At 32.3% G+C, this 527,341-nt stretch overlaps 14 protein-coding genes across 17 annotated transcripts; 6 read left to right on the top strand and 8 right to left on the bottom strand.

Moving 5' to 3' along the window:
• Window positions 1-26,735: 26,735 nt before the first annotated feature.
• On the top strand, window positions 26,736-28,276 carry LOC131851754 (silk gland factor 1). Its single transcript, XM_059202299.1, has one exon. It carries the CDS (start codon window positions 26,773-26,775, stop codon window positions 27,826-27,828), a length of 1,056 nt encoding a protein of 351 aa, XP_059058282.1. The 5' UTR covers window positions 26,736-26,772; the 3' UTR covers window positions 27,829-28,276.
• Window positions 28,277-45,199: 16,923 nt separating this feature from the next.
• LOC131851726 (unc-112-related protein-like) lies at window positions 45,200-376,839 on the top strand. Of its 3 annotated transcripts, XM_059202267.1 has the most exons (12): window positions 323,088-323,124; window positions 349,619-349,654; window positions 360,713-360,946; window positions 361,985-362,217; window positions 365,097-365,305; window positions 366,143-366,356; window positions 367,610-367,806; window positions 372,134-372,272; window positions 372,600-372,698; window positions 373,810-374,034; window positions 374,812-375,048; window positions 375,235-376,839. In XM_059202267.1, exons 3-12 carry the CDS (start codon window positions 360,838-360,840, stop codon window positions 375,433-375,435), a joined length of 1,863 nt encoding a protein of 620 aa, XP_059058250.1. In that variant the 5' UTR covers window positions 323,088-323,124; window positions 349,619-349,654; window positions 360,713-360,837; the 3' UTR covers window positions 375,436-376,839. The 3 variants fall into 3 exon arrangements, with proteins under 3 accessions (XP_059058251.1, XP_059058249.1, XP_059058250.1); XM_059202268.1 differs by lacking the exons at window positions 323,088-323,124; window positions 349,619-349,654 and adding an exon at window positions 45,200-45,204; XM_059202266.1 differs by lacking the exon at window positions 349,619-349,654 and having other exon boundaries at window positions 322,876-323,124.
• Window positions 140,297-144,511, bottom strand: LOC131851725 (uncharacterized). Its single transcript, XM_059202265.1, has 3 exons — window positions 141,892-144,511; window positions 141,338-141,547; window positions 140,297-140,402 (listed from the first exon to the last, which is right to left on the bottom strand). The coding sequence occupies exons 1-3, from the start codon at window positions 144,385-144,387 to the stop codon at window positions 140,322-140,324; spliced, it is 2,787 nt and encodes a 928-aa protein (XP_059058248.1). The 5' UTR covers window positions 144,388-144,511; the 3' UTR covers window positions 140,297-140,321.
• On the top strand, window positions 145,058-162,478 carry LOC131851724 (chromosome-associated kinesin KIF4A). 2 transcript variants are annotated; one of them, XM_059202262.1, is made up of 20 exons: window positions 145,058-145,667; window positions 146,176-146,277; window positions 147,013-147,204; window positions 147,708-147,867; window positions 148,663-148,874; window positions 149,566-149,728; window positions 150,053-150,581; window positions 150,925-151,113; window positions 151,515-151,688; window positions 151,899-152,102; window positions 152,369-152,523; window positions 152,735-152,883; window positions 153,476-153,720; window positions 154,353-154,478; window positions 154,825-155,019; window positions 155,873-156,106; window positions 159,661-159,716; window positions 159,812-160,100; window positions 161,649-161,736; window positions 162,146-162,478. In XM_059202262.1, the coding sequence occupies exons 1-19, from the start codon at window positions 145,430-145,432 to the stop codon at window positions 161,658-161,660; spliced, it is 3,624 nt and encodes a 1,207-aa protein (XP_059058245.1). In that variant the 5' UTR covers window positions 145,058-145,429; the 3' UTR covers window positions 161,661-161,736; window positions 162,146-162,478. The 2 variants fall into 2 exon arrangements, with proteins under 2 accessions (XP_059058245.1, XP_059058247.1); XM_059202264.1 differs by lacking the exon at window positions 159,812-160,100 and having other exon boundaries at window positions 145,060-145,667.
• Window positions 165,970-220,183, top strand: LOC131851730 (putative epidermal cell surface receptor). Its single transcript, XM_059202273.1, has 18 exons — window positions 165,970-166,202; window positions 192,022-192,150; window positions 208,478-208,965; window positions 209,137-209,323; window positions 209,881-210,007; window positions 210,400-210,550; window positions 211,206-211,596; window positions 211,792-212,008; window positions 212,415-212,623; window positions 214,466-214,769; window positions 215,096-215,294; window positions 215,745-215,881; window positions 216,509-216,699; window positions 217,043-217,268; window positions 217,375-217,478; window positions 218,238-218,402; window positions 218,957-219,040; window positions 219,402-220,183. Exons 2-18 carry the CDS (start codon window positions 192,036-192,038, stop codon window positions 219,407-219,409), a joined length of 3,303 nt encoding a protein of 1,100 aa, XP_059058256.1. The 5' UTR covers window positions 165,970-166,202; window positions 192,022-192,035; the 3' UTR covers window positions 219,410-220,183.
• Window positions 175,503-180,215, bottom strand: LOC131851743 (uncharacterized). Its single transcript, XM_059202288.1, has one exon. The coding sequence runs from the start codon at window positions 180,213-180,215 to the stop codon at window positions 175,503-175,505; it is 4,713 nt and encodes a 1,570-aa protein (XP_059058271.1).
• LOC131851727 (neuroendocrine convertase 2) lies at window positions 223,528-313,977 on the bottom strand. The gene is made up of 14 exons (XM_059202269.1): window positions 313,723-313,977; window positions 275,987-276,091; window positions 265,202-265,436; window positions 263,845-263,882; window positions 257,836-257,912; window positions 255,083-255,171; window positions 247,273-247,448; window positions 232,901-233,013; window positions 232,288-232,488; window positions 229,987-230,062; window positions 229,609-229,766; window positions 228,547-228,711; window positions 226,729-226,846; window positions 223,528-226,337 (listed from the first exon to the last, which is right to left on the bottom strand). Exons 1-14 carry the CDS (start codon window positions 313,975-313,977, stop codon window positions 226,164-226,166), a joined length of 1,980 nt encoding a protein of 659 aa, XP_059058252.1. The 3' UTR covers window positions 223,528-226,163.
• LOC131851729 (ATP-dependent Clp protease proteolytic subunit) lies at window positions 318,144-319,168 on the bottom strand. The gene has a single exon (XM_059202272.1). The coding sequence runs from the start codon at window positions 318,991-318,993 to the stop codon at window positions 318,250-318,252; it is 744 nt and encodes a 247-aa protein (XP_059058255.1). The 5' UTR covers window positions 318,994-319,168; the 3' UTR covers window positions 318,144-318,249.
• On the bottom strand, window positions 319,762-321,890 carry LOC131851728 (uncharacterized). Its single transcript, XM_059202270.1, has 3 exons — window positions 321,719-321,890; window positions 320,537-321,601; window positions 319,762-320,213 (listed from the first exon to the last, which is right to left on the bottom strand). Exons 1-3 carry the CDS (start codon window positions 321,771-321,773, stop codon window positions 319,879-319,881), a joined length of 1,455 nt encoding a protein of 484 aa, XP_059058253.1. The 5' UTR covers window positions 321,774-321,890; the 3' UTR covers window positions 319,762-319,878.
• Window positions 376,840-377,236: 397 nt separating the features above from the next.
• LOC131851761 (uncharacterized) lies at window positions 377,237-380,155 on the bottom strand. Its single transcript, XM_059202305.1, has 4 exons — window positions 379,745-380,155; window positions 378,620-379,632; window positions 377,767-378,113; window positions 377,237-377,602 (listed from the first exon to the last, which is right to left on the bottom strand). Exons 1-4 carry the CDS (start codon window positions 379,880-379,882, stop codon window positions 377,364-377,366), a joined length of 1,737 nt encoding a protein of 578 aa, XP_059058288.1. The 5' UTR covers window positions 379,883-380,155; the 3' UTR covers window positions 377,237-377,363.
• Window positions 380,156-381,406: 1,251 nt separating this feature from the next.
• Window positions 381,407-386,982, top strand: LOC131851781 (DNA repair protein RAD51 homolog A). Its single transcript, XM_059202333.1, has 6 exons — window positions 381,407-381,684; window positions 381,929-382,128; window positions 382,668-382,815; window positions 383,451-383,659; window positions 384,375-384,504; window positions 386,639-386,982. Exons 1-6 carry the CDS (start codon window positions 381,601-381,603, stop codon window positions 386,882-386,884), a joined length of 1,017 nt encoding a protein of 338 aa, XP_059058316.1. The 5' UTR covers window positions 381,407-381,600; the 3' UTR covers window positions 386,885-386,982.
• A 3,092-nt stretch (window positions 386,983-390,074) lies between these two features.
• LOC131851777 (NAD-dependent protein deacetylase sirtuin-2-like) lies at window positions 390,075-397,407 on the bottom strand. The gene is made up of 7 exons (XM_059202327.1): window positions 397,293-397,407; window positions 396,958-397,218; window positions 394,963-395,169; window positions 393,999-394,148; window positions 393,083-393,275; window positions 392,425-392,611; window positions 390,075-392,101 (listed from the first exon to the last, which is right to left on the bottom strand). Exons 1-7 carry the CDS (start codon window positions 397,405-397,407, stop codon window positions 391,973-391,975), a joined length of 1,242 nt encoding a protein of 413 aa, XP_059058310.1. The 3' UTR covers window positions 390,075-391,972.
• Window positions 397,408-397,850: 443 nt separating this feature from the next.
• On the bottom strand, window positions 397,851-420,182 carry LOC131851742 (sodium channel protein Nach-like). The gene is made up of 12 exons (XM_059202287.1): window positions 419,993-420,182; window positions 405,252-405,277; window positions 404,395-404,576; window positions 403,474-403,680; window positions 402,388-402,556; window positions 401,784-401,929; window positions 401,191-401,317; window positions 400,507-400,656; window positions 399,656-399,845; window positions 399,063-399,252; window positions 398,342-398,457; window positions 397,851-397,972 (listed from the first exon to the last, which is right to left on the bottom strand). The coding sequence occupies exons 1-12, from the start codon at window positions 420,180-420,182 to the stop codon at window positions 397,851-397,853; spliced, it is 1,815 nt and encodes a 604-aa protein (XP_059058270.1).
• On the top strand, window positions 420,181-499,781 carry LOC131851778 (protein doublesex). Its single transcript, XM_059202329.1, has 4 exons — window positions 420,181-420,691; window positions 490,551-490,694; window positions 494,693-494,774; window positions 499,709-499,781. Exons 1-4 carry the CDS (start codon window positions 420,181-420,183, stop codon window positions 499,779-499,781), a joined length of 810 nt encoding a protein of 269 aa, XP_059058312.1.
• Window positions 499,782-527,341: the final 27,560 nt, after the last annotated feature.

Genomic DNA, 527,341 nt, shown 5'->3' with positions numbered 1-527,341 from the left:
TCGCAAATCCTCTACAACTCACAAATTAGAAATGCCATTTCGTTCACTCATTTAGATTTTGTTCGACGGTAGTTCGTCAAATCATTTGAACTTGCGGCGGTTATATTGCAGTAACATAAGTTATATTAAAGGTTTCTGACATTAATATGTGATTATGTCTAGTTGAACTCCCTTAACTACTATTCGATAAATTCATCGAATATTTTAATTTAACAGTGACATTATTATTGCAATAGAAATATTATAATTTAATTTAGAAGCGATTATGACACGTTATTGTATAATTATAAGTATATAAATACGTATGACATAATTTATAATAAGCCCTACACTTCTGTGCAAAGTTGATAGTTTTAGTATTGTAAATAAAATTGACAATATGATCTACTCGCTATATTGAAAACTTATTGTGTATTCTAATTATTCTCTCATAAGATTCAGAATAGCAGTAAGTTTATAATATTGGTGCCTTATAAATAACGAGTCCGCCCATAAGTAATGTTAACAATATAATAGACTATAGCAAGGTGTCAAAACTAGATTTAGTCAACATAATTATAAAGTCATTTGTTAATTAAAAATGTACATGACTAACCAAAGTTATAAGGCCCTTATTATTAATCTTAGAGTATTTTACAAAGAATTGTTCCGGCTTCGCTCCGCTGGCAAACACGCTGGCTGATTTGGTAAAAAAACCTAAAACATGTATAGTTAAATGGTAGAAGAGAAAAATACTGTAAGACATCCTTTGTCTTGCGAAATTGTTCCTTTTGAAATATTTGCTGCAATTATTCTTCGTGATAATTTGAATACCGTCTGTCTATTTTGTGTGTATGTAAGTACGTATATGATATAACTTTCCTAACTATACCTAAATTGAAAACTATATCAGGCATTGATGTGTGAATCTTTGAAACTATTACTAACAGAAAAGTTTTTATTTCCAATGGTGGAAAAACCCCATAAATATTTGACAGATTCTAAACATTCCATCACCTATAGAAATAGGAGAAAGAATTTTTTTATTCTACTACGTTAACAGCCAGTATCATTGGCTATGTTTTATTACTATAGATCATTATAATATCAGCTGTGCGAAGCCAGGGCGATTCACTAGTACTTTATATTTTCACGAGAATATGTAATTGTACGTAGTGTTGAATACTCTATGATGACAAATAAAAGTGCAGATCTATTATTTATTTATGAATTAGTGTACAGTAATATACCCAAAATGCTTTGTAAAAAACATCCTGTACATACCTAGTTTAGTACACTAGATATAGGTATATAAAATAAAGTAATACTCAATTATCTACTAGTTCGTGCTTGTAGGCATTATTTATTAAAGCTGTTTTCGGATCCCGGATATTATCAGAGAAATATCCGGGACTAAATATTATTCAACAAAAGCACATTATTTTGCACGGAAGTGGATGCCGGATCTTACTGCCTATCTGTTTGTTTCGAATACTCAATTAAGTACACTTGTGTTGCAAATATTTACTCTCACAAAATCGATTGTTAATTAATTACTACTGGTGAAATAAGGGTTTTTAATAAATTATTACGAACAAAGACTGAACTGTGTTTACTTTGATTTTTGTTACTGAATAGTTTACCCAAAATATTTCTTTGAATGTAATTAAGTTGTTGTTCTTAAATAAACAACTTAATTTTACTTGTGTTCTAAATGAGTGAAAGTAGACTGTAGGTAATTACAAAGTTTTGGTTATAACAATGAATAAAGTAACTATTGCTTAATGAGACTATAGTAATACTTTTATCATTGTGTTTCGTACTGTCCCGTTTTATCTTATATATAAAATTCTCGTGTCACAATATTAGTTACCATACTCCTCTGAAACGGCTTGATCGATTTTTATGAAATTGTATATGCATATTCAGTATGTCTGAGAATCGGCTACTATCTATTTTTCATACCCCTAAGTGATAAGGGTTGTCCACCCCTAACATTTATTTTTATTTTTTTTATATAGCATTAAAAATACATTCAACTCTAAATTTTCACCCTTCTATCACCAACCCCTATTTTTTATAGCGTTATTAATTTATACGGCAAAACGACGTTTGCCGGGACAGCTAGTTTCATATAATAAAATTAGCAAACCAAACTAAACGGCCTACCTATATACATATATATATATATATATATATATATATATATATATATATATATATATATATGAGCAGCACCATGAACCTTACGTCATCATATGATTCTCATTGTACCTACCTATCATGCATTGGTCTGCATTATACTTGACATTTGTCATTATGTTTTGCTATATTACTGTAAAGTTTCATCAAAATTCGTTCAGTAGTTTCTGCGTGAATGAGTAACAAACATCCGTCCATACTCACAAACTTTCTCATTTATAATATTAATAGATATAGAATACCTCATTTGCGTTGTCTGACCGTAAGTTATAACTGTGAACTAATCATTCTAAATTACAATGTAAAACTGCCACAAAGGACGCCTTTATGCGTTAATAATGACCAGTTCAATTGCTTTTAACCCCACGGAACTAATTTATTCGAGATACAACATTGCATTGTTTCTATTATTTTTGAGCGTTTTCAATAAAAACAGTAAAAGCGCAAAGGGCGCGCCCGAGCACGCGCGGTCACGTGCCGGCCGCGTGCCGACGCCATCTTGCAACGCCATCTTGTGTGATGGGTGGGAACTTCCGGCGGAAGACTCGTCACCAATTGTGGGAAAACTTGTAAAGATATTACATTTGTATGTGTCATATTAGAACCACTATAAGTACCTAAGTACACACCTTATGGAAAGAATTAATTAACACTGATATCAAATTCTAGACTACTCCTGTTTTACTGCTATGGTATTTATTTGCCATTATAATATTGTTAATGAGATTTAATATCCGTTGATAGACTTGTATGGTGGCATTAGTATCCTGGATTACAACTATCGTGAGTTAGACAACAAATACTATTATACTATATACCCATCATCGTAGGGTATTCTTGATAAAATCGCCACATTGGGCTAATTGGCCTGACTTCATACACATCCAAGCATCGTCAAATGGTATACTGCCAGCTTATATCTCTAATATCTCTATTAAAAACGGACAGAAGCATTAACATACAAATCATATTAATTCGAGAAATAACGGCATGCTCTTCCTCTACCACCAATGTAGTAAAATAATCTTTTCGGTCAAATCTAAATTGACAGTTGGAAATCTTGGATTAATGATTCAGTCCTGAAGCTATATATATTTAATATTGTCACTAAAATTAAAGTATAATTTTGTAAGTGCTTTTATTTAATATACGACGGTTTGCTATAGGTAGGATGGCTCAGACAGACATTGTAATCAAATATTAACACGACCGCAACGCTACAAATTGGGCACAAATCAATTCACCGGCCGCGACCGACTCGCGGCGAGCGCTAAAAACCACGACCTCATTATTGGACATGAATTAATCACACTTGTCGATTGTTCTTTAGTGAAGTGACGTGACATGTGCCTACGTTGTTTGCTGATGTCGATAATGTAAAAAATGTAGATGACTTAGGATACAAGAAACCTATCTACCTATCTGAAATGTTTCAACTCGTACTTAGTAGACTTCATAAATATATTATAGGAATAAGTTATGTCAATAATATTTGTAAATATATTACGACTCATATACCCTGTAGGTTTGTGGGATACCTACTCGCTATCTACTGACGACAGTCCCGGTGGTCTAGCGGTTTAGTACTCCTGATGGTCGCGGGTTCGATCCCACCTACGATGTAGACATTTGTATTAGCTTATAGCTTGGGAGATATATGGGAATTGTCCAGGAGTTATTATTATATTCTGTTGTGGTTCTCACTGATTAGGTCTTTTAAAAAATTTAATTATGTTGAAGAAATTTTGAAAATTATTATAATTTTGTTGTACTGTTTTTATTTGTATATTTTTAGGTATACATTTGATATATTTTTTGCATAAATATGTGGTCTTTCAATTTCGACTAGATATTAAAAATTATAATTGTCTAATAACGTACATAAAATTGAAATGCTCATTCAACAGAACTTTCAAAGACAAATTAAAAAATTATCCTAGTTATACTACATGAATAAAATTCATGTATGATATCTATCACTTAGCCAAGCCATATCTAATATTTTATCATATGTATATCCCTACTAGTTCGGTTATCTACTTTAGTTGAGAAGAACTGGTAGAAAACTTAATTGGTACATTTTTATGTAATTATTACTTTTAGTTGGATTCAATATTTATAAAACAAATACAGCGTTCCAATGGTCTCTATATTTATATCTGGCATAATTATAACATCGAAAATCCGTTGCCATATTATTTTTCATATTCATATAAATATACATAATTGAATAGCAGATGGGGCCATCCCTATCGCAATGAATATTGTATGTTGCAATTTGTGTAATTTGATTAAGCCCCACCTGCATTGAACGCGCGCGACGCGACGCGACGCGACGCGACGCGACGTAATGAGGGTGATGATATGCACATTTACCCCCATATAAACGCATTTACCCGTTACCTTACTAGGCAGTAGGTATTAATTGCATAGGTAAAATAAATGCCATCGTAATTGTAATGTTATAATAGATAAGTATCTACTTACAGTTAGAAAATACAGTAACTATTCATATAACAATGTTATTCCACAAAAAAAAAAACGTTAGTCGCTACAAAACTATTAACATAGTCATTAATGGATTCTTTCATTAAAAAAATAAATTGTTATCATTATTTATTTCAGTAGAATATAACTGACGAAAATGTCAATGTAGAAATAAAACTAAAAGTAACTATTTATATTATTAACTGGGTCTTAACACGAATAATTTTATGGCAAATAAAGATATTCGTCTCTGGACGTTTTGACTAGGTTGCACTAGCCGTGGTCACGAGCTGACAGACATATTGTAAATTGTCTGAAAAAAGTAATTGCCACCCGAGCGAAAAAATCTCATTTATAAATTAATAATGTATATATATACCTATATATATAGATACGTCAGTCATGTCATGGCTATTACTTTAGGTGGAATGATCAACTGTCGATGTCGTGGTGAACGCAGCATGAGGCGAGCTAACTCTGTCTCTCTAATTTTTGGTTTGATGTCGGTGTTTCCGTCACCGGAGTCAGTCCAAAGCATACATTGACAAGGTATTTTTTTGCTGGTCGTATTTGAACTTACGACCTTTTAAATATTTTAGTAGTTTCAATAATGTTCATATTAAAAATACATACATATTAAAAAAAATATGTAAGTTCCTAAAAACCAATTGAAAAAAATATGTAAGTTCCTAAAAACAAATTGAAACCCTACTAATATAGTATAAAAGCTTGTATTTTGCAGACCATTTTTCTTACACAGATAAAGCAACTCTAGATCAACACAGAGCAATTTTAATTCAAAATTGATAATAAAATAAAATATTCACATGATTCTAAATTTAATTATGACAGGATAATTAATTAAATGAAAACCAAATATATAAAAAAAACTAACGCGTGGCAAACGCAAGGCGCCCACTCAACCAGTCACGGATGACCGGTTTCTGAATGGAAACGCGCGTGTCGTGTTCCCGCGCAAAAATATTTATAAAACAATATTAGAAATGCGATTGAAAAAAATAAACGCTACCCTTATCACTGAACTTTAAAGTCCATATCTGAACAGCGTTTCTTTATAGCACGTTAAATTTATGGCACCGCGTAACAATGTCCGATGCGTTAAAAAATAGCCTCAAAGTAGGGTCACACACTTTACTTAATTGAACTGCGATTTGTTTATATTGGGGCCACATACAGATAATGATCTCTGTATTCAATATTATTGAAGTATAAAAATACCAAGGATGAAATTAATAGGTATCAACCTAAAAAGCGACTGATGACAATGAATGAATAATTAAGATATTTAGAAAAACTAAGGAAATTCATTATCTAAAAATATACGATATTAATCTACTTCTGTTAGTCACCTATTTATGACTTGGTCACCCGATTGGGTGTAGTAGGATAAATAAAGAAGATTCATATTTTAATTATTTGTAGAATAACATAGTGATTACTTGCTCAGTGTTAGTATTTAGGTAGTATTTGTATAGGTATAATACGTACCTACTTAGTTTTATGGTAAAATTATATCTAAGTAGGTACATAATTACAGGTATAAAAATATTTTATCATGAACATAAATTAATATTCTAATTAATTTATATGTCAAACATAGCGACGATGCAAGCAAACAATTAATTTTTTATTATTTGCCAATAAATATGGCCAACAATAAAAACGAATTGTTTGCTGTAGTGTAGGTAATATAGTGATATTACCTATAAGTACTATATCAATTAATTTCTTCTTTGTGCATAAACATAATGATCACATACTTGGTATCTTAATCTTATGCACAAGCCGTACAAGTATCTAAGACGTCTTCTTCTTTATAAAATTGCTATTTGTCATATATCCAGTCAAAAAAGAACAATAATAATCTTATTCACAGATTAATGATTTCAGATTCACAGAAGCCAACCATAACAAAAGAATCGTAGCAGATACGCTTAAAGCCCCTAAAGTCAAAACACCTGGTGAGTGCACAAGTCATTCGTAATAAGCACATCATGGGCTCATCCCTTTACTATCAGCCGTAACAATACGTACCTGAGTCCTTACCCTCTTCCCTCCGCTCCCACGCAACCCTCACGCATTATAATAATACTTGTAAAAATATAATTATAAACGTATGCGCGTTGGTGCTTCCGCTTAGTGTGGTTGCAATTTTATGATATTAGTAGGGTATCTCTATGGACAATGCCTTTGCCTCCCATCTGTAAAAAAGTTGGAGGGTAGAGTTGTCAGTTTGACAGCGCGCGCTTTTTTAGTGTTAGTAGTATTTAATATGTAATTTGTCGGGATGGGTTCTGTGATAAGCATGGTTTCGAGGGGGTGTTTGATTGATTAAATAAGCGTGCACAAAACCGATAGGCGATGTTTAAATAAGTTGAAATGATAATGATGATGGAGGGAGACATTGAACAAAGTCGCTTGCGTGCCTCTGTCTCACTTATTTTTACAGTTAAACTAGGTGGCTTGACTTAGTTGTGTTTTGGTTTAAAGTAGGTCTAAGTCATGCCAGTGAAATTTGGTGTATTATTATAATAGGGCGCTAACCATGAATAAACATTATACGTTCAAATCTATGTATCTTGGTAATAACGACAGTATCATAATTGCATTATATTGCAATTAGTCGAACATGACTCTGCATTTTACAGTTCGTGCCATGTGCGATTCCTTCATTATCACACCTGTCCGATATTGGCATATGGTGCAATGTTCCAAATTAACTATACCTATAACTCATTTTAACTTAATTCTAATAGAATTAAAGGAACGTGTACCTTCACGAATGTTATCAAAGATAGGGTAGTCCGAGACATTGTGAAATAACGGTGCCATGGTGATGTAACATTTGGCAAGCACACTTTTCGCCTGATATAATAATATATACTAGTTGTTGGACGCGATGTTCTATAGTAGGTAAATTACGAATTATAACATTGGCTATCTGCGAGTGAAAGTCTCATTAAAATTGATGCAGCCGTATCAGAGATTATTAAGAACAAAAATACAGTTAAATGTTTTAAATGAGCTTGTGTTATAGGTACTAGACGACTGATAGGTATAATACATACACAGATACATTTTGTTTTGGAAATACATACATAACATACAAACAGAAAACACCCTGATCGATATAAACAATCATACTCATAAATACCCTATGAAACATCGAACCCGTGACAATCGGATGTAAGGCGGTATGCTTACCGATAGACCACCGAGGTCGTCAAGTGTATTGGAAGAGGTCTCCTTCATTTAGCTTATAAAAAGTAAATATGCGGTATTGTTGGTAATTGTAATACCAATTACATTTAGTTGTATTCATAATAAATGTATAAATATGTATCTATCAGATGTCTAGTACCTATAACACAAGCTCTGCTTAGCTTGAGACTACATGGGCTCTGTATGTGTATATTTATTGGACAGGACACAAAACTTACAAAATTTCTGTATTCGCACACATGTATCATTAACATTTATATAAATGTTAATGATAAAGTAACCAAATACTTATGAAAACTGTACAGTTTCAAAAGTATTTAAAAAAAGCTAATTACTTAGACGACGTGTTCATTGTTTTAAACAAAATTATTCTAAAGGACGTCTCAGTCATTTTTACAAATAGTAGATTAAAATCGTTCACGTAGGTAATTATTGCCTACCGCTATTTTTTTACTTAAGTATGACATCCAAATATTCACGTCTTCCGTCCAAAAAGCGCAAAGTCACATGGTTTCGAACGTATTCAGCAGGGTTGCCATCCTTAAAATATTTTGTCTTATACGAAAAATACTAAAATCCTAGTAGTAGTAAAAATATTAGTACTGTTTGGGTCTCTCGCCGCGTAATTATGTTATTATGACCGAATTTCGTCGGCCAAAAACTTATAGGAAGATACAAAGGTCTTCATAACGAAGATCAAAAATCTCGTATTTGTACTGCAATTCTCGTACGGTTGGCACCCCTGACTGTCGACAAACGGCCAGCGGCCACCCACGATCTATTTACCTTGCCTCCGTTTAATTATACAAGCAAACATTTATTAGGATGTTTCACTCATGTCTACGAGATGCTGCGTTGAGGCAGGTCTTTATCACGATTGAGAAGGGGTGTTATATTCATACTATACGTTATAACATCAGCAAATGTCAACAAATATCAGCATTCCAGCTATATCCAGTGCTGCTAATAAAACTCTGATTTTCAGAAACGTATTTCAGTACCGTTTCTGAAAGTTCGTTGCCTGGACTTCTTAAAATTATCAAAGAACTACAAATTCTTTGAATCTTGAAACTATTTAAACTTACATTTTAATTGAAATCTATTAGAGAAGTGTGCTGAATATAATTCAATTATTATTTAGTTTAATTAACAAATAAATCTATTTATTTATTATAACAATTAATATTTTATCACTCTAATATTGAGTGCAATCTTTTCAATTAGTAACCAATTTCCTCTCTGTGTTTTGTTTTCCTAATCCGCTAATCATCGTCACAACAAACTATGGCTCAATATATAGAAATCGAATTTAGCAGCTCCAATGGTAAAATCTCTGAGGCGGCAACACTTTCAATATCCCTTATTAAGGTGTACGAGTCATAAGACAAGTAACTGGGATTAAGCTAGTCAGCAACAGTAGATTACTGGTGTTATCAGTATTTCAAAGAGTAAGATTTAAAGGAACGTAATGCAGAGGTGTTAACTGCATATTTTAAGTCACCTAATGCTTTTCGTAATGGTATACTGAGGCGAGACACAAGGGCGGATGAGCTTAATGTCAGACCTGTCAGCTGATTATGGCGAATTCAATATAATTTAACCACGACGGTGGGAGTCGGGGTGGAGGATACGGGGGACATGCGTGCATCACATTGGTTTGTATGTGTGTAGGTAGTGCATATATATATACATATTAATTGATGATTATAGATTGGCATCCGCCTGCGCTAATGGTTGTCGCTGGCGGGGCACCAGTGGAGGACGTAGGATTAATAGGAGGTCAGGTCAGTTAGCTCATCGTGACAAATTCACCAGGAATGTATTATGAGAGGGGAACCGCGTGGAGGTTAACCACATTCGTATATTCATTGGTTACTAGCACTTATTGCTAATAATTCCCTGGACCTATATATAACCTACTGGTCAGTACCCGTAGAAGAAGTAGGTAGGTACAAGAATATACCCAGGTACTACTCGTATAGAAGAGATAGATATAGATAATATTAATAGCAGAATTCCATAGCACTTTACTTTAGAAATTGTCCATCATTTTACATAATTGAGGGTGCTATTTCTTAGTTCTCGGTGTGATTAGAGTCCGGGAAGCACAGCTAGTCGATAGCTTGAGAGTACTCGAATACGGGTGGTCCAGTACACCCACAGGCGGGTTTGGTTTGCGAGCAATAAAAGTTAATCAACTGTATTCTAAAAATAGCAGCTTTTAATGTCACTATAAATTTATCTGCGACGTAATCACCATTTCTGTACATATTTTCATGATTGCGATCGTCCTGTATGAATTTCACTAACTGAATTAGTTTTTAGTTTCTTTCTTATATTATTCTACCAATAGAGACGTTAATAAGTGTATTATAGGTAAGTACCTATTTACAATACATAAAGAATATGTTATTAAGTTATAAACAGGTATCCGGTCAATGTGTTTACTTTTGTTTTTATCTAAAATATAGTTAGAGACGACCATAAGAAAAGAAACTTAAAACCAACGAGCGTCAGAGCAGAAAATCTCGAAATAAAATCCTATAACAATAGTGGCATTGGTTCAAATTAATTCGATAATAGATACATAGGTACAACAGTCATTTTTGTCCAGCAGTCTCTTTTGTAAGACTGTCCGAAAATGACTGTTGTATGTGAAAATCTAAGTCAATTACAATTATGGGTCAAGATACGAATAACGATTTGTAAAGACAAAATATGTTCTATAGGTACATCTTTTGTCTTTACAAATAAAAGAAGTACATCCATTATAAGAAACGCTTTAATGCGATTAACTGAGTTTGTTGTGCTTTGACGCTTTAAACAATAATATAGACATGGCATATTTAGTATAAACCTTTGGTAAGATGAAAGATATAAACGGCCAGAACAAATTTCTTGCTGTATATATTCAGGAAGTTGTTGGCAGACGGTAGTATTTCAGTAGTACCTATCTAATAATCTATGATTACTCATGATGATTTATATAATAGTTTTCTGTTTGGAACTAAAATGTTGTTGGTCTGTACCCGTTATATTGAAGACACAAGTTTATGATGGTTTTACTGCGAGGGCCACTTAACGCCCGCCACGGCTACCGTGTAACCCTCCCTCCCAGTCCCCCCTTTAATTAGATGCACCACCCTCCACAATGTTTTTATTTCAGTAGCTATGTTAACAAGGTGTTTAGACGAACTTGCGTGGGTCGGTGTGAATTATCGTATGGTATGTTAGGAGACGCTTGAGTTTAAAATTTTTGAAACGAATATTCATTTAAATATTTTCTATTTTTATATTTTTCAACTTGGTATTGATGGTGCTCTACATTATCATAACTGAACATTATTTTTATATGAATGATAAAATTTGTAGTTTTGTATCATATTAAGTTTGTTTATTATGTAAACAATGTAGTTATTAAGCGACGCTTCTAAATTATGCTATATGTATACATGAATTGCACTATGGATAGTACAGTGTCTTATGACGTAAATGATATCGGTACCTCTCATTTATTGCCATTTCAGAGGACTATAATTTAATGCCTCTTATCCTCTAATTTTACTACTCTAACTCACTCTTGAATGTAAACATCTTACAAAAACAAGGTGCTTGGCGGGCGGCTGAAATAGTTGAAATAAGTGAGATTCGGATATTTGGGCAATGACTTATCACAAAGTCTACTTTAGTTTATCGCTATTACATATACGCTATATTATATTTAGATTATTATTATTTATTATCGCTCTCTACTTTGGCATGTTACATCTAATTTCTTTTAACATAAGTTTCTATAATAATTCCATAAAAACAAAATTCTCTATATATCCGCTTTAACTATAATATTATTTTATCACTTACTTTCAATTTAAGAAAATATTAGCTGAAAAGATCCGAGATGTAATATTTACATTTGTCATTTATCTGTATTGAGAAGATCAAAAACATGTCTATAAAAAAGATTCGCAGCAGACTCTAGAAGCGGCCGAACATAATACATCATATATGGTCAGAATAATATCGACTTAGCGAACCTAAAGAAAAAGATATTCCTGTCTTATAAACTGCATCAGATTTTCGAATCAAGTAATTAATACACAATCTTTATTTTTATAAAAAAAAGGAATGTTTGTCCTCTACACATTTTTATTTATTTATGTTATTTACACCAGTTTTTATATCATGCATCTATATGCTGTAAAACTTTGGTATAATATGTATACATAGGTGTAATAACCAGGCTGTCTTTTAGAGATTGCTAATAGCGATAAGACCATTTTTTGTAAAATATTATTGTTATACTGTCCTTTGTGTGTTATATTGTCCTTTGTTAATCTGTGCGCAATAAAGAGTTATTATTATTATACTATCTATTATATATTATATATATGTTATATATATTATACTATCAACCTTATTCAAATATCATCTGTACCTGATAGTAATATACTAGTTTTAAGATATAAACGTGTTGCCATATGTTGTATTTTATAAATAAATAAGACATTATATACGATTATTATAAATATCTAATAAAAATAAAAGATAAAAAATAAACATAACATATAATCAAATTTGTTATGACATAGATTGTTTCACACCCCTTCTTTAATAAAAGCAAATCACAGAAAACAAAACAGGACCTTATAAAATCCAAACATTACCACAGATTAGGTACCAATGCCGCGGGGGGCAGTCCAACCGCAAATTAATTTGGAATTACTAAATATTCACATCTCAACATCCCCTTATGGAGGAGCAAGTTAAGCCGCCGATACACGAAAATTAAACAGGCATCGGTAATAAAGTTCCCAGGGATCCCCCGGGGCGGCACTTCTCCGGGATTAGTTGGCCGGATTACAGTCTCGGACTGCGAGATTCGCGGTACCGTTTCGTGGTAACTAAAGGCACGGGTCACATGTGGTTAATGTTGTAAAATATATTGCTAATAGATTTATTGTTGCACATGAATGTGGATATACCTAAGGGCAGAGGAAGGCCGAAAAAGAGATGGATAGACTGTGTAAAAGATGGTATGATAAGAAATGACTGCAATATAAAAATAACGAGATGACTGCGAACAGGGACAGGAAGAGAAAAATATATTAAGCCGACCCTAAATAAATGGGATAAGAAGCAGATGATGATATTGATAACAGACACTTGTGTCTTAATTTTCCGCCAAAACTATTCGCATTGCATTAGCTCTATTCCTATACAGGGAGTATTGTTGTATTGGATTATAATTGATGACTTAAACAATTTATTCATGAGTTAACAAACGGACGACACTAAATAACTTCACGTGTCAATTACTATTTCTACTAACTCTCCAGTATTGGAAATACCGAGAACTAACCATAAACTAGTCAAAATCTAGATAAATTCAAATGCGAAAGGAAAAGAGAAATTTCTATTGTTGCGTCTATTCCATGTGGCAAAACATCGTTTTAGTCTAAGATTAACAGATAGGCATGATGGTGCTGTACGATTTGTCCAGGGCTATTAATTATTATTATTACATTGCATTTATAAAAAAATATTAATCGTGAAGTTTTACTACTCATAAACTCGTTTTAGAAACTTTCTTTTTCATCGCCATGTAATACAAGCAAGCTACCGAACGTGGCATAACTTTAATTGTTTTTTAAGTGGGCACACGCGGTCCATTCATGTTGGCATTACATGGTATCGCTGCAGGGGCGGGCATCGTGAGACTTTCAACAACGATATTATCTGACTGTAAACGAAGCTTTACATAAGTGGTTTTTAGCTAAATGCCGATGCCTATGATCGGTTTAAATTTTCAACCAACCACAAAGAAGTAAAGTTAAATTTTGAATGCAACGAAAACTAATCACAACTGACAGAAAAATACTATAACTTATTAAAAAATATCTAACAACAAACTACTATTTTTATATTGGTTCAAAATTTAAGCCAACGTAAATTTAAATTAAATAAGATCCAGCTACGCATTATGATACAACCTACTCAGTAAATAGGTATAGTTCTTGTCTTTATTGCATTATTTTTCGGGTTTGTTTTCTTCAAATGTGATCGTCTGAGGTTGCCAAACGAATGAGGATCCTCTTATGATTTCAAGACCGTCTTTGTCCTGGTACAATTTTTGTACAAGATTTCGATATACCGAAATTTATGAGTAAATATTTCATTGCAGTCATAATTTTTTGGTATAGTTGAATTATATTGGTATAACTATAGACAATAAATGAAATGTGAGTTATTCCATACAAATATTATGAATGCGAAACTTTGTTACTTTTTCACGTCTAAACTGAACGGATCTTAATTAAAGACATGACGATAGATTGTATCATGAGAACACATACATCTTTAATGTTTATTTATTTATTTATTTATTTATTAGAAAACCAACAGCTTACAATGTACCTAATACATTAAATCAACAGTACATATCTAGAGAAAGCCAATAACAGGTTTTCAGTGATTTAGCAAAAGATAATAAAACAGAACGTGGCAAACAGAATAAGGACTAATTTAGAAGTACATATTAAATATTATAAATTTCACTATATATAAAACTAACAGAACAATTACTTTAAGAATAAGTGTTATGTGATATATATTATAACTTTGGTTAGAAAGAAATAAAATAGGGGATAAAGTTTCCGCATATAAAGTCGCGGGTAATAAGCCAGTTAAACTTCTCATTAAAAATAAATATTTATTAATTTTTATCAAGTTTTGTTACTCTGATTTACTTAGTAACTAAATTCGCAGTCAGAGATTTTAGAGTCACTTTGTACGAGGCAAATTGTATTAAGATTGACAACCCTATTATGGTCACGGAAGATCACATTTATGGTGGCATGTATGTATGTCATTGTCAGCTAAAAAATTTCAATGACAACCACTATACCAGTATATCACCGTGGTAAGATCTTCATACTACCATTGATTCTTGACAGTTGGACCTATAAGGCTCGGAATGACAAACAATCATACGACGTATCATATACTATTTACCATAGATAAACTGGCTCCTATAATATATCCTACGTTACGCTTATTTGCAACAAATTTGCAGAAATATGAGTAAGAAACAGAAAGATAAAGAAAATCACAACAGCTCCGTATAAAAAAAGAATTAAAAGATTAGAGTGACTGTGGAAACTTCAAACTATCCATTAAACGATGTGTTTACCGTCAATTTACAGAGAGTACCCAGCCGAATTATATTTTATTTGTACCTACTGCAAATTCAAAGGTGTGTCTGTCTGTATATGTGTAATATTTTATAACTTTGCACTTAGATTATAATTAACAGATTGTAGGAGGTATTATGATACTATTGTATCTATATTTTCTTTCCTAACCATACCTGTCTACCCATATCAACAAAACATTTTTATTTTCCCAGTATACCACCGAGAAACTTTAGTTCACACACGCACATTCGAAATATTGTTTCGTTATTGTGAAAAAAGCAAAGGAAACAAGCTCTTAAGTCGGGGTGAAGCCGTACCTGTGCGCTGGCGCACCGTACCTGACCTAGGAAAACAAACATGGCGACGGGGTAGTCATAATGTGGATAAGGTCTTATAAGAATAATTGTTTAAAAGTTTAATAATTACTATTAAAATAACTTGATATTATAATTCCTTGCTTAAATTTTTATATGACAATTCAACATTATATAAACAATAAATGCAAAAATTATTGTTTTTATTTAAATAATACTGTATAACATATAATATTGTTTTAAATTCTTCTAGTGGTTTTTTTACCACATTCTGGGTATTTATCCCTATGAGGTGAATACTGTTGCGGTAATAGCATATGTTAAGCAAATACGGAATTGTTCTCTATCAACATATACATTATTTAATATCTGAAAAAATAGTTCCTTTTAGTTAAATGTAATTGTTTGGCACATGTAAAATTTAAAACATTATTTAAAAATGTTCTTGATGGATGAAAATATGTATTTCTTTAGTACCAAATGATACTTTATAAGAAATAATAACTTAGTTTCCACTAAAATATAGTTTGTTTCGTCATCTTCAACCTATCCTTCACAGATACTACGACAGTTTTGAATTCAGTTATCATGTCTGAGTTGGTACTTGTTTACGTTAATATCTACATGTAGGACACTAGCTTCTACCCTCTATTTAGTCTATGTAACGAATGGTTTTATTGTAACCAAAACAATTCGTATTAAATTCAATGTTATTATTTAACTCACTTTAATTCCTACTACTTCGCAGTCGAAAAGGACCATTGTAATAAAAATTAATACAATTATGTATATAATTAATTATCTTTCATGTAATCATAATCTTTTGTATATTTTATTTATAATCTGTCATAGAAATGTTTATCGCCCACTAGACCACAAAACAGAATATACAACACTGCTGTTCGATAAAAGGCAGATCCTTACAATGCTTTACCTGTTATAGCCGTGATATTTTCATATTTTTGGTAGTGATTTTTTGTAAGTGCTAAGTGGTATGATGAGGACCACCCACCAAGAGTCGAGTTTCCTTGCCGATGTGGAGGATCGTAAAAGCACGTAACATCCACACTTTCATCACAAAACCCTAATATATAACATGGTCATGTAATAATTTGTATTATTAATTTTTTAACACAACCAATATAGACCAGCCGTTTTATGAGATTATTTGGAATTAGATTTTGCGATTTACTTTCTTGAACACAGACCAGTTTTGTTGTTGGTTGTAAATAAAAGATTCCATTTATATGTTATAGGTTAAAATTTATGTTTTAAATATCGGTCACGACATTTTTAGTAATAATAAGTGTTACTAATTTTACTTTGATTATTTATATACCTACATATATTTTCTAGTATTAGTATATTTTCTGATATAAGACATCGTTTTTACTGTTTTTTTTTCTTTTATAGGTGTCTATAAGCAGTCTGAGGGTAACCCAGACATGCCCAGAATTACTAATTAATTCACCTTTTACGACACTCAGTTGGTTCTGTACGACGCTATAAAATATTTTTATTATTTCAGTGTAGCGAGTGGCTCTCGTATCGAGTACCTATGTACATACTACATACAGACAAGTGGACCACTGCGTATACATTTGTATTATGTAAATACTTGTATTAGTACTCATAGTGTGCGAGATTGCTACCGGGTACTGATGGGAACTTGATTGAGATATTAATTTAAAAATAATTTCTTATAGGTATATTTTTTTGCCATGTGACGGTATTAGTAAACAAGCTAACGGCTCACCTGTAAGTGGTAACTTTATTAGACACGAACAAAATGCATTGTAAGGCCAGTGGCACGCCCAATGTCATATATGAGTAAGAATGTTATGCCTCCAGTAATGGTATGTGTCCAGTAATTTATAGTTATAAGAGAGCACTGATACCTATAGCTAGGGTTGCTAAGACAAAATTTAAAAAACCAGGATTGAAACTTCGAAAATCCAGGACTATCCAATTTAAAAACAGAACGCAGTAGTGTTGCAATATTTATATTAATATGTAGTAAAATTCAAATCATTACATAGTATAAAACAAAGTCGCTGTCGCTATCTGTTCGTACTACGCCACGGATTTTGAAGCGGTTTTTTAACAGATAGAGTGATTCAAGAGGAAGATTTATATGTATAATACATGTACACCCACACATGTAACATGTAAAATGTATGTACATGTAAAATGTTGAAAATCAGTAATTAAGAAGCTTTATTTTAAAAACCCAAGACGCTGCCAAATAACTATTCAGGACTTCCCAGAATACTAAAAGAACTAGGACATGTCCTGAGAAAACAGGACGGTTGACAACTCTATGCTATAGGTAGCACAGGTGTATTACCTTGTTTAGATTACCAGATTTCTCATTTTGTATTGCGCTATTACTTTCTGCTATTTGATTACCTAGCTTCTACTATTATGTACTGCTCCTTTTTAATGTTGTAATAATGTAGTTGTACGAATAAAATATATTATTAATTTATGACTAACATTTAGGCTTTTACATACCCTGTCAATGCCGTCTGCTTCATAGATAGAACAATATATTAAAATATAGTCAATGCAAATGACATTGAACGTTCTTGATATTTTTTTGCCTTTTTGTTAAGGATCAAAAGTACACATACACACACACACATACGCGCCCACGTTCATACACACATATTTCAAACAAATTATCTCTCAGACATTATAATTATCATTGTAGAATAAATACTTTTCTTATATAGACAATATCTTATTCAAAATTGTGTTCTTATAAAGATATACCTATTTGATTTTGTTTAAATGTATACCTTGTTCTGGAGATGGGCATTATTAAATGCAACATATATATGTTTATTATACATTACTGTAATTGTTTACAATCGAAATATGTACCTTCGGTGGTCTAGCGGTTAAGTACTCCACCCTACATTCGATGGTCGCCAGTTTGATTCTTCGTATGCTGCAAACATATTCACGAGTTTATTTACTTTTTTTTGTCTGGATGTTATTTATGTATATCTATTTATAATAATATCTCAGGACAATTCACATAGCGCCATTCCCAAGGTAAGCTGAGTTAGTATAATGCGTACTAGAAAACTGACATAAATACATAGATTTTTTTTTCTAAATACATACATAAAAGACATCCAGACAGTTTCAAACAATCATACTCATGAATACAAATGCGTGTACCATGCGAGGAATAGAACCCGCCACCAAAAACCGTACACCGTTAGACCACCGAGAGCAAGAAAAATATCTAATTATTTAAATCAGTTGTCTAGTCTACTCATAACACTAGCTCTGTAGACCTTGTCACTAAATGGATCTGTGTGAATTGTTCACGGGTAAAACTGTTAAATTATTTTGTTTGGTTTATATTCATTCTTTAATTATATTCATTCTCTAAAGGTGCAATCATCATGATGAACCAACTGATCTGACCGAAATCTTCATTCTATCTTTCACAAGTACTGCCAGCATTCACCGTTAGACGGGAGCACAATTCCATCATCATCCATTAAAAATCACTATAGGCTAAGCATAATTAGCTACTGCGCGCTATCTCGAGATTTTGGTACAATTCTCACAACGTCGGGCATTATGGTTGGGATCTTCGGTCGCCGAGTCAACATACCACTAATGGTTCCGTGGGTTGGTGTTAATATCGTTTGTCAGTGGTTAGCGGACACCGACCTTTTTGAGAATTTTCACGTATGTTCATAGGTATATGCTTGACTTGTGTGTGGCCGGTAACTGTATGAAAAAAAGCATTTTCAACATGGTATATCAATACAGATCAATAGGTACCTAAATATATTATAGTTCTTATTGTATATCAAATCTCAAAAACAACTCATATTAGTATTGTTAGTACTTTAAGAACTTCTAATATATACCTATATATTATGTATTTAATGAGATACATACATATTAACAATACAATACTTTTAATACAAATATTTTAATACTTTTATTTGTGTAATCCTAGCTTCTGAATTAGCAACAAATACACTTCTCTGTTTATATTAGTACTTTAAACCTTCCATGTATTTCATATTCATACAATTAAGAAATTGATGTAGCGACAGAGCGACAAATTCCTTTAAATTAAAAAATTGAGAAGAATTTGTACGATTTTCTTTTATATATATATTTGGATAGTTCCATTATAAATATTATATACACAAATATAATATAATTATTATATACGAAAGTAAGAAATTGAACATTCCTGTACAATTTCTTACTATAGTAACGGATCACACTAAATTTGTGAATGGATTTCATACGCTACAAATTCTCACGTCAATTTCAACTCGATCTTCTTATACAAAACGGCTCATAAGTCATAAAAACGCCTTATTATCATGAATGACAACCGTCAATGTGGGTTAACACGATTTACGTGATGTCTTTGTAACAGTTCAGCTTACCTGTCTTCCTTATCTCGGCGTATTTAATGTAATTTGCATTGTCCATTGTGATTGTTGTGACTGATTTCTTTACTCCTTATTTTTTTCTAAATTCTGACTTAGGTACTTTCGTTAAATGTAACCTTCACGCTTACCTTGCGTAGAAAAGTTGTGATTTATCATGAAATGACCGTGTTAAGATCTGATTAATAATTAATTGATATTAATAGTAAGGGTTTAGCGTACTATTAGCATGTTAGTCAGGCTTTTAATTTTACTATTCATTCGCCGTTTCAAGCGCTTTTGCCAAAATATCGCGTACCTACATTTTTTTTACTAACTGTCTATTTGGCGGCCACGGTGGTTTAGCAGTTTATCCTTAGTTCCAATGATTCGGATTCGATTCTTGCATGATACTAACGAGTAGATATGCTTGTGTAAGTGTTGATCGGTGTTCTATTATTATATATTAGGTACCTAGTTAATGTATGTTTTTAAAAATATTTAAATATTTCTATCAGTTTTTTAATACAAACTGTACTTGCCGGGGACTAGATAGAGCTGTGTGAATTGTACTGACTTATTATTTTGTTTATGTAAATGATTAGAAAATAGGTTTACCAATATATAAATTATTTATCGAAGTGGAGAAAAAGGTTATAAGTATCATAAAATAAATATACATATTATGTGTTTGTACTTTTAATAAACAGGTAGATATATTGAAGTATCAGTGAACTTATTGCACCTATGGTTAGTTCTACAAACAGTTGTCTGCAGAAAATAATATATAAGTATGTTGGAAACTCTTAAAAAATATATCAGCAAAATTTACAAGTAGCAGAATTAATTATTTTTTCCTTTATTTAAATTGTTTAATATAAGCTGTTTTAAGCATAAGAATCAAATATTATGCTTTATATATCACAATAAGAGGCTGTTTGTCGGTTCGATATACTCATGTTGTATGACATATAATTATTATCATATAATTACCTAATGAACTTTAGCTCACGTAGGTACTTAGTTAAATATCAGTTGTTTGTTAACCATTATAGAGGCAACTAATTAGTATTGTTTGCACGAAACTCCAAGACATTTGGGCTGACACTGTATTTGTCTAATTAAATGTTTTGTTTATTTCTGATAAAATCATCGCAGTCAGCATCACTTCTGTTAGAACTTCTGATGCAAATTAATTATTATTTATATGTATTAGATCATAATTATTATAAGGGTATTGTCGTAGAAGGTAATAAATATAGTCAGATTAAAAATTAACGTTTATTATCTATACAATGCCATTTAATATTATGACGTCCGCAATGGTTTAGAACATAATTTCGTAGGTCGCAGATTCGCTTTCTTGCACAGCACAAACATTTGTATTCATGCATACGATTGTTTGTATTAATCAGGGTATTTTATGTGTATTATGTACCTATGTATTTACAAAAATGTATTAAAGTTTTTATGAGTTGTCTAGTACCCTATAATACAAGCTCTGCTTGGATTGGATCTAGATAGCACTGTGTGAATGCACTTATCCTGTATTATTTTATAAATAAACTTATTAACAATTATAGATAGCGTAAACAGATGGCATTTTAATATTAATATGAAAAATACTATATCCCTTCGGGGTTAATTTTCTGAGATTTCTTTATTCTATATTTTGACGTATGCATAACATATTCATTATGCAAAATTTCATCTCAATTTGCTCCAGCTGTCTTTGTGAAATCTTAACACAAACAGATAGTTTTCCGGTGGTCACGATTATATATACATAAAGATATTAATCCGTAAACAAATTAAAAAATATGAATACGCAAAATATCACCCAAATGCCTATGTGATATCGTAATTCTTTGTGATATGTATACATTCGTATAGAGACAAATAAACATTCCCTAGTTTTTCTGTTTGTATAAATGACCGTTATATTCCTCTATTCTAGTAGCAGGGTAAAAGCACCAATGATCGACACACTCGACCACATAAGGCTAATAAACGAAGTTCATGTTACAAAGAGGGCGCGGTACACGCATCCACCATTAACAGAGATCCGGTGTCGTGTTGCGGCATACTGACTAGATCGCTTTGTGACTCATGTCAAATCCCATCCTAATATCAAACGCTATCCTCTATGTGTATCTTATCACCTTTATAATCTTAGTCGTAATGTACAACACATTGCTTTTGGGCGTAGTGATCTACATATATCTAATCGTAGGCATAATTTTATTTATGTAATTTGAATGGCAAACATGCTTTAGCCCGATCTGGTGGTAACCAATGATTCTTTGAAGTAATACTCTATTGCACCTGGAATTTAATGAACATAATTTATGTGTAAAGTATGGAGGTAAAAAAAGGTAGTCTTATCCCTTAAATGGTCTCTTCCAGATAACCTTTGGGTAGAGGAGAAAAGATAAATGGCGGTAGGTAGTAGATGATTGGAATCATCATTGCCTTGCCTTTATCCCATTATTTGTGGTCGGCGCAGTATGTCATTCTCTTCCACTGCTCTCTATCGGTCGTCATATCTGAACATACTCTTCTTTTATTCATATCATCTTTCATACAATCCATTTATCTTTTCTTAGGGCGTCCCGTCCCTTTACATCTACTTTACATCCCTACATTTACTTTAGATTGTAGTAGATGATTGGAATAAAAAAAAATTAAATGATATTAGACGTGCATAATAATAATATATATATATATATCAAATTTCAAACGTGGATGAATGGAAAGAGAAAGGACGCACTAAAAGATGATGGATGATTAATGTGAAAGATGATAGGAATAAAAGGAGGGTATGTTCAGATATGACGACCGATAGAGATCAGTGGAAGAGAATGACATACTGCGCCGACCCCAAATAATAAGATAAAGGTAAAGCAATGACGATGATACATCAAATTACACACAAATTATAAATAATATACAAATGAAATAAACATAAAATAACATAATATAAAATGAAATAAATATCTTTGATTAGAAATTAATTATGCCTATAAACATGAACAGCATCACGGAATGTACGCCATCACGTGACGACCGGTACCTTTCATATTGTCATTCCGAAAAATCTTGTAAGTCGTACCTTGAAATATCTGTATTACCTCACCTTTTAACTGAAACACATTTTGCAAAGCATGCCACTTATTACATATTTTTTTTACGGTTGATAATAAAATGGTGCACCCTCCAGCACTAATGTTATAACTTTGCGGAGCATCAAAGGATGATGATAAGATGAGGTGGAAATCAGATTGGATAGCCCATCGTAGCGAAGTTTGTTAGTTTGACAGTTGTCAAAATTTGGTTCTTCATTTAGCTCATGTTTAGACAAAATATCTGAATTACCTGCTGAATACCTGCACCTGATATAATAGGCAACAGTGTAAAAATATATAAATATTTAGATACTAGATTATAGTAAAAAGTATCTTCATATTTTAGAAAAATCAGATAATTTGGTAACTAAATTTTCGTTTAACTGCAGCTTATATACATATATAGAAAGTAAGTAGGTAATATTGTAAACATATAACCTACACAAACCTAGAGGAAATAATGTAATATTACTTGTATAAATGTAAACATTCAGATTTTATATTACAGTACCTATCTACAAATATTAGTAAGAAATCCAGATAAATTTGTATCAGAATATCCTAACTGCACCTTAGTAAGAATTTTTATTATTTTATTGAGAGATACATTATTTGTATAGAAAAATCCATCCTTATCATATCTATAAGGTATAAGTAACTATAATGTTTGTAGGTATTATTAGCTATTTCCCTATTAGGTACTAATATTTGCGATTTTGTTTATGTGTGCCATTAAATTTACTATATTTATATGGTATAACTTACCTATAAGTGATAGTTCGCATTTTCCATCATGTAGGCCGTTACTATTGTCATAACAAATATATAACTATACGTTATTGGGAATAGACATTAAAATCGACGGTACAATAACCACAACCAACAATTAATTACCATAGCAATAAATTATTTTTAAACGGCTAATTATCTCGCATTTTACGACAAAGCCTCGAAAACAAAATGTCTATCGTAAAACATCGATATTAGAGTTAAACAAACACATTAAAGCCGACTAACTATTAGAAATGAAGTTTGGACCCCATTTGTTAATTTTATTATGCACTGGTGACTCGCCATCCTTCGCTGGGGTCGTTGTGGCTATATGAGTTTTATATATACCTACATATTTACAAAATATGTTACTCTAAAATAATGTATCTTTTAAATAGTTAAAGAAATTCGCAAATTGAAGGAGTACTCTTGGAGTTTACTTACTTTATAATCATATTAGTACCTATAGTATAATTTCATAATCTGTGTGGGTATATTTTAAACCTATTTATTTATGCAGCTGGAATATTCTAAGACTATTTAAGACTTACCTTCTAGTTCATAAAATCTTCTCATTCAAATATGTTTTTAATAACACACGAAACTTTAATATAGGTAATAGACATAATAATAGATATCTACAATAGGTACCTAATAGACAGTGGTGAGAGCCGAAGTAATCCGCACTGTAAACTAACGAAACGAAATGATCATCATGAAACGAGAGCATGCACCATACCTATCATTTCATGATGAACGTTTCAAATTATAGAGAGCAAAGAAGCCAGACTTGAAAGCATTTCATATTGTCCACGATACTTCAACTTTAAATTATTGACGAGACAAATAAATATAAGAAATGTTACCTCAGAACTTTTCATGATAGCAGAAACAGTGTCATTTATATATAAGTAAATAACATAGTAAACATATACTCGTATATAATTAATGTATAATTACTGACCAAAATAAATATTGAAAAACACAATAATTAATCAATTTTAACAATTACTCAACATACAGACAGTAGGTAGTAAATATAAAAATAAATAATATAAAAAGTAATATCAATTATTTTTGAATACTTATTTGAAAAGCAGGCTTATCAGCCAAACTGAATATTGATCGCAAACCTCGTTTTAACAATTAATATTATTATAATTAACAATTCATTATTTTTATGAAATGTATCGAGTATCTATCAATTAACCGTATTTAAAACCAAATTAATAAATATCAAATTATTAAGCGTCGACTGTATTTTAATATTATTCACAGTTTTGGCCTAAATAAAATGTACAAAAGCCGGCGGACGGATCGAATGCGCGTCGGATGTATTATAGGCGTAGCTTTCGTAGGCGTAGCGCTACGAAATAAATGTAATTTAATAAAATAGCTGAACTCGACGGTTGCATAGAAAAAACCTTTTAAATTCTGTATAATAATCTTAACACAGTAAAAAATTAAATCGATTCTGTTGTTGGTTCGCTTAAATATTTTAAAGTATATGGGTAGGTTACTGAACAGACTTTAATACATTTTAAGAAATAGATAGAGTGAATCAAGAGAAAGGTTTGTATGTATTATACATGCGTGTTATAGTATAGAACAAGCTGAACTTTAAAGATTTGTAATGCATCCGTGCGAAGCCGGAACGAGTCACTAGTGGATACATAAATATCCTATCATCAAACTTGATTTATAAATATCGACTCAGATAAAACTTAGATATTGGGTAATCTGATAAAGCATAACCCAAACAAACAAATAATTCAATGCTAAGTTACCATTTGATATATCTAACGTGATAATAATGTCTAGGTGACAGTTATTAAACGACATAAGAAAATGAGTTAGGTACCTAATTCTTAACAATATGTTTTGCTTGAAGGTAGCAATTCAGTTGGGAGTTATTACATAATTTAATATATACTGATGATACTAGATGTTATATTTAAATTAAATAATAAAATCATATAATTTCTAACATTCCGAAATAATATTTCTATCTACCTAAATTATAGATAAATAGAGCAGACCATACAAATTAAAATGAGATTAAAAACAAAATTTTCTAGTAAGTTGGTAGATATGTAGAGAAAGTAGAGCCGTTGATTGTAAAAAATTAAAAATAAATATTTATCGTTATAAATTTGATCATTATTTATTACAACCGAATAAAATAGGAATATGTGGTCTTACTGTACACGTACCTACTTTAAATTAAATATTCATTACAACACGAATAAAAATCTGTAAATATTTATGTAGGATAAGCTCTACCTGGAGTAGTAACATCTTTTTCAATTTAGTGATTGTTTAGTGGATTATTGGATCTTGTAAATATGGAATAAACTTTTAAATACCTACTTAGAATAATTCACGTCTTACTTTTGAACACTTCAGTGAGAAATAATGTTTTCAGTTTTTAAACGCAGAGAGACGAATTTTAAACGCATCATTAAGTATTACTAATCACTATTAATAGTCTGTAGGTATACATATTCAATAATTATTTTTGATGCGTTAGTAATAATAAGTGTATTCACTTACTAAGTTCTACGTAACCTATAGTAGTACTTACATCACGAGTACCTACTCGTCTAACATTTCAAAATAAGATTGAAATCTCTAGCGATCACGATATTCGATATAACCTTTTTACGTAAACCCGAGACAGACGAAATTCGACGCTCTACACAAGCACACATTCAAGCTAACGCACTTATGATTATTCCATGTTTTTATCGTTCCGAGCTGCGGTATTATTAGCGTTGGAAAGGAGCGAGCGACGCGAGGCTGGGCGCGCGCGAGGGGGGCGGCGCGGGGCGGGGAGGGCGCGCGGGGTACGAAGGCTCGCGGGGACTGGCGCGACCGGTGCGCGCGCAGCGGACCCGGGGCGGGCCCGGGCCGACTCCGCCCCGCCGCCTGCCAATAGGCGGCGAGGTGGTGGGGCGCACGGGCCCCCGGCTTCTATTTACTCTTTCAATCAGTGCGAGTGTTTGCCCCTGGCCGGCGTGCACGCGCGGGTGATGCGCTAGCCATGATCTCGCAGAAGCTCTCGTACGGCGACGTGCCGACGTCTGCGTCGCTGTCCTCGTTGTCTCCCGGTCTCGCGCCACACTACGTCAATGGCATGGGATGCATGCCAACGCAGCCCTATCCGAATCTCTACTCCAACAACATGGTGGCCGGCGGCTCGTGCATGGGCTCTCCGGGCGTCGGGTACTCGCCGCCCAGCACGATGGCGTCCTGCATGGGCGGCGGCGGAGCTGTGCCCTACGGATCGTTACCACGCGAGCAGGAGGCTGCATCTCCTACTTCGGCACTGCAGCGCGCCCGCAACGACAAAACCTACCGTCGGTCTTATACGCACGCAAAACCACCATATTCTTACATATCGCTTATCACAATGGCCATTCAGAATAACCCGTCGCGCATGCTCACGCTTTCGGAAATATATCAGTTCATCATGGATCTGTTCCCGTTCTACAGACAAAACCAGCAGCGCTGGCAGAACTCGATACGACATTCGCTGTCGTTCAACGATTGCTTCGTGAAAGTGCCGCGGACACCCGACAAGCCGGGGAAAGGTTCTTTCTGGACACTGCATCCCGATAGTGGTAACATGTTCGAGAATGGGTGTTTCTTAAGACGCCAAAAAAGATTTAAAGATGAAAAGAAGGAGTCTATTAGACAAGCACAGAAAGCGGCGCACGGCCACGGTCACCACGGGGGCTCACATGAAAAGCGAGGTGAGCATACACACGAGAAGACTTCAGGCGGCGGCGGAGGAACTGGGGAAGACAAGGAGATGCGTGACGACATCTTAGCGCAACTGCACGCAGCTCCAGACTTGTGCCTGCCCGAACATACGCCGCTTGCACTGGAGCACTATGCTCAATTGAAGCAGGAGCCACAGGGGTACGCACCGGCACCGCACCCGTTCAGTATCACGCGGCTGCTGCCCGGCGCTGATACGAAGACAGACCTGAAGATGTACGACGTGAACTATGGATACGGCCACACGCCGGCGGAGAACTACTACCAGTCGCCGCTGTACCATCACCACCACGCGCACGCGCAGCCGCCGTTGTGACAATACCCCCTGGCGTAGGCGCCGCGCCGCGCGCCCGTGTGGACCGCGCCGCAAGACGTCCCCGCCGCGCCCTAGCCGCCGACGTAAGTAGGTCCAGCAGGCTCGGGCGCACTCTCCCCTAATCTCATGTTGATATTGGACTCTGAGTGAGCGTTTTGTTTTTTGGTGATATTCTAGTAGGGTTGCCGTTCGTCCGGAAGGTTTCGTGTACATTTGTAAATATCTGCGGTAATTTTCAAATGAGTCCATGTGTGCGTTTTAGTAGATAGATGTTTAAGTGCACGATGGACGCGGCTCGCCCTCGGCCGGACGCGTCAAATACGCCTATGTCGTATGTGGAACTTTTGCGAAAGTGTCCTTTAGTCCTTCGATTCGATATGTTTGTGTGTCGATATTAGTTATAATAGCTATAAAAGCTTCAAAACTTTGATTAATAAGTAGTTTTGATATATAGTAAACATCGTGTAACATCGAGTAAAATATTTTCGCGCCCAAAACAAACTATAACAAACGTGACATAACGTGTGATAATTTGCAAGTACAATGCGATCGATAGATATTGACTGTTATCGGTGCGTTTATCTACGCATTAGATTCAGATAAACAAAGTATTTATTTGTTAAATGCGCGCGTTGAACTCTTTTGACCAAAGTTAAAATGAAAACTTCACGAAACCTATACCTAAACATAATGATTTTGATTCTGTTACTTAACCCGTGAAATTTAAAATGTAAAGACGGATATGTAAGTACAAATAAAAAAAAACTGAGAAGGATTTCACATATACTAATTTATCGTCTGATTTGTAAGAATTTGAGAAATTTTCCATGAATATCAGAAGTAAATTATTTCAATACCTTATAAAAATAAATAGCTTATTTTTATTAATTGTTTACTATTATTGCAAACCAATTTTTAATACGTATTACCCCTATATTCGTAGTTATAAACAATAATATACTTACCCCAAGATTTTTTGCAAACAGAAGTTTATTACGACGTATAAATATATTGTTTCATCAATGCAATTCTTTAATGCAATCTTTAAATTTGTGAAATCAATACGAAATATCCTTTTAAACAAAACCAGTTTATAAGTATATAAAGAAAAGTCGAAATCGAAATGCTAGGTAATTTAGTTGAAATTGAAATAATTTAGTATCTAATGTTAACTACTCAATTATTTCGCTTGTTGGTTATATTATCTACAAAATTAATTCTTATATAAATAAATTATTAGGGAAATTAACTAAATTTTACCCAAAATGTTCACCCAAAATTATAGAAAATCAGTTCATGTGTTATTTATATTTTAAAGTACCTATTCATTGTTGCATTTTTAAAGTGAATAAATTTATTATTGCTCGAAAATTTTTTAAATGATTTCAGTAATTAATAATAATAAATTATTTAAGACAATATTTAAGCTTCTTCAGCTATTATGACTATATTTGACACACAAACTAATATACTTACGAAGTGACGTCATATCGTGGACCGTTGAACTGTGCAATGTCTTGTGTAAAATGTGTAAAAATATATTATATAGTTAGATAGGCGAAAGGAATTATAGTTCTGTCATCGACCATCGCATTTAGGAGTTTAGTTAAGTTTTGTATATATAGTCAGTAAGGTGTATACAGCGTGTCCATAAAAAAATGACATGAATATTAACCTCTCGAAGATTTTTTTCAAGTTTATTTGTATTACGTTTTTAGAAAAGATTATTAGAAAAGTATCGGCGAGTAATGGAGAGAAACAATATTCTTAATTTTGAACATATTATGCTTTATTTTTTCTGTCTATTGTTTTCTGGACAACCTGTGTAATGACTTCTAAATAATGGTGTTTGGTGTAAGATAGGTTCCTATCTATGCTTCTGCACATTCCATTCCAATATATATTTATATGCAAGCGTCAATTTAGCAAATAAATAAAGAACTGAGTGTTCTTCAAGCGTATAGGCTAGCTTTATAAATAACAGATTTAAGAATTGTTTAATTTTATTTTATACTATGGAATCATATTGATATTCTGTAACATAGGTATAAAAGTTGTAGTGGTCGTCGTAGTCTCATTTTTAAATATAAAATATACAAAATTTTATATATAATACCAATAAAACATTAAAAATATGCTCAATTATTATACTAAATTCAAATATTACAATAAACAAAACCACTAAACAAATATACTATTCTATTTATTCACTAGCTGCAGATCTTTTTCTTGTTTCATTATTAAATTCGTTATATTAATAACATAAGTAGCACAATATGCTTAATTAGATCTAATTGAGATGCGTATTAATTACATGATATAAAAAAAAATACGTTTCTCACTTAAGAGCAATATTTTTGCGTTTCTATATTTAATGAACCAGAACTAGATAGCGCAAACCTGTTTTTACTTACATTTAACCTAAGTCTGGTAATTGCGTCTTGGTTATTATTATTATAATAAAACACACATATAAAACTTAAATTTACTGGTAAATTAATAGACACCAAAGTACTTCGTAAATTGAGACAATTATTATCACCTAAGTATACTGAAAAGTAAATTGCAAACAAGATAGTAATATTATATTTGATAATTTATTATTTGTCATATTTATTATTCAATTTTCTGAAAACAATTTTAATCGACTATAATTACATTAAAAAGAGTTTACAAAAAGTACTTAGTTTACCAAACTTTAGTAGTACCTAAATACTAAAACATTGATTATTATTTACTTAAAAATAGCGATGAACAAACTATTTGTACCAGTAACTAAAATAGTTTGGCTGTTTGTTTAGCTGAATTTAAAAAATACACTCAAGAAATTGTTGTTTACTACTAAAGTTTGGTTATTTTTAGAGTAACTCAACTAATATATTTGATCATTCTTTTAAGTATAATACCTATACTAAAAACCTTTTATATTCACTAGGTATATACTAGATATCCGAATTCTGTACCTACATGCGTTAAGAACGAACAGATTAAAAAACTTATTTATTTACTATACATTTAATATCTAAGTTAAATACATAAATGTGCCATTTTTCAATGTATGTTTCGCCTTGAGTTACTCGTATTTAGTAAAAACCTTGACGCTCACAACTTTATCAATACCACTTAGTACTGTAGTGATTGGCACTGCGCCAACATGTATGTAAGGACAACCAATATGACGCCGATTTTATTTACGTAAATTAAAATCAATTTTCAAAATCTAAATTAAAATTGTCAATTAGAGTTGTAATGAGGTTCTTGCTTAACGTATATATTTGATATTTTTCTCAATTTTATAATTTCTCTAGTTTATAGGTATTACCTACTTATTTTAAGTTATATTAATATTGAAACTTTTTTCGTTCTAGAATCACTTTAGATGTTTATAATAAAAGGGAATCTATGTGTAATAATAATACTAATGTTTGTATGTTGCACAAAAAGCCAGGATATATACCGAGATATATATGTTGAGGATATACCTACTAACAAACTAATGATGTATGTTAATGTATATAACTAAAAAAAGTATCTATATTATTTGAGTATACATATATACATGATACAATAACATACCTATCTACATATGCAATATTTTTTTTTAAATCAGTACATTTAATATTTTAAATAATTTTATTTAGTTAAGTACCTATATTAAATATAATAGATGCTGGCCACATGAATTTAACTGAAATTTTATGTTTAAATCTATAGTAATAAAATTGTATATAATGTTTTATATGTAAGTTTATTGTTTAAAAGTCATCCACCTATACGCTTGCTAGAATCAATTATATATAAAATGTATATGATATATGCTAAATTAATTCTTGTAGCCATAAATACATATTAATGTCATATTACTCGAATCTAGATAGGACACTTATATATCATCTGTTAGTTTCAGAGTTAATAAAATAAGTATTTAAAAATTATAGCCTTTTTATTTTACACTAGTTACTCGCCCCGGTTTCGTACTGGTGTGTGATTTGCCCCTCATTTTAGTTCAAAATAGATTTACTAATAATATACTCGCTTATGTGACTTTCCATAACAATATATGAAATCTGTTAATGAAAATATATTTTCCTATTGCATTATTAACTTAGTTTAGAAACAAAAATAATCCCAGTTATATGTCTTGTCAATTTAATAAACTGTAATGAATTTATAAATAACATCACCGAAATAAAGAAACATTTCGTTGCCTTATTTCGGTGATATTTACAAATCAGTAGTAAGTAGTACAAATGTTTACAAATCTAATCCATACAATTGAAACCATTTCATAGATCAGGCCCGACGAAGAATGAGTAGCACGTATGCCTAACTAAAACCTAGTTCAATCGACAGTGAAGTTAATGGAGGAAGTAATATATAAATAGATTTTCTAAAGAAAAAAAACATTCGATATATAACACCCTCGCCATCGTAACTTTCAGACGATTGAAATCATTTTAATATATTCTTTAATTAAAATCTAAAGTGATGGTTCTTAGCTGCAATTTATAAAGACTTTATTATCAACATTAGTCTCGTTAGTCCATATATTTTTTTTGCATTTATCAAATACAAATAAGTTATTTTGGTTTAATTACTGGTAAACATGAGATGTGACGTAATGGCGTGTGATGTATGACGTCATATAATAAATGTGACGGCCATAAATGAAAACAGTCCGTATCATTAAATAAATATTAGAACAAAATCTGTGTTACAGGAAATCATCTTGAAAAGTGTGATATGGAGAATCTGTATATATACCATATAGGTACACAAAGCGCGTCTGCAGACTTTCATCTCTATCCTACTTCACCCCTTTCGAGATTATTTTTTAAGATTCGTCCTCGTGATATAATCAATCTTAATTTTCATTAATAGAATTTCATCAGTTTTATCAAAAAGGTAACAAACAGGAAGATGGATTAAACCAAAAAATTGTGCACTTAATATTGTAGTTTGTGTTTTACAAAATTCTTCTAAAAATCATCCCCAGGAAAAAAAGTTTCTCCAGGTACAAATTACTAATGATAATTTCAACCCTTTCTTACAAAACAATTAGATTCTGTTTGTGTTCAAAGCGTTTTTAGCTGACTACCTGTTGGTTCTAAAATTTCACAAAACAAAAACTTATCATAACCCGTCCCGTGCAACTTTTACTGCTTATTTTCACTTTTGTCGGCTCGTTGCGCAAGAGTTTATTTCGGTCATTCCGGCCTTCGGCGGCGTAGGGTTATCGGCTGTCAAAGACGCTTGTAAAGCAATAAATGCGCACAAAAGGGTTAACACGTGACAGTGCTAATTTGTTTTAAGAAATCGAAGAAACATGAATGAATAACAACTGGATATTAAAAGGCTACAAAGCGCGATACATTGTGATTCATTTGTAACCTATTTGGGATAGAATAGAATTTTTAATTGATTTCCATTTGTTGGTATATTGTTATATATGTGTATATGTTATATAGTATGTATATTTATTGCAATATCGGATAGATGTCTATATGTGTAACTATGCTTCAATTAAAGTAGGTATATCAAATTCCATATCATCATTTTATAAATCATATTTATCATATGTACATGAAGTATGCAGCAATCTCCCATTATGAGTTACTTTTAAATAATTTTCTTTATTTTTAATAAACTGAATGTTGTTTTAAGTACAGCTATTGAAATCTACTTCTTGCGGCTTTTTTGAGCAGAATATATGATGTAATATGTTTTTAAGAGGACCTTCTGGTTTTCTTATCTTAAATTGATCTTATTAGCGCAGACAGATATTATTGAGTACTTACTTTTTTTTTCGTTCCTATACACATGTTTTTTTTTATTATTTATTCACATTTTAGCTGCTTATGAACGTCAAGTTTTTTGTATAAATATTTTTCCCTACCGTCCAGTTCATTATACAGTTTCACTATTAGGTTATGGTTTTGTTATTAATATTAAATTGTAGTGAGTAAAAGTATTTTATAGTGTGAATATATGTATTGTAACCTGATATAGGCGTACATGATTTCATTGTAAAATTTGTACTTATTTAGTTACTTTATGAGCATGTCTAATAAATTAGATATTAATAAATAAATAGATGTACAATTAGGAATTATAGGTTCTTAGAAAGAAATCTAAAAAAAATTACTTCATATAGGTATATATATAGTGTAGTATGTAAAATATTTTGACAATAAAAATAATTATTAAAATGTGATAATATTAAAAAAAGAAATACTACTAAATAATGAAATACTTTAAAAACATAAAAAATCTATATATACCTATTTTTAAACTCATTTGCGCATATATTTCTATTCAATATACTATGTATATAATATGTATGTAACCATACATTGGTCACTTCGCAGCCTAACACTGATATTACGACTTTAGAAAGAAACATTGTACACTTTCGCTACATTGAACGGAGAAACAAAGCTTTATTGATACGTAGTTGATAAGTCCATTCACTTTTTATAGTTTCTTTAGCGCCCGTCGGCTTCGAACCCGGGACTACGCGGGTGGTTTATAACACACCATAAAACTAACCACTCCATTGGTGACCCACTGACGTTTTTTTGACACCATCGTGCATCGTTATCCATTGTTGTACGTTACGTCATTATAGTATAAAACTATTAATAGGTAGAGCCTATTTTTTTGTAATAGTAAAATTGAAATTAAAGTTTTTTTAAAGGAATACAAAAAATCGGCATCTCCATTTTTGATAAAATATGTGATATATTCTACATGCGTGAAATACCATGGATGAGAATCAATTAAGTCACTTAGTTGTGGGACGTCATCACACAGACAGACCCACAGACAGGCAATTACCCGTGTAAGTGTTGTATGTAAATACTATAAGGTAGTAACTACAACACTTAACTAAATATATGTAATTTCGAATCATGAATTTAAAGGTATTGTACCTATATATAAATTATAACTACATTCAAAATCATTAGGAACAGGTATATCTATGTATATATTATATAAATATATTATAAATTAAGCCATTAGGTCAATGCAAACGCGACTTGAACAGTGTGGGCGATTGATTTTGTTTGTTCATTTATTGATTTTATATGTCATTCTATTCATCTTGTTAGGTGCCAAGCTACCGGGCTTCGAACCTTCTAAATTATAACCATTCAACTCTACGAGTCATCAAATGATAACAAACTCAATAATTCTGTCAATTAACATTATTATACTATTATCGTCTTTATTTCAATAACGATAAGTGTTATCATCGTCTGAATTATTGTGCTAGCTACCAAAACAGTTTGGTCCATTTGCAGGACGTTACAGTGAATCACTTGAAGGTTTTTTTGTGTCTCAGTTTTGTTACAACATTTTTATTTGAATACGTGTGATATTATGTCAGAATGTCCGTGGGGCCTTTGTGTGTTTTGTGGCGTGATGATAAAAATAAAACACTCTCTTTGTGTGTAACGGTGGTACAGTATCGAAATCATTTTAATTCACATCTGTTCATTTTTTATTGTTATTTGTTTACATTTTAATATTGTTTACAATAATAATATTTATATGAAAGATAGTGGCAAATCTAATACAACATAGAGGCTATTATTAGGCACGTTTATAATAGTATTAAATCTTTGCGCGAGCATTGAGAATATATCTAATAATTATAATAAAAAAACAGTATTTTGCATAATATATGTAGTAATACAAAAAACCTGGATTTTGATTAGTTGTATGTTTATGGTTAGGTACTCTTTTTTCAACCTAGGTAAGTATATCCTTATATATATATTACAATATAAATATAATCAGTCCACTGCTGGACATAGGCCAATATAAACATGAATGAATGAATTAAAAATTGGATTGTCATCATTTTTTCTTTTTAATGCACTTCACAGATTTAAAAAATGTTTTCTTCCAAAAAGAGCCTATAATTATTAGCGAGTAGCATAGGTTGCAGTTTATTGTAAACGAGCTACTCGCCCCGGCTTCGCACGGATGTACATGAATTATATATATAAACCTTCCTCTAGAATCACTCTATCCATTTAAAAAAATCGCTTCAAAATCCGTTGCGTAGTTTTTAAAGATTTAAGCATACATAGGGACGGACAGACTGTGACAGCGAGTTTGTTTTTTACAATGTAATGATAAAATAAAATAAACTAAGAGTGCCGATTATTTTCTCCATTAGGGTATTCATAGTAAGAGGTATTGTTATTTTTCCACATCAATATGAATGCAATACTACACATATATCTACATATTTAGCTGGGTATATTGCTAATCCAGATCCATCACTTTTTTTATTTTGTTAACGGTGTTTTCTTCACAGTAGAGTCAGAAATATAAATTGACACACATGAACCTGATATTTTTTTTCTGGTATCGACAAAATTGTTAATTAAAATGTCTGTACATTGCAATATAAATATATATACGAACATAATAAGAATTGGTTTAGCCATCCAGAAGCCAGTTAATTTCTAACTGACCAGCCAGAGAATTGAACCCGTTTTGTTGTTTATGCAAATTAAAGTACTTAGTGCTGATATATAACTGCGTCACGAGGTCATCTGAAATTTCGTCAAACACTAAGATGACATCATTATGATGTCGATTTTTAGTCACATGTAGGCCAAAAATATTACTCAATATTTTTGTATGTATGTATGACTAGCCATAGGCGTCGATTTTACTCTGGTAAGGAAAACTTAACTTATTATATTTTTACAATTTTTAATATATACAAAATCAATATAACGTGCCGTGGTCGATTACCCCCGAAAGGCGGTGAGTTCAAGTCTGACCAACATAAAAAAATCTGTCGTCTGCATTTATATTTCTGACTAATTCTCACGTGGTGGAAACACCAATAACGAATATAATCCGAGACACCTTGGACTCAAAACCCAGCGAAATGTGGGCATGTCAAGTATTGAAAATACAACTTCTTTCCATTCCCCGAAAGTAAAAGTCGATTTGAGAAAAGGACTTAAAAAGATTTAAAAAAACAGCATCAAAATTCTTCGCCTACTTCAGCAGATGTAATAGAACAAACAGACTGACGCGGAAAGCTACTATATTATGCCTATCTAGTGATGTAAATCTATTTCTGATGCATTACATTACCCACTTAACATTTATCGCGTGTTCGCGGTACATTTGGTAATATTCAGACATAAACTCGTTTGATATACTTAATGCTAAGCTTATAGAATCGTCATACCGGTGACAAATAACATTGTGCTAAAACTGTACGTATTTGTTGTTGTAATACCGTCTTGTCACACTCCAACTGTGGGATATTTATGAGATTACTAAATTCTGTCCCTGATTTCAAACTAAAATCCAAATCCAGATAGAATTGTCTATGTCTATTATTTCCTTTATCCTACATATTAACATGTAGTTGTTTATACCAAATAGAATACAATAAATTTATATAACAAACACCACGACCCAACAGTAAGAACGCTTACAACAAACAAATAAAGAAGTTGTTAATAGTAAACCTGAATTCAATTTGGGGCTGTACTTATAATTTGATTGTCTTTCTATAAAAATCTGTATATAAATATACTGTATATATAATATATTATTCTTATAGAAAGCTGTATGTAGGTATTTTGCTACATATATGTTTTTGACATGTCTCATTTATATTGTAAGATTGTTGGCGGAACAATCTCTTATGGTTGACTGCGTAGATAACGCCGCAAGGATAAAGTTAAATAAGTAAATTAAATAAATCTATATCTCACAATGAACAACAGTTACAACATAAATTATAACGCACAGATGATTTACTACTGAACTGCACCATCACCGTGTCGCTGTGAAATGATGTATCCACATGTAAGGTGCCATCTTAGCACTATACCGAGTTAGACATTTAAAAAAACGTCCGCGTGGGTTCCTCAGATTCATCTAATTCACGCGCCAAGCTGCTTGCTTTGTAAACTGTGGATAAGAAATAATAATATTGTTTCAGAACAAATTCACACAGTGCCATCTAGCCATAAGTTAAGCAGAGATTGTGTTATGGGTACTAGACAACTGATATTATTAGATAGATACATTTGTTTTTTGTAAATACATACTATGTACCTATAGAAAACACCCACACCCATATAAACCATCATACGTCATGAATAGAAGAATTTGTACCGTGCGAGGAATCGAATCCGCGACCATTGGAAGTAAGGCGGCGTGCTAAACCACTACACTACCGAGGCCGTCAAAAATATGGAGGCACGACAACTTAATCCTCTGTAATGGCAGGGCATGAGTGGTATCACGGGCGTCACATGATAACATGATGTTCTTGGTGCTGTTCATGTACATATTATGTAGGTATATAATTACAAAAAAAATCTAAGTATTTATAGCAATTGTCTAATACCCATAACACAAGCTCTGCTTACCATGGGACTAGATGGCGCTGTGTTAATTGTCCAGGGGTTATTTATTATTATTTATTTATATATAGATGACGACCATCCTTACTAATATTATAAATGGGTAAGTAACTCTGTCTGTCTCTTTCACGCCAAAACTATTAACGCCATTTAAAAGAAATTTGGTACACATATAGTCTAGAACCTAAGAAAGAACATAGGCAACTTTTTAATGCGAATAAGGGTTGTAAGGAGTTCAAAGGGGATAAGAAAGTTTGTATGCAAGTATCGTCATTCAAAATTAAAGTTAGAAGCTTGAAACTTATTAATTAGACTGTTAAATATAAATAAATATCGCATACAAAGTTTGTTACTCTTAAGGGGGTAAAATAATATTAGAGAATGTCTCCTCAGAATGTCTTTTCTTGATACCATCCGCCATTACCTCAACACATCCGTTTCAAAAAGGTAGTGTGGGAAAGATGGCGCTCCAGATTCCCAAGCGTAAGACAGTGGCGCCCTCAACTTTCATATGATAGTGGCAACAACCAACATTTTATTCCGTTAATAATAATATAAGAAGGGCAGGGGAAGATCAAGTACATTATGGAAAAGTTGGAGTAGTCGAGTATATACAACTAAAGAGATTGATGGAAGATCGTGGAAAATGGGAAGAAGTTCACTGACAAGAGCGCGGCGTTTAAATTATGAATGAATGAATAATACAATATTTATAACAAATAATGGCACTACGAGCTATGCCGCCAGCTTGTTTGTAGCATTCCAGTTAATAAAAAAAATATCTCTGACTCTATAAATCAAGTGTCTATTTAAAAATTTCTAATGCAATTCAATGTTGAAATAATGTATAGCGACCTACATGTATGCATAGCTCATTATGTCAGCTTGACCTTACAACTGCGTATTTCCCAGCTGAAACACTATTGTAAAACTTCAAAGTGACTTTGAGAATTACCCATATGAATATAAATCAACATAATTATATTACAAATACTTACGTGTAGGTAATGTAATTTGGTATATTTCTCTAAATCTATGACATATCAGTTTCTGTCAGCGAATCAATTGCAGGACATCAGATTAAGAAAAACGTATGACCGTCATCAAACGATGGTTAATATTTTTTCAACATTTTCATTTAATTTCAATATGAAATTCGGAAAATAAAAGAGAACTCTAAACTTAATTATAAAGTAATCAGCTCATTTCGGTTGAGACTATATCTAGTCTGTATTGACTACCATCATTACAGACTAGATTTGACTTAACAAAAGGGTCTGTAACAGATATGATTTAAAACAACTTTAAAAGTATAACCATACTCAATGGTGTGCATTAAATCCCAAAGGAACTAAATTGCACTTTCATAAATTATTCTGTTATGATAGTGGTAATGTAGAAAAATAAATTGTAGGCACCTACCTAAATTTTTTGACTAAATGTCATAAATTGTTCTATCATCTCTCTTTGAAGTTAAATAAAATTCTTATGTTTAAGAAGAAACATTTGAATTGGACAAAGGCCGTATCTATACGACTTGTTATTTGTAAATTTCAATACTACAATTTTATTGCTCTCACTATCCGAAATTTCCAATATTAAGCCCCTAATACCAATTTCGTGAGTGAACTGTGCAAGGGAGTGGCATGGCGGGCAGTGTTGCCGTCATGTGGGAACTACACTAAATCTGGTGGATTTGACCCTAACTTTTGTAGCCAAAATTTGTCAGTAGATTTTTAGGGGGCAAACCCCTAAAAATCTACTGACATATTTTGAGCAATATTGGGCAGGTAACCTATTTTTTATACATTTTGTATAATAAGTGAAATATAAAAATGCGAATGCAAATGCGCAAACTTTTCTTTTCGGATAAAAATTTGACTTTAATATTACTATTATAATTTTAGCTAAAGTACCTATCACTAAGTTATTATATATTTTCAATATTAAATTACTTTTTTAAATAAACATGTTTTATGCAAAAGTATATTTATATATAATATTGTAATTTTCCTAGACGATGTAATTTCCTATACGTTTTACCTTTTTTTGTTAGTTTTTCTATGTTTTTTTGGTATTCTACCTAATGGAATTGGCCAAGCATTGTTGGCAACCCTAATGGCAGGTCGTGAGCGGTGTAGCGCAGCCCAGCGGGCCACGACTGAGGTAGAATTGAAAACTATTTGTAGAACAAACATCATCCATCACTGGACGCACTTAGCTGTATTGCTGGAACGAAAACCAGCCCCGGATCGCTGCGGTTTAGCATAATATCAAGATCACATTTCGGTTTCCATGACTTGGCGAAAGGTTGGCAAACGGTTATCTTCAATTTTTATCCTACTATATTATTTTGTTTTACAGAATCAACATTTAAATTGATAATATTTATTTATTGATAGTTGACGACGAAATTTCAGAAAAGATTTTATTGGATTGGATTCTTTGATTGCGGTAAAAGTTACCAAACTATAAAAATTTAAGAATATGTACTACAATAAAAATATACTAACCAAATAAACGACTGCTATTAAGAAAAATCATAATAAAAAACATACATATTCTAAATTCAACCAACACGTATATTTTAAACCTTAACTTTTTCGTTCACTACCTTATACTCTATCAATCACGCTTGTTTGATAAAACTTAACATAAAAACAATATATTATGTGAAGAGCGATTTAAAGAAAAGCGCTATATTTTTTCAGGACAGCGAAAAACTATACAAACCATAAAAACTACTATCTAATCTCCATGGAGTCCATCACAACGGACGACGTGTCTATGATTTATGAGTGCCAAGCACCCATAAGATGAATTACTCGTATAAGTAGTTGTAGCAACGGAAAACTTGGAACGGTTAAAATTGAAAATGATAACCGTTAGATAAAATAAACGTCTATTGCTATAGCTTCCATTTTGTAACGTATTTTCACTTTTTAGGATCACTCTGTGCAATAACAAAACCACAAATGGTTCTGCAAGCAAGCAGTTGTCTAGTGCTCATAGTACAGTTCTTAGTTTGTGACTAGATGGCGCAGCGTGATATTTAAAGGATTATTTAAATATATCCAATTATAATATGTAAGATAGGACTTTTCCAAATTCATTGTTGGATTACAATACTCGATATGGGATTTTTAATGATAATGATATTTTATTGGGCAGATTAATATATCTTCACGCCTGTTGTTCCAGATACGGGTAGTCAGAAGCATTGTCGACTGTTGGTAAATGCAACACTTGACTAGCCCTTGAGATTATTTTATTATTAAGATGTCAAGGCAAGGCAAGGCATATTGCGCTATGTATTTTCCAATCTAACGCCACAGGTAAATAGATTAAATAATCTACAAATTTAAGTGTTATATAAATGTTTAAAATCATCGTTATAGCGTTACTATATACAATATTGACACTAAAAATTGATACATCTTTATATTTACATAATGAAAGAAATAACGAAAGCGAAACACCACAGGTTTCAGAACCCAGACTAAAGATTGTCCGACACGCACTTTGCTGATTTTATTATTAAATAAATGGCACGTAGATAAATAAATATATGTAGTTATAAAAGATATGCTATATAAGTATACATAAATATTTACCTGCAAGTAAATATAACTTAAGAGATTATGCGGCACTTTTTATTGGTATTTCGTTATTTGTATTGACTTATATAAAATTTAATTCAATATGTTTTATTCTGTGCTATCATATTGTTCAACTAGTTATAGAGGATGGCTTTGCTACTGTTTATTTGTGAACTAAATTTTATAAGTCAATAATAAATATTAATAGAAAAAAAAGGTTTTTTATATGTTTTCCAAATTCATACTTGCGATATTTCAGCTCGGGGGAGTGATGGATTTTCAAAAGTAACATCAACACATCTCTATAAAAGGCACATATAAAATAACACGACTCGTGCGATGGTATACTATTTTTCATAATTAACTAACTACATAGTTCAACCGAGGTAAACTTTGTAAAAAGTCATCGGGTATCAATATCCAGCAGCTTTTGTAAGCTGTGTTTTAGTTTAAGCAGTAAAATTATAGGATTAGAAGCATTACATCGCAGTCCTCCTGAATAGCATACATATTATTGTACGTTAGTACTGTTCAAGTATATAGGTAAAAGTTACAAATCTATCAAATCAAAACTCATTTGTTCATGTAAGACTTTTTTCGTAAAATTTTTTGTATTATAATTTTTTTCCTACCGTCTAGTTCAGTATACAGAATCAATTGAGATAAACTGGAAATAAATTCAACCGAATTTGTTTTTTTAATACTGTTAATTCCATTATTTACTTATATAGGTGTCTATGTCTAATATTAAATGAAAATACTATTCATGAACTACTACTATACTATAGCTTCCATCCAGTGGGCTATCAACTTGTTTGCTACTATAATAACCTAAAAAAATCGCTACCAATTAAGGAATAAGAAAACCAAGGTATAGTGAAAACTTGCCATCTATTTTTAATATTCCTCTCTGAAGTACTAGTGATATTCAAATTTGTGGTAACTTAAAAAACAAAGAACATTTAGAAAATAATATCTATATAATATCGCCTTCATGTTACTGTACTGTTACTCGATTTCCGTTGGTACAATGTTAAGCACTTTATTCTGATGTTAATTAAGTACAGTCTAACTCATTAATATTTCAAATCATTAAATTTATGAGTTAAATGTTTGTTTATATTAATTACGTATTTAAACAATAAATAGGTAAGTATCTTAATTGAATTATATATATATATGTAATCAGAATTGGAATAGTTACGCATGAATGGTAGCATGGGCATCACATGATTCGGTGATATCCGTAGTACTTGTATGTAGGCGATGGTAATCGCTTACTATCCATGGACCGTTAGCATTACATTTACCATCAGGTGAGCCGCATGCTCGTTTGTCTCCTATGCTATAAGAACATAATTTGTAATCTTCACTGCATTAAGTGTCGCTGCCCGCTTGAATACTGGTAAATAGTACCTTTCTTTCTTTCGTCCATCCTCTACAGACTTCACGTAAAATCTCATTATAATTAATTCAGCCGTTTTCTAATAAAAATGTAACAAACATACAGACATACATACTTTCACTTTTATACTATTAATATTTATTAGTTTTACTATTAATATTATTAACGTTATATGTAAGATTATGACTCACTGAGTCTCGTTAGATTACGATAGAGTCCCAAGCTTTTTAATATTAACAACTTTACATTTCAAGTGGCTTATACAAACATGTCTTAAGGTTCGTTACATGACGTAACAGTTGGTTAGATATAAGTTATAACATTACCAGATGCATCAAAACAAATAATCATAATTACATGGTCTTTTTTAATTTCGTATGATAAACCGGTTTTTTTTAAATGTTATAAAAGTATTTATTATATATAAAATAAATATTTCATCCCAAAGTGTGGAAAAATAGAACAATTATTTTTCCTTGAAACAATATTTTCTTAACAACAAAGAAACGAGATTCGATTCCTCTCACGATATGTATCGGCTTGGATTTATGTATGTATATTATGTATGTATTAAAAAAAAATTGTATCGAAGTTTTACAATACTTGGTTAGTACCCTTGACACAAGCTCTACTTAGCTTGGGACTAGATGACGTTACGTGAATTGTCCAAGAATATTATTATATTATGTTATATACTCTTTTAAATTTGACGTGGACATTATATAGATATACGTATAATAAGTCAAAGTTACGGCCTCTTACTACGTTTTATTTTTTACTAACTACTTGCTCCGGCTTCGCAAGGGTGTACATGTATTATATATATATATATAAACCTTTCTCTTGAATCGCTCTATATATTAAAAAAACATCTTCAAAATCTGTTGCGTAGTTTTAAAGATTTAAGCATACATAGGGACAAACAGCAACAGCGACTGTGTTTTATATTATGTAATGATATGATTGAGTTCACCATATTTCCGTAGTGTTTCAACCGCCATGACCACGAGTAAACCTGTGATTTTTACTAATTATATATACGTATATATTATACATATATATTAATTCACATTACTTAATTTATTCATACAGGTACTTATATATTTTCCACCTTTTGTTGTATCTCTGCATTAATAATTACGATTGTTTCGTGTTCACTCCGCTACGTTAAAAATTGCAAGGCTATAGTTTATAATACGGCAGACAAGTTCATCGCCCTCCGTATACCCGCCATTTAGTATTGCATCTTCTAGTAACTGAATCTCATTACGAACAGCGCAATCTTTATGGAAAATTTCATGCTGGCTGGGTGACGAATGGAATACATTAAAATGATTTTAAACTGGCGACACGCCCTTTCATTGTATCATATGAGATATTTTCGTGTGGTAATATAGAGATTATATTTTTAGACCTCTAGCAATGTACTTTTTTTATTGGCATTGGATTAGTGGTTGAAATATCGAAAACTTAATAAAAATAAATCATACGTGGTAAGATAGCGTGATTTTTACTAATTTTAATTATTTTATCAATATCTCGATTGTACCAGTATTTAAATGCATGCAGTAGTTTTTGCATGATGCGTATACGAAAACTGTTTTTTTTTGTTTCAGACACTTTTGTTTAGGTACAGATAGCCTATTATACCTACTCGTACATACTCGTATTATAATACATCTATATTAAAATACATCGCATATGTAATATTCTTTGTTTAGGTAGGAAGGAACAGGTTGATATGACTGTAAATTATCGATTTTATTTCTTTAACCTAGACACCTTTATTGATACAAAACATTTTTACATTTAATGAATCAGTAATTATATTACTGGACCTATGCCTGGTGGCGCCCCCGTATAATCAGATGCAGTAAAAACCAACTGCACGATGGTGGTACAAGCATATAGTAGAATATTTTTCTGACCTTTGGTCTTGTTTGGATCTTCGGTAAAGGTCTGACATATTCTGTGACTAAATATAGCTTGAAATAATAACTTATTTATAAAAATATTCGAGTAAATATTTATAATTAATACAGTAACTAATTTAACCTAAGTATATCTTAAAATGATTATGACTTGAATGTCTAATAACATCATAAATGTTGCTAAAGATTTGTTTGTGTATAGTTTTATCACCAAATAGTTACTTAATTAACTAAGTAATTTTCTTTATCATAGACATCAATTTAGAGCTCCTTTTAGCAAACAACTCAATAGCATAATGCTAATATTTGGTTTGCTGATTAGTAGTGATTAAACACCTACTCAAAATGTAACGAATCATCAAAACAAAGTCAGAATCACGCACTATTGACAGTTAGTCAATGAAATTTATTACATTCAAATTACTACGTATGTACCTAGGTTACGATACTTACCTAAGAATGGAGGTACTGTTACATTTCCTTTTGACTCATACTGTAAGTATGTTTCGCGCCTTTTCCAGTTAAAATGGCGGGAATTAAAAATATATATACGCGATAAAAATTATAAGTACCTAATGAATATTAACAAATATTGTTTTGATACTTATTGCGATGTATCAAAGTTTAAAGTTCTATTTGATTTTATTTTAAAAATGGAACATGTATCTTTGCGCGATCGTGCTATTTCAGTTGAGGCGCGTTCGGTTATCATCTTGGTAGTATTTGCTCATTGTCGATAGCTGGGTCAGTATCGATTCGCGTTCGCTGTCCGTTATCGAAAAGTCGATATATTTGTTTGCGGAGCCCCATCAATGAGTGACTCGAGTGTATCTTGCGTATTTGAGCAATAACTTGTTTGATAATGCTTTACAGTGCTTGCACTGTGATTAGTCTCGGCTCTCTAGATTGCGTTTGTGATTTTTTGTTTTATCTATTAGAACTCGATTGCGGCTAATTTTCAACGTGAATGTTTACAGCTATTACTGACTGTTTGTATTTATCTGTTTGTTATCGAATTGATACATCTTATGTAAATAAATTGAAGTCAATTTAGGGAAAGACTATGAGTTCTAATAAATTTAAATAAGTATCAATATATGATTAGATTATTATGACAGGTAAATAAATATAAATGATTACTTTCGTAATTAGAAATGAATAGTTTCTGCCTCCTCATTTCATTATTTTTTACCAATAATTTTAAATACTTTTGCATATAAACGTATTACTTTATTTTTCATATAATTTTGTGTGGCTATTACCTAATATATTAAATCCTACCTAGGTATATTTCATTAACCTACTTAATAGGTACCTAATTAAAATGAAAATAAGGAACCTAATAGCAATAATTACTCTATTTATACTTTAATAATCCATGCACATGAACGATAATCCACCACAAAACGTGCAAACAACGTCCCATCGACAATCCGACTTAATCGAGATGTGGCGGAGACCAAAATCTAAAATTATCGTTTCTCTTTTCTTCCATATTTATTCACAGATACACAATAATACTCATAGGGTATTATTTCGTTTTTATGTAGGTAATAGTAAACTATCATAATGTACTTATATAAAAGTCGTTAACTAAAAGAGCCATTATTAAAAAGTATCGAGTTACTGAACGCAACGATTGTGCCGCCACCAATCACATTATCCCGCCAACGCGTCAGCCAATCACTGCCAGCTATGTTTATTTTTTTTATTGTAGATCGAGTTAATGGATTGTGTTCATTTTTTAATCAGACTGTTTCTTTTTTTTCTCTATTGTCGTTTATTAAATGTAATGTGAATTGTTTATTTTTTAATATGTAATTAAATTGATTATTTACGTAATTACTAGTGTGTCAAGTGATCCCAATATATATATTTATTTATTAGTTAATTTCCTGCAAATAAAAATATTTAGTTGTAATATTACAGTGCATAAAGTAAATATTTTATGATTACTAGTTATCAAAAGATACTTCTTACATATTCGACTCGTTCGTCTATCTTTTTTTTTAAAAGGAAATAATATAATTAGCCACGACAACGATAAGAACATTTGCCTTTGCCAGCTAAGGAAAAATGCGAACCAATAAAAATTGGCTATGATATAGCCAAAATACAAATTAGCAAAATAAATAATTTTTGTATGATTATATGTACCTAACAATTTATTTTTCTGCACGGCATATTTGCATAGATTCGTTTTGAATATTGAGTTCACATATAAAAATCCGTATCAATTAAAACAGAACATTTTTTATGTGAAACTGTATAAACTTTTTTTAGAAGCAATACTTTTTGTTACATAGATTAAATCATTCAATTTTTATAGACGTGGTGCCCATCGCTTATATAAATATAGCATTAATTGCTCTGTGATATTACTGTCCGTATATTTTTTAAGAAGTGGATAGCCAAAGGTACAGAAATATATAGCCCAATATTAGATAGAGATAACTATAATAATAAAATAGTATAGCAATTTAAAACCATATCTAGAGAGTGGGGCATCGTTGTTACAACGGCGGGTTGAGGCATGCGCATTGGACACAGTCAATAACTACGTGCAGTGCGTGAGGGTTAGACTGGAGATGTACACTGAACGCCTGTAACCTGTTGAAACTAAATGCTTCAAGCCAAAACCTTTGAAAGGCAAATAGGCAAACAATCTAAAGCCGTAATCAAAATCAGGTTTTCTTTAAATTAGAGTTACATCTCTAGCTTATTAACAAGATCTAGCATAAATTGATTGCTCCTTCTTCAGTCTTAAGGCTTACTCAATCATGTAACTATGTATGGTATATATATGGTATCTTTTATATAAGACTATAAACAATTTTATACATAAGTACACTATATATGAAACTTTATACTTGCTAACAGTAGGTAAATATAAAATTTCACTACAAAATACGATTGTTTTTTTAATAACCCTGTTTCAAATTTTCATCACATGATTATTTTTATAATAAGAGTTTCTCCGTCCTAGACCTATATTTATTGTAACGTTTATACTAATTTATATCTAACAATATATAGGTAAGTACGTACTTAGTTTATTCTCATAACTTCAATTAAATTAAGTTTCTACGTAACTATACTGAACCATATCAGTTCACCCCGTTATTATTTACAATCAATTTTACGTCTTCAATTCAACACAGTAAAGTACATTTTGTGAATGCAACTGATAGCTAGAGTACGTGACCGGAGCGCCCTCTCGCAGTCCCCTGTGATTCTGTTCTGTTTATTTGCTCTGTGTAATATCACAGGGTCAACGTACGAGTTAAACTTGAGTACATGAGGCTGATATTGTAGGTATCTCAAAATGTATACTATATATGTTTGTACTATATCTATATACTAAATTCTAGCTCTAGTTTCAAATACAACATAAACGCTTAGGTGAAATAGAGAAACGAAAGAGATGTGTGCATGAAAGATGCGTGTGTGAATATGAATCTACGTAATAATACATAGAGTACATATTCATATAAATTGATTGCAGACTAAAACCTGGCCTTGTACCCGGTTTTAAATTGATGCACAATTATAAGTTATACCTCCATCTATTTCAACCTCCCATTAAATTGTCGGTAGAAAAACATGTATTAATACTTGGATTGAATTTCCTATTTTTTTTAGAAAATACCTTGCCTTTATGTAAACTGCGCCGGTACGAGACGTCGCTAAACCAACACGGCTTGTTGGCTCATTATTGTTTAAATCCATCCGACTTTAACTTAGATTTAATATTGGACGGCTTCTTCACTGGACAGTTTCAAAGCGAAATTTAACAGATATTTATGTAACACTGGCGATACGCCCTGACTTCACATAGGTATTTCAACTCGTCAAACAACAGATTAACGTAATAAAATAACCACAATGACTCTGTTGACGTATAATAATCCAATGAAATTATAGCTTCTAGCACTACTTCGTTCTTACACATCTTCGCATGCTCATGTTTGATGGATAAAACGTAGCGTTCCATTTAAAATAATTCTATAAAAACATACCATAGCTTTTGGAATAGAGAATAAATTCAAAAATGGAGCACTTGTAAGTGTAGAATTGTTCTCCATTTGAAATTCACACAAAACCATTAAAAATGTAATTCTGAACAACATTTCTTTATTGAAAGAAAGAAAGAAAGAAAGAAAGAATAAAATATTTTTCTTTCTTTTGATACAGAGTAATACGCGCTCATTCTTGCTCGTTCTTCTTGTGAGGAGTATGCGTTCCGAATGAGTGGTAAAATCAAAGATATATAACTATTCAAAAATGCAATATAAGTGTATATTAGGTTTATTTGTATAAAGGTCATTTATATTCCTGAAATAATGAGTTTAAATGCACATAATAAAGTGAAAAAGTGTTTATACTGTGTGTGTAATTTTTTAACCGACTGCAAAGAAGACGATGTTTTTAAAGATTTTATTATATGTAAGATTCTGCAAAATATTTGTAATGTCCACAACGTTACAATTGTCTCAGAATTATTTTGAAGTATAAGTATAAATATAGGTGAAACTATTTATGCTAATATCAAGTCAAGATTAACTTCGTAATGTAAATTAGTTTACAAAGTCAATAACTAACATAGGGTAACTGTCAAACGCTGGTTTACCAACATCGTGGTTGCAAAAACATAGATATACCTATATATTTATAGGTATTTTGTATGGCAGCCATGCGAAAACAAATTAAAGAGATTAATTTTAAAGTGTATTGTAAATTTTGTATGTAATAAGATCAAACAATCATTAACGTCGTCGGCGACACTTTTCATAAGTTCAATTGAACGGAAAAATCGGGTCCGACTAATCAACTCGCAAGTTGGCCCGCAGTATTCTATAAGGAAACAAAAATATATTTTTTTAGGTTTGTTTATTTTACAGAATGCAATCTAGTCCCAAGTTAAGCAGAGCTTGTATTAGTATAAATACTTCAAAACGTTTTTCTGTAAATACATACATAGAAAATACCCAGTCCGATATAGACTTCATGATCCGATTATACTTATGAATACAAATGTTTATACCATGTGAGGCTTCGAACCCTCGACCATCGAATGTAAAGCGGTGTGGCCAAACCGAGACCGAGGCTATTGACATAAAAAAATAATAAAAAATGTACCAGCCGAGTTTCTGGCGAAAAACTGGCAAGAAATCAACTGAACAATTTTTTTTATAAATCAAATCATAATTGTCTTATTAAATAATTTTGGGTTACAAAATATTTTGGCCACCTTTAGTGTACAGCTCTCCATCCAACAATTAAGGTAGAATTAAAAAAAACCTTCTTTATTTAAGAGAGAGCACCCCATTCCACCGAGATCGGTAATTTGTTCAAATTTTCTTTTAAAATTTTGCCCGATGTCCGCTTAATGGAGTACCTGTCTTATGTTTATTCTGACTTCGCAATTCGATTGAATTGTTAAAAGTTGAAATTTGATTAGGTTTTAATTTTGTTTTCATAATTACTTGGAGTACTTCACCGAGAAGTAGCCCCTTGGCAATTTGGCACTTTAATACGAGATTATTGAGTGATTTCATACAATATTTTAAGGTATAAGAAAAATTATGTTTAACATTTTTAAATAAAAGATTTTGTTACTCGCAAACTTTAAATATCCATGAATATAGAAAATACGTAAATATGATTTATTGTATATTGTATATATTATATTGTTATATAAAATATAATATATACAATATACTAACTAATAATACAGGTTTATATTATATATTGTATATTTATTGTATATATTGTGTATATATATCTTTTGCATACTCATCACTAATACAAATAATTGTCTTTATTGGTTAACTTGGTAGGTTCACTTCGGTCTCTCTCACTACCCTATAATTTTATATTATTAATTATAATAAATCGGCATTCCTAATTCTATCTTCACTCCATCTTAAATCTGGTAGATACTTAGTGGTAATCTGTTCTGTCGTTTTAGTTTTGACATCCCTGAGATGTAACATCTTGCCAGAATGCCAGAATGCCAGAATGCCATCATCTGAATCTTACCAGAAGACTATATTGTATCATTACATGATAGTTCTGAATTTTGAGTACATATAGAACACTTTCTTGTTATCTAATTTAATCAAAATAATGTCTTCATTACACAAAATAGGATATTAGCTTATTATGATTTAATAAGAAAACTCTGCTACCAGCTCAGCTCTGCTACCAACTCAGCTCTGCTACCAAAAGTGTTGAGAATAAATATGAAAGCGTGTGAGGGATAAAGTCAAACATAAGTAAACCTTTTAGATGCGTCGAGTTTTTCGCTGATCTTCAGCTCTTATCAGAGTCCAGGATAGGTAATAGCACTATATCACTGTTCAGAAACTTGCACTCGTTAGGCTTATAACACGTTATTACTTTTAGGTTAGGAACGTCTCGCGCACGTGTCGGCTCGGTAAGGAGTTCTTTACAACAGTCCACGTCATCGTAGGGAAAAAGGGAGGAAAAAAGAGGGTAGACCAAATATGCTTACCTATACTTTTGAACATGATTATAATTGATAAAAAAACAACTAAATTTACAAAGTAAAAGTAAGGAATAGATTGAAAATATGAAAGGGTATATATAAGCTAATAGCCTACCTAGTCGTAAGTGGCAATTGCCTATTTATAATACTGTAATAATAATAATCTTTATCTCCCCAAGCATTGCTATTCACGACGTAGGTATGTTTCCATACCCTGAAATTGCAAATCTAAACATACACGTAGCTTACAAAGACGCTATTTTGCGGCTGGTTGAAATGAATGACGGAGAAAGGTATCTACAATGACTTTGTCTAAAACCTAACAGTAACAAATAAATTTTACTACTATTATAAACACGAAAGCTTGTGAGTATAAATGGATGAATGTATGTTTGTTACTCTTTCACACAAAAACTTCTGAACGGATTTTGATGAAACTTTACAGTGATGTAGCTTATACCTACATCAAAATAACACAGAACAACATAGGCTATAATTTAAAAAGATATGTAAATTGTGCGAAAGCTAATGATAATATTTGTAAGTAAGTGTAATGCAGATCAAGTTGAGCAGGTTAACTAGTTCTCATTAAGGAACATACATAATAATATTACAATCTTTCTGCCAGATATTTTTTACCTACATCGTAATATTTAGACTATAATCGGGGAATGTTTTAAGAAATGCATGTAAATATCACACGATCACAGTCCCAGTAAAATTTAAAAGGAAAACATGTCTGTCCCGTCTGTTATCAGTTCTCATTAGATAGACGCGACATCCCGGAACCACAATGCAAACACGCTTATCTGTAAGAAGACGCGCTATTAGGGACAAAATTATAATAAAAACGCTTTAATATTACGTACTAAATTAATGCTAATGACAGATTTTGTAGTTCATATTATTAACATCTACATAGTATACCTATATACTAGCTTTTGGCCACAGATTTACATGTGTGGTGATTCTGAAATAAACTTATGTTAGTTTTGGAGTTCTAGACTGATTATTTTGGCTAGGTATTTATAGTCATATTCATTAATGACTATATTATTTATCATCAGCTATTGCAAGAACCATATATACGGACGTTGTGCTGCGGTTTGACTTGAGATGAGAAACATCAATTAAAGGTAAAATATGACACATAAATTGAACTTTACTATGTTCTTTATGTCTTACACAGAATTACAATTTTCCAATTTAAGAAGTAGCTGAGAAGATACTGATAGACCTACTACATACTAAGATGACCTACTGTAAGTACACTTATATGTAACCTCTATGATATAGCCCTTTTCAGATATATAGTATCTCTAAAGCTAATTGTATATAACAACGACTCTGTCTCTATACATGTGAATTTTTATACAGTTTTTACTATTATTGATAGAATTTCTTAAGATTATATGCATACTTCTGTCACATACACTACATTGCTTCGCCTTCTGTTTCAGATCAGCGTGATGCTTGAATGGTAGAGAATGCCATTAGGCATTAAGTTCGCTATTTCCAATTTTGTGTGCAATAGAATAAATAAATAAAGTTGTTTAAGAGTTGCAGTATAGATTTTGGTGTTGGACTCAATACACTAAACCGTGCACAGAAATGGTGGTTTGCTAGTTACATATATATGTATAAAATATCAGATAGTCCGTGATTATTACGAGTACCTACATATATCCGGAGGTCGGGCACATCGTGAGGCGTTCCGCGCCATTGCCGCACCGCGTCGCGTCGCCATCTTGCACACGCAGCAACAAAACACGGACAGCAACAAAAACCACCTACAATTTAACAAAATTTAGTAATATTTTTAACACAAAAAAAAACATTTCCATAAAGAATGATTAATTTACTGATGCCAGCAATGCAATTAATAAGAGACGATATAAGATTTCAAATATTTATTTAATTGTCAAAATCAGTGCAGAAGTTTTTTTATAAACTTAGAATGGGCCATCTGGTAGGTACTGGCAAACGTGCTTTATGGAGGCAGAGTCGCGGATAACGTAGTTATATCGTTAACTTTATGTTGCGGTCAAGGTGGTATGCCTTCGTGCTTTGTAACCTCTAAAATGTAAATTTGTTTGACTGTTCAAACTTAAACAGAATTAAAAGCAAGCGGATTAGCGGCAGAAATGAATGAGATAAGGAAGACTAACGCAGACAATTGTATAAAATCTAACTTGGTAATAGACTTGATTTAACTTACTTATTGAAAGTATAGTCCTGGCCATCGTAGAATAAGTCTTTTGTTCATTATTATAAAATATGTCACTTTTGTATCTCAGGAATTTTCGAATATCATAGAATCAACCATATGCTTAAGTGAAGCTAGAAGAGTGTTCCTACAAGCAATGACTAAGGAACTCTTGTAAATGCTCCCCTGTAAGATTGTGATGTACTGTGACAATCAATCAGGTATCCGTCACAAGAGGAACAAACACATTGATGTTAGGTACCAGTAGGTATATTAGTGATATGATAGATAGATTCAATGTTCAGATTTTTTACATACCTACAGATTTAACGGTGCCTGATATTATGACTAAAGCTCTGAGCTGTGTCAAACACGAGGTATTTACTAGACAACTTGGTGTGGTGTAAATGTTAGATGCCCACATGGGGTAGTATTGAAAATATAATGCTGGATATCGTAGAATAACTCTTTTTAACATTTTATAGAATATGTCACTGTTGTATCTCAAGAATTTTCTAAAATGAACTTTTTTCTAAAAATTACACAAAGAAACAGTGGGTGTTGGGTATATTTTTCTACTAATTCTGTTAGTCCTAATTTTTCAAGGTTAATTTTTATGTAATACAGTTGTATTAGATAATTGAATTGATAATAAAAATATATATAATATAGAAACATTTCAAGAACTCTTACATAAATCGTTTTAGTTTGATTAGTTTTGACAACTCAAGGCCAGACTTTTATTTCATAATACCTGGAAATTAAGTAAAATGTATTATCTGTATTTGATATCTTATATTTACTAAAGAGGGAAAGTCCCGATCAGGTGACTGACCCATATGTACCTAAAATTTAAGTTACTGAAAAAAATGTATGAAATACTTACTTTATGGTAAAATATATTAATTCTATTTTATTTTTTAACCATGATAATATTATAATTTAATATACTAGGTATATTTATCTGTCTGTTTGTTACCTTTTCAGGATTAAATATATAAACGTAATTTAATGAAATTTGATATGGTATCTCCAGATTGCATTAAAAATACGTACCTATTTTAAAAAAATGTATACGCTATATTTGAACTAAAAAAAATCACAAAGTTCATGGTAACAGCTAGTACTTTAATAAAATAAGAATTGTGATATTTTTTGTTAGATTTGATTATTTTGTGGTCGGTACGCAGCGCGTTTATCCGACCAAATATTTTCGAAATCGTCAACGAGCCGGTTTCGGAGTTTTTTCGTCTCACCGGCCGCCATCTCAGTTGAACAAACAAAGGCGAGTGTGCGCTTCAAGGAAAACACGTATTCAGAAAATTACGCTTTTCGGCACCCCACTAACACCGACCCAATTCGACATTCATAAGAACCGAATACAACGTGTTCTTGGAAGACTGAGTTGTGAAAATTATTCAGTTTCCCCTCATATGTATTTTTTAATCATTATTAATAGAAAGGTTGGCGAGGTACCAGTGGAGTATTATACAATGGGCAAGAAGTCAAGTCAGTTGGCCTATCAATCAATTATCAAGTCATAGGCAAATTCAGCAGAATTTAATCGCGACGATTTCCAGGTGGATGTCAACCTAACATGGTAATTGCTAGCAACGGTATCACCAGCCCTATTACTAAAAGTTCCATGTAAAATAATCTTCATTTGTATGATAAATTATTTAAATTTCATTAGAAGTAAATATTTTTATCCTTGTATTTATTCATTGTTTTTCCTTTTATTATTGGCTAAAACAACAAAAAACCAGTTAGATCCACTTACTTAAAGAAAAAAATGCTATTAGAAAAATAATATCAAGGTATAAAAACTCGACTCTAAAAAAGTTAACTGAACTTCTGTTTAAACAGTTGGTCTTCCTAGTGTGACGCTTTTTAAAGGCTTAAGTGTTTTATATTGTTCTAAAATTAGAACACATCTTGTTTCTTACGCATATTTACTTTTTCGGTAATCGCTATAGATTGGTCGATAAATTATATTTTGAAGTACATTTCGCAAAATAAACATCGTAGTTTGTCCTATGTATATATCAATATTTGTATATTTGAACTTATAGAATAATTAATTAATTTTATTAGGTATAAAATTAATTAATTAAAATATAAGTATCGTTAATGCTGGAAACTTAATTTTGTTCTCAGTCAAACTGAAACTTATTTCACCAACTTTTTTATTCTTTGTGGAAGTTCACATTGTCTATTATAATTTACAACATAATTTAGATCGTCATATATAGTTAAAGGTACAATTATTAAATAAAAGGTCGAGGTGAGAGTCCCGTTCAGATTTAAAGCAATACGTGTCAAAAAATTATACTGGCAGTCACAGTGTAAATACCTAATTAATAACAATCAATTTTAATTAACATTATCTAAATCCACTATCAAAAATATGTTCTATAGTCTTGATGCCGATGAATAATTAAAACAAAGACGAGTATAAGTAATTAAATGCAATTTTCCTGTATACAATTTTCTGTTTGTTTTACAGATATATATATATAGTTATGTACGATTGCACATAATCTAAAGTGGGTAAGTTATCCTGAGTGCTTTTACTTTAGAAATACTTTGAAGAGATCGTCAGTGAACTCAGTGGATACCTTGATAGTAAACTTGTAGATATCGCAAGTTCGATGTCCGATACGACCACTAGTGACAGTGAAAACTTCACTCGAATAGCCAAGTCCATTTGTAATTGATTTTGTAATGTATTACATAACTTTTATAAAGCAATAATGATAGTGATTCATGGGTAAGTACCTAATTTTTTTGACTAAAAAATACGGGGAATTTGTCAATATTGAAGTTTCGATTAAAAATACACTCAGTCGACTTCAATGTCAATGTAGTATCGACCGAATCACTTTCTATATTTTTTATTAGATAGACATATATGGATCTCATTTCTTTTGCATTTTATATTTGTTACTTCAGTAGTCAATTATTATGTATATAAAGTGATTTATGATATTCTTTATTAAGGAAAAGGAGATTTATGATGACATCAATATAGTTTCAGTAGTTTGGTCTTTAAAATAACTAAAATAAAAGATATATGGAATTCAATGGCGTTTACGATTATTAGAATAGTCTCAATGGAATGATTATCATTACATGATAAATAATGTTGATGTTACTAATAAAAATGTATTTCAGCTGTATTGGTTAACGAATGAAGTCCAGTTTACTTGTGGTAATAGTGAATACTATTTTTCACATATTATTTATTTATACACTTTATTGCACCAGTTAAAGAAAAATATTAATTAACTAGCTTTTGCCCGCGGCTTCGCTCGCGTTATTTTATCCCCTTCGGGGTGGAAATTGTGAAAATCCTTTATTAGGGGATGCTTACGTCATAGTAGCTTTATGCATGCGAAGTCTCAGCCCTATCGGTTTAAAATTGACAAAGTTTCATCCACTATTTTGTCCCCTTGGCGATCCCCCTGCATGCTAAATTTCAGCTCGATCGGTTTGGGCTGTGCGTTGATAGATCACTATGTCAGTCACCTTTGAGTTATATATATTTAGATATATGCAATTATAAGAACAAAAGACGGCCACGACGACGCTAAGTAATCTCTCCTATTCTACTGCGGATAAATAGAAGTCGCCTCCGTAGCGTAGAATTGCACTGCCATATCTTACCAAAACAGCTTACAAAGCAAGCTTCATGGCGGCAGAAATAGGTGAGACATGCCTAAGTACATCACCTATTTCTGCCGCAATCATTTTAATGACTGAACAAACAATCCATGCGGCAGAAATAGGTGAGACATGCCTAAGTACCTACTCAGACGACTTTTTACAAATTTTATTTCGGGAATTTACCTCTTAAATTTCCACTTAGTGGGACCGGTGCGTTAATGTAGAGACGAGCGGTATCATCAAAGGAACCGCTATGCTGCTCCTATAAAATGATTGTTTACAGAGCTCGTCGTATACTCCCAATAAAATCTATTACATACTAGATGTTCCCTGCGAATTTGTCTAATTTTTTTACGACAAAAAATAGCTTAAGTCCTTCCTGGTGATGTAAACTGTCTTCACTCCAAATTTAATTGGGATCCGTTCAGTCATTTAGTAATAAACTGGTAGCAATTTTATAGACACGTAGACAAACATACTTTCTCAGTTATAATGTTAGTATAAATAACACAATTGTAATAGATTAATATATAAAATATATTGAAAAATAAAACAAATATGTGGTAGAGTCTTTATTAGATCAAAAAAAGCCGGACAACGGCTTTTAAAAATTTTGTTTGCTCATCAGTCTGTTCGTATATTTTAATATAAACGCATTGCGCAAAAACAGAATTAAATGTATTTTTTTATAATACCCAGTGACTCAGTGGTTAGTATTAGTTGTCCTCAAAAAGGAAGAGAACGAAAACCTTATAAAAACAGTGTCATAACTTGTACAGGTTGTTGTATCGAATGGTTGAGTGGGTAAAATAAATATTATAATATAAATATTTATTTCTAAATACATAAATAATATACATAGAAAACACCTAGACTGAACAAACAATCAGTTTGCATCATGCGAGGAATCGAAACCGCGATCATCGGACATAAAGCGTTGTGCTAAACCGCTAGACCACCGAGGCCTTCGATATTATCGTATGTATTAAAACAATAGCACTTTTTCCATTCTGATCCCACACTCATTACGCAGAGTGGAATGGTTGAGTTCAATTTGAGCAATCCAATCGTTGGGCCGAAATCTATTTCTAATATTTCAACATTTTTCATCTGATTACATATATAATTCAATTAAGATACTTACCTATTTAAACAACTACATATTTAACATAAATAAACATTCAACTCATAAATTTAATGATTTGAAATATTAATGAGTTATACTGAGCTTAAATAACATGAAAATAAAGTGCTTAACATTGTACCAACGGAAATCAAGTAATAGTTTTTAGGGCAATCGGTTTTTTTGTCTAAATGTTCTTTGTCTTTTTACTACCACGAAATTTGGCACAAATGCTGCTTTTACAGAATTTTACTAGACATAGTGTAAAATAAAATCACTGTCGCTGTCTGTCTGTCCCTATGTATGCTTAAATCTTTAAAACTACTCAACGGATTTTGAAGCGGTTTTTTTTAATAGATAGAATGATTCTAGAGGAAGGTTTATATATGTAATACATGTACACCCGTGCTAAGCCGGGGCGAGTAGCTAGTTACAAATAAAGTACATTTTTAGAGTATAATTTGGAGCACATTACATTTTAAAGGACTTTATGTTACACTACTGTTTTTTGTGTATACTTAATTTATAGATCTATAGGTATATATGTGATAACAGCTCTAATAACGCAATGCTATAATAATGTAATAAAATCGTAAAGTAGCGTCCGGATCAAACTGTTCGTATGTATTTCATTTATTATACATGTATACATAACACACACATATATACACAACAAATGTATACTAACACGTTTATGGTTTCACATAAAAACTAAATTTTCTCATAATGCCTTGCTAACCAAGGCTAAATAGGCAAAATGAATCTAAAAAAGGCACCTTCCAAAGGGGACAAATTATTGTTATGAATACTTTTCAATGTGGAACCAACTATTTTGTTATAATAATATATATATAAAAATATTCAGCATAGCTTAATACAGAGTGAAAAATATAGTAGCAATTTAAAGCTAATATCGCACTGTGAGCTGAAAGGACCTCCACTCTGCTGGTGCAGCAGCGTGTCACTAACGCTCATTTTGTAAAAGTTAACACGCAGCTATTCAACTGATCCATAGCGATCAGCATTAAGACTACAAATTTTCTTTATCACCACGCTGATTTTCAGTGGAGCCACCACTCGAAAAAATGGAATAGCACTATTGTTTTTTCAGTTTAAATATATAAAATGTACTTAATATAAGAGTAAGTAAATTGGATGAATTAGAAAAATGTGCAATCAATGAATTTATTAATAAAATAATACATTGCGTCGTACAGATGCTTTATATACTACTGTCGTTTGATTTGTCACTAATGACATCCACAAAGGTATTCACGAAATCGCAGGCAAAACTAGTAGGTAATTAATATTTATATCTACTTAATGTGAATATATCTCAAAGTATACAGCTTCATTCCCGCACGGAATTAAGGTGACATTCAGAATATACGCCCCAAGTTGCAGCGCGAATCTAGACACAGAGAATATTAAATGTCTCAATTTATAATCTGTGAAGCAGGCCTCTGATCTAGACATGAAGTAGTTGTCACTTTGTCACGTGTATAACTTGTGAATATATGAGTTATACTACCCTTTTATATTTGTTGTTAAAGTTCGTGGTAAACAACACCACAATGAAGCTGGAACCACAGACAATGAAGCTTGCAGAGACACTTTTGAACGCTCAAAGAAATGTTTTAAACACTATTTTAATTATCTGGAGATATTTTAGAGGCATAATGCGTTGATCCTATGGTACAACAATGTGTGGACAACGTTATATTTAACGAAAGTTCGGTTTTCAGTTTGTTTTTAAAATTGGTAATATTTCCCACTTATAGCACTTTAAAATATACAAGCAGTTACATAATTTTGATAAAAGAAAATGGCTAAGAGAATTTTGTAAATTATTCTTCACCCTCTAAAATGAAAATATGTTACTGATTTCAAATGTTTTAGTGAACATTTATTTGAACTAATATAAATATATTAAAAAGTCGACAAACAGACACAGTATTTGTAATTTACCTACTCTCGAATATTTATCCTGAGATGTGCAGCCGATTAGGAAAAAATAATAAGTAATAAATATATAATATCTTTCTCTTCTGAAACGTCTAAAAATGGCCACTGATTTTTATTAAAAGCGTACTAGTTCATAATACAGTATATAAAGTTAAAAAAATTACCACAACATATATATTACATAACAAAATCCACGCCCCGTCTTTGATGATTGATGATTTTTCAAACAGTTTTCTTTTATCACTAGAGTGATTCTTGAGAAAGGTGTAACTCATTGAATTGATGTGTAAAATTAACTAAATATACCTGTGCGAAGCCAAGACGAGTCGTTAATAAGTAATATAATAAGAAAAAGAATAAGAAATAATAAACAAATCTTGTGTAAATAATACATAAATAATGTACTTAACAATATAGGAAAATCTCGCTAAAATACGTATTTGCAGCCATTACTTATCCTTCGTAGAAGTCCGCCGAGTAAATCTTTCTCAGAATGCGGGATAATCTTGGACTCACGTACCTATATACTAACCTCCATAGTTCCAATAATATAATTTACATCTTATGTATCTAGTAATATAGATTAAGTTTGAAGAGCATTTTTATTATTATGTATGGATGTATGGACGCACCTAACGACGAGGAATTTCTGTTAAATGGAAGTGACGTTAATGTATAGTATATAAAAATTATGTTTGAACGTAATAATTCTAGAAAATTTGACGTGAACAAGGTCAAGGCAGAATCCTCTTACTAAAAGATTTAAAAAAATGCATTATCATTAAATCAGTATGCACAGAGAATATACAGAAAAAAATGTTTAAAAGTATATAACAATATTAAAAAAAAAATACAACAGTATAAAAATGGCCTTGTAATCTTACCGCACAATGTTTCCAGCAAAGTTACAAAGTTATTTCGTATTTTCTAAGTATGCAGACAAAGAAATGCAGCCACTTGTAAGGGAACAAAATGATAGGCAGAAACTGGCGACCGTTTTCCCCATATATGATCAGAACAATAGCTATTAAATTCTCATGTGACGTCAGTGATACCCCGTATGCGTTGCCTGAGATCTAATATATCTAGCCTCCTGTAATTTCTTTGAAAGACAGCTTAGAAATGCAAGCTGCTTGGCAGTTGAAATAAGTGAACGCAGATGATTAAACAAGCAACTTTGTACAAAGTGTAGAACCTTACATTTTTATTATTAAACATAAGTATTATTTGACATCATTCTCGTATCCAGTGAACATATTTCCATACTCGTATAACTCGGCAGACGTGTTTTTGTCTAAAATATGTGTTCGAGCAACGAGACTGCTTCGCACATATGCGCTAACTATGCTTCGGGGAAACTGACGTGACGTTATGGTATTTGACTGTCACATAATGCCTGCTTAGTTGTAAACCAGTAACTCAGGCTTATGTAGTCTCTCAAGAATGTCCTCACTAAGTATATTATGTTCTACAAAAAATAACCATCATAAACTTGAATAAATTCAGAATAGGACAATGCAACAGTATAAAGCATATCGATTGCAATAAGAAATAACAATTGGTGCAGAATTATCGATATCGTTTGATATACACAAAAAATACCTATTGTAAACTATCAAAATTATTTTCGTATATTTATTTCAGTGATTCAATTAAAATATTAATGGTTATAGATATTTATCTGTTACAATACATGTCATAAAGAATATTTACATGATAATGACGAAACCATTTTAACATTATAAAGTTCTAAATTTTGTTCCGCCAGTTAAAATATCAACCGCCGCGAAAGCCATCTTTAATACGTTTATCAATTACAATGGGCGGTAAAATTAAAAACAAACTAAATTAAAAAAAAAAAGAATATTTATGTTATTATCTCTAATGATTAAAATTATATTTTAATTAGGCAGTTTAGATCGAAGAATAAGTATTGTTATGAGCACACAGATTTTGGAAGCTCTATTTTCTTACACCACTCATTTAATAATTTAGAACCAATGTTCTGTTATACACGTCATATTTTTTATTTTATTATTACTTCAGTACAGACGAAATAGCACCATACCCAACTGGTACTTTTTTTTTAATTAACCTGCATTTACTCTGATGCAATAATTATAGTTATTACATCAATTTCAGTATTTTTGTAGCAAATTACGTTTTAAATTATCATGCGTATAAACTGTAATAACTACTGATATTAATTTATGCATATTCAAACAGGCTACACTTACATATCCGTATAAAATGATATGGTAATTAGACCAACTGTTAATCAATATGGATTTTAAGGTTATTAAGTAAAATAATACTTTATAATTAACTGTCACGTGTATTACATTCCACGTTTTTCAAAACAGAGCAACACACAAGTTTCTTCCTCATTCATTTTGGGATGAACCTGCGTTCTGAATGAGTTGTAGAATAAGAAAATATAACTATTCAAAAGTGCTTGTATTGAGTTTATTTGAATAAAGATTATTTATATTTCTATTTTATTGCAGCCCGACTCCTATTGCTAGTAGCGTGATGTTTTATAGCTTTATCGAAAAATCGGAGTAGTATCCAAGGTAAACAAACAAAATTTACCTTTTTGTATTATTAGGATAGATATAACCGTAAGGAAAAAGTTTGTTATTGTAAATATGTTGGTACTATATTTGAAAAGAATACGAGCAGTCTATCTTGTCAGTTCTCATTTCGAAATCAATCGGAACTGACGGTAGCTTTGACATATTATAAGAGTCTGTAATAGACTTACATACATAAAGATATTTTGATTTTGTAAGAATAGTAATTTATACCAGAGTAATTGCCATCATCATAGTTTGAAGAATTCTTACGCAATGTTAGTACGCCGTATAATGCAAACATAAATGTTGGAAAAGTGAAGGATTCCTGAATTATAATACGACGCGACGTTCCATGAACAGTCATACAAAGTGAAAAAGATATGAGCATGATGTGCAGACGGCGAGAAAAGTGTTTTGTACTAAGATTTTTTTATTATAGTATTTGACAAAGAAAAACAATATTCCATTTCGACATAGAATATAATAGAATAGGATTTTGATGCATAAATTGGTTGTTTTTTAATTTCATTAAAAATAAGGCTTATAGATAAATCTTCTATTTAATAAAAATCGATTCATGTAAACACATAAAAAATACAGCCTAATTGAATTAAATACAATACCTACATTGTACATTACATATATACATTGACCTATATAATGCGAAAGCATATCTTGCTCTTTGTTTGTTATTCACGACTGGCTGAGCAGATTTTAATATCTCAAGTTACGATATATTGTATCACGGACGTAGGATGCTTTTTAAAAATAAAGTTAATTAACAAAGCTACATTTCCATACATTTAATATACATTTTTAAAAGAATTTTAATAAGTACGTATACGGCTGTACCCGCCAATAACTGGCCAATGTAAATATTTGTGTAAGCGAGACAACGGTTCGGTTTTTGAGAATTTCGAATGAAGGTCCGAGTGTTGTGTTTGTGTGTTTGTCCGGTCGGACGGAGCTAGTGTAATCTTGCTGTTTGTCCGATACGGCGACCTGTCGGTTACCTATGACACTATTGGCATCGTTCCCCACACAAATCTCACTACCACAACCCTGAGCTGATCTCCTTATGTACTTCATGTATGTTACAATGTATAAAGGTAGGTAAGGCAAGGTAATATAGGTAATATTTTGATCAATACTTTATTATATTGTAGTTTCATATAGCCTCGGCGGTCTAGCGATTTAACATACCGTCTTACTCCCGATGGCCGTGAGTTTGAGTCCTTGCACTGTGCAAATATCGTATTACATAAATATCGTATAATTATTCTATCATATATTATCAAGACTGGTATTATAAATGCTACGATATGTCTTTCTGTCTATTTTTTTACCCATTCACAACTAAACGATTGAATCTAAACTAAATTTGACGTAGAGATAAATTGCATTACCAGAACAGAGTTAGGCTAGTTAGCCTAACTCTATAATCTAAAATTGTAATTTATCATATCAAAAAAATATATAAGTTGAATATAAATAGGTAAAATAGAGAATTAAATTTTATCCTGACGAAAGGTTACAGTTAGTAGATCATATCCACGAGTGAAAATTTAGTGCATACCATTTCCACTATCCACCCTTTAAGAAACATAGCGTAAACATAGACTGTTAAAGCGTTTACTTATTGAAAACGACGAAAATGACCCCACATTTAGAAAAAATATTATCAAGACTTCTTTGAAATAGATAAAAAGTCAATAAAATGGATGGATAACGCACGGGTACAGGGTGCGGTAGTAACAAGGTTGCCAATATTAATATATTTAGCCTCGTATTAAGTCTACTAGGCTTTGTACAAGGTCAACTTATTGGATACTTATTTATTTATTTCAGGCTGCCAATGGCCTATATTATAAATACCTTATAGACTCATACCTACCATACTATTACCATTTAGCATCAGGGTGGTCTGTCAACTTGTTTGCCATTACAATTTTTATAATGGAATTCCAGAAAATTTCCTTGTTTTTAACTAACATCATTCATCATTATATTTTGGAGTCGAAATTTTGTACAAACTTGTACAAAATTGAATATAACCTCGGCACGAAGATACGATATAATCTCCGTATGGTTGACATCCCCGGATAGTGGTGTCTGAAATCTAAACATAGATTATCGTTACTAATATTCGAAATACAAGCTTGTTTGGTTTATTTGTTTGTTTTTTGTTATCTGTTAGCGAATGCTTTCACTAAAACATTAATTGTCACAGTATTCGTAATAAAATTGAATAGCCTTTTAATAACAGTTAATTAATATACTGGTCATGTATTACAATTTACGATTCTACTTCTTAAAAAATACATTTTGTTCTACATAATCAAAAGTAACTGACTGACTACATTATACGATTCCTATTCATATGAAATCAATGTATTACATAAGTCTGAAAGTAGAACGATTCTTTTTAGTAGTATTTGGTAGAAAACTTCAATGTTACCAAAATTAATATGCATGTATATAAATTAACTCAGTAGTATTCAGCAGAAAATAAACATGTAGACCAGTTTTAATTCCACTAAGATATCACTTTATACACTTATTTCAAAACGTAATCAAAATATAGATTCTTTATTCGTATAAGACATTTTTACCACTTTAAAATGATCACTAATTACACTGTCGTTAACGTTTAATTTTAAATAGATACATAAATTTAAATACATTTAAATATAATATATGGATAGATACCTGTAACAATTTGGAAATTCTATTTTTAAAATCAGTTGATTGTAAAAATTAATGGTGTCTTCGCGTAAAATTAGCAAGTGTCTGATCATCGGTGTGAAGTACAAGGCAGGCTGTCTCTTTGTGATGCAATGATTAGCGCCTCATTATGACTACGCAAGTGGTTAGAGCCTTGTTGTACTTGCTGATTGAACGAAGCCTTAAGGACTAATGAGGAGGCTTCGGCACACCCTCGAGAAAAGAGTTAATCGGTTAATCATATTCATAGAGCAATTTTAAAGTCAATATATTTTTTTAAGTTACCATGTATTTATACATTTATATATATTCATTTTATTAATCATTTGTTTAATTTGATAAGTGAAGAAAATTACAATATATATATATAGTACCTAATATTATTTGTCATAATATGTGATAAAATTCACATACCCAAGTTAATTTACAGAATTTTTTTAATAATAATAATTTATGCTAGCTATTTCCAGCGACTTTGTCTGCTTTTTTGAGACAAATGATATACAAAACAGTCTATTTTCTCGTTAAATTTCATTAAGATCCGATCAGATCAGCAAAGGTAACTTCGTCGATATACATAGGCACTTCGCATATTCAATATTAGGATATACTATATATATGTATATATACAAGATTTATAACTCACTGATTTCTTTGGTTATTTAACCAAAGAAGTCAAACAAAAAAACATTTTAGAACAATATTTTCAGAAATCAAAACGAGATAATGACATTTTTCGACTTTAGAAGTATATATGCCGTATCACATATTACTAACTATAGTACATTTAACCCTATCACCATGAAAGCTTGTGAGGTATATATTAATCGATATTCTGTGTCGAGTACATGACCGCGGCGCAGGGATGAAGAGGCATCACAAACAAGCAGCTTGTCGCGCTGTGCACCGCTTTGATCTCGCCGCCAAGCCGCCGCCCAGCCGCCCTACTGTCGTATGCCGCCCTACGTCACAAAGGACATGCTATGCACATTTCGTGTTAGATAAAACTATCTACACTGAGTATATGCACCTATGCATTTACCGCTTCTAAAATAATAAAAAAAATAATTGCAATCTTAGATTATATTATATATTTCAGTTATAAATAACAGTGAAAGTTATTTAATATTATATATAAGTTACATGCAAATAAATTTAGTATATGTTTAAAAATCATATGAAATGATGTAAGTAGACCTTAATTTACGATTAAAGAGAGATAGAGTGAGATGTATATTACCAAAAACAATTGTCAATTTATATTTCTGACTGACTGACTCTTCAGCGGCTGAAACATCGATATCAAAACCAAATCACACACTTGCGATTTCTAGATAGTGTAGAAAATTAATACAAAAAACTTGATAAGCGGATAAAATGTCCTACATAAATAAATGATTTTTGATTTGGATTTATCACTGAAATGAGAATCGAAAAAAGTCTACCTTCTTGAAGTTGATCAATTATTATCTAACATAATCTCCAAGTAAATTATTAGCTAATATCATCTCCAGTAATATCAAGTTGTCCAAATACGTAAGTAACTAAAAAATAAGCGTCGTCCTTCAGAATTTAAAATTAACTTCTGTCTCAGTCATCGCAGCACAAAAGGAAAATGAGAACAACAAAATAAGTAGAGTAAGTCCATAATAAAGTGAATGGAAAGGGAGTAAAGGAGGCGGCCGCGGCAGTAGCCGATGACTGGAGCGCAATAACTGCAAATACCGCCCACTTGTGGTGATTTGGGCATTTATTAAAAAGCACACAATGCGCGAGCCACTGTACCGAGATCGCTCTCTATTTTTTATTTTTAATATTAAACCCCAGTCGACGATTGTACAGAGTAATTTGCGTTATTAGATAACATAAACTTTATTTGTGTTGTGACTTATTATAGAGGAAAACCGTCACAGAAGTTATTTATAAATAACATAAAAATGTAACCAATCGCTATCTCTATATGAAAAATATATGAGAAAAACGATATTGGACTATACCAACGGAATAGAATTCAAAACTATGTATGTTAAAATTTTTGACAGTTTATCAGTGCGTTTGTGCAGGAATAGCCGATCATATTTATGTGTAGTTATTACTAATGTAATATAAATAGTACGTAAAATTAAGGAATTAAACTTAGTATTTGTTTTATCTAATTGATTTATAAATAAAAAGTTACTGGTGTATGAAGTCGCGGGCTCTAGTATAGTAATAAATTCGTAATCATTGTAAATAAAGATTATTTCTATCCTTATAGAGATTATATTATGTATGTTTTTTTGTACTTAACTATTGTGTTTATTTTGTTGCTATTTATAAACATGCTCGTATTTATAAATGAGAAACAAACTAAGACATGATTAGCTTTATACTTATATTTTATATATTTCTTGTTATAGGTTTGCTTACTTACAGATAGTATAGTAGAGTATCGTAAGTATAGACATAGATCTTTTGATGCCGCCGAAAGGTTTTTATAAGAGTTCTGTAATAAAATAATACAACTCCATGAAAATGATAAATTCTTTATTGAGTGACAAATGAAACCTAATACATGAAATGATTTACAGTAACCATTGTCTCCAATTATTAACAGTGTTATGTGCATTATGTATTCTTACTTGAAATGCCAGTCCTCAGGACTATATTATTTCTATGTCGCGAATGTGATTAATACTTTTTGAATCATATTTTAAATATCGAACAAAATAATTTTCTAAACACTAAGTTGTCCGATGGAGCCAAAAGAAGAGAAAAAAAAAGTTGTCCGATATTTAAAATATCCTTATTAAGAACATTGTCGATACGAGGAAAGAAATAAAAATTAGATGCGTTTTATAAATATACGAGTATCTCGATGGTAATTAATCTGTGCAGAGCGCCCACTCGTAGGAGTAGAGGGTACTCGACGTCCATTATTGAGATTCAGACAGGAGACTCTTCATCATATCTTCCCTTTAGTCTGCAACTGAAGAATTTAACAATAACAACATATGTACAGCACCAGACATAGTATATTATACTATTCCATACTAATAAATTTTAATGCGAAAATCTGTCATATATAAATAATTATATTAGGGAATTTAATTGTCATAACGATCCATTTCATTATAGGAATGCACTATATACTACGCCCTAAATAGGAAATGTAGATAATTTGGTAGCACCCTATATAGACATCTAAATATCTTCCCAACTATATATATCCTGAAAACCGAAGACTATAGAAGTGTGAAGACTGTACCTGAAAACTGAATGCTTAAAATAGTGCCCTAATCAAAACGTCACAGTATTCAGTGTAATTATGGGATGAAGATACATTATAGGCAACTTGGCGGGTAGCAAACAGCATTTACCTATTTTATACCAGCCCGCCGTCCATGTGTCCTGATCCTTATCTGGCTGTCTGGCAATATTACCGATCGCGTGCAGAGTAGCTATTACGTGTGTAAAAAATAGACGAGAAGCGATTTTAAAAATTAAAAGCTGTCGCTTAATCGTGGTTTTTATATATAGATAATCAAACATTAGTATGTTTACTTATATAAATATGCACGGCCCAAGTACAGAAGTTACGAATTTATTACTTTAAAAATCAAAATATAATAATATGTAACAAGTTGATTTTGTCTTATTCAAAATAGATAAAAATATTATGTACAATGTACATATGTTCAATTGAGTATTAGTATCATAGTAAAAAACGAAAAGATTAATTAACGGTCTTAGATATTAAATATAAATCTGTAGGTACCTATAATATAAATGCGAATTTTGTTAAAATAGTTTAAATGTTCTTAATTAAATCCGTGAAGGTAGATTTTTATCACTAGGACGGACATAGGCTATCATTTATCTTAAAAAAGCAGACGATGTTACTGGAAACTACTAAGTGAAAATGCTCATTTATATGTGCATAGCTTTAGGGTGTAACTGCAAATTGATATAATTTAATGACAATTTACCTTTATTTTATACTAGCTAATCGCATCGGCTTCACCCGGGTGTACATTTATTATACGTATAAACCTTCTTGAATAACTCTATCTATTAAAAAGACTGCTTCTAAATCGTAGTTTTAAAGATTTAAGCATACATAGGGACGGACAGACAGCGATAGCGACATTGTTTTATTCTTTGTAATAATAATGATGATGATATACTAAGAATAAAGAGTTGTATTTTTCTAATATTATTTAATATATGTTAATAATATATAAGAGTAAATTTTTTTTTAATTAATCCTTAACAAAACAGGTATTACAAAAAGTAGCTCGATGTGTACAGTTACAACAGTATCTCGACTAAACGTAACTTGTATCGCAAGGCCCTGTATATCCTTACTTCTTTACTAATATTATAAATGCAAAAGTAAATCTGTCTGCTTTCATTCATCTATGGAAAATCGTCAATTTTGAACCTGGAACATTGATTTGTTTTTTTTTTCTTTGGTTAGATTATTGAATATTTTTTCTTTATTTGGTCGAGGTCTTTATCGGACAAAGTCGCGGGCTCAGCTAGTGGCCTATATATGAACAGATATATAGAAATTACAACCTATTTTATTTACATGAAATTAGTAGCAATCTAGCTCACATTGTGTTTCGCAATATTGTTTAGCATTTACTTATAATCAAAGTCTATTGCTAAACAAATCATCCATACTAACATTATAAAGAAGAAACTACGGGTATCTGATTGTACCTTTCCACGACTAATCAGCAAAAAGATTCTTGATGAAATTTTACTTGAAGACAGATATTATCCACATGTTGTATATGTAGATGAGGTGGTCGTTTATTTAAAGAAATAATAAGTGAAGTCGCCATAAGTTTAAAAAAATATATTTTCCGCCATTCGCTTATAACTCATCCAACCTGGTAGATCCGTAGCGCTACGTTTACCAGCGAACGGGGAAGCCAATTATAAAGGTTGTATAAACTTTAATACAGGCTAATTAATGTTGAAGCTTACGTTTATTCTGCGACCATTCCACTGGGTCAATGATCATTACTTATTTACCGATTGAAATACTAGTTTATACAACTACAAGTTGTGGCCGCGTGTTCGTGCATGTAGTATTTATAATAGTATTAGGTTATAACGTTTCCTTTATTATTACTATTGGAATGAAACAAATAAATATATTATTACAGGAATTCTATTATAATTTGTAAGTCAAATCCGCAATTAGAGAATTGCATAACACACTCAAATCAAGAGACAAATATTTTAGGAACTAGACATTTATTTGACCGTAATGACATAAGTACAATCTATACAAGTTTTATTATAAAGTTTATGAGTATGGATGGATGTCGGTTACTATTTGACGCAAAAACTACTGAACGGATTTTGATGAAACTTTTCAGTAATATAGCTTAGCTTATACATCAAAATAATGTATAGGATATAAATGCCAAAAAACAACGGGCACAGCTAGTATTTAATTTACAGAAAAGGCTCCTTTACAATTTCACTATATACTACCCGAGCCTTTGATTTCGTATCCATATAACTTTTTTGCTAGTAAACCAATTGGAATAAAACAAACAAAATAATAAGTGAAGCATTACGCTATACATCTGTAAAAATCCGGATTCAAATTGGTTAAGTCATTTCTGAGATTATCACGCACAAGCGCACAGAAAAATAAATCGAATAAAAAAAACATACGTTAATAATGTCCCCTAATATGTATTTAACCTACTGAGCTAATCGATTGATAAATTTTTATTTATATTTATTTTTTATTGAACAATAAATATTCCGTAAATGTAAGTACATACGTCGTTCAGTTATATTTATATTATATGTATATACATATATATATGTATATGTACGTCGATAACGTGCAATAGAAACTAACTTTAGTTTACAACATGAATTGTAACTCTATGTTATTAGTCCGTAGTACTTCGCAGTGGACGAAGTTTATTTTCATTAATTAAAAGTTAGTTAGTTATATTATAATAGTTTTACTTTGTTTGTAAAGGAAATATCTAAATTGAATAACAATTTATCGTGAATAGTTTGAAAATATGAAATCCATTGTTTGTGGTAGTTTTTGGATAGCTGTTTTAAAAGAATTGGTTTTTGAAATTATTTTTATACATGAATATTTAGTGTTTTACTTTTTTTCAGTATGTCTAAGATTAATTATTATTTATGTAATCTTTAATAATGTATATCAGAATAATAAATTTGGATAACGACCTTCTATTTACTTAATAACATTAATTTATAATAAAATAAGTGAGACAAAAATGGGAGAGTGAGTTATTAGTAACGGGTGCTTATCAAAGATAACCACTTTCAAAGAAATTACTCTTACCGAAAATAACAATAACAGACGCTGTAATTCATAAACATACATTCTATCCGCGGGGCTTGTAAACATCGACAGGTGTAGGGGAGACATCGTACGGCTAATAGTTGAAAATTCAAAGTTCTACTCAAACAGGTCGAGCAAACACTACGCCATCTGGCGCCGTTTGCCCAATATTCGCGCCCTGGACCCCCAGCCCTTGTATAGGTTGACTACTCAATTAGAATCGCAGCACGCATGTATACTTTGCTATTAACTTATTTAAGATATATGTATTATTATTTTATTTCTATTAATTATTTTATGTAGGTATAGGCTGGTTCTTATAGTTATTGTAATCATACAAATGTCCATTTTCTCTCTGGGTCTGGTCTTTATTTAATCAAAAATGACCTTAGACTCATTAAAACTATTTAATCATGTCTTCATATATTTATTCCATAATCATCAGCAATTTCCGTAGTTATCATTTGTTACGTAGTATAGTCAGTTCTCATCAGTCTCATTAAATGTATTCATTTAATGAGACTGCTTTTTTTAATGTCAAACGTACATTACGTATATACTGAAATAAAATGTATACAGACTTATATCTGCGTCCCTTGATCAATAGCGATTGTAATTATGCAACCATGTTATACTGTAGTGCGTGCAAGCCTGTCTTGCGAGGGCGGATAATTGACAGCTTCAAGGAGCGCCGGGTGCAAAAACATGGCGAATTTTTATTGCTGTCAAACCACTTGTACTCGGTCTGTAATTCCACAGAGCACGACAGCGTTCGTAGACATGCAATGTGATCTTTTGTGTTGAGAATGACTGGTTTGAACCCCAATTTCAAACCTTAATATGTACAAATATATTTATTATTATATTGAAGTAATTAATACCTTGATATTTCACTGTTGTATCTCACCCTTCAACGTACAAGCTCCTTGGTGAAAACAGATGATACTGACCCACCGACTTTACATATCTACTTTTGTAACATACAAGTACATGCAATTATTTAAAAAACAGTAACTGACTGTTACCTGCAACTTCGTGCTCCTTTAGATGCACTTTCTAGAATAGAACCTGTTGTAGTTTATTCATGTAGTAATAAGAAAAGAGACTACGTAAACGGAGAAAAATATATATTAATATAGACTACTGACATATTACAGAAAAGAATGATTGTAACAAACACATATCTACAAAAGGAACTATAAATTTTAAATACAAATTTAAAATATGATAATACATATCTGATTAGCCAGTTACAACAGAACCTACTGAGGTTCTTTTAGAAGATTGTAGCGAGATATTGCTGGTATAATTCTCGCTCTCACTTTGACCGCATATATATGTAAATTAAACACATAGCCATTTATCGTTAATTCGTCTTTTGTTCTAAATTTTTAATTGTTTTTTTTGCCTGATCTTTATTTACCATGGTACAGAGAGCTCTGCTAGTGTTACACGTTTACATTTTTTGGAATATACATTTATAATAAAGCCTGTTCGTTCTCGTAATGTTTCTTCACGCCAAACATTAACCCCTTCCCTTTAACCATTTTATTTAACGAGAAAAGGTGACAAAGAGATAAACAGACATATAGATACACTCTCGATTTTATAATATTAGTAGAGTATAGCATGTATCATAATAGTTTAAATTTGTCACATCAACATATGAATGAACTGTAGTCGTTATCACTAAAATAATTACAATACATCAAACCGTCAGTGCCCGTAGCAGGTCATAATGCCGCAAGTGGTCCCAGCGGGGTTGCATGTACCCCATGGCGTGACGTCAGGGGTACCATTCCCCTGGGCACAGCCTGTTTATTGCTAACTGCGTACCCCGCCCTTTGTCTTCGGCCTCAAATTGAATACTTTATTAATTTAGACTGTACCAAAAAGGTTTGTTAATTTCAAATTGTCCTTAATTATGTTCATCCGAAATACAAAATTCATTCTTAAACTCTACCCACAGCGAAATAGATTATAAAACAGGAATATGCATTAATTCATTACTTACAACCATTTTAGCGTTGTTGTAGGATGGTATAAGTTTGGTAACTATATACATATCGTTACAATCGTTTATATCAGAATCTATATAGCATCATACATGTAATATATGACCGTCTGTTGAATCAATTAATGGTTTAAAAACAAGTGCTAAAATAAATTATTTATGATAATATTTAATTATCAATATTTTCTTATATAGGTGTCATCAGAATAGAAACCGAAATAATCATTATTTAAATAACTTTTCAATAGCCACATTTTTTTATTCTACCACTCATTCAGAAAGCAGACTCATCAAGAGAGAGAAACTTGCGTGTGAAATTTTTGATGCAGCTTATTTAATTGTGCGATTACCTCTACTTGTAAATATATCTTAATAATATTATAAACAAGAAATTTTGTGCATATGGGTGGATATTAGTTACTCTTTCACGCAAAAACTACTGAACGGATTTTATTGAAACTTTACAGTGATATAGTTTTTACATCAGACTACATATAGGCTATGATTTAAAAGGATATTATGGAAATTAGGTGAAATATAGTGATAAATATTGCAGACGAAGTTGCGCGGGTCATCTAGTAATGTATACCTATATGAAAACTGTACGATGTACATATACTTGTATTTTAAATATTACTACGCTAAGGTATCATAGAACTCCAAGAAGTTATGTATGTTACTGGAAGAAAATTGACAACCCTCGTGATGGTAAGTGGCAGCTTTCGCCTATATACCTGAAGAGCCCTACGAACATCCCTTTATATGACGTAGTACCACCTTATATTATCTGTGGTACCATAATGGGTTGCTATTCCGGAGGACTAAGATTTCAAGCCCCCAAAGCTTGCATACTTCACCCTTTCACAAAACAACACATCTTATAAACATAAATAACATAAAACACATATGTGTTGCATGTTTCTTGCTCATTCTTCTTGTGACGAGTCTGTGATCCGAATGAGTGGTAGAATAAAAAAAAGTAACCATTCAAAAGCTTATATTAAGTTAGTAGTTAGTATTCTATTCTATTCTAAAGCAAGGTAGCTTGGTCACCGTATCCTGCTTATTTCATCCTTCCATCAAAACACGTTTTACAAATCAAGCTGCTGAACTTTTGTGCCAGAGAAGGCATTTCACAAAATCTACTCCACTAAACTTTCTATATTAGTAGTCAGTATCATAAATAAACTTATTATTATTTAATAAAGTCCAGTTTATATTAATATCAATCAAAAATATCTTAATTCACACAATAAATCAGCACGGAAAGGGTGCCGACATATGGCTAACATTACATTCGGCTTTTATGAACCCTAGCTGTCAGTCAACTTGGAGTATTAGCTGCGTAGGCGCATGTAGCATGCCTCCCGGGCTAGCTCACTATACAGGGTGTTATTTGTACTTTTAGTAAAAAAAATATTTTGATTGCGTATTATAAACAATATTATAAATGCGAAGATAAGTTTGTTTGTTTTTACATTTTTTTATTGTGTCGTTCAATTTGCTCTAAACTTAAGTATCATTGCCAATTTCAAATAACAATTGTAGTATTCATATTGGACAACAACCATTAATTAGTTAAACAAATATTAGTTATCAAAATCAAAATAACACTAACAAAGACGCGGTTTAAGTTTGTAATCCTACTCCTGTTACTATTATTATATACCTATAATATAATATATATATATATATAAAACTGCATATATATATATATAAAATTACTGTGAAAATTTGTAGTTTAAAAATAAACATTATGTATTTCTTAATATAAAAGTTGAATCAATATAAATTATGAGAAATTGTAACATACCGTATAAGTATCAATAAGCGACTATACCGCAGGCGTTTAGCTGCTGACGTGCATTGTGCCTGTCCCACCGTTTAGCCGGCATTATCCGCTACGCACGGGATTCGAACTCCCGACCCGATGTTTTCAAACACATTATAATTGATTTAGTTGGCCGTGAAATCACGCGGTTGTGTGATTTTCTCGCTCCGGTTAATTATTATAATAATTATTATATTTAATAATCATGCATGTCGGAGCGACCTTTGATTATTCGATGTTGATGTTAGGTTAGAGACTTTTATTTGTAACTAACCTCAAATATGTAGAATACTGTTAATAGATCATTATTTTGTTGTGTATATTATTATAAATATTGATTATTATTATTTTCATAACTAGAGAAAAGAGCTTAGCATGTCAGTTCCATACATACAAAATAATAATATTATTATTATTTTGAGTGTGACATTCACATTAGTAATTTAACTTTGACTTATAGACCGAAAATGTGAGAAAACAAAAGCAGTAAGGCAAAAACAGTAGTAACTAATAATGGACAATAAAAACATTAATAATATATACCTTTTTATATATTATTAATTTTTTTTATTGTCCATTATTGGATATAAAAATAATGTGCATCGTGCACATAGCCTAAAATATTAGGATAATTTATAAACAGACGAAAACAAACGCTTAGTTCTGAATTAGATAGAAAGTTAAGTTTCTAAAGGCGGTAGAAGAAGTAATCTAGATTTATTTAAAACTAATACATTGACAAAATAAATACGATTTAAGTCCTAAGATCCTAAAATAAAATATAACACAAAAGGGACATAATAATCACTAATTAAATTAAAAATAAACATTCTTAGTCGCATGTGACATTTTACACATATGTCTAAAACTAGCAGGATTTTTACCCTGTAGAATTCCATTGAGTCATTATAGAGAAAACGTACAATTGCATATCAAATAAAAACAGCAATGTATCCTGTGTTGTTGTTCTAACCAAAACCGCTTCACCCCAATAATATGGCCCCAATAAAACAACGATAATTTATTCAGAGGCGTCGAAATAATCCGCCGCGCAACGCGCGTGATCTGTACGCGATCAAATGCGAACAATAAAAATCTCGGCACTCTCGCCCTAGGCTCGGAGAGGGACAATAGAGACCTTTCACAATGCAGTTTCCACTGTTACATACATTTCACGTTGAGATGAGTTTCAATTGAGTAAAACGTATTACAAAAAAGATTTATTAACAGAAATTGCTTTTAAGAAGCGAGATTGACTTTATTACTTTTCATTTTAAATTTCGCATTTGGTACATTTATTAATTAATTAAACGGGTTAAATAAAAACAAATATTAATACAGAACATATAGGCAAAATGTCGAGAGAGGTAATTAATTATTAATTAGAGGTAATTGACCTTTAATTACCATAAAATTATTTGTGTTAAACCCCGTATAACTATATTAATAATAACATTGACTTAAGTATACTCCAGCTGTGTATTTGTTATAACGGGAATGTATACAAGGGTCATGTAGACTTCAAAAAATAAGAAAATTAATATAGGTATTGGTAATTAAATCTCTTTGTTTTTTTTCCAAAACAATTATTAAGTAAGTATATTGATTAATAGTAGGTATAGTACGTATGTTAAACACTATTTTATTTGAAAAAAAAATACAATTTCGAAGTACATTTTAAAAAAAACAATAAAAATTATACATTTAAAAAAAATTAAATACGTTGAAAATTATGAAATATTTACTTAAAACTTTTACATCAAATTATTTATACAGAAAATGTGATAATTCAATATAAAACGCTGCGATCTGTCCACTATCGTATAAGGCCCTTAAAAGCGGAGAGGAAATACAGGGGTGTCGATGCCGCGGCCGAAAACAACACGATTTGTATTTATATCTAAACCGTGCTTTTGTACTGCGATTAGAAGCGTATTGTGCGACAAATGGCAGGGCACAAGTGTGCAGTGTGCGGGGGCTCTTACACGGGTCTTGGGCTAAATGTTCCACAGTTCTTAATCTGTAGGTGTTCGTTTATAAAATTTGTATTGTAGATGTGTGGACTATATATGAAATATGAATGAAACGACGGATAAAAAATCGTAAATAATTTCGAAACATATATATTATTACATACCTTTTTTTTGTTCTATTTTAGTTATTTCATAGTCTAAGTCTTATAGAATATTAATCAGGGGAAAAGAAGCAGAAATAAAAACATATAACTAAAACGCACCGTTTTACTCTATGGTAAGTTTTCATTCATTAGAAGAGAAATTCAATAAGACTAATATCTAAATATATATAACTCAAAGGTGACTGACGTAGTGATCTATCAACACACAGTACAGTCCAAACCACTGCACGGATCGGGCTGAAATTTGGCATGCAGGTAGATGTTATGACTTAGGCTTCCGCTAAGAAAGGATTTTGATTAATTCTACCCCTATTAAGGTTTAAAATAGGGGATGAAAGTTTATATGAAACTTTGTCAATTTTAAACTGATCGGGCTGAGACTTTGCATGCATAAAGCTACTATGATGTAGGCATCTCCTAAGAAAGGAATTTGATAAATTCCACCCTTAAGGGATAAATAACGCGTACGAAGTCGCGGGCAAAAGGCTAGTTCTTATGTATGTATATACTCAAACATTATGTATATACGCAAGAATCTTAACTTATTTTATAAAAACAATAATAATACATATAAAGACAAACTCTCTGTTCGCCTATGTACAGGAACAGCCGCACGGTATCACATTATCTTGTGACTACTCATGCGTTAACATAAGGACGTCCTATCATCATGCGTTGCTATTTCTAAAAACTAAGATGAAAAAAGAAGAGCCTCTTATCTGTGTATGTAACTGCAATTTCACTGCCTTATCTCATCTTTCAACCACAACACATCTTATAAAGCAAGCTGTTTGGCGGCTGAAATAAGAGTGACAGAAGAATCCACAAAAACGACTTTTCTCAAAGTCAACTAAATAAATAATACAAAGTACTACTAAATATAGCATTATATATTGTACATTTTCTACTTTTAAAGAATGTACATAAATTTGATGTGTTAATGTTGTGATATAAAAAATATACGACATTATTTTACTCTTTTTGCGTCGATTTATTTTATTTAGTTATAGAGTAGATGTAATAGCTTTCTGCATATAAAGAACTGATATACAAACATAAAATTATCCACTACAGTTAGATTAATAGTTAAAAGACTAAATCTCTTTATCTTCATTTCATTATTTATTTCTTGATTAAAAGGTAAGCTTCAACTTAATCCCATCATTTGGAACTACTACCACCTGATAACCTGTTAGAGTAAGCGAAAGAACCGCTCCATCACCACCTTTTTGCTGAAGTAGTCTTCGGATGTACCGTCAGAGTGATATGGTAAGGAAACATCCAATGCAAATGCCTCCCTTGCCATACCTTGCCATACATTGTATGTACCATCGTCTTTAGAACGATAAGTAACGCGGTGGAATACGGGGCTTAGAAAAGGACGAGATCTCTGTGTTGCTGTTCTAGTATAAAGACGACGATTGTAACTTACCTTCAGATGGACATGATGCCATTCCTGTTATATAAAAAAATCGGAGTAGATACACACTAGCTATCGCACTCTCCGCTCGCTCTCGCCTGCTAATGAGCGATAATCCGCTACCCTCCTCCATCGGTACTGATTCCTATTTTGCGATCTAGTGATTCCGCTGCGTCAACACAATGCCACGCTAATGGTTGGGGATGTGGGGCTGTGTTTGTTTTGTTGCACAGATATATACAAGGTTTTGGATTAATTTATATTACACGATACCCAAAGACACACAAGGTGATGTTAATCATTACGAAAATGTATTTCGATGTAGTACCTAATTTTGTAATCGTGTTATTACCCAAATATGATTTAATGAATATTTTATCGGAATCGGTTCTTTATATCCTGAGATCAATATCATATCGCCTATCAATGTGGACTTCTTACTTGTACAAAGTCTCTACGTGTGCACCTCTGTCCTAGTTATCTCTGTATCTATTTCAGATGCCAAGCAGCTTGCTTTGTACAACCTGCTTGTGTACACAGACTTGACATCTTACTCTTAGTCCTTCGGTATGGCAACTCATGAGGAGTACCAGGACTTCAGTAATGCTGTTCATATTAATAGCTAGGGTTACCATTTATCGTAATAGTAATAATAGTAATACTTAAATAAAAAAATCTAACTTGCGTCCAAAATCAAAGCGGGTGACTTTTATTTTGGACGGATGCAATTATTGTAAGAATATATAATATTACGTTTATAATTATCTTGATAATAATTTTAAATTATGAATATTGTAATCTTATATTTACGTATCAAAGATTTTCTTGCAAATGAAAATAAAGCGAAATTCTTTTCAATTTACAAAGACGCATCTCCCAGAGGCGCCTTGTACCTACGCTACACAGCGTTTCTGAGAGGTTTTTTCATAAAGCGACTTTAATATTTGAAATTTAATTTAGGAAGATGAGACAGGGATCTGACGTTGGAGCATCTAATAAAGACTTATCTTGCCAACTATCTAATGCACAGCTTAGCTTATAAATAACCGTGTTGGCTTTATATACATGGAAAATATTACATTTTAAGTAATATTAATTACATGTTGTTTCTACTTCTTGTTCTGTTCTCCATCTAATTTCGTTGACCTAAAGACCAAAAAGAGGAATTTAAAAAAATTTAAACAGCGATCAATTTTAATTTATAATATGTTAATGCTAATTGGTAGATAAATGAACATATGAATATTCTAGATTTTTTATGAAATTTAAATAATACCTAAATAAGCTGATGTCTTATAGACAGTGGGAACCATTTTCTAACAGGAACACAGAACATAACCTATGTACTGTTTAGCTGGCTATATTCTTTTTATATAGGCTAATTTCTAATTATATAAGATATATTAATTTTAATAACCTTAACAATCCAAACAGTTCTCAATCCATATAGCCCTAAGCTAAGCAGAGCCTATGTAAGAGCAGTAGAGAACTAATATTTAAATACATTTTGTAAATAGGATACATACCTACTTACATAACATATACAGAAACATCCAGATCAATACAAAAATTCATATTCATCTATACAAATGTTTGCACTGAGCAAGAAATCGAATCTGCGACCTTCCAAAGAAAAGAGTAGAATAATTTTATCCATCTCTGAACACGAAAGCCCAGGTTTCAGGTCAGTGAATGTATTTTATTACCGTTAACTATACAGTAATTGTCAAATACTATTTAAATAAAGGTAGATATGTATTAATTGGGAACTAGAGCACGTGTGTTGTTTCATTGTTTGCGTAGCGTTCGGCGACAGAGCGCGATGTCGCGAGCAAACATGGGCGCGGGTTGCTAGCGAGCTCGTGTCGCGGACAAACTGACATATCGCGAATAAACTATAACGACACGTATTTGTCGGTATGTCCTTTGTTGAGAGCAGCAAACTAGTTGACAAAACTTGCCTCTTTTCATTTTCAACCGACCTCAAAAAGTATCTTAATGTGGGATTTTTAGTGAATAATTTACGAATATTGTAGACTATTTACAGTAAATAGAGTTCCTTTATCGCTTTTTTGTTTTGACGCGATAAGTTTTTTTTTTTAATGGAACCACAAATGTCTTAATTAGTAGATATAATAGCATTCAGGCCAGTTTAATCACATTACTAAGGATAATTCGAAAACTACTAGTGACATGTTGATAAAATTTATGTTCTAAATAATAACGAGAATAGAATCATCAAAATTGATTCCCCAGGAAAAAATCTTGTGGTACTTTCAGAACTTTTTGAATATTCAAAATTATATATATGATTTATATTTATGAATACATAAAAAATACAGTCGAATTATGAATCATTTACTTTTTTTAAATCAGTTTATTTTAATTATAAGTCTGCTATAATTATAAAAATATTCTAACACTTGGAGCATTAGCGTTAGCGTAATCGACATAATATTTGGCATCTACAGTCTTCAAGTCCCATCCTAAACGTATATATACATCGCAGATATGTACTACCCACTTTAAAATTACTGTTAGGTTTTTCATAAACCTTGTTAAAGAATATATCTTGACCATGTATAAATTTGCGGTAAGAACTAGTAGTGGGTACTATTATATTTTATTATATGTCCAATTAATACTAGATAATTTGAAGCCTGACTTGGCAGCATCAGATTTTATTATAATTATTGCAGTATCATAGTATTTGCACAGTTCAAGTCGATCGATTGAGTGAAAGTAAAATAAATAACCACTGCATGGCTGATATCTCTATATCAACTTGTTACGAGCTACTTGGAATGGCAAACAAGCTGATGACCCACCATCATCAATATCACGGGCGTCACAGTATAGATTACTAATATGTATTAAAATACATTGAAAAACAATCAGCAAAATTAGATGACCTTACTCTAGAAATAAAGAAATTTTAGTAATACATGAGAATATTTTGGTAATATTTACAAAAAAAATTAAGCTAAATATTGTAAATAGGTAAACTATTTTAGATAGTAATAAATTATTTGATGATGTTTATTACTAACTTGTTTTAATTTGGATGTGACTTTTTTAACTTAATACTTTAGTGTAGAACAATCGCATTACACGTTCTAGAACAGTGATAATAAAACTTACATTTACAGAATACACTGAACATTATAATGCTATAATACTCATACGAAGTCATATAAAAACTCTCCCGGATTCCATACATTGAAAAGACGAACGCATTGTCATATACGCGTTGCCACACGCCCGGCATTTACGAGTAGAGTGGGACACACCTGCGCAAACATCATCTCAATGAATAATTAAAAATTTCACCTTATCATATATTTAGTACAAGCACGCATGCTCCCGACCCGAACCAACGCTACAACTTGTCAAAGCTTTATATAAATAATATATATACATACTAACCGTTCATGAGTTTACCCGCATGGCACCTTAATTTGCCTTGAGAATTTACAGCCAATGAAAATTCTTAAAAACAAAGTAATTGAAATGGCATTAAATTGACGGCTCACTAATGTAAAAATATAAACTTTATTGGTTGTTTTTAGTCATAAATATATAATTATATTAATGATGATAATTTTATTTATGTGTTTTTAATAATAATGTATAAATAAACTTTTACAATCATTTGTTGTGAGAAGCTGATATCTGAAATAAGTAAATAAATATATACATAAATAGCAACTGTGAACATAACATCGTCATGAGATATCAATGGTAACCCTTATGCATTGCCATGGACTATTATATCAAGTCTCCTATTTTTGAAACTTTACTGCCATCTCACTGTACAAACCGAAACATAGCTTACAAAACAAGCTGCTTAGGGGCTGAAATAGATAAGACAGATGTCTACCAAACGCGTAGGTACTCTACAAAGTCAATCTCTGTAAAATGTACATATAAAACAAAAAATATATCAGTTGTCCATTAACCACAACATAAGCTCTGCTTACCTTGGGTCTAGATAGCGCTGTGTGAATTGTCCTGTGTTATATACAAATAAATGCGACACCCAGACAAATACAAACAACTCATGAATACAAATTTAACACTGTGCGAGGAATCGAATCCGTGATTATCGGAAGTAAGTCAGTGTTAAACTACTAGATCACCGATGTCATCATTCATATTGAATTAAAGTACATAATTCGTACAATATATCCCTTATTTGCAACTGTAGTTTTTCTTTCTGTTGTCGTATTTAATTATGTTTTCTGTACACGCCAAGATATCATAGTCAAATAAAAACGATGTAGTGCTATTTAAACACACAAAGGTCACATATAATTTGGCTTGCCATTCTAGTTATCTATATATCAATACGTGAAACTAAAACTTTGTACCCCTTTTTATGAAAAATGCTCGGATGGAGGCATGTGGCATATGCATAAAATATACATTAAATCAATACAAAAACTATGATACATACTACCATGTACACAGTCTATTCTTTATTGCCTGTGCGACTGCCAATATCTGTGATTATGTAGATATATTTGATAATAGAACCTTAATCATTTTCAAACTTATAATTTAAATAATTATGGCTGAAAATCGCTACTAGTATAAAAAATGGATTGTAATTAACAGTGTAGCTTCGTCTATCAATAAAGTACACTAATTATTCTTTATAATAGTTTATCGGTTTTATGTGTAGAGTAACTATGTAAATAACAATTACTGCACAGTCTATTCAAATACCCACTTGGTATCAAAAAGATTACCAAATAAAGATTATGGGAGGGCATTCTCCAAGGAATAGTAGGCAATGTTTACACCGCATCTCATTAAGATGCCGCCCTCTGCGAATTTATTCAACCATAAAAAATAAATACCCACTACTCCTCGAATATGCGTTTTATTGTGACGCACTAGGGGCTTGTATGCTGTAAGGAAATTGCGACTCTATACCATAGAAATAACGATTATAGTGGTTAAAATTATTATTGCGTTATAGAGTTAAGTGACAGAATATTTATTTACACATGTGTGGGAATGTTATTAAAAATAAATATGATTACTAAATTATGATTTCATCCGAGTAAAATAGAATCTTCAATATACTGAATTTTCAATTATTACAAAATAACTAATTTAATTGGCATTCATTTTTAATTTCTTTTCGCTCATAAGTACAATGAGCAGTTCTTATATTTTAAACTAAAATGCCAAAAGGAAGTCATCAAATCAACTACTTTTCGTATTATAAGTATGTTACACAATTTCCAAAATTCAACAGAATTCAATTATTTTTAAAACCTATATGGTTTGCTATTGGTATTGATTTATGTAGGTATAGAACTTATGTGAGTTTCGATTGATGTCAGTTGCACTGTAACGCAAAATGTACTTATTTATGTAAAATTGTAATTTACTATTGTTATCGTTATCTCAATTAATGAGTAACAGCAGTGGCTAAGCTATTACTTGGAAATGGAGAGTAGATTGTAAACATTAAATTTTAAATGTCTCTAAAAATATAATTTGTCAGATTCTTCCTTTTTTCAGCTTATGCCAATAATTTTTCCCGCCAATTTTTGTTTTATTGAGATTGTAACAATTATAGACAATAAACACGATCTCTGCTGGTTACTAACATAAATCTCTACACAAATCCCGCGCGTCGAATCTGTTGCAATCGACGAATTCGCATATAATGCCCCTTAATAAAGATTAACAACAGGGGAGAGGTCACCCTTAACGACTCCATCCTCTGCTACATAACGGCGTAACCGACCACATGCATCTTTATATTTCGTCTTTTCGAAACTGAGTTATTTTGTTGTAAAATTTATAGTTTTATTAGCGGGTACTTTTATAATTTGTGTGTGAAACGGAAACATGTGTTGTGTATATCTGATGTTATTTAAGCTAATGTGTTAATTTAAATTGCCCTATTAATGGGTGTGAGGGTGTAAATTACATCATTATGAGCGGATGTATCGGTCTAATCCATCGGTCATTGTGACAAATAAATTGGCACGTGAGATGGCCAGGCGGGTGGTTTAAGTTTTTTTATCTACATCGGTGCTCCGTTATTATAACCAATAAGAATTGCGGTAGAATGCAAGAGCAGCAAGAGTAGCAAATGCGACACAGTGAACCATTCTGCATGCTCATAAACTGTCAGAACATAATGTGTGTAATAAAAAATGAGAACCACATCCATATTATTTCTTTTAGTACTCATACCGTTTTTGGTGTAATAATAATGTAGTAACTATATATTATATTACATATAAAATAAAAATAAAATATACGTGAAGCTAAAACTTGGTACACTTTTTTACGAAAATTCCAAGGACGAATGAAATAAAATTTCGAATCCTAATAATGTTCAAACTAGTTTATATATGTGTACCTATATATAATTTACCTATTATAATATAATTTGAACACTAACACAATATGCATATACAAATCATATCTAAGATTCTAAGACATACCTATACTACACACTACTATACATTAGGTATGTCGAAGGCATTCATTTCGTCCCTATCTCATCTCGGCGTCACCAAGGGCGAGTTAGGGTCCCAACTCCGCCTACTAATTATTTATGTATCGCCCTCAGTAAAAACGGGTTAATTTCTGTAATAAAACAAGCCCACGCGAAATTAAACGCTATCTACGAAGCTTGGAATACCGTAATTTCCAGACGGTAAATACTTAGATGTTAATGAACTTTTTATTGTCCCTTTACGTGTCCAGCTGTTTGATGTTATGGAGTAAATAGACCATTTCCAGCGGGGAAATTAACGTTTACGGGTTTTACACCGACCTAGATACAGAACCCATTATTTTATGCAGATTATTTTGTACTATACAAGAGAGCAAAAGTCAAGACGTTCCTCTATTTAATTCGTTTGTCTTCAAGTTATAAAATTGGACCCATTTAAAATATATATTAATTTGTTTTAAATTTGATTCGATCATTATTTATACGTATAATTAGAAAAAATAACGGGATTCGACTATGTTTTATTTATTTTTATTAAGTTCCCGATATTACGGTAGTGTTTAAAAAAAATTATTACCATATATCATCCGAATCTTTTCAGTTTAACCGCGATTATGGCAGTTGAAACACTGTCGAAATATTGTATTTTGTAATTATACATATATTAATTTGTGACAAGTTACTTATGATTTACATAGTGTATCCATTTTGGGGAGAAAATAATAAACATTTATTTAGTAATTTCTTTTATTGCATAGTAGTAATAATTCTTTAAAAATATTAATATTATTTTGCCTATTTCATTTAGAACTAGAAAAAGAAATAAAGATTAAATAATATTTAATATTGTAACATAATACCAAATATAATTTATATTATATTGTTAACATTGTAATAATATAAAAATGAGAAAAATACATCAATAAAATGGATATGTGATGTTGAGCTAATTAATGTAATAAATTCTACCTAAATAATTTTAAATATTTACCATTACGCAGTGAACTAGAAATTTAAATAAATAGTTAATAATATTGTATTTGATGTAGAACTATAAATTTAAAGTAATAGTTAATATTTAATTTGATGATTTATTCAGAAATTGCAACATTTCCAATGTTGCAATATCTACTACATTAAAATTAATATATATATATATATTTATGCATTTTTTATATATATTATATAATATGTGAATGAAATGTATTATGACTAAATTAAAAGCGTGCACTAATATCGTTAGCGAAAACTAAAGGGAGAGAACCTTCCCTAACTGATTGAAAAGTAAATAAGCGTCAAGAGATATAACGTCCATGTAGTTATACTCTATACTCCAGCCTATTCCTTACCAACGTATCCCAATGTAAATAAATAGAAACATAGATCAAAGTAAAAGCCAAGATGGGCCACGAATGCGAGTGTTGCGTGGCGATAGCGCGGCCGTGCCTGCGCGACCTCCCTGTGGATTAAACTAACTTCCTCCAAGGGAGGTACCCCAAACTTGCAAGGATCCAAGTTTGAGAGCAGTCTGATAGAGTTGAAAATATTTAATAATGAATTCGAAATAAATGCGTTCATAATACCAAGCTGTTTGTTTTTCAGTTTTTACTTTTCCGACGGTGCCGGTGGTCAAGTATACAGCCTTACATCCAATTGTGAGCGAATTCGATTCACGTATAAAACAAACATTTGTATTCATGAATTTAATTGTTTTCTATGCATATTAAGTATGAATTTATAAAATAAATATAAAAGCATTTCTATCACTTTTTTAGGAGTTTAGTTTTACGAGCATAGCTTATTTTGGGACTAGATGACGCTGTTTGAATTTTCTTGTATTTTAATGTTGTATTTTTGTATAAGTGATAAGCAAAGTGCTTAGAAAGTGATAATAACATACAGCTAATATATACGCCAGCTCTACAGATAAACAAGTAAGACAGGGATATCCTAGTTTACATACTGGAAGCAGGACCAAAAATACTTTGATAGAATTTAATAAACATCGCTTTACCAGTATAAGTTCTGATTAGTATAGAAATCGATAGTGTTTGATGAGTTGTAAAGTAAGCTGCGATTAGTTTTTAGTTCAGCCCTATAATTTATCCAGGATTAAAAAAAATACAATTATAGTACTTTTTGTCACAGAAGCAGTTTTCTCATCCGTTAGAAGACTTTTTCCATGATTAAAGTGGCATATTGTACTCGTCTGCGCTAACGATATATGCTGGCGTAGTACCTGTGGAGGATAATAATGGAATGAGCAGGTCAATACGTTCATAGAGCCGAATTTACCAGGAATAAAGGGTTTCCTTAAGGTACCGCGTGGAGGTCGACCTAATAAGATGCACTGTTAGTAATATTGCTACTCGTTCTCTTTACTAATAACCCACTTGCCCTCATTAGGAGTGTTGTATTTTGCAATACTGTACTTTTCGTATTGTTGCAAATGATAATCGATTTATTTCACCCACACTAGGTCAGGAAATAGAGATTTTTTTTAACTTCACACCAAGCTCAATGGATATACTTGTGTATCGGTGACATGAAGTGTTTCAATCTTGCACTGACAACAATGTGCCGCGTATCTGCCACACACAGGACCTCTTCAGGGTGTTCGAAAATATACTTCAGTAATTAAACATAATTAATTTAATGAAAATTCTTTATCGTTCCCCTCAAGCATATAGTCATAGTATATATTATTCTTATATATTTCAATATAATGCAATTACTGATATAGTTAATTTAATGTAGCCGAGAATTCCAAATAGTAAAATAGTCTATACAGAAGTAGACAATTGTAATTGTATATATTAGACATTATTACATATTAAATAAAATGATTAACTTAAATGTTACTAGCTTTTATCTGTGACTTCGTCTACCTTCTTAAGATAATGTCCATCTTCGTGATGTAAGTAAGTAAGTAAAATGTAAGAAATAGTCACGCTTTTATAATATAAAAATATATTAAATTGTACATATTATTAAAATTACGTTTATTGTATTTTTTTGCTTCATATCTATGTATGGAACTAAACAATTACCTAAAATAAATTATTTTTAAAATTGAAACTAAATAAAACGCGGCAAGCTAATATAATATTAATTTAATTAACATAGTCCTATTAGGATTTTTTTAGCAATATCTAATCATGTTATGAATTACTATAAATCAACCTGTATATATCTGCAAGTCTGTAACAAATTCAGCATGCTATATATTAACATATTATTCGTTTTAATATCGACGGGCGTTGCGTGCGCACGCGCCGTTGTTTACGCCACACGCCGCCACGTGGCGCCTCGAGCACACCTACACTAATATAGGCGGGAATTCACTGTAACGGGGGTGGTTTTGTAATCTCTGCACAAATGAGCAATACATTTCTTAACTCGTCCCTAGCTACAATCCATCTCCTAAATATACTCATTGTGGTGTTATACTAGCATTTAATCAGGAGACAAAATCAAAAACAGAGAACAAATTCATAAAAAACAAAATAAATTTCGAGGCCATAGTCAACGATATCTTTAATACTGATTTTAATGCTATAATGACTTCGAATGACCCAGAATGGTGCACTGAGGAATTGGTAAACATACTAACAACTTGTAGAAATACTAATACAAAAACCATAATAATTCCGAGACGTAAACGAAATATTAAACCCTGGATAACCCCCGGATTAATCAATAGTTTAAGAAAACGTGATAAGTTACATACAGAATGTAGACTAGAACCTTCAAATATAACTATAAAAAATAGATATATTACATACAAAAATTTCTGTAATGATTTACTAAAGAGACTAAAAAAAGAATATGAAAGACGTGAACTTGAAACGAATTCAAAAGATATTAAAAAGACGTGGACTACGATCAAAAAAATTACGAATTTAAACAACCAAAAAGTTTTGCCTTCAGAATTATTAGAAATATCAGAATCACCTATAATGTCAATTAACCGTGTTAATGAATTATTTGCAAATGTTGGTAAAGATTTGGCTGATAAAATTACAAACAAAAATAAGAATAAACATAATATGACCCACTACATCCCTAATGCTGGATCAATGGTAATGCATTATACTAGCGAAAATGAAGTAAATTCATTTCTGCTTAGTTTGAAGTCCGATTCATCAGCAGGCTGGGATGGAATAAATACCAAAATGTTGAAAATGTCACGAGAGAAACTAGTACCAGTTATTACACATATATTTAACTTATGTATAAGTGAAGGAATTTTCCCCCAAATATTCAAAATAGCACTGATTCATCCAATATATAAGGCGGGAGAAAAAGACTGCATCGGCAACTATAGGCCAATTTCTTTACTACCAGTGCTCTCAAAATTACTTGAAAAGATCATTAATAAAAGACTCGTATCATTTCTGAATGACAACAAAATTATATCCAATAATCAATTTGGATTTATGGCTGGAAAATCTACGGAAGATGCGGTCACTACATTATCCGAATACACTGGGAAACTAATAGACAATAACAACAAAAGTCTCGGTATATTTCTAGACCTTGCCAAGGCATTTGATACAGTCTCTGTACCCTTGCTCTTGGATAAGTTGGAATTATTGGGTATACGTGGCATTCCACTGAAATTGTTTACAGACTATCTTTCTAACAGAAAACAACGTGTGGTTATTGGGAAATACACTAGTACTGATGCAGATGTGTTGTTTGGGGTCCCACAAGGCAGCGTTCTTGGGCCTAGTCTGTTTTTAATTTATATTAATGATTTATGTAATCTAAACTTAACTAATGGACGTATTTTCACGTTTGCAGATGATACTGCATTAATATTTCATGGAAGGAATTGGGCGGAGGCTAGGGCTATGGCTGAATTAGGACTTCAACAAGTAATGAAATGGTTAAATAACAACATTCTCACTTTAAATGTCTCGAAAACAAAATGTATACTATTTGGTATCAATCATAACAACCTGCCTTCAGTATCTAGTTTCCAACTTAAAGCGCACACCTGTGATATGGATGATAATATGTGTTCATGTCATTATATAGAAAGATGTAAAATGTTTAAATATCTAGGAGTGATTCTGGATGAGTGTTTAACATGGAAACCTCATATCAATGATATAATTAATAGGGTCAGACGTTTAATGCCTATTTTTAGAAAAATTAGACATGTTGCAGACTTCAGACTACTAAAATCAATATATTTTGCACTGGGCCAATCTATTTTATCATACTGTATTAGAGTATGGGGTGGCTCTCGAAAAACAATCATTCTACCACTAGAGAGAACGCAACGTTCCCTACTTAAAATAATAAAATTTAAACCTTACCGATTTTCCACAAAAGAATTATACTTGGAATGTGACGTACTAACAGTAAGGCAATTATATGTAAAACATTTAATGAAGTATCAACACAAAACTGTTATATATAATCAGGAAGCATATAAAAATCTAAGACGAAAGGACAGGGTTTGCCTAACAAAAAAGTTTAACACTTACTTCATTACAAAGTTTCAATGCTTTGTTGGACCGCGAATATATAATAAGATAAATAAAATATTAGATATACATCACTTAAATTTACACCAATTATTAAACAAATTAGTACCATGGTTAAAAACGCTCGATTACGATACTACGGAACAATTGTTTAGAATATTATCCTAATTTAAATAATATAACGTAAAATAAAAATAATTAAATAATTATATATATACATATGTTTATATATTGTATGTAGTGTGTGAATATATATGTATATATCTATATGCGAAATATATTTGTTGTATGTATTGATATGTTTAATGAATATAAACAACACTTAATGTATTATGTGGTTGTGCGTATATGTAACATATATATATAACCTTTTTTTTTTTTTTTTTTTGTAAAAAACATGTTTTATTAAAATATAAGATAAGTTTCTACATTTAGTGGTCGCACTTGCAAATATCTATGCACCGATTGTAGTTGGACCATACGATGTGACGCATTCATTGCCTCAGCGATACGATTTATTTTATTTTTAAGTATACCCTACATTTGTCTTATTTTTTCGTTCACCTCTAAAGAATCGTATAGCATGTTATCTTTAGGTGGGCAATGGTGTCTGAGATACAGGCTAGGCCTAGTTTAGACACTACTGCACTGGACTTGATATTAAATAGTTAATAACTATTGTATATATATGAATTAATATAGATATATAACCTTAGTTAAGTCCCTTTTGTATTTGTTTTTTTTTGCACAATAAAGTTATTATTATTATTATTATTAAATATTGTATGGGCTGATCACTGTGATAGTTACAGCCTATGCTCTAAAAATGTAATGTAAATTAGACTTTATTATCCGCAATCAGCCTCTCATTTGTTCATGTGCCGTTGTACGTGTAAAGCCGAAACTACTAAAGTAGCCTTCCAAAAGCGCAAATGTCTCCTGGTATGTATGTAGGCTTCACGGAGCTACCTCGCAGTTCCAAGGATTTGTGTTTGCTTTGAGGCCACTGCTACGCACTCCAGGATTACGTGAGCGGCCGTTTCTTCGGCTTTAAAACAGCCCCGACAGTCGGGACTGTCTGTAGCACCTATTGTGTACAGGTGCTATATATGCAAGGCCTATGCTCTAAATAAATGATGACGTAATGGAGTAACTTGTTCCTAGCTCGAATGCGTTCTTAACTGGCGGTAGATTTGACATAACAGAAGAGCCTGTAATAGATCTACATGAATAAAGATATTTTTACTATTTGATTTTGACTTTATACTTAAAGCATCGTAAAGAATTTTACAACATTATAATCATATATATATATGTAATTAAAGGAGACAGACTTCGTATAAAGTCGCCTGTTTGCACCGCGGTCTCTTCTGTTTCAGCCAAGCAACTTCCTTTGTTAAATGTGTTTCTTTTGAAGGATTAATATGACAGAGAAATTATAGAGTAGGTACATAGAAAAATGATACATTATTTCTCCGGAATAGTAACATGTAATTTTCATTTAGTTGTAAAAAATATTTATTTATTAGTTTACCACAAAGAGACAGACACAATTTAGTGTTAATAATATTAATATGGAAGAAGTTTTTTGTAACAATAATATTTATATTTGTGTAATATTTACAATATCTTATCCAACCTAGCAATAACATTGTTACGTCACTCGCCTTTATCGTTGTTCTGAGTATTTATTGTTAAAAATGCATATATACCATCCAAAATTCTAATCCAATAATTGATAATGTAATACCGCCTCCAGATTAACAAACACTTGTGTAAACATATATCTGTCTACGTGATCATATTGGTGAATAAATATATATATATAGACTAAATGCTGAAACATTTCAGACATTGCATCATGTTTGTCTAATATTCGATGTGACCGGGTTTTTTGCCGGTCGTCGAAGCGATGTCTGTCTATCCCCTAATGTTTGAAGGAACGGCCGATCGTCACCGCTGATTGATACGGGCCGTAACAATACATGTTTGTTTTCAATTACACACCCCCACTCCGCGGACGTCGAGCACATCCGCGGCATTGCTTTGTGGAGGTTGGAAGAGACCATTCCTAAAAAAATCTTCAAAGATAAACTTTGTATAAAGTCAACACTAAGTGACTTGTAAGGACACGTTAAGACCCAAATACAAGCACTAATATCTTTATTTTGACTGAAAAATATTGAGAGAATAATTGATGGTTAATAATACTATATAAATATTACTTGTAAACAGTTTTCTGGTTTTAAAGATAAAATGGCAGTTAGTAACGGAGTGTAATGAAAAAAACTAATTCCTCCTTAATGTAATGTATTCATTACATTTGAGATATGTGTATTATGTATTGTATGCATGTTGTGTATATATATGTGATATTAATAGTGTGTATTCTATTCTAGTTTAGTTTTAGTTTAGTCTCATATTTGTATCTATGTAATTTATAATCAATGTTAACCCACCATGAAGTACGCATTTTGTCCCTAATTTATTGGTAAAGTATAAATAAATATATAAATGTGGAAAAAACTTGAATCACGTGATACATGTCTTAGGGGAAAAGTCCCTAAATTAATGAATATCTGAAACTTCATTTGATATCTTAATTACAAAAATATTAGAGAATCCCTGTCTTAATTGATTGATCTTTTTAAATTATAATACAATTTCTACATAGCAATCACTTCCAGATACTAGGCACTTTAATTCTTTGGAAAACATTGTTACAGAACTGTATTTTCCTAGACAACATAACACCCTTATTCCTGTAGCTTTAAGGGTGAAAATAGTTTATACAAAGGACTATACAACTACGATAGCTCCAACTACCCCAAGCCTTTATGTGACCAAATTGAGTACACCCCAAACAAGACTGAAGTATCTGTCTTATTATAAAGAATGATCTAATGGACACTTTATCTCGCTTTTTTATATGCTTTAATGTTTTCGCAAATTGGAGTTTCGCAAATTTTTCGTGGAGATTTTGACAAAATAAAATACATGAATAGTAAAAACGTTTAGGTTATCCCTATATAATAGTCTAGATTCTGAAGCTGGATGTCTATTATTTTGAAATATTCATTTTATAATACCTATAGATGCCGCTATTATAATTCACTATGAATTGAGTGTCACATTTATCAGGTAAAATTAATTATTTAAATAACATATATTTCAATATTAATTTTAATTGTATACTATAAATCAAGATGTTGAGTTGAATTATAAAATTATAATATTTTTATGATTATTAAGTGGAAGAGTATAAAGATATTTATAAGGTATTTAGTGAGGCTTAAACGATTGAAAGTATATAATCAAGCTTACGTAGCTCTTCTTACTCTGAATATAATGTACGGGTACACTAAAAATAGATTAAAATACAAATATATACTAAGTTTAAAAAAAATACTAATATTATAACCATGCTTTCGAATAAGTGAACAGACACTTATTAAAATACCATTTAAATACCAAGTTGTTCGAAGTGACTCGTAATTATATTTTGTATTTACATAATAAGTCGAATAATCGAATAATAGTGTAAAATACTGTACAGGAAAACAAAAAACTAAAACAAATACCGATCACCCGAGAACACACAGAATTCTCTATTTGAAATTTATGAAAGTAAATGTTAAAAAAGTTTTATATCTTTAGTTTTATTGGAGTTTCCAGCAGACACGACGTATAAAGAAGTTTAAGACTAATGACTACGGTTGGATAGTTTAGACTAGAGTAAAGGCTATGGAACCCTAAAACAGTTGAATAGAAACTAGTAATATAGTGAGGGTACAATTTAACAAGTTCTGTTTGATTTATTTCGCGGCACCGCTCGCCGACTATTTTAATATTTCATTACAACTACGTACTCTTTGTAATAGCTTTCGTTGTTACCTTTTTATTGTAGTTAGTCGCAGTTTTCCACTCCTAATTTGAGTTTTGAGTTGTTGAATGTTTCAATTTGGTAATAGATAGTTCTGTTAAAGCCACGATTCGTTATACGAGAAGATAGTTCCTATATTGGTTTATGAATCATGATGGAATGCTACTTCCGCTTGCGTTCAACAGTAAGTTTGTTTGAACACAAATGGACAATAATATAATTGATTTAAAGTCGGTTGTGATGAGTATGTTCGTGATTAATTTACCAGGAAATATAATACAATAAAAACCGCGCAGAATTAGAGAAAACAAATAAGGTTCGTTCGGTAATTCGAGGAATTAAAAACTATATTCTTTCTGAAATAAATTAGAAATACCACTTATGATTACAGCCATAATTAGGTATATTTCTAAAAATATATTTTATTTCCAAAAACATCAGAAGTAAAATGTCGGTGTGCATTTTAATAATTTACGAAGCAATTATTGAAATGCTTCTGCGTCATTCTGTATAATTATAATGGACTGGTGTCTACTTAGTGCCTACTACCTACCCTAGCCAGTTAGGGTCCCAGTAACCCCATCGTATCGCAAGCGGGCCTTATTTGAAACACAAATATTTGCGCCCAATGAAACTTTTCCACCGTCTACGGGCCTTTATTAATATTTTATTATTTTGTCTTCTGGCTCCGTTTCGAAAATTCCCAACTTCCCTTGTTAGCAACTCCACGCTCTAAAGCGATTATATTTTAAATTATTTTAATTAAAACACTGTGCAAACGGCGCTTTTCAAATTATTCCTTGGAATATTAGAAATGCTGGGCTAATATTAATTTTAGTACCTTACGACATTTATATTCTTGTTCTGACGACAGAGAAATAGAAATAAAGTATACCTATGCAAATCTACCAAGACGAAAGGGTTTCATATAGATTCATTTGAACGGAACGTTTTTTGTTTGAAGAATTAACCTATGTATACATTATACCTATGTATATCATTATTTTCTATTTTATTCTAGAATATGTACTTTATATAATACTGGAATAAAGTAGAAAACAATAATTCAAATTATCAACTTCAAAAACCTGTACACATCCTAGTTTTGAAAATAATACGATATCTAATATTATTTTCAAAACTTATGTTAATATTTACACAAAAAAAATTAAGTTGTATAAAAACTAAAAGTCAATAGTCTTATTGACAATATAAATAAAAAGTGAGTGTAAAATATATGAACAGTTTTTATATTTATCAACTTTCTCTAACACGCTTATTATTCTGCGACCGATTAAAAATATTGTTTGTACAGTCACCGCGAAACAATGCCGGTGATACCAACAGAAAATATTGCAAATATTTACCCCTCTCTTCTCTGTCTATCTTTTTCGAAGAAAACATACTTTATCTGATCAATAAATTACAAAGGTAAGTAGGCAACTGTTTTTTCATTATTTCCAGGTAGGTATATAGGTATTTTAAGTAGTAGGTAGCACTAAAAAATACATTTACATTATATATGATAACTTAATGTTAGTCATGGACACCTATATAAGTAGATACACATGTAAATAAATTATTAAAAAGAAAAAATTCAATTGAGATTCTGATTAGATTTTCTAATTGAGAAGAACTGGTAGTTCTTCTCAATCAAATCTGTCACTGAACTGAACGGTAGGAAAAAATATTATTATTATACTCACAAACTTTCACGTGTATAATTTTAATAAATAAGATAAAGAAAAATATAAAGTATAATAATAAAATAATATAAGAATGGTGGATATATAAATTAAATGCTGGACTCTATTATTGCCTGTTGCTAACTATATTGCTAGCTTAGCAGTTTGATATAGGTTTCACTTCGAGTTTACCTTTTCATAGATTTAATGTTTGACCAAAAAAAGAAATAATAATAGCACAGTGCAAATGACAGACATACAAACCTAAAACGTTGGTCATCTACGGATTAATGTACAGAATGGTTGTGGCCAAATCTTCATCAGTTTGTTTTACTCAATTAATACTGATTAAAGAGCGCTCTCTTAGAAGAAGTACAAATATATTCCCCAAATGCATACTGCAACGTGCAGAGTATTTAACAGTATTTTATACGAATAAGAATAGAATAATCCGCACATATGATTGATAGGTATCTACATATTTATATGATATATATATAAGATTAATATTTAATTTTACTGAATAACATTAAAAAGGTGTACCTAGTTAACTATACAATATACGTATCGAATATTCAAAGTTTAAACCTATTACAAGTTTCGTTATACAAACTATGGTGGCGGTACAGCGAAGCTTAAAGTTTTTGTGAATTTTACAACAAGTTACTAGATTAACAGTACCGAAGGAAATTTTCACATCGTTAATTAACGAAATTATTCATCGGAAAATCCAATAACATAACTGGCAATTTTATATCATATTTCATAGAAAAAAATATTATTTAGGATTATCTACATCAAATACATTAAATACATATATTATTATTCAACAAAGCATATTTATTTCTGTTATGGTTACCCGAGCTTATGTAGTAACCATTATTTAATCTGTGCCCGAGCTGTCATTTCGCCCGCCATTTTTGAGAGCCCTCGATGTTACCATCACAACCCAACACATGACATGTCAAAGACATTGAGTGTTTACGTTCGAGATTTGCGAATATTATGTTGGTATTGTATTTCTAAAATATTTTTATTCAATCAATAGATATTCCTTTGATTCTTTAACGTTTATTTTGATAGTATAATTTAATGTGATAAATAATAATGGAAAGTAAATTTTAAATAAATATCTACAAGAACATTTTAAGTACGTACCTATATAAAATATATATATTTCTTGATAAAACACCTCCAGGGCACCGCACCGTAGTGATAACGCTCTCTAATCCTTGTATAAATCACGAGCTTGCAAATTTATGAGCCCACTGAGCACATACATACATACGTAAATTATTACTTGACAACATGCGCTTAAAAAACAACACGCCCTTTAATATATCGCGTGCGATAATACCAGAATTAGATATGTCGGCGTTACATATTTTTAAGGGGCAATATTTTTTTGCAATAAACCTCCTTCAATTTTCTTCTTGCATAGTAATGAGTCAAAAGTCTCCATCTACATATGACCCAAATACATACCCGATCTATATTTAAAAAAATATAGACTAGATAGAGTATCACACCAATGTTCCGACTTCAAATCCTTTTGTAACACGTGGCGGTATTGTCATATCTTAAACATTTTTTATACTTTCAAATCTACCTACCGGCCAGACACATGTTATTATTATTCTGCACTTCATTCACCTTTCTTTGTATGGACAAAGAATGGCCCACGGAACTATGGCCCTTGTATAATGCAATACATTATGTCTGAACGCATAAAAGAACCGAGAAATATTGGAAGAAAAATGTTACGCGTTTATTCAATGTGTATTTCGGATGTAAAACAAACTGACATCGAATGTAAATACTATTGTTAAGTGTTGTCATCCGAAAAATAACATTCATAATGGATATCTAATGGGCTTTTTGATGAATAGAGCGTCCAACGTAGGCAAATACTTGGTCGCGTAACTCGCGTGCTCTTGGTCTTTAATGTGTTCATATTATTAATGCTTGTGTCAATATTCTAATTACCAATGAGAAAATACATTAAGTTTCATACGAATATATTATTCAAATTAGACTTAATGTATTTTCTGCTGTTTTTAAGAAGAAAATTAAATAGGCTCTAGAAGTACGAACAAAGATTCTAGAAAATATTGTTTCAGGATATTGAGATTATAACGAAACCATTTGAGTGAACTTAATACAATTGTTTCTGCTACACATTCAATTAATTAAAGGATTCGAAGATAAGAAACTGATTGAAAACGGATATGAAAGTATAATATAGCTATAATTATACTTTCATATCCGTTCGAAGATAAGAAACTGATTGAAAACGGATATGAAAATATAATATAGCTATAATCAACACAAATTTATTTCTTTCCTATATACCTGAGGGGGATCTAATGGCAATACTAGCGGTCCTACGCGGCTACGCAGGGGTATGTAGCAAAAATTTTAAAAGTTATTAATTCTAACACAAACATATACACACATATTACACCCTTCGATATTTATGTCTTCTATAAAACTGTAGTATATACATCACTTATTGTCAATCATTTTCACAGCGTAAGAGGTATAAGGATTTTAAAATACTTGTAAATATGTAAATAATAATTACAAAAAGTAAATTATTATTTTCACAGTATGCGAATATTATGCCCTGTAATCGCATTGTATCCATTCCTAAGTATAAGTTTGTGTACAAGAATTATAGTAACAAACATAATTGACAAATAGTATACATTTTTAAATATATTCATTCTGCGTGTTCATATTAAAAAAAAACATTATACATACGTTTGTCCGTTTATCCACGGTGATACAAAACATGTCACGGTCGCTCAACATACCACAATACAAATGCGTGTATTTCAATAGGAATCTATTTCATTTTTAACCCTATTTCTATTCTCTTAAGAACTAATCATGTAATTGGTAATCTACACGAATGTTTAAAATGACGGATCTTGTTCTCGTTACGTAATACGCACCCTGCGCGTGAGTTGAAACTTGGCTATTGTTTCATATACGCTTATGCTAATACATTTGGTCACACTACAGAGTCCGGTCTCGGATTCAAATAAGGGGTTTGTATTAAAATTCAATTTTATAATTTCATTGAATTATATTAGCAGTTACTTGCAACTTTAATCGTTTTTCTAGACAAAGCAGATAAACTATGTCAGACGTCATTATACAATCAATTTCCATATCAAATTATCATATGTCCTGTTCAGCCTTGTAAAGGTAAGAAACGGACAGTTTTTTTTTATTAATTTAATGTATTTATTTGTAGTACTTTTAAAGAAAATAATAACTTTCTGCTATTAAATCAAATTTAATTGAGTTTCTTGAATCTTTTTCTCCAATTACATATATATAGATTGAACTGGACGGCACGAAAAATATTATACAAAGAAATTTACTTGCATGTCTTTTTTACAAGAATGTATGAATTATTTTTTTAAAATATATTTTTAATTTTAACTTTAATTGTGCCATATTTCATAGTAAAAATATCCTCATAAGTTTAGTACAAAGTTTTTTGTCCCGCATGTTAAAATATTAATCATTATTTATTTGAAATATAATAAAATATCAAATCTGATAACTCAAAGTAGACGTCTCAAAAATAGTTATATTTCCGTATCTATTTTTTTCTTTTCAAATGCATAGTCTCAATATGAACATTTCACTTGAATTTCAAATTCGGGTAGGCTTTAGCGTTGCAATTATTAAAAATAAATCTGATTCATATACCTCATTCATATTCAAGTATTCTTAGCTACTTAACATCCAGAATTGCTACGCCGACAAAGCTCACCTCTCTATTCGCAATAGAATACGTACGTAATAGGCGTAACGCAAACACAAGTGTACAAGCTTCTTACATTTGTACAAAAACATTAAACATACAAATGTACCTGTTATCAGGACATGGAATAATTCCTAAAACTTCCTGTACCGACAAAAGACGTTATGAATTCGACACGCCCAAATCAAAATACATTATCGTACTATAAATTTTGCCGTGAATACTGGCAACATTACAAAAAAGTTATTCGCACAATCAATCAAGCGATAAGCCAATAAACCTCAACGATGCGCTTTTGGATCGACAATTCGATATTTGAATTGAGAATTCGATTTTTGAATGGGTGACGGTATTGTTGCTTTTGACCGACGGCGGTGCTGCGCGCGAATCTGCCTTGTCTAATTGTACAATGCGGGACCGGAAGCGACCGTCAGTGTCTCCTTGTGAATAGGATGGAATGGATGCGATCAGGAACTATTGAGGTCGGAAACGTTATCCATACGTTTTGTAAGGTCAACAAAATCAAACCGGTAATGTTACAATGCCAAAGTAAATAAAAATGGGATCTCTGTGTGAGCCTTTCTTTAAAAAAATCATTTAATTCAATTTCTCTCGGTACATACATGGTAGAAATATGTTAACATAATTGTATATTGAAATATATGACGCAAAATTATGAATAGACTTATATGTTATTAAAATACAAAAATAAAGCGATTATTTGTGCAAGGCGACACCTAATATCAATTTAAGGTAAATCTTTTAGGTACCTAATTTTCTAACGCTACATTATATCGACATTTCACACAAAAAGATATTGTATAACAATACAACGCCCCCCAATGCCCCCCATAGAATAGAAAAACGAGTATTATACATTCGCGTCGCTGTCGCTTTAAAAAAATATACGTCCGGGGTTGCCAGGCCTATAAAATCAAACATCCCATAAAGGTGGAGGTAATAATGAAATATGTATTACACGGGTATAATGTTGTTAGCCCCCGTTTAAGTTTTGTATGGGGCTTTTGATGGGCCGTTTGACTTGTGTCTTTTATGTGGAATTGTCCGTGAAATCGGTCGAGAAGAGAAATATTATTGACAGGCAATTTGTTTGGATTTCGATTTCACAAGTAATTATTGCAATTACATCACTATTTGTAATGTAGCTTAGTATATACAGTGGTGAAGAGTAGGTAAGACGTCCTGATTGGGTACTTTTCTATTTTTACTTTAAGTAATGGGACACTAGAAAAGTACTCAATCACTCATCTTCCTTACCCTAGAAAGTATCGTAGTTAATTCCGAATGAATTAACCAACATGAGCTGACTGGCCTGACTTCATCCTCATTTTATTCTTTTTCACTAGCTGGATGATATGATGAGGATGCAGTCAGGTCATAATTTTGAATTCATCCCATTAGTTTTCTGACGTAACTGCGTGGCAGTTACTCTGACATGACATTGCTGGAAATAGATCACTAACAACAATCCCCATAATTATTATTATTAGTATCTGTATTGTTACTATTGTGGCTTCACAATTTACAATTTACAAGTTCAATTTACTTCTAATATAATATTTTAACAATCTGCCTAGTAGAATTATTTTATTCTGGAGATTATTCTCTAGAGAATTGGGTGGACGGAGGAATATAAAATTTCGCATACTTATAGTTTATATAGAGAAGGAGTGTAGAATATTAAAATATGTTTTTATTTATGAATAATAAATACAATAAAAGTATATACTCTTTTATTTATTGTTAAAGTCTGTGGTCAAATTGAGATATTAATATTGTTTGTCTTTTATATTATTTGCCCATAGCCTTATTGAATGTTAAATTAAATATATTTTTTTAAATACGTAATAATCATGGACGGACTGGATTGTGAGACCAGGTATCAGTACTTTCTCCATCTAGCACAAATTAATTGCAGATACTAACAGCATTTACTTGTGCGTTTGATTTTTATCATTAACCTAATGCGTATAACCTTAGAGTACAATTTCATTTAAGTAAAAAGAGTTCCAAGAAGACGGCACTTTCGTCGCCATGTTGGGACGCAAAGCCGGTTCACACTAATTAGTGTTAATCAAATAATGTCCCCTTTTTTGAAACCAGCTGTTTCGACTGCTGAGTCTCATCCGTCTCATACATCGGTACTTTATCTGATTATTCATAAGTTGTATGTGGATAAATATCTACATTAAAATTGATCTATGATAACACAGGGATTTCATCTAACGAAGGTTTACCAAAAGAAGACTGCTAAGTGACCTACGTGGATACCTCAATCTCCCCTAAATCAGGCGCGAAGCAGCATGTTTTTAAGCCGGTTGTAGACACAGAGTAGCTATTAGATAGATCGAAAGAAATTACAGGATCAGAGGCATGTCTTGTTGACGCGGGTATCACATGATAACGTAATGTCCGTAGTGCTGTTCGTGTGTAGAGACAGCTTACCATTAGGTGAGTCAACTTGTATGCGATTGTAATTATACAAAAAAATCTAGACCTAAGTTCATCTAGCCATTTATAAAGAAACTAGTGAACTTCCGCGATATTACAAAAATATTTTATAAGGCGGATGTCAATTAGTTGGTATATGAATGGACTAAATTTAGACTAATATTAAGAAATTCCTCGTACTCTATTATGAGAGAATTCCAGTAGTGCTTATCATCTGCTTCTTTCTTATCCTATTCATTTGAGGTCGGCGTAATATGTTTTTCTCTTCCATTCATCCCTGTTTGCGGTCATCTCGTTATTTACTCCCTTTCTTGCCATATCATCTTTTACACAGTCCATCCATCTCGTTTCCTCTGCCCTTATACCATCCACATTCATATGTAATATATTCTTTGAAATAAGCAGTACTTATTAATGCGAGAAGAATCGTTGTTAAAATAAGGATTATATCATAATTATTGTAAAAATGTACACGTATACATTTATATTTAGTGAACTAATAAATTACTTACACGGTATTTGCATATATAATATTTGTATCTTAATAAAGCAATTACATGGTAGAGGTAAGTGGCACATCACATCACCAGATAGTGAAATATAAATAGAGTCTGAATCACGCATGATAACGTGTATGCAAAATTCTTCTTAGTATTTCATGTACAGACGGGGAAGAAAGTGAAGAAAATAACGTAATACTTTTATAATAATTGTTCTATATGCGCAAAAATCATCAAGATCATGGAAGTATATCGATACATTTTTGGATGATTTTCCAAATTAATATAAAATTCCAAATTAATATAATATAAAATTAACCTGAAATAACATTTTAAAAAGATGTCGTGTTCTTAAAAACAGACTCAGTAAATAGAATTTAATAGGCAACACCTATATAAATTCCAAGAAAGAAATATAACTAATTAGAAAAGGTGACAAAAAACCAACCAATATTTCATTTCAATACAACAAAGTCTAGTTATTTCTATAATAATAAATTTATTTAGCATAAGTTCTTAACCACGTAATATATTTTAATTTCTTCTGTTTTTTTTTCAGATAAAATATAACAAACTCATCTTCACGTCAAGTTTTATTCAAGATCCGTTGAGCTAGGGTAAGACAATAAAAGGACAAACACGGTTACATATTTATAATATTAGTACTTATGTATAACATATGTGATGTGATTTTTATATCCTGAAAATATAATATAGTGATAAATTATAGTTAATACAATTACGAAATGTTGTCATGTTTTTCACTTTTGGCAATGTTCTTGTTATTTGTACGTGTTTATCATGCATGCACGACTTTATATTTGTACCTATGTATTATATATATGTAATTCTTGACAGCTCAGAAATGCGCATACCTGGACGGTTACCTATCACGCCACCAAATCATCACCTCCACTATCTACAACGCAGGAAACTGTCTGATTCCTCATGATGACATGTGACATTAATTTATGAGTAATAAGAAAATCTCATAAAGAGTATAATGTCTAAGTAAATAATAGAGAGGCATGTTTTATCATAAGGTTTGTTATCTCCAGATAAGTCAACTTCTCGGCTGATGACATCAAGGAAATTTCCAAGTAATTACTCATTTTCTCGGTGTGTATAATGATACTTTCACAATGTCTTTTGTGCGACAGTAATGTTAAGGAGTGTAATATGCAAATTTACAGAGCACTGACGTCTGTCCGAGATAGACTTTATATAAAGTCGTCTATTTGTGACTACACCGAAATAGTTGAATGACGGGTCCTTTCAACTATTTGGACAGCTCCATTAATTGAGATTTAAGACACAGCTTTGTAAGTTATGTTTCGATCGAAGGATGAGATACGGCAGTGAAATCTCAAGGTACGGAGGTACCCTTAATCTTTTAATCGTACAGAATAGTACATGTTCTTATATGCACCATATACGTATACGTTGCTATTAAGTAAGTATACTTCATATGAATATTTGTAATGTTATTCGCATATTATAAATAGGTGAATAACATTGGAATTGGAACAGACGGATATTAGAGCATCCTTAAATTAACCAGGGATTGCTACATATAACAATTTTAGTATAACAAATTAAATAAAGCCTCTATATAGGCGACGGTTATAACTTACGAGCAAACATATCGTCAGCTTGTACGCCATTCTAATAACGTAAAAAATGGTGTCATAACTTTATGGTAAGTGTAACCGTCGCCTAAATACATTAACAGTACTACGGACATCACGTTATCATTTGCCGCCTGAGATACCAGCCATGCGTTGCTATCCTTGAGGACTCAAACATATGCAGGTTGCAAAAAAAAGCATATTTTACTAAAGTCTATTTAGTTTCGTGTTTTTATTGCTCAATATCTGTTTTTTTGGTACAGTGATAGTCGATATTTTTTATATACATTGTACCTAATTTTATTCGTCTTGTAAAGTTCAGTTAGGTAAGTATACTGCGGGGTTTCCTTCCAGTTCATTTCTGCTAAAACTTCTTTCAGAACGGCCCGGTGGTAGATAAAATTCTGAGATAAAATTATTACTTATATGTAGTATTTCTTATATAGTTAAGCTACGGGTGATGCAATAAACCATAAACCTAATTGTGAACCCATAAGTACATTAGGAGGTTTTAGGGATCCTGTTTGAAATAAATCGCTCCCTTTTCTTAATTTTTTTAAACTATATTAACTATTGTGTTATGTGGTAATAAAACTTAAATTCATACTAAACACTGAAGTCCGAAATAAAATAAACTTAAAGTTCATGGCTTTTAATGAATTTAGACTACAATTCGAGCATATACTTATAGCCTATACCCAATAATAGATATGGAAAATATTATTTCCAATAAAAAATATCTATACTAATGAATAAGAAGCCATGTTTATTTTGTACGCAATATTTATATTATTTTGTAGTAGATAAACTAACCGAAGGCATAATTGGCAATAATGTGAGTTTAGAAATAAAAAAATAAGTTTTCAACAGTCAAAGACACGGTTTATTTGAATCAAATATTTAATATTTACCTCAATAAACGAGCAACTGTTGTTTGCTAGCAAAATAATTTCTAAGGCTCGGTAAATTAATTTAGAACGCAGTCTCAATTGAGTAGTGATAAATAGAATCAATATACCAACAATATGATTACATTAGTAAGTTACTACAAATATGTACCTATACTCTTTTGTGGAGAGATGTATGTTTAGTATCACTTGAACGACCGTTTACAAGTTTGTGATGATATAATATCAACTTATTTAATCAGCATTTACATTTTCCCTTTTTAAAGGGCTGTTTTCTTGCGTCTTGGGCTTCTCTTGCGTCTCCTAGACGCACTGCTCGACGTAGACAGAGACTCATCGTCACACTGTGGAGCCAAAGTGGTAACGTACAGTGAGAATTTCCTGCCGAAGAATTTTCTTACCGAGAAATGTAAAAAGTTGTTTGTATATACTTTCAGCAGCCAAGCAGCTTGCTTTATAAGTTGTGATTCGGTTGAAGGGTGAGATAGATAAATCAGCAAAATTACAGGATAAGAGGTATGATACCTTAGTCCTCTGGAATGACAACGAATGAGTGGTATCAAAGGTGTCGCACGATAATGATGATCGTAGTAGTCTACATATATATAGATGACGGTTATTGTTTACCATAAGCTGCCAACTTATCTGCCATTCCGATAACTAAATGCCCTAATTAAAAACCCTTCTTCCAAATTCCGAATATCTACATGTGATTATTATTTAATGTTAAACTAGTTTGTACCAAACTTCAAGGTTAGTTGTCAAATCTGTGTAATGCTTGTACAGTAAATTATTGTCAGATAAAATTAATTCCCAGAAATTTAAATACAGCCATAATGTTTTGCCAAAAAACTGAATTCAAATTTAAATGTGGTATCATATTGAAATTTATATTGATGACTCAATGAGAATAATACAATTTAGCAAAGTTACTAAGTTCTAACATAACCTGGAATAAACCAAATATGGATGGAATATAAATATTAGTTTTATTTTATTTTATGAAGTCTACTGCTATTCTTGCTATGAAGAGATTACTGTGTTATATCCAAACAACATTCAGGAGACTTATTTGTGACTTATTGGAGATTTATTTGTGTAGGTATTTATTTATTAAGGTTTATATACTTCTATAGAGTTCACGAAATAGGAAAATATTGTCCTAAACAATTAGTAGATACTTTTATTTTATTTCTGTTTAGTTTTACTGGTAATTATATTTAATTTTGTAAAATCCTATTAGGTTTTGACTACAGTTATTGTTATACTAAAATTCAATTATGTCATTTCTATATCGGCTTTGTTGGATAAAGTCATATTTAAAATACACATCAAATATAAAGCTATAAATATGCAATTTTTAATTAAATTTTGAAATGTACGGTTACGTTTTGTTTGGTTTCAAACTGTTTTCATTACCAAATGGAATAAAAATATCGAGTTTGGAAGTAAGAGTAATTTAAAAGAATGTGCACAGCGATATCATTGTAAATATGACATATTCTGACGTCTGTGAAACTTGTTGATGTTTTAGACGAGTTACGCTTTCTTTCAGGTCACTCAACAACTTTCCACAATGTGTGTCTTCAACTTGTTCGCCATTACACTCATAAAATAAATATTAATTTATTAGTCTGTCCCATAAAATAACCGTGTTTCTAAACGGTATTTCAAAATCGTGATCACTTAATTAAGAAAGCCCTAACATATTAACAAATTGTATGCGAAATTGCGGCCAAGAAGCGGTCAATAATAAAGTAATGCACCAACATAATGTGTCATTGCTTACTTAAGTATATAAATATTATGTATGCCATTTTACACTTATATTATCATCGCACTGACCGCTTACAACAGATAAGTATATATTTACGTATAATATAATATTGTACATGTAATTTTCCACACTGTTTGACGATGACGGCAAGATGGCGGTGCGGGTCTAACGATTTCAGCAAACATAATTATTAAAAGTCGCACGACCACTACATTGTTTGATTTCGCTTATTAGCCAACTGCAACATGGAGTTGAGACCGGACGTTTCTGTATTCTGAACGAGCACCTTCAAACACAGTTTACCTCTCTTCTTTTTCGATCCGTTTCAAACAGGACTAAATTCTGAAAATGTAATCGAATATTTTTGTTTATGCAATTGTTTCTGGAACTCTAAACTGATTGTATAATCCATGAGTTATACGAGTACCTATATTATTATAACGACCTAGTAGATGTGGTTCCGAAATACATATATATCAGTTTTTTAGTACCTATTGTATAAACTCTACTTAGTTTGTGACTAGATGACGCAATGTCTAGAGTTATTTATTTATTATTTCTTAGCTGCCCACCTCGGTTACGCACCGGTGTATATGTATTATACATATAAGCCTTCCTCTTCGCTGTATCCATTTCAAAAAATGCATTAAAATCGGGTGCGTAGTTTAAAAGATTTAAGCGAACAGATAGTCGAAGAAACTTTATTTTATACTGCTTACATACAAGGCGTCAACACCCAGCTTTGCCTCATACTAATTTCGTTACTATACAAGTTCGTTTCTTTAAATTGAAGAATAAAATCTTCAACCAAAATTTAGGTGGACAAGTTTCTAAACCTTAGGGATAAGGTAAGGTAAAATAATAATATATAAATAAATGGTACGGTTGCACAAATCGCGACCGATTAGATTTCAAATAACAATCTGAAACAGTGTTGTCATATGTAGTATAACAAATTCACTTAAATTGATACTAAACAACTTACATTATCTTTGAAAGTGTATGTCCGGGGTCTATATTAATACTTATCAGCTAATCGATCACGCGTGTGGCGCTAAATAAATTTAAAGTGCGTACGCGGTATACAACTACACATACAACTATACCTAAATATACCATTGGGACATCAACCATATACCTTATGTTTTTGGTAACAGTATATATTTTTCTATTTCCTTGATTAAACTTGAAGTGACTTTTTTAGTTGGCTGTAAAAAAGTAGGTTCAATAGTTTTTATGTTAACCGATTGTAAAGATTTAATTTGCGTTAAATATTATTAATGTATTATATAGTAACAATAACACTCTTTATTAAAAAAATAATTATAAAAGAACACTTTACTTAAATATACTGAAAAAGTAAGCCTATTGCTTCAAACAGTCTCTTACAGATGAAATTAATTTTACACTAGGTAATATAGTTGTGACGTTTTATATATATATATATATATATATATATATATATATATATATATATATATATATATATTTATTCTTCAATATTAAACTACTCTTTTTAGAAACAACTTAAATTGTAAATTACCTAACAAGTTATCAATGGAAACTGTACAATGAATCGAACATAACTAAATTTTTAGCAATAATTAAAATCTGTAAATTGTAATTAAAAACTAGTGACAGAGAAAATATTTATAATTATATTACAAAAACGGAAATATTTTAAAACACGTAAATTTAGCCATAATTCCATATGCCTTCAATTTCACCTTGTAAATTTGACACTGTACGATGTATTGGTCATGCCATCCATATCGGAAACTTAGATGGTATTTGTAAATTGATCAGGAATATGGACGTCCATTTTCCTACTTAAACACCACACCTAAATTAATACATTTATGACCCAATGCGGTGTACATTGGGATCAATTACACGTATATCGCTAAACAAATATGATACACGAATCTGGCCGTATGCAAATTGTAAAGTCAAATACATAACTTGTGCTTTTACAGATTGTGTGGCTTTGTCGAGTCGACCGGGCCCGTCTAGTGTACGGCCCTATATTTAATACACCCTACACTAAATAAATATATATACATACATAGACTTATTTTTAACTTTTTAATGTAACTGGAGTAGCAATGAAATTAAACATCCCATCTGGTAATAAATAACAACGATATTTTTTAACGTAATATAATGGAATGGTGCACCCATCTGCGCTAATGGTTAATGCTGGCGGGCAACCAGTAAAGGATGATAGGATGTACATAAAGTCAGGTCGGTTTGTCCATCATGACGAATATACCAGAATGGTTTTCAGGGAGGACCGCGAGGAATTCACCTGACATGGTGTATTGCAGCAATGGGGCGATACTATGCTCATTACAGTCGACGTAGTACCTCATTCGTTGTCATTTCGGAGAAATAAAATTATATGCTTCCGTACATTGTAATTTCGGCCTCGATGTTCTAGCGGTTTAGAACACAACATTTAACATTTTAGACGGTTCAGTTCCGATTCCTCACACGGTGCAAACATTTATATTCATGAGAATGATAGTTAGTATTGGTATGGGTGTTTTCTAGGTATGTTATGTACTTACATCATTTATTTAGTAGTCATAACACAAGGTCTACTTAGTTTAAGACTAGATGGCTGTATGCATCGTCCAGCGCTCATTATTACTTGGTCCGATATAAACGGATCGGAGAGGTATGTGCCCAATGGTGGCCTACCCCGGCCTGACAATGAAGAAGAAGAATAGAAGAAGATTATTAATTAATACAATATAATTCTAGATGAGTTTCAATTACGTCGTCAACTGCCAACGTGCGGTATACTCAATATTGGACATGGAAGGCGAATCTACCAGACCTGGAATATAAATAATTACATATTATATAATAATTTATATTTCTTTAATGTTCTTTTATATTAGATTTTAATATAAATTATAAGAGATCTTATAACGATATAGATATACGATATCTACATTATAAAATTAAATAGTCCTTACATAATATGAGAAGGGAGGTTGAGATAGCGTGAGGTATTTTTTTTATGTTTGATGTAAATTTATTAGAATAACAAACATGCTGACGGTTCAACCGATGGTAAATGGTAACCGTCCCCTATATAATAAATAAATAACCCTGGTCAATAAACACAGCGCCACTACGTCCACACGGTAAGCAGAGCTCACTTACATACTTTTTTTTTGTAAATACATAATACATATAGAAACACACTCAGACCGATACACATGTCATACTAATGAATACAAAAGTGCACCCTCACCCAGTGCAAACTTTTGATCGAACCCGCAACCATCGAAAGTAAAACGGTGTTGTAAACCGCTGGATGACCAAGGTCATCATATATGAGCAGTATTGTGGTATCACGTCATCATGTGACGCTCGTAGGTACTACTCCTATGGGGTGTATATAGAAAGAAATACAATTCATTCATAGTTGTGTATAAGCCCATTTTTATTTACTTCTCATAAAACAAACATACACACAAACGTCACACGTACGTAGATACACAAGGATTATCAATTTCAGACACAAATTACACAAGTGCTGCGTTGTAAGTGAACCGAAAACGCTTCAATATAAATATTATGTTTATATATTGATAGAGTGGAGCGTTCGTCAAACAGAGTGGTGTACGGTGCCAATATTAACTCTAGTTATCAGCTGAACTGCCAAGGTCATGGTCAAGGTCACACAATTTACATTTACACTGTCAATATTGAAACTTTCAAAATGTTAGCATACGTGAAATAAAACAATGTGGGTGTGAGTGCGTGACAACGCGACGGAATGCGTGGCATGTGCTTTCATTTCCTTCATCTTAGAGGTTTTTTTATACTACCTAGTGGTACATGGCAAATAAGTACGGCCCCTGAAAAACCGTTACGATAATGGATACGGTAAGTGGAAAATGGTTATAATAACCAATGTCTGTCAATAGCTGACACACTACAGGTGTTTTGTGCGTGTAGCGGTTCGTAACGAAATTTTACTTTAAACCCTTTTTGAAATCCTTCTTACTGCTTCTTCAGGGAATAAAATAAATAATAAATATTCATATATCTACCGAATAATATGGCTTTTGTAATATTAGATCTATTACATAAAAAAAAAATTTTTGTATATTTTACTCCTTTTTTATACATTTATACCTCTTTTTTACGTCGTTCCTTCGAAAACCAGAGAAGGGGCTTTTGGAGGGAAGTAGAGCTTCGGTCACGAAAATACCATTAAATATAAGTATATCCAAAAGGGTTCGTAATCCATAATACCGCTAATTAAGACCCTCTACAAACCACACTTTCCCATAGATGGTTGAAATATTATAAAACATTATTTTCATTTTGATAAATGTAATGGATATAATCGGATTTATTTACCAATAGTTTTCATTAATATAATTGTAATTCGCCATATATTTTCCGATTGGAACACTATGTTTTTTTATTATTTAGATATGCTGTATACCCTTGTCTTGTCCACTTCAGAGTAATTCCCTAACATTATTAATCAATTATTTAATAAGTAAATTTAGTTTAGATAAAAATTCACTATGTAAAAACTAATTAATCACAGTGTACACAAACGATTTAAAATCTATTTTAGTTCTACCGTAGCGTAGACAATCGACATACATATCTGTGTATTTAATTTATCAAGGCAAACTCCTTGGATTACATTGGTGGTGTTACCAAATATTTTGTGTGCAAGCCCGGCCGTGTGTGCTGTGTACATATTATGTGTATTTGTGTGTTCTTCTGTGTGTAGAGCACATATTTAGCTGGGCTCAATACGCGGCCCCTTGGCCTTACGAGCTACGAGAGAAATCTAGAATTTTAACTTGTTGAGGACAAATATAATAAACTTCGATAAGTTTAATATAGTAATGAATCATACTGTTATTATTTAAACTAATAACTAATTTGGTCTCTGAGCTGATTAAATTATCTAGTCTAGTAATATTTTGAAGATTCATACGAATGAAGATTGTTTAAACAAGTAGAAAGGTTATAAATGGAAAAATAATATTTGTTAACAGAATTACATAAAACTACCAATTAACGATTACTTACCAACTATTTAGTACTATGTAAGCAAAAATTGTTTGTATATGTCTGATTTGTCATATATTAATTAAGTCTTAATTTATTTCAATCATTCTTCTTACTGTGATACCACTTAAAACCAGCGGCAATTTCGCATAGAAAATACATTATATTTAAAATTTGTTTCTGATGATTTCGATTTTATATACGTATACATTTGTTATTATTGTAGTCACTGAATAAATATTGTTTCTTACATCAGCCCCGAAAGCTTGCTTACAAGTGTTACTACTTTACTTATGCTTTTTTGCGGTCAGGGGTTGTTGAGGTTAGAGTTTCATACCCGTCTGAATGTTAATGATTACGCATAATTTTGGTTGTAGATTCCATGAAGTGGAATATCAGTTTATTTACTATTGTAACCGTATAGAAAAAACTGTTTGCGATTGCTAGGGTTTATTCCCGAGTTTGTTCCAAACAAATCTTGTTAGTCTGTTTTTTTATTGTGAAACAATATTTGTTCTCGTTTGTCAATATTTCCATAATGTCATTCATTAGAGAGTTCTTCAGCCGTAAACTTTATATACATATATCAATCAGCTGGAGACGTATTTGCAGTGTTTGTTTGCTGCTAAAATTAGGTGTGAATTAACAATAATAAAATAGGTAGGTGTCTTCTAAACATTTTATTTAAACAATATATTCCCAATAAGTGCGTTATCTTTCTAAAAGTAGGTACATTGAGTATAAGACAATCCTTTGTGAAACAGGTCTACGGAAAACAAACTCTTGCGCAGTGGCGCGAGCCGACCGCTCAGCAAACATGGCGGTGATAAGCGTCCGCCATCTTGCTTTTAGCCGGATCGAGGTTACGACGTACTGTAAATTCAAATTATGATTTTATAGCCATCGTTAGTTAGTCATTGCACAAGATGTTCAAAGAACAGAGATAATTAGAAATTAAATCTTGGTTAAATATTGTAAAATTGGTAGGCAATGAAAAAAGTACATACAACCGTGTCTTTTACGTATTCAACTATCATTAACCTTTTAGCAAAAACTTCTATAAAATTAACTTCTTGTATATGTTTCAGATACATTACTAGTGTTCAAATCCTTCAAATTGTACTCATTTTGTTTTTAACTGGAATGTGAACTATCTGAACTATCTCACAGGTCTCGTTATAGAAATAGTCAACCGTCGCCTACAGACCCTCCCCCGTCCAATACAGACGGGGATCGAAATTACGACGACCTAAGCCGATGTTCGAACCCCTAGCGGTGCCCTCAGACTAAAGTCGTATCCGTCAGGCGGGAGTTGGCCTTCAGCCGCTCCATAAGTCTTTCCGCGGGTTTGGAATGCCATCTGCACTCGCCCCCTATCGTCCGGTGAAGCTGCAAAGGCCAGCACCGGCCAACAGCATTAGAGTAATCCGAATAAAACAAAAAACCTATAGACATGACTATTCCTGAGGCCAAAGATGTCATGTCTACTTACTTTATAATTTCACTGCCATATATCACTAGTATTCATCTGTAGAAACTCCTGCAGTGTCTTGAACCTTAAATCGGTTGCCATTTTCTAAACTACAAACATGGTAGGTAACAGAATATTGGTAGTAAATTATTTTAACATTGGTATAGTATAGTAGGTATGTTTAGTACCTATGTTTGTTATCAGACAGATTACCCCAAAGCGAGCCATATTCTTGATGTCATCTTTATGGTATAAGAAACATTTGCTGCTTTAATTAACACACAGTATTTAAATATAAAACATATACCAATAATTAAAATATAATACATTTTATTTACTATGTATATTTTTTACTGGAAAATTATATATATTAACATTACTTAGGTAGGCAACAACGCAGTAAGTACATAGGCATGCCTTTAATAAGAAGAAGTCGAGGGATGACCTTGTTTTGTTCTTAGGTATTTGAAGAGTCACATTGCATGCCTCACACGTATACAAGTAGACATTCATATAAGTAAATACTTTTTTTTATTTTCATAAGAATATAGTCCTTACACATTTATTATGTAATTCCAATGCCAAACAGATTGCCGGCCCATTTTATGGGTAAACGGGAACTGTTGCTTATATACATGAACAGCACTAGTGATACCACTCATGCGTTGCCATTCCAAAGGACTAAGATGTGGTGATATGATTTTGAAATATAATTCGTAAACTATTTTAATTTATTACTAGTATTTACATAACCTAACGCCTTTTTACTGTCTACCAAAAGTAAAAGTATTAGTTTTATGACAATTTGTTGAAAAATACACCTGAAGGAATTTGTAAACATTTTGTAAATTATTCAGATGGGCTGTCAGCTTGTGGTGTTCACAAATTAAGTGACAGTAGGTAGTAGATAATAATGATAATTTTGTATATTTTCAAAAATTTCAAGGCGATGTCTCGTATATTAATTATATTTTAATAATTCATTTGTATCGTCACCATATGTGTCAACACTGAAACTTGTCTGCAAATTAAACCTATTGTAATGAAGACCCGAATGATTTATAGTACTGTAGGTAACACATTAATATATATATATGTTCATGTATGGATACGCCTATTGTATTAATAGTGTATGAATAATTTCATGAAGAATTGTTCGATTGTTGTATGGTAATATAATAGGTCTTGTAAGCGCAATTTGTAAATTTTAGGTGTCTTAAATTGTAGCTTTCATTAAATGAATGCATGATCAACCGACTCCAAAAATGAGAACATGAAGTAAAGAACTAAACCAAATAATAATATGAATGATATTTATAATATTTTTTGATTACTCTAATGCTGTTGACCGCAGTTGGCCTTTACAGCTTCACCGGACAATGGGGGACGAGTGCAGATGGCACTCCAAACTCGCGGAAGGACTTACGGAGCGGCTGAAGGCCAACTTCCGCTTGACGAATATGACTTAGTTTGAAGGCACCGTAAGGGCTTCGAACCGTCGTAGTGTCCATCACCATTTAAAATGAAAAGTAGATCGATCAGAAGTGCATAGTTAAAAATATCTTACATGAGTAAATACTTTTGAGTTTAACTTTAAAATTCTCAATAATTTTTATCGCCTTTGTTCAAATTACTTGGTTTATCATTCTGATCGTAATTACACATATGATATATTTTAATCCAACATTAATTTTAACACGATAAGATTTATTATTTTAAATATGAATGTAGTTAAGATATTCATATTCAGTATAGTGTTTTTTGTGGTTTAATGCTCTTAAAAGAAATCCATATTGTAACCTTAAAGAAAAGAGCATATTAAAAGATGATAGCAACACACCCATAGTTGCTCTTCCGTCTCTGGTGTTACAGGTAGTCTTAGACGGTTTCCTTTGAGCGGACCATGTGCCTCTGAATTCATATGTAATACTTCATATATATCATTTTTCATATAGAAATATATGGATACAGTACATAACGTCAACTTAAATTCTACCACTGAATTCGTAACACAGGTTCAGTCGACAATAATGAGATATAAAACTATGACATTAGAACTTTGTAAAAATTTTCACCTACATTTAGAAAATTATCTAGTAGTGCAATTATCAATGGAAAGAAATTAAGAGCGGTATTAAGGGTAATTATTCACTGTCTACATAAAGCTATGTACATTAGGATAGTTAAAGTAGAGTTGAGCGCCCTTGTATCTTTGTTGAAATATTTGCAGTGTAAGCAGTGGGTGACTATCCATAAAGGTACTTTTAGAATGATCAACCATTTTATCCATATTATTATTATAAATGCGAAAACGTGTCTGTTAATTGATGGCCATGGTGGTCTAGAAGTTTAGCACTCCGCTTTACTTATTATGGTCGGGGGTTCGATTCCGCGGACGGTATAAATCACGAGTGATTCTTTCTATTAGTCTGGGTGTTTTCTATGTATTTTATATTATGTATTTATTTACAATAGTTTTCTAGTACACAACACAAACTCTGCTTAGCTTGGGTCTAGATGGTACTGTGTGAATTGTCCGAGGATATTATTATTATATTTAGAAATAAAAAAAAATCTGTTTTGTACCTTTTTACGACTACATGGATGAAGTCATCTTAATGATATTTAACATGAAAATAAATTTACCATGATGACGGAGCCCTACGTATCTTTTACCCAAAAAACAATCCACAAAAGGTTAAAATAAGGAATACAAGCTTAATAAAGCCGACGAAGTCTAGGGTAACAGCTATATTCTTTTATAATAATCTACACTATTGTTGCAAAATACCATCCTGATCACCTGGATGAATGGCGATCTTCAAAAACTTTTTGTGAAGCACAGACATATTGTGGAATCAATTACCAACAGCGAGAGTTCTATCAGGGTCTATCAGATGAACCGCAAGCACATTTGCTAAAAATACTATGGTATAAAACTGAAGCGATTATTCGTTTGAACGATCTCAAACTACCTGTTGGATTCGAAAAATTCTTTCTGCAGTTAATAGCCCAATTCTTGAGGAAAGTATTTTTTTTTATTTGTCAGATTGACACTCATGACCATTAGTTTATTTACAAATTTCGACATCATGATGTCTCGTGAACTGTCATTACTGAGAATTAAAATACCACTCCACTGTAAACTGTAATTTCACTGCCTAATCTCAACCTTACCACCAGATCATAGTTTGTCAATAAAACTACTGTGTGTGACTCTTTCCAATTTAAATTTATTTTATTAACCAGATTTATATTGTAACTGCATTACCTCAATCTTATGAAATTATTATTTCTATATCTCGAGTTCGAACTTGGCCAATACCAAATATAATTTATATCACTACTCTCCTTTAATTAAAACACTGTTAACAAATCAAATTAATTCGAGTGCAGCGGTAAGCTGGCTAAGCCCTGCCACGTCAGAGTCACCTTGCGGAATGTTATGGTTCTCCACATCCTCAATTGTAGACATTGCTTCTTACCACCCCATCTGAGACGACGGTAGTTCTTCTTCTTTCGTGTCAATGGTAAATCTAAATATATAATATGTTTAGACCTAATCTTGGCAAAATCAATGGTATAATCGATCGCCTTGTTCAGGTCCTCCTTCGAGCAAGACGCTGGTCACAAAAGGCACGACAGGGCACAGGACAGGAGATATGGTTTAAGTCGGTGCCCCGTAGTTTCAAGACTCCCAGGCAGCGACATCCCATTTCAGCATTTTTGTGCCTGCAGCAAACAAAGGTATACGTAGTTTATTTAGAGCTTTCCGACCAAGCTAATGCAGATCGCTGCTCAAGGTAAAAGGCAGTAGTGAAGGAGCAAACGAAGCTTCTTCGCTGGAAGGAACTGGCTACTCTACTAGTCGCGGCTCTCCAAACATAACGGATCCAATGAGACTACTAATGTGGAAAAGAGAATCCAACTTATAATACAATAAGAACATTATAGGCGGTAAATGTGAATACATCGTTAGGCATACGTACAGATGTGGTGCGGTTGATTGTTGATACAGTAAATTTGTACTCTGTCTCACTCCGAGCTGGGATTAGCCTGTTTTTCTATTAAACACAACAGTTTTATCTCGTTGGATACTACTTCTAGATATTTGGCAAACGAAATCGAGACATCTTTCTTATTTGTTTCTCATTTAATTCTATTGTATTTTTTCAGGTTTGTTATCTCGAGTTCCCGGCATTTATTTGGATATACCTATATATTTTTATTCACAGGACTTAGATTCACAGTTTCACAGAAATATATTTACAATTCGACTTTAGAACAATTAGTACCTTATTCTGCTAGCTGAAATTGTTATTGATTTAACAAATATTAAAATTGGAAAAGTAAAAACAAAATAGTTATAAAATGTGAGATTAAATACAAAAGCAAACGAAACTTGTTGACTCCTTATAGTTGTCAAAAATCATTCAGAATTTTCGAAGATATCACATACCTTAATCTCAAACGAAAAAACCAACAAAGTCTAAAAGAAATTCCTATAAAAAATGAAAAACACAATACAATTAACTTTATGAAATGTCAATTTCGCAAGTCACACACGAGCGGAAAGATCGCTCTGTAATCGCGTCGAGCGTTTTCAAATATTAGTGTTTGGCAAAGAAATCAACCCGCCGACGGTGCGGCCGAGTGGCGGGCTGTTTGTGTGTATGTTTGCCCTGTACGACCCCAATCAACTTGCTATTACAGTACTATATTATGCGTCGTGTTGCAGTGTTTTGTTACATGATTTAGACAGTCATATGACGGGGATCTCGGTCTAGCGGTTTAGACTGCCATATATACTTTTCTATTGTCGCATGTTCGTTTTCTGTGCAATATAAGAAATATGTCCTGGTTTATATATTACTAGCTATCCCGCAAACGTTGTTTTGCCTTAAAATAAAATAAAAATTAGGGGTGGACTACCCCTAACATTTAGGGGAATGAAAAATAGATGTTGGCCGATTCTCAGACCTACTCAATACGCTCACAAAATTTCTTGAGAATCGGTCAAGTCGTTTCGGAGGAGTAGGGGAACGAAAACTGTGACACGAGAATTTTATATATAAAATTTATTTATAGAGTAACTATTAATACTTCTTATATAGATATTTGAAACACCAGTGGTGCCACGTGTGCCTTGTCAAACCTTTAGAAACCTTAAAAAACTTATAAAAAATGGGTAGGTTAACCTCTACATCTGTACTGGCCTACATTGTAATAGGTGATCTCTACTACATTCAAATTGTACAGGTCAATCACCAAAAAAAATATACGTACTAATTGTATTTCTCGGTCAGATATCAAGAGCAAGAACTACTTTGGGAATGTAGTTTAACAAAAGACGAGGTTCATAAAGACTGGTGAGTACTGGATAGCAAAGCATAGATACATGGCAAATTGGAGGGCATTGCAATTTATATATATTCGCAAAGTGTCTGTACAGAACCAGAGTATCCGGTGCCCATCTGAAGGGCCCGGCTGTCGACTCGCCCCATCTTCCTCCGGTTCCCAATTAATCCGTTTGGCGGCAAGTTAAAAATCGTTTAAACGCTACCTGAGCGGGCGAGCAACCAATTGAATTATTAATGCAGCCTCCACAAACGGCGCGGGTACATATTTACTCGTACCGTAAATAGATGCGCACACAACCAACACGCGTTTTCTGCGCAGTATATGCCAAGTGCACACATGAAACTGTGTTTTTTTGTGGATGATAAAAAAAATGGTGCACCTGCCAGCGCTAACGGTTTACGCGGGCACCAGTGGAGGATGATAAGATGACCAGAGGTCAGATCAGTTAGCCCATCGGGACAAATTCACAAAAATGTATCACCATGGTTTCCAGGAAGAAACGCTTGGAAGTCGACTTAACATTGCTAACAATGGAGATTACCAGTTCCCATTACTAACAATCCCCTTCCCCACCATGTAACTGTGTTAGTGTAATTGTTGTGCATCATGACTAGGGCCCTCACCTGCAAATTGAATTGGCGAAATTAGGCCTTACCTTAAAATCAATCTACAGATTTGCCAAGCAGAAGAGGAAAAGTACTACACATCCTATGGAAAGCATACACTCTATCCTGCGGAGATAAAAACCATCGATCATAAGAATTTTCTCAATACTTGTCCCTCACGAGTCTAGGTAGTGTAGTAGGAGTCTAGGTAACTTTGAATAAGGGCGAACACAATAGATCTATAGTTATACAGCTCTCAGTGTTCTTAGCACCTGACAATATCCCAAACTCCAAAAAAAGTGCAATTGTGGATAATGTATGCAATTTCCAACCAAGGAAGTTCTATTTTTGCAAACAAGCTGGCGGAACAACCGGTAAGCGGTAAGCGGTCACCTGAATACAAATGTTTTTACTGTGCAAGGAATCGAACTCGCGACCATCGGAACTAAAGCGATGTGCTAAACCGCTAAGCCACAGAGATGACAGAGGACGTCAAATATATGCTTATGATTTATTACGTAGCAGTTTTTTCCGAAAAACTTTAAATGTCACTAAAACTCTAATTGACTTATTAGTGGACTTTGTGCATGTTTAAATTTTCGAAGTCCACTGTAAAATAAGAAAAAAAGTTATATATATTCATATCTCTTTGTAATTCAACATCTACATGTAACTATGTGAAAATTTACCATATACCAGTTTCGCGTGCTAGTACACAATACGTACGTAAAAGGCCCGTAGTTTTCCCGGTTGCGCGCGCTACCCGCGCCTGTGTGTGTTCTTGTGTCTGTGTGTCAGCAGGGTTGGCCTTTTCCAAGGGGGGCAGTGGTGGGGCGGCGGGGAGCTGCCTTACCAGGAACCGTGGAGTCGCTCTCTCTCGTGTATTTGCCGACTTGTGCAATTAACAGCTCTTTATGAATATTCAACAAGAGTCGAGATGCGAGTTTTTATATTAATTGACGTATAACTTACATAGATAGGATTTTTGGGTGTGTGTGTTTGAGTTTTCTTTTCGCAAACGATATGAATACTTGTTATTGTTGTAATATTGATATGCAAATATTGATATAGGAGTACATAATTTATATTTAATGAGAGATCTTAACATTATTATATCCAATGCAAACGAAACTGATTGAGGTCTGGTGAAGATTTTGTATAATCAGGAATTGCTATTAAGTTACCTATTTATATATACATATATACAGCACCGACTATAAACTGTGTTTAATTTAATATTACATAAATAAATAATTGTGTGTTACGTGTTTACATAATATACGAGGAAAAAATAAAAAAAAATATTTCAATGTCTTTAAAAATAACGTAACCTACATTTTTATAGGTATGTTATGCAACATGCCATTTATATTTTGAAGATTCCGTTTACAAAACATCCCCGAGACTCCATGTATTCGCGAAAACTGTTAGAGAGAGATGACATTGCGTTAGTTGAGATAGCAACAACGGGGATGAGACATGATGCTAAATTGTAAAACGTCATATAATCCAACAAATATTTTGTACAAAAGTGACCACTCTTAGATTAGATTTATAGTGCAATTTTGTATGTAGAATCGTGTGTGTGAGTATTGTGCGTGTTGTATTAAGGAAGAAGAGTGCGGACAACAAATATTGATTCGGAACGGGGTGCTAGAGGGTTGAGGGGGTGAGGCGCACATAATTTGGACTAATTCCTGCAATGTTGACACAGGCTTGTCTGGACGACCGATGCGGACTTAGACCGATCAACTTTGGGGTAACTTTGTAAAAGTAACCGCTAAGATATGGTTAAAGTAATTGTATCTTACTTGTTTTATTTGATATAAACGAATGTTTCCTATCTGAATGACGGGGATAAACATTCAATGTGACTGAATATCACAAATTTGTTACTGGCTTCATAGATGGAGAAGCTGTGAAGAAGAAAACGAAGCAATGGATATTTCTGAAAACGAGATTGTGCAGTGACTGTCGCCAAATTCATTCCATTCATGAAGTTAGTCTTGTCCTTACCATTATAATGTTATATGTTTGTTACTTTTCCACAACTATAGGTACGGCTGAACGGATTTGAATAAAATTGCCTAATATTGTGTTTTTTCTTATTAAATTTGAATTTAGAACTACAATTGCATCTGCTGTCTTATAGTCATTACTGATCTCTTAGATACCCAGCTACTCTTTTATTCGTTACAATTCAAGCTGAATGGTAAATACAAATACGTGCATTATTTCTAAAATTACGTTTTTCATTTTTTTATTCTTTGCATAAAACTGATTTGGAAAACGGCGGAAGTACGGAGAATGTAAGATTTCCATTATTTTCTAATATCTTTGTATTTTTTGTCACTTTACCCACCTTGGCAAATGGCAATTTAACACGATGATTTCCAGGGAAACCGCATGGAGGTCAACCTGACATAGTACATTATTAGCAATAGGATTATTGGTCCACATTACCAACAATCCCCTTATACTAACATAACACTAATTAGCAAGGTATCAATCTTCTGAAGGTTCCGTACATGAAACCATCTCGAAACTGAACCCTAAATAGAGTAAAGCTAGTGTGATCAAAGAACATGCTGTTTATTTAAATACCACCTGCGCCAGACTCTCAAACACTGGAACAGAAAACAAACCGCACCGGTAGCACTCTGTATGTACCCACAAATACAATGGCATACATAATTTATATCACCCTGTATATACCTACTTACTTACCATTTAGTAGATGGTATACCTTGTGGGAAGTAATTACAGTAGCATGTTTACTAAACAGTGCATACTATGTTTTTATTATTGCCCGACTACGACGCAGTAGGTAAAAGGATGGTTATGATTTTGACAGGTATGTAATATATCTATACATATAGTTATGTATATTCATATGTTGTGCTATCATGACATCTGAATCAAAATGTGACTTTTTAGTGGTCGTGTTTAAGTTTTTGATCATATTTTTGTTATTATTCAATGTACCAAGTAGTGCTAACCAAGCTATCTACGACGTCGATAATGTCTTTAACTACTATAATGTCTTTAACTACCCTATTTGGGAGTTAACCAGATGGGTACCGACTGTTAAGTCATGGCGGTATATTTAATTATTTAAAAAAAAATAACGAAATTGGTTATATCGTTCTCAAGTTATGACCAAGAGAAAAATGGAACCAAGACAATTCACACAGCGCCATCTATTCCCATGTTAAGCTGCGTTTGTGTTATAGGTACCAGATAACTGATAGATATATTGTTTTTGTATATATATATATATATACATAATATAACTAGAAGACACAAAAATATGTTAATAAATACAAATGTTTGCATTGTGAGAACAATGGAACCCGTGACTATGGGGGTAAATAAGTGTACTTAGTCGCTGGACTACCATGGCCTTCAATACAAAAATATAGTGAAAACTATCGTTATATAGTTAAAACGTAAAGCATATTTGGTCCCAATAGGTGTTCGTGTTCATATATTTTCACATTATTAAATGCAACAACAGCGTGTGAGCGTATAGGCAAACATAGGCATCCGCTACGGCGCTTATCTGTGAACAAACTTGACTGTATCTTAAAATATTTCCATACACGGCCAGGGAATTCTCAGAAAGCAATATATGACTATAACTATATAGTGGTATGTAAATGTGGTTTAGGTAAATTTCGACCTTATTGCATCATGCACAATTTACGTCTGGAATAAATATATAATTAACATTCGATATCTTTGTTTGTTTGTTGTTTAATAAATATCTTGTAGCGACATATGTAAATCTATTAGTATGTGTCTCTCTATCCATAATACAATGGGAATTCTAATTGGATGCAGTAAAATAACGGTTGAAGTTACAAAGTTTTGCAAATTTTCGCCTTAATATATATAGGAGCTATTAGGAACATTAATATTCCTTTGAATAAATGAACAGAACAGTCTACTGATTTTTCCAATTTTATCAAAGTGCTATTTTGTATTATATGTATTTATTAAAAACTACTCAATATATAATAAATGCCATAAATATTTTATATTTTATTTCCAATACATTTCTTTTAAAATCCATATTTTCTATATTTCATAGATATCTTTTTAAAAAATGTGATATACCTACATATCTGCTCAAACCTTACCAATTCTGATGGTTCTTTATGTAATCAATTACAGTTTAATCCTTAATTAATGTTATTAATATTTCAGCGTCTGATTAAGAAAAAAAAGCAATTTTACACTATTTCTGAACTATAGCAGTTCACTTTACGCGTGAATTGAGAATTTATTTGTACCTACCTCCTTTATCAACTTACGTCAATGATAAAAACGTTTTTTACTGTATTTGAAAACAACCACATGTCGTAAAATATATACATCGTTACAAATAGGTAGACCCAATTTTGTTGTCCTTATACCTCATATCAGTTATAAATATTTAGGGCATAACCGAAATATTTATAGACTGATACGTTACAGACTCTTACTAAGTAAAAATAGAAATAATCTTTATTCAATTAAACTTAAAATATAAGCACTTTTGAATAGTTATATTTTTTTGTTTCTTGTTACCACTATTCTTCACAAGAAGAATGAACAATATACTTTTAATTAAATGTTGTTCAGATTTAAAGGTCTACAACGTTTGTGTGAATTAAGTTATTTTTCATTGTGTTTATTCATTTTAATAACCTAACTATATAGACATACGATTATAGCGTTACGAGTAGAATACTCGTAACGCTATAATCGCTTTCCTACTATGCGTAAATGGAATCCATTAAATCTATGCTAAGGACTGTGCTAATAAAAGCAGCAAAGGTAGCCAATATGTACTTAAAATGTCTTATAAAAGGACTCCGTGGGTAAATTTGTCTCTGTCTTTTAGCAGCTGGCTTTATAGAGTATGTTGTAGGTAATATATAGCATATATAGCAGTGAAGCATATGATCGTACCGGCAGGAGTAAGGGACACTATGGCCATTACATAACAACGTCATATCCGTAGTATAGATAGGTTCTTTACTTCAGGTGGGCCGTCAGCTTGTCTGCTAATCCAGATAGGTACATAAAAAAATCATGAATATTTTATTATACCATTTATATTGAGCCAAATTGTTTACCATAGTTATTTAATAAGTAAATATTGTAATAATACTATTATCCACACTAGATACGCATACGTGCCCGTCGTTGCAAAACATCTGTAAATTTCATCAGAAAATTTTATAAATATTATTGAAATCAATAAGTAAAAAATATATTTAACTAAATATTTAAACGTCCAATGATGTAAAGGACATTATATCAATGCCCTTCACTTAGACGGTATTTGCATTGAGATAAGCTGCATATTAGAGTTGCGTAGGCAAGTTTGGATGAATTGAAGAGCTGTTCAATTTGGATCTCATGAAAGGTCATAAATAGGTATATGTAAGGTAAGGTGGTACTTGGGCCATAACTGCTAACAATATACACCACTGGAGACCATCGAGAGGAGGAGGCCTATGCTTATTAGCAAACATATATAGATATATATGTGTATATGTTAGGAAATGTAAAATGTAACTGTAATAAAAATAATTAAAAATCTGAATTAAGTATAAGGTAGGTTGAAGAAAAATATAAATCTGATTTCAGAATAAATACATTTAGATAATAATTACCTACCTAGTCATCGAATTTCATGTTAATCCTATTTTCCGGCTTTCTCGCGTCTATACATTTTTAACTTGGCAAGAATTTAAAAAGCCATTTAGTTACTTCTACCAAACCAACATCTTTGGCAATTCTAAATTTATTTTTGTAATAATAAACATTCACTACCGTGTTTGTTCCATATTAATGTTGTCAAAAGACACAAGTTCATATTTTGTGAAAATTTATATTGTTTTGGTTTTACAAGTTTTGTTCACTTATTATCATATAATATTTAAACAAAATTCCGAAATAATATCTAGAGAACCATATTAATTACTGTAAAACTCGCTTTACTGTATTTTTTAAATCATTGTGTGTTTACTTATTAAACTTGGTTCCTATGCAATGACGCAATTAACATGTGTATTGAGATTTGAGAACATCTATAATAAGTAATAATATTGATTGAAACTATCGCATAGTAAATATATTCATAATCAATGTTGTAGTAATATGTATATGACTATAATACCAGATGGCATAGGCACAGCCATTGTCAAATGTTAAAGTTATTAATCAACATATGAGTAGGTATATTATAATATAACGGGCAGAGAGCGAACCTACCACCGCTTTTCGGATTATTATTGGTAGTCCCATTAGCAGAGAGTTAGTCAGAAGTATAAATTGAACTCTGGAGTCCATAACACACACATTATTTATTTATATTTGCACTGCCAACAATTTACCATGGGTGCTGGATGCTGACTTCTAGATAATGTCACAAAGTGTTAAGTCGGCTTTATGTACTTTTATATTATGTGCATTAAAGTTATATAAATAACAATAAATTACATTACATTATTACATACATAAAAATAATAAAAACGACAACTTGTAATTTTTCTAAGCTATAAGTTTTGGAATTTATTATTTCTATAAAATACTGTTATTTTAATATTTATGCGTCTCTGATTGCCTAAAATGGTATTACAGTAGTAGTTAAAGCAGCTGGGTTCTCAAAATCCGCAAACAACGTTCAAAACAATAACAATTTACTCGCAAACATAGCTGCACTCAATAAACGTCAAATGAACGAGTCGGTGCGCGAAATCGCTCAGCCCGGGGCGAACCTGGCCCCAGCCCCTTCATCCTGGGATCATCCTCGATCTTCGATATTAGCACCGCGGGCAATTCAGGCCTATAAATAAAAAATGCTTATTACAATCTGTGGGGCGGGCCCACATAAATATGTAATGATTTTTTTTCGAGGGGCGTACGGATTTGTCGGGATTTCGCTTTGTCGACCATTTGATGAATTCGTACGTCGTTTTACGAGGATTTACAAAGATTATTATAACAATAGTTTCGCTTTGCATTATGGTAGTTATATTCCAAGGGAGATATTTTTTTCCTATAAATCATGACAATTTTATATATTCTATTTTTAAAAAAAATACATTTCCTGTGTATTTTTTTCCGAATTCAAATAGAGAGGAGTATAAACACCAAGTAATCGGTATGATCGGTAAGAATATCTGTAAAATGAGTCTGTCCCATTTCTTATCGAGAGTCGAAATTTATATTTACACATATATACATACATATTCTAATCTAATGTACTTCACTGTATACAATTTTCCACATTTCAGTTTCAAAATTATTTAATTGGAGGATAATAGGTACCATCATATTTTATAAAAAAAAACTAAACCAGATGTAGAGACACAATACACAAAATACCATCTCCACGTATGCCTCATTCTAACCTAGCCGCCAAGTAGCAAGCAGCTTACTTTGCTTAAGGTTTCGGTTGTAAAGTACAGAGTAGGCAATGAATTTACATGATAAGAGGCGTAACATCTTAGGTCTCTGGAACGGCAATATATGATTGATATCACGAGTGTCACATGATAACGTAATGTCTTTCATGCTGTTCATGTACGTAGGCGATAATTATCACTTACCATGATGTGGGCAATATTTAATAGTTTGTCATTTTAATTACGTACATGAAAAAAAAATTTGGTTATCGAAGATATAACACAAACCTGTTTTAGATCCTTAAACTAGTTACATAACTTGATTCATACATGAAACCAGTTCCAGAGATTATTTAGTAGAAACGTACCTACCTACGTACCCGTTAATTCATATTTTCAGAAACTGGTTTAAAAGTACTTAATACATTTTCCCGCCATCACTAAAAGTCCCAAGATGGCGTCGACCATGTGACTGGGCGATGCGTTTTTAATTGCAATCATTCCGTGCTTTATGTTGTTTACGCACTTTCCGTTTGTTTGTACGTCGACCTTTATTTATAGCTGGTGGGGACTTGGAATTAATTCGACCTCGTGTCGCTTACGGTGAATTTACAGCATATATCCACGGACTCTCCTTTTAGATTAGTTGAGGTCACTGTAACACGCGGCTTTGCTCTCGTGTTTTAACTTATTACTAAGGATATCTTTACATAGTATAAAATGAAGTCGCTACCGCTGTCTGTACGCTTAGATCTTTTAGACTACGCAAAGGATTTAATGCAGTTTTAGCCGTAGATAAAGTGATATAAGAGGAAGGTTTATATGTATACGTAATAGGTACATGTACAACCGTACGAATCAAAGGCGGGTAGCTAGTTTCCAATATACGAAACTATTGCACCAAATTTTTCTAAATCATTTCAGCCATTAGTACGCTGATATGATCAAATATTGTATCATTTATACTGATAATGAAATTATGATTGATACTTATAGTAGGCGTAAGACTAACACATTAATAGAAGTATCTGTCAGAAAATTAGGCAGTGAGTTAAAGAACTGAAAACTTTAGTTTAGAACATTGCTTTATATGACTACAACTATAGTCCTTCTATTTGTATTAAAAAAATCTCCTTTTAACACCAATCATACATAACCACTTCTCGACCGGTGGATTACCACTTTCCATCAGATTCATCAGGCTTTCCACATAAGTGCTTGTCATTCTAGTCACATAAACCGCTTGACTATTTAGTATGCAACAAAGCAATCATCAAACCTGTACTGTTCTTAAATATATATGTATGAATAATAAACTGCAGTTTTTAAAATACTCAATAAGGTCAATTATTACAACTGTTATAATAATGCATGCAGAATTCATTATTTAAAGAACTGTACAGAAGAGTCAATAGATTTTATATATTTATTGAGCATTTGGGAAATTTACAGAAGCAACTATCAATATGTCAAACTACTAGTCAAAAGTCAAAATGAACTTATTGCTAAAACACGAATTATTCTAATGCTGTTGGCCACCGCTGGCATTCTCACCGAACAATAGGGGGCGAGTGCAGGTGGCACTCCAAACCCGAGGAAGGACTTATGGAGCGGCTGCTTGCCACTACCTGACGGATACGACTTTAGACTGAGGGCACGGGTTCCAACCTCGGAATTGAACGGGGAATCGGTGGAAAAATAATAAGTACCGATCCATAGTAAATTGTTCTGAAATATGTCTAAGGATACCAAGAACGACCGAATAGACAATCTCATAAAAACTACAACCACTCTGTCAAAAGTGTATGGCTAAAGAAGATAATTAAATATGCCTGCAGTAATTCAATTTTAATAAAAAACACAATGCGATTGAATAATAAACATGAAATTTAAAAATTAAATATTACTATTCAAACGTGCTTAACCGTAAGTTTATTTGAATAAACAATTCCCTATTCTCTACTAATAGTTTTAAGTTCGTCGATAATGAATTTATATATCTGATATGTTCAACACAGATCAATCAGCCATCACTTGACAATCACTTGTCAGTATTGTCACAAGATTGACGCAATACGTAACAAAATCAATGCAAATTTAAGTGCTTCTGCTACGCAGTTAACGTACCTATACTTAATGCATCTTTTACTACGGTCATGTGCATGAAGCAATATCGTTTTAAGTCATTTAGCAATAACTGAGTAGGTAAGTAATAGATAGCTAAGTAGCGGAACCTCTACTCGGTACGTACTTAATCTACTTAGCACTTAAGTTGCAAGTATTAGCAACACAGTGTTTGCCGTTCGTGGAGCTCGTTTTACATAAATTGTAGATTCGACCCGCTTAAGGCCCTTACAAGTAACTTAAGTTTCCTATAAATTAATGATCCGGGGGTACGCAGATGTGTTAAAGATCTTATAACTACTTGTGTTTAAAAGCATCTTTTGGTTGTGAACGACATTTGGTTGATATAATAATAATAATAAGAGAAGGCTGTGTTGGTGAGGCAGCAACGATGATAATAACAAGTAATAATAAAGACATTTATTCAACATTACAGTAATCTTTTTTACTATACAACTTAAAAGCTAAATAGGTACATACTAGTAACGCTGAATGTGACTCCCACACAGCATTTATACTGTTGTAAAGCTACTTACCACAGCGCTGATTTTCAGTTAATAAACGTTTTCAATCTTTTACTAAAGTAGACCTTGTACAATCACTTCTGTCTGTCTGTCTTTGTACAATGACGTCTATTGTTAAACAGATCGCCTTGTAGACTAAACTGTTCTTATATGAGTGGGATGGAAATAATAAAAATAATGTTTCAGATCACCTCACATAGCGCCATATAGACTCAAGCTAAACAGAGCTTTTGTTATGGGTACTAAGACAACTGATATAAATACGAAGTTTCAATTTGTTTATTACATAATACATACTGATGGTAAATGGTTACCGTAGCGTATGGTCTCCTGAAACAAAAGCGGTGTCGCGTGTGTGTTGCCGGCCATTAAAAAACCTATATACTTTTCTTGAAAAACCCATGCTGTAGTTACGCGAGAAAACCTCGGCAGGTAGTTTAATCCACAGTCTAAGTGCACGCAGGAGGAAGCTCCTTTGAAACCGCACTATCCGAGACCACTTAGATTCTGACATTTGGGTATGGGTGTATTGGTGTGGTGTGGGATTCCCGGTCGACGGCGAGCGATGCGATGGTAAAAGGTAGCCAGGCATCATGTCGAACAAATCTTCAGAATACAGTCCGTTGTATGTTCATTATACTTATAATATACCTACTGCACATTATCAACCTACCCTCAATTTTTGCATTTGTTTCACTACTCGCGATTGTATTAAACGCCATAGAATCTGTATGCATGTCTATTTCTACTTATTTTAAAATAAATTATAATGTCAAGTTTACCATCAATTCTCTCTAGACGTAGCATCGGTTTTGATAAAACGAAACGCATCCTAAGCAAATAAACGAGAGCGCATCTGCCACTAAAATGAAACGAAGGCGCCCCCTATCAAATGTGCCTACCTTCACCTAGGTAGATTGATTTACTTACTGTAAGTGTGAACAAACAATATCGTGAAATTGTATATCATCGATTATGGTTCTTTATAAGACTTTTATGGACATACATATTTACGGACCACAACGGTACTCTGTAGTATACATATGTCTACCTAATTACATGGTTGTTAAAGAATAGGTACTCTATGATAACAGAATAAAATAGGTTTAAATTACTTCAATTCAAATTTCACCTTTGAATGTTTCATATGGTTTATTTTTTAAATCCAACTTATTATAAAATCATCCTCATATATCTTTCTTTACGTCAGATACCGTCGGAGTAGGCAGAGAGATGGTATATAGATAGATAGTTGTCTATTTAAAGGAGAAATATCAAAAATATATATATTCATATTTCATTCCCGGGATAAACTACAAGTACACACATATCTACATATACATAATGTGAAATTGTCCGTATATTTTTAAGAATATCACATTAGTTTGAGTGCTGTCTATGATCGCGAAATTGGATACCGGTTTCCTCCCCACGCCCATAAGCGATTGCGTTTAGTTTGGCCAATCCATGGATTATCTTTCTTGCACGAAACATTAGGGTACCTTGGCGCAATGGCGGGAAATCCGAGACAAGATGGCCGCCTCTATATCTTGTTGATTTGAGATATTAGATACATACAATAATATTTTCACTTATTTTAATGAGTTTATTACATCAAAACAAAATTCCTACTTCAATATTTGTAATTTATATTACCTTAGAAATATGCCTATTACTTACGAGTATATTGATTGTATGTTATTTTGTAGATTCGCATACCTACACATATTATATACTACGTAGGTATATAATAATAATTAAATTGTAAATACATATTTTCTGTTTGAAATATTCTTAGGCCTTAACTTTGTACCTACTGTACAGTACAGTACACTAACATGCAAATACAGTTGTAAATGATAGCAATGACACTATAATACCTAATGTTAACAAATCATTGAATTCATTATCAGTTACAAAGTGTCTTTGTTACAAAATTCTACAAGATTGTGTAGAGTTTACGAATTTTACTTCATTTAATGACATAGAATTAGATCTATAAAATGTTTATTTAAGTAATTTACTAATAAATTACTTACTGACATGTATAATAGGAAAAATAAATACGTCTATTAGATATATTTATTAAGCATTAGTTACTTCTTTTACGTTTATATGAGCTAGCGCAATGTACCTAGGTAGTAAGTATCTTGACAGAAATTACTATTTATTACTTAATAAAGAGATATCCAAATATTACAATTAATATAACTTATATAAATAACTTTAACTATTTAATTAAGTATCTACAACCGAACACAACATTATCTGAATTTAAACAATAATATTTTATGGTTACATATCGCCATCTAACGGCGAATAGTGTAATTTTCACTTACGGACTATACCCATTCATACAACAAAAGTAAACTGAACAGAATCGATAAAACATACTCATAAACGCTCATGGCACACAATAATGTGTACTATTAATAGTTATTTATTTAATAGTATATTTACAAATTACACAATTAAATGGAGTACCTACATCTCATAGCGGAGTGATGGTCCGAAAAAAGTTACGCTCACATTCACGGCAGCTGTCCACAAATGTATTTGCGGAAGCAATTTCGCGAAATGCCACAATTTATTTAAAAATTACGCCCTTGTTTGTGTGGGTAAATATTGGCGTGTTTGGTTTATGATAATAATGGCAACACTGAGCGGCAGGTACGCATACGCGGGCTAGCGAGTATAGCGACAGTATTATTTACCTGTACACATATTATTTAATATTTACCGCCGCGATGTCAAGTTGACAATATAATATTTGTTAAGTATGCTCCTCTTTTGAAAGTTGATATTTACACCTTACAAATGTGGTTTTAATCAAAGGTAAATTTGAGGATTAAATATAAATAAGCAGCCGTGATAGAGAGCTTCATTTTATTTCTTACTAACTTCGTTCCGTGGCTTTGTCTAAGTGAATTAGAGTACAGAGTATCTTACGTGGTAATATAGTTGTAGGCGTATCTGTATACAGTATACTTACTAAATTTCACCCAAATCATTATTGTTGCTTCAATAACAAACGTGTGGAAATCATTTAGGTAGTACCTACTAGTAGGGTGTCATTTACAGCAGTTCAAACTCAACTTATTTGTGTAAAAAATAAGTTTGGTGACTTACAAAGATATATTAGACAGTTTATGATACCTATATTTGTAAATCACGAACAATCGGTACACTTAATGCAAATTAATAATCATCATTATAGACTAGGTATATCTAACTGCTTATTCTTCAGGTGTGTGGATGTATTATTAGTGACGTGGTCTATTAGTTTCATTGCTAGCATCGTCTTTCAAGTCTGTTGGTTTTTTCTGATGAACTCGCCATGACACGTTAAGTGATGCGATTGTATTTCATCTCACCCTTTCATCTTTTTATTACCCCGCCAACGTATACTATTAGCCAATTTATTTTACAGAAGTAAATTCTGTAAAAAGACGTCTTCGCCTGTCCACGTCCACGAAAGGCCGTGAAATTACAGGATAAAGAATGACATCTTAGTACTTTGAGACACATGAGTGGTACCATGCACGTCACTTAATGACATCCGTAGTTCACTTACATGTGGCCCTTGAGTTGGTTACCACTTCAATTACATAAATAAAAATATCAAAGCCAGCATTGTTATAATATTACCTATAAAAATCGTTCTACCCTACTCTTGAGAGGCGTGAATATATTTATTATAGTATACACATTTATTGTGTTGATATAATGCAATAGATATCTATCATAGATTGTTTTAGAAAATATTTAAGCTTTCCGAAATAAATAGGCCTAAAGTAACCAAATTGGTTTGTATTCGTAAACGTAGATATACTTAGTAGAGATCACAAGGAACTGGAGAAAGTCAATGGAAAGAGGTAATCAAGCTAATCAATTTACAAGTGTCGACATGAGTAGGGCGGCAGCGCGCTGCCAAACAAACTCCTCGATCGAACGCAAAGTCTAACTGCAAACAAATATCATCATTGTATTTGTACTGAAACAACAAATTTGTAGCTAGCTTTAAATGCAAGCCTAACACGCCGGCACACACTCACCATGTGTACAGAGACAATACGTTGGAGACTACTACGATCTTAAGCAACACGACAAAATGAATCTCCGCCAGCGACTGATACGGCCCAATTCAAACACAGTCAGCGCCATTTTGTTTTGACAAGCGGCTATCTCGCCCGCCGTCGGCGACACAAAACTCGACTTAAAGCGTATGACTTTAGAATTGAGTTACAACAAAGCCCGATGGTATGGAACATCGGAAATTAAGGGAGGACCAGACACGATTCTGTTTGCCGTCTAACGTGGTCCCAGGGCGAAGCGACAAATATTTGACGTGTCAATTTTGTGAATGTTGACCGAAAATTGTGGTTAATATTCCTGACCTGAACAACCTGGCTGCGTGCGGTGCTATCCTTTAATTAAATCACAGAAATAGTCCAAATTGTTAATTTATTAGGCCGGCCCTCGGGGTGGTTATTATATATTCAATTATAAACGACGAATCTCAACCTTGTCGCGAGATAAAGACGACTCGACACTTTTTAAATTCATAACTTCTAAGACAGGGACTCTGCTGAATTACCATTGGAGAGAGAGTAGCGAGAATATTAAATAGCCACCTAAAATAAATTAGAGCGACTTTCAGTTTTCTTCATTTATTTACATTGATATATAACATTAAAGTATTTATTGTGATTTCTTTAAAGAAGTGTACCTACTTCTTTAAAAAAACGATGCATCCACCGGCTCCTGCAAGACAATTGAGGTAGGTAGGTACTCTCTCTATTAGACGGAGGTCGCCATACATGACGCTTACTTATACAGGTCGCCTGTGGAAAACCTTCATAAGAATAAGATTATACAAAAATTTTAATGCTCAGATACTATTTTCAGTTTGATGCGGTCATTATTTAGATATACGTATAGTTAGTAAATCGGGAACTCAATAAAAATAAAGCTCAGATACTAATTACTAGGTTAATTAGCCATCACCAATATTCATCTACAGATGTGAATTTAGTAATCATGAGTGTGTAATATTATACTGCAGTTTACTAATGGAAATTTTAAAACATTTAATCTATACAAGGAAATAAAAAAATAAAGATACTGAGAACTGAACTAAATGAATTCAACAGGTACCTAAGTATAAAATAATAACATGCTATAGAGTAGATGGTATTAAAATATTGCAGTTAATTAAAGCAAATTGACAATAAGAGAATTATGGTCAAATAAATAAAAAAAACTGAAATTGATTATCGACGTGCGTGCTATAGCACTTCACACACTTTTTAACGGCGCAGGTTCTTTCCTCACACAATACATATTTTTGTATTTCGTATTATATTATATTTTTGAATTTTAAATTAAAATAGATCACTATGCAACATTTTTAAATATTTATTCTTATTTAATTTAGCATCAGTTTAAATGTTTGACCATTAGTTCCAACACCTAAACTAACAGTTTCTTAATAGGTACCTACTAACTATACAAGTGTAATTATGCACATTTATGTGCCTACGTACAAAATTTTCAATAAAAGCTTACCAAGCCAAAACTAAACGGCATTGTTTGTTAGTGATTAAAAGCCAAAATCAAGCCGTTATCGTCTCGTTATACAGAACAATATCAAACAAGAGCAAATCGATTGTAAAGACAAAACATTGTTACAGATTGTTAACGCATATTGCTCGTTACCGCGGTGCTATTTATTTTCGAGTGGCAACACCAAAGTGTCCATAGACAAAAAACACACTTCAACTGTTGTTTTTATTGACAACAATGCGTCCCAACACTGCAACTTTAAGAGTGATGTTGAAGTATAAACGCACTTACTTTTCGCGACATCGCAGGGGTCGGCGAACGGTTCTATATTTTCATTGTATGCTTTTAATTTTGAGTGCGCGAACTAGCTCGCTCTCCCGGGACGAATGTTTGCCAGGGTAATATTTGCTTCCGTTGTATAATTCAACCGGCCGCCATATTTGCCAAAGAGCAATCATTTTAATATCGTCAGCCATCACATTAGGGCCGAGTGGGAATTTCGTTTTATTAGATGCGATTCATTTTGCAAATTTAATTTTCGCTCTACTATTATACAAGTTATTAATTAAAATTTATACTGGTAGAACATGTAGGTACTGCTTTATTCATGTCTCTAGTAAAAATCTGGACCAAATAATCGATATCAATATATAATAGCTAACGCTATAGATTATCTATATCCATTGCTATTCTATGAATATATCTATGACAAACAGCACTACGTTTCCTATTATAAAAGATTTTCTATTATAATTCTCCTACTAATTACTGAAAATCTATATAGTCAGCAGAGGTGGATTAATAACGTTTATTAAATGTATTAATAGTACTACTTATTACTAAAATTGTCAAATTTCAGAGCACATAAAAACATAAAAGTACACGTACTCAACAATATCTATAAATAATTCGTTTTATAAAGTAGGTTTTCATATTATTAATTAGTTTATCTAGGTAATAGGAAAAATATGTTTACGAAATACAATTAATAATTATTATTTTAATACTAAATAATTCACACATCGTCATCTAGTCCGAAGCTAAGCAAAGTTCGTATTAAAAATCTGATATAAATACTTACATTACAATACATTTTTTATAAGTATTAACATAATATACATAGATAACACCCAGACCCCTACAAACGATCATTCTCATGAATACAAACATTTGCATCGTGCGAAGAATCGAACCCGCTATCATGTGCTAAACCGCTAGACCACCAAGACCGTCGCATTATCACCTCCTTTGATCATTATTCTGTGGCAATACTTATAATAATATGTCACAGGTTTTTATGGAATTAATTTTTAATTATAGCAATATTATGTTATCTGTGATTATAGTAATGTGATTGATAAAAAAATATACTTAATAAAATAATAATTTTTACATCATGAACAACGTTTTGTTTCATACAGTCCATTTTCAATTCCATATTTAATTAAAATGTATACCTAATTCAAACAGTTACGAAAATATTTACTTAGATTCTGATAGACTACAAATTTGCATTCAAATTGGGTTATTTGTACTTACTCGTGATATACTTAGGCATTTTTATACTATTTATTAACGATATATATCATATCTTTTTATGTAATTGGAATGGTAAATAAGCTGACTGCCCACCTGATGCTAAGCGATCCTCGTTGCCTATATAAGTACATGAACATCACTAACATCATATCATGTGACAATATCACCACCACTCATGCATTTCCATTCCATAGGATTCAAATATCATGCCTCCTATCATGAATTTTCACAACCTACTCGCACTCTACAAACGAAACAGCTTACAAAAAGCAAGTTTCTTAGCGCCTAAAATAGGTGTGACTGAAGTACCTACCCACAGTCTACGACTGCTGAATTGTGGAACAAGGTCAAATGATAATAGTCATCATTTTACTGTATTTATGTTAATTATTATTATAATCATCATTATCGACATTTGACATGAACGGGGTTCTCGTAGAATAAACTTAACTATCTAGTTTTGGTCAAATGCAATATACTTAAGACAAACAGCGCCACCTGTTATCTACTAGTTATACTACGAATATAGACTGATTTCCGATATGGTGCTGCCATCTCTTGATTTTAGAATGCATTATTATATAAGTGTAACAAGCCGTGATTTTAATTATTTTATAACTGACTTTTTTTTGTAATTAAGGCACTTATTACGGGCACTGTTAGAAGTATAGTAATATGTATTTGTACTTGCAATTTGTAATTGCGTAGGTACACAAAAACATCGACAGTTCGACAAACCATATGGTATAACAGGCGTGAAGATGGTACGCTCGCCCACTGCCGAACTACTACCACATCCCGGATTCAAATTTGCTTATAAATATAACTACTGGAATTATTACTGAGATATTTTAACCCGCAAGATATTTTACAGCAAGATATTTTACGCAAGTTACAGCGTAGTAGATATACATTGCATAAAAACTTCTTGAATTGTTCAATTGTAGAACAGAATGACAAATTATAACCCGGTAAATCTCTTTTTAAATCAAATAATTAACAATTTGACATGCAGATACACAAAAGTTGGTCTGGTCTTTAATTTGTTGTTGCTATTTCGCATTTATATTCACACAAAATCTTGAATATGTATTGTATTGGCAACATTTAGTCTAAAGAGCAACACGCAAGTTACTTGCTCGTTTTTTTGTGTTGAGTCTGCTTTCCGAATGAACGGTAGAATAAAAAAATATTACATACAATAAATAAAGAATAAATCTATTAAAAAAAAAGCGACGAATAATAATACACCAGTTAATATGTATAAATATTTATTGCTAAAAATTGTTAAAATTACATAATATTAATTTAAAACGACACACCATCAAATAAATCTTTATGATTCTTATCTTAAGATTCCTTATGCAATTGTTAGTAAATTACAACATTAAACTATTATAACACTTTACTATATTTAGTAGAAATTGTTTATGGCAATATTTCAAATGTTTCATAACTAATATCAAACCAATTGGAATTATGTATGATTATTGTAGAGATATCAAATGAAGATCTAGTTGAGTTTCATCATTAGAAGTAATTATTTTATATTGTATTAACTTATCGCCAGCATATACTGTTAGCATAGGGGCTGCCCCATTCCATTGTCATCCATTACAAAAAAAGTCAATGACATTATAACACTACACCTGTCCTTAAAATATAGATATATAATAATAAATTATATACATATACCCCGTTAGATACTTAAAAAACATGATAATGATTAAACATATAAGCAACTTAATCGACATTGTCTTACAATATTATTTCTTATTTCCTACAAAATATAACGTAAAGTTACTTCAAACAGTGACTCTTAGTCATTTAATAAAGTCTCTATTGATTTTAAAACACACTTTATTGCTATAAAGACGCTTATATAGGTATCCATTTTGTACTTAAAATAATAAGTTATGGCATCGAACCTGATTTATTTTCAAATTCACGAGTGTCAAGCCTGTAATATATGGATCTGATGGGATAAGTAATTGTATAGACAAATGTATGTTTTTACTTACTTATCTGTCTTATTCATAAAACGTTAATTTCGATGGATCCTGTGATAGATATTCAATATTAATATTTTAACAGTTTCGTTTAATTAACATTTTACAATACTATTAGATATTTTTAGATCTAATCACAAATGATATGTACAATATTACTTTTAGGACCCTGAAGACATTGCTTTTAGAATAAATATACGATTGTGTAATTGGAATGCTCTTTCTAACATACTGTTATATTAATATTCTCAGTTGAGTAAAGAGTTAATTAGTAAAATATTTAAAATAACAAGTGGTGGTTCTTGGGCGAATGTACCAAATGTATGTATGTGTATACCTGAAGTTCAAAGAATAGTTACTATTCAACAAGCAATGGAAACTCTTCAATATCTTCACACATGGAGTTAAAGCCAGCTGCCCATGCTTCTGCTGCCTCCTCCTGTAAAATAAATTATCATACATTTAATAAAATCTTAAATGATCTCAGTCTGTAATTAAAATAATTTTTCAAAAAACCAGTTTGTTTTTCTATTTCAAAAGTTTTCAGGTCTAAAAAATAAAGTAAGTAGGACATCATTATACCCCCTTACAGTCAATGAACCTGCTTAGTCTGGAAGACTGATTGCATGATAATGAATAAGAAGTACCCAACTAGGTGTTATTTTGCAAAAGTCAATTTAACTACTTAATGGATGTAAATTATTGCTTAATTCCGCTACAATTAGCATTTGTGACATCACAAAAATTATGTGTGGAAACTTGGCTATCTTCTTTAATGGTTAAAACGGCAGCTTAAACGATTTTTATTAATTGTTTTGTATTTGGCCGTTTCTGAGAACAGGTATAGATATAGATATAGATATAGATATAGATATAGATATATATATATATATATATATATATATATATAGATATATATATATATATATATATATATAGATATATATATATATATATATATATATTAGGGGTATTTTTATACCCCTGGTTAAATTATATGGCAAAATGACATTTGCGGGTAAGAATATATTTATGTCTACAATTTTATATTGGAGGTAGGAATTGTATCCATCTTCATAAGTGAAGAAGGACTAAAAATGGTTTAGAAAAAGTATCACAGAAACTGTCTCAAAATCATGACTAAAAAGACAACAACTTAGCTAGCTATATTTTCTTACATTCTTCTCAATATCAAATGCAGTGTGTTATGCCAATCTTTATGAACAGTGGTTATATAACACACTCACACAAACAAACACACTTTTATAATATTTACTCACATTTATAATGTAACTTAGCTTTAGACAAGGTACAAAATTTAAATATAAGAAAACTTACTCACAATTGAAAATGAAATTTAGAAACATAGATTACCTCTTTCTTTGCTTTATTTTGTTTCTTGCTAGGCTTTTTTCTAGTGTTTTTAGTGTTCTTTTTAGGTTGTGCTTTTGGAAATGTGAATGTGAGGTCACCTTCGTCACTTGATACTGACTGCTCTGCATCTGAATCTTGCACATCACTGTTAGATACAGATCTTTGTCGGAATGTCACTTTTTTAGATTTTCCATAACTTTTTCGTAATGGCTGAAAAAATAAAACAATATAAATAAGTAATAGCTTATAGGGAAATATTGGTATGTGTATATTTATTTATTTTCACACATTAACTAATAAAAAGAAATTTGATGTAAAATATCACCAAAGTTATAATATGCCAATGGATGAGAATAAAACCTGAAATTAAACCTTATATTGTGCTACCATCACAGCATGCCAATAGCTTTCCCCATAAAAGAGGCCCATAATTTTTTGTTGGAATCTTACACAATTATAATTTGGAATGTATATAATCTAGTTACTATTACTTATCATAATGAACAAAGATCATTTGGAGAAATAAAATAGTTAAATAATATCCAATTACAAACCTTTTGATGATGTATGATTTCCAAATCTTCAAACAAATGTACAGATTGAGATTCATCTCCGCTTGATTCTGAATTAGAAGATATATTATTGGTATTTGTTATTTCCTGTCTATTTTTTTCAGCTTCAGCTTGCTTATCTGGAATGATTGGTGCATCAGTTGCAGATTTCATTCCTTCATAAATTTGATTTACGGTATCAGAACTTGGTGCTATCTTAGATTTAGCAGCAACAGGCAATAATGCTCTTGTAGGACCTGACTGAGCATTCATTTCTTGAAGTGCAGCCCGTGCACGGGACCTCAGTGCCAAAACTCTAGGGTTATTAATTTTTATTGGAGAAACATTTTCCTGATCTTCACTGTCATCAAAACCAAAGAATGTAGCATTTTTATCTTTTTGTGTTGTTTCAGAAACATTTGCTTTCTTCAAATTTTCATACTGATTTTCCTTATCATTACTGCTGTTTGGTAAATCATCTACTGACTCCTTATTTGGAGTGTCAACTTTTTCTTTTATCTTCTTTGATCCTTTAGTAGGTGTTTTATGTAAGGCTGTATGTGTACTGCCAGGCATATTAGATAAATCTTCAAACATTTTATTTACTTTAGTTGGTGTATCTGATTTGCCCCTTCTTTTCTTAGCAGCATTTTTCTCTGCTACCTCTTTTATAAATGATATTATACTAGTCTGTTTCAAGTTAGGCTCACTGTTTAGAACAGTTACTGGCAATATATCTTCTGATTGTGGTAACATATTGGTATAGACATGTTTCTTTGTGTTCTCCTCAGAATTTATGAATGAACTTTCAACTGCCGGAGTCATATTTGATTTCACATAAGTGTTTGCATGCCATTTTATAGGTAAGTTTCCAAATTCAACCCGCCATGGACTGGCATGTGCCTGTCTAACTGAGATATTCATACTACTGCTTGCTACAGGAATGTCATCAAAGAAACTAAGATCTTCTTGAAGATTCAATGGGTCTTTATTGTGTATTTGTGGTTGAACAACCCTCTCTTCTCTAACAGAACTTATTTCTTGTGTTTGCGTATTTGGTCTATGGGGTGAATTGACTGGGGAGTAGTTTATATCATGATCCATGTCTAATTCAAAATCAGCAGCAATGTCCTCTACTCTAATAGAATTAAAGTTTCTACCTTGAACTGTCAAGTTATTAATGGTTTCATGAATTGATTCAACATTTTGAACTTGATTAATAATGTTATCAACATTTTGTATATTTTTAGTAGGTTTAATTCTGATTACATCCTTATCTTGTATATTTGTTTGAATATTCTCATGGTTATTTTTTTTTGTATCTATTTTATTCACATTTACCAATGCCTTTACAGTTTTTTCTGTATTAACAGCACATATTTCCACTGCAGGTACTGTTACTTTCTTAGTAACAACAGTTTTCAAAGCTGCCAGAGCTTTGTTCAAATTTGCATTATAATTGTTCTTGAAAATAACAGTCTTAGCTTGTGCTGGTTTCTTCTTTGTCACTCTCTTTCGTTTTTTCTTTGGTGGTGGTTCTTCATTAGGGTCATAGGTAAATTCATAAACATCTGGATTATCATATTTGTCAGATGAAGGCTTCTCTTCAAGAACTTTAAATGAATAATTGTTATTTATTTTGTTTAGAGCTTTTTTACTAGACTGCTTTGTCACCGTTTCCTTCACAGAGATGTTTTTATGAGGTATTTTAGTATCACTTCTGGCCCTTAGCAAGATTTTATTGGCATTATTGTTTGTATCTGAAATATTTGTATTTTTAGAACATTGTATGTGTCTTTTCTGTGGAGTTTTCTTTATAGGTGAAATTTTGTCTTTCTCCTTATTTAAATTTTTTGAGGTAGATGATTTATTGGGAGTAAGATTTTTATTTGTTTTAGAAGTCTTATTCTGTAATATTGGTGTACTGGCATGACATGGCTGTACCACAACAGATTTGGTTGGACTCAGAGAGTGATCATCAAACTTAGAAGGTAACCTACATAATCTTCTTGGTCGATTAACTACTAAGCTGGACTCTGATACTTGTGTAACTTTTTGTGGTGTCTTAAATGAATTTGAAACAGGTGAAGTTTTTGGTGAAGGTTTGACCGGTAATTTGGAAGTTTTAGTGTCTTTCATCTGTATTTCTGAGTCACTTTTAAAATGACTTTCCAATTCAGTATCATTTTTGCTATTTGATAAATTATTCAATAAATCACTTTCCTTATAGCGTGTAGGCAATCGTCTTTCACGACGAGGTCTTGCATTACTCTCAGATTCCGTTACAGTGGTCGGTTGATCAGAAGTTAAACTTGTTATAACTTGTTTTTGTTTCTGTATAGACATGTCATCATCAGATACTGAATTAGTTTTGTCTTTTAAAGCCTTTCTATGTATCTTCGTAACTTTGCTATGTTTTATTTTTAATTTGTTTTCGACCACAACACTTTTATTCTCTTTCAAAGTTTTTGTTTTGCTGCCTCGAGTTCGTGGCGGCATGATGCTATATATAATTCTGTTACAACATCGATGTAAAATCACTGAAACACTAATGCCATAGTATTATAAAATCTTTAAACACTGAGTTCTATGATTACATGTGTTATAATTAACAGTTATAACATTGGTAGTGTATTATTCATAAAATTACGCTTAAAAAGTCTTTGAAAGTAGTTTTCGCTCGCTTTTGAAGAAATGTCATTTGATATATGTTTTGACAAAATTGACAGCTCGATTTATTACTGTGCTACATTGGCTGACAGTTTACTGACGACGTACACTGTAAGTGTATATAGATCCAGTGTTGCCAACCGTCTGAGGATTTGGACTCTCTCACCCGTCCAAAATTTTTCACTGCAGCCAAAATTTTGTAATGTTGTGGGAACAAATCTACGTTTTTTGTAATATGATGCTCCACATAATTCTAATTAATTAATTAGATAATATTGTATATCAAGATTACTTCACAATTCGAAATAAGGCTGTAAACTTTATGTAATCAATTTTTTGAAATTGTCAACCAGATTTTCTGTGTATAGTTTATGTTGCAACACTGTACACCTCAGTTTCTGAAATCATACAGTAAACTGAACTAATTTGACGTATAAAGTCAAGTTACATTTTAAATTCAAATCAAAATTTCAAAACTTGTCGTTGAATTAACCGTTTCGCATCGTGTATTGTTGTTCCTCTAATTTCACTATTATTCTATTTTAATGAAAACTTTTTGTGAAATATAATTATAATCTTTGTGTTTAGTGTTACTTATATGATAAAACTATTTTAGACCCGTAATACTTTTTTTGCGAAGTCGTCATAATCTATCGTTTATTTAATTAAAGAACTTTTATGAAGAATTAAAAAAGTATCAATGACATAAATAATAAGTAAAACCCATCGCTATGATGAAAAAAATTTGACACTTCCCTGATCATCGGTAAGAAAAAGGTACGGAAAGAACAATAAATAGCAGAGGGCTCTGAAAAAAAGGACATTACAACTGTCCAAATTTTATTTTGTTTGCCTAATTGAAGAAATAAAAATGGTAGAAAGCGACAAAACAACGATAGACACAGTCCAAGTGGCCCTTCGGATTCGACCTTTGATGCAACAAGAAATAGAAAGAGGCTGTGATGAGTGTATAGAAGTTGTTCCCGGAGAGCATCAAGTTCAAATAAAGGATCTGGCATTCACATACAATTATGTGTTTGCACAACATATAAATCAGCAGGAATTTTATGATACATCAGTGAAAGGTCTTATAGGAAAACTTTTCCAAGGTACTTCTTATGTTTTCTGTCATGAGAGTTGTTTGAATCCACCTGTACTAATAGTATGTGTTGATACTAAAGTTGAGGATGAAATCAAGTTAGATGCCATTGTAGAAAATGTATTAGTGGTGGTCAAACTAACTGGGTATATTGCTAGTAATTGGGTCTATTACTAATACGTACTAACAATTTCTGTCATTGTTACTTGATAATTATTTTTTTATTTATAATATGTAGTTTTTCAATAATGTATATGTTTGTGGTTGACAAATGCTGATAATATGGACTATTTTTGTCCCTTGTTTGCTTATAATTAATTTTAAAGAAGGTAATAATTAGATTAGTAAGAAGATTCACTTTTTAAAATTCATTAATGTATGTAAGTGTGGTGGCTTTTAACACATGTTTCCTTTGCTTATCTCATATAGAAATTAGTCTAAAGATGTGACATTGGTTTGTGCTTGTATTGGGAATTCTTTATTAAATAGGTTTGTTATGATATTCTGTATTTTCCCAGGTTACAATGTAACAATACTGGCTTATGGCCAGACTGGTTCTGGAAAGACTTATACCATGGGCACCAATTATTCTGGATCCGATGGGGACTCCACTAAACTAGGTAATGTTTAAACTTTACTGTTATTCAATAATATAATATTTGTTTCCTAATCTTCAAGTAGTTTTACTTTAAATATGAAGATAATTTTTAAATATGTGTAAAATTATTATTTTCATAAATTAAGGTTTTATAATTATTATAATTATTTATTGTCCCACTGCTGGGCACATGCCCTCATTGGCAGAGGATTAGTCTCTTATATAAGTAAGTTCGTTTACAAGTTTTTCAGTTATAAATAACATTATTATATTAAACTATATACTTATTCTTGTGATATCAACACATAGATATCAATTGTAAAAAATAATTAATCTGAAATTTTTAAGCGATTGTCAATTAATATATTAAATTATATTTATTTTAGTTGTATATGACTTTTCAGGGAAGGAATGTGTAAAATTATGTATTTTAATGATTATTTTTTATATTATAATGACACATAAATGAACACAACTACAGATACACATCTTTGATACTTCTACAAAATTTTACCTTAATAATGTACTATTTTTACATAATATAGATGTAAAAAAATTGCTGTGTCCTCTGTATCTTATTTCCTCTCCTACATCTCAGGTAATTATAAAGTAGCTTCCTTGTAATTTTGGTTGAAATTACAAGATCTTGAGGTATAAAATGTATATCATGGGTATTAGGTGTGTTGCATACTGATGTTATGTTTGTGGTGTAGATAATAATGTAGGTAATAAGATATTTTTAAATACAATATTTCAGGTGTCATACCCCAAGCTGTAGCAGACATATTTGACTTTATAGAAACCCATGAAGATAAATTTGTCTTTAAAGTGTCTGTTTCTTTCATGGAATTGTATCAGGAACAGTGCTATGATTTATTATCAGGGAAGGAACGTGGTCACAGTATTATAGAGATTAGGGAAGATGTAAATAAAGGAGTTATATTGCCAGGCAAGTCTATTTATGTATTTATAATATATTTCTTCCTGGCAGTGTATTGTAATATTCATTTAAATTTAGAAAGAATTATTTAATGTAGTGGCCAAATAAAATATGATATTCAACCAGCCATTGTGTAGTATTAGTGCATGCTCATACTCATAATCAGAAATGTTTGTATCATGTAAGGAGTTGAACCCATGACCATCAGAAGTAAAATGATGTACTGAGACTGTCAGCATATTTATTCAATTCATCCAATTAATTCTAAAAAGTGTTCCATTGAAACTAAGTAATTGGTTGCAGTATAAGTTGACCAAAATCATATCTGGGTAGGTGATATTAAGATATCATCTTAATATTATGATTATCATTACCTATATACATATTATTTTGTGTGTATTGTATTTGATTGGGTTCCTAGAACGGTTGAAAACATAAGACCTGCTAGTTAGCATTGCTTTTCGCTCCGAATGATGTATGCCTGTATAATTCCCAAAAAAATTATATTACAGGTATTACTGAGTTATCAGTGTCATCAACGGCAGAAACTATGATGGTTCTGGAGCGTGGCTCCATTGGCAGAGTGACTGGCTCGACTGCCATGAACCAGGCCTCGAGTAGGAGTCATGCAGTATTTACAATAGTTATAGCGAAAGAGAGCAGGACTAACAAGTAGGTTTTAAATGATTATTTACAGGGCTTTGATGGACAGATCGATCGCCACAACTCATTAAAGTTTATCGCACTGAAATGACCTGTCATGTTTACCTATGTTAGGTTACAATGTCCAATTCGCGCTGGCAAAGTTTATTACTCACTTGATAGGCGGTAACCATGACATATATAAATAAACAGTAGTAGGAATATTACGTTATCATGTGAAACAATTCATGCGTTGCCATTCTAGAGGACTAATTGTAAGATGTCATGACTAATATACTGTTAATTACCCGAGGTTCGAACCCCTAGTGGTGCCCTCAGTCTAAAGTCGTATCCGTTAGGCAGGAGTTGGCCTTCAGCCGCTCCATAAGTCCTTCTGCGGGTTTGGAGTGCCATCTGCACTCGCCCACTAATGTCCGGTGAAGCTGTAAAGGCCAGCTGCGGCCAACAGCATTAGAGTAGTCTGAAAAAAAAAACCGTTAATTCATTGTCTAATCACCAAAACAGCTTAAAAAGCTTGCTGCTTCTCAACTGAAGTATTTGAGACAGATGACTTTTTACAGTCTGTTGCTGACAAAACACTGAATAAACACACATGTTTTCTCTAGAAATTATGTAGGTATTAGTAATATAAATTATCTTTTACTTGTAGTAGTGAGTCCAGGACAGTTTTACCGAATCTATTTTTACAATAATATTCCATAATTACATAATATTATACTAATAATTTAGAATAGGATAGATATAGATATTTTTTTTTATAAATGGCTCCACTTTAATATAGTATTTGTGAAATTAAATTTACAGGAACTTAGCCACAACATCAAAATTTCACTTAGTTGATTTAGCGGGTTCTGAACGTATAAAAAAGACAAAGGCAAGTGGCGAAAGATTGAAGGAAGGTGTGAAAATCAACCAGGGATTATTGGCACTAGGGAATGTAATCTCCGCACTTGGCGATGGCACTAATCGAAGTTTCATAAGTTATAGGGACAGCAAACTCACACGATTACTACAGGGTATGTATGATGTTTTTTTACAGTAGTATTCTATTATAGTATTCTGTTGACTTTTTCTTCTTTCTACAAACAAGTTTCGTGCTCCTTCGTGTGATTAATCTGCATTCGGAATGAGTGGTATAATAAAAATTATGATTATTGAAAAGTGCTTATATTAAGTTTAATTAAATTCACATTATTTCTATTGGTTATTGAAAACTGATTTAGGCAAAAATTCAAAAATAGTCAACATTGTGTAAATAATTATGTAATAATACGTATGTGATGTGTTAACATTCTAGAGGGCTAAGATCTTTGTTAGATTGTTTTATGGGTACTAAAGAACTGATAGAAATACTTAAATATTTTTTTATAGACAGATTACATATCACATACATATTTTACATTCTATGTAACATACTAAAAACTTATAAAAACAGAAATTGATACATTGTGACATCGGAAGCAAGTTGGTGTACTAAATCAATTAAATATTTAGAAATGGAGAATACAATATGTTAATAAACACTGCAATTCTTCAGAACATGATAAGATATAGTATTTATAATACATACAAAATATAACCAGCAGTACCGAGCTACCAGTCCGGTATTGTGAAGGTGAAATTCTTTTATGGAAGAGGGATTTGTACCTAGCAGTGAACTATAGTTAGCCTTTATGACTATTTTACTATTTAAAAAACTCTTCACAGATAGTCTCGGTGGCAATTCTCTCACTTTAATGGTTGCGTGCGTAAGTCCAGCGGATTACAATTTGGACGAGACTGTCTCGACGCTGCGCTATGCCGACCGCGCTCGGCGCATCCGTAACAAACCTATCATTAATCAAGATGCTAAGGCCGCTGAAATCATCAGGTAAGTTTCCAAATATTTTATTTTAAATTTAAAGTAGTCATTGAAAATATTGGAAATTAATCTATTTGTTATTTATCAGTGCAGAATACGAGTTTATTAAGTGCTATTAATTGTTATAAACTATACCTAATACAATGTAATATAAAATTGAAATAAATGTCTTGAATATAAACAATATAATGAAATTCAAACTAATTAAGAATGGAACAAAAAAGGTTTAATTGTACTGTATTATCCACATACGTTACCGAAATTTTTATGTGTGTGTGTGTTTAATGAATATTAAATTCATACAACATATCGTAATAAAAAATTATGAAACAGGTTGAATAACTTAGTCAATGAACTAAGACTGGAACTTCTTGGTAAATTGCCGACAATATCCGAACAGAATAATGAACAGCTGCAGGAACAGTTGGAACAAGAGAAGGCTAAGTACGCCGATCTACTGAAGAAGCACAAGCAAGTCACTGAACATCTTAGTAATATGCTCATAGAAAACACGAATTTATGCGAAAAAGCACTCTTGGCAGAGGCTGCAAAGGACAAAATTGAACGGAAACTGAATGAGTTGACAGAACAGTGCAACCAAACAATAGAAAACCTAAATATAAGTGAGAAGGTACAAAATGACGAATCTCAACGAACTAGTGTTGTTGATTACTTAAAAGAAATTAAGACAAGATTAGAAGATCTGCAGTCTGTTAATTTGAAGACAAATGAAGAATTAATAGACCACGAAATTAAATTGTCATTTGTCAAGGAAGAGAATGACCATGACAAGGTTGATGATGAAGTGTTGTTGAATGAGGACCAAGCAGTAATGGAGGAAGAGAAGAGAGCTATGGGACAGGTAACTATTAAAAAATCCTTAGAAAGTGTTATATTTTTTCATCTACACCTATTTTGTTTCTATAATCTATTCCTATATATTGGTGTCAAATTTCTACACTATTTAGCTTACAACATTAAGAAGTAATAAAGAGATTTGTCATATTAATTAATAATTTCTTAGATGAGTTGAGGTATCTCATTGTTGTATTACTTGTTAATATTTTAAGTATATGTTTGGCACCACATATATATATATATCTATAATCTATGTATATACATACATCAACATTATCATCATAATTATAATGACTGTAAAACTATCTTAGAAATATTACCTAGTTTTTATTACCACATATTTTCAGGTGGCACTGAATCAAGAGCTACAAGAATTAAACAGAGCAATGGCTATAAAGGCTTCTGTGGTACAAGCAATCCTCGCTAATAATAAAGACATGCTGGACAGTCACAACAACCTACGAGAGAATGAGGAGAAGATTGCCCAGCTAGAGAAGGAGAAAGATGAACTACTCCAACAGTTGAAGAGGACTAAGGTGATGTTTTTTTTTACCTTTCAATACCTGTGTCACTTTCCATTAAATAGGCCGTCAGATTGTTTGTCTTTCCAGGTGCAGAAAATGAACTATAATAGTTAATTTAGAATTCTATGACTTCAAAATTTGAAATCAAGAAATATTACATTTAAATAAAAAAATATAGTTCACTGGGGTTTATGCTTATGGATTTGCATGAGTGATATTGTGTATGTTTGAAATTTTCAGTGAAATTTTTGAATTGTTTTAAATTTCAGCTTTCTGGACTTGGATAGTTTTATTTGTGCAGTGTTTCAATACTGTTATTTTATTTTAGTTTGTGTTCAATCGAGAGAAATAATCTTATAAGTATATAATGATCATAGAGATGTATATTTTATGTAAAATTTTTGTATTTATAGACTAAAGACCCATCACACGACGAGCGACGCACGAAAGTGTCCGCCCTCGAGTCCGAAATACAAGATCTGAAAAAGAAATGCCAGCAGCAAGCCAATATCATCAAAACAAAGGAGAAGAATGAAGCCAAGATTGCAGCCCTTAATGCTGAATTACAGTCTATGAAAGTCACTAAGGTAAATTAATTCTATAACACATGGCAAAATCATTTAGAAACCGTAAAGTAAACAGTAAAGTGATTAAACATAGCCTAAGTCCGTTCTCGTGATGCTTAGATCTAAATTGAATTATGGAATATATACATAAACAATATTTATTTATTGGTGAAATTTAAAATCATTGCCAGTGCAGAGTATGTATAATTATTATATAATTTTGTCATAAAGGTAAAAATTATTAAACAAATGCGGGAAGAGAGCGAGAAGTTCCGTAAGTGGAAGGCGGATAACGAACGCGCCCTCCTGCGGCTGCGCAATGAAGACCGGAAGCGCGCCACCGCTATGGCCAAGATGGAGTCGCTACACGCTAAACAACAGAACGTGCTCAAGCGCAAGATGGAGGAAGCTGTTGCCGTTAACAAGAGGCTTAAGGTCATTATTGCATAATAAATCAAATCAACGATATCATAAATATATCTCGTCACAGCGGCAACGGCCAAGCCAATAACGTCTCTATTACAGTTTTATTATTTACACGTGTAATTTCATGTCTTTTCTTTTTAGCATTTGAATTCAAGTTCTGTGTCTGATAATTAGGTCTCTTTCTTTGTTGTAGTGTGTATTATTGATTTAAACATCTATTATTTCATAAAGTTGATATGTAAAGAGAATAATACTGTAAAAATTATAACTTGTAGGAAGCGTTAGACAGGCAAAAGCATACTGCGATGAAGCGCAATGCAAAGGGAAGCGTGAAGGCTGGCGCCGTACAACAGTACATTGAGCAGGAATTAGAGGTCCATCTCAGCATAGTAGAAGCAGAGAAGTCTCTTGAAGAACTTATGGAGTATAGGTCAGATTATAATATTATATTAGAAACAATAAATTCAATATTTTACGTCTCTATATCTTATGTAATAATAAGAATAAGCAGTGATTCACACAAAGATATGTACAGTGCCAGTATAAGTAATGGCATTGTTAATGTTTTTAGGTGTGAAATGGAATTTTTCACATTTGATACAAATGTGAAAAATTACATGTGTTGCATATTTTTATTCCAGAGCATTCATAACTGAACAAATTGAGAGTCTCCGTAACAGTACAGATGACGAAGCAAATAGAAAGAAAATTGCCGAGTTAGAAGACGACCTCGCATTACGCAAGGCACAGATATCGGACCTGCAACAGAAGATATTGACAGCTGACCAAGGTGAGTTTACTGTTTTGATTTCTAAAAGTATATTATAATTATATTATGTATATATCATACAATAACAAGTAGCCTAGGCTCCTCTACATTCCACATACATTTATATAAATATATCAAATCAAATAAAAAAATATTTATTCCTGTAGTATCTTACGGCCTCGTAATGCATGTTATATTTTTTTACCACCGTCCAGCTCGGCTCGCTAGTTCATTTGAACAGAACTGACAATAATATTATTATATATAAGATTATTATTTTGTCAGTTTCAGCCCTAAAAGATTTTTCTATATTATAAATGCGAAAGTGTGTCTATCTGGAATTCTGCTTGTTTGTTAGCTTTTCACCCCTTAAATATGACATGAAAGTAGATTTTTAATAATGTAATGGTGCAAATGCCGTTATAGATGCGGAACATTGTAGATAGTGTAGGGAAGGCCCTTCTACAGGTTTGTTAGGGCGACCTATTTCGCCCTTTCTATAGTAAAAGCATGTGAGAACACGCGTATGCCTCTGGGCTTACACTCTTAAGACGTGAAAGCCTAGCTAACTCAATTTATTACTTCAAATGTTGTCACGTCATGTTATTTACAGAAAACAAGTCACGCACCCAATGGGACAACATACAGTCAATGCTTGAAGCCAAAGTTGCCCTTAAATGCTTATTCGAGTTGCTTGTTGACTCGAAGCGTGAACTTCAGAACCAGAGCGAGAAGGGTTACCAGACCAGATACGAGGAGATAAAGGAAGCTCACGATAGACTAATGGTGGAATTTGAGGCCAACAAATCTGAGTTTGAAAGGCAACTGGCGATGGTTAAGCTGCAAAATGAACAGAAGGTAAGTTGTATATTTTCAATTCATAAATTTGAAATTAAATCTTGATAGCTAGATAATAAAAAAATATTTCTTATTTTATTTACCCTGCCTGCAAGTAGTATTAAATTCTCGCTTTTTCTATTCTTTAGCTAGGATCTGAATCTGAAAGTTACGTGATAAATTACAACTCGATATTTTCAAAAGTAATTGAAAAAAAAATGTTAATAGTTAATTATACAATTAACGACATTTCTAGCAACAATGCATTCATAATTTTGAAATGAGCAGTTTACTACTAATTGTAGGTATTAGTTATGACCGTTTTAGTATGATTTATATGAGTCGGATCTTTCGTCCTTTTTTTTACACAAATTACATCAAAACTTTGAACCATATTTTAGATAGATCCTTAATTAGACAAGTCCTGCTTACTATATCGCAAATACGACCAGTATTTGCGATATAGTAAGTAGGACTTACTCTAGCATCTATCAGTATAATTATTATAATGGCCAAGTATAAACCAGTTTTGACAAATATAAAAATTTTGATATTCTAGATCTAAATATGGGTATGGTAAGTATGGGTCGTCTCTTATTTAACAATCATATCAGCATATAAGTAAATTGTAATTTAAATTATTTTTATGACAGCTATCGGCATTAGTGGCTGCACAGCGCGGTGTCATCAGCAGAGGTGACAAGAACGAAGCGTGCAAGCATCTGCAGAATGTCATTCAGTACCAACAGGATAAGCTCGAACAAATTGAAGAAGAAAATGTATGTCACTAACAATAGAGCAACAGATAATAATTTCTTCTTGTTTAAGTTTACTGTGTCATTGTAAAAAATCAACTGTAATTCCAAGTTAATTAAATGTGAACCCTATGCTATTACATTAAACGTGACTTTACTATTTACATGGTCGTTTATGTAGTAGTATAGTTGTAGTTACAAAGAAACTAATAAAAATATAGAATCTATTATAAATTGGTATGACAGGTTAATTACTATAATAAAGTAAATTTCCGTTAATATTATGAAGTAAAATTTCTAAGATTTTCATTTTTTATTAATATTTTTCATCGATTATACTGTGGAGTAATACTAAATTGAATATCTACAGAAAAAGCTAATAGACGAGTTAGAACAACTTCGTACTGCTGGAAAGAAGGCAAAGAAGGTAATAAAGAAGGAAACTCCTGTAGAAGCTATAAAGAAACTGGAATATGTTGACATCACTGATGAAGATGATGACGAGTTTGAAGATGAGGAGAAAGATCCGGACTGGAGGGCCACGCCACTCTTCAAACGGATACAGGTAAATAATAATAACCCAAGACAATTCCCGCAGCGTTATCAACTCCCAAGCTAAGATAAGCAAGAATTGTAGGCGAAGAGGTCAGAACCACTTTTGCCTTTCTACATGACGTTAGGAGGCTCCAAAAGCTGTGTTTCAAAACTACTAAATTTTAAATCAATTTCACGATCATTTGGACAGAAATCTATTTATAACACAGTAATAAAATATGTGATCAAAGATGGGCTCTGAAACAAATTACTTCCAGCCCTACTGTTGTGACAGTGGAAATATTTAGCGGATAATAGCAGACCTAGAGTTCTAAATATGTAAATAGAAAATGATAATGTAAAGTTAAAAAAAAAACAACATATATGTATCATACAATTAATATATATAATGAGGAAAGGTTAATAATTCTACATATCTTTATCTTTACATAATTAAAACAAAGTCGCCGTCGCTGTTCGCTTAAATCTTTTAAACTATGCAACGGATTGTAATGCAATTTCCAGCAATAGATAGAGTAATTCAAGAGGAAGGTGTATATGTATAATACATGGGTATTGTAGTATGGAACAAGCCGAGAAATTAAAAGATTTTATTGCATCCGTGCGAAGCTGGGATTGATCGCTAGTTACAATATGTAAATAAGATTTAAATATATATAAATACCTAAATACTGAAGCATAAATAAATAACATACATTAACAAACAGAATATAAATAAGATAATATTGCTATAGAAACAACTTTATGTATTGATAGAGAGCAAATAAGATTTTATTCTCGTTTCTAAAGTAGTATAGGCACATATTGATAGAGAGGGTATGAGATTTTAATATTTTTTCTAAAGTAGTGATATGTACACACAGGCGCAGCGTTCACGTCTAACGATGAACTTCACAAACCCCGACATGGAGAGCAACGGGCGCGCCACGAAGCGAGGCAGCGACGGCGCGGCGCACTGCACGTGTCGCGGCAGCTGCTCCACCAAGATGTGCGGCTGCGTCAAGGCCGACAAGGGCTGCGGCTCCACCTGCCGCTGCCAGCGCGAGCTCTGCAAGAACAGGCGCATCTCTTCCGATAGCGAGGACAAGGAGAACAATGTTAGTATATATAATTAGCTGGACACAGCTTAGTCGACCATAAGCGACTTCGTCTGCCAAGTAAAGAAAGAATATTTAGTAATCTAACCCAAAAAAGCCAAACATAAAGTTTCATCGTTCTAGCCTCAAAAATGATGAATTCCTTTCCAAACTCATTCCCTATTCATTTTACTTCCGGAAGGGTAAAATTTTACAAACTTAAACTTGAATGTCATAGTTATTTACAAGTAAATCTGTGCAACTAGCAATGCTTAGTCGACCATAAGCGACTTCGTCTGCCAAGTAAAGAAAGAATATTTAGTAATCTAACCCAAAAAAGCCAAACATAAAGTTTCATCGTTCTAGCCTCAAAAATGATGAATTCCTTTCCAAACTCATTCCCTATTCATTTTACTTCCGGAAGGGTAAAATTTTACAAACTTAAACTTGAATGTCATAGTTATTTACAAGTAAATCTGTGCAACTAGCAATGAAAATAAAATACAGCCCTCCATCTACTGATACATTGTTTGTTTTGAATTAAAATTATGATTCTTTTTTAATAATAAATTATATATGTTTTTTCTTATACTAAGCATGTGTCGATTTGAATATGTTCTACAATACGCCAGATGTATGCAGACATTGTTGTGATGGGGTTCTTTTTTGTTGAGATGGTGAGTTTACTAATAAATAATATATACGTTTACAGCAGAATATGTATTGTCTCTTTTTATAATATATTTACAATGATGTCAATCTATATTTGACAACAACTATTATAAAAAACGTAATCGGTGAGGAGGCCGTATATACACCTAACATCCTCCCGCAGACATGAAGTGCTATTCAGGTAGCCAACAGTAAATGAGCTTTGAATACATTACAGTTTATCTTATTTTGCCTACTCTCTCTATCCCGTCCCACCAGGGGTACCATCTTTCCCACCAAGCGTACCAACTTTCCACCCAACCTCCCCTCCACCAAGTAGGGTCCGGTGGCTTAAATTTCCTGCTGATATACTTATCTTGAACTAGACGAAATAGAATTACACTGCTCCATGGCAATATTATTAAACATCTAATATATCTATTTTCTTCTTGGCTCAGAATTAGTTTAGTTTTCATTCTTATCATACTTTTTTCGTCTGTAAAAATAGTCTTATTTTTCAATTTCTTAAACTCGTCATTTGCTTGAAAATATTCTCTTTGTATAATGATTATTGACTTATTTTCCACTTCTTTATAATCATCGAATGTCAAAATTGTAGCTAGTCTTTGTTCTTCCTTCTTTTGTTTACAGTCGTAAGTAATCTTTTCATACTTCAAAGAATGTTTCGTTACGTAATTTTCTATCCTTTTATCTCCCTCGTATTTCTTACTCCTACCCGATGAAATATATTCCATTGTCGGTTCAGTTACTTCTTTCATATAATCTATAAACCCTGACATGGCTAACTTGACTCTTTCGTCTCTTTCTTTATTCATCGAGTCTCTACTGACACTCACTTCGTGTGAATTCTTTAAAATTCTCGTACTTTTATAATTGATCACACTCTGTTCATTGTCATCTCTATTTGAAGTTCTTGGACTTATATCCTGTCTCTCAGGTGATACAACTGGTAACTGAGAGGCAGGTTGATGTTTATTCTGCCGTTGTATTACGTCTTGATACATATTATCTAGAGTAATCCATTTAATCAAAAATTCATCGGCCGTTTCACAATCTGCGTAAAATTCATCTTCATTTGTTTCGTCGTCATTCACCCATTCATTGTAAATATCTTTGTCTACTTTAAATAATTCATCTGCTTTACTTTTAAATATTGAATGACACACCTTTATTTCCGCAGTATTTGGTATGGGTTCCTGTAATAACTCTGATAATTGGTTCCCAGTCTTTGTGAATAGTCGGCGTAAATTTGTTCTTGATTTTTTTAGTCTCAGCATTTTAGTACGAAGTCACGGTCGCCAGATGTTGTGGTGGGGTTCTTTTTGTTGAGATGTGTTAAATAATAATAATATGTATGTTTGCAGAATAATTGTATTGTCTCTTTTTTTAATATATTTACACAATGTCAATCAAACAACGAATTTTGACAACAACTATTATAAAAAACGTAATAGGTGAGGAGGCCGTATATACACCTAACATCAATAGAGATTTTAAATGTCCAATAATATTACCTTCAAGTAGCGTTATTATATATCGTCTAGCGCAAGAGAAGCACGTAAGCCTTCATCATGCGAATAAACATATTTTAATAGCAACGATAAGAGAACGATATTGGATAATTGGTATAAAAAGACTTGCCACAAAAGTCATAAGTAGCTGCGTAAAGTGTCGACGTCACACTACGAAACCAGTTCAACCGATGGAAGCGGCCCCATTACCAAATGATAGAATAAAAAATAGTGCCCCCTTTGAGGTAACTGGTGTAGATTTAGCAGGACCGCTTTTATTAAAAAATTCGCAGAAACGATGGATCGTATTATTTACTTGCGCAGTCTATAGAGCCGTTCATTTGGAATTGGTGGATTCACTTTCAACTGATAGTTTCATGATGGCTCTTAGACGTTTTATTGCCAGGAGAGGAAGAGTACATACTATCTATTCTGATAATGGCACGAATTTTATAGGTATGAATAGTAGACTTACTAATGTTGACTATAAATTAGAAACGAATCTAACACATTACAAATCAGATGGAGATTTATGCCACCATGTCTTCGGGGAGGTTAGTACGAATGGTGAAGGAAATGTTAAGGAGAGTGTTAGGTAGAAGTTCTATCAATTACGTACAGTTGGAAACAATATTATGTGACATAGAGGCAACTATAAATTCGCGACCGTTAACTGCTACTGTTAATGACAAGGAAACTATTGTGCCCTTATCACCAATGAATTTTATACAACCTATAGCAAGTACCGATACTACAGATTTAGATTATATCGATATTAATTTAATCACTCGATTCCGATATATACAGAACTTGAGAAATGATTTCCGGCAGAGATTTCGGAACGAATACCTTGCAATGCTTGTTCATAATAATAAACAAAGGAACAAGGTACAGCTCAAAACCGGAGACATTGTTCTAATGGAGACTGCTGACAAGAGGATCAAATGGCCACTGGGCTTAATTCAAGAAATTATCACTGGTGCTGACGGGGTAGCCAGAGTAGCTAAGATCAAGACGAACTCTGGTGTTTTCGTACGCCCCTTTCAGAGGCTTTACCTTCTAGAAGCTCATTTACTCTAAGCTATCTGATGAGTACTTCATGTCTGCGGGAGGATGTTAGGTGTATATACGGCCTCCTCACCTATTACGTTTTTTATAATAGTTGTTGTCAAAATTCGTTGTTTGATTGACATTGTGTAAATATATTAAAAAAAGAGACAATACAATTATTCTGCAAACATACATATTATTATTATTTAACACATCTCAACAAAAAGAACCCCACCACAACAGACATGTTTCCTCTCTCTATATCTCTGCATTTTGAGAAGAAATATCGCGTCTACAAAATAATTATAAGTCAATAGTTTAACAAGATTTTTTTCTCCACAGCCGTCGAGTACTGAAGTGACTCTTGACACAACGCCGCGATCATTCTTCGACAAACGGTGAGTCATTTATACATTTTACCATTAAATATGATATTCATATTGAATCCGCTTACATACTTTTGGCGTGGTATAAAGTATATAAACATGTTTAGATTCGAAACGTCATACGAGTTGGAAAAAGAGGCGAAATCATCGAGTAGTAATGAAATACCGGAAAAAAATGAAACATACGAACGCAATAATACACGTTTGTTGCGTCCTGTACTCACAAGACGTGTACAGACAGACAGTCGCACGCAGAAGTGGATGTTAGCACTGCTATTGTACAATACTTGTGTCGCTCCAATATCTTCATACTGCGCAAACAATATAGTAGAGTATGGGATGGACGTGGCAAAATATAACGTTCTGACCCATGTCTTCGGATTTTTAATGCGGGAGGTTATAATTTCTGTTGAATGTATTTTGGTGTTTAATAGTTTAGACATACGGTTTGAATTTATGTTAGCAGACTATGCTCTTACTGAATATCTCGGCTTAATCTCAATTTAGTAGGTAGTATTGGGCAATTAAGTTTTGCTACATTTGTAAATACACTCATTCATTAATATCGAGAAAATCTTATTATAATAGTTAAATAGTTGTGGAGATCGTGCTCCAACAGCTCATATGCATTACGTACTCACTTGTTACTTAATGTTGGAGATTTTGTCACCATAAGCATCTTTATGCTCTATATATGTTATGGCATGTGACACCCCTGGTGTCTCAGGTGTCCATAGACTACGGTAACCATTTAACATCAGCTGGGACGTATGCTTGTTTGCCACCAAGGTAGTATTGAATAATGACAACTACTTTAACTATTCTAAACGAAACATTAAAGAAATATTGAATTTTCTATGAATATCAACTGGTTGTGCATTAACAACTGATAAAACTACATATACATATATATGTAGTTTCGTCGGGATCAAAGTAGTTATCAAGTACATTGCTAATCATTATGAATTTGTTTTTGTTCTATTTTGACGTAGTCGACCCGATTAACTTCTTTCGTAATTATTCCATTACGTTCCTAGAAAAAACAAGTTGTAATACAGACGATCAGTTATAACTTAAATTTTTCCTATTAAAACACGTTTTAACTATAAACCGGATTTACAATGACATGTAATAGGTACTTAGTTGCATTAAATAAAGCATATTCTTTTTAAAATAGAAAATTAAATAATTCCTGTTTAATCAATGTTGAAATGAACTGCATTCTAACTTTCAAATGTGACTGTTTGAATAAATATTATTTCGTTAATCTTTTTTTTTTGGAATATTTAAAAACCAAACTATTTTTTTTTATATCAGTAAGTGCATAGTTCTGCAAAGTAATTGTAGGCTAAGTATTAATAGATACGTATTATGATCATGAATACACTCTTTTTAAAAAACCATAATTCATCAAACAATCAACACTGTGACTAGAGAGTCACAATGTTGATTGCCTCCTGTGCTTGTGATTTTTATGCTATAGTTAATTTAATTCACTAACTTTTAGTATATGCCTAGTGTTCCTACATAAACATACTTCATCATTTCATATGATTATTTTTAATAAAACAACTTGCTTTACAGAATTATGCCATATCTCGTAATAAAAAGTAGAGTACATTGAAAATTATATAAGTCTCAATATGAAATTTATTTATATTAATTATTAATTAATGGACAATATTTATTAAAAAGTACAATGGTCTACTGTCATGCATATCGTGTACCAGTCATTTTAAGATAATTTAGAAAGGAAGAACAAATAAGAAGCGAAGATTCTGAATTAAATTATATTTGTAATATAATCGCTAAGTTTGATTAGAGTTTTAATTCTAGAACATTCGTGTTGATCACATATTTTATAAGATTGTTGTAAGAAAAATTACACAATGTCTACATTTATTATTATTTCAATATTTTAATTTATTATATTTTTTTTTACAGAAATCACCATGACGCAACATTTGTAAAAAAGAAGAAAAGCTATTTCTTCCCCCATGATTAGGGAAATGTCGGACCTAAATATATAAAGGTAATATTGTCAATAAAATATAGTAATATAATTCTAAATTTCTTTGTAGTAATTAATAAAAAAATATAGTATTATATATATATATAAATATTCGGCCGAAGAAGGCCGAAAAAGAGATGGATGGACTGTGTGATGATGTTGTAAGATTAATAACAAGATGACTGCGAACAGGGTTGAATGGAAGATAAAACATTTAACGCCGACCCCAAATAAATGGAATAAGGAAGAATTGGATGTTGATATATATATTATATATATGAAACATGAGAAGAAAAATAATAAATAGAATTTTATAACAAAGGACGATCTTATCTAGTAATTTATTACGATTATTATATCTAAAACTTATAAATTACAATGTGACAAGAAATTATAAAGTGTTTATATATTTTTACTTATCTTTTTTCAGACTGAATAATCTCCAACAAATATAATCACAGGATTACTTAATTATAAATTCGATAGTGAAGAGTGCCTTGTATTGGATTAGGGTTGATTTCTATTTTTATACAATGTGATCTAAATTAAGTGTACATGTATTAACAAACTGACTTTTATTTTTATTATTATTGTTATATTATGTAATTTAATTCAGGGAATGAAGACAAAACCCACTAAAATATTATGAATATTTCTATAATTTTTGTTTAAGTGTAATTGTCTTAATTCCCTGTATTGAACGAAAAACAACTTATTTGAAACAAACTTATAGTAAGTAGTGTTTGTAAATTAGTAGAGTAGACCTCTGAATAAATTTGTATTTATTATATTTTCGTGTTTCACTTACTTTTCAATTGTTGAATACCGCCGCACTGCCCGTACCGAATTCAATATGTTATTCACTGATAATTAAGCTATAGATGAGAGAATAATTAAATTTGTTAAAATAGTTTTTTAGTTGTAAACAAATATAGAAATAAATCGCTCCCATTTATAATAATAGCATATGCAATATAGCAATATTATACATGTAAATCTAAGTCCTCCGCCGCGTCGGCCTGTATCTTTGTGATAATCTCAAAAAATACTCAACAGATTATACAGTTTTAATATATGAACAACGTGATTTCTGAGGATGGTTTAGATGTACAAGTCATTAAGGTTGTGTAATGTAATTGAAATACCGATGGGATTCCAGGGCGGCTTACAAGTAAATGATAATTATCGTAATTTCATATACGATTTTTTAATTTACCACAATATTTCGTGATAAACCTTTATAAACTATGTTTAGAGTTGTTTGTAAATAGCGCATTTCATTGCAAATTGCAGTTCGGAACGTTATGAGATTTCCGATGATTGTCTCGTGCTGAAGAATTTCTAAAACAAAGATGCTAATTTGGAGTTGTTATCGTTGGAAATGTTCAATAACTTGTGTATGCATGCAATAAACATACGCATATTACTATTACAAAATCTTTAACTTTAGACTTGTCACATCAATCTCCAAAATTCAGAGGTGAGTCAGATTTTTCTATTGTACGGTAATGGTATGGTTTACCCGTCTACTCATATGGTATTCGCTGAAGGTGTACTAGTGGAGGATAGGATGACAATGAATTTAGGCCAGTTAGCTCATCGTAGCAATTGACTAGGACACAACCACGATGGTTCTCGGCCCGGGTGGAGGTCAATTTGACAGGGTACATTGCTTAATGAATACTTCATTATTATTATCATGAATACAAATGTTTGTACCAAGTATTTTATACAATGAGGTGAGGAATCGATCTCACGACTATCTGAAGTAGATCACCAGTGGTGTCCTAAACCAATAGACCACCCAGGCCATCTAGGTCATAACTGGTAAATATGACTGTTCTAATATTAAGTATCTCTTTTAGTTTTATACAGCCAAATTAGTCACAGTAAGTCAAATTTCATCAAAATTGCTCAAATCGTTTCGGAGTTTATCCCGGACAAACGTGAGGCGAGATTTATAAACAGGATAAGAGAAAATACGTTTTAAAATCTTCGCTATTATTGTAGCCATAGGTATAGTTTTTTATTTAATATTATTATATATTTTATAGTCGAAAGTGGTCTCCAAGTTGAATACTAGGAGACAACTTGACTATTCGAAGGAATCTTACCTGCAGCGTGAGTTTGGTATTTAGCACTTGCGGAATTCCGTTCTGGAATGTTTCGTCATAATTTCGTAACTGTTACTTGCAGACTACCTAATGAATCACGCATAAAAATACCTATTGCAAAAGTGAAATTTGTTGCGGTGCTGACAAGGTGAGATACTAAATAGACCATGTATGTAAGTAGAAAAAGTGAGAGAGTGAGTTATAGGGATGTTTAAAACAGATAGGTTTAAAACAAAACTATTCTGGACAGCTGTGACCAAGTATCTACAGCAGGAAATTTAAAATCTTTTCATAGTGTATGCTTACATCATATAGTAAATCTATATTAGATAGATCAGTTACGACAAGTCAATACTGGAATTATAAACAGTATCGCCAATCAAAATACCACCGCTGAAAATAAATATAGAGGTCCTAGATTCAGTATTACTCCATGATAGCTGTGATGGAAACGAGTTCCCGGGATATCTATAAGAAAAACCAAAACGAATGTATTTATTAAGTTTTATCACAAAAGCAAACATTGTAATAAAAAGTCATATTTAAATGTAAATTTTTTTTTAAAATATTATTTAATAATATTTCTAAGCACCGAAGCCTGTGCTATCACAATACATACAAACTTTTAAAGCTTGAAACGACGAAAAGAAATCTAAATACTTCTATAATACAACATAATAAATACTAATCAATGAATTATTTTATAATTAGGTATTATAAATATGTTATTCATAAACATTATGAATGACATATTCATAATGTTTTTGTTTGTTACATCTACTAGTTCTTTTTTGACAATTCACACAGCGCCATACAGACCCAACCTAAGGTAGCTAAAGCTTGTGTTTTGGGTACTAGATAACTGATACAAATACATAAATATTTTGTAAATACATACATATAATACATAGAAAACACCCAAACCGATACAAACAGTTATACTCATGTTTATATCCGCGACCATCGGAGGTAAGGCGGTTTGTTAATCCGCTAGACCACTGAGGCCGTCATCTAACTCAGAATAATTGATGAGATTATTTTTACCAGCACTTAAAATTGATCACATGGGTTTGTCCGTATTTACAAGCATTTTTCGCCTTGATCGAGCACCTTGACCGAGTTCGTCGGCATATCCTGACTCAACTACATCATCGGACGCTATTATGAGTCAAATGAAAGCCTGTAGTTACCACTAATATATGTCACTAACTCGATAATGATGTGATACCTGCCCTGTTTTTTTTTATCAAGCCATACTGACGGTGACTGATGATATGGGGTGATATGTATAGAGTTAACTGAAGTATGAACAGCATTAGATACAGATATCCTGTTATCGAGAGGGAACTATTTATTAAAACTTTTGAAATCAATAATTTTGATGTTGGTATTACATATCCTCTCAAGCTGGTGATTATTTAATTTTTATTTAGTATTTTTAATATTTGTTATAATTAGGCCCGATATAATGGGGTTGACATGTTTGATAACAAAAACCCCAATATCAATGTAGATAATAAAAAAAATGTGATGCTCATGTTGCTATCCCGGAGGACAGATGTTGAATCTTTGGGTGCGTAGTATTATTAATATGAAGTCGACTTTATTCCCTATAGGTCTCCCAAAGATTAATTAAGATTTATAGTTATATTGTACAAAAAAAGTAGGTTTCTACCAGGAAATCTTTAGATGAAGTGGAATAATTTGTACCTATAAGTATCTCACTAATGGTGAGAGCGTTCAGTCTAGTGGTTTACTCCGAGTAGATTAGGTCTCTAGTCGACCATAACCCAGGTCGTGGATTCAGAGCTGGACTACACTTATGTGTGTCTATGTTTTTTTTCTTTAACACTCCATTGATGGCAACATTGATAACAGTGGTGGTAGGCTTACCACGTTGATAATGGTTAACCACACTGACGGCTGTCAATGCTCTACAAAACGTAAATACTGTGGTGGGAGTATTTTATTTCTCTGATAATCTGCTATACTATCCAGAGTGTAGTTTTACGTTTGCGTTCGAGTTTTAGTGGTAGTAGCATTCACGCCGCGTTTCGCCACGAGCCAAAGAAAGGCTCGAAGGCTCGCTTTCGATGTTTACGGGGAGAAATCTCAGACCGGTCGCGGTACTCGAAGCAAACCAAGCCAGTGCCGCGCGCCGCGCCGACTTGCCATCACGCGCGTTTTACTACTCGTTCCACCAACTATCAGCGTCGAAACCACAAACATTTGTTGAGGTAGCGTCCTCAATTATCTGAGCTGAAGATACAGTGCCCCACGGAAGTGTTTTTCGACCCGAGTGCAGTGAACCATTGTTATTACCATTTATTGTTCCTAGAAAGTGTTTCTACCTGCTGCAGTTTTTCTATACCGGTATGTTATTTGTAGTTTAGAGCGTATAATAGCGGTATTAGGGACGCATGCCACATCTCGTGCCCATTCAGTCGGGTTAGGATGCCTCTCACTCGTGCCAGCGTTACATCATGATGCATGCTCTAGAACTACCTATAGCACACGTTGTTTACCACAACTTCAAACTTGTTTGAAAATGTTTGAGCTAACGGTAAAATTGATATTGCAATCTTTATTGAGTTGATTTAATATTACATTGAATAAAAATCTTAAATATTTATTTGTATGGTTTGGACAGAGCTGTCATGTGGCCTTTTCTTCCGGAAATCTCCAGCAGCAATTGAAACGTAGAGACCAACTCTAACAAATTTCAATGTTTTCATAAATAATAACAACATTATTGTATATTTTATTCGCGCTTTATTGATTAATCCATGTACCTAATGTTCAAATGTAAGAATTGGGCGCTAGTGGTAGATTTTATTTTACGATACTATACCCTACGATGGTGGCAATCAAGCATACGGCCCATCTGATGACTATTCTGTTACGTTTCATAATCATAAAATTCATCTAGAATTGATCTATTATTGCAAGGTGCCGCGTAGAGGTTGACTTGAAATACCTACTGTATTTTTTTTCTTCTCATTATAATGAGTCTAACATTATTAAAGACCACTTTTTGGAATGGGGTCCTACCATTTTAGACGCAAAGTAAATACACAGTAGGCGAAGCAATCTCTACCATCGTCATTCACTCCTTATTCGTATATAACATTCAAAACATTCATTCTTTAAAAACGGTAACACCCACCCACTATTAATATATATCAAAACAATATATCAAAATGTGTCAAATTATGAAAAAAATAATATTGAATCCTTAAAAGTGTATGTAGGACATCTAAATCAGACAAGTGACAAATGGCATATCATAAACTCATAAAACTGAATACATATTCTTGAAAGTTAAAAAGGAAATAACTAGTAAACAAAATACATGTTTATGCTCAGCTAATTTATTTGTTTGTTCAAAGTATTTTTTTATTTTATGAATTAATAAGAAAACAATGGAAAAAATATATATGTAATATGTTATGTAGAGAAACGCTCTTTTAAATTGGAGATACAATACCTATTTATTCAAATATAACGAAATTCAAAATTAGTAAGTAAATTTTAAAAGTTGCGTTACTATACATTAGCAACGATAATTCTAGCTATAAATAATAAATGTCAAATATTAATTGCTATGAATAATAAATACTCTCTTCTCATTGCTACGCTTTGATAATCGTTATTTTGCCTGAGTAACGAAACTATAACTAACTTTTCAAATTAATTATCTGGCTGATTCTGAGTTTCGTTATTTTGGAAATAGGCATATATTTCGCGTATTATATAACTTATTGCTTGTAAACTTTATTCCATGTGGACGCGTATCATGTCTGAGAGAAAAACAGGTAGAGAGCTATTACTTCTATAATTATTCCAAATTATACGAGCGCGGACACTCACCTCGCTCCGGCTAAGAACATGGATATGGCAATTTATTTGCACTTAAATCTACTTAAATAATATATAAAAATATTCGTTTTATATTATCCTGAAGGAATATAAAAAAATTTTCTAAAGATTTTCATAGATATTTTAATATCGCATCTTATATGTACCACAGGCCGTCAGCTTAGTTAGTTTCCTATATACCTACAATAATAAAACACGTATATAAAAGTACAATGATATTGCAGTTTCATTTAAACAATACTAAAAACTATATATTCTCTAAAAAAAAGTCTTATTATAGGGAATCCCTTTTAATCAAAACTATGTTTTTGTTGATCTATTACCTACTGATTTTACAAAATTCAAGTAATATGTATTATGTACAAAATTATAATATATATTGAAATAACTTATGTCATTCTGAATTCCTATGAATTTCAAATTGTGAAAGAATTTCTTAAATTGATGCAATAGTTTCATAGTTTACTTTCATCATACAACAATGTGAATATGCAGCAAAATGTGAATATTGTCGTTAAACAGAATAAAAAAAAAACATTAATATATAACAACACAAAACAAACAACTTACATCCTACAACAATTTGAGAGAGAAAGATATCAATGCCATGTACTGCTATAAAACGCATCCCCCATGTATCTTAGACAATATAATATGTATGGACATGACGCAGACGTAGCCCTAGAACAATAGAATTCATACATATTAATATGCCAGTGAGACAATCTGGGACACGATATATGTTGTACTTCGGACTTAACATTACACTGTGGACTGTCCGCAAATTTGCATTTAAATGTGTCGAGTGGGCAGTGCAGGCGACACTGATGTCTCTACACGAACTGCACTCCATGTTGAATAACTTGAGCTAGCAAATATCTATATTTTTATTTTATTCGCACATTGCTGATTGTATATGTTTTATTTTATATTGCTCTTGGTTCTGGTTTCACGGTACGAAGAGATTGATATAGTTAATACCATATAAGCCCACAACTTCATTCCCGTTAACTTTTTTGCTAATTAACAAATAGGAATAAAGCATACTAATCTTTAAGAGAATCTGACCTTAACACATTAGTGAAAATCGCACCCAAATAGGTTAGATTGTATACATAGTACCAAATGTATGGGTGTAACTATGTATATGAATAGTGGCTATTATTAAATGCGCAATTCAAAAGAAATAATGAGGTTAATGTTTCAATATAAATAAAAATTTACATTCACAGATCATAAACTGCAAATTATAATGTACCTAGTTGGTATAATTGAAATTCCAATTTTTTATGCGTTCTTCTTAATCACTAAATGTGAAAGATGAAAATAATGCTCGGCTCGAAAGAATATTATATATTCTCTTTAGGTAAATAATACTCATACTTTATTCTTAAAAAAAATTTCCTCTGCGACATATATTGGTAGTAGAGTGATATTATGCCTATGGCCTATTACCTTCCTCGATAACTTTATCCAACACTAAACGTTTTTTTCAATGCGACCTAGAAATTCCTAAGATTAGAGCCGTTACCTAAAAAAATAAAGAAACTCTTCATTTTCTTTTCCTTTTTAATATTAAATAAATAAAAACCCAGGGCAATTCACAGAGAGACACATACCTAGTCGATTTAAAAAAAAAATCTAAGTATGTATTTATATCTGCTGTCTAGTTGTACCCATAACACAAGCTCAGCTTACCGTGAGACTAGATGGCTCTGTGTTAATTGTCCAAGGTTATTTATTATATACATAGAAAACACTCAGACTAATAAAAACTGAAAACTGACATTAATGTTTATATATATAGGTTTACATTATATGAGAATCGAACCCGCGCCCATGGGAGTGTAAGGATGATAAACCGCTAGACTTCCAAGGTCGCCCAATGTGATTTTATTGTATAGATAAACTATAAATCCCCGTTTGCTCTATAACGATTGTGAGAAAATACCACAAGCTGTAAGCTTTACCACTTTAAAAAGTTCCATTCAAGATTTTCTATTATTGTAGCGTTTTCAGTATTTTGACAAAGAATGTAACCAGTTTATCTGGAAATAACTCGTTATCTCCAAGTATTAAGATACTCATAATTTCATTCTAGAAACCGGACTTGAATTAAGTTATTTAAAATAAAATTACTTGTAATAAAAGATAAATATTGTGACTAAATCCGCTTAGTTTTGACGTGACACGATCTTGCAAAAAGCGTCAAATCAAATATTAAATAATATTTGTCACTACTTGTCATGTATATATATAGACTATAGAAATTCACATTCGATTAAGAGCCATCTTATTCATAAATTGCTAGTATTTGTAGATTAGTCTGCTCTGAATACTACGTATAACTGATTTATATTGTTATTATACTAATTGTTTAGGTACGAAAATCTGTCATAGTGTTCAGAACATACATTCTACAGAGCACACTAAAATACAATTCAGCACTAAAAGAATTTTCAAAATCGGATCAATACTACCGGTCCCAGAATATGTAAACTATAATATTATAAATATATAATATTATGAAAAGGATGTTAGGGGTAATCCTGTACTACTCTGATTATGTTATTAATTATTTTGTGTTGGATTTAAAAACGAGGAAATTGTGCCGCAGTCGATGTTGCGCAGGTTAGCTTACATAGTTAGTTTTACATTTTGAGACTTATGCTTAGGTATATGCTATATTTAGTCAATAACTTGAACATATAAAATTGTACAATTGTTTGAAAATACTAACAGTTTTTTTGCCTAAACTTTTGGCTTTATGTTCAATCCGAATAAGGCGTTAGAATCGAAAATTGGCAATTTTTAAGCGATTATCTTAAGGCGACGCATTGCAAATATTGACCTCAGATACCTTAACTTTTCTCAGCAATTACAAATCATTCGGGGCTGATATTTAGGTATTTCATTTTTCAGATCTTTGACATCATATTGACAGTTCTCGTTACATGATTGATTAACTTTTGTAGCAGAGAAAAAAATCTCAAAGATTGGTCTTATAAAATATATGTTTGATTCGTATAAGAAAACGGGACTGATTTAAGACTCGAATTTTCCAATATACACTATACTAAATACCCACATAAATAGTACAATTCAGATGTATATAATAACCAATAGTTTTTACTTTAAACAAGATAAACTGTTTTTCCGCATAAAAATCTCTTGCTCACAAGTTGTTTTGTATGAGAGTTAGAGCAAGTCAGTCAGTCCCCGGCCCCTGCCAACGTCGGACCTGTGCTTAGCGCGGATAGCTCGCCTGAGAACGCGCGCTATCAAATCGTAAATTATTTCGTCATACACCCGCACCATATTATAGCGTACGCTATAATATGGTGCGGGTGACAGTTACTTATTTTACATTTAACAATTACTGTATTTAAGTTAATACAGTTAGTAATGATTTATCGTACATATTACGAATGTAATACTAAGTCATAATTTGTAAAGTAGTGACAATTAATTGTTAAAAATTATAAAAAACTTTTAGTATTAATGTATAGAAATGGTTAAGAAAATATAAACAAATTTTACATTATTTTGATTTCGTAGTTATTTATAAATAAAAATGGGGCTCTCCCATTATCTATACATATAAATAAAATTGAAGTGTTTGTTGGTAATATTGAAATAACAGTTATTTACTACATGCATACAAATATAAATACGTTACATACACCAAAATAACATTTTTTACCAATTTTGTCTGTCTGTCTGTCTGTTTGTTCCGGCTAATCTCTGAAATGGTTGCACTGATTTTGACGGGACTTTTTTTGGCATCTGGCTAAAATAAATAGTCTTGTACGCCGTTTGGTAGGCTTTTACATTATTTTATTGTAAAACTAATTTTATTTTTTATTTCTTAACTCAAGAAGTTTTGTTTTGCTTAGATGTTTTTTTATTTCGTTAGTTGCTGAAGTAACAGGTACAGGTAAATAATACTTATTTATGCAATTACCTTTCATTAGACGTTAAGAAGAATTTTAAAATGTTGATAACTGTTTATCTAGAACAGGGGTGAGCAACCTTTTTTATCAACGGGCCAATTTAAATTTTAAATATTTTGACGGATCGCACCTAAAGTAACACTTATTAATAATAATTAACAAAATTATTTGTAATGTAATGTAATTTATTTGTAATAAATATTTACATGATATTGAGACACAAAACCCTCAATAATGTAGGGTATCCGGCCTTTTTACCAATATGTCCCGCCAAACTGGATGGTCTGTCCGGCTATTAGGATTGGCGAAGTGACAACCCTACACCCAAAGAAAAAATCGACTGACTCATTATAACAAAGTAAAATCGTGGAGTCGTCTATGAATTTATACAAAAATTAAATATTGCTGTAACTTAATTCTTTTACTATTTCAAGTAATGTAATCATTTAGTTACCCTTTTTACATTTTTTACACTATTTTATTTACTTATACGAATAAATGTTATACGTACTAATACTAATAATATATAATATTGAATCCAAAATAAAGTATTTTTTTCTCAATGTTACTACATATTTAGTGTAATCAAAAAACTTATTGATTGTCAATAATTTCACAAAAATATTATTTAATTAATCATTGTTGTCTGTCCGACTATATGTTGGAGTATCACATAAAAAATTGTGACATATTTTCAACTTTATTTTCTCCGATAAGTACTTTTTATCTGTAGTAAGTCTAGGTAAGCACTTGTCTTTGTAGCTATGGAAAGCAAAACAAAGTAATGGTGAAATATTTGGCTTCGATTATACTATACAGGCTGTCCCAGAACTCAATTTCAAGCAATGAGAGAATTGATTGTAACCATCATGAGAAAAATCAGAAAAAAAATCTATCCCATGCAGTTTGAAAATTAGGAGCATTAAAGAAAAACTTAGAAATTTGGTCAAACTATAACCATTATTCGGTCATTGTGCTTAATTTTTATTATTTTTATTCATTTAAACTTTGGAACCATAAAGCCAAATAACATTTCTAGAATCACAGTAAAAAATAATGACACAATTGCCCCAAGTTTTCTAGAATTAAGACTATTTGTTAAACTACATTTAAAATTTTCATAAATTGTAGAGTTTGAAAGGCCCTCTTTTAAAAAAATGTACTAAAGTGCCTTGGCAAGTGCCATTAAAAGTTCGGACATTTAATCAGGATTGTAAATGTACAATACTTGTTAGTTTCATACTAAAAAAAAACGAGAAAAAAACCTCAAGTAACCCGATTTTTGCTAACCTATTTTACTCCGTTCAAATGTTTCTTATTCACACAAGCTTATAGTAGTAGGTTCTTAATTTTACGGCAAAATGATAAGAGAAATGGGTAGTGGACATGTTGTCGTGAGCGAGCGAGACAGATGTGCCACCCAGTGAGACGGAGATGCGTCGTTTAAACGCGCGCGAATGAAACAGATACAGTCGCCATACCAAGCAAATGGCTACGCTACCAGTCTGACACCAGTTAGTACATTTTGCTCATTCTGTTTCAGCTTCAGCTCAGCCTACTGCGCGTCTTTCCGTATTCGCTGTTGTTGGCTTCTCTTTTTGGACTTGGATTTTTGTGAATTGAACTTGTTGATTCCATACCGACAACTTTGGGTTGTCTCTTTTGGAATTGGACTTTTGTGTTGGTATCCTTGTTATTTACTTCACAAAAAATTGCGAACAAGCACCTCATTTATGAGGAATGCAGATGCAATGCAATTGCTGCCGCTAGGCTTTATCGTGAAAGATATCCAAATTTAGAGCGCTATCCAGATCACTGCTTATATGTACCGGCCGCACTCACGGAGGGCGGCCATTTCCCGAATCAAATACGGGCTGGAGGTAGAACTCGCTTTCCTTATTAGGAAGAAGTGTTGCAAAAGGTCGCAGATGACCAAAATATTTTCGTTTGTACACAAACGAAAATACTTTTCTTCTTTTTTTTTTTTTTTTCCCGTTTTTTTTTTTTTTTTTACCCGTTCTTTCTTATTGTAATAGCACAGCACATCGTATTTTACAAAGACCCGAAATGCATCCGTTTCACGTACAACGAGTTCAAACATTTATCTTCCTCAATATTATCCTTATTTAAATAAACCTAAACTAGGTTAAGATTTTTCTTTATTTTAATTATTTTACTTACTTTTGTTGACTTTGATAAAAGTGGCGTCATATCTGTCTCGCTCACTCATGGCAAACATGTCCACTATCCATCTCCCTTATTGTTTTGCCGTAAAATTAAGATTCCTTGGTAGGTCCAAGGAAATAAATAAATAAAAAAGTGAAATAATGAAAAGTATTATATAAATTTATTAAAACGTATGTATTAATACGTGAAGTAATAACTTTGTATCCTTTTTACGAAAAACAGCGCGGACGGATGAATATGAAATTTCGCGTACTTATAGTTTATATAGAGAAGGTTTGCAGAATAGTCATATTTTTTTATTTAAATTATGCATAAAAATATAAATAATCATGTTCAAACCTATAATTATTCAATAATTTCATTTGTATGAAGTTAATAGATCTTTTATGATTAGGTTGTAATTGTTCACGTCCTTTTTACATGTAATTAAAACTTAATATTTATTATAATAATTTATAAATTACTGTAAAAGTTTTACTATTTTGTCATAAAGTGTATATCTTTACGTACTTTACTTACATATAATGTTAAATTACTTACGCATTTTTAAAAGTATACTTTCTAAAACATAAAGAAATAATGTCCACTACGCGTATCAAATAAATAAAATTAAAGTCACATACATTATTACTAAATTTAGGTTTATTGTATCAAATATATAATATATATAGATTTTTTAATTGATATACCTATCATTCACAGAAACGCAGACTTACTGTCTCTTTTATAAAGTAACTAACCTTCGTATATTTTCACATTTCATTTAACGTAAGTACGTTAATGTAGTATACATTAAAATATCTAGCTGTTTCAAAAAAATGTCGTTGGCAAATAAATAAACGTCGTAATTACCAATTACAATATATACGAAAAACACAAAGATTATTTTTTTGGTGTTTCTTTCAAAGATAGTAATAAAAGCACTAGTTTACGTTAATTATAATCACGGGAATATGTAACTCTACCTCAATATTTCTATTTAATTCTTTACTTTAAGAATCTTTATAATTAATTCGTATCGTAGTTAGTTCCACTGTATTGTAAATTCTAAAATATCAATGTGCCTTCATAAATATAAATTATATAAACAAACAGGAAGACTCCGTAATAGTTTTGTTCAATTGGGGACCGAAGCTTCGTCTACTTGATTCACGCGTTACATTGCGACACGGACGCGTGTTCGTGATATCGTGGTACGGGGAGAGCGAGCGAGCGCTGGCGGTCGATCGGCGACACGTAAAACTATCGGGGTGCATGAGGTGCGCAGAGCGCGGGGCCCGATTTTGAAGTAATAGTTTATCACGGCGAACACATTGTATTTTTTAGTTTCTTCTGATACTGCTTTTGGATTTTAAACCTTCTATGTCTGTATTACAGCTAATTATTACTATGTGAGGTGATGATGACAGGACTATATACTAGGATCCCCTGGTCGTATGGTCGGGCGGCGAAATAAAAATGCTCGGTTGTTATCTTGTACTTGGTAGGAAGGCACCTATCGGGTCGCTGTCTCGCCGGTGAATGCGGACCGCTGCGCGGCCGCGCTCTTTATATAGACGCCCGACGGGTGGCCTTCCCTACTGCAACTGTACGTTGCGTGATTTATTTTTATTAACAAAAATGATCTTACAAATTTTGCTTATACTAATTATATCTAATTGATTCCGTCGTGTACATTTCTCCCGCCGTCGCTATCCTGCGATTCTACTGGTAGCACGACGATTCGTTTTGTTGGTCTTCTCAGGGTGCGCCCGTTGCTCGTTGTGATGTCTACCACTCGCACCGTGTTGGGGTTATCTTTCCCGGGGTAGGTCTTCACAACGCGTCCCCGTGGCCATGTATTTCGGGGTAGGTTGGGGTCGCATATGATGACTGTGTCGCCAACCTTGGGGGGAACACCGGTACCTCGGGGCTCCCGCCGGTGTTGAAGTAAGGGTAGGTATTCCACCACCCAGCGCCTCCAGAACTCATCTGCTAACGCTTGTGCTCGTCGCCAATGATGTCGTGCGTTCATATCTCCTTTGTTGAACACTCCGGGATTAGGCACGTGTGAGTTGGGGCCGATCAGGATATGGTTCGGTGTTAATGCCTCCGGATCGCTCGGTGTGACGGACACGTGAGTGAGAGGTCGGGAGTTGACTGTATTCTCCACCTCGGCTAGCAGGGTCACCAATGTCTCGTCTGTGGGATAACGCTCGTGCAGCGTAACTCGTAGGGCTTCCTTTACTGACCGCACCATGCGTTCCCATACCCCGCCCATGAAGGGAGCAGCGGGTGGGATGTACCTCCACGCGATGCTGCGGTTGGTGGCCTCCTCTTCTAGTGCTGCCATAGCCGCCTTGAGTTCCTTTTCAGCTGCCTTGAAACACGTAGCGTTGTCGCTCCATATTTCCGTTGGACAACCTCGCCGAGCCATGAACCTCCTTAGGGCGGCGATGGCTGAATGAGTGCCGAGGGTATGCACCACTTCAATGTGTATGGCTCGTGATGTCATACACGTGAAGAGGGCGCCGTACCGTTTTTCTCGGTGCCGTCCGACTGTGGTTTCAATGGGGCCGAAGTAGTCCAGCCCTGTGTAGGTAAAGGGGCGAGCGTGATGCGCTAGGCGGGCGGCAGGCAGGTCACCGGTCGGTGGGCTTGCTGGCTTCTTTCTTCTTATCTGGCAGACCAGACACCCCTTGATGACGTTCCGTACTGTGGGTCTTATTTTTACAACCCACAGCCGCTGCCGTAGCTCATTCACTACCGCTTCTATACCGCCGTGGTGCATTGTTTCATGTATATGTTGTATATACAGACGTGTATATCTGTGTTTCCCGTCTAACACGGGTGGGTTGAGTACATCCTTTTCTACGTTCGATGTTGCTGTAATTCGTCCTCTTAATCGCAGCATTCCGGTTGTGTCGATGTAGGTACTTAGCGCTGTCAGTCTGTCTTGTTTATTCAATGGACTTCCCTTTTTTATTCGCAATATTTCATTCCCGAAACTATCTTCCTGGCAGGCTCGCATCCACATTCTCTCGGCTTCAAGTAGGTACTGCGCTGGCACCGGGATGCTGGGCGTCGTTATTTTCGTTCTTCCATTTCTTGTTATGATTTTTTCATTATTCTTTTTTCTCCAGTCAACATCGCCCTTTTCATTCTGCTTGGTTCGTTTCTTCGTGGCGGCTACAATATTTCTTTGAGGTCGACAGAGATCGACAAATTGTAGCACGCGCGCAGTCGATTTGATGAGCGGCAGCCACCGCGAGAATCGGTCGATGTCAGGTAAGTGTGCGTGAGCCGTACTTGTAACGGTCACATGGCATCTCTCTCGCTCTTCGCCCGTGACTGATATCGCTGTCCTTGTTTCTCGCGGCCACTCGTTTTCTGGCTGATGTAAAAATGATGGCCCGTTGAACCATCTGTGCTGTGGTCCGAATTCGCTTGGTATACCTCGGGTGGCATCATCAGCTACATTTTCATGTGTAGGGACCCACCGCCATTCATTTTTTTTTGTTGTGTCTTCTATTTCAGCCAGGCGGTGAGCCACAAAGGTCTTAAAGGCCCTTGGTTCTGACCTTATCCATGCTAGGACTGTCCGAGAGTCGCTCCAGTATGTTTTACTCGCTATTTCGTAGTCGTGCTCCTCCGCCACGGTATGTGCGAGGCGCGCACCCATTAACGCAGCTTGAAGTTCAAGTCTCGGGATTGAGACGGGCTTGAGCGGTGCGACGCGACTTTTAGCGGCGGCCAAGGTGACATGTGTGGTACCGTCGGCTCTTTGTGACAGCCAGTACACTGCCGCGGCGTACGCCTCTTCACTGGCATCCACGAAGGTATGCAGATGATGGGTGACCACTGGTGTGACATCATAGCATCGTGGTATGCGTATCTTGTGTACAGTTCGCAATGATGTCAACCAAGTACTCCATGCTGGCTGCAGTTCTTCTGGTAGCGATTCGTCCCAGCCTGTTTTATAGCGCCATGTATCCTGCAGTAATCTTTTCGCTGGCGTTGTGATGGGTGATATGAGGCCAAGGGGGTCGAAGAGTGCCATGATGATGCTGAGCGCTTCTCTTTTCGTTGGTATCCGTTTGTTTTCTAATATATCTTGCGGCGTTTTTATTTTGTTAACTTGAAATCCAATTATGTCTTCATTTATATCCCATAACAAGCCGAGAGCTCGCTCAGTACCGCTCCCGCCAATCAGAACCGCTGTACTATTTGTCCCGCTCTCTGAAGTGTTGTCTCGCTCGCTTGCTATAAACTCGTCGATAGTATTGCGATTGTTTGATGCCCATCCGCTGAGTACGAAGCCGGTTTGTTTATGTATATAATCGACTTCTCTTGTTATTTTTCTGGCTTCTGAGATTGATGAGAAGCTTTGTAGATAGTCGTCCATATAATGATTTCTTCGTATAGCGATTGCGGCGTCGGGATATATATGCGCGTAGTCTTCTGCGTTGCGGTTTTTTATATACAGAGCGGTGCAGGGTGATGACGTCGCTCCGAATATTAATGACGTCATGCGGTACTCGTCTGGGTCGCCCTCCCGCCGGTCACCTCTCCACAGGAAACGGAGCGCGTCGCGGTCTTCTTTCTTAATTTTTACTTGCATAAACATCTCTTTGATATCTGCAGAGACTCCGTAGGCGTACTGTCTGAACCTCATCACCACCCCAGGCAGTGATTGCAACAGGTCAGGTCCAGAAAGCAGCAGGTCGTTTAGGCTGAGACCTGCAGTCTTAGCGGAGGCGTCATGCACCAGTCGCGGCGGCTTGTGTGGCTTCGCTGGGTTCGCAACCGGGAAGTGTGGCAGGTACCATGTTCTGTCTTCAGCTGGCGGTGTCTTGGCGTGCTCTGCATACCCCGACGTGAGTAGGTTATTGATTCGTTCGTTGTATTTAATTTTCAGGTCTTCATCTCTGTCTAATCTCTTTTCGAGGTTATGCAGGCGTTTTCTTGCTTCGGTGTAATTGTTCGGTATTTTCATGCTGTCTTCTCGCCAGAGTAGCCCAGTTTCATATCTTCCATTCGGAAGACGGCGACTTTCTCGTTCTAGTATTTTCAAAGCTCGCTGCTCTGGATCATTTTTTGGTTTTCTGGGTTCGATGCATAGTGACTCCAGCTTGAAGTAATTTTTCATCATTTCTTCTATGTTGACGTCATCTTTCTTCTCCACCAGGTGCCCGCAGAAAGTCACCGGGTTGCTGAGAGACGTCTTGCAACCATGCAGAACCCAACCTAGTAGCGTGTAGGATGCTACCGGTTGGTCACGACGTCCCGCCCGTACTTCTCTTGACACGATGAGATCCCAGTTATCTTGTCCTATTAATAACTTGGGGGAGGCACGGTGGTAGACGAGTTCTTCTTGTATTTCTTTCAGGTGACCACACTCCTTTATGTCGCTGTCGACGACCGACTGGGTAGTGATATCCAGTCGATCCACTGTGCGGACTTGATCTAGCTTGAAGATGGTTGAAGAGTGTTTGCCCTTGATTTTCACGCTGGTTGTCTTGCTGTGTTCATGCTTGACCATGGCGCCGACGCCCTGTATCCACATCGTGTTTGCCGGACCATCAATACCCAGGATGTCAGCCACCGATGTATCGATGAGTGTCACTGTGCTGCCTTCGTCGAGAAGAGCGTATGTTTCTATCTTGCTCTTCGGCCCTTGCAATATGACAGGTACTATTTTCAGATAGGCGCGACGTCGGAGACATTCTTCATTGCCTTCCATCGTAGAAGTTACCACCCCATGCTCTTCTGGTGGTTGTTGAAGCTGGTCCTCTTCTTTTCTGTCATGATGCAACAAGTGATGGTGTTTCATGTGGCATCCAGATTTGCCACACCATGGAGCTCTGCAGACGGCGCGTCGATGTTTACTTCTCAGGCACTTGTAGCATATGTTATTCTTCTTTGCAGTTTCCCATCTTGAATTAACGTCGATGTTATTGAATTGCTCGCAGTCAGGCAGCTGATGGTTGCGTTTGCACAGCGGACATACATTTTCATTGTTTTGCTTCATATTAGTAGCAAATGAATGTTCGATCTTCCGTCTCGCTCTCTCCCTTGTTGCCGTCTCGCTCTCAACGAGACGTTCCGGCGCGGCGTACGCTGCACATTTGTCTGCCTCTTCGTTTAGGAAGACAGACATTTTCTTCAATTCCGGGATGTCTTCCTTTTTCAGCGCGTAGTCGTACCATTTATTTTTTATTATAGGTGTGAGCTTCTCTATGATGAGACGTGTCATTTCTGGGCTGTGTAGATATTGTGTTTTCTTCAGTGCTTCAATCGTAGCGACTGTGTTCGCTATTTTGCCGGCGAACACGCAGAGATCCCGTGGGTTATCGGTGATCTTGCTCAGTGACTTGATTCTATCCATCTCGATGAGTATGAGTGCTTCTGGTCTTCCGAATCTTCTTTCCAGTGCTTCTATGATGACATTTGGTTCATGTTGACTCAGGAGTACTCACGGCGTCTAGTGCTGGTCCCTTTATACATTTTCGCAGGCGTGCTACGTTTTCTATCTTCGAGAAGTATTGCTGTGTATCTTCGTAGCTTGCCTTGAATGATAACCATTCATAAGAGAGGCCCCTGAACATAGGCAACTCTTGTATATATGCAGGCGGCTCCCTTGGTCGTCTTCTTGATGCTTGCAGTAGTGCTGTCGTTAATGTCGAAACGTCGATGGTTTGCTGCGGTTGCTTGAATTTCCTCTCCGCGGCTGCCTCATCTTGTTTCTCCTCCCGTGGCATAGGAACTTCTTTTTCGCGTGGCTGTTGATCAAACCACGCATCCACCCACGTGGAGTCTTCATTTTCTTCTTCAGAATATTCTTCCTCGGAGTCTTTTTCTGCCCGTAAACGTTGTAATCGCGCTATCTCCATATCTGCCTCTGCTTGCAGCTGTTTGATTTTTAACTTGGCCAGTCGTTCTTTAATCTCCAATTCTTCCAGTTTTTTCCTTGAGACCGTGGAACGGTGTGACCTCGCCTTCACTGTTTTCTGGGAGGTGTCTTCTCTATTCGGTGAGTCCTCCACTTGACTTGACTGCATAGAGGATTCGGCGCTTGTTTCGTTTTCGGTGGATTCATGCGAGTTTTTCGTTTTAGTGCCTTCTTCATTCATGCTTCGCGTCACGACCATCTTGATTTTCTTCCTGGTGCAGGGATCCGGCTTCTCGAAGGACCACAATGATGATGACAGGACTATATACTAGGATCCCCTGGTCGTATGGTCGGGCGGCGAAATAAAAATGCTCGGTTGTTATCTTGTACTTGGTAGGAAGGCACCTATCGGGTCGCTGTCTCGCCGGTGAATGCGGACCGCTGCGCGGCCGCGCTCTTTATATAGACGCCCGACGGGTGGCCTTCCCTACTGCAACTGTACGTTGCGTGATTTATTTTTATTAACAAAAATGATCTTACAAATTTTGCTTATACTAATTATATCTAATTGATTCCGTCGTGTACATGAGGTATTGTAGAAAAATTATTGGCTTGTCAACCAGCTGAGCTAACAAGAAAATGAAACTCCGACCGCATTCACACAGCTCCACTTTAGTAGTTTTCTTCGAAACTACTGTATTACATGTGTACATTGGCATACCATAATTATAATAAGTCATAATGTTGACACTCAGCTAGTAGGTAATATGTGTGTAACGCAAACAAAATGCGTATTTTTTCATCAAAACAAGTAACAAAACGAAGATATTATCTATAGTTTCTAAAGTTTGATTAACATAGTTCCTAAAGTCTGCTATCATTATTACCTTTTTTAGTCGACAAAAGGAACCTCGGTCCATCGCCAAATCGATTCCACCTCGAAATATAATATACGGAGATGTTACTTTAAACATACTGTTGTTAAAAATTGCAATAAAAAATGTATAATACAATCTTGATTATCAAGTATTACGAGTTTTTCGGAGCCGAGAAACTTATTATGCTTGTTTTGATATGTTTTTTGACAAAAAAGACAAATCAAATATTAGTTATATTACTATTAGGTACTACTTAAAATAATATTAGCAAATATAATTAGGAAACTCACTAGCCAAGGCTCGAATACCTATCTAACTTAATTTGTCTTAATTACATGGTATTAATTTAAGTATACAATTAAATTTTTAAGCGATATCAGAAGCTTTATTATATTTATGTTACTAACAATTCCCAATTGTAACTGATTAAAATCGATGTATTTGCGATTTGCTAGGAATCCTTTGAGAGTCCAGTTATACGTTCCGCAATTGAAATTTGAAAATTGTAATTGAATAATTGTAGATTAGTATTAGTTTTAAACCAGACTTTTTAGTAATAGCGATATACTATTAAGCTCTCACATTGATTTTTAATATCTTTTTGTAATCGGTAGGATTTACTAATTTTTTATTTGTTGATCAAAGTGTAGGTAGACGTCACGATATGACAGCAAAGAACAAAAAATACCTAAAACCACGAAAATAACCTGTAGCGAATTAAGTGAGTAAGTAAATACATGTAAAGTACTAACACATTAACGATATTTCCACACGCTCGTGTGACCCGTAGGCTGCTGACCCCTGAGTTTGGACCCAAATTGTCAAGGCCAAGTTACGCAACCCAATGGGAACTTATTTACTCATGTATTCACAATGCGCGCACGGGAAACAGTTTTTTTAGTATCTTAATTACGTTAAATTTTTAAATGTCGACTCATGATTTCTTAACTCGCGGTATTATGTAGGATTTGATTAAAAAATAAATAAGTAGGTGTCTGCTGCTATTTCTCTTTAAGAACAATTGATTTCGATTAGTTTAATATTGGGTAGAGTTGGATGGTAGGCAAAATATAATTTAAAAATTAAAAGGCTGTAATGTCCTACATATATAAATATTTTCTTTTTAATTTGAATTTGCAGTTGCTTTCAATTAGTATTTTAATGGTAATAGGATCTCTTCTTAATCGTTCCCTCACTGCTGAGGATCGTGACTCTATACTATCTTGTCGACCAGCCATCGCCATCTGCTGCGCTCAGATGCCTGATGTATTGCGGCGCTGACAGTAATGTTCAGTTGACGTGATATTTGATCTGACCATCGGATGGGACTTCGGCCTCAAGGTCTTTTACCTTCTATCTTCCCTGTTACCATCAGTCTTTCGATATTGTGTACATCCCTCCGCGCGATGTGTCCGAAGTATCGCACGATGCGCTGCAGACAAGTAGAAGACAGCCGCTGTGAATCTTTCAATTTGAGCTCTATTAATACAGAGACGTTTGTACGGTGGGCTGTCCACGGTATTCTCAATAGTCGACGTAGTAGTAGGATAGGATAGGGAAAAAATAATGTATAAATTGAACTTCATGAGACGCTGTAACGCCATATACGTATGTTCTTTTAATTTTAAATATTTCATAAATTTAGTATTCATATATTTTTTTCACTTATGTATGTGTGACGAAAACTTTTCATATCAGTGTGTAATTTTTTTTATACCTTCCTCCAACCTTCTCCTACCTTTCTCCAATTAAGTATATATTAAAGCCAATAATTAATGGCTACCACCAAATATTTCTACATATTATTATATCATTATTTAATTTTATATAAGCTGTTTGATAATCAAGTTTCATGTCACTCAAGGGCTTTTGGGGCTGATTACTAATTTATACTTCCATATGCAAAAGGGTGTCTTACATTTTCACGGCAATACGCCAGAACTGATTTTAATAAAACGGGATATAGTCCCTATATCTACTTAACTACAACATTTATTGTAACAACAATTTATGCTATTTCTGCTATTTGTATCAACTTGAGTAGAGCGGTAAGATTTTGTAAGTAGGACGTGTCGCGCTCCGTTTAACATTAAGAAAAAGCACAAAATGTCTATGATCATTTTATAGTCAAAAATTTGACTAAGAAAATAATACAGCATTAGTTATAATGTATTTTCATCAAATTCCACAACTGTTAGGTAAAAATCACTGAATTATATAATAATAGCTACTGGCCCGGGCTTCGCACTGGTGTACATGTAGTATATATATAAAGCTTCCTCTTAAATCAATCTATCTATTTAAATAAAACGCTTCAAAATTCGTTGCGTACCTAGTTGTAAAGATTTATGCATACATTGGGACGAACAGACAGTGACAGCGACTTTGTTTTATACTATATAATGATGATCTATTAGAATTATGAAATGATTATTACAACTGACATTTTATGACTAAATACCAGAGGTAAACTACATAAGTCTACGTGTGATATTTAATCATAATATTCACTTTCTACATATAAAGTCATCTTACTTTGTATAACAGCACTGTCACAGAATATGCTGAATGTGGGCTATATTACCAATTAATAACATATAAGTACAGATAAGAAAATTTTACATAGGTAGTTTAAGTATGTTTTTGTAAAACGTGTATTTAACTGTTAGACAACCAAGGTTATAGTAGAGATGTGCTAACTCGTAATAAACATAACTAGAGTCAACTCGAGTTGAAATTCAGGTAACTCGTGTCGACCCGAGTTACCTGGAATAAACAGTTTTTTTTTTGTTTTTTTTGTAAAATTGTATGATATTAAATGATCGTAAAATTTCATGTCATTGTCAGTTCGACGACAGACTCACTCTTTCACTTGATTCGTTCAATTACCAGTTGAATACTTCCAACTCGAGTTAACTCGAATTCACCGCAACTCGAATTAACTCGAGTTAACACATCTCTAGGTTATAGTGATATCTTAATTAAATTACAAATTATTATGCCAAAATATTTCTAAATAGACAACTGTAACACACTCGTAGAGTGTAATATAATAATTAGTTAATTAAAAAATCGTAATTGCTTGTAATTTATTCATAAAACTAAAATGCCCTACAAAGCTATTTTAATTACATTATTTAGTAACTTTATATCTTCAAAATTGTTTGCCTACATCACGTAGCCAGAGAGCCAACCTAAAAATGTTTTGACGAATACGTTGTTACGGTAATTTGGCCTGCCCATATTTCGCTAGGTATATTTGAAGCCAACTCTGTTTTTAATTATATTTTCATCACCGGAAAGTTCTTCTTAAATAAGAAACAGTGTTGACCAGATTCATAATCAATACTTTCAAGGTTAGGGTAACTGTTTACTGGCCCACGACTCTTTAGCCTTCTTTCAAATCAAGGAATTACTTGTAAGAAAAAGACAAAAAATTGTAATATTGGACGTTTGATGTTTCATCATTACATAGTATAAAACAAAGTTGCTATCGCTGTCTGTCCGTCCCTATGTATGCTTAAATCTTTAAAATAAAGCAAGGGATTTTGAAGCGGTTTTATTTAAATAGGTAGAGTGATTTTAGAGGAAGATTTATATATATAATACATGTACACCCATGCGAAACCGGGGTGGGTAGCTAGTTTTTCTAATAAAGGAGTAAGCCCATGACATAATTATTAGATTAAACGTTGCAATTTACAAGTTTTTCTTAGTCAATAAAGCCTGATATGTTAACAATGCTTTTGTTGCTCGACGCACAATAAGTTACGAAACCGCAGTGACCGATTAGGCTAGAAAAACGCGTGTAACTTGACTCCAAGCATTGTTTACGTGGGAATTGTGCACCGTTCATTTAGTAATGCTTTTACGCCACAGTAAACATATTGAATGTGCGTGATAGATAACAGAGAAGTACATATTTATAACCTCTTACTAAAAAAGACCGTCTGTGGTATCGTAGCTCCTAAAATAATAGATCGATTATGATATGGTTTGGTTTTGTTTCAAAGCTGACATGATTAACATGTGTCTTGGGTACTATTTATTATATATATTTTATATATTACGGAATTATTCGAAATTTAAATTTTATAATTATACCTACTATTAAAAATCTCGCCGTACAGATTTTTAATTATATAGTATTATATAATATTTACGAGTTAATTCAAATTCATAAACTCCTTTATTCATGTTTATTTTAGCCATTTTACAACTTAAGTATATTGTATTATATGTTTCTTTAACGTTCAATTCTGTCTACAGATTTAAATAGAACTGACAAGGCTCTTAGTTTTTATTTCAAAATCAATCCGTCAACTATATTTAAATAATTTAAAATGACATAACACAACAATCTTAAGAAATAAGTAGTACAATGTCTTATTATAAAAGAGGGATTTCTTCCAGTCAACCTTTGAATGACTGAAAGAAATTGTGGAGTGGTAATAGCCGTACTTAAATGACAATAATAACAACAACAAAAAAAGTAGACGCATTTATATTTATTCAACTTCAAATTGAATACATACTGTTATGACATGTCAAATCTATCGTCAGGTCGAAATGATTTCGAGATGAGAAGAACTGACAGGGAACTCAGCTCGTATTCTTTTCAAATAAATATTTTTCATGTTTACAATAATAAGGATTCATTTTTAAATTAAAATTTGGGAGAGGTATATGTATAATAATTTTGCAATAAGTACATGATTATATTTGAGTAATCTTAATATTATAAGAACAAAAGTTTGTAGGTATTGATGTTTGTTACTATTTCGCAAAAACTACTAAACGGATTTTGATGAAACTTTACATTAATATAGCTAATACATCAGAATAACACATAGGCTATGTTTTATATTCAAAATTTATATATTGTATATGGAATTTAGGCGGGTGAAACCGCGGGGCACAGTATTTATATATAAGTATTACTATTCATTAAAAATGTATGGGTAACAAGGACAATGTCACGACAATCATAATTAACATGGAATTTAGATAATACTATCGATGCCTGCACGCCATACTGAATATAATTATTACAATTGTAGTTGCACATCCACAGAGTATCTCTTAACAATAGCATGTTAAGTACGATCTAGACTATGGGAAGAGGTTTGTGAAGAAATCGACCCACTTAGCTTGATGGCGTCGATTTCGCGACGTAATGTGTGAATCAATCTTAGTTTACTACTTAAAGCTGTCGTTATAATCCGCAGTTTAAATAAATATAGTGAATTATAAAACTAAAATATAAATATGTTTGATATAAGGCTCATAACGCCTTAACGAACAATAGAAGACCCAAATTTCAATATCTATCTACATACAAAATTGTAATTCTGTCTTCTATTTACCGATACTCGATATAAATTTAATAATAAAGTTTCAATAATTATTGGAATTTTATTATTGATATCGGATTTACAATGAACGTAATACATACTTTATGTATAAACAATAATAATAACCCAAAGACAATTCATATAGTGCCATGTGCTGTACATTTATTTGGTAAATACATGCAAATAATATACATAGGAAATATACAGACCAATAATCATATCCATGAATAGAAATGTTTGTATCTACTGTGCGAGAAATTGAATCCACGACCATCGGAAGTAAGGCCATGTGCTATACCGCTAAATCATTAGCTATGATTTAGCGGTAGTCATATATCAATTCTTAGGAACTAGTTGTTGCATGCGACTTCGTCCTCTTTTTGTGAGATAAAAGCGTTATCCGTCCTGGTGATACAATATATATTAATATCGAATGTCATAAAGATCCGATTAGTCGTTTCAACTTAATATACAGGCAGATAAACACATTTTCCAATTCAGTATTTTATATTTCTTAGTTATTTTGTTGTAAAATAGTACATTACAAAATTTACAAGCACTGTAGTTCGAAATATTTGTTTATAAAGGAATATAGATATTTATTTTTTACAGTATGGCATTCTATATCGACATAGTTAATCCTAAATCAAGCGTAGGTCGGCTAATTGTAGACACAACTAAATAAAGAAATGAAACAGGTAAAATATTAAATAAATATGTTTTATAAGTATAATCTGTTTGTATGTTCCTTAATTGTTAAGTATTAACATTGAAAGATTAATATTCTAACACCCACATGACATGAATTTAATATTAGTTTGAACGACGACGTAAATATACACATAAATTTTGTGCATTTACATACATTTATGATTGAAGTAATTTTATTGTTCTTTCTTCATTCATAGAACTCTATACAAGAGCTTACAAAATTTTATACGCCTAATAGAGTACCCCAAGGGGGAGATGGATTTTTAGCAATGGCAACAAGTGATATAATTTTGAGTCATATCGTGTCATGTTTACTTTCGCGGTCCATCTTAAAAACTATAGTGAATAAATTTTAAATTTTATTTTCATTGAAAATTGCTTGACATCCGGCATCCTACACTGGGGCTACTCTAACGAATGTAACATTCCATTGTCATTCATCAATCATCAACACGGGTGCAGCAATTAAAATTATCTCTATTTTATTAAATATTTATATTATAAAATACTAAAAAAATACGCAAGCCCACTCGGTTAGACTGTAGTTTTTTAGGTAAAAGGTTCTTTTTATATTTGCCCTATATACATAGTGCGTTGGAATACTCAAAATGTGTAATTGGCTTTATTTTTAACAACATATCAATTATTATTTGGTTCGCTGTTGGTTTTTACAAGAAAGGAGATAATATATTTTGCTAAGTATTTTTTGTTTGATTATTAATTACAAAGAAAATCTTTATACGACTAATATTAGTATATAGACCAGTTATAAGTAAACAGATTGATGTGGTAGAATGATAGTTAGAGCGGAAGAAAGCTTCCAATGGCTGTGTCGCCACAATAATCCTATTGTAAAAGTTGAATAACTTACTTTCTTTTACCTTAATAGCAGATTTACGACTTAGCCGCGTGTGTCTGCACAATGCCTGCAAATGTGTTAACTGTTAACTGCTTTTGTTAAAAAACAAAAGAATTAGGAATGGGTAAATGTTGTGTCAAAGTAACGAGATTGGATACTTTGAGTAGAAAATCAGCAAGAGGTTTAAATACAAGTGACTTGTTAATTGTAGTTTATAAATAGAAAATGATACATATAATAATAATAATCTCAGTACAATTCACACAGCGCCATCTAGACCCAAGTTAAGCTAGCTAAAGCTTGTATTATGGGTACTTGATAACTGATACAAATACATTTTTTTTTGGTGAATTATTATTATTACATATTATACATATAAAACATCCAGACCGATACAAACAATCATACTCATGAATATAAATGTTTGTGCCTTACAAGGAATCGAACCCGCGACCATCGGAATTTAGACGATGTATTGAACCACTAGACCATCGAGGCCGTAAATATATAAATTTAACATTCATATTTATTTAGTTTTTAATATATTTATTGATGTAGAATCAAAGTTGATTCTACATCAATAAATATATTAAATAAATGCATTGTTTTACATATTCATACAATATTAATTTAAAACAAGCTTTTTGTATGAGACTCACACAAAAGACTGAATTTAAAATAATTAAGAAATATTGGTAAAAATAATCGAAGAAGAAAAAAATGCATTTTGGCGGCTATCTCTTACGGCAATTATTTAAAAAATCATCTAAACTTCCACAGTATTATATAAAAACTAGTTTTGTTAATGATAATATTATGTAAAGAAATTTTAAAACATGCAAACTTTCGCATAAGAAACGTCATGCAGGGAAAGTAATCATACTGGCGTCTAATAGTCTAGTATTTTTGCATATTTATTAAAAGATAAGCCAATAACCCTTGGAGTTTAGAGTTATGTTCCATTTTTATAAAATGTTCTCAGTGATTGTCTGAAATATTCGCAGACTACATGATTTAAAATATGGCATAATATATGCTGTCATATATAATTTGATATTATCACAGATAAGAGAATCTAAGATTTGTACAGCAGACATGGGTTGGCTCGCTAAATCCTACATCTATAGTATTAAATGATAATAATATTTTTATTCTTATTCAATACGTTCTTGACAGAACGGTCGTGGTCATAATGTAGTAGTGGGTGGCCTGATGTCATCTGCCGTACGACAGCTCTTCATTTGTCTCTACTGGCTGCCATTCTGGTACAGTCGTGGAGTGGATCGCCTATTACTGCTTTGACTTGGTCGGTCCATCGCATGGGTAATCGTCCACGGGGTCTAGTACCCTAGTAGTCAACCCTACCTTATATGACAAGCTGCGGTAATAATATACACATCATATATTTTTTTATTATTTGGAATAATAATAATAATCTAAGTACGATACAATCAAATACAGTTATCCCTAACTTACGACATAGGTGAACCGGTGCCACGAAAGCCAGTTCCCTTCAACATTCTGTAAACATTTTAGGTACATTTGCAGTTGTGTACATAAAGGCATAAAAATACCATAAATATTTTAAAAAAATGTATAGAAGACACGTAGAAAAGTGTGACGAAATGTAGAGAAGTAATATTCTTGATCATAATTCGGAGAGATATTATAAAAAAAAGTAAAAATATACATTGGATGTTGTGATTGTCTGATACAAATAGGTAATCTGGTGTAGATAATATATCTGTTAACTCATCTGTTAATTTATTGTATTTACTGTTGAATAAAAGGGTTATTTCCTGCCCAAAACTATAGGTTAATATTGTTAAACGTTGGTCTGAGTTATAACTCAACTTTCCTACTATAGTAGGAAAGACTTAAAATCTTATTTTATATATAACATAACTTATATTATTGGTATTTACTACTTGGTGAACTAACCTGTCTTCAAGTTTAATTTACAAAAGATTATTTGTATGCATGAAATAAACGGACAGATTATCCTATATAATGACATACCTATTCTGATTTATTCTAAACTATATGATCAACTATCGTAGTACCTAAAGAACTTCAAATTGAAAGTAAAAAGATAACATGTGTTTCAACATCGATTGCCAATCAATGGATAATAAATCACAATGAAGTTCTAAATTTATAAGTACTAGTTCTCACGTTTCTTATACACAGCAGGTACCGACCTTGTACGAAAGCGACATCTAATTTTAATATGGTATTCGGATACAGCAATGATCGAACAATGGTCCTTATTACGGTGATCAATGAAGGACAAGTGAATCATCTTTCATCGTGTATTATTCAATACTTAATCGCACGACTTTGACTGCATGTTACACTAGGTAGGTTGGTATGTAGCTATTACCATTAATTGTCAGTAACATGGATTAATAAGCCCAACGTTAGCAATGTACCATGTCAGGTTGACCTCCACACGGTTCTCCTGGAAACCATCACGTTAAATTCCTGGTGAGTTTGCCACGGGCTAACTGACTTGACCTCATATTCATCTTATAATCCTTCTCTGGTGCCCCGCCAACATATGCCGTTAGCGCAGGAAGTGCACCATTCTATTGTCATATAATCCATTCTTAAAAAACAAAAATTTGTACACCTGTATGCAATCTGAATACACATAATATAATATTGTTAAAACCTATGAGCACTATATTCTGCAAATAAATTATTTGATTTGAATATTCGTAAGCACATAGACAAGTCGCAGTAACATATTTACATAATAATATACAGATTATTCTAATAATCATTTCATAATTAACCACACTTGTGTCTAACCACTAAGTATTGCGCTACTGAAATATCTATCTCCCACAAAATGATCCGATTGCTAGCAGGTAAAATTAATGAAGTCATCTCAATGTCCTGTGAGATTATATATTACTTATGTATGTGCTACAGAACACCGCATTAATAGCGATGATCGTGGATCGTGGGTTCGAATCTTCACGCTATAGAAACACTTGTACACATGAGTATGCAAGTATGTATGATATGCAATGCAATGCAATGTATGTATATAAAAAAAATTCAAAGTGTGTTTTTTATTTCTGAGACAAATTAGACATTAGCTATGTTGCCAGCTTTTTGCGATTATAAGAAAATATATTTATTTATCATATATATATATTTAATTTACTCGTAATACCAGATATAACATATTATTACATAATAATAGTTACCTAGTACCCATAACACAAGTTCTCCACGGATTCGCCGGTCCATCGTGTGGTAGGGAAATTTCGAGCAGTTCCCGGGACATCTGACCCGGGTGTAGGTTTAAGAGACCCCTTTGTCGAAGTACACTCACCTTCACCGCTAGGGTCTCCCTGTCTGCCCAAATCTGATAAGAAATTGCTTATGTAGCTTTAGATGCACGTTCTAATATAGAACTTACTGTAGTTCTGGACAGACAGAGCATATCTTGTGAGTTTATTATTTATTTATTTATATTTTGGTTGCAGATGGGTCTGCGGTGATGACAATGTGGACCGGCGTGGTAGCACTGTGGTGCGCGGCGGCTTTGCTCACCGCCGCTGCTGGCTACACGGTCGACTGCAATCACGAATACACGGACTGCGATACTGAACTCAGTGAGTATTAGATTATATGGCAATGACGGCGTTTAGCATTCCGCTTTACTTCCGATGGTCGCTGGTTCGATTCCATCCATGGTACAAACATTTGTATATATGATTATTATATTGGTCTAGGTGTTTCCTATGTAATATACATAGGAAACACCCCAGCTGTACACTCACATGTACGTATTTAGAAAACAAAATCTTAGTATTTATAAGTTGTCTAGTACCCATAATACAAGGTCTGCCTACCATGGGACTAAATGACGTTGTGTGAACTGTCCAGGGGTATTTTTAATATTATTTGTATAGGTATTAATTGACAAGGACATTAAGGACTGATATCTCAAATGGAATAGCCAGAGGCTATATCAACACTCGATGTTTCGGTAAATGCATCACGTGACATGCATAAGCCTTATAGAAATACTAGCTGCTGTAAACCGTTAGCTCGTCTGCACAACACTTCATTCTGGAGATCAGATAAAATAGAACCTGTTCCCATCTTTATGATATAATTACATTAATGTCAAATTTCATTAAGATCCGTTCAGCCGTTTCGTCATGAAAAGGTAACAAATACATAGATAGACATTTTAGCATTGACAATAGTAGTATGGAAGTATATTTGTTTCTATTGATTAGTGTATTCCTTATAAGTATATACATAAGCCTGATAGCGATGCGTTGATCTCGAGACCAATAAAAAGTAAAGCAGTAACTAACCGCTATACCACTGAGACCATCTTTAATACTTTCAATAATAATAATAAATTTAACCTATCACTCAAACAGACATATGACAAAAGCACTTGGTGTTACTTTTACATATTTTATATATCTATGAATTATTTCACAATTATTATTGAAAAAAAAAGAAAAAATATTTTTTTGTTTTTAATATTGTAGATTTTCTTGATGATAGTACTATTATAATAGTCTTGGTAATAAAAAATAAATAAATTGATAGGCGGCTTATGTATTCCTGTATTCACATCGTCCCGTTACAAGAGATTGAAAAAGTGTTGCCATGTTACAGAATTAAAAAATACAGTTTCCAACAAATGTATTACTTAAAAATCGCAATCATTATTAAAAAAGAAAGATGTAACTTATTGTTTGCAATGGATACACTAATAAAAATAATGTTACATGAACTTTATTTTATTTTTGAATATTTGATAACTACATATTTTTTGCACTCATTTGAACTAGAAGAGCAAAAGATATTTATGTATACACGAACCAGTAAATATCATCAATAACTGTTACTTAGCTAATGCTAATTAAAGATTAGAATTTAGTTTATTGTCACTTGAAATGCAATTTATCATTGTTTTTTGTTGGAATTCCTCAGATTAACGTAACGGTGTCGGTATATATAAAATATTTGTATGCTATTTGTTATAGGTAGACCTGTCAGTCTGTCACGCATTTGGCTAACTAACGCTTTAAGTATGTGTCAAGATCGAAAAAGATAATGCCAAAACCTATTATTAAGCAAATATAAAAATATACACATATACATGCCATTTTGAACGTGAAAAATTATGTCTGACTGTAGGTTCGTCAATTTTTCACGCGAGATCGGTTCTTAATGTTTGCCATAAAAATAGATACAAAACGAGAACGGATATAGCCCATATTTTATCACAAAAAGCAGACGAAGTCACGGAAAAGAAAGTATAAAACAGAATCTCTTTGTATCTGAAATATCTAAAACAAAAATTACAAATATACCACTGAAATAATTACAGATGATAAAATAAATAACAGACGCAACTGTTTTGATTAATCACGGTTCAATGAACTCAAACAGTAAATACTTTACAGTAATAAGCGACGGTTACGCGTTGTAAATAATTTATTAACGATTTATTTGGCAAAGTAGCACAATCAGTCACAGAGATAAAGCTACTAGATAGTTATAAAATATTTATAAGCATTCATTTGTTTCTAATATATTTTAACTATTATATGCGTTAACATTTACAGCCGTTATATGTTTCGAAATTTAGACTGATCATCATAGATAAATAAAAAATACAATTAATCAATTGACAGTTAACTTATAATTTGTAATTAATAAAATAAATAACAAATTAAATAGTAATGCAAGTAAACTTCATGAATTCATATAAAAGACATCAACGCACTCACTCACAAATGTTAAGTGTCGAGATTAGGAAATTTTAGTATCATCATTTCAGTAACCATATAGCTTACATTGGAAGCTGTATTACGATTGAAAGGTGAAATAGATAGTGAAAACTCAAGATACGAGGCTGTAGTCCTCTGGAATGGCAACGCGTAAGTGGTACCACAGGCGTCACATGATTCAAAACGATATCTGTAGTTCTATTCATATAAAATACATATTATATGAATGCCATATATATATATCACATATATATCTATATCTATATATAGTAGACGGGTACCACTACCATCAGATGGGCTGTCAGTATGTCTGCTATTCCATGAAAGTTGAAAATCAAATATATATTATACTAATTATTACCTACACGCGATGTACCTACCAGGATAATACCTAATAATATTTAAATGAACGAACTACAATGTATGACAAACATTTTTAAATCTGTTAAAAGATGTACAAATAAATATAGCCAAATTTATAATCGTTAATGTATAATAATTTGTACATAGACTATATATACATAGTCGTATTGAAAAATTCTATGTACGGAATGCGGCAGGTGGTATATGGTAGTGTGAATAGTGTTTATTTATTGTGTTTGTTTGTTAATTTTATAGCATCTCAATTTTTATCCAACTGTCATAAACAGAAGATTCTTAATTACAGGGATAGTACTTGTTTAAAAGAGATAGTAACATTTAAAAAAAAAATACTAAAAGTAAAATAACAGTTTATAAAAATTACTACCTAAAAATTCAAGTGGATTATGTAACTACTATTCTGTTAATTTAAAAAGATATACCTTTCACATGGACCAAACAGAAATGAATAAACAGTTCGAGAAGAGTCGGCGAATTCGTCAAACAGCTTTTTGTACAAATTGCCTCGTAATTGGGGACGACAATTTAAATTCATCGCGGTACGAAATATACGTGTTATATATTGCCGGGCCATTGAGGCTGGCTCGCCGTACCGGGTTTAATACGCGGTTAGTGTCAAAACACGTTTGTGTAAAATCGGATACACAGGCATACATAACATGGATATGACTAGTGTATTATAATTATTATACAAAAAGGATATTTACCATTATAATATTATTTAATGGTAAATATTCCATTTGTATAACATGTACATATTATACAAATGGAATAGCATTATAATATTATTAAATAATGCAGTTTCCCCACGTCGTGCTACTCTTAGCATACTTAGCTACTCTAATTCTGCAGAATTAGAGAATTCTGTTGGCCGCAGCTGATCTTTAGCTTCACCGGACGATAGGGGGCGAGTGCAGATGGCACTACAAATCCGCGGAACGACTTATGAAACGACAGAAGGCCAACGCCCGCCTGACGGATACTATGTATAGTCTGAGGACACCGCTAATGGTTCGAACCTCGGCTCAGGCCGTCGTAATTTCGATCCCCGTTTGAATTAGACTGGGGATCAATCGGAGGGGTCGTTGTACATGTATAGACATTAAGTGATCTCATTAATAAAAGTGTAGGTGGCCTATTGTAAAAATCTTCTAGTTTATTAAAACGGCCCGGGTGCTCTAGCGGTTTAGCACACCGTTATACCTGCAATGATCTCGGGTACGACTACTCGGTACAAACATATTCATAAATATGATTATTTGTATTAATCTGAACATTTGCATAAAATTTTATTTTTTTTTCTATAAAATTTCATTCCATTAAATATATATCTATGTATAGTCAGTATATAGAGTATCAGTAGTCTAGTAACCTATTACACAAGGTTTGCTTAATTTGGGACGCTTTATAAATTATGCTGGATTATTATTTTTATTTAATCCAAATATTCAGATTAGTTCAACCATTTAGTTGTGAAAAGGTCAGATATGCTTTCCTATTTATAATATAAATTTGGATAAAAGTAGTAATTAGAAAAAAGCATACCTGTAATAATTCGTGGGTCAGATTACCCATACTATACAAATATTATAAGCAATATGCAAAAAATAGTAAACACTTAATCATAGTTTTAGATTTAGTTAACAAACTATCTACATAGTAGGTATACTCCATTTTATTTCAGTAAACATTCAGAAACACCATAAATAGTAAGTCTTTGCGTCTGTATTCGTGACATATTCGCTTTATATTGAATTTGCTATGGTGTGATATTGTCGCTGTGTAATGATCACTTGTGTTCTCACATAAGAAATTCAGTTACTTTGTATGCATATTACCAATTTGTTTCATAAGAGTTAGCTATATAATTTAATAGTCTTTTTTTTAATTATGTAATTATTAAAATTTACGTTCTTTGGTAAAACAAACTGGTATATTTTGCTATTTTGAAAAGTAACAAGTATTCTTGTTTAAATAAAAATCTTTATCTGGCCCTGTCAATTGCAAAAACTAATACAAATATTTTTGCTAAGATATTTAAAACTTGTTTAACTGCTATGAGCCTTCTTCGTTACGGAGTTGATGACAAAAATAAAACACTTACTTTATAATTATTTACATGATGGAATATTTTATATAAGCATATTTCTCTCATATAAGATCACTATGTATTTTCATAAAGAAAAATCATAACCTATTTTGAATTATTAAATCTGTACTAATGATATAGCTTGTAATATTTAAAAATAAAATAGATATCTACAATGATTGCATTTCTATAAAAAAAATAACGACATTCGGTGTAAAGAAGGTGCGAATTTATATTTCAGTCACAATTTCAAGTCCCGTCTGCGTGTGTTTAGTGTTTTTGCAATTCTAATGTGAGATCAACCATCGAGATCTCCCACAGCCTTCATGGATATAAAATAACTAAAATTGACCACCTCTTAAAATGTATTTCGTCACAGTATTCAGTATATTTGTTGCAAATTTTAATAATCATTGATGTGATGATTTGAAGAGCTCTTTCGATATCACATATTTACATAAATATAGCGGTAATCACATCTGCCTAACATGCAGAAGGCCCCGGTTCAAAAGGGGAAATTATGTTTTCGCCCGGGAACATAATTTCCCCTTTTGAACCGGGGCCTCTCCGATCGATCCCCGTCCAATTCAAATGGGGATCGTAATTACGACGGCCTGTCCCGAAGTTTAAACCCCTAGCGGTGTCCTCAGACTAAAGCCAGGCGGGAGTTGGCCTTCAGCAGCTCCATAAGTCCTTCCGGGAATTTGGAGTGCATCAGCACTCGCCCTCTATCGTCCGGTGAAGCTATAAAGGTCAGCTGCGGCTATCGGCATGAGGATAGCTTTAATGTCAATATATTATATTAATTAATTTAAAGCGGAGCGGTTGGGACGAGATGTCACCATTCACGTTAGTAGACGAGGTCGTCGGGCGACCTCAGTTGACATACTGTGCGCGCGAAAGGGATTAGGATATGAGGAGTAATACCATACCACTTGATATGTTTATAAATGGCGCGAACAGATAGTCTGAAAAAAATAGTAGAAGCATATAATTGCTTCAATTCTCGCAACAATTATTTACACTTGTACATATATTTTGAACACCATTGCATGAAATAATAATAAGTAATGCAATATTTAACAAATTTCAAGTTGGGACACTATATTGTGTGTAACATATACAACATTAAACACAATATAGAACTTTGACTGAAATTTCATCACAATATGCATGTTTTTCACCATCTCTACTATTACATCAGTATAACAATGAGTGTAGAGTCATAAAATGCACCGGTAACTACACTACTATGTATGGTATGGTATGTATGGTAGCTGGTAATACAATATACGTTGCGGTTTATTATATTGATATCTATATATTTTATAATATTATATATGTTTATTATATTATATCACTAACGTCCCGTTCAGCTTTCACACGGATGCATTACATATCTTTCAATTTCTCGGCTTGTTCTGTACTATCAGTCGCATGTATTACCTTCCTCTTGAATCACTCTATCTATTGCTAAAAAGTATATTAAAATAAGTAGCGTAATTTAAAAGATATAAGTTAATAGATAGGGTCGGCGACTTTGTTTTATACTATGTAAAGATGACTAAAATTGTAAATATTAATTAAGTTCTCACAACAAACTTCTTAAATTAAAAATGAAAAAAAGTCCCGAAATTGTAAATAATGTTGATACTCATTTGTTAATAAGTAATTACAATTTTTTTTCTAATGTTTTTAGAACCTATTTTGAAATAGATTGTAAACTCCTATTTTTTAAAAAAAAGATACATATTTATTCATAATAAAATTCTAATTGAAATCGTCTTATTGCTTATTGTGGTTATACAACAACATTATTAACTAAATTAGCTTTAAGAACAGTGATTGATCTTCATTTTGCAATTCACCCTATTAAAATTAATTCAAGCATCTACAGAACTCCTGACTCAGATAGGCTCAGGTAAGTCCTTACAATTCATAACGATGGTGTAAAAAACGAGAATGATGGCGGAACAGTCGAATAGTATAGTCGTGACTTCACCGACGCCTTTTTCGGAAGGTTCAGCGCATTCCTCATACTTGCTCTTTTTGCCTTATGTTTTTGTTCTAAAACACTGCTTAGGGTTATGGTGAGGCATCAGCGTATTATAGAGTTCATTGGTTTTATTGCGGTTTTAAAACGTGGTCCTTGAAATCTAATGGTTTTGTTCACAAGTTAATGTCTAGCATAGACATTAACTTATTAATTAATTTTACTAATATGATTCTTTTACAGCCAAAACTTGTGCAACTGTGTATCATACTATATATATTATATTATATATATATATATTGTGTGGTATACAGATAAATACATAAAATAATACATGGAATACTTATTTCTTGATTTTACGTTATTTAGTTAGTAAGGAGTAGAATTAGACCTTTCCTTCTAGTTATTTTCTAATTTGAAAAAATTCGATAAAACCATATAATATAAAAATTTTAAGGTTTTATATTTAAAAAAAAACATTTTATTCCTCCGATCTTTAGATAAAAAGTTTTAAAGTACTTGTGTACTTCAAAGAATAATAAATAAAACATTTAAAGTATTATGTTAGATTTTTATATTAGCTTCGAGAAGTATACAATTACGAGTACAGGATATAATAATATGGAAATAAGGTCTGGTCAAATCAAATTATTATAATTAATAACGCACATAAGTAAAAATGGAAGTACTACACGAAGTTTATTATTTTTAATTTCCAGTTTAACAAAATATCTGCATTTCATATATTTTCTGCAATATCTTTTAGTATTTCTATCCATCCAGTAGGTATAAAATATTACAAATGGATAGAAATAGTAAAATATATATTTTTTGTAAATGCATACAAAATATAACAGATAACAGACAGATCATTAACTCACGAACACAATTGTTTGTATCGTGTGAGGAATTGAAACTGTAACCATCAGAATTTAAGCGGTATGCTAAACCACTGAGTTCGTCAATTTATTTTATTTATCTATATAAATAACTTTAATGCTGACAGTAGATAATGTAATAGTATATTTGCCGGACTTAACACTATGCGGCATTTTCGGCAATTTATTTTCAATATACTCTATAGAAGCTTAGAGAAAGGTTATACGTGTCAAAAGATGACATCTAGCTTTTTCTTATAATATTGCCGGCGTGGAAAGTAACTTTGTGACGTAAATTCACAGACACGTTCTAAATACCCACGTGTTCGAATGTTAAGTTTAATTAATGTGTATTTAGAAAGTTTTCACGAATATATACATGGTAATTATTCAATAACTATGGACCATGCGTTTTTTATTTATAAAACATAGAAAGGTCGTTGTTGGATAAGCCGGGAATAAATAATTAAAAAAAATAAAGGTATTAATAAAAGTTAATCTTGTCGTTTGTCTATCGTATTTTCTTTTAATAATGATTCTTTGTTTGGGTTTAATAATTATGAGTAAATTAATAATCAGAATGAGTTCAGAATTGACTGTTGACTGAAAAAAAGACTGCTCTATGGCTAACTCATAATTTAATATATATGTATATATATAAATAATTGTATGTTCTTGGCATGTTTTTCGGTTTATTTCTTCTAAACCACGTAACGTATTTTATACGTATAATATTTAGACTGACTCACAATTGACCACTAATGTAAAAATTACAAATTTTAATTCCGCTCATCTGGTATATAAAATCTTCTTCTGAAATCTATAGAGAAGCTCCATTCAAATCATTAAGTCATTACTAATCCCACGTTTATGCTGTTTGTGGTTTGTGATTCATTGGCATTGTGTGAACGGCGTTGTTTGAGATGCTTTTGGTATTTTATTAGGCGAAGGTTAACCACTCGATCTAGCAAAAGTATACCAACTTCATTTACAAAAGATATATGTTTAAGGATACATACGGACTAATCGATGTACTACGAATATGTTCGTTCTACCGGTTAGTTCCATTACCAATTATAATTTATTATTTTTTCATTTAGTCATAATTTGAGTCTATAGAAATCAAGTTTTCACCCCTTATGTCTCAAATTATATTATTTCAATGATTTCAAGTCATTATTATCATTGAGTCATCATACATAATAAATTCTATTTTTTTTATTAGAGTAATTTAAAGTAATATATATTTCGAATTTTGACTATATTGTACTAAATACATAAACAAATATACAGCTAGTATATGATATATACATATTTTACAACATAGCTCATATTAATGTAAATTTATATTTGTACACATGTATTTATACATATAATGTATTGTTGTGTGACCTACATGAACGACTATTATGGGAAGATTTTTACATTCTTTCTCTTATTGGATAATCGTAACCACAATTACAATTATTATCAGCATTGACAATTTATAAAAAATATTTATTTTTACTTAGTAGCATCATCATTTACATGGTACATTCCTATCCTTTCTTTGAAAATAATATTAATATTAGCTATATTTAATTCTATTACCTCACATTTACTATTAATCTTCAATAATTAAACGCATTGAGAGAGTATTTACAATACATTTAGTACATTGTTTCTTTATAGACAAGTTCGTGAATAATGCAAATAGAAAACGAGTGAGTCATGAATCGTGTTCCGAAGCTTTGAATCGTTTTTGTGTTGGTTTTAGACTTCGTAGAAGATCTATTCTTCATCTGGAAAAGTTTCTTCATATTGTTAGTCGATTAAATAAATGAATAATCCTGGACAATTGACACAGCGCCATCTAGGCCCACGGTAAGCTTGTGTTGTGTACTAGACAATTGATATAAATACTTAGATATTTTTCTAATTATATACATAGAAAACACCCGGACTGATGCAAACGTTCATACTCATGAATTCAAATGTTTGCACCATGCGATGAATCGAACTCCCGACCATCGGAAATAAAGCGATGTGCTACCTGCAAGACCACCGAGGCCGCCATCGTAACTTTAAATTAAGCAGAACTTGCACTAAACTACTGACAATTTTAATACTTAATCTTATTTTTTGTAAATACTTATGTATATTTCTTATACATTATAAATAATCATACTTAATATTTACATCGTACGAGAATTGAACTTCAATCATTGGTAACACACCGGTGATAAACCGCTAGATCACTGAGACCGTGAAAAATATAAACGTATCTTTATTTGCGCTTACTTCAAATTGCACATTCTTTATTACTTGGTAATTTGCACAATCTAAGGTCAATATGTCTTTTTGAATTCCCACGGCATTCGTTTCTTTTTTGCATGGTTACTTCACGTGAAAACATTGATTTGCCCGTAATAATTCGATCGTGTAAGGCGCACACGCAACTCCTGTTGTATTATATGCAACACATTGACATAACTCATGTTCTCGTATGTATGTCATTGTGCATCGCAACAGCGAACGGGTAACGTAATAATAAATTCTAATACTATAGTATTAAGGTTGAAAGTTTATAATACCGTAATATTGTGTCGTTATTCAGTGAGAGGTAAAAATATTTCATGGTGGAGTTAATGTATTGTTAATTATTTTACTATTTTTTTTAATATACTAATTAAATGCAAATAAGGTAGATATGTAGGCCAAATGGTGGTAACCGTCGCCTATATATTCTTTATTTTCATTGCCTTACCTTTCAACAGAAACATAACTGCTACTAAATAGGTAATGTACCCATGTACACGATTTTTTATAAAGTCTACTTAAGTAAACGCGTCAATGAGTTTTCCATATATGTAACAACCAGATTAATACCTACAAACATTCATACTCTTAAATAAGAGAATTTGTATTGCACAGATATCAAACTTGCTACTCCTGATTGAAAGGTTTTAGTAGTTAACACATTAAAATAAAGAAAATTTACTGTCAATAATTTGAAAAATATTCCGAAGCTCAAATCTTAGCTTCTTCTTGTTTCGATTCCATGGGAATTAAATATATTTTCCCAGAAAGATTGCGACGATTTCAGCACATTCAGTCACAGTTTTTAGATCTCTAAAAAATGTGACTGAATGTGCTAAAAGTACTGGCAGATGCCATAGGCATATTTTAACAATAAACAACATAATATTGGTCAGTATATACTGAAACATACTGAACAGTTTGTCTATTGATTTTGCGATCTTTTTATTTAATATAACAAAAATAATGTTGTAATAAACAACATTACTTTGTTTATTTCTAGAATAACTCTATTTGATTTAGTAGCACAACTTTGTCAGTGAAACTTTGATAATTTTTAATTATCTACAGTACCTTTTTCTTATTTATTAGACGCTCAGTGTTTGTTTACAGTGCAAATCAAGGCCTAATCATTAGGTACAAACAGAAATCATGATTGTAAATCACACGAGACCCAGCGGCTATTGTACGCCGATTACCGACCTTGTTCTGTTTAGATGCTATCGACAACTTAGGGACAACGCATCGAGTGAAAGTGGACGGCCGTGGATGATGGCTGATTGATGATACATCGAAAACACTTGTTCAGGCTTCATAAGGTTCAGGTGTAAACCAATTATGCGATTTGGGTACACAAAGATATGTTATCTGTACATAATATATATATATATATATATATATATATAGAATACTGAATACAAAATTGGCGATTTCGATATAAAACATTTGTTCAGGTTTCAAAGTGTACAGTACAGATAATATATCCTTATATATTATCTGTAGATAGAATACTAAATGGAAATAGTAATTTTTGGTATAACATTATTATAATTATTTGATGTTGAGATGTTGATTGGCTATAACATTTTATTGCAATCCCAATTTTACATAGCAAATACCGGTCGGGTACTATACAAATAAAGAAAAACTATATTAATAATGTAAACACGGAAGTATAGAATTAATTAATATAATTAATGGTTTTTTAATAAAAATCACAATTACCCTTTCATTTCGCTGTGAAACTATAGTCCTTCAAGCAGGAGTTGACCTTCAGCTGCTCTATAAATCCCTCCATAGATTTGGAGTGCCCTTGCACTGGTTTTTCATCCGGTGGAGCATGTAAAGGCCAGCTGCGGCCAACAACGTTAGAGTACTTTGAAAAAAATACTATTGTTCTAAACATTTCATTCATAGCGTTTAATATTTTTAATATAATTTTGAATTACTTCTTGCCTATAAATTACATGATTCTGAATTTTATTCAAATATTTAAGGCAAGATACATAGGCAATCGGCAGTCTATATGTACATAGCGTCGTGACGAGATAATGTCTAAGGCGTGTGCACAACACAATGATGAGTTAGCTTACTTTAATAGTGTTAATATTCAACACATTTATGTTCTGTTAAGGTCGAGTGATATTAACAAAACATCCATATATATATTATATCAATATTTCCATCCATATATATATTATACTAATGTTGCGATATTATCGATATTTTACATAATCGTTAATTTTTAATAATTCTTGTAATTGTACTTGTAACACGTGTAATTATGATGTTCCTTATAGATTATCCTTACATATATTATATATTTTAAGTGTATTATGTCATTTTGTTCTTATAAATTGTAGTATATAGTGATAAAATTATTACGTGTATATGGTCAAATATTTTTAGATTTGGTTTATAAGAATTCTGTTGATGTAAAGAATCGTGGTTAATTTAAAATTAATTGTACTAATTAATCGTATAAAGCGACTATTCTCAGTGTCTAACTGGATATTAAAAAAAGCAATCCTTGTCAAAATAGTCAGCGGCCGACCTTCAAAAACTCGTTTATAAGTGAACTAAAATAAAACAGAGTCAGTGAATCGTTAGCACCTGTTATCATTGAAGCATATGTCTTGTACGGATTTCCTTATGGGTCCTATCATGCGTATGGCCGCATCCGTTTACATCCGTGAATCCGAGTTTGCGCGTGAATGGATACACGGGTGCCGGATACTGCATTTACACACAGATAGACATGTTATGTCAGCACTTACTCATTCGGATGTGGAAAGCTTTGCGTGTATACGTCAACATCATTGCATTTCTAATAATTATCAACTAACTAGTTGACTGAACTAATTCTGCGGCTTCAATCAATCAACTAAAGTTTAAAACTTTAAATGTCAGGGCTATATAACTTGTTAGAATACCTCAGTGGACACCGCATACAAATGAGCTAAGTCGGGATTTTATTAATTTCTTCTTTAAAAAGACAAAGAGAATTTCTATGATTAGCTCACAGACAAACAGATAAACAGTACCTATTGTATCTTAAATTAAAAGATAATCTATATTATTTTTATATACAAAGCTAGATCTATGTTATTCAAGTCATGTTAACATATTTACACTTTCTATTTGATTTTATTAGTCAAATAGAAATTGGTTCATATACGTCGATCGGCACAGACTAAAATTTGCATGAAATAAATAAATTTTGTATAACATATGAACTAAAAATAGTAATAAAATAATATATTACATAAATTCATCTCGATTTAGATGTCATCCCGATTATAATCAGTAAAAGTAAGCCTGCCTCTATCCACCATTATTTTCTTTAGATAAAATTCATTATCGTTCTTTGTGTATAACAAAAAACAATACATTAGATGATCTTAACAAGATTACGATGAGGCCACTGCACTAATTTTGAATAATAATAAATAAACATTAAAAGCATATATATATAGTAATAGGTAAACCTATAACGTTATTAGACTTTTAATGGTGTATAAATTGTATAACTATTAAGTTATGGACTATGCACATATTTAACAAAATGTTTTAGTATATTTAGTATCTAGTTGGTTACAGATAAAATTAAGTTTAATGTAATGTCTTCTTCATATTCAAAATGTAATGTTTAATGAAATAGGTAACTATGTATCTCGCTGATCTATTTCACTTATCTATTCTTTTGTGAACTCTCACGATACAGGTTCGGTTAGTACGAGGTTCAAGGAATAACAACTGAAATGCACTAGTACGTATTTATGTTTTCAAATAAATAACGACGGCCTCGGTGTGGTGGTCTAGCGATTTAGCACAACGCTTTACTTCCGATGTCGCGGGTTTGATTCCTCACACCGTGCAAACATTTGTACTCTTGATTATGATTGTTTGTATCGGTCTGGGTGTTTCCTGTGTATGTATATATTTACAAAAGAAATATCTAAGTATTAATATAGTTGTCTAGTGCCCATAACGTAAGCTCTGGTTACCGTGGGACTAGATAGCGCTGTTCCAGTATTTTTTTTAAATTTGTAATTAAAAAGTCACTATAAATAACAAACAAACACACCTGTATCTAGCAGGTACACCAAGCATATAGTACAAAGTCTTTTACGGCTATCTTTTACTTAAAAAAAAAAGAAAATGAAGTTGCTGCTGTGTTGCTGGTTACATCTCATTATTATGTATAGGAGCACTAATTGCGTCATTCCATGAAGTATTCGTAACACAACAATCATTAATTCAACGTTTATCAAGCGTGTTGTCGGGCGCGTTGGACCGCACACCGGTCTCCCTCGGTGTTTTTACGTCCTTTGCCTAACCTACATACGAACACACGCACCCATGAGGTCATGAGATATTAAGGATGTGACATACTACTTAAATAATCGATTGTTAATATATTTTAATCGATTTTTCTGAAAATGATCAGATTATCAAAATTTTGTTATTAGGACTTCTTGTCTTGTTAGGTTTTTTAGGCTGGGTCGGTTGAAAGAAAATCATCTATGACAATAAGATCAATAAGATTAATTAGCGATTTATTAGAATACTAGCTACTCGCCCCGGCTTTGCTCGGTTGTACATGTTTATATGTATTATAATAAACATTCCTCTTCAATCACTCTATCTATTAAAAACATCGCTTCAAAATCCGTTGTGTAGTTTTAAAGATTTAAGCATACATGTAATGATTAAAATACTTTTTATATCGACTTTTCTAATGAATTATAATCGATTTTTCGGTAATCGATTATTATTCACATCCCTAGCCAGTTTCAGGTCGTTGCTAATAAAAAGCTCATATGTGCAACTAATCCAACACGTTTACGCACTAATACATGGAGACTAGGGTTCTTAGGATTAGAGATTAGTGTAATATTAAGGACTTCATTATTATTACCCTCTCAAATCAGTCAGATCGATCTCCATCCTAAATCCCCTGAATTTTTGAATAGTTAGTTATAAAAAATCTGGCTTACGCAACTTTATTAAAATAACCTTTTTTATGTCAAAAAGCTAAGATACCAAATTTACAGAAAGTAAATCTGTACGTATGTCCATTACAAATGAAGACGATGGTTATTTAATACACTAATGTTTTTCTCACGTTCAAATATCTTTGTAGTACAAACGTGTTGCAGCGATATTTCCAAATTGGCACTTCTTTTTATATCGTACCATATGAACTTAAACTCTAATACTATACCGTATAAAGCCTACAATTGTTTAACAGTAAAAATTGACATCACTATAATCTCGGCATCTCGTCTTTAATCGACGAAGCTTCGATGACAGTTATATCGGTGCGGATTGATTCGGCACGTTCAAGAAATTTTTGTTACAATCAATCTTCATTTTTATATTATAGCATGTCAAGCGATTTTATGCTTTACTGTCTTGTATAGCAAAATTTATAAGGAAATTATCCATATCTAATGACTTGACCTGAGGGAATACAGGCATACAATCCTACTGACCTTGCGCCACTTATCGTAGATCGTGTAGTCTTAATAATAACCGCTATTTTGCTGATGGGACGTGCTTGTTCTCTTTAAATTCGTTGCAGTGAGTTTAAAATAGTTGCAGTAACATGACACTCAAATTCTACATTTCTATTTGTTAAATTGTGTACTTTTTCTTTAATATTTCGGCCAGATAAATGTTAAGACCTACGACTTCTTTAGAACTGCTTATGATGTGATGAGCTACTTAATCTCTTTTATTTTTTTTTTGTGTTCAGTCATTTATATCATTTCCCAGAATTTGCATGGAATCATACCTATTTACACTTTCTTCAGTTCTTTCAGAAAAAATGTAAAACTCCTTGTTTTCTGTTTTGAAATTTATTTCTATCAGTATCAGTAAAAACAATAATCAAAGCTGATCCATAATAAATGAAAATATGATACAAAAAATATCGGCCGATTTGAAGACCTTCTCTACTTTGAAGGGTAAAACATGGAAAAAGTTGCTAATGAGATAGCGACTGGGGTAAATTATTTTAATAATATTTGCCTTATTACTCAATAAGTATTGCATCAACCAATCAATGCTAACTGTGACAAAGCAGGATGCATTGGTCAATGACATGATTATGAACATCAGACCTTACATGTAGCATATATTAGTATTCATGCCATATGGTGTCTCGTGGATGTTCGTGATCTTGATTATTTATGCAGTAAATATAATCTGTATATTTATGGATTGTGTGAAAGATGATATGAATAAAAGAAGAGTATGTTCAGATATGACGACCGATAGAGAGCAGTGGAAGAGAATAACACACTGACCGACCGCCGACCCCAAATAATGGGATAAAAACAAGGGAATAATGATTTATGTTTTGTATGTTTTTCTTTTATTTAACTGGAATTGCAAACATGTAAAGCAGCATTGACAATACAATTCGTAGGTGGTGATTTAGTGGTGGTGAAGTCCTTCTTTTAAATATGCATAATTTGATATTGAAAATCTTTTTTTAATGTAGCGTTATTAACTTAAAGTTTTTCATTACAGGTAAAATAACGAGTGAAGATGAAGATGTAGTACTACCTAAAGCAACGTCCAATGTAGAACTCACTACTACATTGCCACTAACTACAACTACGGAGGTACCGACAAGGTCTACAATTAGAATCGATGTATCTACTGCTAACAAAACAGAAGTAGATGTGACTACAGTGGATACAGATACTACAGAATCAATTAAACCTAAGCCTAGATTACTTAATTTAAATGTAGATGATTTACAAAGCTTTGCAAATGCATTGCATAATCAAACCCATGAAATTGATCACAAGAAACATTTAAGTGATTTAAGCGATGTTAATTTAGATGCCGATGAAGATGATGAGCCTTCAAGAATATCAGGCAATGAATCAAAGAATAATAATATACCTGATAAATTCTTTAGTAACCTCCAAGCACCATTTCACCCCTTGCTGACTGCAGATAAAGGATCTGATGAAATAGAAACCTGTAAAGAAAATGAAGTAACATACAAGGTATTTATTCCAATAATAATAATAAGAAAAATGTTACTGGCGCAAAGATCCTTGGTAAAAAGAAAATAGCAATTTTTCTAAATCCTTTTCTTAATAGTATTTTATGACTATTCTAAAGTGCTTATACTAAGTTTCTATGAATAAAGAAAATTATTATTTCTATAATTTTAGATCGGTGAACGAATAGACCGGGGTTGTGAAGAAACATGTGAATGCACTTCAGGAGGGGTATTCGAATGCTCCCCAAGGTGTAAACATCCATATATTCGTCGCGGTAGACGACTCAATGATCCATTGTGTTTTGAATCTCCAGTTGATGACTGTTGTTCTATAATCGCTTGTGCTACTGGAAACGGAGGTCAGTTCTACTTCACTTTTTTATTTTGCTATAATTGGTCAGTGAATACGGTACTTTAAGGACAATGAAAAGCAACAGACATCACAACATTATGTAACGTCATCAGCTTATGCGTTGTCATTCTGAAAGATAAGGTGGAATTATAGGGTATGGAGGCATACCTTATAATTTCACTGTTACTTTTCAAGAAAAATACTGCTTACAAGCAAGGTGGATAGTGGCACACGTAGACGCCGTTGTACACATCGTAAAATATGAAAACTAAGAATAAATTAATTACCTTCCAATTATAATTAAATTCTTTTAAGTACTGCTATTTTTATTGTAATTAGTACCAACGACCAGACCCTGCTTCGCATATGTTTTTAACAAAAATGCATATATTATACATACTCTTCGATATTGATGTCCTCTTTAAAACTGTAGTACACTTTGTTTTATTCTGAATAATTTTCGCAGCGTACGCCATATATGTCTTTGTTGTTTTTATCATATATTGTTTAATAATTAACTCAGCTAATGATAATGATATTGACAATAATATTAATTAATTTTAGAGAAACCAACAAGATTGGAGGTATGCCGCTACGGTAATGACACGTACCCAGTGGGTTCTAAATGGAACATTGGGTGTGAACAATCTTGCGTATGTGAACGTAACTCCGTCGTCACCTGCAAACCAAGGTAAATCTAAGGTTCAGTTCAAAAGGTCTTTATATAAATAAGTTACCTATGTTTTACATGCCATTAAATATAATGGTTCGACATAATACAGAATAATAGTTATATTATAGACCTGTTCTGGTTTAAGTTGTTAACAATATCTAGATTCAACCGTTTTCAAAAACTTTTTATTAAATTGTGTTTTTTATGTATGTTATTTTCCTAAAAACTGTTTTATTTGCGTGCACCGATTTGATAAGACCGTTTTGATTAAAAGTTCGTGCTCCTCGTGTGGTCCCATATAATTACAATAAATCGGTTCATTTAGAACAAAAATCTGTGCTAATATACTACAATGTCTAAAACAAAATTGTGCTATTGTTATAGATAATGTTATACTTGAAATGTTTTAGATGCAATCCAATTCCACCATCAGACAAATGCATAAACGTACAGGACCCTAAAGACGCGTGCTGTGAAGTGCAAGTTTGCGATGTGTCTCAAGATGTGCACGAAGAGCCTGTCGATAATGTCACCAGTTCCACCACAGCCAGCACCTTGCAAGTAAGCCACCTCTATTATAAAGGCAATGCAAGTATGCATACATGCCGTTACGATTTTTATCCAGATAGTAGATAACTGTCAATTGTCGGTGTTGTGGCAAAACAAGTCTTGACATGAGTATTATTGAGATTAAATTAATCCAAGAGATAGTTTAATTTCCAAGTTTCTTTCACCGGAGATCAAAATATTCAGTTACAATATAATTTTTAATTCTTCAGTGGCCCAGACAGACTTTAAGTCACACTTCTTGAGAGATATTTAGGGACCACTAGGTCACAACGCCATTAAATAATATATACATTAAAATTAATAAAATGTATATAAATAGTTATTGCCATAATTGTAACATGATGATGTGTTATAATCATGCTATTCATTAATATAATCGACAGTTGTTACTTATCATCAGGTAGATATATGGAGGCAGGTTCTAATAAATACTAAAATTGAGAATAATTGTATTTTAAAAAAATATGTACATAGTTATAAAACACTATAATGGTAGAAATATATAAATATTTTTATTTACCATTGCTTTAATTTATCTGAGATTATATTACCAGTAATAAATAAATAGAATTCATGCATTTATTTATAATAAAGGCAGGTGTATTTGATATACACTTTCTACAATATGTGCTCATTACAATTTCAGATGGCTAAAGAGACAGAAGAAACAGAGAAACACAAAGCTAAGTCAACAATGAGACCACTTGTGCTAGTTGAGCCAATCGGCTCAGTGAAAGTCTTACAAAATAATACTGTACAAGTTAATTTGATGCATATGAATAATAGTGAAGACCCCATTCATTTATTACTTAGCAGTGATGGTGGACAAACATTTAAGGATGTAGAACTTAAATACTCTAACCTCATTTTGAATTTAGAGGGAGGCAAAGATTATGTACTTAAAACAAAAGAAACAGACACTAAATTTAATTTTACTATTACTGCTACTGATAATGTAGCAAATGAAGTACCCACAGAAGATGTAAATAATACTACCAAGATTGGTTGTTACCAAGACGGACACTTTTACGCTGTAGGTAAGGAGTTTATTAGATCTGAATATATTTATGTTTATTGTAAAAGAAATTTGATAGATTCCTTGCTGGTTCGATTTGTCGCTCGTTGCTCTTTTGTACTTATGAGTTGTCTACTACTTATAACACAGCTGTACTTAGCTTGGGATTAGATGGCGCTGTATGGTCCAGGTTTATTATTGTTATTATTAAAACCAGGCGAAGAGTTCCACATCGGGTGCTCGGAGCTGTGCGAGTGCACGGGCGCGGAAGAGCGCGAGTGTGCGGCTCTGGTGTGCCCGGCGCACGTGGGCCTTGAGCTGGTGGCGCGTGGATGCGTGCGGTGGGCGCCCTCGCCGCCCGCCACACCGCCCAACTGCTGCCCGCGCGCCGCCCGCTGCCTCAGCGACGGCACCTGCCACTACAAGGGCGTCCCGTATGTATACACTTCATTATATTCCTGATCAAACCACATATAGTATATTTAAAGAAATATATAAGGATAATAACAACAAATGGTTGGTCGACATTAGCGATAGTGTATTTTAAAGTACAGTGGCGATGATGTCAAAAAATATGTCTGGTTGTAGACTCAATAACGGTCGAAATTTGATCACTAATAGGGGGTTGTACCGCTTCCACTAACGGAAGTAAAAATTAACAAATCTATAATATTGTTAACTCTATCAATAATAATATTTCATCTACTCATAAAAAATACCTTCAAATCTTTTAGTCTTAGTAGCTTCTTTAAAGTAATGTCGTCAAGAAAAATATTATACAATGAACGTAAGTTTTAATTTGATTATAAATGAATTATAATTACATTTTCATAATTTCAGAGTACCAAATTGGAGTGAAGTGCCAATAGAGCTCACTGGCTGTGAACAGCGATGCTTCTGTGAGAACGGCGAGGTGGACTGCCAGGAGGCTTGCACTCCCCTCTCACCAATTCCTCCCCAAACGCTCCGCTGTCCCCCTATGCACAGATTAGCGCCGGTTAACATTTCCGACGATGATTGCTGTAAACAATGGGGATGTGTTCCTAATGGTAAGTCTAAATACAGTAAGACAAACCATATCATTTAAAAATAATTAGTAAATGTATGAAAAGCAGATAATGTTTAAAAAATTATTTTTATATGATATTTAACTCTCATTGCATTACCAGTAAACTAAAATAAACCATTTTCATCAAAATGCTAACATTGACGATTCACAATGACACATTTGAATTTATATTATTAATAACTTTTTAATTACATTGCATGAGGGATAAGGAATGACATTAAACATTTATTTACCTTATCATATATCTTAACTATCTCACCAAATTACCGTTTGCATGAACTAATCATTTCATCATTGCTTACAGCAGGAATCACAAATGGATTTTATGACATGCCTAAAGTAGGCCAATCATCTCATAATTATGTGACGCCAGTAGCACCACTCCTACCGACAACCACATCAGTACTGCCTCAACCACAAGACGCAACTGATCCTATTGACTTCTACAAACATTTGAGTCCAGTCAAAAGCTACCCAAAAATAATCAAAACAAATTTTAATGATATCTCTAAATATTCTATAGATTCTGCAAAACATCATGGTGACAATATAACAGTTTTCACGTTAGATGATATAGATTCACCATTTAAAATGATTCCTCCTGATACATCCTTTACTAGTAGTAATAGCAATTGGGAGATGCCTCATGATGAAGCCGCAAACCCCGCAATATTCAATTCTTTTAAACTACATTCCGATATGGAACGACCTAGTATACAGTTTTCCAGAAACAATAAACCAAATTTTGTTTTATCTGATATGAAAATGCATGATATTATTCGAGAGCCAGTTAATAGACCAGTTGCTCTAAATTCATTTAGTGGTAATGGTATGGATACTAAAAGCGATTCTGGGCCAGTTAATAATCAACTTTCGCCAAATTTAGGAAACTATTTTTCACCGGCATATCAATTAACCCCACCTTTGGCAGAACCTCATAAATTAGAATCAAGTTCTAATTCTATTTCATCTAAAGTAGTAAACTCTTATTTCCAACCCATAATGCAAAATCAATCAACAAGGTACCTATTATCAAAACATTTGACAAATTCCCATACTTACGGTAATGAACATCAAGAACATTATTTCTCTAGTCCACGTGGAAAACACATAACTATACTTCGATCTAAAGATTTGAAAACCACAAATACACCAGATAATTTGAATCATATCAATCTATGGGGCCAAGACACCAAAACGCACTTGTTGAGTAAAGCGCCTAATCCGTATGAAACTGTATTGTTAAGAGCCATACCAAATATGAAAGCCGAAGTAAGAGTAAATGCAAAGTATCCACAAAATTTCGAAAAATCATATGGAACATTAGATTTAGAGCATTTATTAAATCAAATGGAAGTGGAATCAGAAGTAAATAGAAATCTTGGAAGGTCAGCGGATAAAAACAAGAATATTGTCACGTCAGGTCAGCTTTGACTGCATTAGCAATTCTCGTAGCTTACCGACTGGACTGACTCTTAACTTCTTATTGACTGACTAACCTTAAAACACTTCATCATGACTAACATTCATATTTCATTCTCATTTAATTGTGTTAAAATAATAATTCTGTCATTTTCAAATAGCTAACTTATATGTCTAGGTATATAATGTTTGGATTATCGCGTTTCTGTTTTAGAAAATATAGTTTTTTCAGAGATCGGGAAAAGTATATAAGACAAATATATATTATATAAGACAAATATTATATAATTTTTGTTAAGTGTAATGTTCTTTGTAACTACTTTCGGTTTTTTTTATTTGTGACTTATATAATGATATAGTACTTTAATAACAAAATGCGCTAAACACGTATTATTTTCAGGTAACGTCGTACCTCCTAATTTCCTATCGCAGCCCAATCTCCCATTCATTCCTACAGTTCCTCCTGCGATTCATTTCCCTCAAGACGAAATTCCTGATTATGGTCAGAACAATATCCATCATCCCTCATTACCAGGGTTACCACCTGGTGTTCCAGGGCAACCGCCTTATGGAGACGACAATAAGAAGCTAGTCGTTTTGTCCATGCAAGCGGATTCGCCTACAAGTGTAAAGATGCTATTTGGATTGCCGCCAGTACTGGTTGGCTTAAGAGGAAGTGTTGATTTACGATATACTGATCAGGCGTAAGTATATTTTGATCTAAGAAATATAACTTGAATCTAAACAATATTAAATCGATCATGAAAAGAATGAAACACTTACCAAAAGATTGTAGTTTTTAAAGTTAAATTTTTTTTCGTTAATATTTTTATTCAATTACAATGTTAGTCCCATTCAATCTTGCTCCTACTCTTATCGTCTACAAGAGTCATGATGTGTTCATTTCTTACATATCTATAAAATAGACATGAATTTATATTTAGATGGTATGGATATGCATCCACAACCAAACAACATTATACAAACTTTTTGCCAACAAGATCATAGCACAGTGTTTTTTATTTTTCAGAGATGACGACATATCTCATTGGTACTCCCAAGTATTTGCACCAACAGACGAGGTCCTTACGACTCCTCGACTAGAGTTTTCGCTAAATGGTCTGAAACCTTCTACCACATATAAAATTCGAGGAAAATTGTTCCTGCATAATTTGCCGGTAGAACCGGAAAGCGAAATTCGTGTCGTGAGGACGCTGGATTTACCTACGGTAAGCTGATATCTTTATATTTATTATTATTACCTGTAATAATAACATTTCAAAAACGTCATGGGGCAAAAACCGTGTTATTATTTAGTGTAAAAATGGTTGGATGAATTATGATATACCTTTCAATATACGGTCTAAAGAAAGTTGTAAAATGTACCGCCAAAAGTGGTAGAGGTGATATATTTATCAATTTATTTATTAATCAAATAATAAATGAAGTTGTACAAAAGCTTTATTAATTGTGGTCGTTCAAATACACGTGTACGAACTGGCACCTCTAATTGTAAATATACGGACAAAATATTGCATAAATACAAATTAAAAATCATATTCCTTCTTTACATACTTTTCTTTATATTTATTGTAATAATATATAATTATCTATATTTACGGTTTCAAAATTGTCTATAGTATCAAATCATAATTGTTTATTTTTTTTCTTTTCTTTAGCTTGTACCAGTAGAGGAGAAACGAAAGGAAATTGATAGCAGACTAACAGTGATGGAAGTTAATGACACAGCTGCCCATATGAGTTGGAGACACTTCACAGAGGAAGAATTACAATTTATCGATGGAATTCAAGTGAGGTGGGTGAATTCCAATACAATTCAATCAAATAAAACGCATATTAATGGAAATATTCCGTTGAGCTATAGTAGTTACAATTCTTTTGTCTTTAATGGTTCATTTTAATGGTTTACACATTACATAACATTGCATATCAAAACGATTATTTTAACATCCAGCTTTTGATAGTTGGCTCATTCAATAACATAGGGCATCATCCGTCGGATAAGCTAATGTTATTATAGTTGTTTGGAAATAATACCAATTTTTATGTAATGAATATATTGTAATAATATACTTTGATTCCTTATAACTACAATACTTTCGTAGCTACGTTGTTGTTACTAGAATTCTATAATCGTCTAGTTGCCATTAGAAGTTTGATGCAGGTCTGTTAAGGTGCCCAACCCATATAAAAAAGCGAAAAAAAAAACAATGATGAATTTTTATGAAAGGATATCTTAACTACGCATTTCTCTTTGCAATAAAAATGCTCTGTACTTTTTATAATTTCTTTAAGTAGTTATTTCAAAAATATATTTGCAGGTAAGTTTCCTGCCAATTTCATTCAACTGAACTAGCCGGCATAGTTAAACTAGTATTAAAAATTGAGGTAATGCTATAATAATACTTTTAAAAAAATACAGGTATCGTCCAGTTGGTACCCCAATCTACAGTATGACTGAGTTATTACATCACAGTCGGTCAACGGCCGATCTACACGACCTACGACCTGGGAGCCGGTACGAGGCATCATTGGTGCTGGTACCACCGCCCAGGGCTGTCACAGAATTACACGACCCTGGTAGAGTCGAGTTCAATACAATGCCTTATGTTGGTAAGTAATATTTACATTATTATTAAACTAGTTGATGAGTTCATTGTGTCGCGTCGCGATAGTGACCCGATCGGACATTGTCAAATGTTACACAAGATTTTTGTTTATGTTTACCAAACTTCTATGTGAAGAAATAGTCTTTTCGACGACGATGTAAACTAATCGAAAATTATACAGTTAAAATCATTGTTAAAAACTAGTTCTTGTGCGACGGTAAATAGTCTCTTTGCGACTGTAAAATCGTCGACGATCCATCATTAGTATATAAGCGACTCTTGCCTCTGTTATGTGGACCGCCGGTTTGATTGACCACCCATTTACATAAAAAACTTAAAAATTTCAGATCCATACAACTGGACGGTGATAATAGAGGCTCGAGCAGTGGGCTCCGAAGCAGCTGAGCTGACATGGCGCGGAGTGCCGTCCCCTGCAGAACGTTGGGTGAGGGTGTATCGTGCAGCACACGCATGTGGTGCACCTTCACCCAGGAAGGAGCACGATGCCTTCAGACTTGCAGCTAGGGATCTTCCCCCAGCCGTTACACTTACAGGCTTGGAACCTAATGCCAAGTAAGTGCGAAATATTGACTTGTAGAAAGGGATTTGACTGTATTTGTATCATAAAATGAATATAACCCTGGACAATAAATACAATAATTTTTTAATTGTATATTAGGTGTCGAGTATGGTTGGAGTTATTCCTGACAAATGGTAAAGTCAAGACGAGTAACGTGTTGGAGATCAATACCAAGTCACTGGACTCGCCCGAGCCCGTCGATAGTGAGTATATTTTTTTACGAAAATTGAAAGGGCAGACAAACTTATTATTATAATAATCTAAATTCACACAACGCCATCTAGTCTCAAGCTTTGTAGAACTTGTATTATGGCTATAATACAAGTTCTGCAAAGTTATAACTCATAGATATAAGATAAAAATTAAAAGTTAAATTATTTGTTTGTACTCGTATAACAATTTCAAATTAACAGCTTTTCGCTAAATGCATTTGAAAGTATATATGGTACTTACATCCAAAACTAGCTGGACTAACTTTGACGGGACTTTCACTCGCCGATTTCTAATGTTAAAAGGAGTAAGTTAGGCTACTTACATTTTAGAAATATTATTTATTTTAATAAAAAGAAAGTTAAATAAAAATTAAAGTCGCAGGTAAGAACTAGTAAAAAATATGCTTCTTTAAAAATTACACAATTATGTCCTTTCCGTGTAACAAAAGTTTCTACCTGTAGAGTTAATAATATTGTTCAATCAAATAGTAATGAAGTTGAATGTGAATTAATGATATTATTGTCAGGTAGTTATAGGTATATTAGTGATGTGTCTCGCCCATATTTTATCAACTTACTCATTATTCCACGCGAACGAAGTCCTAACAGCTAGTATGTAAATATAAGTACTGATGCGAGCAGCGCAGGACCGATCGTAGTGAAGATTTTTCAGAGAAAGTCTTTGTTCAGCGGTGGATGAACAAACATGTCATCCGAGCTGAAATGATGTTAATGATGCCTATGTTTTAGATGAAATCGAAGCGGCGGGCGTGTCGGGGAGCCGCAGCCCGCGCGGCGATTACTACGGGGCGCTGGTGGTGGTGGGCGTGGTGGCGGCGCTGGGCGCGCTCACCTCGCTCCTACTGCTACTTGTGGTCGTACGCCGCCACCGACCACGCTCCGTGCCTATCACTCGTGAGTATCACCATCATATCATTATCTTTTGTTTATATACGTGCCCATCACTCGTGAGTGCCAGCGTTTTTGACTATCATATCTCTATCGTGGAATTAATATGTTTGTATACATATACTAATGTTACAATGAGGTAAAGTTCGTATGTTTGTTTGTTCGTGGTAATCTCCGGTTCTGACGATCCCATTTTTTTAATTCTTTCGCTGCTAGAAAGGTATATTATCCTCGAGTGCTGTAGGCTATAATGCTACGATCAACAAATATAACAAAAAAAAAATACTAATTTTACTATTAATAATACTACGTGCGCTGAGTAAACGGTTAAAGCAAAAAATATAGATATGTATGATTATAAAGGCAGGGAAGGTTGAAAAAGAATCTCTTTTTGTGTATACACTATGTGAAAGATGATATAACAAGAGAGGGAGTGAATAACGAGATAACTGTGAACAGGGATGAACGGAAGAGAAAAACAAAATGCGCCGACCAAAAATAATGCGATAAGGAAGAAGCAAATGATGATCAAACAATTTTAAGTCAATTTTGTATTGCAGCCGTGCCAACTGCTCCCCGCGAGTCATCACTACCCCCATACGACAATCCAGCGTACAAATTAGAATTACAGCAGGAAACAATGGGTAATGTCTATTTAATATGTTATAATTGAAAGTTTGTACATTAAATACATACATAATATAACACCAATAAAAATAACCCAAAGATATTTAATATTAAAATGGTACAGCTGAAGTTAAATACATCTTAAACTCAAAAATGTTCGTAAAATTTTACAAATTCTTGTATTTACAGTGGCATTCTTGTACTATACATCTACTTATCTTAAGAAAAATATACTAAATTATAGCCACTGTTACTTTATAATTTAATGTAAGTTATCAAAAGGTCAGAATTATTTATTAGATATTTAACAATGATAAATAGTATTATGATATGACAAATATCAGACTATCATTACCTCTTAATGTTTTTTTTTTCTAGATCTCTGACAATTAAGCTCCCGTGGCCATACGAATGGGCTCAACGGGACTTCGGAACGCAGTGTTGACGTGCCAAATGGTCGGCCATACAATGAAATGGGTGTGTGAAACGATGCGGAACCCACGCATACTGTATATAAACAAAACACGTGAAATGTGGTAAAAATGCGTGGCAATTATGTAAATTGAGATTATTGTCTCTTTTAGTGATTATGACACAAGTTCAAATTATGTGGTACCTACTGTGGACATAATTGTCGGTTTTAGCGAATTTAAGAATGACATTCAACGGTAGACGAATGTTGAAATTAATTAGTTGTAGAAATTTCTTAATTTTTATTTTTTTTATTTTTTACTATTAATTACGTATTACGATATTTTTAATCTCTATTGAGGTTATGAAAAGCTCTCAGTGAAATTTCCAGTGATAATTTATAACCTAAATTTTTTAAGTGTTGCCATTTTATTTATTTGTCGTTAACAGAATACCTGCTTTGATGCGACTCGTTTTATCACGCGCGTTCAGGTGCGCGTATTTTTATGCGGGAAATCCAGATGGCGCTCTCAAAATTTTGTTTTTTTTATCTATTTTTTGGGTTTGCTCTTTCGTGCGTCATTGTTCGTCAGTTTCATATCAGTACATTTTCTTTTATATATTTAATTTATATTTCGCTATCTTTATTATACAAAGACACATTTAAGATTTATAAATTATCAATAACTCTATTAATTGTCTTTGCTCCATAGTTAGATCTCCGCCATTTTGAAATGATAATTAATTATTACAAAAAGGCGCTAAAACACGATTGTAGGACGCACGGATGAGTAAGCTGGCGGCGCGCGCGGGTTTTCTCGTACTCTTTGTCATTTACATGCTCATTCTTTTATACGTGAAAAAACGTGCGTTTAGAGGCAGCTAAATAGGACTCACTCACTCCGAGTAAGCTGCGCTAATGAGCAATACATCCCATATATACATACATATTTTGTGTAATTCCTTCCATCAATATACGCAACGTCGAAGATAATCTTGAATGCAAATCTTAATTAATAAGAGGTTTCATAATTAAATTCATCCGTTGAATGAGATGAATTACGAAAGTGTTCGAAGGATTGAGAATATGGCAGATTACTTACTTATCTGGAAGGGGACTTGTAATGGAGTTATAACTAAATGTTACAGTTTAAATACTATTTTTTTTATTTATTATTATTGGGTCTACTGTAAAATATATTTCTACAACTTTGTACGTATTTTGTAAATAACTCAATAATGAAATAGTGCCTAAAATAGTAATTAGATATATTTTTAATACAGAATTGTATCGTATGATATTTCTATATTTGTTGGTCTGTCAATTGTACTTACTTAACAGATTATTACGGATCACCGTTAGTGCCAATAATATTAATCGAAGTAGATTCTAAAATATATAGGACCAATTTTATAGTTTTAGAAATACACTTCCAAAATTTCATTTAAGGATAACTATTGAAGTAAATATAGCAAAGGATACTTTATTTAAACTGGTATTATAAATATGTATAAGACTTCGATTTGTACATACTGCTAATATAAATAGCTTACTGTTAACTATACCCACATATCTCTCTGTAAATTTAATGCAATGAATATTGTATTGTTAAAACTATTGTAATTATACAACTTTTATTAAGATACTTGTTTTTTTTTCTAAATTATTGGCCGCGAATATACCCGCGTGATATAAATATTTATATTATTTATATATTGTATGCATTGTATAAGCTGTAAAATTCCGTAGTTTTTGCGAAAAGAATCCATCCATCCATACTCACAAACTTTCGCATTTATATAGTAGTAAGATTATTTATGACAATCAAATTATTGACGCTATCGTAATTAATACAGTACATTTTATTACTACATATTATATTGCTACCATATCTCCACTCTGCTGAACTTACAGTCTCTGTCGCCAAGATGACGAGAAAATTGCCTGATTTTTTTTCATATTTTTATTAATAGACTTTTATTATACAAATAACTTGTTCACCTTTTCAAAATTCTCTCGTCCAATAAAGTACTCATTTTGTTGTCTTATTTGTACTACTGTCACCTACTCTCCCCTTACAACCACCCCTAGCCTCCTAGATACATTTCTCACTCTTAAAACTCACCTTTATCTTAGATAGCACAATTTATACATTTTTTTTTACTCACTGTATTTTCTAACCGCTTTCTTCTTTATTTTTTTCTTCCACTCCCCCTTCGTGTCCGTTTTTTACTTCTATTTTTTAATTTAATCACTCTTCACGACAATCTCGTACATTAGCAGAATTTGGCTCTCTAACTTCGTACTTCATAGTATTTAGATTTACGTAGGTATACATATATACCTTGTACAAACTAGTATGAGAGTGAAAATGTTCTCGTACCAAAAATTTCGTATGTGAACAAGGAGATCCTCGTACGATTAACGTCCTTGGATGGACTACGATTTAATTGTTATGCTCCGCCTTCTTTGAAGGTGCACCAATCGGAGTCCTTGGATTGTTTTTTTTTTATTATTTTTATTGATAATAATTGAATGGTGCACCCGACTACGCGTAGCGGTATGCGCTGGCGGGGTATTGACTATAAGATGAGCAGTAAGTCAGTTCATTTTACCCATCGTGATTAGTTAGTAGCAACGTTAGAAGTAACGATGGTTTCTAGGCGGAACTGCATAGAAGTGGATCTAGCATGGTACATTGCTAGCAAAGGGAACACTGGTCCCCATTACTATATAACATTACGTTATCTGTGCCATTACTAACAACCTCCTTCTCCCATCGGATTGTTAGTTGCACTCTGGTTATTTCACTTCCTAACTATCTCTTATTCCATCCCAACGGGGATGAAAATTAGGAAATTCAGAGTCAAGGTTTTATAACCTCGACTGAATTTAGAGGTTATCCCCTAGCGGTGCTTCTGACTCTACTATAATGTAAAGCTATAAAATGGCCTTTACTGTCTCATCGTTACACTAGTTCGAAAACATTTTTTTAATCTCTGTCCCAGATCATGCAACAGTCTTAAAATCTACATTAGTTTCAATTTAAATATTCTATGATAGCATTTTCATGTTTCTCATTAAACAGAATCTTCTATTTAAGAAGAGGTAAATTGGTGTTACCGTATAGTACTTTAAACTTTTACTTAGTTATAAGGTACAATTAATGAGAAAATATTTAAAGGGAAAGGAGTAACAATTACAAAAACGTCATTTAATTCAAATACAACACCAAATCACATTATATTTTCTATTATAATATTAGTACATAATATATTTTTCTTTATATGATTTCATTCCCTTACAACGACTATCCTATTCTTTTGTAGCCTACAATATCTGCTCATTACGCTATTAAATATAAAGATCTTACATAATGTTACAATGCTTGGATATAATATATAATTTTTGTATTTAATAATAAATAAATTAGACGTAAATTGCCTGATATTAAATTATATTCACTGTTGCTGGGCCCAAAGAGTCGTCTTTAAATCCATTATAATATTATTTATAAGTACTACATTTTATCTTAATTAACGACAAATTTTCTAATATATTCTTTATACTTTAATATATGTGTCACTTAATCCAACATTAAATAACACATATAGTTAAGTTTAAACAAAAAAATAGTTCAAATGAACTTCATTTAGCTGGGTTAAATTAAGTCCATTTGAAGTAAAATATAAAATAATCGAGGTAATATAAATTATATGAAAATATAGTAACAAAATATACGCGAATAATTTAATGAACGTTACTAAAAAAATACATAAACAATTATCTTATAAATTAATAGAAGTATTTGTTAAATAAATAATATATTTGATTACAAAACTTGAATATAAGTGTTTGCACCATTTTATTGATGTAATACTGAACTCTTACAAATCTTGCTCAATTTCTTACTTTCTGGGTATAAAATATTTTTCAAATTTATGATCTTCGGTAAATTTTTATATTGATATGTTCCCTAACTATGGTCGATATAATTATGATAGAGGAAATTAACAAAACATTGTTATATATAACAATCATAAATTTAGTAAATAAATAAATTATCTATGAAAATATTTGGCTATTATTTAAAAAAAAATCAATAATGCTTTATCATTAAAAATATGCTAGGATAAATTTCACAAAAGAAGGAAGTAAGTAGAAGATAAATGTTAAAAGATGTTTCTAAAAATATAAGTTCCCATTTCATTTCCTAATTCATCCATCACGTATACAATACACTATTTTACATCAATTAAAGAAAGCCGATAAGAAATTAGTATTGATTGAAATAGTGCATTGCATTTTGTGATAACGACTCGACCTACATTAAAATACTACGGAAAAAGGATAAGATTATCTCCGATCTCAAATTGTGTTTTATTAAAGATACATCTTTGCCTTCTCCATATTATTTTTATGTCTCTTCCACGCTTATAGTAATAAACATTTTCATTCGTGTTCACAATTATACTCATTCTCAATTATATCTTTCCACGAAACTGGTGAACACTTTTGTTGTCGACTGTACTCAGAACTCGAACATTTTGATATAAAAAATGTCTCTCATTTTATATGAAAATAATATAGTAACAATGTGAAGTTGCCCAACCAGCAATTCACAATTAGCTATATTGAAAGATATATTTTTTTATTTATGTAACTATAATAGTAAGTAATTCACAAGATTTTTCTTTATTTTTAATATGTATCAAAGTTAACATAATTAGAGATTACAATAGCATTGGAAGTAATCTATATATCAAAATATTTTTGCATATATTCTAAATAAATATTAGATAAGTCATTGATATATTAGTACGCTAGATAGCGCGTAGAAAGCTGTTAAGCATCTAATTGAGTAAAAATAAACAAAGTTCAAAAATATATATTGTATTACGAGTATATATAGTATATAAAATGGAAAACAATTATTGTACAATTAATGCAATGTACAAGAAAACTGCGGCTCTATCTAACATGCTCATTTCATTATGAACCTAAAAATCATTGCCCATGTCTGATCAAAATCGTCTCAGTGTAATTAGGAGTATCATATCATTACAGTGTCTATGCTAGTGTTATCCTAATAACACAATTAGCAGCATACAAAGTATATTAGAGACACGTTCAGTTCTTTCTAGGTCCACTTTACACAAAACAGATGTCGCCAGATTAAATTAATGCAAAGGTTTAGTATGGCGACATTGCCTAACTTCCCATTTCACCGTTTTAGAGAGTACATTCATACAATGATTTAACTTCCACTTTATAACGTTGAGGCATTATGTTGGTACTAGCGTAATAGAGAAGACTAGATTGCCTCCAATGTAATATCGCTGCACTTCACTCAATCGCTCGATAGACACTCGCTATACAGTGTATGTTTATAAAAACTAAACTTTACATAAAATATACTCCGGTATTATTGGTACCGTATACATAATTCTAGAAATATAAATGTCCCTTCACTTTTATTATTCTATATCAATTCGCGTTCTTCGTCGCCATGATAAGTATGTAATGTTTATTTATAGCTTCTCTAGTTATAGTAGTACATAATACCTCAATGCCTTGTAAGGTAAATAATGCAAAGACTTCACCATTTCGGTTATACTACGGTAAACAATCTATTAATTTACTTTTCTGTTCAATCATCAGATGAGTTGATGATATCGCCATCGTCACTGTAATTCATCATTATTAGATAAGTTCGATAGTGTTGCCGTATCGTGAAAATATGGAAAGAAACTAAGGACTTTAGTTCACTAGTATGACGGATAACAATATACTCATTGCCACCCGTCATCCTGTCTTTTCTATCATGATTTAATCCAGTATTACCATAATATTATATACAATTTATTTGCAATATGTTTGCTTTATTTATGGTAATAATATTATATCATAAAATGAAAATAAATAATGATGGAAGTCATATCGTGTGAGTGTACGGTAATCTTGGACGAGAGGTTCAGCTCACCATAGACAATATTTCAAAAGGTAAAGTTCTTTCCGTTCTATTACACTATTGAGAGTGGCAAATAGTGTAATAGCTAACCTTTATTATTCAACCGGAATGCCCACATGATGGAAAAAAACATGAATATCGTCCTGGATATCACAAAATATATATTACCGCCCGTGGTAACCCTAATAAGTTACTATTAAAAAGCATAATGCCTTGGTCCGTAAGGCATTATGCCTTTTAATTTCAGTATCAGTTGATAAAAATAGTATTGACATAGAAATATCGTGGTTATAAAAAAATATACTGTGATATCCAGGTTAGAAAGTTATGCATGGTTTTTGCCGAAGACTAAGGATAATACCACAGACATAGATAGAAGTAGACGGCTCATCGACATTTTTTCTACTTACTGTAATCATGCAGAAGCTATTTTATTGGCACCTTTCGAAAAAATGATGCTGTGTGAATAATGTAGTGATGCTTATGTCCGAAATCCAAATATTTTTAGATTATTTTATGTAACTGCTATAGTCTTACGGCGCACCTGATGGTAAATGGCAACATGGTCTATATACGAACAGTACCACAGTCATCGTCATATGATTTTCGTGGCACTTTTCATGAGTCACTATTTATTCAGGGATTGGCACATCTAATATATATGCATGTCTGTGGTTCATTCATTGTAACTTGATAAAGTTAGTTACTCCTATTGTTCCATAATGAACTGTATCTCTTGAGGAATAGGGTATAATGTTTAGTGAGTGAGGGCGTTGTCTTCGTGCGCCTTTTTGACTACAGCAAGTTTGGAGTGGGGGTCTTGGGCCTGTAGTTGAGCGTACGGCGGTGCTCGAGTTCCATGTAACACCAGCGACCAGCCTCGTAGCCAGCCTGATGATGAGCTGGGCCCAGACCCGCCGTTGAATCGAGCCTGAGGTTAAATATCAGAAAAAATGTATAATAGAAGTAAACTTTAGTCAAATAAACTTCATATAAGCTTTGGAATGATCTTTTTTGACTCTACAACTCTTTCGGAACAAGAAAAAAGAGAATGATACTTGAAAGTAGCTTTTTTAAACAAATGTTGTTCTAAGTAAACATACATTAACGAGGATTAGGAATGCGACTATCGACTGAAAATGTTAATATTTTTTTTAGATACTCAAGATTGAGTATCAAAAAATAACAGTACGATAATAAACTCTGTGGTAATATTCTGATATAAGGCCTCGAGTGTCTAGCATTTTAGCACACCGCTTTACTTCCGGTGGTCGCGGGTTCGATTCCTCGCAAGATATCTTTCTTGGGTACGAAATGTATACCTCCAATGTCCAAGTCCCCTGAGGGTACTCCCCCCACGTATGGGTCGTCATAAACGGCCACTTGGTGAATCCATCTCGCGTGTCGTCATCATTCGCCCGGCGGCTTAGGATCATGGACCTGAAAAAAATTGTATTTTTAGTATTAATAATATATTATTATTAATGACCTACATATGTAAATAAAAAATATTATTATCATTTTTAAAATTTATGTTCTTTTTTTTCCAATAATTTAATATTATTACAAAAAAACTTTTAACCCCGTAACAATTGCGCCTCGTTTTGAACCTTGAACAAGACTACAGAATGAATTCGAAATAATTGCCTCGCAAGACCAAAGCATAGTATTAAAAAGATGAAAAACATAATTTTTCATACATACAACATAATAAATTTAATTGTAAGTATTTATTATTTTATTGTACTGCCCAGTATGCAGATTCAGTCAATAAAGGAAACAAATGGCAAATGTTGTTATCAAAATCTATATTAATATTATAAATGCGTATCTGTGTCCCCATATCAATCTACTTATTACCTTTTCACGTATTGTGTCATTAAGATAAATATAGGATATATTTCATCTTAAAAAAATATCTCGAAGGAGGTGAAATGTGGAATAATGATGTCTACAGACAAAGTTGCGCGTAACAAACGATAGTAACAAACAACAAACGTACATAAAATATATAAAAAATATTGTAATAGAAATAGAATTAATCTTTATACAAATAAACTTGGTGTAAACACCTATGAACACTCATTTAATATTTTTGATTCTACCGTTTTTTTGTTCGTATGTAATTCAATTCGCTTTTTATAAGCTTTGTGCCTACACAAAACCTAAGGGAATTGACCGCGAAATAAAATAGTTAAAAGAGAGTAGATGACTATGCGTAAACTATTACAATTTTTCTATTTTTAGTTGTTATTGTTATATCAACTATTCAATGTTTCTATAAACGATATCAAGAAGGTACTATGTGAAATCAACAATATAATAAATTAATAACATTATCAACTAGTTCGCTTTGTATATGTTTAATAAAAATTTCAATTTCCTTTCAAACTACGAATCTTTATTCGACGTTTTTACGGAGTTTATATCCAAGGCTATTGGCATTTATTTATATATACAATTCTTGCTACATTCACTATCATTTCAATTTACAGCAGCTTCTGTCTGCACCTTTCTCCATCCCTAAATTTAATTACGTTACCTACAGCATTACGACCTCGGAGTTCTAACGGTTTAGCATACTGTAATATTTTCGATGTTTGCAGTTTCGATTCTCTCAGGTTATAATTAGCGGGTCATAATTGATCTCCGTGGATTTAAGTGTTTATATACATTGTTTAGTATCAATAGTATCGGTGGTCTAACGGTTTAGCACGCCTTACTTCCAATGGTCGCGGGTTCGACTGCTCGTTCGGCACCAACATTTGTATTCATGAGTATGCTTGTTTGTATCGGTCTGGGTGTTGTCTTTGTATAATATGTATGTATTAATAAAAACAATCTATGTATTTACATCAGTTACACCCATAGCATAAGCTTTATCTAGCTTAACCGGGGTCTAGATGGCACTGTGCGAATTGTCCTGAGTTTATTATTATTAATAGTGCAAGTTCTGCTTAGTTTAGAAGTGGTTAGTGCTGATAGAGTTAATCCGTTAACACAAAGAAATGCACTTTCACGTTTACACTATTTATTAGGTTAACATGTGTTTGTATCCTTATTTATGTAGAGTATATGTAGTATGAGTATATGTGTGTTAGCGATATGTGTGTATACATATGAAAGATTACCACACATACCTGGTGCCCATTGGGCTGGTGAGGAAGAACTCAAGGTCACCACGACGCGTGGAATTAGCGCTCACCACTGCCTGCACGTGTTCCAAATAGCGCACCTCACTGGGTGAGCCTGAACACGCCGTTGTGTCGATCTTCAGGATGATGCTGTCTTCTGATGGAATCTCACTGTTCATATTAAACAAATTCATATCTTACTAATATTACAAACGTAGAAGTTTATGAGTGTGGACGTATGTTTTTTTACTCTTTCACGCATAAAGTACTAAATGAATTTTAATATAAGTTTACAATAATATAGCGGGTGAAACCGTGTGGACAGTCCTACCATAAAAATGTAAGTGACTTATTGCTGTATAATAGTAAAGATCTATAACAAAAAGTATTATTAGTGGACTTTGTCCACATAACAGAACTCAAAACAATAATTAAACGATTGTGTACTCTAATCTCAGAAACAGCTTAACCGATTTGGATGCGGATTCTATTGTAGTAATTTCAGTTAAAATTTGTACAGATTTTAAACCGCGAGTTCTATTAGTTATTGCATATATGTTTTTTTTACTGGTAGGCAAAGGTTTTTCACCTTTCCTTTTTTCGATCGTAATGGACAAACTTGAAAGGTTTACCAAGCTAAAAATTAAAATAAAGAGTAGAAAGAACGACAGCTATATTACTATCGAGTAATATTGGCGTGAATTTTTTTATCTCATTTCAATGGTAAACATATTTACGGTTACCCTGTTTAAGCGGTAACCGTGGCCTACATGCTACATAGAATATGAAATACACGATAGATATCACGTTATCATGTAAACCCAAGATACCATTAATCCTTTGTCATTCTAGACTAGTATTAGGACTTAGATGCCATAACTCTTATCCAGTAATTTCACTGCCTTATTGCACCCTACAACCGCAACATAACTTACAAAGCAAGCTGCTTGGCGGCAGATCAAGTTAGGTCAGACTGAGGTACTCACGGAGAAGGCTTTTTATAGTTTACGTCCAGTTTAAAATTAAGCTGTTATAAATACCAAATTTTGCCAAAAAGAAGAGACATACGTGTGTGTGTTCACAGATCCAGCTTCGCAATGATACCGTGGTGGCACTGAACGCCAGTTGGCCGCGAGGGCTGTCATAGCACCCGCGTCTAATACTCCGAAACCGAACAAATGGTTGAACTCCAGCCCCACACCATTCATAGTCCAATGGAAACGACCCTTTAAAGATTTATTACAATATGAATTAAAACAAAATTAAATAATTTAAAAAATACTCTTACATAAATAGAGAAAAAAGATCTCTTAAACAATTGAAATCGTAGATAATGAATGGGTAGTAATTATGATAAAAGCAGTAGTGCAACAAAAACTTTATAAATGGTTAACTTAATATAAATTATACGTGCATTTATATCTATTATTCTAGATATTTTCGTACCTTTGCGTCATACAAAGAATTTCTTTTCGAAGTAAGTACAGTTAAATGTTGAATATCCCGCCATGTTAGATTTGGGCTGAAACAAAAACAATTATTTATTGAAATATAAACGTCTCCAGTTATCTACGCTAAGAAGCAGACACTGTACAAAGAGCAACACGCAAGTTTCTTGTTCATTCTTCTTGTAATGAGAAAGCTTTCCGAATGAGCGCTAGATTATAAAAATAAGTATTGACTATTCAAAAGCGCTTCAATATGAGTTTATTGTAATAAAGAATATTCTATTCTAATGTCGCACATAAATATATCTCACAAACTCTGATTTGGCTATGCTTCTGTAATCAATCTATACTTTCATAAATTATTTTTTATATCAATTAGTCCTGGTCCACGGGGATTCTATAATAATTATTTCTATATTAATAACCGAACAAACACAAGAACTAGCTAAACATCTAATGTCCACGCCTAATTGTTATTGATTATACAAGCCTAATTGACCACAGAAGGTGAAGCCCAACCCTTTGTACCCTTCTAATTAGAATTTGATTCCTCTTTAGATTCACTAATATAACATTCACTAATTGGTGCGAAGGAATTTCAAGTAGTCCGTTTTTATTCATTACTAGTCATCCGCGACGGCTTTGAATGTGTGTACATATATTATACATATAAACCTTTCACTTGAATTAATGTATCTATCGCTAAAAACTGCATTAAAATCCGTTACGTAATTTAAAAGATCTAAGCGAATCGACAACGAAAGCGACTTCATTTTATACTATATAAAGAAGATTTCTTCAAACGAATCTAATGCTGGCCGTAACTAGCCTTTCCAACATCTCTAGAGGAGAATGAAAGCAGAACTTGAAAACTGCATAAGGACTTATGTATCGATTAAGGGTCAACTCTTGGTTATCAAATACAATTTTTGTCTTTGTCATCTACTCGACATTCTCTAGTAGCCTTATTTCTTTGAAATTGCGACTATGCGGCAATTAACTGATCTTCGTTATCATGTTATCATCCAATTCTGTTACTTCACTAATGCAAGAAGAAGCATGATTTAATCGCTATTAAAAAACATCGAATAACTAATTTCTAATGCAATTACGCTGCGAACTACGCCAAGCTACTTACGTCATTCTTTATAAAGACAAATAGATTTTCTACACAATGGATGTTTAGAAGTGACAATGTTTGAAGACTATATTGTAAACCTCCATAATATCAACAATAGTGGTATTAAATTTATCTGGATACGTTTCAAGAAAATAAAGGTTAGATAGGTATTGTGACGCTTTGTATAGCCGAGTTATTTATATATAATACGATTTAGGCGTAAGGTACTTGTTGTATTCGTACCATTCTTACACGTGCTCCATACCGCCGCCGCATTGCGGACTAATCTTATTTTTTTATATTGAGTTATTTCTTACCAACACGTAATTCTTGTATCTGTATGTATACTTTATACTTATTTATTTTCGAATATTATACTTCACGGCATTTTCAAGGTTATTCAATGGTAAGTGACCACCGGCGCTATACATGACGCCCATAATATTGTTTACGCGTTCCCATTCTGAAAACTGAAACTAAGATCTCTTGCATTCTTACTCCATAATTTTACTGCCATATAAATTCAAGCAAATTAATTACTAAGCAAGCTGATGGCTGGCTGATATAGGTACGACAGAAGTACCTACGCATACGACATAGTACAGTTTACCTCGGAGCGAACGATAAATCAAATTCCAGAGTGTTGTAGTGTTGCGGTATATTTCACGAATAAGGTCGTGCTAGGGACACGAGTACCATTACTGAACTTACTTGCTAGAGTTGATGAGCGTGGACATAACACATTGTACAAAGTCGAAACAAACGACAGGGACGAATGGACGAACATACTTGGCGTGTAACGAGAGAGCGAACACTCCGTCAGCTTCAGGCACGGCTGCTGATGTCTCAGAGTGCATTTCTCGAACAAGTCCGTGATCGGGTCATGAGTACCATTACTGAATGTACTTACTAGAGTTGATGAGCGTGGACATAATACATTGTACACAGTTGAAACAAACGACTGAGACGAACTTACTTTACATATATCGCGAGAGTGAATACTCTGGCAGTTTCAGTAGCAGCAAGTCCCAGAGTGTTGCGGTACATTTCTCGAACAAGTCCTTGTTTGGGTCACGGGTACTATTACTAAACGTGCTCACTAGAGTTGATGGGCTTATGCGCTGGTCATACGACATTGTACAAAGGTTAAATCAAAACGAAAGAGCGGGATGAACTTACTTTGCATGTAAAGCGAGAGCGAACACTCCGGCAGCTTCAGGCGCGGCTGCTGATGTCCCAGAGTGCGTTGCGGTACACTTCCCATACAAGTCCGTGGTAGCCACACCCGTGCTCGGGTCACGAGCGCCATTACTGAACGTGCTCGCTAGTGTTGATGAGCAGGATTCGTCGTAATGTGCATTCTGCCCATCATTGATTGCGCTGAAATAATCTGAGATATAGTCATCTAGATAAAAAGCGAGGTTTGTTAGTAATGCAGTTAGTGGCCCTATGTTTGGTTATTATTAAAAGCTCAAAAAAAACAATAACGAAATTATTAATTATCCTAATAATATAAAGGTAATTTTTGTATGTTTTTTTTTTGTTTATTTGCAATGGATAAACTTTACAAGTACTTCACCGATTACATACTACTACATATATAATAATGACACATATAAAACTAATAATAGATTATTATCGAGTAATATATTCCACTCGGACATTGCCGCGGGAAACAGTTAACAAAAAATAAGAAAATCAATAGAACTTCTGGTGTTACAAACACTCGTGTATTTATTTTACTGCTTATTATCGGGTTGTATGCAAGATTATCATCATTATATTAATATACCTGTTGATGGATACAGTCCACATGGAGGCGGCATACCCGTCGCAGTTACAGTCGTCATCCTCACCACCATCGCCACTGGCCCACACGTAAATATTCCCCAGACCATTACGACCCTGGCGACAATGGTACAGTGCTTATTTAAGAAAAAATATAATATTACTAATACTAATATTACTTAATAATTAACTTAGAGTACGTAACCCAGTGGTTATGACTTAACTAGTAACTTCACTTGATTTGAAATCTAGCCACTGTAAAAAAAAATTGACAATTTATATCTCTGACAAACTGTAGTGTAATGAAAAATATAAATAAAAACAAAATTAATAACATAGAAGGTTTATAGAACAACATATTAAAGGACAAAATTAATAGCGGGAAACTCGCAACAGCGAATTTCCCGCTATTAATTACAGGATTCTCAGGGAAATATGTGCAATCAAGTACAGACCAGTCATTATATTGTTAATAACTAGCTACTCGCCCCGGCTTTGCACGAATATACATGTATCATACGTATAAACCTTCCTCTTGAATCACTCTACATATTAATAAAACCCGCTGCAAAATCCATTACGTAGTTTTAAAGATTTAAACATACGTAGGGACGGACAGACAGCGACAGCGACATTATTTTATACTATGATGCTTCTAAAATATCCCACTTGAAATTTAGAGACAGATTTTAAACAACAAAACAATACCTACTATGAAAATGCAATGATAACCAGGTTGTCTGCGAGAGATTATTACGATAAAACAGCGTAAAGTAATGCACATTTTTAAGATACTGTTTTTGTTCTTTATTTTGTTCACTAATAAATATAGATTCCACTCTCCGAATTGAATGGATATGCAATCGCTTTACTATCCTAATACTCATGCCTTGATTGATTGAGTAGACCACACAGGCACTTGCTTTAATTAGAGTATAGATACAAATGCCAATATACTCGTAGGTGGGCAATAAACTGACGGCGTAGAATTGGACCTACTACGTTCAATACATCGGATTATTGAAAATTGCCATCTACACTAGTTATTTTCTAGAGAAAATGAATATATTTTTTTGTATGTTGTATGTTACTTACCATAAAATACAACCAACTCTATTTATTACCAAACTATTATATATACATAGGTCTAGAGCCAGAAGCATTGATTGGAATAATAAACATCAAACTCAGCGCAGTATTGAAAGGCTGAAAGGTAGCTTTTGTAAAATAATTACATGTTTTTTTTATCACTATCCCTAGCGACCGATATTATTATTATATTCATTTAGCTATTTCAGTTGAGAAAAACTAACAAAACATTTAACTAGGATTTTTTTAAAGGATTGTATTAATTACAAATATGTATTCTTTATAGAAACTCTTTAAATAAGTAAAGCAATAATCTTAATAGCTACAATTGCAATAAAAATCAGTAGAATAAAAGTAAATGTAGTTTCTCTCCACGCATCACATGAATGACATAGGGAGAGTTGAGGTGGTGGGTGGGCGGATATGGCCTATTTAAAGAAACGGTTGCATTAGGCCTGTATGTGGGACACTTGCAATTATTGATCTGAGATTATGGTATGAACAAAGTATTGCCACTCAGTCTCTCACAAAGTGTTGAGTGTATGACTCTGGTATTCTCCCAATTTTATTCAAAATCCCATAACAGTCAAATTTTTAAACAAAACTCCCAATAAAAATCTGTATCTCCCAATAATAACCTATTCGACGAAGATACTCGGATTGGTCAGTTTTAGTCTGGACTTGGTTATTTTAGCCAGTAAGCTTATTTTTTACACCTATATAAAAAAACTGAAATCCGCCCATACACACACGTGTTTGCCGTTCCCGAACCGTTCCCCATCGCTTCAAAATCCCTCAAGTTTAGGGAAAATCCACCAATTTGGCATCATTGTACGAGCAGAGTCATAAAGACTTCTTACGTTCGTTAATTAATGCTTCTACACAGGGCCATAAAAGTTTATGATGTCATTCTGATACACAGTAGATTTTCAACCGACTTTCAAAACTAAGTCGACTGTATTTTAATAAAAACACTTTATTACAGAGGATTAGTAGCAAATGGTACCTATATCAGGCCAATTATAGTATTCATGATAATAAAAAAGGAGCAAAACAAACACTAAAAATAACTAAAACAAACACTCATACAATCTACAATCCCACTGATCAATTTAGTATGTGGAATTTTAAAAATTTGTTATACAATTATTCACTTTGTTTGTAGGTGAAAGTAGTCCTGTCCAGAATATTTATAGTATTCTACCTGATTAGATACATCATCATGTTCCAGCCAAGTTATTTAGATATAAACGAATATAATAAACAATAATATCGTATTGAAGCAACTAAATATTATAATGTATCGTTGAAAAAGAAAAATAGTTGATTCCTTTCAGTTGATCGGTTCAGCAGGCCGACTTCTGAAGTGATACAGCCGGGATCAAATCGAAATTGAATCTAATGGATGACATTATCTGTGGTATTTGCCCGTCTATGACATAATCATAGGTTTATTTCCTACAATATAGTTTATTTATATTTCTGTATAAATTTTTATGTAATTTTCTTTATCTACAATTCTGACTAATCTCAGGAATAGCTGAACTGATTTTGAATGCTGATTTCATTCATAAAGTATATAGAAAGTTTTCTGTTCTATTTACTATTTGAAAAGTAAATCAATCCAGAATGACAAATCTACATACATCTATACATATAAATAAAATTGGAGTGTCTGTTTGTAATAATGAAATAACCGTTTTTTACTACATGTATATGAATATAAATACGGTACATACACCAAAATATTTGTTTTTACAATTTTTGTCTGCCTGTTTGTTCCGGCTTATCTCTGAAATGGCAGGACCGATTGACGGGAATTTTTTTAGGCAGGTACTTGTTGTAATAAGGAGAATATTTATATTATAGAAAAATAACGTTATATTCCACGCAGACGAAGTCGCGGGAACAGCTAGTATATATACATAAAGACTGCGTAATTTAATACTAGTATTTATAGCACAATATAATATAAATAAGTCCATCTCTATTTACCCTCCAGAAATAATTGTAATGCTTATATAAAAATTTACGACATATAAGTTATATTGCTATTTTTGTTTTAGGCATCATATTTTTCAAATGTGAAGGTACTTTTCCTAAGCTATGTTTCAAAATATAGCAAGAAATTCTAATGAGAGTTCTAAAAAGCTATCAAAAGTTTGCAAACGAGTTAGCAACTTTCATTTTGACATAACAAGAGAAAATAATTGGGAAATATATTTACGTGGTCTGTTACTTTGAAACTTGTCTTTAACTTATCACATGACAAGTCAGGGTTTCAAAATCCCCATATTAATAATATTATAAAGTATGTGAGTGTCAATGAACGGATGGAAGTTTATTTGTATTTTTCGCAAAAGTACTAAATAGATTTTAATTAAACTTTACAATAACAAAGTTTCACGCAAGTAAAACCGCGGGCTTAACTAATATAAAAATATCCAGAGAAGCATACTGACATACAATTGTTAGGTTTCTTAAATTGTTTTATCTCATTTTGTATGAAACAATGGCAATCTGCATTATAATTTTATCCAGCAATCTTGATTCTCCCATCGACACTTAAACTGTTTATATTTTTTTAATATCGAGTGGATTAACACGCCAATATTAAATTATTTTTGATACTATATTTACGTAGTATAATAATGAAGTCGCTCCGGCTATCTGTTCGCTTTATCTTTTGAACTACGCAACGGATATCACTTCAGTTTTTTAGCAATAGCAAGAGGAAGACGTGTATGTATAATACATACACCTGCGAAAATGGGCAGGTAGCAAGTACTTTATAAAACTAAATTATAACTGTCAACAAACATCACCAAACAAACGTTATGTGTTAAGTTTAACGATATTTATCTCATGACATCACAAAGTGATTATGGATACTTTACGTTTGACATCGAAAGACGACCGATCGATCGTAACAAACGAATGCTCTATCTTATAAAGAAAGTTACTTTGTCTAACATTTTACTTTCGACATCATTAGAGCGATAGCGATTGTAGAAATGGAACAGCTTAGTAACGATTGTCACTTGTTTCGACTTGTTTTGTTCATCTGTTATTGTTTTTATGGATCATAACGGAATGGTACATCCGCCTGCGCTAAAGGTTTTGGTTATCATACCATCACGACATATTCACCAGGAATTTATCACGATGGTTCCCAGGCGGAACTGTGTGGAGGACAAACCGACATGATACATTGGTAGTAATAGGGTCAACAGTCGACTATTACAATCAACCCCCTTCTCCCATTTTAAATAATTTCTTCCTTGTGTGTTGACAGAAGTGAGAGCATGGGACCCCAATTGCGCGGGTCCCGTAGCATTGCTACTCATGTTACTAGGCTAAACCGGCACTGAGTTGGTGTGTATTTAGTGTTATTATTACACAATAACAGTAAGTAAAGTATAACACACGACCTTTAGAAGGCTGCCCCATTACACAAACCAAAATAGCCAAAGTAATTAAACTGGAATATAAAATAACATAAAGTTTGCGTTAATTTTATATTCACGTAGAGATAATTCAATTTCAGCGGACTGTCGGTTTTATCAGTACATTCGCAATTCTAATTAAGTTTTAAAGTTAGTTACTTCAGTCTACATGTATATATTATACAGTCAGTTCGATGTAATATCTAATATTTAGAATATGTTTATTCTAAGTAATTAATCCTACCTATATGAGATGTTTATTTATATTTTTCTTATAATGAAATAAATTATGGAGAGAAATCACTGAAAACATACACAATTTATATTTAAGTTTGAAAACTTAAATATAAATTGTGTATGTCACTCTATATTATTATCATTTTGAATCGTGGAATTTTATGAGATTTATTAGATCCTAAGCTAAAAAGAAACTTAAGGTACTCTTATATCTTTTAAATTTCGATTCATGTTGTTTATCATTATGTTATCTATGGTAATAGTAAATATGTAATACATCTCATAGATGGCCCTTTGTAGAACGGAAATAGAGGGTAGTCATAACAATTATACAACTTAAGAATATTCGACAAAATAATTGCTCCGGATTCTAATACAGTAGTCTTACTACAATTATAAACGCCAAAATTTTTGAGTATGGATGTTACTCTTTCCCGCAAAAAATACTGTACGGATTTTGATGAAACTTTACAATAATATAGATACATCAGAATAATACATAGGCTATAAATTAGATGCGGGTGAAACCGCGAGCACAGCTAGTATTGTCATGAGCACGTAATCTCCTTTTATAAACTTTAGAACCCTAATAATTATTTCAGAGAGATAATCGAATAGATTTACCTACTTTTCCATTATTCAAATTTTAAATAGCGGCTTAAAACTTTATGTTGAAGGCAAACGTAATTAACTTGGGACCTGCCGACTGATCTATTAAGAACTCTGAATTAGAGATGACATTTTAGTGTACTGTGGGATTTCGGAGGACTTAAATAATCAATGGATGGTAATGGTGCTGAAATACTCGGCATTTCGTAAATTATTTCATAGTCAAAAACCGTGGCTATGCTTCGATGTAATTTTTATTGGATCTCTCCTATTTCAAAAGCTTAATGTTCAACAATATATAAGGTTATTTAGGATATATAACTGTATATCATGGATTAGTAAATAACAGCATGGTAATTTATAATTTAAAAACATGTATTAAATATATATATGTATGTGATAAATGTACTATGTAGGTAGTTTTTAAACAAATTTTAATAATCATTTTTGACGGTCATGTACTAGGGTACCTAGTCATACCTCGGGTACCTCGTCCAATTTAACTGCCAAGTAGAAGCTGTATTCTGTGTCGGTAGAAGGTTGAGATATGGCAGTTAAATTATAACATATAAGAATGTCTATATAGCTTATAATTTAACTTGTCCAGAATAGCAACAAACGATACCTTTTTCTTTTTTTTTCGGTCTACTCTAATGCTGTTGGCTGCAGCTAGTCTTTACTTTTCAGCTTCACTGGACGATAGGGGGCGAGTGCAGCTGGCACTCCAAACCCGCGGAAGGACTTATGGAGCGACTGAAGGCCAACTCCCGCCTGACGACTTTATCCTGAGAGCACCGCTAGGGGTTCGAACCTCGGCTCAGGCCGTCGTAATATCGATCCCCATTTGAATTGGACGGGGGATCAATGATAGTGATACCACTATCATTGATCCCCCGTCTTATCCACTATTCTTAAGCTTTATAGCTTAAGAATAGTGGTATCACTATTCTTAAGCTTTATAGCTTCACTGAACGATAGGGGGTAATTCACGGAAGAACTTATGGAGCGGCTGAAAGCAAACTCCCGCCTGACAGATACGACAGTAGTCAGAAGGCACCGAGATTCGAACCTCAGCTCAGGTCGTTATAACTTAGATCTCCTTGTGAATTGGACTGAGGATCTTTCGAAGGGTTTGTTATCTGTGGTCCCAATCTTATATATAGGCACCGATTGTAAAACCGTAGCTTATTTGTCCATGCAGTGACCTAATAAAATAGACTGAGATTAAAGTAGGTATTATAAAGCAATAACTAAAAGGCTCTGAGCGTTAAATAAAAAAGAATTTCAATTCCATCAACTGCAAGCGTTCTGTAGCTATACGAGTATACTCGTACTCATTACTTCAGTGTCCGGACGGATGCACTTTCTTTTTCTATTTCAACTTTCAGTTCACTGAGAAAATTGCATTGCGTTGCTTGGTTCTTTGCTCGGGCTATAATAATATTATCCAACAAAATGTTATCAGGATAAGCAGACTAAAAATGCTAACTTAATATTAAAACAAGTGCTACTGAAAAATATATGGCATAGTGTAGTTTTAGGATCTTCTCCAACGGTTTAGGTAAAGAAACTTTAAGATACGATAAGTATGGTCCTACTAACAAAAATATTAGAACATGACATGCTCTTCTTTTCTATGTCAATCTGTTTTTTTTTTTATTTCAATGGCATTTTTGGCATACAGTCTATGTCAAAATCTAAGACATTTGTGCTTTTATGCACGTAAAAAAATATTTTGACTGAATTCAATACAATTCGCTTAAAATATTTTTGTAAATAAAAATGGGTTTAAAAGGCATTTTAACTTTCAATAAAATAGCTTATCTATATCTATTGAGGTGCACCATAGACAAAATATTAATTACAAGCTAATTCCCGCTACTTTTTGTTTGCTTTTTTTATATAAAAGATATGTCCGCCCTTGTCCACAATCTATCTTAAGATTTCATTAGGATCTGTAAAGATGTTCATTCTTAAAAATGTAATTTCAATAAAAATAGACAGACAGACATACATACTTTCGAATTCATAATATTAATAAACAGTACCTATACTTTTAGCGTATACATTAGATATAGATTCCACGTCATTCGAAGTAGGCATATAATTATCTGTGGAGCTCAGTCAACATTAGAAGGGGCTAAAGTACGTAAACTATCATAAAAGTTAAGTACAGTACTGTATTTAACATTTATACCTAAAACTATCGGAGAAATTCGGTCTAAAACTGAAAGGTCTCAATGTTAATGATAATTTGAGACTGCCCACACTATTTTCCTATTCAACTCTCTTTAAACAAGCGAAACTTCTCAATTGGACTGTATTTTTCATATCATGTACGTGTTATATCTCAATGTGTTCTTATAAATGTTTTTATTATTGTTATTTTTATTTCATAAATATATTTTTTTAAATAAAACTTATAAATAACAATAAATTATACGTAAACCCTCAAATGTAAAATATTGTACATCAGTTTAGTAATTACATAGAACAACGACCCAAAATAAGTTCAAAGCCAGTAGGTATATGCGAAGAAAATAAAGGGGCCAACGGGCTCGCCCCGAGGACCTCACTTCTTATGGGAATAAGAGGGTGCAGAAGACCCGAGTCGGTCAGAGGCCTAGTCAATTGCCGACATTATGGCAAATACAACACTTGACATGCCCGCACTTCGATAGATATATTTGAAGTCAATTTGGATGGGGCCAGCCTACCGTCGTTCCCTAATTCATTTTTTGTTTTATTGTTGAATGTTTCCTTCTCCGAAGATTCGTTTAGAAATATAAATAGGTACATACAAAGTTTCCTTGGTGACAGCTAAATTTGAACCTAAAATTAAACCTACAAATTCATTTCAACCTTCACAATATCTTGACGTGTTTTTAATTAAGAAAATAACAAAAGGTAAGAATCCTTTCAATATTTAAAATTTATGAAACGTTTTTCTGTACGTTATGCTTCATTATCTCAAAAATTTCTTTAATTCTTCACCTATGAATTTAATAATTTTTATTCTCTGTGACTAGTATAATTTTTGCGCTGTCGTGCTAAATTACACATTGGCCATAAATGTTTGTTTTTTTAAACGTCATAACTTATTTATTAACCTTTACTTACATAATTTTATTTCTATGTGATATTTATATCCCGTATTATAGTATAAGGAAATAATCTCGAAATTTCCATTATAGGAATCTCAAAAAAATATCGGCGTTGCGTAACACGAGGGAATTTGTTTTCCTGTATGAGGTAAACATAATATGGGGTGTACGATATCTCCCTCTTCCGTCCCCTATAATGAGAACTCAGGAACTCTTCGTATAGTTCGTTCATAATGATCTGATAAATTAGCGCTAATAGTGTTTATTTATATATTTATTAACACACACTTTATTTAATGCACAACTACAAAAATAAAGGTACATATGCCGTCTTAACACCATAAGGCTAATTTAGTAGGCTAGTTGTTAATAGTCACTTCGTCTGCTTTTTGACATAAAAAATAGCCTACGTTTGTCTTCTAGATATAATAATATTCATGTTAAATATCATTTAGATCAGTTCTGCAGTTTATCCGTAAACAGATGAGAGAAACAGACCGACATAAATTCGAATTTTACTAGCTACTCGCCCCGACTTCGCCCGAGTGTACATGTGTTATACATATAAACCTTCCTCTCTATCTATTAAAAAACCGCTTCAAAATCCGTGGTGTAGTTTTAAAGATTTAAGCATACATAGGGACGGACAGACAGCAACAGCGGCTTTGTTTTATACTATGTAATAATGATGATATTATAACTCTGTATAATCTATCTAAAATCTAAAACCTTATTTACCAAAATTGACCTTATCTGCTTATATATAACTATTACTACTATTACCACTTATTACCCACTGGATTATGTAGCTTCACCCACGCAAAACTGTTTATCCTGTTGCTATGGGGAATTAGATTTCATCTCATTTGTGAAATCCCAAAAGAATTTCACAGCCAATATTACTACTTGTAAACAGGAAAGTAATTATGTTGAAAAATTATTTTTCTTGATAAATGAATATAATATAATATAATATATTTATTTATTGTTATTCATTTATAATATAATATATATAAATGAATAACATATTATATTAGGTGGCAGAGTTCAGTATTACAGGGAAAATAAAAACATACTTGCTCATGACACGTTCATGAGCAAATATGTTTTTATTTTCCCCGTAAAAAAGTAAGTACGTTGTTCTTTGATAAGGACCATCCCATTTCCACCATCCTACAAAAAAAGTAGTTAACCCTCCAGAGAGATAACACATGAAATGAGATGTGTCTCGAGCGTCAGTATAAAATCTGTGACGTCCGCACAGTGTTGCTAGCTGCAATCATTTTAAAATTATATATTTTTTAAATATAGAACAAATGTAAGGAAACCTGAAATAGAAATATTTTTAAGCCATATTTTTCATTATTCTGCCACTGATTTCAGAAATCCACTTTTAAGCCAGCAAGAAACTAAATAACTCTAAACGCTATTAACAAATGTGGAAATTTACATTCTTAAGTTACAATATTATAACATATTGCTGTTTGAGTAATCAAATTTATCAGTCGTGACCATAACAGACCAGTAATTTTATTTATTTTTAGGTTTTTTTTTTATTTCCAATACATAGAATTTATATAAAATTAGAATATCTGGCAACACTGCGACCCTATCTGTGTATAGAGCGGAAGGTTTTATACTTTTTATTTTTGTTCCATTCGTCGATTCCGTTGTTTATCTGTATGTTAGCATTTGACATTGGGCTCGTTTTAATTTTTTTTATTGAGTTCCCGATATTTCCACAGTTTTTCAACCGCCACAATCCCGGGTAAACTAATGAGCTGCGGGTAGATGATAAATAATTTTCTTCTTCTTTTCTAATTTTATTCTTTTATGGGCATTATTCGTCTACTTTCACACGTGTTCGTTTGTTGCTACTTTTAAATTATTGATTACTATTAAATCACGATTTTTACTGATTATACATATGGATATTAACCTCTTCAAATTTAAAAAAGTAGTTGAAATTGTTTGTTAATAAATAACGTATAGGTACGTATACAAAATATATTAGGCCGACTTTGACGGCCTCAGGGGTCTAGCGGTTAAGCATACCGCTTTACATTCGATGTTCGCGGGTTGGATTCCTCGCACGGTGCAAATATTTGTATTCATGAGTATGATTGTTTGTATCCATCTGTGTATTTTCTATGTATACTATGTAAGTATTTACAAAAAAATATATACTTAAGTATTTATATCAATTCTCTAGTACCCATAACATAAGCTCTGCTTACCGTAGGATAAAATAGCGTTGTGTTAATTGTCCTAGGTAAAAAAACAATGCGAATTAAGTTGTACCATAACTTGTTTTTAATTCAGTAATATGTATCTGCTAACAATCAAATCATTTTAGGACAGCAGTGACATAATGTTATATTCAGACTTAAATATTGTATCTATTTCTTCTTTTTTTTTATATATATATACTTTTTAATATACAATCGATTTGTTTATATATAGTAGATATAGAACCTTAGCTAAGTCCATTTTTGTAACTGTTTTTTTTTTGCACAATAAACTTATTATTATAATAATTTTCACATTTATTGTCTGTAGTAGTCCTCTGAATTGAGTACAGACTAAATAAAACTTTATAAATACAGAGAACATCAATTCTCAATATTTATATAAACCCTTTATAATATATAAGTATATATTTACTTAACATATTATGTGTATTTGTTATCATATTTATTCAACCAAAGAATAATATTGCCTATTTGTTGACTCCATAAATCACGGTCATAAAGTGTATTTCTTAAGTCGATATCTTTTTTATTTTAGTAGCAAATATCATATGAGGATTGTCGATAATATTTCATATTGAGAAACGTCTTGTAATATCCCTTTTAGACATTATCAATCAGTTGGATGATCATTTATCTTTAGCTTTGATATATGTGGTGATCCTATAAGTGGAGTCCAATTATATCTAATAATAAATATTTCTTATCTGCACAAATTGATAGTATATATAGTATAGTATAGTGTATAAGTCATCAATGATTTAAAAGCAAAGATTTTTTTTATTTATAGAATATTCTACTAAAATAACAGAATTCAATCATAACAAAATTAATGTACTTATTATTAATATATATAACTACAGAATCATCAAAGCCGATGCAAAATTCACGCAGATATCGTGTTCATTGCGTGTATAAAAATTTCAGTCCAATCGAAAACATCATATATGTATATTGACAGCCTCTTTGGTCTAACATGTCACCATACTTCTTATGGTCGCGGATTCAAATCCGCACACAAAGGAAACATTTGTATTGATGAGTATGAATGTTAGTATATTTTGTATGTACCTATATTATATAAAAAGAATTTAAGTATTTGTAACGGTTGGCTAGTAGATACTACAAAGCTTCACTTCGCTTGGACAGTAGAAGAGTGTGGAAAAAATGCACATTATTATATTATTTATAAAAAAAGGTATCTGTGGGAGTTATCAAGTGTTATTATTGTAGAATTATTCTATAAGAATAGATTAAAAATAAAATACATAAATTTATAATTTATTCTAATTGAGTTAGACCAAAAATTTTAAATATACATCAAGCAGTTACATTATTCATATGAAAAGTAACCATCTGTTATATAAAAAGCATAACAAAATATGCGCTTACAATTTCCAAGTTCATTTTAACTCGCTCCATGTTTATCTTTCTGTGAACTGCTTTTACTATTTGTAAAGTTCTGGCAAATGAAATGTTAACACAATTTCATATTTACATATAGCGTACAATTTTCTATTCTGTTATCGCGTATAATATCCGAGAAGAGAACTATAATGGTTTCGAATTCCAACCGCTATGAACTCACAGTCGCCATTTTTCCCAGAAAGTATTATGTGAAAATCATAAAAATCATGTGGAAATATTAAGAGCTGAATGCCTGTTTATCATCTCTGTGTTACTATAAAAATTAGTTATAGATATCGTACTAAATGTGATTTTTATAGTTTTTCATCGATGTTCAGTTTGACGGCATTTTTATGTGCATGTTATGAGATATAGTCTATATTAAATGCTATACTAACTTCATGTTTATTTTTGCAATCGACAGAGTTACTGCTTCCGTCTTAATTGATAATTATAGTCGGTGGTTTTGTGGAATGACATTTCATTCTACTGATCAAGTAGTCACTATATATTAATAGTCATTGACTATTAAAACATAGTGACTACTTGATCAGTGCCAGCATCCAATGAAATATGAACGCAATATAATGTGTTAATTACGCGGTTGGAGTGACGTCATGCGTCATTGTTCATGATACCTGCATGCGTTGTTACACGAAATTCAGATTTAGAATAGAGGTATCATCAAAAATTAAATAAAAAAAAACAAAATACAGTCAGGCTCAATTACTTTACGTCACTAGAAACATAATAATTTATGTATGAATTTTAATATATAACAGTTTATTACTTCAACACGGCCTATTTTCAGGCATTTGTTTGCATAGATAAATTTTCAAGATTTTGTACAAATCTTTTTACTATATTTATTTTTGTGTAAAAGTATTCAAATTTTTTTTCTTAAAACATAACAAGTACAAAGTAGTACAAATTACATAGATTCAGTGTTGGTTCATATCTCTTAGGGGCGGTGCCATATAAAACATAGAATGATTACAATCATTAGTCGCGATCATTGTACCATGACGCCACCACATAATTTTGAAGAATAAAGGAGGCGTCCACATGTATTTTTATAAATGACCTCGGTAGTCTAGCGGTTTACACTACCTTACGATGGTTGCTGGTTCGATTTCCACACGGTTCGAATTTGAATTCATGAATGTGCCTATTTGTATCTGTCTGAGGGTTTTCTATGTATATTATATATGTATTTACAAATAAATATATTTATATATCAGTTGTCTAGTATCCATAACACAAGCTCTGCTTAGCTTGAGACTAGACGGTGCTGTATGTATTGTCTAAGGTTGTTGTTTATTGTTACATGTAATTTTTAGTAGGTAAGAATTTCATACATTCCTTCCCCTGCCCTCTGCATGTAAATAATCTTGGTGGAATTTTTCTACCCTTTAAAAAAAGGGTTACAGTCATTTAAATTCCTCTTCCGCCGGTAACTGGATTGGAAAATTATTTCCCTCGAGTCTTTTGATGTACAAGTACCTACCGGATGCAAATTTACGTAATACGATAATTAAGGAGACACCCACTGCTTCATTACGAAGTAATTCGGTCAATGAACATTAGCAACAAGAAATAAAATTCCGAAATGTGTTTTACCCATCGCCCGCTAATGAGTCTTTGAGAAGATTGATGGAAAAATTGCGAACAGAAAATTGTTTTGTGGCTGCGAGCGACGTAATCCCTCCCTCAAATAAATTTGGACCTCGCTATATTAATTGAAACAACATTGTAATACCTTTTTCGGTACAAATTCTCTGTTGATTGCTTAATTACATTTTTGTATTGTTAAAATAAATTTTCAACGACTTTGTAAAAGAGTAGGTTTCCGTCAAGTAGTTAGAGAAATATATTTTCATTGTATATATGATACGCAACATTTTCGCATATTCTGCAGCTATTTTGATGATTGTTTTAGCGATTCATATATTGAAGTCTATTTAGTAACGTCAATTTATTTTATATTACTCTACTTTAAAGAATAGTTCATAATATCATTTTCATTCAAATAAAATAAAAAATAAATTAATCATGTAGGACATTTTAGCCGCTTCTGAAAGTCATTAATTCTTTTGCCAATTTCTAAAAACAGTTAATTTACTATATAAATAATATATTCTGCAGAAATGTACATATTTTATATTTTCTGAGTATAAAATGATGTCATAATTATAGTGGCATATAAATAGATATTATAACGTCAAAATAACTTACCTCATTAACTCCCCTCACGATAGCCCTCATTGTGGCATTTCTAGGCCCATCCACAGTCCTCCCGTCGTCGGTAGGACCCCACGATGCACTATAAATATGGATCTTGTGAGGCTCGTGACCCATGGAGTTTGCCTCAATCAGATCCGTCATGTAGGGTTGGTCCAACATTCTAATACCTAAGAGAAATAAGAATAGGGTTGTTACCAATGGTATAATCTATTCTGGAGGGGGGAAAGGGATTGTTAGCAATGTGGAATTATAACCCCATTGCTAGCTAATTGACCTGACCTCATACTCATCTTATCATCCTCCACTGGTGCCTAGCCAGTATGTGAGAGTACACCATTTCATTCTCATTAAAACTATTCTGGATGTGGAATGGTCATTATTGTGTATTGGCTTGTCAGGGTGACAAGTGACTATTTCCTGGTAAATTTGCCTTTGGGTTAATTGACCTGACTTCATGCTCATCATATAACACTTCACTGGTTCATCGCCAGGGTAGGCCGTTAGCGCAGTGCGTCATTCCATTATCATCCATAAAAATATCTATTCGGGATGAACCGTGGAGTTTCATTAAAACTTAAACTAGTATTGTGTTCAATAATATCTAGATAACTTTTAATCAGTTATAACTTTGATTAATTCAATAACTTATTAGTTTTGATAATGTAATTTATGTCTATCCATCAATTGATGTACTTTTGACTAGTTTTTTTAACTATCTTAATCAAACAATCATGTAAGTATTTAGAGTTGTATAGAAAAGAATACAGACATGTATATGTAATGTATATGCTGTGGCAGACTGTTTTTTAGAACTTTAAAAAAAATTCTGCAATACATTTTGTTATAACTGGAATAACTCTACGCAGCGTAAGCCAAGATAGCTCTCACACTGAAAAATTTATTTCGACTTTCTTGATACTTATCTTAATGATAAGTAGTTCGCTGAATTTACATAATATCCATTTTAATTATTTGTCATATATTATTTTGATGCAATATAACTGTAAAGTTTCATCATAATCCGTTCAAAAGTTGCGTCTAAAAGCAACATATTTTAATACATACATCGTTAAATTGGAGTCTATAATATTAATATGATTACTTATTACTTAAACAGTTGTACACAAATTTTACGAGCATAAACAAACCGTAAAAATGTTTCTACAAAACACTAAGATATATATATAATCCAATTCATTTATATGATAACTCACGTTTCACATTGCTCGCCTTTTTAGCAAAGCAATTACCTAATTGAAGTGAATTTTCTTATTGTAGGTAAGTAAGTATATTTTTAGCACGTAACATTTTATAGACAAGATTCTGATTTTTTTTTCATGCTAAGGTTATAAATTGTGGAAAGGATGTCAGTCCGTCTGTCTTATTTTTACGTTTTCACTACGGTTGAATGAAACTTAATGAATTAACTGAACTATTCCGAGGAGCTATATCTTTTTCTAATAATATGTAAAGAGATAAAAAGTTTATAAAGCCAAATAACAGGTAACAGCTAGTCATTGAACTTGTATACTCTTGATTATGCTTGAATAGCATGCGAAGTCGCCGATGTCCTTCTCCACTCCAAATAATACATAATATGACTTTCATGACAATTCATGTAAAATCAAACCGAAATAAAATATAATTGTTTATGTATGTATTACGTTACTATATACTAACATAATATATAACATATGTTACTCTGGAACATTATTTTAAACAGTGAAATAATTTCTCAAATCCGTTTACTTTCCTCATAACAAAATCCGTTATGAGGAAAGTAAACTCCGGCACGGTGTCTCTCTTTATAAGTATAGACTCTTATCAAAATTAATTAAATAAATAACAAGACACTTTAAACCTACTGGTATATCTAGCTAGCTAGCTTTGATAATAAACGTGCTGAATAAAACCAAGTTATAGTGTTAGGAACGGATATCAGATAAAGCAAGAGTAGATCTGGTTACTTGTTAGCATTATATATTCAGATCGAGTCTGGAAAGAAATATCTAAAAGGAAATTATGAATAAACTTGAAACTTTCTGTAGGTCTCGGGTCCCTTTACGCAGAGAAAGTTCCGAGGTTTAAATTGTTCAAACTAAAAATAAAAGGAAGTTCGAAGGTATAGAATTTGCGCAATTCTTCTAATTAAGAAGTACCGGTCGCTAAAATAAGAATCTTAAATATTTATTATCAAAAAGTATTTATATTTAAAGTTTTTACTTCTGTTTGTTTTTCTTTCACAACAGCAGCTACTTTAGAGATTTATGTATACTGATAGATACCTTATACAACGAATAAAGATTTACATCACTATTAAAATAGACCCTTAACACATGAAAAAAAATCTGTCTGTCTGTATTTCTTTGGGTGTTTTTTACCCGTCATATTTATAACTACAAATAATAATAATGATATCTTAGGACAGTTTATTAAGTGCCATCTAGTCCTAAGGTAAGCTAGGTAGAGCTAATGTTATGGGTACTAGACAATTGGCACAAATATATAGGTATATATTTTTTTGTAAAATACGTGCACATTATATATAGAAAACACTATGACCAATCAATCAAATACAACCAATCTTACTCATGAATACAATGTTTATATCCATTCTGTTGATGGAATATTGATTATAAATTATTTTATTTAAATAGAATATGGCAATTATAAAGATATACTTATTTGTGGTAGTTCTCACATCTAATCATTTTATAGATGATAAAGTAATTTTTTTAATTAAAATTTTAGTTCATCAATCATTAATAACATAATAATTTAATTAATATCATATATAATAATTTAATAATATGAGTTCTACTCATATTATTAAATTAAAATATATTAGATCACTTATTTAATTTGTTTTTGAAACATTTTTGCGAAAATCGCATAGAAGGTTTAGGATAGAGGATGTATAATTTGTTAATGTTTTGTATAAAGTTACTAAATAATTCGCTTGTATATTATAAATAGTAATACGCCGCTAATTGCAAAACTATTTTGCCACCCGCTGATGGCAATCAATCTAATAAATATAATATGATTTATTTTGCGGAATAACGTCAAATACTCGAATTAGTAATATCCACAATTTCACCAATAGTATATGTCACGCATACATCAATAGAGTATATGTAATATGACTAATGTGACCATTTATATTTGTCACATAAGGACGCTTACAAATATAAAAATAAAGAAATTTAGTTTATTCGGCCTAGCTGTGTAACATACCGGAAATTATGACCTTTCCTTTAAAATTGTAACAGGATGATGTCTGTATATTTTCCATATTAAAAAAAAATTGTAGCCAAACATATATCCAGGAAACTTCTACGTTTCTGGGAGGAGCTTGGCTGACTACTCTAGTAGTCTCGGCTCTACACGCACAATGGCCCAAATGAGAAGCTAAATGCGAAAAACAGTGTCCAACATACAATATAATAGCCAAACATATTAGAGCCAAAATTAAATTATTTTTTTTATATGACAGTATGTTTGTTTTTACAAACATTACGCAAAAATCTATCCATAACATTGGGATTAGTTTTCTGCCCCTCCCAAAGTGGCATATACCTATATGTATATGTGCCATTTTGGGAGTATGTATATGTGACACTTCAAGTGTAGAAACGTCATAGTCACTGCAACTATGACGTTCCTACAAATGAAATGTCAATAGATTAGAACTGGAACGTTGATGTAGAAATATGACGTTATTGCACCCACACAAACTATTGTCACTATTTGTGACGGCCTCGGTGGTCTAGCGGTTCAACACACCGTCTTACTTCCGATGGTTGCGGATTCGATTCTTCGCACGGTACAAACATTTGTATTCATGAGTATGATTTTTAGTCTCGGTCTGGGTGTTTTCCATGTATAATATGAATGTTTCCATGTTTTCCATGAAAAATATCTATGTAAATGTATCAGTTATCTAGTACCCATAACAAAAGCTCTATATAGCATAAGTTCTGACTAGATGAAATTTCTGACTGGCGCTGTGTAAATTGTCCTAAGATTATTATTATTATTTGTTACAGAGCATATAATATCGTATCTTCAGTAGTCCAGGTATATTTATACTTAGTAATATATTGTTTTCATATTTTTTTTACTTACTCAACAATTATAATTAATACATATACTTAGATAAGATTATGTCTAACAGATCACCGCGGGACAAAATTTCAGCTTTCCTGTTTATAGACAAACTGAAAATGGGAATATCCCGCCCAAAGCGGTAATCATGATCACCCTAACTATGATGTTTCTGCACGGGACGTGTCAGTTTATTAGATAGGTAACGGTCGATGAAGGAATGTGACGTTAATAGCACCTACACAAAATATTGTCACTATTTGTCACAGAATATATAACATCATATCGTGCACTATCACGCGTAATTTTGGTAGATAACCAAATGGGTAATAATCCATATACGTCTGGGTGTATTGAAAGTGGCAGATATATTATGAGATTAAATCGATATGGGTTAATGAATATCGAAGCTGATTGTGATTCAAACTAAAGTACACAATAATGGATATATATATGTATTTTATTTTTCAACACACACACAACATAAACACAAGCTCCACGCTTGTGTTTATGGGTAGTAAACAACTGGTAGAAAATACTTTATTCCAAAATAGGATGCAATTATCTTTCACAGCTGCCGAGCCTGTGATTTGCATAAACGAATGTACCATTCCATGTGTATGCATTCATAAAACTCACACAAAACTATTTAGTCTTCAACAAAGCAAACATGAAAATACATAATTCCGCAGATTACTTATTTATTATTTAAATTCCCATCACTTTCCTAAGTGGCAGAGCCATTATCTTAAACTGTCTAAAACTTAGAATGTGAAATGTTTGTCTTAAATGGGACATAAGTGTGGGAAGTTATTAGCTTAATTACTTTTCTTTTAGAACTACTACTGTCTCTAGAGTGTACATATTACAAAGTAACTCTCGAATTCACCTGACTTTCTCCGAAACCACAAGTTACTTCTAAACCCAGCAACAGATTTAGATATGGTTTTCCCTAAATTTAAATATATTTTATCCAGCAACTTTTGGTAAGTGGAGATCTTTGGAGGAGGCCTTTGTTCAGCAGTGGATGTCTTCCGGGCAGAGATGATGAAAATGATCCAGTAAGTTTTTATTTATTACATACATATATATTAACTAATAATTATACCCGTACGAAGTATGTTAACTACATTTGCGTCACAAAGTCAAAATTTATCATATAATGAAACTTTCAGCCACTTATGAAAGTCATATTTTTATCGCAGTCCCTACCGTCCAGTTCAGCTACTTCAGACAAGAAGAACTGGTAAGAAACTGAATTATTACGATTTATATTTTTATAATTATAATTAACTTTAATTAACAACATATATATATATATATATATATATATATATATATATATATATATATATATATATATATACGACACCGAACGAATAACGACATACATGGTCTTCACCTAAATAATCGTTTACAGGAGTAATTATTTTTTATGAGTTAGTGATATACTAACTGATAAAATAAATATTATAATATAATATTCTAAATAAAAAATCATAATAAAATAAATTAATATAACATAATATAATAATCATAATAAAATAAATATCATAATAAAAATATATTAAGAAGCAGATCCAAAATAACCTAAAAAGAGAAAGAGATTGTAAAATATTTTAATATCCAGTTCTACAGAATTGTGCGTTCAATTAAATAAACTCTTCGCCTTTATATAGGTATATATATATACAATACGTCTATAAATATGTACAAGAAAATCTATATGACTACTAAATATATTCTAGGTATACAAATCGTTACAATTAACAGTGTAAGGAAGATCGAGGTGAATCTCAAAACCGCTAGGAACGCTCTTTACTAGATGTTTCTAAGGCTTTTATTATTATTTACTGATGCCGTAAATATTATATTACATATTTCAAATCTTTTAGCTGAAACTATCTCATAAAATACGATACGGTAAGTTAATAGGTAAGTATACTAAAATATTTTCTCTCTAGTTTATGTTCGTTTTAAGATATAAAACCTTGGAAACTTAAAACATTAGAGTGACAGAAGCTTTTTAGTATTTTTATATTGTCCTGAATTATATACTCAAACTGGTATATAAGCCATGCTGAAATATTGTCTCAGAAAGATTTTGCAATATAATTATTTTTCTTTTATTATACTTTAACCACTTCATTTTTTTCGGGGATTTCTTAAGAGGGGATATAGCTCTTGAGAGCTTTGCCAAAATCTGTCACATCAACTTTGAAACGAGAAGTTTATCTCGCAACAAAAGAATAGCCATTAAGAGGGACCAAAAACAATGGAATATAACGAGTCGTTATTTTATAAGAACTTAGCGACTTTGCTGTAGACAAAGACCGTCCTAACAAACTTTGTAGGAGCTATACGCTAAGTTTAATAAGGTTTTTATTTGGAAGATTAATAGGTTTTGTTTTAGTCGTATTTCGTATTATTAAAGTTTAACGGCTATTTGTTGTATAGTTGTGTGACCTCTATTAAATGTCTTCTTGAATTCATGCTATGTGCGTATATATTGAGGTAAACAAGCCAGGCAAGATTTACCCTAGAAATGTATCACAATACATATTTATAAATGAAATAATGTGCTTCGTTTTATGTGTCTTATCGTTATTTATTAATACTGGAAGCATGTTTAATGCCTCGTGAGTTGGTCCTGTGCTAAGTGACCTGTTTTCACTCTCATCTTTTCATCCTTCACTGGTACCCCGCCGGCATACTATGTATGTATATAACATACCACTAGGACAGGCAAAGTAACGATTTCATTAACATTCACAAAAAAATACACACCTAATATAATATACATATACATATTTATATTGTCCTAGTGCCCTCGAGTGTTTAGTCTTTTATAATTTGAGAACTAATTAATTCAAAACAAGGTCTTACCCACCGCTGCTGAATATTCAAGTCTAAAGGGTATAGTATCCAAATATATGAAATTTGTGTAGGTACTTTCTAATTGTATTATGTTGTTATATATGTATAAACAAACATTATTTGTCCAATTACTAATGTTAATTAAGTTTCAATATCACTCCTTATGATATATTGATATTAAAAGTTATGGATAAGTAATATTCCAGCCATAGGGAAGATTTCATTTTAGTAGTCCTTACTTCCTTACTATTGTTTTGTTAATAATATTATAAATACGAACGTAACTCTGTCTGTCTAATAAAACTACTGAACCTGTTTAAATGAAATTTGGTACAATTTTTTATTAAAACTTTTTAATGCAAAAAAGGTTTGTAAGGGATCGATACTAGTAGAAAAGTATCGTCATTTTTAAAGCTTATATTTAGGCAGTTGATTAAATATAAATAAATATAAGATTCAAAGTTGGTAAAAAAAATTTCCTTAAGGAGTTAAAATGAAATAGGGAATAAAAGTTTGTATGAAAATTCGTTATTTTTAAAGTTGGAGCGATGAAAATTTTTTCTTTGGCTTTTTTTGGTTAGGTTATAATTGAATGTTTTTTCATTATTTCGCCAAGGACACCAATCCACGCGGACGAAATCACTGATACACCTATTTTATATATTGAACTACATGACTCTGTGAATTTCTTATCACATACATTTTATTACAAATTTCAATTGAGACAATATGACTAACACGATGACGAGCCATCCGACATAGGACTGATGAGAGAATGTTATGGATGTAAAAATGATACCTAATGTAATAAACTTACCAGCGACTTTCGAGTGGTAAGCGACACCAACACCGCATACGCCATTGTCCCGAGCCGCCGCCACCTCGCCAGCGCAACGAGTTCCGTGACTGTTGACAATGATTCTCAAATTAGTCTATTCTAAAATATAAAGCTGAGGTGGGAAGTGGATTGATAATAATGTGGTCATATAACCTCATTGCTAGCAATATAGCATGTCAGGTCTCCACGAGATTCACTTGGAAAACACCGTGATAAATCCCTGGTGAATTCGTCACGTAGGGCTAACTGATCTGAGCTTATATTCATCTGGTGCCTCATCAGCGTAAACCGTTAGCCAGGCGTATGTACCATACCATCAAAATCTATTAAAATATAAAGATAAAGGGAGTTTAAGCTCAGGACTGTCCATTGGCTCCCAGCAGCCTTCTGTTAGTGAAAGGGAGCGCACTATAGCGCGCAAAAATATTGAAAAATATAAATGTATATATAAAATTAAATAGTTTCTTGTGTAATGTTGTGGTCCAATTGCTGGTGAAACTTTTTCTTCAAAATTATGTACATTTTGAAGAAAAAGTTTCACCAGCATAAGAAAATGGCAGACGGAAAAATATTAAAAAACTCAGTTTAGTCTTTTAATAATACTAATACAAGACACAAATATACATAAATATTATCTATTTAGCTTTGAATTATAAATTAAACATCTACTTCGAAAGTTATTTAAAATCTTCTGAAATAATAGGCATTGAAGAATGTTAGGAAAATATCTTTAATTCCGAATTTTCGTTCGTTAGAATTCACCAACATTCTTTTGCATTTTAATATTAGTTATTTACTCCAGCATTTGTAAATTATATACATAGATATGTATCTATATATGTAATTGACAAATGCTAGAGTTAAAAATTACAAAACAAAGTTCCCTGTCGTATCTACTTGTATGGTAGCACATTCATTCATAATTTAAGAGCTACGCTCTTGTCGGTGGAGCTCTTACCACTTTCCGCGATCTTCCATCATGCTACGATGGTAGCACAAGATAGCAATAATCTCAAAAACTACTGAACGGATTTTCATACCGTTTTCGTATATCAAAACAATAATTCCTGGCGAACGTTTAGATGTCTAGTATAATCTATATATATAAAGAAAATTGGAGTGTCTGTTTGTAATATTGACTGATTGAATTCTTACTACATCCACATGTATATAAATACGATACATACACCAAAATAACATTTTTACAATTTTTGTCTGTCTGTCTGTCGGTCTGTTTGTTCCGGTTAATCTATAAATAGCAAATAGCTCGCATGAAAATGCTACCTCTATATAATTTAACCATATGGCAAGCTACGACAGTATAGCATATTTTCTGCTATTAAATATTTAAACAAAGGACCTAAGACTTGATTTAAATCTACAGGAAATATTCTCTTCTATGCCATTTACTATACTTCGTTCATACAACAACCCATTAACGTGCCATTATAGGGCACTCGTCTATCAGTATAAGAGGACATAAACTTACTACTACCCATTATGATAAAATGCTTTGATCTTATGTTCCTTCACACAGCACACTGCACTAGTGCAATGTGCTTTTATTGAGTGGAACAGGGTATTGTTAGTAATGTGGACTGATGACTGATGACTCATTGCTAGCTATGTACCAAGTCAGCTTAACCTCCACTCCAATTTGTCACAGGAACACCTCCAGCGTAAACCGCTATCTCAGACTGTGCACCATTTCACTATCATCCATTAAAAAAATGTTTTATCTCTTGTCGATCGTAAGGTTAAATTTTCTATTCCTATAAGAGAATATTAGCCTCCTATCACGCTAAGTATATCGGTATATTGCTTCACTCGAGTGCAGTAAAAATGAATGTAACATATATGAATTCTTATAAGTTTTTTTATATGTATTGAATTGGACAAGTAAGCTGACGGCTAATCTGATAAGCGGTAATCGTCGCTATATACATGAACAGTACATGGATATCACATTATCACTCATGCGTTACCACGCCTCATGTCATGCGTTATCATGCCCATGTCATGCCTATTATCCTGTAATTTTACTGCCAAAACATTGAAACATAAAGAAAGCTGCTTAGCTGAAAGGATGAAATAGATGAGACTAAGATACACATGCTCACAATGATGAGACTGACCATATCACTACATATAATTTCATACATATTTGAAATAATTGAGAATATAGTAAGATGTAGGTTTTATTTTGTTAGCGACCAGGAAATAGCCATTAGATATTGCATAAAAATAAAATAAAACATTTTGAAAATAGAACGTTGCAGCGATATTGTTTTGTTTATTTTTATAAATATACACATTCTTCTAGCACGTTGTTATTGTTGAACAATAATTATATTAATTACGCAAAATAATTAGTATTTTTTATAATAATACTACATGCAATATTCGTACACTAAACATACTCAATCAAACAATGAAACGCCCTTGCGAGTATGCAATTAAACAAAGAATTTATTATTCCTAAATATCATTTATTAGTTTTACTATAACTTACTTCTAGTAAGATGAGATTTAGAATTAAAAAATTCTTTCCTAAATTATACATCGACTTGCAAGTAAGTTTTTTTTAATATTTTATAGGTGTCATATGGTATAAAGTTGAATTTTAAAAATTCGTTAGTTTGTATTGCAATTCTATATTGAAACTAAGAGAATTGTATACTATGTTATTTATACTGTTATTTGAATTTAACATTTCACTGAATTAAACTCACCTGTTAAACCAATCATCAGTGTATCTCGGGTAAGGAAATGGGTCGTTACTGCTAAAATCGTACGACGCTTCCGCATTCTGGAACAAACAGGTACATCTAAAATATACATACACATTTTCTTATGTACCTATATTTATTTTTATTTACAGATACTAAATTCGTAAGTTTTTACGAAGATACACAGCTGAAGGAATTGGGATAAAATATGGACAGAATATTTTGTTAATTATGAGTCAACCAAAGAAAGCTGAGAAATATCCCCTAAATAAGTGAAATGATACTTATATATTCTATTGAAGAAGTAGTGAAATGAACTTAGCAAAATAGCACTTAGCTATTTTGCGGAAGTTCATTTCACTACTTAATGGATTTATTTATTTAATTCCACAATTAGCATGACATTCTCTAATGTGACCACAAAAGTTATAAACGTTTGCTATTCCGAACACTATGAGTACGAAGTTGCGGACTTAACTAGTTAACGAATATGATTTATAGATAATACAATACTTATGAAGGGTTACTACAGTTTGCAGCAAAGCTTCTACTAGTATTGTATTATGTTACAGTCTGCCGAAATAGAGAAAAAGCCTGCTGGATTTTGTACGGCTTAAAAGCAACCTATTTTAATAATGAAGCCTCCTTTATAAACTTCTTTTTGAGTCGTAAAAATCAACATCAAGTGGGCGAAAATGTGGGTGAAGGTAGTTCAGGATATTCGCCTACTTTTTGTTTTTTCTTTGTTTTATGTCACTCTGTTTTTTATAACAACCTTTTGTCCGATGTATATCTATAGACAAAACAATTCTCATACTGATAAATTTTATATCATCTCCACTAATTACATAATTCTAAATGCCAACAAAAAAAATCGCCATTATAATTTATGCGAAATCTGGAGAGAATTGTAATTTGTTGAATTTAGTGAAAACTGTACATCAACCTAACTTTATTTATAATCTATATCAATGTTTCGTTTTATTAATCTGTGCAGGATACAGGTGTAATAAAATACATGCTCTCTGTTTCTATTCTCTCTTATGTAAAAAATCCTTTGTTCTAAATATCACGTGTATTGAGAAATTAAATAGCAACTGTACGTGAATTAAACTGCGTCCTAATAATTGCAAATAATAGCGACTATTGTGCTTTCTTTACTGAATTATATTTTGGTGAACAAATGTATGAGTTCTTTTACTACCGAAAAAATATTCTTAAAGGGGTCATGCAATGAACGAGTACATACATATGTCAACCATTAAAAAAGAATGGTTGACATATGTATGTACTCGTATACGATATAAATTTTGTCTTTGGGATGTGTAGTTTTTTTTTCTTTTATACTCTTGACTAAATTACTATTGTGTTATATATACCTTGTACTTGTACATACACAATATAGACGTGATTATCTATTCTATTCTTTTCTTGTTAATTGTGCATAAAAGATTTCAAAATTCTCTCACTCTTTTAAGTACAATATGCTTCTTTTCAACAGAACATTTGTTATTGATAGTCTCCAATGCATCAAAGATCGGCATTTATACCTATATACCAAAGCATGACTACAGGATTATATACATACGTAGGTACTTACCTTTTATGCTCCCAAGCAAGCATAGTAAAGTGTTTACTTTACTATGCTTGCTTTATTATATATTCCTGTTTGAATAGTAAGTATTGTAGCATTATTACTCGATATAGAGACAGTACCATAATCCGCAAGAGGAAGGAGATTTTTAATAAAAGGGACTAGTGACCACATTGCAGGCAATATATTATGTCAGGGTGACCTTCATGCGATTCTCTCTGGAAACTATCCTATATAACTGGCCTGCCATTAAACAGAATAATCTATAATAAAACACTAGGTTACAGCATATTTGACGACAGCAAAATAGGTATTTTGCTGTCCGTCTAAGTAAGTAGGTAAGATGACATTACCAGGTGGTAATGTCATCTTACCTACTACAACAGGTACCAGTATGTTCTTATCCAGTCCAGTTGTATAAAATATATGGCTATTATTTTGTCTTATTTTCGATGTCTCTCAGTAACCCATATCTGCGGACGTCACAATATCAAATTACAATCCTTTGACGTCGACACGCGTTGTACCATTTGCTATATTTAGGGCTTCATACTAAAATTAGACCAAGACAATTTAGAAGTGGATTCCAAGACTTATTTACCAATAGGAAATGAAACTACAAGTCTTGAACTTTATCCTTAACTGAAAGCTTTTACTTTAACTGGGTATGTAGGATAACATACTCCGAAGTAATTCCACTAATGTAACAATAGATTTACACCTACTCAAGGAGAGCAGTACCGTGTATTCACTAGTAACATGTATTGCTATATACCTACTCCACGATCTCGGTGGTTTTTTAGTTTGACACACCACCTTACTTCAATGATCGTGCATTTGATTTCAAAATTGTCAATATAAAAATTTACATTGCATTTATAGGTATGAATAAAATATATAAAACATTATTATGAGAAATTACAGGATAAGTCGCGTGACATCTTAGTTCTCTGGAATGGCAACAAGAGTCGTATCACGGGTATCACATGACAACGTGATATCCATAGTACTGTTCATGTATATAAGTGACTGATACCACTTACCATCAGGTAGGCTGTCAGCTTGTTTGGTATTCTAATTACATATAATAATCTGATGTATAAAATACATATATACATTTAAACGTCTTGAGGCGTTCTCGACCTCCCGTTATGCTTGAAGTTTACCTAATTTCACCTGTGTTTAAAACATTAAATTACAACATATTGGTCATCAAATTGACACTGCCTTCGTTTTTGAAATAGGTTGAAAAATATGTATACACGAAAATTCAGTACGTATTTTGCAAAGCTTCATTGCCGTTTGAATGCGTATTATTCATATTATTACTATGTTGAGAGTTTGCTTTGAACGCCTGCTTTCATTTAACTAACTTCTGAACTTTGTATTGACTTTAAATTATTCATTCAGTACCTACAAAGTTCAAAAAGTCACCCTGCTAAAGCAAGAAAAGTTGAGTATTATTGATTTTAGACCTCGATATTGTATAATTAATCGAGCGTCCCTTTAAGTTTATTTCTTGGGAAATAATTTAGACACCTTGAACAAAAATCTGAATTTTTTTTTATTACCTTTATGTAAAGTAAGTAAAGAAAGAGAGAAAGAGCAAATTTTATGTTTGTTTGTAATGGAGAAACTATAGAATAATTGACCCATTTCAATGATTTTTTCATAAAGTAGGTAAATCATTAGTATAACATATTATGTTATCTGTGGTATAACATAGGCTCTACTTTATTTTCGCATAAATAAATATGCAACAAATAGTTAACATCAATACAAAATCCGGGTGTCATTGAGTGAATACCAATCACATGTCGTTAAATATATATATATATATATAACATAGAATTTCTATCTTAAGTATGCTATTTATATTCTAAAATACCTGTGAGTACATAAATATTATATAAAAAAAACAATTGGACACAAATTATATTGTGAATGGAGTCAACGAGAGTAGTCAGCACACAAAAGGAAAGCCGACATTAGGCTTTGCTTCGGACAATTCCTTTGTACCGTTTCTGCTCGGTTGAACATGAATTCATTATTCAAATCCTGTCCAAGATTTCATCATACTGTAGATCGTTATACCATAATAAATATATACAATCGTAAACAAGTCTTGATCGTTCATTAAATCCTTTTCCAAAAAACACATTGAATTTTAATTTCAAAGAGCTAAATAAGTAGTTTTTTTCGTTCTGTTTTACAAATCAAATTTACTTAGCGATTGGTTCAATTTTGATCCTTTATGTAATAAAAACGTATAATTATAATTTCTCAATCCCAAATAAAGAAAAATGTAGGGTATATACAAAACAAATATACATTGTTCAGTTGTAATAGTTGTTGAATAAAAAGAAAAGAATTTATTATGAGTAAACATTATATTATTAGTATTTTTTATGTAACTGTAAAAACAAACATATGAATACGAAGAATGCCGTGGATATCACGTGGTCACGTGACGCCCGTAATACCCCTTAAGCTCTGCCATTGTGGAGACCTTAGATGTCATGCCCCGTTACAAATTTAGACTTACATTTTTTTATGACATATTTTATTAATACATACATACAATAATGATAAATTAAACCTTAAACGAAATAATAATTGCTAAATACATTTTATTTTATTATTTACAATCTGCAGTTTTCTTATCAAATGAAATATGATTTTTTGTAATAAATAAATAACAATATCTCCTGTCTAAAGAAAGCTGCTTAATAAAGGCTATAAAGAAAAAATCAAATAAGTAAAACGAAAGACAGAACGAGCTCATAGAGTACGCCTACCTTGTTTCTACCTACTGTCTATCTTCTCTCACCTATCCAAAGGTTGTTTTGAATTAGATTAATTAAGCGATAAGATAGCCTTTTGTAGCTTACTACTGTGTCAAGTATGCTCCCATTATTAATAAGAGTTCTATATTGAAAGTTTAAAACAAAAAAAATCTATTAAAATTGTATTTAATTTCAAACTACCTAAAACATTTAATACAAATTAATTAGTTTCATTTTTTTTGCAGTACAAAATTGTGTTACTTTTATTGTTATTATTCAAAAACTTAATAAAGCAATAACAAACAACCTTTGTGCCTTTCAAAAAGTATTTTTTTTTAAATTAGTACAGTGTTCCGGTATTTACTTTCCTCATAATAATATCTCTCTCTTCTCTCAAAGTCTAAAGTAGATAATAATGACGTTTGTTTACATAATATAAAATGTAGTCGCTTCATTATCTGAATAGACACATACAATAAATTTAGATCTCTGTAACTACACAGCGGTTTTTTACGCAGTTTTTATCAGTAGATGTAGTGATTTAAGAGTGAGGTTTAAATATATATTTAAACGTCACTTTAAAGTACCGACTGAGCTTTATTCCCACGCCGTAAAAATGATCCTTATTATTATTATAATTTATAAGAGTACTTTTACCAAAACATGAAACGCATTTAAATGAGCCATTTAGCATAATATGGTGATATCTGCGGTGATGAATAAGACATTTTCATTTAAAATTCAAGCGTGAAACAAATCTTGAGAATTAGGTGATAATATAAAGGAATGGTATTTTTTATTAAAGTTAGCAGGAATCAGGGTTGGCAACCTAATTGAGTAGGGTGAAATAGGTGGCCCTAAGACGGAACCTGCCTTACATCATCTATAGGGCGGGCGAATGACGCCGGAGACGTAGTAGAATGCTAACGGGACCTAGCGAATCCGGCAATGGGGCTCGTAGCTACACCGTATAGTTTTTAATGGGTAAGAATCCACACACACACCCTCGATAGCCCTCTGGCGGGAGAGGGCGGTCTTTTGAAGAATTTTCCACACGATAAAAGAAAGGGTTGCCAACCTTAAAACTTTTTGCCCGACACCATACTAGAAATTGTTATTTGTTACGCCTAACTAAAAGGTGTATAATATATATGAATGAAAATGCCTGTACCAACTACCGAAAACCTGTACCAAATACAGATACGGAAAACCAAATTTTTATATATCTGCAAAGATTCTCGTACAGTTAGCACCCCTAGCTAGAGTTGGCTTCGGCTTTTTGTGCCGGACCGTGGAGAATTACGGTGCTAACCTATCCCTGAGGAGACATATATGTAAACGTAATATGGAAACGAGAGCAATGAAAAAAATATTGCGAAGACTAACAGTCGAGGGTAGAGTGAGGTGTCAGGGTGTGAAGTGTGGAATTTTTGCTCACTAAAAACTACAGGATTTGTGTGACAACAATGCGGCTGTCATTATTAATTCATCATGTGGTGCGTTAACAGTCTACTCGGCCTCAGTGGTAATTGTAGAGCAGATATCGTGGCGGAATGTCTAAATAAATCGCAGAATAAGCCTTTTAAACTTATTGCTTAATTTTATTTAACTTATTAAAATCTATAGACTTACATAATTGTACTTCAAGTCTGGATGCATGTAGTCCACACCTGAAAATAAAATACAAATAACTACTATGCAAGTAAAAATTTAACCAGAGTAGTATATAAAATATTTTATATGATACGTATATACTTTTTTCTATAAGATCACAATTAGTTAAAAAGAGAATAGAAAAAAGGTTTTCTTTTTATTACAACTCTTATTTTCTATATTCTTTGACACAATCAGTCAATGTAATGAAAATTAGGTACATTAAGATGTTAAGTCTTCTTTAACATTAGACAACGAGTGTCTTAACAACATTACATATTATATAACAAATATAAATTATAGTACCAGCTGAGACTGCAAACATGTACCCTTATAACTTTTTTGTTTGTGAATAGATTTGAATAAAACTACACATATATTTTTTTAATGAAGTACCTATTTTTATTTATATAAGGATACCCAATACACTAGTGGAAACCGTACATAATTGCGTAAAGCCGTTTCTGAGATTAACGCGCACAAAGACAAAAATTCTAACAGTCAATATTCAGTGTTTTACTACATTGATAAAGTCCCCCAACAATAGTTTTTTCTTATAGTGTACAGTCCCATTTTTATTTGTATATCCCTCACAATTGCAGAAAATCTTTTACTGAGAAATAAATTGTTTTATTTTTATTTTTAACATTGCGTAGGCAATAGGAAGAGAGTTGAGATGTATAGTAATATGGCTTCAAACTTTGTATTCTTGCTAAATTAGGCCCTTGCAAAAGTTTTCCTATGTAAGAATGTAATATGAATTACCTACTAGCCTTATAATGGTAAATTGGGAGTTTTGCCAATAATTGGGCACTAGCCCAGTTACTCAATACTGCTTTGTAAATATTGAGAATATATAAAACTTACGTAATAATAAAGCTATAGAAACTATATATAGAAATATTTCTATATACAAACTATTGATTTTTGTACTGAAAGAGCGTATATGTTACATATACCTTTTACCATCGATCGTATCGTTCGCCATTGACAGGGAATTCATCCCCACATGCTAGAACCTAGGTGGTCTCGGACAGTGCGGTTTTAGAGGAGATTTCCTACCGCATTCACTTAGATTGTGGAATAAACTACCTGCCGAGGTTTTCTCACGAGACTACATCATGGGGTTTTTCAAGAAGGTAGTAGGGAAGTATATTAAGGTTTCTTAAGGGTCGGCAACGCGCACGCGACACTCCTGGTATCTCAGGCGCCCATAGACTACGGTACCCGTTTACCATCAGATGGGCCGTAAGCTTGTTTGCCACCATCATAGTAAAAAAAAATGTGTAAAGTTAACTATTGACTGACAACAGTAATTAAGTTATATTGTACTTACCATCATCCATAATGGCAGTGGTCACATTTACTCCAGTGTACCCCTGTGACCACGCCGCCTCCACATTAAGGTCCAACTTGGGCTTGCCTCCATTCTGGCCCGTATTTTTCAGGTACCATTGTAAAGGAAAATAGGGATCTCGGGGTTCCGCTGCAGGAGCTGTTTCAGGTAAGCGCAGCGGGCGGAAACCCCTTTTCACCCTCTTAAACCCCGTCTGCTGCACTGCCGTGTGAACCTAACGAACAATGAAAATTGTAATTAAAATTACTTGCATTATTCTGGAACTAATACTACATGCGATTTTGTTTGTCTTTTTTTAGACTAAAGATATCCTAAACTGCGTGATATAATATACATATTTTAACGTCAAATTTCAAAAAGATCCCTCCGCCTGTGATGTAGTATATCCTTATAATAGATATTTTTATTATATGTATTTATTACCGTTTAGTCGTGAAAATTTTATAAAAAAGACAAACATTCAGATTTAAGTTAGTAGTGTAATGATGCTGGTTTACGAGTAACTTTGTTCTGGTTTCATAAGAGTGGGGTGAGTTAGATCTAAATACAATAGTGTCAAATAGAAATCAAATGTAATTATTTCATCCGAAATCGAACGCAAGTACGTACATAAAAAAAAATTAAACAAAAATGGAAAAATAAACAGTACTGACTGTTCCAATTCCTATTAAACATCGGCTAATTAAGTACGTTGTTAACTTTCCATAATTAAGCCGGTAGCACAATATCTGCTATTCAATTCTTGCCATAATCATTCATTAATGTCAGAAAATGGTGGAAATAACGTCAGCCTGGATTAACGAATGATTGATCTTTCGACGCGAATCTAGTCGCCCTGTTGTTTCGTTCGTAATTGATTGAAACATTATTAATGTGTTCTAAAATTATTCAATCGTGAATGTTAGAAATTTAGGCATTCGGTGTGCGTGATGTATCAGACAGCTAATAAGTTATGTACGTCTTTGATGTTAAACTCAGACGGTGCTTTGGCAGTTTCTAAGTCACGATTGGCACGCCCTCTAGACTCTAGACTGTATAATGTATATATTTATTTTAGGAAGGGAGAAGAGGGCGTCATTGTCATACCATACCTGTCTACTACTATGACTTAGACGACAGGTTCGTGAGTTCGAATCTGGTCCTCACTAAAAGTCTTTCTGTGTTCAGTTATATATTTTAGTAGTTATATATATTTGACTGAGGTAAGGTTTCATTCCTATCGTCGGAGACAAAAACTAATATACCAAAATTAATCCAAGAGACAGGTAGAATGGTAACATATTTGATGGTAACAATGACGTCAATTTGGCAATAGTTCTTATATGGTATGGCAAATGAAGGTATATTTTATATTAATAATAATTTAAGAATATTTTTAATCAACGAACTAATTATTTTCAACAATATTATAACTGTTATTTTAACTACATTTCAAGATTAGTGTGTTGTGGAAATATAGTTAAAATTTAAACAAAACATATTCTTATACCTTATTCATAGGTAGTAAAAAACAATACCAGATGTAGACTGAAAAAGTCGTCTGGGTACCTCAGTCTCATCTATTTCAGCCGTCAAGCAGCTTTCGGTTGTAAGGTGCAATTAGGCAGTGTAATTACAGGATAAGAGGCTTGACATCCTGGTCCTCTTGAATGGCAACACATGAGTATATAGGCGACAGTTATCGCTTACCATCAGGTGGGACGGGAGCTTGTTTATCATTCTAATTACTTTACACTGTTACAAGAAACTGCTTGTTTAACAAATTTATTATATTTACAGACTAGCAGTTATCCGCGATTTCCAACATGGAATTAAATAATCTTTTTTATTAAAAAAAATCTTTAATAAAAGCAGCTTAATTTACAGCTATAATTTAAGAGATAAGCAAAAACAAACAGACAGACAGACAAAAGTTATTAAAATTAATTTTATTGATTTGATTGAGTACTGCATATACTGTGATAAGCCTTTAGTGAAAAGCGGTTAATTTAAAATAACCAACATAAAAAATTTGTATATCTGTATAGATAAACTATAATAATATTAGTATTATATATGAATGGATGCCTAAATATAAGGACGATATAAATAATATTGTAAATACGTAAAAAGGCATCCCTGTAAGTACACAATACTAAGTTGCAAAAATGTCCACTTTTCAGTTTACATCGTAACAATGTAAGTAATAATTTTATTAGTATAGCTCTAGTCTTTCAAGTTAGGTATACGAGTAAGTACTGAGGATCACATACATACACAAAGCTTTTCAGTCAGTGCTCGTTCTATAATTTACTACATTTACATAATAATACGTAGTATTACTATGTAGTCTAATGTGAGTGAAAAATTACCTCGTAGCCATTTAGGCTTAGTCTATGAGGACACCAGATCTATAGAGGCATTTTTTGTTAGCTAAAAACAAAGTGTGGATAGTGGACGCCTACGGCTACAGTACCTATGGATAATTGAACGTAGCTATGTATTATTTTTGTAGCATAATACTTTTTACTAATAAGGATCAGTTATATCGGAAAATCTGCGTGTTATCACGGCGCTAAATGAAATAATATTACCTCTCTGATAACACGTAATATCTTTTATCTACATAAAAATACGATTTTGTAATTATGAAAAAATACATTTTCAAAATCGATAATGTTCCCAATCCGTTCATATTTTTTTACTACATGTACTAGAGCAAGAGCCCACGACTGCCAGACATACGTCATTTTGATAAACGTGAAAGTTCTTGTATGTGTGTCCCCAACACAGGTAAGAACGATCCCCAAATATGAAACCTGGATCGTGGTTCCTTTGGCAGGTACCAGGTAACAAAGGTGTAAAAAAAATCATACCAAATTCGTTATTTTAAGAAACTCCATATTTTCATATATTGTTCGTAGCACTATTATAACTTGCGCTGCTCATTGCCAGACACGTAGTGTGGTTCCAACCCCCCGCCGGACCCCCTAAACTATACTATTTTAGAAATAAACTTACGTCATTTTAATAAAGCTGAAATTTATATATATTATTGAGAGTTCTCTCAAACTGAGTTTCCTAAATTGCCAGACAGTTTTCTTGGTTCCTTATCATACCAGACTCATTGAAACCGTATATTGGGTAACAACGGTGTATACAATTTCATATCAAATTCGTTATTTTAAGATGCTCCATTTTTTCACATATTGCTCGTAACAGTATTATAACTTGCTCTGCTCATTGCCAGACCCTTAGTGTGGTTCCAACCCCCCTCCGGACCCCCCTAAACTATACTATTTTATAAATAAACTTACGTCATTTTAATAAAGCTGAAATTTATATATATTATTGAGAGAACTATTAAACTGAGTTTCCTAAATTGCCAGACAGTTTTCTTGGTTCTTTATTCCACCAGAATCATTGAAACCGTATATTGGATAACAACGGTGTATACAATTTCATGTCAAATTCATTATTTTAAGATGCTCCATTTTTTCACATATTGTTCGTAGCATTATTATAACTTGCGCTGCTCATTGCCAGACACGTAGTGTGGTTCCAACCCCCGCCGGACCCCCTAAACTATACTATTTTATAAATAAACTTACGTCATTTTAATAAAGCTGAAATTTATATATATTATTGAGAGTTCTCTCAAACTGAGTTTCCTAAATTGCCAGACAGTTTTCTTGGTTCCTTATCATACCAGACTCATTGAAACCGTATATTAGGTAACAACGGTGTATACAATTTCATATCAAATTCGTTATTTTAAGATGCTCCATTTTTTCACATATTGCTCGTAACAGTATTATAACTTGCTCTGCTCATTGCCAGACCCTAAGTGTGGTTCCAACCCCCGCCGGACCCCCTAAACTATACTATTTTATAAATAAACTTACGTCATTTTAATAAAGCTGAACTTTATATATATTATTGAGAGAACTATTAAACTGAGTTTCCTAAATTGCCAGACAGTTTTCTTGGTTCCTTATCCTACCAAACTCATTGAAACCGTATATTGGGTAACAACGGTGTATACAATTTCATATCAAATTCGTTATTTTAAGATGCTCCATTTTTTCACATATTGCTCGTAACAGTATTATAACTTGCTCTGCTCGTTGCCAGACCCTTAGTGTGGTTCCAACCCTCCGCCGGACCCCCCCAAACTATACTATTTTATAAATAAACTTACGTCATTTTAATAAAGCTGAACCTTATATATATTATTGAGAGAACTATTAAACTGAGTTTCCTAAATTGCCAGACAGTTTTCTTGGTTCCTTATCCTACCAAACTCATTGAAACCGTATATTGGGTAACAACGGTGTATACAATTTCATATCAAATTCGTTATTTTAAGATGCTCCATTTTTTCACATATTGCTCGTAACAGTATTATAACTTGCTCTGCTCGTTGCCAGACCCTTAGTGTGGTTCCAACCCCCCGCCGAACCCCCCTAAACTATACTATTTTATAAATAAACTTACGTCATTTTAATAAAGCTGAACCTTATATATATTATTGAGAGAACTATTAAACTGAGTTTCCTAAATTGCCAGACAGTTTTCTTGGTTCCTTATCCTACCAGACTCATTGAAACCGTATATTGGGTAACAACGGTGTATACAATTTCATACCGAATTCGTTATTTTAAGATGCTCCATTTTTTCACATATTGCTCGTAACAGTATTATAACTTGCTCTGATCGTTGTCGAACCAAGAAAACTGTCTGGCAATTTAGGAAACTGAGTTTAATAGTTCTCTCAATAATATATATAAGGTTCAGCTTTATTAAAATGACGTAAGTTTATTTACAAAATAGTATAGTTTAGGGGGGTCCGGCGGGGGGTTGGAACCACACTAAGGGTCTGGCAACGAGCAGAGCAAGTTATAATACTGTTACGAGCAATATGTGAAAAAATGGAGCATCTTAAAATAACGAATTTGATATGAAATTGTATACACCGTTGTTACCCAATATACGGTTTCAATGAGTTTGGTAGGATAAGGAACCAAGAAAACTGTCTGGCAATTTAGGAAACTCAGTTTAATAGTTCTCTCAATAATATATATAAGGTTCAGCTTTATTAAAATGACGTAAGTTTATTTATAAAATAGTATAGTTTAGGGGGGTCCGGCGGGGAGGGTTGGAACCACACTAAGGGTCTGGCAATGAGCAGAGCAAGTTATAATACTGTTACGAGCAATATGTGATAAAATGGAGCATCTTAAAATAACGAATTTGATATGAAATTGTATACACCGTTGTTACCCAATATACGGTTTCAATGAGTCTGGTAGGATAAGTAACCAAGAAAACTGTCTGGCAATTTAGGAAACTCAGTTTGAGAGAACTCTCAATAATATATATAAATTACAGCTTTATTAAAATAACGTAAATTTATTTATAAAATAGTATAGTTTGGGGGGGTCCGGCGGAGGGTTGGAACCACACTAAGGGTCTGGCAACGAGCAGAGCAAGTTATAATACTGTTACGAGCAATATGTGAAAAAATGGAGCATCTTAAAATAACGAATTTGATATGAAATTGTATACACCGTTGTTACCCAATATACGGTTTCAATGAGTTTGGTAGGATAAGGAACCAAGAAAACTGTCTGGCAATTTAGGAAACTCAGTTTAATAGTTCTCTCAATAATATATATAAGGTTCAGCTTTATTAAAATGACGTAAGTTTATTTATAAAATAGTATAGTTTAGGGGGGTCCGGCGGGGGGTTGGAACCACACTAAGGGTCTGGCAATGAGTAGAGCAAGTTATAATACTGTTACGAGCAATATGTGATAAAATGGAGCATCTTAAAATAACGAATTTGATATGAAATTGTATACACCGTTGTTACCCAATATACGGTTTCAATGAGTCTGGTAGGATAAGTAACCAAGAAAACTGTCTGGCAATTTAGGAAACTCAGTTTGAGAGAACTCTCAATAATATATATAAATTACAGCTTTATTAAAATAACGTAAATTTATTTATAAAATAGTATAGTTTGGGGGGGTCCGGCGGAGGGTTGGAACCACACTAAGGGTCTGGCAACGAGCAGAGCAAGTTATAATACTGTTACGAGCAATATGTGAAAAAATGGAGCATCTTAAAATAACGAATTTGATATGAAATTGTATACACCGTTGTTACCCAATATACGGTTTCAATGAGTTTGGTAGGATAAGGAACCAAGAAAACTGTCTGGCAATTTAGGAAACTCAGTTTAATAGTTCTCTCAATAATATATATAAGGTTCAGCTTTATTAAAATGACGTAAGTTTATTTATAAAATAGTATAGTTTAGGGGGGCCCGGCGGGGGGTTGGAACCACACTAAGGGTCTGGCAATGAGCAGAGCAAGTTATAATACTGTTACGAGCAATATGTGATAAAATGGAGCATCTTAAAATAATGAATTTGACATGAAATTGTATACACCGTTGTTATCCAATATACGGTTTCAATGATTCTGGTGGAATAAGGAACCACGAAAACTGTCTGGCAATTTAGGAAACTCAGTTTGAGAGAACTCTCAATAATATATATAAATTTCAGCTTTATTAAAATGACGTAAGTTTATTTATAAAATAGTATAGTTTAGGGGGTCCGGCGGGGGTTGGAACCACACTAAGGGTCTGGCAACGAGCAGAGCAAGTTATAATACTGTTACGAGCAATATGTGAAAAAATGGAGCATCTTAAAATAACGAATTTGATATGAAATTGTATACACCGTTGTTACCCAATATACGGTTTCAATGAGTTTGGTAGGATAAGGAACCAAGAAAACTGTCTGGCAATTTAGGAAACTCAGTTTAATAGTTCTCTCAATAATATATATAAGGTTCAGCTTTATTAAAATGACGTAAGTTTATTTATAAAATAGTATAGTTTAGGGGGGTCCGACGGGGGTTGGAACCACACTAAGGGTCTGGCAATGAGCAGAGCAAGTTATAATACTGTTACGAGCAATATGTGATAAAATGGAGCATCTTAAAATAACGAATTTGATATGAAATTGTATACACCGTTGTTACCCAATATACGGTTTCAATGAGTCTGGTAGGATAAGTAACCAAGAAAACTGTCTGGCAATTTAGGAAACTCAGTTTGAGAGAACTCTCAATAATATATATAAATTACAGCTTTATTAAAATAACGTAAGTTTATTTATAAAATAGTATAGTTTGGGGGGGTCCGGCGGGGGGTTGGAACCACACTAAGGGTCTGGCAACGAGCAGAGCAAGTTATAATACTGTTACGAGCAATATGTGAAAAAATGGAGCATCTTAAAATAACGAATTTGATATGAAATTGTATACACCGTTGTTACCCAATATACGGTTTCAATGAGTCTGGTATGATAAGGAACCAAGAAAACTGTCTGGCAATTTAGGAAACTCAGTTTGAGAGAACTCTCAATAATATATATAAATTTCAGCTTTATTAAAATGACGTAAGTTTATTTCTAAAATAGTATAGTTTAGGGGGTCCGGCGGGGGTTGGAACCACACTACGTGTCTGGCAATGAGCAGCGCAAGTTATAATAGTGCTACGAACAATATATGAAAATATGGAGTTTCTTAAAATAACGAATTTGGTATGATTTTTTTTACACCTTTGTTACCTGGTACCTGCCAAAGGAACCACGATCCAGGTTTCATATTTGGGGATCGTTCTTACCTGTGTTGGGGACACACATACAAGAACTTTCACGTTTATTAAAATGACGTATGTCTGGCAGTCGTGGGCTCTTGGGCTATACGATATTATTTTCGTCAAAAATGTCTTCTGTTAGCGATCGACCGCAACGAAAATAACAAAATTATCAAAAGAGTTGATAATTTTGTTATTTTTAAATACAATATTATCAAAAGAGTTCTATATATTTTTAGAGCTGTTATTTTTATATATCATATTTTTAGATATTGTCTATATGTCCCTCCATAATTAGCAACGATTCATTACTGTAAATATGAGACTTATATTTAAAAAAACATCTGTTTTTTTTTGTCAAAAATAACCTAGTTTGTTTGGAAATATTAAGTTACGCTGCCGTCAGTGAAAGAGTTTTTAACTATAAGAAATACCTAAATTGTGGAAAATAATTAATGAATATCAAATGTCACAAAGAACTTTTTAACTAGAGTTACTAGACTTTATATATTTTTAACAAATTTTTTTGTCATTGTATAGATTTCACTGGTTTGTGGTCTACCCATTTCATACTCTAGTCATTCTCGCATAATATGTTAAAACGATCCAACCCACGAAGAGTAGACTTGTTTATATTTATATGGGTGCCTTATATGTATTTATGTTCCTATAAAAAAATAAGAATTTCTATCCGTTGTTTAGCACCCACAGTACAAATTCTGCTTAATTAGGAACTAAATGGTGCTATAGTATTTGTCCTGGGTTATTATTAGTAAGTATATTAACTTATGTCTGTACTGTTGTCTCTTTGTGCAGTGTATATAACGATGTATCTTACGAGTATATATAATAATGTAAGGGAAAGTGAGATCTTTTAACATCTTATCTTTTCCAGTATTTGTACAATGTTATGCGCGTCATCTCACCTCTGTTTCATCTACTGCCTGCGGTTTCTTTTGCAAACTATTGCATTTTGAGATATGACCACGAAATTACGTATCACCTTAGTCCTCGAGAATGGCTGCCTCCATGTGTCACAGTATATTTTATGATGTCTGTGAAGCTGTTCTAAGATATAGATCACCGGTTACTGCTTTCCAATAGGTTGGCTATTAGCATGAAATCATTTCACTAGCTTTATATTATTCAGGTTTTAGCCGCGTTTATAGATACAATAAAGTGGAACAGTCATATGTTTGTATTAATACAATAGGAAAATATTTTGTTTTCCTTTGTTTATTTATGTTTATGTACCATTGCATGGCTAAATTATTATTTGTATTAATGAAGTCTAACGTCAAGTGTTACTTATAACCTGACATAGGCTCTGTACTTGTATTTAAAAAAATATTGCGGCCAACTTATGTTACCTAATGGATAAATAGCAGACTTTAGTTTCGTAGTGTAACTAATATTATTGTGTAAAGTCAACATTCCTATAACTTTATCAAAGCCAACAAGTATAATATTGTAAATTCCCTACAATTATACCATCAAAAGCATAGTTCTCCGATTACAGGTTGTCCTGTTTCAACCGCTTCAGTACCTCTTTATTGAAATAACAAGATCTGTCTGTAAGTGGAGTAGATGAGATAATTGATTTTCTGAGCTGCTCTTATCGTTTCAATTATTCAACGTTTCACTCAGACTTGATCAACCAGCGGCGAATACAGGTCAAGTTGAAAAGTACTTCAACAGTGACCTTACTGCTTACTTTGAACCAACTTTGATGTATATGCCTGACTTATTTTGTTACTTATTTATTTAGGTGTTACCGCCGACTTATATCACTTATAAAAAAATATATAAAATGTATCTTCACGAATTTTATTAAAACCTTTTCAGTCGTGTAGTTGTGAAAATATTACAATCTGACGGACACTTTGGCTAATTATATTATAATTAGCGACTCACTCTGGCTTCGCACGAGTGATTTATAAATCTGGATTATAAATATTACTGTACAACGTTTGTATAACATAAATATGCATGCATAATACATACATATCTATCTCAGAATAAATGTCTAACAATAAATTCCAATAGAGATTCTAAGTACTCGTACTTATTCTACTAAATATATTTCTACCAAACTATAAAAATAACAAAAATATAGACTATTTTGCCTCAGCAGTTACCTAATTACGCTGATTTTTAATATGAATGTGAATAAGTTAATTAGACTGTAAAATTTAACAGTCTAAATAACTATACGTTAATTTAAAAACAGATACCACTACAGTAACTTGATTAGTGTCCTGGAAATAAGCGAAATAAAGTCCAGTGAAAATCACAGTATTACTTTTTTAAGTCGCAATTTTCAGTTTCAGGTTTAAAAAATGGTTGATTCGATAATATGGAAGCAATATCAAAAGTAACTACAAAGACCGTCATTTATCAGAATAAGCGCCCTTGTGAATGGTCGAACGCGTAAAGATATTCTAGATTCGTGATCAAGAATTCAGTTGGGCACAGTTGCCGTTGAACGAACAAAGGACTTTTTGTCTGAGAACAACATTAAAGAACTTTTCTTTGTACATGTCTTTTTCCACGAACAGAACGTATCCGTGACGATCGTTACAAAAGGAAAGTATGTGAAAATGTACTTTCTATAAAAGAAACTTAAAAAGAATAGGCGCTTGTTATAATCTTCAATGAAGATGTTGAATAAAAAGAGTATTGTTAACGTAGCTGTTTCCTGTGACGTTGTTTGTTTTTTTTTTAAAAGTTTCTTTTATCTTAAAAAAAAATGTGCCTGTGTTCGTCTTCGGGAAACTATCTATATTATAACCAAACATTAGATGGAACGTAATAGTATTTGTACCAGTTATCTAGTAGTCATAACACTCTGCTTAGCATGGAACTAGATGGCGATGTGAATTGTAGGATTATTATTATAGTCTAATAACTTACAATAATAACCTATAACACAGCCTATAGGAACCAATAGGAACCTATAGCCTATATTAGAAAATGTTAAATAAATATATCATATAATATGAACATGAACACATCTATGACAAAATGCATTTATGATGCTCGTAGTACTTGCTTTCCTGAGTGCTAAGTTATCAAGCGTCCGTACTGATTTTATTGACACTTTTACTCACAAGTGGATGCTGTTTGAGTAGACGCGAGTGTGCGATGGAGCGACGGGGGCGCGCGTGAGGAAGTCCCCGGTGCGCGAAGTGCCATTCTGTATCAGAGCCCAACACCTGGAAAGAAAGAAAAAAAGATAACATAAAGATTGCACTACATCCTAACACCATTCCACGTGTACGATTTAAATGAAACATTGTTAGAGTCTAAGCAAATATTTCCACTAGTAATCTTGCGTTTATACAACTGTAGTAATAATCAAACATGCTGCCCATCTAATGGTAGTCGGTTACGTAGCCTATGGATGCACATGAAACATCAGGAATATTACATGAACGTTGCAGACTTTTAAGGAACCTTAATATAAACCTCATAGTCTCTAATCTAAAAAAACCTTGGCAAATATTAACACTTTATAACGCTATTTACAATGTCAAAGAGGATAGAAATAGTCAATATACAAGTGAGGTGCTGGCTCATCCGTCATACTCGTGAACGGGTGCTGCTTGTGGGAACTGGTCTGTTCAGGTTGCGAACTGATTAGATTTTTTGTTTTTTTCTTATTCAATAGCATATGCTGGTGGTCACTCTATTCTCCCAAATTTGAATTGAATGGAATCTGTATTATTGTAAATATGTACAACATTAAAAAAAAATAAAGATATTTTGAATTTGAAAAAAAAATATTTGAATTTTAATATAAATTTAATACTTCAGAATAGTCATTTCTTTATTCTACCTATAGCCAGGAATGTAGGTTCAGTCAAAAACAGGAGCAACAAATTGTCTGTTAGTTCTTTTAAACAAATGTGCAACTTTACATTTTAAAGTCAATCTTTACGTCAATACAAAGTAAGAAATAGCATGAATTCATAAGAGTAAAAAAAATATAGTTGGTTAAGTAACAAAATCATTCATAATAATCATTATTCAAATCTACTATTAAGGAAAAGAAGGGGAAATTGTAAATAATGGGGTCGATTACATAATTTCCAGCAATCTATTATACAACTCCTCTAGGAAACTTCCGTGGTCGATAGTTAGCGAACTAGTCACATTACACCTAATTTATTTCCATCTAGTAATTATTTACTGCTGGTTAGCATATTATAGCACTAACTATTATACAAGAAATAATAAAAACAATGTATAAAAATGTGAAAGATAAATGGCGGTCCTCCACTGTGCGGCTTTTCAGAAACTTTTTGCCACGACCACATTGTGGAAACACCTTCCGGCAATTCTATTTCCGAAGCGAGTTACAAGTTATTGAAACCTTCAAGAAAGCCTGCAACGCACTTGTAATTCTTCTGATGTTGCGAGTGTTCATGGGCGGCGGTAATCACTGACTATCTAGTGAGCCGTAAGTTTCTTTGTATGATAAATAAAAATAGAAGATTTACAAATGAATAGTCAAAGAATCCAACTAGAGTCTACTTGGTTTATAAAAATAATGTTTTTCGTAGTACTCATTTAGTTTTGTAAGAAAATACCTACTTGTAGATAAGCACGTTTGTGACACAATCCTACTAGGATTGTGTCACAAATTCTATTAAATCGATAAACTAATATATCTAGCTGATAAAACCTACATCCGGTCGCGAACAAATATTTCGCTATTCGAAAAATCCCTGCCAACAACATTATAGATTTGTACCGATAAATAGATTCCGAACACTTCGTTACGGCATAATTTTATTCTGAAGAGTGTGTGCGACATCCTAAAGAAATGTATTTTTCTTTCTTATACGGTAAGCTGACATTTACTCTACGGATTCGCTTGTATTTGTGAACGTTATGGCGTATGGGTTACTACCCCGTCTTACGCAGAAAGATCGTAAGTTCGATTCTGGATGACATAAAAACTTTGTGTGTCACTTTGTAATTCATCCGGTGACGTAAACATCTAGCCCCCATTTATTTTAGGTTTGTAATATAAATAATACTATTTTAAGTGTTTCTAACGTATCTCTTATCACGTCTACAACAAATCTAAATTACAGACAAATAGAATAGAAAATTTCTAATGTATTTGGCTAAACTCCGACCAAACGGTATTCAGCTTTTCAAAAATATACACTATTTTTTCTATTTACTGAGTCCGGATTAATGTTAGTATATACTTCCGTTTCCGGAAAATCAAGCGAGGACCACTTTTATCGTAGAATTTTGTGTTCGTTTACGCTATACATACAAAGGAAAATTTTCACAGCAAACAAAATTAGACAATGAAGTTTATGCAGTAGAATATCTTTTATACCTACGATTTTTTTTTAATTAGAATATTCACTTGATTAAAAGTATCGCCACGTGCGTCATAGAGTACATTGACCTGATCGTGGTTGTTTTACTCTCAAGTGTTGCTCTTTATAAGGACTTTTTTTATATTCAACTTGCTGACACGCGGAATATAGTCTGCTTAACATTTTCTCCGTATCTACAATATTTTTCATTGCAGCTCGGCTCCTATTGGTTGCAGCGTGATGTTATATAGACCTAATAATCTTGAAATCGAGACGGATATAATATCGATATAAAGTAACGTTGACCTATCTCTTTCAATACTTTTATTTCTAAAGCGAGAGGTTCCTAAATTTACGTTTTTTTAAGCGATGATAATGGAATGATGCACTCGCCTGTGCTAACTGTTTAAGCTGGCGGGGCACCAGTGGAGAATGATAAGATGAGCATGAGGTCAGGTTAGTTATCACATCGTAACAAATTCACCGCGTGAAGGTCAACCTGACATGGTACATTGCTAGCAATGGGGTGATCAGTTCACATTACTAACTATCCCCTTACCAATTGTAAGCTGCTTATATCGTTTAGGTTGGAGGGCAAGATATGATAGTGTATTTACAATATTTAGAGGTATAAAATGCACATGACCTCTTATGTGCATTTATATCTATTAGGTTACATTATGATGTTATGAGTATGTTCATTGTGCTACTTATACTATTATATCTAGGTATATTCCCCCTTTTCGCGTAGGCTAAATGAAGTAAGTCAATTGGATGGAATAATATATGGCATTTGTAGTTTTGCTATAGATTCTACGTCTAACACAATATAACTTGGTAACAATATGTGGTGCCTTTATAAATGCACTGCATTCCCAACTTTTCAACAAAGCGTCTTTACACGGATTGTTTTACACCTATTTCCACACTCCTAAACTTCAGTCTGAAGCAACTAGAATTCTAGAATTACAAAGCTACAATGAAGTATTATAGTGTTATAGTAATGTCAGTTTCTTACGAAGTAACTGTTTTTTTCATAGAATAGATATGGTTTGGTATAATCGGATGTGATATGAAATGAGGTAGATATGAACTATCTGAGGTCATCGTGGTGAATTCACCAGGATATAACTTGAGGAACTAAGTTGAAATTCGATCTGATAGGATGACGACCAAGTAATGAGTAAATGTCATTTGTCAACATGTCATGTTAAAGAAAATTGAATTGGTATGGGTATACTGCTAATAATATTCGAAGCAACTCTGCCGAATTATCCGGACTTGGAAATCTTGTTATCCTTTTTAATACTATATTATAAAACGGAAAGATTTGTTTTTTGTATGTGAACGTATTTGAAAACCTCTTACCTGATAGCAAACTGCTTACGAGTATTAGCAAATAACATACATTAATATAATATTATCTCAGAACAAGACACGCAGCGGCATTTAGTACTAAGCAAAGCTTATGTTATGGGTACTAAACAACTGATATAAATATATCGATACATTTTTAATAGAAGACATAAACAATCCTACTCATTAATACAAATGTTTGTACTGTGCAAGGAATCGAATCCACGGCCATCGGAAGTAAAGCGATGTGCTAAACCACTAGACCTGAAACGTTGCTTAATAAAGAATTAAATAAGCACTATAGAATATAGAGTTATACTTAAAATCAAGGATCGCGTTGACATTTGACATATAAATTCGTTTAATTTTGTATTCATGACACTAATGATGTTAATACCGTCAAACGTGATTAAACACAATATATGTATTTTATGTATGTACATGAGAAACCCAGTTTAAATTAATTCCGTTGCGTGATGAGACATTTCTCGGTTTCTCCACAATTAATTTGACAAAATCACACTGCCTACGTAAAACGTGGTTCTTCTACGAAATTTTGATGTATTTATACTAGAACTATTTATTAACAGCTAAATATTAACCTTTAATTTTGCGTTGAAGGTACATTTTTCCACAGCTGTCACTGTATAATATATATTAACTACATGTTACTCGCAGATTGACCATCATTCTTTTTAGAAATATTTATATATTATATGTATTATTTTGATACTTCTTTTTATATGTGACTCCGTTGCTATTAATATGCAAATAGCTTATTTCACAACACAACACAACGCAATACACAAATTGCATGAGCCTAATCCTTTTAAATTTATACAACCGTGTACGAAAATATACATATAATTATTTAGTTTTTTTAAATAATAATAGTCTACTCGTCTGGCTAAAACGCTCAGGCGATGTCGGGGAGGGTCACTAGTAAAGAAATATCTACAAATGCTAGCTACAATAGTAACTGCGGATATGACATTTACACATGTTAATAAAATGGTGCGTTTATTGAACTTCCTTATTCGACGCCATAAAACACAAGCACCCCAATAATTTGCTGGATTTAATGACTACGAGAAGTAATACAGGACAGTCTCGAAGATACCGAGCCAATGAAATTATACACAACAGTTTTAAATGAACCAATTTAATTAAGTTAAAAAAATACAGTAATATCCATTAATATTGTGTAACTACCCGCGGCTTCGTCTTCCCAAGCTTTCACCCCCTATTTCAGCCTTTAATGATTATCTTTTGAGATAAAAGATACTCTATGCCCGCCCTCGTGAAACCATCTATCTTCTTATCAAATAGCATAAAGATTCGTTCTGCCGTTTATCGTGAAAAGCTAACAAATACCACAGAAAAAACAACAAACAGATAGATAAACTTTTGCATTTATAGTATTGGTATGGATAGTGTGGATAGTTGCGTTTCTTATATCTATTTAGAGGCGTGTTTCATCCCTAACCCTTAACGCGCACAAACAAAAACAAACTTTATTGCCAGACAGTAAAGCGCAAGTGGCTATTACTTTTACGGCCAATATGCCGCCAATTTCCTTGTAGCTATTACCGTTGATGTTAAAAATCAACTTTAAACATATTTTATGATTATCTGTTCTATAATGGAGTCGTGTGGAAAATAATCACATGTTGTAGCGTGTAAATTGAATATTTCATATTTATAATCGCGTGGGTAACAGCAATTTGTCTCTTTGACACCGTGTAACTTTATTTATTACTTACTAGCTACCCGTCCGATCCGATTAGCACGGATGCATTACAAATCTTTGAATTTTTCGGCTTATTCTTCCTCTTGATCACTCTACCTATTGCTGAAAACTACCTTTAAATCCGTTGCGTAATATAAAAGACATAAGAGAATAGACAACGATGGCGACTATTATGACGATATTCTATATCCAGCCATTGCCCACGACTTCATCTACTCAAATCACTCATATTTGATCCCCTATTTGAGTTAAGAAATAGTCTATGACCACCACAGCCTTTGATTATAATCTAACAAATACTATTCTACCAGGATTGCATCTAATACAATGTATCTTCACGTCCCAGACAGACAAAGAGACAGACACAATTTTTCATTTATAATATTAGCTTATTTTTAAGAAAATGTGTTTTTTTATGGGAATGAGTATAAAAATATACAATAAAATTAACTACAATGATTAATTAACTACAATTATATTATAATAATAACTATAATTAATTACAATTACCAAAGGATATAGTGGAATTACCTTTAAATCAATTCAAAATATCTGTTTAATCATATTTACTGAGCAAACCCTATTACTCACTAAACGATTACTTAAATGACGAGCGTGCATGGCAATAATTGTTCATGCACGGAATTTTCATTTAATTTTAGACATGTAACACCTATTATTGACTGGTTTAAAATTAATTCAGTTGAGTTTCTTTCCAGTTCATCTCATTTGAATCAGTATACTGAACAAGACTGTAGGGACAAAAATATATACAAAACATTTGATGTTCATAAGCGGGTAAAACAAAGAAACATATGTAGATTTCTATTCTTACATTTAAATTAAATACATATATTATTTATTATTCCAAATTCTCTTAACCCAAGTAATTATATACATACTGAAGACCGTAAATCGAGTTTGCTAACAAATTAACAAGACCTATGTTTACGACGTTACTCACTGTAAAATTAACCAAGTTTTCCCATCAGTTAGTTAAGTAATGGATACAAGACGTAGACTAAGATGATAGATAACATTCTAAGTAATTTGGTAACGTACACGCTTACATAACAAATAACTTAGATTTACACAGCGTACATACCTATTTGAATCGTTAATTAGTTCGTGAAAGTTCACAAAATCGAGTTATATATTTTTATTATAGTAATATGTTTCTTATTTTGTTACTTAATTATACATACCTGTTCTAACAATTAGTACTTGCTAAATATTACGTACGGTACGTGGGTCTAGAAAAAAAATCAAATCAAGATGTGATTTTTATAATTAATAGCTATATGGAAATTTGGAATCAAATTAAATCAGACCATTTTTTTATTAGTGCACTACCCATTTTTATGTCCGCAGTCGGTAAAAGACAGGTGTTATAAGTTGGACGAATTTTGGGTGTATGTTCGTGTGAGACATCTTAACTCCTAAATAAATGAAGTATTGACGATTACGAAGCAGTTGTGATAGAGGTAATTGTTAATGTCTTAGTCAGATGTTACCTTAATCTTTTTATTTAGTAATTATATTGTCCTAATCTTCCTGGCACTTTACTGAATGTGTTAACGAATAAAAAAATACTATTAAAAATGCTTAAATTTAGTGTTGTGTGCCATTGCACCTAACAATAATATTGTTGGCAAAATCTTGTGACATGGATGTCATTGAAAATATATATTAGTGGAAATTTTACAAATAAAATAATATTCAAACTATTTTAAACGTTTTAAACATATTTTTACGCTACATTTTTATGTGTATCTTTACTGTATAATGCAAATAAGGTACATACTATCTATCTTTCATTTTAGGAGTTATATATTCTGTTCTGTTTGTTATATTAATCTATATAAAACACACGAGTATGTGCTGACTCTGTGTGATTTATGACCGCAAGAGAAAATCGGGTTTATTTTACAATACAAGTGCGAGCACTCAAATGTAACGCGATCTCAATTTATCAAAGTCAACAGGATGTTTGCGATCAATTCTCCCGCTTTATTTCACTTTTGCATTTTACACTCTACTATAAAATAAGGTTTTATAAAGTTAGTTTGTCAATTAGTTCATATTATCCTAACTTGTTTATTAAATCTTCCTAATACATATTTAATGTTATTGTATAACTAGATATATGTATTACTAAGACGATAAATACAAAACTACTATTTTTTTTACTCGGAATGGTAAACAAGCTAATGGTTAGACTGTAACAGTCTAACCATCAGCTTATTTGCCTCATATATTAATATACAAGAACACCAATTGTGCTGACCATTGGGACATCAGTTTATGATACCTATTACCTACTTATGCCATTTACTTACCATTCAAGAAGATTAGGATATCATGCCTTTTAACCTGTAGTTTCATTGCCTAACATTGCCTTGCTTTGTAACCCTACTACCGAACAACAGGTTACAAAGCAAACTGCTTGGCGGCTGCTAGTGTTAGAAAACAGTATTAAGTATTTAATTTAAAAAAATATATAAACAAGCTTGCTATCAAAAAACTAAACTTATCAACCATTATTGTTTATAGTATTCTGGCCACACTATAATACACTGTTCTAGTCTCTACATTAGATGATAATCGCCTTAGGATTCTTATCAAATATTCTATGCTACATTCACCTTTAATTAAATTCCATTTTTATTTGTATAATTTAGTTAACTTTTTATACAAAAAATCTCCAATTTCGAGATACAAACAAAAATATTTTCCATTGGGAATCGTTTTATAGGCAAACCCTACTAAAGCGATTCGTGAACGATATGAAGATAAAGCTTCAATCTGATTCCAATAATTATTCACAAATACCAAAAGGAAAAATAAGACTATTCATCTTCCAACAACTTATTAATATTATAAATATAAAAGTAAGTCTATTTATTACGTATTTAGAATACGTAATTCCTTGTTGACATATTAAAGGCTCGTAACAATTGTATACGGATATGATTTGGGATAGAAACGGATTTAGGCTACTTTATATCCCGGACAAAATACGTCCCAACCATGCGAATAAATATTAAATTAAAAACTGTTCATGTACCAATTGTAAATATAAGAAGGAGTATATAGAGACCCAGATCTATTACTTACCAGCTGTGCTCGCAGTTTGATCCGCGTGAAATTTATATATTAGCCTATATATTACTGTAAAGTTTTTCCAAATTTGTTCAGTAGATAGTTTTTGCGTGAAACATCCATTCAGACTCACAAACTTTCGCGTTTATGATATTAATAAGATTTAAAACAAATATTTAAAATATGTAACTACGGGCAAATCTCATAGGAAGAGTGTACGAATTTTATTTGAGATAAAGACGGATTTAGGCTATTTTTTCCCGGATAAAATATGTCCCAGTCACGCGAATGAATATCGGAGTAAAAACTGTTTATGTTTACATATCTGAACAATCTTTTTTCTTACCTACATGTACGAAAATCGTAAAAGCGTGACGAGACAAAAACTGCCTATGTATCTATTTCCGCGTCAAGGTTACTACATATGATCTTTACGGCTAAGAATTCAGGGTAAATTTTCCAGAATATGTTGTTAAATATTACATACATATTAATTTAACTATATTCAGTGAATGCATTCATTTATTCAGTGTAACATTATATATTTATTATACATTATGTATATGTTTATTTATATTTAATCATGTCATATTATCTATTTATTTTTAATAATTCATACATCTTTGTTATAGTTTGCCATACGGGGTAGGTATGCAACAACGCATTTTGTTTATACCTAACCTAAAAGTTTGCTGATGGAGAGTGCCGCACGGATTAAGCTTACGCCTTTAGTACAAGATTTATTGTCCAATATAAAATATATTTGTTTTTTAATAACTCAAAACAATTCACGCAGCGCCATCCTATGCTAAACAAAGCTTGCATTATGGGTACTAGCCGATTGATACAAATCACTTTCTCCATATGGTGTCTACAAATAAGACGCGTACGAAGTCGCGAACACAACTAGTTTCAGTATTTTCATTTGAAGCAGAGTGATCATCGTTACCATAATTTATGGACATAAAATTTGTTTGTTAATGTCACCGTATTGAGGAAAGTTTAGCATTAAGGCACAATATTTAAATGGATACACATATTCCTAAACTAATCTCAAAAATTTTCATATCCGCAGTGTCCTCGGGATATTTATCGCGTAATCAAAATTTTAATAACTTTACACTCATGAATAATTGAACAGTCCATCATTAAAGTCCAACCCTTGCTCATTCTAGTTACACGCTTGTCACATATTACAAAAGGGACTTTCAAAGGTTACATTACCATTTCTGAAACAGAAAACTGAGTACCTATTTACATAATCAGTGGGTAATGCTTCATAACAGAAACAATACCCGAGGGTCTGAAGTTTTTCCTATCTTAGCTCCTATTTTCTTCACGCTGCGAATAAAATAAGTTTACGTTAGGAAATAACCTTTTATGTACATACATATTTATTATGTATTTTCCTTTGAGATTGTTGAGAGTATAACATACCAATTTTCTTACATAAGGGTTCACATAAGGCTTTATCAAAAGAATCTGTTATCTTCTATACGAAGTGTTGATTAAAAAAATATCTTACAAAGTATGGAAAAAATATCCAAGTTACACGAGTGTTATGTAAATCTACCTACTTTATTTCGGCAAAATATCGTCCTAATAACTACTTCATAGGTAAATTTATATTGTTACACGTGTATCTACAGACGATTACATATTTTCAATATATGATTCTTTACTTGCTTACATCTTTCTTTGTGGTTGATTTGTAACACTGCTATGTTACATCTCTTTCATTAGATATGTACCTAATAACTAAGTCCTAATATGTATGTATTTACGTAGATAATACAAGTATGCATCATGGAGTATATTACTTGTAAGGTACAAATAAGTTTCACTCCTACCTACTTAGTGACACTATATTCGTATTCCATTAAAACTTTATGTTTACCTTCCTTCTACTAGCAACAGCAACGTAGTAACTTGGAAAACAAATTACGACTTTGTTTTGTTTTAGTTTAATTCAAAAAATGTCAATACAAGTAATTTAGGCTAATATGCTTTGTTCTGTTGGTGGCATTAAAAAATAAAACATATGGTAGACAATGGTAAAATGATCAATTTGGAATTATTTTAATATGAGCTCAGTCAATATAATCTAATCCAATAATAAAAATATGAAAGAGTAGAATTTTTACTCTATTGAAAATAAACAAGAACTAGTACCTATGTATGTATTTTATTATTAAAATTAGCAGCTATACTCTCTAGCACAGGACACATGACTTTAGATATAAATATATCTCAGTAAATGTCTGTTATATCTATTATACTTTATTAATAGAATTTGGTACTCTATATTTGGCAAAAATGAAACTTTTAGTCATTGTTCAATGTTTAGTTTCATGACATAAATATTTAAATATAGACCACAGCATCATACATTTCAATAAATTTAATCGGAAATGAATGAAGTTAAGTTCAGGGTTGCTGTCAAAATGGCGGCCCGGTGTTTCCAGGTGTTGCCAGGTGTTACTGGACACGGAATCCATTTTACCTTGAGAACTAAATAAATAATACTCGCATAATAATTTGTCTGTCATTCTAAACAAATATGAAAACTAACTACTAATTTATAAATATATTAGATTTTATATTTTACTTACAATTAACCCACTCATAATACATAACGATTTCTTTTAATAAATAAATAATAATAATAATCTCAGTATAATTCACACACTGCATTCACACACCGCTCACACACACCCAATTTAAGCTTAGCTTGTGTTACGGGTACTAGATAAATGATACAAATGCATATACTTTTTTTTGTAAACACTATATAAGTAATACATATTATACACAGAAAACACCCAGACCGATACAAACCATCATCCTCAAATATTCAAATGTTTCTACCCGCGACCATCGGACGTAAAGCGGTGTGCTAAACCGCTAGACCACCGAGGCCGTAATAAATGAATGATTTATATGTAGACAAACACGTTAAATAGTTCTTTCGATTTTTATATATCACAATTATAACATGCCAGTTATTGGCATGGATAACTTTAGAAAATAAAGTCAGAATAAATAGTTATATAAAATTTTAAACAATACTACAATTAGGGCTTTAAAAAAATAGAGATCGGCACACTTATAAGACAGAATTATGATTAAGTCACAATTTGTTTCTTATATGTTTCTTTTAATTTCTTATGATTTATATTAGGTAAATAGAAAGCATATAATTTTTTTTATGTCATAAATAGATACTTCTAAAATTCGACGAAATTAAAAGCAATACTTCCTTTTATTTTTTATAAATCAAAACATAGAGACACACAATTACAAATGAGAACGCTAATCTAAAGTTTGTTCTAGGTACTAAGCGTCAAAGTGGCATATTAATCAAATTAAACTAGGTATAAATTTTAGTTTATAAACTAGACCAAGTTCTCTGTGTACAAAATGGGGTGTACTCGTCACCCGCCATCCTTTGCGACTCCCTTTAATAATTTAAGACGCCTGATTATGCATAGATAATAAATGAGTTTGGCGAAATATCACGGTCTACAGCCGCGTAATTACAGTCTTATCCAATTATTTACGCCGTCGGTATATATTTGTTTGTTTAATCATGGTAATTAAAGACCTTAGTATAACTTCGAAGGACATGATGCCTTTTGAGATTCATATATAGTAAGAATTTTCATATAAAATTAGATACGTGTTACTTTCCAACTATTGTGGGAATCTTTATATTTATTTATAGATATTTGTATGTGTTATTTACGGAGAATGTACTTTTCAGTAGGTGACAGAATTTTTCAGAAACGGTTAATAACATTTAGATAATATAGAGCAAAAGAAATATTTATATTTTCAGTTTTAGTGAATATGTCGCGTAATATTTATGAATAAAATTAATTTAGCCGAATGGAGACAGTCATTACTATGAGTATACGTTTTCTTAATCTATACGTATAAATAAAATTGTAGTATCTGTTTGTAATATTGAAATAACCGTTTTTACTACATGCATAAATAAAATAATAATAAATAGAAAATAAATACGATACATACACCAAAATAACATTTGTTACAATTTTTGTCTGTCTCTCTGTCTGTTTGTTTCGGCTAATCTCTGAAATGGCTGAATCGATTTTGACGGGACTTTTATTGACAGGTAGCTGATGTAATAAGAAGTAACTTAGGTTACTAACTTTTATTTTAGAAAAAATATTATTTTAGGAAAATGAAGTTATATTCTACGCGGACGAAGTTGCGTGTATAGCTACTTTAGAATATTAGTTTGCTAGTCAATATGTAGCAGGATAATTATATTTTGTATATCTAGGACTTTCTAGACACCTTAAATGTGATTTATACTATAGTTAATTGTTTATTTCATTACTGATCAGTCAAATGAAGGCCAGAAAACCCCAAGTAATACCCAACCCAATGTTATTACTGCTTCAATTATCTACAGTGGATAAGAATACAGACCATTTACCGGAAAAAAACATTGTGGATCATATAAATGGATATATATCGAACATATTAATAACTAAATGGATAAGTACAATTTATTTTATATTAGTTATATAAGATTTTTTAATCTCGTACAAAAAGGCTATTTGTGTCTGTCCCAAACATATGAATCGTTTTTTACGCAGTTTCTTTGTTTGAAATCTGACCTAATCGAGATAGTTATGCTATATTTATAAGCGTTTGAAATCTATGGATGTGTTTTCGTAAACTTTTTTTTATACAATAAATTGTACTTAATAAAACAATTTTTTTTCCAAATACAAAGGGCAAGGTTTAGTTTCGCTTATTAGAATTCAAACATTACACGAAAAGTGGCCATAAACATTTTATAAAGCCTACTTTACTCGAATTCCGTTGATTCTTTATCTGTGGAGCTATATAAAGCCAGTAATATGTTGACATAAAAGCAGAATAAATGTTATATCAACATGCATAATAAATGTCAGTCATGTTCAGGAAAACAATAGATGTTGTGGTGAAAAACTTGACATGCTCACATTTCGCTCGGTATTTTTGAGGGGCGAACCATCCGCCGTCTTTTGGATTATTTTTTTATATTGGTATTTGCTTCATTCAAGTATTGTTTCTTTTGTTTTCGGCCAAATTTGAACTCACGACCGCGCGAGGGTAATTCAGAGTAGCAAACCACTAGGCCACGACCCCGTCACATGTAAATAACATAATTACCTGTAGACATATATTAATTGTATTTATTTTATACTATCTATGTTATTTACTATTTAAGCAATCACATTTCAACATACACCTTATTCAAATATAGATTTACTTCACAAAACTTCGGGATACTTGCACAGAAATGTCAGAGGGTGAATAGCTACTTTGAAGTAAGTTCTAACTTAGTTTATAGAGAAGCTTATTTTCTTGTTTACTTGAGTACCTAACCTGACTTTATAATTCAACGAGTATCCAACATTTAAATTGATAAGTAGAAGATGAAAGGAACTAACGAGCCGTACATCTAAAATTAGCTATCACTTTCTAGCTACATTTACTTTTAACTAAATGCTAGTATTTAAGTTTATAAAATAACGATTTTTTTATATATAAGAACATGAATTTGTATCCTTTGATACAAACTACCAATTCACATAAAACTTTAAAATGAAAAGTTGACCATTTGTTGAAAAGCGCAATAGAAGAATACACTTGGTATTCTTGTCTGAATCCATATTCCGAATGAGCGAATAATGGTGTCTATTTCAACCAAGTGATGCAATATGATGTAGTCATATCTATAGGACTTTTCAATTTTCAGTTTTCTATTCTTAGAAGGTTTGCCTATTTATATAGATTACTTAAACCATCTTTTTAGAAAGTATTTAGGATGTAAAGTAAAAAGGCGACCGAAAAAAAGATGGTCAGTGTGGAAGATGATAAAAGGAAAGTAAACTATATGACGGTTGACTAAGACGGGTAATAAAAGATGGTAAAGTAAGTATTTAAATATTTCCTTAGCTTAATAAATAGCTTACTTTATTACAGGTCAATGCGATACACCTGAAGGCAAATTTTAGATTCTATGTTTGAAATATACTCAAATATCTAAACTAATTTTACCTAAATGCCGTTTTTCGAAAGTTAGTAGTTCGTTTTATGGAAATTGCGTAAGGTTTTACAACAAACTACAAGAGTCTGTACTCAATTTGCCAGAAAAAAAATCAAATGTCTTATAAAATATTTTCTTATTATAAAATTGAAGAATTTATAAATGATAATAATGTTTTTGTAGAAAATATCTAACTGAAAATTCATAGCGCTGACAATGTTATCTTATTGACCAGAGATTAAGTGCGTAGCGGTTTCTATGTTGATTGTCGCATGCATAATCCTTTTTAATGTAAATATAGTTAAAGCAATATTTATTTAAAAGAGCAACACACAAGTTTCATGTTCATTCATCCGAAAGAGCGGTAGAATAAAAAAACTTGACTATTCAAAAGTGCTTATATTAAGTTTATTTGAATAAAGATTATTTCTATTGCTATTCTATCCGTTTTTTTCAACCAGTAGTAGCAATGAAGCATATGATCCATCTAATGGTAAACGGTTACCATTGCCTATGGATGCTTGTAACACCAAGGGTGTGACGTCAACGTTGCCGACCCTTAATAAACTTAATGTACATTTCTTAAAACCCATGATAAACCTTTCTTAAAGCCTCCATGCAGTCGATAGATAATATTTCATTAGATAGTTACAAGTAGATAACATAGATTTGCACGTATATACAGTTATACCGTTATAATTATTCATTCATAATTACATTTGAAACGATGTATATTTCATTATGCTCTCTATTTGCGATGTAACCGCAACCGAAGCGACACGTTATATTACTATGTTAATTAATGTTATATCAAGAGAAGTAAACGATAGGCTTTGTTATTGCCGCATTCAGATATTTATGCATATGTGTTTGTAACCACATTGCTGTACTGATTATTTAAAGGTAAACGAGAGGTTTCTTTGATGAACTAAAATGAACCTCTCGTTTACTTTCTTGTGTCTTTAACAGAAACTCTATGGGAATATACATAGATACATATAGTGGGAAGATACATATAGAATGGGACAGTCTATTTTACAGGACACTATATATAATAGGAGGGTGTCATTGTTATCTATAAATTTAAGCATTTCAAGTAACCAAACCTAATCCTAATATACGCCCAAATCCTAAATAACCTTAATCATATATAAAAGCTCAAACAGGACCTATGTCGATCATGTTAGCTTTTAAACAAAAAAAAACTACGCAATAACGTGTGCATTCGTTTAGGAGTTACAATGCCACAGACAGTCACACCGACACAGAGACATGCAGCCACCGCGTATATATAACAGCCCTCTTTTACGTCGGGGTATAAAAAGAAGTTTGTTAGGTATATATAAGATTAAAATTCCCGGTTACACAATGTTCCTGAAAATCACTGTTTACTTTCATCGCTTCCAATTTCTTTTGTTCCGGCGCGGTCTCTAAGCGAGGCACCTCAAAGGCGAAGTATGTTGACTCAGGTAGCATTCTAAATAAGCGACTGATCCCTTTACCAACTCAGGTATCACGTTAAACGCTTAAGGATCTATATATTTTTATAACCCCCAAAAATAGCTGGCTACCCACCTAATGAAAACAGGGTGACATTCATTGTTTTAGTAGGTAGTACATACTATGAATAGAATGAAAATCCAGTTAAATAATAAGTATGTTTTTATGATATCGACTGTTATATTCAGTACATGTACCTAAATTTTAATCTGTAGATAGGTACTAAAATTGTCCAAAGAAGTGTTTTGACTCTTTTGAACCTTCAGGGTTCCAAAGGATGACAATGGAATGGTGCATCCGCCTGCGCTAACGGTTTACGCTGGCGGGGCACCAGTGGAGGATGATAGGATGAACATGACATCTCGGATGTGACAGTATTCTTAATAGTCAATGTTATGGTGAACGTAACTATATTTTAAATCAATCCTGGCAGAGGGTGAACCTAACCTACTATCTTACAGATTAATTTTAATACTACCGATATTTCCATCAGTAAGGTGTTAGGAATTTCTGATATCGTTTGTATTTGTCGGCCAAATTTGGATTGTACTCAGAACCTTTGTACTCTAAATGTCTAGTTAACCACTAAACTCCAACGCTCTCAATTAAATTGTACCTACTGTAATATCCAGCCATATTTTTATTACAATGTCAAAATGTAATTTTTCAGAAGCCGTCTCGTTCAAATTATGTGCAAAAACGGAGAATAATAAATGGGCAAACTTATAGGCAGCGTTTGTCGAAATAAATTATGCAAAATGAGCCACGTCTTCGGACCGATGAGCGCATAGACTGACTACATAACTTTTGTTTATGGGTAAAAATAGAATATTCACAACATGCTTTGCACTTGTTATTTGCTCACTCGCGCTTACTAGAAAAATATTTATCATATTACTCGCCACTCCATACTTCAGTGGTCACTTTCTATCAGATAGGATGTCAGCTTTATTGCCTATCCTATAATAGAACAAAAATCTCTAGCTCTTCTTAAATTCTACTAGCTACTACTAGTGCCCGCCACTCCATCTTCGTGGAATAGACGACGAATAACCAATTTTCGAATTACAAACTTTGTCATTTATTTATATTTAGTCAAGAGCCTAGAAAATAACTGTCAAACCTCTAGCTTTAAAAATGACGATAATTACATACAACATTTCATCTCGCCTATCACGCCGTTACAACTCTATTTTCGTATTAAAAAGTAGTCTATGTTCTCAGAGTTCATGTAGACTATCTATGTACCAAATTTCATTAAAATCAGTTCAGTTTTGGTGTGACAGGCAGAGAAACAGAATTAGTTTGTTTAGTTTAGTATCGCATTTATAATATTAATAAGAATTTAAAATTTAGTTTAAATGGTTCTTAACAAAACATAGCATAAAAGCAACTACGAGTAATTGAAACATGTCCATTTCAACGAAATTACTTAATTTAATAAATTAAACAAATGTAACACGTTCGCTAACAGTGTTTACCCAGTTTTCTATAATAAATTAGATCCTAACATATACAAAACTTGTTCTTTTGTTTGTTTTTGATCAATCACGTCGAATCGACGTGACAGGCGCTATGCTACGTGAGGACTTACAACTATATCCCTCTATTGAGTTTAATAAGGTAAGTTAGGCGGAATTGGCTCCTCTCGTACATGTTTGGTCATCTCTCTATATATAGAGGTATGAAAACATGTAGGTATTGACGGACGTGTTAACAGGGAGAATTATATTTAAGTTCATAAATAAATAATAAATTAATAAATAGATATATATGATACCGGTTATACTTTTGATGATTCTCGAGACTCTGATGCTTGTTGGTGTTTTAATAAGTAAACCCATTCTTCGTGACCATTTTTAATATAAAAGCTACATAAGTAAAAATTATACATTACACTCTTACTCTCAAATTAATCCATCGTATTATATATTCTATTTCAATTATTTGCTCTTCTTTTCGTAACTACAGAACGCTAATTTTAGAATAAATCTTGCCTTTTCTTTATTACAGAAAGACTTAAATTAAAACATAGACAATATTCCTAAATCTTTAATAATCTAATGTTGATCTACCCTTTCTATTAAAATAACCTAATCTAATAATGTCGGTAAAGATATAACAAAAAATATAGTAAAGAAAAGGGATCTGAAAACTTATTAATATGAATCTGAATTACTTAAAATAATGAACTATATATTATATTTGTACCTATCCTAAGCTGGGTATACTCACTACAACTAAACCTGTAATTTTATTTTATTTATTTTAGGAAGATTAACGGTGTAATTTTACATGTTACTTGTCATATCAAATTGTCCTATGCCAATTAATAATCTTCGCCAATAGTAAGTATACCTATGTCATTGTATTCTTCCTCTAACCTCTAACAGGGTCCTATTTTTTTATCTTTATTATATTGCTTTACTAGATAAGGCTGGAACTTTGTAACCGAATTTTTGATTTGTAAACCAATATCATTAAAATTAAAAAAAGAATAATTTCAACATGATAGAACCTAAAAAAAAAGAATTTTTATATGTTTGCCTGTTCATTTGTACACGCTAGTAATTGCAGTTTTCGCTAATGTACTGTAGTAGTAAGAAAGATTCTAAAATCATAGCTTCCAAGTTCTATTACCTTGATAAAGTAATTCGACTAAAGGTTTTCTCATAAACTCGTATCTGTCATGTGACAGCAGCGGTCAGTTATATTTTTAATATATTTATAGATTCATGTCTAGAATAAACAATATAGAAACAATATTAAGAAAAGCCTGCAAAAGAGTAGGCACTTATACCGAGATAACGAACTCTTTGTATTAGCACTCGAGAGCCCATCGACCTACGCTGGTAATTAATTGGCATTCTTGCGGGATTAAGGACATCGCTGTTTAATGAAACAAATGCCTTCTCAATATTAGATCAGGAATTGGATGATTAATGAGGGACGAATTTGCAGAATTAATAAGTATAGTATATTTTCCAATTCACTACAAAACTCCAAACAACTTTACAAAGTTTTGACATTAATAATATTTAGTGTTTTCATAGGATAGCTAATGTGTTGAAAAATAATAACTACACAAACAACCTTCCAAACGTTTATAATATAAAAATATTATGTTAACAATATCGAAACTACGCAGGTTCTCTTCGTCATCAGACAATTAGTCGGACATGCTGTATTATTGCGAAATATTGTAGAACAATACAAACATTTGCTTTATCTAAACATGTATTGCTAATATAACAATCTTTATCTATATAGGTAAACAAGGTTTCGTATTTTATTTTTTATGTATAATCTGAAAAATCTGAACTAATATTATTTGATTGTTTGTTATTAATAAACTTTAAAAAATACATAACATATATCTTGATATCGTGTTGTAGTATAACTTTTATAGGTAAATAGAATAATATAAAAAAACTAAGAAAACAGAGATTAATTTGAAAGATTGTCAAGAAGTAAAGTATAAATACAAAGTTGTAAAAGAACAGAATTACAAACTTAAATATAAAAGTCAGAATTCTTATATAAATATTAGAACACATTTCTATTTTGCTAGTTACAACAATAATATATTGTAATATCACAGATAACATAATATTGGTAATATATACTATGATAGCTACTTGCGAGTATTTTATTTTGAAAACTACGAGGCGGATCGCTGGTATATATACCATAACTATGTAAATGTCTTAACTGTAATATAACATAAATATATATTATTATTATATTTTTAATAACAACTGTCTATATTGTTTTTGAATAAATCGATAGTAATTACATCTTACTATGTATCTATACACCAGGGAACCGATAAGAAAATTGGCTTAGAAAATCATGAGACATTGGCTTCTACCGTTACAAACAACTCTTTTGAACTATATATAACCTATACGAGTTAGACTTATAAGTGTATTTATAAATTAGTATTCTCATTACTAGCAATGAAGTGTACCACTAGATTGGATGGTGTATTCGATACGATGCATTAACTGACGTACTGGCATCCACTACTAATACGTACACTACGTTGGACAGATGGATGTACGATTATGTACGAGGTATGTAGTCAGAAAATTCAATAATGATCATACAGCGAATATTATAAAATATTACCTACGACATTATAAATTGTAGTTAGTATCTAACAACATACGTTTCTTATAACAGAGTTTTTCATAAATAACCGATACAATTTAATATAGAACGCAATAATTTAATATGTAACAAATAGAAACTGTTTTCTGGAAACACCTGTGTCACCCTCGTTTAAGGGATGAATGTTTTCTCAACATTTATATAAATAAACGACAACATTATTTTAGACAGCAGTGTATGTTATGAAAAAACTGAAATATTTTTACACGTAGACATGTAAAGATTATTGTCTTCTAAGACGAAATCCAGTGATAATATTCATAATACTGAACAACATCCTCTAAGGAACTAAAAATAACACAAAAAATAAAATTACTCATCTTTAAATCCAATATGGCGGACTCGAAAACTTAAATAGAAATAGAAATAGAATTGTAATTTACCAAGCTAATACTGAGATAGAATTATATATCCACATTTTATTTGTTATATTTATGAAATCAATATGAACTCAGTTATGCTAGAGAATAACTGAGTTCATATTGATACTCTATAGACTAAAACAAACAAGTGTATGTAAATTTTGTAGCTATTTATTCCCTCGTGAACCAATGAATTATATATAGTAGTCCACAACTATTACATTCAAATTACTTTCAAAACTTCATTAAACAATAGTTAAACCTGGAAATATAACGTCATATTTGTCGCAATACTAACTGTTACATTTAAAACTGCTTGCATACAATTTATCGCTATAAATAATATATTATTATATGAAAAACGAGTTAAAATTGAATGAAAAATATAAACTTACTATACTGTAACTCAAGATTTTTATATAACGTGTTGGCAACATTTTACTTCCGGCAGAGAGTATATATTTTACTGTAAATTTATGTTTTTTATGGATATACGTAGATATATCATCAGCTTTTCATGTTGCAAATATTTATGCGCTTTCGTAAGAGTTTATTAAAAAAATTACCCAAGGGACAAGTTGAATACTATATTCAGATCACAGATAAGATAATATATTCAGATGTACGAACGTAATGTCTCTGATCACCCACCCCATCTACAAATAGTCATAATAGTACTTTATCAATACATATAAACATGACGTAGGTATGTGTCTTAAGTATTTATTTTTACGTTCTTATATAATACCGTATCGTAACAAATTCTGAGAAAGTCTTCAAAACATAGTCACGTAGAAGATTGTTGTCAGCATTCCTGGCATTTGATGGACGATTTACAATCCGTATTTCTATACCTATATAAATACATAGAGATAAGATACATCTGTCACCATAAGTATATACCGTAAAGATTGATGAGGTAAATATTCTCAAGTATATAAACGAAAAGTATATTGTTGGATTATGGACTAAAAAGCATTCTATGTTTGCTGACAAGTTTATCAGAATATATATTTACAGGATATGCAATTTAATAGTTTTGGTGACTCATTCAAAATTACATATTACAAATACACACACAGTGAGGAGATTATTCTATCAAAACTATTGATTTATATAGATATTGTTCTGACGCCATTATGCAGGCATAAATGACTATCTTGAAATATAAACGAAGAGATCCCTCGCGTAGTTATCCATAAATAAAGATAAGGGTTTTTGCAATTCCCACCGGAACACGACAACGACCCTGCTCGGATTTTCAAGAACAAGATTTCTTTCTACAGTATTAAATTGTGTATCAATTATAAACAATACACACAGTTTAGACTGGATACTTAATTGACCGTTACTAAGTTAATTAATCAATTTTGTTTTACTTGAAATATATTAAATTCTATCATTTGGTTTGCCCATATATATTTAGAAGATACAGATTCCTAAACAAAGCAATCGCTCTAATTAATAATGCTTAATTATGTGACCTTTCTAAGGTTTAAATATTTTATGTATCAATTTAACATGTTGATTTTAGAATATACCATTAAATTGAAATAGATACAACCTTTGCTCATATCGTCTGTAATTAGTATTATTTCTCTATCTAAGAGTGAATCAAGAACATATATAAATGATTACGTTTATTACAATATGGTATATGTATGTTTCGAGTGTCTCTAAAAGTATTAGTAAACCAGATCATTTCCTCAAACATTTGTTAAAAGAGTGATACTTTATCAACTAACTTCCTCAGTCTATTTCCTAAAAGAAAGTGATGTGTTTTACATTCCATTTCTTGTATTTCTTTGTCCTTTTTTGTTTCCTTTACTTGCTTCTTTAGTATAAATATTATAAACGTGAAATTGAAGCTATCTATTATTTACCTTTTGGCTTAGACAGTATTGTCATGAAACAAATTATTTATATTTCGGAAATATTTTCTTTAAGTATTTATGATGGAAATCAACCTACCTAATGGTACATAACAACCGTCGATTTCATCAATATCACCAAAGTTATCTCGTAGTCATATTACATCTATGAATCTCTTGCAATATTGTTCTTGAAGGCAAAATGATCATACCTTGTATTTTTTCCAGTGATTTATTTATATCACTCTATTTCCCACAATTTCGCGAATGAATTTTATTTAATAAAATAAATCAACACAGTACAAACAACATACATAACATATGCATTGCTTAAGTATTAATAATTAAGAAGTATTGTAAACTGCCTTCATGTTTATCATGTTAAAAGAACATAAGTATATGTAAAATAAACAAAAGACACACGTATTAAATTTATCGCATAAGCATACACCATTGCGTGCTTATATCGACCGCACAGTTTGTCTCCGGAACTTTGTTAATTCAAACTTTGGGATCTGCGAGTGAAGTAGGGTGCTAAAAATTTTAAGGTTGGCAACCTTAAAATATTTAGCATTGCAAAAAGAAATGCAAAATCTTGTATATTGCCTTTCTAACCTCGTACATCCTATGACTGATTTCAGCATGTGAAAATCTGTTACGAGAAATAATTATTCGAGAATAAAGCTGGTCTCGTACCGAAGACCAAAACCCTTGTACTTGTACGATCTGCGTATGGTTAGCATCCCTAAAGCAAGGCCACAACTTTGGTGACATTATAAGTTTTGAGAGGCTCACAAGTTCTCCAGCCGCTGGATTTTTTTAATTAAATTGTTTACGCGACTCTACCATAAATTACGTTGTGGTAATTTGCGGCACTTGACATCTGTGACGGCCTCGAGTTTCCACTTTACAAAATATTAAATAATATTCTCGGAAAAACATTTTATTTGTAAAACATAAGAAAAAAATGTGCGTTGTTTTTCTGGATATTACAAGAGTGATTATAACGGGAATTCGTAAGAAATTTGTTAGCGTAGACAAAAAAAAATCTATGGAATCCTTTAAACTTAAGTTATTATAATTTATATGTATATTTCTAGAAGTTTCAAATTTATTATATATTTAAAAGACCATAAATATCGTGCTATAATTATCTATATATAAAAATTTTCATAGAATAATAAAAAATAAAACAGGCTAAACTACTGTTAACAGCATCTATGAGTAACGATAATAGAGAGTACTTAAACTCTTTCTTTGATTTAAATGTTTTTTTATACGCCACTTTAAAAAATGTAGAATAGTAGATACATATGTATATGTTTTAAAACTATACACAACCTTTACCTTTACCTGTACTGTTCTATGGATACCTCCATCTCCTCAAATGTTGGCTGGAAGAAATTTCTAAGTAGGGATATATTTGCCAATAAAACACATACAAACTTTTTTATGTAACTCTTATGTAAATTGTTTACTGGCAATACTACAGACCAATAGATCTAACAATACCAAAGATTATCTTAACAGTATTGTGGAAATAATGGAATGCAATATGATGGCTTCTCGTGTATTGCCATTTCAGAAGATTATAGTATTATGCATTCATAGACAGTCATTTCATTACCATATCTCACACGCTTCAGACTAACACATTATCATAATAACTCCGTAACTTGGCCAGTTTCAAATGTATACTGCATTATTCCAACATATTACAATTTTTATTTCTCTTTAACAGGTAAAAATTAACTTATGTATACCTGACAAAAACTTGACAGAATAAATAAAGAAAAATGGAGACCTTTGCCCAGCAGTAGAACGACATGGGTTAATAATAAAACCAATATGCCTAAGCATAGATAAAATTGGTGACAGTTTAATTTATGATACTCTCTATGAGAGATGTAATTTTAATTTCAATAGTACATGAAACTATCAATCAAGTCATCATACTTTAAATAATCTATAAAAACAGATTACTCCGTAAAAAGTTAGGTACGATTAACCAGACTTGTTCGTCGTAATGAATTCATTCTTTTCTTAGAAATTACACGAATACGTTCATTAATGAACTCGAAGTTTAACACTTATACATATATATTTTTTTAAGTATAGGAGCACACTATATCAGCACTGCAGGTTTAACTGTAGCTTTATTCTGAATTCGTTGCCTATTCACCTTTTGCAGTACATATAACAAGCTTTAATTCTTTTATTTATATATTTATTTTGGTTGTACCATTTATGCTAATTTTTATAATTGGTAAATAAAGAATTTATCTATGTATCTTTTGGACATCTAGTTCTGTCTAAACTTATTCTTAAAAAATAGTAAATCATCAGAACTAATTGATATTGAAAACAATACGGTACAAATGAATATATCCCAATGTTTATACACATGAATATAGGTATTAGGCAGTCCAATACTACATGAGCCGATAAATATGTATGTCGAATGTCAGCATTGGAAAATCTGGCACCAAGGGAACTTCGCAAAACATGCTAATTTGGCCGCGACCTTTACAAGGCTCAATTTGCCAGCGTTCTGTCTCTGTTCCAATATATTCAAACACTGTGTGTTTGTATAAAAAGCATTATATTCGTAAACATATTGAAAAGAAACAATTTAGTTTGAAAATTGGTGAAAAACTGAGCTATAATCAAGTATAGGCAAGTCGATTTAATAATGTCTCTCAACATTACTTGAGACATTTATGAATTGGTTCATCATTCATATGTTGTGTATCTTAAACTTTAACCGGGGTATATTTGACAAAGTCACCTGCCTTGGTATATCACTTAATAACGCTGATAAGCAGCTTGCTTTGTAATCTGCAATACAGTTCGAAAACTTACAGGTACGCAAACATACCACCTTGTAAAAAAAATACCAATGCATGAGTGATACTATAGGCTTCGTGTGATGACGTGATGTCCGTGGAGCTGATCGGTAACGTTTTCCACTTTCCATTAAGTTGGAGTCAGTTAACAATCTTTTTTAATTTCTACACAAGTGGCAGAACTAACTTGCGCGCAATTTGTGTTTGACATGATTTTTTCCATCATTACAATATTAAGAGTCAATATGGTATAACAAAGAGCATGCCCACAGTAGTATTATTCTTTAAAGTGAATTCCTAGAATCATATTAGTATTATACATACATATATATCTATTAATATAAATATCACGTAAAAACATGTATCTGTACATTACTTTTTCAAAGATACAAATATATCTGGATTATGAATATTCATTTCCTTTCCATTATAAAAATGTTTTACCCAAATCCATATAAACCACATATGAATAAAATCCTGCCTAAATATAGAATAAAATACCGAACAATTCTCGCATGTGCTATTGAATTAACATTGTTATGAATGTGTATTTGATATACCTACACCTCTCTATAGAACCAATGCGGAATTCCATTTCAATATGCTTGATACCAACCCAGTTGTTGTGTGAATTGAGGCGATCACAAAGGACATAATCGAGTGAAGTTTGACGTAGAATATGAGATATTCTCAGTATAATAGTGAAGTATGGAGAATGATGAGTATATTTGAATATACCTAATATTATAACCAATTTTCTAGTCCATATAAAAACAAAGAAATGTCTGCAAAATTTATTTCTATAAAATTATGTTCAAAACAAAGATAGGGTTATTTGCGCGTCGCTCGCTCGTGGTGTATCAATAGTCCCTTGTAATATAATTTTCTGTAAATGAAAGAATTTTTATAATCTATTAAATATTTTGGCGTGTAATCATTACATACAAGAAATCATAAATTTATATCGAATGAACGAGGGAAAATGTTAAATGACTTGATATGCCACGGTGAATTTATGAAAATTATTATTGAGGGAAAATAGAAGGAATGAGAGGGTTGGAAACACCAAGGCACAACTAACTACATCACGCAAATTAAATACAAAATTGGAGTTGAGTCGTATCAACATTTAAAGAGCATGATGGAAGATCGCGGAAAGTGGCAAGAGCTCCACCGATAAGAGGGTGGCTTTTAAATTATGAATAATGTTGAATAACTAACACGTAAGAGACACACACAAAACATGTTTAAATTGAATCAAAGCTAGAACTTGTTTAAAATGTAATTGATAAAGCAATTACGATTAATAAAACGTTAATATAAAATAAATTACACGTAGGTACTTTCCTTTATTCAACAAAATGGGTAAAGTCAAATTATAAGACAAAATCACTTAACGCCCTTTGACAATGGAATTATTAACAAAATTGATAAATATTGCATATTACCTTGAGTGCTATTAATTTAGACTTAATAAAGACAAATTTCGGAGATCTCTATCGTAATTAAAATTATGTAAAGCAATATATTCCTTAAAAAAACGGTAGAAAATAAATTATTTAGGATACACATCTAATTTCAAAATCAAACTTAATGGGACATTTTCAAACATTTAGTCTACATTTCACTTTGAGGGCAGGAAGTTTATTGGATTATAAAACGAAAATAAGGATTTCATTTTAAATGTCAACAAAAATTTGCTGACATTTAGAGTTGTTATTCCTACATTTTTAATCTAAGGGACTTTACGAATCTTAGATAGTAGGTTTATATATACTGTACAGATTAATATATACTGTAGGTATAAAAGTCGATGTTAATAATTATCTTCACTTTACACTGGATTAAAATCTAAATATATACCTACATATACTGCAGATTCAAAAACAATATTATATAGTATCCATATGGATACAGGAATGGCAAATTTATAAATCAAGTTTCTTGGTGGCTTACATACGTAAGATAGAGGTGTAGGTAACTCTGGCTTACCTATTTCAATAGACGATGTGATATAAAGCGTATATCTGGTCTTTATGCATTATTATTGTCAACATAATAACAATTAACATGCTGAAGATTGGTCTATATGTATAAGTGAGTACTTACATACTCATACAAGTTCGATATAGTCTTTTTGGGATTTTCTATCGTTTCAGTACTGTATTGTACTGTCTTGTAATAGAATCCTTAATAACGATCCTGGATATATCGCAAGGTTAAGAAATTATAAATTTTGAAATTCTACTTTAATAACTTTAATTTAAAAGTCAACATTTAAATATTTGTTGGTTTCAGTTATTAAGCGTATAATATGAAAACATTGGATTCTCACCACCTATTCTATAAGTAACATGCCTGACATGATGACAGAGACAAAAAATTGACACAATTGACTTCAGGACTTTAGGTAGAAACAAGGACGCCGATTTCTTAAGAATATTTTAATGATATTTAATAATACAATCGACTTCGTCCATCGAGGGATTTATGAAATCGTTTCTTATTCTTTTAAACATCCGAGTCATGTATTATTCATAAAAATATCTGGTGCAAATTAAAATCTTATTAATATTATAAACGCGAAAGTTTGTGACTATGGATGGATGTTTGTTATTCTTTCACGCAAAAACTACCAAACAGATTTTGATGAAACTTTACAGTAATGTAGTTAGAATAACGTATAGGCTATAAATTTCACGCAAGTGAAACCGCCTGCACAACATAATAAAACTATTATTACATAATATTACTAATATAGAAACAGACTGCATTTTGCAGTAAGCTGTTGATAGCTTGTTCATAATCATTATTTGCCATTAGAAAATGTCCGTCCTTTTTTTTCTATTATATCAATCTCCCTTTATCACTAACCCAAACGCACCCTAAGTGCTTTTTGATTCAGTTATGTTCTAATAGAAATTACAATACGTTGTAGGATGTAGTTACCATTGAATATCGTGGATATGATATGATAGGACTAAAAATAGTTAAAAAAAATGCGCACAAGGTTATATTTAATGGAATACAATTTAATTAGTTGTACACTTACAAGACAGCTTAAGTATTTTATACTCAAATGACTAATATATATATTACGAGCAAGTAGATACAAAAGAAGATAATAGGAATACCCGAACATAAATAATATATCTAATACTATGTTATCTGTGCTAATACTAAAGGGTCTCACGACTCTCACAAAAGGTGATATTATACCTAAGGATTTTAGTCTCCAGGAATCCATACTACGTCCCCTCTCCCGACGAACCGGACACTCCAATAGTAATAGAACGGAATTCCATAAGTATGGTGAATTCACCATGATAATTTAAATGATTTCATCCTATAAGATTTTATTCCACAGAACCCTTCGAGCGAATACCATTAACACAAGCTTGTGTGTCAATTAAGAATAGTCTTTTGAATTTTTCTAACTTAATGCATAAGGCAAATAATGAAAGTGGACGATTAAAGAATTATTTATAAGAATAAAACACTCTGTTCATTCTGCATATACAGTAAAGGATCTGCCATGAAAACAAATAGACAGTTAGAATATATGACTGAGTGGTTCCAAAGTTTATATAAATATAAAAGATATTAAAAATATATCTCCAATTGAGAAAGTATTTTCCAAGCTGTGTTAAAAGTTATAACAAGTCTTTTATCATATTGGTCCAACCAATTTACTTGGGATCCACACGATTTATACGGGCATTTATCTCAACATTCGGCACAATTTTTCTCGATACTCCAACAGGATAACAACCATTATCTGAAATCCTCTCATATCCCTTCCATAATTCAAGCCGAGTGTTTGTCAAACAGAGCCATAATTCTTTCTTACACGAGATATCAGTCGTGGGTAGTTAATATATCGAATAAGAGGTGCGTAGGTATCGATACCGTTACGTCATAATCGAATAATCGACATGTTGTTTACAATACCTAACATATGAATGACGGTCTCAGTGAATTATGAATAACACCTACTCCTTGTACAGATTTTCATACATTATTCAATTCTTATGTCGATAATGTATACCATAATGTTTAGATTGACCTATGTATATATTATTGACAGGTCATACCTAAACGGTATTTCACATAAACAAGATTAGATTTTACCGACTTGAAAATAGTGAAAGGATATCATATATAAAAAAGGATTATAAAATTAATTATTTCTACGAATTTATTCATACGAGTACCTTAGTCACTTTATATTAATATGCAATTAAGTATTCTTCCTTATACGTTGCAGATATAATACAGAAGAAATTAACAATAGAGACTAGTGATACAATTGCCAACAACATACTTGATCAGACCTGAGAATCTACCACAAAAAATTCTAGAGGACTTAAAAAGGCTCTACGGACAGAAAAAAGAAGAGGCAATCAAGCTGGGAGAAACGAAGCGGAGTGAAGAGGATATTAAGAAGATAACGGACGACCTATCTGATATTGACTTGGATTAAGAATTACTGGATTAAATGTGTATTTGTATTATAAAAAAAACCTCCACGCGGTCTCCCTGTAAACCATCGTGGTTAATTCAATTTGACCTCATCACGATGGACTAACTGACTTGACTTCTTGCTTGTCTTATCATACACAACTAGTGCCCCGCCAGCGTAGGTACCTTTTGCCAAGACGAGTGCACTATTCCATTATCATCAAATAAAACACTAGAAGACATACTTACATTTAATTTGTAAATATTTTAACTATATCGTTGTTTGATTTGATTGATATTCATATACATATACATTTAGTAAACTGAATATTATATAATAAGCTATATTATTTATATCGGGAAAATGCTTTTTATCTCGTATTAAGTAATATAAAAAGTATTCAGTATTCAGTTCAATATTATTAGTACAATTTTGTATATATATACCTAATTATACAGAACGATTGAATTAATTCAAATATAATATTACATGGTTATATATATTATATAGGTATACGTATACCCCAGTCGTATAAAAACCTCCATCTTTTTATAAAATAATCCACATTCTTTATACAAAACATTAACGTCAACAAGTATATTCATATAGTCGGGCCTTAATAGCCTAATTTGGAGGCAATTTGCTGACTGTTTGGCACACATCGCCGCCAAATCACACACATTAATTATAGTGGCCGTGGCTTGAAGTTAATAGCTTGCTGTTAAGGCAAACTATCTATAAATACAATAGTGGATTCAAGTTTTTATTTTATACAGGGGACTAAGATGACATGTTTCTCATCCTGCAAATTCACTTTTTAATCAAACAAGCTGATTTGCGGCTAAAATAGGTGAATTGCCAGACGACTTTTTAGAGTCTACCACTGGTAGATTGTTGGTTTTGATATGGTGTGATGGTACTTCTATACTATCGTCTATGTCTGTTCTATACCTGAGACGTGGCGAGATAAATAAAGTACCGAGTATTATTGGATTCAATTCATACATACAAATCTTGCTTAATTCGCATATTGCATGTCGCCATATCTCATTTTATGCAATCTATCTATTGTAATTATAAAAATTTGTAAAGACGTTTTGATATCTGAAAAGGCAATCTTTATTCAAATACACTATTCAAAATGTATGTTTGATTAAGAATATTCATATGTTTTCTAAGTTCTGGTAAAAGCATTAAGCTAGACTATATCGTCAAGCAGCTTGATGCATAATCTGTTTCAAGTAAAGAGTAAGTTTCCAGTTAAAAATTTTTAGTGATCTGTTAAATTAATTATATGTTTACTGTATAGTGAACACTTAATCGAATGGATGTACATATAATCTAATGAATTCTTTTATCTTATTTCAATTCAAAATGTGGAATTAATTTTAAAAAAGAATCAAGAAATCGTCTGTCTCTATCTTAGAAACTCTCTTCTGAATAAAATGTTACAAAATGTTAATGACGTGTGAGTATTTAATGTTTAGATTTTTATAATATTTCTTACAAAAGATTACAAGAAGCCTGATCCTAAACATACAATTAGGTACAGTTAAGTGACAAAATTAATTTACTCTAAGTAAAATCCTTGAGTCTAAATTTTTTGCGACGTACTAATATTTCATTTAGCCGTGAAAAGTTAACAAGCCGACAGACAGATACACATCTTTATAACTGTATATGTTTATGAATTATATTATTATTTTTGTTAATTACTTTTGTTTTAGATTTCTATTTTAAATTGTACAATTTATAATTCATATTTTTATTTAGTAGTTTTACACCAATTATTACCCACTCAGTACCACCTAAGCTACTGTTTTGAGTTGACTGGAATTCATCTAGGGATTAATCTCTTCTAGAGATAAGTTCACCCTTGATCACATTGTTTCTAAATTATTTTATTACTGTATTAGCTGCGCCCTCGTATTCACCCGCGTGAAATTTATAGCCTATGTGTTTCAGACATATATTATTGTAAAGTTTCATTCAAATCCAGTCAGTAGTTTTTGCGTGAAAGAATAACAAATATCCACTCATTCTTCCTTCACAAACTTCCACGTTTATAATTTTAGTGAGATTTATAAGTGAAATAGAGAATATATATAAATTTTCGTATTATTAACAGAAATACTTAACGTACTAAAATATAACTTCATAAAAACAGCAATCTAGTAAAAGGGAGATTACCCTTCACACTCAACCTATGTGTATAGTATGTAATGGAAAAACACAACGACCACGTCGACGTAGCCTGCATTATTAGCTACCCGCTGTGTCCTTTGATATCATATACCTAACCTAATTTCTTGTGTAATAACTAGGCACACTATCTCCCTTAAATGGCTTCTACAAAAAGAGCCCAACATTTTATTTACATGTGCATATATGATATATGGTATTAATACGACCGAATCGTGCATATATGATATATGAATGAAATTATATCTCCTACAACATTTAAAGAAAACTGGCGTTTTTTTTAAAAAAACTTTAAAAAAAATTTATTCATTTATTTACTTATATTGTTCTAATAGGAACAAATGTTCTTAAACTTTATAGAATCATTAAAAAACAATGTATCGTTGGATATATAATTAAAAAATAAAAAAACAATCAAAAATTAAACAAGAAAACAAATTTTTCAATGAAAAAAAATTCAAATTTATTACATAAAAAATAAATGTTCGTGATACAGTGTTTGTAACAAAACTCCTCCGAAATGGCTTGACCGATTATTATGTAATTTTATGTGTTTCAGTTTCAATTCAGGTCTGAGAATAGGACGTAAGTAAATAATTTTTTTTAAAACAAACATTTATTATTTTTATTTTTTATGGTTTGGCATTAAAAATACGTACAACCCTAAACTTTCACGTCATACAATCAACCTCTATGTTTTAATAGTATCTAATATAACTTGTGATTATTGTGAGATTATTATGTTCTCGTAATCCTAACAATAGAATATTGGAGCTACGGTTACTACGCTCCGCTACGCCGTATAGCGACATTTAGAGTATATTCCAGAAAACTACTACCAACCCTAATAACATTTATATAAAATATCGGAGTTGTAACTTAGTGTCTCTGTGATGGATTTATAATTACTTTACTAATAAAAACAAATTTTACTTTTATGTTTAACACTTTAAAAATACATTATTATTTGGTAACAAAAAAATTGTATGTCTTTAACTGTTATGTTTAAGTCTTTCAGACTTAAACTGCTCTTTTACACAATGAACAATGTTTCCATATTTGCGTATAGCACTATGGATAGCGAAAAGATTTATCAGAATCTATTCAATTTTAATAAAGAGCCTATTTATAATAATAAAGTGTAAATATTATTCTCATTCATTTTGGAATCAAGTAAAAAATATATCTAAGTACTGCTCCTAAATATATGTTTATATTTGGATTTTTTTTGTATTTATCTACTTTTTATGTTGAAAAATAGCAGTCCCCAAGTCCCTACACATGGGCTTTTTACGATAACAAGCAAACACATGACGCGTATTCTATTCCCTGAATAGAACACCCGAATGTTGAGAAAAACCAAATAAATCTATTTTCGCAGAAGCTTGTTTAATTCATCCCTTCAGCGCTCTCTTGTTCAGTCCCTTTAGTAAATATGCTATCTACAATAACATTATGTATATAAGGGCCTTTTATTTACGCGTATAATACGATTTCGGGTTCTTTTTAATCTGATTATATAGGTAATTATTTTTTACTTATAGGTAATTATAAAAGTAAAAAAAAAATAAGACACTAATAACCCGTGCCGACATCGGTCGAGTGAAACAATGTACCTAACAGAGTTATCTTTATTTACCTTAATCGTGTTTTTTAAATATATAAATAGGTTGTGAATGCCTTCCACAACACTTCCCTTTTTTTAATATAAATAGGATGTTTTAATGCAAAAGAAATCATGCCCACTGCTATACTAGATTGTTGGAAACCTTCGCAATGTTTTCAACATGAAAACATTGAAATCCACTCTCGTAAAAGACCCTTGTACTTGAAATGTGAATGGAAGCGTCCGTCCACTAACCTAGTTTATTTACTCCTAGCTTGTTACTTTCTCAAGTCTCTATCTATCCAACTAAGTACATATATACAACAAGGTTACCCAACTGTTTCATTTGTTCCTTCTCTTCAAAGTATAGTTACTGTTCAAGTGCTGCAAGCAATTTCTCTTCTAACTTTCAGGTGTACCAAGTAATTCAATATAGAAGCTACTAACTTTTGTCTTACAACTTCAATAGTTAATTATACTATTAGAATTCATTACTGGTACAAAATATAATAGCCCGTACATGAAGTTGAATAGGGTATATTATTAAATACTAGGTACCTAACGTACCTGCGACGGCAACCGCATAGAATTTAACTTTTTTATTTATTAAACTAATAAGTTCTAAAATAAATTTTTAAAATGTACATCTTGTACAAAATACAATAAAAAATACTATTACTATACTACTAATACTACTATTTATACTAATATACCCATTTACCTATATTGAGACACAAAAAATATATAGGTAGTAGGTACTAGACACCTGATATAGATACTTAGATATATTTCTTTGTAAACATATACATAATACACATAAAAAACACCCAGACGGATTCAAACAAGCATACTCATGAATACAAATGTTGACACGCACGTTGTCGAAGGAAGGAATCGAACCCGCGACCATGGGAAGTAAAACGGTTTGCTTAACCGCTAGACCACCGCATCGAGGCCGTCAAAACTTCTTAATTTGTATATGTATACAAAAACTATTATCTGGATAAAAGCTTTATTATTTATTATTATTTACCTAAATAGGTATACGAGACAGTATATTGAACTTCCCGCATGTTAAGTAATAGGTAGGTATCTAACCAATCGATTACTGTCATACTGTCGTGAAGCGTATAGCGTAAACATTATTTTGATCATTGTCAGGGGTATCCCCTATTGTTTGATTAGACGGTAACGATCACTTCAGAACGCTGCAATGTAGATAAAGTGTAAAATACTGTGATAAACTAAGCAGTCCACCACCGAACAGGAGACAATCACCGAGATGGACTTTATAAAAGATTTCTACATGGGTCTATGTTAGACCTACTGTGAGAAACACTGGCAGGTTTTATATATTATTTTATCCATATTTAAAATATAATGTTCAGTATATACAATTTCTTTTATATTACTTCTGTCACTGCGCTCTGCAAAACGTCTCTACAAGCATCTCTATTATTTTCATACTGTCTACCTATTTCAGTCTCCAATCAGCTTGCTTTATAAGCTGTGTTTCTGTTGAAGGGTGAAAAGGCAGTGAAATTAGAGGATAAGAGGTATGACGTCTTAGTCAACCAGTATGACAACGCATGAGTGGTATCACTAGGGTCATATTATCATTGATATCCAAATATATTTTATTCTAAACATCTAAAATGTATAGAGTTGGTCTGTAATGTTAAATTTAATAAAATAAAGCATTTTAAACAAACTAAATCGTGCTTAATGATATTTAAATCATTACATAGTATAAAATGAAGTCACTTCCGATGACTATTCGCTTAGATCATTTAAATTACGCAACGGATTTTAGTGCAGTTTATTAGCAGTAGATACAGTGATTCAAGAAAATGGTTTATATGTTTAGTAGTATTATTATAAAAATTTTAATTCACAATTGAGCGTCGACTACTTTTTACTGAGGTAGACTTTGTGTCGGGAGTACGTGTCCCACACTTTTCTACTGCTAAACAGCATTCGGTTGGTATCGGTGACATATGACCGTGAAATTAGCAGGTGACGAAGACTTGACATCTTAGTGCTCCAGTTTGGCAGCATGAAGAATATCATGATCATCACATGATGACGTGATGTTCGTAGTATTGTTTCTATTATGCATATACCTAGGCGATAATTGGATCTTCAGTTTCAACTTTTCAAGGTAACTACGGAACTCAACTGTGCTAGAGGAATCGACACCAAGAATCCTAATACTCTTTGAGATGGTAATGGACGTCTGGAATTGCCGAGCCACAGCAGAAGTGGTTTTCTTAGCAGTGTGCGCTTTTATAAATATTAATGAAATTTTCACTAAATGCATAAGAATGCATATAGGGCAATTATGTCATATAATTAATTTAAAATATTGTTATGTATCTGTCAATTTGTTCTTGCTAATCTCAGAAATGACTGCACCGATATTGATGGAACTTTCACTCGCAGATAGCTAAGGTCATAAGGAGTAATATCGGGTACTTTTATTTTATAAATTTTATTTATTTTAATAAAAAAAATTGTTAAATATCATAATGTCAAAGTCGCAGGTAACTTCTAAAAAATGTGATTCTTTCCAAAGTAAATATATTTACTACATACTTTCTGTGTAATATAAAAGTTTCTGCCTGTAGAGTTAATAATGTTATTCAATCAAAAAGTAATAAAGTTAAAGATGGATTAATCACATTAGGTACATTAGTCGCCTGCCTCGCCCACATTTTATTAACTTCCTTATATTAGATCGTAAACCTACGTTTTTACAGTTATGGATCTTTTGTAATTCTATGACACCTTGCTTTGTTTATCACTTTTGTTTTGTGGCGACCCCAAATGATACCTATGGGATAAGGTAAAGGAAATGATGATAATCTGTGGCTCTTTATGAAATAAGTACTTAATTTATTAGGACATAAATGTGAAAGGGAGTTTGTTTTTTTATTATTTTAAAACCCTGAAATTTATTTTTCGGTTATTTAGGATGCTGATGGATATCGATTAATCATGTTTTTTTATACTTTATTATTATATTAGTGCCATCAACTTTTCTATGCGCCGTCCATGGTTGACTGATAGGTATGTATAATAATACATGTAAATGCACATATAAACTACCTAAGGTAAGAATTTTAGGTAGGTTATATGTGCATTAATATTAAATAAAATAATATAAAATATTAGATAAATAAAAAAGTTATTACTGGCAATATAAATATGAAAGTGAGTTTTTTTCTTTGTTACTTCTTAAAAGCTCAACAAAACCATGAAATTTATCTTATAATTAATTAGGATGGTAATGGATATTGGCTTCTTTTTATCTCAGTCAAGCATGTCTGTTAGGCTAACAAAGCCGTCGGTAAAAACTTATTCTTCATAAATTCAAAGAGCTTTTTAAAATTATACTCATATTAAAAATGTAATGTAAAAACCAAAATTAGGAACTTAAAAAAAAATAAAAAAAAAAGAAATTTTACCTTTTAGATGTTTTTAATTGTCATTTATATCATCTTTATATCTCCTTTAATATAATATACCTGCTACATGACATAAATACATAAGAATAATGCTTTAAACATTATTAGTTGCATTATAAATCTAGGTACGTAATAGTACAGGATAATGAATAAATATTTTTTTACGTTGTTAACTTTGATAAATAATCCACCAGCCAATCTCTGTTTGTCCTATCGTTGACTGGAAGAAAATGCCTCTAGGTGTTATGCCATTTGCACCTTTATTTATGTATTTGAGCATTGGATTGTTAATAAATCAATAAATAATTTTGTTTCGAAACCGTACTTACTACCATATTATAGAATAAAAGATACTTATAGCAAGAAGATAAATAATAGGTTATAAGGAATACCTATTAATTTAAATATTAGAGTAGGTGCTTATAAATTAAGCAGAATACAATAAGATCTGAAGTTATTATTCTTCTGTGTACATTTAACATATTATTTATTACAGCAGTTAAATTTCATGAGGCATAATTCTCCAAGGTAACGGTTAATCTAGAAGCCGTACATTTCATTGACATACTGTACATTCAGACAATATAAATATATATTTATATAGATGCAATGACAGAAATCATCAAACTGTGAACTGTCCGTAAATCAGATTAGGTTTCAACCATGTCGGGAATGATGTTATGCCGCCGCGTTCACGTCGCGTATGTTTACTTAAAATCACGTGGCGCCAAACTTACCGGTCCAAGGTTGTCAAAGCCGTGGCGCAGCGCTACATCGTGTGCCTCGTCGTGTCGCAGCGATCTCTTGAACCTGACCAGGAACGAGTTGGTAAACACCTCGCGGGAGGCTGTCGCCGCGATCAGCAGGGTCGCAGCCAAACATTGCAACCACATGTTCGCACTGTGGCCGACGACGGCTGACTGAGGCCTAACTCCGACTGACGTCACCAAATATCGACCAGGGTGCTGCACATGCGCACCACCCGTCACCATTCAGGCCCCAAGATCTAAGAGTCAAATTATGAAACGCTACATGTTCATTGTTAAAATTTACACTAAATCATAGCTGCTTAATGGCTCGTGTCTTCAGAGGGCGCTAATCGTATACCTAATAGCGTCTAATAAATTGCAAAAGATAATTACTAATTAAATTATTTAAAAAGATATAAATACATATTATTATATACCTATGACATATCTAATGTTTGTAATAGGATAAATTATATAAATATTGCGAAGTTTCATTAAATTAAATATTACATAATATTTACCTGTAAACATTTATGTGTATATTATGTATCTAAATTAATAATATCATTTACAAAATTGAGTTACAAAAACAACAGCTCTATTTGTTGTAGTTTCTCGGCTGTGACAGCCATTTTATAACATGCATTTGTCATGTTATTTAACCCTTCTCAAGCAGCTATATTGTTTTTGTTACGTACTTATTTATTTTCTTTGCTAAATGTTGATAATGGTGATCCCACCTGGGGCGTCTGCGCGTGGTTGATTGAATGGTGATTGAAATCTTCAATAAATGAGAATATTCCTCTTAAAAAGGCTGGCATCCTACTGTAATTTCCCTGATATAATAAGCTATACATTTTTCCTGTGCTCACTCTTCCAGACCAGGGGTATTATTCCCGTTCTGCGACCCTATTATCAATCCGCTATCTCTTCTGCACTAAAAGGGGCAGACAATAAGTCATAATTTCGATTGCATTGCAAAACTATTTTAATAAGACACATAATAGCTTTTTTATTTGCTGACCAATGAACTGTATGTATGGAGTTACCATATAAACTTATATATTATATAATTCTCATGTAAGACCCAGGGTATGTATTCAAGCGAGTAGTAATGAACTGAAGAAATTACCACAAAAAGTAATAAAAAAATTAATCCACTTTCCTTATCGAGTCTTACTAATCACGAGTGTAATATTCATCCATAAATCGGTGCGTAATGAAAAAGTAGGCAATAAATATAAATAGCGTCCAACAATAGCTACTATGGCAGAGTATAATATGTATCTTTTTCATGTAATAATAATATATTTTTTTAAGTGTGGCGATAGTGCTAGAGAACCAAAGATAGTTGGTGGAAGCTTTGCGAAAATAGCAGAGTACCCTCACTCAGTTTTTATGAACGCTCAATGTGACAGAAGACAATGGATTTGCGGAGCATCCGTCCTGAATCAGAGATTAATTCTAACGGCTGCTCATTGCGTATTCGGGTGTACGTTAAAAAATGATCGTATACAAACCTTGGTCGGCCACGAAAATTTAAAACATGTAAGTGAAGTCATCGATGACGTTTATCTACATCCAGTAATGGGAATTGTCACTAATCGTTAGTCGAACCTAAACATATGTAGGCAGGGACATTACCTTCACACTTCACTGCGTTTAATAAATATACCTAATACTTCGCGGAGACGCAAAGCATACATATTCAGATTTAATGTAGGTGGATCTTAATATATAATTTTTTAAAAATAAATTATCTCAGCAATAGCAACAGTCTATAATAAAACTCAACAAATTTTTAATTGAATGTGTTTACTTGTTGATATCTACTGTTAAATAAAAATTCATGAATTTGTTTTATGAAATTAAATTTATGCAAATTCAATAAAATCTTTTTTCCTTAATTAAACTACTATATTCGTAAACCTTCTCGATAGATCCAAGGATTAGAAACAAAGACTGTTCTATTTACATAATTCTTTTCAACATTTAGGTAATTAATCCGTCATGCTCGTGAACGGGTGCTGTTTGTGGGGACTGGTCTATACGGGTTATGAACATTAATTAGACTGTTTGCTTTTGACAAGTCCCCTCTTGTTGGTTTCTGTATTTTATAATAATTAAGTATAAGTATCTATATTACTTGGACATTAAGGTTTACAAACAAGTTATCTTAGCTACTTTATACTGCAAGCCCACCTTCAAGGTTCCGTAGAACAGATGGAAGCAATCAGAAAATCGATTCGATGCAATCAGCCAAATTAGCTTGTTTTTGTACAAATATTCAAGAGACGGTCAATCTAGATTTAATATAAGTAACAAGATATTATTTCAATGGTTCTTAATCTGTTATTAGGGAAATATTATGAGAAGAGTATCCAAATTTCTAATGCATAAATATTATGATGAAATATCAGTGAGTAATGATATAGCTTTAGCACGGTTGGAGAATGATATACCACTAGGAAGGCTAGTGCAACGTGTAACAATTTCTAGAAGATTCTCTCCGGAAATTACAAAAGCATATATAGCTGGATGGGGAGTCACATGTGTAAGTTTCATTCTTATTATTAGAAATACTTAGAACTAAGACGGCTACTTAATTTTAAAGCTTATGACGTAAATGAGGCTTCCCATATAATATGTGTGGGTTCCATATAATGTGTCTAACATGCTTATCCCATACTATGGATAAGCGTGTGATTATTTTCAATTTGTAGATATTAATTACAAAATGTATTCTCATAATAGCGAAGATATCCTGGATATCTTCGCCATTTCATATGCAACACCATTCTATATGCATACATACGTCTAATATAAAATAGCGGCTTGTTTGCTTAACAATAAAGAATGCAGTATTTTACCTACTGCGAATAATATGTAGTAAATAATGATATACAGAATATGTTACTGGGTATTTGGATCCAATAAGGCGATCCTACCGCCATCTCTCGGTTTAGTTTGGTTTGTTAACAGTATTATCATTATCAGAGAATCAGTCAGAAAGTTAAATTTAAATCTGGGACTTAATTACGATTAAGACGCGATTTCTAAACCACTATCAATAACGAGCTGAGAAATATTCTAACAGTAATCTTATTATTTAAAAGGATGACACTTACAAGATCACAAAGCGTCTAAAACATGTATCTCAGAAATTGAGATCAAAAACCAAATGTGCAGAACTTGGTGAATTAACAGCGGGGATGTTTTGCGCGGGAAGTCTGCGTGCCAACGATTCGCATCCATCACTGTAAGATTTATACTATTTACATACTTCTATTGACTAAAATTGAGTAAAAGAGAGTAGACTTAAACAAAAACTGACCTCATGCTCATTATGCTGGCGGGTGCAGCTTGCATTATCGTCCATAATTTATATAAGTTTTCTAAAACAATTCGATGATCCATTAATTCTTGCGAATAAACTAAGTTAGATAATGTGCCTGATAGTCTTATTTCATTTCTTCGACGCTATAAATATGTATTGTTAATACATATTTATATATTGGGGTATATTATTTGTTTTAATTTTATACATAAAATATGTCTGCTTAAGTATAATATATTTAAGTCTGCTTGCCTCACTTAAAACAAAACAAAATTTATCTGAAAACTGCAATTTGTTCTATTTTAATAGCACTATAGGTTATAATATATATTATATTTTCATTCTGTTCCTATATATAAGAGCAGTGTTAAGAACTATTATAAAACTTCATGAAATTGAATTGTCTGGTTTAAATACATAAAAAAATATTTTTGTTAATGTTTTTTTTTTGTTTTCTAAACAGGGGTGACTCTGGCAGTGCCTTAGTGGTAAATGGACATCAGCAAATAGGACTGGTATCATTCAGGATCTTAGAAATGCCGACTTTAATGGTATATACAAATGTCACGTACTACTACTCATGGATTACTGGAAATGCTAATATATTATTTTGTAATTAATACATATATAGTCATTTGACAACTCATAATTTAGAAATAAAAATTACAACACTTCATTTACTAATGAAGTGTTGTTTTTATATTTATGCCTTAAAATCTCAAGCCTATAAGTATCTTGTATACTATATACAATTAATATACTTCTATACAATTTTTTCCATGAAACAGTCACAAGTGCTCATTCATTTTGAAACTTTGAAGAAATTAACTAGATAATCTTTTACTTTAATAAATTTTCTTTCAATTACTTAATGAAGTAGATTCGATGAATATGGTACCTGCCTATGTAATTAAGCAACAGCTATCATTTACAAGATAGACCCACTGTTGACATTCCAGTTACATGAAAATAAATATTTATAAAGCAATATTGCCAATACTTTAAGTATGTTATTGAGAATATTATATCATTATGTAGACATAGACTGTTTGCAGAGAAATTACAAGTTAAATAAATATAAATATTATTTTAATCATTCTAAAATTAACAAAACAATCAAACCAAAATTGTTTTTATTAAACATAACATTATAGACTAAATTAAATTCCCTTTTCTTATCAATTTGTGGTACCAGTGGGTGAAGCTGCAGTACACTCCTTTTCCAAGGCATGAGAAGGTGGATGCTCCAAAACATTATCAATCAAACCAAATGCTTTAGCTTCCGATGGTGACATAAAGTAATCCCGCTCCATTGAATTCTGCACTTTCTCAGCTGCTAAACCTGTATGCCTGACATACAATGCATTGATTTGGGCTTTCAGCTTTAAAATCTCTTCTGCTTGAATTTGTATATCTGTGGCTTGTCCTCTTACTCCACCAGATGGTTGATGAATCATAATACGCGAGTTAGGGAGTGCATGACGCATACCAGGTGCCCCTGCCGCCAATAATAAAGATGCCATACTACACGCTTGACCAACGCACCATGTCGCAACTGGAGGAGTAATATATTGCATTGTATCATAAATACCTAAGCCGGATGTTACATTGCCACCCGGAGAATTAATGTATAAATGTACAGGCTTTTTACTAGATTCTGACTGTAAAAATAATAATTGAGCAACAACTAATGAACTGATATCGTCATTAATAGGTCCCATAAGGCAGATTATGCGTTCTCGAAGCAGTCTTGAGTAGATATCATATGCCCTTTCACCTCGTCCAGTTTGTTCAACTACAATTGGAATCATGCCGAGATGGGATGGTTCACTAGTACTAAAGCCCTTTGATACTTGCATTCTAGTTATATTCTTCACTGAGCACACTGCTCTTGTTATTTGTCGAAAGTAATTCAAAGCCATTTTCAAACACTAAGTTTTAGCCGGAAATATAGGTTATTCGTAATTAAAACTTGTTTTGAAGATATTCTATAATACAACATTCATTTATTCTTTTAAATATCTTAGTATTCTAGAGTATCGTAACTTAATTATAGATAAAGTTAATATAATCATTAAGTAATTGCCTTTTTAAACAATTTTTGTAACAATATAAACTGAAAATTGATTGACAACTTTACAATTTTGAATGACATATTACTGTCAATGTCAAAGTGATGTGAAAGCCAAAATTTGATTTTGCCAGCAAATAAATAAAAAAATTGCCAAATACTATGCTAATAAGCTAATTAATGACTCCTAAATGTAGGGTAATGAAGATCAATATTTTTTTCCTATATTCGTCCATCAAGAAAGACCAATATGAATATGACTTATAAAAATATCTATATTTAGTACCAAGACGTAGCAGTAACATTTACTATATTCAGTGTTTAGTAGGTAACAATTTGATTCTATTTGTCAATAAATTCATAATTTTGAAGAACTCCTTTCCTAAGCGTTTCCCATAAACCGTCTAAATTGAAATATTAACTAATAATGTGAAAAGAATATTATAGTTCAAGATACATCATATACTAAACCTACAGTATGTACTCTTAAATTACTTGCATTAATTTTCTTTGTGCTTGTTCACAAATAATAATAATAAATTAAATAATTCTAGAATAATGATATATATTTTCATAATTAAGAAAAACAAATCACTTAAAGAGTAGTCACAGTCATATACATTATTATACCTATAATTTAAAATAGCTGTATGAAGGAATAGGTAGGTTATTTATAATTAATATTACGAGGATGCAAAATCAGTTTCTTGTAATAAAATATTTGTATTACATCATATTATTTATTCTGGGGCTGGCGTCGTCTCAATTTCAATAAAGCCTCCTGCCTTTTCTTTTCAATTATCAATTTTAAATCAGTAGAATTACTAGTCTTCTGTTTATACACATTATTTATATTTGTTGATAATATGTTTGAATTTGAACTTAGAACCTTGGGTTGGAATTGACTTCTTGTAATTGCTGATTGTTGTGTATTTTGAGTGGCCTGAAATTGGCTGCTCTTTTGTGTTGATGTGAATGGTAACAATCTTTTCGCTATAAGTTTTTCTCTTGCCTGTATCCTTTTCCTTTCAATTTCATCTGGACTGCATTTTATTGGAGAATCCCCAGGATCTAAAATAAATTAAAGTATAATTTAAAACATTTAAATAATTTTTCACATGAGCTACTTAAAAGTAATTAAATTTCTAACTTAAATTTACTAAGTAATATTTTTATAGTAATCATAATATGCAGAAAAATATTACAACCATCTATAATATACATGATTAATTATAAAATTAGAATAGTGAAAAATAAGCACCTATAAATCAATTGGCTGTTTATAGGCTGTTATGGATTACTAAAATCGAAACTTGGGATTACTAAAATTAGTTTACTAAGCATTCACATAAAAACAAATACTAAAATAAAAGCATTAACTTTGTGTAAATTACCTTTAACAGAATCATTTCCATGAGGCATTGAGTTGTATCTTCCAAAAGCCATTCCACTTGTTGATGGTTTAATTAAAGTGTTGAAAGATGGTGATTCTGGCATAGAACTATGACGACCAAACACCTTCGGTGAAGGACTGCTATCATGAACTACTAACTCTTTAACTTTCCAGTCATCTTCTTTTGGAATGTTGAAATTAACTTTCCTGTTTGTTACAACTGGTATTTGAGTTAATTTCTCTAATGCACTATCATTTAAATCGCTAACTAAAGTATCAAATGAATCATTATTCAAATTAGGTGAATCACATTTTTTTATTTTTCTTACAGCTGGAGATTCTAACTTAATGCTGTTTAATATTGCATCCATTGAATCATCATTTATTTTAAAACTAAAATCTGGCTTTATATTTCTAATTTCTTTTTTGTATTTTTCATTACAAACTCTTTTAGCTGCACTTGGTTCATATTTTGATATGTTCTCTTCTACAACTTGACTGGCTTTTAAAAGACACTCATTCATTGAATCATCTGATTCTAAAGCTGTTTCAGGCTCATTTTTACTAAATTTTGAACTTAACACATTTCTTCTTAGGCATCTTGAACTTGTTTTCAAACCACTTTTGGGTGAATCTCTTGATGAATGCAGTGAGTCATTAAAAATATCCTCTTCTTTTTCAGATCTATTATTTTGTGATACACAATTGCTTGCTGTTTTTTTCCCTATTAATTCATGTAGATTTTGATTCAGTTCAATTAAGTCTTGAAATAGTTCACTCCTTTTCTGGGATGCTTTAACTACTTTACGTTTAGGCAATTGTCTTTCTATTACTTTATGTTTTGATGACTTTTTCGTTTTTCTACTTAACGGGGTTGAATTTTTTAAGCGAGCACTTAATGTATTTCCTGATTTTGGAGTATAAAAGTTCCAAACAACATCTGTTTCTCCCTCTGCACCATCCTGTGTACATAGAAATGGGACGGGACTACCGGCTTCCGAATCACATAATGAATCGCTGTCTCTAGATGGTGATTCTGCGTGTTCAGGCGTTGAACATGGTATTACTGAAAGAAGAAAATAAAAATTTTCGTCAATATATTAAGTATGTATTAAAATTTAATATAATCTAACTATTTTTTTTACGTGAAGGTCTTGAAACAACTTAACTTTTTATAACCTACCTTTATTTTTATTCTTTGACGCCACCATTCTTACAGATGAACTTTTTCTATTCATAAGTATATGTAACAAACAAATTTACTCACATATATAGAATTTGAATAAAATACAAATACTAACAAATACAAACTATTCTAACTAACCAATTAAACAGCGCAATGTACAGTACTAAACAAGATTTGACATTGACAAAATCAACTGTAAATTCAACGTCAGACGTTAAAATAATTACTGACGTCCTAATAAACCGTAGATATGTAATTATTGTATAGTATAAATCATATAATAATAATATAACACATAATGAAATACAATCAAATAATTATTTACAAGACTATAATTTGTTACTGTAGATAGAATTTTTCATGTATACTGGAAGCTCAGTCAAGAGTGTAAAGTCAATATTAGACAGTCTAATTCATCAGTCCTATTTTAAAGTTGAAAACACAGATCAAATTTTAAACGATCAACGTTGCATAAACCATTATTATATATAGCCTAAAAAAAGCGTATTATCTATACCGCACTTTAATTAAAGTGTTCAGTTTAAATTACTAGAAATATAACGTCAAACAAAACGGAATCATGGAAATACTACACAACACATACTTACGAAAATGAATATTTAAAAAAGTAATTATCATTCTTACTGCCACAATTTTTATAAAATCACAATAAACAAAAATTTTATATAAATTAATTTGATGGAAATAAAAAAATAAATTTTAATGTTTTTATAAGTTTTTTACACATAATGATTTTAAAAGATAAAGTTTAATAATCCGGTCAATTTTCGGTTTGATGAATAATATTACTGTATGATATGACGTACCTTTTAATTTGCCTACCTAAAACAATAATGATAAAAACCACAAATGGCGAAGCGTCTTTAACGAATTATGGATATAAATTATTATTCTTATGTACGAAATAGATTGAAATGCAATAAAATATTTACATTAGAAATTCAGTTGATATGTACTAGACACGATTAACCAATGTTACAAATAATAATAAAATAATACATTTTTAACGAATTCGGTTAATTTGCTGTTGTGCTTTTTAAAGCAGACTTTTTGTTTAAGCGGTTTTCGCTTGTTGGCAACTCTATTTTATTTCGTTTAGCTTGTAAAATAGTGAATTCTGAATTGTGAGTCAGTCAAATGTGGTCTTTGTAACTTGCTGTTTGTGTTCACTGTTACGTAACCGCGATGTTCTTTCGGAAGTGACATTTTATAGTGTAAAGTGATAAAGAACTCGTGGAAAATGTTGGCGGACGGTGAAATTGTTGGTGATGGTTCGTGGAACCTCACCGTTTACGTGACAGACTTAAATGAGAAACGTACTATGGTTGTGAAGGGCGACATGCACATCGGCGGGGTTATGTTGAAACTGACAGAGAGCTTCGGTGAGTTATTTAGTTTCTTACAGTTAGCAATTCTTCCATTATTTACGTATGTTCTAATAAAATTCAAATATTGGTTTCTGACCACTGCCTGTTCTTCGTTCGAACGTTTATAATCCAAAAGACCTAATACCGTTGTTGTTTTTTATTTTGTACAGATTCGGTTTAATTTAAAGTACCAATAATAATTATTGTACAGTTCAAACTAATGACCAAGGGAACCATTGCAATATTTATTAAGAAATTATGTACGCACGTACGTAATATGCAGGAAGGCTATTGTCCTTACACAATTCTTGTATAATTCAATTCATATCTCGTCTCATACATGCATACCACTTCTATATATTTATATATCTTCTGTTTTTGACTCCTTCACCAGTCATGATGATGATGATCAAGGTGTCAATCATCACATGATCATGATATGTGTGTGGCTTGGCACCTGCAGTAGATTAATTCACATATATAACCCACTGATGTTGCAGTCTAACCCACAAAAACTTGAAAATTCTCATAGAAATATTACTCTTTGACCAGAGTTGTTATGATAGTATTTCAACAACATTATGGTATTTTAATAACTATGTTTATATATTCTTTATTTAGTTATTATAATAGACAGAGTTGAGAGATAAGTAATATGTATGTAATGACTATTAAATTGTCTAGACACTATCTTAATACTATCATACTGCAATGACACAAGCATAATACAAATAACTATCCAACTCTATTTCGTATTTAAACTCTGTATGAATACAAGTTAAGTTTAAATACAAAAATGATTGAATGAATTGAACTGAAATGTCACAAATAAATATTACTAGTTGTCTACTGGATCTGGTGAGAAACACTGATTTAAATTTATTCAGAATTTCTGTTTTTATTCATATGATTTATTTACCAATGTAACTTCGACTATTAAACTCACTTTGACTTCCTCGATACAGGCATAACCTATTATGGAGTCGTCAATGAAATGTTTACTTAAGTTTTCTGAAAACATATATGTTTTGATGTCCTAATTTCATATCTTATTAACTAAAGATATATGACATACTTAAAGATCTAGCTGTTTATGTTAATAAAATTTACTGTTTATAGTAGTATTTAAATTATTTATCAGTTGTTATTATAATTATTTCCTACTGTATCAGAATTATCAATCTATTAGACATTTTTGTATACAAATATTTTGCCAATACTAGTATCATTAAGTGCTAGATAGCTGCCATAGTGCTAAATAATGTCACATGATGGGAATACTTTTTTCTATAAAAAATAATCTCATCAGGCATAATAAAGTATTAACACAGAAAAAATAATCAGTTATTAAATGTATCATCAGTACATAATGGCTATCATAATATCTTTTAAGTGTCTAATTACAAGCTCTAATTAATATTTGCCTGCATAATGTGTATACATGCAAAAAAGATGTTGAAACATTTAAACTGAGACATAAAAATCGTACACTAGTCAAGCATTTGTTTTTCTACACATTAACAAAGTAGTTAGAGACCAAGTAGGTGGAACCAGTGGCATATTTGAATAATGTATTCTCATAAACATTCCTTAATTATTGCAAACAAAACCACTGAACTTTAAGTAAAAAATTGGTGGCAGTACTTAGAACCTGTTTGCATTCCAATGTGTGATCAACCTTCCAACATTACCATTTTATCAGTATTCATATTCATTATTCCTCAGAAGCCAATGAAATACTGTCTTGTTTAAGCAGGGCTGGCAAACTTAAAACATCATGCTACAGTACAGCTTTTTACATATAAATTTGGCCTCAATTTGGCTCTTGATTTTTGTATTTTGCTGATTTCCATAGGCAAAATCTCATACAAATTTGTACAAGAGTTAAAAACCTTTATGTTGATTATTGAAGATCAAAAATGTTGTAGCATGGAATGTCCTTGTACCAAATATCTCGTACCTATATGTTATTGGCAACCCTGATACGAAGCAATAAAGTAGTACATGATGTAAAGATGAAGCGAAAGAGACATTATAATTATGAACGAACGAGACAGAATATGCGCGTACACATCGCGGATGCACGCGTCCTTTGCGAATGCTACGCTTCCAAAGACAGGTTTTTGCTCCCTCATCCGCAAGAAATATAGAGGAGATAAAACATGCATTTTAACATGACACTTAAATATCTATCTTCTAGATTACTTTTAATAGAATTATTATTAGGAGATACCGCCGGCATAGATACCCCACTTGCACTATTGGTGTCTAGTGGTGGAACATCAATGAATGATGAAGACTGCAGATAAAATCACCCCCCGTGTGGAACTCGCCAGAACTTATTTGCGCTAATCCTAGCATAGAATATTCGTAGCTAACGGGCCGTTACTCCCAACCAAGCTAATATTATAAAGACGAAAGCACGGCTCAACCGTTTTTTATGGATGTTACGTATGACAGGTATTTTTCATATCGGTATATTAGTTTCGTTTATAATGCTTTTTGAGAACAAAATTTTCATATATACATATATATGTATCTATAGTGCTACATTGTTAGTATTTAGTGTTAATCTGTTGTAGTGTTCAGTGTATAGTATAGTATCTGTTTAGTGTATCTTTTGTAACGTAAACAGTCTTTAAATTTTCTACCTACGCCAATATCAACACGATAAATAACTTTCAAAATGGCGTCGAATATTCGCCCACTTTGCTCCAAAGTTGCATGACTGATTTAAAGTAATATTTAGGTAGGTACAACATTCTTGTTTGATCACGCCATGACTAATATAAAAATATTAATATTTTAACATATAGAAATGTTTCGGGCTATAATAAATTATCACATGCAGCGTTTAGACTTTACCCAGATCATTGGAATAAATATTTGGGTTTTCCCTCGTTTTACCCAGTGAAGGAATGTATTGGAGTACTTTGTATATATTATTTTTTACATATTGCGGATTTTACACGTTAGTCATGTCTTGCCACATGCAAGCTCCCAACATTTGGCAAATAAGCCTTGCATATGTGTGAAAACTAAGACATTCCATCTAGGGGTACAGAGACAAATGTTAATACGTTTCCAATTTTGGGAGAAATATAGTACGCATGTATTAAATACACACCACGAGATGTTATTAATGAATACTGTCCGGACAATATACATTTGAAGAAGGGGTGCTTTATATAAAATCTTACTAATATTATAAACGCGGAAGTTTGTAAGAGATTTAATGAAACTTCACAATAATATAACTTACACATCAGAATAACAAATGGGCTATAAATTTCAGGCGGGTGAAACCGCAGGCTAGTTATGTATAATCCAGGGAAGCTCAAGAAAGGAAAGGGTGGGGAAATCCTGATTAGTAAAGATATATCACAAACTTCACATTAATCTAGCAGTCGAAAATACGCGGTTCTTTTCTTTAAGGCTCGCAACTGTTTTGGTAATGAAAGTGATATTCTTATCACCAAAATGTAGATACTTATCAAAATTATGAACACCGCGTTCCACCTCGTATCTCGTATTCTAACTATGTGGCCCTTGCCCACCAAAAGGTTGCCGACCGCTGCCTTAATCCTATAATCTCTACACATAGACTGACTTCACGCTAAACTTGTTACTAATTTATATAAGCTAAACTAAATAGCATTAAATATTAATATGCTTGACATGGTGTGCCGAGAGAGTTAAATAGTTTAGATTTACCTTTTATTACTTTGTGTATTTCTGCTTAAGCTATTTTTGATACCTATTAGATATTGATTAATTTCCCAAAATAATAAGCAATATATCAACGGTTTCAACTGTATACTTGATAGTTACGATTAGATTATATAACTTGTATACAAGTAGGTACAACATTGATACAATATTGTACGTACTTCACAAATTTATATAATCTATATCTTCAAAATAAATACAAATCAATTGCCGATATGTCCTAAGCATATCACTGCACCTATTTGGATAAGTCTTGTTTTGTTGGATTTGTAATTGTCGACACAAAATTTGTATGAAAGAAAATGTTTGTATAGTTGTACGGATTATAATAAAAAAATTGGAAGATTTGGTCTCATTCTCCAATTAACAAAGCTTCAGATATTATTATTAATTCAAAAAATAATAACTTGCCGAATTCCTTGAAGGCAGAGATGCACAAACACAAGTACCAAGGCGCCATGTTGCGTATCCGGCGCCTCCCCCCCTTTGCAGCCGGAGTAGATAAGGCGTTATCATCCGCTCATTGTTCCTCTATGCCTATTCTGATGAGGTACTCAGTCAATAGTTGACACTCGACCAATAGGTAAAGGGCGTTGACATACCGACATAATTACTAAGGGCCGTGACACATCGACTAGATTCAGTTATTTTTTTTTTATAAATTTCGTTACAAATATAAACTCCATTTATAGGGTTCCAAACGCACTTCTTAGGCGATAGGTGCGACTTTCTTAACAGCTCTATATTTCACAAATTAATTTGATAATTGTGGGCCATTGAAAGAATAAAATTTTAAAGAATTTCTATCGGTGATTGTCTTAGTTGTCTTCACCAAGACCCAAGGGAAGGTTCTTTACAATAAACAAAGAAGCACAGTTTACTGCTTCTTCGTATATTATGTGATATAGAAAGAGATACCTTAAGTCACTATTGTACATTTGTATGAAATGTTGCAGAGTGAACAATATAAATGAAGTAAGTAAAATAAATTATATTTTATATCCGTAGCATCTAAACCACTAGACTGAGTACAGCCACCTATTGAACATTTCATTTTATTCTGTGATAAAGCACCGCTATCGTGCCCATGTAGAAGATCCCTAACTATTGTTTGCGCTGTCTACGTAACTAATTGTATTCAATTAATCCTTATCTGGCGATGTTAAAAGCTACTGATGCCCGTTTTTGGGAAATTTTCCATACATTACCCGTAAAAGCTTATTTCCACGTGCGTCAAATGGGAAACATGTAATTTAATTTGGAAGATAATACCGACGTTATCTCCTAATAATGAATGCCTTGTTTTGATGTCCTGTTCTTACTATCAATGAACCCGCATTGTGCTGATCTCAAAAGCAGTGAATAGATCTCTTTATGCTGTAATACTCCTTGCAACACAACACTGTGTACCTAAAGGATTATATTTCATGCACACTGCTGCAAATTCCGTTTATGTATATCGATGGATTCCTTAATTAGTATTTTCAGCACTGGCAGTAATTGTATTTATTTATTCTCTTGCGACCTTATTTTTTGTTTTGTAACGGCCTCCATAGTCGAATGATTGAATACGCTGGCTATCGATGGTCACAGGTAATATGAATATTGGTGTTCTTTGTCTTTATTGGTATTGATCCGGTTTTTATTCCTATTTATTTTAAAACGCATTTAGCAAAAAAATATATATTATCTAGGTACCTATAGTACAAGTATAAGCTTTACTTCCTTTGAAACTGGGTGATACTGAATGAGTTGTACAGGATTATTTATTTATATCATATCATACACTTGATCGTTTCAAGAATCCTTTTTATCTTTAATTCATACGATAACCTTGAGTATTTCACTAACATTGATATGTTACTACTTATTCACTAGTACCAATGTAACGTTATTTCATGAAACATAGTTATAGTTGAACATTTGTTAAGTATTTTCATTAACTTGGTGACGTCACTCTAGTTAGATATTTGACACAAAAAATGGAATACTTTCTACGGATGTTAGATATCAGTGGTCGTCTAAGATCAAGATAGTGCTGAAACTAACTAAGGCTCTGACAGCCGGAGGCTAACGGTTGCGCGCATTCCTCGTCCCTCTGACACCAAGTCATTCCGGAGTTCTTTATGTACTTCTGTTTCTATACTAACACTTTATTGTTCTAATTTATAGTAAGAAAAAATTCTTTTACACATTCCGTATGATTAATGATCTGGATCATGGTTGAAGGAGCATATTGAATCTCAGAAATTAAAACAATAGCTAGTATAATATTCCGCACACTATTTTAGAATTACAGAAATGCTTTTTAAAATTTATGTATTCATATACCACAAGCAACTGTACTATACATAAAATAGATTTTAGTATATTAGAGGATTAAAATATTATTTAATCAATTGTACAAGCACTAACGTATCGTAATTATGTATCGATATTGGTTATTATATAATAAATGCGAAAGTGGATCTGTTTTTTACGTTTTCACGGCAAAATTATTGAACGGAGATTAATGTAATATGACGTGAACACAGAAATTGAACGGACACTTATTATCTTTTATCTCAAAAACGCAGGCGTTGTCGCGGATAATAGCTATTATATTCAACAGCCTATCCTGTTAAGTACAACTCAGATTGACTACAATTAATTCCAATAATAGTAAGACCATTGCTTCCATATGGGTCTTGGCGAGGTGAACAACAATGTTTTAGCGGGCCATAATTGCAGAACCTAACTTTCTGTATGGTAATCCCAGGCCTTATAAAGCTCGTGCTTAATATTTCAGTAGAGATCTTCTGCTGTGGGCATACTAGTTGTCACGTTTGCGCTCCTTCACAACACGTTCTAAGTTATTTGCAATGTAAATGCGACGGCTACTTAGGTAGGTTATTAATATTATTTATTACAACATACTAAGCAATTATTGGTTTCAATGTGTGTGTGATATTTAAAATAGACAATTAGGAATTAATTACGTGGTCGAGGAATGAATGGAAATTTTTATTTATTACTAATAACTGGCTTGTTTGGACAGTGGTTAATGTATGTAACTTAAAAATAATTTTATATAAACATTTATCCCCTATTATCTAATACCAACTTTAAGATATTGAACTTTCAAAAACTCTATATGTGTTTTTAACCTTATAGCCCAAGAGCCCACGACTGCCAGACATACGTCATTTTAATAAACGTGAAAGTTCTTGTATGTGTGTCCCCAACACAGGTAAGAACGATCCCCAAATATGAAACCTGGATCGTGGTTCCTTTGGCAGGTACCAGGTAACAAAGGTGTAAAAAAAATCATACCAAATTCGTTATTTTAAGAAACTCCATATTTTCATATATTGTTCGTAGCACTATTATAACTTGCGCTGCTCATTGCCAGACACGTAGTGTGGTTCCAACCCCCCGCCGGACCCCCTAAACTATACTATTTTAGAAATAAACTTACGTCATTTTAATAAAGCTGAAATTTATATATATTATTGAGAGTTCTCTCAAACTGAGTTTCCTAAATTGCCAGACAGTTTTCTTGGTTCCTTATCATACCAGACTCATTGAAACCGTATATTGGGTAACAACGGTGTATACAATTTCATATCAAAATCGTTATTTTAAGATGCTCCATTTTTTCACATATTGCTCGTAACAGTATTATAACTTGCTCTGCTCATTGCCAGACCCTTAGTGTGGTTCCAACCCTCCGCCGGACCCCCCTAAACTATACTATTTTATAAATAAACTTACGTCATTTTAATAAAGCTGAAATTTATATATATTATTGAGAGTTCTCTCAAACTGAGTTTCCTAAATTGCCAGACAGTTTTCTTGGTTCCTTATTCCACCAGAATCATTGAAACCGTATATTGGGTAACAACGGTGTATACAATTTCATATCAAATTCGTTATTTTAAGATGCTCCATTTTTTCACATATTGCTCGTAACAGTATTATAACTTGCTCTGCTCATTGCCAGACCCTTAGTGTGGTTCCAACCCCCCGCCGGACCCCCCTAAACTATACTATTTTGTAAATAAACTTACGTCATTTTAATAAAGCTAAAATTTATATATATTATTGAGAGTTCTCTCAAACTGAGTTTCCTAAATTGCCAGACAGTTTTCTTGGTTCCTTATCCTACCAAACTCATTGAAACCGTATATTGGGTAACAACGGTGTATACAATTTCATATCAAATTCGTTATTTTAAGATGCTCCATTTTTTCACATATTGCTCGTAACAGTATTATAACTTGCTCTGCTCGTTGCCAGACCCTTAGTGTGGTTCCAACCCCCCGCGGGACCCCCCAAACTATACTATTTTATAAATAAATTTACGTTACTTTAATAAAGCTGTAATTTATATATATTATTGAGAGTTCACTCAAACTGAGTTTCCTAAATTGCCAGACAGTTTTCTTGGTTACTTATCCTACCAGACTCATTGAAACCGTATATTGGGTAACAACGGTGTATACAATTTCATATCAAATTCGTTATTTTAAGATGCTCCATTTTTTCACATATTGCTCGTAACAGTATTATAACTTGCTCTGCTTATTGCCAGACCCTTAGTGTGGTTCCAACCCCCCGCCGGACCCCCCTAAACTATACTAATTTATAAATAAACTTACGTCATTTTAATAAAGCTGAAATTCATATATATTATTGAGAGTTCTCTCAAACTGAGTTTCCTAAATTGCCAGACAGTTTTCTTGGTTCCTTATCATACCAGACTCATTGAAACCGTAGATTGGGTAACAACGGTGTATACAATTTCATATCAAATTCGTTATTTTAAGATGCTCCATTTTTTCACATATTGCTCGTAACAGTATTATAACTTGCTCTGCTCATTGCCAGACACTTAGTATGGTTCCAACACCCCGCCGGACCCCCCCACACTATATTATTTTATAAATAAACTTACGTCATTTTAATAAAGCTGAACCTTATACACATTATTGAGAGAACTATTAAACTGAGTTTCCTAAATTGCCAGACAGTTTTCTTGGTTCCTTATCCTACCAAACTCATTGAAACCGTATATTGGGTAACAACGGTGTATACAATTTCATATCAAATTCGTTATTTTAAGATGCTCCATTTTTTCACATATTGCTCGTAACAGTATTATAACTTGCTCTGCTCGTTGCCAGACCCTTAGTGTGGTTCCAACCCCCGCGGGACCCCCCCCCAACCTATACTATTTTATAAATAAATTTACGTTATTTTAATAAAGCTGAACTTTATATATGTTATTGAGAGAACTATTAAAATGAGTTTCCTAAATTGCCAGACAGTTTTCTTGGTTCGACAACGATCAGAGCAAGTTATAATACTGTTACGAGCAATATGTGAAAAAATGGAGCATCTTAAAATAACGAATTCGGTATGAAATTGTATACACCGTTGTTACCCAATATACGGTTTCAATGAGTCTGGTAGGATAAGGAACCAAGAAAACTGTCTGGCAATTTAGGAAACTCAGTTTAATAGTTCTCTCAATAATATATATAAGGTTCAGCTTTATTAAAATGACGTAAGTTTATTTATAAAATAGTATAGTTTAGGGGGTTCGGCGGGGGTTGGAACCACACTAAGGGTCTGGCAACGAGCAAAGCAAGTTATAATACTGTTACGAGCAATATGTGAAAAAATGGAGCATCTTAAAATAACGAATTTGATATGAAATTGTATACACCGTTGTTACCCAATATACGGTTTCAATGAGTCTGGTAGGATAAAGAACCAAGAAAACTGTCTGGCAATTTAGGAAACTCAGTTTGAGAGAACTCTCAATAATATATATAAATTTCAGCTTTATTAAAATGACGTAAGTTTATTTATAAAATAGTATAGTTTAGGGGGGTCCGGCGGGGGGTTGGAACCACAGTAAGGGTCTGGCAATGAGCAGAGCAAGTTATAATACTGTTACGAGCAATATGTGAAAAAATGGAGCATCTTAAAATAACGAATTTGATATGAAATTGTATACACCGTTGTTACCCAATATACGGTTTCAATGAGTCTGGTATGATAAGGAACCAAGAAAACTGTCTGGCAATTTAGGAAACTCAGTTTAATAGTTCTCTCAATAATATATATAAAGTTCAGCTTTATTAAAATGACGTAAGTTTATTTATAAAATAGTATAGTTTAGGGGGGTCCGGCGGGGCGTTGGAACCACACTACGTGCCTGGCAATGAGCAGCGCAAGTTATAATAATGCTACGAACAATATGTGAAAAAATGGAGCATCTTAAAATAACGAATTTGACATGAAATTGTATACACCGTTGTTATCCAATATACGGTTTCAATGATTCTGGTATTATAAGGAGCCAAGAAAAACTGTCTGGCAATTTAGGAAACTCAGTTTGAGAGAACTCTCAATAATATATATAAATTTTAGCTTTATTAAAATGACGTAAGTTTATTTACAAAATAGTATAGTTTAGGTGGGTCCGGCGGGGGGTTGGAACCACACTAAGGGTCTGGCAATGAGCAGAGCAAGTTATAATACTGTTACGAGCAATATGTGAAAAAATGGAGCATCTTAAAATAACGAATTTGATATGAAATTGTATACACCGTTGTTACCCAATATACGGTTTCAATAAGTCTGGTAGGATAAGGAACCAAGAAAACTGTCTGGCAATTTAGGAAACTCAGTTTGAGAGAACTCTCAATAATATATATAAATTTCAGCTTTATTAAAATGACGTAAGTTTATTTCTAAAATAGTATAGTTTAGGGGGTCCGGCGGGGGTTGGAACCACACTACGTGTCTGGCAATGAGCAGCGCAAGTTATAATAGTGCTACGAACAATATATGAAAATATGGAGTTTCTTAAAATAACGAATTTGGTATGATTTTTTTACACCTTTGTTACCTGGTACCTGCCAAAGGAACCACGATCCAGGTTTCATATTTGGGGATCGTTCTTACCTGTGTTGGGGACACACATACAAGAACTTTCACGTTTATTAAAATGACGTATGTCTGGCAGTCGTGGGCTCTTGCTCTATTACAACAAAAGCGTAAGTACGTTACCATACCTTATCAATATTCATGGACTTAACTATAAAAATAACGACATTTCATATAAACTTTAATTCATTATGTTATTCCCTTATTTTCCTTGATTTTGAGAAATCCTTTCATAGTTAATGCCTACATCACGGAAGGAACTTCTTTTCAAAATTTCATGGTATTCTAAGCCTACTTACTTATGTAAATATAGCGTATAATAAAAAATATTATGGGGCTTAAATTTTTGTAATAAGTACGAGGTAGTAACTATCAGTCTGATTCTAATCAGATATCATTGATCCAAAAGTATTCGACCGGTTAGAAATCGATCAATGTAATAATGAAAGTTGACCATTTGTAGATGTTAAGACATCATTAGATGCTATCATCATTCAACAGGGCGTGCAATCCTATGTTTAACGACACACCATCGCCATCAAATGGTCATCGAGCACTGTAATGTCGCAACGTCCCATTACTAATAAACATTTAAACGTTGAACGGTAATGACTTCGCATAACTGAATGTAAACTGACTACAATTGTTGCGTTATTGGACATCGGTTAATATATTTTTTAAATTCATATACTTTTTAAGAATTTAGAATGGCAAACCATGACTGGAACGTCTGATGGAAGGTCATAAACATCACTTACATACATGAGAAGCACACGGAACCATGACTCCTGATTTTAGAAGACAATGTAATGCCTTAGCACCCTGTGATTTCACTGTCATCCTTCAAAGCGGAACATAATATGTAGTAAGTAGGTAAGAAAAGTACACTGTCTCCTTATGCAATCATAGCAGTTTATAGTATTCTCTCTTATCTATGGTAATGATATTTCGGCGACACGAAATGTCAATTTCTCTAATTTCGTAGTCATAGTTAGAAAAATGGTTTCCATTGTCTCATGCATTGTCATAGTGGAACATAGTCTATTGTTTTTTTACTGTTATGCAAAATGGTACTACGCGTTCCGGTAGTAAATTCAGTAGTACCATGTAAGAGATATACATACAAATTAGTAGCATTCCATTGAAACAAGTGAACCGAAAAGAGATAACATAATTTATCTAGCTAAACTACATTATATCTTGCTGTGACTCTATATCTAAACCTACCTGAAGGTAGGAAGTTAGGCACAATGAGTGTTTCTTGTATGAATTCTGATTTATGAATTATGTATTTTTAAATACAGTATTTGTAATTAGTAGTTGCTGATTAGTAGCTGATTTTTGTTTCAACTTTATATAAATACTGATTATCTACAACTGTACATATTGCCCGATCAATATGCATGCATTTGGATTATTGATACTAAATATAATTAAAATTATTTCACGCAATATTACTTATCTACAAATAACATCAGCATTGTTAATTGTAGCTACATATTTTACAATTCACTATTTGTTGAGTTGGCTCTCTTTTTAAATTTTACTAACATTCATCATAGTTATCTAAAAATACATTTTAAACGACCTAGATGGTCTAGCGGTTTATCTCACCACCTTACTTTCAATGGTCGTGGTTTCGATTCCTCGTATGATATAAACATTTGTTTATATACATCGTTTCTTAGAATCTATATTTAATGTTCGTATTTATTACAACCAAATATTTAAGTAAAATGCTGTAATTTCTATAATAACAATATGATATTCAGTTAGTACTTACTGTTATATAGTTTATAAATATAAATATTGTTCATTGGAGTTGCGGTTGTTGAAAAATGCCGTATTGACATAAAATAACGTGATTCAGGTTTGCTGATGACTCGTTACTTGTGTGTAGCGGTTAGCTATGCATGATTCTGACCGGTTTTTCTGCTGCTCTGAGTGACGTCATAGCATCGTAGAATGGTCAGTCATATGGCGGCCAGCATTTCTCAATGTTTAATTTTTTCCTTGACGGTTGTGCTTTATCGTCATGTCTCTAATATTCATATTCTTGATTTATTTTATTATTGTTACATATATCAATCTTGTATTTTATAGATTTTTTTATTTTATCATTAATTATTACATATTTTATACATCCATTAAGAGTTGCAACCAAAGTTGTAACGCACTTGATGGAAAGTAGTATTGCACCCTTCACCCGTAAGAATTTCGTAATATTTATTCGACTCAATTCATATACTAGTTACTGTGTGTACATAACATTTATTACCATTATCCTGTATATATTCACAATCTACCAAAACACTTAAATCAACAATAATTGAATTTACATCATAACCTGGTTTATTTCGGTCTTGTATCAACATATCGACGGCTTCTATTTCATTTAAGTTTACGCTCGTAAATCATGAATCGTGCCGGGAACTTAAACTCCTATATTCGATTTAGGGCTGCTATTTATAACAGACTGACTTCACTGGTAACATTACACGTTCGTAGATTCAACACCTTTACGCATTCGGTGCTGTTGATATTTTGCCAAACAAACGTACCGTTGTGTGTAGGATTTGTAGGTTATACCTGTGAATTATTTCTTCACTGTGTGTTAGAAATAATAAATGAGTCAACAGCCCACCTTATATAATATGACAATTGTCACTTACGAGTTTATGAGCAGCATCATTGACATAATACTATTTTCTGTGTCTGTCATTACTCATGTACTGCATTTCTATAGGACAAAATTAATATTCGTCTTGTATCTGTGTTTGCTTTTCTTACTAAAGATATTGCATTTGAATAAGCTAGTTTATTAACAGCATGTAATTCATTGCTATCATAGGATTATAGAAGCTACAGATGAAAAAGGTTCTGTAATTAATTTGGATATTTGTAATGTATCATCGTTTTACCGATTTCCCTTGCACAATGTACGTAAGTTATTATCTTTCGATTTCATAATAGTCTATTAAAACAAAGTAAATTCATTTTTATTAGAGTATTATATATTTTAAAATTAAAATTTATTTAATTTTAATTGTCTTTACTGTATGTTATTAAGGTTTTAATAAAAATGTTCGCAGAAAACTTATTTCAAAAATACTTGTCTACACATACGCTGTTCGCACATAAACTGCAAGTAATACAATAATAGTTCTATTTGCGGCATTAATTGAGTGATTTGTATGACTACCTTCATTCATTTATTCGTAGGCCTTAATATCCTTATGTCATCGTATATGCACGCTGCTGCGGATGTAGCCATTTATAATACACAAATGTTCGTCTATATGTTTCGTGTCCTCTAAGTTTATGAGGTCAAGGTCTCCCGCCGTGGGCGCGTTACTGCTCCTTTTATTTACCGTTCCATTAAACGCTTTGTTGTCAGTACTTTCCTTATTTTCTTGTTCGCCGTACAGAGGTAGTTTTCCGTTGACAAATGTTGTAGTTATAAGAATCTTTTTGGGTCTATATTCCATACTATTTGTTGGTTTTCTAAGTATATGCTTATTTTATAAAATAATCCTGCATTCACCTCCACAAATATTGCTTTTTTAAATTTTGTATTTTAGGCTGTGCGTCTGTAGTCAGTCAGGACAAACAATTTTATAATTATATAGAATTACTAATAGACATCGAGAAGTTAAATACACTACATCTACTCTAAAAATCAGATTTGTTGTGGAAATATTCTATATTAATTGTATAATTGTTTATAATTGATAATACTTGACTGACTTTATAAATTCTTTTATAATAGTAGTTACATTATGAGCAAGTAACATGGCTGTATTTGTGTAGTAAGGCGGACAGCCTTACACGATACCACTAATGTATGTTATAGTTGCATTTTTACATATTTTTTATTTAACTCAATGAAATACAAGTTTCATTTTGTTTTTAATGTGGACCTTCCTCATTCACTATATTTAGTATTGCGACAATGACGCCATCCCTTCATGTCGCATATGGTCATTACAAAATTCACTGTCGTGTTAATGACAATACAAATTGCAAATTATACTGGGCCAAGGATAATGTGACAAATATTATATAAACCTGCATGTTACATGTAATAATTGAACCAAAAGCAGGTAACAGTTTTTTAATAAAGTGAAGGTATTAGGGGTGTGTATAACGTCTGAAAAACAGCTGGTTGCGAAACCGTCGAATAACAGCCATACTTTCTTTTAGAAAACTAACGGTCTTTTCTATTATATGTATTGTTTTTACTTACTATTTGCATTTTGTTATTTTGTAGTTATATATGTAACCTCACCACAATTGTTCTACTTCTTCAAACTAATTTAGAAATAAAAAAAGTTATTAACATTTCGTTAGAAATATTGTTATATATCTATTTCCATAAATATTTCTACTCAATATCTCATAATGTATTAAATATGGAAAATGTATCTTGTGAAAATGGTTTACCCGTTGCTGTTGTCAGTTAGTCATTTAAAAATAACTTGGATAATATCACAAATATGCTGAATTCATTCAAATTCCTTGGCATCTTTTGTTTGAACGTCAATGCCCGGTGCCCTTTAAAGCTTGGCATTTATTTTGGAAATATATTCCGTTTGAAAGAGTGATGGGTCTTTGTCTGGGTTAATTTCCTTTTCGACGCCTGTCATACTTGTAAGAATAGCATTAAGTACGCTTTTGGAAATTCGTATGTTGTCGACCCGTAGGTATAGTTCAATGAAATATGTTTTTCTTTCGTATTGTTATATTGATTTGAAAAGAGACTTTAGTAACAGAAATGTGTAAGTGTTAACAGCTTTTGCTTTGTTTATAACTAGTTTTCACGCGTCCAATGTCACAGAATAAAAAATAACAGCCAAATACTTTGATATACTGTATAAATTGTTCTAACATCTTATAGTAAATTTGTATACTGGAAGACTGCATAATTTATAAGCCCGATTAACCTTTCCTAGTCGTGTAGGAAGCCATGCCATTTCATGTAGGTAACTATGTGTAAAGATCAAAGCATGGATTACTAGTAAAGCCATCTTTTTGTGTTGCACCTTGTTTAGACGCCATATAAAGACAGGAAGAGAAATTTCCAGTTCTCAAGTGGAACAAATAACTTTATAATGACGTTCGTATACTCCTCATGGGAATTATCCATATTTAGGACGACGACAGTAAAAAAACCGTAAAAAGTTTTACATTTAAGTGTAAAAGGCGTAATTTTTGAAATCTAAATAAACTATTTATATAATAGTATTTACTTCTTTGTTTTGTGAAAAAAGAGTTTAAGTTTGGATAAATTGTTACTTTATTATTAATTATATTGCTATTTATAGGTTTTTAATAATATATTTAAAAATATTTACCGCATTTTAAAAATCTTGCGCACACATTTTGTTTTTAGTGTCAAATTCTATTTCTACTTTTGTGAAGCTTAACAATTTAAAGTGGAATTAATATTAAACTTCTGCCATGCATGGGTAGCAGTTAAATCGATAATAAGCGTTGCAGCTTTTTAATCACCCGTCTTGTGTCTGCATATCCGGAAAGCTTATCTTGATGGATTACTCATTTGAATGAACGATAAACATGCATGTGAATGATGGGACTGTAGCGTTTATAAAAACACGGCGGTTTTACAAAGGTAGTAATTATTCATTATTTTAAGTTTTATTTCATGCGGTTACCAGAAATAATAAAAAAGGTGACAGATTTTTTGGAAAGCTATATATTTATTACATAAAAAACCATAAACAATAACTGTAAAACCATACAAGGTGCTGAATACGTTAAATTACCAACTTGATTGAAAGCTGTCTTATAGAGATGGTTTAAGCTAAGTTTTAAAATTTAATTACCTCGTAAGAACAGGGCTGTTCCACAATGTGTAATCCTGTCGTTAACTGAAATTCCATAGCCATTCCATTTTAAGACCACATGAGCGAATTATAGCCAACGCGTAACAGGGTCGTTATGCAATGCGTGAAGACATTATTCTACTGAAACCAGACGTTGGTAGGGTCTTACCAAAATAGTGTTCAATAAAGTAGGACATCGACTGAATTTGTATGTTCGAAATTGAAACAAAATCTGACTGCTGAGAGAATTTTCATAATATTGTGCCCGCCTTTTATATAATCACATTGTAAGTAATGTTATTAATTTATAATAAATAAGTGTTTTTAAGATATTTGCATATTTAAATTACTCGGTAAAAAAAAGATTGTCTCTCTTTATATTTTTTGAGTATCCGAACTAACAATATAATATAAAAATCCAGACAAGACTTATTCTTACTTCATGCTTGACCTTGCCACGTTCAGTTTTATGAAATTGATTCGTCACGTTTTCAAGGTATCATAGATTGTAGGTATTGGACACTACGCAACAGTTTTTATTCGAAACATTTTTAATGTAAGTCAAGGTGCGACGTACAATGTTCAGTAGTTTGATATAGAAAAAATAATTGTCGAACCAAATCATGCGAATTCTCCTTTAAGTTTCCTGGTTCTAATTTGTTTCTCCATCACATTCCAGAGGGCTTATTCAAGTGGCAAACGAATCTATCGTTGCAAGTCGATTGCTATCGCATACTTGAGATAGAATGAGATAGCGATATCCGCCGTCTTAGTCTTTCTTATGCGTGGGGTCGACGGTAGCGATCTATTCGTTATCACTTGTCTTGGTCGTCTGTGTTTTTGAAGTGGTTTTTCTTATTTGGAGTTAAGTTTCGGTTTTTCTGTTTATAAACGTCCGACATTATTTATGCAATTATTCATAAATATTTTATAGGTCGTATGTATAATATATTAAGTAGACCGTATATGTTACATGTTTATAATTTTAACAAGTTTTAAAAAATATAGTCCCAATAGTCCAGATTTTTAAAGTTCCTTGACATCGTGTCCTATTTAGTGGAAGAAAAACTATAAATAATTTTATTTTAATCTTACTTTTTAGTTTTCAGTATAATGGCGAATTTAGTTTTTATGTTATTTATAAATGATAAATTGCTTTTTGTTATTTTATCACCTGGCCCGTATGATTATGATTATGAACTTGTCGTAAATAATAAAATAAATAATTTACTTGTCTAAATCAAAGAGTTAAACAAATACCGGTGCATTCAAAGTTCAAAGCAATCGCCGTCATGATATTAGCGGTTTTGTAGTAAGAATATAAAATAAATTCCGCGAACTAACTTGCAAATGTTGCAAACATCTCTTATGCAAATATTACAAAATTTGCCTTTAATGAAGTTGTCTGAGAAATGTCAACATCCACAGTCCGGTGTGAGAATTTACAAATGGTTATACTTTCTTTGTGTTATAAGAAGGGTCCATGAACCAAACAAACCGAAAAACAATTATAATTTTCGATTGTCTTCTTTAAAAAATAAATACCTATATATATCTACCGTGAAGTCGGATATACCAGCAAAGTAACAAGTCGGAGTGAATGATTTTGTTCTTAGAAAATGTTAAATACATATAAAACAAACAACATTCTTCAAGCGGTAACAATAGCAATACAAGTTACTATTTAATTAACTTTTAATGTAGCTTAATCTGTTTTGACATTAACTTTCAACAAATTACGTCGTAATAGACTATAACAAACCTCATTTTTCCAGAAGTATCTACAGCATTAAATATTTATGCAAATATACACAACCAATATACAAGTCACGAATCTAATAACCAAAGGAGATAGTTTATTGTCCAAATTGAATCAAGATTAACCCTTTCATAGGACCACCCGCATGTATTCGTTGCATCTGATCAATTATATTTACCACCATGATGTTGGAGTATTTATCACATCAGTGCCACTAATTAACTTTCGTTTGATCGATATTCAACTTAATAAATTGTGCTAGCCGTGAGCCATAAACTTGTTTATAATAGTACGATCCGATAAAGATACCTCTTGTTTAGTAAGTATGTAAGTACAATTTCCATTTTATAGAATATATAATAGGTATCTGCATATTATTTCGGCGATCTCCGTGGTATAGCGGTGTGCTAATATCGTGAAACTGTTCGATTCCTCGTACGATGATAACATTTATATTCATGAGTATGAATATTTATATTGATCTGGGTGTTATATACATATAAATTATGAATATATAAAAATATATATATTTATTTGTCTTGTACCCATAATACAAGATCTGCTTAGCTTCGGACTAGATAGTCCTCTATAGATTTTCCAGGGTTATTATTTTTATTATTATATTTTATATTTTCGGAACTTCGTCTGGTATAACTTTTATTACAGTCAGTTTTTCAATTCAAAGCAGGACTAATTTATAAAATCAATTAAATTATTATATAATTACATTATATTCTATATTATTATATATAAAATTTCGTGTCACCGTTTTCGTTCCCATACTCCTCCGAAACGGCTTGACCGATTCTCATAAAATTTTGTGAGCGTATTGAGTAGGTCTGAGAATCGGCCAAAATCTATTTTTCATCCCCCTAAATGTTAGGGGTAGTCCACCCCTAATTTTTTTTTTATTTGAAGGCAACAACGTTACATTATATTCTATTAATATATGAATTATTTTAAAATTTGCAATTTTATAAATATTTAAATCTGTCTGTAATGCTAATAAATGATACTTGATATTCATTTTGATGAAATTTTAAAAAGTATGTGTATTCTCACTCATTCTCATAGTTTACTCTTCATTAACACTGACGCACGGTAGGATTCTCTGAAATCGAAAGTCCAAACGTCTGTATTTCGTAGACGTGCTAAAATCTATCTCTGGGAAAAACCTTAGCTGGTTACTGCGTTATGTACGCATATACCAATAAGAAACTCTATTTATTAAGTGTTAAAGTTCGGAAACGGGAGACGAACGCTGTAAGAATCTGGGTTCCCACGCGAAAAGTGCCTATGTTGGTGGCAAGTGCGGAGATAAATATTTGTAAACTCCCATGAACGTGTGAGTCCACGACCTTGTGTTGAGACACGCATACCCTCTATTATGCTTATTAGCGAAAACTATTATTTTTTATTACGTCGCTGGTCTAGCGGTTTAGCATCTCGCTATACTTCCGATGATCGCGGATTCCATACCTTACACGGTATTTACATTTGAATACATGAGTATCATTATTTGTATCCGTCTGTATATTTTCGACGTGTATTTCGAAAAAAATCGAAATACTTCTATTAGTTGTCTAGTACCCATAACTTTCAGAAACTTGTGATTATTTATTTAGTTTTGGATTTCTTGATGAGATATTTCTTGCTGTAATATTCAGTTTCTACTTTTCTAACGTGAATTTCTATACTTGTCTCAAGTTTTGGCAGAGTACGATAATTATATAGATACGTTCATAAGATGCACCAAACTCGTAAGATTGAAATAGGTGTGTTTGAGTGTCACGACTATAGTCAAAAGAACAAATAGGAAAGATCAGCTGCAACTTATCTTATATGTGCAACGATTTGAATGCCTTTTTAATCCTTTTTGCGAACATAAACACTATGTAAATATAGTTATGTCTTTAAATATAAAACAACATAATCTGATTCAGTATGTGTGGTATGTTAAGAATTTAATAAATTTCAAGCCGCAAGCACAATCTGAGACGGCGACGTTAGTGGCACATGGCGGGCGCCTGGTTCTGTATCCTGACCGAAATAGATCAATAGCTATTTATAATGTGCGCGTATCCGCCCTGCGCACGCGCACTGCGTTCACACATTTGTGGCGACCGCGTAAATACGGCGCCGACGACGCGACACTAGCCTGCGCCATCTAGATTTATTCATCCACTGACCCTTATAACCTGAATGATGAGGTAATTTCTAAAATTGTCTTAAATCATCCTTACTATTATTATGAATGAGAATGTAACTCTGTCTGTCTGTCGCGCTTTCACGCCCAAACTAGTGAGCCGATTTGAATGAAATTTTGTACACAGATATTCTACACTCTGAGGAAGGACTTAGGCTACTTTTTTAATGCGAACGAAGTGTTGAAAGGAGAGATTAAAGGTTCTATGTAAGTACCGTCATTTTTAAAGTTAGAAGTTCTTTGGGTTATATTATTAAATATTTTTACTTTATTTGGTCAAGGTCACATCCACGCGGGCGAAGTCGCGGCCACAGCTAGTCGTCTAAAAAGCTAGTAAACAATATTAATAATGAGCTTTTAACGAAAATTAATACCATCCATCAATCATATCAAGTAAAAGCTGCGATCCGAATCTGTAATTCATTTATTGATCGAATCCCTGAGTCAGCATTATTACAATACGATCAAAATGAAAACAGGGCAGAATTAGATATTGAGTTCTTAGCCATCAAAATAAGCACTTTGTGCGCTTTTAACTTAAGTAAGTTTATAATTTTCTTCTAATTTTCGTGGTCTTGTAATGAAAATCATACTTGTCAAGAGACAGTTGACAGGCCGAAGACAGCCATCCGACGTTCATATTTTGTTTGCTTTTTACCTACTTGTTATAAGGATAACTGTTTGGCGTTCTGAACAAATCGCCTTACCAATTTCTAATAAACTAGCAATTGATAATTTTAAAACTTTGTGTAATGTAAACATAATATTTATACTTAAAGCATTTGTAATTGGAAAGGTACCAAATATACGAATAACAACTCAATAAAGATCGGAACGTCTGAAAACAATTGAATGATTATTACCAGTGTTTTTTACATTATTTATTCCTAGTCGTGTAAAAACCCTGGTAATCATCACAAACACACTCACGCAGTCACGTCACATATGGACGGTGATATCACAGAGTATTACATGTAGAGAGTGAAAGCTTTTGAACCTGCTTACTACAGAAAGCTGTATAGAAACACGATTAATATGATCATAACTGTCAATATTGCCGTTTAAGTGTTTACCCGAAAGTCAAATCAAATCAAAATATCTTTATTTGCATGAATTAAGATATTTTGATTTGATTTGACTATTACATTTTTGTATCATTGATAGGTATTGGTCTATTGCAGACACATTGATATGTTTAATCTACCGTCAGTTCGGATTGCTTTCGAGCTGTCGTGTTTTTCTGTCGAACTTTTCGAGTCGTCTGTGTTCTATGTGAGTGTGAATATTTCACCTATTTCAACCGCCGAGTAACTTGCTTTGTAAGCTGTGTTATTATAAGATGAGATAGTGAAATTATAAGATGAAAAGCTTGGCAGTTTGACATGAGGACTACCTTTGTAATGGAAATGTATGAGTAGTATCACGGGTATCACATGATAACATGATGTCTGATTATGTATATAGTTAACGATTATTGCTTACAAACAGGGCCCACCGGTTTCAGTATGTTTGCCATTCCTATTACATAAAATATCAATAAAATTACTTTCTTTTAAAAAAAATGTTTTCTTTATAACCTTATGGTTATAAAGAAAACATATATTTTTTTTATGTTTATACATTCAGTGGTTACTAATTTATCCCAAGCAATACTTGCAGAGGAGTATATTGTAAGATTGTGAATTCTATCTATTGTTAATAGATAACAATTTGATATAAGTCTGACAGATTTTATTGAAAGAATATTTCGTACTGATGCGGATGCTTTGTAATCAGATGTATCTGAACTTCTGAGGCCATGTAGGGACAAAGCAATCTAAACGATTCTCAATTGGTAATTATTCAAGGCAAAGTAAACGTTCATAATGTTCCTATAGTAAAACAAACAAGACGCACCCAACCGCAGTGATGTAATATCTATTGGTGTTTTAATACATCAATTTATTTTATAATTTGGCACTGAAAATAACGATTTATATTCTATGATATTTATATTACCATCGCAAAAGTGAGTTCTGTCCAGAATTAATTTATTACATCAATTTCTTTTCATATTTACTATAATATACTCTCTGATAAATGAAGCTAGTTATTTGACCTTCTCATATTACGGTCATGAGAAATATAAATAAATCTTACTTCATAAAATAATAAGCAATTTATATTAATAGCACATATCTGACTATTAAGAGTTATTTTACAGTGGGAATACTCGTAAATATTACAAATTGTAAGAAGATCCTTATATCCTTACTAATGTAACATAAATATTAGCACCAATTGCCCACGTACCTTTAATATCACAGTACACCATCTGGACTGGAAATAGTACTGACGATTGTTTTAAAAGTAGAGTAATATTGTTCCTATTTGCAACAACATCTGCATGCATTTTCAAACTAAAATTTAAAGGAAGCGTTTCCACCTGGAATCTATTACTTTCATACAACAAAACTATCTTAGGATCTTAGTTTGTTGCACTATTGCAGCGTTTATTGGTTTCAGCTGTATGACAGTGCTTTGTGTAATTGGTAATATGGACTATTATTTGTCATGGCCAATACATTTCAATATTTTTCGTAATTATTAATGTATTAAATAGTCAGATGTTCATCAATAATATATTTAACTAACTATTGCCCAGGACTACGTTAGCATTACATGTGATTAATTGATCGGATAAATAATATTCTATGTCTATTTACATCCCTCACTACGTTAGCGTACAGTTTTATGACCACTAATGTCGCCGCTAAGGCAAGATAAATTAATTAGAAATGCTTAAAAGAGAAACATAGATAGATATTTTTAACAGAAATCAACGCCGGTGCACACAGACCTAACGCTACCAAAGTTTGATTAAAATTAATGGTACGAGAGATACGAATAGAGGCTAAATATACATACATTCATTTTTATTCATAAAGATTGTCAATTGCGTACAATTAGATTTTCGTACAATTTGTGGTTCGCATCATTGAAGTCTACAAATAAACGAAATCTGGGTCACGGTCTGTGTGCTTCATCGACACATTTGTACTCTACGCATTCATAAAACCAAATGTAATGTCTATACACACTGTTTTTTCTTGTTGTTTTCTTTATAAACAATCTGTCATGTGCATGCAATGAAGCTTTGTATTTTTAGAATGTGTTAGAATAACTTAACCCAATATCTTTCGTTCCTCTGGAGTTTCAAATAAAGGAATAATTTTGAGAAATCGCTGTAGCAATCTCCGTAGTTTTGTACCCATAACGTAATTGTAGAATGTCGAGTATAGAATTGAATACATATACTTATTTACTAACACACAAAATTCTTAACACTTATTTTGTTTTGAAGATTTTTGAAGCATACAAATAATTTTCATATTTTCAATCCCATATACCAACTTTCAATCCGCATTATTCATTAATGCAAATATTTTTATAAATAGCAATATATGCAATATTCTTTTAATAACACTGGGTATAAAGTAGCTGCTATGAGTCAATCAGTACTTATAAGATCATCCAAAAAGACTGTCTTATGTACTTTTAAAGTCACATCTCTTTCACTTATGAATATTCGAAAGGACAATCTTCCTTATAGGTAAAACGGGTTTTTCGACATAATTACACCTCTCCAATACTAGTCTTTTTATAAGATAATGATAAAAGAAATTGGCTTTGATACAATCTAAATTAATCTATCTCTAATTATTTACCTACCTTAATCTGTAACTCTCGCAAAGATATTTTTATGCATCAACTATCTACAATACGGACTAGTTGTTTATCTAAGTATAAGAGGTTAATTTTGTTTTTAAAATATTCAATATGTTGATTTTGCGTCAAGACAGTCTAGACCTAAGGTTCGTTTGCGGACCCATCAAGATAAATGTGTAAGACGTAAATACTCTTACACAAGATAACGTGAAGTGGATCAGATAGTACTAATTATTTTACTTGACAAGACTAACAGAACGGAATTTTGATTTATTTATTTAATGAAGCGCTATTATATGTTTCAGATACATTATTTTCATATTTTGTTCGAGATAGTTTGAAATAATTCTCATGAAGTATTTCTTGAGAATTATTTCTTCCTTGAATTATCACTAAATATGTATTTCAGATTCGTATCACAAAGAATGCAGCAGTATGTTGATAATACCACTCTTCAAATTCAATGTAATAAATTTAAAAACATTGACATAAAACTTCGTTTTGGTACCCTTTAAACTCATACAAAGAAAAACGTGTTCACAAATCGAAAATACCAGTTAGAACTGACACAGACACGTTTTATTACAGTTATTATTATTTACTAAGTGCTTGGCGATATCTATAGCAATTTCAGCATTCAAAACTGCAATTACTGTACTAATTTGCAAATGGTTCCAACAATAAAGTCTATAGTCGTAAATTACTAGGTTATGTTTAATGCATTTATAAAAGCTATTCCATATCCTTGCACTTGTGCATATAATTAATTTGCGTTAGGACATAGAATTACAATAAGAAGTACGGCCAGTTGAATGCCATATTGAGTTTTATTGTTGACGTCACGTTGCATTTATAGAAAGTACCATTAACAACACATGTGCTCGTTTCTTGTGAATGATTATTCTCACAAATCCTACAATTAACGAATGTAGGAATGTAATCCAGATCGATGACGAGCTACGGAGTTTATCTTTAATAAAAGTTGAAATGCCTTCGAACACATTTTTACTGTAAGTGTTCAGTCAGAGGTTAACTATTTGATTGGACATGATGGCGATTTGCGGACGTGCTAAGTGGATGATGACTGGGGTAAAACTTCGGACGACCGCAATTTGAGAATACAAAGCTGAAATATAGTGTGTCCTCCTTGAATATATTGACTCCTTAAGTTCATAAGCGTCACCGTGAGAATGTCTCGTAACAAAGAACAAGATAAGATACGATTTATTGGCAATAAGAAGATACTTGCTGTACTACTTTCTACCCACACCGTTCTAAACGTTTTATCGCCTGTCAAACATTTGCCTAACCGAGATTTCCTGTTACATTGCATCTACTCTATAACGAGCAAACACATTGTGCTCTTGTTCAAATCTAAGAGTTCATTAGCCTATCGTGCATTGCCGAAATGAACATAAATTTGCCGAATGGTTTTCATATCACGTGATATTGGATTGCTCTGATTATTTAGCCAGACTCCGCTAATGATGCGAGAAGCAAGCCGTGTTATAATTGCCTCAGTGTTGTTAATTGTGGTTCTATAGTATCTAATTCATGCCGTAATCTATTCGCTACGTAGAGTGACTCGCCAAGTCTTGTCAGTTGCGAAATTTATTGCTCAGAACCTGTGTACCACTTTGTAGTTGTTGCTGTAGTTACTGATAATATATTTCAGGTTATTCAAAGAATACAATATTAAATAAATAGTATAATAACGCTTAATTGGAAATGTATTACAAATTATAATAGTAACTACAATATACATTTATTCAATTATAGGTTCCAATAATTTAAATATTTCGTCATAAAAATGAAACGTGGCATAACCTTTAATAATAGCTGTAAATTATATTAATGTTTATATTAATTACAATGAAGTGATTGTTAATACTCATAAAATTTCACGGTTTCTTGTGGAGGCCCACGTCTTTGGTTATTAGCTTAGGAAATAGAAGTAATCACTGGAGCTTTACAACCGTATAAATTTTACAAGTAATATGCAATGCTTTATCTATCGGAGTACACTTTCACTCTTCGCCCACAATTCAGAAGTGGGCGACAGGGAAAGCAATATGTTAATCCAATGGGATGATGAAATCGATCTTTTGCCGATTTTGTTGTTTTAAATTTTTATACAAACACCGTAAGTTTCTGATTAAAGGGAGACCAAAAGTGTTAAAGGGCTGCTATGGTCTACCACATCTTAAAGAAATAATTTCTATCAGACCGCTTACAAAAGCAGAATTTATCTTACTATGAATATGCCAGTCACTTTAAACTTTAATTCTATGAAATTTAATATTATTTGCTTTTAATTTTCAGGTAAAGGTGAGAATTTGAAGTAAAAATTTATTTTCGGTAAGTTCTAGTTCATTAAGTTTATCTGAAATGGCTATCAACACTCTACATTAATAATATATGAAGTGATTTGTTTTCTCAACAATTAGATTGGAGATGGATCTCTGATGGTTATTTAAGACCGTTTTAGGAAGGTCTATGTTGAGACAATGCTGAATAAATGATCAATATCATTATGATAATAGTCACCAATTTATATTGCGGTACTCAATTAACGTCTCCTATGTTATTGTGTATAGTAGGTAACCATAGTAGACTAACTTCGAGTGTTATCGATACTGAATAGCGAATCTTTGATTGTGCATATCTACAGTTCATTAATTCAGTTCAAATCTTACTCCAATCACAAATCATTGTGCCAAAGATTTTGACCCATAAAGCTTTCTTTTCCACCTCCCACTTCTATAACGCAATACGATTTAATAACTGTATTACGGTCTCTGTGCCCACGAATTAATTCCACATTCCATTTAATACACGATCAAGGTGTCTGATAGGTGCCTCTAACTCTTAATTTAGTTGTTTTAACGACCAATGATAACACCTTTATAGACGATCAGGTGTGCTTTATTGATTCCTGAGAGGTTTACGTCTTTAATTCTACTGACCATTTAGAGATAGAAAAACGGTAATGATTCGTCATTTAGATTTGTTATAAAGGGAATAAGTAATCAAATCAAAAGGCTTGTTAGGATGGGTTTTTGAACAGCTGTTGAATTTCTACGGACTTCTTTTCCGTTAGGTACATTCAGTCATCAAGGTAACTCATTGTATTTTGTATAGGTTGTAAGCGAGTTCAAAACATCTTGCTATAGTGTATTGTAGTTTTTGCAATCAACTTCTATTATATTATTGCTTTTAATTTGTATCAATAAATGTCGGATTAATTTGCTATAGAGATTCATTCTCAACAGATAATCAGTTACCAACACTAGTATGTACGATATTCTCAGTTTAAATAAGATATAACTGTTATTAATCTAACTTAAAAATAAAACTGTTATAAATTCATAGACTATATTAATTTAATGGTAATTATTAATATGTTTCTAATACTTTTAATGTAATTGTGACTAATTTATACGGTGATAAAACAATAATACCATTATGATTACTTTTTATATGATGTTTTCTCATCACGTTACGTAATATTTAAATTCAAAGGTCACCCTCGTTTGTCGCACCTTCCCAAAGTAACTCGAACACGCAAAGCTTTAATAATGACACTCATCCTGTTATTTCAGACGAGTTTCCTGCTATTAGTGACGAACTAAAATAATTTGTTCGGTCGTTACGAAACCCATCCAAATAGCATTTGTTGCTTATTACTATTATTTATACATTTTCTCATCTTTCTAAAAATTTGGTTATGGCATTAACAGGTGTACTTATTTAAAATCATCGCCGCTGTATCACGAGAGCGACTTAGGACCTAAGGTTCATATTCTTTAGTATTTCTGCAGTGATGGAATATTGATTAGAAACTAAAAATCAATTTGAGAAACGACGGTAGGCTCGCCGCCTGTCACGTTAAATTCTACTATGTCCAGCGAAAAGTGATGAACACTTGGGGTATGAAAAGGAATGAACAATCGTGTTGGTACATTCCCATTGTTATTGTCATTTGTCAACGCAGTCATTCGACTTCCCGATCGTAGTAAATATTGTACGACATTCAGCAGTTTGTGCTCGTAATAGATTTGATCGTGGGTAGAACAGGTTGGCGTGAGTTGCCCTCAATATGGGATATCGGTGTAACCATTAAACGAAATAAATTCAGTTCTCAATGTTTCTGTATATAGTCGTAGCTGTTAAAACGAACCGGTATCTATGCGAACTCGTACATAGAAAATGTAATCGCATCAATTCGTATTAACTCATACCGTGCCAGCAATAAAATCCAATATTTATCAGCGACTTTTCTGATAAGTAGTGCGATTTTATCATTGGCGTGTATGTTTACAAATATGAATTCACTGCCGCCGAGATAGAATCTCTTCTCACGTGTCAATGTTTCAGATCCTGATACCATTTGTCAATAACTTGAAAGACTTCCCAGCGCCGGTTGTATGTTTTATTACTGTTAGCTTTCAGTTTGTTGAGGTATTGGATTTGTGTGCTTCATTCTGTATGATTCATATAAAACAGATTTAAACGTATCAGTTAAAACATCTCTATATATTTAATATCAAAGGTAAATGCATTTGAAGAGATCAAATGTGCCCTAGATTTTTTCTTTGATCTCAAATCAGACAGCAATGAGAAAATATTTCGGCGACGGAATTTTAATGGGTATCGTTTGATCAAATTGTTTTAACAGTTCGTGTATGTACTCTATTTGTGGGTATCATTGGAGTTCCTTAGTCAAAGAGAATAATTAGAAACATAATTTCACCAGTTTAATTCATATCTGTATCTACTTCCGTAAATAACTTTAATTTTTTATAAAAAAAAATATTAAATAGGATCAATCAATTTAAAAATAATCAAAACCTTATTTTTCGTAACTTTATGAATGAAGGATATAAAAAATTATATGAGCGTATCGTATATGCAAGTAAATACATAATTACAATAACAGTATTTTTAGTCGGATATTTAATATGAATAATGAAATTTAATTAATAAGGAAGACCAACTAATGACTATAAATGGTTATGTGTCACAAGTAAATTACAAATGATGATGACATGAACTCTACCTAAGCTGACTACGGTCCACCTTATCTTAAACAACAGTGAACAGAGTAACACGGTACATGTGTAATGATTAACCACAATAATGATTAAAAGCAAGTTGCATGTAAAGTATACAATAATATTTATATTAACATTAGGTACTTGTATTATCCCACAATGCTGCTTACGTCTATTCGTTATGTAGGATTGTTGAGTAACAAAACTAGCAATTCTAATACTATTTTTTATATTTTTAGTAAACACGATTTAATATATGTCATAGTGTTTTCAGCTATAGCCTTTGTTTTTTTTTTAGTTTGATATAAACGCTTTAAAATTAACTAGGAGGATCTTTAATGGGAGCTTGACGAATCAATAGAAAACTGGATTAATTTAAATAGAATTTTATTTTACTAGATCTACTTGGAAACTGATGTATTCATATATTTTCCGTCTTTGCTAACCAAACCAAATTATTAATAATATCATCGACCACTTTAGAACGTAGTGATTTATGCTAATTGGGTTATCGCTAAAACGTCACTGGTATACCACAGATAATAACGATAATTTTAGCAAAATATCGTACCCACATAATTTATCTCCCCAATACAGGGTGTTGTTTACCTAGCTAATCTGTGATGCAATTACTAAATAACAATCAGGTGGTAGAGGCCGCCTCTGCAGCGGAAGCAGTGGGCGTCTGTCGGGGCGTGCGCCCACGTAACCACGATTATGTCACCAATACCTTCTCGTCATATAAGGACAGCTGTGCGGAATCTTACGTACAATAGTAGTTCATTGACGATTATGTTTCGTTTTTGATAACCAGGTTCGTAATATTGTGATAACATTTACTGAGACGTTCTCAATATTTAAAACTCAATGTCTTAATTTCTTGAAATAATAAATATTTAAAAAATACTTTTGTTATCTTAGACTGATCGTTAAACTTTCTGAGAAATAAAATATACTCCAAAAATAATTTTACGATGGCAAGTGATTAAAGCTTTCTGCCCTCGATAATTTATTACGCAATTATTCCCTGTTGTGGCTTAAAATTATATTACCTGCCGGCACAACGCATAAAACGCGTGTTTACTATAGGGACCGCCTTTTACATGCACCAAGCAAATGAATATGTGCTTCATCCATTAATCAACGGTAGCAGTTTCTTGTTAACAACGGAAGCTAAGGTACTTTTAGATTTATAGAAGCCTTAGACATTATCAATCAAGATCGCTGACTGATGCTTTAATATTACATCTTCCATATATGGTATATAATGGATATACTCGTGAGTTGGATGTTGTTTTCATGGTAATCCAAAAGTAGATCTACTTGTATACTAGTATGTGCATCAATATCAGGTTTACCTTAAGGTGTGTCAGATTTACTAAACATTACAATTATTGTCTTTGTTGAATCAATATTTATAAGTAAGAGATAAATTTAGGAATTTATCTCTTACTAATTAATTTAATATTAATCAGCGTGTGAGTCTATATCAACTGGTCCCAAACTAGTTTCTATTTGAATACAAACCTACATTCAACCAGTGTATGTGTGCTTGGTGCATGTGCTTGATGTTTGCGCTCTGTTATTTTACGAGTCATCTTCAGAGATTTATTTACTATTAGTACGGGTAACAGTTAGTTTAATTACCTTGTGCGTACTCTCTGTTTACCATCCGTACTGTTTTGTGTGCACAGCTAGTCTCACTAAACTGAGAACAAATGAAATGCTATCTGTCGTTTATTTTCTAATAAATTTATTTGTACAGCAAAGTGCACTCTCTGTTGTCACTGCTGAGTCTATTATAGCCGTGCCCTAGTTTCAGGAAAGCATAATAGCGCACATGTTTCCTGTTAAGTTAGGTTCAGTCAACTAGGTGTGCAGCCCATGACATGTCTATTTTATGCGACCCACCGCACTTATCCACTTGACATTGACCATTGTCAATGTGATAAACATTGAATGTATTAATAGCGACATTTAATGTACAATGATATCATGAGTACATTTTGTTGTTGTATTTGTCAAAAAGAGGAAGTCTATATTTTTGGAGTAATTTACTAGAATGTATAAGCTGTATAACATATTTATGATATGAACATATGAACTAGTGGTCACACAGTGGTCGAAACTCGACTATAATAAAAATAAAATAAGATCTTTAAACCGGAAATAGTAATAAACAAAAGAGTGTATGTATCTAAAACATGGTAATTTGTGTAATGTCTTTTTTATGGATTTATTGTATTTTATATGCATTATTAAAAAAAAATGCATTCTGCTTTCCTCTATGTAAACTACTAGTGTGCGAAATTCCATACTCCTGCGACCGCGCAAATTTTTGTATAGTGGGGTACAAAGTTTTTGCTTTACGTATTAATGTAATAATTAATTTGTTGAGGTAACAACCTCAAAGTTTAATCCTTCGAGCCAGATGTATACGTAAGTAATAATCATATAAAATGAGCAATATTCTTATTAAGGATTTATTGCTTTGATGCAAATGTCAGATATTATTACAGGGTATTAAGAATATATCGTCTCGTTACAAAATTTGCAACCCAGTCAAGCGATGCAAGCAGTATAACTGTCGCGATGGCCTACATTTATAATTTATCATTTAGCAGAAGCAATCGAGCGACTCCTGGACCAGACAGACATCATACCCTAATATATATATATGGCCCATACGTAATCGTTAATTTTTAGATGGATTAACTCTTTAATTGTTGTAAATGTATCTTTGCGAGTCTATTTTTAGCTTGGACTATAAGACCTGTATTTTCAATGAGCTGTATAACCTCATTTTTACATCAATTGAATCGTCTTAATATAGGTATGTTATACATAACAGGACAGTACCGATGTCTATTTATATTTGAATATATTCAACTAGTAAAAAATATTCCTTAACAAAATTTACATATGTTCGCCATTACTAATTGTTTCAAGCTGTCCCAATAGCATCCATCAACCTTTACATCGTCATAGTGTACAATGTACTTTTTTATTAATGTCATTTATTACATATTTATAATGACTTATTGTAAGCTGCCTGGAGATTTATTTAAAGTTACATATCATATTTCACTATATTGATAAGTGTTTTTGTCATAGAAGTAATTATATCTCCAGTGCTGATGTGTTTTCATTTTTTTATTGGTTCAATGCCACTCACAGCATCCACTCCTCTGTAGCAGTGTGTCAACACATTAGTTTGCGCTGCCGTAACTGACACCATCGTCGCCAGAAATAACATACTTATATGGCCATCGTAAACATACAACACCTGTCCAAGTATCCAATTAGCAGAGGATGCTTGTGCAACAATGCTGTCATAAATATTGTAGAAATATGAATTCATAAATATTACAACAGCGCTGATATACACTTTGCACAGTTGTTTCACCAACTTAGTCGAATTCAAGTTCCCTTTATATTATTGGAACGTGAATACCACTTATTAAAGTTCCGCTTGATAAAAACTGGTGGACATATGGTCCATGTTTAGATTCTGTTTATCATCATATCTTCGCAGAAAAGGTTTTCTTATCACAAACCACCAAGGCACTGAACGAGTATGGTGCTATGCTATATACGCGGCGTATTGACAGTATATCAACGCTTCGACATTGCACACTTGTATCCATATATGGCGACGCTCATGCTACAACTGGAATAACTAATTAAGTTTTAAATATACACGAGGACGATTAAATAAGTCCTCATTAAAATGTTTTGTTATAATTGCGAATTTGTTATTACACTCGTAATTAATCTTAGAATGTATGTGTATTCAATTTTTTTAATCTTCGTAATATTACTTACGAGTATTATAATATTTGTTATTATCTATGTTTAATTATTTATCAGACTCCTGCAGTAATGTTTTATTTTTCTTTATATATATATAAAAGTAAACAATTATAGGAATTGATTGTTTTTTCCTGTTATTATAATGTCTTCTTCAACGTCTTGTTTTAAAAAGCAATTGTTCTATGTATGCATCTTTTTTTCTTTTTATTTATAATATATATATATATATTATAATATATAGTGGGTGTCTTTCCATGATTTTACATAAAAAATATACAGGATTTTTTTATTTATTTCGCCATCTAGTCAATGTATAAGTTACTGGATGTTAGCAGACTAGTACATTAAAACTCTACAAAACAGCGTCACAGAGCGATACCTACCATAGAAATATTTTGTTTGTTTTCAAGTTTATCTAAATCACTAGTTTCTCCAAAAAAAAAACTTTTCTACAAATACGCGAAGCACGGTCACCCAGATACCTTCCCCTTACATGTCAAGGCAATTTACATTATGAGTCTTGCTGCCAATTCCAACAAAGGCATTTAAGAATCACAATCTATTTTCAACAAGAAATCTCATATACGTGATCGGTGTGGTAAAATCACTAGATCCGTGAATACCTTTGGCATATCTGTTTCTTTTACGAATATGGTCATACCAGCGGGAGTCGAAGCCTTCTAGTCATTGTCAATGTTTAAGCCACAGAAGAAAGATTAATTCGTTTTTGTATTGTTTGTTTTAAATTTATAATAACAAAGAAGCTGACGTCCTACCACATGATTTTTTTTTTATAGATAACAGTGAATTAGTTCATCCGTTTACGGTAGCTATATATAATATTAAACGCTAGCGGGGCACCATTGGAGAATGTTAGGATGAACATGAAGTTACGTAGGTTAGTTAACTTAATAAACGTAACGTAAAGTTGACGTAGTGAGTTTTACAGGAGTTCACGTTAGTTTCCGGATAGTGTGGAAGCTGACTTTTTTGAGCTTACTTTAATATTATCCAGGACATTTACTTATCCCTATTACCAATAATCCCTTCACCCCTCACATAATGTAATAACTGCTCTTGGCACAGTCATATACGTAACTCTTGACACTAGGATACAGTAATTAAACAATAATATGAACAACTTTTTGCCAATATAGTAAATGAATCTGAAATTTTCTAGATATCGTCATTCACACAATCGCTATCTATTTGAATACCTATTTATTTGTTTATGTAATTCTTAGCAACTGCGCTTGTTAGAAAGATCTTTATCTTTGCCTGTGATGTTTAAATATGCCCTTATCAATTTAGGTAATTACTTCATGCTTTATCGCTTTAGAAATTTCGGAGATAAGCGAGAGGACGACGAGAGAGGGCTAAAGTCAATCTAGAAAGATTACTTTTTACTGTTCTAGTTAATAACTCCGCTTTAGTATTTGCGTACAGAGGACGTTGTTGCTAAAAATTATACTCATTTTTTATGGGTGATAATGTAATGGTGCTTTAGGTACCAGTGGAGGATCATAGGATGAACATAAGGTCAGGTAGCCCATCGTAGTTTATTCACAAAGAATTGACCACAATGTTTTACAAGGGCGACCGCAGTAGGTCGACATTACTAAGAATCCGCACTCTCCACCCTAAAAAATATCTTCCCCCAGACAGCATTTAGTATAAAATATGTAACTGAAAGTTTTAAACGCTGCTGTATCTTCACAGATGCGCTGAGTTGGTAGATGAGTCATGTGGCGGGTCATACGCGAGGTCGTTTGCATGACGTGGACTTGTAAATTTATAAGAGCATTGTTATATATATTTATGTATTTCATATCATTATTAACGTATTTTATAAGGCCCTTAATTGGAACTATGAACGTCTATTATTACAAGTATGTATGAAATAAAATAATGAGTGAATCATTTATTAATTATTGTATTATTTACGCTCAACATAAAAGTATTAATATTACGCATTGTAATTTACATACTAACAATGTAAACTTTGTAGAATTACAATAGACTTATTCATTCAGTAAATATTGTTCAGTCACTAGACATGAAATGTATTAAATTAGGCATTATCATATTAAATTTGCATGCATTCATGCTAAATTAATGTGTGGTCACATGACTAAGATGTTTGTATGAATATATTAAGAATTAATTGTTTCAATTTGTTTTTTATAAACGTGGTTAAGTTCGTATACGTCCATTTTAGACTCCTGTGTAATGGAATTCTATTCTATAATGGTATTCAATAGTGAATAATGAAATTATCATGATCTCAGCATTCTTGAATGATTTTTGAAGGCATTTGGAAGGCGGTTAGCCTGCACATTTTTATTTTCAGTATTTTTCGCATTGCATAATTTAATGTCTTAAATTTATCTAATATGTATTATAACGACATAGAGTCGATTTTGTTATCAGAAAAGTACCCCATTGTTATCAATGTCGACAATCAAGTCGATCTCAACTCGTTTCCCTCTGGAAACCAAGTTGGTTAATCGCAAGTGATTTTATCCCGATAGGCTAACTGACCTGATCTTAACATCCTTCACTGCTGCTCCGCCAGCGTATACCGTTAGCGCAGGGGGATGCCCCATTACATTATCATCCATAAAAAATGCTCAAATATATGTATATGTCTAATATATGCTACATAAAATGTTTTGTTGGTCTATAACATTTAACATAACAATTTGTGTTTATGCTTACGTCTATCAATGTCTATCATTACTTTCGACAATTGTTAGTCAAATTGTTCCCAACATTTTACGATTGATAGTAAAATAGCAATGAAGCAGTTTCAACGATATGTCCGTTAAATATTTCCCATGTTGGTGGTCGTAGCGTAACGAATGCTGCGTCGTGAAAGTTTTTTATCGCTTGCTTTTTCTAAGAAATCACGCGCATGACTTCTATTTGGGTTGGACAATGACAGATTTTATTAATGTCTTTATGTTATATCTATTCTATGATAATATAGACATGAAAGTTATTCGTACACCGGTAGCGGATGAAACTTTCACTGCTTTGTTGGTATTGAGGATCGACTTTGATTCATACTAGAGAATGAGTTATATACTAGTGATAGGGTAGCCTTCTAAATAGTTTTTTTTTTCGAACGACTACTGCTCTTGAGCGCTGCTGTCCTTAACAGCTTAAAAAGTGCACTCCAAACCATTTGAAGTACTTGAGTAGCAAGGTCGATTCCTGTCTGTTAGATACGATTTTGATCTAAGGGCCCTGCTGTTCGATTGTCGCTCTTGCCATCGTAATTTCGATCTCCATTTGAATGGGACGGGAATCGCTGTTTCCTCAATTGATATTCAATTTGACAACTACTTGAAGGGATCGGTCATATTTGAATTAAAGATTTTTAGGTACGTGATCCGTGGGTTCTGTACATTTATAATTTGTAAAGATCATATTCTTTTTTGAATACGTCTGTTAAATTAAGTCTAATAAAAAGTATTAGTCATACTGAGTCAGAGACGTTAAGTACAACCCTGCGATATCGAAATTATTTAAGTAACTGCTTTTTCTAACGCTGGTGCCGTTATAAAATGTGATTCACGCTTTGTAATTAGATGCTACAGTTTCTTAGATGATTTCCCAGACGTGACTCATAACTTATACCCAGCAGCGAAGACAACCATCGTGTTTTGACCTCTTCTGTCTTTGTATAAAGGAGCGTAAAGGATATATTATTAACCTCCGGAGTTCATGCCGTCATGACGTCAACAGACTGCACTCTTTTTCCTTGTTTATTCAATCGAAGCAACGTTGAACACTGCGCTTGATGTACTGGAAACGTAATCTTTTATTTTTGTTTATAATCCAAAATCCTCTAGTTACTGCGGTTTAATAACCGTAACGGTAGCCGTATGGTGCATGTAATTCTTTAAAGATTCAATTGAAAACTCATTAGTAGAAAGAATTGTGCATAGAGTAAAATCTTATTTAGATTATTTCGTCATAACAGTAGGTCCAGGTGCAGCTATTTTTTTATTTTTATGTTGTGAGTAGGTTGACATACTGAACGCTGTTACATGTATGGTGTTAAAATAAAGAATAATATCTTTTTTAGTACTATGTTACGTACAATATATGTAATGGGGTAATGAAATTTTTATTAAATTATTTAAAGATTAAATAACTACCATAAATGAGAGAAGACCTTTATAACATAACCGTTACAAAACTATTTTGTGAAAATATAATGTAATAAATATAATATCATTAGGTTTAGATTTATTTACTGGAACCTAAAAGCTATCCATACACATCCAGTAATACGTAATACCTAAGGAGAGATAGAAGTATAGATATTTCTTTCCTATCAATCAAATCAATTCATCTTTATTCATGTAGGTCTATTCTAAACTTTTATGATAGACAAATTTACCGTCAGTTCTGGGTGCTTTCGAGCTAAGAAGCACTGGCTAAACTTATTTTTTTCAAATCTGTACATATTCACAATATATAGATTCTTTTATATATTATATTTGATTTCGTATACTTACCTATATATTTTTCTTTCTAGAGTTTAAGAAAGACTGGTCAGATCATGCACTCTGGTGGCCGACTCGCAACAAATGGCTCTCAAGACCCAAACATACCCTGGACCAGTACTCCGTACACGCCGACGCCACGCTCCACTTCACGCCAATGCACAAGCCCATTAGGATTCAGCTGCCAGATCTCAGATACATTGATTTCAAGATAGACTTCTCGATAGATACATTCAGTGCTGTTGTTCAGCTTTGCAAGAGCATCGGTGAGTGGTATATTAGTTTTTTTTATGGATATAGATGATGATACAATGAGGCTTTTGCCTGTGCTGTTGGTACACTCTGGTGCACCTTCCGTGGAAAGTTAGAAATTGAGAAGGACTAATAAAAAAGCTCAACATCTTGTCTGGAGATTAATTATGTATATAATGTAGGTGCGAATGTTTCTCATTTCAAATACATTAAAATTGAAGATATTTAATTTTTGATTGATTGATTTTAATCCAAGCAATTTAAAATTACATATATATAACAATGTTGATATAAAATAAATATATCTAGAATGTTGTAATGTCGCTAACTTTAGCAATTTTAGTATTATGTATGAACTATATAACTGTTGCACAGTCAGTTAGTATTTTGTATATGCAAATGGGTCATGCGGAATAGCAAATCTGTCGATTTGTATATTTAAAAAGAAACGATTGCATCTGCTTTTCATAAACAAGACCAGTTATACGATTTTGCAAGTATTATTCTTTCAAATAACAGCGTTTTATAATAAAGTACAAGGCATTTAAAATCGAAGCGTATTATTTTCAACAGAGAATATCCGCAATGAAAATTCTTAACTGTCGAAGTAATTTAAATGTTTTTATTAAAACTTCAATGGTGTTACGGAAAGCTAAATAAACAACTATATACATTATATAAATAGGATATTAACAGTTATCATTTTGTTCATGAACTTCCAATATTTCTACTGTGTTACAAAGGTAACTATTATTTCTATCGATGTAGACTAAAGGGTGGAGATAAGACATTGAAATTACTGGATATGGAGGCCTTATATTATAGCCCTCCAGAATGGCAACGCCCGAGTGGTATCACAGACGTTATATGAATTGTATTGATTGATCTTGGTGTGTTCTTTGTGTATTATGTATATATTTCCAAAATAATGTATCTAAGTATAATAAGTGATCATAATGACCCATAACACAAGCTGTGCTTAGCTTAGGACTAGATGGCGCTGTTTGAATTGTTGGTTATTATTGTTATTAATTAAATAACATTCTTTTAAGGTATAAGACATCCAGAAGAGCTATCCCTATGCTACCCGTTGGAGCAGTCGCACTTGAAACAGAACTACCAAAACCTAAAACAAGCTAAGAGTATAAAGTCAAATCAACCTGACACAAATACATTCAACCCCATCGTGAGAGGCTCTTCCAACAGTCTGGACAGATCCAATGGCCCGTGTCCAGCGACACCGCCCCCACCGAGATCATCATCTGCTACTCCTATAGCACAGCAGGTAGATACCATTTTAAAACACTTAACAATCTTAATAGCCATATACATAAATATTTTTTTATGGATGATATGAACTGGTACACCTGATTGCGCTAATTGGTGAGCACTGGCGAGGCACCAGTGGAGTATGACAAGATGAACAGGTCAGATCAGTTATCCATGCATCATGACAAATGGAGCAGGAACATATCATGATACATTCTTATTTGTCATGTTATTATTTATGATTAATCCCTATTACTAATAATCCCTTCCAACCTGTAACTTTTATGGTAAATAAAGGAATTATTGATCAAGAGAGATAGTAGGGAGGGTAAATAGTTGTTGTTGTTGGTGGGGCCAATAGTTTCTAAGAAATCCTCAATGGCTGTTGTATGATTACTACTCATATGATAATGGAATAGAATGGAGTGGAATGGGGTGGATTAGAATAGAATGGAGTAGAACAGATTAGAATGAAGTAGAATGGGGTGGAATGGAGTAGAATGGACTGGAATTGAGTAGGATTGAGTGGAATGGGGTGGATTAGAATAGAATGGAGTAGAACAGATAAGAATGAAGTAGAATGGGGTGGAATGGAGTAGAATGGACTGGAATTGAGTAGGATTGAGTGGAATGGGGTGGATTAGAATAGAATGGAGTAGAATGGGGTGGATTAGAATAGAATGGAGTGGAATTGAGTAGAATTGAGTGGAATGGGGTCGCATAGAATAGAAGGGAGTAGAATGGAGTGGAACAGATTAGAATGGAGAGGAATTGAGTGGAATGGGGTGGATTAGAATAGAATTGAGTAGAATGGAGTGGAATTGAGTAGGATTGAGTGGAATGGGGTGGAATTGAGTAGAATGGAGTGGATTAGAATAGAATGGAGTAGAATGGGGTGGAATTGAGTAGGATTGAGTAGGATTGAGTGGAATGGGGTAGAATGGAATAGAATGGAGTGGAACAAATTAGAATGAAGTAGAATTGAGTGGAATGGGGTGGAATGGAGTGAAATGGAATAGAATGGAGTAGAATGAAGTGGAATTGAGTGGTATGGGGTGGAATTGAGTAGAATGGAGTGGAATGGGGTGGACTAGAATAGAATGGAGTAGAATTGAGTAGAATGGAGTGGAACAGATTAGAATGAAGTAGAATGGGGTAGAAGGGAGTAGAATGGAGTAGAATGGAGTGGAACAGACTAGAATGGAGAGGAATTGAGTGGAATGGGGTGGATTAGAATAGAATTGAGTAGAATGGAGTAGAATGGAGTGGAATTGAGTAGGATTGAGTGGAATGTGGTGGAATTGAGTAGAATGGAGTGAATTAGAATAGAATGGGGTGGAATTGAGTAGGATTGAGCGGAATGGGGTGGAATTGAGTAGAATGGAGTAGAATGTAGTGGAATGGAGTAGAATGGAGTGGATTAGAATAGAATGGAGTAGAATGTGGTGGAATTGAGTAGAATGGGGTGGATTGCAGTAGAATGGGGTGGATTAGAATAGAATGGAGTAGGATTGAGTGGAATGGGGTGGAATTGAGTAGAATGGAGTAGAATGGGGTGGATTAGAATAGAATGGAGTGGAATTGAGTAGAATTGAGTGGAATGGGGTGGATTAGAATAGAATGGAGTAGAATGGGGTGGAATTGAGTAGGATTGAGTGGAATGGGGTAGAATGGAATAGAATGGAGTGGAACAGATTAGAATGAAGTAGAATGGAGTGGAATTGAGTGGTATGGGGTGGAATTGAGTAGAATGGAGTGGAATGGAGTACAATGAAGTAGAATGGGGTAGAATGGAGTGGAATTGAGTAGGATTGAGAGGAACGGATTGGAATTGAGTAGAATGGAGTGGAATGAAGTAGAATGAAGTAGAATGGGGTAGAATGGAGTGGAACAGAATAGAATGAAGTAGAATGGGGTGGAATGGAGTAGAATGTGGTGGAATAGAATAGAATGGAGTAGTAGTATATAACGGGGAGTGTTCTGAGGAATTGTTCGGAATAATACCAGCTGCTGAGTTTTACCACCGTACCACCCGCCAGAAACTGAAATACCATCCTGATCATCTGGATGAATGACGGTCTTCGACAGTGCGGTTTTCTAGAAACTTTTTGCCTCGCACAACCACATTGTGGAATCACCTTCCAGCAATGGTATTTCCGAACCGATACGATATTGAAACCTTCAACAAAAGAGCTTATTCCTTTTTAAAAGGCCGACATCGTACTTGCAATTCCCATGGTGTTGCGGGTGGGTGCTCATGGGCGGCGGTAATCACTTACCATCAGGTGAGCCGCATGCTCGTTTGTCCCCTGTGTTATAAAAAAAAACAGCCAATTTGTTATTACAAAATTTTTGTCAAGGCGTTCGTTGTGTATACAGATGCCAATATAATACGTGCATACTATGTAATGGAATAAATGTTTGAACAGGTGCTTAAGGACTCATTCCTTTTTTAGGGGCTATAGTCATCACAAGGGACCTTCATCTAGTATCTAATAAACATACGTAAATGGTAGATAGTTGTAATATTGGATTTGTTATCATACATGCAATAAAATTGTAAACTAGCCGTGCCTGTAATTAAGAATATATATATTAAAAAGCAAGCTTACGAGTACACGTTGTACATATGTTGTACCGAGGTCAGTTTTTGAATGTTAGTCTAACCACTTGTGCACGCTAGTATCAAAAACGGAGCAACCGCGAGAAATACATGCAGCAGCTATATTTGGACATTCATGAAATTTTAAAATCTATCTAGAATTTTTTTTCTGTTACCAATTATAATAATGACATCCCTTTCTCTTTATTAAGATAGTAGGAATATTAGTTTAATAGATTATTTTTATTACATTAAAATTGAATTGTGTTTAAATATTAATTGTGTTTTCACAGAATGGCACACTCAGACGGTATGGTGGACACATTTACAGCACTCAAAGCGACGGCTCCAGCGACGGTGGCTACTGCGGTACTCCACCACGAGCTGCCTCCTTAGATGCGCTGGACTCCTTAGCAGACTCTCCCATAGAAACTACCAGCCTGTCACGAGATTCACTCTTAACCCCTAAGTCGCTCGTGGAACGAGCGAGGATGAATGTTGGGTAAGTTGAGAATTTGTAATTGTATTAATAGCCGATACGAGTAATCAGCATTCATAATTAGTGACAATAGTTAAATCTTTTCTATTCAGTGGTAAATGCCGTTTGATACAATTATTCTTTCCTTTAATCTGCGATTATCATGCAATACATCACGAAGGATTTCACGTAGGTACTTACAAATTTTTACATCATGAATTTACATGAGCTGATTATAAAGAGGAAAGAAAATAAGTAGAATAATAAATAATGCAGGACAATTAACACAGCGCCATCTTGTCTCAGGCTAAGCAGAGTTTTTTTTGAGGGTTGATAATGGAATGGTGCACCCGCCTGCGCTAACGGTTTACGCTGGCGGGGCACCAGTATGATAAGATGAGTATGAGGTCAGGTCAATTAGCCCACCGTGACAAATTCACTAGGAATTTATCACGATGGTTTCCAGGGGGAACCGCGTGGAGGTCGACCTGATATGGTACATTGCTAGCAATGGGGTTATCAATCCACAATCCACATCCAACAATCCCCTTCCCCCCGGCTAAGCAGAGTTTGTACTATGGGTACTAGACAACTGATGTAAATATTTAGATAATATTACGGGATCATGATAATAATCATAATCCCTGGATAATTCACACAGCAGGGTCAATATCAGTAGGGTCTCCATTCTCCGTCACTAACAATCCCTTCCCCACCACCTCACGGACAGTACATGATGATGATTGCTGCTGTTATAAGTATATGGACAACAGTTGCCACTTACCATCAGTGGGCCCGGATCTTGTTTGACATTCTAGTAGCAAATATATGTGTGCCCAAATTTAAAGTTCTTCTTTCCAGATGGTTGGACTCATCGCTGTCTATCATGGAGCAGTATGTCCGCGAATGGGATGTCCTCCAACTGAGATTCAAATTCTATTCCTTCTACGATTTGACTGCGCGACAACAAGACGCATCTAGACTCAACCAGCTGTACCAACAGGCGCGCTGGCAGATCCTCAACCAGGAAGTCCACTGTACCGAAGAGGAGATGCTTTTATTTGCAGCGCTCCAGGTTTGTACTTCTACTTCTTGCTAAGTGGTGGGGTAAAAAAACTTTATAAAAGTGTATACTATTTTAATAATTGGTTATAGAAATACTGACTGAACTAGCAAACGTTGTGCCACATAAATTTAAGCTATTATCGCTATAAAAAACAGGGGTTGATCATAAAAGGGTGAAAATTTTAAGTTGTATGTATTTTTCAATGCTAAATCATAATAAAATAAAAAAATGTAAATTAAAAATATTTATGGGGTCACCCTTTCATACCATCATTGAGGGGTATGAAAAATAGACGTTAGCCGATTCTTAGACCTACCTGACATGAACATAAAATTTCATGAAAATCGAAATCCCGTTTCGGAGTTATTTGGTAACAAACACCATTGACACTGACAGTATACAGGTACTGTGAATTTAGACCTCTATATAGAGAAAAAGCTTGTGTTTTATATGAATGATATTGGAATGGTACACCTGCCTGTGTTAAGGATATATATTGGAGGACACATGGTGATGAATACCTAGAAGTAACTATGATAGTTTCCAGGGGAGACCACATGGATGTTATCCTGCTATTATAAATTGTTTGCAATGGTCTCACTAGTCCATATAACTAACATTCCCCCAAATTTAAACTCTATGTTAGATAGATACACTATTAAAGGATTTCTTGAAATTCTTACGTTAACACAAGATAACGGTTTCACGGCCAAGGCTACGTAAACAGCCAGTTCTTATAAGTAAATAAAAAGCTACCCTAACTGTATGTATTGAAGATATCAAAATTTATTCAACGGTATTAATAAGATATACTTTTATTATTATAGCTATATACTATACACTAGCGACATCTATTTGTCGTTGATAATGTTGCTTACTATATGTGAATGAATTCTATTTATATTTCCATTTATTCTATAAAGTATGTTTACTTTAAATTTATAATATTAGTACATGCATATTTATATCTTAGTGCGGCCCTTAGTAGTTATTTTATTATTAGTGGCCCTCTCAATTTCGTACGCTATTTTGTTGATGGAAATAAAACAACATAAATATCTAATAAAAAATACATCTATATGACACCAATCCATATGCATATGTTGATGCATGATAATTACATATTCTTTGAAAATAAAAACAATTTCTTCCAACCATTATCAATTTAAAAGACACACAAACCGACAATAAGACAGTTTATGCTTCGTCTCCGATATCTTTTACGATTTTATTATATGTAAAGTTTACAATAATACTTTCAGCTGCAAATCGAACTGCAAACCCTGGCCGGTGGCAGTATAGACGCGGCTGATGGGGCACAGTCGACGCCGGGTGCAGCACCAGAGGACGAGATCGACGCAGCCCTAAGTGAGCTGCAAGCTCACTTGGAAGGTGGACCACCAGCTAGGCCTGACATCACCCAAGTACCAGAGCTCAGTGGATACTTGAAATATCTTAGGTAAGTTACATTTATAATCTTTTTTTATAAAATACTCAATGATTTATAATAAATTTACATTGAAGCACTTTTGGATAATAATCACATTTTTTTAATCTACCGCTCATTCGGATAGCTGCCTCATCACAAGAACGAGAAAGAAACTTGCGTGTTGCTCTTTTAAATAATTCAGTTGTTACTTTACATTTTTAAGTTAAGTACTATTAATCTTACTATATAATATTTCTAATATTATAAACGCGGAAGTTTGTGAGTGTGGATAGGTGTCTATTCATTTTAATTAAACTTTACAATAATATACTTTATACATCAGAGTAACACATAGGCTATGAAATTCACAAGGGTGAAACCGTCGGCAAAACTAGTATATATAGTCAGAATTATGTGCTACAGATATGAAAAAATATATATATATATGTATAGAATATTATAAAGCTATATGGTGACATGTTCGTGATGTTGTTGTTCGTGTATGTAGAAGATGGTCGGCATTTTCCATCCGGTGGGCGGTCAACTTATTTGCTTCTAGTTAAATAAAAAAATAGAGTAATTTAGAAGCAGTAGCGCCTAATTAATATACGATTGAAACACGATTTGGTATGTCCAGGAATAAGTTTACGAGAGTTTATATTAAAGTACTCTCAAGGGTCTTCCGTTTAAAAGAAATAATTTAATATGAAGAAATAGCTTTTATAACATTAATGCAAATATATTAGTTTTGCAATGACATGTTTAGTTTCCATAAAAATTAAGTACGTAGTCTGTTCTGATAATACAGATAGAATAGCCATTACAGAAGATAAGTTCAGTCTGTACATAAATTAAAGTACATAGGTCGTCTGTTTGCATGTCTTAGTCGTGTACAAAGAAAACTGCAATAAGCTAGATATCGCTTCTGAGATTTACGTGTTATCGCCATTTTATCTGTGATTGCATTGCCTATCTTACCTTATAAAATAGCAAAACATTTATAAATCATTCCCGATAGGAATAGCTAAAACTGTTCTGCTAATCTAATCTAATCTTAACTAGTATCGGATCTAACTTTCGACTAGTTTCGACCTAAGATTAGTGTTTCTATTCGGCAATAGTACTTTGTGAGTAATAATTAATTAAATGACTTAATATCTATCGCTATTAAACTTCCATTTATTTATAAATAAAATCAAAATATCTTTGTTCATGCAGGTCTATTACAGACTCTTATGATATGTCATATCCGCATCAGTTCGGAATGCTTTCGAGATGAGAAGAACAGACAAGGAACTCAGCTCGTTCTTTTCAAATATGGTTTTACATGTTTACAATAATACAGATTCATTTTTAAATTCAAATTTGGGAGAATAGAGTGACTATAGAAGTACAGTAGTAGTAGCATATGCATAGCAATTTTGTCAAAGGCAAATAGTCTAATCAATGTTCGTAACTCGAACAGACCAGTCCCCACAGGCAGCACCAAAACTATTAATGAAATTAAATAATTTCCTACATTTCCAAGTAAAATTATGTACATTTATTATAATATTGATGTTTAGAAACTTCCAGGAAAAATATGAATGTAAATATAGTTTTTGACGAAAACTAGAATAAACAGGAAATTAGTTTTGATATAAATTTTAGATTCAGTTAGATTCTAATATCATGTACTCAGTAGTAAAATCTGTCACCTAAACTGGTCTCGTCATATCTTTATTCCGTTTATCTCAAGTGTCAAACTATCTAATCTCCGGGATACGAGGGGTGCTATTCTACAAACCAGAGCTATCTCGAGTGACTGTTTTATCGACCGCCCTTTCGTGTCATAACAAACAAGTTGCTGACCGTTACTTCGAGTTAGTGAAACCTATAAGGATCGCGAACGCGTACGTGACACCCCCAGTGTTTCAAGCGTCTATTGGATACGGTAACCGTTTACTATCAAATATCTTATGTTTGCTGCCGTATGCTTGATTGCCACTACTATGTTATAAAAAAATACACCATCATCATTGTCATCAAACTTTGTGATCATTTATATAGACAATACCATTTTGATAACGACGTGGTCTACTGATGTACTACTCGATTTCAACTCTGATTGACACCATTAAAACTTTGTGTATCAATTTATATTTATGGCCAACTTTTCGTGATAGAAACGCCATAGAAAATCAAATTAATCCGACAGCAAAAAGCTCGCAACGTAAGATTTCAATATACCCATTGTGGGCGATAAAGGAAGCCAGGGAATTATATTATAAAGAAAACAGTACAAATTAGGGCCAGGACGGGAAATATAGTATGGAATATAAATATGGAAGTTTGTAACGCTGTTGATTTCTAACAAATTAATAAATAGAATCATTTTCATGTTTTAAACCATAATATTTATCATTATTCATCACCAAATATGATTTTATTTCTTTATTCTACATATATCATATAAGAAATATAGCTGTACCTGTATTATTCATCACACAGTTTAAAATCGTCAGTACTCATACAATTATTTGTTACAAAATTAAAACGAACGTTGTTGTGTATTTGTAAGACACTAACAGGAAATTTAGTAATAATAAACAACATTTTGTTAGCATTAATCGTTGTGTGTGTAGGAAGAGTATAGTTTTCCTTAACCAAACCAAATACATGTATAAACAAACTGTACCCGCGACTTCGTCCGCGTAAAATAGTGACCTTGACCTAATAATAAAAATATTTAATTAGCTAACCCAATAAAAGACAAATACAAAAGTTTCATCGTTTTGCCTTCAAAAATGACGAATTTCCATACAACTCAATCAACAGCCTAAAAAATAAGTTTCAGACTTCTAACTTTAAAAATTATTTCATCTCCACTTTCGACCTCCTTACAACTCGCTTTCCACATTAAAAAGTAACCTATGTCCTTTACAGGATCTAGACTATATGTGTACCAAATTTCATTTAAATCGGTTCAGTAGTTTTGGCGTGTAAGCGAGACTGACAGACAGACAGAGTTACTTTCGCATTTATAATATTAATAATAAGGATTAGTATATAAGATAATATTTTTTTAGTATAAGATACATGATTATTATATGATAATATATTGTATTTCTTTCCGTTAATGTTCGTGGGCCGCGCCAGCAAGTGTAACAACGGTTACTGTACCATTGCGTAAGATTCATTTTACAACCCCCGACCCCTAAACAGAGTTACTTATCAATTAATTGGTCAATTGTAGTGTCCGATCAAACTAGGTGACGCCCAATTTCGGCGCAGAATTGTCATAATCAATAGCATAATCGAAATTTTCGTCTAAGAATTAGTTAAATTCAATTGTTTATCGGTTATTATGGAGACTATATGTCAGAAAATATATTTAAGCAACAATGCCAATATAAAAAAAACTGTTTAAATACATATTGTTATTCACTAAATTCGAAATTTATTCATGAAGTAGATATGTACTACATGAATATATGCGGTATCTGCGGAATGTGAAATAAATCAAATAATGGTATCAATAATTGATACCATTATTGTGAAAAAACAAATTTTGGTCGGACACTTATGTACGGTCACTTACTTACAATGTAGTTTAAGATTAAACATTGGCTGCACGCAGAGTACAGTTTTTAGTGCACTAATTTATTAATTAGTATTCTGTTATTTTTACTTTATTTTATTCCATCCTAACGTTTCTATTTTTTGTTATACTCCCTTTTTTTAACGTTTATGTAAATATTGTAACAATATGCCCCGTAACTAAATTAAAATTATTTTTGCTGTATCATTTATTTGTATTCTAACGTTTATTCTCTGTATATGAGCAATCCCTAAATAATATATTAGTTTAAAGTAAAAAATAAATTTAAAAATGTATATAAAACGAGTCACCACCATGTACATATTATACTACATTTTTTCCGCTCGATAAAAAATGTATTCCGGGATGAAGGTATATTATTAAAAATAATTATAAACGGTCTCGGTGGTCTAGCAGTTTAGCACACCGCTTTACTTCTGATGTTCGCGGGTTCGATTTCTCGCACGACACAAACATTTGTATTCATGAGTATAATTGTTTGTATCGGTCTGGATGTTTTCTATGTATAATATGTATGTATTTACGAAAAAATATATCTATGTATTTGTAACAGTTATCTAGTACTCATACACACGCTGTGTGAATTGTCCTGAGTTTATTATTATTATAAATACATTTCTAATTGGAAATGTGAAGGAAGGGCCTTTAGAATACAAATTAAGCTATTAAAAAACTCAAATGTGAGATTATGTGACCTCAGAATATATAAATTCCACTTTATTTGTGAGTCCTAAAATAAGAATATTAATTTTCCAGGCCGAGGCGGTTCTCACTGAAGGCGTACAAGCGCGGATGGCTGTCCTGCCGTGATGGGGTGCTCCGCATCCACTCGTCTCGTGACGCTGCGGCCAAGGGCGAAGCCCCATCGTACGAGGTCGAGCTAAGGGGGGCTGAGGTGCGTCTATCTATACGTCCTCATAGACGTGGATTCAAATGCAACTATAAATGATATTTTTGTTAATCGAAACGTGTAGGATTGATTCGACTTTATTATAGCCATAAGTAGTACCAGGTTTTTAACAGTGAAACCATATTCAAATTCAATCATCATGTAGGACATTTTAGCCGCTTATGAATGTCAAATTATTTTTATTATTTAGTAATAAAATTTGGACACAACGACCCAAATATGAGCCTAAATGGGGAAGGAAGAGTCCTTTTTAGCATTTATCTTTATGATATCAAATGTATATCAGTGTATAAAATATTATTTTCGTTATAGGTAACGCCTGATGCTCACCCAGGCTCGGGGAGGTACAGCATCAAACTGGAAGTGCCGTCAGAGGACGCCATGCACGAAATGTGGCTTAAATGTGAAAATGTAAGTTTAATGACTTCATACTTGTGATATTAGAAAAACAATAGATTCACCATTGATGTTTGTAATACTTGTAAAATTAAAAATAAATCAAAAACAATAATTTTAAATGAAGCTTACTTGCATTAGTGTAAAACAAACTGAATTTGATTATACTGGACTATTATTCTGAGATTGTCTCAATCGGAACGCAGACTCATTACAAAAGGAACAAGCTAGAAACTTACGTATTGCTCTTTTAAATATTATATAAATGTATTATATTAAATAAATGTTGTGATATGTAAATACTCTTTAACAAGGATTAGGCATGCGACAAACATAGCAACCGCACTTAATCTTTTTGCAATCAGACAATATTGTCAACGCTATGAAAATTGTAAGTTAGAATTTCTACTATTCTTCAATTGCAAATAGCTATAACTATTTGCAATTGAAGTATATGTTCTTAAACTTTTTTTGTCTGTGTCTATCCATCAAGTCAAAGACTATGAACAGATACCGGTTCTAGTATTAGCAGCTACACAGCTAGTAGTTATATGACACAAGTGAACAGACTAATCCTTCTACTAATATTATAAATGTGAAAGTAGGGATGTTTGTTACCCTTTCACGCAAAAACTAATGAACCGATCATCATGAAATGTTGTACACATGTTCTTAAATTATCATAGTTTTTTTATTTAAAAAAATCAAATATTATTCATAAAACACAAAAAAATATAAAATCAACGTTATCTAGCAACCAGTAATGAAGTTATGCGAGCGAAGCCGCGGGTAAATACAGCATATATAGGTATATATGCTGTATCTACAGACAGCATTTTTTTTTATGATAATGGAATGGTGCAACCGCCTGTGCTAACGGTTTACGCTGGCGGGGCACCAGTGGATGATGATAAGACGAGGACGAGGTCAGGTCAGTTAGCCCATCGTGACAAGCTCACCAGGAATTTGTCGCGATGGTTTTCAGGGGGAATCGCGTGGAGGTCAACCTGATATGGTTGACCTCCACGCGGTTTATCCCCTTTCCCCCCCACAGATAGCATTATACACATAAGGTATATGTACCATTGGGAATAGCAATAGTAATCGTTTGCTGTACGCCCTACAGGAGGAGCAGTACGCGGAGTGGGTGGCGGCGTGCCGGCTGGGCTCGCGCGGGCGGTCGCTGGCGGACGCGGCGTTCGCGTCGGAGGCGGCCGCCGTGCGCGCGCTGCTGGCGCTGCAGGTGCCGCGCCCCGCCGCCGCCACCGCCGCGCACCACCTCCCGCACCTCCACCACGTGCAGCCCGACAACTACCTCGCGCCCAGGTTCCTCAAGAAGCTCAAGGCCAAGGTACATTAGATATACCGCTTATAGCATACCAACACATATACTCGTATTACACGAATCAGGAGATGAAACATCTATTCATTGATACCTATATATGTACTAGCTGTCCCAGCAAACTTTTTGCCATATGAATTAATAACGCTATAAAAAAATAGGGATTGATGATAGAAGGGTGAAAATTTAGGATTGTATGTATTTTTGTATGTTGTATCATAAAAAAATAGAAACTAAAAATTTTGTCTAAAAAATAAAAATTTAGGGGTGGACTACCCCTAACATTTAGGGGGATGAAAAATAGATGTTGGCCGATTCTCAGACCTGCTCAATACGCTCACAAAATTTCATGAGAATCGGTCAAGCCGTTTCGGAGGAGTATGGGAACGAAAACAGCGACACAAGAATTTTATATATAAGATGTATATATAAGTACACGACATAAAATAATGTAAACAGTAAGTAACTGTGTCACACGCATAGACACGAATAGTTTTCGATTTTATTATGACGAATGTACCTTCACAGCTGTTAATACGGTGCAGTTGTTGACGGTGAGGCATAGTATTGACATACTTTGAAGCTACTAACCATATTTACTGACATATTATAAATTTCGAATCATTTTGTTTAATCAGAAATATAAATTGTTACAATTATACAATAACAATAAAGTTGTATTGTGTTGGTCAGACTTGAATTCGCGACCTTTGGAGACAGTAAAACACAAATTTTAACAAATCTAATCAATATTTCCAATATCTAATTTTAAAACTCATGTTACAGTTCACCCAACGCGTTTTGGAGAGCCATGCCAACGTAAAAGACCTTCCACTTCTCGAAGCCAAACTGCAGTACATCAAGACATGGCAAAATCTTCCTGATTATGGGCAAACATTGTTTGTTGTACGCTTCATGGGACATCGCAAGGATGAGATCATAAGCGTCACGAATAATCGCATCATGAGACTCGACCCCAACACTGGAGACCACATCAAAACTTGGAGGTTCAGCACTATGAAGGTACAATAGAACTTCCCTAGTTATATCTATGTCGGTATCGTATCGGTACTTATATTTTGATCAGTACGCTGGTAGATACATAATTCACCTTTGGAATAAAGTTTTTTTTTAACTAAGTTAAACCTGAATAATAAAGTTATTTAAATAAGAAAAAAATTGATAATAATAGTAATCTATTGCTTCCAGGCATGGAATGTAAATTGGGAGATCAAACACATGATGGTGCAGTTCGAAGAAGGCAACATCATATTCTCGGTGCAGTCAGCAGACTGTAAAGTGGTGCACGAGTTTATCGGTGGATACATATTCCTCTCGATGCGATCCAAGGACGCAAACCAAACATTGAATGAAGAACTGTTCCACAAACTCACTGGTGGTTGGACATAAACATTACTACTATATTTTAGGGAATCTTCATGCGATTCTTAGTATGTCAAACAAAAATAAGGATGTTTTACGATACAATTGAATCATGCCATTATTAGGTACTAGTATTTTATACAAAATAGGGATTTTGATAATGTTCAATAATATACACAATACTTTTATATATTTGCTTCTAAAATTTCTAATGCAATTTTCTTATATTACATATAAAATCGCATGAAATAAGGGCTTATAAAATGTGCCTTTAATATTAATCTTGATTGAATTCCCTATATTATAAGGTACATGTAGATTATAAATACTTTTATTAATAATGAATATATTATTATAATAACAAAGTTATTGTTTTTCACTAAGTTATTACTTATATTGTAATGGATTATTTAATTGTCTGATTTCAGAATGTTTTTAATTAAATATAGAGCTTCCAACTGTGTAAAAGCCAAATAATTATAATGTGAATGAACACAGTAATGCTGTAACCAGAGTAGGGCATTAAATATATTACTGTAAGCGACGGTAAAAGCTTTTGATAGATAAATAAGTTATAATTTTTATAATATTTAATAGAGTAAATGTATTTTTTCATTACACTATATTGAGAGTAAAGTGCCATTATAGAAAAGGTAAATACAGCATCTGACGGATCTGATTTGTGACCACCATTTTTACACTTAACTACTAGTGGTCGTGTTTTATGTGAATTACTTGACTTGGTACCACCAAGCCGTTATGAATTCGTGTAGCGAGTAGAGGATATCATTATACCTTGACTAGCTTGGCGGTGGGTTATAGATATCGCCCGTACGGCCGAAAGACAGATAAATCGACGGGTATGCGCGCAAAGCTCATCGCGTATATACATGTTTATACAATTGTGTGTCCATACACAAGGTACTGGTCACCATAGCCGGGTTTTCTACGAATTCAACCCAATAGCTAAAGTGTTAAAAGCCAATATAGTAGTCAAACACACGAGATCAAACAAGGTGAGACATTCACAGCAACTTTGGTGCTTCTACGGGAAACTATACTAGGGTAATATTGAGTGGCCTTAATTCATACAGAATAATACTATATTTTACACATGACAATGTAAATAACTTTAGTTAGGCATGTATCGTTTAATTAACGCCAATAAAATGAATCTATGAAATTTGCGGCTTTAGAATTCTTATTCTTGTATAAGTAACCTTATTAAATAAAAATAATGTATTTTATTGTCGTGGACTACTAGTCTCATTGAGTTCGCATAAAATGCTGTCTTGTTTGTTTAAGTTTAGAATTAAAAATTGTATTGTATTAACAAAGTTTGCCTTATTTTACTGTAGAGTTATTGTACAAATTGTATGTACATTTATATGGATAATATAGTGTCTGATTGTAAATTAATGTCCAAATAAATGTAAATTAATAACAATTATTCATGTCTTTTTCTCTATTATGCCCTGACTAATATACTGCCAAAAACTTTATAGTAATCATTTACCATTAGACAGGTCGCATGCATATATCATAGTATAAAAAAACAATTTGTTAATTACCAACGTTAGACTAACCTGTATGAGTACTTCTTTATCACAAATTTTAACAGTCAAGTAGCTTGCTTTGGAGCTGTTTCAGTGGGAGGTGAGATATACCCAATGCATGCGGGATATCATAGAAGTGATATCACAGATGATGTGATGTCTGTGGTGATGTTCATGTATATAAGCGACAGTTACAACTTACCATCGGGTGAGCAGTCACTTGATTGCCATTTCAATAAAACAAAAATTAATGTAACAAAGCAGGTACATATATATAGGATAGTATATTATAAAAAAGAAATTGAACGAGTTATTAAACAATTGTATTTTAAAAATTTGAAATGCGAAGACACAGTAACGTTATGAGGATCCATGTTAATTCCTTTCACCTTATATATACTATAAGGCGTCATATCCTGTTAGATAGCGTTTATGGTATGACGGTACATCCATATTGACTGGAGGTATAGATAAAACTAGTGAACATGACCCAGCTACATCATTTACAATCATAGCTGGTTCTGATTGAGACCAAATAACTTTAGGCTTCTCACCAGGACTCTGGCCAGAATATTCTTCAACTGTAAGCATGTCGGAATTTCCACACATAGCCCTAGTGAAGAAAACGAGGCGATTTCCTTAAACAATAGATACTATTTATTAGTATTTTACTTATTACAAGTTTTTCATGTCCTGCAAAATCATAAAAATAAGAACAAAAAAATTATACTTGATATTTAAAAAATGCTGTTATGTATTATTAGTAAAAGAGCTAAAAATATAGAATATAATAAACACATACCTAGATTGCAAGCAGTTGCAGGTGGATTACAAAACTGAGCAACCAACTGCAGTTTCTTGTCTATGCCTGGTCTAAACCTGTACAACTGACTGAAATAGTTTTGCATACAATAAATATAATCCTTATATGATATCATATGGCTCATTCTTATTTCAGTACCAACTACATTAACCCAACTGTCAGTATTGCCATTTTCCTCATATCTATAAATGTTTTTGTGGCATGCAGCATATACCATATTATTGTGTGAACACACAGCAGGACTTTGTATGGCATCTGGCAATTTTGCTATTTTTCTATAAGATCTATGCTTCAAATCATATACAATTGCGGTATCCAATACTACCCTGTAAATTATAGAGACAAATAAACATTTGTATTCCAGAAAATAATATTAGTATTCGATTTTTATTATTATTTAAAAATTATTTATATATATTAACGATTATTTATATAAAAAAAAACATCTATTAAAAAGAGCAACACACAAGTAAACATTTGTAATCAAAATATGACTATTCAAAAGTGCTTGTAATGAGTTTATTTGAATAAAGATTATTTCTATTTCTATTTGTATTCAATAATCCATAAAATAAAGCAATTATTAATATTATTAAAAATATATCTATGGTTCATAGGCAATCTTTACTAAGGGTTATTAAAGAAGTTGTGTAAAATCTTTTACAATCTCAGGTGTCTAGTATTAATAATAAATTTTAATGCTCAACATTACTTAATGTCAATCAGTTCAACTTTATAATCCAGTTTCAATCAAGAGATTTCTAAAATTTTCCTTATTACAAAGTAATGATTGTCTATCAACTATTGATATATTTAAAGCAAGAGAACTGACCTAAACCCACCTACACCTCCTACAAGGAACAAAGAATCCCCAATTACAGCAACTCCCCCATGCCGCCTTGGGGGTAACTCTACACCATGCCTAGTCCATTCTTTCCTCAAAGTGTCATACACTTTGACATCTTTCATAAACATGCCTGTACCCCGTCCATGTTCACCACAAACTATGATCAACTTCGTCAAACCCCAAGCTACAGTGTTCCAACCCCACAAGTTCTTCTCAGCCACTTCCAACCATCTTTCAAAACCTTTTCCATCCAAAAATGTGTACAGACTGTGTGGTATTTGTTCTGGTTTTGCCTCTTTAACCATCCATACAGGCACTGTTGGTACAACATTGAGTATGCGAGATCTACTCTCCTTAACTAAATTGAGAACTTCATTGTAAACCCGTTCTGTAAACATTTCACACAAGACCAACTTTTGATTCAGTACAACTGACTGACACAAGTCATAATCTCCACTGCTCAACTCTAGGAGACAATCAATTACTTTTGCACCAAGACTGTTCACATAACTTTTGACCTGTGTTCTCATCTTTTTCAAATCATTTGTTGTTAATTGTCCTATGTCTAAACAACAAAGTATAATTAACAGAGCATCTGCACCCGTTTCCGTGTGTGATATCCACTCTAAACCAAAGTTGAAAACATCAAGTTCATTACTCGCATCTAAATATGGATGAGAGAGGTACCAGTATAATTTGTGCATTGATGGAATATACTCTGGTTTCATATCTTTGAATGACAACAAACCAAATGCAGATGCCAGTTGTTGTAGTTTTATGTATGAAGAGTTTTCTGCTATACTCATTATTTCCATCCAATTTTGTATACTCAATTGCAAGTCCAGACTATATTCAATTTGTTTAATGAGCTCAGTGATTTGTAAGAAATTTGCAGCAACCGCTATATCACCTATAGTACTCAGTGGATATTCAAAGAGATCTATTATTCCAACTTCCATGTATTTTAGAATAATTTTCATTGAATTCGCATCTACAACCTGTAATATAAATTATAATTATGTAGGTAGAATCTAAAATAGAACGAACTTAATATTGAATTATTAAGATATTAAAATTTTCAATGCTTGTGTTTAAATTTTAAATTCTTACATCAATTCTAACTTCTCTCTGCTCGTTTTCCACGTAGCTACCGCTGAACATAGCAGAGAAATAGTCACTGTGTTGGCAAAGCATATCTTTTCTAGCTTTAAAGACTTGCCCCTGAAAAACTAACGAAATTTCTGCCATTTCTTTTAATTTTTATAGTGAAGACAGACAGAGTTCGCCGGTACTTTTTGAAAATACAATCACATGACACACAATAATTGCTCGAACACAAATAGAGAACAGTAGAAGTAGAAGATCAGAACTTATAGCAATTCCATATCAAAAATTAAATACTGAAAATACATAAGTAAATGTGTAAAATACAAGAACAACAATAAGTCTCAGTCTGAATAAAATTTTACAGAATTCTGATATTTATTCACTAATATACAAAAGTAGGTAATTAACTGCGAGTTGAAGTATTTATTTTGAAGTGACCTTAACACCAAATAGATAAAAGACGAAACCGTTGACAACTGACACTACGTCAGTCCGTCACTGACTGAGTATAGTATAAAATTTATTTACTTTATTTACTGTAGGTATGTAATATTATGTTATCTGTCCTGTAGGCTTCTAAGCCCATTTATTCATTCATTCATAATTTAAGAGCTACGCTCTTGTCGGTGGAGCTCTTGCCACTTTCCGTGATCTTCCGTCATGCTCTTTAATTCTTGATACGACACAACTCCCATTTTGTCCTCAATTTGTTTGATATAGCTATGCCTTAGTTTTCCCCTCCCCCTCTTTCCTTCTATTTTCCCCTCAATAATAATTTTCATGAAATTATCGTACCGTATCAAGTGTCCCAATAAATATAAAAAAAAACTTTTTGGTAGGTACTAAGGGTAGGCGGGAAAATTAATTTCACATTTTGACTTATTCAGTATTTCTTCATTCAGTTCAATCATACACACTGACGTGAAACTGGGTGGCTGGCTTTTGTACATTTGTATAATTTTAGCACAATTAGAACATATATTGAATATGACATCTTCCATATTTGTACGTCTATTTTTCAATTTCGTTTTATCGTGAACTCTGAACTTACTCTTACAAGCGATGTCATATACCCCGATGACCTCATAACGGCAGTCAACCTCCCCACGGGCCCACCCTTTCTGCCCCGACCACACTTTTACACACACATACACACACGACACCGTCCTCGCCGGCGAAGACGACGACCCCAAACACACAATGTAACGCAATCAACTGGGCTCTTGAGCGCGCCCGGGTGCTCTACACCGGCACGGCGCCTCCGGTCGCTACTCCGATCCATCCCCCATCCAAATCAAACGGAGATTGATATTACGACGGCCTGAGCCGAGGTTCGGACCCCTGGCGGTGCCCTCAGACTAAAGTCGTATCCATCAGGCGGGACTTGGCCTTCAGCCGCTCTATAAGTAATTCCGCGGATTTGGATCATCCGCATTCGGCCATCCGCACTCACCCTCTATCGTCCGGTGAAGCTGTAAAGGCCAGCTGCGGCCAACAGCATTAGGGTAGTCCGAAAAAAAACATTAAAAAAATACAACATTAAGACGATAACTTAGCACAATCACAAATTTGAATAAGGTCACACTGGTTTGACAGTGACTTATTTTGACTGACGTTTTATATATTCATGCCATTTTTTTATAGTTAGCTTATTTAAAAGTTTATATTTGCCATTGCCAGTTCTATAATAAGTATTAAGAAGTATCACTAACGACTTGTCATATTATTTATAACTAAAACATTTACTTAGTTTAGAAGACGACATTACATTTGATTTGTTGGTGCAAAATATTACATTATTTACATTATAAAATAGTTGTGTACCTATGTTTCGGTGATAAATATCAAACATTTAAAGAATGACGGCAACAGCATCAGCTGCGACTGCTTCAATTGACGAAGATCTAGACGAGTGTGGACCACAGCTTATTAGCAAGTTGGAGGTTACAATACTATTTTATTTATTTGTATAGATATATATAATAAATACTTCGGTACAATTGTTTTAGTCTTATGATTGTTGTATCATATTTATACTTCTATCATTAAAAAACATATAAAAATGCACTTGAAATGTTAGTCAAAGGACAAGTAGGAAACTGATTAATGAAAAAAGTTTCAGCAACAAGCTTTATTAATAAAGTAATAATATATAATAGCTTTAATAATAAATGTTTAAAATTACAGGGTAATGGCATTACATCAGGTGATATCAAAAAGCTTGAAGAAGCTGGCTACCACACTGTGGAGTCAGTGGCATATGCTCCTAAGAAATGGCTTATAACAATTAAGGGAATCTCAGAAGCTAAAGCTGACAAAATACTTTTAGAGGCATCAAAACTTGTTCCTATGGGCTTTACCACTGCCACAGAGTTTCATCAAAAGAGGTCAGCATTTTTATTCAAATTTAAGGACATACTTTCTACTGGAGATTATCAATCTTTAAATATAAACCTCAGTCTCACCTTTTTAAAGTAAATAAAAAGTAAGTAGCTTTGTGAGCTGTATTATAATTGTAGGATGCAAATAGGCAGTAAAAGGCAGAGTGCCAAAAACTAAGAATAAGCAATTTTTAAACTACATGTGAGAACTTAACAGTACTTGCAGGCAAACTATCACAAATGTGGCAACAAACTGCAAACCAATCTATTATTGGAAAGGACCATGTCTAAGCTGGGTCTAAGCAGAAGATGATCAGATGGTGGGAAAACAGAGATAAGCTTTTGTGGAATATAATGAAAAAACATTTGCATAATAGTTTGTGTAACCAGAGACTGTATCTTTGTCTATAAGTAATATCCAGAACTTTTATGTGTTTACACATTTGTAATGATTGAAATGTTTGCAGTGATTTGGAGTTTGCAACAAGCTCCAAGTTTGTGATGAGGCTGTATAGTCTGCTCTAAATAATAATGAAATGTTTCAGAGCTGAAATAATTCAACTTACAACGGGATCCAAAGAATTAGACCGGTTGCTGGGTGGTGGAATAGAAACTGGCTCCATCACGGAAATATTTGGGGAATTTCGAACAGGCAAGACACAGCTATGTCACACTTTGGCTGTTACATGTCAGGTATTTTGGTCTTCTATTTTCCAGTTTCTGCATAAACTCTGTTGTACTATGAAGTACTAAAGAAATTGTGTCAGTAGTAATTTTGTCTTTCATTCCTATGAAATCTTTACTATATATATATAATATATATATTTAAATGTAAAGCTATCTTTGCTACATCATTACATGTTAGTGCCTCAATTAACATAAAATTTATCACTTACATAGTATTTAGGATAGAGAAGGATATAGTCTACATTACATTATGGCTATACAACTGACGGAATTTATAGACATCAAATCAGTTAGACATTGTGTATGGAAGGCGTTGACATAATGTGACTTTTGTGACAAGTACGGGTCTTTTTTGGTATAATATTGTAGGGGTCTAATTTTGTGACGTCATATTTCAGTATTTGAACCATAAGAATGATATATAACCATAATACAATATTAGACCGAAAAACTTAAACATATTACAAATTTTAACTAATGTTTTAGTAGTGTATTACAGTCTAACATATGTGACTAGCTGTGACAAGAATGGGGGATGGTAAAAGAAATATAGAAATTCATGTTTCATATTTTATGGTAATTAAATTACTTCATTCATATTGAGCATTATCATGCCAATCATACTGAGCATTTGTCCTCAGCTCCCAATCGAGCAATCTGGTGGTGAAGGCAAGTGTATGTACATAGACACAGAAGGGACATTCCGTCCTGAGAGGCTGCTGGCTGTTGCACAACGTTACGGTATGGACGGCGCCGCAGTACTCGATAATGTGGCATACGCTCGAGCTTATAACACGGACCACCAGACCCAACTGCTGGTGCAGGCTTGTGCGATGATGGCTGAATCAAGGTAGTTTCCAAAGCAAATTCTATTGAATTTTTTAAGGTGGATTTATAGAGTAGTTGAGTTGAGAAATAATATAATAATAATTAATTAATATTTTAATTCGTCTCGTCTTCGTTCTCGGATTTGCATCCGGATGCAGTTGCATGATGAAACTTTTGTAAAGTATTCCGACCGACTGACGTATCTTAACGTCCCATATGTTGAATTCTATTTTTCGCATTTAGCCATATATATGGATAGATTCAGTAAAACATTTGAAAAGGATTATTAAAGGCCAAGGAGTAAAACTAATTGACCCTGCAAGTGTCGTCCTGGCGGAGAAGTAACTCTAAATAGCAGGTCCAAATGTTTTTAAATCATTCAGAAACCAATTGAAATATAGACAACACATTTTTTTTATTTTCTGTACGAATTTTATTCTAATATTCAGTCGGTTAGCCGTTAGGTTGGGAGTGCCGAATGCGAGTAACGACCCGATGGACTCCGATTGCCTCATTTGGTTATTGACGCCTGCTCTTTCTTTGGGAGTTTGGCGGCGTAGCAGTAATCGATTGTATATCAGCAGCTCTCCAAGAGCAGCCCGACAGCTGATCAATCTTTAATTGTTTGAACGCGTGCTTATTCTCAGTATTATATTGATTTTACTGTCGTGTGCAGGCCGTTTAATCCTTTACAGGTTTACAGCTAACAGATAATAAAAATGTAAATTATATTTCAGATATTCTCTTATCATAGTGGACAGTGCTACAGCACTTTATCGGACTGATTACTCTGGGCGAGGGGAACTAAACCCTCGGCAACAGCATTTAGGTCGTTTTATGAGGATGCTACTAAGATTGGCTGATGAGGTATTTAAAATGTCATAATTAGTGAGTTTAAGCTCTAAAAAGTGTCGACGGTGTTTTTCCCAATTTAATGAAACATAGCAAAATAACTCCACTCTTTAAGTCAGGAGAAAAAACTGTTAGGTAATTATAGGCCTATATCTATCTTACCAGTATTGAGTAAAGTGTTTGAAAAAATTATGCTCAATCAAATGCTACAACACTTTAAAGTAAATAAACTGCTTCACAGTCGACAATTTGGTTTCACGGCCGGTAAATCAACTACTGATGCCGGTGTAGCTCTCATTAAATATATATTTGATTCTTGGGAGAGGTCTCAGGATGCAGTCGGTGTATTTTGCGATCTTTCAAAAGCATTTGATTGCGTTGAACATGAAACACTTTTGCTCAAACTTGAACATTACGGTATTAGATATGAAGCACAAAGCATGATGAAATCCTATCTAAATAATAGAATGCAAGTTGTCGAAATAAATGGTGTAAAGTCTGAAGGAACTAGTATTAAAATGGGTGTTCCTCATCTATTTTAGGTCCTTTCTTATTTTTAGACATAAATGATCTTCCTTATATGGTAGAAAAGATAGCTGACATAGTTCTGTTTGCTGATGATACTTCATTAGTATTCAAAGTCAATCGACATATTGATGATTTGGACGAAGTAAACGGTGCTCTTTCTTATGTTTTAAAATGGTTTACGGCTAATAATATGTTACTAAATGCAAATAAAACTAAATGTATCAAATTTACTCTCCCCAATGTAAGGCCGGTAGATTCAAAAATCATGTTGGACAATAAACCTATTAATTTTGTGGATGATACTGTATTTCTAGGTATCACATTAGATTCCAAGTTGCAATGGGGTGCCCATATTACTAAATTAGCGAGTCGACTTAGTTCTGCCGCTTATGCGGTAAGAAGAATTAGACAATTAACAGACGTGGCAACGGCTAAACTTGTTTACTTTAGCTATTTCCATAGCATTATGTCGTATGGTATTTTGTTATGGGGCAAAGCAGCTGATATAAATACAATATTTATTTTACAAAAGAGGGCCATTCGCTCCATTTATAGCATGGGTTCCAGGGAGTCTTTGCGAGAGTGCTTTAAGGAATCAATAAAATATATTTATGAAAATATCATTATGCCAGGAAGAATATAGACAGTTTCAAAAGAGTTAGTGATTGCACTAATAAAAGCTTACGTAACAATAACAAACTGATTTTACCTAAATGTCGTTTGGCTAAAGTTAGTAATTCGTTTTATGGCAATTGCGTAAGCAATAAAATACCAGAGTCTGTTATAAATCTGCCAGAAAAAAGATTTAAATGTCGAATAAAACACTTCCTTTGCAAAAAAGCTTACTATAAAATTGAAGAATTCGTTAACGATAATAATGTTTTTGTAGAAAAATTTTAAATACATAGCACTGACAATATTATCTGATTACACTAATAATGAGTGCGTAGCGATTTCTATGTTGATTGTCGCATTCTTACTTGTTATACTGGAATTATTTATATAAAAAAAATCTATTCGAAAGAGCAACACACAAGTTTCTTGCTCATTCTTCTTGTGATGAATCTGCATTCCGAATGAGTGGTAGAATCAAAATATGACTATTCAAAAGTGCTTGTAATGAGTTTATTTGAATAAAGATTATTTCTATTTCTTATTTCTATTTCTTTAGGAACAATATAGCTACCCTACCTGTGTATCTCTAATAGAATAGTTTTTTAATAAAATACATTGAAGTATTGAATACCTTAATGTATTTTATTATCAATAATTTAAAGTTATTGCACACGTTATATACAGTAATTATATTTCTTTTGTGAGATATTTTGACACTGTTACAAGCATCCTGTATCCATATAATGAACACAATACTACGATTGTAGATTATATAATATAATTACAAATTAATTTTCTTTTTCATTTATTATATTTACGCCTCTAACAAATATTATTCGGTACCACATACAGTTAACTATTAGGAAATACCGCAGGGTGTAAAGTTTGCCAAATGCCCTATTACCTGTATTCTATACATTAATTAAAGTTAATTAAAACAATATCTTAATATATTTGATATGTAGATTTGTTCTATATTACAAATCTAATTTAATTGTCGTTTTAGTTCGGTGTGGCCGTCATAATAACGAATCAAGTGGTCGCTCAAGTGGATGCAGTGGGCGTCTTCAATGCAGACACCAAGAAACCAATTGGAGGACATATTATTGCTCATGCGTCCACCACGCGATTGTATTTAAGAAAGGGCAGAGGCGACAATCGCGTATGCAAGATTTACGACAGCCCTTGCTTACCGGAAACGGAGGCCATGTTTGCTATTAGCGCTGAAGGTATCACAGATGCTAAAGAGTAATTTTTTTTTCAACAATGTGACGGCAAAGGAAACAGGTTAAGCCATGAATTAATTTTAATATTGTAAGGTGTGTAAATAAATAATCATTTAATTGTAATAAAAATGTATGTAATTTATAGGTTGTTTTTGTTTTTCACACGTATAAAATATAGAAGCTTTTATTTCATATTTGCATTCAACAAACAGTAAAAATTACTTATATTATAACAATAATATTGGCAATAAATGAAAATAAGAATCATACTTAATTCACTTATAAAGAAATTATAGTACAATCATTTATATGAGTTGAACAGATTATAGTAAAACAATGTGGTTGTAAAGTGGTTTCCTTGCAGTTTGTATGGTATCTAGGACATAACGGATAAATCTGACAATGTTACCCAACAGGGACAAAGGTACTCTGTTTTATTATTACTAGTTAAGACAGTTGATTTAACATTTTTTTCTGTGAAAAGAGCAAATTGTATACATATAGAAAGTAAGTAAATGAGGTTTCACAGGTAAAACAAGAGAATTTACAGTAAAATAAAAAATCTTAAAATTTCTAGAAAAACTTTAGAAAGCCAAATATATCATAGGCTTTTTGGCAGTCAATAATAAAAAAAACTACGACAGTTTGAAGCAACTAGCTATACGTCCTGGCTACCGATAGATGCAATTATTGTAGGAATCTATTTTAATATATATCGACCTATATTACTTTTTTGACAATATATGTATAGGTTACTTGTTAAGTGTTTTTTTTTAGTTAACAATATTTTTTTCTAAAAATTCTTGTTTGCTGGATATCTAATCCAGACATCTAGCATAGGCAATATTATACAGGAACTATTATAGGCAGCGGAAGACACTATTCTTGCTATAAGTGGCTATAATTTATAATAAAAAAATCATGATAACAAAACCAAATCAATAATACTAGAAGGTAACAAAATATACATTTATTATAATATAAAATGTATATAGGTATTCCATTCTAATTAATTTGAGATCTATATATTTTTAAGGCAAAATTTGAATTTACATATGGCGTATACACTTCCAAATACAAATGCTTTTTAAATAAAATAATTCCATTTAATCATATTGGTTCATGAGTCCAATTTTGAACGTCAATAAAATTCTGAATTTGAAGGGTCAATTAAGTAAATAATTTGTAGATTGGTGCACAGAATTCTTCCAAGATAATGGTTTATACAATAACGCTATGACGATTTTTTAGAATATGAAATTTGCAACTTTATTAATATAGTTAAACAGGTTTTAACACGAATAATTTTATGGCAACTAAAGGTATTTACCTCTCTCCACGTTTCGACTAGGTTGCTCTAGCCGTGGTCACGAGCTGACTATTGTGGTGTTTAATGTAGTAAAACCCGTTTAACCATTTTAATAATGTGTACTAAACGCGAAAGTTTAAAAATAAGTATTTCCATTACAGTTTATATGCAAGTATGAAAATAATAATTTAAAATATAAATTAAATATACATTATACCGATGCGTTCCAGAAAAATAACAGCATTTTAAGACCCAATTAAACTATATTTAAATATGTCTCGTTTCCCTATAAGAATATTGAAGTGTGATTTTTTGTTTAACACTGGGTTATAATCACAATTACCGTTGTATAATAATTTCACTTTTAAAATATATCCAAACCAAAATAATTCATATTTTCTTGTTAAAATAATAAAAAAAATCATAATTCAATAAATTCTTATTATAAATTTATATTTAAAGGTCACAAAGACGACAGCCCAATATAGGGACATTTCCCAACTAAAAATAAATGTGCTACTAAAATAGAAATAAATTATTACAATTAAATTATAAAATAAAATAAATACAATTCTATATTTCGGCTATTACTATAACAATAAGTATAGAAACAAATTAAAAAAATTACGTAATTGTGTTTTTTCTTAATAGATATTTTTTTATTAAAAAGGCAATATAACTGAATAACGACACCGCATTATTTTGCGCTACAAACATTAAAACTTAAAAGAAAAATGTCTCTTAAAACTGAAATAAATTTGATGTGTGTTTTCGTAAGTTCATACAGACATAAAAGTATTTTACACACAATTGTAGTTTATGTTTATAAATTATTGTAATTTTGTAGAAAATATACCTCAGCAAAATAGCATTTTATACATGTTTTTCAACACACTTGCTCATAAAACACGCGTGCGATATAAACGCAAATAGTAAAGTTATATTCTATAACCGCACTATTTGCTGTTTTTTTATTCAAAATGCGAAGTGACCCCGCCCGTCGCCTGCCAGTAGGCAGCGCGCTCATTTAAAAAATAAAGCAACAGTGTGCAACAGTGTTATGGTTGAGTTTATTTACTATACAATCAAATGTGTTGAAAAACGTCGTACGATATACGTGCGTATTTAACACACTCGGAGCTATTACGTCTTCGCCTGCGACTCGGGCTGAAATTCAACCTCGTGTGTTGTAACCATTATAATGCATTTATAAAGTAAATATATATTTATATAATATACTATAACAGCACAGCAGTATCATGTTCAGGTATAACGATTACCTTGTTATATTTTTATAGAAGTGGTACTGCTTATATAAATAAACCACATTAAGAAATAATTATTATTGCTATGATACACTATTGTTGATTATAAACTAACATTATAGTAAAATGACCAACCCGTATAACATAAGTATATGGCGTACTTAAGTACATAATATTGGCTCATTTACTCGTGACATCATAATTAGATATATAACAATATTATTTTATGTGTACATTATTTATTATGCATTCAATATCAATTATAATATTGGTCTACTACAATATTTATGTTGAAAAGGGACCATTGTTAAATAACGTCACACTGTATGGAGGGGTCGAAAAAGTGTGACATGGTGTGATGAGGGGGGCCAATAGCATTAAAACATGCACTTTGATATATGAACAAAAACTTTGAAAATATTTATATAATATATAAATAATTAAAATTACAAGATATGTCACGTCACATGGAGAGAGAGAAATCATATAAATGTGTCCAGCTGTGAGAAAGGGAGAGGTAATAAAAAAAATTATATATGAATTTTTTGTGACGGAATATATGGATGGTCCCGAATGTGAATAATAAAATAATTATTAAAAAAAATTGGAAATATAATCTATTATTATAATAGTCAGAATGTAATATAATCAATAATATTAACTAAATGTTTCTATATTTATGAATTTTATGTTTTAACTTCTGATATATATAATATATAAAGATGTGTTACATAAATCATTCATATTATAATCACAATACGCTATAGTGTCAAGCCTTTACCGTGAATGGTCAACATTTAACAGCGTGCTCACATCTGGTCGGCCCGTGCCGTCGACGCCGTTTGATTGGCTCATTGGTTGCTACGCCCCACCCTCTTTGAAAATGCAAGCAATCAATCAATCGAAAGAGTCGTCGACACGAGCCGTCGGGTTTCAACCTGATAATGTGAGCACACTTTAAAGTAATATACGCAAGCACAGACATAGATACAAGATAGAAGGTGCAACTATCTCAATCTATATAAGTCTAAGCGTGCCATACTATATTATTATGATTAAACCTTAATAGGCTGAGTTTATCCGCATCTAAACAAATACTTAGAGTGCGAAATAAGAAATCGTACGAGAATAATCTGTATTTATTAATACATGCTAAAGTTAGCAGATTTCGCACTATAATCGAAAACAAATAATGTTTATATCGACCTCTTAACAATAAATAAATAAAATTATTCTGAAATCGTGTCAAAACCAATTTATAATTTAAAATGTAGTTTAAGTGTTTAGTTCTAGCTTTTACTTGAGACAAAAATAGGCACGCCGACAAAATAAGTAGCAATAGATCCACATCTGTGTTCGCAACTAACAAATAAAATATTATAATCTGTTATTTCTTACCTATTACAACAATCTTAGGAACAAACATTTTACTGGACAAATTCTTTAATATTTTGCAAATTGTACTTTTTGTGTTAATCTTATTTTTAATTGACCCATATCAATTAAACTATACTAATTAAGTAAGAAAAAACAGATGATACAATAATTTTATTTTATCTAAGAAGATACACACATATCACTCATTTTTATATTTTAGAAAATTTGATATTTAATATTACTTCGTATATCATGTGTTACAGTGAAAATATACTATCATATCTACAGACAAAATATTATTACAAATACCAATTAATACAATTAAATGGCTACTTACGTTTACTTTCACGCGCGATCAGAAGCACGGAAAAGCCCGTGCGCCCAAGCGCGTGCTATTGTCTCTATGTCTGTTTGACGTGTTCACTTTATCGCGCGCGATTTTCGTGAATTTTCGATTCAGTAGGAAAGCGGTCGTGTAACGGGTAATCGCGCGCGATTCCGAACGAGGAACCTGCATTATTAAAACGTAGTCATTCAAAATATATCACTCACTTTGTAAGGATAATAGTGTATTATAAAATCGCGCGTGTGAAGTAGAGACTTATTATTTTTGTACGCACGATTGAAGTATAATCTCTTCCTTTATATTTTCTTGCATATATCTTAGTTGCTAAAAATAAAGTACATTAATTTTTCGATTTGATTTGTAGACACAGTTCCTAAAAATATATAACTAATATCATAATATTACCTTTGTCTGTAGATACAAAAAAACAACAAATAATAACAATATATTATGGTGTTTAAAAATATACGTTAAATACTTCATGAGTTTGTTTAGCACCGGATTGTATAGGCAACTACACCTACATTTTACTGTAAAAAGCATGTCTTTTAATCTATGACCTATGGCTTTGATGAAATGTTTTTCAGCAAAACACATCTATATATACTATGTATAAACTATATAACATTAGAAATATATTTTACTTGAAATCTGATATTACTGCTTTATAATAAGTAATAAAAAGAGCATCCTATAATAATAATAGCACTTTAAATTGTTTGCATATACTTTTAAACACCATATTAAGAGTTGAAGAGAGCTAAGACAATGCTTATTGTGCTATCCTCGTTAATAAATAATATGGTACGTGTTATACTCATAGTTTGGGGTCCAGCGAGGGTCCTGCAGGGACGACAGTGACTGGAACAGGCACGTGAGGTGCTGAAGCGCGACCTTCTAGGTCGATGCGTTCATGTTCGCGCGCCACCAGTGCGCGTAGTTCATCCTATTTATAATAATATATATTATTTTAATATATATATAATAATAAAAAGTAATAAACAGGTGAACTTCAGCTGTTGAATTGGATATAATTTTCATTGTTGCCTGTTTTGTATAGTAAGAAGCATGACATGATGTCTTAAGGCTGGTAATATAAGTGACTTTAAGTGTAGACACTTAACAAAAAAAAACGTATGAGTAACAGTGTGTGTATCGCCCAAACCCAAAAAAGGCAGCATTTCAGTGTATTGTTTGCTGGAGCAGAAAACTGATGTGACGGACTATTTAACTTAAGGGTTTAGTATGTAAGAATCTGGACTCACTCACCCCCCAACCAAGTCTATCAGCGAGATCTTGACAACCATCATCACAGTCTCCCAGTCGCGCCACATCGCGGATACCTTCTTCATCAAATTGAAGACCTCCACCCATGAGACCCAATTGTCTGAAGAATGAAGACCTGACACCCGCCTTCTCTCGGTTAATAAGCAGCCGCGGACACCAATCTGGGACCCTACAATTAAAATTAAAGCACTGTATATACAATTTTATTTATAAGTATTGCTGAGATTGCTCTTCATATTTTTAAATACATCCATTGTCTATGTTATTGATATTTACATTACATTCATATAGGTGACACAATGTTTAAAATCAATTACGTATTTTTTGTTTTCCCATATCTAGCACACCGCTTTACTTCCGATGGTCGCGGGTCGATTCCTAGCATAGTACAAATATTTGTATTCATGTCTGTCGAAATACAAAGAATTGTAACTAAGTATTTATCAGCTATCTAGTATCGATAACACAAGCTCTGCTTAGATTGGGACAACATGGCGCTGTGTGAATTGGCCAGGAATGATATTATTATTATTATATAAACAAACCAGACGAAGTCATGGGAAACAATTAGTGTATCATATTTTTATGTTCAACCGCGTAAAGACAGGACTATAACATATATAAAAAAATCATAACCTACATATCAATAAGCGAGGCAAATGGCTGTACTTCTAGCGATGAGCCCATGATGATGAGCATATCACAGCGCTGGAAGTCCTCTTGTAGGCACTGTTGGAATCGTTCTGGTAGACTCTCGCCGAAGAACACTATATCTGGCTTCACTACTCCAGGACATTCAGTACATATGGGGATTTGATCAGCGAATATGCGCTCTGAAACGAAATATATCTTTTCATTGTAACATATACTATAGTATACGAAATTAAAGTTCAAATACAATATGATTGACTTGTTTTTTCAATGAATAATAATGGAATAGGGTACCCATTGAGCTAACGGTTTACGCATCAGGGGGGATGATCAGATAACACACATCACAAGATCAAACTGATATGGTACATTGCTAGTAATACAGTTATACCATATTACTAACAATCCCCCTTTCAAAGCTAGTATCGCAATTAGTAGTTATTACGTATTAGACACAAATAATAATTGTGTGAACTGAAATAGATGAATAAATCCTACAACTACAATGGTTTGAGATGTAATTTCTATTGACATAATACTTTTAAAAAAGATTGGGTTAAATATCCAATTTACATGAATTCATCTCCCTTTAAGTTGGTGGTAGATTTAGCACCCAGTATATCATACATTATGCAGTCCAAACCCGCGGAAGGACTTATGGAGCGGCTGAAGGGCAACTCGCGTATGATGGATATAACTTTGAGGGATTAGGCTAATTAGGCGTTGTTATTTAATCCTTTTTCAATTCGACGGGAGATCGATCTAAAGGCATTCAATATTTATATCGACCAGGATATAATTGACTGGAAATAAATCCTATAGAGTGTTAATCCCTTAACTCATACACTATCTCCTCAAGTAACTTTACAGCTGAATACTTAATATGAAATTGCAATAAGGGTTACCTTTGACAAAATCCAGACCATACTGCTTTCGACAATCTAAGCAGTGGGAGGTATAGAAAGTACCATGAGCTTCAACAATCTTGTCTTCAGGAATGCCAGCGCCACGCTCAAGTGTATCAATATTCTGAGTATAGTGACGGAGAAGTAAACCTGAAAAAATATAAACCAAATGTATTAGATCATCTCAAGAAGTACTGGGATATATTATAACTGACAACTGATGGTGAAGAAATCTTCTCATGCAGTTGTTAATAGTCCTCAGTTTATAGAAATTCAATGATCAGATCCAATTCCCAGCCCCGAAGAGGGTGGAGCATGTTAACTATAATATGCATCAATAGAACGATGGCAATCTGACATTTAAACAACTGTATAATAGCAGCCTAAAATCCACAACTAAATATATGTACATAATTTTACATTATTCCAATAATACTATGTTCAGATTCTGAGATAATATGATAATGCACCTAAATATATACAGAGGTAGAACTACCTCCTTTTTTAAAATCACATGTTAACAAAACTTTCCAACAGTGTAAGAGATAATTTATATATCATTCATACTTGGTACAGTAGTAATATTTATAAACTACATGTGCCTGCAGTTTCACCCGAGTTAAATTTAAATATAAAAAATATCCTATGTGTTATTCTGATGCATAAGTTATATTATAGTTAAGTTTCATAAAAAATTATATCAGTAGCGTAGTTTGCGTGAAAGAGTAACAAATATCCATACTCATAAAATATTATTGAGATGTATAATAATATCCCTGAACAATTCACATGGCGCCATCTAGTCCCAAGCTAAGCAGAGCTTGTGTACAATAGCAAAGCCACTGATACAAATACTTAAATACCTTTTTTTATAAATACATACATAATATACAAAAACAAAATACCCAACCTATATATGTGTGTATATATACATTGTTAAATGATAGTAGAAAATATATTATACCTTTTTCAAGCAAAAGTTTAATAAAATAGTGTGATAAAGTAGGTTTGAAACTTCCTGGGAATAATTCCTTCGCTAATGTGAAGAATGGTTTTGGATTCTGTCTGAAGAAGTTTATTTCAAATATAGCTTGTGGTTCCGGTAGATTGTATTTTTGCAGATTATGATATAATCCTGTTTCTGGACTGCGGAAATCTGGTATTCCTGCAGCTGTAAAAGAATTATTAAAATTTAAGAAATAAATAAAATCTACCATATTTAACTCTGTTTTTATCCATACATAGAAAGGTAAATTTTGCATACAAAGACTGGCATTAGCATACATGGGTAACTGTATTTTTTTTAACATTTGGTATACATATACAAATTGTTTGTAGTTGATGGGTGAGATAAGTAATTGAAATTATAGGGTAATATTTATTAGTGGCTTTTGGGTTCTTGTCAGGTGCTAAGACCTTTAGCACTGCAACCTGTATAGATCTACTGTGCTCACCCTTTACATTAATTACAGGGTATTTATAGATGACTTTATATACCTGTGGTATGGCAATGTAGAGAATGGCCACTGTATGGCAGATTGACTGGTAATATGTTTAGTAGAAATATAGCATTTATTTTACAATTATACAATATTAGCATTTATTAAAACAAAAACTATTGTTAAATGTTAACACATTTATTTAATTTTAATTTCATTACAGCTATTTAATATAAATTTTTTAACATAAAATACATAAAAGTTCTCCTGTCACAGTTTTAGTTGCCATACTTCTCTGAAACGACACTACTGATTTTGATGAAATTTTATATATATAGTCAGTAGGTTTGCAAATAGGTTGTTATCTATTTTTTAAAACCTCTGAGAGATGAGGCACCCACCCCATATCTTTTTAAATATTTTAGACATATTTTCATTTTTTATTATTTTTATGTGTCATTAAAATTATGTAAACTCTACAACCAATATTAATTTATATGGCAAAACAACATATACCAGGTCAGCTAGTAAATATGTAAAATGTATACATATAAGGCACAATAATTCCCAGTATAAACAAATATTGAATGAATGACCTTGAGGTAATTATCAGACACTGTAGATTAAGTTTCCATTGTTAATTTTTGTATTTATTTTTAGTCACACAAAGTTTTCCATAACATTTTGTACTGTAATTGGTTTCTAAAATATTTTTTTTAATTTTTTTGCTTGTTACAAATAATTCAATTCTTCTAATGTATGTAATGTTGTTATCTACCTTTTTTGTATGAATAACATGGAATAGTGCATCTGCCTTCATTATTAGTATATGCAAACAAATATTTCCAAAGTTAAAATCATTTACTCTGTATGTAGTCAAGAATTTTATATTTGTGTGAGGTTCTTCGAGATTTTGGCATTCCTAATTATGAGGGTGCGCTAGTGGAGGATACTAGAGATGAAATAAACTTAAATAGACTATCATAGCAAACTTTATTATGACTTGACCATAATGGTGTCCCGATGAAAGTTATTTGTTTACCTCTGCTGTCAACCTTACATAGTCCTAAATTCCTAGTAATTGTTTCCCTAGTTCGTAATATTAACACTTTGTTAACAAAACACAAGTTAACTCATCTTTTTATATCACCAATATTTATATTATTTTTATATTACCAATCATTGCTGGCCTCACTCATCCTTGCAATAATATTATATATTTCTATATAGTCGAATAGTTTATTTTAAATGATTTACTTCCAGATTCAATTACAAAATAATACACAAACACAGACATCATGACATATATCAATAATAATGACATGACACAGTTTGTGTAAATTTCCTCAGTTAATGAAGTGTTAACAATCCTCTCACCGCTAGTGGCTAGTTCTGTTTCACAATAATCACTCTTCTTGTAATAAATACTATTTCTTATAAATCTTGTTTCTTGTCACAAATCCCTACAGGTGAATAATAAATATTCACTTATGAGGTTTAAAAAATATAAATAAACTTACATGTAGATATTCCCGCTCCTGCTAATGTTATAATGTTTTTACATCTATCACTTTTAATCCATTTTACCATACCATCCAAATTAATTTCATCTAAGACTTTTTCGACCGGCGCTGCTGGCTCGGGTGGTTCGTAAAATCCAAGTTTCTGTGCCAAATATCGTCGAATAGAATCTACGTCAAGATCCCTTATCCTGGAACCTAAGCTCTCGACGTGATTTGGCGGGACTACAGGTACTGTGGGGTCCACTGGATGATCGACTCCTGAAAATAGGCTTGATATTAAAATACTATATTAATAAACGAAACGCAATAGAAACAAATATATTATTAATTACCGTCACTCTTTCCCGGAGGAGAATTGTCAGACATTTTACGAAAATTTAACAAACTGCGACTTGAAACCTTTGTGTAGCACAACCACGGTCTTTTTGACAGATAAACGACGCGCATTCTTGGAAATAGCCGTAATCAAATAAGCAAAGTGTATAATGTATATGTCTCCACATTATATAAAATGTTACGTAATAAGATTTTAATCATATTTTAAGAGTTTATTAAACAATAAATTATGTTGAAAATATTTAACACAAAATAAAAACCTTGGATAATGTCTCACTGATTATCTTTAGTATTAGTTTTGATAAATATGACGTACTTTGTAAACGCACACAAAAACTTTTTTTTTTACAAAAATAATATGCAACAGAAATAGTGTATTCAGCTGTTGTATCAGAAAATAGAGTATGTTTTTTTAATTACTTATAATTTGTAAAAAAAATCTTTTATAATAGTAGGAGTGGGATAAAATTAATTTATTGAAGTAACAAAAAAGTTGCTATACTACAGATTTTTTGTACGTTGACAGATGTCATTATTGAACAATGTTATAAAAATTAATAATTTTTTAAATTTGCATGGAATATTTGAAAGAATCTAATGCAAAAAAAGTAAATTAATTCCACAATGCTAATTATAGAAAATCCAATGACGACGCCGGCAAAACCGCCAAATGTGCCTGAAATATATAGAAATTTCTATTTATGTACGTAGAGTACGTGTTTAAATAATGTAGGTACCTATTACTCAGATAAGTTTATTAGGTACATATTATGTTGTTAATATAATTAATGAATTTTAATCATAATCCTCTATATCTACAGTTGATCTGATAGGTCGAGACCAATTTTCTATTTCAGTTTTTTTCAGACGATATGTGTACTGGTATATATTAATAAATATATGTATATATTCATAGGTATATATCTAATCTAGCTGGTAATGATTTGACTGATGTCATATTCCAATATTGTCCTATGTTATTGTTAAATTGCTAATTTAATACTTTTATAATAGGTGTGTATCTAATGTGATGATAAATACTCACTAAGGACTTCAAACCAATATGATACTACATCCAAACGATCCAAGTTCCCATCAGGTGTAGATTGGTAAATACTTAAAAAGCATTTATTAGATAAATTGATACCTTTAAGGCCACTACTGCAATATACAAAGTAAAATACAAACATTTATATAGGTATTATATACCTATTTATTTATTTATTTTTTCACATAATAATATATGTAGGTATATATGGCGGACCTAATGCCTGACGGCATTCTCTACACATCAATCGATCAAGCATCGCGTTGATCAGAGGTAATAAGGCGGTGCACTTTAATAATTAATATAAAAAAGTACTAAACAACCTATATTACAAGAAAATCTTACTGCTATTAATATAGGTACTAGCTGACCCGCGTAATTTCGTCTGCATCACAGTTAGTTGACATTTATTTATTTCGACCAATTTACACAATATCTTTTTAAATTATACCTATGTAGATACATATATGAGCTATATTATATGTTATAAGTTTTATCAAAATCCATTTACCAGCTTTTGTGTGAAATAGTAATAATATCCATCCGTCCTGCCATACTTACAATTTTTGTCATTTTTGATATTGGCACAGATAATATAATATTACAATATTAGTAAGATTACATCTACCTATTTACATTTGATATGAGAACGGAAATTTAATATCATGTGAAAAAACCCTGCAGATAATTCTGTAATATCAAAAGTGCAAAGACTTACAATTGAATTCCTTTAAACTGCTTCTGTGCATGCTCATTATCAATTTTAAGAGGTATTTTAGACACTCTCGTGAAGTGCTGCGTGAACTCGCAATCTGGTAAGCACTCCGGACAATAGAGGGAATCTTGGATTTCTAATTCCAATCCAATTGTGTTCAGAACATTTATAGGAAATATATATAAAAGTTTCTCTGAAATGAAAAATACTTCTAGAGTATGGGTAGTTAAATTTCTATTTCATTTAAATCTAGCTATCCCCGCGGTTTTAGCCGCATGAAATTTATAGCCTATGTGTTATACGTTTGTTTCCTTTAGTCGCTGATTCGATTCCTTTCACGATGCAAACATTTGTATTCATGAGCATGATGACCCAGACCAATACCAACTGTGTTGGTCTGGGCGTTTTCTATTATGTCATGACATGTAGGTACATTTACAAAGAAATGTATTTGAGTACGACTTTTATATGATGTTGTCTAATATCCATACCACAAGCTCACCTTAGCTTGGGATTAGATCGCATTGTGTGAATTTGGCTGCGTTATTGTTATTCTTGTCATTATCAATAGTTAACCAAGAGGGCTGGTTACTTACCTTTATATTTATTCAAGCATCTCAGATGTTCAAGATTGCATACTGGACCATCATTTTCAGTAATAGGCAGAAAGTATGGTGTACATTTACATAATGACTTAACTGTTTTTATTTTGCATCTTATAATACAAGCGCTGTATGAATACATATTTCCGAAGCTCTTTTCTTCATCACGGAATAAACAGTTTCTCTGATGACGCAAATAAAGTCAAGTTACTTCACTACTGAGATAAGTGGAATTTCTTAGAATTCCATGGATTCATCGTACGAAAGCCCGATCGGGAGTGGCAGAGAGGGAAACTCCGAGCAATTTTCGGTAGTTGTCTTGTCGACATTCACCTTCACCGCTCGTGTTTCTCTCCCTACTCAGCCAATTCTGATAGGAGACTGCTAATGCAGCTTTATTATGTTCTAGTACTTACAGAGTTTACTGTAATTCTAGACAGACAAGATCTTTTAGAAGATTGTAGAGAGATTTCGCTGGTATATCAGAGCTATAATCTCTCGCCCCTACTTTGACCGCATATAAATTAACCATAGTGTAGTTAGATAATTAACTTATTAGTTCGTAATTTTATTATTCTCTTTCCATCGTTTTATCTTCTCTCATGCCTGTGCTGTCAAGCAGCGTACTTTATAATCTGTGTCTCGGTTTGATGAGTATGTCAGTAAATGTGTCTTGAGTAGTCATGCTGACTAAAATGTTCCGACATGTGGCGAGGTGGAGAGATTGAGATCCCTAAAATATGGCCGAGCGCTATTTCACAAAAAATATTTAGTCAAAAATAGATGCAGTAGTTTTGAAGCGATGCGCATACATTCAGATTTTTTTTTAAAGAATAAAAAAATACCGTCTGAGTTGAATATTTCCGGACTTCCGTAGTGGCTATTTGCTTAACTGACTGAAGTTCAACATAAATCGCTTTGTTTATTTCTAATACACGATGTATTACACCCCCACCAGTGGGATCGGCGAAGTGTGTAGAATCAAATACCAGCACCTGGGAAAAAAAACAGTCTATATAGGGGATAAAACGTGTTAAATTAATATTATTTTAATTAGGACATTATAACCGAGGCGGACTTTGTAAAACGTCGTCAGTTTCTTATTTGTTTTATCCGCCATACAGCTTATGATAGTAAACTTAGAGGATATCGAGTCATGACATCTAAGTCCTCCGAAATGTCAACGTATAAGTACTACATACCTAAGATCTGATATAGTTCATATGATAGGCGAGAGTTAGATACCATGAAATACATAGTTACACAACATATCACTGAAAATATTTGAATCCAACGTGACAAGGGATAAACCTATTTCCGTCTATCTAATTAATTTGGTCTAATTGTTGAAATACTGATTCTCCAATTATTGACATACTGCTATTAGTAGCAGTATTTCAATAATTGGAGAATCAGTCAATTATATAAAGTAACATATAAAAGCTTTTGGTGACGAGCTTCTTCTAACTCTAGTCATGTTAATCACTAGGCATTTTGCCAAAATAAAAAAAAATGAAAAATATTCTTACATCAAAACCTTTAATATTGTTTAAAGGGTAAACATAGTCCTCAGCAATTGGATCCAGAAAAACATTCAGTCCATTGTAATATCCAGCCTGATTCTGTTTCTTTACGTCTGCAATTGTCTGATTTGGACTGTTGAAACATAGTTAGGTATAGCAATTATTTGGCACAATTTTCAAGTGGTCAAAGAAAAAATTAAAACACTGTATTCCGTAAAACATATTTCGTATACTAAATACATATTTTTATACAAATACACATACGAAATTCAAATAATTTCAATATACTTTCACGCTTTCTACCAGGATTGCTAACTATACGAGGTTCTTCATATAAGTACCCTGGTAACTACAAGTTTTGTACGATATTTTGAGCTCCAAAAATCGGTCAAAATACGATGTACGACGTACATGGTACGAGATTTTATCAGATTGATGATTTCTTCATACTAGGCAGGTTTTAGAATTAGCAAACTAGCTTTGTGCTTTAAAGAATCTGATGTATGAATAGATAACTACTGTTAAACCACATGTTTGATGATTAAAAACAGTTTTATATCGAAGATAGTCTAAATAAATATACAAATCATTAGTCTTACCTGTCCGCCGAATTGTAGTCCAAAACATAATTAAAAACACAGCAATGTCCGCGGACGGTGCGTCGCACACTGAATATGTCACTGCAGTTCACAATATCACCACCCCACATGCAGCTTAGCAGCATCTCATCACAGTTGGGTGCGAGCTGCATACAATATAATATAGGTGAAAAAATTCATCTTCAATGAGCAATGGTGTCTATAATAGGTAATTTTATTAATGATGATATACATACTGCTTTATTCGAAGTTCGAAACACCTCAAGACCTGACATGTTGGTTTAGACATGAGTATATGACTATACTAAAAGTATTGATATAATTAAAATAAGAATAATTTTATTAGTATCGGCAATTAACGTGACTCTATGTCCACGAGAATGTAGTAGTTGTAAAAGCGCACCTATTGAGATCGACATCATTGTACTCCAGTCAACTCGTGACTACGGCTAGTGCAAGTTGAAACATCGAGAATAGAAAATACCTTTATTTACAAAAGTCGATTGATTATATTAAAAAGACTACTGAATTTATATTCTTCTTTTTTGTAGTTGATTAAAAAGATACTTTACGTGAATATTATTAAGTATATATTTTAATTGACCTTCTTCATGACGCTAACGATTTGTTGGCTGTTCTTATAGTATTGAGAATTATAATACTCCACTGCTGCCAGCGTCCGTAGCCTCTCATTCCACGTAAAATCTAAAAAGCGGCCGTGTTGCATATAAAACCATTGTAGTTCCTTTGATGTATAGTTGTGGTGTGTATTACTGAAAATTCAATGGGTTTTCAGGAGATTTTATTTTTACGAGCTAGTTTTTGTAATGAGTCGTCAGCCGCTTAGCAGCTTACTTTCTAAGCTGTTTTTTAGTTACAGGTTTCGAGATAGGGCACTGATATTATAGGATAAGAGACAGAACATCAGTCGTCTGTAATGATATCAAAGGTGTGATATACCTTGATCTCGTTCATGTAAATAGGTGATGGTTACCACTTACCTACTATCAGATGGGCCGTGAGTTTTCTAATTACATAAAAAAGTAAAATAGTAATTTAAATTAATCGTTATAAAAAATATGTACTATCACGTGTGTTGGAAATTGTATAATTTCAAACACAATGTAAATTGTTACTGAATAAATGAATAAAAACAAGTTATGCCAGTAGGCGTTGTCAGAGACGTTGTAAACTCTAGATATGGTGAACGCAATGTTTGACATGCCCACATTTCAAACTTACGTGCAACATGAGGCGAGCCTTATTTTTAGCCAGACTATTTATTTTATTTTTTTAAGCGCCACTATTCGAAATTAAGCACGTTATAAGAAACATAAACATTCAAAACATAGGGATTATTGCAAAATTAAAATAGTGAATAATCAAAAATGAATATTAATGAATTTTAACTTTAATCCATATTCATTCTATGTTTTATATTATAAATTCGATAGTGTCTGTTTGTCTATTTGATACTTTTTTCCATTTACTTTTTATCCAACATGAATGGCTCTCAATTTGACATGAAGATCCTTATATAATTAGGATAGACATACGCTATCTTTTGTGTCAAACTGGAGGGGATGAAATAAGGGATGAAATTTTTCACAGGTGTTAATAGTAATTTGATATAATTAGCTTTACTTACATATACATACATGTTACTTAGCGGATAACAGATTTTACTTACATGTTACTCACGATGGCTTTAAGTGACTTTCTGCTTATTCTGTTGGAATTGCATAAAGCGATCGCCGGAAAGTTAATATTGGATATCGGATATGTGGTTGATTCCATGGTCACTATGAAGGGTTTGGATAATGTATCTGACCATGTGTAATGTATGAAGTAACAAGTTATACCGAACATAGCGCATAATATTGAAGACCACATCATTCTGTAATAATAAAAAATACATCATCTGTATATATGACAAAGAATATAGCTGATTGCTGTCTGTACATGAAAGATATATGAGAAAACTATTATTTTTATGTGAAGGGGACTTTATCAACCAAATTTTAACGGCCTAAGTGGTCTAGCGGTTTAGCACATAATTTTACATAGTATTATTATAATAAAACCAATACAGTACTTATACAATACTTATACTTTTATGGCAATTGCGTAAGGTTTTACAACAAAATACCAGAGTTTGTTGCAAATCTGCCTGAAAAAAGATTTAAATGTCATATAAAACACTTTCTTTGCAAAAAAGCTTACTATAAAATTGAAGACTAACGACTCATTAACGACAATAATGTTTTTATAGAAAAACTTAAAATCCGTAGCACTAACAATATTATCTGATTACACTAATAAAATGAGTGCGTAGCGATTTCTATGTTGATCATCGCATGTTTCTTAATTGTTATACTGTAATTATCTATATAAAAAAACATCTATTCAAAAGAGCAACATACAAGTTTCTTGCTCATTCTTCTTGTGATGAATCTGCATTCCGAATGAGTGGTAGAATCAAAATATGACTATTCAAAAGTGCTTGTAATGAGTTTATTTGAATGAAGATTATTTCTATTTATATTTCTCTATTTCTATAAGTTGCTTGCTGTGTTTTTGCCGTAATGTTTTTATTTATACGTATAGCTACCTCAATATTTTTTGTATGTTACTATCAGTAATTTTCTTAACCCCAGCTATAGAGGAGTGGCTAGTGTACTCTCTAAGCATTTCCACAAAACTCTTTCGTAAGATCAATTCAGTGCTGACAGTTTCATGGTTCAACCGTTTTCTTCTGTAATTCTGCCACCATAACTCTTCATTAGATCGCATCTAGAAGAAGAATAAACAATGTATGTCATATATGGGCAGGTACGGAGATATGATATGTAAAAATATGTTTTGAACATTACAAAGAAAATCAGCTATGTAATACGTTAAATTATTTCTAGTTAATTCTTTTTATTTTGATGCTCTGAATTTATATCGAATTTATTTATTTTTTTCGTTTCTGATTTGGTAATTATTTTCCAGGTTTCCTGGTAATTATTATGTTATACAGACATAGTCTCTACAAAATCAGAATAGTAACGTGACTTTATATGTAGTTATTGATTGACTTTCCACGTCTATAATATTAGATAGAGCCATATCTGACATTTTAGTAATTTATTTGTATATTTTAATTAAATATTCGTATTTGACAATATAAATAATACCTGAATAAAATGTATAAGAAAATTTCGATAAATATTACGGAACAACTAATTTCATACCGTTTTTTGGAGCGGTGCTTAGGCGTGGACGTACTATGACATATTATTTAAATTGTAATGATAAAATATATTTAAATGCAACATATAAAACACAACATGTGACTCTGCTCTCACGACAATCGATTATAATTACAATGCCAGTGCATGGCATGATATTAAAAAGTACTGTCCCCCTTATCATTGGACTAGATCAAAGTTAATGAATTAATAATTGGTTTATAAGTGTACTTACACCCAGCTTTTTTAAAACATATTTTTCTGTATAATTTACATAATTGTCACAACAATATGCAAAAACTATTAGGCATCTATTGGTAAGAGAGGAAAATCTCTCTGGCGGTATTGACCCATTTAGAGAGAGACTTGAGATGAGACGAGACTTTGCTTTGTGTGTTCTATATTCCTTTTGGTATATTTATTTTACTCTTTGGTTCTACCGAATATACAACTGTATTCTGAGGAAATGTTCGACAAGATGCCTATGGCTACCTTTTACCATTGCATCCCTCGCCATCGAATTTATCCCCAGACGGTAGAACTTAAGTGGTCTCGGACCGTGCGGTTTCGGAGAAGCTTCCCTCCGCGGACACTTCGATTGTGTAATTAATTTTCTGCCGAAGTTTTCTCACGAGAATACAGCACGAGAATAGAATAATAATGATAAGAATGCGTATTCTTTCAACTGTCATATTGAATACTTGCTCATTTATAAAAAAAAAGACGTAACCTACTAATTACCACTGTGGTGAGGCTGCTTGCGTTATATTTAATAAGTTTATTCCAATGAGGAATTAATTTTTTTCAGTTTCAATTCATGGGGTGGAATTTATCAAAATCTTTTCTTAGGGGATGCCTACGTCATAGTATCTTTATGCATGCAAAGTCTTAGCCCGATCGGTTTAATATTGACAAAGTTTCATACAAACTCTCATCCCCTATTTTATTCCCTTGGGGGTAGAATTAATCAATATCCTTTCTTAGCGGATGCCTACGTCATAACATCTACCTGCATGCCAAATTTCAGGTCGATCCGTCCAGTGATTTAGGCTGTGCGTTGATAGATCACTATGTCAGTCACATTTGAGTTATATATATTTAGAAGTACTAACGAAGTCATCTGTTATAATTGAAGTACTTACTTATACCTGATTTTGTTTTCAATGTTTAGAAAAATAAGGTATACAATTATATCTATATATTAGATTAATAATAAAATCATTATTTGTTTTACTGAATACTAATTCATTAATGAATGAAAGCAAAAATGAGGTCATTCAATAGAAAAAAACTCATAAATAATCAAACTAAGTTTTAGGCTACTCTAATGACAAATAGTCTAGGCTATATGAATGTTTGTTACATTAAAAGCATTATTCCAGACAGTTGGCAATACAAAATATTCTTTACAAGTTGTCTATATAGCTAGAACAACAGCATCAAATCATAGAAAATGAGGAACTAGACAAACTTTAATCAAGAGAACAGCTGTGCAAACATAAATTATTGAGGGAAGGAGATTGTTAGCATTGTGGACTAATAACCATCATTACTAGCAATGTACCACGTCAGTTTGATCTCCACGCGCTCTCCCCTGGTAACCATCATGATAAATTCCTGGTGATTTGTTATGATGGGCTAACTGACATGATTTCATGCTCATTTGCGTACAAATGTTGTTAGGTCTCCCCCTAGTTTTCTGCCTGCAATTTGTCAGTTCACTTTTAATGTTAGTAGTGAGCAGCTAGGTATTAGCAAGTCTGAAACTTATATCTGCATTTATACTTGACTAAGTTACCGACAGATGGCAGTAGTTAGTAAGTTTCCGATATCTCGATAGATGACTCTGTCTGATCTGATGTACAGTAATTTCGATTCTGTATTAATGGTAATATTACTAATATTATTTCAAAGTTTTGATTTCTGTTGTATCATATGAATGCAAAACAAAAATAATGACTTTTTTAATTTACTAAGATTTGCAAACACTTTAACGTCCTATACGTCTACATTTGCACAGCACTCGTCACAAATTAGTTAGACTAGCTGTTTTTTTTATTTTTTTTTATAGGGAGGTTTGGGATATTGTCTGATGCTAAAACCTTTAGCACTGAGACCTGTATAGATCTATTGTGCTCGCCCTTATTCAAAGTTCGCTACCTAGACCAGAGAGGGATGATAGACTAGCTGTTACTCACGTCTTCATCCACGTGGAATAAAAGTTATTTTATTAAAATAAACCTTTATATAGTACAAAATGGAGTCGATTCCACTGTCTGATCGGTTAGATCTTTTAAACTGTGCTACGAATTAATGACCATTAATTAAATTTTGTAAAAGATACGAGTCATTCAAGAGGAACGTTTGCCAAACTATACCATGCGTAACCGGGGCGAGTAGCTTGTAAAATATAAGCAGCCTAAGTTACTTCTTATAATATTAGCTATTTGCGAGTGAAAGTCTCGTCAAAATCTATCCAGCCAGTTCAGAATTTAGCAAGAACAAACAGACAGACAAACATTTTTTAATTATTTAATTATGTAAGTACCGTATTAGTGTATATAAGCTTTTAATATGAAATTATGAACAGATGCCTCGATTTTATTTATTAGTATAGATATTTTCTTCATTACTGCGCATTATAGGACTTACCAAGACAAATTAACTCTTCAACTAGCTTTCATACATTCTCTGACGTTATATCCAATATTGTCACACCAACACCATACATACATATATTGTAATAAATTATATTTCCGTATTTATTAAATTTTATAGGAATATAAAGTTACTCATATTTTTAAATATTCCTATAAAATCGATCACGTCTAGAGACAATTTTCAGTTAGTTTCAATAGTCAGTAATATTCAGTTCAGTAGACATGTACCTTGGGAAAGTTGGGGTCATTCTCACGAATATATAATATATATACTAGGATTGTAAATTATTATACCTTTTCTGTTACACCCTGTATAAATATTCATTAGGAAGGTAATTACCAATAACCGTAGTCAAGTTTATAGTCCTGACTCCCGCCGGGTTTATGGCTGTTCAGGGTTACAAGGTGCTATGTTGAGTTGAGTATGGCAACATTGTATTTATTATATTTAATTTTAAAGCTCTATGGCCAAGTTAGTTAAATTGGATTGTGTTTTGTTGTGTTTGATCGTTTGTTGTTTATTATGAATATTCTTTATTTAAATAAATCTAATATTAAAAGCTAAATAAACAGCACAAGATACTACTTATTACTACTCAAAAAAAAAAAATGACTTTACAAATAGTTACAACATTTGTACTCGACCGTCGAGACGACCTCGGTGGTCTAGCGGTCTAGCACACCGCTTTATATCCGATGGTCGCGGTTTCGATTCCTCGCAAGGCACAAACATTTGTATTCATGAAGTATAGATATGAAAAAAAAATCTATGTACTTGTATCAGTTACACAAGTCTAGTATCCGTAACACAAGTTTTAGCTAGCTTAACTTGGGACTAGATGACGCTGTGTGAATTTTCCTGAGATTATTATTTTTTTTTTATCTCTAATTTTTGCTGGTTTTTTTTCCACACTTCCACTCCACTTTCATTTATTATTATTATAATTGTAGTCGTATTTATGAGTAAGATTATTTGTATTAATTTGGGTCCATTCAGTACCTTTATTTTGTTTTTGTCAGGACAATTCACACAGCGCCATCTAGACCCAAATTTAGCTAGCCAAAGCTTGTATTATGAGTACTAGATAACTGAAAATATATAGATATAGTTTTTTTTTATAAATACATATATGCCAGGGATGTTATGGATATGAAATTTCGGATATGGATAGGTTTCGGATATAGGAATGATTATTATACCGAATACGGATACGGATGCGGATATGAATATTTATGTCGGATAATTTCAGTTACGAATATTATTTTTTTAAGGAATTTCAAAAGTAAAATACAAGTAATAAAATGATTACATAACATGCCTCAATTAGGCTCCGTCCCTATCCGATATTATCCGAAACTTCTATTTCGGATTCGGTTACGGTTAGGGATATTTTTATATCGGATATCCGATAGTTTCGGTTACGGTTACGGAGCTGCTTAATATCCCTGATACATACTATACATAGACTCACCAAGACCGATACAAACAATCATACTCATGAATACAAGTACCGTGCGAGGAATCGAACCTGCAACCAACGGGAATAAAGCGGTGTGTTAAACCGCTAGACCACCAAGGTCGTCAATATTATATGTGTATTAAATTATATATATATAATAACCCTGGACAATTCAGCCAGCGCCAACTAGAAAACTGAATACTTGTTTTTTTTTAAAGTACACAAAATATGTGTTTAAATATTTCTATCAGTTGTTTAGTAAACCACAACACATGGTCAGCTTAACTTGGGTTTAGCTGGCGACGTGTGAATTATACAGGGTTATTTTTATTATTAAGACGCAGTTTCCATTAAAGAATGTACTAAACTTGTTTGTTGCTTCTAAACAAACTTTGAATTCGTAGATACTTCCAAATGATTTATTAATTTGACTGTAACGTTTATGTTTAACTATCAATGACTAAATATCTAACGTTTTAACTAGTTAAGTACATATTCAAACATATTTTATTAAAACTATAAAACTGAACAATTTTGGATTACTTATTTTTTTTATTGATTATATTAAAAATATGACAATTGAGCTCAAATTATTGCAGTGATCATTTCAGCGAGATTTAAATTTCAGCGTCAATCCATACAAGAAGTCGATCTTTTTGTGAAACAATATAGATATACTTACATACTGGTTGTACTTGTAAACTGAAATATCGAGTGTTAAAACTCAATACTGAGAAGTCGATTATCATTTGAAACGATCTGAGTATCGATAAAAACTATGAACAAATCGTTGTGCGGACCGGACCGACAAAGAGCCCGGTGTTTCTTGTGGCTTCGATTATAAAACAATTTCAGTAAATATGAAAACGGTGACAAGATGTCTTCCCAATGGCGAGCACACAAAAACCTACTGCTCAGTGTGTTTTGTTGTAGGGTAACATTGAATTTGTATTTTGCAGGACATAGTGCACTGACGTTTATTTATAAATATGTCATGTATTGTATAAATCTTTGAGTTTAAGAAAAATCTTAAATTTTAATATAATAATAATAACACAGAACAATGTACAACAGATAATTTTTATATTCTAGATAGATTGTCGAAAATTCGAATAAGTTGGTAATAAGTAGTGAGTTGGAACTAGATACTTCAATTTTTAACATGAAGATATACTGTATAAAGTTTTTGGTTATAAATTGAATGTAGAGGCATACCTCGAGTTAGTGTTTCGAAATGATAAGGAAAGACGAGAAGTATTTAGTTTTTATTATGGAACATAGCGGAGGTAGCATAGAACATAACAGATTTAGGTTCAAATACTGTCCTTGATAAAACTATGAATATGGTCACAGTATAAATATATTCAATCTGAAGAAAACAATGAAAGCTCATGATGAAAAACATGATGTATTAAGTTGTGACAATACAGGACAATATGTTATAAATTCCTTCTCTTTCTTGTTTTATTTTTCAAGACATACATATATATTTATAACTTCATAAACTGTTTTACAGTATGACTTGCAATATTTTACTATTTTACTATCCCTCCTCTCCCCCACGCTCCTACATGTGATATATCGGTATTTCTTTTACACACACTCTTTTCTAGTCTTGTCATTAATGTACGATCCTTCACAAGCAAATTCAGACCGTATTTCTTTGATAAACTAAAAAATCCAACTACTGTAATATAATAGATTTTTATTATTTTGATGGTAAACTAAGAGATGTAGTACCAATTAGTGGAAGAGGGCTCTCATAGCCTACAGCATTTCTTCTACGAGTATATCCACGAGCTTTCTGTGTATAGGGCACTTTGGAGGCAAACTAAGATACCATATAATTGTAGACGGTTGTTGTAGCCTATATACGTCCATCCATCTTACGGGTATACTCATCCATCAGGAGTTGGCCTTCAGTCGCTTTATAAGTCTTTCCGAGGGTTTGGTATGCCATTTGCACTCGCCCCCTATCGTCCGGTGAAGCTCTAAAGGCCAGCTACGGCCAACAGCATTACAATAGTTCGAAAAAAGGGTACCTATACTCACTACTCACGCGCCTTCTGAGTATATCAGGCGAATTAGATTATCCCAATCATATGAGAAGAGTTTGAGAAGGCCTGTCCTGTAAAGTATATAGGGCAGGCCATAGCTGCCGAAGCAATGGTAAAATATTGATGTGGGTTCATATCTCCAAGATAGCATGTTTAGAAATAACATCTAGTGGCCTTATTGCTAGCAATGTATTATGTCATATCGACCTCTGGGGAGTTCCCATTGGCTAACTTTGTAGATAAAACCCCTAGGATTCACCTCGATCGGGTAACTAACCTCATGCTCATCCTATCATCCTCCGTTGGTACCCTGCCAGCGTACACCGTTAGCGCAGGCGAGTATACTATTTCATAAAAAAACAATGATGGACCTACCTCATCTTTTCATTCGCCACTCGTGCACCGCCAGCGTTAATCGTTAGCGCAGGCGGGTGCACCACTCCATTATGATACATTTAAAATTTATACCGAATTTTCTTTATAAGTGTAGAGATACATTACTGAGATAGATACCTGACGAATTTTCAAATTGTGAATATAATATGAAGTGAACTGATTTCGGTGAATATGATATATATATTCACCAAAATCCGTTCAGTAGTTTTAGCGTGAACGAGTAGTATCCATCGTTTTATCTAACCATCCATTTATACTCAGAAACTTTCATGTTTATCATTACATTATATAAAATAAAGTCGCTGTCGCTGTCTGTCCGTCCCTATGTATTCTTGAATCTTTAAAACTACGCAACAGATATTGAAGCAGTTTTTTTATTGGATAGAGCGATTCAAGATGAAGGTTTATATATATATAATACATGTACACCCGTACGAAGCCGGGGCGAGTAGCTAGTAACATTATATGGTAAGAAGTATGATAGTTGAAGTGATTTGAATATCATACGTTCATTGTATAAGCATGGTCCATTAAAAGAGAATAGATGCGCATGCACTACGATTATTAAAGCCTAACCATAAAGAATTGTATAATTTGAATATAATCTCCAGCGAATAGAATGTGGAATGTACTTTCACGACTGCTATCCCAGATAGGGTAGACATTATCAACTGTAACTGCAACTACTGTTTTTAAACTTTCGCGTTTGATTTAAATCTTCTAATATTATAAACGCGAAAGTTCGTGAGTATGGAGGGATGTTTGTTACTCTTTATAAATTTCACGCAGGTGAAATCGCGGGAACAACTTAATAATATAGTGAAACGAAATTTAAAACGAATAGTTTTATCGTAAATAGTTGTAACTGCATAAACATAAATGGTTCCACGAGCTGAAGAAGTGGAATTACAGCATAGCGGAGGCTGTTTTTTGGGGAGGGATAGAAATGTAGTCTGGAATAGCATCCACGGTCATCAGATGATGACGTGGTGTTAGTGATGCTATTCATGACCAGAGTTTCTATTTTTTTAGATAAGTGTGATTGTTTAAATTTACAACTTTGGTGTCTAGCAGTTTAGCATACTGCCTTACTTCTGAAAGTCGCGGGTTAAATTCTTCGCACTATGTATATTCACGAGTAAGATTGTTTGAATCAGTCTGGGTATTTTCTACGTATCTAATTATATCTAATAGTTGTCTAGTACACATAACAGAAGCTATGCTTAGCTTGGGGCTAGATGGCGTTGTGTAAATTATCCCTAGATATTATATAACTCTATGTAATATTTAAAGAGAGAAAATTAGAAAAATTAATAACATAAAAAAATTACCAGTCGAGTCTCTACCAGTTCTTAAATAATAAAAAAGTACATAATATAAATGTGCACAAGAGATCGAAAAGTTCTATATGAATAAATGATTTCGAGTTTGATTATAAGTTATTTATAATATTAATGTAGATAAAGTCAAACGACTTTATATATTATAAATAGGAAAGGTTTTGTCTCTGAATGATTTATCTGAACCCGCGACCTTCGGAAGTAAAGCGGTGTGCTAAACCGCTAGACCACTGAGGCCGTCAATAGAACAATGTGTGATGTATTACAGTTTTATAGAGCACATCAATATCTACAAAAAAGTCCCCCCATACCATTTGTCTAACTAATACAGTTATGTCACAATAACTACTTTTTCATGCTAAAATATGCAATAGTAACGTCGTTACAATGTACGACATAATATTGGTACCTTTATAATTCTTGAAAACTTTGTTAAATACCCGTCCGAAGCCGGGGCAATAGTAGTAAGTCCTTAATAATCTTAATTTTAATATAATATAATATTATAAAGGCGAAAGTTTGTAAGTATGGATGTTTGTTACTCTTTCACGTATGGATGTATTTTATTCAGTGCAATGTAAAAAATACAATATAAACAACAAACGAAAAAAAAAAGAGCAAATAAAATGTACATATAATTAAACTTAATTTACCATAATTAAAAAATAAACATAAAATAAACATTTTTTACATCCAATTTTCATTTACATTACATTTGATGAAACTTTACAGTAATATACCTTGTGCATCAGAATATAGGCTATATTTTTTATTGAAATATAACACAGCTAGTATTATAAATAAGAAAGTAACTCTGTCTGTCTATTTCACGCCTAAAATACTGAACAGATTTGAATGAAATTTGGTACACAGATAGTCTGGACCCTGAGAAAGGACATAAGCTACTTTAAAAGCGAAAAACAGGTTATAAGGGTTTGAAAGGGGAGTTGAAAGAAAGTTTGTATGGAAGTTTCGTCATTTTTAAGCTAGAAGCTTGAAACTTATTTTTTAGGCTATTGATTGAAAATAAGTAAAGTAAAACGGGAGATTAAGGGTTGTATGGATGTATTGTTATTTTTAAAGCAAGAAGCTTCAAACTTATTATTTAATATAAATAAATATATCGTTTAAAGTTTGTTAAAATACTACCTTTAAGGGGGTAAAATAAAAAAGGGGACGAAAGTTTGTATCATATATCATATGTATCATATGTACCATATCGTATATTGAAGCTAGAATGATGAAATCTTTTTCTTTGGTAGTTTGGGATTAGGTTATTGAATATGTTTTCTTTATAAACCTGTATAGTATAGTATTAGTCAAAGTCCTATAACACGCGGACGAAATCGTGGGCACAGCTAGTATTAATAAAAATTCTTAAATTAAATATTAAAATATATGTATAGCAAGCCATTATACAATATTTTGTGATGAGCGTGGTTCATGTAAATAAGCCATGATAACTGATTTACATCAGGTCATTCTTCACTTTGTTTGTCATTCTAGTTACCAGTCAGATTCGAACTCCAAACCGCTAAGCTTCTTTTGCGTTCTACGCAGGGGCGGATCTTGAATTTGTGGGGCCCTGGTCTAAATTTACTTAGGGGCCTGCCTAACTATATAACTCCACTAAAAATACACCGACCAAAAACATGCGAGCAGAAATTCCCCGTTCCTTTCTATAGGCGTGCACTTGCATGCGTTGATTGATCTCAGGGTTGTCAACCTTATGATAGGTTTTGTAACATTCTATATATTTTTTTATATTGTAAATATCGTTTCAGTGGGGATTGGAGGCCCTTTGTATCCTCGAGGCCCTGGGCTGCAGCCCAAAAAGCCCTTAGGTAGATCCGCCCCTGCTTCTACGGAATAAAGTGAGTCAGAAAATCTCAAGGACATGTCCTGACATTGCACTATTAGTAACATAGCACTATTATTAAATATAGTTTTAATAGTAACTAAATACTATGTTCTGGTCTCATTAAGTTGCAGCGTCAAAATATCGCACATCCCGTGTAAAAAGGCCGCAACTACACTTGCGTCAAAAATGTTTTATTACATAAATAAAGCGAGGTTCGCGGTTTACACCTTCTGTCAAAATTTCATGAAGCTATCGACAAAAATGAAGGAATAAATGCAAAAATACTAAAATTTTGCGACTTTAGAAAACATAAAATTCCAGCTTAAAATAGAGGTATGCATATTTGCATTTATTCGCTTTACAATTATCCCGCTCATAAAGTCATAATTGTATTTACCTAAATTTTAAAAGAAGATTTACAAAAAAATGTTTAACGCAAATATACTTAAATACTTGTTCCTATATCTTACAATCTAGGACTATTGTGTAATTCTAATTACTTACTTCTTCTAAGAAACTTTTAGCTGATAGTTTATGTGTGATTATTGTTACATACTTTTCCCCCAGCAAAAGAACTTCACAATGCGTAAAGTGTAGTTGTAGTTACCTTTATTACACGTAACATTTCATACCTGATGTTGGGTAATTTTAAATACAGCATGTATTTACAAGAAAAAAAAAAATTAAGAATATGTTCATGTAATTAAAATTAAGTAAAAAAATAAACTATTTTTAGCTAATTGTATAAGCTGACGGCGCACCAATGATGGATGATAGGAGGAGCAGGAGATCAGATGAATTTACCCGGAATAGTAATAATAAATGATAGAAAAATCGATCTGCTTTTAGACATTTACCATAGAAGAGCGAATTGATACAAGTGTATATAAAAACAATAGATAAAAAGAATACTTCTATTTTAAATATGGATAAACGAATATACAATTGCCAGTGAATATTATTGTAGGTCTAACAGGAATTAACTAACGATGGTTTCCAGGATGGACCGCGTGGAACTAAATGTACCTTATATTGCTAGCAATAATATTCAATATTAATTCCCACTGCCCATAATGGGACAACTGATGTTGTCCCATAACACAAGCTCTTAATACCGTGTGACTAGAAGGCGCTGTTAATTGTTGAGTATTATTTATTTATTTCCCAATTTCTTACACCATGTGCGATCTTCCGCCTTTTGTTTCCATCGACTCCCGGTCACCTTCGTGATATCGTCGGTTCATTTTGCAAAAAGGAAGGTGCCGGACATCTGCGTCTTAACTTATATTAGAACTAATATCGCTATTAAAATGTAGGAGTTGATGGTAGAAGGAGGAAATGTAGGAGTTCGATGTATGTATTATTATCATTTTTTTATGATTCAGTTAACGATGAAGGTGGTCCAAATCGATAAGGTTGTTGATAACATACTAATAGACCAATCAAAATAAGAAGTAAACCAAACATGTCATTGATCAAATTAATATGTTTACACATAAAGAATCGCATTATCTCCGCAATCTAACAATGATAAATTCTAGATGAAATGAGATAATTCAAAATGCATAGTTTATACTTATATGCATTAAGAAAAACCCAGATTATATATGTTACTCCAACCTCTCAGAGATGGTACTATAATATTAGGTGCTTACATATGAATTTGGCGTTTTATCGTACTGGCCACTTTGATCTCAAATATCTCCTCTTTCGCCAGGAATTCAAAGTTCAAATTTGTACAGTTATTTACTCATGTATTTGTTTTTCGAAAACCGTAATCTATATGTTTTTTCCATCTTTGGTTTTTTCTTTACGTCACTGAGTTTACAAAATGGAAAACATAAAATATCGCGTTTTTTAAGAGTCAAATTCCGTCGTGGCACCAGTGTGCAGAAACGCTCGAAGAATTAATGATGTGTATGGCGATGGTGTTTCAAAAGAAAATACGGTGCGTTTTGGTTTCAATGTTTTCGTTCTGGAAATTATTCAAAACAAGCCCCGTGAGCAAACAGAGTCCAAGGTTGATAATGAAGAATTAAAGGCTAATGTGGAAGCGGATCATCGATAACCACGTCCGAGTTAACTGCATCTGCAGTGTTAAATCGAACAAAACTGTTTTAATCCACTTGAAGCAAATTGGGAAGGTGAAAAAAGATTGAAAAGATCATGAATTGAATGGAGCAAATCGACAAACGCGCGTAGACTGCTGCGTTATTAGCATAACTGCATAATAATGAAGGATTTTAAATCGGATCATTTCAATTATGAAAAGTGGATCTTGTACGATAATCGGAAACACTCATCGCAATGGCTGAATCCTAGCATTCTAACCAAATCCTGCCCCAAGCGAAAATTCAAACTCAAAAAAGTTACTTGTGAGCACTATATATGCCTGTGTGTTCATTTCGCATTCTTAAATCTCCAGAATATTATGGCAGATGTGTATTGTCACCAATTGCAAACCATGATGGAAAAGCTTCCTGGCGCTAAACAACCGAGACTGGTCAATCGATTTAGCACATACTCGTTCAGGACAACGTTACGAAATTAAAGAGCTTCAAATGTCCAATATTTCCAAGATTGACTTAAACACAAGATCTTGCTTTCTTACAAAATTTGGATAACTATGATGCCACTGAAAAAATTTTAAATAGATTTATCGATACCCGTCCTAATGGTTTTTTAATAAATAATAAAACTAACATTTTTAATTTTGATTAAATAAATATATTATATTTTGAAACAATCATCGCACTGAAATATGATGTTTTGATCTTTAAATTTTCTCTTCAAATTCATATTTTCTGTTTATTTTTTTCATTTTTTATATAGTCAAAGAATTGTATTTTTTAATGTCCGGGGATTAATTCCAAAAAAATACTTCGCTGATGAGACACCAAATAATAGACAAATAGAAGGGGAAGAGTTATTTGGAAAAAAAGAGCTGCACACAGCGACTCCTTCTGAAATCAAGCATTAGTATGATGCACCGTTACCGATATAAAAATATATACAATATTTGTACGTTATCTATATAAAGAATAAAAATAAAAAAAAACTATCAGACGTTTTATAAGAACTTAGTACTAAATCTAAGACTAAACTAAACTAAACCACAGAGTCCGATTCAAAAGTTGAGGATAATGAACGTTAATAAAAATATCACTATTTTGAACATTTTTTGATTAAGTTGATTATGGAGGCAATAAACATTTCTTTAAAAATAATAATAAATTAATAATAACCCTGTTTGTTTTCATATTCTCTAAATTAATTTGCCCCTATATTTATACTTTTGACTTACATGCACGCACATAATGGACTATTTACTGTAAGAAGTAGGTATTACATTATACAAATTAAATATTCAGTTACTTTCCGCATTATAAAAGCTATTTTTATAAATACACCGACTAAACTAAAATAAATGCTCCAGAAATACGTAACTCGATGTACAAAAAATGATATTTCGTTAAATAACAACGTAATTATACTTGCAATTCTAGATTTTAATGAAATATAGGAGAGTATAAAGACGTAAGTAGAGTTAAATTTGTTCATATATTTAAAAATACATAACAATAAAGCAATAATTGTAGTTACCCTTTGTTCTTTGTGTTTCGTGGAATACAGAAGTAACCGTGTTTTTTTAGATTATCTGGAAGTACATGAAGCTGTTCCTAAATTAAATGACACATGTAGTTGAAGGCAACTGTGACCTACGATTTTCTCTTTGAAACTTATTTCTAGAACTCATATAAAAAATATTAACAGTTTTTTTAAGCTCCTGAAAAGTTGGTGAAAATCACTTACTTCCTTTTTCCACGAATGTCTTGAATGACGTAAAGAAAAATTTCACACTTCCAAAGACATGTGGTCCTGGCGTCGCGCTATTAGTAGCGTAGTACTAATATTAAAGTAACAAAATACTATATTCTATTATCATTGAGTTGCAACGCCAAAATCTCTTGAATAACTTAAAGAAAAATTTCGCGCTTCTCAAGGACATGTGGTCCTAGCGTCGCGCTATTAGTAGCGTAGCACTAATATTAAAGTAACAAAATACTATATTCTATTCTCATTGAGTTGCAGCGCCAAAATCTCTTGAATGACGTAAAGAAAAATTTCACGCACACAATCAAAGGCCAATACGCACACATGTGAAGGATAGCGGTGTGTACACGCGGCACGCGGTCGCCGTGCATGTGTGCGTTACGTTGTTGCACGCGATCGTACGAAGTGCACCGCGCACGCAGCGCCGGGGCATTTATTAGTGTGCCAATTTAAATTTGCAACAGTGTAATCTATTGATAGACTAGCTGTTGCCCGCGACTTAGTCTGTTTCGTTTTTGATAAAAATTTGCATATCCATGTCCATGCTCGTGATACAATCTATTATTCATGTCAAATTTCATAAAGATCCGTACAGTTGTTTAATAGTGAAAAGTAAAAACACACACATAGACACTCAATCTTTGTCAGTCATAGTATGTAATAAATAAGGATTTATTGTAATTTTTCATTTTAGGTATCAGCGTGGATGACTCTATGTAAGTAAATATATTTTTTGGAATAGTAAATGTTATTATATATAGTTGTACTTGTTTATTTTCTATGCCGCGTGCGGCATAGACACGACGACGATGGATAAGATTATTAGCGTAGGAAGTTAGTACCGCATGGTTTTTGAAGGCAGTCTATGAGGAAGGTCTGTGTTCAATCGGGTCAAACAATAACCCTAGACAATTCACAGAGCGCCATCTAGTTCCAAGGTAAGCAGTGCTTATGGGTACAACTGATAGAAATACTTATATACTTAGTGTTTTATACATACAAAACATCCTGACCAATACAAATAACTGTTGAATACAAATGTGTGCATAGTGTGAGGAATCGAACCCGCGAACAACAGAAGTAAGGTGGTGTTAACCGCTAGACCAACGAGGCTGTCTTTATTGAGAGTGTGAAATAATTATTGTTTTGGAAAAGTTCTGCCACGCCAAACAATATAATACGAATCTTGCACTACATCGCGTCTACATATGTATTACTTAGTTATTATCTATTCTGTGGCTCCAGGTGTTGTAATAATCCGCTTTCATTTCGTGTTCTGAAACGATCAAATATTTTTATGAGTGATAATTTAACTAAAGATAGTGTTCGCGGCGTGAAGATAAAACTAAATCGTAAGGAATTGCGTACTTGCATTGGCACTGCAATAAATGCAGCCGCGTTGCGCGGCGGGGCGCGGGGCGGGGCGGGGCGCGATGCACCGGCGGCGGCGGGGCGGCGGGGCCGGCAGTCGTGTCGAGACCGCGCACTGTGTCGCGTGTGCGTCGATCTGATCGCGTCCGGTTACCGCGAACACGTCTGAACACGAGATCCGAGCCATGGTCTCCGTGGGCGCGTGGAGGCGCCGCGCGCCCGACGACTGCGAGGAGCGTTCAGAGCCTGGCGCCTCCAGTTCCGCCGTGCCGCGCGCCCCCCCCAACTGCGCCCGCTGTCGCAACCACCGCCTGAAGATAGAGCTGAAGGGCCACAAGCGGTACTGCAAGTACCGCAACTGTATATGCGAGAAGTGTCGGCTGACTGCTGACAGGCAGCGGGTGATGGCGCTGCAGACAGCGTTGAGGCGCGCCCAGGCACAGGACGAGGCGAGGGCGAGAGCGCGCGCGCTGGAGTCAGGGTTGCCAGCTAACGGGGTCGAGTTAGATATACCGGAGCCTCCGTCGGTGAAGATACAAAGAAGCCCGGTGCCGCCGCCTCCGCCACGGTCCCTGGGCTCGGCCAGTTGCGATTCAGTGCCAGGGTCGCCCGGGGTGTCCCCGTACGCGCCGCCCCCGCCGCCGTCCGCGCCACCACCGCCGTCCATGCCGCCGCTGTTGCCTCCTCAGCAACCCGGTTAGTTTTTTCATATTTTGTGAAGTAAAGATAAGTGATTGCGCGGCGCACGCGCAGTGTATTTACTATTTAATTGTTTGATTGATGCACTCGCTTTGTGCACGAGTTATCAGATGACAAGTACTACTCTACATATACCTATCTAGCCGGCTACGTACGTAATCACAGGACGTGTTAGTGTTAGATTATGCTAGTGTCTATAATGATGCATATCAATTATACATAGCTAGGTAATATGATGGGTATGTATATAAATACTTACGTATGATACATGTAGCAACTGCATCTTTGCACATCCATATTCCGTCCTTATTTAGAACCAATAGTTGGTCTTGAAAATGTAATTTGAAACTATTATATATATTATAATGTAAGATGGAATTTGTTATCAATAGACTCGACCGACTGACTGACTTATTAATTGCGGTAGGTCATGATACGTACTTATCTACTGAAATAAGCCTAAGTCAATTGGTAATTAGATAATATTTTATTTTAGTTAATTTGTAGTGTTCACGAACAGTTTTCAATTATTGAATAAATTGTTCATCGAAATGAATACCTGCGATTTTCCTTATCAAATATCAATGCACACTGTAATAGTGGATTTATATCGCATTAATTTCTTATTCTTACTCGTATATCGATACTGGAGATTATTACAGTTGTGAGCATATTCGAAGATCTTTAATCTAAATACTGATTATGGCTTCGTTGTGGTGATTGATTTGTATGTACACGTACCACGTGTTATGTACACGACAATGTATCTATAAAACAACAGTATTCTCGAAACTTAGAAGCCTTTGAGCCATAATGATTTTCCTAGTATGTTCCAAGGGCCAAACAGTTTTAATTTTTCTATTCTTCATTGTATTTCTAGTCGTAAAGTATGCAATATAAGATAACACTAGTCTTAAGCTGTCAAGGCCTGGATTGATAGCCGTATCTACCTTTAAAATATGAAAACCTTAAATTGAAGTTGAAGTTCCAGGTTTTACTTTCTTTATGACAGAATCTGGTCTTTTTTATAATGTTATTAAAAATTAAACAATATAGTATAGTATAATACTTCCAATAGAAATTCTTCAATAATAACAAAATCAGTATAAAGTTCAGTTCATAATAATAGTTTCTAATTATTCATTTAAAAATAATAACACATTCAGTTACAATAATTTCAATTTCACAGTTCAATTTTGAAATTCCTGCTTCTTATCTTTATTTTTATATTATATATATATATTCATATCTTTATCTTAAATACTATTATATTTTATTTCATTCCCATTACACAATTTAATTCTGAAACTTCTGAATTATGAAGTCTCTATGTGGAATGGAGGAGTTATGAATGTACATAATTAAAAATCTTAATCCAATTAATGAAATCAATACTTAGAACGTTGTTTAAAGGCAGAACCAATAATATTGTATTAATTGCTTTCAATTTTATTAATTATTGAATTAAACCCGAGTTATAATGTATGTTTATCCTTTAAGGGGAATAACAACAAATTATAATTATGTTAATATTTATTAAATAATTGTTTAAAATAATATGCATAATATTATAGATTTGACGTATTGTCAAAGTCCGATTCAATTAGGAGCGTAGGCCTAAATGTACACTTAAAAAGTTTGTCTATGGAACTAATAAACAATCCTGATATTATTTAATAAATCTTATTTAGAACATTGGAAGGAAGACAGGGCTGAGAGGTAAAACAAATGTATCAATAAAAATATATTGGTATTGACAACTACAAATTACTTTATTTTTATAGATTTAATTAATAATTTTATAGTATGTTAAAAATATTATATTTTCCAATAAGTACTGGAATGGCAAACAAGTCCACCTGATTGTAAGTGGTAACAGTCGAGTTAAGACTTGAACAGCAATGTATCAGGCGATGGAATAACAGATATTATTCCTCTGTTTTTTGGGTATGATCAAAAGCTTTCACGGCAATATACACGTTTTCTTCCTTCAAAGTCAAGAGTCAAGTAATCTGCTTGTAACTGCATCAAAAGATGCTATGCAATTTTACTAGTATGTTAATGTCTGTAGAATCAAAAGAAAAGTCTTATTCAATTTGATTGCTGTTATTTTTTAATTTCGCATGTAGGCAAAGATTATTATACCACACAGCCTTTTCCTTGTTGTAATGTTCTAAATAGGTTTTATTACACATTTTCTGAATTGTTTATTATATATTTGCTTATTATTCGTTAAATATATGTATCTAAAAACATGTTTTCAGACAGGTAATTTTCATAACTAATTAAATATGTAAGTAGATAGAAAATGAGGTTTATTTTAAATTAAAAATGAGTATAAATTTATATAAACTGGAAATATTGCCTAATAGTGACTGAATCAAGGAGACAAGACAGCAAAGGGCGTATTTCTCCTTTGCCTTAAATAGTGAATACTTTGTAAGGGAGACATTATTGTCAATCCCAAAAGTTTTTACTGAATATTAATAAATTATCACTTTGCCAAAGTACCAGAGTATTTACGGATTTTACCATAGGTAGTATATATCATAATTCAATGAAATGTTGACGTGTTGTACTTTTAAGTCTTCTCACATTTTTAATATATCAATAGGTTTGTTTTATGAAGATGTATGTGTTTTCTCTTCATAATTTATTGGCATTTCAAAGTCACTGTTATGATAGAGAAATCAGAATATACTATGTGTTCCGTGTAACAGATATTTAATAACATAGTAACAGTTATTAAAGCTATTATTTAGTAATTTATATATCTAAAGAAACTTTTATCAGTGTCAACACATATCGCATGTAGCAACAATAGAAATAAATATTATGTATACATCTAATGCATTAAATAATGTGTATATGCACTTGAAAGTCACGCTGCTAATATTTACTTGTTGTCTAGTAAAGTAAATCTAGATAGATCTGATATAGTTTTATTGCTTTATCTTATTGTATTTATTTGGTATTGTCTCCTGTATCTACTGCCATAGTGGGGAGTGTTTTTACATAGATACTTATCTACATGGGAAATGGTAGGAACTATTTTCAAAGTGATCAAATGTTTGCATTCAGATGATACTGTTGTAACGAACTTCTTCATACATTTTTTAAAATGTTATAATTGTATTTTTTATTACTTTTTTTCTATTACGTTCTATAACAGCTGTCGTATTAGTCTCATTATTAAATTGTCGCTATATTTTTTCCTAAAACCCTAAAAATACACCACTTCGACTATTTAGTATTAGTTTTTTTACTTGTGTATCTTTCTGACTAATTTCTTGTATTACATTATGCGTACCTGTCACATGTTTATACATTTTTATTTCTACCTAAATATTGTTTTGTAGATTGACTGTTCGTAAAAGGGTTTTATTACATTTAACTTTAACGATACATTATATTTTAAATTTTAAATTCAGTAAAAACAAATAGATAATACCTAATTATTTTATGTTCCTTTAGTCACTTTGAAGTTGTGATAAAAATAAGAAAACATGTTTTTTACCTATACAATTCACGTAGAGCCAAGCTAATGAGCTGTGATATGGGTATTCAACTACTGACGTGAAAACTTATATAATTTTTTTAGTAAATACGTAATAATATACATATAAAAATACCCAGACCATATACCTAGAATACAAATGTTAGCACTGTAGGAATCGAACCTGCATTTTCGTAAGTAAGGTTAGTTAAACGGTTAGACCAACGAGACTGTAAATGAATTATTTATATAAATCATATCTATCATCATATCTAACGTTAGTTTTACAAATCAGCAGGCACTAGTGTGTAATCTAATTAACAATAATAGTAATTGCATTTTTTATTATTGTGCTGTTAGCATTTAGCAGCGTTGGTGCGTTATATTATCATGCAAATATTATGATAGCATTATCACCTCAAATGACACTGTTATCAGTAACTTTGATTAGCACACTATTAAGAAACTTTGTTGATAGCCGGTGTCTGTCTGATATTCTCAAACGATACATGTGTATTAATTTTTTTATTAAAAGACTAGTATAATTTATTTAATTCTACTATGCTAATAGTATGTGTGAGAAGAATGATATTTAGTGTGGAGATTTGATATGACATGACCTTACTTATAAGTGATCAATTTCCGATTGTTACTGAGTCTACACCAGTGTTTCCCAACGTGGGCGCCAAAGAGGGCATTTTGATTTTTAAGGGGGGCAATTAAAAAACGAACTCTTTATTATGATATGCAATGTAAATTTCAATTTTTCAATATATGTTTTGATACTTCAACAGTCTCATTAACAATTTCAATTGATCCAGCAAGTTATTACATTCTGGATCAATTGTTTTCTTGATACCAATACTCTCACTTCTCTTATTTTATTTTGAGCATATAATAATAATAAGCGTAAAAACCCATCATAAGAAAGCTGAGAAAACAAAATATACAAATAATAATAATCTTTATCCCTTATGGTGAATCGCCCGCCCCGGGAGGGTACGTTGAGACTCCTGTTCACTAAAAACTCCAAGGTATCCTGACGAAGCGCCTATTCCCGGAGTTGCGTGATTGCAATTGCGACTACGGCGGCGCCGTCAGCCTGCTTTAGTGTGCCCCTATGCTTTTTGCTACAGATATTTAATATAATTTAATTAGGTATACATAACCATATATAGAAGAGTTGATAGCCATTCAGCTTAAATAGCTAAGAAATGCGGGTTCCTATATATTACCGTCGGCCCATGGTGTTAGAAAATGTAATTTTTCAACTTTATGTTTAGGTGGACTTAGCTATTACGCTTTGATTGTGATTTCCGTAATCATACTAATACTATTAATGAGAAATATGTCTGTTTGTTTATTACTTTCTCAGGAAAAATGGTTAATCAGATTTTATGAATGTTTGAAGTTTTGGTTAAATAATCTCGAAATTATATATCCCTACCTAGATCTCACTAAGTTTTGTTTCATTATGCTCTGGGACATAACAAAATATAGTATAATGCATTAAAACCCATATGATGTCGTGTTTCTTAATGTAGGTGTAGTACCTAATTAATTATTGATGTCTACAGGTAAATTAGCACTTATAGAAAACCTGTATGATCACTATGAATCACTCTAGTTAACCAGGTGTTATATAAATATATAAGTTGCCTATTCGCTATTTCCGGGTAGTACCGAGTTATGATAAGAGCTTGGCTCTAAACATTGTCTATATTTATATTTAATTGATTGATCTTATGACCTCTATATGTACATATATATATACACTTATAGAATAGATTTTCTCGATGGCATCTATAGTCGAGGCTGTAAAAGGACACTAGTTTTTATCGGGCGCCCTCTTACGCGCACAAGTATGTGTTGTAGCATGCTAAACTATACTCTATTTTAGTGAGAAAGATTCCTTTCTGATATAGGCCTTTAGTCATGGTACTATACTAAAAAAAGGCATATATTATTGCTGCATTATACAGATAACTATATTATAAATTGAGACAAATATCAATAACAAGCAACAAAAAAAGGTGTCCCCACAAACCAAATATGGTCGACGAACTTGCTTCCGAGGGCAGCGAGAAAAACACGTTACCGCCCATTGTGGGAATATTGTCTATCCTTACCTTTATTACATTACATTATACTGCTGTCCTGCTCGCTCCGCGAGTTGTACTAGAGGGTGAGGCGTGGTGTTGGCAAGGGATGGAGTGGGGTGGCTATAATGTAAGGTATGGTAAGCCTATAGTAGGCACCTCGTTTATATAAATAACTTTATGTTATGTGTATTTAAGTATATAATTTTGAATGACTTATTTAAAATTGTTTGAAGCTATTATTTATAAATAAGATGTGTACATTAATTATGTACATTTTACCTAAACAGATATTTAATTTATTGGTACTACTGGTATTTAATTATGTGTAGTTGGTAGTATTAAAGATGTTTCTTTTATCTATAAATTTATATTTATATATAATAATTTACAATAATAATAACCAAGGACAATTCAGAGAGCGCCATCTAGTCACGACCTATGCAAAGCTTATGTTATGGGTAACTCGACAACAAATTAGTTATTTAAATACATTGTTTTAAATACACACATAATATATATAGGTCATCCAGACCAATACAAACATATTCCTGAATACAAATATTTGCACTGTGCGACGAATCGAACCCGCGACTATACATTCACTACCTATTGTATATAGCATTTTCGAGCATAGTACATCCATAGAGATTTTTATAGCATACTTTACTTACCATACTTTTTATTCTTTATGAAAAATAATAAAAAGTATAGTCTTATTTAATTTTAATATTATAAAATGCGGTAGAATCCGAAAGCATTATCTATATTCGCGAACGTAAAACAGATCAACATAGCCATAGTGGCCACATAGTACCAATAGGTTGGCACAAAGCTTGTGTAACTCATAAGCGGTGGGGAAGAAATTACGACCTCGTAAACGCAAATGCAGTGTAGAACAACCCCTCAAGGTGTAGCGACGGCTTTAAAGTTACGCGCTGGCCGACGGCATTAGATCAGGACCATCTTTTGTGGCGCAATATGAGCGAGAGTTATGTTCAGTTGATGATGATCGATGATGATGATATCTGCTAATATCATCTATGTAGATGTACATAAGTCTGTTATTAAAATATATCCCTCGTTTGCATATGGTGTAGCCGTCACACGAACCTTATATAGCGAGTCAAACACGTGCTCGCAGTAATTCTATTTTAATTAAGTTCAAGCATAAAAATCTACAAATGGAAGGAAAGCATCCGGCGACATGCGCTTTTTTGCATGTAGTTGCGATGAATGTTAATGGCACATAATTAGACTGCAACACTTGTAAATTACGTTAAACACGCATTTCCTGAATTAAGGTTTAATATTAAAAAAACAATATGATTACTTATAGGTGTGCGTTTATAATAAATACAATTTATTAGTAGTGTTTGTTACAAAAAACCATCAAGTCAAATGGTACTCGTTAAGGATCGGGTTGAAGAGACATATGTTTATACTGATTAATTATCATAATATTAATTACGTAAAGCAAACACTTGTACCCATTTTTATGAAAACTACGCGGAGTGAAAATATGAAGTAGGTATATACATATATGTATATGTAATACCCATATATAGATTCATATTGAGATGAGTGCTACTTAATTAATATTCTTCCAAAAAAAACATTCCACACACTGCCATGCGGTTCACACACAAACGCAAATATACACTCTTTTGCTTATTGTCTTTGACAATAGAACCCGTATAACTTTGAATCTTAAAACTTAAATATATTATGGTCGATTTTCGCCCACTGGATGTGATTAAGCAGTAATATGATTAATTTGCAATCGGTAGTAATCGGTTCCACAAACAGATTCTAATTGTTTTAATACTGTTAGACATAGACAACATGTTGCATATACGGTTATGAGTGGTTCGCCGCGACACCCCACGCTTAATAATCTGTGGCGATGTTCATTTGCGCGGGAAATGCAAAATGATGCGTGTTATTGCTTCTTCAGATATGATTGCTCAGTTTATTTGCATTCTAAAATTATATTACTTAAATATATACTAATATTACACATTTATAAACAATATTATATATAATACTAGCTGTGCTCGCGACTTCGTCTGCGTCTTATAGCGACGTTGACCAAAATATTCAATAATAGGTATATCCCAAAAAAAAGCAAAGAAAAGTAGTTTTATCATACTAGCTTTAAAAATGTTGATTTTACAAACTTCAATTAAAACGATACAAATCTCTTAATTTTCTGACTTCTATCAAAACCATAGTAATTGTAAAAATGTACGAAGAAAAATACTTACTTTTTCGGCAAAAAATACAATAAGTATTGTATAGATACCTAAGAACAGCTTGCGAAGACTGATGCCTCTCTAAAATTTGTATTTTGACTTGTCGCCTGCTTCGTTCTTCTCTTGTACCCATTACTTCATCACGCACTGTTCACGAGATATTCGTTTTGTTTCAACCGTACCCAGTCTACCGTACTATGCTGAAACTCGACCATGTAATTTCAAGATGCCGACGCTCACATAATCCTAGAAGAACGTAGATAAAGCATTCGCTCGTCTCATTTGAATGCATGAAAAATATATGTGAGTTCATGTAAAAAAGAGTAAGTTTCGTATTTCTGTTTGAATAGAAAAGTGAACGAAATGAATGGGATATCTATACCTTTTAGTTGTTTTCGAGTTATTAAAACATGATAATACAGTGAGGACTCTTAGAACTAAACGTACTGCTTGAAAAACAAACCACGAATTCCATTTTGTCTCGTTCACAAAATTGGTATATGGTAAAGAATGCCTATAGCATTAAATCCGCATTTTATATTATAATTTAGACTTAAAGGTACTAAATTATAGTAGCTATAATAATTTAGTACTTTTTGTAAATAAAGGTTTTAAATAAATAAAATTATTTTTTAAGGGAGAAATATAAGTATTGCACGATACTCGATAGCTCTTTCTTCTCCCTTACTATCAATTGCCAGCACAATGTGGAAATTATTAAAATAAAAAACCATTAATGCCGTAATTTTGTGCTAAATTTCCTTATAATATAGGTAAGCATATGATATGTAGATTTACTACATTCTTAATATTGTGCACAAAGTTTAGGGTTTGTGGGTGAACGCTTTGCTTTGGCAAGGTTTCGTCGATAGTGGCTAGGTGGGTGGCATAGCTCGCATTGTTATATTGAGCTAGGGCTGTAGGTCAGCACGTAGGGTTGTACACGACAAAATAAACATTTAATTTTAACTGTATTTATTCCATATTAAGTACTTAATTAAGTTGTCTACAGGTAGTTAGATAAGTAAAACCAATTTTATAAAGTAAATATGGAAATGGAAATATACCTGTAATTTAAAAATATTTTTTTAGTGTTATAGTATATAAAATAGAATATCTGAAAGTGTATAAAGTATAGGTAGACAGAAATCTATTACAGATTATAGTGTATTGAATATCAATAGCGCAGACGTAAATCTTGATTAGTTGTTTGTATAGTCGAAAATTAAAGTCAAATTAAAATGGTTGAATTATTTAATACGTGTTAGGATAGATAGGTAGTTAAATGTTTGATAAGGTTGGTTACTCTGTATATTGGTTTGTTTTATCTGTTTAAATTTGTCTGTGCCACCCCTGTCGCTCAGACGTTTGATGTTTTACGACTCGCCGCTCGTCATCAAAGCTTCCCTATTTCAGACGAATTTCGTAGGGTCACTACCGAAGTGTAGATATAATAATAAATTATTATTAATTATAATGTAGTAAATCGAAATTTTACAATCTTATATAAACTACTAACGGTAGTCAAACAAAATGACTACACCTACCCACATTGACTCCAGTCGGCTGGAGATTACGGCTAGTGTAACCTAGTAGTAACAAATACCTACGTAAAAGATAACTAACGAATGTAAATTAGGACAAAGTATAATAATTTTGGTTAATATAAATATATATATGTAGTTTTAAATACATTAATATTTTTTCTCAAAATGATCTACATAACAGATAATATATTATTGTCATTGATTACACCAATAAGATAGTCAATAAAAAATAAAATTAACAATTATTTGAAAAACGACCAGTATATAAACATAAGTTCTAGGACAACCCTAGTGCGTTCACTTAAATTAAAACTGCTAATTGGATAAGAAAGGCGTGGAGTAATTTTTGAATGAAGTTTTATAATAATTGAGTTTTGTGACAACCCTAATGAATTCAGTATTACGTGGCTGCGCATTTCGGGCAGTGGCACTATCGGGCAAGGTCGCTACTGCAGACATCGACCACTATGCACTGTGCACACACAATATATACATGTATACATACTGACTCTACTTTCTATATCACTGCACTGGGTTACAAGTCCGCAAGTATTGTCGATCAACGTTTATACGTGTAAGAGGATTCATACCTGTTGTCTGTTTAAAGGAATATAGATTAGGTTAGTTAAGTATTTTTAATTTTCTTCTAAACGATTTAATATTATTAATAATAAATTATACATATACATGTATAAATACTGACTCTACTTTCTATATCACTGTACTGGGTTTACAAGTCCACAAATATTGTCTATCAACGTTTTATACGTGTAAGAGGATTCTTACCTGTTATATGTTAAAGTAATCTATATTAAGGTAATTAATTATTTCTTTAAATATGTTTCTGATATAATAATAAACCCATTAGAACAGCAGATATTTTTTTTAACGATTTAACTGTGCTTAGTAATGCTAATGTTAGGTTTATTGCAATAATTAACTTTAGGAATGGTTTAACCTAGGTGCATTAGACCATGTTTTGTCCTAGTATTGACAGATTTTTTTGTAGTAGTAACAAGATCGAATAGGTCGCGAGTTCAAATCGGAACAGTTACGTCATGCTGTTACACAGGTATTTAACATTTATAAACACCTTGTCTATTCCCAAAACCGTTGCCTGGCGCACACATTTTCGTACACGTGCCATTTCGTGGATATTATTCATCAATTATTTATTCTGAGGCCAAACATCCGACTATGGTTACATTTCTAGGTTATATTTGCTAAGGTCATTCATAGAATTTTTATATATTTTACGGAGGCATGCAAAGTCCTTAAAAGCCACTCCTTACTACTTATGTGTTGCCAAGAATGGTAGGAAGGAGTACTATGATGAGAAATATAACGCAAAAATACCGCTGAATTGAGATTCTCTTCGTTATGGCATAGGTACTATATGTTTTTAATAAGCCTATACGTATATACTATACGAGTATGTCTTATAACTTATGAATTCATCGAAAGGCACTGTATACTTTGTATCAACTCATTTTCAATTGTAATCCTAGAACCTACATTATTGATCCATATATACATATATAGGTATACAAAGGGTTGTTTTCTTTATTATAGATTATATTACATGCAGACCAACCTATAGACGGCATATAATAGAACTTTGAAATGTCTCATTCCCGTCCCGAATACATTCGTTTCAATTAAGATCTCACCGTGCAACTATTTCCCGGTATCCCAGAACTATTTCCCCGGGAACTGGTATTTCCTTGATATTTTCAAACAAACAACGCCCGATGCAAATGCGGAAGGTCCTGGATTTTACATTGTTACGTGGTTGCTTCATTTTGAAGTGAAGGAATCCTACGGAGTTGATTGTAGTTTAATTTGACTTTTGTTGTAATATAAAAGTGATTTGGTTCTTTTATATTTACTATCCTTACTAATATTTTAAACGCAAAAGTTTTTTTGTATGGTATATCCACACATCATAATGATACATAGGCTATAATTTATAAGGATATCATATGAATTGTCCAAAATATAACGATATGTCAAGTATGCAGGAAAAATCTGCTGTCTCAGAACTATTCTGGCTCGAGTCTGTTAAGACTTCACGACTAAACTGCAGAAAAGAAGTAAATTTTAGTATAATATAATTTGTACAAGTAAAACATTTATACCTATAAATATTTATAGGTATAAATATTTTACTTGTATATATTTATATACCTATATTTGAGTTAGACTGTAAAATGAGAGTGCTTCAGTCTCACCTATTTCATCCGTCAAGCAACTTTAAGCATTGCGTTACAGTAGTAATGAATGCTAAGTAATTAAGTAAAGTGTAAAAATTGCTTACTAAAGTTTATTACTGATAACAGATTCGTAATAAACTAATATTGGCTTCTGGCCAAAAAACGTTGGTCTTACTCGAAGGATTTAAGCTATTGCTCGGGCTATAGTTGAAATTTAACCATACTACTCTTATAATACGTCAGCTATTTCCTTGTTAAATATTTACTATACAGACTGTAATGCAAAATTTTGGAGTTGAATCCTACAAATTTTATATAAGAGAAAGTTTGTGAAAATTTATATTATTATATAACCTGGATCGAAAATAGTGAGCATGCAAATACTAGCACAGATAACATAATATTACATAGTTAAGGTTTCACGCAATATAATGTTATATTAATTAGAAAATGTTATCAGGTATGGATCAATATACATATAGGCAAAAGACAACGTGGAAATACTCTCCAAAGTGTAGATATAATTTTTTTTTTAATATATTACAAATGTTACTTATTATTTAATTAATTATTTGACAAAATAATAGATGGCATTGTATACACGTTTATTTATTATAAATATATTTTACCTAATTTACATAATATCTGATGTATAAGCTATATTAGCTGTAAAGTTTCATGAAAATCTGTTCAGTAGTTTTTGCGTGAAAGAGTAACAAACATCCATCCATATGCACTAGCTTTCGCGTTTATAATATTAGAAAGAAGTAAGATAATGTTCTTGAATTTAATCGATAGATGGCGTATATAAATACACACTTTAATATTAGTAGAAATATACTAAAACGACATATATGAGAGATATGTTTTATTATGCGTTTCAATGTAGAAAAGAACAGTGATATAATTTATTAGATATAAATTCATATAATTTGTACAGAAACTAATTGGTGGATAGTTTTTTTTCTTATACGATAAGATATGGCCATTTTAGCAGTGCAATAACTGACCTCACTCTGGCCAGTTGATAGTGTATTGAAGTCACTGGTGATATTTATAGTGCAGATACCGTAAGAGCAGCAATGTTTGTACTACCTGTTCAATTCTTATTATTAGAGTTCTGTAGTAAGCTATTTAAGATATTGTAAGGTACGCGATAATTTCTGTTGTTTACTATTAATAGGAATATTACTAACTATTAAACAGAAGTAGTACAATTAATCATTTATTTTTAGGAGTTGGTACAAAAACGTGTCGGAATTTTATGAATTTATACTTGATAGTCGTTATATGTTATTATATATTTTTAAATATATTTTTAATAATAATGGAATGGTACAGCAGCTTGCGCTATTAGTTTACGCTGGTGGGGCACCAGTCGAGGATGATAAAATAAGTATGAAGTCAGTTTAGTTAACCCATCTTGTTAAATGACAATTTACCAAGATGGTTTCCAGGGGGAACCGCGTGGAGTTCAACCTGATATGGTACATTGCTAGCAATAGAGTTATTAGTCTGAATTACTAACAATTACCTTCTGCTTTGTTATTATGTATTAATGGCTGTACCCACGTCGTCCGCGTGGAATTTTATTTTATTTTTCTAAAATAAAAGTAGCCTAAGTTACTCCTTATTACATCAGCTATCAGCCAATAAAAGTCCCGTCAAAATCGGTCCAGCCATTTCAGGAACAAACAGACAGACAGACAAAAATGATAAAATATGTTATTTTGGTTATGTACTGTATTTATATTCATATGCATGTAGTAAAAAAACGGTTATTTCAATATTACAAACAGACACTCGCAATTTTATTAATAGATATGTATAGATTAAAATAATATTTCATATCCATGTTATATATTTCTTTAAACCAAACGCTTTATATCGAATTCTAGTCTTCTTTTATCGGGATAAAATAATGCAGAATGCCCTAGTAAAAACTATACAATGACTAGAATGGCACATTTATGCTGAAAGACTATCGTCATATTTAGTTTCATATAAGCACATAAACCGCGTCTTAATCTATTCTTTCGCACATATTATTGCGTCTAATAAAACGTTGGCATATTTAATGCAACACTTACAACAGAAAAAAACTATAATTTCTATCTCGCAGGAGTTACAAATCAAACCGAAATATATTGGTAATAAATGTGCAACAAGTATGCGAAATGCATACACACCATAGATGTGTATCTCCACTTGCTTTTATGGGCCATAAACTGGGTTTACGACTGTCAGTATAATACCATCCGGCTAAAAGGGTTCGGCTGGGGTTCCTATACCTACACCCTGTCTGCTAATTAAAAATGTCTGGGAACGGATCTAGACTTTAATCAAGTATTGGAATGAGACTAAACTATTGCCAAATGTGTATGTATTTGGGAAGTGGTGCTTTCTAAACCATAACATAATAGCGTAACAAAACATACAAAATAATTTGTTATTTATTGAAATGGCAAACAAGTTCAACTGAAACAAAAAAGATATATTGTTTGATTGATTACTGCCAAATGTGTATGTATTTGGGAATTGGTGCTTCCTAAAGCATAACATAACATAGCATAGCTCATAATATAACAAAAAAATACTTACTATTTTATTTTTATTTATTAGAATAGCAAAACAATCTAATGGTTCACGTGAGACAAAAATATTATATAGTTTGAAGGTTACGATCTCTATATTACTCGGTCGAGCGGTCTAATATACCGCTTTACTTCCGATGGTCGCGAGTTTCAAACATTTGTATTCATATTCTTTGTCACACTCAGACTAACGTCTGAGTGTTTTCTATGTATATTTTTTTTATGGATAATAATGGAGTGGTGCACCCACCTGCTCTAAAGGTATATGCTAGCAGGGCACCAGTGGAGGATGATAACATGAGTATGGTCAGGTCAATTAGCGCATCGTGTTAAATTCACCATGAATTTATAACAGTGGTTCCAGGTGGAACCACATGGAACCACAACCACAACCACATCTTTCTAAATTATAGCCTATTTATTATTCTGATGTATAAGTTATATTACTGTAAGTTTCATGAAAATCGGTTCAGTACTTTTTGCGGGAAAGAATAACAAACATCCATCCATACTTACAAACTTTCGTTTTTATAATATTGTATAATAAGATTAAGAAAAATGTATCTAAGTATTTATAGTGGTTGTTTAGTACCTATAACACAAGCTATACTTATTTTGGGACTAGATGGCGCTGTGTGAGTTGTCCTGGGTTACAAAAAATGCATAAGCATACGAAGTCGCGGGCTCTGCTAGTTGTAAGATGTATTTCCGTATAAACGAGGCGTCATCATGCAATTTATAGTTCAAGGTGCGGAAGTCGAACTTGAACGTTCAATGACTAGATCTGTTTATTCTGTAGCCGAGTGAATTGATTTTATTACGTGTTGCACTTTACGCAATGTACCATTGCAATGGGATGATTGCTGTTAATGGAATAACAGTATCTATAGTGGTAACTCAATAAAAAGTCATTTTAAAATACTTGAGAACTTATGAATTATTAAGCCGTTACTGCTATGTTTATATTGAGTTACCATAATGTCAAACTTTAAAAAAAAACAATTATTAAACGCTGCGAAAAGGCATGAAAATGATACATAATTACACTTTCATATTTCTAAAATTAATATGGATAAGCGGTATCCTGCAGCGTCCGCCTGAATGAAGGTGAAAAGTAAGATCTATCCGTGTACCCGATTTCGTTCGTCTCTGTTCAACAATTTATGCGCCATTCAAAACAATATCCAAACTTATTTTTACAGTGTTTATCATTTATTTATTCATAAATAATTTTTGTTGTGTCTGAATATTTATTATAGTTTTCATTTATAAAGATATATATTCATTTTCATTATATCAGATTTTTTAAAATGAATTACATTTTAAATTATAATGTTACGATAAACAATGGCAATAATAATAAAATATGTCAAATGAGTCCAATTATTTGACTGATTGTATTTATAAAACAACTTAATAAAATTTTTATTTATTTTAATTTTTCCGTAACTTGTTAGGTATTATCATCGCTTAATCCAAGTCAGACAGTGAAATGAAAGTTTTACTAACAATGTTATTATTTTGTATATATTTTAGTTCTTATGGTATATGTAATATGGTCCAATATTGTAAATACAAAGTTGCCTGAAATAAACATATATTATTCATATTATTATAAAGTAATTTTGGTCTCTCCCTGTGTACTACAGACTTAGGAAATGTTTATGGTACACAAGGAGAGACCAAGACTAAGACTTTGCTTTGTACTATTCAAACGTAATTGAATTACATATTACTTCACTATTGTTCCTTTATGACAGAAAATGTTACACGACATTCATGACATCAGCATCGATATCATGACTAGGTTTTGTCTCTATTCTTCTAAAACAATCTGTACTTCTGATTCTATTTAACGAAGTTAGTTGTGGTATTTCATTTATTTTTTTAAACTGCAACAATGAACCATGAGCATACATTTATACGGTTGTTGTAAGAAACATTTATGACGAATGACGTACCTGATTTGACATTTGTCAATATTCGATATTGAGTATATTTTTACAGTATCAACAGCCTTTTCGAGGGAATCCTGTGCTTTGCTAAACTGATCTAATTTAGTACTCAATCAGATGAGACTAAAATGTCATGTGAAACAAGTGAGAGCAATTATAACCGTATCAACTTGATAATTTTTTCACTTCTAATACTAGCGAGAGCATACAGTTAGCGCAATCACTGTATTGAAAGGAGATCATAATATATCTCAACAATTTTTGAACATTCTTTAAGTTATACGGCATGAACGGCATTGCTTCGGCATCGCACAGACCTGCCTATGGATTAAGGCTAAATTTAGATAGTTTCTCTCTATAAATGCAGTCAAGTCAAACCAATGAGAATTTTATCACGTCAACTCTACACTGAGAACAATCACAACATCTACCAAACTATCAACCAAACTTTAGTATCTAATAAGAAAAATCGAAATATAAATTAGTATTTATTGAAAAATAGTGACGGACATACTAGTTGTACTAATAACTAAAGTAATCTATCTATTTTTTAGCCAAATTTTGTGAATATGACCTAAATATTCTTTTATACAATAGTTTGGTTATTTCTAGACTAACTCAGTCAATTTAGTTGATAATTTTTTTTAGTGTATACGTAGATCACAATGGTATATAAAATGAAGTCATTAAAGTATGTTGGTATATCACCAGTTAGAGAGCCATGCAAACGATTCTGTGAGCGCTGGCTTTCTCATTTTAACACCGACAAAAACTTTTTGTACTTGTTGTTTCCATCCATTAAATTCATCGCTGCCACTCGCCCGAGTACTAAACGTCACACCGATACTCACAAGTCTTTAGTAAAGTTGTGTTCGCAAGACGCGTTCAAGTTAAACCTAAGTAATAAACCCCATCTGTTTCAGCATGAAACGTAACGCGGTGCGGTCGCGATATCGCCCCCAGACGGTCGTAAACGCCCCCCCTCGCGTACGTACAATGCCAAAAAATCGAAAACAAATAGCTTATATAATTATACAAGAAATAAAACACACGTTTATTACAGCGAGGTTTATTCGTTTTATGACCTCCCAGGAACGCTGCGGATAGACGTCGGGTGGAAGCCTAGACGTCGTAAATATGTATGAAATATGATAATTGCGAAATTCTTCAATATATTACGATTTAAACATTGATGATTCGACTGACGTTTTGTGAGCCCATAACTTGCAGGTTCGAGGAATCAGGGCGTCTTGCTCGCACGGTGCGCACGCGCTAAACCTTAAGAAAGCCTTGTATTATGTTACAAGTGCGTCATGGGCATGGATTTGTTTGTTTTTTTAATTGCACGGGTATTGTGTGTCGTTGGTTTTATCTAATAACACTTTACTGTCATCTGGTATGTTGATACTTGTATTGAAAATGTATATCTTATTAATGTTATAAACATGAAAGTTTGTGAGTATTGATGTATGTTTGTTAGTCTTTCACGCAAAAACTGAACGACTTTGATGAGACTTTACAGTAATATAGCTTATACATCATAATAACATATGGGCTTATATAAATTTCACGTGGGTGAAACCGCGACCACAGCTAGTAAGAACTCCAATTTACAGGTTTATAAATTGTATTCAACATTAGAACTGAATCGTCAGTGAATATCTTTATATATGTATCTAGGCTAAATCTAGAGAACTAGATTACAATTGATCATATGCTCTAAAATATTCTCTCTAATTCTATACTTCAGATTATTTTTACGGAATCATAGTTTCGAAATTCGTATGCTATTGATCAACCATCTCAATCAAATTTTAAAGGTTGATTCCATTAATTAACTTGCTCTTTCCCATTTGCAACATTAAGTCTTAGCTTTGATAACGTATGGTAATTAGTTTTTTATAGTCATGTTTGCAATTAGCACAAGCCACGGTGATTGAATCCTACTTTACTATCGGAGGAAATTATGTGTGACCCGGCAAATGCTGTACGTTGATTAAAACTTGAGTAATGGAAGGTTTACGAAAGTTTATGCTTCATTGTTAGTGGAATGAATGATTTCAATGTGACTCGGATTCAATTTTGTGTATTTGACTTAATTATTTAAGGTGCTGGCGAATGCGTGGACTATTATATTTTTAGTGAATTACGGATAAGATTATATCAGTATCAAGACAAAATAAGAATGATTAGGTGGTGCCCGCGACTTTGTCTGCGCAGAAATAGTACTTCGATATTCACACATTATTTTTCAAAATTACGGGCTATGTCATATTCTGATGTATAAACTATATTATTGTAAAGTGTCATTAAAATCCATTCACTAGGCTTTGTGTAAAAGAGCAACAAACATCCATACATACAAACTTTCGCATTTATAATATTAGTAAGATAATGACATAGTAATTAACAATGATACTGAAAAATAACTGAACAATAATTGCATGTGTTTTAAATTATCTAATGTAATGATAATACTATCTTGAATTATATAATTATTTATTAAACTTTCATCATAGTAGAAGTATAATCAATTATACAATTTTGCATGTCTTACTATATAAGCAGGAATGTGTAGAAATATATGTATTGATATACCGATTCCAGAATCATAGTGCACACCACATACCTGGCAAATTAACATTTCTTTTTATTTCTATTTTATGACTCGATGGCGCTGTATAATGTCATCATCATCATCAGCTCACTGTAGTTCACTGCTGAATATAGACCTCTCCCAAGGCACCATCCTTAGCCCTTCTTTTTCAATTATTATCCGCAACCCTACGTATGTCGTCGCTTCACCTATATGATATTATTATAATATTTAATTATAGTAAGATGTGATGGAAAGAATTTATGCAATAGTATAACACTCCTTGACCTACAGATATTAATTCAATGAGACAAAGTCGCTGTTGTATGAGATAACACTGATACGTTATCACCCACACGTCAGCCAATGCAACGTTGCTAATAAAACCATACATATATTAAATTTGTAAACGCCCGTGTCTGTTATATAAATAAAAAAAAAACAACAATTTGTTCACGTTGTAGGTATATTTGTGTTAACGAAGTATAAAAATTGTTTTTTAATTATTAGTCTGTTTGTCTGTGTAAGGTAATTTAAGAAACGGCTTAATCAATTTGAATGCGGTTTTAATTGATGCATTATAGCTTTCTTTCATTGTAATATTTAGTGTTAGTTTTATTCTAATTGCTTTACAAATAAAAAATATTATGATCAGTTTATTATTGTTTCGAATACAACGCGTACAAAGACATGGGCGGAAGTAGTATTTTATAATAATGATAAATATATAACATTAAGACCCTTATCTGCTTTTTGATATGAGTACTGCATACACAGCTGATTGTATTGAAGATTTATTTAGGTACTTGTATCTACAGGCCCATCCTGATTACATTCGGGATGAACAATAACTATTTATTGATAAAATTATACCAGTTCTAACACTAATAATTGTATGGTATGGGACACAATCACCTAGATACATCTAAATAATAATTACATTTAATAATGTCTAGTAAGACAAATTCAATATTGTCTACTAAGCACTGCTGTGTCTAAACTGTGTCAACCCACCTTACATTTTCCTATTGTTATTTAGTATATAAGATCAATATTTCTATGTACATATTGTCAGTTTATTATCACATCGTCTCGACCAACAACATCATTTACCCGCAACATATGGTAAATAACATATTTACCTCTCTTGAATTACTACTAAGACCTAGTGAAATTAGTATTCAAATATCGAATTCTGTAATCAAATATTTAGTAGAAAATTAATAGTTCAATGATACAATATAATGTTACATTTTATCCTTAAAATATATGATATATAGTCAATATAGATGCACAAAGTTGACTTTATACAAAGTCTACCCTACACTTTAGACAAAGTGAATTTAGAGCAGTTCTATGTCAGGTTGACCTCCACGATGTTCCCTCTAGAAACAATCGTGATAGATTCCTTGTGATTTTGCCACCATGGGCTAACTGATCTGATCTCATGTCCATCTTAGAGCAAAGGTCGTTAATATATTATTATATCAATATAAAAATACAGCCCTATTGAGAAAATCCCCCTTTTTGTAGTCGGTTGTAAAAGTACTGAATCAACAAGTATAGTTAATGTGAACATATTATTTAATTGAAAGTTATCAAAGTTTATTTTATGCGTAGCGATAACTTTACGTTTATCAGAGTCGTTTATAGGTAGATAAAATTTGCATAAGTATATACAGAGTTAGTGTATGATATCACAAGACGAAAGTCAACGGTAGTGGTCATGAAACTGAATAAAGTTCAGAAAAAAGTCAAATATATATATATTCATACTAATATTATAAATGCGACAGTGTGTCTGTCAGTTTATTTGTTACCTTTTCACAGCTGAACAGATCTTAATTAAATTTCATTATATATATATATTTTGTTTCAAGAAATAATCTAGAAGGGGTAAAATTTTTAACAAACGAAGACGCTTTTTGGCTGGTTTTTTTAAATTATTTATAAATATTATTGATAATAATTTAAAAACAAGACTAAAACCATCTTAGCAATTTTGCGGTTCGAAGTAAATTTAAAAAATAGTGTACAACTTTGTTTCTTGGTGAAGGTAGGTACTCATGAAATTCAACCTGTTTAATTCTGTAGGGATATTGTTATAGTCCCTTTGGGGATACTTATTCAATTTTTAAATAACTATTAGAATGATATTTTTTTTATGATCGGTGACTACCATACGTCAGGTTTTTTTTTGAGAAACAAAATGTACTTACTATATATCTTTATTTATAAAATAATTCGCGTCATTTATTTATTATTTAATAGGATAAGTAGAGGTGTAAGAGTTCTCAGTTTTGTCATTTGCACGGCGCAAGCAAGCAAACTAGTAGGAAACAACTTGTTCAATATATTTTTACACAATAATGATTTCATTAATGTCTTTGTACTATTTTACTCAAAGTTACTAAGTAGGTATACTGTATACGCTAATTGTACAATGTGAATGATATTTAGACACTACAAGGCTACAATTAATTTCAATTTAATTATTCAATTATTCACTATAACACCCAGATAATAAAGTTCAAAATTACATAATTACTCTACTGTATAATCAGTTGAATTAATTAAAGATAACCTAATTTGGTCTGGATCTTAAATAAATGATTTTCATATACACACATCTCACATATGAGAATAATAATATTTCATTTTATTAAGCACTAATCTTTTATCAAATATCAAAGATCAGGGTTAGCCTAGACGAGTTAGAGAAAAGATTGATAGTAAAGGGGACTATAGGCTCCATGGCAACGTACTATATCAAATACAAATTCAAAATCATTTATTCATGTAGGACATTTTAGCCCCTTATGAACGTCAAATTTTTACATTATAATTTTAATTTTTTCCCTACCATCCAGTTCGGTATATAGATTCAATTGAGAAGAATTGGCAAGAAACTCAATTGAGGTACGTTTTTTAAAAGCCCGTTTATTTACAATGTATATTTATATAACTGTCTATGTCTAACATTAAATGAAAATCCAGTGCATAAACAACTATTGCCATGCACGTTCGTCATTCAAGTAATCGTTTAGTGAGTAATAGGGTTTGCTCATTAAATATGATTTAGAGATATCTTTAGGTTGACCTCCACGCGGCCCTCCCTGGAAATCACTGATTAACTGACTAGACTTCATGCTCTTCCTCTCCTGCTGCCCCGCAAGCATAGAATTAATAAGCACACATGCAAACGGCTCCGAAAGATCGGTAATAAGACCCTCGTGGGTCACCATGGGGTTTTTAGGTGGTAGGAACGGACAAATGCTAACACGCCTCCGAAAGACCGTTAATAGGAGCCTCGTGGGTCATTTTGGGTTTTTAGAGGGCAGGAGTTTCACTGTGACAGCTCGCCTCCTCAGAGCACGGGTGTCTCCATAATTTCTCAAAAAAAATTGCGTATTTGGTAATAGGATCTATCTATTGTTATTATTCATGTATCTATCTATATATATTTTTTCACATTTGGAAGCTTTACTTTCAGGAAAAATAGCCTCAAAATCATACATAAGAGGTATAAAATAGCGAAAATCTTATGTCTCAAAATTTTAAAGTTTCAAAAGATCTAAATATTAGTAGAATAATTTAAATCTTTTTTTGTAAATATACAGGTATAATATATATAATATACCTACAAAGAAAATATGCAAATCAATACAAATTTTTATACATATGAAAATAAATGTTATCGTGCCAGAATGGTACCTGCGTCCACAGGAAGTAAGGCGCTACGTTAAACCACTAAGCAACGAATAATTTTCTTGTAATCGAATTTTAAATACTATACGACCAAATAATTGCCCAATGCCACACGGATGTTTTGAGACTTTACTTGACCTTTCGATACTTTGGTATTGTGAGATATGAATGCTTTGCACCTTGTATATTCGGACTCAAAATTTGAGTGCGCTGAGAAACCAATAATAACCCGAACAGATTGGTCAACAGATCCATTGTTGAATTGTATCGTGAGTCAGTAGACGCTTTCAGAGGCATACCGTATTAAATACATGGCACTAAAATCGAGAGCAATATAGCAATATAGCAGCAATGTTAGTGAGGGTAGAATGGAGTTGTCGGGCAGGCTGTGTGAAATTGGATCCGATTTCACTGCACACTAGAGGATCTCATCTATGAAGCAATGTAAAGGTGCTCCCCTCCATTGTACCAACATTGCTCCCCCTCATTTTAATGTTACCTGTAAGTCGTTTTAGTCGTTAGATGTAACAATATATAAAAGTATCCATACTACACATGGTTTTATATAATTTAAATAATTATTTATGGAGATTTAGGTCTCATTTTTAAAAGATGTATGGACTCCAATAGATATTTTACGTCATGTCATAAATTTAATTTAAAATAAGTTATATAACTAAACAATTAAGGAACATTTTCCAATGACAAAACATTTGGATATCGTAATAATTTAGTGTAATGAACCAAAATTGATACTTTCGCAACTGACCTGTCAGGAGTCTCTTATATATCGATTAAAATTGCAGAGTCCATATTTACACAATATGAATGTTGACAAATATAATAACATACATTTAATTCATTTAGACAATACATAAGGGACATCTGAAATTACCTTTAAAGGCGATAATGTCTTTAAATTAAAGCTACGCCTCAGGTTTGTTGTAAATTGAACATAATTTTATACTTATGTGCAATTATTTTAATCGATAATGAATATTATAAATTATTCTATAAATGAATATTGTTGTGCATTTTATACCGATATACCTAATTTTAGTTAGGTATAGTTAGTTAATAGTTAATTTTCCTGTTATAGTAGTTCTAAAGGCATGTTTTATTATTTAAATATGTCGCATCGCACTAATAGTTATATTGTCTATGTATCTATCCGTACATAGATATTAAATATATAATATCTATACATTTGTACATTTATATTTCATATATTGATTAGTACTATTGTAGTCCATTTTTTTAAGTTTCTTGGTTTGTATTCAGTTGTACAAATAGCATCCAAGTTTATTGCCTATTCTTCTTGGATGAATCTGAATTCTCAATGTAGCATTAGATTAAAGTAATGACTATAGAAAGTATTAAAAATAATTTTATTTGAATATTGTAAAAAATATGTGAAATATTGTGCTTTTTCTTAAAATGTAGTTACTTCTTGGAATAATTGGATATCACCAGAGAGTCAGTAAAAGAAATTAACAGTCAGTTTTTAGCATTGGCTAGATTTGAACTGCTATTTAATATCAATATGGAAACCAGTATGTTACGTGCTTTAAGTAAATAAATAAATATGTACGTCTAGTTTGTTACTACAAAAATATACTTATATATAATTCTAGAACAGCATCTAATGCATAGTGGCTACTGCATACGTTTCACCTGCTTTACAATGCAAGGGTAGACATCGAATTTTGATGGAATTGGACAAACTCAATTTCATGCCAACTGGGTAACGGACAGTGGGTCAGTGCAGTGCACAGTAATTGTGGTGGGAATAGCCCCTGAAATCCCACTACAAGTGTCACATTCTATAACTTACCTTATGACACCATAATATGAAACAATTCGGAATAACAAGAGTATTGTCTTAATGTTGTCACTTCTGGGTAGATTGTGTCATATCTAGGTAAAGTTTTACTGGCTATATCAATATCGAAAGCGGAAAAGTTTGTGAGATTGTAGGGGTAATCTCTGTATCTACTGACCATTTTATTTTAGATTGGAATAGAATAGAAAATTTATTTAAATAAAATTACATTGAAGTTTCAAGTAATACCACATTTTTTTCAATATACTACTCATTCGGAAAACTGCCTCATCACAAGAAGAATGAGCAAGAAACTTGCGTGTTGCTCTATTAAATTCTTTTATTAATAGGATGTCACGTTATTTGTGTGTGTCATAGGCGTAAAAACAGGATATGAAATGTATGTTATGCAGGCGAATTTACGCGGGTCAGCTTGATATGAAAAATGGATATTGTACACGTCCATTTTTCATATCAAAGACGAAAATAGTTTATTGCCTAAATCTAAATGATATGTTACTGCTAACTACATATATACATCTCTGTTAAGATCATTGGTCACGTTATTATCACTCAAAATATTATCCTCGAGGAGAGGAGGAGTAGGTTATTGCTAGTTAATGGAAACAATGATCTCAGTGCTAGCAATGTCTTATGTTAGGTGCACCTCCATGTAGTCGCCTCTTAACACCACCGCGAAAATTCCTGGTAAATTCCTGGTAATGATAAGCTGATAGACCTGACCTCATTGGTCATCTCATATCATCTCTCTTGGTGCCCAAGAAATCATCCTTAGTACAGCTACACTCTTTCATTATTTATACATTAAAACAGTCCTGGCTTCCTCTCAATTATAATTAAGATGTAATAAAATAAGTGTTCCCTGCGGTAGGTCAGATAAGCACCGAAGTAGGTATCTAATATCGAACTGGACCACATGGTCAGATTTACGCGCATTTAACGACCGATAAATTGTCTTAAACGCCTCATAAAAAGGCTTGACACATTCCATATTATCATCATTATGGGTCACGCTGTCATTTTACGTGTCAACGAAATTTTATTACACTGTTTAGCATAATTAGACTTAGTTAATTAATAAGTGTCTATTTAGAACATAATATATCGCAGATTAATTTATGGTCATTTGTTCGATGAAATTTTTGTATCCCTGGAAAATTTATACAGCGCCATCTAGTCCCAACACAGCAGCAGCAAAAAGACATTGTGTTATGGGTACTAGACAACACATACGAATACTTATAAATTTTATTTTGTACATAATCCTATACATAGAATATATTTTACACTAGCTTGTGTACGTAATGAAAGAGTCCTCTATGAATAAATATTTGAAAATTGATATGTATATTTTCATATTTAGTAGATGTTACAAATTAAACAATACTTTTATGATAAATGTATGACACTATTTAAAAGATACAGTGTTTTATGCACGTTATATAATAATACGTAGTTCACCTTGGATGAGATCTGGACTGTTCTTGTAATAAGAAAACTTGGTGAATACAATACGAATGAAGTATTATCTCCGTACTGTCTGTCTATCATATCTTGTTTATTTTGGAAACAGTAAAATTGTACGTACATAACAATGTCCACGGATACTACTGGTTATCTTTAGTAGCATCCCGGATTAATGTATTTTACAGTCGTCCCCTCGAACGACTTTATGTGGCATTTGCATATTTTTATGGATTTCTGGCGGCAAAATTAAAGTATTGTAAAACCGATTCGCGATACACTCGTGAGTCGTAAAATATTGTTTGCGATCGTAAAATCTTGCGTGAAATAAAAGTCGTTGATGCAAAAAAGTTATCGCATCATTTAACAATATCGATAAATGTGTCGACTGTGGGGCAGCACTAGTTTGCCGAGATTATTCTTCGATATTAAGGGGGATAAATGAGTCGGCAAAATGCGTGATCGTTAAATTCAAATCGGGGTGGTCAATTAGAATATTAAAGTTTTATACTGCGGTTTTATTTTCTTACAATTTTTGATTTAATGTGAGCATTTATATTTAAATATCGTATAATGTTATTATGGTCTATTTTTGTCCAGTACAAAAAACATTTTCCTTCATATCTTTGAGAGAAAAAACAATATGTTATAAGTACGTAGCTATGTATGAAATTTCATTCCTATCTAATATTACTGTATGTAAAAATAATGCAAGAAAAATGTTTGTTATCGTAGTCTTTATAATCTATATATATATATATATATATATATATATATCAACCTGCACGAAATCGAGACGTGCATTTAATGTATTTAATTGTAGTATAGTTTTCATTACCTGAATTCTCCCGTTTTTGGCGAATTCATTATAACGATAAATTTCGCTGTAACACGGGACGTTCACGACAAACCGCGCAACGATCCAAGATGGCGTCATGTGATAAAACAGCCGCAAGTGCTCTTCTCGGCCGCGGTATCACTCACATTGTAAGACAACTCAATGTACCTGGACGGATAAACTCGTAAACTTAGTAATTAGTTTGAGTGGCTTTAATCCAGCGAGAAAACTGCCCGTACACACTGCCACTTAAAATGAAGAGCCCAGTTTATGACTTACGAGCTGCTTCAAAATTAAACGCAAAGTTTAGTTCATATAGTATGTCGATAAGACGGGGATTATTAGTAATGGGATGGCAACCAAATTGCTAATAATGTACTACCTATCAGATCAGATCCCCTGCAAACTATGGAGGTTAAGTCCTCGTGGATTTGCCACGGTAGACTAACTGACTTGACTTCATGTTCACTATCATGTTATTATTATTCACTATAAGACAATATAATGAGCTATGCCCATCAAAATATAAAATTTTCAACTAATGTATACTCTTAAAACTGTAAGAATGTATACAATAGAAAGCTTTACCATTTTATAGAATTTGTAATATATATATGGACAACAAATACCTAATATAAATACTATATTTTGAGAGAGGAAATTTTAAATAAAATTATATGCAGGTTTATGATGGCGGTTGTCGCTGATAGTTGTCAGTGTGCGTTGATTTAATTAAGAAAATTGAGGGATTTATCTGACGCCTGCCGAAATAACATCGCAACTGACCAAAGTGATTTGCTCGCCGATACGTCCATCCGTGCGTCTCACATAGTTCTTTGAGTCCCGCCGCCATAAACATACCAAGTAAATGCACTAAACAAGGTTACAGGAATGTATCCAGGACGAATTATTCACTCTATAATGAAACCGCCGCTTCTGAGAACAATTTATATAGATCTATTCATATAACTTTCGGCGAGATTATTAAAACATAGTAATGAGCAGTGGCACTCAATGAGGAAGTAGCCATTATTATTGCTAAAAGTTGCATATAGATGGCGTGATTGGTATCGATGGAATTCTTCATAGTTTTGCAAACGTTTTAAAAAACAAAACTGTGTTTTCAAAAATGTTTAATCAATTTTTAAAAAGTTATATATACATGTTAAAATGAAATAATGCGTTTAGAAAAGTAATTTTCATATATTTACTCATTTTGTTATTTTCCAGTACTTAATTACACTTTAATCAGTGCTAATATGGGGCTCAATGTTTTCAAAATGCTTTCATAGATGGCATTGTCGTCATTTGTATCGGCCTAATTAAATGTCTTTTTTATATTTTCCAATAATAAGCACTTAATATATTATTATTGTAAATTAAACATATAAAATTTTTTTAAGTAAATTAAAAATAGCCGAACAAGCAAGTAATAATATTTCCAATAATACTTATGTATGAAGTGTTGTCATATTATAAATAAATACATGTATTATCGATTTTTTTTAATAATCGATAACAGGATTTTATTACGCATTATTGGATGATGCTTTTAATGAGTCGTTGTGAACAGTAAATTTTCATTATTTTGTATTATAGCAGTGTTCCGTTTCAAAGAACGGAATATAGTAGTACATTATTAGTGTCGTTGGTTATTTGCATTTGTACTGAAAAATCGATTACATAATAATTTAAAATATCGAGTACGAATCGTAGTTGTCTTCGAATACTGGCAACTGGTAAGATTAAATTAGTATTTTAAAAAAAGAGAGAAATCGATCCTAATTCGAATACCATAAAGTTGATTTTCCTTTCTCATTAATATCATAGCAGTTTGTTTTTAATTTGCGTATGACTCTGTGGTATGATGTTTAACGTGTATTGTTATTGTAAATGTATGCAACATTTCAAAAATTATATTTTAATGTAGGTACATACATTACTTTCATACATTTCAAAAATTATATTTTAATGTAGGTACATACATTTCTTTCATACATGTCAAAAATTATCTTTTAATGTAGGTACATATATTTCTTTCATACATTTCATACATGTCAAAAATTATCTTTTAATGTAGGTACATACATTTCTTTCATACAATTCATACATTTCAAAAATGAACTTTTTATGTAGGTACATACATTTTTTTCATACATCTCATACATTTCAAAAATTATAATTTAATGTAGGGACATACATTTCATAAATGTCAAAAATTATCTTCTAATGTAGGTACATACATTACTTTCATACATTTCAAAAATTATATTTTAATGTAGGTACATACATTTCTTTCATACATTTCATACATGTCAAAAATTATCTTTTAATGTAGGTACATACATTTCTTTCATACATTTCATACATGTCAAACATTATCTTTTAATGTAGGTACATACATTTCTTTCATACATTTCATACATTTCAAAAATTATATTTTAATGTAGGTACATACATTTCATACATGTCAAAATTATCTTTTAATGTAGGTACATACATTACTTTCATACATTTCAAAAATTATATTTTAATGTAGGTACATACATTTCTTTCATACATTTCATACATGTCAAAAATTATCTTTTAATGTAGGTACATACATTTCATACATTTCAAAAAGTTTCTTTTAATGTAGGTACATAACACCCCATGTCAGACCCCTTGTATTTGGAAGAAACTTAAAAATAATGCCAAAAATATTAGATGAATATATTTTTAATACGAATATTGTTTTATTTTTGTTCATCAACTTTATCCCTCACTAACAATACTAGTAGTAGTACATAACCTGGTTTATACCGCTAAAGATATTGAAAGATATACGAGTAATTCAGAATGTTTGGCGTGAAAGCGAGACAAATAGACAGACTGAGTTACTTTAGCATTTATAATATTTTTAAGAATATCGCTATTAAAAATAGGGTTTGGTGAAAGACGGGTGAAAATTTAGGCGTGTATATATTTTCAATGTAACATTATAAATAAAAAAAAAATTGTCCATAATACAAAAAAATATTTTTTCGGGGTAGGCCACCCCTATGACTTAGGGGTACAAAAAATAGATAACAACCCTACCTCAGACCTGGCAAGTATACATATCAATTTTCATCATGGGAGAAATATGGCAACTAACACTGTGATACAAAATTTATATATTGTAATACACAACCTCTAAGTAGATATATATATAGCGGCGCACCCGCCGGTAGCCTCGCGCTGTTGGCTCGTTGCTAAGCAACAGATACCCCGGTAGCGGTTGGGTAACGGGAGGCCGGCGGCAGTTGGTCGTTGAATACCGCATGCAGCGCAATAGTCTTACAACTTATTTTAATTATTTTTATGACGATCCAACAATATAAGATATAGCGGAATTCTCATTAGGTAAAAGAGGGGTACATCGTAGAATACATGAGGTATATACCAGTAAATTAATTGTAGCTAAAATCAGTCTCATACATATAACGATTGAAATAAAAAAACGTATAGCCCGATTTTGATACGTACGAGTATAAACGTATCAAAATCAGGCTATACGTATAGCGCAGACGCGTTACAACATATCAAAAAAATAGGCATGGAATGTAAAATAAACCATAACATAATAGGTATATACATTGGCACATAAGCCATATCTGCAGAGTGTCGGCTAACGATATTATACCTACACATTTACATTGAATCTTGAATCGTCCCTAATGAGGTACACGATACAGTAACCTACATATCTATTATATACATATCTTTGCAAAACAGATGTCATGTAGCTGAATTGACTGCCATCTATTTTCATGCTTTGTTACTAAGCACCCACTAGTAATCCGAACTGCTTCAGATCTAGCGACATCTAGCGGCTACGGTGGCGAAATAAAATAGCCCGAAGAATAGCCCGAGTTAGGAAGGAACCATTTTCTTGTATGGGATGGGGTATCTGTATGTAATATTATGTTATCTGTGGTAATGAGAGTGGTAAAGTTGAACATTAATCTAGATAAATATCCACTCTCTTACTTCTGTCAACTGACACTATTTTGTATTGTGTTATTTGTAATTAGAATTCTCAATTATAAATATAATTTATGAAATTGATCCCTATGAACAAACATTAATAATTGCAAAATCAAAGAAAGAGGCGTTCGAACTCGTGTATATCGTAACCCTTAACATAATTATATTGGAACAAAAAATATAGAAATAAATCAAGAACTTCTGCGTTTTGGATCCTCTAAATGAAATTAATGTTTTGGATTTAGACTTCGGGTTTCCTTATAAACGTATTAATTAGTACGTAATAGCTAATAAGGCATGAAAGAATACCGATTATATATATTCCGATAAATAATTTTTAGACACCATTTTTATAAAAGATTATAGCTAAAAATTTTTAGTAACTCCAACAAAAAAATTCAGCTTTGTTGCTATGAAAATTTCTAAATAACCTGCCTGAAAGAAATCTGACAACGTTACTCAAAACATCAGCAGTCCGTATCATTTATTAATACTGATCGTTATCAAATTATATTACGTAGAATAGTCTAGACTAAAGGTCTGGACCCTATACGTGATTGAAATTAGACAGTAGAACAAAGAGCTTTTTGAATTCCTTCTTGCGATAATTTAAACATATGTTCTTAGTTTAAAATAATATAAATTCTCGACATGCGTAGTAACATGGACGGATGCACTAATTCATTACAATATGAAACACATTTATGTGCCAATTTGGCATTATTGGTTCATTGTTTTGGCGTAATACTTACATGTACTGTTCGCTCTATCTATACAATAGGGTAATATTATACAGGTTGATCACTATAAAAAAAATTTTTTTTTCACCATCTGGTAAAATAAAATACTCATTAGACTTTTTTATGTTATAATATTTTATTAACTTCTAAGCTGTCTGAAAGGTAATCAGTTTGAATCTGTACTATACCTAAATATATCTAAGATTTTTTTTTTTAATTTATATTTCTGAATGACGCACTAATAGAACGGGAGGGGGATTATTAGTAATGGATATACTATTAGAATAATAGGTTGGCCTCTACTACGTGATGTCTTATGGAAACCATCATAGATAATTCCTAGTGTGTTTGTCACGATGGGTTAACTGACCTGATCTCATTCTCATCTTCTCATCCTTATATTACAGCCCCGCCAACATTTACCTTTAGTGTTTGTAGGTGCATTATTATATTAACACTTATAAAAAGACTGTCGAGTAGTGTTGGGAACTACTAATGCGACCTAAACTCGTAGTACCTACTCATCATCTGGTTTTTTAATGAGTAAATATCTCGCATACGGACTTCGCCATTCCCCGGTCAAAAAAAAAGTTTAAATTAAAGTGAATACAGTGACCACCAGCATAATCTATTACATTAATGTGATAATAAAAGAAATAAATCATTATCTGTAATCCGAGATATAAATCCTGAGAATAGTTATTGTGTTCTCAGATCTGAGCCATTTAGTTTAGTCTACGAATGATAAGGATACTATAATTACAAATACCGTATGAATTATAACAACAAGTAGCTTATTACGTCATGGTAGTGAACAGCCTGTATATTATATAAGTAAACTGTCAGTCTGTCGTTGTCTCCTGAACGTCCGGTGTCAAATTAATGTAGCCACCTAAATAGTTTCTGAGAACTATCAGTTCTGAATACTGTGGTATAAATATTGGGCACACAGTTTAGAATTAAAATAAATGTAATTTGTTATCCATACTAATATAGCTGTTTGGTATCTTTCCCCGACCGAAAGACTTAATTGTTCTTAATAAAGACGTCAAGTTGGACGAGTTCAAACACGGGCTATATTTTATGTAAAAAAACAGAGCACAGGTAAAAGCTAGTAAATAATAATAACATTATAAAACTAAATGAGAAATACTAGTTATTATTTGGAAGGTTCAGCAGTAATATACACATATGTTCCTATCTATATATTATATATATAATTTTTTGTAGAGTTTTTGAATCCTGTTTTAATTTTTACGCGGTCATTATTTATACGCATGATTAGGAAAAATTACGGGATTTTACCCAGTTTTATTTATTTTTATTGAGTTCCAACAGTGTTACAACCGCTATGATCGGGTAAATTGCACTAAACAGATTACTAGTGCGGATCATCGGGGTTTTTTTGGTGAATGATAATGGAATGGTGCACCAGTGGAGGATGATAAGATGAGCTCATTCACCAAGAAATTAACACGATGGTTTCCAGGGGGAACCGCGTGGTTGTCGACCTGGGATCATTGGGGTTGTAATACTGTCGAAATATCGGGAAATATCGGGGTAAAACCCATGAATTTTTTTAGTAGGTCTCTATATCAAGGGATAGATTTTGTCAATATCGCCTACGATACGCATTTACCTTTGTCTCTTTATTTTAACCGCCAATCAAGCTTGTTCTGCAATATGAGTTACAGTTGAAGCGTGTGATAAGGTGAAATTACAGGGTATATAGGGCATAACTCGATGACTACCTACTACCAGGCAATCAGCTTTCATTGCAGTTACATAAGAAAATAGGGCTAAGAAACTAGCTACTAGTATTAACTTAGTATAATTTAATCAGAACTCATACCTCCATGTAACACGACGTGCGTGGTCATGCATAATCGTTTTGAATCTCATAATGCTGCATTTCGCAAAATATGGACGTAGCTAATTTATAGTCTTTCTCACGCGAACAAAGCCTGCTCTTGATGGGATTACAAATCGCCAGCATTAAACCAGTTCATCAGACATATCTCACTGCTGGTAAATATATGTTTACATGGCGAAATGAAATGGTAAACGTCCATACAAGAAAGGCTTGTAAAATTAAGCTAACTCTGGTCCGTACGATATTCCCATTGTCCAAAGATAGTAGGAACATTTCGCGATCGTATTTTTTAAATTTAATGGTTGTGCTACGCTACTTTGATTGACGTATTGATTGACAGGGATAAAAAGGAACATATATTATACTATATTTCATGTGAGCCATTAAAATAATCATGAACATGCTTTCACGCTTATAATATTAAGTGAACATAATAATATTGTTCAATTTTTGTTTAAGAAGACAACCAGCCGAGTTTCCTGTTCAGTTCTCATTCTTTTTTCTTTCTCATTTCTCGATTCATCCATTCTGCATTTTGAATGTGAACGGTAGAAATCACAAAAAATATAATACAAAAGTATTGAAATCTTTTTGCAACTCTAAATAATTGATAATAGTTGCTTTATTTCGGTTTAATATAGACAGTCGGGTCTTAGTTATATCTATTGTCAAAAAAATTGTCAGATTAAGCAACATAATTGTAATATGAATAGAAACAGTTTACGAGTTATAGAAAGTTACATTATCAGTGAGTGATAAGGGCTGTATGTATTTTATTTGGTTGTATTATTTAGAAAAATCTTTAGTATTATACTTGTGCATACCTAGTAGACAGGTTACCTAGTAGGTACACACGTACTACAGAGTGCATACTCTGTATATGTAGACCAAGATTAATTTACAGATAAATCTTGTAGTAATCTACTTGATACCAGCGTTCACAGAGATATAAGTACTGAGAGATCATTGTATGCCGACGCTTAATGCTATCCTCACGACACCTTACATTAATGCCAGGGAATATAGCCTGAATTGCATGAAACTCTATGTTATGTATTAGATAAATTATGATGAAACACTTAAATTTCATTTTATTGTATTGAAAGAACACGGTTTTGAAGATGCATTTGCAAATAGCGCAGGTGTCTTCGCGATCTATTGTCAAAAGTCTTTCAAAGAAAAATCAATTAAAATTTAATATATAGTCCCTTATTTGTTGAAACTGAATGATAATAAAAAATGTATAATTACAGTTATATTTCGCGTAATACATATATATCAGTCAAAATACAATCATTTCGTGCAGGAAGAATAATAAACATAAATTTACGGGTGTATACTATTAATAGAAATTTGGTTTTGCAGAGTAACAAGCATCTTGTGTGTGTAAATATATTGGTATTAAATAATGAAAGTTCAACTTATGCCTATAGCTACACTGAAAAAATGTACCTACCTACTAAATATGAACTAAAATATTTGAGTTACACAGTTTATGATTGAAAATAACCACAATCTAATCTAATCTGATCTAAAAATGTCAAGTTATTACTAATGTAATTATTCTTATAATTCTATTAAATAAATTGCCAAACCTTTTTAGTTACTAGCTCAACAAGTTTCTTAGTCTACCGTTACTATTTTTCAGTAAATACTAATCAATATTGAGCTGTATTACTACATTTTATTTAAACTTTTTTCCGTGCAAACATGGATTATAAGGTCTCATGTCTATATTCAATGTTAATGAACTATACTTTATAAATTACACTCAATTATATTTGTAAATACAAAAAACATTCAATATTTTTTCCATTCGTTTCGTAATGAAATTACCTTCAATCCACCATTAATTAGCAATATGGCATCATGGCAATACCGTACACGAGCTATTAATTAATAAATGACAAGCTTAATGTAGGCTCATTAGGCAATTAAAAAACCAACCACGTTACAAAGTCATGCCTGTTATGTTACAAATATTTCGTAGTAATTACGAGCATCGATATAACATTTTAAGGGCGTCCTCTCTAACAGAAAATTATAGAAAAAAAAGATGCCGAACTGTTCATTGAATGATCATTGAATGAGCGTTGAGCGGAGCAGGTGGCTCATGGATGGTGGTCCACGAAAATTATCAGAAATTTTTAGTTCGGACAGTTTTGGACTGAATGCCTTAGTCATTGTTCATTTTAAAAAAAATATAGCTCTCACATTTTGTCTTTGACATAATTTATCATTGTATAGGTAAATTTATTAAAATAAAATTATATTTATAAATATTAACACAAAGCAAGAGCATATTATTTTCTTTTGTATTCGTTTTAAAAATGAATCAATCATTAATTGAACCATTGAAAATAAATACAAAGAGAAAATTACGTTTATAACAATTAAAAATAAAACAATATAAAATGTGTTAACTGCTGACTAATTGGATAAAAGGTTAAAATATAAAAATAAAATAAATGTTTTATACAAATTAAACGAAAGTTGAACATATCAACAATAACGCCGAATTAAACGAACGAACAATCAGTTATAATACATATAGTAAAACAAGTTCTAAGTTCTAAAACTAGAAAAGGTTCCAGTCCTAATCTTAGGATGATTCTTCGGACGGTACCAACATTTGTATTCATGGGTATGATTGTTTGTATTCGTCTGGGTGTTTTATATGTATGTCATTACGAATAAAGAAAACTATGTATTTGTATCAGTTATCTAGTACCCATAACACAAGCTTTAGCTAGCTTAACTTGGGTCTAGATGGCGCTGTGTGAATTGTCCTGAGATTATTATTATTATTTAAATAGGATGGCAAACAAGTCAGCTTCAAGTGGTATTACCCATTACTAACAATCCGCTTCCCCATGTATTATCGACTTACAATTTGCAACTAGAGGGAAGAAGGGGATTGTTATAAAAAACAAATCACGCAGGCTCCGTTGCAGGATATGGACGGTAAACAACAATTTTCGGAAGTGTGAAGTGTACGGTTGGTACGCGTCGCGTGTCGATTCCTAAGAGTCGAATTTTTTCTCAGAACCATTCAGCATGGTAATGGGTGCGCTTGCACGCATACATCCGTGTTGGGATAACACCAAATGAGAATGAAATGATGTGAGTTGAATTTCATTTGCGACTCGCGCCGCGGTAGGTAGGCATTAGGCGTTTATCGTTTTTATAATAGAACATTATTGCCTTACCTTTATCACATTGGGGTCGGCGCAACATGTAATTATCTTCCACTGATCTCTATCCTATCCGTCATATCTGAGCATATTCCTTTTATTCATATCATTTTTCACATAATCCATCCATTTTTTATTAGGGCATTATCACCGTTTTTACAACAGAATAGAAAAGAAAATCCTTCATTCAAATAAACTTAAATTTAAGCACTTTGGTCAGTTATTTTTATATCTACCGCTCATTCGGAAAGCTGTTCAAAATATTAATCGAATTAATTTTTCTAGTAATTTTTGGTTTTATTACGTTATCAAATCAATTAATATTTGCATATATATAATTCACTTTAATCCACTGAGAAGAGTAAACAATGGGATCGTAGCTTATTAAAAGAAAGACAATTTTTGGAAAATAAACAAAGAATAACAGCAGAAGTTTGATGGATAGATATATTTCATTATAAAAGTAACATTTAAAATTATGCATCATTTTTTGTAATATATCGAAACAATATATCTTTGGTTCATAATGCAAGATTCATCATTTATTTTTTGAATTAACAATTGAATAAAATGTTAGTTTAGACTCTATTATTTGCTATATTTTTTAAGTGAGCTTGCTTTTGTCTCCACCATCGTAGTACCTATATAAAAAATAACTTGTCGGTTAGTACTTAAGAGTATGTGGTCAAATGTATTTAATTTGATCCTCAAATGTTGAACTCATAATGCATCCCTATCGAATGAGGTTTAACAAAATAACAAACTTTATATATTTTGGGATGAAGTGCTACTTACTACTCTCATTGCTTAATTAATTGATCGGTTTATTTAACTATACAGAGATTAGATTTGAACGTTGTACTTTGTAATTATGGTATAAACTCCTAAATTATCAAACATTTCTTGGTTATAATGTAAATGCTTATGTGCTTTATCATTATAACTTAGTACTTTTGTACAGGTAGGTATAGTGGATAGACGTATTTGCTATGGTTTCATGGTAATTTCTGTACTCGATCACGTACTCCGTCATCAGTGAAAGTATAAGGATGTAACACTACTATTATTAAGTGAAGTCACGATTATAGAATGAAGTCAGCGAAATGTGAGGTATTGTTTTCACCAATATATCAGGTGTTGACAATAATAATATCAAGTTAACCTAATAGCTCTACCTTAAAAACAAACATTAAACTTTAAAAATATAACTTATTCTAGAGTAAGTTACTTTTTTAAGTTTATAATGTTTAATGTTTGTTTTAGTTCTTTTCTGTTTGACAATCGACAAAGGCCTCCTCTTCTTGAGCCGCTCTGTCCCAAATTACTTCAGCCATTTCCACGATATATATAATTACATATATTAATATTTATTCGTTATAGAAAGCTACATTTTTAGAGAATAGCTAAGTACTATCTTTTTGTAAATCAAATAATTTTGTGTTTATATTATTCTAACTGTACCCAACGGCGCAGTCCACGTGAACTTCGGTTATATTGTTCTTCTTTCGATTCAATAGAAACTATGTAGATTTTCTCCAGAATTTTGCGACAAATTTAGGGTATTCAATCGCATTTTTTAGGCCTTCCTTTTTGCAGGATGATTTACACAAAGGACAGTACAGAGTGTAGAGTACCTATAGATCTAGAATATGTACCTACCAAATTGAAGTAATGATGAATTCATGTAGTTTTTAAGTGAAATGGTAATAAACATTTCCTATAAAAAAGTAATCTTTCTTCATCATAATATTAGAGTGGCAAAAGGGATTGTTAATATGGGGCCACTATGTACTAAGGATTAATAAATAAAAGAGTTATGACATCACAGGACCTGTAGCAAATTCTTTCAAGAGACCTAACTCTAACAAATAAAAATGTATTTAAAGATATAAAACAGTTTTTTGTTTTTTCTGTCTGTGTTGTATATGTTCAGATTGGAACGTATGTGTATACATACATACATAAAAAATAGTTTAGTAAAGTAATTCAATACAATAATATAGTACTTTTCATATGTTATACGTATAATTAGTAAAAACACTACCTGGTTGAAACACTGCCGAAATATCGGAAAATCAATAAAAATAAAACGTGGTAATATTCCATATAGAGTACGTATGTATACATATATATATATATATATATATATATATATATATATATAAACACCTCTTTGGGCACTTTGTTGATCACGCCACAAGCGAAACACTTGCTGATTCCACCTTTTGTACTGAATAACTTCACACCTATCGCGTATATCTCAGGCGGTATGGCAACGTCGCATTCTATTTTGCGATGCGGCCATATATATTCGTCGATAGTACGATATACTCGACACTTTTTTTACTAATAATTCGTGACTGAATGGCTCCGAACGGCTAAATTTTTGGTATACACAAAGACTTTTTGGCTCTGAATATATTCCAAAAATCAATTAATTATGTTGATCACTTTATATACTCGTCCTTACTGCGATACTTACTTTCATCCGAATATATATAGATACCGTAACGGTCTATCAATTATGAATTTATTAATTTACTAATGTAGATATTTTATATTCGCAATGCTCCATACATGCAAGCTCCAGCAACGGTGGAGGCAGGGTCCCCCTGCACCGTACACCGCACCCCGCGCACACAAACAAATTAGATATTTTTTGAATACACAAAGACTTTTTGGCTCTGTATATATATTTCAAAAATCAGTTAATTGTGTTGATCACTTTATATACTGGTCCTTACTGCGATACTTATTTTAATCCGAATATATATAGATACCGTAACGGTCTATCAATTATGAATTTACTAATCTAGATATTTTATATTCGCAATGCTCCATACATGCAAGCTCCAGCAACGGTGGAGGCAGGGGGAGCACCGTACACCGCACCCCGCGCACATAAACAAATTAGAATAAATTAAATTCATAAGATTATTTATATATTTCGACTGCCTCGGTGGTCACACCGCTTTACATCCGATGGTCGCGGGTTCGATTTCTCGCACGATGCAAACATTTGTACTCATCGGTCATCGATTGTTTTCATCGGTCTGGGTGTTTTATATGTATATTATATATGTATTTACAAAATAAAAATATCTATTTATATCAGTTCAGTATCAGTCTGTGTTAATTGTCCAGGGTTATTTATTATATTTTTATAAACGGTTATCTTTTTCCATCGCACCGCTCGCTATCGACAGTGAATTCATAGAAATGTCACTCTAAAAACAAAAATAGTTTTGTGTTTTGTATTTCAAATACTAAATGCAAAATAGGTATTTTCAAAATACTTTTTAAAAATTAAGTACCTTTTGAATTTTTGTCCAAACCTCAGATATTTTATTTATTTTAGGTATATCAATAATTACATAGTAATATAAAAACAAAGTCGCTGTCGCATCTAACAGTAAGATAAAAAGTCTACAGCCGAAGGGCGCAAAAAAAACCAAAAAATATTATATATTAAATTTAATTGAAATATAAAAATTACAATTTAACTTATTAACTATTATAGATGCCAATTGGTCGATGTTAGAACCAAGAGTGATTCAACTCCGATAGCGTTCTTGGGTCGATTTCAACATTTCAGTTTTGCTGACTCGACGGCACGTTTCGGCGCATGGTACGATGCGCCGTATTGAGGCCGCTGCCTATACAGCGTTTTCAATGTTTCATGATTTCGTAACGCCTCCCCTCGAAGATAGGCAACTATTCGTAAGTTGTACTGAGAAAGTTGCCGGGATGCTGTTAGTGTCGATCTTCACATCTTTAGGTTGGATATTTCTCACCTCAGGTTGTTCATTTGTAATGTTCACTGTATCCATTACATCAGTTGAATTTATTTGTCCGCAATAGCTACGGAATCGGCGATATAATTTAATAGTTACAAAACTTGCACAGATGATTACTATAATAGTGTAGATAGGTATAGTTGTGTGGTAGACACTATCTACATTGACTTGTTCTAAGATTGCTGGCTGCTGCAATGATATTCTAGCATTTGTCTCGTGAAGATGTTCTAGATTGATAGAATTTAATCTTACTATAGGTTGAGGTTTAGATGTGGCACGCTCGTCATATGGTACTTCCGTCAGTGTAATCTGCACGGCATGTCCTTTAATTCTATCTTGAATGTTAGAGATGGTAAAATCTGGAGTTGACAGCATACAATTTATAGGAATTGATACTAGATAGCTTCCTTTAAGAATTTTGTAGTACTCGTGCCCGCAGGATATATGTACTCTAGTTGCTTTAGGTAGTGTCATGGTGTAGTGCTGGTCATCGAGCTTCTCGAGGGCTGCTCTGGTAAGATTTACTGAAGTCAGGTCACAGGAAGGACTGACCTGTTGTTTTAGGATAAGCTGTTGCATGCAGTCTTGGTTATCACGAATCTGGTACTGGTACTGGAGCTGTTCTTCACAAAGGTAGTATGTGCTTAACTTCGGACATTCTGTCGCAATGTACATAGAACCTGTTCTCTGAATTGCTATGAAGGGTTGGGTAGGTATAAGTATTTGATTATGTTGGTTTGGTATGATTGATAGTTTATACAGGATATAGGTATTAGGAGAGACAATCGGCACCTTAATAACTATAACTATTTTATTTCCTACATAATAGGAACCCGATTTTATAATGTAAAAATATTCCCTTAATTCTATATCTATAACCTTTTCCTTAGAATAAAGTTGTCTAAGTTTAATTAGCATATTATTTTTAATGAATTAATATTAATTATAGAGTGTGATATAGTAAGAAAGTTTGCAACTGTTCGCGTACTTTTATGAGCTTATTATTAAGATGTAAGAGATGGGGTTCATAGAGAGATAACGTTTTATTTTTAAGTTGAGGATTAAAATTATCTATCTGACTTATAACTGATTCTATTTTTGTGAACATCTCATCTAGGTCTATGTAGTATAAAAATTAGTGATAATGGGAAATGACTTTTGTGGGCCCAAGGTGGAAGGGAAGAATTCCTGGTCCATTGTCAAGGGTGTCAAGTGTTACGTCTTCCGCTCTGGTCAGTTGTAATGTGATCGTCAGGAATGTTCTGTAACAACGGGTTACTATTAGGTCTTCGCTTAAGGCGTGCTTTAGCAATGGGACCTCTTTTCTTTTTAGTATATATGTGTATTGGCAGATCAGCCAGTACCACATCTTGAGTGAAACGTGGAGCTAATTTTTGTCTGCTAGCCATAGGGTTACGAATGAAAACCTGCTCATCTGGACTATATTCATTTTCAATTTCTCGATCTTTATTCCTAGCCTCTGTAATCTCCGTACGATTGTGTAAAGATGTTTCATTAATGATGTTATAAACCATACTCATTCGTAACTTATGATTTATTACGTACTGTTGGAAAAGATGTTCATTTATGTTCGTATCTATAGGGTCACGTGGGTCAAAGTGACCTGTAATAACTTCTATAGGCCTACATTTCGTAAAGCTATGGATAGAACTATTGTATCCTAGTACCGCGTACGGCATTAAATTGACAGCTGGTTCATTGCTATGTTCTAATTTAAGAATTCGTAGATGTTCCAGAATAGTCGAATGGAATCGTTCAACTATTCCATTGCTATTAGGATTATGTGCTAAAGTCTTATGAGGTGGTATTGTATGTAAGCTAGTAAATTCTAAGAATATTTGGTTTGTGAATTCAGGACCTTGATCAGATATTAACATTATGGGAACACCGTGATGAGTAAAATATTTAAGTAGCGCTTGTATTACGCTTACAGCTGTACCATCCCGAAGGTGATACGCCTGTGCGTATTTAGAGAATGCGTCAACCAAAGTTAAATATTTCTCATTTTCAGCTGTAAATAAGTCAATGTGTACTGTTTCAAATGGCTTAGTAGGAGGTGGTACAATAGAATATTTTTGTTTTATTGGATTACGGTCATACTTTGCCATTCCACAGATATTACATTCACTTATATATTTAGAGATATGATCTCTCATCTTAGGCCAAAAATATTTATTTGATAATGCAAGATAACATTCACCTGCACCTCGATGGTTAGTCTTACCCTCGTGGTACTTCTGAATGATATCCTGTTGACGTAAATACTCTTTAACATTTTCAACTTCTAATTTGGTTAAAATGAGATTCATAGCTGAGCTTTTAAACTTTTCTTGTATTATTGGAATGATCTTGTACATTGCTAAGGGTGGATAAATTATTATACCAGTTCTAACTTTGGGGTTGACATATTCTTTAATCGCATTTATGATGTCCTGTTCTAGATTATTTTCAGATAATTGAATATTAGTTCGAACGTGTGATTCGAAAGGTTTATTAACAACTGGACGTCTTTTTACATCGCCTACAATCGTGAAACATATTTGTCTACTAAATTTATTAATAGGTTCATCCGTAATAGGTATCTCTAAAATAGGATTTTCGTCACTAGTATGAGCTGTAAGGGTTGTAGAGTCGGCTCTTGATGGAGGTTTTTCAGAGGGTTGCACGGCAATGGAGCTTAAATCTTCGTTATGTATTTCAACTCGAGATAAAGCGTCTGCATTTTGATTGCATTTGCCTTGCTTATAGATAACAATAAAAATAAAATTGTATTCACTTAACTTTAATCGCCATCTAGTTAATCTAGAATTAGGTTCTTTTAAACTCATAACCCATTGAAGAGGTTTATGATCTGTAACTATAGTGAATTTTCTCCCAAACAGATAAGGGCGAAAATACTTAGTAGCCCACACAATTGCTAGCAATTCCTTTTCAATGGTGCTATAGTTTATTTCGCTTGTATTTAATGTTCTCGAAGCATAAGCTATGGGTTTATCGGCACCAATGGGTCCTTGTGATAAAATCGCGCCTATTGCCAAATTTGAAGCGTCAGTTGTTAAAACAAATTCTTTAGTGAAATTTGGGTATTGTAAAATTGGGTCATTGGTTAATAAAGTTTTGCACTTTTCGAAACAATTAATATATTCTGGGTTATTAATGGAAATTTTTGAACCTTTTTTTAAGCATTGTGTCATTGGTTTCGTTATGCGAGCAAAATCGGGAATGAATTTGCGATAATAGCCTAGTAATCCTAAAAATCGTTTTATTTCTGTGGCTGTTTTAGGCAAAGGAAATTTTTGAATAGCAACAATCTTATCTGGATTAGGTTTTATACCGTCTTTACTAATAATATGTCCTAGATATGAGGTTTCTAATTTTAAAAATTCTGATTTGTCCATCTGAATTTTGAAATTTGATTCTCTCAAACGTTTGAATACTTTTGCTAAGTTAACCATATGCTCTTGTAGCGAGACGCTGAATACAATTATATCATCTAAATATACGAGGCATATTTCATTTTGGAGGCCTCTTAGAACGTTATCCATTACGCGCTGGAACGTGGAAGGAGAATTTTAAGTCCCATGGGCATACGCATGAATTCAAAATGTCCATGTTCAACGTTAAAGGCGGTTTTCTGTATATCATCTGGATTCATTTCGACCTGGTAGAACCCGCTAGCCAGATCAAGAGTTGTGAAATAATGACAATTACCCAACTTATCCAAAACATCAGTTATATTCGGGATAGGGTACTTATCATCAATGGTCTTTTCATTTACTTTTCTAAAATCTACAACGATACGCCATTTAGCTTTTCCTGATGCATCTGCTTTTTTGGGAACCACCCAAATGGGAGAGCTCCATGCTGATTGTGAGGGCCGTATAATACCTTGCTCTAACATTTTAGATATTTGCTCTCGAACTTCTTGCCTATGAATGAAGGGATAACGATAGGTTTTAGTGTAAACTGGTACCTCATCTGTTGTGCGGATGTGGTGCTTGATTTTATTTGTGAAAGTTAATGGTTCACCTTCTATATAGAAAACGTCGGAATATTGACTACAAAGAGATTCTAAGTTAGCTTTTTCTTCTGGATTTAAATGATCGGTACGCAAACGTGATAAAACTTCGTTTACGCGATTGGACTGCTGTTCGGTGCGAATGCACTGAATATTGAATAGCTCTGCACTAACTGGTTTGTCCATAGAAAAAACTATGTCATGTCTAGTCGGGTTAGTAACTTCTACTATGCCGCGGTTATTTTTAACTGTAGTTACACAACTTTTAATTTGACAGTGTGAGATAGTCTGATCATTTATTAATGCATCACCATCATGAAAATTAACTGGGATACGAACTAATTTAGATGTATTTGCGGGGATTATATCCTCATATAAATTTAAATTACGAGAATCGTACATTAACAGAGGTATTTTCGAATTCCGTGTAACTAAAACCTTATCCTTTAGATTAATGCTAGATTCTAATTTTTCTAATAAGTCATAACCAATAAGGCCGTCAAAATAATCATGAAATTTATAGATAAATAGAGTAATATCTTCGTTCTCTTTAAATTCTTGAAAGCACGGTAAAGTTAAGGAATAATAATTTTTCGTGGTTGCATGAATGTTTGTTACCTCAAAAGGATCATAATTACATGATATACGCTGAAAGAACTTTTCTACTGCCATGGGGCTTATGAAAGACTGGTTGGCACCGGTATCAATGAGTAGTTTAAGGGGCGGATTTAATATCTGAATATACGGTAATTGTCGCTGTGTCTGTAAGTTTATTTCTATTTTAGTTTTCCTGATTTCTGAATATTCTGAAAATTTTCATTTTCAGTAACTTCGTAATTTTCGTTTTCAGTAAATTCGTCACGAGTTTCCTCTACATACGGGGATGGATAAGTCTGTTCGTCGTTTTCTGTATAATAGTCGGGATAGTAATAGTCACTGTCAACGTTATTATATGTGTCGTAATAGTATTGGGGTTCGTAGCATTCAGTTAAGTTTAATTCGCGACCTTTAAGGTAATTAGTAGGTGGTGGATTTCCATGTTTCCTCCAATCATGTCCAGTCAACATCGGTTTTGTTGGGTAGTGACTGACACCGCTCATAGGGCGTGGCGTATTATTCGAATTATATGGTCGTTGGGGTAGTGCAAATACATTACTACGTGGATTATAATTAGGAGGGACTGCGCTAAATATCTGTTGAGTTCTAGTTGGACCTCTAAATTGCGATTGTTGATTGTAGTTGGGTTTCCACATCACGGGAGGACGTGATGGTTGAACCATATGCATGGGTTGCGAACGTGATGGTCCGGGCATATTAAATGTAAATGGTTTAGATGGACCTTGCTGTGGTGGCATATTATTAAATTTATTATTATAATTATGCATAAATAGAGGATTAGTCCTCTTTTCAGGCATACTTTCATTACGATTTTGCAAATAGAGTGTGTTCATCTCTTCATGAACAAACTCTAAAGCTTTTTCGATAGTTTCAGGCCTCATGCACCTTATACGCGATCCCAAGGGATCCTTAAGTCCGCGTAGATATGCTTGTAATGTAAGTTTTTTATAGAGTTCGCGCTTAGAATGTATAGTGGTGGCAATAGTTTCATGTAATGTTACATATGTTATGATGGTACTATACAAATTTAAGCATTTTTCGTAAAATTCCTGAGGAGTGCTTGAGCCCTGAGTTAATAAAGCGAGGTCGTTATAGAGAGAGGTCTCGTCTCTCTGATCTGAAAAATTATTTATAAGTGCGTTACGGATACCCTGCCAGTTCTCCGGTATGCCGTTAGAGTTTATTAAACGTGCGGCGGGCCCAGTAACTTTATTCAGGATGCCGTTCAGTAGTGCAGCATTTAATAAGCCATTATCAGGTGATGAATTGACATACTCGTTCACTAAATGGTCACACAAGCCAATGAAACGTGTTAAAATGTTTGGGTTACCATCGAATTCAGGCACCATTCGAAGGGCCTTCCATATGTTGTCTAAATCTGCCATAATTAAATTAAATTTATCTCCTATAATAAAATTACTGCTTGATGAAAAAGATTTTTCACTGCTAGTGTCACTATCGCTAAAATTTAAATTCCTATTTAAATCTATATCTTTATTTCTACGGGTCCTCGATTGCCTCGATTGGAAAATCTTGGAAAATTAAATTACACAGGATCTAAAAAAAAATGACACAGGAATATAGATAGGAAAGCAACTCTAGATCGATTCTAGTGGTACTTACATGAGCATTCTTTAGTTGTCTCTGCAGTATCGATGTCTGGATACCCCCTCGTCTGTAGCTTCTTAGGTTCAGAATCGCCGCCGCCAGATGCTTGATTCACTGACTCTACTTTACAGCGATCCTACCGACTGCGCCAGATAAAAAGTCTACAGCCGAAGGGCGCAAAAAAAACCAAAAAATATTATATATTAAATTTAATTGAAATATAAAAATTACAATTTAACTTATTAACTATTATAGATGCCAATTGGTCGATGTTAGAACCAAGAGTGATTCAACTCCGATAGCGTTCTTGGGTCGATTTCAACATTTCAGTTTTGCTGACTCGACGGCACGTTTCGGCGCATGGTACGATGCGCCGTATTGAGGCCGCTGCCTATACAGCGTTTTCAATGTTTCATGATTTCGTAACGAGTACATAAACAAAGAAAGAAGACTTTGGCTCTGATACCGTAACGGCCTATGAATTATGAATTTATTATACCTAATCTAGATATTTTATATTCGCAATGCTACGTACATTGTAATATCCGCCTCCATTCATTGTAACGGTGGAGGGACTAAATAGTTGAATAAAACTGAATAAGCAGTTGCTCCACTCTATAGGTACTGCGTCGTCGTCGTATGCTGTTCATTTTTTCACTCGTTTTGGCGCCAAGAGAGGGTCACATAGTCGTGGTCAAGTTAAGAACTTATAATTTAATTTTGATAACAATAGATACAAGTAAAAAGTAGGTATTATATTAATGTACGTAAGTACTGTACTTAAAAATATTTATTCTTTATTGTACATTTGAAAAACTTAACACTTAAGGACTTGTACATATACACGTACATACTGCCATTTTCTCTTAAAGACATCCAGAGAAGCACTATTTATCAAATACGCGGGGTGCACCGACCTTTGACCTTATAACACCTGATTCGCGCGTAACTAATTACATTGCTACTTTTTGGTATTTTATAGTGGATATGTCACTATAAAATATTATTATTTCTTTAGATTATGACATAATAACATAGTTTACATGATTTTAAGGGAAACATACGATAAAAAAAATCCCGTAAAATGTAAAAGATAAAAAATGGTTATTGTTGGTTATCCTTAAGAGATAGACATATACCATCACGGACTTTTTTGTTGACCTTATTTTGATACATCTCAAAGCACTAGACAACACGCATTTTCATTAAACAGTATTGTATTTTTTTATTTCTTTAACTTTAATGCACAAAAAAATTTGTACATGTGGCGGACTTAATATTTTGCCGCGTTATTTACCAGGCAACCATGAGTCCAACCATGATTCGCTGCACCACAGCGAAAGATTATTGGCGGTGCACTAATATAAATAAGAAATGTCAAAAAAAGATTTATAAAGATAATAAAGATAAGCAAAATATACATTTCTATAAAAAAATAACAATATACATACATAAATATATATGTAAATATAACCCATAAATGTATAAATATTATATATAAGTAAATACATAATGATCGATAATCAAATTATAAGTACAGTCTCAAATTGAAAGTAAGAAAAACAGAAAATATAGAGAGAACTATATGGATATAACAGAAAGATGTGAAAAAAGGAGAAGGACAGTAAAAAAGTTACAAATTTAAATAATGTTCCCGCAATTTCTGTTTAAATGAATTTATTACATTATTATATATATTAGGCATACGACTAGCCTTATGACTGTTACTTTTTTTTAATCTATACATCTATACATGTAAATAAAATTGGAGTGTCTGTTTGTAATATTGAAATAACCGTTTTTTACTACTTGCATATGAATATAAATACGGTACATACACCAAAATAACATATTTTACAAGTTTTGTCTGTCTGTCTGTCCGTTTGTTCCGGCTAATCTCTGAAATAGCTGGACCGATTTTGACGGGACTTTTTTTGGCAAGTAGCTGATGTAATAAGGAGTAACTTACGCTACTGTTATTTTAGAAAAATAAAATAAAATTTCACGCGGACGAAGTCGCTGGGGCCAGCTAGTCTATAGATATACCGAGATTTAATGTTTAAGTTGCTATTATGTTGTTGACAAAATTTTACTGTAATGTTACTATTACGTTAACCTACACAATTTGTATTATTTTGGATGAATAAATAAATAAATAAATAATAATCTATACATCTATACATTTAATAAAAATTGGAGTGTCTGTTTGTAATATAGAAAAAACCGTTTTTTACTACATGCATATGAATATATATAAGGTACATATACCAAAATAACAATTTTTATAATTTTTGTCTGTCTGTCTGTCGGTCTGTTTGTTCCGGCTAATCTCTGAAATGGCTGGACCGATTTTGACGGTACTTTTTTTGGCAGGTAGCTGATTTATAAGGAGTAACTTAGGCTACTTTTATTTTAGAAAAATAAAGTTAATTCCACGTGGACGAAGTCGCGGGAACAGCTTGTTTTTAATAAAAACTGTTTATTTGATAAAAAAACATCTTTTTTGTGGTACTTGAGAATGTTGAAGCCTGTTGTTTGTAATATTGAAATAACCGTTTTTTACTACTTGCATATGAATATAAATACGGTACATACACCAAAATAACATATTTTACAATTTTTGTCTGTCTGTCTGTTTGTTCCGGCTAATCTCTGAAATGGCTGGACTGATTTTGACGGGACTTTTTTTGGCAGGTAGCTGATGTAATAAGGAGTAACTTAGGCTACTTTTATTTTAGAAAAATAAAGTTAAAAACCACGTGGACGAAGTCACGGGAACAGCTAGTGTATAATATATTAGAGATACCTACGTGTTTTTTTATTGATGACTAGCTGTACACGGGATTTCGTCCGTGTTGAATTTAACTTTATTTTTCTAAAATATAAGAAGTTAAATTCCACGCGGACGAAGTCGCGTGTACAGCTAGTTGTCGGTAGTCTAGCGATTTAGCTAGCACACTGCTTTGATTCCTGCTTGGTGGTCGAGGGTTCGATTCCTCGCACGCTGCAAACATTTGTATTCATGAGTATGATTGTTTGTAACGGTCTGGGTGTTTTCTATGTATAGATAATATATATGTATTTACGAAAAAAAATCTTTGTATTTATATCAGTACCCATAACATAATCTTCAGCTAGCTTAACTTGGGTCTAGATGAAGCTGTGTGAATTGTCCTGAGATTACTATTATTACTATAATAAATCTTTTCAAATCAGCCGATGTTTATTTTTGCCATAATACGTGCTGTTACCATGTGATAATATTACGTACGTACTTATTAAACTATTAACTTATTATTAAATTGTTTGTAACGGTCTGGGTGTTTTCTATGTATAGATAATATATATGTATTTACGAAAAAAATCTTTGTATTTATATCAGTACCCATAACATAATCTTCAGCTAGCTTAACTTGGGTCTAGATGAAGCTGTATGAATTGTCCTGAGATTACTATTATTATTAATTGGTACACAGGTAAACTACTAACTAGGTCATATTGGTGTTGTTTGTTATGGTGAAAAAACTAGTAGGTATATATATAAGTTACACGTACAATTTCAAAGACTTATTTCTTGAAAACTACTGGCTATTCTGAAATAAAACTTTAGTGTTTGTATATGTAATGTTTGCATATAAAATATGATTAAAGGTTACCAGTGTATTTACACTTTTACTGAACAAACAGAGTTGTTTAATACTGAAAATATTGTGTGGAAGGCATCAATTACTTTCAGTGCATGTATAGCTTTTCTCTTTTCCTAATTATTATTATTATTAAGTTTAAAGTGGTTGAATTTTACGTAAGGGGTTTTTATACATTATTTCTAATTTACCATTTATTTTAAGTTTTTTAAACTCTATTCATCGAGACCTATCTAATGAGTCCAAACACGATATTTCTGCTGTAAGTTTTCGAAGAGTATGTTCATCATCTGATAATACTGGTGCCAGCATGAAGTCAAGGTTAACAGATAACTAATTACTTTTATTTCGTCAAAATCTTTAGATTACCTATAATAAATTCATAATATCGCTACCTATTCAAATCAAAACAAGTATTAGGTACTTCATGTACTAGTATATAAATTCATCAACACACAAGTAAATGATTTTTAAATATATTCAGAGCCAAAAAATTTTTGTGCATTTAAAAAAAATGCCGATACGGATTCACTATTGCAGGAAATTGTTGAAAAAATATATATCGAGTATAAGTATCTACTACTATCGACGAATACATTTGGCAACAACGCATGGTCTCGGCCGGAACGGCAACATCGCATATTAGAATACAAAGATAGTGATAGAAAGAGAGAGACAGTGGATCAGCAATATCTACGGATCGTGGCTGGATCAACTAAGTGTGCAAGTGTATATAAATATATATATATATATACATTTGTCTTTAATTCAAAGGAAATATAAATAATGAACGCATCACATTTAAAACAGTATAAATAGTTAATAATTTAATAATAAGTTAATAGTTTAATAAGTACGTACGTAATATTATCACATGGTAACAGCACGTATTATGGCAAAAATAAACATCGGCTGATTTGAAAAGATTTATTATAGTAATAATAGTAATCTCAGGACAATTCACACAGCTTCATCTAGACCCAAGTTAAGCTAGCTGAAGATTATGTTATGGGTACTGATATAAATACAAAGATTTTTTTCGTAAATACATATATATTATCTATACATAGAAAACACCCAGACCGTTACAAACAATCATACTCATGAATACAAATGTTTGCAGCGTGCGAGGAATCGAACCCTCGACCACCAAGCAGGAATCAAAGCAGTGTGCTAGCTAAATCGCTAGCCTTCCGACAACTAGCTGTACACGCGACTTCGTCCGCGTGGAATTTAACTTATATTTTAGAAAAATAAAGTTAAATTCAACACGGACGAAATCCCGTGTACAGCTAGTCATCAATAAAAAAACACGTAGGTATCTCTAATATATTATACACTAGCTGTTCCCGTGACTTCGTCCACGTGGTTTTTAACTTTATTTTTCTAAAATAAAAGTAGCCTAAGTTACTCCTTATTACATCAGCTACCTGCCAAAAAAAGTCCCGTCAAAATCAGTCCAGCCATTTCAGAGATTAGCCGGAACAAACAGACAGACAGACAAAAATTGTAAAATATGTTATTTTTTGGTGTATGTACCGTATTTATATTCATATGCAAGTAGTAAAAAACGGTTATTTCAATATTACAAACAACAGGCTTCAACATTCTCAAGTACCACAAAAAAGATGTTTTTATTAAAAACAAGGTGTTCCCGCGACTTCGTCCGCGTGGAATTTAACTTTATTTTTCTAAAATAAAAGTAACCTAAGTTACTCCTTATAAATCAGCTACCTGCCAAAAAAAGTACCGTCAAAATCGGTCCAGCCATTTCAGAGATTAGCCGGAACAAACAGACCGACAGACAGACAGACTAAAATTATAAAAATTGTTATTTTGGTATATGTACCTTATATATATTCATATGCATGTAGTAAAAAACGGTTTTTTCAATATTACAAACAGACACTCCAATTTTTATTAAATGTATAAATGTATAGATTATTATTTATTTATTTATTTATTCATCCAAAATAATACAAATTGGGAGAGTCATGACGCCCCCATGACTCCCATGACCTCCATGACGCTCTCCCCTGGATCCGCCGTTGCGTCTTCTCTTTATTCGCTCAGTAACGTTGTTACAAAAGAAAAGATTCCCGTCCAAAAAATAACAAGTATTGAGGTTTGATCTGGAGTCACGTTACTCCAGACTGATTTCTATAAATATTTAGATTAGATAGACTATTATTCTTGAAATACTAGCTAGACATTATTAAGTTACTGTAGCCATAATGTAGTAGCCCAAACGTGCCAATGAGGAAGCCCTTGGCAAATGCTGCATCCTGATTGGCCCGTTTGAATTGGATCAAGAACTGCTCGTATGCCAAAAAGGTGGATTTGTATAAAATCGTGTATAAATCACTTAATTATTATTATTACTCGTCGTGACAGTTGTGGCTCAAAACGGAGCAACATTTACATATGGTCATCTGGCATTAGATCAACAAAAGGCCTCCGGATCAACAAGTGAAAAAGGATCAACAAAAAACTACCTATACGGCACGTCTGAGCCACAAAGTGCCCAAGGGGATATTTATATATATATATATATATATATATATATATATCTATAGATACGTATATATAATGATGGCGTCTTTAAAACAGTATATTCTGCTATGTTATTTATAAACAGTAGTATGAGATGTCGCAATAGGTACTACTGTGTCTATTGTAATACTAATGTTTGTGATACAGACACAATTACTGATGCAATCGATTTACAATCGATTACCTAACGTACGTACTCGATTCATTTAACTATTAATTATTACAATAGTTCTTATTCACTTTACATGTACGTACTTACTTGTATGTAGTCTGGGGCTTAATATGAAATGTAAATTGGATCGCAATTTTATATGTCACTACTATAACTATTACCGATAAAAGTTGATTAAGTTCGTTTGTTACGAGTATGGTAAATCGAAATGAAACCCTACCTGGGTTTAATTTCGAAATATTACTTTGTTAAATAAAAATTAATAAAATAAAGATTTATATGTAATTTTTTTATTTTAGACATATTAATCCATACTAATATAATCTACTCGAAAATGTCTGGCTATTTGTTTCCTCAGATCTTACAAGGACAGACACGAACTATGTAAACATTGCGGACGAAGTGAGGGAATAAGCTGTTTATGTTTTTATGAATTTTGATTTGTTATTGGTTGTTCATAATTTAATTTCCCTAACACTGCAAAAAAAAAACAACCTTTTTAGTTACCTAATAGAATATGGTAATATCATAACTAGATCAAAACATATCATAAACATAACTGATGCGAAGGTTAAGTTCTAACTTTAGATACTACACTATTTGTTTTTATTTTTTATAAGGCAGTAACTACAGTAAAACCTTTTTTTCCATCAAGGTAAAATGAGTAGTTCCATTTATATAGGCAAACTATAAAAAACTCTAACACCATTGCATAAGATATAATTTCGGAATGTACTTATGCACAGACAATTTTCAATTTCATCCGAACAGACAGTTGTAGTAAACAGTTTGTTATTTTATTATGCAGTAGATTGATGATAACCGCAACTTGGTGTATGGGAATTTTTATTGATGCCATTTCCTTGGGTAGGATTTATGCCGTCATTCTATCAATATTCATTCAAATCCACAGTATAGCTGTGTAAATCTACTTAAGTAAAGACACTGAATTGTTTGAATACACGCAACCAACAATTTCCCTAAGTTAGCAAAAGTAAGCCTTGTTTAGCGTTTTAAAATCTGGGTTTCTATTAATTTTTTGGTAACTGAAGTCATGTTCAAAATCAAAATCAAAATATATTTATTTATTATAGATCTATTACAGACCTTTATGATATATCAAAATCTACCGTCAGTTCGAAGTGCATTCGATCTAAGAAGAACTGACAAGAAACATAGTTCTTATTCCATTCAAATAAGCTGTTGTTGGTAGATATTTGGTAAATAACAATGAATTAAGCTCCGAGATTAAAATTCGATTGAGCATGGAGTTATTCTAATTATGTGTTAAATAGGTTCTTATGCTTAGATAATCATATACTTATGTATTATAGTTGAATGGTAAACAAAATGATAGCTCACATATACTTATTTAGCAATTTAGTAAAATAGTTCATAACTGTGATAAACGTAGTTCATTAAAAATCCATTGTATACACAAAAAATATATTTTGTCAATGACTTTTTTTGCATTTTGTTTAAAAATATTTGCATAAAGGGTGTTACAGGTTAAGTGTGCTGGTATACTTATAGCAGACTATAATATGTCTTGATACAGCATGTTTACAACTAGAAAACTGGCACAATTTCCTAGTATCTATGCATACGGTTAACCGCAAGAGACTCGCTACTGAAAGCGTTACTACTAGTTGTCATCCTATACTGTTTCCAAGTATAATAATATCCTTTTAATAAAAATAACCATCATTATCTTTGTCTTAAACAATAAACTAATACAATTGCTGATTGTAATAAAATTTAACAGTAATATACGGGACAAAACGGTCTATAACTCAGGGGATATTGAGTCCACCGTCTCTGGTATGCTGTTATAGCCTTTATTAGTAAATTATTACAACAAAGGATCAACGACTTTTATAGTTGTCTTATATTTATTTGTATTCTATAAGAAACATAGCTTTGCGACGTGCGACTCACGAGTTCCCTTTAAACTTAAGGGCAAAATTTACAAGATCATGATCCGGCTTGCTATTTTGTATGGATCAGCGTGCTGGCCCATAAAGGCGACGGATGAGAGACGACTGCATGCAACTGAAATGCGAATGTTGAGATGGATGTGTGGTGTGACGAGGATCGACAAGATAAAGAATGAATACATCAGAAGAAGTATGAAAGTGGCACCGACGTCGGAGAGGTTAAAGAGTAATCGTCTATCGTAGTATGGACATGTAATGCGTAGGAATGAAGATCATATCCTAAGCACGGTATTACATATGAATGTGGATGGTTATAAGGGTAGAGGAAGACCGAAAAAGAGATAGATGGACTGTGTGAAAGATGATATGGTGAGAAAGGGAGTAAATAACGGGATGACTGCGAACAGAGATGAAAGGAAAAGAAAAACATATTACGCCGACCCCAAATAAATGGGATAAGGAAGAAGCAGATGATGATGAAGAAACATAGCTTTGGAAGATTGTGTAGAATTTAAGGTTAGCAATTATTCATTCTTTTTATTATATAAGTAGTACCTATACATTATAGAGAATTTACCACTAGTATCTAAATTAGTCCGAGACTGTATTATAGACAATAGTTTCTTTCAGCGACAAATAAGTATAAAATTAAAATGTAACAATTGCGTTATAAATAAATACACTACTTACAAAATAAATAACTACTGACTTTGCCTACGATCATATATCTACACAGACTAATAAGCGACAGAGACTCACAGAAACAGAATTTCAATTTTATTATAGTGGAGTAAAAGATGCAATTTTCTCGTCTATTCTTCAGTTCTTGCTTTATAGTGGTAATGGTATGTTTGTTCATTTACTTACATTATGAAATAGAATATCATCTCAACTTCGGGCGGTGCGGCTAAGGCAATTTGTTCACTGGTGAGGTAATGGAGTGATTGGTTTTAGGGTACAATGGGACTAACATGTACTTAGGTGGTACAAAAGTCCCTAATTTTTAAAAAGAAATAAAAAAAAAATCATCTCTGGTCTAAAAATTAGGTACCAGATAATTCTTAATTGACAAATTGTTTTGATTGACCGTCCTAACTTTAAACTGATTGAAAAAACGCCGCTAAAGGCTCCGCTTTAAGAAGCGGAGTACGCCAAAATATACTAGTACTTTAGTGTATGTGCACAAGTCTAGAGTCGTATTAAACTTGAGTGGTTAGAAAGGTATACTTCTGTTACTAGACGAAAAAATGTCTGTAAAATTGTTATTATAAATTACTTATTGTACACTACTGACACTTTTGGGTTTAGAAGATATAATTCTATTGATGTGAGAGCCTGGAGACGTGAGACATACGGTAGGGGACGCCGGCAAAGCCACTTTCATAGCAGCAATAAAAAGTTTTCATTGGCTCACGTCAACTCTAGAGGAGGTTTAACTTTAAACTTAAGTTTATCTGTGTTTTACGACCATCCTTCTATTCTATGTGTCTACCTTCATTTGAATTGTTAAATATTCCTATAACCCGAGATGTTTCCATCTTATTCCGGTGCAATCTCCAGGGTTTGTTTTATCAACGTTATTCATGGCTCCACTGGAAATTATGCATTAAAATTGTAAATTTTCTTTTAGCATTATTATAATTTTATGCTTCTTCAGGATACAATTTTAAGTAAAATATATTAACAGTATAATGACTAAAGTTACATAACTATTCGTTTTATTATTAATAGCATCCACCTGGACACGCCATCTACCGTCATTTTTATGAAATAATCTTTCTGTATATAAATTCGTCATTCTACGATCGGTCTTTGCGAGTGTACACTTACGTATATTCATTTCGGTTATAGTTAAGAAAACGAATAATATAAAATACGTTATGCCAATCCAGATTATAAACAGGTTAGTTTATATTAGTTAATTATACCTTTAATATTGTTGTGGCAATTATTGCGTACATGGATTGTAACATAAACGTGTATTTATTATAATTTTAATAATATATATTGTACAAACTCATTCTTAACATATATTTGTAATAATTCTGGCATCAAGTCTGAGATTTTAACATTATTTCTGTTTGTTGTGACATATTTTGAAAGCCGTCTAATGTGTTTTATCGAATATTGGATTATAGTTTTCTTAAAGATCATCTTCAGTCATCACCAAGTATTTGACTTACTTTACATATACAATTGTATTTCACATGCGTGCGCGAACATAGTTTTAAGTGACTCAACAATAAATATATATTTTAGCATCCTGGAGCTAAAGCTCCTCCTAAGGTAAACCTTACCTTAACAACAGAATTAGACTTTTTAATGTCTATGCCAGTAAATTTTGTATCGATTATATAGATTCTTATTAAAGGGAATATATACATAGAAATATTAGGGTCGCTGATGATCAGACAAATGTCATTTGTCATGTTAAAGAGTCTAAGATAGTGATGAGCACCAGACGCCATTTCACGACTGAGCCGCAGTGAACAAGACAAAGATAATCAGCACGAGAGAGCAGATACAGAAGAAAGAGTGATTATTTAGAATCTTAAATCTATTATAATGAATAAAATTCTATATGAATTTCAAAGCTACATTTGCTGTTCTGCCTACTACCATTTATCATTCTGGGAGAGGCGTAACAACGTCACGGGTGAATACTTGTTAAATATCAAGATGACAGCACTGTTGTAACAGACTATTCTCTCCGTTAGGGTACGGCCGTATTGTTACGTAATAAGATTGAGTTTGCAGCGGCGGATTGGAATATAGTTTGCAGTTGCGAGTGGCGTAATGTGACTGCGCAAATGGGTGGAGTTTGTTTGACAAATATTAATGATCTAGGATGCCTTTATGAACAACATATAACAATATCTAGTCATTTGTGACCGGGTTACCACCGTGTTGGTCATGGTCGGTTGTTTTATGTAAGAATAACTAAAAGTGAATTTTCATTTCAGCATAAAAGGATATAAATTTTGTTTATACTAATAGATATCTAAGTTTTTCTTCAGTAAATATTAACTTGTGAACGGGTGCTCCTTGTAGGGATTAGTGTGTTCTGATGATTATATATTACACCTGATGACTATGAGTGATTTATTTTTGTTACTCAAGTAACTATTTATTTATTTTTATCAACTTTGCTATTTGCCACTTTGTATACACACAAAATTCTTAAAAATAATTCAGAACAATATTTATTTAAAAGATTACACGCAACTTTCTTCCTCATTCTTCTCGTGATGAGTCTGAATTAAAAAAATATTACCTCTCAAAAGTGCCTAACTTTATTTGATTTTTTTTCTATTTCTACATATTGATGAAACTACAATATATATTATAATAAGGTATAGTAATGCTGGTAGGTTTATCAGAATAAGTTTTTAATACCAATTATGAGCATATTAAATGTTTTTTGTGTTGTGTGTGTGGTGCAAAATGTGTTTGCAGGCTGCAAATATCTTTGATACTCAATTTTTTGCCATTAGTTATGTTACTTTCAATCCTAACAAAACGAGTAAACCAGCCAGACTGGCACGCTCTCGTATAGGTCCTAGTTCACATTTAGCTCAGAACAATGAGACTAATCTACTTACTACCCAGTTACGTTTCATCCGGCCGATATCGCCACCAGGTCAACAACGACCCATTGAGGTTAACAATCGACAACGCGTTACATTGTGCGTTATTGTCCTGGTACGTGACCGCGGGCACAACTGCGCAGGAAGTGGACTCGGTTCGATAAGATTATCTCGCACAACAATGGTGGCACGTAGTTCCTAACATAGGTTAGAAGGAAACTAATGTGAATACAATACATTTTCATGCTAACTAAATAGCACAAGCAATAGTTTCACAATCGACAAGTATTAGAACAGAAAATCACAAAATTGTCTGTTTCTATAGGTAGATAAGGCTCTACGTTATTGAGAATTTAATAAAATAAATAACATGGATTTAATTTATTTTGTTCAATTCCGATACAATTCAATAATGGTCGAATTTTGATCACCAACGAGAAGACACTTCCAGTAGCGGTGGTCAGGTTTCCGCAATGAATATTTGAGGTCTCACAAATGCATTAAGTAATTAAATGGACTTCCGCAAAATAACTAACTGAATAACACAAAAAAAACTCAATATGACCGTGTATGGAATGTGTCTGAACACTGTTTTTCAATTTCAATTGCTGTATTTCAAAAGCTTATGACAATTAAATTCAGATATATTAATGTCTGTTTCGGAATGTATTTACATATGAAAGTCGCTTGTACGGACTATCAATGCTTCCAAATGATATTAGTTTTTTTTCTATTCATTAGAATCTCCTGATGGATGTATGGAAAGTAGGTGATTTCTGTAGGTACTCGGATAAGTGCCATTGCTAACTGCTAATGTTTTAGGTTTAGGTATCACTAAATTGAATGATAATTAAATATTACCTAACTCTCCTCGGTATACACATTATATACATTTATGTAGATCTATCAAATTTTGCGTAATAACCTATAATAATCAGAAATTTGTTACTTCTTCAGTGTTAAAAAAATAAAATATCTGATTATTATTTTTTTTAACACTACAAAAAGTTAACAATAAAATTAAAGTTTTACCATAAAAAGGTTTCTTCGAATAAAATTTTCTTCGTTGCGTTTCTAATTTTCAGAGAAGTTAGGAGAACTTAATAGTTACAATTATAGCTGTTATTTAAGAGACAAAAATAATCTCAGTACAAATAGCTATCTCATTGGCCGGTCGGGGTGGTCGCTTACCATCACCAGACGGTTCGTTGCCACCCCTGTTTATAAAAAAAACTACAACAGCTGCTCCGTTATCTTTACCTCACCTTTTAAAAGGCGTCTATAAATCCACAATTTTATTCGCCCATACGATTTTATCGTTAGACACATGTCCTTGTATATGTCGTTAACGTTACTTTATCGCTTTTTCATGATGTATATAATTCACTGTTAATTATTCATACATTGTACGCGAATGGCTTGAGATGTACACGACATGTTTTATTAGCTGATACACGTCCAACTAAAATTGTAGTAATGTTGTTTTATTTAACTTTAAATTGGCTTTTCATGTCTGCTTTATCGATATTTATGGTGAATCTTATTGCAATGGTGGTGATTCGTGAAAACTTGTTGTTGTTGATGTTCAACAGATGTTCATTTTTCATTCATAATTTAAAAGTCGTGCTTTTGAGTGTGGATCTTTTACTACCTTCTTAAATTCCTTTAAAAATGTTGATTGAAAATCATACTTTTTCCTGATGTAGGTAACTATGTCATCTTTCCTCTTTCATTCTACTAATATTTTACCTTCATTTTCATAAGTTGGTCGTGGCATATCAGGTGTGTTAAAATTTTCGTATAATTAATTTGTCTTAAATGATGGACAATAAATAAGAAGTGTGATATTATAATCTAGTAAGGTAATTGTCCTGGCCCTTCCTCAAATGAGTCCAAAACTCCAAAACAGTACCTGTTAATGTTAGGTAGATTTTTTTAAAATGGTTTCTTGGTTATTTTGTTGTGTTTGAATTCTAAGCTTTTGAATTTATATTATGTTTATTCGTTCTGATACAAAGGTAGAGGAATTTTAATCTCTGCACATAATTGATATTGCTAAATCAGTGTCATGCTTACAAAAATAAAAAAAATTGTAGTTTATAATCGCTAGTTTGAAATAAAGTTTGGTACACAGATAGATCGTATTTTAGATTTACTTTTAGGGTACTTTTTACTGCTAGTAATATATTACCAATTGAATAGAATTAATATTCATATGCCATGTATAATTAAATTGTAAAACTTATATTATTGAGTACATTTTATGGCGGTGCAATGAGAAAGGATGGGAAACCGTTTTTATTTAATAAAGTGAGTGCATTTCATTACATTGCAGTGGCCATAAAACTCCAATTTGTTTTATGCGGCTGTCCATTCTGTAGACTGTGGCATGAGAAAATATACGCGCATAGACAAATGGGTGTGACCATAAATACTGAACTGAACTGAACTGCTGTGAAAATGTGCACTAAAATTCTGATTTTGACTGTGTTGAATCCTAGATAATACCTGAAAGAAGTAGAATATGGTAGTTTGAGAATAAAATCAGTTAGATCAGTACGCCCATAGTGGTAAAGTCGAGTGACCTGACTTTGTCTGTGCTAAATTGCAGTCATAATCATTTTCTTGTGTTTTGTTTGTGCATGACGATAAATGACTTTCAGAATATTCCTTATATTCCCCTCCCTAGTCCCTACGCTATGAGGCCTGTACAAGTGACACAGGATAGTTTGAGAATGAAATCAGTCAGGTCAGTAATCCCATCATCAAATTGACGGCTTCAATGGTCTGTTTTAGTTCTGCTTTATTTAAAACTAGATGATGATATTATTATTATTAAATTCACCAGGACTTGCTTTCCAGGGGGAACTACAAGAACTTACATGATAGGTACATTGTGAACAGATGGAGCATTTTGGAGATGTTTTCTAAATAACAAAAACATAGAAATCAGGTATATTAAGTAATTGACTATCCATTAAGGGGGACAGGAAATTGTTAGAAATAGAGATTGGTGAAATCCTTATTAATCCAATATACCCACTGTCAGGTTTTATCTGCAAACGGTTTCTTGAAATCACTGTCCGTGAAAATTGGGTGAAACTGTAAACGTGTAACTAACTGACTTCATGTGGCTATCATCCCGCACTGGTCCTCCACCGAATAGCAGCAGTAACAGCAAAGGATGATATAGTATTAACTCAAGCATGCGCACTTTTGCATTATCTTATTAATTAATATCATAAAGCGTAAATTTGTGAGTATAGATGGATATTTGTTACTCTTTCACGCAAAAATGACTGAACGGATTTTGATGTAACTTTACAGTAATATGGCTTATACATCAGAATGACATACAGGATATAAATTTAACGTGGGTGAACCGCCGATCCAGCTAGTCATCAATTGAATAACTAGTTACCTAATCTATAACAAAATGGTAGCGATTTCGTAATTTTATTAATGTAATATGGAATCAAATTATATCGTTAAAATAATTGATACAGAATTCACCTGTCATACTCGTACCGTCAGCAGACATGTACTTTTATTTTATGACCATATAAAATCGAACATATCCGACCCCATATCAGGTGTTTGGATATTTAGGTGTTGGTGATAAAAGGCGAAATGACGAGTTGATCAGGTAAACGAGCCAATTTAAGGCTGTATACGGTTATTTTCGAATTTAAGCAAATGACCATAAAGGTTCGATGTCAAATTCAATATGGAGTGAAAATTAATTGATAATATAATTTATGAAACTAATTATGGTCCTATGGTTACATATCCCTGTAGTGGACATATCTAATTATATACCTAGGTAACACGAGTAGACAGACCTCGTTAATTTAATAATTCTAGGTACCTACTACCTTAGATATTCTTTTAAACGATTCTACAAATTTTTTACGTTTATATCGTACGGATAAGTTCAAAACAATATTAGTAGATTGACATTGGGATTCATTAAAGAAAACGTTAGATATAGGTACCTACAGCATGTGATAGACAAAATGCATTAGTTTCAATAAGTTCTGAAATTATAGTCAAGGTATGAATACTGTAAAAAACAAGTCGACAAAATTGACAATAAATGCATTTTTCTTATGGATATTTTATAATTATTTGATAAATAATAATCGGTCTAGATAACCCAAAACTTCATTACTTACATATTTTTCGTATCTATCTAAAGTATTTAAAGTTTATTTATTTAGAAATTTAAAAAAAGAACACTTTTAAAATTTGGAACACAGGCAATGTCTGCATCGAGTCGCGTCGCTATCTAAGCATGCCAGTTTTCCGCGCGCCATTATCGCAACGTAAACAGAAAACTACGGCCTGGCCGAGCTTACGTAGGCGTTAGAGAAAAAAAGCGGTTCTATATTCAAAGTTGGTTCATCAGCCAATAGCGAGCGCAGTAGGCGTGGCGAAGCATTCCGATTGGCTGGTCGCATCGTTCCGCGCAGCACGTAGTGATGAATGCACGATTATAATGTTACGAGGCAACGGTTTAACGCTTTCTCGAAACATTAACCGATTTTCATTAGATTTTATTTTAATACGCGGTAAGACCGTTCTTGTGTTTTGGATATAAATGAAAATTTATTTGATGAATTATTGTAATAAACTTGAAACTTTGACGTTTTACGACTACAATAGATTTTATTTTAACTCCATTCTCTTGGAATGTGTCTCTCGAATCTTCTATTAGCGGATTGAATGGTTAGGTATTATTATTATCTTTATAGATATACTAGGTATACCAGAACCATATACTTCTACATGTGTATTTATCCACACTGAGGGTACTTAGAGATTATTATTATTATTATATAGTTATTAAAATTTTGAAAATACAAATAGATGCAGAATTCTCCGTCAATGTACTTTGGAAACGAGTACGGTTGATTCCAAGTAAATTCACCACGATGTTGTATCAGATCTGACTTTTTCGTGATCAACAAGAGCCTCGGCAGAGTGTTTGTATTATAAGGGGTTTAAAAAAGGGGTTGTTAGTTATGGGGACTGGTGGGTCCATTGCTAGCAAAGTACTATGGCAAGTCGATCTCCACGCGCTCCTGGAAATCATCGTGACCAATTCTAACTCTGCTAGAGCAGGCCGGAGCGCCATTTAATTATCAGAAACGAAAAAAAAAATGTTTTAATAAATTGAGTAATAATTATTAATATTTCTGAGTCATAGCCTTTAGAATTAGGGCCGGGGTAACCTCAGGTCGGGGTAACCTTGGATCGGGGTTACCTCAGGTTGGGGGCACAGTGAATAATGCTATTTGCCCCACCTTCTAATATCTTCAATGTGTAAGTTAACTGACTCGCAGGCAATAGATAAGTCCTGCCTTTACATAGGACAGACCCGTATCTAGTCAGGATTGGTCAAAAGGTCCCTTTACATTCAAATGTAGAGGTACTGTTATCTTTGTATCGAAACTATGGCGTTTGAGTCATAAACTTGCTCGCCATTGTTTACTTCTAAGTACAACTTAAAGGGAAATAAGTAAATGGAGGCCACAGTAAAACACCTCCCATACTTATTTATTCACCACAGTTAATGTGAAGTGACAAGGAAACACCTTTTATGTAAACTAAAGTGCATCGAGCGATTTTAATACTTATGCGTAAGTGCCTACTGTTACGTAGTAGGTACCTATAATAGATAGTGATGTGACCAAGTGCTTCTGTGTATATTAGATATCGATGTTTTTCAATATTTGTTTTATTAATTTATAGAATTTTTGTCAGAACTTATTTAGTTTATTTTATTTTGTAGATATATTTGTTGGAAAATCTTGTTACTATATTTTACTTAGTCATATGTATTAATGCGAAAGTAAATAGGTATATCTCCGCCTTTATGGTTTACTTAAACAACTGAGCCAATTTTGCCAAAAACTTATATACAGATAGATTTGAACTTAGTGAATGACATAGGCTAACTGAGTATATAAACCACAATAGGGGATGAAAATTCCCATGGGAAATGAATAATTTCTCAGAATGTTATATAAAATTAACATGAAAAGACTACTAGTTATATACAGGAAAGTAAATTCTCTGCTAATGTCAAATAAAAGGTCGATCCTTTTGTTTAACACCAGCTGATACCAGAGAAAAATAATTTAAATACCCCTAAACGACATAGAATGTTATAAAATCCTGTTCTATGTCAAATTCAATCATTTTAAGAGAGCGTAGCTTACCGCCATATTGGAATTACTAACGGAGCCAAACACATTAATCCTCAGATATGGGATTTCATGAGGCCGTACTCGCATGTGCATCACAGTGTATTTTATGGTGTGCATGGTGTCGACTATAAACTTGAAATTTATAGGCAACGGTCACTTTCATCAATTTCAACAGTCACCGTCAACTTGTCCATTCCATATAAAAAATCTAACGGTAGACGGTATCTAACTGCTATTAATCATATTTATGAAGCAAACCACTTCCGATAATCACGGGTTTTCTTGCATGGTATAAACATTTGTATTCGTGAGTATGATTATTGATATAAGTTTGGATGTACAAAAAAATCTCAGTATTTATATCAGTTATCTAGTTTATCAGAAGCTCTGCGTAGTTTGGGCTGTGTCAATTGTGCACTGTTTTTATTATTATTTGTATGAGTCGCTTGTTAACAAAGCCGTCTCTTTATTTGCGATCTAAACCCAAAAGCGTCTCTGTTACATTGTCAATAAATTCCAGAATCGGCAATACTTAAGTGTCATGTTGTGCCATGCACAAATTAGTAGGCATAATTCGCCGTCTCCATGGTTTTACTCATATTCCGGCGATGTGTGCCCAGAAGAATACAACTACCATCTTTGAAATACAATTTGCGCTTATTCAAGGGGCCTGAGAAGGAGACAACCCTAGCCATCATAATAGTCAGGACAGCTATGATGCTAGTCTTTGTTAATCATGTACCTAGTTGATGTAAAAAATATAAATTCTTAATCACTTATCTATCACCATTATTTTAATTAATAGGTAGGTACTGCCTAATGGTATGTACTGGCTACTGCTAGTAGAGGATAATACAATGAGTTTGAAGTCAGTTCATTTACATAGCCCAACGTGGCTAATTCACCATGATGATGTCTTGGAAAAATGTATTTAAGGTAAATTGCTAAAGCGTTGGGTCTAATGATTCCATTAGATCCAATGGGGTCGAATTAATTATTAGGAATGTCTAATAACCCTATCCCCCCAATCACTTACCATCAGTTAGCTCATTATTGGCGCAAGTATAGAAAAACTATCGACCGTTAGCTGTTGAAATACTTAAAGAAGAGTAGATATGTGCGTTGTATTTTATACAGAAGCGTAGCGTGCCTTGGCGGGGCCCCATGTAAAAATTTACCTAATTAATGGGGCCCTTACGAAGGCTAAAGATTTCTCACAAAAGAAAAAAAAATGCATAAAATTAAAAGATATATTTATTCATCATAATTATGTATTATTCCATAAACAAACAATTAACATTAAATATAGGTACACTTCCCTTGCCTTTTTTCGGCAAACTCATTTATAGCCGATGCGGGAAAAAAAATATTTTTTTCTTTTGTCATTTGTGAAATAAAAAAAAAATTGGGTACTTAATGTTTGTTTTCGCATGTACAGGGCCCGTAGCCCGTGGGCCCGTATAATTAATACACTAGATACGGCTAGCTACCGAGCTACGCCCCTGTTTTTAGGTATATCTACATTTACACAACGATATCTTCGTTGTAGGTTACCTATGCGTTTCGGTATGTCGATACCGATTCTTTGCGCAACCGTCCACTGATTAACATTACGCCACTCATGCGAAGTGCATGTCAATTACAATTAAAATGAAGGGAAAAAATTATATATATCATCTATACGTCACATTTAGTGCACATTGTGCAAATGGATAAACTGGTACTATGCGCCCATAAAATTTTATTACCATTTGGAGCGTGAGTAGTATGAGTAGTACCTACCTATTGTGTATACATAAACGTAAAGTATATACGCTAGTATATTATATTATATGGGTTCACCATTTTTATGTATATCATTTGATTTTTTTTGCCGTTGAACATCAAATAGAATGTTATGATAATGATAATGAATGCCTTTTTTGTTGGTGATCATCATCAGGTCGAATGGTCGAAATCTTTTCGTTAACGGCTCAACGGCAGTCATTCAGATCAATCATAATAATTTCATCTTAAATTATATTAATAATTCGTTTCATTCGAAACTACTCGTGTCCAAGATTACTAGGACTGAATACTAACCTACTACTTTTGTTATTCAAATAGTTGCTTCTATAATGCTAATAATTTACATTTTTAGTATACAATAATTATGCAAATCTTAACATTTATCTTAAAATTTTCCTACAGTTTTGTTTTTTGTAGCGAATGTTATTCAATATTAATTATTGTAGCAAAAAATAGCAAGAATTAAAATGCTTATACATAGGTACTTAAAATTAAGTCTATTTTAATCAATCTAGACGTCTTATTGACTTATTACTTATCGATATCGACTAAATCAACAAAGTAACATCACTAATTATCTATTTAAAACATAGAACACACGAAAGATGCTCCGTTGATACGGCTTAATTAAGTAATACCCTACCCGCCGTATTGAAATCGTAAAGCGAACAGTGGAAAGCCATCCGCAATAAAGGCTACGTAATAAAACGTGGATATCAGTTGCTGCTCGTTGCAGTGCAGTGCAACGTTCACGTTCAGTTAGGTATATACTTGTAATTCCTATTGTATTGCAACTTTTTTAAACGATGGTACACTAAACTAGTCATAGTTATACTCAAGCTATAATAAACCGACATATAAGCCTATATTCAAAAGTAAACATTATGATTATATTCTGAAGGAACAAAATGAATGTTAACTGCCTACTGTTGTTATATGCAATATATACTAGTATATTATATGTAGTGGTTTATATTACGTATATATTATTGTTATGTTAGCACATTCGTATTGACATATTTATACAAGTTAAGTAAAAACCAAAAGTATGTTTATTCTAACTGTTGGGTGGTGCTGATCTTTATAGTTTCATTTCTATAGGAAGAAAATGGTAATGAGTAGGGAGACTACGATGCACCCGAGGACCAACTCTTAGCTAATGGATACGATTTAAGTCTAAACTCACCATTAGGAGTTTTTAATTTCGATCCCTGCTGTAATGATATAAGGATCAATCACTGCTGTTGATGACAATGACGAACTCTACGAATCTACTATGTTTGGTTTTTATTAATTTCGAAAAATTATTACTTGGTTTTTGTGGAACTATGAATCAACTTGGGTTGCAACGTTGTCAAGGTTCATAATAAATTCTTGTTTAGTGCAGGTTTAATATAGAATTATAGATATTGCCTATAATTATAGATATGTATTTGTGCTCCTACGGTATCTATATAAGTGCTTACTAAACAGATTCTATAAAGTTCACATATAATTTAACTATCTAGCTGAGATTTAGTTTAAAATTTTTGTGTACTAATTCTTTGTATAATATTGTATTCAATATGCCTATATGTGAATAATTGTATAATTGTTACCAAATAAATGAATTCAATTTCACATGCAATAAAGACAAATGTCTGTTTAAATGTTAAGTGCAAACAAAAAGACGGGCATACTGCAATACCACATACGAGACTAAAAGCGTGACGAACTGTGTCCAAGTGTCCATAGAGCGTTGAATAGCTTTTTTATTGTCTACACGGTTCTCTCCGGCACAAAGGGAAGCCATAAAAGCCCTAAGTGTCCACGATGCGACCTTCTGTCCCGCGCTTTATGGTCGCTAGTGATGTGCCACCTCGATTATATTTCTAATCCTTGTTTATGGTACTCGATTCACGGCTATGATTGACCATTGTTTTTTTTTATTGATAATATCTAATCGTGTAAAGAAGCAAAACTGTACAGCCTTCGCTTGTTAGTTGTATGATTCGTAGGGTTGTACGAAATGTAACGAATAAATTGTGATTGGATTTGGAGATGTTCCTTCGGAAGTAAAAACTACAGTATCTTGACGTTATTATTGTATTGCATTTAGGTTTAGATAAATGATTGTACAGAGCCCTATAGCTATATAGTTTATTCAAACATCTTTTGCAACCCGCGTGCGTGAGTGAATTGTCGTGAATATAATATATTCGTATAAACATAATCTGAGACTAGTGTCGCGAAATCTTTAATGTTGATGGGGGTCATGAGCCATGATTTCACTGAAGAGAAATAACTTTCAAAACTTGTTTCACTAGATTCTCATTAGTCTAGCAATTATCACTTCCCATAGTCGCAGGTTCGATTTATCGCACGATACAAACATTTGTATTAATAAGTATGATTGGTTGTATTGGTCAGGTGCTTTCTATGTATATTAGGTACCTATGTGTTTATAACAAAATATATTTACGTATTTCTATCGGTTCTCTAGTAGATAACCATAGCTCTGCCTAATTTGGGACTAAATGATGAAGTGTAAATTGTCCTGGATTATTATTTTTTTTTTTTTATTTATTATATCCCACTTACTAATGTAAAGAAGGCTTTATGTTATGATATACTCCTTGTATAAAACTTTAATTTTTCTTCGAATTAATACAGCTTTTAACGTTACTTCACAACTATATGACGCAATGTTTATTTACAGTACCACTGTTATAACAATCTCGGTAAATGTAAATAAAGTGTCAGTTAACAATGAGACGTTAAATATTTACTGTATTGTTTAGTAAGAAAGCATTACTGGTTGTTGTGTGGTAGTATGGTATAACTATACCATACTACCTATATTACTACGAAGACATTACAGAATAAGAGGCATGACATCTTTGTCCTCTGGAATGGTGGCAACGCAACAGTGCTATTACGGGGGTCATATGATGTCCGTAGTCCTATTAATGTATATAGGCGATAGTTACTGCTGCCCTTCATCAGCTTATTTACCATTCAAATTATCTGTATAATATATATAGGTATATATTAAAAATATAGATGTACCTACTAATAAATACAATGACCAGTGATTACTACAAATATAAATGCGACACCGGTGCTGTCTATCTGTGCATTTATAACTTTTCACGGACTAACCGGTTGAACTGATCATAATGAAATTGTATGCTAAGATGGATTTTTTTTATAAAATTATATAATTTTATAAAAAATAAATGCATAAAGCTCACGATGAGTATTACAGTATAATACCATTGCACTTGATTGCATTGCTTTTATAATGTATACATATATGTAGATTGTATCCCGAGGACGGACATAGGCTATCTTTTATCTCATAAGAAGCAGACGTATCCACGGGAAATAGCTAGTAATTTATATGTCAATATATACTAAATTCACAAAGCCATGAGTACGTTACGTACGTTTTAGTGTGTAATAATATATGTACTAAAGATTTTCTTTTTCCTTTCAGCGGTGTCCCTCGAAACCTTAGTGGAAAACTGTCACAAACTTTTGGAGAAGTTCCACTATTCGTGGGAAATGATGCCCCTAGTCCTCGTCATCCTGAATTACGCGGGAAGCGACCTGGACGAAGCGTCGAGGAAAATTGATGAAGGTAGGTGCACAATTACATATAAAACATATTTATGTATATATAGTTATGTCCTTTTGCGAGGCGATTGTACTACGAGATTTTTGGAGTAGTGGTAATTTTTGCCACAATTCCAGGCATCGTGACGTGCTATCGCGAATTTATTGGCAAAATTATTTTCTCTATTTTCTATAGTTTCTTTTTTTTACGCATTTGTCTGTGGACTGTATGCATAGGGTATATAGTAGAAATATAAATAGTTTTTATTGAAATAAACTTAATATCACTTTTGATCCATTCGGAAAACAGACTTATGACAAGAAGATCGCAAAAGAAACTTACGTTGTTAGTCTTTTAAATAAATATTGTTCAGTTCATATTTAAGATTTTGAATAACAAAATAGCAATAATACATAGCAAAATAGCAAGAGAATATGTAGTTAGGCCGCCTTGTTAATGTGGACAATAGATAATCCGAAGATTTACTTACGTGTTTGTTGACGGGAGATAACGACATAAGACTTTCACATAACATTTGGCTTCAATTTGATATATACATACGACTTTTTCACATGTATATGTCAAATACAGTTAATATCAGAACAATGACTAAAATTATTAATTAATAAAGTTACGATACCTATAATATCCACCCATCTTTCACAATGAAACGGAAATCATAATTGTAACGAGCCATCAATTCGAACTTCTAGCAGTGTCCTCATACTAAAGTCGAATCCTTCAAGCAGGAGTTAGCTTTCAATCGGCTCCTTAAGTCTTTCCGCTGATCTAAAGTACCCTCCGCGCTCACGTTCGTTTGTCCAGTGAGGAGGTAAAATCCAGCGGCATTAGAATATTGCCATAAAAACATAGTAATTGCTTGTTATGTTCGTAATATACATTTCATAGACAACTTATACGTTTTTGCATAAATCTATCATATCGTTAAATTAGATCATTGCTCGGTTTTTGGATGCGTGTAGAAAATAATTTTGCCATAACAATTTCACTTTAAAAATCTAATCTACCATATAGTAAATTGAAACAGTTGATTACAGCTGCTTATCAGAATTGTAAAATATAACAATAGATAAATAATATAACACATTTTATAAAAAAATATGTTTATTTAGGTATTTCTCAGTAAATTTTCTTAAAATTCTCAGAATAAAATTTTTATAAATGAATTTACGATTGGTAATCAATATATTAGCTAATATTAATATTAAAAAAAAGATTGGTAACATTTAAATTTTAATAAAAACATTAAGTTATATATATAAATGATCATCATCATCATCATCGCAGCCCAGAAGACGTCCACTGCTGGACATAGGCATGAATGATACTTATAAGCTATTTTCTGAATTATAATAACAAACATTGCAATTTAATCAGTAATCAACTGTTTTAATTATTACATGTATTATTTTAGTAGCTTTTGGAAATAAAAAAATAATGATTTATATTAAAACTTAAATTTAATCTAACTCGGATATCATTTTAGGAAACTTTTATTGTGTTGGCTATTGGATTAATTTTGATGTATTGAATGATTTTCAGTAATAGTACCTAGTAAGCAGAAGATTTTTTTTTATTTCCACATCTCTTACTCTTATTATTGTATTTTTTTATAAGTATTTAATGGAAATCTTTTGTTAACAGTTGTTTGTTAATGATTAATCAGATGCCTTTCAATCTCGTAAGTGTCTAGCATAGTTTTAATACATTTTTTGTATATAGGTATATATATTCTTTATTGCTCTTTAAATACAAATATTTAAGTATTGTATAAAAATAAAAATAGTACATATTTCTATAGTCCTGTTAACTACTGGCTTCGAAGTAAATTTATATATCTACTTATATATAGGTACATACGTACCTATGTGTAAGAATATACAATAAATTATATCGAGGTAGTAATTATTGATATTACCTTAAAAATAAATATAAGTTAAATATTAACAAATATAATAAAAAATCTTAATATATTTTGAAAAAAAAAATCAAATTTTTATCTTTGTAAATTTATTTTTGTCTATTCTCTTATATTTGTTTTCTATAGACTTACTTTTTATATATATTTTTTTAAATTCTATTTTATAAATGTATTAATCTAATTTTTATACAACATAAGTACTGGCATTCTGTAATAAATACTGAACAAGAGATATTCATTACTTTATTTGTAACTATATTAAAAATGCATATTGTTGATTAAACTTAGTACTAGAGCCATAGACAATAAATTGCATATGAGCGTTATGATTGCAACTTGTTAATTAGTACCTACGTCTAATGTTTTTATTTCTTTCCATTGATAATAATTCATTGACAATAATTGATACAGAACTCATTTATATTAATATATGCATTAAGTACATACCTATATCTTTCTTCTAGATTAAAACAGACGTATTTTGTTATAAACTATCTAAAATGCAATTAAATTTTATTTCTATAGGAAGTACGAATAATGAATGTTCAATTTATGACATAAAACATAAATATGTATCTATTTTACATATATTGTTAACTTATAATTAGTATAATGACTAATTAACTGTAAAATTTAATTTTCTAAGAATAATAAAGATCGAAGTTTTTTTAATACAGCGTTACGTACACTATTTTATTGGTATAATACACTATAAATAATTAAATAGAATTATTTGAGTTATATTTAAGATGTGAACTATTATCGTTACTACAATGCAATCAACAACAATAGTAGAGAAAATGTCATTGACACACGATAATAATAATAATAACAATAATTTCTCTCCCTGGGGCCCTGAACCCCGGCCGACTATGCTTCTACCGGGGGTATGTTGCCATCTCCTCTCCTTAAGAGGGGAGATGAGAATAATTGGAAAAAAAAATAATAATATTTATTCATGATACACATTCACATTTTAATTTACTGTAGTTCTACACTAGGCTCGCAGGCCTGTATTGTAGAGACTGGAGTGACTTATTATTGTGTACATTTTACATGTTTACCCTTTATATTAATAGCTATTTGAAAAATGGAACTTGTGTGTAAAATGTAGGGAATAAAAACAATAACGATGATTCTATATACTAGAAATAGCAGAAATTTATGTAACTCACATATATGCAAAATAAAATCTTTCATATAAACTTCACAATTACGTATCGACTTAGTAAAAGTTTGTTAGTGAAAGATTAGTTTAATTATTAAATTAACCTTTCACTAAGAAATTTTCAAGAAATTAGTTTAGTTAATCAAATTTCCGATTAGTTTAGTTAATTACAGGTTACATTAGGTTCGTTATGCAAAGTTGATCAATATATACTATCTTTTATGTATTTAGTTTAGGGGTTACAATGTATAACATGAATTTAAATAAGATACATCACAAATAAACCTAACCCAGCAAAAAATACCGCTTTTCAGTTTTATAAAATTAAACCCTACAGTTCTTATTACTTCATTTCATATAAAATATTTAGACAAACTAAAAATTAGTATTGTAGCTATTGAAGTTGTTATAAATAGTTTTTATAACAACAAAACATGTTGCGTCGGTACACGCGTATATATATTCTACATTCTTATACTTTAAAGTAACTCTATACAATCCTCCATCATTATGGGTAGTACTGAAATAACCTATTTAATAACATTATATAGGTATTTTACAATATATCGAAAATATAGTAGTTCTTTGAAACTGTAATAGACATATTATTAAACAATAGGTATTAATAAAGAAATTGGTTTATAGATATCTTTGATAGAGAAACAATTTGCAATTGTAACTGCTAGTAATGACAATATATCGCACTCCTGACAATAAAAATAATTAATAAAAAAAATAAAGTGTTGCAAATTCGACCATAATTTAAGATTCCAAAGATTATTTTCCAAAAATTAAATGAATAATTAATAATAAACATTATTATTAAGCGTGCGATGTATAGGTTATGTTCCATTAATATGCATTTTTACCATATTTTCTTGCTTTGCGAGTGTTTTTGTTTATTGTTCACAGGAAAAATGATCATCAACGAGTACGCGAGGAAGCACAACCTTAACATCTTCGATGGTCTCGAATTAAGGAACTCGACTCGCCAGTACGGACTTTAATAGTAATATAGTTTTTCCAAAACACAAACACACATACACATACTGAACATACATTTATTATTAAGTTAACACATTAACTACTATCTGTCTATCATTATTACTATCTATTCATTATCGTTATCATCTGGTTAATATATTTTGAAAATGGAACATTTTAGAAAAGGATAAAGGATTTTATTTTAAAGATTTATTATATTTTTATATTAAACATTTAACTAATGAATTACTATGTGGTGTTGGAAAGGGTAAAACAATTAAAAATTTGGAAAACTCAAACTTTTTCCCAAATATAATTATGGTTGAACCAAGAATTAGTTAATAATGCTTGTATATAATGAACATTAAAGTAATCGTGCAGTTGAAAATGTAAAACAAAAACAAAAATCAATTTTTGTGGAAGTTATTCGGTTTTGTGAATTAATATTTTTATTAATCTATATATCCTCAAATAATTGTAAACAGACTGTTTCGTTAATGCTATTACTGAGTTTCGAATTGTCATACCCATCACTAATCTTGTATATCATTTATTTAGAATCAGTAGTTGATTATATCCATAACTAAATTATTAACCTAATAATAAGTAGCCCTCTTAATAAGAGTTGCAACATCGCTATCTGTTGTCAAATTATTATTAATTACAGTCTGATCCGGCAAACTTTGTTCTGCCATATAAATATATCTCTCTCTATAGGGATCCTTATCACCTAGGGTTATAAATAATGGTCTACGATCTTTTTTAGAACATCAACACACATCAAAAGCTGTAGTAGTTTAATAACAAACACGGACGCGAGATTTTTATATATACCTACTATCCTATATAGTACATAAATATCTCGTGTCACAAGAAAGTTATTTTATATATTTTTTGATATTATACCAATGCCGTAGATCTTACAAATAAAAAAACAATAGTTTCTTAAACAGCTTATATATTATGATAACAAAGTTAGCGCCAATATCTGTATTGCTTCCTAGGTCCGGTCGCCACATGTGTAGCGAATCAGCTGTTTTACTTTGGAAACTAATAATTTCAGTACAGTGAAATATTTCATATGGTTTCTTTTACTTCTCTAAAATAGATGTTACTATTAGTTTATTTAAATAAAATAATAATGTTGAAAGATAGATATATTGTAATTCTTACTAAGAAAAATCTCTTAAGTTGCTAGACGAAACTTATGTAGCTTAAATTTCGACTTTAATGTCGATGCAGTAAAATTACTAGAATGAAACGTTAGTTTTCAGCGTGTTACCGCCTGTAAAATTGCCGCATTTATGCTATTGTACCATGTTTCTTACAAAAAAGTAAATATAGATATGATAATATGATATATATAAAAATTTCTATGTATAAATGTATCATATATAATGTAATTAAATGTAATAATCCATATTATATTATCAGATATATTATGGATAGTTTTTTTGAATAATTCAAGTTCAATTTTCTACTTAAGGGCTACAAATATTTTCACGAAGAACTTTATTTGTACAATTAGTTATTATGATTTTGTTTTAAAAAAAACAAATTCTTTTGAATCTTTAATCGACAGATTTTCCTAAATTTATTTCGCATCACTATCTTGTAACATTCGATAATATTTATGATATTTTGCTGCATTTACATGTAAGTCGAACTGTAGTGCGAACTGCTTACATTTAATCGAATGGCATTACTAAAAATACGCTACAATAGTTTTTCAAAAAAGATTTTCCACTAAATTACTACCTAATTCCAGTTACTAAAAGCAGTCCGGACTATACATAAACTCACAAACGACTACCTATTTGGACTTAATTTCATATTTAGACAAACATATAGAAATAGATACACATATTTAAAGAACTGAATTTGCAACATTCTCAAAAACGAAACGAGTATACCTTATAAAATGTATTTTATTTTGCCTGATCAGTTTTAGTTGAATAAAATGGACACTTTTATATTTAATACTTGGTAATGTAAAATATATATCATTCGAGACATATTTTTCTATTAATTAATTTATTTATATAATAAATCAGAAAAACCTGTGCATATAGAAATTATGCAATTTAAATAGCTGTATTTAGTTGGGGAATATAATCAAAATATTTAAACAAAGTTAGAGTTAAAAATAATTACATATTATACTTGCAAAACTATTGAATTATTTAAAAACAAAATTCGAGTTAATTCCAATAATTTAATTTCTTTCATACTAAGTAACTTTTAATTCCTACTAAGTAATACTAAAGTCTCATTTTTTTATTATTAATGTTATAATTGTTCATTATTATACGTACTACAGAATAATAAAATCATCTTAAAGATAAATAAAAAATTCAAACCCGTACGCATCGTATTGCATCACAACACTTTCGTTTCACAGGCTATAAAGAAGAAGGCTATAATTTTTCTTTTTCAAATACATCTAATAGTTTCAGAGATTAGCTAGTTCACACAATCAACACATATCGGTATAGATGTTAGATTAGTTCCCGGAAATGTAGGATTTTTTGTTCAATTTTATCTCGTCTGACGGGCTCAGTCTATCGACGAGAGCAATCTCGGTGCATTTGTTACCGTCGCATAGTAAGAACTAAGTAATTTGTAACCCGTCTGCCATCCGCAATCAGGCTTGTCGAGTGGCCATTAATTTTTATGGAGCAATTATTAGAACATTCTGTTTGTTTGTATATCTGTTTGTGTATTTTGTGCGTAAAGTACCGAGGTGGGCTTTGTAAGTTGAGTTTCGGTTGATAGGCATGTCATCTTAGTACTCCAAAATGTCGTAATGTACGTAATACTGCTCATGTATGTAGTTGACATTTTCAACTTTCCATAAGGTGTTCTGTCAGGTTGTTTGCTTATCCAATTTTATAAATAAAAACGATTATCGAATTCAATTGCCATATTTGAAACATCGTTGCTCTGTAGTACCTAAATATTTAATTTAATGACAACATGAACACTATTGTGTAGATATTTCACGGCATGCAATTATTTTTTTATTTTTTTTAATAATAATCAAATTGGCATATGTCTTAGGACAAGCTGAGGTTCTGAAGCAGTAAAGTAGTAAATACAGGAACAAAATTAACACTATCAAAACAAAGGCTAAAAATAAAAATGGAATTGGGTACACGTCTGCGCTTATGCTATAACGCTGGCATGGCTGATGTTAGCATGAGCGACTTCATGCTCATCCTGGTCAGTTAGCATATCGTAGCGAATTGGCCAGGAATTAACTTAACGTTTGTATTCAGATCCATTTCCCCCAGATATTTCCTACTAGTATCGACATAGTAAACAACAATTGTTGGTACGTAATATTATTTCTAACTCTGAAGATATTGTGCACGATCTGCTTGCACTGTGATTAATGTCAGCTGTCACGGCGTGCGTACGCGCATCTCTTTTGTTGTTTGTCCGTCTGGCCGACGGCCAGTATTAACTAAAGTAGTCCATCGTAGCTCGAGCATGTCCATCTATTTACTCATCTGAAAAAATCGCAAAATTATATACTTCTTCTAAAGTACGTAAACTTTTTTTTAATGAATATATGTGAACATTGTCTACGATCACATAATTATGTTTTTTATTTATTACAAACAGAAAATACTTATTGAATTTATTTTTACAGTTTACAGTCGGTTTAATAAAGGAACGTTTTATTTTTATAATTTATAATAATATTATTGATATTAATTATTAAAAAATAAGTTACCAAAATACTATATGTATATGTTAATATATTTACGTATACATCGTAAAATATATTAATCTTCGGTCTTGTGAAAGGTATCATGAGTAAAATGTTTACCGGATCTTTATGAAATTTGGGGTGACGATAACCTACCCTGTTACCGTTTACCATCAGATGGACCGTATGCTACCGTCATGCTATATAAAAAAAGCTAGTACCTCGGGAACCGATAGTATCCTAGGTATAGTATTTATAGTCGTATTTTATCACATAAAAAGACATATCTCGCGGATAACATCTACTTGAATAAATTTAGTACTTCTGCTGTAAATCTTCCGTTATTAGAATTTAAAATTTAAAAAAAATACAATGCGTGTTACTCTTGTTGTAAGAATATATGGCGAAATCCATCACACAAACGGGTTTTTCTGATTTATATAGAAGTTTCTCGCATTAAATTTTACTTTTTGTATCAATTGTATTGACGCTGACATTTCTAAATATGGCGTTTGACTAGCATTCAATGCAATGTCTTTGTTGCAAACTCTTGAAATAAATATATAGCTATATTGTTTTCTATAATCGTGTATACCAATTACGAGTCAATCTAAACGACAATTATGCGGCTCCAACGCTTTTCCTGTTCGTCTTGATATTTAGTTTCAATAAATCGTAATTTTATAAATTTAAAGATTTTATATATTTATATTTTAAAAAATACATACATGCATTCAATTTCTGTTATAAAAAATTTACGTACGACTAATGATTATTTACGCATATACCTACTTATACTATTGATGAAATATGTATGTGAAACTACTTTTTGTTGCAATATTCATGTATTCTAGATAGCAATAATTAAGTATTCGACTTCTTTACCATGTTGCAAATTCATTTTCTCGTTTCATTAACAATTTACACTGTATGCTCTCACACAAACATAAACTTAGTTAATTTACACACAAAACAATATTCACACATATCGATAAAAGTGGCCAACTCAGCGAATCAATCGAATCAACACTGTTTAACCAGTCGTGATTTCCACTTTGCAGTGACCGGACGAAGGTGGAGAAATTCGAAATATAAAAAAAAGTATTGCATATTAGTGACGTTCGAAATACAAATTTCGAAGAGTCGAGTCGAAACGCGCGGTCATTATAGTGTTGTGCTAGTGTGTGTTATCGATATTATTTTATTTAGTGTTATTTTCTTTTTTGTAGGAAAATGCTGCAAAGCGAAATTAATAATATAAGTGGTGTACTATCATCGTCGATGAAGTTGTTTTGCGAATGATACTTTGTTTTACAAGTGCGTTGTTTTGTGTGGACGCATGCTGTGCGCCGCTGTGTGTTGCGAATACCGTCGGACAATACTGTGCTTGCTACACTGGACAATTAGGTAAGTTTTTTTACATATATATTTATTTTAATGTACCTATACAATACAATTAAAAAATCAAATATTAAACCGTAAGGTAATATATTAATGACATCAATATTGAATTATAGTCGTATATGTATAGCAAACTGAAACACTGTGATAGTTTTCATAGTAAATACTAAACATCTTTCCAAAAATGTTTAATTAACATTGTACGGTTACCGCCTTTGAAAGCTTTAATCGTATTGTATAATATCAGTACTATTGTATAAATTTAAATTAGACATTAATGATTTAGGTTTAATGGATAATTTCAAATGAATATTTAAATAAAATTACATAAATTTTACTTGAATATTTGACATATTTCATATTTATAGGTACTTATTTACTTTATGTATACCTAATATTTCGGATTTGCAATGCGATTAGTTCGGTTTATAAATTTTGACGGAATATATTCGATTATAATTGCATTCATTTGACATGATTAAGGTATAAAATTATTATGCGTCATAAATTTACAAGGTTGAATCGTAACCATAAATTATAATTGTATACACGTAGTAGTAAAATTGTATGCAGCAATTTGTACGATATCTATTGGAATATATTAACTTATAAAAAAATATAATAAACGTATAGTTACTAAGTAAAACTTTGACCAAGTAATACTGATATATAAAAAATATTAATTACAATATAAATATCGATATATTCGTACTCATCCCCTCATTACAACGATGAGTGCGAGAGACGAAATTTGAACGAGAGAACGAGAGAATTGAATATTTAATGCAAGATCCACACAAATATTGAACGTTAATTATCGTTTATAAGTAGAGAAACTATGTATTATCATTGAAGTGGATAAGCCTTTACATTCTGATCAAAGGGGAAACATTATCTTAATTAAACTAAACTATTATCTATATATGACAATATTAATTATAAGATAACAAATATTCATCTGTTTATGTAACGCCTGACAGTGAAACTTTGACTCTACTGCGCTATTTTTTATTATTATTATTTTGTCTATTGTATTATTTAAACACCTATGTATAACATTATTATCATATGCAAACGATAGAAACAGACGGAAACGTAGGGCTTCTTTGTCTATGGTTTGGTGGAATTCTAATGTTCCCCTTGTGTCCGAATAAATGAATAAAAGGTGAAATTTCGCTCGTTACACAGAATGAGGCAGTATGTATAATAGATTTATTTGTTACTTTATTTAGTACCTTTATTTCCTTATGGGTTGGACAGACAGAAAACGAATATGTATTCAATACTCTTACTTGTATATCTTCTTATATATAAAATTATCGTATCATAATGTTAGTTACATTACCCCTCCGAAATGGCTTGACGGGCTTATGAAATTTTATATGCATATTCAGTAGGTCTGAAAATCGGCTACTATCTACTTTTCATACCCCTAAATAATAAGGGCTGTCCCTCTCTAATATTTATTTTTATTTTATGGACAATTTTTTTATCATTTTATAATGTAGCATTCATACAACCCTAAATGTTTACCCTTCTAACACTAAAACCTATTTTTAATAGGGTTTTTAATATATATGACAAAACAACGTTTGCAGCGTCAGCTGTAGTCTGTTTTTTAATCCCGGAGACTAAATTGACAGTGTAAATGTCTAATTTTCAAATAATGTTACCATCTATAGCGGGGTAGTGCTGTACTTATATACATATAACATCTTTTACTTTTCTTAAAGATACCTGTCTACTCTAGGTTAGGTTAGTTTTATTTGCAACTTCTGCAGAAAACCTATCAATATAAGCCGAGGTTTATCACTGTTGCATTTGTATTATTATAGTTTAGGACCTCAGCTATAACCGCGAGTCGTTTACAGTTTTATAATATGCAATTAGGGATTGTAAAAATGTTAAATGGATTCCCGTAATGGCGCGCGTTGTAAAAGGCGCCCGTGTCGTAATGAGTGGAGTATAGGAATATTGCATTTATTCCCCGATTCCAAGAAATGCAATAACACTTTTGCAATTATGTTATGGTTGTGTTTTATATGTGCTGTTCACTTGTTAGGGATTTGTAAAATTGACGCCATCTTTAATTTTTCGGTACATTTTAAATGTATAATAGATACTGCAAATTTGATTTTATCTACTACTTGCCTCACCACGGTTCAGCCTAGTGCTCATTATTTTGTGAGATCTTGTAAAAAAATGTGGAGTTCTCTTTGTAATATAATATCTTCTTTGTCGATTCCTCTAGGCTGTGAGTCGTGACCACCAGGAATGATTCTTTTAACTAAAAGACTTCACTACAATAAAACTCTCCAGGCATCTCTACTCTGTGTCAAGTGGACCGCCGATTGCATATTTGTAATATATAATAGAAATATTAATTGATAGTATAAACATTGTACGTTTTGTACCGATAAATGCATATATACTGTAATATATAATGGTTCACCCGCAGCAGAATGCCCACCCCCGCAAATGCCCGCTCATGCTCGAGGCCCGAACCCAGCGGTGCATTATGGCCTGCGGAAGACTAGAAGAAGAAAGGCACCACGCGCCTCTCAATTAGCTGGGTATATATTGAATCAAACGTGGTAGGGAACAAGCCTCTTATCTTCTTATATTTAATTTGTCATTGGGAGTCAGAAATATAGACATATAAACTTTTTGTGGTCTATCACACAGACTAGTAAACTAGTAGATAAATAAACCAAGAAATCTATTAATTTTTTTGTAATGTCTATATACGTCTAATAAATTACAATTTTTCAAACATTTTTACTATTTTACTTTAAACCAAAATATTAAAATTGTATGAGAGATAATGAATGACGGTAGATCCTCATATTCATAAGTGTCTGTTTCTTATGACTTTTAAAATAAAATATAGCCTATGTCGGTCTTCATGATATAATCTATCTTCACGTAAAATTTTAATAAAATCCGTTCAGCCGTTTAGTCGTGAAAATGTAACAAATAGTCTCACGTAATTACACTTTCGCTATGGATAAGCCTCTGGTCTTAAATGTGTTCATACGGCCGGTGGTCTCATACCATCAAGCGTAAATAAAACGTATAATTAATTGCATTTAACAGAGTGTTTGTATTATTCAATTATCATGCGAACATAAACAGATTATTATCTAGGGTCAAAAAGTTAAATAATTAATTACATATAGATAAGTATTAATAAAGTCTGGTAACAGCATATTGCAAGAATTGTTATGATGTAGATATCATATTACAATTCTCGGTTCATATATTTTTTATCACGATTTAAAAATATGTATTCAAATCTGTAGTAAATAAGACAACTTTATATCTTCTTCTTTGCACTATCCCATTTTATGTGAGGCCCTAATTTTGATCCGCAAGGTCAATATGTTCCTCATGTGGATTCCAGCTGTCCTAATTTTAGGTTATCGGGTCGGGTAATCTTTCCGTCGCGATGACATTTCTCATGCTGGTCCACCAAGTACCTGAAGAACGTCCTCTACTTCTATTATGTTTTTGGGCAGTTGTAAAGCTTTTAATCGCATATTCCTTGTATCTTCCCATTACATGACCATATCTTCTGAAACGGCTTTTGGTGACTCTACTAGTCACTAAATAAGACTAGTAGATAAGTGAATAAGTATTTTATATATATTGTGTATGTATTTATAATATATATAAAAAAATTAACTATGTAACTATCAGTTGTCTACCACTCATAATAGAAGCAGAAAACTAAGCAATAGTTTGGGACTAGATAGTGCCTTGAGAATTGTCCCAAGCTATTATTACTAATACACCGTATAAAAGCAAATACACTGAATATGGTTGCACTATTTTTTCCTATATTCATTGCTGCAATTTAAAGTCGAGCCATGCAAATATGGCTGTAAAAGCTCCCGAGCTCATTTTCAATTACGGACAGTCGTCGTAAAAATTTAAAATGCGATATCTGCCAATAGTGTTCGTTCTGGCAACATTGCTGTGCGTTATAATTTCTTTTCTGCCCATTTTATAACCGCAAAACAGATTACCCGTATCCCCTATGTGTTAGAAATCTATTCTAGACTAGGTCTCGATTCGTATATACTTCGTTATCAAGTTATAGTTTGTATGGAATAGGAGTAAGGTTGATATTCGCTTGTAGGATTGTAAAATTTAATATTTTTATAGCGCTTTTTCGTTTCACTGTTTCAATGTTGACTGCGGTAGGTCCCGGTAGCAGGATGTGGTTGTTTTCAGTGTTGTAATATTTATATGTTTGTGTTCATGCTGGTAGGATTTGTAGGATTCGCATGGATGGATCATGCCACCGTTACCTATAGATAAGATGATAACATACTGACTAGTCGCCATTATAACTATTTTCCGTATGTAATATATGATGTCATTGGATTCTTTGGTTTTTATTGTTACCTAGCAAATTTATTTGCACAAAACTATTTATCATTAGAGAGAAAAAAAAAAGATAATTCCAAAGCGGAATAGCACGTAATGAAAGTAATAATATAAATGAAAGAATTAATAAAAGCACGGACCTTAAGACTGTGCATTTTCGGGATTAAATAAAAAAAAAACAACTCTTAGGAGATACGGTATCAATTATTATTATTATTATTATATTATTATAATCAATCACGGGTAAAACTACGGAAATTTTCTAGTATGTAAACTGTTATTGAAAACGTATAAAGTGTGTTATGGCTACAGCAACAGTGCTAATCTCCGTCGCAGCATCTAGTGGCTCGTTATCTCCAATGACTTCATCTGACACGTGAAATGATCAGCAATAACAATAATGACAACCCAAGACCATGCACACAGCGCCATCTAGTCTTAAGATAAGCAGATTTTGTATTATTGGTACTAGATAAGTTACACATTTTTTATACTTAATCACATTTATAATATATGTACATAAGAAATACCCAGACTAATAAAAATCTCATATTAATGAATGCTATTATGTGTTTCCATCACCGAAGAATCAGTCAGAATCCTCGCATGTTTCGATTTTCTTATATAAGGTTGGGTACTACTACCCACAACAGAAGCTCTACTTAGTGTGGGACTAGACGGCGCTGTGTGAATTCGTTATTTTTAATTTTGAACATTCCTCTCTGATGGCCCACTAGAGTATACCGTCATTAACGGAAGCGGCTGCACTAAACATCCTTTAAAAAAATACCTCTGTCTCCCTATAAGAGATACTCTGAGACATAAGTCGTGAAGGTATATTATTGTTAATCTCCTTCACTGCGTTTATTAACTCGTTATCTCCAATGACTTGACCTGCGACATGTGAAATTATTGCCAATTATCAATGTAGTTAATGATTACGACCCTAATGTGTCTTTGTAGGACTGCAGATAACCCCTTACTTAATATTGAGTATAATCTCGGACGCATCGCTCGAGATATAATAACAGTTTATCGCCGCTTTGGTTCCGTTTTGACGTAATTAATAATGGTACATATGACCCACGTTTAATAAACAGGATCGCGTTTCTAAGTCATATTATATACCTATTAATGTATTATTGATACTTATATGTAGAATTATATAAATAAAGAAACTATATAATATAATATAATAAATTAGAAATAGTTCAAAACTTACAACATAAGCTATGGAAGAGTTATGGCCTCCTGCCTCAAGGATTTTTCTGCTTAAAAGTATAAAAGTAAGTACTATATCGAACCAAGTAAACTAGTTCTTGTTCCTGATTAGCGAACTTTGAAATAGGACGAAATTAATAGATCTATGCAGGTCGCAGTGCTACAGGACTTCGCATCTGTCAAAAGCGCAAAACCCTCAATGAAAAAAGTAATAATAAAATACCCAAATAAAGAATTTTGAATCATGAAGGCTAACTATATGGCGAGAGATCTCGCCATATAGTTAGAGAGAAGGTAGTTAATATTAGAAGTTTGTGTCTTTTACATTTTAACATTTTCAGTCATTTCAAACGGGGACTGAAATTACGATCCTGAGCCGAGGTTCGAATCCCTAGCGGTGCCCTCAGACTAAAGTCGTATTCTTCAGGCAGAAGTTGGCCTTTATCGGCTCTATAAGTTCTTTTGGCGGTTTGGAGTGCTATCTTTGCCCCCTATTGTCCCGTGAAGTAAAGACCTGCTGCGGCCAACACCAATGTGCGACCAACGACAGTGAAATTATAGGGTACAGTCCTGCGTCACATGATATCTTGATGTCAGTGGGACGCGTTGTTACTGGCCATCTCTCTGAATGAGGATTATCAGCTTGTTTGATATTGGAAATTACATAAAATAAGAATATTGTTCCGCAAATCTATATGGGCAAACCCACAGGCTTAAACTAGAATAATAAATGATTGCAAGTAGCTGTTGATGTATGGACGGCGACCCTAAATGTCAAGTGGTTGCAACTGATTTATCAACCGTCGCCGACATTCGTAAACACAGTACACAGAAATAGACGGCTCTGTGTTGTTTGTTACTAACCGACGTGACAGATGTTACTCTGTCCAGATTTCAATGATTTTTATGAATTAAATTAGTTGTTTCCGCAATATCGTAATTTCGTGCACGTGTAAATACGTCTCCACGCCATCTATTGATGATATAATCAAACAACAATTAAATAAAGCGTATATATGACGCCATATAATATTATAGAATAGAATAGAAAATAATTTATTGAAATAAACTTATTTTAAGCACTTTTGAATAGTCATAACAATTTTTTTTATCTACCACTTATTTGGAAAGCTAATTCGGAAAGAACGAGCAAGAAACTTGTGTGTTGCTCTTTTAAATGATTCTTGTAAGTTCACATTTACAAATCGAAATGTGTGAATAATTGTATATGGAACGGTTTATGCTGGCGGGGCACCAGGTTAGTTACCCCACTGTGACAAATTTACAAGGAATTTATCTATTTATTGTTAGCAATGAGGTCATCAGTCCACATTAATGACAATGAAAGGAAGGAGGGCGAAGGGCCCTTTACTTTTTGGGGATATTTTTCTCTGCTTAATTTTCTATATATTAAACTTTAAGCCTGATTGCCTCTTAAATCCCGATAAACTTTAAGAAAAAGGAATGAACAACGTTGAATGATTTTTGATGTATGGATAGAGTCTACAGAAAACGATTATAATCTATTTTCTATTTCAGAAAATAATCTGGAATGAGTACAATAAGTGGTGATAGTTAGACCAGACGAAATGGCTTCCCCAAGAACGGTACTGTCACGGTACCTTGATACTGGCAACCTCTTTTAAAAAAATGTAATATATAACCTGAATCTATAGCACGAACGAACATATGGTCAAATACAGGTGGCTCATAGCCCTACCTTGTGTCAGTTTGGTTATATTAAAAAACGAAGAAGTTCTTTATATTTGATTCGGATATAATAATGTCGGTTGTAAACTTTGTTTAAGTATGAATGACACGTTGGGACACGGCGTGGTAGGTTGCTTCTGCTAATCGCTTGCTGAGGGGAGTGTCAGACTGACACTGACAGAGTGGCTGCCCGCCAACGTTGATTTGGTCCAGTTAATCTGCCGGATGTGTGTATGGTTATACGTTATTTCTGAAGATGCAGAACAGATGCAGATAACGTATCACAATAAAATGTCATACTTTACCTTTGTCAATCGAATTCTAATTTACCAATGATAAATTTAAAAGTATTTATTTATCATGCAACGGCTTCGTTAATTTTCCATTAATTTCGACGATTCTTATTGGACTTGGAGTTGAGCTAGATTTGATTATTTCAATTTCAATTATTATTATTCTGGAATAAAATATTATGTTCCGCTTATAAAATTTAAAAATAGTATTGGTTTGGACAAGTATTAATATTTTTTTTTGAAGACTGAAGAACTGCTTCTCCTGTTCTATAAGTATATGTAAGTGCGAGTATGCAAATACCATATATGCATATTTTGAAAAGTGTTCAGTAACCCCTAGGGGATTTGAACGGATGGATAATTGTTATCATAATAAGCTATTAACGTCTCACTATAACACCTCATAAGAGTAGGATATCCAGAGCCATGTTCAGTAGATTGCTACTTACCATGGCTACTTAGACAATTTTTCATGGTTTTCTTCTTTTGCATGACATTTTCTCTATTTACTCACTTTAGTTCCCCTAGTCGGGGAAATGATAGATTTTTTATTTATTCGTCCAGGTGTTTCTAAATTATCGATACATATGTCAGTAATTCATAAATCTAATTTTAAATTTATCGTCCGTCATTACTACTGACGCAAATGTTATACCTACCAACAATCTATATATATTTAAACATTTTTGTTGTAAACAATCGGAAGCATTAATTAAAGGCGGTCACCCATCTCATTTATATCCCCCTGTGTCCAGACTCGTTAATTTGTGTCAAACGCAACCTCCCCGTGCCATAAAACTACTGGAATAACTAGATTTATTTGTAACTACGCTCTAAGTTATCTGTAGCAATTAATTATGACTGAACTCTCATTAAATCATCGAGGCGCTTCGACTTTCAACGCAATTCAAGTGATAATTTGAGGTTACGAGTAAAGGTTAGAATTACAAGGGTAGCAATATATATAATACTTTAAGATGACGTCATTATTTAGTATGTTTAATATTGTTTACTAAAAAATATAATTATAATAATAATCCTGGACAATCCACACAGCGCTATCTAGTCCCAAGCTAAGCATAGTTTGTGTTATGGGTACTAGGCAACTGAAATAAATACTTAGAAAATAAAAAAAACAATTATACCTATTAAAATAAATATTTGCACTATGCGAGGAATCTAACCTGCGACTAACGGAAGTAAGGTGTGCTAAACCGCTATGTCACTGGAGTGGCCACTACTAGAGCAGGTATTTGAGGTTATGTTGATTAAGCTCTCTTTGATATCCTGATGATAACAGACTATATGTAAGTTAAGTACCTTCGCTTATTTACATGAACAGCACTGTGGACGTCACGATATCCTATGATACCCATAATACTGCTATGTCTTGTAGTATATGTATGTATAACTGCCTAACATGTCATGCGTCTATCTTGTAATTTCAGCTTGGTGGCTGAAATAAGTGAGTAATATACTCCAGTGAAACTAGATAAACTCAAACTGATAAACAATTTTTTTTCACTATTTGTAGGTATAGATGTTACTATTCGTTCGTTTTAAATATTTAAAATCTTACAGTACCCTTTGTGTGAACGAGCCCTAAAGATTCCTATCTAAGTTATATGAGAGCCTAGTACGGTCGTATAAATTATGTTTTATTACAAAATTGTTGCTCTTTTAGGCAGTCGAAGAATCGCAATACTTTAAGTGCAATTTAATGGTAATCGTATTTTATTCTTATCTTAAATTTTATCTCCAACATTTAAGATTACTTACAAATTAGTATAGTTAAGTTTTTAATATATTTTCAGACGATCTGAGTGGTCTAGTGTTAAAGCACACTACACACTGCCTTATTTTTCCGGCAGTCGCATGTTAATATTGCTGTACATATGTATTTATATGTACATTTATATGCTGCTCTATATAAGCTATTATACATGTATGTTATCAACTAATAGATTGCCCATCATTCTTTTTATAAATCTTTATATTTTTTTATGTAATTTTTACTTTATTGTGTGTTTTTTTTTGAGTCTAATACATGTTTAGAATTATTTCATGGTTTATTATGTTAATCTCGCTCTAATCAAATATGTATTTATAGAAAATGTTATTAAAGTGCATTTATCGTATGTCTAATGCCTGGTTGTAAGTCTAATTTTAGGATTAGATGGCACTGTGTGTGTTGTTTGGTGTATCTAGCTTATTTTACATCCACGTGCAAATCTTTTCGAAGGGTTATTTGCGATGTAGTCATTTAAACTCAATCGATCGTGCTAAATGAAGATAATTTGACGGTATATCTTTTTTTGTTATCGCTAAAACTGAATGGATAGGCAGAAAAATAACAACATTATTAAAGATAGAGATAGAAAAACACCTTGACCAAATGATATGCATAAACAAGAATACAATTCAGAAAACCAGAGGACGACAGAACGTCCTTCAGAAAGAAAAGAAGATCACTAAACACCTATAAACCATACAGAATTTACATAAAATACATCAAATTAATCTTAGAAAAAATTCAATATTCATTTGTCTATAAATTTCAATTTGTTAATTGTTCGACAACTTCAGCAACTGCTATTCTATCTAGGAACTAACTTCATGAAGTTTTGTCACTGCGGCTTGTACGGTCTCACTCGGATGTTATTGTTAGTTTTCGGGGTCACCCTTTACGGAAGCTATAAGTTTCAACCTTATTGCGCCTGACTTAAGTTAGAAATTCGCCTGCAGGATGTGTATTTAAAATTTATTTGTCCGCGACAGTTTGTGGTGCAAAGTTTCCGCGCCGCACCGCAAATTACGTTTCGGAAAACAATCAACGCACGCAACAGACGGAGTTGTCCGAATTTGTAATGTCCTGTGGTCCGTATGATAATTGTGTTGGTTTACCCTTTTTGTGTCATTTTTGGGATAATTAAAAGTAATTGAACATTAGTTTTTATGATTACTTTTCCCAATACAGCATTAAATGATTATGTATAAAGGGCGTTTAATGTGTTTTTCTGGATGTGTAATTCGATGCAGTTGTTTAGTTTTATTTTGTTTTATAATCATTTGCCAAAAGTTTTACCGGAGGCCTGGCCTGAAAAATCCTATCTTTAATTATTTTTTATTAACACTGCTTATTCTAAAATAATATTTATAGCTGATAGAGAGACCAACTTGCACGTTTATAATAATTGAGTCGTCCTCGTTCTAAACCAATATAAAGGGTATACTATAATAAAAATGTTTAAAAATTTTAAAACACATAAACCCAACGTGATACAGGGGCTTGCAGGCTCCAGGCTCGATAGTAAAAGCGGCTATGTCCGATATCGCGAATTCCTCCGGATCCTATCAAAACTTTTATTGCCGATCTTTTGTCCCGCTCCCACTAACACGGTTATAAAGAGACGGCGGTAGTGCGGTATTATCTTTTTCAGGAATTCATTGTCGTTGCAAGTTTTATGTTTGCTGTGGAGGATCGCATATTTTTATTGCGTCTCGTGGATTGAAAAGCTCCGGTCTAGATCTAGGTTTTGGGGATTTGGTATGAGTGTTTTAAGTGGGTATGTAATCATTCATATTTTTAAAGCGGTAAGCTGTGTCCTAGTTTAGAAATGTATTTTATATATATAACATGGTTGTGTCATCCATTATAATCATAAAGTTTCTTGTAGGAACTGGTCTGCTCTGATAACTATGTGTATATTTTCTGTTATATTTAATGTTACTCTTGTGAATTGATACTAATTTGGTAGTAACTTAACTGCACAGTTTGGTGAACGTAGTAACCAATCCGTTATCATTATACCAATTTTCCCTTATCACTAGACCTACTATGGAGATGGCCTCCCACCATCTTTCAACGTTATTTACGTTTACCGTTCTTTAGATGTTTTTAATTCCGCGCAGTTTTCAATATAAAAACATAGCCATAGAACTAGGTTTACCAAACAAAATATTTATATTATTATTGCATGGGTCCAAATACGAGCCCATCATCAAGCTCCATTAATGCCCATCGGGGCGACCCGGAAAGTGAAAAACGGTTCGTGTACCTACATGGGCTCCTATTACTAAGGGGAATGAGGAAATTTTCAGATGTGTCGTATAGTGGCTCCAGACTAGTGGGCAACATCAACAACAATGTTCCTATTGTAATTAATTATTAGAGAATTAAAGGACATCCATCTCAATTGGTGCCTCGCCAGCACATATCGTTAGTACAAGTTGGTGCACGATTCCTTATTCATCCATATAAAAAAATCGAACTCTGTGTTATTAATATAGTTAATTAGACTTGAACAAGAATATTTTAATGGTAAATAAAGGTACTTATCTCTCTTGAATTTGGACTAAGTTGCACGAGACGTGGTCACGAGCTGACTAGAATGAATTGAATACAACAATAATGTATATTAAACACTCATTTTTAAATATTAAAGTCACAGTTTAAGATTCAAATTAATTTGTTTAAGTGCGTAATAAAAGCTGATCAATGGAGATTCGAAGCAAGGCAGCACAATATCGCATATTGCGTCCATTGGTGGGTAATGAAAAATGCTGCACTTGCAAACTTTACGTGCAATTCCTGAAAGCGAATTCCCGTAAATATATCCCCGGTCATAAAAATGGGAGTATTCGGTTATAAGGTTTTTACATCCGGGTCGTAACTTAATGTAACGTTACGTATTCCACGCTACTGTCTGCCGGAAATCTAGATTCTGAATGGAATGTATAAAATTATATGGACACAGAGCTTACGTTTTGCATCCTGTAGGATTAATAAAAAATGACAAGCTACGGAAGAATAACACCATAGTCCTCATGTATATAGGCGACGTTCACTAATTGTAATATTTAAAAAAACTCACTGTTGGGATTAATTGTAGTAATAAAATAAAAATATCAGATCTACCAACATTCAGTATAAAGAACTATATCCGTAATTATTACATGCATTTTGTATTGCATTATTAAAGTTTTCTAACCAAGTTCTTTAGAGAATTAATCTGGAAGCTGTAATTCTATATTACGTTCCTGATTTGAATGATGATCGAATAATTCAATGAAATTCTAAGTGAATCAGGTTTAGTTAACTATTGTTGTTTGTTAACAGAAATATATAAATATGTTCTTTAACCACTTCCACCAACTTTATACGTTACTGTGGTTACATCAAGAAATCTCCGACACTAACCGAAATAGGGAATATGTTGAACATTCTGTGATATAACATATTAACATATAAGATAAGGACCCATCTAATATAAAATGCCAGCGGCTAAACATGTACAGAGTACCATCAACATCATGTCATATATGATATCTATGGACATTTCCTGAGGACTAAAAATACCATTGTTTCTTGTAATATCACTGCCGAATCTCAGCTCTTCACTCTGGAACACAGCTTGCAGAGCACACTCCTTACTAACAGAAATAAGTAATACGTAAAGTACTCATGTAGGCGACCTTGTAAGAAGTCTATTTTTGTGAAATAAAACATTTTTATCTAACCTAACTTTATCTTGAACATATCGCAAACTCCCAGGCCATCGACCACGAGATTATAAAGTAACAAATAACGGTCTAATACATCTAACGACAAGATAAATAGTACAGACACATAGTTAACGCTCCTGCAGGCATTACTGCACATTTTCCATAAGCTAGTAGCTCGTAAAGTTGCACATATGTTTACCGGAGCGAGGTGCAGCACCTTAAAAGCATTGGTAATATAACAAAACGTCTGAACCGAAATTGCCCATAAAAGTCCGACGGCGTTTTCTAACTAAAGCCATGAAAACGAAACGCTGGTGGAATTTACAATGGCCCCGTCTACATTTAACGTTCGTGACGTACCTTAGTTTAATTAAAGTGTACCGACACGAAAGCGAGTACGTCAAACCGAAAAGTTATTCCAGATGATATCGTTTACATAGGCGAAATAGTCTAGGCGTATACTGAAATAAGGATATTCCAGCTTGTGTTCTGAAAAGATATCAAAATACAGGCCATTCTGAAGTCAATTGATTGTTAATTGATTGTAAATTGTATTATTATTGTTCCGTAATGTCGTTATCAATTCTCAATCAATTTCGTCTATTCGATGTGATGGGCTTGCTTCCGTCTTAACCACGCATAAATTTTGTTAAGAATTGATAATCGGATTCTTAGGGAAACAGTTTTAATTCTTATAATGTTATATAAGCAATACCTTCAAGTGTCATTGGAAGCATAAGAATAATATGATTTTATTAAAAAAAGAGTGAACTCCGGCTAAAGCTCTGTTGCGAGGTAGGTTAATGATATAAGTTAATTCTAATTTTTCTATTAAATCTAATTTCATCACAGGAATTTTTACTCCTTTATTTGTGAAATAATTTGATTATCACTACGCCAAAAAGTTACCGTCCAGAAATATTATCCTGCATTTATAAAAAGTGGGTCATTGTTGATTGGTCAAAATATGCGAATAAACAATTTGAAACCGCAAACATATGTCGCGAAACCGTTCTGACCTTCACAGACGAACCTGTTTAACACAAAACCCACAATTTACCACCTCTTTGTTGTTATAAACAAAGAGATTCATTCAACGACTTGGTAGTAAATAAGTGTAAGTCGTAAAACTTACACAATGCGCTAAGTCAATCCGCTGACTTGTATCATTCTCGATTAGGCTTCGAAAACGTTGAAGAATCATAAATAGAATTTTATGAGAACCCGAGATAGGGTCTAATAAAGCGGTGTTTAGTGGTGACTTCGCACTTAAAGCCGAGTTAGCGTCGCAATTACTGCAACACTATTGTATTGAACTGTTCTAGTGAGCCAACAGCCGCTAAAATTCATTATACCGCTTTATGAAGCGTTGTAACGACTCGGTTTGACTTTTACTGCTCGGTATGTCTTCTAAGATTTTAAACGTATTGGTACTTGGATTTTTTACGAATGTATAAGCTTTTTACAGGTTCTCATGTGTTAAATATAATTAAGAAAGATTTGTTATGCTTTTCTGTTCTTTTGTTATCCTTTTAGAGGTCTGTGGTAATCGTGGACGCAGGCGGAGCTAACACATTTATTGTCTGTTAAGGATTTTTCAAGTAATATTTACGTTTGTATTATAAGTAAATTAGGAATAATAAATGTTATATAATATACAGTAGATATATTATTCATAACAAAAAAAAAAACAGAATTTGAAATTTATGAATATACCTATTTTGTATACTAGGATAAAAAACTACTACGAAAATGTAGAAATGGTTTAGAATTGGCAAATGAATATTTGATAATTTTGATACTAGGTTTAATGAAATATATGTTCTTAGTATTGTCAAAAGATATAATTTAAAGTAATTCACGAAGAGAAATAATGTATCTTACAATTTATAGTTCATGCAAGAGTCCAATGTAAATATTCTTACTTAAATATGTAAATATAGATATTTACCATACAATTCATAGATATAGCAACACCGGTTTCGCCAGACAGGGCTATCGTTAAACGTGACTGTTTGGTCTGAAGTGTGCGCTCGTAATTATGCGATTTTAGTCCAGATGAGTTGTTTTATGATCTTCTCGTACTGCCGCGTAGTCACCACCTAAAAGACATTTTACCCCATCGTTATTGACTCATATAAGTTCATGCAGTATTATAAGTATAAATATAATACCGTCTGTGTCTTTATTTAATCCTTGGACTGTCATTTATTTATTTATCCGAAATAGACTTTGTGAAAAGTTGTCGGCCTCTTTATCACTATTTCAGCCGCAGATAGGATTCGGTTGAAGAAGAAAGGAAACAGAGAAAAGGCAGTGAAATTACAGGGTGTGGATATGGTATCTTAGGTAGGTATCTGAAATGGCATACACAAGTGGTATCACGGGCGTTTCACATTGACGTGATGTCCAGTGCTCTTCATGAATATAGAGGATTACCATTTACCATTAAGTAGGCCGTCACCTTGTTTGTCATTCCAGTTATACTAAAAGTTGAAAAATATGTTCGTCCTGATTATGATATAATCAAAAACTGTCTATGATACAAATATAAAAGTTCCTAAAGTATCAAATAATGAAGCGAGGTGTCTAAAATTTGAACCTATTAACTTATAGGCCATCAGTAATTGCATTTTGACTTGATGTTATTTAGGACACTATACTCACATTCTAAACGGGAATATGATACTTAGGAATGGCAACGCATGTGAGTCAGTAATGTCATAATGTATTTTCTCATATCCTTGGTACTGTTCATATCATCATCACTACATAGTATAAAACAAAGTCGCTGTCTGTCCGTCCATCCCTATGTATGCTTAAAATTTTAAAACTACGCAACGGATTTCGAAGCGGTTTTTTAATAGATGGAGTGATTCAAGAGGAAGGTTTATATATATAATACATGTACATCCGTGCGAAGCCGGAGCGAGTAGCTAGTATTATATATATAGATGACGGTTACTACTTCTCATTAGGTTGTCGTCAGTTTGTCCTACCTAGCTGACAACTGATGGACAGCTATGACATAAAAATAATGTTCAGAAGTGGCAAGGGTCATAATATATTTTGTAATATCTTTGGTACTATTTATACAGTTACTACTTCTCATTAGGGTGGTCGTCAGTTTGTTCTACCAATGTGACCTGATTAACCTAATGGAAACCTGTGACTAAAAATAATGTTCATTAATGGCAACACATGAATAGTAAAATGTATATGCGGATATCCGTAATATTCATATTATATAGCTGACAGATGCTACCTTGCTTCCGATTAACCGTCAGCTTGTATTCCATATACATAAAAAGAAGAAAAAAGGATTCAGAACTGCTAAAGGCATAATACTGAAATTTATATCAACTATTAAAGTCTATGGCCTTAATAGTCCTTAAAAAATCAAGTTTAATGAATAAAAAGTTACGGCCCATTTCAATAGTAAATTGCGTTAAATAAAATCCTTTAGTGTTAAAGTTATTTTAAGCAACTTAAAAATTTGCATTAAGAGGTCTTAGCACAAGTACCTAGTTCAAAAATTCTTTAAATTGTATTTTCTACAATATATAATTTTCTGTTTATAATTTCCTTAATTCAAGTTAACAGACTATTTTTCACGGGTTTATTCCGATATTATACACATTAAATAAATTCCTATTACCTATCTTTTATTAAATGAAGTATCGTAAGTATATATATCTATGATAAAATTTAATTTTGAATACAATTATTTACAAAAAAAAAGGTTTTTAACAAAATAATATATAGTTAGGATTGCCCTAAATGTTCGCTGATAATGTAGCTATTCAATAGATGTAATAATTTTAATAATTGTTTAGAATCTATTTAGTGATAAATAATTCACATCTTTCCTCTACACTATAGTTATATATATATTATATTTTTCTCAATTAAGAATTGGTTTCATGATATATTATATTATGAAACCAATTCTTAATTGAGAAAAGTTTAAACAATATTTCAAATTCGATTTCCGCAGTTACTGACACTTCAATTAGAAGCAGTATAAGTAAGTGCACACATTATAACAAACTAAAAACTATCGAGCGATCGCGAGACGAGATGACTAATTAAAACTTATTAATCACCCCACCACTCACGGTCGTAAAATCCACGCCTTTACGGCCCAAACTGCGCTAGTAATAAAAGAAGTTTTCCTTTAAAACCTTTAAAAATGCAGGCACCGAGCTTCGAATTCGATGGCAGTAAAGAAAGCCGGTTTTACGAGCGCCGCCGTTTGCCGTGCCGGACCGGACGCACGCGCGTGACTTTTTGTGCAACTCCATACTTTCATTGCTCTGAAGAAATGCTTTAAGTAATACGATTTACTGCAGTTATGTATATTGTTGTTGTTTTTCAATTTGCCCTGTAGCAAATGTTTCTAGAGTTTACGGCTAAAGTTATATTTTGTCATCATCATCATACTTTTTACCATCGCACCGCTCGCCATCGACAGGGAATTCATCCCCACACGCTGGAACCGAGAAACCGCACTGATACCGCACTGTCCGAGACCACTTAGGTCTCGGACAGTGCGGTTTCGAAGGAGCTTCCTCCCGCGTACACTTAGATTGTAGAATGAACTACCTGCCGAGATTTTCTCGAGAGACTACAGCATGGGGTTTTCAAGAAGGATATTTTAAGGTTTTTTAAGGGTCGGCAACGCGTATGTGACACCCCCGGTGTTTCAGGCGTCTATAGGCTACGGTAACCGTTTACCATCAGATGGGCCGTATGCTTGTTTGCCATCTAAGTGGTATAACAAAAAAAATCAGCCCGGAAGACGATCACTGCTGAACAAAGGCCTCCCTCAAAAATCTTTTCATTTGGGGGGATATTGCTATAACAGTCACGGTCGTCATGCGGGTTGGCGATCGCGGTGTGATGGTAGTTACTCAGAACGCTGTGCTGCCCTTCCTTTGTTCGATTAATCCCTTAGTCGCCTTCTACGACACCTATGGGAATAGATAGGGTGGTGCTATTCTACCACAAAGTTTTGTTTAAATTAATGAAATAAAATAAGGACAAACTAATCTGTGGATTAGCATTTAGCAGCATATACAGAGAAAAGAAGCTCGTAATATTAGTAAAATTCAACAGTGGTAATTAAAACTAGTTGAGACCTACACAGGATTTTGAGGTTCGAATTCGACGGCCGTAAAGAAAGCCGGTTACGCCGTGTCCGACGCACGCGCGCACCTTTTTGTGCAACTCCACGCTTTCATTGCTCCGAGGAAACGGTTCATTCTTTAATGCGATTAATTACAAATATATTTTTATTGAATTAAAAACAAACTTACAATTAAATTTATTTTTTATAATGTTTCTTACATCATTTAGTTTAAAATTTACATACTATATATTAGCTGTAATGATTCTCATAGAAAAAAATCTAGGTGAATAGGACAAAGAAATGCAATAACCAGAGTGAAATTATTCATTCTGCATTGTCAGGGAACTAATATTTAATATTTTAGTAAAAATATTAAATTTCAAATGCATAGTAGCACCCCTATACCTATATTACACGAAAGTAAGTACAAATCATATTTGTATCTGACCTTAATGATGATATGAATGAATAGAATTATAATATTTAATAGCATGAAAAATAAGGGAGATACGAGTATAATGTCTTCCTGCATTTTCAGTTTTTTTTTCTAGATAAACTAGATGACTTCAGACTAGACTTTAGTACGATTGCTAGCTAGCTACCTACTTAGCCAGTTCAGGACTGTTTTACCGAAGGGCCATAAACCGACGTCGGGGCCATTTCGCATCGAATCGATACTCATGTTGTTTCGACGTGCCTTAGTTTAGTAGTTTTTTTTTCACATTAAACAATGTTGCAAAAGTTTATTGTATCCCTAGTGCAAGTTGAATACAAAAATATGTAGTTAATTTAGTTATTAATTTGTTATTACTGTATTGAAGCAAATAATTAATACTATAAGCCACTAAAATCTAGTCACTTAAGCAAACTCATTCGAACTAACGGAGCCTTGATTTCTGTATCACCATAAACTATCTGATCTGACTTCATTATCTACTACTGCCTCACCATTGTATACATCAGCTATGGCGGATCCACCATTGCATTAAATAACTATAGGTGTTGTAATCTAACTAATTTTACTTGTTGTATCCAAAGGGATACACCAATTTTTTTTTATTTCTTAGGTATGCTAAATGTACCCAGGACTCAAGGAAATCTTTAGGTCTACCTTTTAATATTCTAATCTTTCTCTCGTTCTAATCTAAGTATATCAAAATCACAGTAGATTTTAATTTAATGTATAAAGTTTATCAGCTGTTTGATATAATGATGTGATTAACTTCTATAGTTCTGGTTCTGCGTAATCTTTCACCGAAACAGGAACATTCTAACTTTTACCTATGTTACAACAGGACTTGGAATCTATAGAACAACCAATACTTCACAAACTTGTAGCTGAGGTAATCCATTCGTGTTCATTAGAGTAGCCGCAATGGATAAAAAAATTTGATAATAGTGCAGTAAATAAAAATGTTGATAAATTAGATCTACAACAAGACATACTTACATCAAAAGTATAGTGATCTCTGTTAATTTTATCAAGAAGTAGGTTAAAGATAGATAACGTTCTCTTAAGAGAGAAAGAAGAGAAATAGGGCTAATTCTGCGAGAGATTTAAGAAAATCTTTTTTGTTTTAAATAAATACGTTAGTGATTCCAACACAAACCACTGGGCAGAGCAACCATGAGAATAAATACAAAGACCAACATTAGCACATGCATTATAGATAGCAGCTATAAACATACTGAGCGGTAGTCACGAACCGACATTTGTTTTCCTAGTTAGGACCATCTACCACCTTTACAATGTGTTGTAATTCTTAGAAGAGGCAAATGGTCCGTTTTCTCTATATTTAGTGAAGATATGTATGTAGATGATCTTTTTAAGATGTATGCTCTGTAATAATGTTCGTTGAGTCTACTTTTTACTTTGTAGATAATTTCTATGTGATAAATCTTTTAGCCTGATTTAGTACTAGTTTTCTGGTTCCAAATGTTGTCATAAATCCTATTTTTTCTGTTACAATCAAATCTGTTTTACGAAGTTCGAGTTAAAATCTTACTAAAATTCAATTACTTACGTCAAAAATTTAGATACACATTCATAATGTGATTTATTTTTCCTCGCGTATGATATATTTATCAAAACTAAAAAGTAATGTATACATACTTGTAAAATATAAACTAAATAGTAATACTACAAAGAACAAAGATTAGATGTTTTGGTTGTAATGCATAATATGAAATAACCCACTACTCGAAATTGTTTCACCTATGGAAAGAATGTATCATTCATCAGCAAGAAATATTAATGATTTGATCTTGAAAAGAATTAGGGATATTAAAACAGATCCCATGTATAGCTGGGGTAGTTAGCTAGTGATATGCGTATTTCACGACGTTCTCTACTAACCATAATCATACAGTCGTGACTTGAGACAATATAATTAGTACCACATAATTTGGAAGACAATAAATTACCTATTAATTAGATATTAATTTGTATAATAATAAATTTATCCACTCACCCCCGTTATACCTTATCCAATGCTAATAATTAATTCAAATAAAACAAATAAAACAGTTCCTTTGTAAAAAAGCTTACTATAAAATTGAAGAATTCGTTAACGATAATAATGTTTTTATAGAAAAACTTTAAATCCAATAGCACTGACAATATTATCTGATTACACTAATAATGAGTGCGTAGCGATTTCTATGTTGATTATCGCAAGCCTCTTCTCTTAATTGTTATATTGTTAATTACAGTATAACAAGTAAGAGGCAGTTTATATAAAAAAAACATCTATTAAAAAGAGCAACACACAAGTTTCTTGCTCATTCTTCTTGTGATGAATCTGCATTCCGAATGAGTGGTAGAATCAAAATATGACTATTCAAAAGTGCTTGTAATGAGTTTATTTGAATAAAGATTATTTCTATTTCTATTTCTATTTCAAAGTAGACTTTTGTATCCGTTTAATCCCATCGACTGAAATCCCAATGACTGTATCATGTGGTCTAGAAAATATTTTTATAATAATATCTTTACCTATAATTTATACTAAAATTGATATTGACATTTATCGGTTTTCTTTTATATAGTTAACTGTTATGAGATTTTTTTTATTTATAGACCTTAAGAAGTTTTATTTAATTCTGTATAGATAAATTGGCGGTTGCGGTTATATATTTGACGACCTCGGTGGTCTAGCGGTCTAGCATACCGCTTTACGACCGATGGTCGCGGGTTCGATTGAATGAGTTCGATTGTTTGTATCGGTCTGGGTATTTTCTATGTATAATATGTATGTATTTAGGAAAAAAAAAAATATCTATGTATTTGTATCAGTTGTCTAGGACCCATAACACAAGCTTTAGCTAGCTTAACTTGGGTCTAGATGGCGCTGTGTGAATTGTCCTGAGATTATTATTATTATTATTATATTAGAGTGAAGAGTTAATTTGCCCAGATACATCGTACAAGACCTATATGTTTGTACCTATATTATTGACCCCCAGTCAAGTAATTAATCAGTAGAAATTAATCGGTTATTTGTACATCAGGGATGTTATTCTGCAACAGCTATAATTCATATATTTTTATATAGTACTTTTAATGTTTTTTGTCCACTTAACAAATCAGTAGGTAGCATTTATATTTTTGTATCTTTTTTAATGCAGTTATTTTTGTCTCTTAAGTTTAAAAAGTCTGTTTTTTAATTGATTATTTAATATTAGTATAGATTTGACTACAAGCTATTTTAAATAGTACACAACTTATTATACAGATTGCAAATTTTGTGACATCTATTAATTTGTGGCAATATGAGACAGCACATATCTGTAATATTACCGGTAACAAATCATTGCTAGTTAGTAAGTGTGTTAACTCACCAGCTGGTGTTTAGTTAAAGATCTCTGGCCAGTAACAGTAACATTAACAGGGTTGCCAATCTTAAAACATTTAGCCACATAATAAGAAATAAATAAGGGGCTTAATTTAGCTCTCTAATCTTGTACATTGTAAACAAAAATAAATAGTACCCAGATATACATAAGGAATTATTAAACATTGTCTTTACTGTATTTATGGTGTACTCGTATATATTTATGTATGTTACAGTATGCATTAATCAAATTTTCACAAATCAATGTTATTCTCTAATTGTCATACTCAACTATATTATTAAATGTTAACGACGCTATTCTTTTAGTTAAAACTACAATATTAAGTTTCGATACTCAATGTCTTCTTTGTCACTAATAATGTATTATATATACCTTTATTTTAATGACTGCATGTCTCAGAATAAATAGAATATATTCTTTAACCGGTTTTTGTAGGTCAAATCTCGTACAAACTTTTTTTAATTGGCAAACAGGTTAATGGCCTTCCTGATAATAAGCGTTGACCATCGCCTATATAAATGAATAGCACTACGTATATCACGTTATCACGTGACATCTATAATAGAACTCACGCGTTACCATTCCAGAGTACTAAGATGATGTACCCCTCATCCTGTAATTTTACTGACTACCTTGCATCGTACCTTGCAACCAAAACACAGTTGACAAAGCAATATTGTTTGGTAGCTGCAATAAGTGAAACTGGGGTACCTAGGCAGAAGAGTTTTTCTAGTCTAGCTCTGGTAAAAGTATATATACTTCTTATTATTTTATTCTTTACTAGCGACCCTGTCCCGGCATTTGCATGGATGTATTACAAATCTTTGAATTTCTCGGCTTCTTCTATATTTAACACGCATATAATATACTTATAATCCTTCCTCTTGAATCACTCTATCTATTCCTGAAAATTGTATTGAAATTCGTTGCGTAATTTAAAACTTTGACTGACTTTCTTTTATACTATGTAAAGTTTCGTTTATTGAAACATACATCTTGTACAAAAAACGAGCTTAATGCCGTATAACGTTATCTCCCAGCTCCCCCTGAAGGTTACTGCAGGTATAATGAGAAAGCGTTCTGTGGTACTACTTCTTCTTGTAAACATATTTGAAGAAGGAATATAGATAGTACTAATACCAAAACTCGTATGTCTACCAGAACCTTCGTAGTGTTGGCACCCCTATCTAGTGTACTGAGACATCTATCTTTGTCCTGTCACCAAACGGGACGCAATGCTCACCTGCGCCTGTGTCGCTGCCCTAATAGATTTAGTTCACATGACATCAGCCTACAACTATCAGCCTACAATTGATGACGTCATTTAATGAGTGCGCTCACTGACTGCATTTTAATCAACTTCAGAGATGAATCTTTCAATTGATTTATATTAGTATTTTTTTGAGTTAAAATTTAGAGTAAATGATATATATTATCCGATATACAGATTATTATATTTCTTTTTTTAATGGGTTACCAAGTTTTTTTGTTGATGGATATGGAGGGATGCTAACGACTTTCGCAAACAGTGCCATTTTGCTGGCACAAGTGGATAAGGGTTACAAAAAATATATATCTAAGCATTTATATCACACAGACTCTGCTAAGCTTAGGACTAAACGATACTGCATGAATGCGTCCTCGGTTATTATAATTTTTATATAATAATAATATTCTAATACGACCTTTGTCATATGTAATAACAATTGTTTGACATTTAATCTCTATACCAAGTGAAATAAAACAGACCTAAAATTGTTAGTGAGTTTAATTAGCAACAAATCGCATCTAAATCGGTTAAGCCGTTTCTATGATTAACGCAAAAAAACGCAACAAAAAATCTAGTAATATTTATTTTGGGTTTCATTATGTTAATAAAGTATTACATTAATAGTTTTCCTTATACCTGTATCTTACATGTACAGACAATACCCAGTTAAATTATTATATGTAAAGATAATGTTATTAAAATATACAGAGCATCTATTATAATATGTTTTGTTAGAACTAACATATTTATGTTTGTTTTGTTGGATTTACACAATATAATACACGACCTTGCAACGAAAATAGACAGCCGGCTGCAATGGCAATGAATGAACTGGGGTTATATTTACTGATATATCTTAGTGCAACACACGTTTAGTATAAGTGAAACGTACTTGCAGGAATTGTATGGGCATTGATAAGAAGTAGACTCATGTGTAAGACACGCGTGGGTATTTATTGGAAATATGTGTATAATAATACTAGCTGTGCTCGCGATTTCATCCGCTTTTTTATAGTGACCTTGACAAAATAAAGAAAAATATTCACTATATATATAACACAAAAATGGAAAAAAAAGTTTAGTGTTCCCTAAAAAATTTTCAAGTCATTAAAACTAGAAGCTTTAAAAACTTTCATCTGCCCTTTTAACCCTTTACAGTCCTTTGTTCGCATTAAAAAGTAGCCTATGTCTTTTCTCAGGGTCTACATTATCTGTGTACCAAATTTCATTTAAATAGGTTCTGTAGTTTTAGCGTGAAAGCGAGACAGACAGACAGAGTGACTTCGCCATTTATAATATTCAATAAAACAGTATATTTTTGGGAACAAAGTATTATACCTATAGTGGCTGACGGTTACATTACAATCACGCTTAAACGTTACTGGGTTCATTAAAAGCCTTTCTTTTTGTCAACTTTTTTCATTCACTACAGACTGTACCTGTTTACGTTTGGTTACACGCATAATATATTACACCCACTTAACTGTTTCTTTTTTTACTGTTTAAAAGGTACATTAATCCAGAGAGACATATGCTATTCGAAATATTCGCTTGATCAGTCCACAGGTTTATATGTATACTAATATTATAAGGATGTAAGGGTTCTAGGGTTGTAAGGGGTAATCTCTTGATTTGCTGAATTTGTTTTGGAAATTCTTTTAGCGTTGAATAGCCCATTTATCTAGGACAGTAATAAGCTATATAACATCATGCTACTACCAATAGAAGCTGCAAAATCACGGAAAATGTGGCACAAATGAAGTCGGTAGTGGACCAATAGAAGCTGCAAAATTAGGGAAAATGTGGCACAGAAAGTCGCTAGTTTAGTACAAAAAATTAATGCCTGTAGTACATCTTGTTCCTCGTCATTCCTGGAACCTAATTTGTTATGCTTCCGTACTTCCTATTATTAAGATGTTATCTATTGTTTTGCATTCATTGACTTCTGTTACGTTAAATTCCATAAAGTTATTTACAAAGCGGAAGGTATAATCATTATTAGATACAGTAGCTAAGTAGAATCATAACGAACGTGAAATACGATGCACCTGGGTATTAATTGCAATATATAAATTGTTTTCTAATCGGAAACGTTTGAATTTTTACAACAAAAAATCGTTTATGTGCGGTTTCGTTTTAAAAAATACTTATTTTCTACACGTGCCGCGCCCGTACAAGTAAATTATGCACCATTGCAAATGATCATTTACAGAACGAGCAGGGATGCCAACTGTACGAGGTTCCCTGTGCCAGTATGAAATATATGGTCTTCAGTACGAACACATTGTCATTCTTATGTATGTATGTACGATATTTTGACCTACGATTATGCATGAGCTTAGATAGCAAAAATATGAGATTTTAAACACATTTTTCTGCCTATTACGAATGTAATAATTAATAATATATAAATAACTCATGAACAATTAACACAGCGCCATCTAGTCCCATGGTAAGCAGAGTTTGTGTTATGGGTGATTGTGGATGACAACTGATATAAATACTTAGATATGTTTTTTTGTAAATACATACATATATATAGAAAACTTCCAGACCGATACAAACAATCATACTCATGAATACAAATGCTTGCACCGTATGAGGAATCGAACCTGCGACTATCGGAAGTAACGCCATGTGCTAAACCGCTAGACCAGCAACGCCATCAAATCTCTCTCGATCTCGAATCTAAATATTTTATGGTTGGCAACCCTGAAAACGAGTTTGACTTTTATGTGTGTTAGCCTGCGCAATTATCCCTATTCTGCCAGGATAGTGTAAACAGCCTGATGACAGATATTGTTCTATTAGCACTGGGCTCGCCGTATATATTTCTAAATATCACTTAATGAAAAATAGACAACAGCCCCTTGTGTTTAAATGATAGATAAGATTACAAGCTTCTATTTAATTTGCCTTATAAGTATGTGATAATATTGCAACGGAATTTTATACCAGATCGCCCCAGCCGATTAAGCTGTTCGGAATACGTATTTATGTAGGATAATAATGTGATATTATGGCGATAAAGAACTCCTCTGATGACGAAAGGTGGTTATGGTATAGAAATTGTGGAAAAAAACAAAGTAACCCCATCGTCGAAGGGGATTGGATAATACGAGGATAATAAATAATTGATTGTTCATTTGCAGACAGACATGATAACTAGTTATATATATTTTTACAAAAAATGGTCATGATTCGACAGAATCTGGTATGAAAACTTTACAAAATAAATTATGTCTACTTAATCAGAATTTATTTCACATAATTATGTAATATTATGTTATCTGTGCTATAATTATTTAATTAAACACAATATATACTACAATTATTTAAATTATCATTTTCAGGTATTTGTAGCTCTCAATTATTTTTACACAATGGTATAAAACAAGAATTTTTAGTATTATTTTATTACTGATTAAATAATAATGTTCTGTTATACTTTTAATACAATTATATTTATTATATAATTGTATAACATAAAGTAGCTCTTCCTGTTTGTTACCACTTATCCGGTTTATTTTTTACTGTCGTTTCGACTATTTCTTCTGGAAGATATATGATGCATGATATATACATATAGTTACTTATACGACTATCATATCCACATACATACAAAGCAAGTATTAAATAAATATTAAGTTAAGGTTAAGTTAGAATACTAGCAACCCACCCGGGGTTGCTAGTATTCTATGAATTTATATGGAAAGGATTTTAACGCTTTGAATTAAATATAAAAAAATACTTTTATATCGTTTGGTTTTAATTTTTTTATATACATATTTAACTATCCGATGACAAAGGCCACATGCCTTTGTGAAATTGCGTTTATGAAAAACACAATTTTACAAAGGCCACATGCCTTTGTGAAATTGCGTTTATGAAAAACACAATTTTACAAAAAACTATCATAATTAAGACGTCAAAGGCAACCTAATTCATTCTTCATTATTACTACATATTATAAAACAAAGTCGCTGGCGCTGTCTGGCCGTCCCTATGTATCTTTAAATCTTTAAAACTACGCAACGGATTTTGAAGCACTTTTTTTTAATAGATAGAGTGATTCAAGAGAAAG

This window comes from Achroia grisella, unplaced genomic scaffold, assembly GCF_030625045.1.
Source record: "Achroia grisella isolate CSIRO2021 unplaced genomic scaffold, CSIRO_AGI_Agris_v1 utg807, whole genome shotgun sequence".
Taxonomy (NCBI): Eukaryota; Metazoa; Arthropoda; class Insecta; order Lepidoptera; family Pyralidae; genus Achroia; species Achroia grisella.
This window is presented reverse-complemented; position numbering and strand designations above follow the sequence as displayed.

Excerpts from the sequence above, each read along its gene's own strand:
- LOC131851726 (XM_059202266.1), top strand. The coding sequence starts at position 322,983 with ATGTTGGCGGACGGTGAAATTGTTGGTGATGGTTCGTGGAACCTCACC. Across the intron at positions 323,125-360,712 it reads GAAACTGACAGAGAGCTTCG|AGTTTAAGAAAGACTGGTCA; the intron begins GTGAGTTATTTA and ends TTTTCTTTCTAG. Across the intron at positions 367,807-372,133 it reads GGATACTTGAAATATCTTAG|GCCGAGGCGGTTCTCACTGA; the intron begins GTAAGTTACATT and ends TTAATTTTCCAG.
- LOC131851754 (XM_059202299.1), top strand. The coding sequence starts at position 26,773 with ATGATCTCGCAGAAGCTCTCGTACGGCGACGTGCCGACGTCTGCGTCG.
- LOC131851777 (XM_059202327.1), bottom strand. The coding sequence starts at position 397,407 with ATGCGCGTCGTTTATCTGTCAAAAAGACCGTGGTTGTGCTACACAAAG. Across the intron at positions 397,219-397,292 it reads TCCTCCGGGAAAGAGTGACG|GAGTCGATCATCCAGTGGAC; the intron begins GTAATTAATAAT and ends GCCTATTTTCAG. Across the intron at positions 394,149-394,962 it reads TAAACTTTTGCTTGAAAAAG|GTTTACTTCTCCGTCACTAT; the intron begins GTATAATATATT and ends ATATTTTTTCAG.
- LOC131851761 (XM_059202305.1), bottom strand. The coding sequence starts at position 379,882 with ATGGCAGAAATTTCGTTAGTTTTTCAGGGGCAAGTCTTTAAAGCTAGA. Across the intron at positions 379,633-379,744 it reads AGAGAGAAGTTAGAATTGAT|GTTGTAGATGCGAATTCAAT; the intron begins GTAAGAATTTAA and ends TTTATATTACAG. Across the intron at positions 377,603-377,766 it reads TGCAACTGCTTGCAATCTAG|GAAATCGCCTCGTTTTCTTC; the intron begins GTATGTGTTTAT and ends CTATTGTTTAAG.
- LOC131851724 (XM_059202262.1), top strand. The coding sequence starts at position 145,430 with ATGGTAGAAAGCGACAAAACAACGATAGACACAGTCCAAGTGGCCCTT. Across the intron at positions 151,689-151,898 it reads AGTCTATGAAAGTCACTAAG|GTAAAAATTATTAAACAAAT; the intron begins GTAAATTAATTC and ends TTTGTCATAAAG. Across the intron at positions 159,717-159,811 it reads CGATCATTCTTCGACAAACG|ATTCGAAACGTCATACGAGT; the intron begins GTGAGTCATTTA and ends AAACATGTTTAG.
- LOC131851742 (XM_059202287.1), bottom strand. The coding sequence starts at position 420,182 with ATGGCTCGGATCTCGTGTTCAGACGTGTTCGCGGTAACCGGACGCGAT. Across the intron at positions 405,278-419,992 it reads TTATTGCAGTGCCAATGCAA|AAAAATATGTTTTAAAAAAG; the intron begins GTACGCAATTCC and ends TAAATTATACAG. Across the intron at positions 400,657-401,190 it reads ACAATATTAAAGGTTTTGAT|GTGCTGGTATTTGATTCTAC; the intron begins GTAAGAATATTT and ends TTTTTTTCCCAG.
- LOC131851727 (XM_059202269.1), bottom strand. The coding sequence starts at position 313,977 with ATGGTGACGGGTGGTGCGCATGTGCAGCACCCTGGTCGATATTTGGTG. Across the intron at positions 247,449-255,082 it reads TTACCACTCGAAAGTCGCTG|GTATTAGAATGTTGGACCAA; the intron begins GTAAGTTTATTA and ends TATTTCTCTTAG. Across the intron at positions 226,338-226,728 it reads AGGGGACTTGGACATTGGAG|GCTCGATTCAACGGCGGGTC; the intron begins GTATACATTTCG and ends ATTTAACCTCAG.
- LOC131851728 (XM_059202270.1), bottom strand. The coding sequence starts at position 321,773 with ATGAATAGAAAAAGTTCATCTGTAAGAATGGTGGCGTCAAAGAATAAA. Across the intron at positions 321,602-321,718 it reads GTCAAAGAATAAAAATAAAG|TAATACCATGTTCAACGCCT; the intron begins GTAGGTTATAAA and ends TTCTTCTTTCAG. Across the intron at positions 320,214-320,536 it reads TGGAAATGATTCTGTTAAAG|ATCCTGGGGATTCTCCAATA; the intron begins GTAATTTACACA and ends AATTTATTTTAG.
- LOC131851778 (XM_059202329.1), top strand. The coding sequence starts at position 420,181 with ATGGTCTCCGTGGGCGCGTGGAGGCGCCGCGCGCCCGACGACTGCGAG. Across the intron at positions 490,695-494,692 it reads GTCGAGGAAAATTGATGAAG|GAAAAATGATCATCAACGAG; the intron begins GTAGGTGCACAA and ends TATTGTTCACAG. Across the intron at positions 494,775-499,708 it reads TTAAGGAACTCGACTCGCCA|GAAAATGCTGCAAAGCGAAA; the intron begins GTACGGACTTTA and ends TCTTTTTTGTAG.
- LOC131851729 (XM_059202272.1), bottom strand. The coding sequence starts at position 318,993 with ATGGCTTTGAATTACTTTCGACAAATAACAAGAGCAGTGTGCTCAGTG.
- LOC131851781 (XM_059202333.1), top strand. The coding sequence starts at position 381,601 with ATGACGGCAACAGCATCAGCTGCGACTGCTTCAATTGACGAAGATCTA. Across the intron at positions 382,816-383,450 it reads CTTTGGCTGTTACATGTCAG|CTCCCAATCGAGCAATCTGG; the intron begins GTATTTTGGTCT and ends ATTTGTCCTCAG. Across the intron at positions 384,505-386,638 it reads TACTAAGATTGGCTGATGAG|TTCGGTGTGGCCGTCATAAT; the intron begins GTATTTAAAATG and ends TTGTCGTTTTAG.
- LOC131851730 (XM_059202273.1), top strand. The coding sequence starts at position 192,036 with ATGACAATGTGGACCGGCGTGGTAGCACTGTGGTGCGCGGCGGCTTTG. Across the intron at positions 210,551-211,205 it reads CCACAGCCAGCACCTTGCAA|ATGGCTAAAGAGACAGAAGA; the intron begins GTAAGCCACCTC and ends TTACAATTTCAG. Across the intron at positions 217,269-217,374 it reads GGCTTGGAACCTAATGCCAA|GTGTCGAGTATGGTTGGAGT; the intron begins GTAAGTGCGAAA and ends ATTGTATATTAG.
- LOC131851725 (XM_059202265.1), bottom strand. The coding sequence starts at position 144,387 with ATGCCGCCACGAACTCGAGGCAGCAAAACAAAAACTTTGAAAGAGAAT. Across the intron at positions 141,548-141,891 it reads AAATCATACATCATCAAAAG|CCATTACGAAAAAGTTATGG; the intron begins GTTTGTAATTGG and ends TTATTTTTTCAG. Across the intron at positions 140,403-141,337 it reads AAAATAAAGCAAAGAAAGAG|GAGGAGGCAGCAGAAGCATG; the intron begins GTAATCTATGTT and ends TTTATTTTACAG.
- LOC131851743 (XM_059202288.1), bottom strand. The coding sequence starts at position 180,215 with ATGGATAGAATCAAGTCACTGAGCAAGATCACCGATAACCCACGGGAT.